This window comes from Schistocerca gregaria, chromosome 2 (assembly GCF_023897955.1).
Source record: "Schistocerca gregaria isolate iqSchGreg1 chromosome 2, iqSchGreg1.2, whole genome shotgun sequence".
In the NCBI taxonomy this organism is placed as follows: Eukaryota; Metazoa; Arthropoda; class Insecta; order Orthoptera; family Acrididae; genus Schistocerca; species Schistocerca gregaria.
In genome coordinates this window covers 257,425,191-258,001,906 of record NC_064921.1, presented here as the reverse complement: position 1 = coordinate 258,001,906, position 576,716 = coordinate 257,425,191, and the positions used below count along the sequence as shown (strand labels likewise).

The 576,716-nt window shown below is 42.5% G+C and overlaps 3 protein-coding genes and 1 long non-coding RNA gene across 12 annotated transcripts; 2 read left to right on the top strand and 2 right to left on the bottom strand.

The window, feature by feature from the left end:
• The first annotated feature begins 132,903 nt into the window (after nt 1-132,903).
• On the top strand, nt 132,904-169,949 carry LOC126336820 (uncharacterized). Of its 3 annotated transcripts, none has more exons than XR_007565003.1 (3): nt 132,904-133,541; nt 156,325-161,929; nt 168,333-169,949. It is a non-coding gene; the product is annotated as an uncharacterized LOC126336820 (long non-coding RNA). The 3 variants fall into 3 exon arrangements; XR_007565001.1 differs by lacking the exons at nt 156,325-161,929; nt 168,333-169,949 and adding exons at nt 152,462-152,586; nt 155,589-156,149; XR_007565002.1 differs by lacking the exons at nt 156,325-161,929; nt 168,333-169,949 and adding an exon at nt 155,589-156,149.
• A 17,484-nt stretch (nt 169,950-187,433) lies between these two features.
• LOC126336813 (long-chain-fatty-acid--CoA ligase 4) lies at nt 187,434-437,226 on the bottom strand. Of its 7 annotated transcripts, none has more exons than XM_050000864.1 (14): nt 437,141-437,226; nt 338,562-338,651; nt 218,945-218,978; nt 218,187-218,325; nt 217,866-218,081; nt 215,675-215,852; nt 213,243-213,494; nt 197,683-197,880; nt 197,413-197,549; nt 197,194-197,333; nt 193,731-193,903; nt 190,634-190,897; nt 189,608-189,880; nt 187,434-188,588 (listed from the first exon to the last, which is right to left on the bottom strand). In XM_050000864.1, coding segments are annotated over exons 2-14 (2,160 nt in total). In that variant the 5' UTR covers nt 338,563-338,651; nt 437,141-437,226; the 3' UTR covers nt 187,434-188,433. The 7 variants fall into 7 exon arrangements, with proteins under 7 accessions (XP_049856821.1, XP_049856822.1, XP_049856826.1 ...); XM_050000865.1 differs by lacking the exon at nt 437,141-437,226 and adding an exon at nt 379,082-379,374; XM_050000869.1 differs by lacking the exon at nt 218,945-218,978 and having other exon boundaries at nt 437,141-437,223.
• A 545-nt stretch (nt 437,227-437,771) lies between these two features.
• Nucleotides 437,772-493,487, top strand: LOC126336817 (methylosome subunit pICln). The gene is made up of 5 exons (XM_050000876.1): nt 437,772-437,892; nt 462,714-462,859; nt 475,316-475,471; nt 479,128-479,223; nt 493,114-493,487. The coding sequence occupies exons 1-5, from the start codon at nt 437,774-437,776 to the stop codon at nt 493,218-493,220; spliced, it is 624 nt and encodes a 207-aa protein (XP_049856833.1). The 5' UTR covers nt 437,772-437,773; the 3' UTR covers nt 493,221-493,487.
• Nucleotides 493,488-516,703: 23,216 nt separating this feature from the next.
• Nucleotides 516,704-573,121, bottom strand: LOC126336816 (protein MIS12 homolog). The gene is made up of 4 exons (XM_050000874.1): nt 572,638-573,121; nt 554,014-554,174; nt 534,631-534,768; nt 516,704-519,035 (listed from the first exon to the last, which is right to left on the bottom strand). The coding sequence occupies exons 1-4, from the start codon at nt 572,732-572,734 to the stop codon at nt 518,775-518,777; spliced, it is 657 nt and encodes a 218-aa protein (XP_049856831.1). The 5' UTR covers nt 572,735-573,121; the 3' UTR covers nt 516,704-518,774.
• Nucleotides 573,122-576,716: the final 3,595 nt, after the last annotated feature.

Below are 576,716 nucleotides of genomic sequence, written 5' to 3'. Positions count from 1 at the left end.
TTAGAAGCACGACGCAACAACTCGGTTTCAGGATCTTCTGTTGCTCTTTGGCTGTCGACCCGCGACGTATAGTGGCCAGCAATTTTCTCTCTGGCCCCGGCAGTGAAGATGCTGTCTCCGTTCGTTGCGCCGCAGTCTCCGTACATGAAACATAAAAATAAATACAAAACTTTAGATAATTCACAAATATTACAAAATACATAAACAAAACACTAAATTAAACTTATATTCACCTGACACTGATGGATGGGTGACGCTTCAATTTCACGTCCCACTACAAGCTGTCAGACCTTTCTAAAGAAAGTTTTTAACAGTGTAAGCACCAGTGGGACATTAATGGTAATGGAGAGTATTTTGAAGAGGATAAGGTTGTTTTGTAAACATTTTGAAAATATATTGCTTTTTAAAATAAGTCCTTTTTTTGGGTTCCTAGCCGGCCGCTGTGGCCGAGCGGTTCTAGGCGCTTCAGTCCAGAACCCTGCTGCTGCTACAGGCGCAGGTTCGAATCCTGCCTCCGGCATGGATGTGTGTGATGTCTTTAGGTTAGTTAGGTATAAGTAGTTCTAAGTCTAGGGGACTGATGACCGCAGATGTTAAATCCCATAGTGCTTAGAGCCATTTGAACCATTTTTTTGGGGTTCCCCCTCTTAATGTAACAGTAGTAATCCTGTAATCCTGTCACTTTAATTTATGGCACGACACTTCTGATGAAGACCCACTGTCGGGGATTATTACAATTTACCCCTGTCTTCTGACGTTTAGAAATGTGGTTTCAGAAGGTTCTGATGAATGCACCAGTGAAAAATCGGGCGTTACAACGCTCACATGGCACTGACATAAGTTTTGGCCTGGTGCAGCAGAGGTAGTCGCTGGTTTCCAACATGAGCGCAGTGCAATGCACGGGAAGAGACGGCGGATTTCCGGCCATTGGGCAACGCTCTGCCTCGTTAGCTATTCAGCCAAGACCAGCAGTCTGCAGCGCCACGGCACACTCTCACATCGCGATCCTGCTGGCTGCAGTCTGTTCCGAAGCCTGTGTGGTATCCTTGATGAGGCACAGCGATGCAGCTAGATTCGTTCCTACCTGTGAAGCGTACAGCGCGACTGGCATTTGCTCAGAACGTCGCTGCTGTCTCCCGACTTCTTTCTATAAAGTTTGGAACTCCATGGAGCGATGAGAATGGACGAAAACGTCTGTTCTCGATGTACATAAATGACCTGCCGGACAGGGTGTGCAGTAATATGAGACTGTTTGCTGATTACACTAGTCAGATACATAACGTAGTGTTCATAGTTGTAATACACAGTACGGAGAGCGCAAGCGTATTATTAACAATGTAGTCCGTGCACGGCTTACGACCAGACCCAAACTTCCACATGTCATCGTTCCTGCAATGCAACCTGTGCTCGTGTACACATTATGTAAATCCCGTGCAGGGTAGGTAACTTTAACTGAAACTCGCTGCTCCTTACCGGCGAATAAGTACGATACTGCGTTGCCTTTGTTGTTAAGAAGAACGCTGCAATATTCCATAAGACATGCAGTCATCTCCGACATTCATGCATGCCTGAAAGAACAGTGCATCGTTCTTGTTAACAAACATACACTACAATACCGTAGATATCCTAAGTGTCAATTATTTTCTTGTTCTCTTGGTGTGAACTTTCGCTGATGCTTGTCTTGGTCTGGGACGCTCTTGTTTTTAACGTTAGAATCACTCTCTCTAGCGAGTTCCCTGCGGATGTTCGGCTGCGCGGAGTAGCCGAGCGGTCTATTTGCTCCTTGCCCACGGTTCGCGCGGCTTCCCCCGTCGGAGGATCGAGTCCTCCCTAGGGCTTGGATGTGTGCGTGTTGTCCTTAGCGTAAGTTAGATTAAGTAGTGTGTAAGCTTAGGGACAGATGACCTCAGCAGTTTGGTCCCATAAGACCTTACCACAAATTTCCGAATTTGCGGATTTTCGCGCAAAATTTACTTTGTCATTAAGCAGTTGTTTCGTCGCACATGATACGGAATTATATGACGAGAAACTACTAAATCAAACAAGAAGTCAAGTTCTATCACAGCGCTTCTGTTCTCAAATAAACGACGTGTCCTCAGGGTTCAAGTGATAGATACTACAAATCATCTTGCTGAGGCACCGTGTCAACGTGGTCTACGTATTTTGGAGGGAAAAAGGACGTTACACACTGTTACGTACGGGAAAACGTCGTCATTCAGTGATTGCATGGGGCTTCAGGACGAATTCGACAGAATTTCTATATAGTACGATGAATGTCATCTGGATTTAAATGCTTCACAATGTGAATTAATTCGGATGGGTAACAGGGGCATTCCTGTAACGTACGATAAATGGTACGCTGAATGTCTCAGTCTTGTCGGTGAAATATTCAGGCATTGCGTCGCGAATTACTTACAGATGAAAGCAAAACTGATAGAAGCCAATCTCGCGAAAGATTAGCTTCAGTTCCGGAGACATGTAGGAACACGCGAGGTCATACTGGCTTATCTTAGAAGATAGACTGAATGAAGGCAATCAATATTTATAGCATTTGTAGACTTCGAGAACATTTTTAACATTGTCGACTGGAATGCATTCCAAGAAATTCTGGAGGTGGCAGAGGTAAAATACAGGAAATGAAAAGTTATCTGGAAACTGTACAGAGAGCGGATTGGAGTTGTAAGACTGGAAGGTCATGAAAGGAAAGCAGTGGTTGAGAAGGCAGTGAGTTAGAGTTGTAGCTTCTCCTGTCCATTGAGCAAGCAGTAAACGAAACCAAGAAGAAATTTGGAAAGTGAACTTAAATTCAGGGAGAAAAAATAAAAACTATAGGGTTTGTCGATGACACAGCAATTCTGTCGGCGACGGCAAAGAACTTATAAGAGCAGTTTAACGGAATGGATAATGTCTAGCTTATAAGATGGACATCAACAAAAGTAAAACAAGTGTTACGGGGTGTAGTGGGATTAAATCAGGTGATGCTGAGAGAATTTTACTAGGAAATGAGACACTAAAAATAGTAGATGGGCTTGTTATTTCTACAGGAGCTTAGCTGACGATAGCCACAATAAAGAGAACACAAAAGGTAATCAAAGTGTTTAGGAAAAAGAGAAATTTGTTAAGACAGAACGTAGGTTTAAATGTTGGAGAATCTTTTCTGGAAGTATTTGTGTAGAGAGCAGTCTTATATGGAAGTAAAGCTGGTCGCTGTGGCCGAGCGGTTCTACGCCCTTCAGTCCGGAACCACACTGCTGCTACGGTCGAAGGTTCGAGTCCTGCCTCCGGAATGGTTGTGTGTGATGTCCTTAGGTTAGTTAGGTTTAAGTACTTCTGAGCTCTAAGGGACTGATGACCTCATATGTTAAGTCCCGTCGTGCTCAGAGCCATTATATGGAAGTGAACAGTTCAAATAAGAATAAAATATGAAGCTTTCGAAATGCTATTCTACGCAAGAATGCTGAAGATTCAATTTTTAGAGCGAGTAACTAATGAGGAAATAATGAATAAAATTAAGGAGGAAAGACCTGTATGCTACTACTTGACAAAGATGGTAGTGATGGATAAGACATATCCCTACGCATCAGAAATTATGCAGAGGTTAGGAGCTTTGTTCAGGATAGACTACTGTGGAGAGCTGCGTCAACACAGGAACAGATGTAAAATATGTAACGAGATGAAAGACTGAAAGAAACAGAGAAGAAATCAATCGCTAAGTAAAGACATTATCATCATACCTTCCGTCATAACTGTGGTATTTTATCGCCAGAAATGTAGCTGAAAATTTCGCATAACACATAGACCTTAAACTGTTCGTAGGATATTACTATAACCACTAGTGTGGTATAGTAGTAGAAGATTGTAAAAATTTGTGAAAAGTCTTCTAGCATTTCAAGTAGTCAATAAGCATTAACCCTAGTTTCCTGTGCTGCTTCTTTCACCTCTAGTTTTCATTTAACACCTCACTGACATCTGCATTTGTGATCTTCAAAGCATATTTCGGTTTGCGGTCTGGCATATGTCGAGTAGTATATAGAATCATTTTGCTTCATTTCTTTTGAATTTAAATCAAATGTGTGTGAAATCTTATGGGACTTAACTGCTAAGGTCATCAGTCCCTAAGCTTATACACTACTTAACCTAAATTATCCTAAGGACAAACACACACACCCATGCCCGAGGGAGGACTCGAACCTGCGCCGGGATCAGCCGAACAGTCCATGACTGCAGCGCTTGAGACCGCCTTGCTAATCCCGCGCGGCTTTTGAATTCGAGGATGGTGTGCGGTAGAATTACTGCTGGTTCACACCAGAGCATGTCTGAAATGTTGTATTTAATGTCTTGTTCATTCCCGTGGTAAGTGCGCCACAACTGGGTACGGATCTAGCAAAACGGTGTTTTCTTTTGAGTCGCATATCAGGCTTGGTGCAGATGATTATTGGAACAGAGTATAGCAAAAAGGAACGGGCCACAAGAATTAATTACCGATTCGGTGACAGTATTTGTCCCAGACAAGAGAGATAAGGTTTTTCAGTGTACGGTAGGGTGCAGAGCGCAACATTTTAGCGGCATCCTATGAAAGGCAGTTAAAGGGTTTTGAAACCCTTACGAAACTCTGAATCTCGCTAAACAGATCATTGTCAACAAAATCAGTTAGAAAAGGGAAGTTCATCTACATCTACATTTATACTCCGCAAGCCACCCAACGGTGTGTGGCGGAGGGCACTTTACGTGCCACTGTCATTACCTCTCTTTCCTGTTCCAGTCTCGTATGGTTCGCAGGAAGAACGGCTGTCTGAAAGCCTCCGTGCACGCTCTAATCTCTCTAATTTTACATTCGTGATTTCCTCGGGAGGTATAAGTAGGGGGAAGCAATATATTCGATACCTCATCCAGAAACGCACCCTCTCGAAACCTGGCGAGCAAGCTACACCGCGATGCAGAGCGCCTATCTTGCAGAGTTTGCCACTTGAGTTTATTAAACATCTCCGTAACGCTATCACGGTTACCAAATAACCGTGTGACGAAACGCGCCGCTATTCTTTGGATCTTCTCTATCTCCTCCGTCAACCCGATCTGGTACGGATCCCACACTGATGAGCAATACTCAAGTATAGGTCGAACGAGTGTTTTGTAAGCCACCTCCTTTGTTGATGGACTACATTTTCTAAGGACTCTCCCAATGAATCTCAACCTGATACCCGCCTTACCAACAATTAATTTTATATGATCATTCCACTTCAAATCGTTCCGCACGCATACTCCCAGATATTTTACAGAAGTAACTGCTACCAGTGTTTGTTCCGCTATCATATAATCATAGAATAAAGGATCCTTCTTTCTATGTATTCGCAATACATTACATTTGTCTATGTTAAGGGTCAGTTGCCACTCCCTGCACCAAGTGCCTATCCACTGCAGATCTTCCTGCATTTCGCTACAATTTTCTAATGCTGAAACTTCTCTGTATACTACAGAATCATCCGCGAAAAGCCGCATGGAACTTCCGACACTATCTACTAGGTCATTTATATATATTGTGAAAAGCAATGGTCCCATAACACTCCCCTGTGGCACACCAGAGGTTACTTTAACGTCTGTAGACGTCTCTCCAAGTAGAGTGTATGGCGAACGGATGGTACGCGTTTGGATTGATAACAGGTCAAAAACAACTTCGAACGGCTCATTTTGAGATTGATTTCCTATATTAGTGGAGCCGCTTGCGTAACAGAACTGTTACACACATTACGACGTTTGAATGGCACCAAACCAGTAGGCATGATGCGGGTATGGCCACAATAAACGTTAAAACAGGTTATGAACTTCCTGACCGATTAAAACTGTGTGCCGAACCTGGACTCAAATCCAGGTCTTAGCCCACTGTGGCGTTGCTTTACCAACTTAATTATTCGAACACGTTTCACGCCCCTACTCAAAGCTTCAGTGAGGCACTATCTTCCTGCAACTTTTCAAATACGGCAGGAAGTTTTATTAAAGCCTGCACTGAACCGCAGGCTGAACTTTTCTTCCCAGATTACACCGCATAGCGAGCTCATTAATTCTGGAAACGGCTGAACTTAAACTTTTACAGGTAACGCCCTGGCGTTATTCGGAAGCATGGATGGGTAGTACAGAGGCAAAACTGACAGTCTACTAGCCTGGTGGTTCTTGGGGCAGTGTGCGAGAGTAATTGACAGGTTACCTCTGTGAGCGCACTAAAGTAAGGAAACATCGTCACTTAGCAGAATCCTTTCTGCAACCACGTTTGCATCTATAAAAAAGTAACAGTCTCACGATAAATTTTTTCAAGATACTTTAACTCCAGTCTGTAATTAGCGTGCGGTCACATAGCAGAGGATAACCCCACCAATCGACAACTTCCTATGATATATAATATATCGTTACGGAAATGCAAATGTGTCTGATATAGATGAACTTGCGTCATCCGAATTTTACAAGAATGTCATCTGCGTCCCAAGAACCACTGCCATGATCTGCAAAATTACGGCTGAGCAGGAATTCTTTTGATCACTCTACAACTTTCTTTTCGGCTTACAGCAAATCTTGGTTGACAGCTGGATCATGATAGTGGACGTGCCTTACAACTTCCTCAATAAATTGCACTGTTAAGAAACTTAATTACAGATACCTCTCTATTAGCATGTACCAACACTTTTCCTCCAGATGATGACGACTACGCGTTGTGGCAGGACTCTATGTGACACCTAAAACATATTACCCCATTATGTACAATGCTTTGGTGCTATTCCAATGTCGAACAGCCTCAACAGTGCAGACGATTTAAGAAGGGGAAAATCAAGATGGACTGAGCCCTGATATTTGTTAGGGAGGGCACTGTATTACAGTAGTTTGCGCAGCTGTGTGAGCCACAATGCCAGGGTGTTGTAATGGATAACACACGTTAATTCGTTTCTTCGTCAGATACTACTACACTCATGTTCATAAGTTAAGGATAATTGCAGAATGTGGTGCCACACAACGTGGCATTACACAAAACTGGCGCTACTAGCATAGGCACATAGCGAATACACACGACACTGATCTATAAGTCCACGTATTGGTGATAAGTTGAAAAAACCGTCCCGAAACACATGTACTACAAAAAACCACTGTTTCCTGCACAAGTACCTCGACAACAATATGGGATATGATCACCATGCACACGTACACAGACCGCACAACGTGTTGGCATACTCTGGATCAAGTGGTCGAGCAGCTGCTGGGGTACAGCCTCTCATTCTTGCACCAATGCCTGTCGGAGCTCCTGATGCGTCGTAGGGGTTTGAAGACGTGCAGCGATACGTCGACCGAGAGCATCCCAGACGTGCTCGATGGGGTTTAAGTCTAGAGAACAGGCAGGCCACTCCATTCGCCTGATATCTTCTGTTTCAAGGTACTCCTCCGCGATGGCAGCTCGGTGGGGCCGTGCGTTATCGTCCATCAGGAGGAAGGTGGGACCCACTGCACCCCTGAAAAGGAGGACATACTGGTGCAAAATGACGTCCCGATACACCACATCTGTTACAGTTCCTCTGTCAAAGCCATGCAGGGGTGCATCAGTCATAGTCTCACCCCACACCATCAAACCACGACCTCCATACAGGTCCCTTTCAATGACATTAAGGGGTTGTTATCTGGTTCCTGGTTCACGCCAGATGGAAACCCGGCGAGAATCTCTGTTCAGACTATACGTCGACTCGTCCGTGAACACAACCTGGGACCACTGTTCCAATGACCATGTACTGTGATCTTGACACCAGGCTCTACTGACTCTCCTGTGACCAGGAATCAGTGGAATGCACCTTGCAGGTCTCTAGGAGAATAAACCATATCTCTTCAGTCGCCTGTAGACTGTGTGTCTGGAGACAACAGTTCCAGTGGCTGCGGTAAGGTCCCGAGCAAGGTTACCTGGAGTACCGCCGGTCGGAGTGGCCGAGCGGTTCTAGGCGCTACAGTCTGGAACCGCGCGACTGCTACGGTCGCAGGTTCGATTCCTGCCTCGGGCATGGATGTGTGTGATGTCCTTAGGCTAGTTCGGTTTAAGTAGTTCTAAGTTCTAGGGGACTGATGACCTCAGAAGTTAAGTCCCATAGTGCTCATAGCCATTTGAACCATTTTGAACCTACAATACTCCATGGCCGTCTGCGGGCACTGTTGGTGAGATATCGGTCTTTTTTGGTGTTGGACATCTTGGATGCCCCGTACTGTATCGCCTTGACACGTTTCCTGTCTGCTGGAATCTTGCCATAATCTTGAGATCACACTTCGTTGTACATGGAGGGCCCGTGCTACGACCTGCTGTGTTTGACAAGCCCCCAGTCGCCCTACCATTCTACCCCTCATAACGCCATCAATATGTGTGCTTTGAGCCATTTCCAAGACACAGCCATCATTAGCGCGTCTGAAAACGTCTGTACACTTACTCGCTGCACCGTACTCTGACTTGCACTAATACACCTCTGCGTATGTGGACTGCTGCCACCGTGCGACAACCGCACGTCAAATGCACTGCATGGTCATACCCCGAGGTGATTTAAACACGCAAACCGCCCAACAGAACGTTGTTTCGCCATGTATCAGCATTATCCTTAATTTATGAGCACGAGTGTAAATGATCACCCAGCCCCTGTTGCAGGTTGTATATCCAGTGGCTTTCAAGAGCAACAAAAATTTGATTTTCAATATTTCACATACACTCCTGGAAATTGAAATAAGAACACCGTGAATTCATTGTCCCAGGAAGGGGAAACTTTACTGACACATTCCTGGGGTCAGATACATCACATGATCACACTGACAGAACCACAGGCACATAGACACAGGCAACAGAGCATGCACAATGTCGGCACTAGTACAGTGTATATCCACCTTTCGCATCAATGCAGGCTCCTATTCTCCCATGGAGACGATCGTAGAGATGCTGGATGTAGTCCTGTGGAACGGCTTGCCATGCCATTTCCACCTGGCGCCTCAGTTGGACCAGCGTTCGTGCTGGACGTGCAGACCGCGTGAGACGACGCTTCATCCAGTCCCAAACATGCTCAATGGGGGACAGATCAGGATATCTTGCTCTGCAAGGGTAGTTGACTTACACCTTCTAGAACACGTTGGGTGGCACGAGATACATGCGGAAGTGCATTGTCCTGTTGGAACTGCAAGTTCCCTTGCCGGTCTAGGAATGGTAGAACGATGGGTTCGATGACGGTTTGGATGTACCGTGCACTATTCAGTGTCCCCTCGACGATCACCAGAGGTGTACGGCCAGTGTAGGAGATCGCTCCCCACACCATGATGCCGGGTGTTGGCCCTGTGTGCCTCGGTCGTATGCAGTCCTGATTGTGGTGCTCACCTGCACGGCGCCAAACACGCATACGACCATCATTGGCACCAAGACAGAAGCGAGTCTCATCGCTGAAGACGACACGTCTCCATTCGTCCCTCCATTCACGCCTGTCGCGACACCACTGGAGGCGGGCTGCACGATGTTGGGGCGTGAGCGGAAGACGGCCTAACGGTGTGCGGGACCGTAGCCCAGCTTCATGGAGACGGTTGCGAATGGTCCTCGCCGATACCCCAGGAGCAACAGTGTCCCTAATTTGCTGGGAAGTGGCGGTGCGGTCCCCTACGGCACTGCGTAGGATCCTACGGTCTTGGCGTGCATCCGTGCGTCGCTGCGGTCCGGTCCCAGGTCGACGGGCACGTGCACCTTCCGCCGACCACTGGCGACAACATCGATGTACTGTGGAGACCTCACACCCCACGTGTTGAGCAATTCGGCGGTACGTCCACCCAGCCTCCCGCATGCCCACTATACGCCCTCGCTCAAAGTCCGTCAACTGCACATACGGTTCACGTCCTTTTGTCGCGGCATGCTACCAGTGTTAAAGACTGCGATGGAGCTCCGTATGCCACGGCAAACTGGCTGACACTGACAGCGGCGGTGCACAAATGCTGCGCAGCTAGCGCCATTCGACGGCCAACACCGCGGTTCCTGGTGTGTCCGCTGTGCCGTGCGTGTGATAATTGCTTGTACAGCCCTCTCGCAGTGTCCGGAGCAAGTATGGTGGGTCTGACACACCGGTGTCAATGTGTTCTTTTTTCCATTTCCAGGAGTGTAAATATTGATCGAATTTAAATATTTAAAATGCTGTCAGAATCTACTCGTTAGAAGGTATAATCTTACGTTAAAAAGCCGAACGCAATAAGTCAAGTATTAAAGTTAGAAACTTTTAGGCACTGTAACTCACTGCTCGCAGATTACCCAGACCATATTCAACCGGTATTTGTGAATAAAACCGCTTGCGACTTCCAACAACCATTAAACACAATTTCACACCTTTTTCAAAATGTTTTCTCGTTTACTCCCACCCAAAAAATTATGAAAGGAAAGAAGTTTAATACTAGCTACATTTTCTCTGATAATGCAGTAAAACTTCAGTGTCAAGCTCGGCGTTTTAATTTATTACTACTTTTCTACTATCCTCTATTCCTCTATTCTACAGACAGTATCCACATACACCACTGAATGTACCTGCAAAATTATATCACTGTACGACATACAGTTTAGGAGGTACGACGTCATAAACATTGAGATGCGTGAAAGGCTACCTTCTTACTGAGCCTTTGTCCAGATGCGCTTCATCGATGCTTCTGCGTATCTTCAGTGTGAATATACCTGGATGGAAGCCTAGTCTCTGCAGGTACTTAAGTGATCCTACCTACATTTCCACTTGAACACTAGACAGGCATGACATGCAGCTGTCTTCGCAACCATTGAGGACACTGTAATCATATAGTCTAAAGGCCCTTTGACCATAGTTACCACATGGAATTGAAACATTTATCATATAGGCAAGTATTTCTTAACTAATTAACCTAAATGCACTGTAAAACTCGCCTTTGGCACTGTACACACCATCTTCAAGTTCTTCACTAATTTTCTTCTTCGATGAACTCAGTGACTTTATCGAAAATTGTTCTTCACACTTAGGAGCAGCATCTGTAACACAGTCATTTAAATTTCCTGTGCCTATTACACCTGAAATGAGATATTTTCTCACTTTTTGAATATGCCTCCAGTGTTACGACCAGTTTCAAGCAAAACAGGTTGATATATGCAAAACTAAACACTGACCTAAGTGTGTAGAACGTACGATTCAGAAAGCCACCTTCTAATCAAAGGAACAAGCAAACAATCTTTCTCACAGCCTTCTAGACTCATCTGCAGTTAGTTTCGATTGTGTGAACGAAGTCCGACATGTGTCAGGTCACCTGAGAAAAAGAAGCAAGGCAGATTAGAACTTAACGTTCCGTGACATCTAGATCATTAGAGACGGGGCACTAGTTCTGACTATTTTATGAGTGATGTGGAAGGAAATCTGACGTGCCCTTTCAAAGGAGCAATCCTGGCATTTGCCTGGAGCGATTTAGGGTAGTCACGGAAAATATAAAAGTGGGTGGCCGGAAGCGGATTTGAACAGTCGTCCTCCCCAGAGCGATTCGAAGTTGCTGATCACTGCGCTAGCTCACCCGACAGCGTGGCCTTAGAGGCTGCAAAAGAAATTTCATGCATGTGGACAGTTCCCCAAACCAGTAATTATTGGGTGTAGCATTGTTCTGCTGAAGGTCAGATTGCCTCAGGGCTGTCGGTAAACAGAGGCATGTAACTGGACAGTTGTCAAACATTTCTCTATTATTCTTGATGCCACAGCTACTGTTTATTGACTGGCTTGTCATAAGTAGTTATTTGCTTGTACGTTATGTTGCTTGTACAGGGTGAACGCCAGCTCCGAAAAAATTTCTTAAGTTGTTCAGAAATATTTTCTGAGTATTCTTGTGTAAGGGGCCCATAGTCTCCAGTGGATCATTACAGAGTAATAGCACTTGGTCTGATTTCTTACCCCAACTTATCTCTATACCTGATTTGCGCTGCAAATGTCTGCACAGTAGTTCAAATGTTGCAGGTAAGCGCTGTTTGTCTTATCTGGTGACAAATATTTTCGATTCATTCCAGCAGTGCACACTTCCATCTTCGCCGACGAGCTTGTATTCAGTACTGCCCGGTTCTGGCTCGTGTTTGGTTTTACGACAGTTTAGTCGTGCGTTAATAATGATACAGAGTAGTATCAACGAGTTTTAAGGATGAAGAGTTGGTGGATATGCACCTCGTGTATGGATTCTCTAAACGCAATGGAGGATGAATGGTGTGAGGGTATTTCCACAGAAAAAAGATAATTGTGGTAATAAACCGGACAAATTATAAATACTTTATTAATCTCCAGCCAGCCAGGGGACACTGAGGGTCCCTTATACCAAAATAACGTCAAAATACCCCTGAAGAACTTCCGAAATTTTGTCGATGGTGTTCAGGTTCACTCGGTATTTTATAGAGGAACGCACTCCGAAGTGTGTCTATAAGGATTCTAATTGTAGAGCTTGAGCATCTGATGCGGTTTCCTTTAGCAATCCGTCCAGCTTCAGTCGAACAGTAGGTTGGTACATGGTTCGCCGGTGAGAAACAGTGGTGGACATTTTACGGGCTCGTCCCTTGTTTACGTCCCCCACCATCTGCCTGAACAGTGCATTGAGGGCAAGTAGTCTGTGTTGCTCTAAGTGGTTTTCGACGTATTCATACCCTGACATCGGTGCGTACCAACGCGTACAGCGACCCATCAGTAAACGATACTGATTTCCTATGCCTTGAGCAGTGACTGGTGGGCGTGGTCAAGCCCATATTACACTGTCAAAGATTTTTGACAAATGTTTTATGAAAGCTAAGAACAACGTCTAACTTTAATAACAGATATGATAAAAGTATCCCAGTAAACCGTCAAACATTTGAGGAAACATCTTTTATAAAAGCTATTTGAGGGTCACATAAACATCACCAACATGAACCCGTATTTTACGGAGAACATATCATACTAGCAAAATATTAGTCCCAAAAAAAGACTACGCGTGAAAATTTCGGCCATAATTCTGACTGTACACTGTTACGACCTTCTGAAAACACAGCTTTCGCACGTCTGACGAACGTATTTTGAAACGTTCTTCAAAAATACGTTGTTTTGCGCGAAAACGAAACGTATTATGTCAACCTCACGCACACGTATGTTCAATATTATGGCTCAAAATCACAATAAACAAACCTAAGCAACTAAAGAATTATTGTGAAACTAGCTGAGAAATCGACGTCGCCCAATTACTTATTCTAATCTTCTATTAGACTGTCTCCCCCTCCGTGCTTTCTCTGTCCATCTCCTCCTCCTCCTCTCTCTGTCCGTCTCCTTCTGCCTCCCCTTCCTCTCCCTGCCCACCTGCTCCCTTCCTCCTCTCTCTGCCCAACCCCTCATTTTATCCGTTTCTCCTCCCTCCTCTCTCTGTCCATCTCCATCACCATCTCTTTCTCTGTCCATATCCTCTTGCTCTTTTTCAGTCCATCTCCTCCTCTCCCTCTCTTTGTCCATGCTATGCCTTTCCTTTCTGTGTCCATCTCCTCTTCTCCCCCTCCCCCCTCCCCATCTCCACTTCTTCCCTTTCTCTGTCCTCCCCCCTCCCCATCTCCACTTCTTTCCTTTCTCTGTCCATTTCCTGCTCCCCTCTGTCTGCTCATCTCCTTTTCCCACATATCTCTCTCTGTCTGTTCCTCCCTCTGATTATCCCCTACTCTCCCCTCTCTCTGCACCCCTTCCCTATCTCTGTCCATCCCCTTCTCCTTTATCTGTGCATATCTCCTCCTCTCTCCTCATCCTCCCTTCTCTCTCCAAGTTATCACCCCCCTCCCAAATAGGAAGTTGGTGGCTCTTACAACTACAGTATTTCTGACTAATTGTAACTAATATGTGTATCAAATTTGACTGAAATCATTCCATGGGTTTAGTATGAGCTTTATAGCCGTGGTTTTACTCGCATACACACATGTCAAATGCATTTCACAAATATTTAATATTTCACGTGTATGTCTAGCGAATTTCGCCTACGGTTTCATTTTCTCGCAGTTTAATATTTATGACATTGTATCTCCTGAATTATCTGCTATACAGTTTTGCAGGTACATCCAGTGTTATATGTGCCTACTGTCTGTGAAATGTGTTGTGAATAGAGGTAGTAGTAAAGACGCAATAAATTAAAACACGATGCATGACGTGGCAGTTTATCATGCATCTCAGTGTTTGTGACTTCGTATCTCCTGAACTGTGTGTCGTACAATGATATATTTTTGTAGTTACATCCAACGGCATACGTGTCTGCGAAATATATTGCGAATACAAATAAGAAATAAATGTTGATGCCTGCTACAGCTGACTAACGCCGAAGCTTTTCCCGAGACGGGGTACAAACAATGTACACTTTAGGGCACGTGAAAATCCCAGTACCTGCCAAACTTGCATATGGGCTGTGCTATGTGTCCGGCACAAACGATCTGGTTGCGGTCAAATACATGTCTGATACGCAAGAGCTAGTCCGTTAATTGCGACTATTGATTTTCGTAAATGGGCCATTACTTAACATTTAAAAAACAATTATACAAGACAGCATGTATCAACAACAATACAAACGTACTAGAAACAGATAAAAACTGTATGTAGCTGGGTTATATTTATTAAATTTTATTGTAGATTATGATTAAACTTAAAATTCAGTGATATAAGTGGCCAACGCAACCCATGTTCTCATTGAGAAAATCTGGTTATCTCTTTGTATGTCTACTAACACGGTCCACACCACGGCGATTTGCAGCAAATATGACGTGCGGAACAAACAAATTGCTAACAGCAGTGCTCTCTCTCCAATAAAGCAGTTTTCTCTAGTGCTCTTGTCTTCTTTGATATTAAGTGGATATTCCCATATACAGAAAAATAAATATTTCTGTTACTTTCGATGCAGCTTCTGAATCGAATTTGGAGAGAATCTGGGCGCTGACTTGTTCCTCAGACGACTATTAGTTCATGCAGTTCCGCTGCATCTGATCCCTCACACACAGAAAACGAGATGGATATTTCAATAAACTTTTAACTGAAAGGAATCTTACCTCGCCTTTCTTCTACCTCGTACCATACATGTTGTGGTAGTTTATGTTTGTTTATTTAGATTTAACTAATAATATGATAAATTTTTACGTGATGGAAATGCAGTTAAATGAAGATATCATCAACTTGAGGATCGGTTTGAACACCACTGGAGCCGAAAGAGCCCTGTGTACCTCCGACTTTCGTATTGACTTACCCGACTAGTTATACAGGGGCCTGTATTTTATAACGTAGACTCCAAACAGTGGTCCATCTTGGCTTTTTTAACGGTAACACACGCGATTGACGGAGGTGACAGAGTTGAGAAATAACAGACACATATCTTAAAACCGTCTACTGAGTTGAAAAATTGAACCTTCTAGAATCGCAGTGGTTGTATTCATGTGTACTCCATAGGTTTGTGAATTGGGAATCTAATATACTGACATAGTACGTAGCTCCTCTAGAGACGATTTGGTGCACACCGATCCTCCTGCTGATATTACGATGCAGGCATATGTAGAAGAGTGTCTTGCTACGTTTTGACGCACATAACGATACAACTTTTTTTTCTCTCTCTCTCTCTGTCTAACACAGGCTCAGAGGGACAGTGACTCAAGGACATAATAGACACCGACAGACACAGACAACAAATAAGTAGCGTACGTTGCATTGCAGTAGCAATATTTGAAAAGATCACAAAATTTTTGCATGCAATTAAAGAAAGAAGTCCGACAATACTGTTCGTTGGAAATTTGATTGGTCCGAAGAAGAAACGTTTAGTTTTCTGAACAGTGAACCGAGGTAATTATGGGTATTGGTGTGGTCTAAATGCAGAAGGTTTTGTGTAAAAACAAATTCGTTTTCTACGCTTAATATCTGAAGTTAATTGTTATCTAACGAGACAGTCACGTTTCTGAAGCTACCGTTGTAACTTAGTTTATCTTGCAATGCTACACTTACCTGTCTGTCTGGGATTGAGGCGTTTTATTTCCAACTAAGTTAGTGCACTAGCACATCACTATCGTGACGTACGGGCTTACCTCGTTGACGATCTCCCATGATAATAAGTGCGAAGATGAGAGTACGATCGCTTGTAGCGATTACTTTCAGCAACGACACGATCTGTGGTAGTCAAAAGTTAATCTACTTCCATTTTTATTCATTTAATACAATCCTGTATACAGCCTTCTTGCTTATTTTCCTGAAATTTGTACAGATTTTTCTGCTCTCCGTATAGAACAGAAGCAACTAAAACCTTTTCGGAGTATAAAGTGACATGTCCGTTATTGATTTCTTTTAACTATAAATTCGTTGAGCCAGCCAGTATCAGTTATATTCAAGTTATTTGTGGCTGAAGTAATCATTTGTAGCGAGTGTAAATCGATATTTTTATCGCTATCAAGAAAAATTGCCGTCATCATCAGTGTGCACTGTTTTATATCTACGGCAGCAAGCAAGCTTGGCGTACAAATCTCACGCAGGAAATGCGTGGACGGCTCTTCCGCTTCTGTTAGTGTTGATGGCGCCGACACAAGAAACGGACTAGTATGGCAGTTCTGTTTGTGAGAGCGGAATTACGCCACCCTTCGCTTGCAAGCTAAAAACGTGTCAAATTAACAGATAACGGCATTCCTCGTAAAAATTCCGTGGAACATGTTGAAGTATTGTTTCTTGTGTGTCAGCCACAAACCTGCCACACAAGCTGCTGAAAGACAAAATTAACACTGCGTTTTGTACTATATCTTAACGGAAGATGTTTAGAGCGACAGTCACGCATAAAGAAAATTTGTGAGATCTTAATAAAATCAGTGCTTTGTTACAAATTCGTCAAAGACTACAAGCATCTCTTATATGAAGCTCACCTAACGTTCAATGCAATAAAACAGGTTGTAACGTCCCGAAACCCAACAAGGATTGCAGTTCCAGTGGGGCAAGGTAGTTGCTAACCGCCATTTCCACAGCACACTCGAAATACAATATCCCACTTTGAACTATCAGGGGACTGGCCATTGACACGGCCGTAGCCACATTAACAGAACAATTCAGCCAAGTTTTTGCCAGGTGATAAATACAAGGAAGAGCGATGTTCTACAACAGTACAGCTAGCAACAGTTCAATACACAGCCCTTCCGAGCACGACAAAAAATACGCACATTTCTGTAATGCAAATTACCACACTCTCACCGTAAATAACATTCAAACTGAAACTAACAAAGCAGGGTGTAAAAAATCATTGACGCTAACAGTCACATGCAAAATTATGATGTGGTAATAAATCAAGAAGGAAAGCTCAACAGAAGAAAAGAGCTAGTAAAGAGAAAGAGCCCAATATGGATACGAAGAGATATCGACGTGTCCATCACATTAGGTTATTCAACTATTAAAGCTTTCCCTTACGTAAGACACTTACGTAATGAGCCACAAAAATCTTACAGGTCTTATTAACGTCATGGCCAATAATGAATCACATCCCGCAGGCGAAAGGAATTAAAGTTCTTGCTGTTAAGATTAAGTGGTCGCAGCGCACGACCATGCCAGAGGAATAAAACATCAACGGATGAACACGGGCTGACTTCACTGCTGTTTTAGCAGATATCCCGTTCGCTACATTTTGAGCCTGAAGATGTTCCCTGATATAGTGAGGGTGATCACTGAAGAGTTGGACTGCAGCTAGTGAAAATAATTAGTTGGAGAAAGAGGCTGAGTGACAATCGGGAGAGAGAGGTTTTTACTGATATGGGAATGAGAGTTTTTGCTGTAGTCCAGACAAGATCGTTTAAATAAAGTAGTGACGTCTATAAAATATGACAAATTCTGTGTTGTAATCTGTGAAATACAGCCATTGGTGTTGTATCTCGAAGAATAAATGGAAATCCTCCTGATACTAAGCCAATAAATGCCAATGATATGACGAATTCCAAAGTTCCAGAGCAACGTTTGGTAATATTTTATCGAAGTATGCACTACAATTGGACAGCAGTTTGTAATTACTTGTACATACAATTTACTGCAAACGCAAACAGATGGAGTACACTGATTCCGGCCTGGAGGCGTGGATAGGAGATTGATGACCATAGATGTTTAGTCTCCTTAAACCGAGCAGCAGCAGATAGCGTGCGACCAGCTCATGAAATTGACAATCACAACACGAACGGATGTTATGATATTAACGAACAAGATAAATAGGAGCAAGCCTATTCTGGCCTGTCCCTCAGCTGCAATCTGTCGCGGAATAAATATAAACAATATGCAAACTCCACTTTGACGCCGAGTTCACGCTGTTATGGAACTTTCTGCCATAATGAAGCGCTGTGTTGGACCAAGATCCGAGCCCAAATATGTGTTTTCCGCGAGCAGCACTCACCGACTGAGCTATACCTGGCATAACTCTACTCCTGTATCAAAGCTCCGGTCTGCCTACAGCAACCACCTACATTCCAAACTACTGGAGTGAAAGATCCATCATCATCCTCATCATCATTTAAGGCTGTTTATGCCTTTCAGCGTTCAGTCTGGAGCATAGCCCCCTTATAAAATTCTTCCATGATCCCCTATTCAGTGCTAACATTGGTGCCTCTTCTGATGTTAAACCTATTACTTCAAAATCACTCTTAACCGAATCCAGGTACCTTCTCCTTGGTCTGCCCCGGCTCCTCCTACCCTCTACTGCTGAACCCATGAGTCTCTTGGGTAACCTTGCTTCTCCCATGCGTGTAACATGACCCCACCATCTATGCCTGTTCATCCTGACTGCTACATCTATAGAGTTCATTCCTAGTTTTTCTTTGATTTCCTTATCGTGGACACCCTCCTGCCATTGTTCCCATCTACTAGTACCTGTAATCATCCTAGCTACTTTCATATCCGTAACCTCAACCTTGTTGATAAGGTAACCTGAATCCACCCAGCTTTCGCTCCCATACAACAAAGTTGGTCGAAAGACTTTCATGGTGTGGGTTCCTGTAGTCATGTCCTATTTCATGAACCACGGGCAACGTATGAGTGGCCAAGTAAGTGGTCCCAACAGTCGGGATACCAGTTACTTTGGAATAAGGCTGGGCATCTCGGACATATTCTGAGTCGTGGTCACCTTTGTGCTCATACAGCAAAGACTACCAAATCCACCGGTTAGTCCCTCTAGCGTTAGGGGTAAAAACTCAATGGGACTCGGGGCAAGTAAGGCTAGCAACCTGCGTCCCCGATTCTTTAAATATGATGCTGGCAACAATCAGAGAATAATACCTCAGACCTTTGGAGGTGATGGAGTCCCACCTCTAACTGACAAACCAGGAACTCCTAAGATACGACTTGGCAAACAAATGGTTATGAGATGCAGAGCTATTAATATCAATGGGGGCTACTCTCGGAAGAAGGTAGAGCTGGCAGAGGCTGCAAGTAAGATGGGGCTGGACGAGTGAAAGATCCATTCTGAAAAAAAATGACTCAACCATTCTCCGCGAGAGCCTGTCTCACAGAGGTACTACTACAGCGAGGTATTCTGGGAAACCTCCGTGGAGCTTCAAAAGTATGACAGATATACGCATTGATCGTTATGTCAGTAAGTGCACTGGTTGAAGATGGCGAAGGTGCAGGTAAGGTTTTATCTGCGATTAAGTTCTCGATTCGATTATTTCTAGAGTAATTTTTCGTCCTTCATCACGCAGTTTCGTATTGGCAGCTACGGCACTGCAAGCAATGTGCCTCAAGTTCCCTATGCTATAATTTTTTACACCTGCTTGATGGCCTCAGCTGCTTGGCAGCTCCTGGAAAAGTTGCAAAGTTAAACCTCTGCTCATCAAAGCGTGCCTGTAACTGAATGTTTGCTAAGGAACGAACCACAGGATGCAATTTATCACTTTACATACTGACTTACTCGCTTTGATTCGTCAGCTCGAAGAAACAGCCTTTTCGACAACCTGCCCACTTTGATTGTCCAGAGATCTTCCATTTTGCCTACCATAATTTGACTAAGTGCTAGTCAAACGATAGCGTAAGGCGTCGCCTACTCACTAAAAATGAAGAAGTCGCTTTTTTTGTAGTCATTTGACATATCGGTAGGGTTTACCGAGACATTATTATAATGTAACTTATATCCATCTTTTACAACCAGTTATGGTGCCAAAATATTTTTTTTTTCAAATTAAGTCAGCCACTGATACTCACCTTAGGGTACCAGAGACATCCACGAGATTTAAGTACAGTTCATACTAACAAAAATTTTATCGACAAAATGAACACGGAGATTATTTCTGTAAGTTTGTTGGAATCTCGGGGAATCATACAGAGATAAAACTCATATATGTGTCATTTTCTGCCAATAAGGTGTGCTTATGAATAACTGTGTTGGGGTGGCATTTCTGTGCTAATTTACTGTAAATTTGTTCTAAAGTGTTGCGGTTGTCGATTTTCCGACCTTCGCTTCCACAAAAGTTTACTGGCAGAAAACGACTTATAAAAGATTTTCATTTCTATATAAGGAGGCGTAATGTCCAAGATTCCAAGAACCACAGGGATTCAACCTCTGCACTCATGTGGTCAGCTTTCTTAGTGTAGATGAAAGTGATTTTTATATCTTTCTGATACCAGTAGCTAATCACCACTTGATCGAAAAACGTCGCCAGTAACCAAATGGAGATAACAATACACTGATATTGGTACCAGTTGAGGTACATTTACTAGGAGTAATCATAAAGTTTTAACCATCACCTCGAAAAAAACAATACAGTGATGTAGTTTTTTTTAATTTTTTTTTTTTTTTTTTTTTTTTTTTTTTTTTTTTTGTTTCCGTAGTAACAGTCTACAATTGTGGTACAAACTGAAACCCTGCACTACAGTACCACTTCATCGGCAGGCTGCACCATATTGTTTAGGTTTCTCAAGCAGCATGCTACAGCACTGTGATGTGGGGACTTCAATGTGTACCAGACTGCTGATATGTAACTTCTAATCAAAATAAATTTATCCACGTAACCTTAGTTTTTTTTCCTTATTGTAATTTCATGCCCCTGTCCCAAATGGGAAGGAGAGTGCTAGCAGCGGCACAATCAGCTGCTCTTCAGCCAAGTGGTTTTACAAAAGGGAAACTCTTACATGAACAAAGAGGGGATAAAAGGGGGATATAAAAAATACAGTAAATGGAGATGATGGGAGTTAAAATAAACACTAATATGGGGAAATTCACAGTTAGAAAGTTGACATAAAGTTAAAAGAACACAGCTAGCAATTCGTTGCACGCTTAAAATACATTGGTGTCAAACACAAGTTAAAAGTCGGCCACAGTATAAAAGTCACACTGAGTGAGACACTTAAAAAACCACTGGAAATGACGGTTCCCTCATGAAGAATAAGAACCACTGATAGGGTCCTGCCAAGGGAGTGGAAGGTGCGATGGGGGGGGGGGGGGGCAGGGGGGCGGGAGGAAGAGGAAAAAGGGAAGCAGGGGGCGCACCAAGAGACAGGAGATGGGCAGGGTGGGAGAGGGAAGACAAGGCAAATGGGAGTGCAGAGACACACAGAAGGGGCCACAGGAGAGGGAGGGGGAAGGAGGTGGGAAAGCCACTCAGGGGAAGAGAGGGGAAGCCCTGAGGAGTAGGGAGAGGAAGATGGGGTTTGAGTTGGTAGGAAGGGTAGATGTCAGGGTGAAGCTCATCATCTGGAAGGGTAGGCGCTAAAAATTGCACTGGGAAAGGACGTCGCGGGTGTAAGGATGGAGAGAGGGCAGGACACAACACTAAGGGTACGGCAGTGGGCTGAGGATGGAGAGGAAGGGGGACATCAGGGGGTGGGGGAGGTCGAATCAGCAGACGGCATACAGCGTGCAGATGTGTTCAAGGTAAAGAAGGAGGTGGGGAAAGGGGATGAGGTCGTAGAGGATGTTCGTCAGGGACTGAAGGCGGATACGGAAGGAGAGGCAGAGCGCATGGTGTTCCAGGATGTGGAGGACTTTATAGAATCTGGAAGAGGTGGAAATCCAAGTGACACTGGCATAACAAAGGATGGGACATATCAAGGATTTGTAGGTGTGGAGGATGGTGGAAGGATGCAGTCCCCATGTCCAGCCGAACAGGAGTTTCAGGAGGCGGTATCTATTGTGGGCTTTGTGTGGGATCATAAGGAGATGGGGAGTCCAGATGAGGTGGCGGTCAAGGGTGGAGCCGAGGTATTTTAGGGTAGGAGTGAGGTGGATAGGACAACCATACATGGGTTGGTAGAGATCATGGGGATGGAAGGAGCGGGTGGTGTAGCTTATGATGATTGCCTGGGTCTTGGAGGGGTTGATATGTAGTGGTGAACTGGTCAAGGTAGGTTTAGAGGGTATGTTGTGACCATTGAAGGATAGGATAAAGGGCCAGGAAGGCGATGTTATCAGCAAGTAACTTTAGTTTTTCGAGGTGATAATTAAAACTACATGACTAACCCAAGAGCAAGCTTTTTGGTAGAACTTGACACTAATTTCATTTTGTTCTTTTACACCACCTGTATGTCCAATTATGAAGGCCACATAGTACGTAATGAAACACTTCTTTTCTCGCCCAATTTCGGTTGAAAAACAGGGGACTTTTGTTGCAGGACACCGTGAAATATTCCCAATTCAGCCACTATAGTTTCACGAAGTTCCGATAGGTGCCAGCACTACACGTAGCCTTCAAAATGGCATCTATAAAGGAGGTGCGTTCCAAGCAGAGAGCAGTCATTGAGTTTCTTTTGCGGGAAAAGAAGAGCATCACAGATATTCATAGGCGCTTGTAGAATGTCTACAGAGGCCTCGCAGTGAATAAAAACACGCTGAGTCGCTGGGAGAGGAGTATGTCATCATTGCAACAAGGTCGCGCAAACCTGTATGATCTCCAGACACACGGCCCGCCGTACATTGTTGTGACTCCTGCTATACTGGAATGTGCGGAGATTCATTCGAGGTGATCGACAGATCACAAACACCTCGCTGTTCAATTGGACCTCCCTGTTGGGAGCGCTGGCATACTAATCCATCAGTTGGTATACTCAAAGGTGTGTGCCCGCTGGATTCCCCACTGCCTAAGAGATGACAGTAAAGAGCAACGAAGGGCCACCTGCACAGAATTACTTGGCGTTACGAGTCTGATCGTGACAATGTTTTCTCGCACATCGTCACAGGTGATGAAACGTGGGTTCATCACTTCGAACCGGAAATAAAACGGCAATCCATTGAGTGTCGCTACAACACTTCTTCTCCAAAGTGAAACAACTATTTGGATTGTGGGCCCACCTTGATGCAAAAAACTTTTGTTATTTATTTCTTTATTCCCAAACTAGTTTCAGGGACAATATCACCATTGTTGTTGTTGTGTGGTCTTCAGTCCTGAGACTGGTTTGATGCAGCTCTCCATACATCTCTATCATGTGCAAGTTTCTTCATCTCCCAGTACCTACTGCAACCTACATCCTTCTGAATCTGCTTAGTGTATTCATCTCTTGGTCTCCCTCTACGATTTTTACCCTCCACGCTGCCCTCCAATGCTAAATTTGTGATCTCTTGATGCCTCAAAACATGTCCTACCAACCGATCCCTTCTTCTTGTCAAGTTGTGCCACAAAGTTCTCCCCAATCCTATTCAATAAATCCTCATTAGTTACGTGATCTATCCACCTTATCTTCCGCATTCTTCTGTAGCACCACATTTCGAAAGCTTCTATTCTCTTCTTGTCCAAACTATTTATCGTCCATGTTTCACTTCCATACATGGCTACACTCCATACAAATACTTCCAGAAACGACTTCCTGATACATAAATCTATATTCGATATTAACAAATTTCTCTTCTTCAGAAACGCTTTCCTTGCCATTGCCAGTCTACATTTTATATCCTCTCTACTTCGACCATCATCAGTTGTTTTGCTCCCCAAATAGCAAAACTCCTTTACTACGTTAAGTGTCTCATTACCTAATATGATTCCCTCAGCATCACTCGACTTAATTCGACTACATTCCATTATCCTCGTTTTGCTTTTGTTGATGTTCACCTTATATCCTCCTTTCAAGACACTGTCCATTCCATTCAACTGCTCTTCGAAGTCCGTTGCTGTCTCTTACAGAATTACAATGTCATCGGCGTACCTCAAAGTTTTTACTTCTTCTCCGTGGATTTTAACACCTACTCCGAATTTTTCTTTTGTTTCCTTCACTGATTGCTCAGTATACAGATTGAATAACATCGGGGATAGGCTAAAAACCTGTCTCACTCCCTTCCCAACCACTGCTTCCCTTTCATGCCCCCTCGACTCTTATAACTGCCATCTGGTTTCTGTACAAATTGTAAATACCCTTTCGCTCCCTGTATTTTACCTCTGCCACCTTCAGAATTTGAAAAAGAGTATTCCAATCAGCATTGTCAGAAGCTTTCTCTGAGTCTACAAATGCTAGAAACGTAGGTTTGCCTTTTAAGCGGGTAAATATTTTATAATGTTTATAAGTATGCTAAGTTTGCATGTTTTGGCATCAAAGAACCCACTGATGATGGCGATATTTGTCGCCGAGACTAGTTTGGGAATAAATAAATGACAAAAGTGTCTTGCATCAAGGCCGACCCACAGTCCCATATTATTGTTTTTGTACGCAAACACGGACCAACGGAAGAGTTTTAACATAAAATTATTGTTCCGAAGAAAAAGTCCAAAGGCGCACCCAGAGCCGGTAAAATCATGGCGACGGTCTTCAGGAACTCTGAAGGGTGATCCTGTTTAATCTCCTTCCTAATCCTGTAACAATCTGCTCCGAACTGAATTGTGCTACTCTTAGGGAACTGAAGAAACGACTTCATCGGGATCGCTGCCACAGAAATGCAAACGAACTGCTCCTTCTACGCCTTACCAAGTCTGTGCACCCAAGAAGAGCTCACAAAACTTCATTGGACTGTTGTTCCTCATCCATCCTTCTGCCTTTATCTCGCACCTGCCGGCTTCCATCTGCTTGGACCAATGGAGGATACACTTCGCAGATGATGAGGAGGTCGCTGATGCAGCAAGATGTTGGCTAGGACGTGGACCGTGCAGGCGGAGATTATGTTGAAGTATGGGGTTTAAGAGCCAAAATAGTGCCGAATAATGTGATGTATTGAAATCCTGAATAAAATAAACCTGCTTCCAGAGAAAGAAAGTGCTGAATTACTTACTGAACGCCACTCTTTACAGAATGTAACAATCTGATAACAGTTGCCCACAGGTTTTAGTTTTGAGGATAATACAGAATAGGTGCAACTCACGTATACCCGGTCTTCCTATTTAACAAATATGGCGTGTTCCAGAGACGTGTTATCCCACTTCGATAGTTATTTGGATGCATAGCAGTGATACGTACAAGCCGTAGGGTGACCAGACGTCCGGATTAATCCGCACATGCCCTCCTTTTTAGTTCTTTGTCCGGGGTCCGGGCGGATTTTTACAGTGTCCAGGTTTTTCGCAAAGTTGAGCGTAATACAGTTAAATTTACAATTCGTCCCGTTGTATTGCTCTTTTCTTAAAAATTTTAGCTATTGGCACAGACTTCGTGATAAACACGCACGGAGGTTATGTTAGTAGGTGGCAACAGGATCGTCGATGTTATCGTTGATCGACCTATAAGCGAATGCATCGATTATTTAAAATTTTCGTTTCGTATCTACGCTTGGCTTCCTGTAGTGCACGTGTGATTTGTGAGTGTAATTTTTAACCGAGTGAGTTACGTAAAATATTTGGCTATGCCTAAACGAAAGTGTACATTTCCTGCAAATATCCAGCTTTCAAGAAAGGGAAAAATGAATTTGAAGCGGGATTTTAAGATATGTGGAGCTGGAACGTACGTCTCAGTGGTCAATAAGGGTAAGAAATAACTCGACAGATTAACTGTTATGGTTTTATTTCATAGTTTCATAGTCATTCAATTTATTTGTATTCGGAAGGTTAAAATGCAGTTTACATGTCATCAGCTGCTGCTTGAATTGTACATGATGGTAGCGGTGCGTCGAATGAAGGGAGGTGAATGGTCTTACGTTTTTCGGTTTGTAAGCAATTCCGTTTTGTTGACATAACAAAACAATTGACGCGACACTGTCACCACAATCAATGTTTTTAATTTTTTTATGTTGCTCAGTTAACCACCAACTGACCATCAGTAACAATTAACTACTAGTTTTACCGGTAATTCCCGGCAGTCACGTGACTTGTCCAAAGCTGACGGGTGGTATCCTCATCTGCAGTTGACCCGTTTGATGTGTCCTCTTTTTTCTTCCTTTGTCCTCCTTTTGAAGCTGTTTATCCTCCTTTTTAAACAATTGCATCTGGTCACCCTAACAAGCCGCATATCACGTTCAGATATAACATCAAGTACTGTTCACAGCAATCGCGTTACTAACTCAAACAGCTCGCGATTATCAGCTTACATATGGCAATACTCAGTAGTGCCAGCAGACTGCTGCGTATGCACTGAAACTGCAATGAGAGCTAAATGTCGATGTTTAGGCAGCAGGTCTGACGTCTTCCACGTTGATAACTGATAAGGGAAGCGTGCGAACTTCCCTCAACGGTTTGATTTATACTGACAGGATGTGTGGGGGACGGCTAGGAATTCTACATACGTGAACAGGAAGATGTAACTCTCAGCAGTTTTCGAGAAAATCTAGTTTGGAAATTTTAGGTGTACTTGTGTACGTTGTATGGGCAGCAGTGTTCAACAAGTACGCAGCCGAGCGAGTAATCTCTTAGCTTTATAAGCGTCAGGATTCTGGATCGAATCTCGCTGCTAGTACTTCCGGTTTGTTCGTTCTCACTAACAGCAGATATATTATTTTCATAATCTTTATCCCGAAACAAGAAGAAAAATAGGAGACTGGAACTAAAAAGACTATAGACAAAAACTTTCAACAAATCAGTACAGTCTGTATAACGTGTAACCTACTAATCGTAGAAACGTGGAAGACCATAATTATTGTCACATGCAGCACACGTAATGAATGCCTCATTTATGATTGGGCATGGTTCTTTCCACGTGTCTATTGCAAAACAAACTTGATTTACCTTCATAAACGGTTTTTGTTCATCACAGTTTCCTCATGTACCACATATATCTGTTGTTAAAATTACATGGGAATGAAAATAGAGCAAGTACAGACAGTGGCAATCTATCCAGAGACCTAACGCTTACGAAACTAAGAGCTTGCTTGCTCGGCTGCGGACTCTCGATTACGAGCAACTATTCAAAGTACACTAGTATGCCAAAATTTTCAAACTCGATTTTATCGAAAACGGTTAAGAGTTGCGTGTTCATGCTTACATATGCTGAAATCCTAGTCGTGTCCTACACATTCTGTCACTATGAACCAAATCGGCGAGAGGACGTTCGGACGGTCCCATTGTGAGTAAAATGACGAGGCGGTTTAGACAATGGACCTGATTTCAGTAAGATAAGAGACAAATTTCTGTCCGGCTATTAGGACGTACGTTTTCTGTGGTTTCTCTGAACAATCCCAAACGAACGCCTCGATTGTTCCTCTAAATCGGCCATGGCCCATGTACTTTCTCTCGCTCTTTATCTCTGGCTTCTTGTCTATAGGACGTTAAACTTTAGTCGTACCCTGGTAATTACCGAGTGCTGTTACACAGTGGTTAAAAGATATTGTATTCGCAATACTAAACTTAGTTCGGTCTCTCCGAAATACATTTGAGGTGGTGTCCGTAACTCGTTGCAGACGAAAGTTGTAGAGGTTCTTTTGAACAGGCAAGGCAGGTTTTTCTTCCTCATCCTTTTACATATGGCCTAGTTTTCTGTCTCTGATGAGCAGCATGTCGACTGGAAGTTCAACTGGCACTTCCTTCCGAGCTACTCTAGCTCTGAATTATTTAACCCTTTATTTACTGGTGGGACTTAACGGTGCCGGCACATTCTATGTTAGCTGAGTCCGTTAAACCTGTAGGGACTTTTCGGCCCCTTCTCATTTAATAGGGTCCTATTCCATACAGTTTGTGCTCCCTGCATTGGTTGTCAGTACAGCCTGCATAGCATTACGAAGCCTAACGTCAGCCTACAATGTGAACAGTTGCGCTGTAAATGGTTGCTTGGTATATGGAACAATGCTGCTAGGTTATGCAAATAAGAGAACCAAGCAGAGTGATATTTCGCTGTGGTTACCTCTGTGTATAATAATGTTAATTTAGATAAAATGTCAATGCGGTACCCTTGTTACATTCAGTTATAACATAAAATATGAGTGGGACTTTGCAGTCGCGTGAGGTCCAGGGCAGTGACTCAGCTTGTTGAGTTACATTAAATTTTGGTTGCTCTGCTTTGATGTTAATAGCTTTTTCTGCTTTCAAGGCCATTTTGTAAATATAGCATTTCATTTTATAAAAAACAATACTAATAATGCGTAGACTGTAAAACATTAGAGAACTTATTAAGATTTTGCTTTGTTTTAGGCTATGGCTATCTATTACAGAAGAGGTCTTACAGACAAATAAATTCGTACTCAAACAGAAAGTTTTCGGTATGATATCGATCCTCTACGTGAATGTAGTGATCAGAGTGAAGATGAAATGATGCTTACTATTCCGCGGAATAATATCGCAAAAAATTTTCAGGTGTGTGTGCGAGTACTTCACCTGAAGTAAGTGCTAATGAGAAAGAGTCAGACAATGAAGAAAATCTTCAAACTGGATCTCTTCAGACATATGACGTGAACTTTGCAAATATGGAATCTAGACTCCATTCCAAGTGCGCATAACGTAATATTTTATTGTGAGTTAACGAAAAAAAAGTAGTGTTTTATAAATGTCACCACAAGCGGTAACCCTAGGACTTCTCATTCCCTTGAAGTTCTTCGCCTGTGTAGTCCTAACGGGGCTTACACATCCTCTGAACATTTTATGAGTTGTAACGACTTTGTAACATTTTTGGAATAAAATTATTTGCTATTAATTCAATAACAGTTCAAGTATTAAAGTAAAAAAAATCGATCGCTGATTTTTTTTGCAGTTACTGTAAATAAAGGATTAAAATTCTTTTACATAAACTTAGCAGTGTCTCAGAGGTTGACGGAACACGGACGAAGAGAAGAGTTTTCTCTCGTTTGAATTATGCTGGTATTTATCGTGAATGACTGTAGTAAAACTATGTGGTATGGCTGCGGATACGCAGTAATGAAGCCCTGTAGGCAGCAACTCTGAATAGTCTATCGATTTATTATACCTCACGAATTCTGAAAGCGTGAAGATAAACCACAATTCTTTTTTTTTCTTTTTTCTTCTTATATGGTGTCGCTTGTTATCACTGTGAGAGAAGATTGCAAGACCTTTAGGCGCCACAACGTTTCAGCTTTTTGTGTTTTGTTTTGTTTTTAACAACTGTCTCTTATTGATCATCTGAGATTTGGAGTAAATCTGAAGAGACATTTGTGTCTGTTGAGGAACGTAATACAAAAGGTTCCCACTTTTTTTTTTTTTTTTTACCAGTTACTGTACTTCCGTCCTGTCTCTGTGTGTTTCAGATGGTTCTGATCTCTGGTGACCGTGTCTACGCCATCGCGGCCTACAGAAATTTGTGTCGAACAGTGCAGTCAACACCACCTACGCTTGCCCGAAAATAAGTCACACACAAGGCTACGGCGTATCGTCACTGTCGATTCGTCTATCTTTTCCGTTCTATTTCGCACTCAGAGAAATACCAGTACGTAGCGCTTCGAAACCTGGCACACCGAAATATGGCAACAGTACTAAACAACTCAGTACAGTAAGCGAGTATGGTGTTGGGAAATGTTTTTACAGCGCGATACGTTCGGACGGCCGACACGCGAGTGCTGCGTTCAAAATAGCAGCGTGCGAGCGCCGCACTGAACGTTGTACCCCTGTCTCACCTGACGCCCTGCGTTCCCAGTCGCTGCTTGCACCGTGTTCTATTGTGTTCACACCCTGGACCTGTTCTCTGACCGACTCGCGTGCACGGCAGGCTCTCCGCGTAGACGGACAGAGCTCATGGCCACGGAGCGAACTTTTACGTAGTTATTGATCGGAGACGAGTCAGCTTTCCCGGGTAGCGCAGAACTGATCCGAGGCGTGTGTGTGTGTGTAAATGCGGTATCACCGACGTCTCACGACTGGCAAATGACGAAAGAAAAGAAAGACATAGCAACATCAAGTGATCCATTCACTGAATTCGACTCAGTCGAACGTATGGCCACGCCTTTACGATTATTTTGCCTCCTAACTCTCTAAAAACTATCCTGTAATATACTGAGACAAAGGCGCATAGGTGTCCGGAATGGAGGGCAGGTGCAACAGGGGCCATTGACGCCTCGCTCCCACCATCCTCCCCCCCCCCCTCCCCTCTCTGGCCTCTCCCGTCGACCGGGAATCAGAGGGTTTCTATTCAAAATATTGAGTGGGTAACGGACAACCAACAACTTTTCGGGAGATAAGTTTTTAAGTTCTAGTTCTAACGCGATGACATGTCTCGAAATTGGTTAACTCGGCCTTCTGCAGTGGATATTTTAGTTTTATTTCCTGCAAAATATGCTTTACCTATTTTTTCAAGGTGTCTTTAGCTGCATAAAAAGGAAAGTAAATCATTAGAATATATATGCTTAACCTGTAGCCAAAGTCAGACATAAACCTGCAACGTGTCACTTCTGTTAGAAGAATTTACAAAGGCATACTTAAAAGTAATGGATACGATTTTTTTTCCCAAAACTCTTTAAGCTTTTTAAACAACACGAATTTGATTAACATTTTACATCTTTACTTTCACGTCTACATATTTGCAGCCCTATGCCACCAAACGGCTCCGAATTGTAGGGCGTAACTATTCGGTGCGTGAGAAACGGCGTGCTGTAAGCGAGTTTCTGAAAGGACGAATTCAAAGAGTTCGTCCACACGTGGAACAGCCTCTCCTTCAGCATGTTAAACCAAACACGAGCGCTGTCACATCTGCAACAATCCGACCCCATGGCTTCACTGTCACCGACCGTACGCCATTTACTACCGACTTAGCCCGATACGATTTTCATCTGTTTCCAAAACTTGAGAACACCTCCGAGGATTCCACTTTGACAGTGATGAAGCGGTGCCTGCAGAGCTGAGGATGGGGCTCCGTCAAACATGCTAGCTTGACAGTATCAAAAAACAGTATCGTTGGGAGGAATGTATTCGTTACCGGGATGATTGTGTTGAGAAATAAATATTTAGACATAAGGAATAAAGATGCAGAACGTTAATTCTTTGATTCTGAGGGTAGAAGGCATGAAGTACGCAGAGTGAAGAGTTATCTACGATTTGTATAAAAACTAGACTGCAGTTATAAGAGTCGCAGGACATGAAAGGGAAGCACTAATTGAGAAGGTAGGGAGACACGAGTTGTAGCTTAGCAGTTAAGTTATTCAGCCCGTGCACTGAGCAAGCCGAAAAGGAAGCTACGGAGAATTTGAAAAGGAATTAAATTTCAAGGGGAGGAAATAAAAACTTATTAGGTTTGCCAGTGACACTGTGACTGTATCAGAGGCGACAAAGGGCTTGGAGAGAGGTTGAAAGGAATGTATAGTGTCTTGAAAAGAGATTATAAAACAAACACCAAGAAAACTAAAACAAGGGTAATGGGATGTAGTGGAATTAAATCAAGAAATGCTGAGGGAATTAAATCTGGAAATGCAACACCAATAAAAGCAGATGAGTTTCGTTACTTGTGTAGCAAAATAACTGAGGATGTCAAAATAAAGGACATATAAAATTCAGACTGGCAATGGCAAGAAAAGCGTTTCTGAAAAAGAATTGGTTAACATCGAATATAAATTTGTCTGGAGCGTAGCCTTGTACGGTAGTGAAACGTGGACGATTAACAGTTCAGAAGAGAAGAGAATTCAAGCTTTTGAAATGCGGTGTTTCTGAAGAATGATGTAGATTAAACGGAAGATTGAATAACTAAATAAGGAGGTATTGTATCAAACAGAGGTAAAAGAAATTAAGCACAACTTTACTAGAAGAAGGGCTCGGCTGATAGAGCGCAACCTGATGCATAAGGCAATCATCACTTCTTTGTATATAGAAGTGAGGAGTGTACAAATTGTACAGAGAGACTAAAACTTGACTAAGGTAAGAAGGTTCAAATAGATGAAGGTTGCAGTAGTTATGCAGAGGTGAACAGACTTGTACAGGATACACTAACGTGAAGAGTTGATTCAAACCAGTCTTCGGACTGAAAACGAGAACCACAACTTCAAGTCATGCCACACGAAGTGCACAATCTATTACGACTGTATTTAAAATAACGGCTGAAGTGGTGTGGCTTCAGTCCATTACATTTCTCCTTCTCTTTTATTTTGGCTATAGCCGCCACAGTGTATGGGCGAGAGTTAAAGTGTCGCTATCTCAGCAATGGCAGTAAATTACCGTTTTGTCTTTTCTTTTGCCGCTTTCGTTTGACAGTACTATGGCAAGTGTATTGTTAACAGGTAGAATATAAAGAGTACTTGAAACTGTCGACTGATATTCATCTGACGCTTACGAAAATACCTGGGTACTCGTGTACCTTCATAACGCCAAATTGGTGCTGCGAAACTGCGCCACCCAAGAATTTCGTACGTTCGTGCCGTTGCAGAAAATTTGTATGATGCGAGGTCAACACATACCCGGTTTGGACATTCTGATTTCTTTGGTCTTGCACATTTGGAAACGTGTCTTTTAATTATGGTTGAAGGACTGGTGTCTCATTATGGATGTACTTTGATCCTATCCACAATTAAAAAAGGTAGGGAAATCTACGAGGGCTATCCACAAAGTACATTGCGTTTTGGAATTAAAAATAAATAAAGTATTGGATTTTTTTTATTATATACAGATGAAAGCCACACTTAAATACTACTTTTCTACATAGTTGCGATTTAAATTAAGGCACTTATCGTAGCGATGGACGAGCTTGGAAATTCCTTCGTCGTAAAATTCGGCCGCCTGCGCCTTCAACCACGTGGTTACCTCTTTTGGGACAGAAAAGGTGTGATTTTAGTGGATTTCCTGGAAAGAGGCACTACAATAAACTCTCAAAGATATTGCCAAACTCTGCACTACCTCAGAAGAGCAATACAAAACAAGCGCAGGGAAAAGTTGGGCTCAAAGATCTTGCTGATTCACGGCAACGCCCGGGCCCACACGGCAAATGCCACTCGTGAAGTTCTCGAATCTCTTAAGTGGGAGTTGTTTCCTCATCCGCCGTACAGTCCCGACCTGGCACCGAGCGACTTCCACTTATTCCCAGCAATGAAGAAGTGGTTGGCTATGCAGCGTTTTGATGACGACGCACAGCTTCAAGAAGAGGTAACAACGTGGTTGAAGGTGCAGGCGGCCGAATTTTACGCCGAAGGAATTTCCAAGCTCGTCCATCGCTACGATAAGTGCCTTAATTTAAATGGCAATTGGGTAGAAAAGTAGTATTTAAGTGTGGCTTTCATATGTATATAATAAAAAAATTCCGATACTTTATTTATTTTTAATTCCAAAACGAAATGTACGTTGTGGGTTGCCCTCGTATTAAAGAACGCCAAAAATCACATTCTTCAAAATATTCTTGAGTTATCTGGGGAGAACATAATTATTTAGTATGATACATGTTTTCCTTCATAGGTTACCTGTTCATCATACATAGCGCATATCTTTCACCGCTGAATACAATGGAGGTGCAATGATTATTTTTAATATAAATCGTACTCTTGAAAAGCAAAATGTATTCAAGTAAGTATTGTAGCAAGTAAGCCGTAAAAAGGGTGCGACAGTCATGTCCTCAAAACTGCTACCCCTTATCTTTCGCTATGGAATTTGGAGGTGCTTTTGCTCCCAGTCCAAACAAGATTGCCAAATGCAATTCCGCAATGTTGGAACGAAAGATGTAAAACTTTCTACGGACGAAGGAACATTGGTCATATGAAAATGAATCCTCTTATCTGTCTTGGTTGCATCAAGTTACAGCGGAAAGTTTGTCATTCGTTATGGATGTGACCAGTATGTTCTTTATTTTCATCATTACTCATATCAGTTTACACTTCTGTTAATTTGACATATTTTCCCAACAAGCAGGCTTAGGTAGAAATCTCTGAGGACGTTGCTTGGGAATAGTACGATAGTTAACATACTGCACATTACTTGTGACATTTCTAAACTAACATCCACACATTACTTGAGACAATGCTAGGTGTCGATATACTCGTACCAATCTTTATAACAACATGGCAAATTCAGTATCATTGCATGAACGTTGATTCACCAGTTTGACCACGTACTGCTATGAAAAACAGCTTCAGGGAAACAGTGATGCCGCTGCAGGTACAGTATAACTTGTAGTATCGTGTAACATGGTTTGAGGAGACCGGGCAGCGCCTTTGAGCACTGAAAACATTCTCCACAACTCGTTGCACAGTTCCCATTTATGAAAGTTATCGGAAAACCGAGATAACAAACCGTTACGCATTACGTATCTCCAAGATATCATCCATTTTGCTCCGAATACTGGTCGCTTTTTCTTAGCTCGATTCAGATTAGTACCCTTAAGTATCATATAAATTACATAATGTTCACCGAGTGATTCTGTAAACAGCGAATGACAAATATACTTTCCGTTAGAATATATCAACAACTGCCTTTGGATGTCAACACGACCAACTGAGGCATACGAAATGCGATCCGTTATTCTGGTGATATGCTCCCTTAGCACTCGTCAGTAGCATTTATTGGTGTAGCAGAAACACACTATTAAAATGTTTGCCCTTTCTGTTGTTTTCCTTTATTTTTTAGTTGTCTTGCTTTCTTTTAAAAAAGTATTACTTTCATGCGCCTCTTACTGTTCTACCAACGTATAGGCTAAGCTCCTGACAGACAAATAGTTTATGTTTTTACCGTCGTATCACATTACAGATATTTTATATTACTTCATCTGAAACGCCACGAAAACTTTCTCGGCTAGAAGCGTCCGTGTGCATCAAAACGGCCAAAAATTTGACGCTCTTGAAACATTTCTGGATTTTTCCCCTCACTTGAGCTTCGTTTTTTTTTCCAGTTCGTGTAATTTTTTTAAAAGCATAAAATACTTTCACTGTGTGCAAGACGCAAATCCTCGCCTGTAAGATTCGCCTCATGTTAACGGAGCATAATTCAGTATTTGCATTGTGTTCTTGTTACACGTCCTCCGTTAATGTTCGAATTAACACTAACAAATTTCATTTGCATTGTGTTCTTGTTACTCGTCATAAGTTAATGTTCGAATCAACACTAACAAATTTTATGTTGAATGGTATAACTCGAAGGTTACGACAGGGAATACATTTTTTTTCTTATGCGGAAAGAACAATGAACTGGCTCCGCAGCGTTTCATCGATTTTCTACACCTCCAGAATGGGGACGATGCCGCCTAAACCTCGGTCGCAGGCAGACATGTAAGAGAAAGGGCGACACACTTTCTCATATTGAGTAGTCCACAGCGTCACGGAGATGAACAGCGCATTACTGGTGCGTATTTATAACGCGGAAGAAAGTGTCTGACGTCAGCAACCGGCAAAATAACAGCGCCAGAAATAAACGAAAGTACGTAAACATCGCTACTAGTGACTGGACGAAGAATTCCAAGGTCGACTTCGATAAGACGAGTTTCATGACGCCTGGGATCAACAGCTTCATAATACATCACGTCACTGCTCCGGCAGAGTTATGTCTGCTACGTTATTACCCACACCGCACGGCAATGTACAACATGCAAGTGTCGGTAACGCATTCTTACCACGGTGCACTGTGTGCTATTTGCATCACAGACAGTGACGTGCGACGTCAGGTTGTCCAGCTAGGACGTAGGCAGTATTGCAGGAAGGGCCACAGCTCCCCGGGCGCAGTAGGGAAACTTCCAAAGAGGAAAGAATGATTTCGCCGGGTGGGCTGACCGGCCCGCGGCAGCCTGGGCGGAGCTCGGGTGGCGGGTAGTGGCCACAGCTGACGCGCGCGTCGCTCCGCACCGCGTTGCCTTGCCGGCCACAGGGCGCCCCGCAAGTCGCGCGCCGCACTCGCACGGGCCGACGCTGCAGCGGCGAGCACACACTCCTCCCCGCGCGGGGTCGGCCGCCGACTGCTGCTGCCGCCGCCGGCCGCGGCCGCCGGTACGCGGCGAGCGCGCACCCAGCCTGTGGCGCGAGGTCTCCTGCAGAGCGCGCAGCTAGCAGGCGCCCCCCACCACCGGCCCGCCGGCGTAAACAGCAGCTTGACAGGCCCGTGCTCAGCGCCCAGATTTCGAATTCGTTACCAGTTAACTTCTCACCTTCAACGGTCCGCAATGCTCGATACCGTTGAAATATATATTTTCTATGCACCTACGTTTCTACCATTTGTAGAATTAGATAAAGGGTTTGACAATGTTGAGTGGAATACTCGCTTTCAAATTCTGAAGGTGGCAGGGGTAAAATACAGAGAGCGAAAGGCTATTTACAATTTGTACAGAAACCAGATGGCAGTTATAAGAGCCGAGGGACATGAAAGGGAAGCAGTGGTTGGGAAGGGAGTAAGACAGGGTTGTAGCCTATCCCTGATGTTATTCAATCTTCATATTGAACAAGCAGTCAAGAAAACAAAAGAAAAATTCGGAGTAGGTATAAAAATCCATGGAGAAGTAATAAAAACTTTGAGGTTTGCCGATGACTTGTAATTCCGTCAGAGACGGCAAAGGACTTGGAAGAGCAGTTGAACAGAATGGACAGTGTCTTGAAAGGAGGGTATAAGATGAACATCAACAAAAGCAAAACGAGGATAATGGAATGTAGTTGAATTAAGTCGGGTGATGCTGAGGGAATTAGATTAGGAAATGAGACACTTAAAGTAGAAAAGGAGTTTTGCTATTTTGGGAGCAAAATAACTGATGATGGTCAGAGTAGAGAAGATATAAAATGTAGACTGGCAATGGCAAGCAAAGCGTTTCAGAAGAAGAGAAATTTGTTAACATCGAGTATGGATTTAAGTGTCAGGAAGTCGTTTCTGAAAGTACTTGTATGGAGTGTAGCCATGTATGGAAGTGAAAGATGGACGGTAAATAGTTTAGACAAGAAGAGAATAGAAGCTTTCAAAATGTGGTGCTACAGAAGAATCCTGGGAATAAGATGGGTAGATCACATAACTAATGAGAAGGTATTGAATAGGATTGGGGAGAAGAGAAGTTTGTAGCACAACTTGACTAGAAGAAGGGATCGGTTGGTAGGACATGTTCTAACGCATCAAGGGATGACCAATTTAATATTGGAGGGCAGCGTGGAGCGTAAAAATCGTAGAGGGAGACCAAGAGATGAATACACAAAGTAGATTCAAAAGGATGTAGGTTGCAGTAGGTACTGGGAGATGAAGAAGCTTACACAGGGTAGAGTAGCATGGAGAGTTGCATCAGACCAGTCTCAGGACTGAAGACCACAACAACAACAACAATTCAGGTAAGTCCTTTACCCCCGCTGTATCTGGAAATCCCGTCTGTTTTTTTCGTTTGCAGCAGGATTTTCGAACGTATATTGTGTTCGAACATTATCAGTTACCTCGAAGAGAACAGTCTATTAGCACATAGTCAACACGGATTTAGGAAACATCGTTCTTGTGAAAAACAAACTTTACTCACACGAAGTGTTGGGTGCTGTCGACAAGGGATTTCAAATTAATTTCCAGATTTCCATAAATCTTCTGGCAGTATACCTCACCAGCAGTTCGTAATGAAATTACGTGCTTATGAAATATCGTCTCAGTTATGCGACTACATTCGTGATTTCCAGTAGGAGAGGTCACACTTCGTAGGGTAACCAGATTCAGTTGTTTAAAAAGTAGGACAAACAGCTTCAAAAAGGAGGATAAAGGAAGAGAAACGAGGACACATCAAACGGGTCCACTGCAGATGAGGATACCACCCGTCAGCTTTGGACAAGTCACGTGACTATCGGGAATTAACTAGTAGTTAATTGTTACTGGTGGTCAGGTGGTGATTCCCAGAGCAATATTTTATTTTTATTTTCAATTAAAAACATTGATTGTGGTGACAGTGTGGCGTCAATTGTTTTGTTATGTCAACAACACGGAATTGTTTACAAAGCGAAAAACGTAAGACTATTCACCTCCCTTCATTCGACGCACCGCTACCAACGTCTACAGTTCGAGCAGCAGCTGACGACATGTAAACTGCACTTTAACCTTCCGAATACAAATAAATTGAATGACTGTGAAACAATGAAATAAAACCATGACAATCTGTCGAGTTATTTCTTACCTTTATTGGCCACTGAAACGTACGTTACAGCACCACATATCTTACATTCTGCTTCAAATTCATTTCTCCCTTTCTTGAAAGCTGGATATTTGCAGGAAAGGACATCAGAAAATATACACTATCGTTTAGACATAGCCGAATATTTTACGTAGCTCACTCGGTTAAAAATTACACTCACAACTCACACGTGCGCTGCAGGAAGCCAAGCCAATACAAAGCGGAGATACGACACCAAAATTTTAAATAATCGATATTTGGATTCGCTTATATTTCGATCAACGATAACATCGATGATCCTGGTGCCACCGACTAACACCGCCTTCGTGCGTGTTTATCACGAAGTCTGTGCCAATAGTTAAAGTATTTAAGAAAAGAGCAATAGAACGGGACAAATTGTAAATTTAACTGTATTACGCTCAACTTTGCGAAAAAGCCGGACACTGTAAAAATCCGCCCGGACCCCGGACAAAGAACTAAAAAGGAGGGCATGTCCGGATTAATCCGGACGACTGGTCACCCTAACACTTCGTAGTAACTGACGGAAAGTCATCAAGTAAAACATAAGTGATTTCTGGCGTTCCCCAAGCTAGTGTTACAAGCGCTCTGCTTTTCCTTTTCTATATAAACGATTTAGGAGACAATCTGAGCAGCCGTCTTCGGTTGTTTGCAGATGATGCTGTCGTTTATCGCCTAGTAAAGTCATCAGAAGATCAAAACCAATTGCAAAACGATTTAGATATCTGTGTGGTGCGAAAATCGGCAATTGACTCTTAAAAATGAAAAGTGTAAGGTCATCCACAAGAGCGCTAATAGGAATCCGTTAAACTTCGGTTACACGATAAATCAATCACATCTAAAGACCGTAAATTCAACTAAATATCTAGGAATTGCAAATACGAACATATTAAACTGTAAAGAACACATACCAAATGCTGTGGGAAAGGCGAACCAATGGCTTTGTGTTATTGGTATAACATTTTAGAAGATGCAGCAGGACGGACAAGAGTTGTGTAGGCAGTTTCTTTGAAAAAAGAAACTGCCTACTCAACGCTTGTCCGACATATTTTGGAGTACTGCTACGCGGTGTGGGATCCATACCAGTTAGGATTAACGGAGTACACCGAGAAAGTTCATAGAAGGGCAGCACGCTTTTTATTACCGAGAAATAGTGGAGAGAGTGTTACTGAATTGATACAGGATTTGGGGTTGACATAATTAGAAACAAAGGTGTTTCTCGTTGCGGCGGGATATTCTCACGAAATTTCAGTCACCAGCTTTCTCCTCTGAATGCGAAAATATTTTGTTGACGCCGACCTAAATAGGGAGAAACGATCATCTAAATAAAATAAGGGAAATCAGAGCTCTCGCGGAAAGATAGGTGCTCATTTTTTCCGCGTGCTGTCAGAGTGGAGTAATAAAGAATTATTGTGAAGGTCGGTCGATAAACCGTCTGTCAAACAAGTATGATTTGCAGAGTGTCCATGTAGACGCAGATGTAATCCGAGAAATCAAGGATTTTGACAGCGCTGACAATAACACGATGTAAGTAAAAGTCATTTTAGAACACATTCGTGATTGTGAAAGTGTAAGGCAATTAAGAAAAAAGGAAATATCATTGCTTCAGATTTAACTACAGTGAACAGTCGTAACGCTCATCACATTCAAGGCCAAACTAGTAATCAAACTCGTAATTGGCATTTTATACTTTTAAGTTCTGAAGTAAGAGTCGCGTAGACGCCTGAAACTCTAAATACTTTTTCAAACCCGCACAGACTCGCAGCACAGTGGCATAAGGCCGTCGCAATGAACAGAGATAATGTTGAAAAATAGGGTTTTGCAGCCAAAAGAGGGGGGAATAATATGGTGCACTGGAATCCTGAATAAACCAACCTGCTTTCAGAAAAAAATTGGTTGCATTACTTATTGAACGCCCCTCATACGTGTCCTTGCTTTTAGTTTAAAAAATGTCACGCAAATCGATGTTCAGTAGCTTTCCACTGTGTATTACTTTTTTTTCTTAGAATCTCTGCGTGCTGTACACAGGAAAGCTCATCATCCTTATGTACAACTGGAGTTCAATTACTTTCTGCATTATGAACATCAGGTGGGTGTCGTTGCTCCACGTTACTGGCTTTTCAGTTGCGTAGTGTAATTAACGAGTCAACTGCACTGCTGGCCATTAATACTCCAACCCCAGAGAGGGTGGTAAATAACCTAATTTTACTTACTGTACGTGTAACAAACAGGGCGAGTGAGGAGAAAGGATACATGCTTTGACGGATGATGGTATGAGTGATTCTGAACAAAAACCGAATGTTTTTCGAGACAGAACGCATTTAATGCACGATGTTATTTTCTGTATTATTCAAACACTGTAATTGTTTACAACGCGCGACATTGCTGTTGATGAAGTTGAGACCAAAATTTGATACAGGACACTTATGGTTCAAACGGCTCTGAGCACTATGGGACTTAACTTCTGAGGTCATCAGTCCCCTAGAACTTAGAACTGCTTAAACCTAACTAACCTAAGGACATCGCACACATCCATGCCCGAGGCAGGATTCGAACCTGCGACCGTAGCGGTACAGGACACTTATGGTCTATCAAGTCGGGAAACTAGCTCAAATTGGCCTACACAAATTACCTTAGCTAAAAGCGCATGCTCCTCGCGCGAGATTTTCAATATTCTTGCGCTTTCTTCGCTCAAACTATTAGCGTTAGATAAAAAATGAAAAAGACCTTTCTGTAGGAATTTGAATGTAGTTTAATTTTGTACTACGACATGTTTTCGCTGGAGGGTGCAGTTTCCAAGTTATTTAAGAAAAACATGTAAAAGTGATATAGATTTATTAGGAAACCATTCGGAATAGGACATATGTCAACACGTAGTTCATCGTTAAAAATCATCAGTACTGCCACCCCTCAAATCAAGTACTTTTCCTCCTGACTCATCCTGTATAGTAGGAAAAATACATGATTATACGTGTAGATGATTTGGGAGTATACAGGGTACGAAATTTAGTACACAGAGCTGATAACAATGGCTTTGACTCGTCTGAGCATCGAGTCGAACTGACTTCGATGACACGTATGGGTACGTCATTCCATGCCGCTTCAACCCAGTTTCAGAGTCGGCGAGTGGTGGCGTGCCAGTCTCTCGGCAACCCATGACCAGACGTTCTCAATAGGCAACAAATTTGGAGAATATGCTGGGCTGGGCAATATTTGAACACCTTCTGTATCGAGATAGGTCACCATGCGGTTTTGCATTATCCTGTTGAAAAGTAACGTAATGGACCCTTCGAAAATACTGTGAGCCGCTCCACGCCACGCCAGATGCCAGGCACGCATGACGATAACGACGGCTATCTGGTAACTTTCGCTCTCCCCGGAACCTCCAACGCACGGGTATGTCCATAGTGACAGTGTATCTCGAATCGAGACTGTTGAAGAGAAAAAGAAAAGAACGATGTTGTACCCTCTTGAGCCCAGTGCTGTCGCTGACCGTACCTCAAGGGAAGTCGCAACAATGGCTGTGCTAACAGCCCGTGGTTCTTCAGACGTCGTCGCACTGTGCTTATGGATAGTGGTTTTGATGCACACAACACATTTCGTGGGAAAGGTAAGATCCTGCACGGACCAGCGAACAATAGGTCCTCTCATTTAGTCGTCGCATGGCCCTTCGGAACACTGCATGGAACTGAGTACGACGGTACTGTCTCCACTGATTCCATATAGGCGTAATAGTCGTGGAATCCCAACAAATGCAAGCAGTAATATCGCGGAACGGTAAACCGAAGTTTCAATTGCCCGCAATACTGTCGCTGCCAAACTGCGACGCGTGCTGGTTGATATTTCTCCTTCTCTAAAGACGAATAACACGATTTTCTCACGAACAACTAACATTAACTCTTTGCCGTCCGCACGTCTCGTACAAATTTATTCGCTTGGCGCCTGCAGAGCTAATTCGGATTACTTGACTTGTCGCCGGCCGCTTTTCACCTTTCCGTTGATGGCAAGCTTCAAATACATTGACTTTTGCGCACTTTAATTTTCCCGGAATCCTCTATTTTGCCGTATCGTTCCACAAACTCGAATTTTCTTTTCAAGTAACTTCTCTGCAAGTTCTACACTGTTATAATAATTATCCACGTAGAGCTGCTGTTACTTTCCATAAGAAGGTATCAATAGTTCCATCACTGTTTTTGCTAAAGGTTGTCCAGCGCCGGAATATATCTTGAATGAGGAAATCTATCCCGTACTCGCATCACACAGCATCCGGGTGAGTATGCTACATTTCGTAAATTTCGACTGATTGTATACTTTAAAATTTAACTGTCCACGACCCGGTATCATTCCTTCATCAATTGAGATGTTTTCATAATCAATTACGAATTGCACATTGAAAAGTACTGTCGGCATTATCCGGTTTCTTGTTGTTGTACAAAAATGTAAAAAATGCGAATATTTGTCTGAATTGGTTGCGGGACATCGTTTTGCGAAATATCGGTGTATCTATCAACGAATTCGTTGACCAATAATCATCGATCCTTGCTTTTTTTTTTTACTGTCCCGGGACGTCGACAAATTTCGCATTTTTTTGTCCAGTTTACTTCTATTGCAATTTTGACTGTAATACTTATTGGTTTCGTTGCTAATATACTGGGTGATCAAAAAGTCAGTATAAATTTGAAAACTTAATATATCACGGAAGAGGTACTAACTGACACACATACTTGGAATGACATAGGGTTTTATTAGAACCAAAAAAATGTTTAAGTTCAAAAAATCTCTGACAGATGGCGCTTCATCTGATCAGAATATCAATAATTAGCATAACAGAGTAAGACAAAGCAAAGATGATGTTTTTTACAAGAAATGCTCAATATGTCCACCATCATTCCTCAACAACAGCTGTCGTCGAGGAATAATGTTGTGAACAGCACTGTAAAGCATGTCCGGGGTTATGGTGAGACATTGGCGACGGATGTTGTCTTTCAGCATCCCTAGAGATGTCGGTCGATCACGATATACTTGCGACTTCAGGTAACCCCAAAGCCAATAATCGCATGGAATGAGGTCTGGGGACCAGTGAGGCCAAGCATGACGAAAGTGGCGGCTGAGCACACGATCATCACCAAATCACGGGCGCAAAAGATCTTTTACGCGCCTAGCAACATGGGGTGTTTCTAATAAAACCCCATGTCATTCCAAGCATGTTTGTCAATTTTTACCTCTCTATCTACATTATTCCGTGGTTTATTCAGTTTTCAAATTTATACTGACTTTTTGATCACCCGGTATTTAAATAGATTGTTTTCAATATATAATTCTACGATATCCAAGACGCTCTGTGTATCTTTGTGAAAAATGTGTGGATCCGGAGATCCTTCAAATTTATTATTGGTCCTCAATAAATCATAGTCTGTCTTCTTCGTCTGACTCATCCGAATCAGTTGGCAACCGCAGCGTTCGCTGAATTCTTCTTGGACGTATTTCACTATCTTTCTACGATTCTGCTTCACTTTCTTTTTTTTTTATATCCAATATCTTTTCTTCCCAAACGGCCAATTCGTCAAGAACGTGAGACAAGACGTCCGCGCATTCATCGTAAATAATCGCACCGTCTCTTTCGTCTGCCATGACGATAGTGTACAAATGCTTATGAAAACAAGAAACTTGTTGACGTGTGTAACTTATTGTTACCTAAACAAAACACCAAAAGAATGAAAAAGATACTAAAGTGCTGTCGCCGGCCACTGTGCGATACTACGCTCACGACACCACTGTTGCGTGGCCGGCCGTTGACCGCTATTTCGCGCACGACAGCACTGTGGTGTTGCCGGACGGCAAAGTGTTAAAATAAGACTTCTGCAAAGATCAAAACAAACCGCAAAACGATTTAAAAGAAATATCGAAATGGTGCGAAAAGTGGCAGTTGACTTTAAATAACGAAAAGTGTGAGGTCATCCACATAAGTGCTAAAAAGGAACGCGTTAAACTTCGGTTACACGATGAATCAGTCTAATCTAAAAGCCGTAAATTCAACTAAATACTTAGGAATTACAATTACGAACAATTTAAATTGGAAGGAACACATAGAAAATGTCGTGGGGAAGGCTTACCAAAGACTGAGTTTCATAGGCAGGACACTTAGAAAATGTAACAGACCTATTAAGGAGACTGCCTACACTATGCTTGTTCGTCCTATTTTAGGATCCTTACCAGATAGGACTGACTGAGTGCATAGAAAAAGTTCAAAGAAAGGCAGTACGTTTTGTCTTACCGCGAAATATGGGAGAGAGTGTCACAGAAATGATACAGCATTTGGGATGGACATCATTAAAAGAAAGGCGTTTTTCGTTGCGACGAAATCTTCTAACCAAATTCAAATCACCAATTTTCTCCTCCGAATGCGAAATATTTTGTTCACACCGACTTACATAGGAAGGAACGATCACAAAGATAAAATGAGGGAAATCAGAGCTCGTACGTTAATATATAGGTGTTCATTCTTCCCGCGCGCTATACGAGATTGGAATAATAGAGAACTGTGAAGGTGGTTCGATGAACCCTCTGCTAGGCACTTAAATGTGATTTGCAGAGTATCCATGTAGATGTAGATGTAGAAACCCACAGTGCACTCTTTTCTTGTATACAATAAGCAAATGGTGCTACTCCTAACTACCGCTTGGTTATACACTCTCAGCCATTAATAACGAAGCACTATGAAGGAATTATCCGAATGGGACCGGAATCACTAGATGTGATGTACATGTGCTCACAAAAATTGGGTAATTTACTCAAGAGAAAGAGCTTCGCAAATTGAACATGCAAATAATGCGTTGGTCCACCTGCGACCCTTATGTAAGCAGTTATTCGGCTCGGCATTGATTGACAGTTGTTGAATGTCCTCCTGAGGGATATCGTGTCGAATTCTGTCCAATTGGCTTGTTAGATCGCCAAAATTCCGAGCTGACTGGAGGACCATGCACTAATACCGGCAGTAGAGGCCCTCACCGTGTGTAGGTGGACATTAACTTGCTGCACGATCCGTTACAGCCACGCGGATGAGATACCTATCATCTCGAATGCTAGTGATACGAGGCCGTTGGGATCCAGCACGGCGTTCCGTATTACCCTCCTGAACCCACCGATTCCATATTCTGCTAACAGTCATTGGATCTCGACCAACGCAAGCAGCAATGTTGCGATACGATAAACCGCAATCTCGATAGGCTACAATCCGACCTTTATCAAAGTAGGAAACGTGATTGTACCCATTTCTCCTCCTTACACGAGGCATCACAACAACGTTTCACCAGGCAACCCCGGTCAACTGCAGTTTGTATATGAGAAATCGATTGGAAACTTTCCTCTTGTCAAGACGTTGCAGGTGTTGCCACCTGCGCCAACTTTGTGTGAATACTCTGAAAAGCTAATCATTTGCATATCACAGCATCTTCTTCCTGTCGTTTAAATTTCGCGTCTGTAGCGCGTCATCTTCGTGGTGTAGCAATTTTAACGGCCAGTAGTGCATATGTAACTGGTGTACTGATCATTTAGAAATATGCAGTGGAAAAAAATAGTTCCAATTTTGGTCACTAGTTGCAAATCTACTGGTGTACACTGTTTATATGACGATGTGACATCCACCCTGTTCTATGACAAGTCACAATGGTTAATAATAAAATCTACATTATGCCTTTCTCACTTGTTTTCCCCTTCCTGCCCACATCCCGTTCAATATCCACTACTTATGGATACGTTTCTAAACATCTTTCTTGCATCAACAGCGCCATATTTGCGCCTGTTGGCGAACATTGGAACTAATTTTTTTCCAAAGTAAAACGATTCCGCATTAACGCCTTATATATCTACCAAGTTTCGCTGCCGTACAATAATCACAGTCCACACTGGACCTCTGTGAGCAGCTGTCCTTTAATTATAACCAACAAGTACTTTGTGCTAAAATGCTGATCGTTTGTGTATCACATGACTTAAAGATGCGGTCGCTGACGATCTGAACAACTACAGAAGTTTGAAAGGTTCCATGTCGTTGAATCATGAAGGACGTGAGATTTATCTCGAGAAAACGGCCTCCTTTGAGCCATTCAGACAATTCAGTGAGACTCGAAAATCAGGAAAAATTTGCGAAACGGTGGCGGGCTGCTAAACCAAAGAATCGTCTTACTGGTCATAACGCACATACCGTCAAAATCACCGCTATCCAACTCCAAAGCTCCCGTCCACAATAAGTAATCCTGTACCGCTCAGTACAAAAACACGGTGTCTTATAAAGGCAGGCTATGGGGCCATGGGCCCCTTCCGTCGTCTCAGTCCCCCTCAGTAGCAACGGCTCCGTTTCTACTTCTGTTGTGAGCGGTTGACATGGCAGCCAACGCAGTGCAACTGAGTATTGATCAACGACGAAACAGTGTGCAGACGCCGTTTGCTGTGCGCAAACCCAAGATTTGCATTCCTCCGCTGGGAAGCGCGATCTCTTCGTCTGCACAACCGCAAATGACTTACGATGGGCGCTAGTGTGACCTTCGGTAGACTGTTAAAAAAAATTTCCAGTAGTACAGATGTCAATACCTTTCACGCATTAATATACCGCCGTGACAACAAACGTACCTAGACTTGTTAAACGACGTATTTGTTTGGTATCAGCTGGGAAGAAACATTCAACTGCTTGTTTCTACCTTTTATCATTCCATAGAACTTTTTTCTATAACAGTGACGTGCGGCAGATCCCGGCGGAGGTCCGAGTCCTCCCTCGGGCATGGGTGTGTGTGTTTGTCCTTAGGATAATTTAGGTTAAGTAGTGTGTAAGCTTAGGGACTGATGACCTTAGCAGTTAAGTCCCATAAGATTTCACACAAATTTGAACATTTTTTTTATAACAGTCACACACAATCAAATAGCTTTTCTGTGCATTAAATGAATAATAATCAAGTAGCGATGATAATGAATAAGTACCGGTACCTATGTAAACCCCCCATGAACCATGGACCTTGCCGTTGGCGGGGAGGCTTGCGTGCCTCAGCGATACAGATGGCCGTACCGTAGGTGCAACCACAACGGAAGGGTATCTGTTGAGAGGCCAGACAAACATGTGGTTCCTGAAGAGGGGCAGCAGCCTTTTCAGTAGTTGCAGGGGCAACAGTCTAGATGATTGACTGATCTGGCCTTGCAACATTAACCAAAAGGCCTTGCTGTGCTGGTACTGCGAACGGCTGAAAGCAAGGGGAAACTACAGCCGTAATTTTTCCCGAGGGCATGCAGCTTTACTGTATGGTTATATGATGATGGCGTCCTCTTGGGTAAAATATTCCGGAGGTAAAATAGTCCCCCATTCGGATCTCCGGGCGGGGACTACTCAGGAGGACGTCGTTATCAGGAGAAAGAAAACTGGCGTTCTACGGATCGGAGCGTGGAATGTCAGATCCCTTAATCAGGCAGGTAGGTTAGAAAATTTAAAAAGGGAAATGGATAAGTTAAAGTTAGATATAGTGGGAATTAGTGAAGTTCGGTGGCAGGAGGAACAAGACTTTTGATCAGGTGAATACACGGTCATAAATACAAAATCAAATAGCGGTAATGCAGGAGTAGGTTTAATAATGAATAAAAAATAGGAATGCGGGTAAGCTACTACAAACAGCATAGTGAACGCATTATTTTGGCCAAGATAGACCCAAAGCCCATGCCTACTACAGTAGTACAAGTTTATATGCCAACTAGCTCTGCAGATGATGAAGAAATTGATGAAATGTATGATGAGATAAAAGAAATTATTCAAGTAGTGAAGGGAGACGAAAATTTAATAGTAATGGGTGACTGGAATTCGAGTGTAGGAAAAGGTAGAGAAGGAAACATAATAGGTGATTATGGATTGGGGCTAAGAAATGAAAGAGGAAGCCGTCTGGTAGAATTTTGCACAGAGCATAACTTAATCATAGCTAACACTTGGCTCAAGAATCATAAAAGAAGGCTGTATACATGGAAGAAGCCTGGAGATACTAAAAGGTATCAGATAGATTATATAATGGTAAGACAGAGATTTAGGAACCAGGTTTTAAATTGTAGGACATTTCCAGGGGCAGATGGGGACTCTGACCACAATCTATTGGTTATGACCTGTAGATTAAAACTGAAGAAACTGCAAAAAGGTGGGAATTTAAGGACATGGGATCTGGATAAGCTGAAAGAACCAGAGGTTGTAAAGAGTTTCAAGGAGAGTATAAGGGAACAACTGACAGGAATGGGGGAAAGATACACAGTAGAAGAAGAATGGGTTGCTCTGAGGGATGAAGTAGTGAAGGCAGCAGAGGATCAAGTAGGTAAAAAGACAAGGGCTGCTAGAAATCCTTGGGTAACAGAAGAAATATTGAATTTAATTGATGTAAGTAGAAAATATAAAAATGCAGTAAATGAAGCAGGCAAAAAGGAATACAAACGTCTCAACAATGAGATCGACAGGAAGTGCAAAATGGCTAAGCAGGGATGGCTAGAGGACAAATGTAAGGATGTAGAAGCTTATCTCACTAGGGGTAAGATAGATACTGCCTACAGGAAAATTAAAGAGACCTTGGGAGAGAAGAGAACCACGTGTATGAATATCAAGAGCTCAGATGGCAACCCAGTTCTAAGCAAAGATGGGAAGGCAGAAAGGTGGAAGAAGTATATAGAAGGTTTATACAAGGGCGATGTACATGAGGACAATATTATGGAAATGGAAGAGGATGTAGATGAAGATGAAATGGGAGATACAACACTGCGTGAAGAGTTTGACACAGCACTGAAAGACCTAAATCGAAACAAGGCCCCCGGAGTAGACAACATTCCATTAGAACTACTGACGGCCTTGGAAGAGCCAGTCATGACAAAACTCTACCAGCTGGTGAGCAAGATGTATGAGACAGGCGAAATACCCTCAGACTTCAAGAAGAATATAATAATTCCAATCCCAAAGAAAGCAGAAGTGTTGACAGATGTGAAAATTACCGAACTATCAGTTTAATAAGTCACAGCTGCAAAATACTAACGCGAATTCCTTACAGACGAATGGAGAAACTGGTAGATGCGGACCTAGGGGAGGATCAGTTTGGCTTCCGTAGAAATGTTGGAACACGTGAGGCAATACTGACCTTACGACTTATCTTAGAAGAAAGATTAAGGAAAGGCAAACCTACGTTTCTAGCATTTGTAGACTTAGAGAAAGCTTTTGACAATGTTGACTGGAATACTCTCTTTCAAATTCTAAAGGTGGCAGGGGTAAAATACAGAGAGCGAAAGGCTATTTACAATTTGTACAGAAACCAGATGGCAGTCATAAGAGTCGAGGGGCATGAAAGGGAAGCAGTGGTTGGGAAAGGAGTGAGGCAGGGTTGTAGCCTCTCCCCGATGTTATTCAATCTGTATATTGAGCAAGCAGTAAAGGAAACAAAAGAAAAATTTGGAGTAGGTATTAAAATTCATGGAGTAGAAGTAAAAACTTTGAGGTTCGCCGATGACATTGTAATTCTGTCAGAGACGGCAAATGACTTGGAAGAGCAGTTGAACGGAATGGACAGTGTCTTGAAAGGAGGATATAAGATGAACATCAACAAAAGCAAAACGAGGATAATGGAATGTAGTCAAATTAAATCGGGTGATGCTGAGGGAATTAGATAAGGAAATGAGACACTTAAAGTAGTAAAAGAGTTTTGCTATTTACGAAGTAAAATAACTGATGATGGTCGAAGTAGAGAGGATATAAAATGTAGACTGGCAATGGCAAGGAAAGCGTTTCTGAAGAAGAGAAATTTGTTAATATCGAATATAGATTTATGTATCAGGAAGTCGTTTCTGGAAGTATTTGTATGGAGTGTAGCCATGTATGGAAGTGAAACATGGACGATAAATAGTTTGGACAAGAAGAGAATAGAAGCTTTCGAAATCTGGTGCTACAGAAGAATGCGGAAGATAAGGTGGATAGATCACGTAACTAATGAGGAGGTATTGAATAGGATTGGGGAGAACTTTGTGGCACAACTTGACAAGAAGAAGGGATCGGTTGGTAGGACATGTTTTGAGGCATCAAGAGATCACAAATTTAGCATTGGAGGGCAGCGTGGAGGGTAAAAATCGTAGAGGGAGACCAAGAGATGAATACACTAAGCAGATTCAGAAGGATGTAGGTTGCAGTAGGTACTGGGAGATGAAGAAGCTTGCACAGGATAGAGTAGCATGGAGAGCTGCATCAACCCAGTCTCAGGACTGGAGACAACAACAACAACAACAACCTATGTAAAAGTTTAATTTGAAATACTAATAATGGGCAGGGAATGAGAAACACGGCAGCCATCGACCATCATAAGGAAGCGGCAAGTAACAAGCAATTTATAATAACAATCATATTTATCGGACCTCACATTTTCCAGCAGGGAAAAGAAGAAGCCTTTGAGAAAAGACATCAATTTGACCTTAAAAAATCAAAAATCTCATGCTCCCTCTGTAGCTTCGACACTTGCGACCTCGTGACCGTTCATATCGTAACTGCATCCTGAAATCGCAAGTTTTCCTTTTTTTTAAAAAAAAACTGTTGCTTAAGTCAAACACAATGGATTCCTCGTGTCATTTCGCACTGTCCATGTGTTGAGTTTTATGTGACTGCAAAGTACCATGTACAGACATTCAACTTTTTTTGTGCGGCGGGTTGGATGGAGAAATTCTTTTTTATATATTTTTTGCGGGTGGGGCATGGGGAGTGTCGGTTTAACTGTGGGAGGATATACATTGTAATCAGGTCACGGTTGTTGCATAGGGAATATGCAGAATCAAACTGGAGTTCTTGCATATTACGCTCTCGCAAAAATAGACCAGAGAGTATTCATGTCAGACTATCTACTGCGCGTGAACGAGTGTCTGGAATAGATCGTTTCTTGCATTAGGATAAAATATTTATCATACAGAGCGTATCGTTACAATATTTTCTGTCTCAGCTGAATATAGTAATTGATCTGAAAGGCACAAGTAAGTATCTGAAGCATTTATTTTTCCCTGAGTAAACAGACTCCAGTTTCTCGAGCCCGAAAATGTTTTCTTCCACACTGTCCAAATTTAAGGAACATCGAGTGCAGCTGATGAACTTCAGAACCCTCAACGACCGTTTTGTATTTCACAGGCGAATAAGAAAGAAAAGAAAAAATTGTATTTTACATTTCGACTCTATGTCTTTGTTAAAATACCCGAATTACTTTTACAGCGACTGTATGCTGTGGTGATTCCTCAAATCACTTCTGGGAGTGCCGGAATTTCTCGATTCCTGCGCCTGTCAGTTATCCATTTGCATGACAGCTGATTCCACACCATCGTCGATCTTCCTAAAATTCTCATTTCTAGGTCTGGCCAGCCATTCTTTCCCTCTTCAGGCACGGTTTCCAGCCATGCCTCACGGTGTCAAATAAAAGTCGAACATTTTGAGAGGTGATAGAACTCATCGAAACAAGAAATAGCCCAGTAAAAATGGTTTTGGAATGGGGTTGCCAACTTCGTCAACACGCCAGCAAGAGGCGCTAATGATAACTCCAAACTTTTACCCGAATCAACTGTTATTTTATTAAGAGGGCATGCATAATGTAGTAACTACAAAACTTACGGTAGTTTCTTTAGCGTAAAATACTGTACTGATAATTTTGAACTGAAATACTACAAAGTCTGTTTAACCATTTACAAAACAATCAAAATATTAAATACTGAACATTTTTATAAATCATTGCCTCTGACAAAATAATATATACTTACTTCTTTTGCTTTATTGAAATAGGTACTTACCATTCTTGACAATTTCAAAAAATTGCTGATATCTGTAACTATAACTTACGCATTTCATCTTGAACGAACAACTGTTATTGACACGTGTGAGCTATGGATATTTCTTTTCCAGTCTTTCTAAATAAATATATATCCGCTTAACTTCGTTTACTAGCTGAATTAAGCATTATTACAATCTTAATCATGTTCACCAACAACAACTAATATCAATGCGTAATTCCTGTTGGTTCGGAACAGCAGTTACTATTAGCTCAAAAGTAATGAAGTGCTCATTGTTGATGCAACTTTTCATATCTCAAAGCGTTGTGAGTAATGCATATATTATACTGTTTAAGTCACTTTGACAATTGACTTACAAATAGGCTACAGTTTAAATAAGGCAAATTCAAAGTTAAATGCCTTGTCCTATAATAAATAAGTAAAGTGATGTATCGTAATGTGATTCCGGCAAATGTATCGTAAGGCAGATTCATACTTCAGAATGCTGATAGCGACACACGTTAATTCACGTAATTTCAACAAATGAGTTACATGTACGGTATAATATATATTTGCAGAAAAACATCACACTGTATAAATTTGTGAACTCTCAGATATGGAAATTCCCTTGTATTATGGGCCGGTTGCAACCATAGTTTGGAAATGCATAATTTCTTAAATATGAACGCTTGCCCGTACGAGTGGCTGAAAAACATTTGATTGCTGACATGACGTCAGTCATTGCGTTGGTTCTCCTCAACAGAGTGTTTTAATGTCTTTCAGTTCACAATAGTCTAGGATCACATTATTATTAGAATTAGGTTGAGTTGTTCGAGTTGTTTGTTCGGAAGTTTTCCGTCCACTCTGTGCAGCGCATGTTCCTTAATCTCAGGCGTGTGAACCGTGCGAGGATTTCCAGTGCTTACTTTTTGGGGCGGTAGATCATCCATGTCCACAAGATGCTGCAAAAATCGGCCAAACAGCCGGCAGCTGGTGCTGTGTGACGCATATATTTTTCAACGTGCTGAGTACAGATCAGTAGGCTACTCTCATTTGCCAAATCATGGCAGAAATTATTGCTGAAGTGTCTCTTGTTCCACTGCTTAACAAATGTTGGAAAAGAGAAAAGAGAAAAGAAAATATATTGATTCATTCGCAAGTATAAATAGCAGTAAATACAAAGGTAAAGTCATTTCTGTAAGTGGTATGGCACCAATTTGGCTATGAAGGGAAGTGGGTGTGTATGTGTGCGGGGGAGGGGGGCGAGGTTAAAAATGGCAATGGCAGACCAAGACTTGACTACAGTAAGTGATTTCAAATGTTTGGAGGTTACTTTAGCCACGGAGATAATATGAAGAGTCCTGTGCAGAACAGACAAGTATGGAGAGCTGCATCAAAATAGTCTTCAGAGAGTGGATCACAGCAACATTGTTGCGAACATCGTGCCAGTTAGAAACTAAAGAGCACAAAAGACAGGCTGGCGCCTCGGTAAGGATTTGCGTGTGCAGTTGGTGCTGTTATGTATTATAGTGTTACCGCAATGCTGCCTTTTAATTTCGGCACGTTATTAGATTGATGTTTATGTCTTTTAATGGGCTAGATGACTACGCTTTCGACTTTGATGCGAAGCTATTCGACCAGTCCCTTCAGATCAACTCGGTGCGCACACCCTGTACTTTCCCCACGCCTCCCCACCACTTCTCTGCTGATGGCGTCACCTCAAGGACACCCGCGCTTCGAGCGAACAACAGCCGTCAGGTTCTCTCCCACTTGTTCGCGTTTCAAATACCACGCGAGCGCTACCCATTTCATGTGCGATTTGTCTCCAATATTTGAACGAAATATTAAATACTTTAACACTGGCGCTACAGAATACTTTCTTTTGGAAACATTTGGTTGCAATGCACAAATTTCGGCAGCGATGTCTGGATTTTACGTTTAGGGAGGGATTGCCAGTGGCCAATGCCTATGAATGTATGACGTGATGTTTTGCTAGGCAAATGGTATCAAATGAGAGAAAGTGGTTCATGCATTTGTGTAGGTTACTTAGTGGTACTCCATAAAACAACACAACTATAAAGAAATAGAGTTTAACGTTATAAACAAATATGAACGGCGAATTCATTAAGATATAGTTTATTATTAATGCCATAGCACTCATTAAGTGCTCATTACTCATAACTTTTGTAGCCCTTTCATAGCCCTAAGGTATCAATATTTCATATACGAACAGGTGTTCCCCTCGTATGATTGCATGTTGCTTTTTTCCTTGTAATCGGAGTAATGTATACAGGATTTTTTTTGTTTTCTTTTTTGTTCCATACTGCATTCGTAATCATATCGGGACTTGATATATCTTCGGATACCCATAACATTGCTAAACACTAAAATCACTTCAAATAACAGCAAAATAAGGTAAAATAAAAATCGTAAGAGCAAGTTATGTTGTTTAGAAAACTGTTACAATAAACTGAAGCACAAAGCTAAAAACAATTTGTATTTACGATTATACCTTTTTTGATCAGACGTTCTTATTTAAAGCATTTCAGTAATTATCATTCAAATATCACAATATCATGAGCACATATTCTTCCCTTGCACTCTGTCGTTTTCTATTTAAAGCATTTCAGTAATTATCATTCAAATATCACAATATCATGAGCACATATTCTTCCCTTGCACTCTGTATGTAATACAATTTTTTGGGTAAATAAACCTAGAACTAAAGGCAAAGAACAGATCCAGAGAAACAAAACTTAGAAAAGTGCTAAGTGTAATACGGTCGGCTGACTTTTAGATGATGATATAAATAACCTTCATAGTTCCATCTACTGTTACCTGCAAACGAAGCTTAGTTCTTAACGTAAATGAAAACACTGATCAATATCCTCTACTCACTACTGCTAACTGTACCTGCAGCATCTCTGCGCTAAACTATATAATCAAAAAACTTTCCATTAAATTCACTGGAGAAATCGTAAAAATTGTCCAAGGAAAAATAATGAACGGAGATCACTGGTTTTAGATTAATCTCTGTACAACCAGCTACTACCCCAGTAATTTCCATCTAAATTACTGCCGATCTTATGCAGTCTGAATGTGCCTGCCAGAGATACTTATAGTATATGTTTCTTGCCACAGTATAACACGGCGGCCACGAGATGTCGCTAGTGGCAAAAGAAAATACTTTTACCTTTTGATCTCACATAAGCTTATTACATCGGATGTTTCAGCTTTCTGGAGAAGAACAAAATGATGCATTTCAAAGCTAGTGTAACAAATAAAGAAAGAATACTGCTGTATCATTTCGAATCTGTAGTGTGACCTATGCTGAAGATAAGGTGGATAGATCACGTAACTAATGAGGAGGTATTGAATAGGATTGGGGAGAAGAGAAGTTTGTGGCACAACTTGACTAGAAGAAGGGATCGGTTAGTAGGACATGTTTTGAGGCATCACGGGATCACAAATTTAGCATTGGAGGGCAGCGTGGAGGGTAAAAATCGTAGAGGGAGACCAAGAGATGAATACACTAAGCAGATACAGAAGGATGTAGGTTGCAGTAGGTACTGGGAGATGAAGAAGCTTGCACACGATAGAGTAGCATGGAGAGCTGCATCAAACCAGTCTCAGGACTGAAGACAACAACAACAACAACAACATTGTGACTTGGACATTGACAACCTGATCAGAAAATGTATTGTGCTTTATTTCTCTTCTGTTGGCATTATTGGCTCAAAAATGCCACTACTGACGATAAAAATTAGGTACGTGCAAAGCACGTATTCATTAGATATAGACTGTTGTTAATACTAAAGAATCGGTTTTTCAGTCTAAAGCGAAATACACTTTTATGTGCCAGTACTTGGTATAGGAATTTTTGTCCAGCTACAATACAGTGAACGATAAGAACATGAAGGCACACAAGTTTGTATTGAGGAACCAGAGTCCATCAAGGTGTAGTGGTCACTTGTCTATGAACGTAGATATTTAGATTTTAGTTCACCAGTTTAAGCAGCTATTTTTTAAGAATACCGATGTGAAGAAGTAACACACTAATTGTGTTGAAAATTGTTTTTTTGTAATGCAACTACTATGTTATTTCTTCACATCGGAAATCTAGTTATTCGATTCACACCGCCACCCTTCAGTGCAATCACACTTCTTCTTTGTGCTATATATACTTGCACACAGTCAAAAAGCACTAAGACTACTTCAAACAGTGAAAGTGGAATATCTTTCAGCACATGAAATCTTTGAAGCTTCTAGTGTGACACGAATGAACGCAGAATGCTGGTAATAATGTGCATACTAATTTTTTTTTAATACATAACATAGAAAAGATGCGGTACATGTTAGAATTCCCTACTTCAGTGACATTATTGTCTAATTTAATCGAAAAGTAATTTAACATGTTATACGTACCTTATTAGGTTCCTACCAAATAAGACGGTATTAAGGTAGACATTTAAAAGAAGTGATTTTTATAACACCGTAATCGCTCGCCATGAGCGGCCTCAAGATATTACGTTTTAAAAGTTATTTGAAGTCGATTTGTCGAAAAGGTCGCATCCTTGCTGAAAAAGTAGCAAGATTACTATAGCAGCGCATACAACTCGCTTATTTACCTCATTTTGCAGCTCCGTGAACAGTTTTTTCGGGCGAGAAAGAGAAAACAGCTGGATATTCAAAATGTATGCATCATAACTAGACAGAAATTACTATACCTTAACACTCTTATAACAAACAAGCGACACAATAAAATATTCGATAGCAAGTATACTTGGAATCTTTGGAGAAGATATCAATTGTACTGCATTCAAATACTGATTAATGAACAATTTTTGTCACGTATCAGAACCTTAACAACAACCTTTAAAACTCTCAAATGGTACGCAACAAAAAATTTAAATATATGACTATCAACAGATTTTATGCAGATAACTGAACTAGCACATTCTGTGTTTCTTTTTAGTGAAATTTGTGATGCAAGGTTGTCATCACTGTTACACATGTTGGAATATTTGCAAGACTTGTAATGGTTCTTGTTGGAGATGGTCTGCATTTGTAGATGCGTAGCAGCTCTGTAGGGAACTTGGGGTCTGCATCAGGTAAGAATATTGGCTATTTTCCGAAACGCTAAAATAGTACGGAGATGATATGCTACATTTGTATGAACTTCTGACAAATGTAGCTGTAAATTAGAAGTGTTGATATTTTTAAAAATATCGTGAATCCAATATATCGATATGACAAAGTATAGTTGCAGTGCTTAGATAAGGCGAAAAAATTATTGATCTATCGACTGAGAAAATATCGATGTACTGGCCTACAAACAACGGGCTGCACATGGTCAATATACTGTCAGTTTTTGAGCTGTAAATTGAATCATTGATGTATTATTAAATATTCTGTACGATCAACAAGCTAGCGGCCTGCTTATACCCTCAGAGCAAGAACTTATCAATGGTAACTGCATGTAAGAGGCACAATAAAAGCAATCCAATGGATCCGTCGTTCGGTTTCTTCAGATATCGGTTTTGGAACACTTCATATCGGCTTCCCTTTTTTTGCATTTCTGTAAACGCCAGCGAACTAGCAGTTGTAGTGTCAAAACTGAGTGCTGAAGCTAAAAGTTGCAGTTTGTGTTGGTAGCGTTGAGCGCCGATTACGTCAGCATTTCCCCTCAAACATCTCTGCCCACCGCAGCCACCAATTTCGTCATTAAGATTTTAGTTCACCAGTTTCAGCAGCTGTTTCTGAAGAATGTCAATGTGAAGAAGTAGCACACTAGTTAGTTGTAAACAGTTTTTTTAATGAAACTACTGTACTATTTATCACATCGCAAAACTTGTTATTCCATTCACACCGCCACTCTTCAGTGCAATCACACTTCTTCTTAGGGCTATATATACTTACACGCAGTCAAAAAGTATTAAGACTTCTTCAAACAGTGAAAGTGAAATTATGTTCTACCACAATTTCAAATATTTGCCGAAAATTGCGAAAAATATAATATATAATAAAAATATCTGCACTCGATATTTCCCTGTTGGTCTCGATATATCGGTGAAGAAATACCGCCGGTATTTGGCAATATCTTTTGGGTAAAATATCAATATATCGATATTGTATGGATAGGTCTACTGTAAATGCTGAACGAGAAAGAACTCTCGCTGTGTAAGCTGTCAAAGTTAGTTGCTCAACTGCACTGTTTTGAAGGCCTAGGAACAACAACTGAGGACTTTTATCGAGCAACTGTTAAATACAGGTAGAGAAGTTCTCTTGAAGTAGCAGAAGAGTTTAGTTTCATATGTCCTCTTTAGACGACGAGAAAAAGCAGTCAACACTATGACTGTATATGTACACAAGAGCAGCGGATTGGATTCTGACCGACGGCGGAGGGGGGGGGGGGGGGGGGAGGAGGGGGGAGGGATGTCACGCATGTTAGTTTCGCACTGAATAACGAAATTGTTTTGAGATATCGAAATAAATTGTTCTGGATACACTTGCTGAAACCTTCTACATGTATTGTCTTTATAAACTAATACTGAAAATAGACGTCTGTGACGCACGGGCTAGCCGGGTAGCCGTGCGGTCTAAGAGAGCCTTGTCACAGCTCGCGCGCAGCTTCCCCCGTCGGAGGTTCGAGTTCTCCCTCGGGCATGCGTGTGTGTGTTGTCCTGAGCGTAAGTTAGTTTAACTTAGATTAGGTAGTGAGTAAGCTTAGGTACCGATGACCTCAGCAGTTTGGTCCCTTAAGACCTTACCACAAATTTCCAAACGTCTGTCTGTCTGGTTATCTGGACAGGATGTGAACTAGATTTTCTGGGTATGACCCTGCACGTGTTCCAAAAACTCTGCGAAGAGCACTTTCTTCGCTTTTTTCTTTACATAGGAAATCTTTCCCTTTTGCTGATTCTCTGAGAGACTCGGTAAGTCAAGAGCTAAAGTGGACTTCTGAAAATAGGTTGCTTTTTTCTGAACGATGACTTCCACTATCTGGAGCACTCTATGCGGTATTTGTTTCTGCTGTGCATCCCAGAAATTCTCTAGGTTTATCAACAATGCCGTTTTTGTATTTTCTTTCTTCAGAAGATGGCAGCGTAGAAGTTTCACTTTCCTTCGTCTCGAACATAATCCTGTGCTACCCCTTCATTTTTCCATGGTGTAATTTAAAAATACGTACAAAACCAGTTATTCGGAGAAAGAATCTGAATCTTTAGCCCCAAATGGGGTGTTCTGTTTTATTTATAGTGCCGAATCATGCCACCAATTAATTTAGCAATTTTATAGACGTGTTTGTAGTGGCTTTCATTTCAGACACAGCAGTGCAATCATTTTGGAAGTAAAAAGCAGTTTGATAAACGTGCACTGCTTCTGTTTTTTAATAATTAACATTCTGAACAGATTCTGTTACGTATAATCTGTTTTAAAATACGCTTCACTGATAGCTTATTCAGCAGCTGTACTTAGAGACGCGGAACTAAGGAAGAGTATCGATGAAGGATTTGGTTGGTGAATGATAACCAGGGGCGTTGTACGATGACCTAGCTGCCCTAAAATGATTCACGAAGCTACATTTGGGATCGTTCTGTAGAAGATTTGAGAACAAAATTCTATAAAAACTCATGCTGTTGTTATCGTATTAATATCGACTACGAGATGCATGTGAAAATAAGCAAGATGGGAAGTTCAACATAATTTTAAAAAGTTTGAAGTTTGTTGGTGAATCAGGAATTTTGTTCGCCGGGCGAAATCCAGGTCCTGCAATTTCACCACTACTGCTACTTGCCACTCCTGACCTTCCTTTATTTACTTTAGAAGCTTGTTCAGCAGTTTGAATACAATTTCCGCTTGAGTGTTACTTATTTGTAGCTTCATGACTGCATATTAATATAACTCACCGCTTGTAAACAGACTGATAAATGGTTAGACGCATAAACTGTGCACGCTCGTTATCCCTAATGAGGTTATCCTACTTATCAGCTGCGTTAAGTTGACGCTGATTGTAAACAATGATCTATCGGTAAGTCTTAAGAGAATCGCCTGATAGTACTCGCGATATATATCTGCGCGCGCAATTACGTGACAGTTCTCGCTGTTTTACTAATAAAGTTTGTCTCAAACAGAAAGAGCCGCCAGTAAACGAGTGGCTAACACTAAAATGTTCTATTGGTGTGGCTATTGTTATTTACGACCTCTGGTATATATATATATATATATATATATATATATATATATATATATATATATATATATATATATATCACGACCCATTCATTAGTACCACGAACTTTTGAAGAGAACTGGTGACCACGCTCTTTAGCATCCAACAATTTTAAACCCACTCACCCATAGAACGCTAAAAGCAAGAGAAATGACTTCCGCCTTGAAGGAGCAAGAAATTGGCGTACGTTTTACAAATGCAAGGTTCGCTTCGTTCCAACACTTCCTCTTTAATTGTTTGCTATTGGTGTGTATATTTTGCAACGTAAGCAATGCACCAGGCGATTAAAAAAATTATGTAATGACTAATGGCATACAGAACATATAATACCAGCTGATATCATAGCACCTCATGGTACATGATAACAAATGCAGTCCTTTTTAATCATTGAGAGAAAAAATAATAAGGGCTAGAACAGATACACTAATTTGTATCTAAAGGAAATTTTTACATAATCTAGTGGTTTTAAGATAGCTAAATAGCTTCCACAAGGTAAAGATGATAGTCATCTACAGTACGATTGGTCGGTTATTCGGGATTTATTTGTATTTCGTTTCGTAATAGTTACTTAAATATGAGTAAAACTGAGAAACATTCAATTATAGGTGTTAAAAGAATGTAGAAAATATCAGATACGTTTAATAACAGTATATGTTTCATACATTTTGGGATAAACAGCATGATGTTTGTAGAAAATTTTTACCAGACTTGGGGTGTCTTTTTTTGTCTGCATTGTGAATTCTACTGTTATAGCTCAATGTTATTTTCTGGAATAAAGTTACCCAAGCCCCAGCTATAGTTGGATGTACCCTCAAAGCAAAAATCATGTGCCAGTATCTTAAAATTCTATTTTATTGGATAAAACTCAGAAATAAAAAAATAAAGAATATTTACATTTAGAAAACAATTTTTTGCAGATTATTTACAGCAATAAAAAGATCACGTTGAAAACAGAATATTATCAAAGCCAAGGTAATTCCTTTCAGCTAGGCATTAACTTACCACTGAAAGAAAAGAATTACATCTTGGTACACTGAAGAACTCACTTTTACTCAACAGTGTAGATGATCTACTTTTCTGACTGTATCCTCCAATTTATAATCTAAAGAAACTTAAGTATCAGGCCTTTACTAATTCTCCAAACTCTTCCACGCGGCGCAGGTCCTCCCTTGTCTGCAGCAGGAAGTATCAGACAATCCTTGGATTCTCTTCTCCTGTGTAACTAACAGACCCTAAGTCACCCTCTTTCGTATCTTTCTTCTGTTGCTATTAGCAAACACACTTATTAATGAATGGATATTTCAGTTTCTGCATAACCGAGAATCTCTCCCAAGGACTGACTTGAATCACCAACATAAGCTTTCTTTTGACGTCCAAGCATGTTTTTTGCCATTTTTCAGAATACATGTCAAGCTCTTCATAGCTCAGAAATTTCCTCATACGATGTTACTTATTCACTGGATGTACACTTCACTTCCTGGAACGTGAAATGACATTTTGCTTCACATTTGTGTAATGGTTTCAGTTAACTTTTGTTTTTTAGAAGAGAAGAAAAAGTATTTATTTGACTTGTAGTTATTCCTTGATGAAACTGATCCCTTTCTAATCTGAAAACTCTCTCTTTCACTCCTTTGTCAACTATTGGAGAAATATTAAGTTTCATTCACTGGCACTTGATTAGAATTACAGTAAGCCACAAATGCTTGCTTCCCAGATGGCAACAGATATGGAAGTTCCTCCCATGCTTGTATTGACAAGGACATATTGAGCCAAAACATACTCGAACTGTGTATAGGGGAATCTTCCTTACACTCAAACATTGTTGCAACGTGGTTAATATTCATTCTAAAACAACTGGAAAAACCAAAAATTCCTCAAGGTGTATGCCAGGAAAAAACCTAACCTGCAGTGGATCAGTCTTAACTGAGCAGGACGAATTTCACCCCAGTTCTACATCTACATCCATACTCCGCAAGCCACCTGACGGTGTGTGGCGAAGGGTACCATGAGCACCACTATCGGTTCTTCCTTCTATTCCAGTCTCGTATCGTTTGTGGAAAGAAGGATTGTCGGTATGCTTCTGTGTGGGCTCTAATCTTTCTGATTTTATCTTCATGGTCTCTTCGCGAGATATACGTAGGAGGGAGCAATATACTGCTTGACTCTTCGGTGAAGGTATGTTCTCGAAACTTTAACAAAAGCCCGTACCGAGCTACTGAGCGTCTCTCCTGCAGAGTCTTCCACTGGAGTTTATCTATCATCTCCATAACGCTTTCGCGATTACTAAATGATCCTGTAACGAAGCGCGCTGCTCTCCGTTGGATCTTCTCTATCTCTTCTATCAATCCTATCTGGTACTGATCCCACACTGTTGAGCAGTATTCCAGCAGTGGGCGAACAAGTGTACTGTAACCTACTTCCTTTGTTTTCGGATTGCATTTCCTTAGGATTCTTCCAATGAATCTCAGCCTGGAATCTGCTTTACTGACGATCAACTTAATATGATCATTCCATTTTAAATCACTCCTAATGCGTACACCCAGATAATTTATGGAATTAACTTCTTCCAGTTGCTGACCTGCTATTTTGTAGCTAAATGATAAGGGAACTATCTTTCTATGTATTCGCAGCATATTACACTTGTCTACATTGAGATTCAATTGCCATTCCCTGCACCATGCGTCTATTCGCTGCAGATCCTCCTGCATTTCAGTACAATTTTCCATTGTTACAACCTCTCGATACACCACAGCATCACCTGCAAAAAGCCTCAGTGAACTTCCGATGTCATCCACAAGGTCATTATGTATATTGTGAATAGCAACGGTCCTATGACACTCCCCTGAGGCACATCTGAAATCACTCTTACTTCGGAAGACTTCTCTCCATTGAGAATGACATGCTGCGTTCTGTAGTTCTGTTAGCAGTTACGGCACAGACCGTCCATAGGAAGCTATGTTAAGCTCTCCATGGGAATAGACAATCAGTTATATGTGCAGGGTGCAGTCCATCATGATTCTGTTAAGTTGTATTCTTCGATGCGAGGGTAATGGCGATGTGGGTAACTGATGTTTCATCTTTCTTAAACTCTATTACAAATCTATAATACATAATCTATGGCTGATCGCGATAATGCTCACACGAAAGTAATAGGTGATTTAAATCACCATCCGAAGTGTGGCATGCTCAGTGATGGACGATAGAACAACCGGACGTCCAGTTATGTCCAATTATGATGTTCTGGGGGAATGCATTTGGTCTTACAACAAAGTTTCTTCCCATCTGTTCACGGGTGGGACGTAAGAAGTAGACTGCGTAGCCGTTCCCTGTTAATCCGAACCTGTTCGGCTCCTATGCAATCGAGTAAATACTCTACTACAGATCGTATACACCATGGGTAGTCAACTTTTTTCACCAACCACCCACTTTTACATGTGTGTTAGTAGCAATATTCCTAGTCACCCACCGGTTCAACAGTAATGGTGATTTATAAAGAAGGGAAGTAACTTTACTATATAAAATTTATGAAGTAGACTCACAGTAAGGTTAAGCATACAATAATAATTATCTACGAGACACTTTTATGTCCAAATTTTATGAAACCTACTGAAAATCTTTTTATAGTCCCATTGCCTAGCGCCCAAGGAGAAAGCAGAGCATCAAATAGTGGGCTGTAGGGAACAGGTTGACAACCGTTGGTATACATAGAGGACTGAATGATGAAGTCAGCGTAAGTATTTAGTAACATCAGTTACTTGTTACATCGTCAAGAGACTGTTCTGTGAGGGTGTAAGTAGAACTGCGGCACTGTTCCCTTGGTAACATGCATGAATTATTGTCGAAAACCAATGCGACCAAACATTAGAACATTAACACATATGTTAAATTGCGATAACGCCAGGTTTATTGACGCTAGTTCCTTAGCTTTCATCGTTATTTTCCGCATGTTGATACGCCAAACGTTCAACGAAATGACCTAGCAAAGAAGTTTTCTGCGCTACCAATCAAAGTCGTGTAGTTTGAAATGTACGTCGCACAAATTAAAGGTAATTAGATGACTGTTGACAGAGTTCACGCAACATCGTTTTCTTTCTGTTCTCGTTTTGTTCGAACATCGCTTTATTTAGCAGAGTTCCGCCAATTTTCCCTGTAACTTGTCAGAAATAATATGCTTAAGCAGAAGTTTATCTGTCGATTCACTAGGAATATGTGCGTTATAGTATTCGAAATATTATTTAGCTTTATTTGGCAAAGAAATACAATTTATGCAGGAAATCCTCAATGAATCGTGATCTGGCTTACTCGTTCTGCGTACTTCGCAATATGTGGTACGACGGTCGACACAATGGCATTAACAGCTGTATCGAGTATTTAAAGTACGTGGAGGCCCTTTACTATGCTACCAGTTTGAAATAAACAAAAATTGTTTCTCTGCGTCACTAGGCAACCTCCGACAAATAGTAAGTTTGTGTTGCAAATTTGAAAAACATTGCTATCATAAGAAGAAGACGCAAAACTGGATATAAAGGGAGATTATTTACTACCTTTATTCGAACATTTTTCTAAGGAAGTTCTCAATCCTCGGTAATTAGCGGAGAAAAATGTTCCCTTTATCATCATAAACATTTAGTAATGGGAGTTAATTGGTTACGTCAAAGAGAATTTAATGCTTTCATCAACCTGAAGGCTCCTTTGAACACCAAAGTGCTTTACTAGACATTGCCCTGCTGGAGACAGTATTTCCTCACCTTCCTCCGCTCTTTGAACTGAATTTACCCATGTAGTTCCAAGGAAACCTACACTTAAATGGGGGCTCCCAACCACAGTGCGACGTAACAATTTCCCCATGTACAAATCATTCTCAGAAGTGAAAGAAGCGACAAGTGATAGAAGAAAGCCGGTATTCAACGAAAATGCTAAAGGTGAACAGGTAAGAGGCAATATAATTATGTTTCAGCATGGCACTAAACGGTTTTTCATTGAGTAAAATATAATTTTTATGTCAACACTTTGCTGTGGTACATGCTAATATAACTAGTATCCCGAAGCGATGGACGAATGATCCAAACGTGTTACTAAGGAATTGCCCTCATAGAAAATAGCTTAAAAAAATGAGCACATTTATGCGACTTAGGGTGTGGCTCTAGCACCTTTGAGAAGTACCTAAAGTACACATTTAAAGCGTGAAAGACCAGAAAGCTGAAAAACTAGTAATATGAAAGGTAATTGCACTTCACACACTTATACGAATTATTCAGTCAACGTGAAGGAGATACGTGACTAAAATCAAATCAGGAAGCAAAACTGCAAAACATTTTGCTTTGTTACCTGTATTATTTTATCCCTAAACTTAAATGTACAAACACTTGAGCAACATTTTTTATTTATTTCTTGTTCTTTATGTTATACCACGAGGTGTAATAGGTGCAAACGCTGTGCGTTTTTCCAAGTGTTTTAAGAGATACCAAGTTGAATAGACTATTCCTTTCAAGTTTTAGTCATACTTGAAATTATAATTTTGCACCATGTCCCCACAGTCGTACGACTGATTATCAGTTGCACAGCAGTATATTGTGACAAAGGATGTTTGTGTTCAGAACCTTGAAATTATACTGTGTTGTATATCGAGTCACCAGTTTTGAGGGTCACACATGGTGCCTCAAACCGTGGCATCCGACACCTGCCTTGGGAAAACAAGTCGTCCTATTACATCCTGCTTTCTTAAGAAAGATGACCACAAGCCGTCAACAACTACAGAGGAACATATCACCATTAATGTATTTCTGAAAATTGTACTAAACTGAAAAGAACCTTTCGTCAGTTTTAAGCAAATAGGAATAGGGCCTTAGAAAATGCAGTTCTCTCTCAGAACAGATAGTTTCAAATCTATAATCAGTGACAGACTACTGAACTGTAAAATAAAGTTGTACATTTGTGGATTTCAGGAAGGTATTTGATTCTATTGACAGGGAAATTCCAGACAAATTAATCGAAAATTTTGTGTTTAAACTAAATTGGCAGAACTAATCTGTGAAACGCTTACAGGAACAGCCTCAAAAGTAAAGTTTTAACACTAAGTTAGGATACAAGGTCTTTTTCCTGTGAATTAGATAAAATCAGTAAGAATTTGAAATGCAAAATTAATGTAATATCAACTTTTACCAAGAAAATTGGGAAGAAAGAAACGTTGTACTGGAGTAAACTACCTGACATTTGCATATCATTTTGCTGTACTGTCTGAAATTCTAGCAGATGCAGAAATACAAGTCCATCTCTTGGAACAGGTGGCCACTAGAGCAAGTCAAGAATCTATCTAGAGAAAACCAACTTTTTCACTAACATAAAAAATGTCCCATCTTTTTTATTTTACAAACTTTGGTCAAATACAAAAGGTCAACAAATTCAGTTATCTAGGAGAGATTAAATAGGAAGATGTGTTACAAAATATTTGCCATAAATGAAAGAATTCACAAAATGCAAAGAGCATATAAAATAACAAAAAAGTTTAAAATAAAAACTGTATATCGAACATTGCAAAAATATGACCAGAATGCATCTATGCAAGTGAGTATCTCAGCAGTGAATTTTGAATTGGACACACTAGAATTATTAGAGAGAACAGTCATGAGGAAAACTGTAGGTCGTAAATTAGCACAGAAGCTGGGAAATTTAGAAGAAATGATGAAATGTATCAAAATATAGAAACGTTTACAGAAACGATAAGGATAAGAATGCTCTAAGTTTTTGGGCATTTATATAGGTTGACAGACAATAGCCTAATAAAGGAAATATTGAAGCATCTTTGGGAAAATATATTAACAACAAACTGGATCTGAAAAGTTAAAAAAGATTTAAAATGGTTCAAATGGCTCTGAGCACTATAGGACTTAACTGCTGTGGTCATCAATCCCCTAGAACTTAGAACTACTTAAACCTATCTAACCTAAGGAATCACACACATCCTTGCCCGAGGCAAGATTCGAACCTGCGACCGCAGCGGTTACGCGTTACCAGACTGTAGCGCCTAGAACCGCTCGGCCACACAGGCCGGCAAAGATTTATAAAAACACAATTTAAAAACAGAAGTAGCATAAATAGATACTATCGGAAGGAATGTTTTAACTTTAAAAGGATTGCAAGACATATGCGGTAAGACAACAGGTGTGTAGTGGTCTTAGGAGTTGAAAAAGGGACGTGATGAAAATATGAAAGCATATTGGAGGAAAAGAAAAGAGCAAATGAGAAGAATTTTAAATTGTCACGTGGTCTCAAGTTGTCTAGAAACGGAAGGGGGAAAAAGTAATAACCGTTGACAGTATTTAATGCAACCTGTATAAGAGAATAACTAAGACTGCTACTTGTTAGAAGGTGACAGAAAATCCCAGTCTTTCCCTCTGTCGAGTCCGCACAAAAATGCGTGTACGTTCACTCTGGCTACACGCGCCACGAATACATATCGGCGCTGCGCCCACGGGCGCTGACTGCCATGGCGCCGAGGGAGGGGATGACCTTGCGCGCGCACTCCGTCCTGCTCCTGCGCAGAAGAGCGCGTCCCGGCCAGTGGAGCCGTCTAGCGCCGCGTCAGGGACGTCACGGCCGAGCTCCATCGTTTCCACCCGATGCTGCCGTAGCTTGCACTGCCCGGAAGGGGGAACGAGAAAAAGGCGTGACGCTAGCCTGTAAGCGTCACGCGACAAGAGGCGTCGTGAATACTGTCAAGTATTGCAATCTCTCTTTTTCGGCACCACACACAATAAACTTGTCACAGGTTGGCCCTGTTGCGAGAATAGGTGCACTCACTTAATTGCAACATAAAAACACACCGTAACTCATAGAACTGCTTTACTACCAAAATAACACCAAAGAACATCCACCAAAGATAAAACATAGGTCAGCGACTGCGCCAAAGATAATAATTATAAATGGCAATCACTCGCACATAGCATTACACTGTACGCAACACTGCACTTCAACCCTTTTCGAAAAGACAACAACCAGCTACTTTTTATAATGCTATTTATTTATTTAAATAGCGCCGTTACCCATTTCGAGCCGAAAGGATGATCTTCCGACGGCTACTTCACGTTACAATACATTTTACATTAGCTTTCGCTTTTTATTTTCCCAAATGATGAAATTTCCGTGGGGTGGTGGTGTCCTACAACCAAAACTTGTATTCTTTTATTACGTTTATCATGTACATAAGAAAGATATTATCTGTCTTTCGCTACTGGTATTTTACTGTTGTTTTTTAACCGGACATGCATCATTTCCTAGAAGCACATTTGCGTTGGCATTCTATTTACACTGTTTTCATTTACAGGGTTGTGATTTAGCACTTACTTTCATGTCTCCTGTTCTTATTTCGTGTCGATTGGCTGTTGTGTAAGCAATGGATGAACACAAGTTTTCAGTTAACACAATGAAGGCAAGTAAGATTATTTTTAGTGAAACGTCTAATTGATCATACAGTCAATATTATATTGTGTTCGATACGTACGACATTGCAGTGTCTCTGTTATTCTGAATTACATGCAAAGTTCCTTTAGATAGGCATTCGTGTAAGCATGCAATATCCCATTTATCCGCCGACAATGGGCAAGCGTCTATCAAGTAAAATGTCTCACCTGTGTGGGAATAAGCACAACGTTTTAATTTTATCCATTGTTTGCAGTGTTTCTTGCATGACTGTATTACTTTCGTAATAATAAAAAACAATCACCCTCAGCTACAAATCGTGATTTTATTAAAATGCGAGATGCATTTCGAGCCCTATGGCTCATCTCCAGCCGCTTTGACAGTCTACATCAACTTTTCATTTTATATGATCCTGCGCTCTTTCTAATAATATTAAAAAGCACATTTGCTGAAACGTTTTGACACAGCACATTTTCGAACACAATTCGAAAGAAGCCGAACAGAACATTTGCAGAAAGATTTTGACGCAGCATATTTTCGAACACAATTCAGTACAAGTCAAAATGTTCAAACATTCGAACATTACTAAAAAAGAGTAACTGAGTGTGTTCAGCACCAGTCTCCCCAAATGCCACATTACAAAGTCTAGAATTTATAGAGTTTTCTTTAGTGATTAACTGTTTCTGTATTTGCAGCACTTTATGAAGGGGTGGGCCAAGTCCTTTAGCGGCGAGAGCCTCCCGATGTATCATGCAGTGAGTTCGTACTGTATAAGGAGCTACCGCTTTAACTTTCGCCTGTAATCTATCATGAATTCCATACACTGAGCGCACTCCATTAGTGCATACCTCAATGCATCTATTCCATGACATCCCGTTTTGAAAGCAGGAAAATATCGACCATATCAAAATGGCTTTGAGTAGCTGTTTTCAGTATCGACTCACAGAAATGCACTTCCTCTCGAATATTATACTCATTAGCGAAACGAGCATAAGCAATCAAATGAGCATCTTTATGAATGTCAGTCCCTTGGTCCACTTGAAGTGCAATTCATTGATTAACTGCCCAAGTAAATCGTCAGAAATGTCCAAAATTATTCTGCGCACTATGTCATTAGAGATAGGAATACTTTTCAAGTGTTGAGTCAATGAGTTGTTACCCTATCAATCGCTTCTGGTAAAACCGAAGTTTCTGCAACAGTTTGTGGTTCCTTGCATGAACACTCCTACGCGAAATCTGGTAAGAGGCTGAAAGGACCGTATAAGTCGTATTCGATCTTTCAACAAATTTCTTCCAGGAAGGCAATAAAACATTTAGTTCTCTGACAAAAAATTCTTCTGGTTTTTCCGTTAACTCAGGATGTTTGCTTCCACCATGTCCGTCTAATTTGATAGGCTTCATGCAGTCAGCAACTAACATTACTAAACAAATTAGTCACTGCAAATGTTTTTCACCACTGATTGTAGTTTTCGTGAAGCCTAGCGATAAGTAAAACCTCATTCTACCTTCTCCTTTTCACCTTTGTAATCTCTCCCTCCCCTCCGCCAGTTAATTGTCCACTGGTGTCTCCAGGTCTGTCACTAACCAGGAAACGCTTCACACTGCAAATAAGTCAACGTCGCGGAGTTTGAAAGACTGCACGGAAGCGTCGAGATACTCGAGCTTGCACTGCGCGAAACCGCCCCCCCTCCCCCCCCCCCCCCCCCCCCCCGCGCCACATAGAGGAGAACAAGTAAAAAATGTAAGGGGTGGTTGTATTCCCTTTGCACAACAGTCGGAATAACTCGAGCTGTTGTGCACCCCAGAAATTTTTCGACGAAAGGAATGCCTCAACATACAAACTGGCAATTAAAATTGCTACACCACGAAGATGACGTGCTACAGACGCGCAATTTAACCTACAGGAACAAGATGCTGCGATATGCAAATGATTAGCTTTGCAGAGCATTCACATAAAGTTCGCGCCGGTGGCGACACCTACAACGTGCTGACGTGAGGAAAGTTTCCAACCGATTTCTCATACACAAACACCAGTTGACCGGCGTGGCCTGGTGAAACGTTGTTGTGATGCCTCGTGTAAGGATGAGAAATGCGTACCATAACGTTTCCGACTTTGATAAAAGACGGATTGTAGCCTATCGCGATTGCGGTTTATCGTATCGAGACATTTCTGCTCGCGTTGGTCGAGATCCAATGACTGTTAGCAGAACATGGAATAGGTGGGTTCAGGAGGGTAATATGGAACGCTGTGCTGGATCCCAACGACCTCGTATCACTATCAGTCGAGATGACAGGCATCTTATCCGCATGACTGTAACGGATCGTGTAGCCACGTCTCGATCACTGAGTCAACAAATGGGGACGTTTGCAAAACAACAACCATCTGCACGAACAGTTCGACGATATTTGCAGCAGCATCGACTATCATCTCGGAGACCGTGGCTGCAGTTACTCTTGACACTGCATCACAGACAGGAGCACCTGCGATGGTGTACTCAAGGACGAACCTGGGTGCACGAATGGCAAAACGTCATTTTTTTGGATGAAGCCAGGTTCTGTTTCCAGCATCATGATGGTCGCATCCGTGTTTGGCGACATCGCGATGAACGAACATTGGAAGCGTGTATTCGTCATTGCCATACTGGCGTATCACCCTGCGTGATAGTATGGGGTGCCATTGGTTACACGTCTCGGTCACCTCTTGGTGGCATTGACGGCACTTTGAACAGTGGACGCTACATTTCAGATGTGTTACGACCCGTGGCTCTACCCTTCATTCGATCCCTGCGAAACACTACATTTCATCAGGATAATACACGACCGCATGTTGCAGGTCCTGTACGGGCCTTTCTGGATACAGAAAATGTTCGACTGCTACCCTGACCAGCACATTCTCCAGGTCTCTCACCAACTGAAAACGTCTAGTCAATTGTGGCCGAGCAACTGGCTCGTCACAATACACCAGTCACTACTCTGGATGAACTGTGGTATCGTGCTGAAGCTGCATGGGCAGCTGTACCTGTACACGCCATCCAAGCTCTGTTTGACTCAATGCCCAGGCGTATCAACGCCGTTATTACGGCCAGAGGTGGATGTTCTGGGTACTGATTTCGCAGGATCTGTGCACCCAAATTGCGTGAAAATGTAATCACATGTCAGTTCTAGTATAATATATTTGTCCAATGAATACCCGTTTATCATCTACATTTCTTCTTGGTGTAGAAATTTTAATGGCCAGTAGTGTATCTGATAGAAAATAATGGATGACTTCATTGAATATATAAATATATAACTTGGTTTCCTTTTGTAAGATGTTACCGTACAGCTGCTCGAGATCAGTAGAGATTGAGATTTCGTTAAAATTTAACAATCACCAACAAAGTACTTCTTACTGTAATGAAAGCAGTAACTCTCAGGTAACGACGTTAAGGCTAATATATCAGTATTTAGGAACAAGGTCCGAACACAGAATTTCCTTGTTATCAAAATTCGCACTTTTGACCAATACCAAGAGAAACTAAATATATTAAATTCCTACACTTTCAGAATAACTTTCTCAGAAAAAATTACTGTTACTTGAAAAAGATATTCATTGTTGTTGTTGTTGTCTTCAGTCCTGAGACTGGTTTGATGCAGCTCTCCATGCTAATCTATCCTGTGCAAGCTGCTTCATCTCCCAGTACCTACTGCAACCTACATCCTTCTGAATCTGCTTAGTGTACTCATCTCTCGGTCTCCCTCTACGATTTTTTACCCTGCACGCTGCCCTCCAATGCTAAATTTGTGATCCCTTGATGCCTCAAAACATGTCCTACCAACCGATCCCTTCTTCTAGTCCAGTTGTGCCACAAAGTTCTCCCCAATCCTATTCAATACCTCCTCATTAGTTACGTGATCTATCCACCTTATCTTCAGCATTCTTCAAGATATTCATATAAATGAAAAACTTTGTAAAGCACATGCACTACAAATTTTCTATATTCAGTTTTGCCTCAACGAAGACCATAGCTGTTATCGTGGCAGAGGCCAAATCCAGCATCAAAGTTCAGTAGAAATTGCTCTCGGGAGGTTACGACTTTTCCCAATTGCTTCAAATCCAGCCAGGGTTCCTCGCCAATTACTTTGTAGCGGTTCTGTTCACTGGTTTGAATATACACTTATGTGGAATAGCATGCGGGGCACATCCCTGGCGGCGAGCAGCCTTTCCGTTTACTCTGCTGACGGTAGTCGAACGTCGAGGCATGGACTTCGCGAGACACCGAAAGCGGTGGGGAGTCAGCCCGCCCAACCGTCTCACAGCACTTAGGAAATGGCTCAGAATGTGATCCAAGGCGCGCACATCTCGCTCGATGGCGTCAAAGATGTCTGAAACATGACTGAGGTCAGGGTGTTTGAAGACCATCATGATACAATGTGGTACGTTGTCTTACTGTAGATACAGGTCATTTGGAAGATGTTACAGGCATAAAAACAGATGCTTACTGTCTGACTATAGAATTATTTACAGTTCACCATTGAGAAATATTGGCACACATACAAGTGATCCCATTGTATCAAAAGTGAATGTTGATGGTTGGAGTGCTGACACAGTTTCAGATAGTCAGTGTAACCAGTTACCTATGTTGGCCACTGATGTAGTATTACATACGGATCGTGTCAACCCCATCAGCATCAAGTAAAGCCTGAAGATAGCTTACTGAAGCGCCGAAACTGTTACTACAAAATAAATAATATCATAAGGACGGCTATACATGCTCACAACACAGAATATTAGTCACCCCCGTAAAGTATCACACTGATTGCTTTGCAGTGCCGAAGATGGTAGGACTGGTAGCTGTTGCCCTTTTTGTATGAGAACTGAGCCGCTTCATGCACACATTAGCATGGTGACCAACATACTGTCAGCTCTGCAATATGGTAAGTTTTCGAATCTGGGAGTCACGGTAGGTGAGTCTGTGATGTTGACCGTACATTTGGGTGTGACCACCCAGTAATACAGCGCCATCACGCAGATAGTTGAGAGAAGCGAATGAAGGGTAGTGGTTTTAATGGCGGAGGGGAAAAAGCGCTTTGGCAAGAGGTGTGAGGAAAAAATCCTCTGCAATAGTCTTGGAAGGTAGTTGGGATATTGGTGAACAGCGACAGTTCGTGCTTGGGTGTTGGGCTATGTTAGTGCAGAGTCGTTACATTGTAGCTGGTCTCCGACGAAATCTCCTGGGTCAGCTGCAGTGTCAGCGTACCTCTAGCAGACCAAGCTTTCATATGAGTGGTCAATTTAATTGTAAAGCTGGCCTTGTGTGTTTGGATTCCCTGCTTGTGCCGACTAGTTGGCTGTATGAGTACAGCTGGAGGTACCAGTCAGGTTTGATGTAATACAGGGATTCACCGAAATAGCATTGTTTGTGTGCTTAATTTAAACCTTCCATAGATGTTTAATTTTCCCCTAGGAAAAGTGTTTTTGGACAGATATGTTTCCGCTTGTGGCTACGATCATAGTTCCTCAGATTCAGGATGAAGGGTTTGTTCGAGTGTTTCTTACTCTTGTACAGGCGTGTGGCGAGATTTTTGAATACCTCCACGAGAGTATCGATACGGAATTCCTTATGTAAGCTGCGATGCGTGTTTATCTTGGAGCATTGTGTATGATCCGCAACACCTTGTTCTGTATGACCTGAAGGCGGCGCAGATGTGTTGGAACTGCGCAACCCCATACTTGTGGTTCGTATGTCATCAGAGGTCTGGTAAGTGTCATGTACATGGACCTCGACCCCCTGCCCAATTTTCAGTGTGCTTTTCCCATTAAGTATAGAGTACAGTTGTTCGAGCTTCGCATGTGCTTTGTTAGCGACACGTTGTATCTCGTCCCCCGTTGTATCTGATCCATCCAGACATCTAGGTGTCTGTCTTTTTCATGAAAAAGTATAGGGTTTGTTTGTAGAGGTATCTGTCTACAGTACTGATGTTTGTGCAGTTGTCTCGGTCTGCATATAAACAAAACTGCCTCACACTTGTCGACGTTTTGCTTGAAACGCCATTACTCCAACCAAGGCTCGACAGTTCTGAGTGCCTTCAGTACGTGTGAGTTCTTCGAGGGTTTTCGGTCTAGAACTAGGATGGCAGTGCCATCTGTGTCGATGGCAACCATCATGTTACGTGTTGAAAGGTCTCTGTTGGATTCCTTTCATGTTAATTTCTTAAATCTGTTGTCATTTACGGCATAAATTCCTCTTCTAAATTTACTGTGGTGTTTATGACTATCTGGGAGGATACTGAGCAGTGGAACGTGTTACTTTTACACATAAACAAGAACGATCTGTCACACTACTACACTTTAAAACACAGTTTATATGTAATTCATGTCACACAGTCTCATACGGAACCTACATCCGCTTTCTTTTATATACTGTACATGATAAGATACTGTCACCCCCCCTTCCCTTCTGTGTGAGAGGATGAATGAGCAACTGTATTTCTAGTTGCATGCTGGACGGTAGCAGTCAAGCCTGTCTGCTAGAGAACAGTAGGACCAACGTCGGAACAGGTAGCTACGCTTTCTAAAAGCAGAGAGGTTTCTATTCTTAGTATGTCCTGTCCGCTCCTTGTCATGTTGGAATAGGAAGCTGCCTCTCTGGTCACTTCCGTTTGTATCTGTTAACTACGCTCGGTGGGACCCCAGGTTTGTCTGTCCGCGGCGAGCGTTTGAAGTGGTAAGATCTCCAGCTATGTGCGTGTCTGCTAACTGAAAATGTAATCACCTTTATTTCTGGTTTAGCTCTAAAATATCTAATGTTATCTCAAATTGCAACGAAGTGTAATTCGAGTGTGAAGTTCAGAATATCTTCCGGTAGTTGCTTTGTCACTACTTTGCGAGTAAAGTGGAACCACGTGTTGATCAGTAACTCTAACTAAGATCATCAATCTTAAATGCGAATGTGCGTGAGATTATGACGTCTCGTCTTGACAACATTTTTCAATATAGCAACTTTTCTTTATGTTCAACCCACGTGGGGTGTAATCTGTGAGACCAGTACCACCTGCTTATATTATTGTTTGGCCCATCAGGTTAATAGTAAGACGATAGGGTAACCAATTCGAGGTTTTTCTTTTGTAAATTGTGTTTCGATGTAATTTATTTTAATTATCAAAATTATTGTGGAGTTACACTTTTTGTGTAAACCAAGTTGACCACGTGAAGCATGTGGTGTAAGCATCAAAGTAGCCCTCAGCTATTCTTATCTGGAAGATTTCACAGAGAGTTAGTATGAATTTAGTATACCAGTGTGTGGTAATTTCATGACGGATAGGATTGCGCTACGAACGTAACTTCTTTGGGTGAAAATTGAATCAGTTGGTTGTGATTAATTTCCTCTTGCATATGTTTGAACGTTCTTCGTGTGTTATTTTATGAATGCAGTGTTGTATGTAACCTCTCAATCTTGACTCCCTATTTGATGTGTTCCGTAAGATTACAAACTCACATTTACACAATCCTAAATAAGGCACCAGTTTAGTTATGAATCAAGTTTGATATGCTAAAATTTTAACGGAACAATGATCAACGTTAAAATAAATGTCCAAATATAAACTGATTTATTTCTTTTTATTTAAATTGTCTTTATATATATATATATATATATATATATATATATATATATATATATATATATATATATATATATATATCACCGGTTATCGTAAGATGAGTACTAAAAGATTATAACTAATGTTAGTCTGGTTGGGAATTTGGTAAGCTAGACTGGATACCTGGTGAAACAGTTGCGCAGTACTACAAGGTTAACTTCCTCAGATAGCTCACAGCTTTCAACCCACTTTTATGGTCTTGAATATCAGCACCGCTTTCAGAACAAATTAATGCAACAACCTTACAGTGTTATTGAAATATCATTTATGTAGAGTAGAGGTTAAACAATTGGGGGGGGGGGGGGGGAGGGGCGCAGAATGCAGGTTTGGGGTACTCCAGCATAAATACCATGCTGTGTTGGTTGTTTGATGTGAATGTCAAGTGCAGAAGCTTCTGTTAATGAGCTACAGCGAAGTGACAGAAGTCATGAGCTGGCGACTGCACATATACATATGGCCTAGCTTTGCGTACCCAAGGTATAAAGGGCAGCGCATTGGCCGAGCTGTCATTTGTACTCATGTGATTATGTGATGCATGTGAAAAAGTTTCCGACGTGATTATAGTCACGCGACAGGAGCTAAGAGACTTTGAATCCGGAATGGTAGTTGGACCTAGATACATATGCACTACAAGCCATTAAAATTGCTACACCAAGAAGAAATGTAGATGATAAACGGGTATTCATTCGAAAAATATATTATACTAGAACTGAAATGTTATTACATTTTCACGCAATTTGGGTGCATAGATCCTGAGAAATCGGTACCCAGAAAAACCACTTCTGGCCGTAATAACGGCCTTGATACCCCTGGGCATTGAGTCAAACAGAGCTTGGATGGCGTGTACAGATACAGCTGCCCATGCAGATAGAACACGATACCACAGTTCATCAAGAGTAGTGACTAGCGTATTGTGACGAGCCAGTTGCTCGGCCACAATTGACTAGACGTTTTCAGTTGGTGACAGACCTGGAGAAAGTGCTGGTCAGGGCAGCAGTCGAACATTTTCTGTATCCAGAAAGGCACGTATAGGACCTGCAACGTGCGGTCGTGTATTATCCTGATGAAATGTAGGGTTTCGCAGGGATCGAATGAAGGGTAGAGCCACGGGTCGTAACACATCTGAAATGTAGCGTCCACTGTTCAAAGTGCCGTCAATGCGACCAAGAGGTGACCGAGACGTTTAACCAATGGCATCCCATACTATCACGCTGGGTGATACGCCAGTTTGGCGATGACGAATACACGCTTCCAATGTGCGTTCATCGCGATGTCGCCAAACACGGATGCGACCATCATGATGCTGGAAACAGAACCTGGCTTCATCCAAAAAAATGACGTTTTGCCATTCGTGCACCCAGGTTCGTCCTTGAGTACACCATCGCAGGTGCTCCTGTCTGTGATGCAGTGTCAAGAGTAACTGCAGCCACGGTCTCCGAGATGATAGTCGATGCTGCTGCAAATATCGTCGAACTGTTCGTGCAGATGGTTGTTGTTTTGCAAACGTCCCCATTTGTTGACTCAGTGATCGAGACGTGGCTGCACGATCCGTTACAGTCATGCGGATAAGATGCCTGTCACCTCGACTGATAGTGATACGAGGCCGTTGGGATCCAGCACGGCGTTCCGTATTACCATCCTGAACCCACCGATACCATATTCTGCTAACAGTCATTGGATCTCGACCAACGCGAGCAGAAATGTCTCGATACGATAAACCGCAATCGCGATAGGCTACAATCCGTCTTTTATCAAAGTCGGAAACGTGATGGTACGCATTTCTCCTCCTTACACGAGGCATCACAACAACGTTTCACCAGGCCACGCCGGTCAACTGCTGTTTGTGTATGAGAAATTGGTTGGAAACTTTCCTCACGTCAGCACGTTGTAGGTGTCGCCACCGGCGCGAACCTTGTGTGAATGCTCTGCAAAGCTAATCATTTGCATATCACAGCATCTTGTTCCTGTAGGTTGAATTGCGCGTCTGTAGCACGTCATCTTCGTGGTGTAGCAATTTCAATGGCCAGTAGTGTAACATTCCATTTCGGAAATCGTAGGGAACTCAATATTCCGAGGTCCACAGTGTCAAGAGCGTGCCGAGAATACCAAATTTCAGGAATTACCTCTCACAAGGGACTACACATGTGGCCGTTGGTCGTCACTTAACGACCGAAAGGAGCTGTGTTTGCGAAGAGTTGTCAGTGTTAACAGGTAAGCAAAGCTGCGGGAAAAAACCGTAGAAATCAATGTGGGATGTACGACGTACGTATCCGTTATTACAGTGCGACGAAATTTGGCGTTAATGGACTACAGCAGCAGACGAACGGTCCGAGTGCATTCCTAGCAGCATGACATCACCTGTAGTACCTCTCCTGGCGTCTTGGCCAAATCAATTGGACCCTAGACAACGGGTAAATCGTAACCTGTTCAGACGAATCGCGATTTCAGTTAGTAAGAGCTGATAGTAAGGTTCGAGTGTAGCACAGAACTCACGAAGCCATGGATCTAGGTTGTCAACGAGGCACTGTGCAAGCTGGCGGTGGCTCCTGGTAGTGTAAGCTGTGTTTACATGGAATGGCCTGGGTCCGCTGGTCCAACTGAACGGATCATTGACTGGCAATTGTTATGTTCGACAATTTGGAGTTACACAATTTTCAGCCATTCAACAACAGAATTTTTGTGGATGACAATGTGCCGTCTTACTGGGCCATAATTGTTCGTGATTGATTTGAAGAACGTTCTGGACAGTTCGAGTGAATGATTTGGCCACCCAGGTCGCCAAACGTGAGTCACATCCAACATTTATGGAACACAATCGGGAGGTCAGTTTGTGCGCAAAAAATCCTGCCTTAGCAACACTTCCTCCATTACGGATGGCTACAGAGGCGGCATGGCTCAATGTATTTGCAGGGCCTTCCAACGACTTGTTGAATTCATGCTACGTCGAGTTGCTGCACTGCCCTAGGCAAAAAGAGATCCGACACAATAGTAGGAGATATCCCAAGAATTTTGTCACCTCAGTGTATGAGTGTATCAGACATGTGAGTCTGTCAATGAAGCCAGTGTCGCTGAGTCTGCAGACGAGGTCGTTGTGCCAGAGATGATTGAAAGCTTTTTCGATGTCTAGGAATACAGCCAGCGTTGTTTTTGTGGAGTTGTACCCATCTGTTATGTGTTCTACAGGGTCTGTCCCAAACGTTCCCAGAATGATTTTTGGCAGTTGGCAACATTGGCTGGTCGCGCGGAGCTTCAGGCAGAGATGTTGGTGGGGGATCTAAGCTTAGAAACGAATCCAGTGACAGTCGCCTGCGGGCAGTTGTTGGGTCAGGGTTACGCTTTGTTGAGAGGCATCTACTGCATCCTTGTAGAGCACAGAGTGGACCAGTTTTTGGAGAAGCATTGTGGTGTGCATACTGTAAGACCTTCGGTACACACACCATCAGATTATTTGACTTGTCCCTCTACCGAAGTAGGCGAGTGTCAGCAATATGTCTCGTGGTCTCATCGTGGCGTGTTTATCTTCTGCTGTTAGGTCAGACGATAGAAATGCCACTTGCACACTTAGAGTAGCAGATTGACGGTGACCAACTTTAAACAGAACTTGATTAATTTTCACACACGTTTATTAAAATAATAAAAAGGCATAGATATTACATAACTTGATTCTGGATTCTGTTTACAATTGACAATCTGAAGTTCCTTAGGTCTTGGTACGTTAATCTTTTTCTCACATATCTCTGATACTTGACAAAGTGTCTATACATTTCTCTTCATGGCTATGTACAGGAATATGATAATCTTATTAGGTGCAGACTGAAACTTGGCTATAGACTAACGCAGACTAATGCAGACTGAGTAATCGGAGGTCTGTACACTCGTTATAATACCTCGAGCGTTCAGGTATCACTGCGCGAGTGTGATCCGCGAGGAGAAACGGTTCTACTTTAGCAGCAATCTTATTGGCTGCGTTACATATTAATACACGGGTCGGCAGAAGCAGAATTTGGTCCGTCTCTAAGACAGCGCCATCTCGTAGTGCGGAGACGGACGAGCGCTGCGCCTGTGCTGTTGTGCTTAGTGGGGCGTGGTCTATTGGGAAAGTTGTGTACGCGCTGACTACGATGAACTATGTACACAACAAGCATTGTGCAATTAAGTTCTGTGTGAAACTGGGGAAAAACTGGGCGGAAAAGCACGAAATGCTTCAGAAAGCATACAATGACAGGGCGATGAAACGAGGCCCAACTTGCATGTGGGACAAGAGTTAGCAGGAAGGTCGGGAGTCCGTCAACGACGACAACCGCACAGGACGCCATCGACATCACAAATGGGCTACATGGTGCAAAAAGCGTGTCAAATTGTGAAGAAGGACCGACAATTAAGTGTTTGAATGATTGCAGAGGAATGTGTAATACTCGAAACAATCGTTCACTGTATTTTAACAGAGGATCTTCAAATGAGAAATGTCTGTGCGAAAATGATGCCAGAAGTCTGAGAAATGAGATGAAGGAGCAGCGTTTGCTGAAGTGCCAGGAATTGCATGAGCGCTACGAAATGGAACCAGAATTTTTGGACAAAGTGATCACAGGGGGTGAGACATGAATTTTTGAGTATGATCCTGAAACAGAGTTTTCAAGTGAACAATTCAAGGGGAAGGAATGCAGTGGACACTTGCAGTCAGTTCCCCGCACGAGGGCATTATCACAGTGGTTCATAAAGATACATGCCTTCAATGGGCCAAACAACACAGAAGGTGGACAGTAGCTCACTGGGATCGCCATTTTGCTTCTTCTCAAATGACGCAAGGTGTCAAGTGCACCGACAAACCAATAAGGCATTGCACTGTGTGAAGCGTCGCTCAGTCCAGACGTGGTTCTGAGGTGTTTTGTGGGCGTTGCTGTATTGGGCTGACGCATAAGTTCGTACCACTTTTCAAAAATTGTTCAAATGGCTCTGAGCACTATGGGACTTAACTGCTGAACTCATCAGTCCTCTAGAACTTAGAACTACTTAAACCAAACTAACCTAAGGACATTGCACACATCAGTATCCAAGGCAGGATTCGAACCTGCGACCGTAGCGGTTGTGCTGTTCCAGACTGTAGCGCCTAGAACCGGTCGGCCACCCCGGCCGGCTAGCACTTTACCATAAGTTTAATAAACATGACAGACACACATAAAAGAGAGTTTAATCATCAGTAATATATTCATCGTCACTATTTACAACAGTCTGCAAACGATGGGGTAACTTTTCGATTACGCGACTGTAGAAATCACGTGATTTTAGGCGAAGAACTCGTCGAGCCATATTCGGATCGTGTTTTCATCGGGAAACTACATTTCTTCAAGGTTGTTCGTTAGAGAGCGGAAAAGATGAAAATCTGAGAACGTAGGAACAGGTGAATAAGATGGGTTCGGAATGGTTTCAAAACACAACTCCGGCCGCTTTGTTTGGGCTCTATCATTCTTATCTTTTCCTTATGTTGGCATAAAGACACCATTTTTTTATAACGGTACTGGATAGGACTGGTCGGTGTTGTCCAAGAGCCAATTGTTGACGAGCAAGAAGTGATGTACCCGTTGATTTTTGTGATTTTGGCTTAGAAAATGCGGTACCCATACACCTGATTTTTGAACGTTCTCCATTACATGCAAATGTGGCACGTTGGTGGAATGATCACAGCTCATAACATTTGCTGGTTCTAGAGTACACTGACGTAGATCATTGTGGAGTAATACGTTTAAATGATCTTCATCAAACCCCAAAAGGTCTCCCGAACGTGGAGTGGCAGTAATGTCAATAAAACGAGAGAACTTGCCGTACTCTGTCCAGTGGCATTATCTCTGTTAAGTAGGTCTCGATAGCTGAGTGGCGCCGGCAGGGTAGCTCAGCGTGTTCGGTCAGAGAGTTCGCTGGTTTCTGTAATAAAAAAACTGAGTGAAGGGATCAATAACGAACTTCAAAGGATGTCGTCTGACGTTCGCTACGATCAAATGCAACGAACAATAATGAACAAAATGCAATGGGGCCCGGGTTCGATTCCCGGCTGGGTTTGGAGATTTTTTTCCGCTCAGGGATTGGGTTTTGTGTTGTCTTCTCAGAAGACTTGCACCAGGCGACAGGTCTACCCGACTGGAGGCCCTAGCCACACGACATTTCATTTTTCATCCCTGTTAAAACGTAAAAAATAAACTTGATTATGTCTAGGATAGTCGTATATAAATGTAACAAAATAATAGTTTCCTCCTAAAGATTCACACTCCATCGGTCCACAAACATCTGTATGCATTAACTGAAAGACGTCTGTACTTCCGCTTTTGATAGGCTTAATGGGTAGTTTAGTCTGTTTACCTTGTGTACATATATCACAGATTTCTTTACATTTGCTACGACCTTCCATTCCTACCATCATATCCTTTAATAATGACATGTGTTTTCTGTTTAGGTGCCCAAGTCGCCTATGCCATAAGAAACCTTTTGCAGAGTACACAGAAGCGTCTACAACTTCACGTACGTCTTTAGCGGTATCTAACTTGAAAATTCCACTTTCATTTATCACCGTAGCTATAATTTCCCCATATTGGCTAATCACTTTTTTCTCTATTTATGTCGTAGGCTACTCTGTTTGCCCCCTTGACAGTTTCAATTGCGAATAATTAGTTGGTTGCGACATCTTTTACATAGTAAACATCATTCTGGTTCTCTACTACTAGTTACTCAAAACGAGTAATACATGGAGAGTGCATCACCTTGATCAGCAGTTCTCCTCTCTGGACTGTTCGCATCGTACCTTTTCCCCTTTGTACTTGAACTTTGTCGACCTTATGATGCGATGTGACCCATCTTGTGGCAGTTGTAGCACTTGACAGGTTTTTTCTTTTTCTCTTTAAAATAAAAAGCTGTAACTGTTTCCTTCTCTGAATTAAGGTACACTGGCGAACGTATCACGTCCTACAGGATCTCCACTTTTTATGCTGTCACCCATATTTGGTATTCCTGAGCTTTCTGACTCCATGATCATGGGTGCGTATTTTTCAGGCAGTCCTGTGCCTACCCATTCATCGGCAATCTCGTTCCTTAGTCAATTCGATCTGCACATTATCTTGTTGGCATACTCTTTCACGTTCTTGCAGTTGTCCAGTCGAATGATTATAAGTTCACGGAGTAATCCACATTTTCGTATAAAGCCACCATCTTCGAAAGCGCTCCGTAACTCGCTCCAAACTTCTTTTACCGTCACACCTTTCTCTATATGTACAAAGTTCACTGAATCAATAAATAATATCAGCTTTGATCTTGCCTTCCGGTCCTTATTTGCGTAATTTTTATCTGTGAGCTTGAGTGTGCCATTCTCTACGTCCCATAAATCGTCCAGGTATAAGTATGCAATCCATAAAAAGGGTAGAAAATCGGATGCACATAATTACCGGCCAATTTCACTGACATCGATTTGTTGTAGAATCATGGAACATATTTTGTGTTCAGACATAATAACCTTTCTAGACTCTGAGCAGCTCATCTACAGTTGGCCCTCTTTGTGCATGATTTACAACAAGCTCTAGATACCGGCTCCCAGGTTGATGCCATATTTCTCGACTTTCGAAAGGCGTTCGACTCAGTTCCGCACTGTCGCTTGCTACAAAAAGTGCGCGCTTACTGTCTATCCGATGACATATGCGGTTCGATAGAAAGTTTTCTTACAGACAGAGAGCAATATGTCGTCCTGAACGAGGTAACTTCAACAGAAACAAGACTAACTTCAGGTGTGCCCGAGGGCAGCGTAATAGGTCCTCTGCTTTTTATGATTTACATAAACGATCTGGTTGATGGTATTGACAGCGGCCTTAGACTGTTTGCCGACGATGCTGTAGTCTACAGGAAAGTAGTATCGCACGAAAGTTGTGACCAAATCAATGAGGATTTGCAGAAAATAAATGCGTGGTGTAATGACTGGCAGTTATCTCTCAATATTAGTAAGTGTAGCCTATTGCTTATAACCAGGCGAAAATCCCCATTAATGTGTGAGTACAAAATAAATGATCAGTCTTTGGAAGCGATAACATCAGTCAAGTATCTGGGTGTGACTATTCGAAATGATCAGATTACACAAGTAACGGGTAAGGCGAACTCTAGATTGCGGTTTATTGGTAGAATCCTGATGCGATGCAGTCCTTCAGCAAAGGAAATAGTTTACAATACGCTAGTTCGTTCAGTCTTAGAGCAATGTTCGTCTGTATGGGACCCTTCCCAGTTGGGTCTGATTCAAGAGCCGGCCGCGGTGGTCTCGCCGTTCTAGACGCGCTGTCCGGAACCGTGCGACTGCTACGGTCGCGGATTCGAATCCTGACTCGGACATGGATGTGTGTGATGTTCTTAGGTTAGTTAGGTTTAAGTAGTTCTGAGTTCTAGGGGACTGATGACCACAGCAGTTGAGTCCCATAGTCCTCAGAGCCATTTAAACCATTTTTAAACCATCTGATTCAAGAGATTGAGAAGGTCCAAAGGAGAGCGGCAAGATTCGTGACTGGTACATTTAGCTATCGTGAGAGCGTTACAAATCTCATAGAAAGTTTGAAGTGGGACACACTTGCAGATAGACGACGCGCTAAACAGAAGGGGCTGCTCACTAAATTCCGAAATCCAATCTTCACCGAGGATGTAGATCATATATTATTACCACCAACTTTCAAATCGCGTAATGATCATCATACAAATATAAGGGAAATAAGAGCTCGTACTGAGGCATTCAGACAGTCGTTTTTTCCCTCGCGCGATCCGCGAGTGGAACAGAGGGGGAGAAATATGACTTTGGCGCGAATTGTGCCCTCCGCCACACACCGCTTGGTGGCTAGCGGAGTATATATGTAGATGTAGTACCACCAACTTTCAAATCGCGTAATGATCATCATACTAGTGCCTGGGCCCATAACATGTCGAACTAGCGCAGCTGAATCGGAAAAATGCAGAAATAAGGAAAGCCATATTTTAACATCCATGATTACGCTGCTTTACAGTACGTCGTTGAGGTAATGCCACAGTGTATATAAAGCACAGTCACTAGAGGTCTGTTACACTCCGCACACACATTCACATGCGAAATATATTGTTCACATATCCCTAACAATCTACATTCGCGACGCAGCTGTTCCGATATCCCCATTTGACATTCCATTTTCTAGCGTCCACAGCTCCACTCACTATCTCCAAATGGCAAAATGAGACTATGTAAACCCAAATAGCAACAGTGAACTAACAATCAATAAATAAACCCATAGCAACTGCGTGCGAAACAAAAACGCTACGAACTTTTTTGAATCATCAGTTGTTTTACTGGTTTGATGCGGTCCGCCACGGATTCTTCTACTGTGCCTGCCTCTTCAACTTAGAGACACATCACAAGCATGGCTTTCATAACTCTATTTAGTTTAATAAAAACATTCCATGTGATTTTTATTCTTCTGTTTACTCCTATCTGCTAGCCATTCAGTCAGGCTCTAAACCAAAGCTTGTCAACCGGTTCTACGATTTAATTGTTGACGAAGTTTAGTATTCATATCTGTCTTCGCTCTATAACAGCAGATTTATAAGCGTATGTGAGCGCCATAGAATGTTTAAAACTAAAGGTAATTAATAACATGTTTCTGACTTCAAATAGACGCAAGGGACAGCGAAAAATACATTCACTTGCAACTTAAGGGCATTAATAAACTTAAATTATAAAATATAGGGTTATTCTAAATGATGGACCCATTTTCCAAACTTCATATTTATTCTAGCACAAAACCAAAATGAACGAGAGGAAGTTTCAAAGTTTTTTTTGTAATGTTGGATATCAATTTACAATAATTTGTTATGAACTAGTTTTAATAATTATTTAACAATTAGAAATGTGATAAATGCTATAAATGTGGCCGCCGTTGGCTGCACGGGAAACATCAACGCAGTAGCCAAACTCGTCCCACACAAGCGAAAGCGTGTCTGCTGTTGCTGAGTGCACGGCAGCAGTGATCTGGTTCCGTAGATCGTTCAGGGTGGTTGGTAGAGGCGGAACGTAAACAGATTCCTTCAGATAGTCTCACAAGAAATAGCCGCAGGGTGTGAGATCAGGAGATCTCGGTGGTCGTAAGCGCAGAGCCAGGTCCTCAACTCCCCTGCGATCGATTCAGCGCTGTTGAAGGGAGTTATTCAAAAAGCCTCGTACGTCACGGTGCCAATGGGGCGGAGCTCCATCCTGTTGGAAAATGAAGTCCTGGGAATCTTCCATAACTTGAGAGAACAGCCATTGTTCCAACGTGTCCAGGTAAGTAATTCCTGTTACAGTTCTTTCCGCAAATAAAAATGGTCCATAAACTTTTGTACGGGATGTGACACAGAACGAATTGATCTTCGGTGAGTCTCTTTCATGTTGCAATGGTGAACGTGGATTTTCCAAACGCCATGTGCGAACCTTGTTTCTGTTGACTTTTCCACTAAGGTGGAACCTCGCTTCATCGCTAAAAATTACACGCTGCAGAAATGAGTCATCCTCCATATTCGCTAGCACATAACCACAAAATGCGAGACGCTTCTCATTTTCATTGCGGTTGAGAGCCTGGACAAGCTGTAATCGGTAGGGCTTCTACAGAAAACGCCATCTCAGAACTTTCCATACAGCTGGTCGGGGTATTCCAAGTTCTCGACTGGCTCTATAGGTAGACTTACTGGGACTGCGCACAAGACTTTCTTGAATCTATCGAACATCATCCTCTGACACATGCAGTCAGCCTGTGCTTTTTCCTTTGCACACACTCCCAGTCTCTTTAAATTGCTTAAACCAGTGGCTAATGCTCTTGCGAGTTGGTGGTTGGATACCGAATTTGGTACGAAATGCCAACTGCTCTGCAATTTGCGGCTCACTTTTCGCGAACTCAAGAACGCAGAAAAGCTTGTGCTCCAAAGTCGCCGTCTCACACACGAACTGACAGTGAAACGGAATGACGGCCCTATCGCCACGCGAACTCTACCGGCCACTTTTGAAACCATCACTGCCCGCCCGCCCTGAAATTTGAAACTTCCTATTTTCATTGGTATAAAGCTTGTTCATTTGGGATTTGTAGTTGAATACACACGAATTTCCGCCGCGCGGGATTAGCCGAGCGGTCTAGGGGCTCCAATCATGGACTGTGCGGCTCGTCCCGGCGGAGGTTCGAGTCCTCCCTCGGACATGGGTGTGTGTGTTTGTCCTTAGGATAATTTAGGATAAGTAGTGTGTAAGTTTAGGGACTGCTTCGACAAGCCGTACAACATAATAATTAGAAGAAGGGAGCAGTGGGAGAAAACAGTTCGACACCGTACGGGGGACATCGTTTGGTTCACCGATAGGTAGAAAACAGATCAAGGCGTTGGGGCAGGGTTGTACGGGGTTCAGCCAAGACTGGAGAGCAGCATCTCTCTAGGGAAACTGGCCTCTGTATTCCAAGCCGAAATTACTGCAATCAGGGCATGTGTGGAGGAGAATATGAGTAGGTGCTACAATGATCGTAGCATCTACATCTATTCAGACAGCCAGGCAGCCCCGAAATCATTGGCAGCTCCTGCAACAAGATCTAAGATTGTTGCATATTGCCACAGGGCACTGGTGGAGCTAGGGGGAAGCAATAGGGTGTACCTAGTGTGGGTCCCTGGCCACTCAGGGATCTGTGGCAATGAACAAACCGATAGATTGGGTAGGACTGGGGTAACAACTCCATTTATTGGACTAGAACCTGTCTTGACAATCACCAAGGCTATGATCAAATTAGAACTACGTAACTGGCTTAGGAAACAGCACGTAGGATATTGGACCAAGGTCCATAGACAAAAACATGGTAAGGTAATGATGCCCAAGCCATGTTTTAAAAGAAGCTCTGTCCGCAGCTCGTGGTCGTGCGGTAGCGTTCTCGCTTCCCACGCCCGGGTTCCCGGGTTCGATTCCCGGCGGGGTCAGGGATTTTCTCTGTCTCGTGATGACTGGGTGTTGTGTGATGTCCTTAGGTTATCTAGGTTTAAGTAGTTCTAAGTTCTAGGGGGTTGATGACCATAAATGTTAAGACCCATAGTGCTCAGAGCCAAAAGAAGCTCTGTAATCCTGGGATTGAACAGGAAAGAGATCAAACTCATGGCTGGACTGATGACCGGCCATGGGAACTTCAAAAAACACCTACACACAATGCGTATAATGGAAGAGGACCCTATATGTAGGATCTGTGATGAGGGTGAAGAAACTGCATCACATCTAATCTTTGAATGCATGGCATTGGAGAGTAAAAGATACAGAATCTTCGGGACAAGACCTGAAGACATTGTGTCTAACAAAAAACTGGTAGAGGGACTCTTTGCACTATTCAAGAGCACTGGTTGGCTTTACTAGATGTACAGGGAGCGATACCGCACAATAAACCTCGTTTCGGTGCGGGCAGTGGCGGGTTAGACCTAAGCTGTTTTAGCTCTCATGTTAAAATCAAATCAAATCAAAGTTTAGGGACTGATGACCTCAGCAATTAAGTCCCATAAGATTTCACACACATTTGAACGCTTTTTTGTGAATTTCCTAACTTACAGGGTTTGACAAAAAGTGATGCACCCAGAAGACAGGATCAGATGCCAGTTTAACTTCATTGCACATAGGTATCATCGCCTGGTACATATTTGCCACCAGTAGAACAGGGGACCAGAGTTCATTAGTGTTGTGCATGTTTACTGTTGCTACGAGACATGGTAGAGCATATAAGAAGCTTGAACACCGTCAGCTGTTGAATGACCACTGGGAAGGTCGTGGGGATGCCGCGCATACTCCGGCTTAATCAGAACCTGATCAACAGACAGTTTGAAACGGGTCTCATTGTGAGCTTCTATTTGCCCGACTGGTCCAGTCGAGCAATATCTTGATCTGTGAGGCTTTCAGACGCGACTGTGATACGACGATGGACTACTTGGGAACGTGAGGTTAGGCGTACTCGCCGTCAACGTTTCAGTCGACCACATATGATCATCGGAAGTTCAAATGGCTCTGAGCACTATGAGACTTAACATCTGTGGTGATTAGTCCCCTAGAACTTAGAACTACTTGAACCTAACTAACCTAAGGACATCACACACATCCATGCTCCAGGCAGGATTTGAACCTGCGACCGTAGCGGTCGCGCGGTTCCAGACTGAAGCGCCTAGAACCGCTCGGCTACACCAACCGGCTCACCGGAAGTGAGGATCACTGCATTGTGCACTGAGCGCGTTGTCCTTCAAGTCTGCTACTGTCATCCAAGAACAAGTAAATATTTACTATTAAAAACAGTCTTGATCACGATTTATTTATTAATGTGACCGGTTTCGACCACTACTGTTGTCATCTTCAGACCATTGAGTAGGAACCTATTTCTTTTCCGTCCTTTGCTTTTTAAAATTATTTAGACTTTTAGGAAATATTTTACCTTTACATTGTAATTTTATTTCACCAAACATTATTTTATGACTGACTATCTGTTTTAGATTTTTTTTTTTTTTTTTTTTTTTTTTTTTTAGTGATTCGCCAACAGAAAGAGGTTCCTACTCAGTGGTCTTAAGATGACCACAGTTATGGTCAAAACCGGTCACCTTGATAAATAAATCGTAATCAAGACTGTTCTTAACAGTAAATATTTGTAAGACATTGATCACTGCCTCTCCCATAATGTATTCAAAAGTAATCAAGAACAAGTAATTGTGCAACATTCTGTGTTATCCTGCACCATTGGTCAGAGTGTAACAGCAGCCGTTTGTGGAATTACCATCCGATGAGTAGACTGCTGTCACCATAACAACGGAAAGGGCATCTGTTTGGAGTGGTGCTATGACTGGGAAACACGAACAACTGATGAACGGCCCCACATTGCGTTCAGCGATGAATCCTGGGGGTGCACTACTCCAGATGACCTTCAACGGCGAATATGATGGCGACTTGTAGAAAGGTATCATTCTTCCAATGATTGTAAAGGCACAGCAGTAGTATTTCGGGCATGATAGCATTTATCATTATTTAAAAAATTACGTCCTTTAGATGGCGTTCTCTTGTAGGAATACATTCGTGAAATCCACTCATTGGCTGCAGCAATATCTCAGCTGGGATACTGAGAATTGCATCCGAATTCTCTATTTTAACTCATCCAGGGTTCTTGGTCGAATCGTCTAGACTTTGTTCTTGAGGTAGCCCCACAAGAAAAAAGTCACAAACGGATAAATCTGGCGATCTAGGGAGACAGGGAATGTTACCGAATCGTGAGATCACAAGGTTGCCAAACAATTCTCGCACACATGCCATTGATTGGCGTGCAATGTGTGATGTCGCTCCGTCCTGTTGAAACCAGGCTTCTTGAACGTTTGAAACGTTGTTCAATGTAGGTGTAACGAATGTTCGTATCATCTCGACTTAACGATCGGCATTGACAATTATTGTTTTCCCCTGTTCATTTGCGAAAAAATGCGGTCCGATAATCCCATGTGATGTAACACCACACCATACTGTCACTTTACTGGGGTGTTAAAAGCCGCTCATGAACGTTATTAAGATTTGTGTTTGCCCTGTAACGGTAGGTCTGTTTATTCACATAAGCTGTGAGATAAAAAATGTGCCTCATCTGACATCCACAACTTGTTTATAAATTCATTGTCATTGTTTATCTTTTTATCATTTGTTGACAGAATCCTAATCGTGACCGGTAAACGTTGTCCTTTAATTGTTGTAAGAATGAAATTTTAAGTGAAGATGAAGAGTTATACAAACACTCTCCTGGGACATTTCAACCACTGCTGCTTGCTTACGAATTGAACGCCATGGGCTCCGCAAGACAGACTCCCCTACAGCATCAATGTTCGCTGGAGAACGCACACTGCTTGGGCGTCCTGTTGGTCTCTTCTTAAGGGCAGATCCAGTCTCTTCAAAGTTATTGATACAACATTTTACCGCGTGTTTCGACGGAACGGCATCATGACGTCTTAACTCATAAAAACGTCGGAACGCCCTCTGCACCGCTACCAAACTATCATCTTATAAAACATTTTTATGGCTAACGCACTGTGTTGACCGTTCCACGGATCCACGGTTACTGAAATGGCGGACTGTTTACTCGACAACTATCATGAACCCACAGTGGTGCTATCTGCCCATGGCTACCACTCATTTCAAACATTGCCGTTATTTTGTATCACCCTGTGCTTGCACCAGGCTACCGGTATACTCGACGAGAGGCGCTAGTTACACGCACATTTCGTTTCATTTACCTCTTATGCGACAGTATTGTGATGCTAATTGCCAACGGGACAATGTTCATCCACACAGGGCACGTGTGTCTGTGAACTGTTTGGGTGATGTTGTGATCCTCCTGTGATCAGGAAGATTCCAGGTCTGTCCTCGATAAACCATGTGTGGGACCAACGTGGGCGTCAATTTTGTCCCAGTGTCAGTATCCGAGATATCAAGGACACCCTTTGCAGCCTGGCCAGAGTGAGTGCAACTTCATATTGATGAGTGGGCTCCTCGTGCCAAATTCTTTGTAAACTTGATTCCGTGCTCAGATCGTGAAATATCATTCCGTTTGCTCTTCCCCGTCTGGTACTTCACTTTTTTTTTTTGTCAGTCAGTCAGTCAGTAAGTGTTTCAAATCAGTGAATTGGTAGTGGTGAAAGTGAGATTTGTTTCCATATTCTCAAATAACCCAAGAGGTCTGACCAATTAGATGGCTCATTTTGGTGATTTATGGCATATGTTTTGTAGGCAAAGTTGTATCGCTGCAGAAACATTTGCATGGAGATAAAGACACGGAGCTACTCGTATACGTTGAGCAACGGAAAAATGGAGCACTACTCGTAAATGTGGAGCCATGTTACTGCGCGTTAAGTAGTTTCAAAATACGCTGTTGTCCTTTCACGTACTCAGCTTGTTCATGCAGTAACTGCGACCTTGGATACAGTCACTGGCTTGGCGAACTTATCTCTGTGTGCACTGCACTGCGTTTTTCACTAAACTGTCTCTTTTATTTATGTACACACACGGAGGTCGTCTTTTACGATCTCGAAATAGTGGTTGTGATTTGCGCATCGATGAGCAATTGCAGGATATATTCAGTACGTATGTTGCTTAATCTTGAATACAGCTGCCCGATAAGAAAATCGCTTTGGCCTCGTTAGTCGTCCTTTTTTTTTTAAAAAAAAAACACGTCTTTTGGGTTTGCAGCTGCAGATGCGATACAGACGGTGACAGCCACTTGTAGCCCGCGCTAACGACACACGGTAGATTGCCGGCGAAACCATGCAGTCGCCGGCATCGGGTGAGGTCGTCCGTTACGTAACAGCGCGATCCTTGACGTCAGCAAGTGACTTAGCTTGCTCCAAGCGCTGTATTTTTTCCTTCGCTTCATGTCCTCAGTGTCCGACAGTACTCCTAATGACACAACTGTGTCCTTGCCTTAAAGGAATTAAATGGTAACTAAACAAGCTTTTTAAAGGTTCCCTTCTCTACATATGGGATATTTCCGCTACCTCTCTCACAAACTGTTTACGCATTCTATTTCCATTTCCCTAGCACTGTCGCTTAAACTATCCGACAGGAGGAAACAGCACACTTGTGTACGCGAGGTGCGTTTTCAATAGGCACATAGGGATTCGGTGCTAAATGGTTTCATGTAAGGAGCCCTTGAAGTGCTGTTTTTTTTTCAGTTTATGGGTAGAGGCTAGTTTACCGGTTGATCTGTTATCGCTGTGAAATGTTTCATCCCTAAAATATTAGATAGAAGGTTTTGATGCAGTATCATGATGACCAATTCATTCTGAATTATTTTCAGGTTACCATTTTAGGTGTTATTCAATATTGGCAAAATTATATAACTTAAAATTCTGCACGACTGAGTATTTGAATGTAAGTGGGAATGCAAGGGAGCGGTAGTGTTTGAGTGAGTTGTATTTTATGCACTTTTGGTTCTACCTGTTTTTACCACAGTTGTCTCACACTGCTCTCAACGAAGTCACTAATTACTTCCTGTTGATATCCTAAATCCTCTCTCTTTCTCTTTCTCTCTCTCTCTCTCTCTCTCTCTCTCTCTCTGTCTCTCACGCACTTACACACAAACACACACACACACACACACACACACACACACAGTACTCGATGTTGACTAACAGTCACATGCTGCCAGACTTCAGTTTATATTGCTATCTCGAGGTTTTTTTTCTTTTTTTTTTTGCAGTGGTAGTTGTAGTTGTAGGTAAGCAACGATACCCTTGAGGGAGTGAGGGGGGGGGGGTTGTGTATGTGTGCGTAATTAGCCGATGCGTACCTTGTGTATAAGTGCGCGAATGGAATAGATCATTCAGAACGACATTTTGAACAGCTCCTGTGAAGACGTAGTTCTGTATGATATCAATGTTGTCGCATTGCTCTCTGTTTTGTTTTCGTTAGATGTCCCTGTACACATGATAGTGTCCTGCCGCTGTTTGGGTTCAAGGTGAACGCTTAGCGGTATTTAAATGTGTTGTCAGCAGCCAGTACCATCGAGTCAATGGGAACATTTTCCTTACAAAACTTCGCAATATTCGCATTCGCTGTGAACTGTTCAAATGGCTCTGAGCACTATGGGACTTAACATCTGAGGCCGCGTGGGATAAGCCGAGCGGTCTTGGGCGCTGCAGTCATAGACTGTGCGGTTGGTCCCGGCGGAGGTTCGAGTCCTTCCTCGGGCATGGGTGTGTGTGTTTGTCCTTAGGCTAATTTAGGTGAAGTAGTGTGTAAGCTTAGGGACTGATGACCTTAGCAGTTAAGTTCCATAAGATTTCACACACATTTGAACAACTTAACATCTGAGGTCATCAGTCCCCTAGACTTAGAACTACTTAAACCTAACTAACCTAAGGACATTACACACATCCATGCCCGAGATATGATTCGAACCTGCGACCATAGCAGCAGCGCGGTTCCGGACTGAAGCGCCTAGAACCGCTCGGCCACAGTGACTACAAAGGTAACTGCGGTACGGAATCGAAGTACTCTGTAAAGAGCCAGTACGGTTCAAGGACTGTTTAAACAAAGACAAACAATCTTAATCATAACCGACGATTCTCATTCACCCGAACTGCTATCAACGTTATGATATGTGTTTCATATTTACTGTTTATCTCTTTAAATCTTCCAGACAGATGAAAGTAAATTTTTGAACTTCCGCATTCGATAAAAACTAAAGCATCACTCGCATTATTCATACAACAGGAATTCGTCTCCGCAACCGAGGTCGCTAAAGCACGTTTGTGCAGTGGCACTCGACTCAAAGGTGCACCGGTTCTTATCCGGTGGTGGAAAATTTTCGCTGCCAGTATTTGGCGTAAAGTTCCTGGTCACCAGTCTTTGCGCCATTGTCTTGGATTAAATTCCAAAACACTGCGCATTGTATTATGAAATGAGGGCATGTCACACTGTTGACGGTGATCCGTCCGTCTGATGGGGTCGTTAAGTTGGGCGGCCTCCTTGGAGCTGTTCGAGAAGGGTAGGCTCTAGCTTCCCTTCATCTATAAATCCTAAAGCCCAACGATACATTGTACAAACATTCGTCACAGTCATCCACACGACACCGATAGACGCCGGCCGCTGTGGCCGAGCGGTTCTAGGCGCTTCGGACCGGAACCGCGCTACTGCTACGGTCGCAGGTTTGAATCCTGTTTCCGGCATGGATGTGTGTGATGTCCTTAGGTTAGTTCGTTTTAAGTAGTTGTAAGTCTAGGGGACTGATGGCCTCAGGTGTCAAGTCCCATAGTACTCAGAGCCATTTGAACATCGATAGACACGAGACACTTCAGAACAGGACGGAGGAAGGCAATAAATAGAAAAGCACTTCCAGTGTAAGACCTTGCCTAGAACGGCGATCAGGATTCCTGCATCTGCTCCCCTACAATCATTGCCTGAGTTTGGGACTCGTTTACTGTTGACTTAAAACAAGAACTAAATGCGCTGTTGCTTATATGCTGTCAGAAGACTCTTAGTTACGAATATGTACGAACAAACTGCCTGTTGACTTCTGTGTCGGGTCATTCAGCCGACGTTCGTCTCATGATTTTTCTGACGTTTCGCCAGAACGAGTGTCTGGTATTGTCAAAGTTTCACCCTCCATTGCTGGTGCTGGACGTCAGGAAAATCATCAGACGAACGTCGGCCGAAGAACCCGAGACAGCAGCCAACAGGCAGTTTGTCTATAAGTGGCCACGAAAGCCTTAACAATTTTGCAAATATAAACAAAGTTAATGTATCTGACGTTTCGTTTATGAATAATATATTTTAGCTCGCTTTGTACTGACTTGGCTAACTTGGGTGTATTTTCAGTCCGAGTTTCATGCGATTACTGCCGGATAGGCATTGTATGCAAGTTGTCTCATATATTTTCAATTGGACTTATGAGCGAAAATTGTGGCACCGTTTTTAGGATGAGGTTTGTAGTACAAACATCGACTACTACACGTTTAAGAAATACGTTTAGAGTGACTGTCTTGTTGCAAGTAGAAGTCGTGTGCTAGACGCAGAGCTCTGGAGCCGTTTCCTTAGTTTTGCTGTAAAATATCCAGGTAAACAAATCGATCCATCGTGTTATCAGCGTTCGAAAGTTATCTCAGCGTGAAACTACCATGTAACCAAGATCCTTAGATCACGTCCTCCGTATCATGCCGTGAAATGAGTGCCTTTTGGATCCATCTCACTATCTCCCACTCTCGTATCAACCTCCCACCACCATGAAAGATATTTAACTTGGCTGAGTAAAAAATTAAATAAATAAGTTAAAAGTCTCGGTTCATCAAGTTAGCAGATTATTCTGTATTGTCTGTGCTACTGTGTGATGTTTTTCTTAGAAATCTGTTTCGTGATGGTCTTGCTAGTTTTGACATGTGCGTTTTCTTTGAAAAGTTAATTAGTTCAACATAGGATAAGACACCGAACTGCGGCACTACGTTGATCTGTGACGTCGGTGAGTCCGCACAAAACGATGACAATCCAAGCAAAAAGAAAAAAAATGGTGTGCAATGGTAGTTCCAGACGGCTGAAGTGCCCAAGTGCCCGAGCGGTGTGCCTATTGAGAAGTTCAGCAGACGTCTGATGCCCGTCAATTGGCGGTAATTTACCGGTCGATAGTCGCTTTTGGACGATGTTTCGGGCCAAAAGAGGAACGTATAATTTCTTCACTTTCAATACACTTAATTTTCTTTTCAAATTCAGTCATTCCTCGCGTGCGTGTGTGCGTGCGCCCAAAATTAACAAAAAAAAAAAAAAAATGGTTCAAATGGCTCTGAGCACTATGGGACTTAACATCTGAGGTCACCAGTGCCCTAGAACTTAGAACTACTTAAACCTAACTAACCTAAGGACACCACACACATCCATGCCCGAGGCAGGATTCGAACCTTCGACTGAATCGCCTAGAACCGCTCGGCCACAACGGCCGGCCCAAAATTAACAGTTTGCCATGTGGTCACTGTCGCCGACATGTTGATTACTTTATAATTTCCCTCTGACTGCCGAGGCGTAAACCTGTTTCGCCTATGAAGAACAAACAAACGGAACTGTTGGCCACCAACTCATTCGAATGTCATTATCCTTGATTGGCGGGGCAAACCCCAGCAACGTAGCCCTGAGGGGCTTACATCATGCAGCGCGGCATGGCCTGTTGAGTGTCATTATACAGTTGCACCCACACTTTAGCTTAGGCTACACTACTCACAAAAATAACAGCAAAATACTTATTTGGTAGGATTCCTCTTACGGCATCCTTAGGTTTCAGTTCAAAAACATTGGGTTCCTGCAGAACGCAGATCAATCTTCGATAAATGCTCTCGATAACTCTTTCGTCAATTAGTATTTGGTAGAGCACTTGCCCGCAAAAGGCAAACGTCCCGAGTACGAGTCTCGGTCGGGCACACAGTTTTAATCTGCCAGGAAGTTTCAGTATTTGAGATATTTATTTTCTACAGCAATTTTAAGAAACTTGGGAACTTCCAGTAAATTTTGAAACTTGAAATTTGATATATGTAAAAGTCATGGGTCAAAAGTTAAAAGATCGACAAGCAAAGATTGTTTCAATTGCCGGTCCGAGTGTTTGCTATTTCAGTGCTGTAGCTGATACAGGATGCTTCGGTCTAAGGCGCTGCTGTCATGGACTGTGCGGCTGGTCCCGGCGGAGGTTCGAGTCCTCCTTCGGGCATGTGTGAGTGTGTTTGTACTTAGGATAATTTAGGTTAAGTAGTGTGTAAGCTTAGGGACTGATGACCTTAGCAGTTAGGTCCCATAAGATTTGACACACATTTGAACATTTTGAACAGGATGCTTATAAACGTTTATTACTAATCACAAGAGTGAACCGGTGAACGGAGCCGCATTGATATAATATTATCTGGGAGTCTCACAGACGATGTAGGCTTTCTAGTTCAATTCAGGATATTCTATACGGTCACTACTATCACTAACATGAAACTGTTGCATTGCCTTTAATACCTTATTTGTTGCACTTTAGATTTTATTTTTCTACCTGTAACATTTTTTGCGTGGCCTATGTCTGTGCAACCTTCATTTTCTAAAATATTAAATTTATTGTTTAGTTTGATTTGTTGTATCTTAAATACGCTAGTAAGTCCTCGTAATTTACAAATATGGCTAACTGCGTACTGGGTTTGTTCTTTTCTAGTTTTCTACATATTTCTACTCTGCATCTTAAAATTAATGATCGCTTCTAATTTGTTCGAAAGTGGCTCAGCAAATACACATTCTGTTCAGGTTCTTTATTATCTGATAAAAATATAGTCCGTTTCATTTGTAGTTCTATTTAGTCCTCCCCAAGTCTGTTTCCTCTTATTTCTTTTACTCTAGAAGAATATGGCAAGGACAAACATATTCCTTTCGGCAAATTCCAGTAACACGTGGCCTCTTTCTTTCCTGTAATCATATCCAATGTGTCTGATGTCAAAGCCGCTTAGGGCAACAGCTTTTCCAGTTCTTTGCGCAGGAAATAATCTGAATTATTTCTTTGTTAGATCTAACCAAGAAAAGGAGGAAATGGACAGAGCAAAGATGAGTTATTCCCCTTCATGAACGTCAAGAAGTTCCCAAGCACCCGAATTGTGCTATCTCTTTAGGAGAGCAACATCCGCTGGTTGAAATAGGTTTATGATCCTGAAGATATTAAAACATTGCCTTAGATCCATACTGTCTCTGTCGTGGACGTTCTGAATAGAGTGTCGACTCTTTAGTGAGGTTTACAATATAATGTCACAAAACCACAGTTTGGATTCTGTTTTACAATCCTTGAACGGTTTGAAGTAGGTCAGAACAGACCGCAGTGAAAGTAATGTGAAATGTGCAGCAGAGTGCCGTTTCAAGACTTCGTAGACGGTTCCGAGATGCAGAAAACGTTCATATTAAGCCACTACAAGGTACCCAGCTATAGAACCAATATCTAGCCTTATCTGTGAGACAGAACTCATTGGTGTTTCCAAGAGATTACATATTGTCTACAGAGATTACAACTACCTCATGCCCTGGAGCTTGAGTATATTGTACACTCAAAGCAGTTGTAGTAGAAGCCAAACTTCCGGTAGTGGGGGACTGCCTCTGTCAATTCGGAGACAGCTCATTTACTGTGGAACCGAGACCGAACCACTACTGAATGGAGGAATGCACTCTATACAGACGAATATTTCTTTAAAAGAAACATGCTAGTTCGTACTAACAAGCGAACGAAAGGGCGAATTTTCGGGTCCTTTCTGAAGAGGTATCAAGTTGGATGGGAAAATGGAGTTTCAAATCGTCAATGGATGTCAGAAAAATATTATTAAGGCCTAGAGGTGCAGACAAGATGTATTGCAACATGTCTGACTTGTCGAGGGTCAGTTTGTCATGGCACACCCTCAAGGAAGCTATAACATTACTTAGATTACAGAACAAGAAGCACTTGAGGCTAAAAATTCATTCAGAAACTTCTGTCAACTAATGGGTGTGGACATTTGAGTGTCATTTTTGTGTATTACGAAGACAGCGGACAGCTGGTGTATAGATATCGATCAGACATAAATTTAGAGATATGTCGTTCTGTGATTTCTTTACGAATTGATACCTAGTCATATTTAAAAATTACTTATTATCATCAAGATGCTGATTTTCATTGACACTAAGTATTTGTATGAACATGAATGTTTTCACGTACAGGGATGCACTTGCAAGATAAAGTTGGCCAATAGAATATGCCGTGCCTCGCGACGGAACGTTCCAGAACTGCTGCAAAAGATACAGTTAGGCTGGCCATCAAAGTTAGTACTAGTTTAGTCTGTCGACTGGTTTCTTGGGAGCCGAGGTTTTAAATAGCACCAAAGGCGAGTAGTGTCTCCCACTCTTTGGATTGCTGTGGAGAAGCTAACACAAACTTCAGCAGTAAGTACAGTCATCTTCCGGGCCGTATGGTCCCAGCAGTTCAGGTGCAATGTTGGGAACTGAATGCTCGCTATTTTAGGAAAGATTTTGCAGTCTTTCGACGAGCAGACTGTTTACGTAGCTTTTTGCTTACTTTCTGTCACAATTCGATTGATAAATATTATTATGCAGTTGAAATGATAGAGCCGCCCCAAGTTGCATGTAACTTTTTCTTTATTTTACATGATTCGCTCGACCAACGGGAGTAACTTCATCCATTACGTAGCCGAGGGGCGCACGTTAGAAATATCGGCCTGTGTATAGCGCCGTCGTCAGATGCATGTGTCCCCAGACTACATAATTTATGAAGATGCTCGCGTCGTTCGAGTGAAACATGTAAAATAAAGAAGTTAGATGCGACTTGTGGCGGCGCTGCAATTGTAATTGGTAACGGTCGGTGTTCCCTTGCAGGGAAGTTACTGCGATAGCTCGACAGTACGAGTGCTACGGGTCCACAGAGTCATCCATGCTGCCGTCCGGATAATGCTAAATGTTCCTCTGCCATCGTAGCTTTCATTTCACCTCTTGCTCTTTCACTCGCCCTCATTTTCCGGTATATTACTACACTGATTACATATGACTTTCTTCTGTTGACTAACCAGTGACTGCCGGTCCAATAACATGTAAAAGTTTGACTTTGCGATTCATTCCAGAGCTATCACAGTAATCGATTAAGTTAACTTCTTGTACATGATGGCTTAACTCAATGTATCTGTTTACCTGAGACTGTTCAAAATGATTCAAATGGCTCTGAGCACTATGGGAATTAACTTCTGAGGTCATCAGTCCGCTGGAACTTAGAACTACTTAAACCTAACTAACCTAAGGACATCACACACATCCATGCCCGAGGCAGGATTCGAACCTGCGACCTTAGCGGTCGCGCCGTTTCGGACTGTAGGGCCTAGAACCGCTCGGCTACACTGGCCGGTCCTGAGACTGTCTATCGCTGTTACTTACGTAGCTTCGTAATCTCCATCCTGCAGCTTGGTCATAACCACAAAAACTGACGACAGGTTAAGGTTATTTACGCCAGAAAGTACGAAAGGGAGTTAATGCCTGGGCCTTGGTCAGCACGTGAATCTGTAAGACTCATTTTCAAAAAAAAATGGCTCTGAGCACTATGGGACTCAACTGCTGTGGTCATTAGTCCCCTAGAACTTAGAACTACTTAAACCTAACTAACCTAAGGACATCACACACATCCACGCCCGAGGCAGGATTCGAACCTGCGACCGTAGCAGTCGCACGGTTCCGGTCTGCGCGCCTAGAACCGCGAGACCACCGCGGCCGGCGACTCATTTTCGTTTGGGCAAGAGCAGACAGCTCTAGGAAGAGATCTATTGCAAGTTAGTTAAGACATCGCCTTATTAATGGAATACATGAGGGATGCCTGTCCATATCGAGCTACTCTGGTAGGTGCATTTCTCTCAAGGGAATATGTCCGGCGCACGGGCTCACTGGCTGGTCTTCTGGAACGGAATCCCGTAAGTCTGTTGGCCCTTATAAAGTTTTTAAGGCATCTCTAGAGCCTATAAACAAGTGCTTCAGACCGCCTGTCGACATGACGGTGGGTAAAGGCGCGTCCCAAATTGCATTGACAAGCCTCGGAAGAACACGCAGCTACCAGTGGCAGCCTTAGTCGTTATGTCCTCTCACCAGTTAATCAGCCTCTTAGTAATTATGGAGAAGCTTCGCATGGCAATGCTGAGATAATGTAAATGTCGTGTGACTAGGGCCTCGCGTGGGGTATACCGTTCATACAGGTGCAAGTCTTCCGATTTGACGCCACTTTGGCGACTTGCGCGTCGGTGGGGATGAAATGATGCTTAGTACAATAAAACACCCAGTCACTGAGCGGAGAAAATCTCCGATCCAGCCAGGAATCGAACCCGGGCCCTAAGGATTGACATTCTGTCGCGCTGACCACTCAGCTGCCGGGGGCGGACACGGCTGAGATGAAGGGTGGTCTCCAGGTGTTAACTGTGACCTCTGAAAAATCAAGCATCATGAAGGACAATGATGGTTTTATTCCTTCTCTACATATTCTACAATCAATGTGACAATTTAGGCAACGATGGATGAATTGGCTGATAACTTAATTGTAGAAGTATGCATTTTGGCTGTTCAAGAAACGTCTTACCTCAAAAATCACGTTGTTGTCATTCTGGAAACGTCTGCTCCACAATTGTTTCTTTATCCGAGAAAAGAGTGAGGAGTCGGAGGGCATGTCAGGAAAATACAGGGGGTAAGGCAAACTTTAATAGCTCAAACAAGCAGCAACTTGCGTGTGTCCTGTGCGGGAAGAACTGGGGAGCTGTGTAGGAAAAATGCTCCCCTGGACAGCTTCCCACAATGCCTCGTCTTGACAGTCCCCTGCCGAACCTGCGACGGTTTGTCCCTTACAAGCATAATCTGTTATCTCCACGACATGGCAATCCCAAAAGCACTCAGCATCACCTTTCTCAATAATGAATGCTCCTTCGCATTCTTCTGCCGTGCTCCTTCTTGTGGGGGTCATAGTGATTTGCTCAGTATGGTAAGTGAGCGGTCAAAGAAGTAATCAACTTGACCTGATATAGTGGCGACCTTCCCGCTGCTGCCTCAGTTCGGTGGTCTTTTTGGATGAGTGTAAGCAGTCGCAGAACCCACCGGGCATTGATCTTTGTAATGTTCAAAATGCCGTGTACGAGGGCGTTCAATTAGTAATACAACTTTTTTCTCTGCCAGTTTCGGTTGAAAAATGCAGAATTTGTTGTGTGACATCTTGGAGTATTGCTGCTTCAGCCCCTATAGTTTCATGAATTTCCGATTGGTGGAGGCGCCATACGTAGCCCTCAAAATGGCGTCTGTAGCGGAGGTGCGTTCCGTGCAGAGAGCTGTCACTGAGTTTCTTTTGGCCCAAAACCAGTGCATCGCAGGTATTCTTAGGCGCTTCCAGAATGTCTGCAGAAACTAGACTGTGAACAAAAACACAGTGAGCCATTGGGCGAAACGTCTGTCATCATCGCAAGTTGCTGAGGTTCCCTTACTGGTCGAATACTTACGTCGACTGCTGGTTACATTTAGTACGAATGATATAAAATGAAATGGAACAGTTGTGGCTTATAAACTCATTACAGCAACGATAAACAGAAAATAATAGAATCGAAGCGTTTGAATTACAGAAAGATGCGAGAAATTAAGTGGACTGATAAAATTAGAAATTTGGTCGTTCTCGGCAGAAAGGACAGGAAACACCGTTTGAAGAAGGGCTTGACGATAGGTTACACGTTAATACTTGAGGGAATGACGTCCATGGTTGTACAGAGAGCCACATAGGGCAAACAGTTGGGAACGACAGCGATCGTAACATATGCAAATAAGTGGGATTCCAATGGACTCTCTGTCGACGGAACGTTAAACTCTAATCTCTCTCTAAGAAGAAGGAAGGAACGAAGATTAGGGTTTAACGTTTTGTCGACATCGACTTCATTAGAGATGGGGCACAAACTCGAGGTGGAGGAAAAAGGAGGAAAAAAGCACGCTTGCAAGATATCAGCCCCAGAAGTCTTTCCCGCGTCAAAATTTGAGCCATAATTCTGGGAGTACGCGGTTGTGACCTTCTGAACATACAGCCTTCTGAACATACAGCTGTTAAACATGCGCGCGCACCTGTTGTTTATCACTCGCACAGCCCCACTGCAGCCGCCTAATGCCGAGCGCGAAGTACTGTACGAACTGTATGAGAAAAGTAATGAGACTAATTTTTTTTATCTACCAAAGTTTAATTTTTTTCGGCCAACAGTACTGTCCCCTTAAAAGTATTTCCCTACGGCAGCTATACACCGGCGAAGTCGTTGTTCCTTCTTGGTAGCAGCTCTGAAAGGCCTCTACTGGTAACGCCTTTAAGGGGAAACGTTGATGAAAAACACTGTTTCAGAAATGCACCAAATCCACAGTTTTGGAGATATGGCAATGAAATTTTGTACCACGCTTTACATGAAAGTAAAACTTTAAATATAAACAGAAAATAATAGAATCGAAGCGTTTGGATTAAAGAAAGATGCGAGAAATTCAACTTTTTTTGAATGAAATTTGAAGTTTTATTTTCAAAAAATACTGTATGTTTTTTTTTCTCAGGAAGTATTCAAGAGATTTCTACAAAACGTTCTCTGTTTCATCTCTTTATATGTTGTAAGCTTCTCTCATGATGTTTTTGGAAGAGGCCAAATAGGAGAATTTTCATATTTTTTTAATTATAATTAGACAAGTACAATTTTAAATTCATGCAAAATTCCAAGCACTTTGCCCCATATCTCAGTTTGCAATCAGAATTTCAAAATTTGCTCTTGAGACAACGTTTATTAGGTTTACAGAAATATGTGGACAAAATTTCATAATTCTAGCATTTATAGTATCTGAGGAAAAGGTACATAAACTTTAAAAAACAAACGTTTCAGGAAACGCAATTTAAAGTTCAACTTAACTTTTTGCCTTATGTCACTTCTTCGTAAGAGACCACATTTGTGCTCTGGGTCGTCTTTCCCTTCAAGGCTTCTCTTCTGGCTTCTTGCTGTCTGTCTTCTTCTTTTTTTTTTTACCAGGTCTTCAACTGACTTTTCAGCTGCAGAGACGCGCTGTAAACCTATTTTTCTCAGGATGTCTTGAGTGAAATATCCCATCTTTCTAATACCTTCACCCTCCCTACGTTCCCATCATTAAATACAATAACTGCATCATAAGTTGCAATTCTGACAACTGTAGCAGATGCAAATGTGTTTTTACGCCATCGTTCCGTATGAGTGAATTTAGAGACTCATTTCGATTTTGGGTTTTGCCATGAACACACATTTTGAGAAGTGCAGGATCGGCCAGAAACCTGTAAGTGGGCTTGGCAAGATCCAGGATACAATTTGGAAGCCTCTCCTTGTGAATGTAGGGGTTGTTATCCCTCTGAGCTTGGCGTGGTAGGGAGGCAGCGTCACACCTTTAATTAATTTTGAGGCACTTCGGATCCGATTTCAACATTGAAACTCTGGGAACTTATTGTCCATGAGTTGTACTAACAAATAAAAAATAAATCGAAAATTGACATTTTTGGTCAATTAACATGTCGGTCACATTCTTTTGAATTTCCTCCGGAGCCCCAAAATGACGTGTTTTTACGATATTTTTCAATTTCTGGAGGAGAGAGAGGTCAGGAGGACTCAGAACAGATGACTAAGGGCCGGGGCCTGTGGAACAACAGCATTGCCTTTTGAGATAAGAAATTCCGTGTGAGACTGGAAGTTGTCATGATGCAGCATCCATTTCTCTGCAATGTCCGCTCCCACTCGATTCCCTCTCTTGCTGAGCCTTTCATGGACATCTTTGCAAAACAAATCCTTTATGCACGATACCCCTACTGTCAAAAAAGCAAATCGGCATTGCATTGATCTTTCATGTGCTCATTCGAGCTTTTTACGGTCGAGGAGATGTCTCAGTGTGTCACTCATCACTTTGCCGCGTTGTCTCAGGATCGTACGAAAAAATCCAGGCTTCATCAGCTGCGATCACGCAACTGAATCATTCGTGGTCATTGGCAGTCCTCTCAAGAAGATCAACGCACACGTTTCTTCGATTGCCATTCTGCTCAGTTGTGACGTTTTTCGGCACCATTTTGGCACAAACCTTTCGCATGCGCAAACCTTCGGCCAGAATGTGATGAACGGTTATATTGTTTTAACAGGTCACCCATCATACTCATTGTAAAATGGCGGTCTGATCTCACAAGAGCACGCATACATTCGATGTTTTAGTCGGTTTTTGAAGTTGAAGGTCTCTCTGAGTGAAGTTTATCTTCAATGTGTTCTCGGCCTTCCAAAAAAACGTTGTGGCAGCGAAAAACTTGTGCGCTTGATCAGGAATGTTCCCAATAGGTCTGTTCAACTTTGCAAGGTTCACACTCATGGATCCCCAACGTTAACACAAAATTTGATAGCATAACGTTGCTTTAAATTCCACTCTTACATTTTCGTAACACACAACAAAAACACAATTTCGCTGATGGCCCTCTCAAAATTCATGTGATGGCCGTACAGAGCTAACTCGGGCTGAACATCTGGAAGGGATGAACACACCGGTGTACACAAGTAGAACAACACAGCATTGCCAGATCGCTGTCAGTGTTGTCAGTCTCGTTATCTTTCTCACACATCTCGTAAAGTGGAGTGAGTAAGAGCTTTGTGTTCGTAATTTCATTGAATCAACATGTGATAGTGAGGCATCTACAGGAACGGAAGAGAGCGACGGCCAAATTACGGTGTCTACACGGCAGAGAGTTTCTGAAAGGCCGGCCGCGGTGGCCGAGCTGTTGAAGGCGCTTCAGTCCGAAACCGCGCGACTGCTACGGTCGCAGGTTCGAATCCTGCCTCGGGCATGGATGTGTGTGATGACGAGAATAGGTGGCACGACAAATTAACTTCATTTCTCGCCCTCACAGCTCATCGTTTCAAGTTCAAGTCATGAATAGGTAGTGGTTTATCGCATGCCTTCTGGAACTGTTCCAATACATATTTGGAAATTTGTAATAATTTGTCGCTTCATGTCCCGCCTTCAGTGACTTGTGTTTCCCATCTATACAGTGATTTTGTATCCTTCACCTTTCTGATGGTATGTTAGACTGTTTTTAAAGTCTTATTCCTCTTCTTTCCACGCCAAAACAGAACTGCCTTTTTCATATTCCAAATCTGTTACCATTTTACTTTCTTACTGTTTTCCACAAGTCCTCATAATCCTCTTCAAACACCTATTCCACTGCGACAGCCTCAAGAAATATCCTTTCGTCATCATAAGTCAAAGTACTATACATGTCTACAAATAAGTCGGTGTTGATAGACTCCTTAATCAAATTTGCTTAATGTAATCGAATGATGTTTCTTTGTCGGTAATGATAGAGTCGATATCTTATTGCGGGTGATCGAAGCTTTTGTGTAATAGGCTGGGGCGGTGGGAAGGGGGGAGGGGCTATGGGGTTTAAGCGCTCCCCCCGCCCTTCCCCATGGAGTATCATATATTATTCCAACAGATTCAATCTTTTTTTTGTATAATTATGTAACAATGTAGGTTGTAATGTATTCCAAACACATTTTAACAAAATCATCAGAGCGGCAAATAGCTTACTACCTAAACCAATAAATTTCATTTAACTTATTATTTATAATTCACATTTTTTACCTTGAACTCCAAAACAGTTACCATAAACTACTTTAAGCAACACCAAATTTTACCAGTTTGTCGGTAGAGTATCCCAGCTCTTCTTTTGTTGAGCCATATTCCATTCCCTCAAAACCCCTCCCCCCCATTAGTCGCCCCCCCCCCCCTTAACCGACTTCTCGCATCGCCCGTGCTAGTAGGTGTGATGTATTCTTGGCATGACAAGTATCGGTGTAAACACGAGGCGGCCACGCGCGTGTCTCGCGGGCGTCGTGCTCTCGTCCCTGCCCTCCCCCTCAGAGTACGCAATCGCAGTTTAGGTCGCAATACTCCTTGCTCATACACTATTGGCCATTAAAATTGATACACCACGAAGATGACGTGCTACAGGCGCGAAGTTTAACCGACAGGAAGAAGATGCTGTGATATGCAAATGATTAGCTTTTCAGAGTGTTCACACAAGGTTGGCGCCGGTGGCGACACCTGCAACGTGCTGACATTAGTAAGGTTTCCAACCGATTTCTCATACACAAACAGCAGTTGACCAGCGTTGCCTGGTGAAACGTTGTTGTGATGCCTCGTGTAAGGAGGAGAAATGCGTACCATCACGTTTCCGACTTTGATAAAGGTCGGATTGTAGCCTCTCACGATTGCGGTTTATCGTATCGCGACATTGCTGCTCACGTTGGTCGAGATCCAATGACTGTTAGCAGTATATGGAATCGGTGGGTTCAGGAGGGTAAACGGAACGCCGTGCTCGATCCCTGAATCAACAAATGGGGACGTTTGCAAGACAACAACCATCTGCACGAACAGTTCGACGACATTTGCAGCAGCATGGACTATCAGCTAGGAGACCGTGGCTGCGGTTACCCTTGACGCTGCATCAGAGACAGGAGCGCCTGCGATGGTGTACTCAACGACGAACCTGGGTGCACGAATGGCAAAACGTCATTTATTCGGACGAATCCAGGTTACAGTATCATGATGGTCACATCCGTGTTTGGCGACATCGTGGTGAACGCACATTGGAAGCGTGTATTCATCATCACCATACTGGCGTATCACCTGGCGTGATGGTATGGGGTGCCATTGGTTACACGTCTCGGTCACCTCTTGTTTGCATTGACGACACTTTGAACAGTCCACGTTACATTTCAGATGTGTTACGACCCGTGGCTCTACCTTTTATTCGATCCCTGCGAAACCCTACATTTCAGCAGTATAATGCACGACCGCATGTTGCAGGTCCTGTACGGGCCTTTCTGGATACAGAAAATGTTCGACTGCTGCCCTGGCCAGCACATTCTCCAGATCTTTCACCAATTGAAAACGTCTGGTCAATGGTGTCCGAGCAACTGGCTCGTCGCAATACACCAGTCACTACTCCTGATGAACTGTGGTATCGTGTTGAAGCTGCATGGGCAACTGTACCCGTACACGCCATCCAAGCTCTGTTTGACTCAATGCCCAGGCGTCTCAAGGCCGCTATTACGGCCAGAGGTGGTTGTTCTGGGTACTGATTTCTCAGGATCTATGCACCCAAACTGCGTGAAAATGTAATCACATGTCAGTTCTAGTATAATATATTTGTCCAATGAATACCCTTTTATCGTCTGTATTTCTTCTTGGTGTAGCAAACTTCAATGGCCAGTAGTGTAGTTACCGCAGGCTTTGTAACAATTAGTGTATATTGGTGTTTTCCGTAATACCCTCTTCTGGCGACCTATCGCAAATGTATGTACAGTAATAAGGAAATAAGGATGTACAATGTACGACAATTCCTGCCGGAACAACCGCCTTAATCCAGCCACTTGATGTTTACACATTCAGAACGTGGAAGAATTTTCTAAAACAGTTCTCTGATGCAGTCCTGCTACACGGCTATGATATAAATTTGCACCTGAGGAATAATATCCTGAAAATTCAATCTCTGATTCATAATCAATTTTCATCCCCTCGATTTGTGGACATGTCTAGGTATGCATGGCTCAGGGGCTGATACATCACAGAAAAACCTGATGAATGTGAATCTCCTGTTAATTACTGCTTTAAAAATTGTGATAGTTGGAGTAAATTGTGAATAATATTGCAATAACCAGATGTGCGTGGTGCACAATGTGTATGTTGTGATATTCGCTATTTTTGACTTCATTAAAACAGAAAATACGAGTAGTTAATACTTTCAGCCAGAAGGCAAATACTTGTTTATAAATAATGATTAATGTACAATAAGGCGTCGCATAGCGACGGTGAAATTTTCTAAATAATGTAATTCGTCGCCTTTGGGCGGCAATACAAACAGAAAAATACGGATAGATATGCGATCCTTCACTATTTTGTTCGCTGGAGTAACAAATGAAGCCTTGAGCGCTAAAAGACTTGTACTGTTTTTTCTTAAGTAAGACGGACGCAGAGTTGTGGCGGCCTGATCTAATTTTTTACTAAATAAATAAAAACGTGTTCCGTCTAAGTTTAAGTGAAGTGTAAGAAGAACTGTTGTAACTTATCGTGACGACGCACGGGTGACTCAAAAGGACAATGGATATATAAAAGAGCGCTCAATGGACATGATGTTGTTGTTGTTGTTGTTGTCTTCAGTCCTGAGACTGGTTTGATGCAGCTCTCCATGCTACTCTATCCTGTGCAAGCTGCTTCATCTCCCAGTACCTACTGCAACCTACATCCTTCTGAATCTGCTTAGTGTACTCATCTCTCGGTCTCCCTCTACGATTTTTACCCTCCACGCTGCCCTCCAATGCTAAATTTGTGATCCCTTGATGCCTCAAAACATGTCCTACCAACCGATCCCTTCTTCTAGTCAAGTTGTGCCACAAACTTCTCTTCTCCCCAATCCTATTCAATACCTCCTCATTAGTTACGTGATCTATCCACCTTATCTTCAGTATTCTTCTATAGCACCACATTTCGAAAGCTTCTATTCTCTTCTTGTCCAAACTAGTTATCGTCCATGTTTCACTTCCATACATGGCTACACTCCAAACAAATACTTTCAGAAACGACTTCCTGATACATAAATCTATATTCGATGTTAACAAATTTCTCTTCTTCAGAAACGCTTTCCTTGCCATTGCCAGTCTACATTTTATATCCTCTCTACTTCGACCATCATCAGTTATTTTACTTCCTAAATAGCAAAACTCCTTTACTACTTTAAGTGTCTCATTTCCTAATCTAATTCCCTCAGCATCACCCGATTTAATTTGACTACATTCCATTATCCTCGTTTTGCTTTTGTTAATGTTCATCTTATATCCTCCTTTCAAGACACTGTCCATTCCGTTCAACTGCTCTTCCAAGTCCTTTGCCGTCTCTGACAGAATTACAATGTCATCGGCGAACCTCAAAGTTTTTACTTCGTCTCCATGAATTTTAATACCTACTCCAAATTTTTCTTTTGTTTCCTTTACTGCTTGCTCAATATACAGATTGAATAACATCGGGGAGAGGCTACAACCCTGCCTCACTCCTTTCCCAACCACTGCTTCCCTTTCATGCCCCTCGACTATTATGACTGCCATCTGGTTTCTGTACAAATTATAAATAGCCTTTCGCTCCCTGTATTTTACCCCTGCCACCTTCAGAATTTGAAAAAGAGTATTCCAGTCAACATTGTGGACATGATACGGACATAAAAATCTACCGACATTGTAGTACTACGCTTAAGGTACGATATATGTTTTAGCTATAATAAAATATTTGTTCTGGGAATACTGAATCATTTAGCAGTGCTCATTCCTATCACCTCCTCAGTACTATTTTCATTTTAATTATGCATTTTGCTAAGATTACAGACACCAAGATCAGCAGTCCAATGTGCCTGTTACATTGATAAAAAGAAAACTGTTTTATCGATATCTTGCATCAGCTTTAATATTGAATTTTCCTTTTGTGTGATGTTACAGTTGTTTTTGCGCCCTTAAGAACTTTCTGGTCCCTTAGGAAATTGTTTTGACATAACAATAACTTCACAACCGGGTATGATCGTACCTACGATCATGAAGTAATTAGAAAGACGATAACGCTATTTCTTAGTCAATAGCACGCTAGCTGTGACTGCTTCAAGCCACGCGAAACTGCAAGTAAAAACTATTCACATCTCATAATGCAATATTTTATGACAATGGTCAAGCCATGATTCTTATGCCAATTGTGACTGATAAAAGAATAAGCGAAATCTCAATTTCCAGCTTTCCCACTGAATAACAACATCACTTTTATTTTGTAACATCACTATGTGTATGTAGCATTTCTTTGCGATGGATGATACAACGTTCCCTCATTATAGCATTGACTATCAAAGATAATGCAACACAACATAAATTCCATAAAATAACAAACTAGATGTCAAACGTAATATTGAAAACCAAACGACCAAAGAAACGAAACAAAACAAACAACAAACAAATAAAACAAAGAGCACGAAAAACAAAACGGGGATAGCCTCTTGCGACCTCCACGTTGGTTATTTCCTTAATCGACAGAGAACGAGACCTTGCTGTTTCAATTAAATCCTTCAGAAGCCCGTCTTTTATGGTTTCACTGTGAAATTGCAAACAATACTATATCCATGTCTGGCAAACGTCATACGACGGAAAGAGCGCGTATATAGGGTTACTTCCAACGTATATCTGACTACTGCGTCTTCGGGATGTAACTTTATCATATGTGGTTGAATTTGTTGTTAATATACGGTACTACTAAATTTACAACAGATACAGTTTTTAACGTTTCAAAAATTGCAAGATGAGGGGAGGATTTCGAAATACGTCAAAATGTTTGAAGATGTGACTGCATATATGTAAAGTGTAATAGCAACCAGGAAATTATGTTTCAACATTCTTGTTGTATTTCTTACCGTTTCGACGATATGTGTTCAGGAAGATGACAACCATGTTTTCTTCGGGAGGGTTTTCACCACTTCAAGAGTCGTATGGGTACGTACATATTTTGACCTAGACTACAACATATTCGAAGTGTATCGGAGTCAGCGAGTGTCGCTTGGGTGGTGTTACTTGTTAGTAGTAGATGTGACTTAATTGACTGTCATATTCAATATTTTCAGGTTCTTGCCCCTACTTACACATCATTCTCTAAATTTTCTCAGTAGTATTCCTCGAAAAGAACATCCATCGCCTTCTCTCCAGTTATTCCTATTTTTCCCGAAGCATCGCTCTAACTCTTACGCGTTGTTCGAACATATCGGTAACAAATCTAGCAGCCCGCTTCTGAGGTGCTTCGATGTCTTCCTTTAATCCGACATAATACAGATCTCAAACACTCGAGCAGTACTCAAGAACAGGCCGCACTAGCGTGCTATATGCGGTCTCCTTTACAGATTAACCACACTATTCCCAAATTATACTAATAATTCAGGGTGGAAGATTCGCCTTCCCAACATTAATCCTCAAATGCTCGTTCCATTTCATATGGCTTTGCAACGTTATACCTAGATATTTGAATGATGTGATTGTGTCAATCAAGACAGCACTAATGCTGTATTCGAATATTGCAGATATGTTTTTCCTACGCATATGCATTAACTTACATTTCTCGACATTTAGGGCTAGCTGCCCTTAATCACACGAACTAGAAATTTTTGTAAGCTATCTTGTATCAGCCGGCCGCGGTGGTGTCGCGGTTCTAGGCGCGCAGTCCGGAACCGTGAGACTGCTACGGTCGCAGGTTCGAATCCTGCCTCGGGCATGGATGTGTGTGATGTCCTTAGGTTAGTTAGGTTTAAGTAGTTCTAAGTTCTAGGGGACTAATGACCACAGCAGTTGAGTCCCATAGTGCTCAGAGCCATTTGAACCATTTTTATCTTGTATCGTCCTGCAGTCACTCAACGCTGACACCTTCCCGTACACCGCAGCTGCTCATCCTCTTCACCAGATGGTATTTATGTGCAGAGAAAATGACAACAGTCATGTCACACTTCCCTGGGGGGCTGCTGACGGTACCCTTGTCTCTGATGGACACTGGCTGCCAAGGGTTCTAATACTTATGAAATCTTGGAGCCACTCACATATCTGGGAACCTATTCCGTATGCTCGTACCTTTGTTAACGGTCTGCAGTGGGGTGCCGTGTCAGATGCTCTCCCGAAATCTAGAAATATGGCCTCAGCCTGTTGCTATTCATCCATAATCTGCACGATATCACGTGAGAAAAGAGCCACGTGAGTTTTGCATGAGCGATGCTTTCTAAAACCGTGCTAATTCGTGGACAGGAGCTTTTCCATCTCAAAAAAATTTACTATATTCGAACTGAGAATCTTTCTTTTGCGACTGCCTGTATCCCGCATTGTGTGCAGGGTCGGCAGGGTTTAGTATGGAATTGGCATCGTGAATTTTAAGGGGTGGCTGTATGCCCTTCCTGCCGCCACCCCATACCTCCTGGGACAGAAGTAGTGTACCCCAGCTGTCTGCATCTAGAGTAAATCGTGAAATAGTGTGAATGTGTTTCAATTGTCTGCGAGTCGTGTAACTGAGGCGGGACGTGGGGACCAGCCCGGTATTCACCTACGAGGATGTGGAAAACCCCTTAAAAACCACATCCAGGCTGGCCGGCACACCGGCCGTCGTCGTTAATCCGCCGGGCGGATTCGAGCCGGGACCGGCGCCCCTACCCGAGTCCAGGAAGCAGCGCGTTAGCGCTCTCGGCTACCCTGGCGGGTGGTATTCGAACTGAGAATATGTTTAATAATTCTGTAGCTAAGCAATGTTAAGGATGTTGGTCTGTAATTCTGCTGGTCCGTTCTTTTACTCTTCTTTCATACTCATATTCTTGTTGGCTCCTTTTAGGAATCTACAGCTTTACTCAGAAAACCACTGTGAAGACGCGTGGCAGAGGGTACTTACAGCTGTACCACGTTTTAGGGTTTATTCGCGTTCCATTCGCTTGTGGAGTGTGGGGTCATGTCTGCTTAAATGCCTGTGCGCGCGCTGTAATTAGTCTAATCGTGATTCGCGGCCAGTGTTCCTAGATTCCTCACTTAATACGTTTCTTGAAACAATGTGAGTAGGCTACCTTCAGGCGTCCGTCAGTTCAAGTTCTTCAGCATTTCCGTGGCGCTGTCCCGTGAGCCTAACAAACCTGTGGCCATTCCTGCTGCCCTCTTTTGTGCATGTTCTGTATACCCAATCAGTCCTCTCTGGTACGGGCCCTCTCTACACTCATGCGATATTCAAGGACTGCTGGCACGACTGGTTTGTAAGAAACCTTTTTTGTAGACTGATTCCATTTTCCCCACATCCTTCAATAAACCAAAGTCTGCCATGCCACCTGATTTACTTCCGACCGAGCCTATGTGATCATTCGATTTTATATATTGTTTTCATAGGATTCTAGGTTTTTGCCTTTTTTGAAGTGTACAGTTTTACATTTCTCAACATTTCAATCAAGTTTCCAATCTTTGAAATCTTGTCAATGTCAGTACTTCTGTGGAGCATTTTTCAGACAGCACTTCGTTGTAGGTAACTACATCACCTGTGAAAACTCTGAGACTACTATTAAAATTGTCTGTCAAATACTTTACATGCAACATAAACAGCAAGAGACCCAACCTAAGACATATCCCTGGGACACTGTTGAAGTTGCTTCTGCGTATGTCGATGACTCTCCTTAGATAACGTGGTGCGTCCCCCCTATCAATAAATCATCAATCCAGTCCGACTTTCGCTTTATGCCCAAAACGACAGTAGTTGGCGTAGTAGGCGTTGGCGTGTTACTGCATCAAATACTTCTCGGGATCAGTAAACAGTGCATTTACCTGACCGCCTTTATCTGTGGGTCTCAGGATGTCATGTAACAAAAGCGAGAGGTGGGTTTCACATGAGTGATGTTTTCTGGCTGGCATGAGGAGATCATTCTCTTCGAGATAACCCTTTATATTTGAGATCAAGAATGGGTTGTAAGGTTCTACAACAGACCGATGTCAAGAATATTGGACGTCAGGTTTGTGGGCCACTCCTGATACCCTTCTTGTAGACAGGTGTGCCTTGTGCTTTCTTCCAACTATTGGCCATATTTTTTTTCCCTCAAGTGATCTACGGTATATTAAAAGTTAAAAGCTTAGTCAAGTATTCTACAGTATATACAGGGTGTTCCCCATAAAACCGGTACGCCTCAAGCGCCAAATTAGAGTAACAATAAACTAACTAAAAAGGAATAGACAACAGTAACGTTAGAAACGTATCGTTACCTGTTTATAAGAGATCCTGAAATTAGTGACAGTTTGCACCCAGGTATCACCGACTTCGCATGATGACGTTACAGCAACACGCTGTAATTCTACTTGTCTGATGATGTTAATTTCTCTAATACTCTTCCGTTTAAGATCGCCCATTGTGCGACGATGTCAGCATAAGCTTCGCTTTTTAGTGTGCCCCCTAAATAAAAACTACACGATATTAAGTTCGGGGCCGGCTGGAGTGGCCGTGCGGTTAAAGGCGCTACAGTCTGGAACCGCGTGACCGCTACGGTCGCAGGTTCGAATCCTGCCTCGGGCATGGATATGTGTGATGTCCTTAGGTTACTTATGTTTAAGTAGTTCTAAGTTCTATTGGATTGATGACCACAGCAGTTAAGTACCGTAGTGCTCAGAGCCATTTGAACCATTTTTTAAGTTCGGGTATCTTGGGGGCCAAGAACACTTTACTAACAAGTCTGTCTGCAGGGAACACGTTGATGATGTGGACCATACTTTGGTTGAATGTCTGAGCGGTCGCTCTAGTCTTGTTGGGATGCTGCATACGGCTTCTCTGCATCTGTTAATTGTGCGTAGAAAGAGTCAAAGATATCTAGATATACGGCACTGTTTAAGGCGTAATTGAAAAATATGGGGCCAGTAAGGCACATGCTTGGCAATGTACACCAAAACATATATCTTCTCTGAGTGGTAAGGTTCTTCATGCAGAATATGTGGGTTGTCCTGCTATCAGTATCTACAATTCTGGGAGTTTACATAACCTGACAAATAAAGCCAAGCCTCACCTGACATGAAGTAAAGCAAAGGGTCCGAGCAATCGTTAGCAACTGATGTTGACAGCCAGTCACAATAATGGACTCTATTTTTCTGATCCTAAAATTTTGACTCCACTCAGAAGACAGGCTTTTGATTTCAGATATTTTAGCATACGATGACACGACGCACGAAATACACCAGTCTGCTGCGATGAAAAACCTATTTCTCTGTACATTCTGAACGGACCCTAGAGCCCTCCATTTCTTGTACCGATCTGTAATAGTGCTGGTAGCGGAGAGTTTCCTACCAGGATACTTCACGTGTAACATTTCTTTATATTCTTTGACGGAATCCGTCTTTACGTAACGTTCCACATTATCAATTCGTTGTTCCAAGTGCAAACTCTCCCATTTCTGTGGGAACTCAACAATAAGAGCTTCTCACAACTGACGCATGAACCCACAGCTGCACTCAACTAAAATGCAGTGTAGCCAACTTTCGAGAGAGTGTTGCCAGTTCACAAGCAGTTCAAGTAGAGATGACTTCCGGTACATTAGACGTACCAGTTTTATGTGGGACACCCTGTAGAATCTTATGCAGATTCCATTGGGCCTTGGGGATTTTACAATTTCAGCGATTTCACCTGTTTCTCAATGCCACTGACATTAATGTATTAGCCAACTTCGTAGTGGTGCGAAACTGAGGTAGGGGCATGAGGATATTTTCGTTCCGTCGTTGCTACTACAAGAAATACGTGTTTATCAGTGGTCTTTAATTAAAGATATTTAGAATTTGATTTGTTTTAAGATACACTCCTGGAAATTGAAATAAGAACACCGTGAATTCATTGTCCCAGGAAGGGGAAACTTTATTGACACATTCCTGGGGTCAGATACATCACATGATCACACTGACAGAACCACAGGCACATAGACACAGGCAACAGAGCATGCACAATGTCGGCACTAGTACAGTGTATATCCACCTTTCGCAGCAATGCAGGCTGCTATTCTCCCATGGAGTCGATCGTAGAGATGCTGGATGTAGTCCTGTGGAACGGCTTGCCATGCCATTTCCACCTGGCGCCTCAGTTGGACCAGCGTTCGTGCTGGACGTGCAGACCGCGTGAGACGACGCTTCATCCAGTCCCAAACATGCTCAATGGGGGACAGATCCGGAGATCTTGCTGGCCAGGGTAGTTGACTTACACCTTCTAGAGCACGTTGGGTGGCACGGGATACATGCGGACGTGCATTGTCTTGTTGGAACTGCAAGTTCACTTGCCGGTCTAGGAATGGTAGAACGATGGGTTCGATGACGGTTTGGATGTACCATGCACTATTCAGTGTCCCCTCGACGATCACCAGAGGTGTACGGCCAGTGTAGGAGATCGCTCCCCACACCATGATGCCGGGTGTTGGCCCTGTGTGCCTCGGTCGTATGCAGTCCTGATTGTGGCGCTCACATGCACGGCGCCAAACACGCATACGACCATCATTGGCACCAAGGCAGAAGCGACTCTCATCGCTGAAGACGACACGTCTCCATTCGTCCCTCCATTCACGCCTGTCGCGACACCACTGGAGGCGGGCTGCACAATGTTGGGGCGTGAGCGGAAGACGGCCTAACGGTGTGCGGGACCGTAGCCCAGCTTCATGGAGACGGTTGCGAATGATCCTGCCCGATACCCCAGGAGCAACAGTGGCCCTAATTTGCTGGGAAGTGGCGGTGCGGTCCCCTACGGCACTGCGTAGGATCCTACGGTCTTGGCGTGCATCCGTGCGTCGCTGCGGTCCCGTCCCAGGTCGACGGGCACGTGCACCTTCCGCCGACCACTGGCGACAACATCGATGTACTGTGGAGACCTCACGCCCCATGTGTTGAGCAATTCGGCGGTACGTCCACCCGGCCTCCCGCATGCCCACTATACGCCCTCGCTCAAAGTCCGTCAACTGCACATACGGTTCACGTCCACGCTGTCGCGGCATGCTACCAGTGTTAAAGACTGCGATGGAGCTCCGTATGCCACGGCAAACTGGCTGACACTGACGGCGGCGGTGCACAAATGCTGCGCAGCTAGCGCCATTCGACGGCCAACACCGCGGTTCCTGGTGTGTCCGCTGTGCCGTGCGTGTGATCATTGCTTGTACAGCCCTCTCGCAGTGTCCGGAGCAAGTATGGTGGGCCTGACACACCGGTGTCAATGTGTTCTTTTTTCCATTTCCAGGAGTGTAGAAAACCAGTTCGCTAACAATATGTTGCTTGATTTCTGCTTGGTTTATCGCCTACGTCGGGAAATGCCGTTGCAAGCACTTTTTTTTTTTTCACCGCCCCTCCGCCACACACTGTAAGGTGACTTGCGGAGTATGGATGTACACATATTTTCGCACACCGCTGTTTTCTGTTTATTTTGATACTTTTAAGTGTGTATTGTGTTTTGTAGTGTTGCCACCGTAACGTACCGATAGTTTGTCTTTGGCCCACACTTTTTTGTATTTTAGTTACTTGTATGTCAGCAGTTGTATTTAATTTTTTTGCTGTCTAATTATATACGGCGTGAGAGTACCCAAGGAATAGTGATGGAGTGTTTTTATTTAGGAGGGAGTGGAGGGAAGCCATTATGAATAGTCATAAGTGTATAATGCTGTGATGGAGTGTGTGTTGGGGAGAAGGCAAGGAGCCAGGAGTGAGATGAAACTGGGAGGATGGCTGGGGGAGAGGGTTCAAATGGTTCAACTGGCTCTAAACACTACGGGACTTACCATCTGAGGTCATCGGTCCCCTAGTCTCAGAACTACCTAAACCTAACTAACCTAAGGACATCACACACACCCATGCCCAGGCAGGATTCGAACCTGCGACTGTAGCAGCTGCGTGGTTCCGGACTGAAGCGCGCAGAATCGCTCGGCCATAGCGCCTGCCAGACTCGCGTGCAACATCAGTGTTTGCTGGGGAATGCACACTTCTTGGTCGCCCTGTTGGTTTCTTCTTGAGGGCCAATCCAGTCTCTTCAAAGTTATTAGACCAACATTTTATCTCGTGTTTCGACAGAACGGCATCCTCACGTCCTGAATTATAAAAACGTCTATACTCCCTCTGCGCCGCTACGAAACTGTCCTGTTATTATAAAACATTGTTATGGCTAAAGCATGCTGTTGTCCGTTCCACTGATCCATGATTGCTGACATGGCGGAATGTTTAATCGCTAACTGTCACGAACCCACAGTGCTGCCACCTGCCCATGGCTGCCACTCACTTCAAACATTCCCGTTATTCTGCATCACCCTGTATGAGCAGCATAAGATTTGGTAATGACAGACACCTCCCTTTTCAAGAAAATTTTCACAGGCACAAATCATTAGCACATAATATGAAGTTGCTCAATGACCAAATAGATATTGAAAACCAGGCACTACATAAAATAACTGCAGAAATTACATGAAAAAGAAAAGAGCCTTTTCCATCTTTCACCCTCAATCGCCCCCCCCCCCCTCCGCCTACCATTTTCATTTCATTTGTTGTTCCTCACCTTCTCCCCCAACATTCCATCACTGCTATATAGACTTATGACCACTCATCATGGCTTCTCCCCCCCCCCCCTCTCCCCAACTAATAAAAAACACTCCATCACTATCCCTTTGCTACTGTTACACAGTATATAAATCCACAGAAACAAAATTAAACAGAATTAAACACATACAATTAACTAAAATACAAAAAAAATGAAGAAATATATAGACCACAGGCAAACTAGCGTTATAGTGGCAACACTACAAAACACAATACACACTTAGAAGTATAAAAATAAACAGAAAACAGTGGTGTGTGAAAAAGTGTGCTGTGTGAAACATAAGACATGCTTAGTTCTGCAGAGCAACTAAAAATTAGTCTACAAGTATCAGTGTCTAATGAAGAAAAACACCAAAAATGTGCTAGCAGACGGCATTTCCCTATGTAGGCGATAAAACATGAGGAAATCACCGTAAGGAAAAAACAACATATTGTTAACGAACTGTTTTTCTATTTTAAAAACAAATCAAATTGTATCTTTAATTACAGACCACTGATGGTGCCTTACCTCAATAAAGCGAAACGCATCTTGTGAAAAAAAACACGCATGTCTTGTAGCTGCAACGGCAGAACGATAAATTCTTTCAGGGATCGTAAAGCAACTACGAACAATATGGCCACAGAAATGAAGAGTGTAATGAAATGCGGGCATTACTGCTGAATTTTCCTGTGTAAAGGTCTGTTCGAAAATGTAGTTCAGCATTTCGGCTATTGCTTTGTTGCAAATGGTGGGCTGGTGAACTTCGCTGCGCTGGCGCTGGCGTCGCGGAACCAGGAGCGTTCGCCTTGACCGAGAAGCGGCCGGCGCCTCCGAGGGGCACGTGTTGGGTAGCCTGGCGGCCGCGGCCGCAACCAATGCACCTCTGCCCATCGTGCAGCTGTGCTGGACAACTTCAAGGCCGCTCGCTGAGCATTTTCGTATGAGGAATCCCTGCCATCCAGTAATTCGTAACTCACTGATTCTCGCCGCCTGTTACTATAGGGTGTCCGAAAAGTCTTTCCCTGATTACATAAATTGATAACTCAGGCTAGAAGTAAGATACAAATATGAAACTGGTCTCTAGTTGTTTACAAACTTTAAAATTTTTATTTTCACACAGCAGTAAACTTTCACATGAACACCCTTGGTAGCACGTAGCACATCTAGGCGATATTCAATTTCCGTCCACACATTAGCCAACATCACTGGAGGGATCGATTCAACGACTGTGGTTATCCGTTGCCGCAGAGTTTGAAGATCTGGTACACGTGTTCAGTAGACCTCGTCCTTGACGTAACCCCATAAAAATAAGTCTAATGGGGTAGAGCCAGGAGAGCGTGGAGGCCAAACCGTTGGCCCATCACGACCAATCCATCGCCCAGGAAAGGTCATATCGAGATAGGCACGGACGTCCAAACCCCAATGAGGCGGTGCACCGTCTTGCTGAAACAAGACATCGGGGTGATACTGAAGCAGTTGAGGAACAGCATACAGTTGCATTGCAACATGTCCAGCTACACTGCAGATGTGGTGGTAGCCTCAGCGAAGAAGAATGGCCCGATAATTCAATCGTGCAATAGCGCGCACCAAACATTCACCTTTGGACTGCCTCTGGTGCACTCTATGACCTCAAAAAAATGGTTCAAATGGCTCTGAGCACTATGGGACTTAACTTCTGAGGTCATCACTCACCTAGAACTTAGAACTACTTAAACCTAACTAACCTAAGGACATCACACACATCCATGCCCGAGGCAGGATTCGAACCTGCGACCGTAGCGGTCACGCGGTTCCAGACTGTAGCGCCTAGAACCGCTCGGTCACCCCGGCCGGCTTCCATGACCTCGCCAGGGGGTTGTGAACCCCAAATGCGCACATTATGGCGATTCACTACTCCACTGACAAAAAAGGTCGCTTCGTCGGAAAAGGCAATTCGTCTGAGATAACCATCATCGTCCTCAATACGTGATAGCGTTCCGACCGCAAAGTCATATCGACTTGTACTGTTATTGGGCAACAAGACCTGAACGATTTGCACTTTGTATGCACGAAACAATAAACGTTTGTGTAAAATATTATGGAGAGAATTTTTTGGCATCTGTAATTCACGTGAGGCCCTGCACACCGATTTCTTTGGACTTCGCAGAAAAGATTGCCTCACAGCTTCCACCCTGTCTGCTGAGGTACTTGGTCGACCAGACCTCGGAAGGTCAGCAACCGATCCTGTGTTCTTGAACTTCTCATATCAGGCTTTAATGCTCTTGACATCAAATGGATTCCTTCCAAATGTTGTCTGGAAGTGTCTCTGCACTGTGGTTTGTGATCGTGTCTGATGGTACCACAGGACACACTGTGCCTTCTCCTGACTGGTTGACATGGCTTCTTGGGCACTGCACCTCATCCACTACTTACGTACAGCGAACCCAAAACAGAAAAAAACTGTGATAGTTGTAAACAATTCGACACAAGTTTCATATTTGTATCTTACTTCTAGCCTGAGTTATCAATTTATGTAATCAGAGAAAGTCTTTTCAGACACCCTGTATATTTACTAAAACTACACTGAAGCGCCAAAGAAACTGGTACGGTTATTCGTATTCAAATACAGAGATATGTAAACAGGCAGAAAACGGCGTTGCGGTCGGTAACGCCTATATAAGACAACAAGTGTTTGGCGCAGATGTTTGATCGGTTACTGCTGCTACAATGGCAGCTTATGAAGATTTAAGTGAGTTCGAATGTGGTCTTGTAGTCGGCGCATGAGCGTTGGGACACAGCATCTCCGAGGTGGCGATGAAGTGGTGAGTTTCCCGTACGACCGTTTCACGAGTACCGTGAATCCGGTGAAACATCAAATCTCCGACACCGCTGTGGATGGAAAAGATACTGCAACAGCGGGACCAATGACGCCTGAAGAGAATCGCTCAACGTGACAGAGGTGCAACCCTTCCGCAAATTGCTGCAGATTTCAATGCTGGGCCATCAACAAGCGTCAGAGTGCGAACCGTTCAACGAAACATCATCGATGTGGGCTTTCGGAACCGAAGGACCACTCGTGTACCTTTGACGACTGCATGGCACAAAGTTTTGCGCCTCATCTGGGCCCGTCAACACGATAATTGGACTATTGATGACTGGAAACATGTTGCCTGGTAGACGAGTCTCGTTTCAAGTTGTATCGAGCAGTTGGACGAGTACGGGTACGGATACAACCTCGTGAATCCATGGATCCTGTGTGTCAGCAGGGGACTGTTCAAGCTGGTGGAGGCTCTGTGATAGTGTGGGGCGTGTGCAGCTGGAGTGATATGCGACCTCTGATACGTCTAGATTAGGGTGTCCATTCGTCCCGTTTTTTCCGGGACAGTCCCGTTTTTTACCAAATGTCCCGCTGTCCCGAAAGCTTTTTTGGGGACGCTCAAATGTCCCGTTTTTTTATGATTCCGCTTCGCTAGAGTATTTTAAGCTACTGGTTGTTTGACTTGCTATTAACTGCGCAATTATTTACGCTAGGAAGCGTGTGATGACTTTCAGCATACTCCAAACATGTACCCAACTGTCAATAATCGCAAGTAATTTTAAACGCACTGTAGGTTACGAATAACAGCGAAGATTCTTCTCTTCTAAATCGATCCAATGAATCTGTCCTTTCGGTCCAGAGATACTCTACACCACTGATACTTGCTCTCTGGCTTTCGTCACCACACTGTTAATGTTTTGCACAGAACACAGTGAATAATATAGTAGGTGTTGGCTGTCCAGCACATGTGGTGCACAATTCCTTACAAACTGTCTCAGATTGGCTACCCATCGACTGCCAATTAATTGTGAACAAAATCTACCAGCATTTCCACATATATACAGTAAGGGTTGAATCTCTGAAGTCATTCTGTAAGTTTACTGAAACTGAATACAAAACTGTACTTTGGCATAGCAAGACAAGGTGGCTATCTCTGCTACCAGCATTGGATAGAATTGTAGAGATATTTCCTGCTTTGAAATCATATTTCATTACCCTTGATAAGTGTCTCTGTTATCCTTAAAAAATTCTTTGATAACCCTGTGTCTATTGTTCTTCTACATTTTCTTGTCAGCCAGCTAAAACCTTTCTCCACAACAATTAAATGTATTGCGAAACAAGAAATCACAATAGTGGAAGTTTATCAAGAAATAAACAAATTATTGGGCAAATTACAATGTAGAAAATCTGAAAGACTTCTCACACCCTTTGTGCATGAGACTCTAAGAAAGCTGGAAGAAGAGGGTGAAATTACTGTAGAACAATTTCATATTTATGCTGACATCTTCTATGACTCATGCATTGAGTATGTTAAAGAATGTTGTTTACCATTTCTCACACCTTTTAAGGCATTTGACTGGGTTAATACTGAACAGGAACAGCTACAAAAAAGGATATTCAGGACTGTGGTGTTTTAGTTAAAAGTATTGTACCAAATTTTCCTATTGATGAAGACGAACTGTTCGATGAATTTTCATGTCCACAGAACTTCATAAAAAGTGAAGAAGGAGACAAAGAAAGTGTTTGTGCAACGTTGTGTAAATATTTGCTTACTTCAAAAGTAAAAACATTAACTTGAAAAACATGATTCATCTGGTGGAGTTTTGTCTGGCAATTCCTGGGTCAAATGCTGCTGTGATACGTGTGTTTTCGTTAGTGAACTCTTTGTGGTCAGATGAAAAAATAACAGAATGAAAGTTGAAACAGTGAGGGCCTTGCTAATTGTCAAAACACACTTTAACGGTGTATCGTGAACTTTCAAACGAAAGTGCACTTCTTGATAAAGTACATAAAAGCGAAAAGTATGGTGATAGTGTGGCAGAATAATTGTAAATATATTAAAAACAAAGATTCCAAGACTTACCAAGCGGGAAAGCGCCGGCAGACAGGCACAATGAACAAAACACACAAACACACACACAGAATTACTAGCTTTCGCAACCGATGGTTGCTTCTTCAGGAAAGAGGGAAGGAGAGGGAAAGACGAAAGGATGTGGGTTTTAAGGGAGAGGGTAAGGAGTCATTCCAATCCCGGGAGCGGAAAGACTTCCCTTAGGGGGAAAAAAGGACAGGTGTACACTAGCACACACACATATCCATCGGCACATACACAGACACTTGATTTGGGATCATCTGAGTGCACGTTGTAAAGGTAAACTTGTACGTGTATTAAATTTAGTCAATACAGTATTTATGTCCCGTTTTTTCTTGATTGTCCCAGGTTTTTCTCTAATTTATTTTAAATGTCCCCTTTTTAAATGAAAATGAAATGGACACCCTAGTCTAGATACAACTCTGGCAGGTGACACGTATGTCAGCATCCTGTCTGATCACCATTGTGCATTCCGACGGACTTGAGCAATTCTGGCAGGACAATGCGACACCCCACACGTCCAGAATTTCTACAGAGTGGCTCCAGGAGCAATCTGCTGATTTTAAATACTTCCGCTGGCCACCAAACTCCTCAGACGTGAACATTATTGAGCATATCTGGGATGGCTTGCTACGTGCTGTTCAGAAGAGATCTCCACCCCCTCGTACTCTTACAGATTTATGGACAGCCCTGCAGGATTCATGGTGTCAGTACCCTTCAGCACTGCTGCAGATATTCATCGAGTCCATGCCACGTCGTGTTGCGGTACTTTTGCCTGCTCGCGGTTCCCTTCACGATATTAAGGAGGTGTACCAGTTTCTTTGGCTGTTCAGTATAAAACTATGTACACATAGGAACACGTCAGTATAACCTGAGTACGAACACACTAGCTGCACGAACAATCTCTTTGCAAATTTGAAATGCCTTGCGTCAGCAGTACTGTTTAACATACACATAGGCACTAATAATTAGAAAGTAGGCAATGCCATTTTGAACATCTTTTCGTTTGTAAAGACCAGGTTATTCTGCAAATGAACAGGTTATTTTTAGCTATACTAACTATACGGAACACAACCTGCAATTAGCAGCGAATGGGCTTGGAAAGCTTCAATACAGGGTGTCCTAGAAGGAATTTCAGTTTTCAGGGATATGACAGGAACGATCATTCGAAGCAAATAAATCTAAAGTCTGATTAAAATTACTTGATGCTGACACTTTACGCGCTGGATCTGGTTTCCACCAATCAGAGTGCTTAACGTCACGACCGAAGTGTTCACCGTTGCCAAACTGCCGCGCAACTGGTCAGTTCAGTTACAATTGGTTGCCCAGCATTCTTCCTTGATGTATTTGGAGAAATGTATGGTACACACTGTGATGTGTTACAACATATTTACCCACATCCGGTTTCGATCATTGCTCATCTTCGCCGACCTAGGTGGCCGAGTGGTTCTAGGCGCTTCAGTCTGTAACCGCGCGACCGCTACGGTCGCAGGTTCGAATCCTGCCTCGGGCATGAATGTGTGTGATGTCCTTAGGTTAGTTAGGTTTAAGTAGTTCTAAGTTCTAGGGGCTGATGACCTCAGATGTTAAGTTACATAGTGCTCAGAGCCATTTCAACCATTTTTGATCATCTTCACAGTGGAAAAATATTGTGACAGCTTCACATGTCACACATGCTATTTAACTAGAGAAGACGCCATAGCTGAGTCACAAACGTCAAAAAAAGATTCTTCACTCCATAACAGCGGCATTAGCCAGCGGAAAACATTGAATACGTGAAATCATGTAACAGCAGTATGTACACAGTACCGTTGGTCAGTCTCAACAAGCAAATGGTACTGTGCCCTTACTGCTGTTACGTGGTTTCATGTTTTCAGAGTTTTCTGCTTGCTTAAGTCGGTATTATGGCGTGAAGTATCGTTTTCTGACGTTCGCAAGTCAGCTATGGCGTCTTTTCTGGTAAAATAGAGAGTATGACATGTGGCATGTAAAGTTGTCACAACATTTTTCCGCTGTGTAGGAGATCAATGATCGAAACCTGTTGTGAATAAATATATTGTAAAACAGCGCAGTGTGTGGCATACATTACTGCATGATGTTGACAGTCGCTGAAATAAATTTTTTGTTCTTTCTTGTTTTGTTTGAAACCCGAATCATGAGTATGGCACTTTTATTTCGTATTTCGCCGAGTATTTCAAACACACCATAAACAGCACGCACACGCAAGGATGCTAATGAAGTACACACGTTTTACACACAAAAAATGGTTCAAATGGACGTGAGCACTATGGGATTTAACTTCTGAGGTCATCAGTCCCCTAGAACTTAGAAGTACTTAAACCTAACTAACCTAAGGACATCACACACAACCATGCCCGAGGCAGGATTCGAACCTGCGACCGTAGCGGTCGCGTGGTTCCATACTGTAGCGCCTAGAAACGCTCGGCCATGACGTCCAGCCTTGCGTGGTTCCATACTGTAGCGCTTAGAACCGCTCGGCCACGCCGACCAGCCTTTTACACACATCAGCAACTAAACATTACTGGATACTTCCGCACAAGACGCGATACAGCGTCACATATTCGGTTATCATAATCACAGAGATCGCCTCACATTAGATAAGCTTCGCAAGACATTGCCTGAAACAGAATTTCTGAAGGCTTCAGTTCATATTTGTAACTGGGCGACCACAGTCAAAGGTATAATGACTTCGTTGTTATATTTTAGCACACTGGCTAGTGCATTAGCCTATCACGCTGAAGATCGTAAGTTCGAATCTCGCCAAGAGCTGGGAGTATTTTTAATTTCTAAATCTAATCGAAAGAGTCTGACTATCAGTTTTATTCAATTAATAGGTTTAAAAATAATTTTTTTATTTCAAATTCTTTGCGACGTCATTTTCACCATCGTGCTGACTTTTTGATTTGCTCTTTTTTTCTGTCAATCAATCTCTTTTCGTCTGGGCTCTGCCTTTGTCGTCTATAATCTGCAACTAAGTGCCAACGAGTACTGCTCATCGGTTGGTAACGCTACAGCTCGTTTAATCAGTGAGAGGATAGTTTCAGGTAACCAATGATAGCAAGAAATTGCAATTTGCTTTCCGCGCTGGAAATGAACTTTTTCTGTCTTGAATTAGCACGTGGAGAATGACTTTAATAGCCAGGAACAATGCGATCATGATTTTACTTCTGCCGCATATTTTTGACCTGCGCTTCCTCGGATACATTACACACCACGATGTTGTGGTTAGCTGAAGACATGAGGTTAAATACAAGACTACAAAACGCTGCCGCAGTTCAGTCGTTGCTCATTTAAAATCAGCTGTCGACAGAGGATCTCGCATTTCGACATACTTTGCATCGACCACGTTCGACATTGCTCAATGTTACACATTAACAGCATTTGTGAAGTTACTTGCTGTGTTGGTGCGTTACCTATAACAGTGCAGTAGCCAGAGGCCGATGTGGCAAAACAAAAGCGTCAAGTGATAGACCTCAACTATCAAGTAATTTTAAACGGAGTATAGCAAACATGGGCTCTAAAACGCATACCTTGAGAGGTATGAGCACTTCTTCATTTTCGATACATTGAAACAAATTCTTCTGCTGTAAGCTCTTTGGTTGTTGTATTCTAGGAGAAGGCACTATGGACCAAAATAAGAAAAAATTATCTTTTAGACATGGGCTCTAAAATGCATATCTTAAGATCAATGAGCCCTTGTTCAGTAGAAGAGATGTCTCCCATAGTAGCAAAGGTGATTAAGTGCGCATAGCTCGTAAGACACGCACTTTAGAGACTGTATTTACTGGAAAAATTTTTTCCTGTTTTGGTCCATACTACCATTTCACAGAATATGGATAGCAAAGAGCTTGCAGGAGAAGAGATTTGTTTCACAGTATCGGAATATGGTTATATTTCAGCAGCAATGTGAGCTTTCTGGAAGAATTTTAGTTTAAGAATTTGCATATTGTCACGTATTACACAGGGTGGTCCACTGATCGTGACCGGGCCAAATATCTCACGAAATAAGCGTCAAACGAAAAAACTACAAAGAACGAAACTTGTCTAGCTTGAAAGGTGAAACCAGATGGCGCTATGGTTGGCCCGCTAGATAGGTCAAACGGATATCAACTGCGTTTTCTTAAAATAGGAACTCCCATTTTTTAGTACATATTCGTGTAGTACGTGAAGAAATATGACTGTTTTAGCTGGACCACATTTTCGCTTTGTGATAGATGGCGCTGTAATAGTCACAAACATATGGCTCACAATTATAGGCGAACAGTTGGTAACAGGTACGTTTTTTAAATTAAAATACAGAACGTAGGTACGTTTGAACATTGTATTTCGGATGTTCCAATGTGATACATGTATCTTTGTAAACTTATCATTTATGAGAACGCATGCTGTTACAGCGTGATTACCTGTAAATGCTACATTAATGCAATAAATGCTCAAAATGATGTCCGTCAACCTCAATGCATTTGGCAATACGTGTAACGACATTCTTCTCAACAGCGAGTAGTTCGCCTTCCGTAATGTTCGCACATGCATTGACAACGCGCTCACGCATGTTGTCAGGCGTTGTCGGTGGATTACGATACCAAATATCCTTCAACTTTCCCGACAGAAAGAAATCCGGGGACGTCAGATCCGGTGAACGTGCGGGCCATGGTGTGGTGCTTCGACGACCAATCCACCTGTCATGAAATATGCTATTCAATACCGCTTCAACCGCACGCGAGCTATGTGCCGGTCATCCGTCATGTTGGAAGTACATCGCCATTCTGTCATGCAGTGAAACATCTTGTAGTAACATCGGTAGAACGTTACGTAGGAAATCAGCATACATTGCACCATTTAGATTGCCATCGATAAAATGGGGGCCAATTATCCTTCCTCCCATAATGCCGCACCATACATTAACCCGCAAGTTCGCTGATGTTCCACGTGGATTTTCCGTTGCCCAATAGTGCATATAATGCCGGTTTACGTTACCGCTGTTGGTTAATGACGCTTCGTCGCTAAATAGAACGCCTGCAAAAAATCTGTCGTCGTCGCGTAATTTCTCTTGTGCCCAGTAGCAGAACTGTACACGACGTTCAAAGTCGTCGCCATGCAAGAGATTCCCGATTCTCGCGCAGTTTGTCTGCTACTGCTGTACGGATTAGCCGCGACAGCAGCTAAGACACCCACTCCGGCATCATCATTTGTTGCAGGTCGTGGTTGACGTTTCACATGTGGCTGAACACTTCCTGTTTCCTTAAATAACGTAACTATCCGGCGAACGGTCCGGACACTTGGATGATGTCTTCCAGGATACCGAGCAGCATACATAGCACACGCCCGTTGGGCGTTTTGACCACAATAGCCATACACCAGCACGATATCGACCTATTCCGCAAATGGTAAACGGTCCATTTTAACACGGGTAATGTATCACGAAGCAAATACCGTCCTCACTGGAGGAATGTTACGTGATACCACATACTTACATGTCTGTGACTATTACAGTGCCATCTGTCACAAAGCGAAAAAAGTGGTCCAAGTAAAACATTCATAATTTTTTACGTACTACACGAATATGTAATAAAAAAAGGGGTCCTATTTTTTTTAAAAAAACGCAGCTGATATCCGTTTGACCTATGGCAGCGCCATCAGGCGGGCCAACCATAGCTCCATCTGGTTTCCCCCTTCAAGCTAGACGAGTTTCGTTCTTTGTAGTGTTTTCAGAAATGGCTCGGAGCACTATGGGACTTAACTTTTGAGGTCATCAGACCCCTAGAACTTAGGACTACTTAAACCTAACTAACATAAGGACATCACACACATCCATGCCCGAGGTAGGATTCAAACCTGCGACCGTAGCGGTCCAGACTGAAGCGCCTAGAACCGCCCGGCCACACCGGCAGGCTGCAGTTTTTTCGTTTGATGCTTATTTCGTGAGATATTTGGCCCGGTCACTGTCAATGGACCAACCTATACATAAAATAAGCGTACGCATACAATAATATGCAAATTTGTATAGTAAAATTCTTCTCACTTTAATACAGAAAATAACCACACTAGTCTACATACCAGATTGTTCTTGATTACAGTGCATTTGCAAATAAGAAATGTGGTGAATCAGGTTAAAGTATTAACGTGTGTCATGCGAATATTTCTAGTAAAGTGAAAATAATTCGCGTAATACACATTAGTACCATAACCTGCTCTCTGTTCTAGTCTGGTGGAAATATTAGCGTACCAGTACACTTTAATACTTTAACCTGCTTCGTCACTTTTGTTGTTTGAAAATGCACTATAGTCAAGAACAATATGCTATTTTGGTATGTAGATCACTGTATAACTAAGTGAACTTTTGGAACAATTTTATTGTGAGTACTTTATACACTTGTTGTATATTTAAAAAAATTAAGTCTTATTTTCTTTAATTTGCGGAGCATTAATAATGGACCTATAAAGTTTTGAAACCGGTCTCCTACGAATTTCACAAAACTGCAGATGGTTAGTGAATTTCCTTCCTTTGCCAAATTAATTACGTAGCCTGAGACTCACTGTAATTAGCTACTACGTGAACATTTATCGAGATAATTTTATTTTTTGAATCTATTCAAAGACACCCGTGTTTACTAAGACTCATGCTCCTCGAACACAGTTGTTAGATATTAACCATGCTCCTTAGAAATCAGCTGTTTTGTTAGAACTGCTTCTCATTTTCCGTTGAGATTACCGTTGTAATAGTCGTTATTATTGCTCACTTTTTAAAATGAATTTTTGGGGCATACGAGTGAGTATGTTTATAATATAATGTGTTCCAATGCCACTAGAAAATCACCAATCATTGAATTTGTTTCCCCTCACTTTAGGGGAAAAAATCAGTTACAATTCCACTAGGAAAGACAGAAAGGGTGTCAGACCATGGGTAGATATTAGTTCAAAGCCGAACGCTGTGATCCATTTTCAAATGGAATTTCTTGCGGTGTACCGTACCGAAAGAATGAGTTATTGCCCTTCACCTTTCCTCAGCCCACCTGTATGTAGTGTGTCTGGTGCCCGTCTTGTGAATGTCTCTGTGCCCCCGGTAAGATCTTCTGCATTGTAGTGTCTTATTTGCGTTCCTATGGTGAGAATGTCAATGAGAGTAAGGATATGTGTGAATCACGGCGCCTGCATTTATCCTGCTCCATAAGATTTGCAATTAATGTGTCGCCGAGAGTAACACCCTCATTTTACAGTTTTTTCTACCTCTCAGCCCATAACACTCTGTACACAGACACAAACGACGAAAACCGCCGCTTGGGGTGCTAAGCCGGAAGGTTCGCCGGTGTGCTACCTGTTATGGTAAGTACACGCATCTTATACACTTGAATACAAAATCGAGCGATTGACTATTGGCGTTGTAGAGGGACTTGTTACAGACACATAGCCAGACTGTGTACATAGACAGTCTAGACATTTTGCCTCGTGTACACACTTGAGTATGTTATTCTTCGATATCTCCTAAATATAGCTGACTTTGTTGCGATCGCGGCTTGTGCAGTGACAGTAATGCGTATTGAAAGAACTAGAGGAGACGCTGGTAGAAACGTGAACTGTTTGCGGAAGGGCCTCGTCTCGGCCATAATTTACTGACTACTTTGAAAATAGAAGCAGTATGTTTTTTCCAACATCACTCACTGGTGCTTAACACGTGACAGCTCTTCTATAAGCAATTTCTTCTTGTTGTGATATTTATATTCGGAAATAACTAACTTCCCACAAACATGATGCCATGTGAAAATCTTCAGTCAGGTGTAACTCTTTCTGCGTTGGTCACATCTTGAAAAGTGATGTTTAACATTAAGAAAAACAAAAATAATAAGTAGTCCGACGAAGAGATTCTCACGGGGCAAGGAGAATAACTGGAGGCCATGACTATCAATTCGTTCACACTACGAAATGTCGCGCAACATTGTCTAATTATAACAGTTTCATGTCTCACATTTCAAACGGGTATACAGTGCATATTACAACTATTAGTGAAAACTGTCACGGGTGAAAGTGTAGAGGAAAGAGGAAAGGAGGCACCAAATTATAAAGTCGCTAGTGTGGTAAAATGTGCAAAAGCAGGTGATTTGACTCAGACCATTGTCGTGCAATGTGTGGCACCGACTAGCAATCACGGCTACGGGGACACGTGCATGACTTTGAACTCAGCCGACGGTTTCGCAACATTCGAATGTGTTATTTGCGATTCTTGAAGTTGTCGACACAGGCTAGGGGCAAAATCGCATCCTGTTATGTTAAAGAGTAGACCTACCGTTTGTGTTATTCGGTTGCTAAAGACGCGCAGAGCGTTCTGTCAACACGGTCCTGGAAATATTTGAGACCGGGCGTCGGCGTTTTCTTCTAAAAATAGTCGATTGAGTCACTCGGGGAAGTATGCCAAAGAAGTGGCGTTGCGACTATGCTACTTGCAAACATAGTTGCATTGTTTTCGTCCGCCGTTTTCACAGAGGGCGTGTCCGGACCTGCGAAGCGCAAGTTGTTTGCCAGGAGCGTAGCTGCTCTATAATAATTTTCAAAGCTTGTTTACGTAATTTGTTGAAATTTTGCCATCAGATCCAGTTCATGAGCGTTCTGACTACTAAAAAAACAGTGTATATCCCTGTTCGGGATACGTCCCCAGTAACAAGAGTACACTGGAAAGCCTCTGCCGTATAAACGGGAAAAAACTTAAGTAAGAGAGTAATGTACACGCTCAACGGTTGTGACTAGATAGAGATATACATTTTGACTAGATAGAGATATACATTTTGTGCAGAAAGGTTCGTACAGAATCAGTCGCAACAGTACAAAAGCTAAGGAATTAGATCGCAAAGGCCACTTTTCGAATATGTTTCTTCTTTTGTGAAGCAATTATATTTGCATTTTCTGTCTAAATAATGCGATAATTCAGGTACTGTTCCTTTAACTACACAAAATATGTTGCAGCATTCTCATATTTGTAGAAAAGTATACACAAGATTGTGACTAGAGTGGTATAGAATATTTATTCACCTTTAAACGCGTTTACGTGCTTGATGTCATATAAGCATTATAGGAATCTTTAGGTATACAGTTATAGTATTCATATGCCTGATTAAGTTATAATTATGTTACAAGAAGGCATTGACGTAGGTTATTACTTTAGAATTCTTATTATCTTTGTTTACAAATCTAATACAGTGTGCCAATGAATCAACATACCACATTAATGTCTTTATTATAATTTTCTATAAGTGCTCAAGAATAAAAATTACAAGTCATCTATTATATGTTCTGTAAAATCTGTCATTGTATAAAATGCTTTACCCTTTACCATGATCTTATTAAGTTTTTGGATTTATTCAGATTCACTGAGTGAACATTTTAAGATAATTTGTTGAAATATGAGACCAAGATATCTATTATTGTTGTGGACCTCTGCTAGTCTGGCATATGGCATGTCAATTGAACACCCATTTGTTGTGTTAAGGTGGTGTATTGATATCCCAAAAATTTATCCAGGTTTTGTTTAGCATACACTAGGCAACTATAAACACTATAAACACACATGCTATGGACTACATAATATTAATTCCCTTGAAGTAGTGCCTACACAATTTCTGAAAGGACCAGACAGCAGTTAATGGGAGAAGTATTCATGTAAATATATATCTTAATGTTAACAGCATGGCTCCATTCAGAATTTGATAAAAGTTATGTATTGGACACCCCCTTCCATTTTTCAGTATAGCATAGATGTAAACATTAGGCTTCACTACTGGTCACTTTATTACCACAAACAGATTTTCTGGTTTAACAAGCACGTTGTAACCTACCAACATAAATTAGACCTCAGGCTGTGCAACTGATCAGTCAGTCACCACAACCAAGATTTCGGGAGGGGGAGGACGGGGGTGGGGGGGATAAGGCTAATATGTAACTTTAGCCCAGAAGTTTTCTAGCATATCAATAGCATATCTCAGTATAACTATGGAGTCATTCCATACTAAGTCATCCAGGTCTCAACACCAACCTGTCACAGATGTTTACGAAAATTTTTGTTGAATTGTATGCATAAAGACAAGAAAATATTCCAAGTTTCATCCAGTTCTAACAAGTAGTTTCTGAGTGATCACTGTTTAAAGTTTTAGGTTAATTGTATTTCCGAGGGCAATTAAGCATGCATGCTTTTACAGAAACTGAAACAAATCATTACTTTTGAAGCCAGAGCCCTGAAATTTATACAATTATGTTCTAAATTAAATGCTGAAACTGATAGAACTAAAAATTTCTATTTATAATGTTCATTCCATTGTAAAATTGTACTGAAACTCAAAATATTGTTCATTTCAAAATTGTGACATGACATAGGTGTAGAAAATTATGAATAGCTAAAATCTCTCTCCAAATAACCCAATAAAACCATATATTTGTTGAAAACAACATAAAATTACCTTTCAAATGGTGCAAAAAATTGGTGGGGTTCTGAGTTGTAACAATTTTATAACAAACTGAAGTCAAATTTTGTAATTTACTTTGTAAAATACATGTTTGATACAATAATTAAATATTTGAAATCAATACAACTTTGAAAATACCAGATGAACTCAAGTTTCATGTATCAATTATTTTAAAATAAGAGATACATACATTGAGAATTTTACAAAATAGGTTTACTTACTTTTGAATACATGAGCTGGCAATTATTCGTTTTCAAACAAATACTTTGTACAAAGAGTTTTTGATGACTTTAAATTTTAATAATTATTCAGTTGAAGTGCTATACTAAGTTTATATGAAGCAGTATGTACAATAATTGCCTTTAAATGCCCATTAAGGTTTTTTTTTTTTTTACAATAAAGCATTGAAATTGTTCCATGTTTTGATGATTAGCATCAATCTTATGTGATTTGCCAAACTGAGATGCTACCTCTGGAGGAGCCATTACACACAGTAGATGGGCTGGTAGAACAGGACATGTCTTCTTTTTTAGGCCAAAATAAAGGTTCTGTTGGTTCAGTCTCCTTCTTCTTCATTGAAACCCAGAACCATTCCTATCCACCAGTTTTGCTCATAAATGCATGCAACAAATGACTGTAGGTAGTTTTAATGGTTGACATAGTCATAAAAATAGTTTCTTTCAACAAACTTTCCGAGTCTGAACTCACTCGCTTGCTCGTAATTTCTTTGCAAGAAGTTGGCTTAAAATAATGGAAACTTCTTGTACTTGTTATTGTTTGACCCATTTGAAATCTAGTCTCAAGCATTCTTCTTTTAGTTTCAATTTCTTCTTCCATTAAAAAGAAAAATGTATATTTTTGAGAATAAACTTTTGCAAAAATTGTTCATTTGTTCAGCATTTATTATCTGCTCACTTTGCCTACTGCTCTGCAAGATTTATTTTTTCTTTTGTAACAGTTCTCTTGACTGTGCCCCCTATCCCATCACATGTTTTACCATGACTCTTAGCGTGAAATGGACAGCCTGCATTTAATTTAAGATCTTTATAATGCAAACATCCATTTATCATGCTTTTGAAGTTTTTGTACTGAGCAGTGCAACTATCTATAAAATACTCAGTTTGGTCAATGTCAGGAAAGTTTTGTTTTATGAAATCTGTGGTTTTTTCTTGTACTGAATAAACAAATGGTACTTCATGCTTTAGATTATCTGAAATGAAACACAATGATGTTTCTTTTATGGTGGAATCTTCATTTTTAGAAAAAATCACTACTGGATGAACTGAGCAGTTCAAGTGGCCCCAGTGGCAGGACTGCACTTCATTTTGCAGAATGAAGTTCTTGTTTTCTGCAAAATTCATAAGAACTAAAACATCATTAAATGCCAATTTTTTCTCTGTTTCATGTAAGAGTTTTGAGCTGTTGTGATGTAACAATGAGGTATCAGAGACTAGATCTTTTTATAGTAAAATCAGTAAACTCCTTACAAGGTGACAGCATTGTTTGTAATGTCATTGTGCCATTACTTGAAACCCACTGTGAAAATTTGAAGTCTTCATCTTATTCGTAGTCTTCTAGTATTTCTCTTAGATGTAGCTGCTGTGTTTCACTTGTTTATTCTCTCTCTCTCTCTCTCTCTCTCTCTCTCTCTCTCTCTGAGAGATCCCAGCAAGCACACACAATTTCAGTCTAGTACCTGTAAGTGGCATAAAAGAATTCTTTTCTGCTTGTAAGTATATTTGTCTTTAGCACCTGGCAACATGTAAGAAAATTCATCATCTTCATAAAACAGTTGGACAGTGTCTATTGTTTCTTGGGGGAAGGGTTCTGTCAAAGCCAAAATACCTTTCTTGTTTGCAAGCGTTCTGGCTTTTCACACTAAATATTCTGATACATTACATTTTTCTGCTGCTTTTCTCCATGACCAAGACTTTGGAGTGACTGTTAATATCTGTATTTTTTCCCCTTTAGGTTAAGTTTGTCTCGAGTTTTTCCTTTATAGCATCCACTATATGATCAAGATCCACAGATTTTGTATTCAATTCATTACTTTGAGTTGTATTGTCAGATTCACTTAATAACTGGATTCTTGTACTTTCAAAACAAATGGCAACTTTTTTAAATCTGGTTTTTTGCCTTTTTAAACTTCTTTTTAGCGTATTTTTTCTTCGATTGGGTAGATAATGACTGAAGCTTAAGTCATGTCACATCCACCCCTAAAACAGTTTCATTCAACTTTTCTCTTTCTACTACTCTTTTGCATTGGTTAATTCACTCCCATTTGCTTCATTACTTTCAAGCAGAGCAATATCTTCTTGGTCTAATGTTGGTGGTGCCTCATTCAACAGTTTTCTACATGTACTGCACAACAGGTTTCCTGGCAGTGAAATAATCTTCTTATTTTCCTTAACACATATTGCTTTTTCCAGAGCAATTTCTTCTTTTTTAAAGGTACAGAATGTTTCGTAAATGGATTACAACAGGTTTTCTGTTTATTTTCAAAATACTGTAAAAAATAACACAAATGATGGGAACAAACATCTGTTTCACTGTACTGCTTATTAGCAAGCCAAATTAAGATTTCTACTACTTCTTTTGACAACTTTTCTGAAATTAAATAAACGTCTTTGATTTTTGTCAGTGAAGTATTTTCATATGAAAAAATTAGTAATGAACCTACTTAACACTTAAAATTATTACATGAACTTGCTCTTATCTCCATGCTAAGAAAAACACACACACACACACACACACACACACACACACACACACAAATAGCATTAAAAATAAAATTATAGATGTGTTTATATAACAATTATTTAAAATGTCACTAAGCACAAAACACTAGGCAGTTAACTTGAACAGAGCCACATACTTGCAGTAGAGGCAGGCTGTGGGGGGGATTTCATGTACTGACTTGAATTTCATGTCTTGACAGAAGACAGTTGGCAGACTGCTGACTGGTGAATTTTTTGTGTGCATACTTGCATAGTAGTACTGCCTTACCTGAACTTCAACACACTTCTCATGACTCTTAAAATGTTGTGTGTTTCTTGACTTTAACTTCAGCTAAATAAATCAAAAAAAGATAAATAAAATTAGAACTACAGTATAATCTTTGTCCTAATTTTAAAAAAATACATAACAGAAAATGTATATATAAATTACTGTTTTAAGTAGCTGATCTTCCAAATTACAGTTTTAAAACCTTTTCCTTCTATATAAACTCTACTATAACCATTTCGAATCTTAAAATAGCTGTTCTATACATTTTGAAAGTTAAAACTTTTTATGAGTTCAGTATAAGATAAAATTGTTACAGCTCAGAACCCCCACCAATTTTTTTGCTCTATTTGAAAGGCAATTTTATGCTGTTTTCAAAAAGATATGGTTCTATTGGACTATTTGGAGACAGATTATAGCTATTCATAATTTTCTATGCCTAGATCATAATTTTGAAATTAACAATATTTTGAGTTTCAGTACAGTTTTTCAATATGATTTAACATTATAAATCGGAGTTTTGTAGATCTATTAGTTTCAGTGTTTAATTTAGAACATAACTGTGAAAATTGCAAGGCTCTAGCTTCAAAACTAACGATTTTGCTTCAAATTCTGTAAAAGCATGACGCTTTAGTTACATCTTAATCACCCTTGGAAATACAATTAGTGTAAAACTTTAAACGCTGATACTTCAGCAACTACTTGTTAGAATTGGATGAAACTTTGAATGTTTCCTTATATTTATGCATACTTTTCACATGTAAATTTTGGAACAAATCCAAAAACATTGGATCTTATATCTTCTTTTGACTGGATGATTTGGTGTGGAGTGACCCTATTGTTAATTCTGCACAATATCTCAAATAAATAATTTTAAGTTGAACCCTCTGTGGGCATATCAATAGGGCACAGTATGCTGTGTAAGTAGATGTGCTACGAGGTATTAAAGTGTACATGATGGTGTACCAAAAATGCCACTGACATGAATCCAATAATCACATAGGAGCACATACACAAAAAGAAGATACCATGAGCCAGTCTGTCTTTCTATTATATGTCCCTTTCACTTAACATGATAAGGAGTGATGTTGTTGTTGTTATTGTCATCATCGCCGTCTTCAGTCCAGAGACTGGTTTGATGCAGCTCTCCATGCCACCCTATCCTGTGCAAGCTTCTTCATCTCCCAGTACCTACTGAAACCTATATCCCTCTAAATCTGCTTAGTGTATTCATCTCTTGGTCCCCCTCTACAATTTTTACCCTCCACACTGCCCTCCAGTACAAAATTGGCGATCCCTTGATGCCTCAGAACATGTCCTACCAACTGAGCCCTTCTTCTAGTTAAGTTGTGCCACAAATACAAATATTTTCAGAAACAACTTCCTGACACTTAAATCTATATGCGATGTTAACAAATTTCTCTTCTTCAGCAACGCTTTCCTTGCTATTGCCAATCTTTCCTTGTTATTGCCAGTCTACATTTTATATCCTTTCTACTTTGACCATCATTAGTTATTTTGCTCCCCAAATAGCAAAACTCATCTACTACTTTAAGTGTGTCATTTCCTAATCTAATTCTCTCAATATCACCTGATTTTATTCAACTACATTCCATTATCCTCATTTTGTGTTTGTTGATGTTCATCTTATACCCTACTTTCATGACACTGTCCATTCCATTCAACTGCTCTTCCAAGTCCTTTGCTGCCTCTGACAGACTCACAATGTCATCGGCAAACCTCAAAGTTTTTATTTCTTCTCCATGGTTTTTAATACCTACTACGAATTTTTTCTTTTGTTTTCTTTATTGCTTGCTCAATATACTGTTTGAATAACATCAGGGCTGGCCAATGTGGCCGAGCGGTTATAGGCGCTACAGTCTGGAACCGCGTGACCTCAATGGTCGCAGGTTCGAGTCCTGTCTCGGGCATGGATGTGTATGATGTCCTTAGGTTTAAGTAGTTCTAAGTTCTAGGGGACTGATGACCTCAGAAGTTAAGTCCCATAGTGCTCACAGCCAGTTTTTGAATAACATTGGGGATAGGCTACAACCTTGTCTCACTCCGTTCCCAACCACTGCTTCTCTTTCATACCCCTCGACTCTTACAACTGCCATCTGGTATCTGTACAAATTGTAAATAGCCCTCCGCTTCCTGTATTGGACCGCTGCCACCTTCAGAATTTGAGAGAGAGTATTCCAGTCGACACTGTCAAATGCCTTCTCTAAGTCTGCAAATGCTAGAAATGTATATTTGCCTTTCCTTAACCTGTCTTCTATGAGAAGTCGTAGAGTCAGTATTGCCTCACTTGTTCCTACATGTGATATAATATAGATTAAAAGTGTTGATTTCATGTCAGAAACATGAGCATTCTACTAGAAAGTGGAATTAATATGGCAAACTAAACAATATGCATAATTCATCATAACTTTTCTCTGTTATCTGTTTACAGTTATTTATTCATCAGAGGACAGAGTAATGAAAAAACTTGAAATAATAATTTTGAATTGTTTACTACATACTACAAACCATTGTAAAATGCCAGGCTTGTGTTAACACACAAGCTGTAATTAGTCTAGTCTTTGTGATCCCTACAGGAGTGATGTGTAGGGGTTGTTCATCCATCTACATCCATACTCTACAAACCACTGTGAAATGCACAGCTGCAGATAGTATATTTCTAACTTGATCACTTCAAGTTGATTCTTGAAACTGTTTAAGTAATGGTAGTTTGTGTCTATCTCCAAGTATTTGTCAGTTTAGGTCTTTCAGTATTTCCCTAATACTCTCCCAATGGGTCAAGCAAACCTGTGACTGTTTGTGCCATCTTTCTTTACATATTTTCAGTGGTCCATATTCGTCCCGTTTGGTATGACTCCCACACACTTGAGCAGTATTTTAGGATGGGTTGCACAAGTATTTTGTAAGCAATATCTTTTGTAAATTGATTTTCGTAGTAATCAAAGTCTGCCGCCAACTTTACCTACAGCTGATCTTATTTGATCATTCATATCCCTACAAATTGTACTTGCAGAATGCTGTTTATTTTGTGTTGTAAAGTGCACAATTTTACATTTCTGAACATTTAAAGCAAGTTGCCAGTCTTTGTGCCACTTTTAAATTCTACACTAAATGCAGTTCATAATTTTTATGAGGTTTCTCACCAGTATATGCCTAAAATATGACGACAGGCAGATAGAAGAAATGGACAGTATTAAATTCTTGGGATTACAGCTAGCTCCATCTCTCTCTCTCTCTCTCTCTCTCTCTCTCTCTCTCTCTCTCTCTCTCTCTCTCTCTCTCTCAAAAATTCTGTACAAATTCAGTGCAGAAATGTAATTATTATAAATAAGTTTTTTTTTAAAAAAAATGAGTCTTCTATTTAGTGTTTATTGCCTCTTAAACGAAAATGTGTTTAAAAGTCTTTGATTCAGTCTGCATCCATGGTGATCATTCCACTCGGTATCTGTGGATCCTACATTAGCATTCTTATATTCATTTTTCGCAGTAAATATTTATTGGCATGTTCTACATCCTGGAGGACCTCCTGACTATGGATCAACTGGAACAAAAAGTACATCTAATCTAATCTGTCGAAAGCTGACTGAATATTTGTGCAGCTTTTTTCAGACACTACTTCATTATAGATAACTGCATAATCTGCAGAAAGTCTGATGTTACCATTAATATTGTCTGCAATGACTCTCTATCCAATATAACATGCTGCATCCTCCTACTTAGAAATCCTCAATCCAGTCACAAATTTTCCTTAATACCCCATACAATCACAGTTTTGATAATAAGTGCATGTGTGGTATTAAATCAAAGGCTTTTCAGAAATCAAGAAATACTCCATCTACCTGACCGACTAGATCCATGTATTTCAGGATGATATGTAACTAAAATGTGTTCGATGTTTTTGGAATCCATGCTGGTTAACATGGAGGTGATCATTCTGTTTCTGATACCTCGTTACATTAGAGCTCAGAATATGTTCTAAGTTTCTACAACAATTGGATGTTAAGGATATTGGACAGTAATTTTGTAAATCATTTGTGCTGCCCAGCTTGTAGACAGGTGTGACCTGTAGTTTCTTCCAACCATTGAGCCAGTTTATTGTTTAAGGGCTCTGCAGTATATTATGGTGAAAAGAGGTGGCCTAACCCAGCTGCAAATATGTTATAGAATCTGATATGGATTCCACTAGCTGCCGGAGCTTTGTTCAGTTTCAGCAATAACAGCTGTTTCTAAACCCCACTAACACGAACACCTGTTTCACTCATCTTTGCAATAGTGTTAGAATTAATGTGCAATGATACTGATGGATTCTCCTTTGTAATGGAATATTTGAAAACACTCATCATTTGTACTTTCACTTTAATTCCCTCAGTTTCAATACCTGTCTCGTCGTTGGGTATCTGGACACTAACTTTGACAGTCTAACACGTTTCATTCAGAATCTCTCCATCTATAGCTTTATGAATGAGATTTTCACACTGCAGTGGAGTGTGTGCAGATGTGAAACTTCCTGGCAGATTAAAACTGTGTGCCCGACCGAGACTCGAACTCGGGACCTTTGCCTTTCGCGGGCAAGTGCTTTACCATCTGAGCTACCGAAGCGCACGACTCACACCCGTTACTCACAGCTTTACTTCTGCCAGTATCTCGTCTCCTACCCTCCAAACTTTACAGAAGCTCTCCTGCGAACCTTGCAGAACTAGCACTCCTGAAAGAAAGGATACTGCGGAGACATGGCTTAGCCACAACCTGGTGGATGTTTCCAGAATGAGATTTTCACTCTGCAGCGGAGTGTGCGCTGATATGAAACTTCCTGGCAGATTCTGTAAAGTTTGGAAGTTAGGAGACAAGATACTGGCAGAAGTAGAGCTGTGAGTACCAGGCGTGAGTCATGCTTTGGTAGCTCAGATGGTAGAGGACTTGCCCGCGAAAGGCAAAGGTCCCGAGTTCGAGTCTTGGTCGGGCACACAGTTTTAATCTGCCAGGAAGTTTTACAGCTTAATGTTTTCTTGTGCACCTACTATGCAGCAGTTTTTCTTTCTTTATAAATATCTTTACACCAACTGTATACCATGAAGAACCCCTCCCATCAGGAACAGTTCTACTAAGCAGACAAGTACAGTGCATTTTCAAGTAATCTTTTAAACTTGAACAATACTTCTTCAGGGTGCTCCTGTCCAGGATTAAAAATTTCAAGCTCTTTATTAAGATATGACACTACTGCCTCTTTATCTTGTTTGCTGAATATAGAAATCTTTCTACTTGTTTTATTGCCCTTTGTCCTTTGGTAATTATTTTTCCTACAAGTGCCTCATGGTCACTGGTACTGGTTTTGGTGTGGGCATCCTCGAAGACATCTTTGTTACCATTAAATCCAATATATGTCCACCATGAGTAGGATACCAAACTGTGTGTTCTAGGTAGGTTTTGGAGAAGTCATTTAATAATGTTTCCCAGGAAGTCTTTCTTTCCCACCACTAAAGAATTATTTAGGCACACCCTTAATAACTGGTACAATGAGACGAATCTTCTGCCATGCACCTCACTGTGATTTGCAGAGTATATATGTAGATGAAGATGCATATGCAGATGCAGACACTGAGTCTTGCCTTAACAATATCACATACAGATTCAATTTCGTTGTTGGTGGATTCGAGTTTCTTGTCTTCTGTGACAAATACACCACCTCCATTTCCCATTAGCCTATCCTTTCGATATTCTTCTAGATGTTCCCTAAAAATCTCATTATTGTCAATTTTGGGTTTTAACAAGCTTTCTGCACCTAATTTTTGTGAGCTCCACTACTTTTTAGAGCACTGGTACTCTGTTGCAAATGCTTTGGCAGTCAAACAATCAGATTTTAATGTACTTGCTTGTAGAGGTGAATTTTAGGATCTTACACTGGTACTTCCAGGCCAGATTCAGATACTATAGGTGTTTTGCCCATAGAATAGACTTTCTCAGTTATAGAATGTTGCAGTTACAATCAAGAATTAAAAGTAATGTTCACATTGCATGTGCAAATTAAGTGTCTTATATTAACCAGTTATATAGTTTAGAACCAGAGACTTAAATATCAATTTCAGCATTACATGTATCAAAGAATTATTGCATCCTGTAAAATGGATTGCCATCTAACCAGTTGAAACTGTGTAAAGGTGTGTTTAGATCAGAATATGATAATTCATTAAAGAACTTCAGACAGTTCATTTTGTGAGATTTTCTTGTGTCTGTCAGTTACATTATATTAATACTTGTTCCATTGGTCATGAATACAAAATTTCATACTGGTGTTGAATGTATCAGTTTAACACAAGTTTCCTTTAGACAACACACACACACACACACACACACACACACACACACACACACAAATACGTCATATCAAAAAATTCATCTGTTGTGTAAAGGGAGTTGTCATTCAGAAATTCTTTTAATTTGTTTTTAAATTTCTGTTGGCTATCCGTCAGACTTTTGATGCTAATTGGTAAATGACTAAAGACTTCTGTGGCAGGATAATTCACCCCTTTCTGTACCAAAGTCAGATTTAACAGAGTGTAGTGAAGATCGTCCTTTCTTCTAGTGATGTAGATAAGCACTTTGCTGTCATTTTTATAACTGTGATGGGTCAAAAATAACAAATTTCTTAAGTGAATATATGTGTTGTGCAGGTACTGTGAATATCTCTACTTGAATAAATGTCTGCAAGGTGATATTGGGTGGGCTCCAGGCATTTTTTTGTTACACACTTTTGTGCAATGAATACTTTTTATCTTAATAGTGAATTATCCCCAAATATGACACCATATGAAAGTAGTGAATAAAAATAGGCATAGTAGGGTAATTTACCAATATGTTTATCACCAAAATTTGCAATAATCCTAATAGCATAAGTAGCTGAACTCAAAATGTTTCAGCAGAACATCAATGTGTTTCTTCCAGTTCAGTTTCTCATCAGTGCACATACTCAGAAATTCTGAATATTCTGCCTCAGCAACAGGCTTCTGTTAAAAGTATATACTTATCAACAGTGTTATACTACCTACTGTACAGAACTGTATATACTGTGTTTTCTCAAAATTTAGTGAGAGTCCATTTGCAGAGAGCCACTTAATAATTTTCTAAGAGACATTACTACAATATCCACAGCTAATTCATGTTTATTTTGTGTGGTTACAATACTTCTACCATCTGCAAACAGAACTAGCTTTGCATCTTCATGATTATAGAGTGGAAAGTCGTTAACACATATTAAGAACAATAAAGGACCCAAGACTGAACTGTGTGGGACACTGTTCTAAATACTCCCTCAATTAGAGGACTCTGCTGAGTTTTACAGACTATCTGTGTTGTGAATTTCAACATTCTGCATTCTTCCAATTAAATATGTGTTAAACCATTTGTCCGCTGACCTACTCGTACCACAATACTTAAGCCTATCGTGAAGACATTCGTGATGCATACAGCCAAAAGCCTTTGACAGATCACAAGAAATCCCAATGGGCGATGCTCGGTTATTCAGAGCATTTAATACTTGATCAGTGATAACGTATATAACATTTTCTGTTGAAAAGCCTTTCTGAAAACCAAACTTAACATTTTGTTAGTACATCATGTATTCATATATATGGAGGTACTGTTGAACACATGACTTTCATAAAGCTGTCAGAAGCGAGATTGGGTGGTAGTTGTTAGCAATGGACCCATTCCCCTTTTTATGCAGTGGTTTAACAATAGCATATTGAGTAAATTTTTTTTCTTAATTTCAATTGGAGAGGTGGGCTGAATTTCAGTTTTATCAAATTGCATAGGTATTGCCTCTTCCATACACAGCCTTGCATTGTATAATGAACAGCTGAATCCTATTTTCTCTGCAGCACTTAAAAATGATTATAAAATAAATCAAAAATATTTTCTATTTATGACTTTTCATTAATGAACTTTTCATTGAGTTTGAATATAATAGAGGGAAACATTCCACATGTGAAAAATATATCTAAAAACAAAGATGATGTGACTTACCAAACGAAAGTGCTGGCAGGTCGATAGACACACAAACATACACACAGAATTCAAGTTTTCGCAACCAGCGGTTGCTTCATCAGGAAAGAGGGAAGGAGAGGGGAAGATGAAAGGATGTGGTTTTTAAGGGAGAGGGTAAGGGGTCATTCCAATCCCGGGAGCAGAAAGACTTGCCTTAGGGGGAAAAAAGTACAGGTATACACTCACGCACACACACACACATATATCCATCCGGACATACACAGACACAAGCAGACATTTGTAAAGGCAAAGAGTTTGGGCACAGATGTCAAATTGTTTTAATTTTATTGTCAGAGGTGTTAATCTCAGACATAATGCACATACTTCTCGACTTTTTAATAATTTTTCTTTATACATTGTAGTAGTTTTTATAATGTTTGACTGTTTTTAGATCATTACTCCTTGCAGCTATAAAATATTTTCTTGGGGCTATGTCATATAATGTAACTGGCAGTACATCATGATCAGAAAGACCATTCTTAACAGGAAAAGCTTTTATTTGATTAAATTTATCTTGTTGTATCTATCAGTACTCTGCTTTCATGTGCCACCAGAGTAGGAAAATCAATGACTGATATCAACTTGAAAAAAACCAAATAATACTTCAAGGTCATTCCTTCTATTAGACACATTCAGAAAATGTACATTGAAATCCCCAAAAACAATAATTTGTTTCCCTCTGTCTGACAGACAGCACAACAAAGAATCCAAGTGTTTCAGAAAAAGCTGAAAATTTCGCAATGGGAACTTATACACAGCTACAATTATAAAAGTACCACTATTTAGTTTAAGCTCAGAGATACATGCTTCTGTACAGTGCTCTACACATTTTTATAGTTTCTAACTTTTTCACACTATGTTAAATTTTAACAGATATGGCAACTCCTCCTCTATCCATAGTTTCTGTACCTACATGTGCTGAAAGCTTATTCACCTACATTTACCTTTTCCATATCTGTGATTATGTGATGTGCAGACAGGTATAGTACCTCTATTCCACCATGAGTCTCTAAATCTTCTAAACAAACAAGAAGCTTGTCTACTTTGTGTTTTAATCCCATGATATTCTGATGCAATATATTAACATTACATTTCACTGTACTTTATGAGAATCTTCTGATATGTAAACATTATTTTTCACTGTACTCATATGAGAATCTTGTAATATTTTAACATGTCAAGTACCTGCCTATCTGAGCTTCTTATTAAGCTCAATTACATTCAGTGTTGAATCATTGGACTTTGCTCTTAGTATTAATTCTTCTTATGGTGCCATGATAACATATATTCTTTTTAGTGTCAAAATATTGTATATATGTTGTTCTTAACTTAGATCAGTGAGACAAAGGCATGAAGATTTACAACTGTCAACATGTTCTTCATAAATGGGTGAGGTTGTGTTCCCTGAGACCAGTCTTACACATTATTCATAGTACATAATTAATATGTAGATATAACAGTAATGTAATCAAGCTAAACACTAAATTGAACATTGTACATATCAACTGAAGTAGTACACATCTAATCTTAAATATCAAAATCAACAGTGTCATAGCATAGAACACTTTTGTATTGTACTATGGTTTATTTGTTACCCAGTCATATAATGTTATTTTGAACTTTATAAGTGACACTAATTGGGTAGTGAGAGGAAACTTGTCAAAATTTTTAGGGCATTCCTTGTCATTGCTAGCCTGTGCCTTGGAATGTCACTGTTTTTGTTATTTCTAGTGTTGTGTTTGTGAATTGTTTCCCTAATAATACATTCTTTAATCATGCCCCAGACAAAGAGTGCAGACACACAGATATACAAATTTACAGTTGTTGGTATCCTAAGCCTGGTAAAAAAGACTGTGAAAGTGCTCTGTTGGCCCAGCATTGCATATTATACAGCCAATTTCACTGATATTGAGATATGTAATTGAGAAATCTTGCATTATGTTGTGCAGGATAATTATTACTGACCATATCTCTCAGTTTTCACGTGATGTAGGACACTCTTGAGATCTCTCTACAGACTTACTATGCACTTCCTAAATGAGTTTGCCATCAGCAGGTGCTCCTAAGAGTTTGACACATTCATTTTCTACATTCTCAGACAATCCTAATATTAGCTTTCATGTTTCGTGTGGTTTACAAACAAGTTTATTGGCCACAAGCCAATTTAATACTGAATGAAGAGTTTCTTACATAATCTTAACATAATCTTATCAAGAGTTGGGATGTTGTAATCCCAAGGAAGTAACATTGTATCATCAGCATAGCAGATTACAGGCTGTGATACACAATGGGGCAGGTCACTGATAACCATAATGATAAGGATGGCCCCTTTTGAACAATTGTACCAGTGTTTACTAAGGAAGAATGTCTATTTTTATTGAGACAAACTGTCTCCTGTTGTGCAGCTAGGAAGAAATTGCTGCTAATGTAAATTTGTGTATGCAATGATAATCCAATTTTGTTAGCAATATGTTAAAAGGAAAGCAGTAGAATGCTTTACTTGGCTCACATGATACAAGCAAAACCACGTTGTTTTCAAAAGTTGTTAATGACTGATCAATAATTTTCAGAACAGCTCATCAATAATTTCCAAACCAGTGGCAGTGGCATTTTTATCTGGCTGAAATTGATACTGAGTGTCACAAAGGAGATCATACTTTTCAAAATAATTGTTTAACTGTATTTACTTGAGTGATTCATGCATTTTTTAGGGTATTTGCACAACAGAAACTGATCGTTAGTTCTGGGGGCATTATTTAGCACTCTTTTTGAATCTGGGGATATCTTTTGAGATCTTGAGTGACTGGAAAATTCTGTAGTTTAAACATACTCTCTTAAAAATAAAACTTAAAAGGTTACTTATCAAGTGAACTGCTTTGTTAACATAATAATTAGACATCTGATAGCAGTCCATACTTTCAGAATTAGATAATTTAAAAACGGTTTTTCAGACCTCATAAGGCATGCCTTTACCCTAATGAAACAAAGATCCTTCAGCCAGGTGGGAACCAAGCAGACTCCTTGCAGATGTATCTGTGGCCTTAATTTTGTCTCAAAGTTTGCTGACTGATGTGACAAAGTAGTCATTCAATTCTCCTGGATCAAGCAGAGTTTTCGTATCTGTCTGGGAGAGTTATATTGTGTAATAACTTCCCAAGCTGCCTTCTATGTATCTTTCACATGCTACTTATCACATTTATAATACTTTTTACTGCTAAGGTAAGTATTCTAAACCATGTCCCTCTGCTCAGCCCCTCAATTATCTTCACTTTTATGTATCTAGTACAGTATGAGCTTGTTTTCTCTAATTTCTGCCAATTCTCTTTTTCATCAGTTAATTTTTGTATTTTTACATTTATCTGAAGAGCTAACTTTTATAAATGATGAGGAAGAATATAAGAAGTCTCTATCTTTTGTAAAAAAGTGATCAAAATCATTTTCAACTCCAGTTTTTCATGTTTGACACTCATAAACAGAGTTCCAATTTGTGTTTTTTAACTTGTCAATAAATGACATAATTTGCTTCTCTCCCTGATCTCTTACTCATTCCACATTAAATTCACTGAAATACGTTGGTTGCTTATGATGAAGTCTTAAAAGCAAAATTCCATTGGCCAGGGTAGCCACTTTTTCATCTGCATGTAAATTAACAATAATATTGTCTAGAAATGAAATGTGCAAATAGCATTTGTGGCTGGGAGCCCCTTCTGAGGAATTTGGCCACCTGGTGCAAGTCTTTTTTAGTTTACATTATCAGACTGCCTGATTTTCAGCATTCCCCTGTAGCAGCACATCTCAGATGCCTGAAATGGTTTTATTCTTTTCTGTTACAGTTTTTTGACAGTCCATTTCTCACATACATTCTTAGAATTTTTCCCCACAAATTAAGGCCTATGTTTGATACTAGTAGACTTCTCTTGGCCAGAAATACCCTTTTCGCCAGTGCTAGTCTGCTCTTTATGTCCTTCTTCTTCCATTCATCATGGGTTATTTTCCTGCTTAGGTAGCAGAATTCCTTAATTTTGTCTATTTTGTGATCATCAATCTTGATGTTAAGTTTCTCCCCATTGTCATTTCTGCTACTTCTCATTATTTGTGTCTTTCTACAATTCAACAGGCTCTGGAATTCATCCTCACTTTCACTGAGGATAGCAATGTCATCAGCAAATCTTATCATTGATATCTTTTTACCTTGAATTTTAATCCCACTCTTGAACCTTCCTTTTGTTTCCATAATTGCTTTTTTGATGTGTAGAGTGAACAGCAGGGGTTAAAGAGCACATCTCTTCACATCGTCAGAATTATGTGAATGACTTTTTCCAAAAGTCTAATGGTATATTGCGTCTCAAAATTGTACGCACTAGTGTGAATGGTCATTTTCTTGCCACTCCCCCAGTGATTTTAGGAATCCTGATGGACTGTTAGCAATTAATTTTAAGTTGCCCAAAGCTCTTTTAAATTCTGACTTTAGTACTATATACTATCATTTCCCTTTGGCCTCTTGTTTCCTCTTCATCAGGTAAGGCCTCCCCCTCATAGGTGCCTTCAATGTACTCTGTCCACCTAACGACTCTCTCCTCTACATTTTATTCTCATTTACATAGAGAATAAACAAATCCAGACCTGAGCATGGAACCTTGTGGCTCACCATATCTAAAAGTATGTAATTCAGATCCGTAATTAATTATATTTATCCCACTAGTATGTCTGATTTCTATGCACTGTTTTCTGTTCATAATGTACATTTTCACTATGTTATACCATTTTCCTTGAATTCCATACTGATTAAGCTCCTCAACTAATCTGGAGTGCACCAGCAATTGGTCAAGTCCAGTTAAATACAGGGCAGGTCCATACATAAAGGAAATTGTGAGATGATACAGACAGAGTGTAACAGGTGTAATTGCAGGTATTTCTATTGGTGACTGATGACGATGTACTGAACAACATTATATGAGTATTTACATCATTTAAGATTAATAATTTTAGCTATTACAAGTTGTGGGTTTTTAGGTTGGGTGCCATATTTCATGGACTATAAGAAGCATTTTTTTCTTTGTAAAATTGCCTCCACAATTCAAGTGTGTTTTATACTCAAAATAAATGTAAAAATGTCCAATGTTTGATTTAAACTTCCCACCAGTCTTAAAAATTGCCATACATTTGATGCCTTGGGAAACCTATCTCTATCTGGCAACAATGGATTTAACTGGCAGCAGCAGTGTACTGATGTGATGAACATGAGTTTGTGAGGATTCACGAGCTTTCTAGCTCTGTCTCCCTGCTGCCCTGCCAGAATACTATCTAGCCTATGATGTGTCATTGCAGTCCATGGTGCCATTGTACTGGAACTGAAAGTGATTTGTGTTGTTGGTAACAACAGTACAATATTTTTGTTAGTAGTTAGTTTCGTAATGGAAAAAAATAAAATGTATTCATTGATGTGGACTATGAATTGAAAATAATAGCATATATAGAACAACATGTAAACAGCAGCTGAGCGGCACTTTGGCCCTCCACCAACAGAAAAAGAACCATTTGTGACTGGTGGGCTAATAAAGAAGAACTGAAAAAAATGAGGGAAACTAAATGTGCAAGTAGAGGACTGAATGCAGGGTGGCCAAAACTAGAAGATTACTTATTGAAATAGATTCAAGGACACTGTCGAAATGGCATTGGAATAAATTAAAAAATGATTTAAATACATGCTCGTAAGCCGGCTGGAGTGGCCAAGCGGTTCTAGGTGCTACAGTCGGGAACTGCCCAACCACTATGCTCACAGGTTCGAATCCTGCCTCGGGCATGGATGTGTGTGATGTCCTTAGGTTAGTTGTTGTAAGTTCTAGGCGACTGATGACCACAGCAGTCCCATAGTGCTCAGAACCATTTGAACCATTACCTGCTCGTAAGCTAATGATACAATGGAACTTATTCTTGAAGGGTGAAGTTGGTTGGTGGTACAGGTTTATGAAGCATCATATAAACCAAAACCAAAATATCTCAGAAAATGCTTTAAGAGTATGAAGAGAAAATATTATGTTTCCATCACTGTATTATTCAAGAAAACTAGTGTTGAACTTTGCTAAATAGTGAATATGGACAAGTCTCCTCTGAAGTTTGTTGTGCTGGTAATAATATTATGAGAAGGAAAGTTGCTACTCACCCTATAGCAGAGATGGTGAGTTTCACACTTAAAGCTTTCGGCCAATGGCCTTTGTCAACAGTAGACATACATAAATGAACGCGCACACACACACACACAAGCAAATGCATCTCACACACATGACTGCAATCTCAGACAACTAAAACCACACTGCCTGGATTTCTCATTGATTGATTTGATGTTGTGCATAACAGAACTGTTGCAGTGAAAATGCTAAAACTGTAAGTATAAAAACAAGGGCACATAAAAAAATGCACTACACTGTTTCCCTTTCATGTTGTGCTGACAATTCTAAACTTGATCCAATGATCATTTTCAGGTGCAAAACAACACCAAAGCCTTCTGAAATACTGTCAAATGTTGTTGCTCGTGTACATGACAAGGGTTGGATGGATGAGGCTGGTGTGAAATTATGTATTAACAAAGTGCGGGAGAGAAGAAAAGGTGCTTTATTGAAGAGGAGTTCTCTTCTTGTGCTAGATCTGTTTAGTAGTCATTTGAAAAGACAAGGAAATACAGAGCTTTGTGTAATGCTGCAGTAAATCCCTATCTTGAAAGGCCCTCATGACTTCTGCCCATTGTCTTTATTCTATAGAAATTTAACAACTGCTTGTTTTAACCTTTTTGGAAAAATGTTCTAACATGGGCTGGATGTCTGAGGATATTCATTTCTAGTTCTAGTTTACAGTGTATTCCATGACAGAAACCACTCAACACCAGGAATATTCATTGATATCATAAAGGCTGTTGATCTTGTTAACCATGAATTAACTATGGATGTTCATCCATAATGAAATAAGAGGAAACTGCAATCATTGGCTTAGATCATACATCACAGATAGAGTACAAAAAGCTTAATCACTTTGATGAAATTTGGAAGCATATAATTAAAGGAGCAAGTTGTAAGACAAGGTATTCCTCAAGGTTCCACACTTGGTTCATGTGTTTTTATTATATTTATCAATGATCTGCCCCAAAGCATTTGAAAAGGTTTACTAGTAAAGTTTGCTGATGACACCAATATAATGTATTCTAATCTCTATGCTAATGAACAATATCACACTCTCCAATACAAAATCCAAGCCAGTAAATTGGTTAAATACAACAAAAGGTTACTAAAATGGACAAAACTGTGCACATAAATTTTTGACCATAACATATAATTTCATCTAGGGTAGATGACATCAAATATGAAATAGAGCTTCTGACTAGAGATAACCATGAAATTCCTGTGTGTGAATAGATGACACTACAATGGAACATACATAAAAAACGTTAGTAAATTGACTGATCAGTTTGTGCCATGCATTTAATGTCCTGAGTAAAGTCTTTGGCATGAAAACACTAAAAATGCACATACTTTTCGCTTGTACACTCTCTACCTACTAGGACTTCATTTTGGGGCACCTCACACAAAGAGATATTTATTATACAGACTGGAATAACTAAGATAGAAAGACAAGTGCCTCTCTCCTCAACCACTAAAAATCTACTTCTGGCACTCAATATCCTACCAGTGTCTTGTGTTAATATTCATTGGCAATTGTTTTATTAGTTAAAATGTACATATTAAAAAGAATAAAGACACCCACCATCTAAACCTACATACACACTCGGCAAGCATCCCTAAGGTGTACAGTAGTACTGTGTACCACTACTAGTCATTTCCCTTCTTATTCCATTCAGAAATGAAGTTAGGGGTAGAACAGTGGCCTTTGTGCCTCTATACAAGACCTAATTTCTCTTATCTTGACTGCATAGTTCTTACGCAAAATGTATGTTGGTGGTGGTAGAATCATTCTACAGTCAACTGCAAATGCCTTTTCTCCAAATTTTCCCAACAATGTTTCACAAAAAGAAACCCATCTTTCCTCCAGGAATTTCCTTTGAGTTCACAAGGTATCACTGTAAAACTGATATGTTGATTGAACCTATCAGTAACAAATTTTTTAGCATGCGTGGCACATGGGAGTTGTTTTATATGTCAAGCTATGCAAAAGCTTAAAGGTGCATAGAGAAGGATTCATAGCAAAAATGAAAATGTTACTTCAGAAGAATTGCTTCTGCACTATAGAAGAATTTATGAATGTCAATCTAAAATAAAATATAATGTTTGTACAAATTGTAATTGTGACTTGTCCCATAGCCATGTGTAACAACACACAACAGGATTTCTGGGACCAATAAAAATCATATCATATATCACAGTTAAAAAATACCACACTATGCAAGAAAAATGCCTGAGTGATGTACTGATAATGCTATTAAAACTGAGTGGCACTTTCTTTAAGAGAGAACTTATAATTTTCTTTAAGTTAGAAAAGATAGTAGGCGATATTTGGTTAGATTTTATTGTACTTAACTTTTTTTTCTGGGTGATGTGATCACTTTTTATGTATATCAGAAAAGATTGTTAAACATATTTGCATTCTGTGAGTGACAATTTATGACATGCTCTTCCAATTTGATAATGACAGTAATGACTGTGATTGATTTTCCTCTTTTTATCATGTCAGTACATTCCACATGAATTTAACACTTTTGCCTGAAATTCTGATTAAGTGTGAAAATTGCTGTTCTTTTAATACATTTTAAAAGATAATTAGGTAATATTTGCAGTGTGCAATTATAACAGCATTTTTTTTTTCTTTGGTGAAAGGGAAAACTGACATCAAGCCATGTGGCATTGAAATAATTCAGTGGTTACAAGTGAAAATGTGTACTCGACCATCCCAATTTCCTACTTTGCATGAGCGATCACCTTAACTGCCTTGGCCATTTGAACACACTTCCCACCCAACCCAAAGTCCCAACTTGGGTGTATCTACAATATGTGGTTGCACCCTCTTGCTGGAATCATGCTAAATGCTGTGAGCGATGAGTATGTTGGACAGGGGGCACTACGGAAGTAGTGTGCGAAAAGTTGGTAATGTGTGTTGGGTGGAAAGCGAGTTCAGATCACTGAGGTGGTTAAGGTGATTGTTGGTGCAAAGCAGGAATTACGGGTTTGAGTTCCAGTCCGGCAAAACTTTTTTGCTTGGCACCATTGAATTATTTAAATGCCCTCTTGTGGTTGATGCCAGTATTTCTTGTTATATATATATGGCCACAGAATCACAAATGCATAGTGTCTCTTTTTCAGATATGTTCGAAAGAACGGACACCACACATATAGTATAGCATTTTTTCTAATAAATGAAATTTCTTTGTTAATTTGCATAATTTTCAATGTATTTTTTATCTGTTTATTGCATTGTGGCTTCCTAAATGGCTTTTTAATGTAATTAATCATTAATTTTGTTTGCAAAGATAATTACAAACAGTGACACAGATTTATCATAAAACATATTGAATGTATAAATTTTGTTCACATTTCTTTAAGAAAAGCTTCCAGTATAATTTTCAGGATATGGGACTTAGACTTATGGATGTGCAAAAATTTGCAGATGCATGTGACATAAGGAGACAGAAAATTAGAGAAAAATGCAGAAAAGAAGAAAATACTTTATGAGGAGGTGATGCAAGGACGAGACATATTCTGTATCACAGTAATATACCCAAGTCACTTACAAATATATTTTTTAAAAAAGGATGTAAGAATTTTAGAAATAATGTAATATGTGACTGAGTATGGTGGCTGTAGTACTTATGCACAAAAAATGTAATCACTTATGAAAAAGTTGTTGTGCATCATGATAATTGAAAGAGTGGTATGAAAATTTCAAGATTGCTAATAGCATTTTAGTCATTCTATAGCAATTGTGACTCTTTCAGAAACAATATTCCATCAGTCCCTCTTTCCATTCTTGTTTATGTTGTTCCTTACAGCTTTGTACTTCTTTGGTATCTCAGTGCTTGACACATGTTATGCTAGTTGCCAGTGATGGAAATTTGTATTGTAATGGAAAGTTAGCAAAATGTGGGATCAATACTATGACATGCACATTTTACATAAGACTGTCACATTGAACTCACTGTGCACAAATAAATTTAGCAACTTCCCTTCAGATGTTTGTAGATGTATGTATTAATAGTCACCACTGGCTGATATTTCTTATAAGAAATCTGTAGGACACTATGCATGTTTAAATTTGAACTATGACTAACAAAAGCCACTAAGGTTTAAATATACTATACCTTACTTGTATAATAATTGCTAAAAAAACTGTTAACTTTTTGCAGTTAATATGGAATGTCAGAGCAAAGGACAAATGAGAATTGCGCAGTTGCAGACGTAATGAGTTCAGGTCACCAAAGAAATGATAGGTACCCAGGAATCTGAAAATCTCGTCATGTTGGTAGAACACAAAAGTATGAATGACAGTTGAAGAAGAAAATCAAGCTACTAAGAATGATAGCAAAATGTGGGAAGCTCATTCAGAAAGGGATGAACTATTTAAGATTCAAAGAGATTTATTAGTGTTACCGGTACAAAAAAAGTAAACACACACTATTTGACGGATACTTTTATTTACTTTTCCACTTAGTCATTCTGAACATATTCTTCATTGTCTCTATTTTATAGTTGTACGAGGTCATATCACATGACTGTCTGAAGAGAAATATAGAATGTGCAACAACTAACGATTAAAGAACATTTATAATGCATCAGTAGTATCAGTGCAGCATATACAGAAATTATTACAGACCTGTAACAATATACAACCATTTATTGTAGCTATCAAGCCCAAGATCGTTTTATTAATATTAACACTAATATAACAATATAAATAGTAATTCATATACAACAAAAATTCTACAGACAGGATTTGCTGGTCATTTTGGGCAGCTGTGTGAAGTATAGGGAAGCTTGAACTCCCAATCAGAAGACAAGAATGAAGAGAAGGATGTTAAACTTTTCAGCCAACAAAACACCAACATATAAGGAGTAATCAAAGGGTTTCTGTTCTAAGAGCATACAGTTTAGAATTGCAATACCAATCAGACAAAATTGCCATTCGCACTGAGGCAATCATCCCACTGATGCACCAGGGTTGGAGGTACCAATTTGGTAAAACACCATGACCTGCCGGATGAAAAAGTCTTTAAATGTCTGTTGCACATCCATGTCCGACAAGAATGGTTGACTGTTCAAGGTCTTTTTTAAGGGACCAAAAGTGCGATAATTGCATGGGGAGGGATCAGGACTATAGGGTGTGTGCTTGAGTGACTCTCGCTTGTTGCTGTTGGTAATGGGCGAGCCTAGCCTTTCAGATCAACTGGTATCTTGTGTCAGCATAGAACTTGGCACAGCATTCCCCAACAGTGGTTGTCAACAGACATGCTGCCCGACACCTTTTCTTCATTCTCTGATTTGGTGTGTACCGGTGTTTGCCCTTTGACAACCAAGGAAAGAATAACAGCACATTGGTCTGTCTGAATGAATTTGGTAATAATATTACCATAGTTTGCCACATTTATCACTTGTCAACATGTCACTTATTGTATACCCACATCAGAGTCACACTATGTTGCATACATGCTGCAACACCTTCAAATTGAAACTTTTTGATAGCTCCTCATATTTGCACTAATATGGAGGAAAGAAAAATGGGCAGACACTTTTCAGGCCCAAAGAAAAAAATCAAAAATACAGTGCTTTTCAAGAAGCTGTAACACTTACTTCAATACAGCCTTACCAGAAACTAAATGGAAAAGAAAAATTCCTTAAAACAAGCAGTGGATCATGAAGGAAGTAACAATAGATCTAAGGGCTACATTAAGAGTAATAAATCAAAAATACTGAAAATATCAAAGAGCACCAGAATAAGTATAGACAGATGATAAAACAAACAAAAGCTATTTCAGAACCCACAAATAAAATGGAGAAAGCCTGGGATATAATGAGCACTGAGTGTGACAACAAAAAATACACACAGAACCTGTGTGGCTACAGAGTGGTGTGGCAACTGTTGTTGTAGAAAAGCTGGATGGGAACAGAAATTGATTAGCAAACAAAATAACACAGTAAACAGAAGATTTACTTAACTTGTATTTCTCCAAATGTAGAAAGACTCACTACAAATAATGCAGCAAAAATTAGAGTCCAGCTCATACAACAGTAACCAAGATGAGACTCAATGTACTAAGCACGAACGACGGTGTCATAGCATTGAGGTTCCATGTTCAAGCGGATTGTCTACCGCTAGCCATCTTGCATTGTGGTGGCAGAGGGCGGTTGTAGTCCAGAACTGCTGGAGATGTGGCTCAGCGGGCGCACACCATTGGGTCCACCGTATCTGCATGACCACAATTGGCATCAGGCAGAAACTTGCAGTTCCATTGCATGATGTGCATTGGGTGATAGTGATACGTGACACCACAGAACTAATGGCCAGAGAAATCACAAGACTATATTCACAGATAATACCATTCCGTGCTCTTGAAACCAGAAGCTAGCAAAGGTTTATGTAAAATCTAAAGGCAACGAAGTCTGCTAAACATGATGAAATGTCGAACTATCTAATCAGGCATGTAGCAGCCAAAATAATTGTGCCATTATGGGGCATTGTCAATTACTCATTACATGGAGTGTTTTCTGATCAACTTTAATTAATTGAAATAGTACCTATACACAAAAAATACAAAAGAATGTGTGACAGCCTGAGAGGAATTTGTGGTGTTATATGATGGTTGATCACATTGCAAAATCATTTTCTCTCTCTCTCTCTCTCTCTCTCTCTCTCTCTCTCTCTCTCTCTCTCTCTCTCTAACAATTACCTTGATACATTGGATCTGTTTGCATTACCACAACTGGCTGACCACCAAGACACTGTCCTTTTCCAATACCTGTCAACCTCGTCAATGATTTAAAGAAATAAATCATTGCTATCATTGCCACAGTTGATATGCCTAGAGCTTTGATACTAACTGGATGTTGTGCATGTCACTTAAGGCAAACATGTTGAAATTGATTGAATGGCATAAAAACTTTGTGAGATAGTGTGTCATGTAAGCCAAACACGTTGTGAATATCTTAATTAGTTTGGGTGCTATAACACATTAAAGTTGCAGTGTACCTTCTGAGACACCCTGTATATTCAAGATCATTGTGACTGTGTTACAAGAGCCCACAAAACTGGAAGTGAATGAAATTGTTCATCCCCATAAGACAAGGAACAGAAAAAAAAATTGCTGCGCCTTTCAAATAAACACAGATTCTCGAAAAAAGACCTCAATAATCCATTATCAAATGAATATGAGCATTGCCAAGAGAATTACAAAGTCTCAAAGCTAAGAAGATTTTCCCTGCAACCATAAAAAATTATACAGAAGGCTAGTTCTGTAGTGTGCTGAATATATGAACAGGTAGTGAGATAAAGTTCATCCTGTGAATAATAAGTTGTTTGCACAGTCTTTAAGAGAAAGTGAACTAGCATTTGATTCAGCTGTTGTACAGGGCGGTGCAGTTAGATGTACTCCCCTCTCCTTTGAATGTGAATGCAGTATTTTGACTTATGTAATAAAGGAAACAGCTACAACGATGGAAAGTTTTATGCCATAATAGATTGTTAGCATTCTTCTGTCAGCATTTCATCAGTGAAGTTAGACATTTCTCTTTGTGGTCTGCAATATGACTACTTCAATAAAAGTAGAATTAATATTGTGGAAGCGTGTGAGAAAACAGGTTCAATTAAGGAAACTCAAAAAAAATTTTCATGGTCAGGTATGCCGATAGAGGACTACCAGCAAAGAGAGCAATAAAGAGCCTGTATTAAGTCTGCACACCTACTGTAAAAGTAAGGAGAAAATACAAGAAAATAAGACTCTGTTACCCAAGTGATTTCTAATGAGAGACTTGGGTGAAGTAAAGAATCACCTTGGGATAAATATTTACTACAATTATATGGAGAATGTAATGCCTTTTAACAAGGGGTCCAAGGTAAGTGCCATAACCCAGTTTCTCAGAAACTTGGCTCAGTGGAAGAATACACATCTCAGCTTATTTGAAAATACTCGACCATTTCTGAGGAAACGAGGCTCCGAGTTTTCGAAGTGCCTTTAAATGTGTGACGAGTTCAACAAAAGTGTTGGCACAGTGGATGGCTTGGCTACTTCGTGCTTTTGTGCCCCACATTGAAAACCTGATTTTTAAGGTATATACACATGTCTGTAAATGATTGCTACGCCAATTTTTCTTATCAAGTTAAGGAATGCAAGGGAGTTATATTAATTATGAAATTACAGCTGGGTTTAAAAAGTGTTATATATTTGTTATATACATATATGTGCGTGTGTGTGGGGTGGGGTGGAGGGGGGGGGGGGGTGGGGGTAATTTCTGGGATTACAATCATTTTAAATTCTCGTACTCTTAAAAAATTTTATTCTTACATTTTATTCATATGTTTATTCTTTAGGAAGATTTGGTGCATTCCCTTGGATGATACAAATTGTAGAAATATTCAGAACAGAGAAATTCTAAACACAGTGAGCATCGCATGAAAGCAATGTGTCACAATCACATTTCTTAACATAAATGTCACACCAGAAAGGTATTGCCAATGATTTTGTGGTGAGCCATGCATAATGAACTACTTTTCTAAAAAATGGCATTCGCAGTTGATTACAAATCAAAAAATGCATGGACTTTTATCATGTTGCGTCTATTGCAGTATCCCTGTGCACGCAATGGTTGTATAGCAATTCTGCAGGTTTTGGTTGAAATGTTTTATTTGCCAATGAAACTGTTTATCACGGGACTGACAGATTGGAGGAATCACTCTCTATGGACAGTTTGGTATACCATCTTCATCCATGAATTTTTTGCCGTATAGCGAAGGATTACTCTGTCTGACCCATGGCTCAATTATGAACAAAGATAGCTCTGTCCTTGAGGGGACAACACCAGATGGGCAAGTCAGAATCAATTGAATACAAGACCCTATTTGTAGGCTGCAGGTATAAATGGATATACTTGCTGGCCAACTATACCCCAATTCCCAGGAACACTGTAGTCTTTCGAGAATTTTGGCGTAAATTCTAGAACCACTTGGCCTTGTAATGTCTCAAACACACAATATTTTAGATGTGAGAGAGGGATGATAGAATCCTACCTACTGCACGTCGCATGTTTGTGTGTGCAAGTTTGAAGTTTGTCGTGAGAAGACTGTAGACACGGCGGTTGAAAGGCACCGATAAGTACTTGTCGTTCGATACATGGCAGTTGTAGTGAAAGAGCAAGGAAGAACTATGGAACTTCTAGGTTATTCTGTGTTAATCATATCAGTGACCATTGTTATAAATAACACGAACATTTGAGATTCTGAATTGTGAAATAACTCTTATATTGGACTTGCTGGAGGCAAGACATATTTTACAATATGTTTACCATTTTGTGAGAAGAGGAATGGTTATTAAACCAACTCTTTCATTAGAATGTGGTGACCGGTGTGAAAGGACTGAAGGAAAAAAGGAATTTCGAGATGAAAATAAGAAAAAAATGTATCAATTGTTGCCATAGCAACCAAGCATAACAAGACAAAAGAACTATTTCATGGAATTGGATTGTGCTTCAATATCTGATAGAGAAAATTTGTAAATGTAAATAAGGGAGAAGAAGTGAAAAAGCCACAATGAGAAAAACCGGAGAGAAGATCTCAACGTATTAGACTAAGAAGAGATACACTTAGAATGAGATGACTAAGATGATCTGGTGTGGGGAGCATACAGTTCTCACACATGTGGGTACGCAGATGCAGAAACCAGCATCTGACACCTACGGCACCAGTTGCTGTTCACTGGTGCTGATCACACCGATCTCACCGACGCAGCCCAGATTCTACACCGGGTGAGCATAAAACAGAACTTTAATGTTTTAATACAACGTGGTGTACATTGTTAAGAGAACTTTATTAGGTTAGTTATTATACTTAAAGTTAATTTTTAAACACTCACAAGGTCTAAAACTGGTAAAACCATGGATAGCATTCGGCAAGTTGGGGAAACTTCAGAACCAGGCTTTGCTATGAAAATTTCCGAAGAAGGGCCAGACTGGTCTGAGTTAGTAAACCTAATCAAAACTTTAAATGCTAAGTTAGATGGCCAGAGTCATCAGTCAAATGCTCAGAATAAAATTCTAAGAAAAGAAATAGGTTTGATACATTCTAGTTTAAATGCTCAGAGTGAAGTTCTAAACAACCAGAGTGAAACCTTGAATAATCAAGCAACAAATCTAGGTTTGTTAAATGCCAAAGTGGACTCGCAGAGCAAAGAATTTGGTAATATATGCAAAGGCATGAATGCTTTAAAGACTTTATTTGACACCTTAAATAGTAAAGTAAAGGATTTGAAATTAGACTTAAAGAAAGAATTAACCAATTCATCGGATATTCATTTAAATCAACTGTTCACTGACTTCAGTCAGAAACAGAATGATCAGTTACAAGATTTAGCAAAAAAAGTTAGAATTTGATATTGAGGAAAAATGTAATACTTTAGAATTAGAGATTAATGAAAAGTGAGGATCATTGGAGGATGTATGTAATGCTACGTTTAATGCAGTAAAGCAGGGATGGCATTGATAAGCAAAGCAAATTAATGCCTGCCATTCAATCCCAAATTACAGTTGTAAGTACACGAGTGGATAATGTAGAAAGAAACTTTAAAGAGAAAATAGCAAACTCATAAATGTAAGTAGTCTGGAGGAACAGGTAGAAGAAATTATAGATCGGAAAGTCACTGAGAGAATAACATCTGGGAATGCATCGCCTTTGGCTTCTTCCAAATTTACTGATTCCAGGAAGAGCATAGACGAACTCTGGAGAAAAGTCAAACTTATCCAGGAAGAAGTAGAAAAAAAGAGTATCTTCACCTAATGTGTTAACTAGGGAATTTGTGACTGATTTGCAGTGGGGATACTTTCAAAAGAAGTCTGCCAGCACCCAAGAAAAGTTAATATCAGACCCACTGGACACGGGCGAAGTCGTATATCACCTAGGGACGTTAATGTTCCGAGTTAACAGGCAGTGTGATGACCATTGGATCCCGAGTTGTTTTAAGTGTTTCTTCTGAAATAGTTTTCCCACATCAAATTCCCTTCAAATATTAAACTATTCTGTCACCTATTCCTAAAATTTTTAACTATCCTATAATCTTATTGCCTAGAAAACTGAATATGACTACAACCTAGGAGAATCACAGAATAAGGAAGAAAGTGATCTCTAGACATGAAATAAAATGAATAGAATATTATATTAGTGGAAAGTGTAATATGATGGTACTGTTTAAACAGAGTGATATCTAGACAACATAAACTGAATGAGATATTATATTTCTGGAAAATATAATATCAGTTGAATATTTGAACAACTGTTATACTGTAATGTATAGATTTTCTATTTTGTATAGAATATTTTATACCTTTTATGAGATGTGATGTACGTGGGATGGATTGTATCAGTTTTGGAAAAGGATGGGTATTGTGGAGAAAAACATGGTTTACGAGAACACATAAATCATGACTAAAATAAAACACACATCACACCTTTCAGATACCCCTCGCAAACAAGTGTGCCTGATTCTTCACCATTTACCGTTTCCGTAGAGTTGCTAAGATTTCCTTCGGGAACCTCAAGGGTGTAGGTGGTAATGTCCGTTCTGTAAGAGACTATTTAACACCAAACCACCTCTGGCGTCTCACTCAAGTACCTGCGATGTAAGGATCCTGGGGAATAGGGGTGGGAAAGGTTTCCTGTCTTTGGGGCTATCTTCTTTCTCTTCTTCAATCTTAGCAACCATTTCTATTTATTTCCTTTCTTACTTCTCATTTTAGGACCTATCTTCACATACTTCTGTTTGAGAAGTCCTTCCTGGTTTCCAATTACCTACATCTTATCTTCAGATAAGAAGACTGAAGAATAAGACTACATGAACACACATCTGTATACACACAAAATTACATTTATACACAAACATTAAAATTACAGACTAGAAACCTGTCGTGATGTGAGAACTGCCAGGTATTGTAGGGGAAAGAATATGCGTACATAAGGAAACGTATACATGTAGGAATATAAACAATATGATGATTCTACATTGTCCATTTATAAAAAGAGTTAATCATGATGCTTGTTTAAGAAAAGACAGTATAATAAATACTCTGAAAATTGATGAATAGTAGGATAATATGACTTGAATTATAGGCAGACATAGCACCTACCAAAAGTTGAGAAGTAGAGGAGGACTCCAGGGATTAAATGATATATTAAGATGTGAATACGAAGTGTAAAGTAGATTTGTAGCTTTACCAGAAAATACTTAATTATAGTATACGTAGAAACATGAACTAGGGTAGTGAACCGTGAGGCCTACTCAGACAGGGTAATGGGGGACATATCCAGCATTTATAAAGGGCAAGTGTACCGAAGTGGAGACAGGATGACTTGTGGCCTAAAAATGAGAATGTTTTATAAAGGGGCGTACCTACCAGCCCACCAGAATGGAAAGAGGAAGTGCTCTCATAAGGACAACCCACAAGCAAGGTATAGGTGCTGACCCTAGGGGAAAGGGACAGTATCATGACAGAAGTCACACATTTTATAGGAATTATTCTGGAAAGTATGAATTCTACACGAAACTAGCATTATTATGTTTCATATAAATAAATGAGTGTCAAAAGAACACTTTCATTTCGTCCAGAGTTCCTACAAGCTACAAACTAGTACAAAGAATGAGAACAGAAAACACAATACTCAAGTGTCATTAACAACTGCAATTTACTATTGGTAATAAAGAAAAAGTCTCACGATTCCTAAGTACTAGTCAAGGTTACTAAATCATTAACAAAATCCTCATGTCTAAACAAAGTAGAGTAAGAAAATAGTAGGAAGACTGTAAGCAGAAGCCTGTTTAAGAGATTAAAGAATTGTCGTTAAAAAATGTATACAAACATATAGAAGTAAAGTATATGGTTGTTGTTGTTGTTGTTGTTGTTGTTGTGGTCTTCAGTCCTGAGACTGGTTTTGTGCACCTCTCCATGCTACTCTATCCTGTGCAAGCTTCTTCATCTCCCAGTAACTACTGCAACCCACATCCTTCTGAATCTGCTTAGTGTATTAATCTCTTGGTCTCCCTCTACGTTTTTACCCTCCACGCTGCCCTCCAATGCTAAATTGGTCATCTCTTGATGCCTCGGAACATGTCCTACCAACTGAGCCCTTCTTCTAGTCAAGTTGTGCCACAAATACAAATCTGAAACGCTTAGCATGCCATTGCTAGTCTACATTTTATATCGTCTCTACTTCGACCACCATCAGTTATTTTGCTCCCCAAATAGCAAAACTCCTTTACTAATTTAAGTGTCTCATTTCCTAATCTAATTCCCTCAGCATCACCCGACTTAATTCGACTACAATCCATTATCCTCGTTTTGCTTCTATTGATGTTCATCTTATATCCTCCTTTCAAGACACTATCCATTCCATTCAACAGCTCTTCCAAGTCCTTTGCTGTTTCTGACAGAATTACAATGTCATTGGCGAACCTCAAAGTTTTTATTTCTTCTCCATGGATTTTAATACCTACTCTGAATTTTTCTTTTGTTTCCTTTACTGCTTGCTCAATATACAGATTGAATAACATCGGGGAGAGGCTGCAACACTGTCTTACCCCCTTCCCAACCACTGCTTCCCTTTCATGTCCCTCGACTCTTATAACTGCCATCTGGTTTCTGTACAAATTGTAAATAGCCTTTCCCTCCCTATATTTTATGCCTGCCACCTTTAGAATTTGAAAGAGAGTATTCCAGTCAACATTGTCAAAAGCTTTCTCTAAGTCTACAAATGCTAGAAACATAGGTTTGCCTTTCCTTAATCTTTCTTCTAAGATAAGTCGTAAGGTCAGTATTGGCTCATGTGTTTCAGTATTTCTACGGAATCCAAACTGATCTTCCCCGAGGTCGGCTTCTACTAGTTTTTCCATTCATCTGTAAATAATTCGTGTTAGTATTCTGCAGCTGTGGCTTATTAAACTGATTGTTCAGTAATTTTCACATCTGTCAACACCTGCTTTCTTTGGGATTGGGGTTATTATATTCTTCTTGAAGTCTGAGGGTATTTTGCCTGTTTCATACATTTTGCTCACCAGATGGTAGAGTTTTGTCAGGACTGGCTTTCCCAAGGCCGACAGTAGTTCCAATGGAATGTTGTCTACTCTGGGGGCCTTGTTTCGACTCAGGTCTTTCAGTGCTCTGTCAAACTCTTCACGCAGTATTGTATCTCCCATTTAATCTTCATCTACATTCTCTTCCATTTCCATAATATTGTCCTCAAGTACATCGCCCTTGTATAGACCCACTATATACTCCTTCCACCTTTCTGCCTTCCCTTTGCTTGGAACTGGGTTGCCATCTGAGCTCTTGATATTCATACATGTGGTTCTCTTATCTCCAAAGGTCTCTTTAATTTTCCTGTAGGCAGTATCTATCTTACCCCTAGTGAGATAAGCCTCTACATCCTTACATTTGTCCTCTAGCCATCCCTGCTTAGCCATTTTGCACTTCCTGTCAATCTCATTTTTGAGACGTTTGTATTCCTTTTTGCCTGCTTCATTTACTGCATTTTTATATTTTCTCCTTTCATCAATTAAATTCAATATTTCTTCTGTTACCCAAGGATTTCTACTAGCCCTCGTCTTTTTACCTACTTGATCCTCTGCTGCCTTCACTATTTCTTCCCTCAGAGCTACCCATTCTTCTATTGTATTTTTTCCCCCATTCCTGTCAATTGTTCCCTTATGCTCTCCCTGAAACTCTGTACAACCTCTGGTTCTTTCAGTTTATCCAGGTCCCATCTCCTTAATTTCCCACATTTTTGCAGTTTCTTCAGTTTTAATCTACAGTTCATAACCAATAGATTGTGGTCAGAGCCCACATCTGCCCCTGGAAATGTCTTACAATTTAAAACCTGGTTCCTAAATCTCTGTCTTACCATTATATAATCTATCTGATACCTTTTAGTATCTCCAGGGTTCTTCCATGTATACAACCTTCTTTCATGATTCTTAAACCAAGTGTTAGCTATGATTAAGTTGTGCTCTGTGCAAAATTCTACCAGGCGGCTTCCTCTTTCATTTCTTAGCTCCAATCCATATTCACCTACTACGTTTCCTTCTCACCCTTTTCCTACACTCGAATTCCAGTCACCCGTGGCTATTAAATTTTCGTCTGCCTTCACTATCTGAATAATTTCTTTTATTTCATCATACATTTCTTCAATTTCTTCTTCATCTGCAGAAGTAGTTGGCATATAAACTTGTACTACTGTAGTAGGTGTGGGCTTCATATCTATCTTGGCCACAATAATGCGTTCACTATGATGTTTGTAGTAGCTTACCTGCATTCCTATTCATTATTAAACCTACTCCTGCATTACCCCTATTTCATTTTGTGTTATAACCCTGTAGTCACCTGACCAGAAGTCTTGTTCCTCCTGCCACCGAACTTCACTAATTCCCACTATATCTAACTTTAACCTATCCATTTCCCTTTTTAAATTTTCCAACCTACCTGCCCAATTAAGGGATCTGACATTCCACGCTCCGATCCGTAGAACGCCAGTTTTCTTTCTCCTGATAACGACATCCTCTTGAGTAGTCCCCGCCCGGAGATCCGAATGGGGGACTATTTTACCTCCAGAATATTTTACCCAAGAGGACACCATCATCATTTAATCATACAGTAAAGCTGCATGCCCTCGGGAAAAATTACTGCCGTAGTTTCCCCTTGCTTTCAGCCGTTCGCAGTACCAGCACAGCAAGGCCGTTTTGGTTATTGTTACAAGGCCAGATCAGTCAGTCATCCAGGCTGTTGCCTTTGCAACTACTGAAAAGGCTGCTGCCCCTCTTCACGAACCACACATTTGTCTGGCCTCTCAACAGATACCCCTCCGTTGTGGTTGCACCTACGGTACGGCTATCTGTATCGCTGAGGTATGCAAGCCTCCCTACCAATGGCGAGGTCCACGGTTCATGGGGGGTATATGGTTATGAAATGTAAAATGTTACCTTGTGTGATATTATGTACATAATGATTATGAGTATAATATCGCTTCTTCAATTGGGGGGGGGGGTCACATTATGTAGCGTTTTGAAAATTTCACCATATATTCTAAAACCACTCGAACACACGATATTTTAGATGTGAGAGTGGGAGGATAGAATCCTACTTACTGTGCATCGCATGTTTGTGTGTGCAGGTTTGAATTTTGTCGTGAGAAGACTGTAGACACAGCGGTCAAACAGCACCAACAAGTACTTGTCAGTCGATCCATGGAAGTCGTAGTGAAAGAGCAAGGAAGAACTATGGAACTTCTAGTTTATTCTGTGTTAATCATATCAGTGACCATTGTTCATTGTTATAAATAACATGAACATTTGAGATTTGGAATTGTGAAAAAACTCTTATCTTGGACTTGCTGGAGGCAAGACATATTTTACGATATGTTTGTAGTAGAAACGTGGTTGTTAAGCCAACTCTTTTCTAAATGGACTTAAATCTGTTTCTAATGTGATACTATATGAGTTACTTATGAGAAGTAAAATGTTTATGTGTGAAGTGTGAATTTTGTTCTTTTGAAGCTCATATATACCAATAGTCATTGAAAAGTATTCTTCGAGTACCAAATTATTTCACAAGTGGTGAGAGAGTCTTTAAGGTTCCTGTAACTAGCATCATTCTTCAGAGAAGTTTATAGAGATTCCAGAAGTTGCCTGTCTAGTGAAGAAGACTGGCTGTATACACCAAGTATGTCGACTCGCATAAGAGAAGTGGGAAGGTTGCAATACAACTCCACACATTCTTTTAGCCAAAAAAACATTAGAACACGTAGGCAACACCACCAATATCATTGACAAGGCAGTTTCAAATAATTCTCTCTCTTTAAATTCATTCAGCACGCAGACAATTAGTTGATGAATAAGGAGAACATTATTTCAACAAGCATTGGGTGAGGGGGGAGGGAAATAATAACCAAGTTTCAAACCCAGGGCAGAAGTGTGAAGTTGCTATGCTCTCCGCTATGCCACCACTTTGGTTGAACTAGTTGTGCACTAAGAGACATCTGAAGTCTGTCACAAACTTTTATCCTCATTTCCTCAGAAATGTTATAGTAACTGCTGATAAGACGAGAAATATCATATTGAACATTGAAAGTTGTACAACACACTAATTTAAGTTAATTTGAAATCAGAACCAGCACAAGATGTGAGTCATGACATTTAATACAGGAAAGTGTTTGGTCCTTTACTGCACGTTAGCTCAGGAATATGACCAGATACAAGTTACAGTGTGAACTATGTGATTAGATTTCAAAATTGTTACAGTGATACCCACTGTAAGTATGATGTGAGCATACCAAAATATTTGCATCAAAGAAAAGAAATAAAGTTTACATATGGAAAGACTGAAAATACTGATCCCTTTGACTGTTTTGTAGATGCAGATTGGGCAGGTGATTGTGTAGAAGTGTTACAAAATCTACTTTTGCTGAGAAAGTAGCATTGTCAGAAGTTGTCACCAAGATTAAGTTAATTGTGGATATTTTGAATACTGCTGATGCAAAATATATTCAAGTACACTATCATTCTGTGAATCAGACTTTTTTCCAAACCTTTGAGCAGAGATAAATGTATGAAATTTCAAGAAATGTTGAATGTAATTTGATTGCAATATAAATACAAGGAGGAACGTTGGACTGTGGTATATTTATAGCTGTAGTACTGACAATGTTGAGAGGAAAGTATAGTGTGTGTACGTGTTTACAGTCAGTTCCATGCTGTGTGAGTCCACTGCGTAAAGTGAGATATACATTGTATTTGCTTTGTTGTTAATAAATATCAACTTCATTCAGTACCTCTCTTGTTACAGTTCTAAGGCTTTTACACTTATGCAGTTTTTATGTATAGTTATTGTTCCATAGATCCAGAAATGAGATGACACTCTTGAGTTGGAACAAGTCAGGAAAGTATAACATAAAACATTTGAATATATTGCTCACTTCCCTTATCATTTGTCAGGAGATCGTTAAAATATGTGAATACATAACAGTAAACTGGAACTGCTAATATTTACAGACTTAATACACTGTCAGAATGAAACACTAATGCTCTTTTAATAAATTTATCATATACAAAGTATCTATTCTTGACTGATGGGTCCAAGTGCTATTGTAACTGAAATCTAAGAGACATTTTTTCTTAAGCTGGCCAAACAATTCCTGTTAAGACATTTAAGATATTCATCATTAGAGTAGAAGTAGTTGCCTATCAAAAAGTCTTCAGACCCTGTTGAAACTAATCTCTTTTTGAAACCAAGTTTTTAATGGTTGCTGGAAATTTATTAAAAATGTGTGTTCCTGAATTTTAGACCCCTTTTGGATTAAGGTAAGTGATTTTTAGGTCTTTATGTAGATTGTTCTTATTCCTAGTATTGATACTGTGTATTCAGCTATTGGTTGGAAATAGTGAGATATTACTTGCAATACATTTCAGTAAGGATTAAATATACTGAGAAGTTGTGGTTAGAATACACCGTTCCTTGAATTTATGAGTTCCATTATATGCTTTTGCACTCTAAAAACCTGATGAATTATCCCAGAATATGATCCCATATGACATAACAGAATGTAAGTATGCAAGTTCTTTTTATACTTATATCTATTACATCTGACATCATTCACACTGCAATTGCAGACTTGTTTAAGCACTTCAGCAATTCTGTCATATACCCTTCCAAGCTGAACTTATTATTGAGCTGTAATCCCAGAAATTTAACACTGTCATCCTCTTCAATGTGCATGTCTTCATATGTTATACACATGTGGGAAGGAACACTCTTACAGGTTCTGGACTGCAATATGGTGGGTCTTTTCAAAGTTTAACAATGGAGAATTTGCTTTAAACCATTTACTAAAGTTGGTGAAATTTTGATTAGCAAACATTTCAAAATTTGTACTTGACTTGCTGTTTATTGCAATGTTTATATTGTCTGCAAACAAACAAAAAAACTTAACATCTGGCACTGTAATAGACGAGAGGCCAGTAATGTATTGTGAGAAAAAGCAATACAGAACCTTGAGGAACAGTCAAGAGGAGGACTGATTGTTTACTCCAGGGGTATTCCACAATGACACCCTCTGTTTGCTGTTAGTTAAGTCTTGAACCATTTTGCAGCCCTGCAGCATTGCCAATGATGTACTTAAGAGAATGTTAGGATTCATACTGTCAAGGGCTTTTGATAGTTCACAGATAATGCCAGTAACCTTTGATTTGTTATCTAATGAATTGACCACATTCTCCCTGGAAACAGCCTTCTCTATACCTGAACCCAAACTGTGGCTTGCTTGGTCAATACATTATTTGCAGTCAGATGCTTAACACTTTCGCTGCAACTGACGCTTATAAGCGTCACTACAAGCAATGAGCCACTGCGGCTGAAGCTTATAAGCGTCCGCGCTGACTGTCGGATTACTAGTCTAGTTGCAGCGTCTAAGCTAGCATCAAAGCGTGTAAACTTTTGTTTTGTGTGCTCAGTTATCAGACGTATATTGGTTTCCTGTCTGGTGGTGGTGGAGGGGGGGGGGGGGGTGCGAGGCATACCGCAGAGAGTGGAGCGGGGGGTGCGAGGTCTATCGCAGAGATTGTCATTTAGAGGTAATAGAAGAATTGCAGAGTGATGATAGCGTGGAAGCACAGCTTTCGAATCTGTTTCGCGCCAGTTCCGAATCTGACGATACGGATCACGAGGACTGTGCGGAAATGGACAACGAAAAAGAGCCCGACCTGTCACACGGAGATTATCCAGATGTGTCCTTGGCGTAAAGAACCACATAATATGCAGCATCATCCCTTTACCAAGGAAGAAGTTTTGGCCGGGCGCCGTGGCCGAGCGGTTCTAGGCGCTCAGTCCGGAACCGCGCGACTGCTACGGTAGTAGGTTCGAATCCTGCTTCGGGCGTGGATGTGTGTGATGTCCTTAGGTTAGTTAGGTTTAAGTAGTTCTAAGTTCTAGGGGACCGATGACCATAGGTATCACTTCCCATAGTGCTCAGAGCCATTTGAATCATTTTTGAACTAGTTTTCCTGGTTGTTTTGTTACGTATGGGTAAAGTTAAATATCTGCGATTAGAAGACTATTGGAAGAAAGAACCGCTGTTTGAGAATGGAGGAATAGCGATGAGTATAAGCAGAGGCCGGTATTTGATCATATTACGCGCTCTGCATTTTGCAAAAATCCACTTCCAGGGAAACCAAAACCAGACGATCGTTTATATAAGATACAACCTATATTGGATTATTTTAACACAAGAATGTCTGAAGTGTATTACCCGGGAAGAGATTTATCAATGATTCTTTGGAGGGGAAGATTGTCATTTAGACAATACATAAAAAGCAAACATAATAAAGATGGCATTAAGATGTACATGCTTAAGAATCCAGACGGTTTCATAAATAAGTGCGCTTGTACACGGGAAGCAGTGGAATATGGGGGAAAAGGACATGCTGAAAAAGTCGTTTTGCATTTGATGGCAGAAAAGCTGCATGTTGGTCATCACATTTACTTGGACAACTATTATAACAGTTTTCATTTAGCTACAACTCTGTTGAACCTAAGCCGGCTGCGGTGGTCGAGCGGTTCTAGGCGGAACCGCGCAACTGCTACGGTCGCAGCTTCGAATCCTCCCTCGGGCATGGATGTGTGTGATGTCCTTAGGTTAGTTAGGTTTAGGTAGTTCTAAGTTCTAGGGGACTGATGACCTCAGATGTTAAGTCCCATAGTGCTCAGAGCCATTTGAACCATTTTTTGTTGAACCTAAAAACACTTTCCACAGTACTCTGAAATTAAATAGGAAATATACTCTGAAGATGTTGAATCAGCAAAACTAGGAGAGGAGAGACAATTGCGCGGTATTCTAATGGAGTTATGATTGGAAAATGGAAGGATCAACGAGAGGTTTCATACATATCCACAGAACATCTAAATGCTATGGAGCAAGTGACGAATGCGCGCCGTCAAATAGTCACGAAACCATTGGCTATTATTAGGTACAATGCGTTTATGTCTTGGACTCATAAACAGGATCAGATGTTATCGTATTATTTATGCGAACGAAAGACTATCCGCTGGCCGCCAAAACTATTCTTTCATGTCAGTGTCATGCTAGTTTTCAATTCTGTATATCGTACAACAAATACTCAGGAAATAAAATGACGTACGATTACAGAATGAACATTATAAAGGGCTTCCTTCAACCAATGGACGTTCCACGAAATGTGAGCAAGAAACATCACAAACAAACACACGTTGTGCAAAAGCGGGAAGCTATTGCAGGGAAGAAGCAAGTTATGAGGAAGCGGTGTAAGAAGTGTGCAGAACAAGGCAAGCGCCTTGATACACCATACGAGTGTACACACTGACCAGACAAACCTGGATACTGCTTGAACAGCTATATAATTTCCCAGTTTTTTGCAAAAGAATACCGTGTGCTAAATTTGTTTCAATAGCACCGCAATTGAAGTGATGGGGAACACGAGAGAAGCTTCCACGTAGGGTGTGTTTCGCTTACTAATTTTTACACATCAGGGCGTCCCCTGGGCGTCTATGATAAATGTAAACAGCTAATTCTCTCATACCAGGAGCAAACATGCTTCTAAACTGACGACCTCTGTCAGAGTCGATCTTAAAAATGCACATTTTAAGTAAATATAATTTCAAATGAATCCAGTTTCCTTTTTCCTTTTTTTCCTTCTTAAGAATTTGCGTTTTGGAATCCAAATTTTTCCTGAATGCAGTGGATTTGTTGCTTGTTAGAATTGTATTTTTTGTTACATTATCAACAAATCACAAACATTTTAATGACGCTTGTGACCCCTATAGGTGTCAGACAGCAAAGAGACTTAACATCACACAATACAGTCAAAGCTTATTTGAAGTAATGCATCTAAGTTGTCATCATTAAGTCAGTATAGAACATGATCCTATAGATCTTACAAGGTCTTGATGTCAGCCTGTAGCTCAGGTGTGCTTAGGAGCGTCGGCTCTTGAGAGGTACCTGCTGTTTCAGTGTGTTACCAGCCCACACGCGCACGTTGCCGGGCTGCACTGGAGAGTAGCGCGCCTGCACCGATGCCGCAGTGAAAGTGTTAAGAAGATGCTTTGAATACAACCATTTCAAATACTTTTGAAACAGCCAACAGAAGCAAAACTAGTCAACAGTTTGATGCTATCTCTATATCCCTCTTTTTGTAAAGAGGCTTAACTTCAGCTTATTTTAGCAAATGTGGACATGTTCTACTGATAAGTTATATATGTAATCAATCTCTTAAGACAGAACTCAATCCACATGAGCACACTCTTTAACTTCATTGATATGTTACCATAACCAACACTTTGCTACTTCTTTGGGAGATGTGCCTTTTTTATTTTACTAAAATTGTTTGTGAAGACTGGTCTCAGGTATTTCATTGTGCTGTTTACTGAACCTCGAGCTGTCAGTAACAGAAAGAAAGTACTTTTTTAGGGTTTGCAACTCAGCAGAGCTTGTTGCACAATGCCGTTAAATTATATAATAAATTACCCAAAAAGATAAAAGATATTGACACAATTGGACAGTTCGAAACAAAACTGAAAATTTTTTCATTAAATAAAAGTTATTACGCTGTAACGGACTATCTGAATTAAAATATGTAGTGTAATTAAAGTAGCCTGCATTGTAATACATGAGGAAATCATTATAATATGAAATCCAGAATAGTACCGTACTATAAGAAAATTATGTAAGGGTATAAGACTAATATAAGATGCTTTAAAAATGTGTGTAAATATTAATTTTATGTGTATAAATTGTAGGTATATTGCATTGTATATGAGTTCGCTGACAAAATCCACACAAAGTAAATTGTTACATGGATTAATAAAGAAATCAATCAATCAATCTAAATAGACTTGTTGCCAATGTCATTTATTTTTAGAGCTGTTCCTTTTCGGACCCACCTGTCTCTGTCTTCACTATTTTGCTTATAGTTTTTGTTTCCTGAAATAATTATCTGTTCTCAAAATAAAGCTGCTTAGATTTCCGGATTACTTGCTTCAATATTTTGCAGTATTCTTGGTAATGGATTACAATACTGACATCAGAACTGTCCGTAGGATAGTACATAGTCTCCTTTTTGTCTCATGTGATATCTTTATTCCCTGTGTAAGCTATGGTCTGTTGTTAGATATCTGCTTGATTTGAGTTACTTTTAGGGTGAAAACAATTTTCAAAAGAGGAAGTAACTTTATTAACACTTTTGCTCTGCGGCTGACGCTTATAAGCGTCACAAGAAGCCACGAGACAGTGCGGCTGACGCTCATAAGCATCCGCGCTCACTGTCGGATTACGCAGTCTAGTTGCAGCATCTAAGCTAGTATAAAAGCATGTACACCTTTGTTTGGTCAGTTATCGAACATATATTGTTCGTAATTGAGGCTAATCAACAGACACCTGGACCTTTCAAAGTGAAAAGGAACAGGAAAAGTGTTAAATTGACAGAGGAACAGTTACTTAGTGTACTACACGACAGTGATATTCTTTGTAGTGAGGATGAGGCATACCGCGGAGATTATCATTAAGAGGCTGCAGAAGAATTGCAGAGTGATGATAGCATGGAAGCACAGCTTTCAAATTTGTTTCATGACAGTACCTGCCGTTTCAGAGTGTTACTGGCCCCCCACTTGCACATTGCTGGGCCGCACTGGAGAGTTGCGCGCCTGCACCGATGCCACAGCAAAAGTGTTAATGAATACTTTGCACCGTCCATTTGAGTCAGAAATATTGTAAACATCTATCCAGTTAATGTCTTTGAGCAGTCTCACAAAATTCTCATTTCTTTTACTGATTTATTAGCCTCCTGTACTCACATTTAATAGATTTTTATATCCTGAGAAGTTTCAACATTTAACACAATATGCTGCATGTCATGATCAGGTAGCTTTGCTTACTATTGGTTTTGTAATATGATTTCTTCCCCTAGATTTGTGTTTAGAGAGATTAGTAACAATCGCAGAGCATTTACATATCCTAGTTGCAAAGTTCACAGTAGGAATCAAATTGAACAACAGTGTTGCTGGTTCCAATAATTGTTCACTGTCAGAGCTTTCCATTAAAATCACCAGCAACCATTATTTCCTTGTTTCTTACTGTAAATGGGACATCAGAGCTTCCAGATCTTTTATAAAGAGGTTAAAATTTCCTGAAAGTGATCTGTATATACACGTACATACATTATAAATGACTTATGAAATACTACTTTGTTGTACAAGCTTCCAAGTGTTGTCCTGAGCAAAATTTATTAATACCAATACTCTTGACATTAAAACAGTTTCTGACAAATGTGGAAACTCCTCCCTTCATATTTTCTTTGCAGAAGTAAGAAGCTAATATGAGTCCTGTAATTTCTATGCTAAAAATAGTTTGTACTTGTATGATTTTTCAATAACATCTCTAATTCATTTTGTAATGACTGGAATCCCTTTATGTTTATGCATTTGTACGTTACTGAAGCAAGTTCTATGTTGCCAAAAATCACTTTCAGCTTAATACTTCCATTTAAAGCTCACTTTACCCATGGACCCTCTAGTTTCCTTCTTCTTCTTCTTCTTCTTCTTCTTCTGCTTCTTATTATTATTATTATTTTACTGTAGTTAGAGAGATGGAGACACTTTCAGGGATATGCTAGTGTGTACAGCTCCATCAGACACTTTCAGTTGTGATAACCTAAAGATGCTGAACTGTATTGCTGAGGATCCAGACATCGCACAATAAACCTGTCAGTTTGGACCCATAGTAGCACTGTACTCAGGAAATAGCATCACTGACTAGATGCTGCTTCTTACTTTTTGTAACAACCTGTATCTTTACACACACACGGTTACACTACATCAGTTTCGCCGAAAGGGCACATGCTCCTGAAAATACTCCCTTACTTTAATCTCTAGATAGATAGATAGATAGATAGATAGCTAGATAGATAGAGATCCAGCGATCACAGGCCCTGCAGACCATGCGCTGCTTCCACAAACTGCCTCCATTCTTTCTGTTTTGTGCCCAGTTCCTCTAGTTGTCTTCAATTCCCAGGGCTGCTAGTTGCTTCGCCAGGTCATCCATCCAGTGGAGCATTTGGTGTTTGGTTTCCCCTCTAGTGCTATCTTTGTCTTCCATCTGGCATACAGTCTACATGGCCCACCCATTGTATTCATTTGCTCATTATCTTCTGTAGGATACTTTGTTGCCACATCAGAAGGTAAATTTCCTCATTTTTCGTCTTCCTCCATTCACTGTTATCTAAAAATGGTCCCCACATCTTCCTGATTACTGTTCTTTCAAATATTAATAGTTTTTCCTTTTCTTGCTTAGTCATGCTCCATGTTTCTGAACCGTACATTACTGCTGGGCTTATCACTGTGTTGTAGATTTTCATCTTAGTGTTCACCGAGATTAATTTAGAGCCGAGTGTCTATCTGAGGGAATGCAAGCATTTCATTCCCACTGCTATTCTTTCCTTGATATCCATTTTTATGTTGTTGTCCGTGGTAAACCAAGATTCCAAGTATCTGAACTGGTGTACTCTCTTGAACATCTTGCCATCCATCTCAAGAAATTCTTCCTGCTCTTTTCTTCTTCCTAACTGCACGAACTCTGTTTTGTCTCAATTCACCTTCTGTGCATAATTGTCCATTTTCTGGTACATTCCTTTCAACTCATGCTTTCATTCACTTAGTAGTACTATGTCATCTGCATATGCAAGACAATTTAAGTTACTGTCCATCTCTACTCCAGCCCACTCCTGTTGCATACACTCTTATTACTTTCTCTAAGATTACATTGAACCTAACACATGAGAGAGCATCGCCTTGTCTGAGGCCTGTCTCAATCTGTAATGTTTCTGATGTGGCTCCTCTGACACATACTGCTGCCTTTGACCCTTCCATATACGCTTGCACCATGCTCACTAGCTTCTCAGGGATTCTGAAGTCATGCAGTGCATTCTATAGGCTATTCCTGTGGATGCTGTCATATGCACATTCTAAATCGATGAACAGGCTGTAGAATATCTTTATCATATTCCCAGTGTTTTTCAAACAATTGTCTTAGTGAGAAAATATGATCTATTGTCGATCAGTTTGGTCGAAAGCCAGCTTGGTACTCCTGTATGTTGTTCTCTATGAATGGTTGCAATTTTCTGAGGATAATTGACAGCACCATATACGTTACATTCAACAAGCTGATTCTTCTTTAGTTACTGCATTCCATTTTTCTTCCCTTCTTGTATATTGGGCATATTATAGCCAATTTCCATTCTTCTGGCAGTGTCGTCTCCTCGTGTATCAACTAGATCAGTTTATATATCTCAGTGTAAGCTCTCACCTCCCTGCTTGATTAATTCTGATGCTATTCTGTCCTCCCCTGGGGCTTTGTTGTTTCTGCGTCCTTTGATTGCAATCTTCATGTTTTCTTCACTAACTTCCCATTCTTCTTCATCTTTCCTTTCCTCCAAAGTGTTTGCAGGTAATATCTCATCTGGGTCTGGGTGATTCAACAGTTCTGAGAAGTATTCTTTCCATATTTCTACAAGAATAGTGTGCATCCATCCTTTTTGCGAGTTCCTTCTCCTAGCCATCTTGGCTCTTGTACCGCCACCAGGTCCAGTTTATATCAGTTAATTTCCGAGATGAATCCTGGTCTGTAAAGGCTCTGAACATTCCAAGATCAAAAATTAAAATTTCTAAATCATATACCGTTTTTCCTTTGCAGTTTTCATATTCCATTGTATCCATCCACATCCAAGGCAAGTTTGTGTTTCGTAACAAAGAGGTGTTTTTTTCCTCCCAGGATTGGGTTTTTAACCCAATGCCCAACCCTCCTTTATCCAAGCTTGGGGTAATTTCTAGGCTTACACTAATGAATGTTTTCCATATACAATAATGCTTTGATGCTTTAGGGGACAAAAAACAAAGTCAATCCACCCACTATCACAGTATTATTTAGCTGAGTTTGCAGTCTCAACCTGGCTGTTGGTAAATAACTAAGTTACTTATAAAAAAACATTTCTCGTAAAGGTAAGAAATTAATGTGCAGTACTGATGCTCTGCCATGGTAAGTACATAAAGTACTGTTTAGCTGTGAAGTTGGGGAGCAGCTAACACAAAACATTCCCAGTCTAAATAGACAGCACTGGTGCACAGATGCTTGACAAACTGAATTGAAATGACTTTTGAAATAAGAACTTAGCTCTCTGTATGTTCCACAAAAGATTCAGCAATAGTTTATTAAATTATAAGGCACTCCTTTGACTTCCCAACTGAGGTGTTAAAACAAGTTACACTGAATGGTCTAAGAAAACATTCCAAAAGGTCCATTGGAAAGAAACTATATGCTGTGCCATTACTTTAGCCACTTGAAAGTTTGCTGTTCAGTGTGAAAAAACATTTGAGCATTATATTTCTTTCTGCTTTCTTTTGCAGTGATACCGCACTGTGCAAGGTATACGAATAGATCCTAGAGAGCAGAATCTGAACAAAAGTGGAACAAACATAGAGGTACAGCATAGCTTCAGACCTGGTGGGTCAACTGTTGACATATTTGCAGTGAGGCAGCACCAGAAGCACCATTATGAATTTTGAAGACCTTGTGATGGCCCTTCTCAATATAGAAAGGCTTTTGATGGCATCTGTAGAAGACAGGTCTGGGAAGCAACAGGGAAGAAGAGTGTGGAAAAGAGACAACAAAAAAAGTGGTGGAGATGTACTGTAGGAGTCTAAGTTGTGTGAAAGTGGGAAATGAAAGAACAGATTGGTTCAAGTTAACAAGTGGTGTGAAACAAGACAGTGCATTGTCACTTCTCTTCACTGTGGCCTTGTATAAGATAACTAGGTCGCAGAAAAAAACTGGAAATAAGACTGAAGCAGTGGTGTCCACAGGTGACTTCATGATCTGGGGAAATGGAGGAAAAGATTCAGAAACAGCCGTGTGCTTGGGAAAAAATGTGTGACAGTATGGAATGAACGTCCATAACAACAAATGTGAGATCTAAATTACAACTAGAAAGATAGTAACTAGCAAAACAAGGCGAACAACTGAAGGTTGAGTGTGTCAAGTACTTTGGAACTACGACGGGGGAAAATAAAAAGCTCAGTGAATGTGGCAGATAGGAGCCTGGTTTGGAAGAACAGTGTATCACAAAAAAGCAAAGTAGTATTATACAGAAGTTACTATATCCTTATACTGACATATGCAGCCAAAACATAATTAAAAGGGATACAGACATTACAGGCATGTGAAATTAATTTCCTCAGAAGCAGGACAAGCAGAACAAGGGGAGAGAGGACAAGGTAAAGGAAATAGTGAATGAGGAACCCTTGCAAAGCAGGATAGGTACATCAAAGCTTAGATGAAATGGACACAAAAGAAGAATGGAAAACATTGATTCCAAGAACTTACATGAAATGGAGATGTGAAGGAAACAACCAAGGCGTAGATGGCTGAAAAGTGGAGGAGAGCATTGAGAAAAAATGAGGGGATGATTGGACCAGAGTGAACACGGAAAGATGGTGCAAAAACACGACTAAATGGCGAGGATTGTGTTCCATGCAGACAGTCTGGGGCTAGAAACTGTTTGAGACAGTAATTTTTTTTCTAAGTTGGTCATTGAGTTTTCTGTGGCTTGTACGTGAAATGAGTAGCTTCAGTTTTAGTATACATTTTCAACCTGTTATTACACCAGATATCTTTATTTAGAATCTGAATGATGCAATTTAGGGGCATTTTTTCAAAAGTTCATAAATGCAAATAAGTATATTTTCAAGTCATTTTTAAATATGATACTAATTATATAAATGAGAACAAAATTTACACTGCTTTCATAAGAATGATTTCAAGTGTGTGACTTCTAAAAATTTTCCACTTTCTTATACTTGAGTAAAGTGAAAGTTTCAAAGCTTTTTCAAAAGTTGATAACTGCAATGATGGGAGTTCGAAGTTTTATTAACATAGGTTCATTTTCCATAAAAATTATGTAAAACAATACTTTTCCCATAAATGTTTGGTAACCAGAAGTGTAAATTAGTAACAAACATTGAAATACAACACAAAGTACAGACTACAACATTACTAAATCGGAAATATATTGGCCACTTTCAACAGTGTCATATTATTCTGCTCTTGGTACATCAAAGTTTGATACTTTTTTTCCTTGCTTATCCTGTTCTTTTGCCCTGTGGCTGCTTTCCCCAGTTCTTGGCTGCAATTCTCACTTTCCATGCCTCAAGCTCTTCAGGACTTCTGTAAGTGTGATTCTAGCAATACTCTGACTTCTCATTAGTCATCAATCACTTTTTATGCATCTTAGATCACAGGACTTTTAGTGCACTAGGCTATAGTTCTGTTGCTTCCCAATCTTTAATATCTTGGCAAGGCCATGTTGTTCCAGCACTATAGTACTCCGTCTGTGAAAGACAGCCGTTCTTGGTACTCTGATAATATTATGAAAAGGATAGCTGTTACCATAAGTGGAGACAGTCCCTGGCTGCTGATGCCAGCCTCAGTCTGGCCTCTGCAGTCAGAGACTGGTCACTCATGTGTAATGAAGGCCTTGGCTGAAAGCTTACTTTCTGGCAGTCTATTGTTGTGCCTATCTGTGACTCAACATCTCCACTATACGGTGAGTAGCAACTACCCTTTTCATAAGTCAAACTTTCCTGAGAGAAATAGAGCTGCAACCATGAAAAATGGAAATAATGCTCCGGTTTACTAAAATGTTTCTTCCATGAAGGTCATTAGTGTGCACATAAATGTATTTTACTGGTGGAGGCATCAGAAAAATGAATTTGGGATATTTTCCAACTGACAAACTTTCCAGGAAAATGCAATAGAGCAGAGGCTACTTAGTTGCATCCTTTTGGTCCTGTTTCAAGGTGAGTATAAAGAGCAATTCTTTCCTTTGTCTATGTTCAAGAATGAATCAAAGCATAAACTGTGTAGCCAAATCTGTCTTACTTCCTAGGGCTGTTTCCAGAATGAGATTTTCACTCTGCAGCAGAGTGTGCACTGATATGAAACTTATGGCAGATTAAAACGGTGTGCCTGACCGAGACGAACTTGGGACCTCTGCATTTCACGGGCACACAGTTTTAATTTCATTCTGGAAACATCCCCCAGGCTGTACCTCAGCCATGTCTCTGCAATATCCTTTCTTCCAGAAGTGTTAGTTCTGGAAGGTTCATAGAAGAGCTTCTGTGAAGTTTGGAAGGTAGGAGATGAGATACTGGCAGAATTAGAGCTGTGAGGGTGGGTCTTGAGTTTTCCTTGGGTCACTCAGTTGGTAGAGCACTTTCCCGCAAAAGGCAAAGGTCCCGAGTAAGTCTTGGTCTGGTGCATAGTTTTAATCTGCCAGGAAATTTCCTAGGGGCTCTTTCAACACCTATATGTTTTGACATTCATTATAGTGTGAGTAACTGTCTTAAGCAATGATGCAGTCTCTTCAGTTTTCGGCTGCAAACTTCCCCATTACACGAAATATCTAAATTTGGGAGTATCTGTACATCCCTAACGTTCAAATGTTTAAGCACATGCACTCTGGCCATCTTGTTTTCCTTGGGTTGAACTTCATTGAAGCACCATTCTCCTATGTTTCTTTCTTGATGTTCTTAGCTTTTGGTCATGTGATTACCATCTTTTAATTTAGTCACATCAGTTTTGTTTGAAGTATTTACATGAGAATATCTGAACCAAAGTGTAGTTTTGCATTTACTGAATTGCTGTAACTGATGAAGAGAAAATGCTGAGTTTGGCAAAAACATTCTTCTCAACACCATAAAACAGCAAATATCTGATTTGGACTAAACTGTTTCCAACTGGTTGTGTGTGGCAACAACCTATTTGTAAACTACAAAAATCTGAATTTTGAAAAATTAGCATTTGTTGTTGTTGTTGTTGTTGTTTTCAGTCCTGAGACTGGTTTGATGCAGCTCTCCATGCTACTCTATCCTGTGCAAGCTGCTTCATCTCCCTGTACCTACTGCAACCTACATCCTTCTGAATCTGCTTAGTGTACTCATCTCTCAGTCTCCCTCTACGATTTTTACCCTCAACGCTGCCCTCCAATGCTAAATTTGTGATCCCTTGATGCCTCAAAACATGCCCTACCAACCAATCCCTTCTTCTAGTCAAGTTGTGCCACAAACTTCTCTTCTCCCCAATCCTATTCAATACCTCCTCATTAGTTACATGATCTACCCACCTTATCTTCAGTATTCTTCTGTAGCACCACATTTCGAAAGCTTCTATTCTCTTCTTGTCCAAACTAGTTATCGTCCATGTTTCACTTCCATACATGGCTACACTTCAAACAAATACTTTCAGAAACGACTTCCTGATACATAAATCTATATTCGATATTAACAAATTTCTCTTCTTCAGAAACGCTTTCCTTGCCATTGCCAGTCTACATTTTATATCTTCTCTACTTCGACCATCATCAGTTATTTTACTTCCCAAATAGGAAAACTCCTTTACTAGTTTAAGTGTCTCATTTCCTAATCTAATTCCCTTAGCATCACCCAATTTAATTTGACTACATTCCATTATCCTCGTTTTGCTTTTGTTGATGTTCATCTTATATCCTCCTTTCAAGACACTGTCCATTCCGTTCAACTGCTCTTCCAAGTCCTTTGCCGTCTCTGACAGAATTACAATGTCATCAGCGAACCTCAAAGTTTTTACTTCTCCATGAATTTTAATACCTACTCCAAATTTTTCTTTTGTTTCCTTTACTGCTTGCTCAATATACAGTTTGAATAACATCAGGGAGAGGCTACAACCCTGTCTCCTTTCCCAACCACTGCTTTCCTTTCATGCCCCACAGCTCTTATGACTGCCATCTGGTTTCTGTACCAATTGTAAATAGCCTTTTGCTCCCTGTATTTTACCCCTGCCACCTTTAGAATTTGAAAAAGAGTATTCCAGTTAACATTGCCAAAAGCTTTCTCTAAGTCTACAAATGCTAGAAACGTAGGTTTGCCTTTCCTTAATCTTTCTTCTAAGATAAGTCATAAGGTCAGTATTGCCTCACGTGTTCCAACATTTCTACAGAATCCAAACTGATCTTTCCCGAGGTCGGCTTCTACCAGTTTTTCCATTCGTTTGTAAAGAATTTGCGTTAGTATTTTGCAGCTGTGACTTATTAAACTGATTGTTCAGTAATTTTCACATCTGTCAGCACCTGCTTTCTTTGGGATTGGAATTATATTCTTCTTGAAGTCTGAGGGTATTTCACCTGTCTCTTACATCTTGCTCACCAGCTGGTAGAGTTTTGTCATGACTGGCTCTCCCAAGGCCGTCAATAGTTCTAATGGAATGTTGTCTACTCTGGGGGCCTTGTTTCGACTCAGGTCTTTCAGTGCACTGTCAAAATCTTCACACAGTATCGTATCTCCCATTTAATCTTCATCTACATCTTCTTCCATTTCCATAATATTGTCCTCAAGTACATCGCCCTTGTATAAACCTATATACTCCTTCCACCTTTCTGCCTTCCCTTCTTTGCTTGGAACTGGGTTGCCATCTGAGCTCTTGATATTCATACATGTGGTTCTCTTATCTCCAAAGGTCTCTAATTTTCCTGTAGGCAGTATCTATCTTACCCCTAGTGAGATAAGCCTCTACTTCCTTACATTTGTCCTCTAGCCATCCCTGCTTAGCCATTTTGCACTTCCTGTCAATCTCATTTTTGAGACGTTTGTATTCCTTTTTGCCTGCTTCATTTACTGCATTTTTATATTTTCTCCTTTCATCAATTAAATTCAATATTTCTTCTGTTACCCAAGGATTTCTACTAGCCCTCGTCTTTTTACCTACTTGATCCTCTGCTGCCTTCACTATTTCTTCCCTCAGAGCTACCCATTCTTCTATTGTATTTTTTCCCCCATTCCTGTCAATTGTTCCCTTATGCTCTCCCTGAAACTCTGTACAACCTCTGGTTCTTTCAGTTTATCCAGGTCCCATCTCCTTAATTTCCCACATTTTTGCAGTTTCTTCAGTTTTAATCTACAGTTCATAACCAATAGATTGTGGTCAGAGCCCACATCTGCCCCTGGAAATGTCTTACAATTTAAAACCTGGTTCCTAAATCTCTGTCTTACCATTATATAATCTATCTGATACCTTTTAGTATCTCCAGGGTTCTTCCATGTATACAACCTTCTGTTATGATTCTTGAACCAAGTGTTGGCTATGATTAAGTTGTGCTCTGTGCAAAATTCTACTAGGCAGCTTCCTCTTTCATTTCTTAGCCCCAATCCATATTCACCTATGTTTCCTTCTCTCCCTTTTCCTACTGACAAATTCCAGTCACCCATTACTATTAAATTTTCGTCTCCCTTCACTATCTGAATAATTTCTTATTTCATCATACATTTCTTCAATTTCTTCATCTGCAGAAGTAGTTGGCATATAAACTTGTACTACTGTAGTAGGTGTGGGCTTCATATCTATCTTTGCCACAATAATGCATTTACTATGATGTTCGTAGTAGCTTACCTGCATTCCTATTTTCCTATTAATTATTAAACCTACTCCTGCATTACCCCTATTTCATTTTGTGTTATAACCCTGTAGTCATCTGACCAGAAGTCTTGTTCCTCCTGCCACCAAACTTCACTAATTCCTACTATATAACTAACCTATCCATTTCCCTTTTTAAATTTTCCAACCTACCTGCCCGATTAAGGGATCTGACATTCCACGCTCCGATGTGTGAAATGCCAGTTTTCTTTCTCCTAATGACATCCTCGAGTAGTCCCCGCCCGGAGATCCGAATGGGGGACTATTTTACCTCCGGAATGTTTTACGCAAGAGGACGCCATCATTTAATCATACAGTAAAGCTGCATGCCCTCAGGAAAAATTATGGCTGTTTCCCCTTGCTTTCAGCCGTTCGCAGTACCAGCACAGCAAGGTCGTTTTGGTTAATGTTGCAAGGCCAGATCAGTCAGTCATCCAGACTGTTGCCCCTGTGACTATTTAAAAGGCTGCTGCCACACGTTTGTCTGGCCTCTAAACAGATACCCCTCCGTTGTGGTTGCACCTACGGTACGGCCATCTGTATCGCTGAGGCATGCAAGCCTCCCCACCAACGGCAAGGTCCATGGTTCATCGGGGGCTTTTACCGACTAAAAATGCTGAATTATTACTATGCACATAGTGCAATCTCCTTCAAATTGGAAGCGCTGAAAACAATTTCTTGCTGTATTTCTGTATGTCTACTATCCAGTTTTGGCCTTTAAAGTTATTGCTTTGTTTCATACTTTATATCAATCCAACGCAATATAAGGTAGATTACCTTTTGTGATTGAAGAAACCATGGTAGGTATCTATTACTTACCACTTTGTTGCATTTTTTTCACCGAGTTTCAAATTTTTGACTCCTAGTGAAATCTAGTGCTAGAATTTCAAGTTACCCTTTCTCACTTCAAAATCTTTGTGTGCTTGTTTTCCTGTAAAATTAATGCATATTTTAAATGGTAATGCCTCGTTTCAGATCAATCTGCACAATATTTTTGTCAGTATAAAATCAACCTTGAGACTGGAATAAAATGCTGTAGGACTTGTTTCAGTTTTGGACACTTATCCCATCTCTTGTTTCTGTCTTCAACTTTGCCAACCAATCAATATCTTTTATATTTATAATTTACTTATGTAGTGTGAACTTCACTTTTCTATCATCTGAATGTAATCCCTGATAAGGTAACATGCAACATCAAATTTAATGTTTGAAATTTCTAGTTAATTTCATTGTTGGAAGGCAATGGTGGCTCAAGAGCTGCAGTCTCATCACATCTGTCTTCATACAATTACTTTTCTTAGTTTATTAATTATTTATCTTAATTGTGAAGGCTAATTAAGTGTGTCAGCTCCCACCTTTTAGTGAGGATTTCAAATAACTAAGGTTGAATGTTTTGCTTTGAAGTCTATAAAACTGCTGGATTCTCACTGTCCTAAAACATCTGAAAGAGTAACTGTGGTTCCCCGTATTAACTAGGAATGCAGCTCTTCTGCTCCAAGTTACTGTGGAGACCACAATTTACTTACAGTTTGTAGTCAGAATCTTCTACAGTTAAAGCCTCATTTTACAGTCACACGATTCCTTACATCCTATTACATAACATCATTGGACGGAGTTCTGAGAACTTCATATATTGGGAAGCAATTAAATTACACACTACGGGTTTCTCACCTTACCTATGATTTGAGGAAATAAATAGTGTAACAGCAAAATTAGATTTATTGCACATACAAATATCTGTACACATGATTTATACATACTGAAAATCTTTACAGCTCTATTTGACCACTTTTAGCCCCACATGATTTATGTACACAGTGCAACTCTTCCACATACAGTACTATGTAGGAATGTGTGTACAAGGTACACCGATGATTGATGAATTCTTACAATGTGGAAATATGAATGTTTACAAATGTTTAGCACCTTATCCAATTTATCAATTTTACATATGAACAATGTATATATGACCTGTGATTGTACTGCTGCTGTACATTGTATTTTAATGCAGCAGAAATGTTTACAATAATAATTAAAGCTGAATTAAATTATTTGAATACAAACTGATCTCAGATCAAGATGTGAAGCAGAAATGCTTCTTTTCACTTCATCCGTAACAACTCACATCAGTACACTAACGAAATTAAACTTATCTGGGCATTATTTCACAACAGTGCAAAAAAGGCTTTGCGTGATGTATAATGTGATACTAAATAATTTCATGTCATGTTCATAGTTTATAAGTCAACTGGTGCCTATTCACAGCACATGAAAAAACAACATCCATGCACTGCATGGAATTCTTAAAATTACTGTGCATAGCATTTATGAAATAAGATGATCTCTTGAGCCTATATAATATATTTATGTAAACCAGTACTTTGACATCACTTCAAAAGTTCTGCTTAGCTGCTCAGTTTCGAAAGTTTGCAAAAAATATAAATTACAAATGACTGCCCTAAACAGGAATTGCAATAAATACACTCACTAATCACTAAACACAGCAGTAACAAAAATATACATAATGTGTCATTCTCACACAGTCAAATGTTCCTACAAATTCAAATAACTTATACTTTCTTGTACTTTAACTTCCACCCCAATTAGATGATTAGAACCACAGCCAATCTGAAGAGCCTTCCAGCTCATTTCCAGTCCATTGCATTTTAATTTCCAAATCCTTTCTGGATTACTCCCACAATCATGAAGCATACATTCTGTTTATTTCGTGCTGGTATCGTTCTTGAATATCCTTGCGTTTCAGTTTGAAAGCTGCTGTCACCAGTCCCATATCAGGCGACCAAACTTCCGTACAGAGCTTTATAACAGCTGGCATTTCAAACTTTTCTAATTTACCTGTAACAAATATTCATCATTATTTTTGCACTAAGTATTAACTCATTGTACATTGAAATATTTAATTTTTAAGTAACTGGTAACCTTAGAATTCACAGATTAATACTTTCACTTTTTAAGAAACTTAAGATATGAGTAACCTTCTGCAAATTTTTGGGTTAACAGAATTCCCAATCTGAGAAAGAACTGAAAAATGTTAGGTGTTCAGATATGCACGAAGATTACCGACTTGGCAAAACTTAACTGACTGAACACCCATTAGCCCCACTACAGGTACGCCACCTCGTTCCCATCCCAAAACAAAATCTTGCAAATCAATTTTAAAGTATCTTGTTACAAAATGGTATTCTGTTCTGAAATTTGTTTTTGAATTTTATTCTCAACATAAAATGTTAACATTAGGTTTTCAGTAACAAAATTGGTGTAACAATATAGTCAAGTCTGAACATTCAGAGAGTGAACTATGAACTGGATGAGGAACAAGCACAGCAAAACTTTTTTAGATCAACAGGCTTGATGTGTTGCCCAAAATTACAAACACTTCAAACTTTTTTGCATGCTGAGTTTTGTTACAATGCAGCAAATGTGATATGGATATAATTCAACTATGATAGAATTAAAGGAAAGATGCTTTTTTCCACTTACCCCATTTCAAAGTTTAGTTAAGCCATAATGCTGTGCTGGTTTGAGCAGCACTGGATCAAAGAATGAACTGATTTATCAACCCATGAGAACCAACTCTTGTGATTACATAATGTACCTAGTAATTGGAACTTTTGTTGTTAGCCCTTACACACACCCCCTTTAAAAAGTATACAGTGAGTAAAGATGACTCACTAAATCTGTATTTTTAAAAATCTAGTGATTGTGTTGGTATTGTTGGTGTTTAATTGAAGTTAAAATGTTAACTCACTGGATGGACGTATTGAAAAATTTTAAGCTACCAAAGTATAGGTTTTATCTTAAACTCATTTTACCACCACACAAAAGACGAGAATCTTATCGTTTTGGAAACTTACATTTCTTTCCATGTTCAGCAATTTCTTGAAGAACAGCCTTCTCAACTGCTGGATTTACACAAAGATTTTCAAATGTGTCATTAATTCCAATCTTCTTGGCAAGTTCTTCTAGATGAGGCTGGCTAGGTACAACTAATGCGACAGCATACGTCTTTGTAGGATCCCCATACAGACAAATGTTTTCTATAACTGGGCAGGTTTTCAATTCAGATTCTACTTTCCCCAATGATATATATTCTCCCATCTGCAGCTTCACCAAGTCCTTTTTGCGATCTGTGGATAGATTAATGTGTTACTTTTAAGTATGTAAAAATTAATTGTACAAGTGTGATGTGTGTACTTTCACCACTGATTCTCAACTGCAATGGACATATGATTTTACAAGCACACATGTCAGCTCAAATTCTATCAAGATACTTTACGGCAAGCTAGAGGTGTGCCAAGTTTGACACTTTTACATTAAAATTATAGGTAACTGAATGCAATATATCAACTATGTATATAAACCACAAATGCACTGTAATATAATGAAAGCTGAACCAAATATGAATTGTATTACAGGACTGTTAGTAGTAGGGCAGTGAGGACAAGGAATTTTTTCAACAGATGCAAAGAACTGTTCATATTTTTAGCCACTATTCAGTTCTTTTGCCAACATCTAAAGAAGATTTCTTCTACTCTTGGGAGTAAAAATTTGTGAACTACCATATACCATCTCATATGCCTTCCACATTATTAAAAGGATAGAACATAGACCACTATTATATAATACTGCTGGGTTGGCATGCCAAAAATAAGTACCAGCAGTTATGTTTAACTGATATCTAAAATTTTAACATAATAATTTTAAGTAATTTGGAACTACGCTTGCAGAATAAAAGTCAGTGGTTCAGCATTTTAAATACGATTTAGGAATTGTGGAATACAGTAACTCAATTAGTACCGTCACAATGCAGTATTGTCTGTAAATACAGATTTCTTTGAAATTTAAGAAGTCTCAAACAGGAAAATAGTTTCACAACTCACCAATGATTTTTATAACACCATCTTCATGGATTTCACCAATATCACCAGTCTTAAACCACCGTCTTCCATCTTCTTCAAAGAAGTCTTCTTTTGTCTTTTCTGGATTTTTGTAATAACCTGGTGATATGTTGTCACCACCTATAAGAATTTCTCCTCGGGGATAAGGTTTATCTCTCACCCTGTAATGTCCTTCTTCCCAGTCTGTAAGTCTCACATCACAAACAGTTGTTGGTCCACCTACACGGCCAGTAGTTTCATCATGAACTGTAAAGAGAATAAATAACTTCATGCTAATATATTTATACTGAAGATAGCAGCTGTGATTACAGAAACATTATACTGTTAACTAATCCACATACCAATTTGCATACCAAACATTTACTTGATTGAAGGCTGGAATGGTAAAAATCTTAAGTAGCAACCATTATACATCAAGACTGGGTGATAGGACCAACAATTTAGATGATTTATATGTATCAGGCTTATAAATTTTGCAGTTCAGATTCTGTGGACGCCTATAGAGAACTGGCATCACAAGAGATTATATAAAATGTAAAGTGATTAAACTACTAACATCTGGTATACAACTTGGCAAGTGAGGCTTACATAAAATGCTATCTACATCTATATTCATATTCTCCAAATCATTTAAGTTCATGGTAGAGTACAGTACATGCAAATGGAAAATGGCGGAGATCTTGATAGGTGGTTAACATTATGATCACAAATTAGTCTCTCACATCAAGTATCTGTGTGTGTCCATCCAAAGTGACTATTAAACTGTGTGCATATGGAGTATCGTCCCAGTTGTGTGACTGGATTCATGATTTCCTCTCCGAGGTCACAGTACATAGTGATAGCCGGTAAAGCATAGAGAAGAACAGAAGTGACACCTGGCATTCCGCAAGGTAGTGTCATAGGCCCTCTGCTATTCCTGATTTATATAAATGATCAAAGTGATAATCTGAGCAGTTCCCTCAGATTTTTGCAGATAACACTAATTTACCATATAGTAAAACCAAGACAATCGACTCCAATCGCAAAATAATCTAGAGAGAATTTTTGTATGGTGCGAAAAATGGCAATTGGCACTAAAAGAAAAGTGCGAGGTCATCCACATGGGTACTAAAAGAAATCTAATAAATCACACCAATCTAAAAGCTGTCAATTTAACTAAATACCTAGGAATAAGAATTACGGGCAACTTAAATTGCAAAGACCACATAGATAATATTGTGGGGAAGGTGAATGCTTTGTTGGTAGAACACTTAGAAGAAGCGACAAACACACTAAAGAGACAGCCTACATTACACTTTTCCATTACACTTGTCCTCGGCTGGAATATTGCTGCGGGGTGTGGGATCCTTACCAGGTAGGACTGACGGAGGACATGGAAAAGTATGAAGGGCAGGCCGTTTCGTGTTTTCACACAATTGGGGTGAGACGATATGTGAGCTGAGGTGGCAGTCACTGAAACAAAGGCAGTTTTCTTTGCGCTGAGTTCAATCACCAACTTTATCTTCTGAATGCATAAATATTTTATTGGCACCCGCCTGAACAGGGAGAAATGATCATCATAATGAGAAAGAACTCAGAGCTCGAACAGAAAGATTGAGGTGTTTCTTTTTCCCCACACACCATTCAAGACTAATGGTAGAGAAGCAGTATGAAAATGGTTCGATGAGGCCTCTGACAGCCACTTGAGTGTGAATTGCAGAGTAACCATGTAGCTGTAGAAAGTGCAAGGAGGTAGAATGACCATAAATTTAGCTGTGGAGAACAAGAGTCAGATTTATTACATTATTACCCGTGAAAGAGATCACTAGAAATTTTTTTCTATTTTTGTTACTTAAGCCACTGCCCAATTGGAGTGACAAAAGTTTGCATCTTTCAAAGAAACCACAGGGTTAATTGTGAACTCTCATACTCTCATACATGGTCAAATCAGTGGAAATCTTTACAATGTAAGAGTTTTGCACCGTGAAAAATCTCCCACAAATGTTCACCTCATATTCTAAAGTCAGTCCAAGAATCACTTCCCAATGCTTGTCTCTCATCAAGTCAATGATAAAAATAGTGACACTTGAGCTAGTACAGGAGGAGGATTCTCTCATTTCTTCCTCTGCAAAAACAGGTGGTTAGTGATATACAAATTTAGAGGTAGAAATGGTGAAAGGGAAGAGAAAAAATGGCACTTTTAAACCAAGATATTCCATTTTGGAACATTTTGATAATGTAAAGGGTTGGCACAAAGTTTTAAACACAAAATTTCTAAGCTGACCTGTTTAGTGTGGAAATAGAATTAACCAAGCTTAGAGCACCTAAGCATAGAGCAGAAACTAACTTTAACAACATGGCAATAAGAGAAATTGGGGGAGCAGTTAGAATGATTAAAACCATTAACCATTTGTTTTGTAAATTTATGGTTAGTATCTCATGTAAATCTAGTTGCTGAATTGATGAGGGTTAGCAGAGTCAACATATGTTTTCATGAACTGCAGTCTGATCAAGATTTGTATATGTCAAGAGCACAAGCCATAAGATAGAAATATATTGTATTTCTGAATACTATTTGAGATATTAAACATTAAAAGTAGCTTATATGACTCCATGTCATTACAGTAAAACATTTATGTTATAGACGCAGCTCAACAGTTTTTCCATTTGTATTCCAGCCAGGGTGTTCCATACCTCATTGGAGTTTGAATAGTAACATTATGTTTTCCTCTTTTAATGTGGCAACATTTAAGAAAATAATTTTTTAGAAGATGTAAAATTAGACAATCCAAGCATCAATTGGCTATCTGTCACATGGAATTCATCTGCCAATTTATTTTTCCCTTCCACTTTAAGAGTATTATCACCACTCCAGTTCACACATGCATCTTAATATGGCCCACTCATTTTTTTGTGGGTAATACTTACAACCACCTTTGGGTTGATGACTTTATATGGGAGCTTCTAGCACATGAAATGTTAAGAGCACGCAGACATTTCCAGTACAGCAACTAAGTACATTAACTTAAAATTCACACTTTTGAATGCCACAGCAAACATTAACAGGCTAAAGGTAACTTCAGATAGTTTTACAACTTACCATCCATAACTGTGGCAGCTGAGCAGGTTTCTGTAAGTCCATAACCTTGAATGACTTTCACACACAGGCAAACTTTTACGAGTTCATGAGTGTCAGGAGAGAGGGGGGCACCACCACTCATTATCATACGAACTCTACCTCCAAGTAGTTCCCTTGGTTTCCTGAACACCAACCTGAGAAATAAAGTTTTATGAAACTCTCCTGACATAGCCTACAAACAAAAGTTTATTTGTAAGATCAACAGCCAACTTTTTTGTAGCATGGCAACTCATGAATTTAAGGTTCTGCCAAGCTGACTCTTTACTAAATGTTCTATAAAATTATTTCTCATTTTAGTGGACCATTTTAGAATTACAGATACATTCAAATATATTAAAGTGAGCTCCAACATATTTGGCAGCAAAATTTTTTGCAAGATATTTATCAACATCCATTCATAACCTTTTCCTGATTATCAGAACTAATTCTGTAAAGTTTGGAAGATTGGAGACGAGGTACTAGCAGAAGTAAAGCTGCGAGGACCGGGCGCGAGTTATGCTTCGGTACCTCAGATGGTAGGGCACTTGTGAGAGGCAAAGGTCCCAAGTTCGAATTTGTCGGTAACACAGTTTTAATTTGCCAGGAAGTTTCATATCAGTGCACACTCCACTGCGGAGTCAAAATCTAATTGTAGTGCAAGACTTGACAACCAACTGAATGTTTGGCGAACAAGTCTATGGAAATTTACTAATAATGTAACAATTTCACACTGAGTCATCAAACAGTGGTCAATGTGGTAAGGTATATACTCCTTTGACTCAAATTTCTGCAGAATCGCTGATTAGTCAAGGCCCAAAATTTCATAAAAATAATTCTTTTCTGTAAATTTGCCATACAAGGTTTACAACCTGTGAATTTTGAGCCTTTTGTAATTTTGTCTTCCTCAAAAGGATTATTGAAAAATCTGAGCATTTCTACAACTTAATGCGGCGTACAAATTTCACCAGATCTATTATAGTTACCTTTACAATCCTGTAAATACTTTTCCTGTGGTGAAAACTACATGAGTAAATGGTCACTTTTTAACACAGCAATGAGCAATAGTGGGCAGCTATGTATCCTTTTAAATGCGTTTCTCACCAGATACCAGTAATCTTTTTCAGAGTGATATAGTACTATCAAAACTTTTCAAAACAAAACTGAAGCTTTACAATTCAACAACAGTTATTTATATTGTTAATTTTTGTTTTGCATTGATGGATATATTTATTACTTCATTTAACCAATTCATGTTTATTATAATGCTAGTTAGCATTAACTGGATGGTGAAATTCATACAAGGAAGGCCAATTACAAATGTTACAGGTGGATTATTTAGTGGTAATTTCCTCCAGATATGTTTTTGCTACAAACAGATTTTGTTTTGTCATTTCACCTATTTACATAATTTTGGTGCAAGGTTTTCCAGCATAAGGAGGGAGAGCTATTTGCCCAACAAATTGTACAAAAATCTTAAGGGTGGTAAAGAACACATTTCAGATAATTAACAGCTTTTAGAGCAATGTAACTTGGCAGAAAGAGCGACTGGACAAATTACAAATTAAGTACCAACATTACCAAAGACTCAGAAGTGAAAGGAAAAGACAATGTCCTGATAACACATTTTTCAAAAAAAAGGAAATGCTTAAAGCGAAGACAACTTTCACACCAACAGTCGGTGCTGGTACTACCAACATTGTGTTTCAGACATATGACAGGCTCCGAGGTCAACAACTTTGTTTCATGTACCCATAATACTTCAAGGCAACTATGTGGTATCAGGTGGTGACAGCATTATTGCTGGAAAGTAGCAACTGTCAGTGTCCGCACAGTCTGTTATGGAGACCCCATTTGAAAGTTGAGAGTGTGCAACGGAGTTGCTTGCAGACAGCTGAGTCTCTGAATATATTACTAAGAGCAAAACTGGCCTTTTGTACAGGCACCAGATTACCTGTGCCACTACTGCCACTGAGTATCACTAGCTAAGAGCCACACAAAAATTCTTAGACGGCTCTCAACATGTTGCTGTGTATTTTTCATCCTATTCTTGTTTTCCTCTATATCCAATGGTGGGCATGGTTCCAGGCTGGACATAACCAACCAACCCACCCTGAGTGCCTTTTTAAAGTTATTCACTGAGCAAACATTTCCTTCTTATCACGCCCCCAAAAAGACAAGACTGAATTTAATCATTGTTTAGTCACCACACTGTGTTCTGTACTAAGGCAATGCTACTGCAGATTTATCTGGTTGAATCTGATTTAGATGATAGTGTTCATCAAAATGGTCTTCGACAGACAATAGGCCAATATACAGCATTCCACACAAGGAATCCCTTGTAACATGTTTGAGGCCAAGATGATCTGACAAGTTATAACAAATTCATTAGCAAAATGGAGGAATTTTGGATCTTGTAAAACGTGTGTATATGGTTGAGGACTGCACCTTTGGACTGGAACCTATCATGAAATTAAGTGAAATTATTGTTTTAACATATTGCTGAGGTCACTACAGATCCAACACGCTCTGTTTGGGAAAGTAGTAGTCTTTCAAAGTAATCTTCCCAGCATTTGTTTTTAGGAATTTATGAAAATCATGAACAACCTAAATCAACTACAAGACAGAGCTTTGGCTGCCATCATCTTGATTGAGTTTCAGTGTTACCATTGCATCATATCACTGCTTTTACTTCCAAACTATGTTATCTCTGACAATCCCACAGTGTTTCCCAGTTTTTGTTTTATGTCCAAAACGTGCAAGATCGATTTGTTTCCAGTTGAGGCATTTCTGTCTTAATGTAAAATTTACTTCACATTGGAGACCAAGATCTCTACAAGCTCTGAATTGGCAGGCATTATTAGTATGCACTATTACTTTTAACTGTTTCCAGCATGATCACAGCATAGCCCCAACTGCACATTCTGAAAGACCAGCACTAACTGCTATTATCTCTTTCGATGTAACTGATTCTTTACTATATTTAGTAAATGTATGATAACTAAATCATGTTAAGCAGTATGCCCTTTTCAACATTTTAATGAATTTACCTAGCCAGTTGTAATGGCACACACAGGCTAACAAAAAATTCAACTGAAGCATTAGCTTTCTCCACTTGCACAAATAATTGCCAGAGGTGCCAGGAACAATAAGTGACAAAATATTATAGGAGTGACTGAAGATTAAACTCTAAACCTTTTAAGTTTTGGTCCAGTACTTAGCTGTACTTAACACTCATCAAAAATACAAACAAAACTGGAAACTTTACCAGTTTTCAGATGAACCATGTATATGCCTTTTCCCAAAAACACATACATTGTCACTCTTAAATATCTAATATGTACTAGCACTTTGTTACCAAATTTTTTAGAGCATTATTATTTAAGTGGTTTACAGGCTCTTACAAAACTGTTAAGACTACCTATTTTCTCCAAACAAAATGTAGTACCTGTTAATCAAAGGTGTGTCAAAACCTCTTCTCATCCAGGTTTTCCTGTAGTTGAAAGCAAATGTAAATAGAGCTCTTTGGAATGCACCACTTTTTGTAACTTTGTCACCTATTCCTTTGGAAATACGATCCAGAATGAGCTGAAATCAGAAGTTTTATATAACATTGTGTTCCTAGTATATTTAGTGTGTACTGCAAGTAGAAGACTAGTATACTTACAGGTACACTAGATAAACATGTTGGCCGTAGGACAGAAGCATCTCCTTTCGTTCCTCTTTTGATTTTACTTGATGTGTCAATCATTGTTAATGGTGTTGAGTATCCAATAGGTACCCCACACAGCAAGCACACTGACTCTGAATAATAAATAATAAATAATTAATAATAATAATAATAATAATAATAATAATAATAATAATAATAATAATAATAATAATAATAATAATAATGAGTTAATAATTAAAATAGTTTTGGCGTAAATTTGCTTACCAACAAGAAGTTCAAAGACGTGAGCAAGGGGAAGGTAACCTAAAAACACATCAGCATCTGTAATTTTAACAGCATCCGAATATGCCTTCAGTGTGCTCATCATATTTCTGTGTGTCAGTAAAACTCCCTTGGGTACACCAGTTGAGCCACTTGTGTACATGATTATTGCAATGTCGTCAGGCGTTGGTGATACTCCACCTGTTGGAAATTAAGTGTTCACAATATTGCTGGATGTACTGATTATTTGAAATCTAAACACAGTAAGTCTTAAGTTTATAACTATGATCGCAATCTTAGATGAACTCAAACTGATAATTTCAAGCATAAATTCTTCCAAATAAAAAATGTACGAAGCTTTATTTAAGTGCACTTTTACCACTACATTTGTCTGATAGTGATGAACCCTTGTGATACTACATAATATGGGAAGAACCCTGCAGATTTAAGGGTTATGTTTACAACAGTATGTACATTAAACGATCAGAATTTTTACAAAAACCAATGTATTTCTTCATCTTTATATCTACTCTGTGAGCCACTTAATAATGAATGACTGACTTCCAAGATTGTCTTATTTCATTCACATATTGAGCAATAAAAATGTGACTCCTACATATGCCCTAATCTTATTTCATCCTCATGATCCCCGAGTGATATCTAGGGCAGTAGCAGCAAAATTATTGTACCTATTTCAAGATTGTGAAACCACTTGTTAGAATTACCCCTAAAATTTGAATGACGTGACATGCTTCAGAAAAAATCTCTCTCTCTCTCTCTCTCTCTCTCTCTCTCTCTCTCTCTCTCTCTCCCCATAATTACATAAAATGGAAATGTCCAAGTCTTGTGCCTTTGTCATTGTGTAACAATGCTTTTATGAAATAGCATCAGCTAACAATTTGACACTTGCATTGCTGAAGTCAAGTTGTATGGCACAATTCCAATTTTTTTTGTATACAGAGAAGCATTCAAAGTCTAGACAAAGCAGTATTTTAGTGTTTCAGAGGAACACACTGAATCTTTTTTTGCACTAAAATCTATTTCAAATCGTAGACTCAGTTTACGTATCTAAATTTTCCAAATGTCATTACAAAGGACAAACTTTGATATGTTTAATTTTTTGCCAAGTAGTTCAGTGTATGGAACCACAGTCCAAAGAGGAATTTGTGTGAAATTTACATTCATTTCACACCGACAAAGAGGTGCATTTGGAGAATACAAACTAAACCAAAAAATATGCACCACTTAAGGGTACAATTACATTGCAGTTTTAAGTCAATCCAAGTCTTCAAGACTTGAATGATGTGTTACACTGAGGTCACAGAAGTCATGGGATAGTACTGTGCACATACACAGATGACAGTAGTGTCGCATATGCAAAGTATGGAAGGACACTGTACTGGCAGAGCTGTCATTTGTGCTCAGGTGATTCACAGCTAAAAATAGAGACTTTGAGAACGACCCATAGAATATGCCATTGAGAAACAGAGGTCCTGAACTAAAGACTACATGTCCTTTGCCATATTGGTATGACAAACAGTAAAATGTCATCGACAGCTCGTGTCATTCACTAAATCGGCCGGTAACTAAGACTGCAAACAAATGAACTTAAGAGGTTAAAAAAGGGCATTCCTCAGGAAATTGTGAACTTTCAGGTTGAGGGGAGTGAGCACACACTGGTGGGGGACCACCACTTAAATGGCAATAGAGGCGGTTCCCAATACACAACATAGCCCACTCGCTGCAATGAGTGCATTTCAGCCGAGGCAAGACGAGGTCATCCAAGCTTTATTTCCCGAAACATGTTTCCAGTAAGGGACGACGAGTGGTGATGCCAAAGTGACCCTATCTGCTGACACACACACACACACACACACACACACACACACACACACACACGAGGGAATGGAGGAACAGGCAGGCCGAGATACAAGGATTGTAGCAGCAGCAGCAGCAGCAGCAGCAGCAGCAAACACCAAACTAAGGTCATTGGTCCCTTGTTCCCAGTAAAATAATTATACAAGGGAGAGAAAAACAGGGCATACCACACATTAACAGGAGAATGGAAGAACCAGAAGAACAACAGGACGACAACGAACAATACTATGGACAAAACACAAAAAGAAAACCAGAAAGAAGCAAGAAACAGGTAGAAGGGATAAAAACCAAGAGCATACAACATTGGCTGGCCGACCATAATAAAAAGGAAAAACCAGCCTTTGAGTCACATTAAAACATCCAGCCTAAATGCATTAGAGTGAACATTACATAGAATGATAAAACCCACAGTCATGTATAAAAGATAAAACTGAATTAGCCAATGAGGCATTGTCAGTTAAAATTAACGGCAACAAGTCTGGCACTGAAGAGTCCATCACAGGGCAACCAAGGAAGGACAGCTCGCCAAGATATGGGCCACTGTCAGCTGGGCACCGCACCAACACTGAGGTGGATCAGCGTGGTTCGGGAGGTAGCAGTGTCACCCAAGCGTGGCCAATGTGGAGCCAACAGAACCACAGGGTCCCTGTGAGAGGCCCACATGGAGATCTTCCACACATTCATAGTCTCCTTAATGGCACGCAGTTTGTGTGTATTGAGGTTATGCAATTCCATCTCCCAAAGCCACAAAACCTTGTGTAGTAGTACTGAATGCAAACCTGTTGCAGAGAAGCAGATATCCATAAGCCTGTTTGGCCAGTCTGTCAAAGTTTGTTTCCTGGAATTCCACTGTGACCTGGGATCCATACAACCACTGCCCAACTGGACCATTCCAGAGCATAGATGGACTCCTGGATGGTTGCTAACAAAGGATGACGAGGGTAGCACTGGTCAATAGCTTGAAAGCTGCTCAAGGTGTCAGTACACAGAAGAAATGATTCCCCAGGGTATGAACGGATGTGCTCAAAAGCACGAGATATAGCCACCAGCTCAGCAGTGAAAACACTGCAGCCATTGGGCAAGGAATTCTGCTCAATATGTCAACCATGGACATATGCGAAGCCAACAGGATCATCATCAGCCATCGAGCAGACTAAACCACTTCATGGCCGCAGTACACGTCAAGAATTGAGAGGAAGTGGCAGCGGAGAGCTGTGGGGTTAACAGAGTCCTTAGGGCCATATGAAATGTCCAGGCGAAGCCATGGCCTAGATATACACCATGGAGGTGTACGTGAATGGACCTCAACTACAGATGGTAAAGGCAAGGACTCCTGTTCAAAAAGAAGCGATCAGATACGAACAATTGGAAGCCCTGACCTGGGCCACTGATGCGGGAGATGAACCTCATGGGTGGGAAAAGGAGACGATTCGGATGCGCAGTAGAACTACGAACATGTGCAATGTAACTGGTCAGCAGTTGTGCTGCACGCCTCATCTACAATGGAGGGACTCTGGCCTCCACCAGAACATTGGTAACCAGACTCATCCTAAAAGCTTCTGTCACTAGGCGAACGCCATAGTGGTGCACTGGGTAAAGTACACGCAATGCTTAGGGCACCACCAAACGCTAAATCAGACACTCATAGTCAAGGCGGGATTGAACAAGAGCTGAAGCAGAATAGAGCAATCTGCACCTCAGTCGGTGTTCCTCTGTCAGCACAGGGCATTGAGGTGCTGCCAGCACTTCCACTTAAGCTGACGAATGTGAGGAAGCCAAGTCAATTGAGTGTCAAAAACAGTCCTATGATTTGATGTCTCCACTACAATGAATGGATTGTCATTAAGGTAAAGTTCTGGTTCCGGATGAACGGTACAACGCCAACATAAGTGCGTAACATGACTTTGCAGCCGAAAACAGGAAACTGGGATAGATACCATGACTGCCTTGTGGATGGCTCCCTGTAGGTGCCGCTCAGCAACACCAGTACTGGGGCAGCAGTACGAGCTGCAGTAATCTGCACACAGATAAGGTGAGACAGCCCTACAGCTGCTGCTGGTGGTCCATTAATGGCCACTAAAAATAGACACACTCAGTACAGAGCCCCTTGGGACCCAATTCTCCTGGATATGGAGAGGGGGGGGGGAGGGGAGGGAAGAGAGAACTATGAGAGGCACCAACTTTGACACTGAAAGTACAAAGCAACAGGAAATTCTGGATAGAGCTTTGGAAACCCCACTTTTATAATGCAGCAAGGATATGACAACTCCAAGTCGTGACACTTTCCGTAAATTAAGAAGATAGCAATCAGGTGTTGGCATCTGGAAAAGGCTGTTTGGATGGCAGACTTAAGTGTCAAGATTATCAGTGGTAGGGCGACCCTGACAGAAGCCGCCCTGACATGGAAGCAATAGGCCATGTGACACTAGGACCCAACCCAACCACCAACAAACCATACATTCTAGTCTCCGGGAAATGTGCAAGGGCACTGAGGAGCTCCCACTCTGTAAATGGGGTGTTAGTGTTACAGGATTGACTGTGGTGTGTCGTGAATTAGAGGACTTTCCCTTCCAGCTGCCGTTTAAGAGTGCGAAAGGCGGAGGGAAGGGGGGGGGGGTGTAATTCTTTGATGCAGAGGCTTGAGCATGATGCTCAGCAAAGTGCTCTGCAATCGCAATTGCATTGTTAGTTAACACGCTAACTATGTTAACACCAGAAACACCTGTTGGGGGGTCTGGTACTCTAAAACACGTTTGATCCTTTCCCAGAGTTGGGAAGGTGACATGGCATACAGTGGTCGAGACGTATATCTCAACAAACACTATTGCTTCTGTCGTTTGGTAAGCTTACGAACGCAAGCACGGAGCCATTTAAAGGCTATGAGATGCTCCAGGGCAGGGTGTCTCTTATGCCACTGTGTAGCTCACTGACACTCCTTAATTGCTTCATGTAAGTTCCAGCGACCACCAAGGGACTACCTATTGCCGGGAGGGGGGGGGGGGGGGGGCGGCGGCATCATAAGAGTGAGAAATCATGTTTTGTGCCGCAAAAACAATTGTTGTAGTCACCTGCTCAACCATCACATCTATGTTACCGTATGGGGGAGATTCAACAGTGAAAGGTGAAAGTTTCCCAGTCCACCTTGTTTAAAGCCCATCTGGGCAGGTGTCCATGGGCCTGATGCTGGGGCAGTGACAGCAAGATGGAGAAGTAGCCACTACCACACAGGTCGTCACGTGCTCTTCAGTGGGGAGATGGGAGAAGTCCTGGACTGCAGATTTATAAATCAATGGCCAAGTAACTACCATGAACCACACTGAAATGTGTGGCGGCCCCAGTATTCAAGAGGCAGGGGTCTAAGTGCGGCAGTGAAGTTCAGACATATCTGCCTCAGCCGGTAAGCATGGTGTAACTCCACAAAAGGTTGTGGGTGTTAAAATCTCAAAGTACGAAAGATTTAGGGAGCTGATCAATCAGTGCAGCTAATACATTCAGGGGTACTGCACCATCTGGAGGAGGTGGAGGAGGAAGATATACACTGTAGACTACTTTCCTGTGTCATCATTCTGACAGCTTCAAGAGGGAGTTTGAAGGGACAGTTTCACTACAGAGTGAGTTTAGGACAAACGAAAACTCCATCTGACGCTTTGTTCAAGTCGCTACAGCTCCTGTGATAGCCACGGAGGGCAGCTGTCCGCATTGCTGGTAACCAGGATTCCTGAAAGGCAATGCAGAAAGCAGGTGTAAAGCTTAACAGGTTCTGTAGCTCAGCCAGGCAGTGGAAAAAAACTGCCTCAATTCCACTGGAGGATGATGTGATCATGAGACTGACGTCATGCAACAACGAGGCAGTCTACACCCCAGGGTCACCTACTGCCACCAACTTATTTCCTGAGTAGTCTATATCTATGGTGTGAGGGTCTGGTGACATCTAGGTCCTAAGCAGATGCCATAATCTCCACCTCATCCTCAGCAGTGGTGTGGGTGCCACTGCTTTTCCCCTGGTCTTTGAGATTTTCTGTTTGGATTTCTCTCACTGCTCCTTGGGTTTCCCTGGCGAGGAGGACTTCTGTGATTCAGTTTCTGGGACAAACAGCTTTAAGCCTTACGACCAGCTGCTTTTGGGCTCTTCAGACATTGGCAGGTGTCATCTTTCCCACTAGCAGATACCTGGAATGGAAGTGACCCCTTCCTAGCAAGAGGAGCTGAAATAGTCTCCAACGCAGAAGTGGGGACTGATATCTTTGATTATTGGGGGGGGGGGGGGGGTGTGTCTCCCGAAGCAGGCGATGTAGGAGCAACAGGTAGGTTTTTTTGTTTGGGGTTTAAGGACGCTCAACTACTGAGGTCATTAACACCCAGTGACAATTGTAAGAGCACAGACTAGTAAAACTCGGGGGGGGGAGGGGGGGGGGGGGAGGGGGGGGGGGAACACCAGAAAGTTCTTACAAAGACGCTCATAAAATAAGTGAAAGATGTCTGGACAAGCCAGTCAAAGTAATAAAACGAAGAACACTAGCAGCTGCTCGAGCGTCATCAGCTAAAATATCCTCTAAAGTAGAGGGCAGAGACAGGACAACACGAGATTGACTAAAACTGGGACATGACAAAACATGGCAGACAGTCAATGTATGACCACAAGGGCACTGCAGGGCTGGGTCACAGGAGAGCAGGTAGCAGTGGCTAAACCGGCAATGCCCAATCCGCAACCTGGTCAGAAGGACCTCTTCTCGCCGAGATGGTCGGGAGGTGGTTTTCCAAGCAATTGGGAACTGTTTTACGGCCCAGATCTTGTTTCCTTGAAGTGATGACCAAGTATCCCACCACAGCGACAAGCCTCTTCCAAACAACCCCACTAATGTCAGATGGGGACACGATGGGAGGCAGGCCGAGACAGGACTGCAGCATCAGCAGCCTCATTCCCAGGTACTCCTACATGGCCGGGAACCAACAAAGCTGACAGGAGAGCCATCATCAGCAAAAGAATGGAGGGACTGCTGGATCTGTTGCACCAAGGGATGGACCAGATATGGAGCTCCAAGGCTCTGAAGAGCACTGAGTGAATCAGAGCAGAGTACATACTATGAATGGCAGTGGCGGCAGGCATACTGAATGGCCTGATGGAGAGCAAAAAGCTCGGCTGTAAAGGTGGAACACTGGTCGAGGAGCTGGTACTTAAAGGTGACGGCCACGACGACAAAGGCACAGCTGACACCATCGTCAGTTTTGGAGCCATCAGTGTAAATAAAGGTGTGACTGGCAAGACGCACACGAAGTTTGACAAACCGTAAGCAATACACTGCAGCCGGAGTACCTCCTTTGGGAGCGAGCCGAGGTCGAGATGAATATGAACTGGAGCCTGGAGCCAAGATGGTGTCGGCCTCTCACCCCCTCTGAAGGTGGTAGGGAGGGCAAAATCCAATTGTCGAAGCAGGCGTCGAAAGCAGACTAGGGGGCAGCAGGGCAGACACGTACAACCCATACTGACGGTCGAGAGAATCGGCGAAGAAGGACTGATAAGAGGGGTGACCGGGCATTGACAACAGCCAGCAGGTATACCGACAAAGTAGTTTGTTGTGCCGGTAGGCCAATGGTAATTCGGCAGCTTCAGCACAAAGACTCGACGGGACTAGTGTAGAATGCTCCAGTCGCAATATGTAACCCCCGATCGTGGATGGAGTCGAGATGGCGTAAGAGGAATGGCCGAGTAGACGAGGCTTCCATAATCCACCTTTGATCGGACTATGGACTGATACAAGCGAAGCAGGACAGTGCAATCCTCTCCCCAAGATGAACCACTAAGAACTCTGAGGACATTAAGGGATCGTGTACAACGGGCAGCCAAATAAGAGACGTGCGGAGACCAACAAAGTTTCCTGTCCAGTGTGAGCCCTAGAAACTTAGTTGTTTCCACGAATGGGAGAACAACGGGACCGAGGTGTAAGGATGGCAGAAGAAACGCTTTATATCGCCAAAAGTTCATGCAAACCATCTCTCTAGAGAACCGGAAGCCATTAGCCACACTCCACGAGTATAGGCTGTCAAGACAACGCTGAAGGCAGCACTCCAGGAGGCACGTTCTCTGGCCACTGCAGTAGATCACAAATTCATTGACGAAAAGAGAGCCTGAGACATTAGGTCGAATGCAATCCATAATTGGTTTGATCGCTATGGCAAAAAGGGCTACGCTCAAGATGGAGCCCCAAGGCACTCCGTTCTCGTGGAAGAAGACGTCTGACAATACGGAACCCACACATACCCTAAACTTTTGATCTGTTAAAAAGGAATCATTAAAAAGGAGCAGGTGACCATGTAGACCCCACCTGTGCATAGTGCGGAGGATACCACCTCTTTAACAGTTCTCATCAGCCTTCAAATCTAAGAACACAGCTACCATTTGCTGCTTTCGCAAAAAGTTGGTCATTATGAATGTCGACAAGGTCACAAGGTGGTCAACAGCGGAGCGGCGATGACTAAAGCTGCATTGAACATTTGATTCTTTAATCTCAACGGCTACTTACCAAACTAACCGAGCGTTAACCATGCGCTCCATCACTTTACAGACACAGCTTTTAAGAGAAATGGGGCAGTAACTAGAAGGAAGGTGTCTATCCTTCCCGGGTTTGGGTATAGGAACAATGACTGCGTCACACCAACGTATGGGGACTTTACCTTCGGTCCAGACGCGATCGTAGGTACGAAGAAGAAAGCTGCCGGAGAAAGGTGCGTCAGCATCTGAACGTGAATGGCACCTGGCCCCGGAGCAGAGGACCGGGACAGTGCAAGTGCACATTCGAGCTCCCACATAGTAAAGGGGGCCTTATAATTTTCCAGATTCAGCGAGTGTAAGGAAGGTCGTCGAGCCTCTTCTGCCTCTTTCCTGGGAAGGAAAGCAGGGTGGTAATGGGAGGAGCTTGAAACCTCCACAAAAAAGCGGCCTAAGGCGTTTGAGACATCCACAGGATCAACAAGTACCTCATTACCTGAAGTCAGGCCAGGTACCGAGGAGTGGGCCTTAATGCCTGATAGCCGGCGCAGGCCACCCCAGACGACAGAAGAGGGAGTATAACTGTTAAAGGAGCTGCTGAAAGAGGCCCAACAAGCTTTTTGCTGTCTTTGATGACTATGGCATTGCACTCTGAGTCGTTTGTATCAAATACAATTTGCCAACGTAGGATGGCGCCAAAAGGTGCGTAAAGCACGTCGTTGAGCACGGATAGTGTCTCTACAAGCCTCATTCCACCAGGGGACGGAAATGCGACGTGAAGACGAGGTAGTACGAGGAATGAAACGTTCGGCAGCATTGATGATAACCGGCGTGAGGTATTCGACCTTACTGTCAGAACTGAGAAAATCGTGGTCCAAAAAGGTCGCCAGGAAGGAGTAAAGTCCCCAGTCAGCTTTCGGTATGTTCCAGCTCTAAGGACGTGGGGATGGGGGTGTGGTGCAGGAGACTAACGACAGAGGAAATGGTCGCTCGAATAGGTGTCAGAAAGGACATACCACTCGAACCGACGGGCAAGAGTGGTAGAACAGATCGAGAGGTCCAAGTGGGAGTAGGTATGAGTAGAGTCCGAGAGGATAGTCGGGGTGCCAGTATTGAGGCAGACAAGATTGAGATGGATGAAGACATCCGCTAAGAGGGAGCCTCTGACAGGATGCAGGAGAGCCCCAAAGGGAATGATGGGCATTGAAGTCGCCAAACAATAAAAACGGCGGAGGAAGCTAAACGATCAGGTGCATCACGTCAGCCCGACTAATTGCTAATGACGATGGAGTGTAGACAGTACAAACAGAAAAAGTAAAGGCAGAAAGAATAAGACGGACAGCTATTGCTTGGAGTGGGGTGGTCAATGGGATGGGGTGGGGTGGTAATAGACATTGTCCCGAACGAGCAACATGACCCCACCATGAGCTGGAATACCGTCCACAGGGGTGAGGTCAGACCGCTCCGAGGTATAATGGGTAAAAGCAATACGGTCAGTCGGGCGCAACTTGGTTTCCGGGAGACAAAGGACGAGCGGACAGTGCAGGCGGAGGAGCAGTAGTTTTAATTCCTCCCAATTAGATCGAATACCTCTTATGTTTCAATGTAAGAAAGCCATCGCTAGTCAGAAAAAAGGGGAATGAAACGGGTGAAGAGCTGGTCACCTAGACAGCCGCGGAGGGCCAGGTTTCGAGGGAACAATGCTACAACCGGTGGGAGGCGGATCCTGTTCCATCGAGTCGTCGCCAGCTGTAGCTGCGCAACAGGCAGGGAAGTGCCCCCACCATCAAGGGGGCACGTGTAGTCTTCTAGCTCTCAAAGGTGACGGATTGGCGGAGCTAATGGGGCTAGAACTGCTGTAGCGGTGGCATAACACCGTCACACAGACAAGATGCAGCAGTTCAAATTTCCTCTTAGCCTCAGTGTAGGTCAGTCTGTCTATGGTCTTTTAGTTTTTTTCTTTCTGGAGAATCCTGCAATCAGGTGAGCAAGGCGAATGGTGCTCTCCGCAGTTGACACAGATGGGAGGCAGAGCACATTGAGTATTGGGATGTGCTGGGCATTCACAATCTCGCCACGTTACGCTGGAAGTACAGTGGGAATGCATAATGCCGAACTTCCAGCATGTAAAGCACACTTTGGGGGAGGGCTTTACATTTCAGCGGTAGATTATCACCTCCACTTTCTCAGGTAATGTATCAACCTTTAAGGCCAAGATGAAGGCAACGGTGGCAACCTGATTATCCCTCCAACGCTGGTGCACACAAAATGTACACCTCACCACTCTTAACAGGTGCACGACTTGTCATCAAGGTCCCTGTGAAATATACCCTGGACCATATTTAAGCTGTTATTGGGTGTGATTATTTCTAGAAACAATGTTCCTGACTGGGCAGAGGATGTTTTGATCCAGACTGACCCAGATCTCATTTGGGACAAGTCCTCCATCTCCCAAAACTTGCCCTCGAAATGCTCCGCAAAAAGCTGATTCTTAATCAGAAGCTCTTTAACATGCAAGGTACCAGGGCAAATAAGAGCTGCTGCCATCCTTATCCTGACATTCTTCCCATGGTGTGGCCAGGGAGGGGAACAATGTGGCATACTTTTGTTCATTGAATTGAGCTGGTGAATGCTCATAGACTGCTGGTGTTTGACCACCATCAAGAGGGATGTACTATGCTCCATCACGGGTCATCTGTCCTGATGTTACTCACTCCGACCAGTGTCCCTCCCCACAGGTGCCACCCAGCTGCAGCAATGGCCACCTGGCATTATGGCCAATGCCAAGAGTCCCGATGCCACACAGTGACGGCCTACTCCTTTCACAGGGTCGGCAACTGCATCAACACATTTTGGAATAATAGATTTACCGTAGCAAAGGACTGACTGTCTTTAATACATAAAACCACAAGTAACCTTGATGCAGCTGGGATCATCTTTGAATCGTTAGTCTCATATTTATGTTTGTGGACATTGAACATGACTGGCTCTTTACGAGAAAATTCCCACGATTGCCAGTGTCTCCAATGGCACACTCCTTCCAACTGGGGACCACTCTCAGGAGGAGGCACCAGCCTTAGGTGATTATTCACACCTCAGGTCATACCTCCCAAACACCTGACAGAGGGACCAATTGGCAGTTTGGGAAGGCAGCAGCTCAGGTAGTCAACCCCACATGGCCCTGGCATGGACCAGGGGTACATACGAACCCTACCCGTCAACCTGGGGCTGGGAATTATGCATTACCCATTCACATGTTACATGTCAAATGCTTGGGCTGGCCTTGAGGAGTGCACAGGGAGGAAGAAGAAGAAAACTAGGAACCTCAAATGCTGAAGTGGAGGAAGGAAAGGAGAAGGGGAAGGGGAACAAAGAAAGAAACAGTGGAGTGTATGTTCTGATATCTGCTACTGAATATGTGAACAGGCATGTCCCCTGAGAGAGGGGGAAAAAGAACAGCAAGAGGATAAACATGCAGCACAGAAGGGGAAAGATACTGTAAAGACTGGGACCCAGTGGTAGACAAGCATGAGCAGAGCCTAACGGTGAGCCTTCTAAGTGTCCAATGTGATTATGGCTGCAAGATAGGAATTAGTAGGCTTTGAACATGGAGTAGTAGTTTGAGCTAAACACATGGGACATTCTATTTTGGAAATCATGAAAGACTCCAAATTCCAAGCTCCGCAATGTCGTGTCGAGAATACCAAATTTCAGGCATATATTGCTCAACAGACAATTCAGTGGCTGACCAAGAGCAGTGACACTTGCTTAGAATTATCAGCACTAACAGTAAAGCAACATTGCATGTAGTAACAACAGAAATCATTGTGGAATGCATGATGAACATATGTGTTAGGACAGTGCAGTGAAATTTGACATTAATGGGCTATGGCAGATGACTGAGCATGTGCCTCTGCTAACAGCACAATATTACCGGCAGTGCCCCTCTTGGCCATGGCAGTTGGACTGGACAACTGAAAATTGGACTGGACAACTGAAAATTGGACTGGACAACTGAAAATTGGACTGGACAACTGAAAATTGGACTGGACAACTGAAAAACTGGCCTGATGAGTCCCAGTTTGCACTGGGAGAGCTGATGGTAGGGTTTGAATGTGGTGCAGAACCTGACGAAGCCATGGACCCAAGTTGTCAGCATTGCATGTGCAAGCTGAGGGCTCCTTAATAGTGTGGGCTGTGTCCTCTGGTCCAACTGAACCAATCATTGACAGGAAATGGTTATATTCACCTCCTTGAGAACCATTGTGGACTATCTTCCTGAGCAATGACTCAATTTTTATGAATGGCAATACACCCTGTCACATGGCCACAACTGTCTGCAATTGGTCTGAAGAACATTCAGGATGATTGGAGCAAATCATTTGTCCACCTAGAGTCCCAGACATGAATTCCATGTAACATTTATGGGACAATCAAGATGTCAGTGAGTACACAAAATCCTGCACCCGCAACACTTTCTGAATTACGGATTGCTGGAGGGTCATCGTGGCTCAATACTTCTGCAGGCAACTTGCATCAACTTGTTGAATCCATGCTGCATTTAGTTACTGCAATACACTGGGCAAAATGTGGTCTGATGTGATATTAGGTGGTTTCCAACTTGTCACCTCAGAACTTTGAACACAAAAATTTTATATGCTTACCTTCTACTTATTGTGCATGATCTTATGAAATACTTTCTTCCAAAATTTATACACCACTCCCAACATCTTTTCCACTTCCAGAAGCAGTCCTGGTACAATTCTCTCTTATTGTCAATCTTCATCCTTTCAAAGGGGGTTTAAGCTTATTCCCGAAGTCTGATCATCTGTTATTCCCTTAAGGAACATCTCATTCTTATCTCGAGAGATTGCAAGGTGAAGGTTTTTCTGGTCTATAACTGCAGGACGAAACTGGCGGCAACACAATGCATTCCAGGATGCTGTGTTAGGATTCCATGACATGCAAGACCCAACTGAAATGTTACATTCCTCTGCAATCTCTTCAGAGTTTTGATTAGCATGCACACTTTCGGTGACGTTCCCGACATAATAAACAGTTAGTAGGTGGCTAAGGTCATCCTAAACATGCCTATTTTTAAACCGTTGAAACCATTCATACCACTGAGTACAGCTTATGCACTCATCACTGTAGGCTTCCTGCAGCAGTCACACACACACACACACACACACACACACACACACACACACACACACACACCCCAAGACTTACCAAGCAGGAAAGTGCCGGTAGACAGACAAAATAACACACAAAATTTCTAGCTTTCGCAACCAACAGTTGCTTCTTCAGGAAAGAGGGAAGGAGGGAAGGAGCGGGAAAGACGAAAGTGTGTGGGTCTTAAGGGAGAGGGTAAGGGTAAGGAGTCATTCCAATCCCAGGAGCGGAAATACTTACCTTAGGGGGAAAAAAGGATAGATCTATGCACGCACACACGCAGACATTTACAGGCAAAGAGTTTGGGCAGATATGTCAGTCGATGCGGAAGTGCAGAGGCAAAGATGTTGAATGACAGGTGAGGTACGAGTGGCAGCAACTTGAAATTAGCGGATATTGAGGCCTCGTGGATAACAAGAAGAGAGGATATATTGAAGGGCAAGTTCCCATCTCCGAAGTGCAGATAGGTTGGTGTTGGTGGGAAGTACCCAGATAACCCGGACGGTTTAACACTGTGCCAAGATGTGCTGGCCGTGCACCAAGGCATGCTTAGCCACAGGGTGATCCTCATTACCAACAAACACTGTCTGCCTGTGTCCATTCATGCGAATGGACAGTTTGTTGCTGGTCATTCCCACATAGACAGCGTCACAGTGTAGACAGGTCAGTTGGTAAATCACGTGGGTGCTTTTACACATGGCTCTTCCTTTGATCGTGTACACCTTCCGGGTTACAGGACTGGAGTAGGTGGTGGTGGTGGTGGTGGTGGTGGTGGGAGGGTTCATAGGACAGGTTTAACACCGGGGGCAGTTACAAGGGTAGGAGCCAGAGGGTAGGGAAGGCGGTTTGGGGATTTCATAGGGATGAACCAAGAGGTTACGAAGGTTAGGTGGACGGCGGAAAGACACTTAGTGGAGTGGCAGGATTTCATGGACGATGGATCTCATTTCAGGGCAGGATTTTAGGAAGTCATATCCCTGCTGGAGAGCCACATTCAGAGTCTGATCCAGTCCTGGGAAGTATCCTGTCACAAGTGGGGCACTTTTGGGGTTCTTCTGTGAGAGGTTCTGGGTTTGAGGGGATGTGGAAGTGGCTCTGGTTATCTGCTTCTGTACCAGGTTGGGAGGGTAGTTGCGGGATGCGAAAGGTGTTTTCAGGTTGTTGGTGTAATGGTCGAGGGATTCAGGACTGGAGCAGATTCGTTTGCCACAAAGGCCTAGGCTGTAGGGAATGGACCATTTGATATGGAATGGGTGGCAGCTGTCATAATGGAGGTACTGTTGGTTGTTGGTGGCTTTGATGTGAATGGATGTGTGAAGCTGGCCATTGGACAGATGGAGGTAACCGTCAAGGAAAGTGGCATGGGATTTGGAGTAGGACCAGGTGAATCTGATGGAACCAAAGGAGTTGAGGTTGGAGAGGAAATTCAATAGTTGTTCTTCACTGTGAGTCCAGACCATGAAGATGTCATCAATAAATCTGTACCACATCCTTTCGTCTTTCCCTCTCCTTGTTGGTTGCGAAAGCTAGAAATCGTGTGTGTGTGTGTGTGTGTGTGTGTGTGTGTGTGTGTGTGTGTGTGTGTGTGTGTGTGTGTACACCGGCACTTTCCCGCTTGGTAAGTCTTGGTATTATTGAATTCATTTACATAGGTTTTCTGGAGTTTCACGCAAAATTTTATGCGGACTCGTTGCCCCTCTAACTGTGCCACCTCTGAATTCACAAACTGTTCCACAATGTTGTACTCAACACAGCACTGAACAGTAACTAACAGACATACAACAATGGAACTTCCAGCAATTACACTTTAAACACAGGCATGTTTAAAGATGCCAACCACATTTCACTCTAATGCACCATTGGGACAAAATTAGGACTGTTCCAGAATTTTTTTGGACAGACCTAATAAAAGGTCCATTTGACAACCACAAAATTTGTGTTTTAGGAACTCCCATTACCACATGTTTACTTTATACTATTCTGCAATATTATTAAGTATCTAGCACTAAAGGAAAGAACGTACCTGCATTTGACTCTTTTCCTTGTCTCAAAACTTCTGAGAAAGGAACTATTTGAACTCCATCTTTGTAACCTGTGATGTCCGTTTTCTTCAAACTATCTTCCATGTAAATCAGTAGTTTCACTCTTGGGCACATGGGCAGAACTTTTTTGAATTTTGGCAACAGCTCATGTGATGTTATGACAGTTTGTACTTCCGTTTCATTAATGCCATGTGCAATTGCATCTTCTCCTAGTGTTGCATATATGGTGACAACTGGAAAATTGCAATAACAAAGCTGAAAATAATTATTAACAGAACAAAAATAAGAAATCCAATATGTACTTTCATTTAAGTTAAACTGACTTAAAGCAGATTTTTCCCTTTAACATTTTAAAAATTTATGATTACTTTATGAACATAATTTAAACTGAATTAACTATGAATAATTTGTTTTTTCCACTGAGCATTGCATACAAGCTTTAATACTGGTTCTCAAATTTCTAGAAGAAAAAGCCAAAAACACGCTTACAATTTGAGTTTCAATTACTTAGCCGCAGTTTCATTGGCTCCAGAAGTAGTATCACTACCTCCACCTTCCTTTGCAAGATGTATGCAATGTGAATTTTTAAGCATTGCCCAGAAGTAAGAATTTACTTTCTGTATTTGTCAGGCCTTGTGGTCTGGTAGTAAAGCACATGCTGAAAACTAAGGTCACAAGGTGAAACAGTGCCTTTTCTCTTACTTCACCTCAATGACCTGAAGGTTCACCATGCATGACCTGATTCATATTTTGTTAGGTCTAAAGTCTCCAGTAAGATTACCTGAGTATGTCACAGACACTGAACTGTCCAAGTGGCAGCCAATTTAAAAACATCCAAAGTTGTTGCACCACACAGCATTACAATAGTTTGCATTTTAGGCTGCACTGAGTAGTAGTACAGCTGATTAATGTCTTCCAAGGGCAGGAACACTAAGAATTTATAAAAATGTGTACTTTCATTACATTTTCTGGAAGCAGAAAACCGTATATTTGGCAATTTGAGAATGTCAGCTAGAGGTTTTAACTAACCTCCAGGTCTTCTGGAAAGCCTATGCACGATATCAACCCTTTTGTTATTTTTAATATTTCAGATATTTTTTGGTGAACCTTAAAGATAATAGCAACAAACGTTTATTGCTGAAGGTATGCCACACACTGAACATCTTTGACAAACATGCAAGCCTGTCAATATCACAACTCTAAGGCAATGTGAAAGGAAACGAATATACACTAACAGTTAAAAGCACATGAAACTGAAAATTTAATTACGATGTAACAAACGTTTTGTCTGCTTGTGTCTGTGTATGTGCGGATGGATATGTGTGTCTGTGTGTGCGAGTGTACACCTGTCCTTTTTTTCCCCTAAGGGAAGTCTTTCCGCTCCCGGGATTGGAATGACTCCTTACCCTCTCCCTTAAAACCCACATCCTTTCATTTTTCCCTCTCCTTCCCTCTTTCCTGACGAAGCAACTGCCAGTTGCGAAAGCTCGTAATTCTGTGTGTGTGTTTGTGTGTTTTGTTCATGTGCCTGTCTGCCGGCGCTTTCCCGCTTGGTAAGTCTTGGAATCTTTGGTTTTGAAAATTTAATTAAGTACATAATAAACTGTGACTTTATATCATGGCATATTCCCCATGTATTCAGATTACTGACATCCTTGTCATGCTTTCATGTTTCTGAGGTATTTACTAAGTAATTTTTAAACAAATTGGTGTTTCTCAAAACACTGCAGATTTGCATAGACTATTTTGAAGACAGGCAAGTTCATGTGCAACAACTTTTGTAAATATCACAGTGCATATGTACTGAAATGGAAACTTTTCCCCTCAGAAGTTCTGTCTAACTTTAAAGTTTGGTATTAGTAGAAGAGGTGAATACACAAATTTGATCTGAAATTCCATTTTCAATTATAAGATTCTCAAGATGAGATACACTTCATACAATTTACATCCAAAACTGAGCAATTGGTGCTGACCAACTGCCTTGTCACACTCAGCTGATAGTTGTCATTGGATGCAGATATGGAGGGCTATGTGGTAAGGTCACCAGTCTCCCAACCATTATCAGTTTGTGATCGGAGTCATTAGTTGACAATTAAGAAGCTGCAATTATCCTCACAAGGGCTGAGTGCACCTGCCAACACTCAGCAGAGCAGTGTCACCCAAGTGCTAGCCCAGGTGACAGCTCTTCAGTGATCTGACAGGAACCAGCACAGCCATTGGCATAATTATATATATGCATCCAGGTATCTGACTAAGGCAACACTGTCAGGAGTGTGCATATGCAGTTCTCTTTCAGATTGATGTAAATTTATGAAGGTCCCATTACTTTTAAATGTGTTTGCTATAAAATTGTAAGTTGCTGGTCAGCTTTTATTTGAGTTTGTAAAATTGAAAACTTAAATTTTCATCATACCCGTCATATTCTGTTTGAAGCATCCATGAGCAGCAAATAGCCACTCTGCCCTTGTTTCAGCAAATATGACAACATTTTGTTTTGGTTGCAATCCAAGAGCTCTCAAACCACAGCCAAAATGAGAAGAGATGGTTTCCACTTCTTCAAATGATTTCCATTTATAATCTCCCATTATAAACTGAAAAAAAATCACATTTGAATCAAAAAGCGACATGATTAATATTAATCTTAGGACTACAGCATATGCATGAAAAAGTAAATCAGGTCTTAAAATAATTTTGGAAAGTTTTTGGTAAGAAAAACCAACCCAGCATTATTCTCTTTGAAAGAGGAATTATTCTTAGAATTACACTCCTGGAAATTGAAATAAGAACACCGTGAATTCATTGTCCCAGGAAGGGGAAACTTTATTGACACATTCCTGGGGTCAGATACATCACATGATCACACTGACAGAACCACAGGCACATAGACACAGGCAACAGAGCATGCAAAATGTCGGCACTAGTACAGTGTATATCCACCTTTCACAGCAATGCAGGCTGCTATTCGCCCATGGAGATGATGGTAGAGATGCTGGATGTAGTCCTGTGGAACGGCTTGCCATGCCATTTCCACCTGGCGCCTCAGTTGGACCAGCGTTCGTGCTGGACGTGCAGACCGCGTGAGACGACGCTTCATCCAGTCCCAAACATGCTCAATGGGGGACAGATCCGGAGATCTTGCTGGCCAGGGTAGTTGACTTACACCTTCTAGAGAACGTTGGGTGGCACGGGATACATGCGGACGTGCATTGTCCTGTTGGAACAGCAAGTTCTCTTGCCGGTCTAGGAATGGTAGAACGATGGGTTCGATGACGGTTTGGATGTACCGTGCACTATTCAGTGTCCCCTCGACGATCACCAGAGGTGGACGGCTAGTGTGGGAGATCGCTCCCCACACCATGATGTCGGGTGTTGGCCCTGTGTGCCACAGTCGTATGCAGTCCTGATTGTGGCGCTCACCTGCACGGCGCCAAACACGCATACGACCATCATTGGCACCAAGGCAGAAGAGACTCATCGCTGAAGACGACACGTCTCCATTCGTCCCTCCATTCACGCCTGTCGCGACACCACTGGAGGCGGGCTGCACGATGTTGGGGCGTGAGCGGAAGACGGCCTAACGGTGTGCGGGACCGTAGCCCAGCTTCATGGAGACGGTTGCGAATCGTCCTCGCTGATAACCCAGGAGCAACAGTGTCCCTAATTTTCTGGGAAGTGGCGGTGCGGTCCCCTACGGCACTGCGTAGGATCCTACGGTCTTGGCGTGCATCCGTGCGTCGCTGCGGTCCGGTCCCAGGTCGCCGGGCACGTGCACCTTCCGCCGACCACTGGCGACAACATCGATGTACTGTGGAGACCTCACGCCCCACGTGTTGAGCAATTCGGCGGTACGTCCACCTGGCCTCCCACATGCCCACTATACGCCCTCGCTCAAAGTCCGTCAACTACACATACGGTCCACGTCCATGCGGTCGCGGCATGCTACCACTGTTAAAGACTGCGATGGAGCTCCGTATGCCATGGCAAACTGGCTGACACTGACGGCGGCGGTGCACAAATGGTGCGCAGCTAGCGCCATTCGACGGCCAACACCGTGGTTCCTGGTGTGTCCGCTATGCCGTGCGTGTGATCATTGCTTGTACAGCCCTCTCGCAGTGTCCGGAGCAAGCATGGTGGGTCTGACACCGGTGTCAATGTGTTCTTTTTTCCATTTCCAGGAGTGTATTTTCAGAGCATGAAGACAATTTTTAACCATACTGATTTTAAATGAAGCTTTAAGTTAAATATTTAAGATTCAACTAATGTTTTTTAATGAATATTAATATTGCATAAATTCCATTAATGGAGCAAAATAATTATCTGCACAATTGTATAGATTATACAGGAAAAGTGACGAGCATCTACCATGTATGACAATATGTGCAAGCAATTTTTTGATTACTAACTATTGAGACTAAAGGTTACGGAGTTCAGTATCAGTTGTGTTAATGTTAAATTGATTAATGAATAAAATGAGGAATGTACAAAGATCTTAAAGAGCGAAGTAACTTTCAGAGTGAAGAAGTGATAACTGACAGGCCACCTTTAAGAACAAGAAGCAGCAGCAGAAACAGACAAAGCATGAAGTTCACTTTTAACAAAGTTACCTTTTTGAAAATGCGTCCATTGGGTTGTGGCTCATCTTCTTCTGCCAGAATTTCTCTGGTACCTAGACAGCGCCTTGTAGGATACAGGCGTGAAACGTAGACTAACATTTTTTCCATTGTGTCCACTTTATCACGCACCATTCTCAAGTGATGCTTCTGTGGAGTCTGAAGACTACGGTAAGTAATTGACGTCTCATCTAAGGCAACAGTTTGTGCCTGTTGAAAAGGAGAAATTAAGCAGCCATTTATGATGGTACATATATTCATTCAGCTTCTTACTAAAAATTTAGGCCTTGAGAAACTTATTACAGAAGAACTTACTTTTACTCTACTTGAAAGTCTTTTCTTCTCCCATGGCCTTTGGAGAATGAAATGAACTGGATATGTTATTATATCACAGACAAATGCAATTGCTTTAATGGCACCTATTGTGCCACTTATCAAAATGCTGTCCATATTCCTGGAAAAGAAAGTGCAGTCAGTATGACAGGTACTTACATACCACTTGTTATTTAATAGTGCATATTAACAATGTTATTTTTACTGCTCATGCATTACATTTCATATCTTACATCATGCTAGTGATTGCAGGAATTAATTTCTTCACACAAACTGTATTATTTAACAATAATTGTACCAAATTTACATTTTTAGTGATATTTGTTTACCCTTTTTAGTAAACATATCACAACTAATCTGGATGATTAGTACTGCAACAGTAATTGTTGCATTGTGGTTCAACAGCATGGAAATTCCACCTTTTCGAAATATGTTCCACACTGATGCCTTGTTTTTGGTACTTTACTGAATATGCTTTCAATAGAAGCACAGAAGAACATGTACATCTTTAACACAGGCAGACAGATGAAAAATCTTTCCACCAGAATACAGTGTAATGGATCATCCACTTAACATTTATACTATTTCCAATATTTAACATGCTTTTAAATTGTATGTATATTCGAAGGTATTACACATGCATTGTAACCACACAAATGTGCAAAGCAAGTATCTTTTCCATGCTTTTTTCATGCATTGATAGATGCAGGCAAGTTGTTCTGTTTAAGCACAGTACTCACTCATTTTCTTCGAAGTACATGTCTGCAGGCTTCACTGAAATAGAAGAAAACTTCTATGATTCACTGCAGAATTTTCTTGGCATTTTAAAACAGAGGAAAGCTGTAAGTTACACTGCTCATGAAGCAGAATCCATACAATTGCATAGGAAGAAAGGATGGGCACAGAATTTTTATTCTTTAATCAAGTATTTGGTTTACAAGGGCTAAAGCTTTGCATCTACCTCGAAAAAAATAGCTTCACTACAGCAACAAGTATAACAAGGATATTTAGGAACCACTAAAATTATTAGAGTGGTCCGAGTAACTGTGCATGAATAGGGCAGTAAATTTGAAGCAGTCTTTTTGGAATTACATCATATTTGGATTTACTTTAACTTTAGGAAACCACACACAACAAAAACCAGGATTGCTGGATAATGATTTTAATACGGGTTGAGTTTCTCAAATGTTTTAAACTCCTTTCAGTAAGATAAATAGGAACTGTGGCAAGAGTACACCATGATACCAGCAAGATCTTTCAATATAATATTTATCATCACTGCAGTTTGACAGATTTGTTTACTCTCAGCATTATGTAGCCTACACTAAGAAGCACATCTGATATTTTAGTATCAATTTCAGCTTCGAGGAAATTTTACAATATCTGAAAAACCCTGAAACAAAATGGATGAATAAATTTCTAGTTCTTATAATTTTTCAAGGTGAGACTACCCTGAAATGATCACCAAATTCATTATATGTACTGTGGTATGACAGTCACCACATTACTTTATGCAGTATGTTCTTGTCAAATTTAAGAGCAAAATGAAGGTTAACAATCTGAGTTACCAGACTACTACTACCAAACTATGTATTTGTTTTAAAGAAAACAATTTTACTTAATCTTAAGTCTACAATTGCACATGAAAATAGATTTAAAGCATGACTGCAAATGAGATAGGCATTGAAAAGTTTCCGATTTGAAGTATAACTAACAAGTTTTTAAATTCTTTTGTGATTCATCTGTACATCATGTACAATTCGTGTATTTCCACAATTATTTTCACTATGGCAGAGTAATAAACAGAAGCACAATAGGTTTGATGGTGCTCACAAATAGTTCATATTAACAATTGATTGATTGCATTTTCATGCAAGCTGGAATGAGCATATTTAAAATATTGCTCACTGGGTGTATGAACTGCAATGAGAACTAAACAGAACATGATCTGGATAGCAAGCACTTTCTAGAAGAAAAAAAGACAAGCTTCAAAGATATATCTTCACAGGCATACACCTAGCTCAAAATATGACAGAACCAGCTGAGGTTTAACTGCAACAAATACTCAATGCTAATAAATGTGTATTTCACATTTTAATGTTAAGAGGGAATGGTTGTGTTCATGAAACTTCCAGTGGCTTAAGTTCAAGTTACCTTGAAATATGAACACAAGGTCGGGACAACAAAACATTTTACGATCAGCCATCAATCTCTGCACAAATAAATATAACGCATAAGAGACAAAGACTCGTTATCTGTCAATTCTGAAGTTGGTCTGCAGTGATTTAAGATCTACCACTGTCAGGAAAAAAGCTGTGGTGGTAAAGTGGAGGCCAGGTAGATTTATCAAAAATTAACTTAAAAATCCTTGTTATATGGCACCAAATTTTTCTTTTCGTTTGCCTCACCCTTTTCAAGATGAGGTAACCACAAAAGGTTGAAATAGCTATGCTATTAACCTGAAGTAACTTAGGCACTGTTAAAGTCACTGAAATGCTGCACTGAAACAAGATGTTTAAGGAAATATTTTACACTGGAGGACCTTACTCCAAAAATTGACATTTAAATAGGAGTCAAATATTTTACTGTTCTATTTTTGAAATGGTTGTCAATTGCACAATATTTTGACTGGACACCTGACAAACTTTTGTGGCATGTAGTTGACACCAAGTTGCAAGCCAGACTTAGCAACAGACAGTGAAAATTTTAAAGTTTAAACATTTTACTTTTATGTCCTCATGACCACAATAATCAGTTTATGTAGCTCATCTTATAGGGGTACTGAATGATTGTAGCTAACTACAATCAGGAAAGCAAGAATTTATCATTGTTCAGTTTGCACCTTACTGAAGAGCTCTTGTACCAGACTATTAAATCAGTAATAGTAATGTCTACTAGTGAGGCTCAGAATGACAATGTCTATGAAACTACTAAAATTTTATTGTAACATCAAATTTCTTTAAATCTGACCAAGAAAGTGATTTACCTATATCTAGGTAACAATCCCTAGATTTGATACTTTACTACTGTCAGTGATGTGTGAAAATATGACACTAGCTATTTTGCATAGCATGCAATTTAAACTTATCAATCCTGAACAAATCAATTTGAGTGCCACTCCATTTGTACACAATATTTTGTTCTTAAAGGTATTTTATGTTTCTTACATGTTCATGATATTAATCCAGGGGCTTTCATTGTTTTAGTGCTATGTATGGGTCATAACTACACCTAATTAGTATGCAACACAGAGGTGACAAAACTAGGGGGGGACTTATTTCAACTTTCATAAATGCCAAAGGTACGTAAACAACCCTCTTGCGTGCTTCAGTGTCTGGTATCTCATTCTTCCTTGAGTATGATGCTACGAATACTGTACTCCACATTAAAATTATAAAGACCACACAGTCTCACTTTATTTAGGGCTCTCTCTTCCTCGGTGTTGTGTGTTTTCAAAATAGGGCAAGTTTGCTTTAAAATTACAGCACCTGTGTCCAGCAACAGCCTGACACCTTTTCGGAAAATTATGTTCATTCAACTCACTAAAACTAATCCATGTGATTGACTGTGACATCTAAGTCAAACTATTCTTGTCAGTAAGGTTTGCAGTAGGCAACACTCGCTATCCCACGAGAAACATTCAGTCTTACGAAGACAATGCCAAAAGTGATTGAGCAACTGAACTGGTGACACCCAACAGATCACAAATACAGACTAGCTGTCATGTAAGTAGTTACCACTGAGTATATACCGAGAACGTGTGTGTTATTTCCTTCGGGTATTCAGAGTGTAGTCTTTTACTGAAGTGAAATACAGGCTATGAACAGCACCGACACGAAAATATAAGCTTCTGAAATGCACTGCTACAGAAGAATACCAAATATCAGACAGGTGACTTACTGAATTAAGAAGTACTGGATCAAATTAGCGAAAGAGCTCTAAGGCACAACTTTACAAAGTAGGGATAGGTTGATAGGGCACAGTACAGGAGAATTCTAGCATGTAAAGGTCAATCTACAACTGGAGATTTCCTTTCGAAGTTCAGGCTGTAACCACCAGTTGTTAATTCGGTAAAACATTACAGAAGCCATACAAGCAAGTTTGCGTGGGTACATATTTTGGCTGTGCGAGCCGAAGTCTTCATGTTCATTAGGAATGTTCCATTTTTCCTACTTATTTGCGTTTCAACCCAGGTCTGACAAGTATGGTTTTTCTCCCCGACTGTAAATAAGTCAGTAGACAGTTCTGGTTGCTGAAGAATGAACAATTTCTGAATGAAATGAGATTCATTAAATTTGGTTGGATGTGCCAGCATCTAGTGTCAACTTCGTTTTTACGCGTTTTGGGACTGGAGTAATATAGGTACTTGGCAAAACTTGCCATTTGTAAGCAAATTGTTTTCGTATTTCTTATACGACTCTAACGGGAAGAAATCCCAAACTAAGTATCCTCTGCCATGCACTTCAAAGTAGTTTGCAGAGATTTTAGATCTACTGATGGCAGCAGTTTACTCTTACATTATCCCACAAGGAGATTTAAAGAATTTCAACGCGTTCCCCATTGGGAGGAAAAGGAAAAGAAAAAACAGGCTAAGGATGCAACTAATAACTAACAACGACGTAACATGCGCCAGAAAATAACACTGACCTGATAACCTGCCAAGTTCCACCGGCTATCAATCGATATTCGTGAAATTATAATTGTAATCGACAAGACTGAAGCGCACCTGTTCCAACAGGAGAGGAAATGTCTTTACGTGCCTCGTCGACCTCTACCAGGCATTCTAGAAGTCTTAAGCGAGGTCGAGAGTTCAAATATTACTTATTCATTTGAGTTTCGTAATACGAAGACTCGTAAACAGCTTCTTCAGAAACTTTCAGTGAAAATTGAATGTATGACAGTTTTTTTCTTTCCCCAACATTAACTAAATTCTGATCGAGTTCTATCATGTTTCTTATGTAGATACTTCCCGTACCATAGTCATATAGGGAATTTGAACAATTCATGTTTCGTGAGCTATATCTAACCAGCATCTTGCAGGAAACTGGGCAAGCGAAGATTACTCTTTACAGGTTTCTGGCTCCGCGCTTATATGATAATTGTTCCGTTGAAAAATGTCTGGTTGTAAATCTTCACTCTGATCCACATTCATTTCCTCAGAGTCGCTGTCATATGCCGAAACGAGTCTGATGCCAGTTAAGAGTCTTCATTTACCACAGTTCGAATTTACGTAACCTACTTTCAAGCAATTTGAAAACTACGAAGTTACGCTCTTCAAGTTCTTTTTTTTTTTAATCCATCTGCCGCTTATGTCCAATAAGGAGTCCGCAATGGCCCCATCGACCCTTTCAATTTAAAAGACCGTACTACAATGCTTCGCGGGCAGAAAAAAACTGATACTCGCGAGTAGACTTGGTCGAAAAAGTCGTAAACTAAGGTCACTAGAGTACATTGTGGGACAGACGTCCACGGCAAGCGGATTTCCGCTTCAATGGCTGTGTCGTGGCGCCACCGCGGAGGCGGTACGCAGGTGGCCGAGGTAACTTGTCCCGCCTCCGCCAGCACAATCACCCCAGACAAGCGCATCCGCCCAGTGTGGTTCTCACTGGCGGGTTAGCCCAACAGTTTGGCGTTAGGTCATTTCAGATAAAAGCAACTTTAGGTCAAGTGTTCTTAAGTCAACACCTTGTCAAATTCGTTTTTCCTGCTTCTTGTTTGGAAAATATGTTACCCTTACTTAATACTCCACCGTTTATATTATTTTGCCCCCAACATTTCTCACATAGCAAGAGTGGCATTATTTTATTATTTGTCTGTGGGTGTCAGTCGGCAAAACGAACTTGCGTTATCAGAAATTTTAATTGATCAGGTTAAATTCACAGCCTGTTGTGACAAATTCTGTCACGTTCTTACAGTAAAGCAAGCGGATTAGGTACCCGAAAACACTGCGAAGTCAAATTATAAAAATAGTTCAAATGGCTCTGAGCACTATGGGAGTTTACTGCATTGGTCATCAGTGACCTAAAACATAACTACTTAAACCTTACTAATCTAAGGACATCTCACACATCCATGTCCGTGGCAGGATTCGAACCTGCGACCGTATCAGTCAAATTATAGCCATTTATCTTATATGAAATGCGCTCTGGATAGCAGAATGATTAGTTTCTCTGAGCCAGAATTAAGTTTAGAAATAAACAGATTAAAGTAGATGTAGGTTGCTGTAGTTATGCAGAGACACTTGGGTTAAGGACTTTTTCCAATGAAGTCTTCGGACTGACAACAGTAGCAATCAGTTATTTTAAAACGAAATTTCACTTGTTAAACGGAGGTCTGGTTTCAAGCCGAACCTGCCCAAGCATAGGTGAAAAACATTTGGCTGAGAAAGACAATTTACCTTTGACATTCTACTAACTGGCAAACTTAACGATTCAATCTTTCACGCCTTTTGTTACCATGTAAGGGCGTACCCAGCGAGATGCGGGAGAAACAACTGCTGCTGTCTTCTTCCCTCCCAGGAAAAAATCTTCGTAAACAATCCGCCAGACGTATCAACTCAGCACCTTTTCTAAGAAAGCGACATGTCTGTTGACTACTTACAAGTTTATCCTGAGTTGTGGAACTATTTTGTCATTCACTGCGAAACTAGCACGAGTAGCTCTAGAGAACTGTCCTCTCAGATTTATCATATTTTCATTACAGTTTATGTTGGCTACTTAAATAACAGTAGCCAAGCCGCCCTCCCCCAGACAGATTTCGCCTAGACTACATTTCAGTAAAACCACACCACTGTTCACGACGTACCTTTCGCCACTTGTTGCAATGAAGCAGTCTGAACTCGCGGCATCTTTAACAAATTCGTATTCACCGTGCCCTCGAGGACTGGTCACGTGCGGGAAGTTCGCAATTCTTAATTTGTGGACTGAGTCCGCGCCCCCCGTACCAACCGCAACCGGTGCCGGCTATGGCGCCTGCCAACAGGGTAGCACGTGGCGCGGGGCAACACGGCCCCGTCTCGCGGAGTCCCACGGAAAGTCCGCAGCTCCGGGCGGCGCTGCAGTCGCGGGCAGGCGACCTTGACCCTGCCCAGCACAAGGTCACGTCCTAACGTTCGTAGCTCTTCGCATTTCCGTTGTACACCGACGGAGGTCGATTGTGGTCAACGCCAGCTGTGCCCTGCCATGGCCTTCCGCAACAGCTAGCCCCGTGAGTACTACCACAACGGGGAGGGTTTTGCCAAATTGCAGTACGAAGCATAAAATTCTTTACGAACGTGTTTTACGTAGTACTTATTCTGTTGCGGGAACAGACTGCTACTGCAATAAATACAGGTAGGAGTGCATCTGATGGAACCACTACACTGTAGTACCCTTATGGATCATGTAAAAAGCTCCAGACGAACTTACGAGGGAGAAATTTTAAGGTACAGTGAGATACCTTTTGATTTAATCCTACATATTCTATTGTATACTCATTGATGCACAACACCAACGCCCGAGCCAATTTCTGGTTTATAAAGAAAACTGCCGTTCTGTGCCTCCAACAATTTGAGGGAAACGTAAGTGTGGTTGTGGTGCCTAGCGCTGCCTAGAAGAGCCATTCAGAGTGAAACATGAGGCCTTTCAGATTGCCTAAATCAGTTTGACGTGTCGATTTCTTTTAGACGATAAATGGGAACTAAATTTCTCCAATCTCAAAAATGTTTATGGCTCTGATAAGCTTGGTAAGTAATTCGCGGAAATTTAACAGGGGAATCACAGCGTGTCAGTTTGATGTTTCTAGTCAGTTCCGTATAGATCGCGATGTACACTTCATTCGACAACCAGTGCGTCAGTTGAACACCGTGCTCTAGTGCTTCTAAGAAGTAGAATCAACAGCATTATGTTTCGCTAACGACGCTGTTTTCTCCAGAGACGTGTCATTCGATATCTTAAAAAGCAGGAATGACAAAATTCCTACTTTGTTTAACGAGTAACAATCGTCTTTAGATACGGATAAAATCATGATATGCCTTTAATTTTTCTTTCGGTGTTGAATAATAAAGCGATGGGAAGATATTTTTCTCTTCATACTCTTGCGGCATTTTGGTATGCTTCCGTGCTAAGTCCATGACTCTTTATAAAGCTGTAGCAAAGTTCCATTGTAGCGCTAGCTAGACTGCAATGACATAGGCTAGAGAGGGGGCGGTAGGAAGGAGACCGCAAACTTTAATTTCAACTCATGTCGCATCTGTGCATTGCTGCTGCTAGTTGAATCCAATGTTTCCAGATAGTGACGTTTCTCGCGGCGTCGAATATATGGCCATTTTTAAGATTGGCAGGGGTTTCAAATTAAACGCTGGACATTTTTATATTTAAGTATAGGACGCACCTGAATTTTGGAGGCAATATTTAGAAGCACAAATGCGTAGCTAATGTTGCTTTAAGTCAGGTGAAATCTATTTCACGACGTTCATGACTTATGTTTTCAGAACCAGAATGCAACCAATTCTGAAAGATCTGCACCTTTGGGCCTACAAAATTCACCTGACAACTAAGTCAAACTACTACGAAGTGCGCCGAGCATTTGTCCGTTGTATGCTTGCGAAACAAGGATGAATCACCAAGAAACTGACGTCAGCTGATTAGGCGGGTTGGGTTGTTTGGGGGAAGAGGCCAAACTGCGAGGTCGTCGGTCTCACTGGATTGGACAAGGACGGAGGGGGAAGTCGGCCGTGCCCTTTCAAAGGAACCATCCCGGAAGTTGCCTGGAGCGATTTAGGGAAGTCACGGAAAAATAAACCACCGTCGTCCTCCCGAATGCTAGTCCAGTGTGCTAACCACTGGCTGATTTGGCGCACTTAGTTAACGTCTTTATGAACAAGCAAAATTGCAGGATAAGGAAAACGCTTGAGCAACTATGAAGACTCCATTACATTCACAATGAAGAAAAATTACGTGAATGCGGATGAGTAAGGAAAACAAACCCTTAATGTTCGGGTACAGCATTAGTAGTGTCCTGCTTGACACAGCCGGTTGGTTGAATTAAATAGGGGGAAAGGGACCAAACTACGAGGTCATCAGTCCCTTATTCCGAATAAAGCAATGCCACAAGTGTGAAAATAAAACAAACGAGACAACTCAAAACGGAATGAAAGGAAAATCGCAAGAACGATGAAGGGCAAACGTATGTAGATGGACAAAAGGGGACAAGAAATCCAGAGACGCAAGAAACGGAACGAAGAGATTAAAACAACAAAGCAGATTACCATGGGTGGCTGACCATGAGAATAAAAAAGGAGAAGCCACCCACTCTGCAACACATTATAACCTCCACTCTATAAGCACGAGGGTAGAGGACACAGAGGGACACAAGACATGCGCTACAAATGATAAAACCCACCCTCACGAATAAAACCTAAGACTAAATCAGCCGATGAGGCGTTGTCAGATAAAATTAGCGGCAACGCGTCCGTTAACCCAAAATTTCGCCGCTGGGCAGTCGAAGTGGGGCAGTGCACCAGAATATGGGCCACTGTCAACCGGGCGCCGCACCGACACTCAGGCGGGTCTTCACGGCGCAAATGGTCACCGTAGGTCGCCCAGGGTTTGCCAATGTGGAGCAGGCAGAGGACAACTGATTCCTTGTGAGAGGCCCGCATGGAAGTCTTCCACACATTCGTAGGCTCAATGACACGCAGTTTGTTGTCTGCTGTTGTGCCATTCCTTCTCCCAAAGCAGAAAAACCCTATGGCGTAAGTCAGGTTCAGAGATGCCCATCTCCAGAAGCGGTTTCCGCGTAGCCTGTTTGGCCAGTCTGTCGGCAAGTTCGTTGCCTGGGGTGCCGACGTGTCCTAGGGTCCACACAAACACCACTGAACGACGGGACCGATCCAGGAAGAAATAGATGGACGCCACCGAAGGATGGCGAGGGTAGCACTGGTCGATAGCTTGTAGGCTGCTCAAAGAGTCAGTACACAGAAGAAACGATTCCTCAGGGCATGAACGGATATCCCGAAGAGCACGAGAGATGTCCACCAGCTCTGCAGTGAATACACTGCAGCCATCGGGCAAGGAATGTTGTCCAAAATGGCCTCTGTGGACATAGGCGAAGCCAACATGTCCATCCGCCATTCAGCCGTCGGTGTAAATCACTTCAGAGCACCGGAACACGGCAAGAATCTAGAGGAAGTGACTGCAGATAGCAGCGGCAGCAACTGAGTCCTTACGCTCATGCAAAAGGTCCAGACGAATCTGTGGCCTAGGTGTACACCATTTAGGTGTATACGGACGGAACTGGATGGGAGGTGGTAAAGGGAAGGACTCCACGGATCACGCGAACCGCAATCGTTAGCCCTGACCAGGACCGCCGATGCGACAGATTAACTGCCGTGGGTGGAAAGAAACTAATCTGGATGCTCAGGAGAAGTACTAGTATGTGCAAGGTAACTAACGAGCAGTTGTGCACGTCGAATCTGCAATGGAGGGTCTCAAGCCTCCAGCAGGACACGTCACTGAACTCGTTCTAAAAGCTCCCGTCGCTAGGCGAACGCCACAGTGGTGCACGGGTCGAGTACACGCACTGCTGAGGGCGCCGCCAAATCCTAAATCAGACTCCCATAGCCAAGGCGGGATTGAACAAGTGCTTTCTAGAACTGCAGCAGAATAGAGCTATCTGCATCCCAGTTGGTGTTGGCTCAGGCAGCAGACGGCATTGAGGTGCTGCCAGCACTTCCCATTTAAGCTGAAGTACGTGAGGTAGCCAAATACACTCCTGGAAATGGAAAAAAGAACACATTGACACCGGTGTGTCAGACCCACCATACTTGCTCCGGACACTGCGAGAGGGCTGTACAAGCAATGATCACACGCACGGCACAGTGGACACACCAGGAACCGCGGTGTTGGCCGTCGAATGACGCTAGCTGCGCACCATTTGTGCACCGCCGCCGTCAGTGTCAGCCAGTTTGCCGTGGCATACGGAGCTCCATCGCAGTCTTTAACACTGGTAGCATGCCGCGATAGCGTGGACGTGAACCGTATGTGCAGTTGACGGACTTTGAGCGAGGGCGTATAGTGGGCATGCGGGAGGCCGGGTGGACGTACCGCCGAATTGCTCACCACATGGGGCGTGAGGTCTCCACAGTACATCGATGTTATCGCCAGTGGTCGGCGGAAGGTGCACGTGCCCGTCGACCTGGGACCGGACCGCAGCGACGCACGGATGCACGCCAAGACCGTAGGATCCTACGCAGTGCCGTAGGGGACCGCACCGCCACTTCCCAGCAAATTAGGGACACTGTTGCTCCTGGGGTATCGGCGAGGACCATTCGCAACCGTCTCCATGAAGCTGGGCTACGGTCCCGCACACCGTTAGGCCGTCTTCCGCTCATGGCCCAACATCGTGCAGTCCGCCTCCAGTGGTGTCGCGACAGGCGTGAATGGAGGGACGAATGGAGACGTGTCGTCTTCAGCGATGAGAGTCGCTTCTGCCTTGGTGCCAATGATGGTCTTATGCGTGTTTGGCGCCGTGCAGGTGAGCGCCACAATCAGGACTGCATACGACCGAGGCACACAGGGCCAACACTTGGCATCATGGTGTGGGGAGCGATCTCTTACACTGGCCGTACACCTCTGGTGATCGTCGAGGGGACACTGAATAGTGCACGGTACATCCAAACCGTCATCGAACCCATCGTTCTACCATTCCTAGACCGGCAAGGGAACTTGCTGTTCCATCAGGACAATGCACGTCCGCATGTATCTCGTGCCACCCAACGTGCTCTAGAAGGTGTAAGTCAACTACCCTGGCCAGCAAGATCTCCGGATCTGTCCCCCATTGAGCATGTTTGGGACTGGATGAAGCGTCGTCTCACGCGGTCTGCACGTCCAGCACGAACGCTGGTCCAACTGAGGCGCCAGGTGGAAATGGCATGGCAAGCCGTTCCACAGGACTACATCCAGCATCTCTACGATCGTCTCCATGGGAGAATAGCAGCCTGCATTGCTGCGAAAGGTGGATATACACTGTACTAGTGCCGACATTGTGCATGCTCTGTTGCCTGTGTCTATGTGCCTGTGGTTCTGTCAGTGTGATGTGATGTATCTGACCCCAGGAATGTGTCAAAATAACGTTTCCCCTTCCTGGGACAATGAATTCACGGTGTTCTTATTTCAATTTCCAGGAGTGTACATCGGGCGTCGATAACTATTCCTAAGAATCGATGTGTGTCTACTACAGAGCAGAAGGTGAGACGTACAGCCCTATAGCTGATGCTAAACCGTAAATGCGCGCGCGCGCGCACACACACACACACACACACACACACACACACACACACACAGACACACAGAGAGAGAGAGAGAGAGAGAGAGAGAGAGAGAGAGAGAGAGAGAGAGAGAGAGAGAGAGAGAGAGAGAGAGAATCTGGAGCGGGCCTTACGCACCAACCGTATAACGTGTCAAGGATATGATGTCGCCAGGTGCTGTCACACACTGCGTAGATCAAGAAAGACGGCAACAAGATGTTGGCGTCTGGAAAAGGCTGTTCAGATGGCAGACTCGAGAGACAAGATCAATGGTAGAGCGCCCCAGGCGGAAGCCGCCCTGACATGGAGCCAGTAGGCCATGTCACTCCAGGACCCAAGCCAACCGCCGACACCAAATGTTCCAGCAGCTTACAGAGGACGTTGGTGAGGCTGATGGGTCGATAGCTATCCACATCAAGCTAATTTTTACCGGGTTTGAGCACCGGAATGATGCTCTCCCGTCACTGCAATGGAAACACGCCATCGCACCAGATCTGGTTGAAGATGACTAGTTGTCGCTTCTAGTCTGACTAGAGATATTTGATCATCTGACTATGGATTCAATGCAGCCCAGGTGCTATGTCAGGGCAATGATCAAGTGTGCTGAGGAGCTCCCACTCTGTAAATGGAGCGTTGTAGGGTACACTATCGCTTGTAGTGAAAGAGCGGTCTTGCTATCTGTAAGGCTGGGGGAAAGGGGGGGGGGGGGTCCTCCAATGCAGAGGCTCGAGCATAGTGGTCAGCAAAGTGCTCGGAAATCGCGTTTGCGTCGGTACATAGCACACCATTGATGGTAACCCCTGTTGGAGTCTGGTACCCAAAAATATTTGTGTTGTTTTAGGGCGCAAAAATGCTACGGTCATTAGCGCCCGGTCTGTGACTTAGAAAAAGCGAAAAATACGAAACTGGAAACCAGCAGCAATGGGAGCAAAACTCAGAAGTGGGAAAACAAAAAGAAAGCTTGAAAAACCACTATAGAAGGGGGGTTGTTTGTCCCCAAAAAGAGCTTCAAATGACTGACATCTCACTGGCACTAATGAACTCGAGAACACGATCGGCTGATCGCGTGTCATCTGCTAAAATGGAAGACATCAGGAGACATCTGTAGACGGGCGCGTAATGGAGTAAAATAGAGGCACTCAAGTAAAAGGTGTCTCACCGTCCACAGTTCAGAGCAGTGGGGACAAAGTGGGGGAGGATCGCCGTTTAAAAGATGTCGATGGCTAAAAAGACAGTGCCCTATCCGGAGTCTAGTTGAAATTACCTTCTCCTGACGACGAGATCGGAAGGAAGAGGTCCAAGCACAGGGAAGAGCAACGCAAAAATAGTCTGATCTTCGTCCAGACTTGGGAAGGTGACGTATGGCACCGAATGGTCGACACGTACCATTCCCAAAACTCCTCTTTCCATCATTTTACAAGCTCGCGTACACGGGCACGGAACTGCTTAAAGGCTCTCAAATGCTATAGGGAAGGGTGTCTTATGTCGCTGTACAGCTCGCCGAGACTAATTGCCTCAACGACTTCCGGCGACCAAAGGATTGTCTTTCGCTGGGGGCACCCTAAAGAACGAGGGATCGCGTTTTCTGCCGCAGAAACGATTGTGGTAGTCACCTGCTCAACCATCACACATATGTTGTGATTTGGGGCAGAGTCAATGGTGACATCAGACTAAGTTTCCCAGTCCGCCTTTTTTTAAAGCCCATCTGGGCAGGCGTCCGTGGGTCTGACAGTTTAGGACAAACACGAACTCCACCTGACACTATTACAGTCTCTACAGTTCCTGTACTATTCCTTACAGCCACTGAGGGCAGGGTTCCGCATTGCCGGGAACCAGGTTTCCTGGTTTAAAGCTGAACAGTTGCCATAGCTCAGGCAGTCGGTGGAAAACACTGCTGCAATTCCACTGGAGGATGAAATCATCATGAGTCTGAGAAGGCATGGAACATTCAACGAGGCAGTTTTACGCTTCAGGGCCACCTGCTGCCAACGACCTTTTGCCTCAGCAGTCTACATTCATTGTGTGAGGGTCCGGCGAGTTCCAAGTCCTCAGCAGACGGCAGAATCGCCACCCCTTACTCAGATGCAGAGCTTGTAGGTGCCACCCGATGTTGCTTGTTCTTAGGTGTATTTTCTGATTTCTCTCACTGATCCTTGCATTTCACCTGGCTGGGAGGACTTCAGCGATTCAGTCTCGAGAACGAAGGATGAGCGTGAAGCCCTACGACCAGCTGCTTTTGGGCTCTTCAGCCACTGGCGGGTGTCATCTTTCCCATTAGCAGAAACCTGAGAAGAGAGTGACCCAAGCGACCCCATCCTATCGAGAAGAGCTGAAGAAGCCTTACCCTTCACTGGCTCAGAAGTGGGGGACTGAAATCCCCTATGGTCGAAGTGTTGCTCCGAAGTAGGTGATGCAGGAGCAACAGAGGGAAGTGCCCCCACCATCAAGGGGGCAGGTTTATTCTTCCAGTTCTGAGAGGCGAGAACTGTTCTCGTAGTGGCTGCACATTATGTCATATGCCACAGGATGTAGGCACTCAAATTTCTTATTAGATCAGTGTAGGTCATTCAGTCCAGGGTCTTATATTCCACGATTTTCCTCCATGTAAAATCCTGCAATCTGGCGAGCAAGGTGGATGATGACATCTCGTGGAAATCTGGTTTTCTGCCGGATATCAGCGTCTTCCAAACACGATATTTCGACGTCATTACTTGACGTCTTCATCAGGTGTTCCCTGAGACTGGCTGCTTGCTGGACCGGGTCGCATATTTATGCCTGCCCGGTGCCTGGTGCTCTGTTTGCAAACTCCTCCCATGGTGTGGCCAGGGAGGGGAACAACTTTGGGTCATTTCTTAACATTAAAGTTAGACCTTGCCCGCTTAGAGCGTGCTGGCGGCGGACCACCAGCAAGAGATGGCGTACTACGTTTCATGGCATGTCATCCGCCCTGATGGCACCCACTCCGACCAGGGGTCCTCCCCGCGGGCGTCACCCGGCCTCAGTAAGGGCCACCTGGCATGATGGCCATTGCCGGGAGTCCGGACGCCCCAGGAAGATGGGCATCTACCCCATGGCATATGCGGGGAGTTGATGGCGCAGGCATCAGCAGAGCGATCCCTGTGTTGTCAGGGGGCTACAACTAACAGGGTACATGGCGGCCCCCATCACAACAGACTGGCTACCGAGCTGGATATGAGGTACAAAGAAGTTCATGGTCATCGTCTGCGCAGAAAGTGACGCTGCATAGCGCATGGTGAAAAACGCACCCAGGAAGGTATCCTCGCTCAAGGGATAGGAAATTGGCGGAACTGAAATGCGACGACGAGAAAGTTGGCTAAAGATCTCAATGCACGATGGACACGATGCACCATCTAAGAAGGCGTCCTTCCCCAATTGGCTCGCTCTGCGGGAAAATTTTGAAAAATGGAGGTCAAACCCTACAGGGGGCCATCACAAAGGCCGAAACATGTGGGACTCTTCAGCCGCCTCTTACGACAGGCAGGAATACCTCGGGCCTATTCTTAGCCCTGGACCTGCAGGGGGGCTTGACAGTCATCTTTTAAATATCTGGGTGTAACATTGCAGAACGATATGAAATTGAAGGAACACGTGAGGACTGGATGGAAACGCGAATGGACGACTTTCACTGGGAAAATTTTCGGGAAGTATGATTTATCTCTGAAGGAGACGCTAGTGTGACCTAGTCGTTAGTATTGCTCAAACGTTCGGATGCGTACCAGTACCAGGTCGGATTAAAGGAAGGCATCGAATAAACTTAAAGGTGGGCTGCTATATTTGTTACTGGTAGGTTCGAACAACATGCAAATGTAAGGGAGATGCTTCGGAAAATCAACTGGTAACTCCTGGAGAGAAGGGAACGCTCTTTTCGAGGAGATACTATCGAGAGATTATCGACAATCGTTATTTGAAGCTGACCGCAGGAAGATTCCGTTGCCTCCAACGTCCCTTTGGAGTAGGGACCATTCATATGATACGAGAAATTGGGGCTGATATGGTGGAATATACACAATCGTTTTTGTCTATTTTCGAATGGAACAGGAAAGGAAATTACTAGAAGTGTTACAGGATACCGTCCCCCAAGCGCCGCAAGGTGGACTGCGGAGTATGTACATACAGAATGTGTGGCTGTGTGGTATGGCATTTGAACTGAGGATTGTAACAGTTTTTGTTATCTGAAATTTGTTGTTCGAATGCGGAAGACGCTTGATTTCAACCAGATGGCGGAACCTTTCACGTCGACTGCAACAACTGGCTTGTTATAATTTCCCAGGAAGAATGGTTTTTCGCATCAGTGACAAACTTGACTATCCGTATCTTTGACACCACGAAATTCTTGGGGTTATTTGAAATCTCGTGTACGGCAACAAAACACGATCACTTTTCAGCTGAGCCGAAATAGTTTGTAACTGGAGGTGCTAGTGGGCCGTTATTAGAAATTTCATGGAAAGAACAGGAGTGTACGTGGAGAGTCGTGTAGGGCATTTGAGTAGTGTTGTATTATAACAGGTACGATACTGGAATAATGTGTAAATTATTTGATTTAATGGAATTTGCATGTTATTACACACTGAAGCTGTGTTCTTTATGCGACACCCTTTACGATATGAACTACACTTCTCTGGGGGGTACACTTAGTTTTACGTCCGTGTGAGACTCCGTCTTAGGTAATACCCTGCTCCCCTACCAAGACATTTCAATCTACTCACATTTCGCTTGACACCTCCCAGACACGGTATCGTACCGACAACTTCGGACCTGAATTCGTTAATGCGTAGGTTTCATGGTGTTACGTGAGGAAAGCTTAAGATGGGTTTCGCAGGATTGGGTGTATGCAGACGAGCAGCTAGTGGAGCGGCAACCTGCGGGCCGGAGCCGTTCCCAGATGGAAAGAGCCGCTGGCGCCGACCTCGACCCTTCAGCCGACGCGCCGGTCAGGGTACAAGGCGGCCCGGCCGCGTGGTGGCGTGACTGGCGCGTGCCTGTTGCCGCTGCCGCCACCGCCTCGCAAGCCTTTTATTTCGCGCCGACTTTCCGACAGCCGTAACGACGTATCTGGCTGCTCTAGCACTTACAAGGTCGCTGCACAACTGGTAGTCTCAACCTATACTGCAGTTCCTCTGGCAGGTAACATATGTAAGCTACTCGAACTGTACCGAATGTGGGATACTTTACATGTATACTGGCCCAACAAATAAACAGTTAAATTATACAGAATGTACTTTGTAATTTATAGCGTCTTCGTCATAAAATTCTATGCCTTTAAGAAAAACTTAGAACGGGAAATTTTTAGGACTTGACCGGCGAGTATTAAGACGCTACATCCCTGTAGCCCAAGGGTCTCTTAGGCAATATCTGAAACTATATGGATGGATGAGTTTCCGGCTAAGTTTACAAGTACTATATATCGAAGTCATCGATCCCTTCTGTCCTTGAATAATTGAGTTTGAAGTTTCACGAAAGAAAGGCTGGACTGCAGATTTGATCTTTTGGGGGCATCATGTGACGAAGAGCCAGATAAAAAGCAGAGGAAAGTTAAGAAATGCAATGAGGTAGGAGGAATGTGTGAAGCAGTCTGAAGACCCTCCCGGGTTTCTTCCGCGACGGGATGTCACCAGCAGGCCCCCTGTTCACGCCACAGAATGGCGAAAAGCAGGTGAGACCATAGGGACAAGCTTTGAATTAGCATATATAAACCCCTACTAAACAAAATCAGATCCGCCGCTTCGTTGTATAACAAAATAATGGGTAAGCTTCCGTATCCCCTGCAGAGCAACGAAATCTGGGTACTAATAGGATATGGGGCACTAGGAGATGTGTAACAATGGGGTGGATCATCTAATCCATAACTTGTTTATAGTTGTCACAGTGGGCCGTTCCTACAGCCACGCCTTCAAAAACTGAAGACTGAGGACCACTAATCGGATCACAGTATCTCCAGGGTTTCCATCTTAGCTTCCTTTGCTAACCGGTCTGCAAGATCGTTTACTGGAATCTACATACTTCGTATTTTAACACTACCTGCTTAGCAAAATTCCTGAAACTATTTTTCTGCTGTGGTCTGGCAACTGACTTGTGTTTACGGCAGTTTGAGAAATAGTGAAATTTTAGTTATACGAAGCAAATTATGTACACCACAACTGTCGCAGCATTAACAGAAAGCCTATCTACTTCGAAGTCGTTTACCCAGAATAAAAGCCATTCAGGTCGAGAAGCTACGATAAATTAGTTACCAAAAATATTCCTTTCAATGAATTGAGATTTTAATCTCATGTGGAATAGTCGGGTCTACTGCCGGATGTTTTTGTCGCTCTGGCACAATATTTCGGCCATGTAACTGTCTTCTTCAGGTGCTACCTGAGACTGCCATATTGGAGGATCTGGTCCAGTATTTATGCCCAGAGGGCGCTGGGTGCTCTCTGCCGTCCGCGCCCGCCTGGCGCTGCTAGTAAAACTGGACCAGATCCTCCAATATGGCAGTCTCATGTAGCACCTGAAGAAGGCAACGAGTTACGTGGTCGAAATATTGTGCCAGAGCGACACAAACATCCGGCAGTAGACCCGATTATTCTGCACGTCAAGATCTCGTCGGAAAGCCTGAAGAGTTAATTGAGATTTTGTTTCTGTTAACACTAACAAGCATATATCAATCGAGTAATTTCACCATATTACCATCGCTTTTCCTGGCATGCAATGTGGGATTGCAGGCTGAGTTTTGATTTGTCTCTTTGTACGTAACTCATTAAGCCACTCAAATGATCCAATTTGTTCGGAAAACACGAGTCTGCGTTAATTTATACAGGGTGTTTAGAAGTGATTTATCAGACTTCGTTTTATAATTTTCAGTGTATAATGCCCACCAGTGTGTATTTATAACCCATCACAGCCTATTTTAAAGTTTTATTTATATCCTTGCAGGTTTCAATGAAATTTTCCAGGAAGCAAAGGAAGATTCATTTATTTATACTCTTACTTCTTAGTGATGAGGTGCCTTTCCACAAACTGTCTAGTGAATCGACGTCCGTGTCTAATCCCATTTAAATATTTAAAGATACTGATCAAAGATGAAGGTGGTCTGTGCCGTTTAGCGTACGAGTTCTTTTCTCCTGGGACAACTAACAGGTACTATACACCTACGAATATTGCAAGACTGTTTTCCTAAACCGCTAGCTGATACCCCGAAAGTCTTATTCACACACCAGACGGAGCTCCACCTCATTGGCACAACTTAGTGCGTCGCCATCTGAACAGGGAACTTTCAAGCCGGTGGATTGGGCGCTGCACTCAGGATCTAACAATCAGGTGACCTAAAAGGTCTTCTGGCCTTTCAAATTATTTTTCTTTCGGGGTACGTTAAGGACAATCTTTACGTGCCACAGTCGCCGTAACATTGAACTCTTGGAGCACTTAACTGCTGCGCTGGCAAACACTGACAGGGCAAGTTCGAACGTGTATGGGTCTGACTTCACTACTGCACGGATGTTTGTCGTAACACGACGAGGGCACATACAACATTTGCAATGGTTAAGAATATTAATCTTTTCCATACACTTTATCGTTCTTATACACTATAATAGTTTGTGAAAAACATTTATCGAAAAACTGTTGAATCGTTCATAAACACACCGTATAATCGTGTTAAGCTACAGTCATGTTTTCCTAGGTTTCATTTTACTTGTTTAAATTGAAGCAATGCGAATTCGATTAAGTGTAATCCTTATTGAAAACTGGCCCAGTTGGTTATCACCGAAAGTTACGTTACATGTAACCACGCTGAAGATTCGAAGCGATTTTTAAGTGAACAAGGGTAAGATTAGCTGCTGCTGATTTGTGTAATTATACTAGCAGAGCAACTGGTCACGCTAACTGACGGGTGCACTAAAATTTCAGTAAGTAGGAGCTTCAGATACTTATCTCATAGCACATTCCAAGGGTGTCCGTCCCTACCTCTGCCAGCGTTATACTGAACTCAAGAAGAGCCGTTATTGGCAATCCCATTTACGTGTACACCTGCATGTTGCAGTTTCCAAATCTTGACCTTTTAGAAATAGAACATGGGGTATGCCAGTACAGCTAGAAAAATAAAGGCAAGGACGGCTATTCAATTTTTTTTCGATTATGTTCCGAAAGTTTTCTGCATACTTCCTGCAGGAGCAAATTTTACCATATTTATTCCGAAACTGGCGGCTGCAGACCTTCCCTCCCTTGCTACTTTCACGACGTCTTGTATGTAATATTTCAGCTATCGCATGCTACATATGTCCTTCCGTATTTTTATGGTCATCTGATGTACCACCTGTGCAGTGAAGTGCTGACTGCATGGTGAGGATACCAAAACGACGACAACAAAATTACCCAAGTCACGTCCCCTACAACTTGGGAAACTTCTTAATCCTTCGGACAAGGCCTTGTTTTGTTGAGGACGTAGACATGCAGGATGAAGTGTTAATTCATTCTAATCATACGTGTAGAGTATACAAGGCAACACTTTGCAACAGTTTTTTGCGACTGGATCGAAGTAGCTGTCCTTAGGGCATTGCGTGACTTGTTCCTCCAAACAAATCGTTTACACAATGTTACCAAGTTTTAACTTTAACCGCTGTCGATTATTCGTATGAGCAATGACTGGAGTTTGTGACATTTGAGTATCTTAAGCAGTCGCGTGAATTCTGCATATTTTATTCCAATTCTTGCTTAAAATATCGTCGTTTTAACTTGAGAGTTAAAATTTTAGCTCACTGACAGATACAGCAGCTATAATGAATCTATTTGTGCTGTTCATGGGAATAACTTTTTGCGTGTTAATTTTTTTAGAGCGTAATATCCATATGGCCCCAACACTTCACATTAATGCTTGTAGTACGTAACTGTTGCTTTCTCGGTCACTGTAAGTACAGGCTCTGTTTATCTTTGTCAGTCAAGCCTGGGCATGAACTAAAGTATCATTAATGGGATCCCTAGGAGTACGACCTCTGGGATTACGCGCATTTGCAGTGATTTGCATTGTCCAAGCTAAAAAGGCCATGTGGATAACAAAAGAATTGCTTTAACGTGCCACAGATGACCGACGCTGCCTTGTAAACACACACACACACACACACACACACACACACACACACACACACACACACACACACACACACACACACACACACAGCAGCAGCAGACGAAGTTTCATTCTGAAACGAAATAACCAGTTACGGAAATTGTGACACGATGTCTCGCGTCATTTTACTAATGGCATACATTGAGTATCTGGGAAGTTTCCAGTCTACCTCTGGCTCGGCCATTACCATTCAGCTGACTGGCTTGTCCAGGTTCGAGGGCTGTTTCTTAATAGTTTTGATCTGTTATCACTTAAATTGGATTTTCCAAATAAGCCTTGATGGCTTATTTGGAAATTCTGGAAATGAAACTTTTTAAATATTTTGGCAGCATTCCAACAATGAAATATTTAGTTTGGTCATGAGGTATGTGATTGTACCTAAAATTTATCAACCACAGAGCCTAATAACTGCACCATGTTTATTTCCACTATCAATTGAATCTCAATGTAGACAAGTGTAATGTGATGCGAATACATAGAAAGAAAGATCCTTTATCATTTAGCTACAATATATCAGGTCAGCAACTAGAAACAGTTAATTCCATAAATTATCTGCGTGTACGCATTAGGAGTGATTTAAAATGGAATGATCATATAAAGTTGATCGTCGGTAAAGCAGATACCAGACAGATTCATTGGAAGAATCCTAAGGAAATGCAATCCGAAAACAAGAAGTAGGTTACAGTACGCTTGTTCGCCAACTGCTCGAATACTGCTCAGCAGTGTGGGATCCGTACCAGATAGGTTGATAGAAGAGATAGAGAAGATCCAACGGAGAGCAGCGCGCTTCGTTACAGGATCATTTAGTAATTGCGAAAGCGTTACGGAGATTATAGATAAACTCCAATGGAAGACTCTGCAGGAGAGACGCTCAGTAGCTCGGTACGGGCTTTTGTTAAAGTTTCGAGAACATACCTTCACCGAAGAGACAAGCAGTATATTGCTCCCTCCTACGTATATCTCGCGAAGAGACCATGAGGATAAAATCAGAGATTAGAGCCCACACAGAAGCATACCGACAATCCTTCTTTCCACGTACAATACGAGACTGGAATAGAAGGGAGAACCGATAGAGGTACTCAGGGTACCCTCCGCCACACACCGTCAGGTGGCTTGCGGAGTATGGATGTAAATGTAAAAAAAACTGACACTAGGTCTGCGACTGTCAAGATTTTCAGAAGTATGCACGTACTCTGCTTCAGTTGCGAGAATGTTTATCGGTCTCGTTTCGAAAACACGCTGCCATTTACGTGGAAATTTTTATCGCGAAGGGACTATTTCGATAACTGCCACGTCCAGAAATAGCGTCCCCTTTATTAACACGGGCAATGATGTAGCACGCTGCCGAAATGCTGACGGCAATTGCTGCAGTACAAACGAACAAGTTTTGTAAACGAGTTACAACTTAACTGCAACAATTTCTTTTGCTTTTTCTGTTCCACTCTAGCGCTTTTCACATTAAGAGATTTTTTCCTAGCTTACACGAAATAGGCATTACACATGAAGGAAACTATCACAAATTTACGAAAAACCTTTAGAGCTTTAGTGCAGCAATAACAGATTTAGAATGCAATATTAAGCCATCTTTGAACTAATTTGTGGCAAAAATCCTTACATAACCTGGCCTAGTGCTTTCTGAGAGATACCACTGCTCAACCTCTGAACTAAACAGCCTTTGTGAGTGGCAAAATGTGTGGTGTGTTTATGTTGGAAGACTCAAAAACCTTTAGTTTAATTACACAGTATACGTGTAATTTTAGCGTCGTCCCAACTGCTGGTTATTTGGCTAAGGTTTAGCACGCGCGTATTACGATACGAAGTCAGCTGGACCTCTTGTCAGGCTGAACGATTCTTGCGTCACTGTGGGAACCTTGCCAAGGGCATCTCACTGAAAGTTCTCGCTAACCAGTTTTTTTTTTATTTTTTGCGCCTAACAGCTCCAGGGCAGTATTTGCTTATTTCTAGAACCGGGAAAAGCGCGACTTCAACGGGCAGGTGTCTACTCAATCCCGACAAGCTGCCGTGTCGCTACGCAGCAGCTCCTGGCAAAAGATGCGCCCGCAACATATCGGGACGGCCAATGTGTCCAAAGAGCGCTCTAAATATACACACACTTCTGCAGAGATGAAGCGAAACTGCGTTCTGCCGGCGCGGCACCGATTGACTGGTCCCTTAGCACATGGCGGCAGCAGCACCAGCGTGTATCCAGGGAAACATGCTTCTGGTGCATTTAATGCCCACGGCGAAGGAAGGTTATGGTTATGTATACATGCGATCTTTGTTAGTCGCTACTCAAATCTTAATGGAACCATACACGGTACTGGCACTCTCACGACTTCTCAAAGGCGTTCTAGTGAATTCACGGATCAACCGATTTGTGGCTGCACACTGACCATGTAGAGACGCAAGTTCCTACATGCAAGTCTAACAGTACGAGTTACAAGGAACGTTCAAATTTTGCTGTGCTGCCAAGAGTGATTGGGTTGTGAACAAATGATTTGCCGCATCATTATTCATCCCCTTCTGATTAACATACGAAATTTTAAATGCAAAATACACCAGTGTGTATTTCAAGTGCCCAAGCGCAAACGTATTCAAGGTTACGTTTTTAATTCAAAGAAATTAATGGAGCCAATCAATTTCTCTGCAAGACATACCGTAAGAGATAAGTGGATGAAATAGCTAAAATGTTCTGATTTGTCTGAATATGTACTACAAAAACTTTGAAATATTTACGTTAACTTTTGCCTATGTTTAGACATACCAGCGCTGTTGCCTTTGGTGAATAACTCCGTAGGAGTGAGATTTGTGGCAAACCAGTCTTTATATATATATATATAATCTTAAGCGCAAATCATCGCGCAGTGTCATTTTCAGAGCTCATTTGACACTAGAACAGTTAATCTTCATCTTACTTGCAAAAGGAACAACATTCTTTGCCTTACCATTAAACTACCATCTGAAAAGAATCTCTTGAAGTCTGGCTTTCTTTCGTACCTTAAATGAACTGCCGTGGCTGGAAGTAACAAGGCTGGAGTTTTACAGACTACAATGCTTAGATCATATTTACCTGAACACCCAGTTGTTTTAACCCAGTCAGCGGACGAAGTCCTCAGGACATGAGAGGGAAAGATGTTTCTTCTTCTGCCAACTGAAGTTTATACACAAGACTTCACGCGCGCCAGCCGTGGTGGCCGAGCGGTTCTAGGCACTTCGGAACCCCTCGACTACTGTCGCAGGTTCGAATCCTGCCTCGGGCAAGGACGTGTGTGGTGTCCGTAGGTTCGTTAGGTTTAAGTAGTTTTAATTTGTAGGGGACTGATGACATATGTAAAGTCCTATAGTGCTCAGAACCATTTGAACTCTTCAGGCAGCGGCGGTCTGCACTGCAATGAACCTACCTTAACAGGCGTCAGAACTAAGATATTACGAGATCCTTCAGTGCTGGTAAAGTTGCCCGAGTACAACTTTCAGTTACACCATCGGAACATGGTTTAATGGGTTAGTTGATGACGAAAGATTTGGATCAAACACGTACTCCATCATACCGCTCCAAGCTTAAGGACGTAGCACACACTGATGCAGAAAGGGCGATACTAAGAAAACGTGATTACATGCCTTATTACGACAATACGAAATAATTTACTAGAAATTTTAGAGACCTTTAAAAACTCCAAGCCTCACCGTCTCATCCTACATTTTAGTTTCCGTTGTAGTCCACAGCTTTTTCTGAGTGTACGAAGCAAAATTCGTAACAGGGCCGGAGATCAAATCTCCCGTTGATTCTGAATACACCAAAGCGACAAGTCTGCCACAGGACGACGGGTAAGTTTAATAGTGTGTTCTAGCAATGTAAAGACGAGAGAATTCCTAAGCTCTTGTCACGCACATGGTTTGTGTCCTCTCATTGAAGAGAGCCTATCATACTTACCACGCAAAGTATATAATTAAAATTATTTAAATGAATAGGATTCGTTGGATATTTCTAGAATTTTTACTTTTCTGCGGACATTGATAGCAGAGAAATTTACAGGTTTCTCCGGGTAGAAGAATTAGCATTCACACAGGACAGAAGGTGGGTTTTATTCCCATGAATCTTCGCGACGGCAGACAGTTTCTAGGAACAGACTAAAGGAAAACTATTCCAAATTAAGACAGTTCGGCGAACAGACTTCTGACGTGTTTAGTAAAATTAAAGGTTAGTTCTGGAAGAGTACCGTTCCAACACGATTAAACACTAAACTTTACACAAGCTGCTTCAAGCTAATAAGATGAAAACAGACACTATCTTAAAGAGACCACGGCGACATCTCCGGCGATTTAAGGAAATCGTGCAAATGAGGATTTTAACTGTGCTCCTCCCAATTAGGCATGAAGTTTTATTAGGATATTCTTCCACCACATTACAGCCGAAATTTAAGTCTTATTAACACATCAGACCGCTCAAGTACACGACTATGTTAAAGTTCTCCCCTCCCTGAAGGAGGGAGTCAATTATGCTACTGGCGTGCCCTGATTTTCGTGACAACTACGAGGCTCCATGTATATCAAGTATGTGTGCATGCTCTGGCGAGGCCTCGCCTGGCCCAGCTGAAGACGGCCGTACCAACGTTCAGGCGATAACCCTGGCGTGACTACAGTGCCAATGTCGGCGCGAGGTCAAGGCTCGCCAGTGGAGTTTGGATTACTGACCTTTTCCCCCCTGATGCACACGCTCTTACAGCGCGCCACGACCCCGGGGCAGGACGCGCCGACGCCGCGAAGCCAGGCTTTGAAACTTTTGCGCTCCGTAACAGCTTTCAATAGTTGCAATGTGTGCTTTGGAAATGAACCAAGTTAGCAGTTGTCCTTTCCCATGCAGCCTACGTGTCCGGAATTAAAAAAAGCTTGACTAAATGACGTTTCCATTACGGCCATAGAAAAAATTTTCTTATTAAATTATCAAGAAGTCAATCTTAACCTTCCAGTACAGCTATGTACAATTTCTCCATTTTTGGGTACTATTTTTAACAATATCCGAAAATTACAATGTAATAAATCTTTCAATGCCTACATTGCTGACTAATGTAAGTACCTCTTTTCCCCCACCCCAAAAATAGTTGAAGTGGTATTTAAGTAAGAGAAAGTAAATACATTAACTGGCAGGGGCATTGATTTAGATCAGTTGGATTAGTTGAAAATTTGTGCCGAACAGGGATTCGATCCCGAATCTTCTGCTTACTAGGCAAATGCGCTGACCACTACGCCATCCGGACAGTTGTCACCACAACAGCTCTGAGTACTCTTGCCCGCCATCCGTTAGATGCCAAATTCTCAACTTCCGCTCATGTCCGAAAGAACAGACACCACATACGCTACTCAGCCAGAACATTATGACCACCGACTTAATACTGATATAAACCCTTCCAGGAGACAGCAGCGTCACCTGGCGAAGAATGACTGCTAGTCAAAGACGCATGGCGCTGTGCACGTGTAGAATGGGGAAGGCGCGCGAAGTATACGAGTTTGACCGTGGGCATATTGTGATGGTAAGCTCGGCATGAGCATTTCGGAAAGCGCACAGCTTATCGTGTGTTCAAACGGTTTTGTGTTGTTTTCAAGACGTGGAGAAACCGAAGTGAAACTACGTCCAAACGTTGCGGGGTTGGGCACCCATCCCTCATTACAGAAGACAGGAATACAGGCGGCCAACTGTGACGGAACTGTCACACTTTAATGCTGGGCAGAGTACAAGTGTGAACACACAAAGCACCCAACACATAACGACGGGCCTCCATAACCGACGACCCAAGCATGTGCCACAATATTAACACCACGACGTCGGCAACTACAACTGAAATGGGCACGTGACTATCGGCACTTGACTGGCACAATGTTGCATGGTCTGATGAATACAGATACCACCTCCATGCTGATGGGAGGGTGCGAATCTGTCTCTTCCAGAGGAACGATATCTATACTGCGCAAGGACTCATTCTATGGGGACATTCAATTTTGTCTCCCCGAGTCCAATGGAGCTCGTGCGAGGCACCATGACGGCCGAGAAGTATCCTACACTGGTTGCAAGACCATATTCGTATGTTTCCCCAATGACAGGGGCATTTTTCAACAAGACAATGCGCAATGTCAAAAGGACGAGAGTGGGAAAGTGGTTCGAGTAACACAGTGGCTAGTTCCAAGTGATGTGACCCCCTCAACTCGCAAGATCTGAAGCCAATTTAGTACGCCTGGGATGTGACAGAACATCGTGTCAGAGCTCATCACCCCCTCCCGGAATTTACGGGAATTAGGCGACTTGTGTGAACAATGTGGCGCCAGCTCCTTCAACGCCCTACCAAGGCCTCATTGCTCCCATGACACTACGCGTAGCCGCTGTTATCCGTGCCAAATGTGGACATACCGGCTATTAGATAGGTACTTAATGTTCTTGCTGGGCGGTGAATATAAGACTGGCGACCAATGATCATTGCAAATGCACACTACACACTAAGGAAAACTGTAAGATGCCGCGAGTAATGGACCTAATGAGTAGTAGCACTACCTCAGTAGCCGTGCAGCTGTGTCTACCACAATCTCCCGTCGGCGTAGTGTCAGCGCATCTGGCTACGAAGAACGACACAGGTTCAAATCCCGGCCCACCACAAATTTTCAACTTCCTATTGATTTAAATCAATGACCACTTGCAGCTAATGTTTAATTCCTTTGCGTATTTAAAGTGGCTGCAGGTTCGAAATGGTCTTCTTTCGGACTTATCGGGGAGAAGATACCACATATATTTAACCGCTAAACGGTTCAGTATTTTTTATTGAAAATTAAAATATGGAGTAAAGCAAGGCTATTTGTACGAATAGTACTTCGAACGAAAGCAGTCAGACGACTGCAGTTGGAGCAGACAACATTAAGTTCAACAACGGTATTAGAACCGTAGGAAAAATCGGAAGCTCTTTGCTTTCGCAGAACCATTTTACGACCAAGTGCATCCATAGTTTCTAGCGAACTGCTGTTTCGCTTACACATTCTATGCAATGTTTGCATTTGGAGTGTTCAGCATTATGGCCCCTGCATAAATGAGCTCATCCGCGAAAAGTACCAAATCCGAAAAATTGAGAAATGAGGGAACGGTTGGCAGCACTACTTAGAATCATTACCTATGTAATAACATAGGTATGCCAAGCCGTACCGTATCAATTACATATTTCACGTAAAAACTTTATCCATGGTGAAGAGTACAAAATCCAGTAATTTCGTTTTCAGGAAGTACCAAATCTCGGCAGCCAGTCGTCGTTAGTCTTGGTAAATGACAGTTGTTTACGTGACAGTGAATGTTTTAAGGACGTGTCTGGCGCTTTATGACCGAGAGTTTTTAAATAATGAGCGGTTGATGAACAATCAGCAACAGAAACTCCAGAATAGTTATACATTTTCTGCCAAAACGTAGCAAATCCATTTTTATTTATGCAGTAACAGACATTTAGCAGATAAACTGCGTATTATTTCAGCATTCTGATGCTGTGGTTGTGAATCGTTTCTAACCAGATTTTATGGATTTGGTACCTTTTGCAAATGAGCTCGCAAGTGGTTTTATGTTTAACTGACCTACTTTACACTAGGCTGTTATCGAACTACCTGGGGAAAGCCGTTTTATCAACAACAAAGACGACGAAATTCTGAAAACACCACTGAAAATTTGCACGACTTTGTTATATCATTAAAAGAGCTGGATCTAACGCTTCGGTTGTTCGCCAGTTCTACTCCGGTGAAATTGCACCTGCATTCCAAAACCGGTTTCGCAGATACAAACAAGAACGCCATTTTACTGGTCCAGCATGCAGCATAATACCAGGTTGCAGTACGCGTTTCACTGCTGAAGACTTCTGAACTCAATCTCTCACAGCTCACTTATCTGGTTAGCCGGAGCTCTCAGGACGACGCGGCACACAGGCGCACCACAGGTGCCAAAGTCCAACTGCTAGTTAAACAAGACGGAACTTACATAACGCCATCTATGAATTGCTTCGCCGAACGCACGGTAAGCGTTAAACTATGTGAAACGCGTGTTTCAGTTAATAGGCGCTTAATCTATTCCACTGTCACAGGTCTTTTTGGGTGGAAAGACTGCGTCCAAGTTCTACCGAGCATAGTTGCCGAGAAAAGTGTGAGGTAAACTTAGCAATCCTCAAGCGGGGAGAGTTTAAACTAACGAAGTTGTCTTATTTCAAGTGCGGCCAGGATCGTCCTTTCGACATCTACGCCACTAGATGGAACTAGCTAAGTTACTCAAGATGATAGCAGGAAACGGCTGGTCTTACTCGCGGAATCTGTGCACGATTATCGGGAATTTTTCGATACTAACTGGATAATCTAGCACTTTTGGTGCGAGGGACCCCTCAGTCCGCAGTGGCGCGACAATCTGATTCATTGTTACTGTGACTTCATTCACTTCCGTCTCTGTAAATAACAAAAGTGAAGAAGCCTCTACCATTTAACCAAAACGTACAATACAAAAGAAACGGAACAAATTTTTCAGACTGCCTTCCATGCCACCACGGAAGGTTTAAAAAAAAAAAAGTTCAAATGGCTCTGAGCACTATGGGACTTAACATCTGTTGTTATCAGTCCCCTAGAAGTTTGAACTAATTAAACCTAACTAACCTAAGGACATCACACATCCATGCTCGAGGGAGGATTCGAACCTGCGACCGTAGAGGTCACCCGGATCCAGACAAGCGCCTAGAACCGCACGGCCACACCGGCCGTCACAACGGAAGGATTTGCTTTCTGTATAAGATTAGACTGAGGTGACAAAGGTGTCAGACATGATTACGGCCGCACGACGGGAATTTATAGACTGAACGCGGAATGGTAGTCCAAGTTTGACGCCATGGAACGTACCACTTTGGAAATCGTTGAGGAATTCAGTACAGAATTCAGAGATCCAGTGTCAAGAGCGTCGAGAATATCAATTTTTAGGCATTATCTCACCACCGACAACGCAGTTGACGATGGCCTTCCGGCGAAGCGGTGTTTGTGTAGAGTTGTCAGTGCTAACAAACAAGCAATACTACTCTAATCTTAGAAATCAATTACGGACGTACGACGAACATATCCTTTAGGAGATTGCGGCGAAATTTGGCTTTAATGGGCTATGGCAGCAGACTACATCGCCTGCAGTGCCTCTCCTGGGCTCTTAGCCATTTCGGTTGAATCCTCGATGACTAGAAAACCGTAGCCTTGACAGGTAAGTCCTGATTTCAGTTGCTAGAGCTAATCGTAGGGTTCGATTGTGGCGCAGTCCCACGAAGCCGTTGACCCTAAGTAGTTGTCATCAAGGTGCTGTGCAAGCAGGTGGTGGCTCCATAATTGTGCAGGCTGTGTTTACATGCAATGGACTGGGTCTTCCGGTCCAAGTGAACCGACCATTGACTGGAAATTGTTACGTTCGGCTACATGGATACCATTTGCAGCGATTCATGGAGTTCATGTTCCCAAATAGTGCAATTTTTGTGGATGGCACTGCGCCACGTTGCCGGGCCACATTTATTCGCGGTTGTTTTTAAGAAAATTCTGAACAAACCGAGTTAATGGTCTGGTCTTTCAGATCGCCCAATACCATAGAACATTTAGAGGACATAGTGAGGGCAGTCAGTGTACAAAATGCTGCACCGGCAACGCTTTCCGTTATGGACGGCTACAGCGGCAGTATTTCTGCAGGGGTGCACCAACGGCGTTTTGAGTCCATGCCACGTCGAGTTGCTGAACTACGACGGGCAAAAGCGGTCTGACACGATATTAGGAGGTATGCCGCGACGTGTGACGTCAGTGCATATACACAAAATACGTCGCTGCGGAAACAGCTGAGCACAGAGGGGCTCTACAGCTCTTCCGCAGCCCTGAGAGCCCAAACACGACCTGAATATCGGCCAACACGTCAGTAAACCTGTCCTTACTGCTGCGTGTAACTTGAATCGTTAACTACGCTGTAAAAACAAAAATGAGGGGACCCAAGAGTACTAAATGCAATGTGAGAATGTATCTTACGTGTACGACAGCGATCTGTAAGGGTGTAATACACGCGGTGACTGTCACTGGTAGTTGGTGCGGAGATGGTGCTGCACTGTTCTTGCACGTTGTACGTCTTCATGCTCTAATATTAGAAGCTTTCTCACGGTTGTGAAGTTTATATTTCCAAAGATCCAAAGGTAACTGGGTAAAAAGAGGGGAAAAAATCATACAATAACGAGCCACGAGTCTAGATGCTAACCCGGAGAACTTCCGAAGTTTAAGAGTTAAGTTTCACCCCGCAGAGGAAAGTTTTCAATTACAGGGGTATCGGCCACTGGCGCGCGGTATGAGGAACAGCAATACCGTGGCGGTACTGCGGAGGGAAGCCCCGTGTGCGCACGCCAAGCGCCGCCCATAACTGACTACGACCCATAGTATCGATCGAGGCAGGTGAATTACGTAATTACTGGACTGTGGCGCCACACTAAGCGGCTGCTTTCTCCACGTACCTTTGAGTCTAAAGCCGAGAAACTAAACCATACAGTCCCACTTCGCGTCGGTTTCAGTCCTCGCGGGAGCTGTTCTTGTTTTGCCTGTGTACGACTACTACGACGAATGGCGTAACCCCAGCCGCCGAGATACGAACAAAATAAACAGGGCTGTGCACGAGATCCGCAGTCCGCCCCAAAGTGGACATCTTTAATAAGTTTAACACGTTCGGCGTCTTTAGCAGAAGGCATTTCATGTTAGACGTTTAAAGTGTATGCAATCTACTGCAATTTGTGGACCAAGTAAATTAATCGTTTACCGTATTTAATTGATGTCTAACAGCTGTTGAATTCCACATTCTGCTATTTAAGACTGCTTTACAGCACTTAAACATCACAATAAATTCGCGAGTTTTGGGTACTACCGCAGTACAAATTTCTGGTCACAGTCGCTATAATCGCAGTATAGTGAATTTTTCTGTACTATTAACACGTTTGAGTTACGCGTCTGACTAAATGAAAAAACAGCCGGAATGCGGTATTTTGGTTCCGAAACTAGAATCTCCTCACCCTTCTAGGCAACTACTCTGAACGCTGTTTCGTCCGGAGAGCGTGTTGTCTAAGCAAGGTTGATACCTCCCAACACGAACACAAAAGATAGCCGCTGCACGCCGTATCGACGAATGAGCGACACCGGCTTAGCGAAGCCCATAAAATTTTCGCTGGGCCGCCGCAACTGCCCTTTTTACGACCGAGCGCAGAACGCTCAGCAGTCCGCGATATCGAGGGAGACGACAGCATCGTCTTCTAGCAGGCCAGCTGTGTGGTCACCGTATTAGGCAGAACTATGTGCAAACTGTTCCATGTACTCAGATTTTTGTCCATATCCAGTGACGCCGATGTTTAGAGGGTTCTAAATGATCGTGACTCCCGTGGAAATGGATTAGAGTTAAGTAATCCTTATCTGTGTTATAACAAAGAACTAATATTTTTGTGTTCTAATATCCACTCGCTTGGCTAGCACTTACCGTCGGTGACTGCTGAACGGTGACTGCTGAATGCTGAATGCTGAATGCTGTTGGCAAGTGGGGTGCACTCAGCCGTTTTGAGGTTAATTGAGGAGCTACTTGACAGAAGTAGTGGCACCGGTCACGAAAACTAACAATTGACGGGAAAGCGGTGTGCTGACCACATACTTCTCCATATCCACATCTGGTAACGCATAAGCGCGGATGATGACACGATGGCCGGTCGGTGCCGTTGGGCCTTTAAGGCGTGTTCGGACGATGTATAGTATTCACTCTGTCTTCTTCCGGAGCAAAGTAAAGCATCACCAGTCTACTGACGGGTGTATTTTCGTTGTGTACAACAGACTAATATTCAGTGTTCCTTCGGAACTACGGGACTTTAGGTATCCCAAACAGCATACGCCTATAATCGCCATATGGTCGTCTGGAAACTAATGCTACTAGTGATGTAGTAAAAATATGCTTGAAATAGTACGCCGAGCTCGTCTGTATAGCGGCCTTCAATTTTCATTTTAATAAAATCTAATTTTAGTCTTTTACTAAGTTTTCGCCAATCTTATCTGTCTGCATTCATCATCACGATGAAACAGCCAGAGGTTTCACATATAGATTAACGATGGCACTAACTTGACAGAAACCGGACGTAGTGGCATGACTTACGTCCCGTCAAGAACTGAGTTATTACAAAACTAGCTCATTTTTTTATACTTTATCAATAATTAAATGCGTTACACTAGAAGCAGCACTGAATTCCATCTTTCTCAGTAATATGGTAGTACACCTAGTATTCTGAGTGGAACTAGGGTATGAAAAATAGTATATCCATTTCATCGTTGCCTTAGTGACGTGAGTGGTTCACGGAAGTCTTAATATTGTTAACCACCTTCATTTACTTGTCCACCTAAATTATTTTCTTCGATGTGTAATTACATTTGTTGAAGACAATTTCGAAACCTTATACCACAAGGGAGAAGTTTTCAAAAGTTTGTAATGAAGTGAATAGCTGACTCGTGAAATTAAGTTTCTCCTTAAGTACTAACTGAAGACCACGAATGTGCGACATTTAGGACGCCTGCTCTGCTGCGCTCTGCGGCTCTCGTGCACAGTCCAGTTTATTTTGTTCGCATCTAGCCGGCTGGGATTACGTCACTCGGTTCGGTGCCAAGCGCTCCCAACATCCGACCAAAGGTTTCGACTTTTGAATGCGCCCAACATGCATTGTCGAAGATTGATTGCCTTTAAGGGAGCGCCGCCATAACATTAAAGTGATAACATGACACCAATGAAGCGTTATTTCACGTCGTTTTCGTATTGGGAACTGCTATGAAATTTCTGTTTTTGTGAGGCCTGTTAACCTCTAGCTTATCAGTCTTATATTTGCTCATGGTATCAGGTTCATGCACGCGAACGATAAGGAGCACTTCTAAGTCTTTCCTCAGAAATACAGCAAAGAGCTTGCGTATTAGTACTTCGTGCGAATGATCGTCAATTATGATTTTAAAGTAAATTTTCGTAAGGTAAGATTCCACTTGTCACCAACGCTGCACCTGTGCCTTTTTTTTTGAGCGATGTCGATTATCACATACTGTTAATAGGATGTGTTATGCCACCGGACGTTTTGTAGCCATCTATTGGTTTATTATGTAACAAAGCAGAAGCGCCACCAGTGTAACGTCAAGATGACCAACTGCCTATATTACTCTTGAGAGGTAAGAAGTGCTGCAATTAAAATCAGCATGGATAGAGGGATGAGGCGGCGCGGGTTGTGGCTGTGTAAGACTCATTACAAATGTGAGTTAAGAACAGTTGATACAAGAAATATTTCATTCAAGTCATTTGGCGCGGCTGTGAACTGGTTGTACTAAGTAATTCCATAGAAATCTAACAGTCATGGATTGACTCCCACGAATATGGATACACAATGCGACACTCACGCAACCAGGCCAAACTTTTGAGAATACATTCCTACGTTTTGAATAACTGGCCAATGTGCACCGTTTTCAGTGTGACAGCAGCGTCACCAGGGCTAACCTGTCTCATTAACAATGCAGCAAGGTGACTAGTGCGGCAAGCGCCTCCAAGGCGCCGTCTATTTCTGGGAGGAAGCAGTCAAGATACGTCTAAATATACGGGGACTGCTAGAACGTAGGTCCAGCGTGCGAACCAGTCACCACCGGGGATTCCTGGCCGATGCATGCCTATAGCGCTGTCTGGCTGCCTATGTGATGCCAATGAAACTGAAGACAACTTGACAAGGATTTTCGTTGTAATCTAAGTAGCATACGTTTAGTTGTTGCCGAACAGAATTAAGTAAGTTGCATAACTAGGTAATAAATTTTTGGGAGAGTTACATTCTGCTGCTGGCTGAACCACCCACGCACGCTCACTTACCATCTCTGTATTTCTACCTTCTAAACAAGCTACCGTCCTACAGCCACGAACGTTTAAATCCGTGGTTTTGAGGTACACAAACTGCCCTGGAAACATTACATTCCACTCATTTAGGTTTAGTTTTACTGTCTTCCACACTATTAAGCAGAACGCGACAGATTCACAGGTGTATTTGCCAAATGAGTAGAAACTGTCGCAATCTTAGCAAAGCCTCATTGTAGCGCTCATGGCCTGGTGCGAGTCTTTCCGTTTACACCAAAACTGCCGGCTTTAGTTTACTTCAGCAACTAAAGCTGGTCTAGTACCGTGTCGTTCTTGTTAATTAACAGAGAAGACAAAACTTTTGGAGCTACAACAAACTTCTGTAAACACCAAAAGGGGCAGTACAGCTTAATCTACCGATAGATGGGCGGGTGGGAAAACGGTTTCATAATGTCTCCCTCCGGGAAAGGATGCTCAGCAATTTAAAAATCCTACGAGACTAATACAGCGACCGCGAAAGGCGATTCTCTTACCGACTGCTATCTAGCCTTGTCCTCAGCTTCACTTCTGCCAGCATCTCTCCTAGCTTCCAAATTTAATAGTTCTCCCGCATACTATGCGAAACTATGCCCGGAATAAGGAGTACTGCGTGCTTATCAACAACCTCGGGAATTGTTTCCAGATAGTATTTCACCCGACCAGGCACGAAGTTTTAATCAACGAGCATGTTTCTATATAGCTCAGTGGAAGATTCAGTTCGGAATGAGAGTGGCAGAAAACCTAGTATCAATAACCAAGTTCTCTAGTCCTAGATTTTTTATTAAATTTCTTACGCTACGACGATTGGAACCAGTTACCGTAACTAGGATCATAGGCTAAACGAATCCCATTCATGTTTGCGAGGAATTTACATTAACACAGCCTTCTGAAAATTTTTTGCACCGATTCACGTCCTGTACTAAGACTAGCTTCGCTTATTCTTGTGTGCGTGTAGTGAGATTCAGAACCTACTTAATGTGTACGAACAGATCTGAAGTCTTCTAATACCATGCCCCAGCCAACAGCCCCTGGCAAATGCTTTCCGCCATGCTCTGCCCGCGATGTCTACGGACGGCAGCGGGAATACCGGGCGCTCACTGGTGTGACACGGAAGGCTGAATCTAGATCGCGCCAGTTTAGTGCTGGCTTCCCGTGAAATGTAATACCATTCGTTGCACGATAAGCGTCACGCCACCACCACCTCTGGTTCCTGTAACAGATACTCCGTCCTTATCGCATTCGTATTTTAATATGGAAGCTCAATCTCCAAATACGTAACTGGCGACCATGGAACTAGCACAGACCTGCCTCAACTTCATGCAAGCGCGGGAAACGTACGACGTTCGTGCGCCACATCTAGTTTTCAATCGAGCCGGCCGAGTTACTCTGAAGATCACCGCCTGTCGTATGGTTGTTAATGTCATGAACAGCACCGAGTCTCCGGAATCTGTTGCTCACGGCTTTACCTTCCAACGGCGAGAAAGGGGGAATAATTTCTGACGAGGCCCACTGAATGTGTAAGATGAAGGAAGGTGGGAAGAAAGATTAGGGTTTAACGTCCTGTCGACAACGATGTCGTAAGGTACGGAGCACAAGCTCCTATTAAAATGGGGGAGGAAATCGGGTGTTAACTTTTCAAAGGGTCCATCACAGCATTTGTCTAATTAGGAAAATGAAAATCTACATCTGGATGACAAGAGATGGTTTTGAACCATCGTCCTTCCTAATGGGAATCCAGCGAGATAAGCACTGCGCCACATTGCTCGGTGGGCTATGGTAAGTTGTTACTATTCCACCATGAAGGTCCCAGAATGACTCAACACTGGCACCCTGGATATTGTCAAGTGACCGTTATTTTCTTTAATGTTCGCGGAGCGAATTAAGTTTCATGCTCGTCTGTGCCCTCTCAGTCACAGAATGTAACGTGCAGCAATCACTGCTTACTATGCGAGGATAAGCTAGAAACGTTTCAAAGGATCAGGGCGCACGTTATGTCTGTACGTGTTACAAGAGATTTCGCGATGCACGAAGGTAGTCTGGTAAGCCAGGTGGCTCATGACGAACAGTCTAGTTCGTGCTGAATGTTCTCAAGAAGTTACGTAGTTTCACAGAACCATTTCCGTTATTCTTGGTGAAGCCAGAATAATGTTAGACTGAGGTTACTGCAACAATAAAAATTAACGCATAGGAAATTTCACAGAAACAAATTTAAATCAGATTTCCTTATATCTGATACTCCCAAGGGAATATGTTGCCTTTGACTAACATACGATCACAAGACGTCAAATCAAAAGTGATCGCAAAGAAACGAGACAGCTGGGACGAGAAGAGTAGCTGCGAAAATGAACACGGAAACTTGTACGCGCAATTCACTGTACAGTGCACGACGAACGTCCCTCGTGCCAACGTTAGTGATTTGCCGTCGTATTCAGTTCGCGTGCGGAGCGAGGGAGAAGTTACTCCAAGCCTCTGTACGCGCATTATTCTCGCTTATAGCATTGTCATGATCCCTGACACGATGGTCGCACGGAAACAGGAACAACCTCCTTCCAGTATGGGTTCTCTAAATTTACTGAACAGGGTTTCACAAGATCTTTCTTCTAACAATTCCCATTTTAAGTTCCCACAGCATCTGAGTTGCAATTCTGCAAGGGCTATACCGGCTTTCGATCCTAGCATCGCCTATAAGAATTCGTTCTATATCAGATCATGACTCCATAAGAGGTACAAAAACGGGAGAAAGTCATCCAGAATTCTTTGCATTATCGTCTAGTTAGCGCTTACTAGATCTGCGTGACTACTCTGCAATTGACACGTGCCTGGCATATTTTTCACCTGACCACTATCTATTTCTCTACCGTTTCACTCAGACAGCGCGCGGGAAGAAGTAAAATCTCCCGCGTGGGCTCATTTATTTTATTAAGCTGATCATTTCTCCCTTCGTCGGTAGGCATCGCTATTTTCACGAACGAAGGAGACATCTCGATTGAAATTTCGTGGGATTGAAGTTTTCGATAAACGCCTTCGTGTTAATGACTGACAGCCCAACTGACGTATTATGAGCGACACTTTCCCCTATTTTTCTATAACAATTTCATTTACAGATGTACTCCATTTTCGTAGAACCCTTTCAAGAAATTAGTCTCCCATTCTCCTCCCGATACTTCGTAATCGGCACATTTCATGTCGCTTTTTAGGACTGTTCCTAAATAATATTCAGATATTTATCTCCACAGGGCACTGATCTATAACCTGAAAGGCTCTGAAGTAAGTGCTCAAGCGCGACAGTCAGCTCCCGCCCACCTCTTTAAATCTATATTGGTAACATCTGTAATGTAGCTCTATGGACGGATTACGGGTATTTGAGAGAGCAAACCTCTGTGACTCAAGAATAATTCGAGAAACTCTTGATAGAATATGGTATGGTGGGGATAGAAGTCAGGTGGGAGCAATTCTAGGCCCGCCTCAGCTTATGCTCCTGAAGGGGCAATCCGCACCCAACAACGCCCCCCACCTGCTGTACGAGGTCAACGAAATCGGTAAGTGATGCCTAATAGGATCAGTGAAACAAATACAGTTACAACACAGGGCAATTTTGGAACTGAGTAAGGAGGAAAGGCCGATCAAGCCGTCCTTCGGGGGACAGCAGGGCTAAAAATGCAGCCTCACGTGATTACGTTTGCGCTATATTTAATGCACTATTTGCCATGAACTGTAAGGTGAATTCATGAAACATTTCTTGTATGTTCATCCTTGTAATGGATGGTCTGCGGGACTTTATGAAATACATATTTATGCTGTCATTTTGACAGCTTTACTTATATTGACATTTAGATATCCCGCCCTTCTGCAAGGACTGTTTGCACATAGATGCATATTTCTTTCGTTTATTTTTGATGTTTCTTTTATACTTCTATCTTTTCTACTGTTATTTCCGTAGATTGGTAGGTACTTTAGGATTTTGCCGTTTAGTTTATCTGATATTTTGAATCCTGGAATACTTAATGATTTTATTAATAAATAGCAGAATTTTACAATTTATCGAGTGGAAATTTGTTATGGTACACTATATTTTAGGTGACTGGTTGCGACTGTTTATATCAAATGATTACTGTAAATTCACTTACATAGTATTGTCCTTGATTCTTATTTTGTCTAATCTGCCTCTATTTGAATGGTTGGTAAGTTTATGTCTTTACTGTCTATACATTTAGACCTGAAAATTTACCGAGTCACCGAAACTGGTTGAAATGTAAAATTTCATCAAAACGGCGGCTGCAGATGGGAAATGTCCAACTAGTCTTCCTGTGCATATATAAATACATAACACAAAGTAAATGCAGGTGTCACTTTGAAACTTGACGAAATTACATGTGTACTAGCGGCTTAAACGAAGCAAAAGCTGTGTTGACAGGGCGGTGATGGTTTAGACTTATGAATATAGGATTTTTCACATCCGCATAGATGTGTTTTCCTCACCAGAGACATGCCGAAACTCAGAGTCTCCTGAACAGTTATATTTTTTTGAGTTACCTGCTAAGCTGGGGGCCCTACACCGACAACCGAGGCAACGGTGAGACGCTAGGCGGCGGCGTGCAACCGCAGAATGTGGCGCGTGGGATGTGAGCAGAGCGCAGCTGTCGCTCGCCTCGTGGCTGCAGAAAGCGGGACAGCAGCGGCGGCACCGCTAACGGGGCCTCTCACCTCTGCCGGTTCTTATGCAGCCGGCGCCGAGGAACTGCTCCTGCCCGCACGGAACATCTGCACTCCGTGAACTGCGCACGGCGCAACAGCCCAGCGCAATAAGGCTGCCGGTGCTACAACGTGGCTGGAGCTCCGGCAATTTCAGGCGCTCCCACGAAAACATATAGAACCTCGATATCGATATTTTTGTCGTAGAGGAACTAAGTCCACTGTCAAGCCTCTCATTTCGCCTAAAGACCGCACCGTGCGTGTTTCCATTCCGATAACTGTGCTAACGCTTTTCAATGTTAATACTGCCATAGTGGCAAAACCGCAGTTTCACAAATGTGAAACCATCATGAAAAATTGACAGGTATGCTCGTACCTTCTAAGATTGTTCGAAAACTATTCGGAGACGCCACGAAGGTCCAGATCCAGCATTACAATCCGAAGGGGAGTATAAGCTTTACGGTTCTACCTGTGGACTCACGAATCTGATTTGTTGTTGGTAGCAGATCCAGTCAGCGTGTGAATTGGCGCCTTTACCGAGTTGCACTTCGTTGATTGGGAGGGGGGACTACATCTCACTATAGAATATGGCATAAATCAATGGAGGAAGAATACAAGCAGGACAGTCTAGTCAAGATGGCGGGATAACGTGCAAACATAGGGAAAAGGGACGTCTCGGCAGCAGGAAAAGGAAAGAACAGGACGGGGGTGGTGGTGGAAATGGGGAGAGCAGTAGGGCCCCAGAAACGTTACTCGCGGAGTGGCATCAGCGCCGTCACCCGCACCATACCATCATTACGATACAACGGGGACAACACCACAGGAAGACAAGAGAAGGCGAAACAAAACATTGCAATAGACCAGACGAAATATAGGTAAAAGGCGGGGAGAATCTGCCCGGTGTTGAGTCAATGTCAAGGCATCCATAACTAACGCCTATGCTAATTGAAGAGAACATTTCAAGAACGTATACCCCAGAGGACAAATCACTTTCGAGGAAAAAACCATGCGAGTATTGCACGCTAGCACCTGAGACAAGGAAGACGTGCGGTCATATTTACTGCGAAGGGCCGAGGCAGTGCAGCAACAATATTGATTTCATTGATCACCATGAGGGGAGCCCCGCAACAACAAAGGGGCGGCTCGTTAAATAAAAAGCCATGGGTCAAACTAATACGGCCAACACGAAGACGGCGAAGAATTAAGATTCCCGCTTGGAGAGGCATAAGGAAGAACGCCACATGGTGGCAATCTCTGATTGCGTGAAGTTCAGACGCGGGGGGAGAGGTGGTGTGTAGCCTCCCTAGAGTCGACCCACGATTGAGCAAATAGTTATTTTATGTAAAGTCACGAATCAAGGTACAGAATGTGGAGATCCGATTGTCGGTATGGCGAATGGCCGGCGAATGTCATGCTACCGTGTAGTACCAACAGAAAAATTAAGAGGCGGTGGTGTTATGGTGTGGTTATGTTTCTCATGGAGAGGGCTTGTACCCCTTGTTTTGCATGGCACTATCACAGCACAGGCCTACATTGATTTTTTAAGCACCTTCTCGCTTCCCACTGTTCAAGAGCAATTCGCGGATGGCGATTACATCTTTCAACACGATCGAGCACCCGTTCATAATGCACGGCCTGTGACTGAGTGGTTACACGACAATAACAAGCCTGTAATTAACTGGCCTGCACAGAATCCTGTCATTCCCCAAGAAACCTTCCAGCACCTTACGGAAGGTGTGCCTGCGAGAGTGGAAGCTGTCATCACGGCTACGGGTGTGCCAACACCATAATGAATTCCACCATTACCGATAGAGTGAGCCACGAACTTAAGTCATTTCCCGCCAAGTGTCCGTGTACTTTGATCACAGTTATTTCTACTGAACTGTTACTCCTTCACCTAGCTGCTCCTCGCCGAGGAGCCACCATACTCAAATGAACATACCTGATGGAAAATACTTAATATCAGTGTGTATATACCGTGTACCTATACAAAGAAGATAGTGTTGTTCAGACCTGCAAATTAGTGTTTCGTGTACATTTGATGTCAAATAATGTGTTGGGTTCTTTCGTACGTGTTTGAAAAAGATACCATTTTGATCCTGCAGTCACTATGAGTCAAGACAATGAAATTACAGAAATTCGTTGTCAGTGGGTATTCATTTACATTAATCTGCCACGTCTCCTGCTTCCTAGACAGAGGCGTGCTAGATTAGTCCCTGTTGTTGCGACCACGATGTCCAAATGGCAACCATTGTGTCCAGATGGCATAGTGGTCAGCGCACCTGTATGAACAGGACACCCGGGTTCGAATCCTTGTCTGGCACACATTTTCAACTTGCCGTATTGATATAAATCAAAGCGTACTGTCAGCTAATGTCTCATTCCTTTGTGGCTTTACTGATCGTTGCGTTTGAGCGCGAAAATTTCCCACTCTTCTCCCAGTTAACACTGCATATACAGTATGCCCCACATTTTATCTGCTTCAGATCTATTTGTGGCATCTCTGCGAAATGCTTCTCCCTGCTACTGAAGGGCTCCGACACTTAGCAGCTAGACCGAAACTGATGTTCCACAAACGTAATGCAAACGAGTTATGCACCAGTTTTACTTTAAGGTTTATACAGGAAAATCTGAATAAGTAGGAATCCGACATCATTGTGAATAGACGGTGCTATTTGACGTCCTTGGTGCTATTTGACGTCCTTTGTGCTTTTACTGTCTTCCACACTAACTGAAATAGCATCGACTGTTCACGAGAATGGTTCTAGCAGTTTAGACGTGCACTTTAAATAATTCGTACGAAATTGCTGCAATAACACCAACTGTGGGAGTACTTGTTGCGATCATGTGGGAATATTTCCACGGTATCTGGCGTTCTACCGCAACAGGAGGGGGAGCACACTACATCACGCAACCGCGTGGTCTTCTGACGCGCGCGCAGAAAACGTTGCCCGCTATGGTAGACTGGGTTTCTTGCACTTCCTGCAACGTAAAATAAGGCGCCTGCTTTCCGTCCAGAATGAATGTTTATTTTCAGTAAACGTCGCCGACATCGTTACTCGTCAAATTAACTTTTTAAATTTATCTTTCTATAAAAGTATTAGTGCAATTCGTAATTGGACACTAATCCGCGAGTACAGAAAATCGCGTTTGGAATGTGCGAGTTGCGGTTACATTCACTGTTTTTCTTCTAAATTCACCTACACTAAAGCCTAAAACCACTGACCACATGACTGACGTTTACAGTCGAGGATGAGTAGCTCAGAATCTATGGTAGAGGTGTGAACAACCTCCGAGCACCAGGCATTGATTGCGTTCTCAACTGTTGGCTCTATGGAGAATTCAACATTTTCTTCCCTAGACATTTTCACGCAAACATAACAGCAACAGTAAAATAATTCCACGAAATTTAACGCTTTAAGGCGCAACTTTTACGCACATAATTGCAATTACACAGTTTCACGATACTATGTCGCATGGCAAACTTGACATGTGCGCTGACGTGCGAGATAGCCACACAATAGATTAACGCATTGCAAGATTAGCTCGAAAACTATGCGAGTCCAAACTGGCTGATGGATTGCAGGAATCTTACGTGACGCTTACAGTATGGATAAAAAACAGCTAAGAATATGACAATCTGCGTAGACCAAACTACAATTTCGTAGTAGTACAATAAGCATAAAGACTCGCACTATGTCATCACAGAGTGACATCTCACGCTGAAGTGCCAGGAAAGATTTATTTACATGACGATCGTATAATATATTGCCGCAAGCTGTACTACGGGTCGCCAGTTCAAACCCGATGAGCAGTAAATATTTAGTATTTCTGGAAGGTTTATTTAAATTTATAATGGTTGCATATTCTGGAATATTCAATGATTGTGTAAATAATAGCACTTTCGGTCCGGGAATTCATTCTGTCTACACGTGTTTTACTTCACTGAAGACCCTAGTTTCGTATATGGTTTACGATATGTCAATATTTAAACATTCTAGCTTTGAACTCTGCCTAGGAAAACAGACTTAACTATTGCACTGACCAGGTTCTATGGAATGCCTGATAAACGATCCTCGTCAGAGATCGCGATGGCATACAGAAATTTATTTTGCTGTTGGTAGAGTTCTCTCCCACACCCTACGAACTATAGACTCATCTAATTTTCCCAACCCGTACGCATTTTATAATCCACAGGATACTGGCGATGCCGTAATAGTGCTAAAATATGTTGTGACTAGGGCCTCCCGTCGGGTAGACCGTTCGCCGGATTTGACGCCACTTCGGCGACTTGCGCGTCGATGGGGATTAAATGATTAGGGCAACAGCCAGTCCCTGAGCGGAGAAAATCGCCGACCCAGCCGGGAATCGAACCCGGGCCCTTAGGATTGACATTCCGTCGTGCTGACCACTCAGTTAACCAGTACCAGACGTAATAGTGGCGATGAATTTCTCACGCCCGACGTCGAGACAGGCAATGCCGCGATTTACGGATTACAGAGTTTTCAACTGTGAAATTCAAAGCACACCAACAATTGCACCATGAATGTTTATAGAAATGCAGTGTGAAATCCGTTAAATAGCAATGTGAATCCCACAGAAAGCCAAATCAAAATTTCTTACACGCTAGCCGCTAATGATTTAGTATTAAAGACATTCCCGCAGATGCAGTTCAGCTAGAAATGCTCTCTGGAGCAATTCAGTGCGGCTTATCTCAGCTTCTCTTCCAGTTCCCTCAAAAGGCACTGTTACAAAACATACCTGTACGGTTATCTCCAAAACGAGAGCTACCTGTGAAGAGCCTCTTAGGAGATAGGCGTATCTCGTTTACCCAGGAGCATGCTTCTGATACGAACTGCCCGACAGTCGACGCAACGATGCACAGAGCTCCGAAAGGAACGAAACGCGCTTTTGTACACGTCGGACCGACAAACGCGACACGCAACGACGTACAAAGCGGCTTTCCGTGACATCTAAAACAATACCCTCCATGCTCACCGCGCCGCCTTGGGGCCGTCCCCACAGGACGCGCACTTCGCTATTACATCGTATTTTCGCACGTCTTTTGTTTTATGGGGAACACGCCAAGGATAAAACCTAACAGAAGGACCTTCCGGCAACACGTATTTTGCGGCACGATGCAAGTCACTAACGCGAGCTTACGCCGCTATTTAGCTGTCAATAATTACAGGACTTTTTCGCAGCCTAGTCATTCACACGCAGATAATTCCACCACTTTGCTGACCAAGCCCATATAACTATCTGCCGTCGGCTACAATGACTTCAGACTACAACGCAATGCTCCAGTGTTAATTTTTACTTACGTCACCGCGCACCTTTCGAGTAATTAAATGCAGTCCTATTATTACCCGCTACCTACTATTTGCTATCTCGTTGCGCTGATGGAACCTATCTGAGTGGAATATAACGCATTAATCTAACTGTTCTAGTAGTATGAAAGATTTTTGCTCCAATCAGCAACATTTCTTTCACGCCTATTTTCTCTATAACCGGCTGGGTAAACCGATTCGAACTGGCGCTGTCTGATGGCAAATCATCCACGCTGAGTTCATCGATTGCTCCAAAACAATGTTTTTAACATCTAAGTTAAATAGAAATGTCGTGTGACTAGGACCTCCCGTCGAGTAGACCGTTCGCCCGGTGCAAGTCTCAATTTGACGGCACTTCGGCGACTTGCGCGTCGATGGAGATGACCCAGTCCCTGAGCGGTGAAAATCTTCGACCCAGCCGGGATCGAACCGGGTCCTTAGGACTGAATTTTGTCCTGCTGACCACTCATACGGGGGGGTGGGCGGACATCTAGGTTAAATGATTAATTTATATAATGGCTTAAAGGGCAACTTTTAAATACGTCTAGTAATATGAATATCAGTGAATGAATACAGAAATGACAACGAATTTCTAGTTAGTACCGATGTGTGATTACGTTCTAAGCCAACTTCTTGAAGCTCTGTAACATTTCTCGTAACAACTGTCCATCTACGTCCTTTTCTGCTCTAGTTGGCAATTCTTTTGTGCTGCTTTAAAACGTTCGCTTATAAATCTAATTTGGTTTACCTCTTTTCCCGTAACGCATCCAGGTGTTGCCCATTCTGACTGTTTCAACAGCTGCAAGCGAACCCTTAACGGTTTCAATTGCCTTCGAGCACGCTACAATATTTTGGAACTGTTTTTGAAATTAATACAGAGTAACGTTGACGTGGCTAACATTAACATGCTCAAATGAAAGCAATACTTTTCATTTATTATATTACTCTTCGTAGTCTATTGCATGCATGCCAGGTGTTTGAAAATCATAGCAATTGCTAGCACTACTGCTTGCAATGTACTTTTCTACGCAAATTTATGAGTAGCTACTTTTACTGGCCGCTGAATCCGTCTGATTACAATTTTCGCTTATTGTTAGCATGACAATGAGCCACTGGATACGGCTGCAAATCACAATCATAGATAACGTTGAATTCCATCTGTTGGATACTTCATTAGTGTGAAGTTGATTCTTAGCTCGTCAATTTCTTTAAACCAAATCACCAGTAATGAATTCTCGCAGTCTGTCAGTTTTCAGTAAGTATTTTTGCTATCAAATTTAACATATGGACAATTTATGACTACTTCCAAATGCTGTTTCTGGTCTTTCAACAACTGCACTTGAGTTACGTTCAGAAATATTCGTGTAAATGAAAAACTGACTGGCAGTCAGTAGCCATTTTGTCAAAATCTAATGACGATATTGAAACATCGCTGTCTTAACTGACAATATTTTGTAAATATCGGTAACTTAACATCCCTTGTCATCGCATCAAATTTGTTCCAACTTCGGGTTGGCAGCTTCACCTTACATGTGAAGAGGAAAATATGTACGAAGCTCAATGGAATTAGACTGGAAATTTAAATCCATGGGTCTGAATCTGATTAACACACATGGAACGTTCACATGAAATCGCTAACGGTCAGTGTTGCTGCAGAATTTATACTTTCAGCACTCGTGAAGACGTTCAAAGCACGTTAGGCAATCTCACCACTAGCTGTAGCTCTGAAAATTCCTCGACTATACACCTTACTGTGAACTGCAGTTACTGAGTTATGACCTTCACGCACCACCAGTAGCAGAGAGGAGAAAATTAGGATTTTAACATGCTGTCTATTAGGTGGACACGCAACATCAGCCCGGATTGAACTAAATGGAAGTGTCCTCTTGATGTTTAGACTGGAGAGCGAGGGCTGTAGTAGCATCGGGGAAGCTACGGCCACCTAACATGCATTTAGACAGGGATCTGAGCACGGCTTCAGAATAAACGCCCAGAATGACAACCACTGCAGCAACTTGCTATGTCGCAATACCATCTGATGCTAAGTAAGTATTTTATGACAAGATGTGACAGGCCGTGAGCGCTGGACGTATCAATATTTTTTTGTATGCTACTTTCACAAGTTCGATGATTCACGAACTTTGACAGTGGATTTTAACCTTACCAGCATCCATCTGGAATGTAGAGGCAGCAGCAGAGCCAGGGTTTGAGTCAAGGAGTCATTGTTTGTTGCGATCCCCTCCTTTTCTTCCCTCCATCACAAAACTTGCCATCACGCTGAATTTTAGCATAACAGATACCTCAAATCTCAATAAAATATACCAAACCTTAATGTTTAAAGCAGTTCTTTTCACATCGCTCCAAGAAATTTTAATTCACAGAACTAAAAAATTTGAAATCTTCTTCCGAAGATTCGAGAATACCATGTAATTTAAGAATAGCAAAATTTTGAAAGCATTTTACACAACATAAAACCGAAGTGTGCACTAACTATTATCAGTATTTCACAAAGCGAACAAGTCTTCACGTGTATGAGGAATCTTTTTTCAAATTTGTTCACGATCATTTGGTAAATTGGTAAGCAATATTTTTGTAGGGATCGTTTCTGTCTTCCCTTACTCAGCTTCCTGTGGTGTGCCGGTTTTCACTTTACACTCTTAATCGTTTGGCAACAGGGGAATGTGTGCCTTTTCCTGGCTGGTACGATACTGGTCTGGCTAAGAACTCATCCAAGTGATCAGACACAAGCAACAAATTATCCAGAGGTCATTGTTAGAATTAATGGCATTTGAGGCAATTTAGTTTTCACACTACTTTATTCTCTAATAGCTGTGCGATTTGGAAGTATCCCGCACCTGTGTACAAATTTGCCACTATATTAATGCCAGTCTTTAAGGAAACCATAAAGAACTATTTGAAAGACGCACCAAATCCAGCATTCAAAAGATACAAAATATTGTAACAAGCATTACATCATAAACTCTTCCTGTTAAGTTTCCTGCATTGCATACCTTTAACTTAATGGGATTTAAACATATTCAAAAATAACTTTCTTCTCAAACTATTCAAGAGATTTCCACAAAATTTCCTCTGCTTAATCTCTTTGCTTTTTGAATATCGGAGATTTTAACAATTTTAATTATAATTGTTTAAGTATTATATGAACATTCAAGTGAACTTCAAAGGACTTTTCCCCATATCTTAGCGTACACTCAGAATTTGAAAATTTGCTCTTGAGGCCAGACTTATTGGGTTTATAGAAGTAAGTGTACAAAGTTTCATAATTATAGAATTATAGATTCTGAAGAAAAGGTACACAAACTTTGAAGAACAATTTTCAGAAAAAACAATTTGAAGTCTACGCTTTTTCGTTATGTCACCTCTTCAGAAGACCCTAGATTTATATCATAGGTCCTCTTTGCCTTCACGGTTTCTCTTCTGGTTTTAGCAGTTTTCCAGTTGACCTCACAGCTGCAGACAATTGCTGCTAATCTCTCAAGGGGGCTTGAATGAAACTACTTATCTTTAAGTCCATTCTCGCTAATACCTTCACCCTCCCTGGGTTACCAGGGAACTATAGCAGATGAAAACGTGGTTTAAGAGCATCGTTTCCGTATGAGTAAGTTTAGACACTCAGATTCTGGATCCTGTCATGAATACACTTTAGAAGTTCAGGGTCGACCAAAAGCATGTAAGTGGGCTCGGCAGAATCCAGGATACCTTTTGAAAGCATCTCCTTGTAAATGTAATCCACGGAATCTTAGTTCACGGAACTAGTATTGGAGTGTTGCTTCAAAAAGTGGGCGTGGCAGAAAGGTTGCACCATGCATTTATTTTTCAGGCACTTTGGTAACTTCTTGTACATGAACTCAAAAAAATTAAAAATGGACATTTTCGGTCAATTTCATTAACGTCCACACCTGTGAGCAACATGCTCCATAATGGTGGTTAAGAGCGTCGCCTGAATATCTGTACGCCCCGCTGCGCAAGCAACAGTACCGCCCCCTCTGAATCCAGGGGGCCCTTTGTGCTCGCTGGAAAATCTGACAGGTGGCTCGTGCCGAGAGGCTCACTAGCCCTCCACTTGATACGCTCGTAGAGCAGGTGGGTGGCCAGACCTACAGCAACCGCACTCGGCGCGTTCCCAAAGGCGGGAAGCGCAAGCGGGCTCACGTTGCCGGATGGCTCGTGAGTCTGACAACGCCGCCGCGGGCTGTGTTTGGCTGCTCGGCGCAGTCTCGCGAGGACGAACAGCCTCACCTGAGATCAGCCGAGCGAACCCGGAAGGGTCACATCACTGTCACATGCGACGTGCCTGTCTTCTGCTTGCAGGTCATCATCCAGAGCGAACTATGTCACCAGCAAGAGGCAGTCTCAATGAAGCACTATCTTCACCCCCAATTATCTACGAGACAAAGCCTTTACACACAACACATGAAGCTGTAAGCAATTTTGGCATCAACCCCACAGGTTGGTTGGTTTCAGGTAGTATGTTCTTGCCTTCCTCCGATCTGTACTTGTTGACCCATCTAGTTACAGGAAGTTGACACCACGACGCTGCTTTACATTCCCCATACAAATCGCCAGATGCTGATCAAGCGGTGACTGAACATCGTGTTTTCCATTTGTAGTCCGACACTTCCCCACTAGCCATAGTACTTAATATTCAGCAAGTAACTACAGTATATGGCAGAGGGTACTTCGTATCAAAAAGTTTGAATGTGTGTGAAATCTTATGGGACTTAACTGCTAAGGTCATCAGTCCCTAAGCTTACACACTACTTAACCTAAATTATCCTAAGGACAAACACATACACCCATGCCCGAGGGAGGACTCCAACCTGCGCCGGGACCAGCCGCACAGTCCATGACTGCAGCGCCCCACATCGCTCGGCTAATCCCGCGTGGCGTACTTCGTATCAGTGCTAACTTTTACTGGCCCATTTCACGTAATTAGCGTGGAAGAAACGCATCGCTACATGCCTCGAGATACTGTAGGTGCAAACTATAGCAAGCAACTGCTGTAGCCATTCTCGAATTCCTTGGCTACTCCGCTTTGTGTCGTTCGGCGCCCATTTTTTTCGTATTTTGAAGCGAGTCAAGATGCTTCTCTAGGTCCATCACGGGGTCCGATTAAGATTCATTAGCCCAAGAAAGGTAGGCGAGAACTGCCACCGTGGAACAGCTCTGCTTTTGCAGGAGCAGAAATCCCTATGGTGTGTCAGGCAGCCGTGCTAGAGCGATGTGGAGCTGTGTTTCACCTCCCTCCCTCCCTCGTCCACGGTCTCGTTTGTTTAAGTTTTCGGCTCACTGTCACTGTAGTACGCGCATTATATCACAGATCAGAACTTTAGCAAGGAAGAGAGATGAAGGTTTACCGTCCAGTCAGAACTGTAGGGGTGTTCGTAGAATGCCGATCTGCAGCTATTCAATTATTTAACTTTTGGACACGCACTCACGTGCTTGCTTAGACGTACAGCCAGATTTATGGCAGAAGCATTCATTGTACTTAGTCTTCACTTCGGTGATTCCTCTGTGGGACAGAATGAAATTTTCAGTCTGCAGCGGAGTGTGTGCTGACAAACTACTTCGCAGATTGAAACTGTGTACCGGACCGAGACTCGAACTCGGTACCTTTGCCTTTCGTGGCCAAGTGCTCTACCGACTGAGCTACCCAAGCACGACTCACGACCCGTCCTCATAGCTTTAATTCCGCCAGTACCTCGGCTCCTTTTCATTGTCGTGGGGCTTTTCGGGTATATTTCAAAACTCACCATCCTCTAGAGTGACGGGGTTTAACGAAAGACGGGAATGCAACCTAAGTTTACTATGTAAGGTCGTACCTTTTTACCACGACATACGAATCGAAAATTTGATGTATCAACATTAAGCTTGACATTTTCCTCTTACTGTGACGATTTGAATGTGGATCTTTAGTTTTGCGGCAAATGATTAAAGCGTCGACATTTCATGACAAATGGTTAACAGTCAATACTCATTACATGTTCTCGGTTTCTTTAAACAATGAATTGACATCTGATTGCCGGGGCAAGATGAGGGTTATATTTTTGAAGGTTTGTCTACTAGTTGGGCGATGGTACGCTCGTCTGCGCAACACTCACCAATGTATTTAGCTATATCACTTTGCTACGTTATTGTGCACTTCGTGTGATTAATAATAAACGGCCGGGAATAGTCCCGGCTTAAGATTTCTTCGGAAAGATAGAAGGACCTGAAGTTTGTTATCTAGCAACTTTTGTTAACTGCCATTACCAGGCTCAAATCATACTACAGCCTGATCAGAATAGGTTATTCCGAGCTACTTCCTTATAGGACAACTACCATAAAAACTTATCAGAATTAACTTCGTCTTGTCTGCTAATTTGTCATCACTTTCGGTAGTTAACGACCAATTCGTTTTCGTTGATTCCGCGGGGTGTGATTTTACACGACACTATCTTAAACTACTTGCCAAAATGCAGAGAAAAGTGATTTAACTATTACCACCGAGCTAAGGAAACAATACTGCACGCTGATGGGAAGGGTATGAAGGCATTCAAGAGAACCTGCCAGCTGCTCCTGCCGCCGCTGCCGGCACATTCTGCGCGCAAACAAAAGCGAACCGACATCATGGACTACTCCCACGCCAGACTCAACCGCTTTGTTATTTTGATGAAGGTATAGCTAACATTGTCCTGTCACCAGCAGCCACATCTAACAGCGAGAACGCCTCGGCTGCGAGTCTGCGAACTTGCCGGAGAGCGCAGTCGTGTGTTGTGGATCGTGACCCCAGCCAGACTGCTACACAACACACCCACCGTGGCCTACATACATGCTGCGAGCAACACTGACGTGGACGTACAGCCATACCCAAGCCAAACTACCCACTTTGGCATCTGAATAATTTGAACCCATTAACTGGCAACGGTAGCCGTATCAAGTTCCGTTTCCGTAACTAACTTTCTTACCTATTCGCCTCTGGCTGCCTGCTGCCGTTTGAACAATGGGAAGCAATATGCTCTTAGTTCTTCGCAAATTTAATACCTTCACTGACTTTCGACTTGGTACAATGCAACTCGCTGCTGATTAATTCAGATGATTTTCTCCTGGGAACAACTAGACGATGTTTCCGAAGCCCAAAGACAATAACCAAGGGGAAGAGTTACAGAAGCCGGCCCTAATTCCGAAGAGCCACGAACTGTGCATGGAACATACTGCTCTACACACTGTCGCAGAGCTAAACATCGTGCTGATGTTCAGGAGCTGACAATGTAACAAACTTTCGGAAAACTCTTCAATTATATCACTTACAGCCTATATTTTAGCGAAACGTCAAACTTCTTACGAAAAGACTGTACACGCCTAAGAATATTGTTTTGCAGCTCTAAACAAAACTAGGCAGTTCTTAGAGTTAAAAGTTACAATGATTTTGGTTTCATACCCCGTCGATGAGAGCTCCATCTCATATTAGGAGATGCTGTGATTGAAATCTGTCGTTTCTTTTCACGCAGTAATTGCCCGAAACAATTTAAGGAAAGTAGAAAACGTCTTAATCTGAATGCCTTCCTTACGAAGGATTCCAGTGTCAAATCACTGCTTGCCCTCGTCCAGTAGAGTCCAGTGACCATTATATACGAGGACGTGTTTAAAGCCTCCGGATTTATGTAAACACCTTTTAAATAAAAACGTTAACATTCTATATTTATTTTCACATCTACATATTTGCAAGCTCTCTGACGCAAGAGGACTCAATTTTGGCGTGTAAAGTGGCGGTGTGTAACTGTGTCCGTGAGAAACAGGGTGCTATAATGAATTTAGAATTTGAAGATTTTATCAACACGGAGCACCCGTACTTTCAGCACGACACCGCCAGACCACACACGGACGTCTGCAACAATGCCACGTCTTATGTTGACTGCTATCTGTTATCTTCCATACAGTCCCGACTTGGTCCGGTCTGATTTTCATCTCTTTCTAAGACAAAACCTTCGAGGACTTCACTTTGATAGTGACGCAGCGGTGAAAGCAGAGCTGAGGTTGCGGCTCCATAAAACTTTCTACAGTGACGGTATCAATCACCTGGTCTCGTTGGGAACAATGCGTTTGTCGCCAGGGTGACTTGACAAATGTCTACAAAAATGAAGAGATGGAATATTAATTTATATTTAAAAAGCTGAGTATTCGGACGCATTACTTTTGAACGCACCCGCTTAATATCAGATAGCACGTAGAAAACTAATATATTGTACGGCAACCAACAGCCGGAAAAAAGGGACAGTGTCAAAGCTGCTGCCCAGAAATAGAAATAATTGCAAGAACAGTAGTTTGCTGTTGACGCTTTTGATAATACGTCGTTACAGCTATGTAATTATTTCTCTGGTACTCGTCTTTAGTGCTAACTGCGCCACGCCACACTGGGATCATGTGATTAGAACATTAATCCATTATTTCGAGGAAACGCCTCAGCCTTGCCCAAGAGCTCCCTGGACTGGATTCTGACGATGCCTATCCCAGACTATTCCACTCGTGTTGCCTAATCCGTTTGGCAACATGCACCAGTGCTTCAAATGGAGCAAAGCAACAGACCTGCATGAATTAAACTTAAGCCTTTATAAATTGCAGTTTCTACAAAAATTCCCAGACCTAGCGTTACGTAAGGAGTTTGGAGAGCAGGTTTTAGCCAAGGTTAACTCTGACGCCAATTCCCTGAAACACGTACATGTTGATCGCATCTCATTTCCATCTTAGCGACCATGGCAACAGTATTTCCATTAAACTGGAAAATATCTTTACTACGTTTTTATGTTTTTAACTTTATGAGGAGACAGCCATCGGCTCGATACATTGCTATTCATTTATTCTTGGTGCCGAAGTTTTGAAATGCGCACATGCGGAAAAACCGTTTGATTCAACGGAGGCGCAATATACATTGCTCACTTTCAGTGGAAACCACCCATTCCACAATGGAAAAAAATCTTACGTCGCCGCTAAAGCTTTTCTCTCAAACTGTTCCAGGAGTGGTAAGCAGGATGGGTAAGTACCGATCGCGCAGGAAAAGGTTTGTTTGCCCAATTACACGAGATCAGATCAGATAGAGGAAGCAAGTCTACTACGCACTATGAGCTGTGTTATAAACAGTTCGACTGCGCGCGAATGCTATTTGCATTGGTAATGTTTGCACCGAACTATTGGTAGCACTTAGTCACTTTCTTCGAATGTGCAGTCTCCTACTCTTACGTGACAGATTTAGAAAGGGACTTTAAAGTAGAGCGTATGACAAGTTAAAGAGGCCGTAAGCTGATGGTTACTGGAAGAAAAATTTCGGGACAATAGAGGGGAGTAGCATGTAAATCGCGTATTTGCTTAAGCGATTCTTCAAGCCATATTTTGTTTAACTAGTCATATCAATGAATCCACTGATAGCTTTCCGTTTTACACTCTGAAGTTAGTCTATTTTATTAAATTACGCGAGTGATCTTTAATATGTAAAGCAGTTGCCTCTAATGGACTATTTGTTGTTTACATGTTTGTAGTAAACAAAGATCAGCCCAGAAGGTCTATTTTGCCGCCATTATCAAAAAGTGGTTTGTAGTAAATTATTTAAAATATAAAATATCACAAACGACTAATATCCTGTGCTTTTCAACTAAAATCAATTATGCTTCCACGTTTATGAGCTATTTACAATTCATGTTTCAAATAATACTAGATCCCGTTTTATTTTGTTGCCTAATTGAAGTTACGTACTAGAAAGTTAACTGGAATAGTAAAGGCTTGCGACAATGTGAATTTTACGTCTCAACCGTCACTTATTTTGAAATTTACGCCCACAGTACAGTTAGATGTTGCCAGAATTTTTTTAAAAGCGTCCCTTATAAAGAATGAAAATTGTTTCCATGTCTAAACATGTCTAGAGCCTCATTATGGGTATGAGTATTCTGTCAAGTAGAACCTACGTCTGGTCTAGTTTAACAGGCTGTCTGAAAATTCCTCTGCGCGCATTTTAATCAAAAACTGAACACGCGCAGTTGACACTTCGAAAAGCGACCGCGCACGCTGTTTACTGCTTCAAGAGCAGGGGAAAGTTTCGATCTGCGCGCAGTTCGGATCACCGCAGCAGGAAGAGATACTGACAGAACTCGAGCTTCGATAAGGATAGAAGATGAAGCAATGAATTTAAAATCTGTGCCACGCCCGGGACGAATCCCAGTTTCTCGCTTACTAGGCAGAGGTGGCTATCTCCACAACACTGTTGCATTGTTGCTACCACACCAGTGCAAACTACCCCAGTTCAACGCCCTCCCTAAAACAAATTCACGCCTTCGGCCCACTTTCCCCTTTTTAAATCGTCAGTATGCGTCTGACACTGGAATATTCCGCAGCTTTGTAAGTTATGGAGAAATCCTGCCTGTACCTCAGGCGTAAGCGAGCTACTTATCTGATGGAATTACGTTTTCCTGAATACGTGAGTCAATTATCTTGGTTAAGGATAGAAGCTGGAGCACAAATTTTAATTTGCTGTTTCTGCTTCTATCCTTATCGGGGATATAGTTGCCCCTTATCTCCTGGCAAATTAAATTCTAGCAGATCAATAGAACTGAAGCTGTACAACGGTGTGTTGAGCTGGGTTGCCAGGTGTTTGGTTCATCGAACTGTTCAGTATTTTCAGAACTCCATTCATACCATTAACTTATTGATTTGCGAAACCAAGTCAAGAAACATTGGTGCGCTGCCTCTTTCTGCGTTCGGCTGCCGCCGCCCGCGCTACTGAGCACCGGTTAATCAGTTCAACGTCAGTGTCGCCTAACGCTTTTGCTTTTTGACTTCACGATATGCCTGTCTAATCTATTTGAATTAAAATTATCAAAAGGAGTGTGGCACACCCATGGAGCAAAGAGTCTTCAGTTACATGAATTATTTCTGGACTGACGTAAGAAAAATTTAGCGTGGCTATGATAGAAATATTTTACATTAGTTTTAATCTGAATTTCGCATCATCCAAAGACTTACAAAAAACTAAAGGTGAAAAACCTCAAAGCCGTAACTAGCAATCATATGTAATTTTTAATGTTGATTAAGTGTATAACTGTTCATCCTCAGCTCGGCAAATCTTTTCGCCAGGCAATGTTGGGTAATTTAATCTGGCAATCCTAGTCTTCAGGTACTAGCTCACTCAATATTACCGCCCACGGAAATCAATGTTCCACGTATGAGTCCCAGTCCGACACAGTGATTTAATCTGTCAAGTTTCATTCGTTTCTGGCACGAGGAACATTCGCATATCGCCGAGATTCCAGGACCTCCGGGAATCTGGAATACGAATTTTTCTTCAGCGAGCTTAAAACCTTACCATATACTTCAGTCACTAAGATGGAAAATTCGTTGGCATTCCTCTATAAATAAATTTAGCTAGTTTTGCGCAGCAGGTTACAACGACAAACGATAACAGTACTTACGATGTCGGCTTCAAGTTTACGACTAGTGCGGTAATAATTTATGCAACAGCTTACGTTTACTGCCATCAGTTTTGTTGGATCTTATCACGGGATTGTTCTGTCCTCAGATGTGCGCTAAAGTTCAAAGAAGTCTGCGCTGCGCATGGCTTTGAAAGATTATCTCTTCGCGCATTTGTCACTTGTTACTCTACGAACTTCACCATATTGTTGATTGAAGACTAAGGTCGAAGTGTCATTCATCAAACGGGGATATCAAGAGGCTCGAGAAAAGTTTATGCCAAATTTACTTAGTTTTATGGCAGTTCTCCTGAAACTCCTTTAGAATCAAATATATGAAACTCATACCCGCATTTGTGCAATACCTTCACAGGTTTACATAAAGAACGGCTGGTGCAAGGAAGCCGAGTGGGTTAATGCATGTTCCAAAACAAATTTGTGAAGAGCTCATAAGCTGCTAGCGGCAATTTTGTCAGAGGGCTGAAAGCTGAATGAACTAAATTCCATCCGTTTACCTTTTAATGAAACACCGATGACTTTTCCCGTCTGTCTTCGAACACTGCGGGTTTACAAGACTGGTGCAAACCGCAGCACGGCAGCTTTGCTCCCACAAAAACCACAGCTTTCAGCTGCCCCTTTTCCTCCGACAAGTCTCATGTTTACAGTTTAATTTGTAGTCTAGAGTTGCTTCAAAGACCAGTATTCTAGACAAACCGAATCAAATTCGGAGTCACTGTCTTTACTCGTTCGTTCAAATAGAAGTTTCAAATAAGCGCTAGATCGACATCCATTCGGCGATAGTGCTCTTCAAATTCAGACACCAGCACCAGTATATGGTGGTGTTCGAGCTTAGCTCTGAAAGTAAACAATGGAATTAACTTTCATGACATGTAATATCTGTTTTCCAGCATCGTCGCGTGAAGGTGTTTGCTAAAAAGCAACTGCGTTTATAGCGTCACCTTTATTAGCTATTCTTCAAATATACGACCGAAACCACGACAGCTGAATTTCCGAAATGACAGTCACATTTTCACGGTTTTATGTTAAGAGTACAGCCCTGGTCCAGTGTCGACTTTCAACGTTTAATAGTTTGCCAGCAAAACAACCTTAGCCTAGGACATAAGTTTTATCGCTAGTTACCTAGAGTAATTCTCAGCTTTCAGACGGTCAAACGTCTTACTTTTATGTAGCTGACCTGCAAAATCTAAGTAGAAATTGACAACGGCGTCTAGCAGTTATGTAGTGTTGAAAATGACTAAGTCAAGGAAATTAGAAGTTCAGAATACACGAAAACAAAATATGCAAAGTTTAAAGGTTTAGAGCACACGAATCACTAGCGGAAACTAGTTTTGGTTAAATAGCTCCTACTTGAGGTAAGAAACCAATTCTGATTCACAGAAATTGTGCACGTTTTAGATTACTAACACTGGCCATGACAATTGTTTGCTTATTGATGTTCCAAGATTTCAGATGCAGGAAAAATGCTTCAACTTTAACTGAAAATGTATTACTGGAAGCTGTTAATTACATGAATGAGTTTGCAACTAAGAATAATGTGCGTTCTTACAGGACAAATTGCAAGTAATGTAAGAAGGCGAACAGGACTGAAAGAAGTGCCTGTTCACTTCTGTTAAAGATTGAGACAAGCGGATTGACATATGTAAGAAGGCATTAATCAGTGATTTGACATGTTACTGAACCCAGGGCGAAATGATTATGCAATCTGGAATGTATTCTGAAGACCTCCGTGGGAAACAAAGCAACGCAGAAGAGGCTGATACACTTGCTCTATACTCATATTGCCCAGGTTCCAACCAAACAAAACCGCTGTGAAAATGTTTACCACTACAAATCAACTAATTGTAACGTTGACTAACTCCAAGATACTAAAGCATTCTCGTTTAATATTTGATAGGGCCAGTGTAGACATGCATTACGTGTGAAGAAATGAGCGTTTGAGTGAAAACCAGTGAATTTGACTGTGCTAAACGTGTAGCTACATCAGAATAACCGTACACAACGCAGCGAAAACTCTGCAAAACACGAAGATGCAATTAAGTTATGCACTGAATGGAGTTTTTCCCTGTAATTTTACTGTATGTACAATACACGCTCCTAAATTATTTCTGGACATGAGTTGTCAACTGATCGTTCCACTTTCCTCTTCACAATACTAAAACTAGTATGTTACGCTTACCATTAGACTAAAATGTGCAGATAACGTATGCACTTCTCCCCTCTATTTCAATGACTGATTTTACCTCAGCACGGGACGACCCGTGCTCACGGTTTTACATTCGGTAGTAAGTCATCTACCTTCCAAATTTTAAAGTTCTGCGTAACATGTGACTAGCGCTCATGGAAGAAATTTTGAGGGGAACGCTGTTTTTCAGACACTTCCCGCTTGCGAAGTTTGTCTTTTTTGTTTATAGTGGGTCTCTTCCTGTCTTCCCTCACTCAGCTTCCTGTATTTGTCATTTCTACCTGTGGACTCACCGAACTTGTCGGATTTGTTGACAGGCTGTGAACATGTTGAGGGCCCCTCAAGCAATAGATTGTGTTAATCGTAGCCTGATGTTCTATAATTTCATTTTCGAGGCACTTCATCCTCCTAAAGTTAGAAACTGGAAACTATAAAAACAGACGCTTCTGCTGAAGTGTTTGGGGTCATGACAGCCGCCCCGCCCCCATTCCGTTTCGCAGTCCGCTCCTGGACTTTTATTATTCCGTTTATCAACTAACGAGGCAATAGAGTGACCAAAGGCGGTGGCGCCTTCACAGGAAATAAATTGAAGATATTGACAAGAGCATTGATAAAAGAATATGCAGGGCATGTTCCGATGACTAGAGCATAGCGAGGAAAAGGGTTGGTATGTGCCCAGCACAGTAAAGACGCTACTCCTGCTCAGACACCGTAAGACATCAAAAAGGTCAATATATGACGTGTGACACGGAAAGTAACGCATACATCTGATGTAGTTGGAGCACACGAAATCGAGTTCGGAGCCTTAACCAGTGACCAACGTCGTTAAGTGTCAACGAAAATATCTATCGGCTCAAGCAGCTACTGCCTACACCAGAGGTAGTCAACCTTTTTTACTTACCAGCCACTTTTAGATCAGTTAGTAAAATTTTCTAACCTCCCACTGGTTCCACAGTGCTGGTGATTTATAAATTATGGACGTAACTTTATAAAATGTATAAAGAGATGCTGCAAATTAAAGCAGTGAAAATTTCATGAAAAATGAAAATTTAATAACCGACGTTTGCCACCCACTATGAAAGCTGTAACGGTACGGACCAGGTTGCCTACCACTGGAGTGGATTCTTAGAGCTGAATCGTATTAGCGCGTTAGCCGGAAAAGACAAGATTGGCCAACTACTCAATTCTGTCTACATAGCCTTAGATAATAGTCGATATGTAATTTATACATAACGAGATATTTGTTTTTCCCACCTTCACCTGGGAGAAGATGGGTATTGAAAGCAGTAACCTGAGGCGTAAGTATACATATCAATCTGAATTACAAAAACCAAATATTCTTTGATAGTTCCTTCGCAGAGGCAGATTCACCCCGAGAATTATTTTAACGTCTAATCTGCGTTAAACACCAGTCTTCCTTCTCATACTCATAAAACACTTCAGTGAGTATTCATTGACTGTTGACATATGCCACTAACGCTTGCTGCTGCCTAAAGCAATTTGCGTACTACGTCCCACATTTGTGCAAGCTTTCCCGCTGAGAATAACTTTGAAACCTGTTTCAGTAAACTTTCTAGAGTCCATCAAGCTGTGCGCCACGGAGCTTAAACTCTTTACGAGGACGATGGAACCTGCAGCAAACGCCGAAACGACTTGTTTACAATCAGGTCGTAACGAATATAGTTACTGTTCACATGAAGTAACTCGCAGTTCCTGCATTTGTGTAAAGTATGCTACAATAAATTTTTCTTACAGGCAAATTTTCCACACGAAATATATATCAACGAATGGACCTTTGGGCTCTTGCGTTAATACTGTCAGTTGAACCATTTCACCTCATGGTTTTCGGGCTTTCCGAAGTAACAACGCTGGCATTTGTGTCCATTTCCTATAACCTAAAATCGGCAGATTTGTAAAGTGCCCGATTTCTACTCTCAGCGGCCTCAGTTTTAATGTTGAGGATGGTCGCCTAATAACAGACTAGATTGGCTTATTTCTAAACAGGAAAATCTATAATGGGAGGCCACTGCCTTAGTCAGCTCGTGAGGGCTAACCTTGTCCGTGGATTTCTGCCGAAAGAGTGACGTTTGAGCCAAGATAACTTCCACGTCGTTTAAGTTTCTGCTCTGCAACTCAGCTGCCTACATATTGATACATTGCATCTGTAGACAATATTTCTCCAGAGACGAGTCTAGGAGCTACCCAAGAGACTATGCTACTTCTCATTTTAACGGCAAACAGATGCATTAAGCAGCATACAGCTACCGACGCAAGAGGGATATTTTCACGCTGAAGATGAGACTTCACTGTTATCGCGTATTGCGGGAGAAACGCTTTCTGCGATGCCCTCTGAATACGCTGTAATACTGGCAACTGGAAAAATTTTGCGATTGTTTAGTAGGAAGCACAGAAAGATGATTTCACGATGCTAAAAAACTGTTCTTAATCCTTCCACTGATTACCTGCTTAGATTCCAGGCTACATACAGGATTAATCCCACACTGTCTGGAAAAAAAAGACAACGTATAATAAAATATTTTTTCCAGTTAACGACGAATATAGTGTGCGTGTAAAAGGGACATATACAGGAACGCTAGACGGGACGAGTGTTCAAAAGTCCACTGCCCTTTCAATTACTAACTTGTAGATTTGATGAACGGGTAGGGTCAAAAGGAATATTCGATACGATCGTCCGCCTTGGCGAGTGATATTTACCGCTCTCGACGTTTTGGTACATATATCCAAAGTTTTATTGCTAGTTGCCGAAGTCAACGAATTCACAAAAAAAACTGGTTGCGGTGACACTAACCTGTACCTCAGCCAATTTGAAGTTGTCACTGATGTCACGCTACAGTCTGCAAGTTTTTCACGTCACTGGCCAACACGGAGAGGCGACTCTTATCAAATATTGCTCTTATCCGAAAAAAAAATTTGTCATGATGCCTGGTGTCATTCACTAGATTCACAATTGGGATTGGCAGCACACTCAAGTCTCAAAAATATTAAACAATTATAAGAGGAAAAAACCGTCCAATTACAAACCTTACGCAGAGGTAATAGTGGGTCATAGAGAAAATAACGTCAAACAAGCCTTATATACGCTTGCATTAAGGCAAAAGACACCATTCAAATGTACTTTCGTAAGCAAGCATTCAGCAAGTCTTGTTTACAGTTATACGCTTGCAAGTCTATAAATCGTCGCGATTTGTTGACAGATACTTCTCGAAAAGCAACCAGCCCCCTTCCCAGGACTCAAAGCGTTCAGGGAAGTGGGTCCACCAAACAGAAACCAGCAGGAAAGCTACACTGCGACAACCGCCAAACAGCCCCTCTCACTATTAGGTGATGAAATTACCTTAGCAACTACGCGGAGGCAAGGCACGGCGTGAGTAGCGCTTATCGGGTGAGCGGCGACGGCGACACAAACGACTTTGCGCGCAAGCGTGTGCGCGTTCGACTGAGCGACCACGCGGCCTGCCCGGCGCTCTCTATCCCGGCCGCGGGGTCACGTGTACCGGCACCGTCTCAGCCAATGGTGGGCCTCCACGCGCCCCCACCACCTCGCGCAACCTGTGTGATTGCTTGCGTCCTGCCGACTCCTCAGTCTATCGTAATTGGTGCCAAAGGGCGCTTTCTCAGATAGGTCTGCGGCACTGCCCAGTCTCGCTGTTTATCACAGGGCATCTAATAGTGGGCGACCTCCACGAGCAGGCTCTGAGATACGCTGTACACTCCTCAGCTCTCGTGGGGTACATCGCTGATACTTTATGACCTTAACTGCGCATGTACACGTGAGTTAGCCAATTGCCGCCAAAGAACACCCTGCAGTATTGCTGCTTCAGACCTGTATTGCGCAAATGAATAGAAATAAAAGCCCCTGCACAGGCCCCAATTTATCGGCCAACCGACCGACCAATATTGCGGCAGCCTACACACGTCCTACGATTACACCGCCTCCCTCTTGTGATTTATTGCAAGTTGATTGCGTTTGTTCTACGAGATCCCGCTCTATTTAACAGAACGGAAAACGGGGGTTTGCTTTGAATAATTTAGAGGTAACAAGGGCCAAAAAGCAGAGAAAAAGCAATAGGGAAAGAAATGACTAATGCAAGGAAATAAATTCATCCACGTTCTGTAACCGGGAGCCGATGATTTTTCATTGCTGTCTAAGAATGAATCAATCGTGCATTTCGGAGCTGCTGATCGTGATCAAACCATACTTAAGGAGAAAGGGTAGTCGTCGCAGAGTCCGTAAGCTACGAGAAGAGGTAGTTAGCTACAGTAAGATTTGTAGCCAATGGTAGAAGTTAAAAGTCAATAATGTTGTATCCCCATAATTACTAAAAAGATACCTGAATTCTGCAACGCGATTTAAAAGTTGACTGAATAAATACAGCTTGCTTTTGCAAACTAAATAAGACAAAAAACATTCATGTAAAAGTTATTAATTTAGCAAAATAGATGACGGTACGTTTAAAAAACTCAAATTCGAAGAACAAAGATTACACATGATGATGGCGCACATCACCTAATAAATACAACACACACATACGAACTGAAGCATTTAGCAACTGTTAGAACTGGAAAAGAAATCCCACACTGTTCTTCATAACTGAGGACTTAAATATAGGTTGGACTTTTCTTTCTTTAATAACAATGTAGCGAGTATTTTATGAATTAACGTCCGCTGAAGGTCAATATTTTAATTTCTAATTTAATTTCCGATACTTACCGGGAATAAAATCTAAAAGCAGAATAGAGGTCGACGGACTTTTGTTCTGTATGCCACACGAAACAGTTATTGATTCGTTACAAATGAGTATTTTTTGTATCTATATTTGCTACCCTCATACTATGTATCCCACAAACATCTGCAGTGTTTAAATTTGTTCAGCAACTCTGTCCTTGAAGTTTCGTCCGCTTCACACCTTGTCACGTATATTAGAACGGCATTCAATCCCGTACGCACTGACAAAAGACGAACTTTTGTCGAACGGTTTTTACTACAGCGCTACACACGGCACGAGTTGTTGGGAGGGGTGGTGATGGGTTGGGTGCGTGTGGTCCTACCCGCCAGACACCCCGACAAGGAAAGTTCGTCCGGCGGTCGGCCAAAACGCCTACACACGTCTAATTATTGGTCGGTCGGTTGGTGCTTGTGTCGTGCACTTCAATATTCAGGAATGCCACAACTTTGGCGGCCTTCGACGTGACTCTTTCTCTTGCATTCACCGATAAGTGCAATATAAACATGCAAGTATGTTCTATTGCGGCGCAGTAGTATTAAAACTTACATAAAAAAGTACTAAGTTATGTGCCTATGCCTGCCAATGAGTAAGCAGTGTAGCAGTATCATGCTTCGGAAGGAAACTGTTTTTCGCGCATTCGTGTTAAATGTGAAACTGAGCACAAACTATAGCTTCTTAGTCTTTCCTCCGAATAGTGGGTATTAAACAGAATTGTAAACGAAGATAGCGTAGACGTGGAACACACTGAAAAGTCGCACAATCTGACTGGGCTACATAATTTCGATTCCCTGCAAACATTTGCAAAAATCGTAAATAACAGAAACCATGTGTGCCAAAAAGTAAATCTGCATGAAATATAATCTGACAAAAAAAAATTAGTAGTGAATTTCTATCTCCACGAAACTGTAAAATTTTTACATCACCACGATTCCGACAATTCCGGAGCCTGTACAGACAATTGGAATAGATATAAACATCATTTCCCCCCTTTTTATTGCTAATGGAAACCACACTTTGCATGTTGTCCCACCATACAGCGAGGCCGTCACAGGTGGTGGTCCAGATTGCTGTACACACCGGTAACTCTAATACCCAGTAGCACGTCCTCTTGCATTGATGCATGCCTATGTTCGTCGTGGCACACTATCGACACGTTCATCAGGCCACTGTTGGTCCATATTGTCCCACTCCTCAACGGCGATGCGGCGTAGATACCTCAGAGTGGTTGGTGGGTCACGTCGTCCACGAAGAGCCCTTTTCAATCTATCCCAGGCATGATCGATAGGGTGCACGTCTGGAGAACATGTTGGCCACTCTAGTCGAGCGATGTCATCTTGAAGGAAGTCATTCACAAGATGTGCACTATGGGGGCGCGAATTGTCGTCCAGGAAGACTAATGCTTCGCCAATATGTTGCCGACATGGTTGCACTATTGGTTGGAGGATGGCATTCACGTATCGTACAACCGTTATGGCACCTACCATGACCCCCAGCGGCGTACGTCGGCCCCACATAATGCCACCCCAAAACAGCAGGGAACCTCCACCATGCTACACTCGCTGGACAGTGTGTACAAGGCGTTGCTCAGCTTGACGGGGTTGGCTCCAAACACGTATCGGACGATTGTCTTGTTGAAGGCACATGCGACGCTCATCGGTGAAGTCCTGAGCGGTCCATTCGGCATGTTGTTGGGCCCATCTGTACCGCGCTGCATAGTGTCGTGGTTGCAAAGATGGATCTCGCCATGGACGTCGGGAGTAAAGTTACGCATCTGAGTCTTAACACGACGTCCTGTGACTGCACGAAAAGCACTATTCAACATGGTGGCGTTGCTGTCAGGGTTCCTCCGAGCCATAATCCGTAAGCAGCGGTCATCCACTGCAGTAGTAGCCCTTGAGCGGCCTGAGCGAGGCATGTTATCGACAGTTCCTGTCTCTCTGTATCTCCACCACGTCCGATCAACATCGCTTTGGTTCACTCGGAGACGCCTGGGCACTTCCCTAGTTGAGAGCCCTTCCTGGCACAAAGTAACAATGCGGACGCGAACGAACCGCGGTATTGACCGTCTAGGCATAGTTGAACTACAGACAACACGAGCCGTGTACCTCCTTCCTGGTGGAATGACTGGAACTGATCGGTTGTCGGACCCCCCTTCGTCTAGCAGGCGTTGCTCATGCATGCTTGTTTATATCTTTGGGCGAGTTTAGTGACATCTCTGAACAGTCAAAGGGACTGTGTCTGTGATAAAACATCCAAAGTCAACGTCTATCTTCAGGAGTTTCGGGAACCGGGGTGATGCAAAACTTTTTTTGATGTGTGTATTAATAACAATTTGAAACTAAGATTTTCTTTGTATATATTCAGTTGTGTGATAGTGCCAACCCCTTTCAAATTTTGGGTTCTGGTGACTGATCTGTGTACATTTATACTATGTGAAATGCATGAGAGAGGGTGTTAACAACCCTTACACTCAAACGAAAGTATGCTGTTCTCCGGTTTTCAGAATGGTACACTGTTGAAGTACCAACACTTGCACATGAACACCTGTCAACCGTTGATGGGAGGAATAAAGTTATTGGTAAGTTAAGTCGTAAGCTGATGGCACTTCATTTCCTATAATAGCCCTTTAACGCAGCACTTATCACGATTTTGTGGAAGAACGCTACAGATCATTTTTCAAAAAGAAATTTGCCATGTACTTAGGTCGATATGAAGCTCAGAATGTAAGTAAGATTGATGTGGTGCATGATAACGTGCGTGAGCATTCTCCTTCAATGAGCGGCCAGGGGACGAGAAAGAGCCTCTAAGGAGCTAGCAGAGCGCTGCAGCCTCTGTAGCGACGGCACGGTGCAGCCCGCAGCAGTGTTTGTAAACACGGGCGCCTGCTGCTACACTGCGGCGGGCCACCCATTAGCGGAGACCCACCAACAAAAGCCATAGGCCCGAGTGTGGTAGGCTCCGCATGTGCTACCACGTGATCGCGTCCGCTGCTCTCAAAGGCATAGAATGTTGGAATTGGCGGATCACCAGTATACCCTCACATGTATTCCATCTTCCCTATGAAATGCGTGTAGCGGGAATGCGTTTCAACCGATTTTCACACTTCCTCCTGTAATTATACACACGACTTTCTGCCTAAGAGGCCGGCCTTTGAAAGACTAATCCTACCTTCCACTTCTTAGGTTGTGAAATGTTCGGATTCACGGAAGTTTACATTAGGTTTCACAAGGAGCGGTGCTAAAAATACTGTTCTTACAAACATAAACGAGATATGCTTTGAAAGTTTCCAGAAGGTAATAAAAATTCTCCTTTTGAAAATTCTGTCAAATCACTATGGATTCGAACTTGTATCCACAATTAATGCTCCATCTCCGGTAGGCATAAAATTTTCTGCCTCGACTTATTAAACGTATATATTTCGATTGCAGATTCCGCTGTTCTGCCGGAATGATGGAATAGCTGCAACAAAAAATTGCTACAAAACCAGTTTTAAGGATACATTCTATTTCAAAAACTGTTATAATGCCAACTTTTTCTTCTTTAAATTTCTTCCTAACTGCGAAATACGTCGATGTACACCATTCGTTTTACGATGATATCAAGGTAGTGTCAAAACATGTTTGCTTGAGCGTAATAAAACGGGGTTCAGTGTCAATGATATTAAAGGACATAGTACTTGACTAAAATGAGATTATTGTCAGGCCATGTGTTTCAAGCATGCACTCAACTGAACGTTAACTCCTAACACCCTACAAACATTTCTAACCAATACATGTCCTACACTCTGTAATACACTCAATGCATGCACGTTTAAACCGTGGTTTGCCACGATGCTCGTTTTTAGTGACGAGGAATTCTTTTTATTGTGGATATGACTGAAGTATATAAATATTGTTGAAATGATTACGAGGTCCTCTAACGATAAATATCCATTGATGCATTTCATAGTGAGGTAGAAAGTGGTATAACGTTAAAAAAGGGCTTTTATTACAATTTTTGAGAACAGAATGTGTTTCTAAAATTGAATTCATTTTGTAGCAATTTACGTTGCAGCTAGTACTTGAGAATGGCACGATATCGAAATCTCGATCATGATAGATACATATCCAGCCATCACAGGCCCTGCAGACCACGCGCTTCTTCCACAAACTGCCTCCATTCCTTCCTGTTTTGTGCCGGGTCCTCCAGGTGTCTTCAACCCCCAGGGCTGCTAGGTCCTTCGCCAGGTCGTCCATCCAGCGCTGCCTTGGTCGTCCAATGGAGCGTTTGGTGTTTGGTTTCCCCCTCTAGTGCCATCTTCGCCTGTCTTCCGTCTGGCATACGGGCTACATGGCCCACCCATTGTATTCTTTTGCTCTTTATCTTCTGTTGGATAGTTAGTTGCCGCATCAGAAGGTAGATTTCCTCGTTTTTCCTCCTCCTCCATTCTCCGTTATCCAAAACTGATCCCCATATCTTCATTACTCTTCTTTCAAATACTGATAGTTTTTCCTTTTCTCGCATAGTCATGCTCCATGTTTCTGAACCGTACATTACTGCTAGGCATATCACTGTGTTGTAGATTTTCATCTTAGTGTTTACTCAGTCGATTTAGAGCCGAGCGTCTCTCTGAGGGAATGCATGCATTTCATTCCCACTGCTATTCTTTCCTTGATGTCCATTTGTATGTTGTTGTCCATGGTAAACCAAGATTCCAAGTATCTGAACTGGTGTACTCTCTTGAACATCTTGCCATCTGTCTCAAGATATCCTTCCTGCTCTTATCTTCTTCCGAATTGCACGAACTCTGTTTTGTCTCAATTCACCTTCTGTGCATGATTGTCCATTTTCTGGTACATTCCTTTCAACTCAGGCTTTGATTCACTTAGCAGTACTATGTCATCTGCATACGCGAGACAATTGAATTTACGGTCCATCTGTACTCCAGCCCACTCCTGTTGCATACACTCTTTTATTACTTTCTCTAAGATGACATTGACCAGAACAACTTGAGAGAGCATCGCCTTGTCTGAGGCCTGTCTCAATCTCGAATGTTTCTGATGTGTCTCCTCGGAAACGTACTGCTGCCTTTGACCCTTTCATATAAGCTTGCACCATTCATTCTCACTAGCTTCTCGGGGATTCTTAGGTCACGCACTACATTGTACAGGCTATTCCTGTGGATGCTGTCATATGCACGATGTAGATATCTGTATCATATCCCCAGTGTTTTTCAAACAATTTTCTTAGTGTGACAATCTGATCTGTTGTCGATCGGTTGCAATTTTCTGAGGATAATGATGGACATTACCTTATACGTTGCATTCAACAAGCTGATTCCTCCGTAGTTAACACTGGACTCGCATTCGGGAGGACGACGGTTCAATCCCGCGTCCAGCTATCCTGATTCAGGTTTTCCGTGATTTCCCTAAATCGCTCTAGGCAAATGCCGGGATGGTTCCTTTCAAAGGGCACGGCCGACTTCCTTCCCCGTCCCACCCTAATCCGATGAGACCGATGACCTCGCTGTCTGGTCTCCTTCCCCAAACCAACCAACCAACCAACCACACCAACCTCCTTAGTTACCACATTCCATTTTGCTTCCCTTCTTGTATATTGGGCATATTATAGCCAATTTCCACTCTTCTGTCAGTGTATCCTTCTCCCATACCAGCTGGATCAATTTATATACCTCTTAAGTGTATGCTCTCACCTCCCTCCTTGATTAATTCTGAGGTTATTTATATTCAATCTCGATCATAAATAAGTATATTTAGGAAGAGCCCGACGGATAATGTAATTTCTGTAACGTTACAGAGCTGGACGCCAGTAAAGCGAAAGAATTATCTTCTGAAGGTTTCACTGTAAGTTTCTATGATCGTAATGTACAGAAATAATTACCCATTTCAATGTTAGCTTCAGACAACGAGGAACTCGCAGGAATGGGGCTGAATGAATTCGTAAAAAAAATGAGGATAACAACTTCCCCCCTTGTCAGTTTTAAGTCACGAATCTAAAAATAACGGGAGCGCCGAAGGATAACAGGGGGCTGGAGGTAGAAAAGCAGCGGAGGAACGCTTAGCCAAACTTACACAGTTACCACCTTGCCTCGGAGGGAAGGTCAGCTAAGGAACATACACGATTGTATTTGTTACGCTGAGTTTGTTACTTGTCCATCGCAAGAAAAATTTTAAATCTGCTAGTGGACACTTCCTAGGAACCATAGAATACTGTGTTTTTATTTTCCATATAGATTGTTCTGGCCAATCTCCATAAGTTCAAACCTCTGATTTCTCGAAATCGCTCCCGACAAATGTCGGCATGGTTAGTTCTGAAAGCTCACGGTCGTTTTCCCTCCACAATCCGAGCTTGAGCTCCGTCTCTAATGACCTCGATGTCGACAGGACGTTAAACCCAGTCTTCCTACCTTCCTATTACATAACTTGCCAGAGTGTATTAAATGTCATGTAGATAATGTGGTGGAGTTTAAGAGAGAATCAAAGAATCTTCTGTTTGATAACACGTACTCCACTGAGTACCTTCAGAGAAACTCTTTAATTCGATATTTAGGTTATATTATAATTACATTCAGCAGTGTGACACAATAGACTTTCGTAATGTTAAGCCTTTCATCGTAGTGACATTAAATTAAAAATACATCTTTGACTTGTATCCACGTCCCAAAGAGCATTCATGGCGTCCATGGAATACAGCTAATATAATGCAGAAATGATATTCACTCTTAAAAGACTTCCTATGATGGAGGGAATGAGCCAAACTCAGACAATGTTCGGAAAAGCCGTGTTGGCAATGGATGCGGTTGCGTAAAGGTTGACTCCCCTTGTCGAACGAGCTCGGGTAGGTAATCATTTTCGCCACCTTATTCATCGACATTACTACATAGCTAAAAAAACTGCCAAAGTACGTCTTTGAGAAATGTTTATTTGCTCAGTTCACTGAAAGCATATTCACCGCTAATAACCGTGCTTCAGAGCAAACAACCATGCTACTGAGCTCCCTGAGAACTCAATCACTGACTGGTTGTTTGTCGAGATGTGAAACTGAATCTGCTTTGCTGAACAAATAATCAAGCAAAATCAGGATGACATATCAAGTGTTTGTGAGAGGTATGTACGAGTTATAGCTAACGAATGTTAATGCGAAATAAAGTCTTTGATAACAGAGTGATTTACGTTGCAGCCACAGGTCTACGCTTGTGCCTTATTTAACGAATTCTCGATATGAAAGCGAGAACTGCATTATAAATTTAGAAAATCTGCACTACAGTCTAGGTTCATCTTAAGAGCTAATGTATGTCTTTTTTCCTGTATCTGGAGGTGCGGCCGGCACAATTTATTGCTCATGTCACTGCCATGGTCGACACATCCGTTGTACTCAATGTTTGCTGTAGTTTCGGTACGTAATATTCAGGTATTTTGTTGACAAAAATCTTATTACGAACCCAAGTTAGAAACTGAGCTCCCCCCCCCCTCCATTACTCCCGCCCACGTCTCTCCCCGATTTACATGCAAGTATGCTTCACATTTGGTTTCCGATGCTTTTCAGTGTTACACTGTTCCGATCTTGCCAAGACATCTATTCTGACAAATATTTCCCTCTTTCCTATCGTCATTTTTTTTCACTCCGCCATTTTCTTCCACCTGCAGTCACTTTAATCTACAAAGCTCAGAACTCTCGGCTGTGACAGATTTTGCGAAAACAGATGAATGTCCTTGTGGTGGACGAATACACTGGATCAGAAAATCTATAATGTGGCAAGAACACCCGCGTGTTCCAGCTATTCCAGGTACCGCCAATCTTCAATTGTGTCTCCACCATAAAATATGTAGTTTAAGAAGTTCTTCAGCTCATTAAGCCCACGCTAGTTTTATTCCCTAGGAATAGACCGCGTGCGATGCAGCCGCAACGAACTACACTATGTCATCAAAAGTATTCGGACACCCCCACAATCGTACGTTTTTTATATTAGGTGCATTTTGCTGCCACCTACAGCAAGGTACTCCATATCAGCGACGTAAGTAGTCATTAGACATCGTGAGAGAGCAAAATGGGGGAGCTCCGCGGAACTCACGGACTACGAACGCGGTCAGGTGAAACAAGAATGGCTCTGAGCACTATGGGACTTAACATCTGAGGTCATCAGTCCCCTAGAACTTAGAACTACTTAAACCTAACTAACCTAAGGACATCACACACATCCATGCCAGAGGCACGATTCGAACCTGTGTCCGTAGCGGTCGCGCGGTTCCAGACTGAAACGCCTAGAACCGCTTGCCCACTAAAGCCGGCCGCGGTCAGGTGACTGGGTGTCACTGGGGTCATACGTCTGCACACGAGATTTCCACACTCCTAAACATCCCTAGGTTCGCTCTTTCTGATGTGATAATGAAGTGGAAAAGTGACGGGACACGTACAGCACAAAAGCGTACAGGCCGACCTCGTCTGTTCACTGAGAAAAATGGTTCAAATGGCTCTAAGCACTATGGAGCTTAACATCGAGGTCATCAGTCCCCTAGACTTAGAACTACTTAAACCCAACTAACCTAAGGACATCACATACATCCATGCCCGAGGCAGGATTCGCGACCGTAGCAGCAGCGCGGTTCCGGACTGAAGCGCCTAGCACCGCTCGGCCACAGAGGCCGGCTTGCTCATAAGCCACACATCACGCCGGTAAATGCCAAACGACGCCTCGCTTGGTATAAAGAGCGCAAACATTGGACGACTGAGCAGTGGAAAAGCGTTGTGTGGAGTAACGAATCACTATACACAATGTGGCGATCCGATGGGACGGTGTGGGTATGGAGAATGCCCGATGAACATCATCTGCCAGCGTGTGTAGTGCCAACAGTAAAATCTGGAGGCGGTGGTGTTATGGAGTGGTCGTGTTTTTCATGGAGGGGCTTGCACCCCATGTTGTTTTGCTTGACGCTATCACAGCACATGCCTACACTGATGTTTTAAGCACCTTCTTGCTTCCCACTGTTGAAGAGCAATTCGGGGATTGAGACTGCATCTTTCAACATGATAAAGCGCCTGTTCATAATGCACGGCCTGTGGCGAAGAGGTTAGACGACAATAACATCCCTGCAATGGACTAGCCTGCATAGAGCCCTGAACTAAATCCTATATAACGTCTTTGGGGTGTTTTGGAACGCCGACTTCGTGCCAGGCCTCACCGACCGACAACGATACCTCTCCTCAGTGCAGCACTCCGTGAAGAATTGGCTGCCACCCCCAAGAAACCATCCAGCACCAGACTGGACGTACGCCTGCGAGAGTGGAAGCTGTCATCAAGGCTAAAGGTGGGCCAACAACACGTTGAATTCCAGCATTACCGATAGAGGGCGCCACAAACTTGTAAGTCATTTTCTGCCAGGTCTCCGGATACTTTTGATCACATAGTGATATTTGCTCCGACTTGCAGAGAAGCGTCTTGTCGACAGGCAGAGCACAATCACAATGCTTTGCCTCCGCCTTAAGGGGCCCACGGTCTGCATGAAATCACACTCGCTTGATTATCGTTTTTTTTTGTTTTTTTTTTCCTCCCTTCTTCTTGTTGCAATAGCGCTCTATTACCTATTAGCAGCGTAAACAATCAAGTGAACTGTGACCTATATTTAATGTCGCCAGTGTCAGACTCATGAATTGTGGTGGGTACATGTGTGACTAGCTGTCAAGACTTAACTAATTCGTTAGTCGTGACTCTGATTTGTGTTTTTAAGAGGTCATGAACCACATAACAGAAGTGCTTATTCGCTAGCGACGAAGGTTGTAGTAGTTGGTTTACGCAATAGCACGCATAGGTTCATACTTTTAATGGTCAAAGCGTTTGATGCTGTCATTATTTCTCTTTGAACAGTTAAAACGCCTACGACAGTACCTCAGTTGCCGGCTAATTATCGCAATCGAAAGGACAGAGGCGATTTTTCTGGTCCCTAATTTTTAGTGAAAAAAATTTGCTTTTAGATTACAAAAAGCACATTTCTTGCTACTACAAGGAAAAACTGATAATACACACAGATCAGAAACGTTCCTTTTCAGGCGGAAGTTTAGTTTTGAAAACCCTGTTTACTTAAAAGAACTCGTCGCCATTTTTAGTCTACTGTTTATTTGCTGGCCGGCCGCTGTGGCCGAGCGGTTCTAGGCGCTGCAGTCTGGAACCGCGTGACCGCTACGGTCGCAGGTTCGAATCCTGCCTCGGGCATGGACGTGTGTGATGTCCTTAGGTTAGTTAGGTTTAGGTAGTTCTAAGTCCTGATGACCACAGCAGTTAAGTCCCATAGTGCTCAGAGCCATTTCAACCAATTTTTTTTGTTTATTTGCTGTCCGTTATACATTGCACTTCACTGTGATACAGAGCATAGAATGAAGTGCCTGCTTTTGATTATGTAAAGTGTGAGCTACTGAAACACCACAGCAGATGACTGTGGTTCACAGTTGAGTAAAAAGTTAGTATATATATTTGGGGAGTTTTCTGCTCATGGGTGGTTAAAATCACAGAAGAGACCAAAAACGGCTAATATCTATTGGAAGTAATTCATCTTGCTAGCCTGCGGTGTTTGTCACTACGCTGAGCCAACGCGGAACTCAGACTTAACGGTCGCGCCATTAACGTCTTTGAATAACATACATTCCATTGTGAGAGACGACAGGTATGAATGTCAGAAACTACTCGGAAAGTCTTCTTGTAATATCAGCTATGTTTACTCGCAGTAATTTTAGTCTAAGGCGTAGCGAAAGGAAAGGAAATCTGCACGCTGTAAGTTTATCAATGCAAGATTTTTAAATGCAGTACACAATGTATGACAAACAGCGTCATCTCCGAATGGTAATTACGAATTTTGAGGAGATAAGTAGTTTATGCAACGCTGAAACGGCACACTAAAACGTGTAAAAAATTATTTAACCAAATATATTCTTGAAAACCAAATGGGGAAACTTTACAGAACTAAAAAATTACGCGAAATGAGAAACGCCGTTATCTTTTCCCGCATACTAGGACTGCCCGTATTGCGCTGAAGTCACATTATTTTCTTTTCTTCTTTCGTTATTTTCCACCATACACTTATTTCCTTCGGAAAGCAACAGTAATACCGTTAAGCAAAGTAGCATATTCGAGCAGAGATATAATCGAGGTGGTGTAAGGAACCGTGATGAAACAAACTTTCATTTCATTTACTAATACATTCATGCGCGTATCGCAGTAAATTCATAGAGTAATAACAGGGCTTTGAGTATCGCCCATTGTATTTGCGACGCGAACATAAATGTAACGATAAATACTAATAACCTTCTCTTATTCTACTTTGATTATATCTCGCCATGAGTGTATACGATGCTAACCATTAATATTACAATTATTTCGCTTCCAAGAATAATTCCTTGGAGCAATTCAAATTTTAATGTCGAATACTCGAAAACGACTGTGACCCGCTGGGTGCATGTTTCCCTTGTAAGAACGTTTAAATTCTGTTAGTATCCCGACTGATTACATACAGTACCTATGGGCTGCAAAGTGAATCTCAGATATGCACTATCGGTGTAGATAAACGCAGCCAGTGGATACGCTTCCGAGAGCAAAATAAATCTTCTCAGGAATCCATCGAACAGAAATCTTATCACCTACTTAGATGTACAGTCGCTGCCGCTCCAGATGCGCCACTGACAATTAAATGGGTCTACCTAGGGTATTAATTCCTTGATACCTCCATAAAACTGTTAGAAATCATTCTGTTCGGTTTCTTGTTGCAGGCAACGTAGCAACGCATGCTTCTAGAAGCTAAATAGCTACAATTTGTACTTCTCACGATGTAATAACATTTCTCCACGTCAAAAGCGAGAGAGATGGCTGTTTCACTGCTTACGCTGCAGCTAAGCTTGAGCTTATCCATGGCGTTAATTTTCGCTACCAGAGGTAAAAAAGGTAACGAATTATGGCAAAAATCATTACTCAATGAAACAGATTAAAAGTGGCGTTCCCATAGGCAACTGCTGAGATTTGCCAATTCCCTGAGTGCCTACAGCACAGAACTGAAGCATCAGCAGGAAGGAAGCGGTTTTGCTCAAACTTCCGGCACACATACGCCGAGGATATAAAGGACAGAAAAGCACGAATAGGAGGCTAATTGGTGAAGTCAGTCTGTATAGAACAAATTCCTTTGCCATACAAACGGAGGCGGAATTTGAAATCACTTGCCGAAGTACAAAGATGCTATCTTACAATATTGATACTAGTTCTCCTCAAAACAAATTTTTCTTGTTACAGACTAACAGCCGCCGAGGGTCGTCCTTTCTGCAGTGCCACAAGAGTTTGCGAAATTCGAAACAGTAACAATCCATCAAAACAAATGGCACGATAATTGTGTGTTGCCTGTCTTTCAAATGAATGAAATACCGTCCCTTATATAAAAAAAAAGGAAACAAAAGAAATATTCGGAGTAGGTATTAAAATCCATGGAGAAGAAATAAAAACTTTGAGGTTCGCCGATGACATTGTAATTCTGTCAGAGACAGCAAAGGACTTGGAAGAGCAGTTGAATGGAATGGAAAGTGTCTTGAGAGGAGTATATAAGATGAAAATCAACAAAAGCAAAACGAAGATAATGGAATGTAGTAGAATTAAGTCGAGTGATACTGAGGGAATTAGATTAGGAAATGAGACACTTGAAATAGTAAAGGAGCTTTTCTATTTGGGGAGCAAAATAACTGATGATGGTCGACGTAGAGAGGATATAAAATGTAGACTGGCAATGGCAAGCAAAGCGTTTCTGATGAAGAGAAATTTGTTAACATCTAGTATAGATTTAAGTGTCAGGAAGTCTTTTCTGAAAGTATTTGTATGGAGTGTAGCCATGTATGGAAGTGGAACATGGACGATAAATAGTTTAGACAAGAAGGGAAAAGAAGCTTTCGAAATGTGGTGCTACAGAAGAATGCTGAAGATTAGATGGGTAGATCACATAACTAATGAGGATGTATTGAACAGGATTGGGGAGAAGTTTGTGGCACAACTTGACCAAAAGAAGGGATCGGTTGGTAGGACATGTTCTGAGGCATCAAGGGATCACCAATTTAGTATTGGAGGGCAGCGTGCAGGGTAAAAATCGTATAGGGAGACCAAGAGATGAATACACTAAGCAGATTCAGAAGGATGTGGGTTGCAGTAGGTACTGGGAGATGAAGAAGCTTGCACAGGATAGAGTAGCATGGAGAGCTGTATCAAACGAGTCTCAGGACTGAAGACGACAACAACAACATAAAAAAAATATTTCGGGCAGTTTACTGCCCACGGACTTAATATTCGAAGGTTTACGAGTCTATTGTGTACCTGCGCGGCCGAGATAATACAATGAGGGACGTTCCAAAAACTGCTATCATCGACTACATCCAAAAAGTGCGCAATATGCTACTGGACGATCGATAGTCATCGGTTCCACTACTAATGTAATATGGCGTTGCCACCAAGGTAACGCATATCAACCGAAAAATTATGTAAGGAATTATGAAAAAATTTCACTTACGGTGGTTGCCATGTTTACTGAATGCTGGTCTAAGGCTAATGCAGACTAGTTTGTGCCCAACGTTTCACCAGTTTAGAGAGAAGCCATATGCTTTTATTGTCTAGACTTGTCACCATTTACAGTAAACTGGTTCACCATTCTGTACCAGATACTAAGCAACAACGAAAGCAGTCAGTGTTATTCGCCGTCCCAGCATCAAAAAGATGGAGTGTATTTCATCTGCATAAAGTTGAGGCTAGTGGTTACTAGCACGCGAAGTGGTTCTTCTTATTTGATTAACATGCAAAACGATGATAAATAACTTGCAGTCATTTGCAAATCTTTCGGGGAAAACAATAATTAGTTTGAAACGGCCTCGTTTGGAAAGGAAAAATGTCATCGAATGCCGCTTTGGGAGTAGAAAATTGAAGGATAGGGGTTATGAATTAGAACATGCATCCTGCTCGCCGGCTCTGGTACCGGATGGTTTCCAGCTAATCCTACAACTAAATGCATTTTTGACTCAAAATCGTTTTGAGGCCGATGAAGGTAGCTAAGGTGAGTATTCTGCAGACGTTCTAGAATAATAGTTAAGGTATGAATGTTCTTACTGTATAAAGATCAGTGGTTGGGGTTTAATCATCATAAGCGTTTATTGTTCTCAGGTACGCCACTACCCCGAGACCAACCGGAACCCCTTCAAACCGCGAGTAACTTTCTGAATGGATGAAATGTGATTCTTCCAGGGGAACAGAGCAGCAGTGTAGCGGCAGATAACCGCAACCGAAAGTTATTCGATACAGCAGCATGCGAGTTCAGTCGCAAGGTCAGCACCGCGCCACTACAGAAGTTGGGAGTCTAGGGCGGAGGTGAGACGGGAGGGGGAACTTCTGCGTAGACTTGGAACCAGCCGTCGGGTTGATGCCTGTTATACTTAGTGCCATCTGTTTGTTTCAACACCGTAACGATTTACTGGGCAATTTCTTGAGGTATTCATTGTCCCCTCCCCGCCACTCTTGGTGTCATGGCGCGACTGAGTGCAATGTGAACGGAGTTAATAAGATTCTTGAGTTGCACAAATCACTGGAAAATGGTAATATAAAAAAACGGGGCGAAAGGGAGGGGGGGGGGTGGTTGAAGGTAGCAGGACCACTCGAGTTTGCAGCGCGGGGTAGTCGCGCGGTCTCAAGGAGACTGTCACGGTCCGCCCGGTTACCCCCGTCGGAAGTTTGAGTCCTCCCTCGGGCGTGTGTGTGTGTTTGTGTGTGTTGTCCATAGCGTAAGTTAGATTAAGTAGTGTGTAAGCTTAGGGGACCGATGACCTAAGCAGTTTGGTCCCATAGATCTTTCCACAAATTTAGCACTCGAGCTTCTAACAAGGGAACCTCCCCATCGCACCCCCCTCAGATTTAGTTATAAGTTGGCACAGTGGATAGGCCTTGAAAAACTGAACACAGATCAATCGGGAAAACAGTAAGAGGTTGTGTGCAACTATGAAAAAAATAAGCAAAATATACAAACTGACTAGTCCACGCGCAAGATAGGCAACATAAAGGGTAGTGTGAGTTCAGCAACGCCGTGGTCCCTTGATTAGCGTGAGCAGCTCAGGAACCAGAGGTCCTTGGTTCAATACTACCTTCGAGTGAAAAGTTTAATTTTTTATTTTCAGACAATTATTATCTGTCCGTCCGTCCGTCCGATGTGAGGTAACTGCACCGTAGTATGGGGACGCTACACCTAAACCGAAAAATTTAAAAACGTTAAAAACATATGTTTTGATCGAGCACAGGGAAAACTGTGCGACTGTGAAACTGTTGTATTGATTTGTTGCAGTTTACGTGACAAACTCTTATGTTTTCATCACTTTTTTGAGAGTGATTATCACATCCACAAGAAAACCTAAATCGGGCAAGGTAGAAGAATCTTTTTACCCATTCGCCAAGTTAGGTGGGTCGACAACATATTCCTGTCATGTGACGCACATGCCGTCACCAGTGTCGTATAGAATATATCAGACGTGCTTTCCTGTGGAGGAATCGGTTGACCTATGACCTTGCGATCAAAAGTTTTCGGTTCTCATTGGAGAGGCAGGTCCTTTCGTCTACTAATCGCACAGATTTGCGGTGCGGTCGCAAAACACAGACACTGAACTTATTACAGTGAACAGAGACGTCAATGAACGAACGGACAGATCATAACTATGCACAAATAAAGAAAGTAAACTTTTCACTCGAGGAAAGGCTTGAGCCAAGGACGTCCCGTTCCACAGTTGCACACGCTAACCACGGCGCTCCTGATTTCGCATTCTCCTTGATGTTGCTTATCTTGCACATGGGCTACTCAGTTTGTATATTTTGCTTATTTTTTCCACAGTTCCACACAACTTCTTCCTGTTTTCTTGATCGATCTGTGTTCAGTTTTTCAAGGCCTATCCACTGTGCCAACTTATAACTAATTCTGAGGGGGGTGCGATGGGGAGGTTCCCTTGTAAGCACTTAACACTATGGGAACGAAATCACAGAGCAGCGAATGTTACCACCGGGAAGGAGCACGTACATGTTGAAAAATTAGAAAGAGTGAGCCGTTACACGAGCTTCTTTATGCCCTCCTCCAAGAACTCTCCCGCCAGCTCCTTCGCCCACTTCAGAACTTCTCTGTACCTGCTCGTCGGTTGAAAATTTAATTGAGCTCATGTGTGGCTTCAGGGAGTTGAAAAGATTATCTGGAGGCGCCAAGTCAGGAGAAAGAGGGGAGCGGTAGTGTGGTTCTTGTCCAAGAGCACGTTGGTGGCTAAGGCTGTGTGAAGATGGGCGCTGTCGTGCAACCATCAAACTCTTTTCGTCAGCATTTCCCTCTTTTTGTTCTGAGTGCTCCTTTCGAGTTTTTTTTTAAGTTCTCACAATATTGTTGTGCATTGGTCTATTGCTGAGGCAGAAATTAGACCAAAATTGTCGCTTATCGGTCCCACAATATCGAGGCCATGATTTTTTTGCCCAAAATTGTCGTTTTGAATTTTTTGGCAGATGGGTATTGGTGTGACGCCACTCACGTTTCTCTTCCAGTCGCAACAGAGCACAGAAAATCCTTATCTTCCAATTCAAAACGCTCAAAAAATTCGCGGGTGCTAATGACCCGATTTCTCTTGTGCTGCTCTGTCAGCTGTTTTGGAACCCACCTTGCGCACAGTTTCCAGTATCCCAGAGTTTCTGTATGTGTCTCTTACAAGATAGTTCTGGCGAGTCGTGGAATCATCGCAGCAATTTCATCCACTGTCAATCAGAGGTCTTCACGAAGAGCTGTCTTGATTTTTTTCACCAAATCATCAGTTAAAATGGAAGGTCTTCCACTCCTCTGTTGGTCGTGAACATCTGTTCAGACTCCACTAAACTCCCTACACCACTTAAACACACTCGTTCTATCCTACACCTTCTCCGTAAACCGTTTCGATTTCCAATAAAATATCGGTAGGTGTTATTCCTTTCGAGAGTAGGAAGTGGATCACAGGAAGTTGCTCGCACTTCGCGGTTTTTTTTACCAACATCTTTCACGCAACTGAGGCCAACGTCAGTTTACGAACTGCTGTGTCCCTTCAATGGACGCTCTGGTCACGGGTTCCACCTCTACCACTGTTTTGTCCACCCCCAAGAAACAAAAAAACGCCACAGTCCGTTATGATCACAATACACTTATTTATTGAACATACCTCGTATAAGATGAGACTGTTTTGACAATCATTTACCTGGCAAGCCTAAAATAATGGCAAAAAACCAACCGTATTTTTTTATGAATAATGCGAACACTACAAAATATGGCTCACAGGTGGCGGAACGGACTGGGCTTAAAAAAAAAGGAAAAAGTTCGGTATTTTGCACGAAAAGGCGGTTTTAAAAATTAGATCAGGGTCTTTCCGACCAACACAGGAACACAACCAGTATAAGTATCAGTACCAGTTAACATACAAATCACGTTTTTGACAGAATATGCCTGAGGTATATAATTACGAAGTTCAGCAGCGCATGTGTGCACTCCTGTTATACATTGAAACGGTCCGCCACAGTACGGTGGAACGCCTTTGGAAGAGTCAAAGCAAAATAAAGCAGCTCATTGATAAAGCGTAGGACTGCGCCTTCTTTGTCGTTCTAGCGGTGTGCTACGGTACTATTGCTTTAATGTAAATTGGGACTGCAGACGTACCTGCCAACGAACAAAATATAATTAAGTAACTTTCATTCATATCATTTTTGTCCTTATGGGCAGTGTTTGATTCCAAATATCTCATCATGAAACAATTTTCATTTCTTTCCTTTCTTCCTCTTCTCTTCCCAAAATCTCTTCATCCTTTACCTATGCTCTTGTTTCCTCTGTTCCGTCAATAATGCACTCGTCTTCCTCTTCTCATTTACCATAAATTTTGCGCTCCTAACTTTATTCCTGAATCCTTTCTGTCTTTTATCATTTGTTTGTTGATCCCCAGCAGCCTTATATCTTCCTCTATTTCATGATACCAATTTGATTTAAGGCTTGAATGTTTTACTGTATCAAAGGTTCTCTTTGAAAGTCTGGTGTTGTCCATAGAAATTTAGTCTGCGTTTTCTGATCATGTCTGTGAGTCTGACAGTGAGTTGGTATAACTCATTCGTAGGTATTTTCATCCATATGCCATCTTTGTGTATTGGTCCGAATATTTTCCTGAGAATTATGCATACTATTTTTTCTGTATCTATAATGCCTGATGCTCCAATTGTGGTAGTTTCTGATGCATATAGTGCTTCCGGTAATACAACTATTTCGTAGTGTCTAATTTTGGCCTGTCTTGACATGCTTTTCTTATTATAATGTGACCATGTGAGTTTGTACGCTTTCTGTAGTCTCTCTGTTCTATGTTGGATGCCTTGTTTGGTCCTCCTATTTGTATGTATTCCCCTACATATTTAAATTTATCGACTCTTTTTACGGATCGATAGATAGTTTGCATGATGTATACATTGTTGGTTTGTCGTTCCATGTATTGAGTCTTATTATACGATATCTGTAGACCTGTTTTGGCAGCTGTTTCATGTACGTGTTCCAGTGCTTCCTTTGCCTCCTGTGTGATCTGCAAATGCTAGACATTTTATGATTGTTCTTGTTTTACGTGTTCTTCCTGGCTGTATTCCTTTAATTGCTCTTCTCATTGTATAAGTAACTTTATTTTTTCGATGTGATAAATGAAAGTTTGCCCCTCGTAAATGACGAAAGTAATCTTTTGGCGGGTATAAGCTACCAGATAATGATTTGATCAGTTAATTAATTAATTAATTAATAACGCATGTAACGTCCATAACTTAAACTGATTAACAACGAAGATATGATGAAATAAACCTAAGAGAAAGTCTAATGAAGAACTCCAGGAGACTTAGAATAATAAAAAGCATGGGTGAATTTACCGAATCAGTATTAACGACAAATTATAAACAGGCTCTTAATACTTCAGCCATATATTTCACGCAGCAGTGATAAAACAGATTAGGCAAACATATTCCCATAGCTTTAAAGCAAACGCAACGGAGAAGTGGAAGCCTTACTACTGTAGCAGGAACAGTTCGTCATGCACAGCACAATCGCATACAGCGCATGGTGCACAACCAATGAACGGTGCAGTGGCACGTGAACCTAAATTCATGTAAATGTAAAGTAATGCGCATAAAAATGGTAGTACCGTACAATGTTAAGAGTCGCAGTGCAAAACTGAATCTCTCACCTACGTTTGAGGAAGTCAGAGAACATACTATGTGATCACCTGGCACGTAAACTCTACTTATACAGAAAAAATTTATACTAACGCAGCTTCGGTAGCGTCTTACCCCCCGGGTAAATGTCAGACCCCCAGAAAAACAAATCACAATCGTCTGAAAGTTTTCAGGAAATTTAGACACACGTCACATTATAAACTTAATACCATTTTTTATTTATTCTTTAGTGAGAAACATACAGATACACTGATTGACAATCAAACCAGAAAATATAATAATTAGGCTACGAAAATGCATCATTCATATGTTGTCTTTTTTTCAGTGCGAAGAGCTGCTATGTTGCAGCTCTCCATGCTAGTATATCCATTGCAGGTATCTTCTTCATCTCTGCATGTCTACTGCAACCATTTGAACCAGCTTACGGTAGTAATTACTTCCCTCCATTACTAAACTGACGTGACCTTGACGCCTTAAGATGTACCGTATCAACCGAACCCTTCTAATACTGTAATAAACTTTTGCTATAAATACATTTTTTTTACCGAAGTCTGTTCAGTACTTCTTCAATAATTCGATCTACCCATCTGATCTTCAGCATTCTTCTTTCTACTGCACCACATTTCAAAAGTTTCTCTTCTTGTATGAACTACTTATCGTCCACGTGTCACTTCCGTACAACGCCAAACTTCAAATACCAACAGAAAAAGTTCCTAAAATTTTACTTCAGATGTTACCAGTCTGTGTTTTATATCCTCTGTATTTCGGCCATCATTAGTTATTTTGCTGACAGGTACCAGAACTCGTCAACTACTTTCATTGTCTCATTTCCTAACCTTGTTCCCTCAGTATGACCTCTCTAATTCGAATATTACCCTTGTTTTAGATTTGTTGTTCATCTTTTCACGAACCATCCACTCCGTTCAACAGCTCATGCGCGGCCTTTTGTCCCTCACACAATTAAAACGTCACCGCCAGATCTCTGTTTCGGTTACTTCTGCCTGAAAAACTTCATTTCCAAATTTCTCCTTGGTTTCCTCCACTGCTTAATCAGTGAAGATTGAACAACAATGTGGTAGGCTACAATTCTCTCTCACTCCCTTCTCAACCAGTGCCTGCCCTTTTATAACTGCAGACTGGTTTATGTACAAGTTGGAAATAATCTTTTGCTCCCTCATTTTATCCCTGCACCTTTAGATATCCCCAGAACTTCGCAACCTCCAATGCACTTGGGGTGGCATGAATATCCTTCACGCACGATGTTGGACACAGTAGGCACTGTAACATGTGGCTTGTGATTTAATCTGGTGCGCTTTCACAGTAGATGTCATCTACATTAACGCCTCATTTCTTCATGTTGTCCTTGGATTTTTCCTATTCTGGATCGTAACCTTTTTATGGACTTCAATAAGAAACAGTTTTCAATGTTCCAGGGGGTAGCTGCTCGGCTGCTGACATCCATCTGTAAAGTGCAGGGGTTCTTCCCTCTACTCGAGGCATGGTTGCTTCACTTCTCTGCGTACATAGGGTGGTGCTATTCCAGCTAGGTAATAAACTTTAACTTTGGAGTAGAACTGCGGCAACCTGTAATCAGCCTACACGTTTTACTGAGTGCTGTAGCTATCTACCTGGTAAACGATGCTCCGTACCAAACAGGAGAGCTGTTTTCCACACTGGAAAATCAGCGCCATCGCAGATACATGGGTTGCAAGAGCTGAGAGTCTCGTTTGCGGCCTTGCCAAATTACAACCAAATTGTTTCGTCTGGAGAGTTTCGATTTGTTGATCTCACAGAGGCTCATGAATGTAAGAGTCTTAGTAGTACAATAGTCACTTTTCTTTGAACTGCGGCATTGGTATTATGTCCGACATATAATGTTCCGACGAGCTTTGTGACGTACTGTGCGCACAGCTCATATTGGCCAAAGACCGTGAGTGCTGCACGTCAGTGTTTGTACACAAAATTCTGTGAAGCGTAGCGCGTCGCCTGCCCACCGAACCCCACCGCACCGCTTGCGTCTCTCGTGTTCCGGTCAAACACCCTGCGACGGGAACCGGTTTCGGTTACGACAGCATACCGGAGTACTGTCATTTTTCAGTAGCGTGGCCTCCCAACCTGCTACAACAGTGGAACAATCGTGCATGGGATGTTGAAGAATTGTCTCGTACACTGGAGAATAGGGTTTGTGCAGCTTAGAAAACGTTGCCGCGAAATCAGTAACTATTTAAATAAACAGAATGGTACTGTACAGGAATACATGGGGCAATACTGATTCTGCGACTTCTCAGAAGATAGAACGGAAAAAGGAAGTCTGTCCTCGATGTACTGAATCCGTAAGACACAGTAGTCAGGAAAAAAAGACAATCAAAGTTGTGGCAGAAGAATAAAAAAGAAATGGATAACTGAATGTAGTCGAATTAAATAAAGTAATGCTGAAGGAATTAAATTATGAAATGAGACAGTAGCTGTAATGATCAGTTTTGCTATCTGGGCAGCAAAACTACTGGCTATGCCAGAAGTAGAAACGTTATAAAATGCAGAGTAGCAAGAAACGCGTTACGACAAAGAGAAATATGCTAACGTCGGCCGGCCGCGGTGGTCTCGCGGTTCTAGGCGCGCAGTCCGGAACAGTGCGACTGCTGCGGTCGCAGGTTCGAATCCTGCCTCGGGCATGGATGTGTGTGATGTCCTTAGGTTAGTTAGGTTTAAGTAGTTCTAAGTTCTAGGGGACTAATGACCACAGCAGTTGAGTCCCATAGTGCTTAGAGCCATTTTTTTTTTTTTTTGCTAACGTCGAAAATAAATTTGTATAAGAAATAATTTTCTGGAGATAATTGCCCGGAGTTTAGCTTTCTACGGAAGTGAAATGTGGACGATAAACAGTACATACAAGAAGAGAATACAAGCTTTTGAAATGTGGCACTAACCAAAAACGTACAATTCGACGGGTAGTTGGTATAACTAATGAACAGTAGCTTGCAGCAGTTATGCAGAGCTGGCCGAAGTGGCCGTGCGGGTCTAGGCGCTAAAGTCTGGAGCCGAGCGACCTCTACTGTCGCAGGTTCGAATCCTGCCTCGGGCACGGATGTGTGTGATGTCCTTAGGTTAGTTAGGTTTAATTAGTTCCAAGTTCTAGGCGACTGAAGACCTCAGAAGTTAAGTCGCATAGTGCACAGAGCCAGCCAGTTATGCAGAGATGAAGATGCTTTCGCAACATACACTAGTGTGGAGTACTACATAAACCAGTCTTTGGAATGACGAATAAGAGGACACATTTCTGAACAAGTGTGTATACTGTATTCCGAGGATGAGTCAAACGGGGGACGGGCGGTCGATATTCAGTTTAATCCTTGTCTTATAGTACAAGTGCTCCGTCCTTAGTGGCATAGGATTCGACGTGGCGTTTCCATTTCGTATTCGTAATAAGAACAAACACGTACAGTTACAACGCTGCTTTCGGTAACATCCCTTTAAGCCTGCATCTCCCGTGACAATGGAAGCAGTGCAGCTGTGGCGTCTAGCAGACAGCTTTATCGCAGGTTGCGTTTCCGACAGGTGCGCCAGTGCGCTCGCGCCTTCGTCCGCTCCCCCCCCCCCCCCCCCCTCCTACCCCGGCCAACCCCCACCACCGAACAGCTGGTGCACTTTGCCCCGCGCTATCAGGTGCGCAGGCACATCCGCGCACCGTTGTGTTGCAATTGGCCAGGCGGAGCCCAGGCCTCGATCCATGGAAGCCACGTCATGGCTTCTCCAATTATATTCTAGCCTGCTGTTAGACGTAGCTACGTAAAACAAACATAGAAGGGACAAACGGCCACATGCAGCACAATTAAAAAATGACTATTTTATTATATTGCAACCAGTTTCGGTGACTCAATACACTTTCTTGAGGCCTTCACCGACAATGAAGATGGTGTATTGAGTCACTGAAACTGGTTACAATAAAATAACATCAAACCTACAGCTGCAGGTCTTTCATTTTTTTTAACTTAACGTGAACGGCCGACGTCCGCTGAACATCAATCACTAGTATGGACACCCAGGAACTAAAAATTGAAGCTGCTTCTCTGCTGATTGGGCCAGTTGCCCCCCCCCCCCCCCTCCGAGGTTAAACAGTTACTGGGTATCAGCTTCTGGCACGAAGTATTGGACACGCAAGTGTAATCGATGTAATCGAAATTTCGCTATCAAAAAGTGCACCACTTGATACCACACTCTTCATTCAGTGGCATACCAGTAACTTACACATTGCCGCAAGTTGGCCTTTCCCCCGCATGAAGGTCATATTTTTCCAATGCAACTGAGCTCTACCCCTCCTCACCGAACTCAGACCCAACAAAATAGACACCATGTGCACAGTACTGTTACGCCGCTGCCACGGATGCCAATAACACAAGGTAATGTTCGTAAGAAAGCACTGAAAAAAAGTTTGTCTTTAGTCTGACAAGTTTCCTTCATTTCTACCTTTGCTTCTAAACTGTATTGTCCTGGCGCACATATACTACAAGTCACTCAAGTGTGTGTGTGTGTGTGTGTGTGTGTGTGTGTGTGTGTGTGTGCGCGCGATCACGTCAGAGAAAAGCGTGATGGCAATAGCACCGAGGTAGCTATCGAACGGAACAATGAAAGGATCACCGTCTCCTATTTCCATTAGAAAAAACGAAAAAGTTGGAATTTAACCCTGGTCACGGTTGGTGATCAATAATTGTACATCACTCGTCTTGTTGACCAAACCGTGGTGTGCTAATTTCGTCCGCCACTTGGCCATTACAAGTCTGGCACCTGCATTTGTTATACTTTCGGATCTAGAACGGTGACCCAGTGAGGTATGTGGATGTTGACACCTAATCCGAACAAGTAGAGTAATTTTTCCACTTGTTCTTCGTATAAATGTTTGTATTGTTGTGATTTATTATCCAATCGAGGCATCTTAAGTCCGCCGCGCGAGGTAGCGGCGTGGTTTCAGGCGTATTGTCACGGTCCGTGCGGCTCCCCTCGTCGGAGGCTCGAGCTTACTATTCAAACGGGCGGTCCACTTCTGCGTGTGATTCGCTGCATCGTCAGCACCGAATCACTGCGTAGACCGCCGATAATCATAATAATACCTTTACTTACCAAATGTCCTCTTCCTCTATGGCAGTATTTGGACATTAAGATATTTCGGACCAGTCTACTTTATAGGAGACGAATCACAGTGTTAACGACAACGAATGCTCTAAATTGTATGTGCTTTAACACTTATTGTTCACGTGAAGAATCGAGCATTAAATAATACACACATTGCACTTAATGAAATGAACTTTCAAACACTCGTCCTTTACTGATAAGCAACAGGTATTAGAGCCCTTGGCTTCTTATGCCTTTTAATAGTATGGGTCAAACAACAGTACTAACCTGATTCAAACATATTTAAGAATCTACATGAAGCGTTCTGACACATATTCTAGCGATAAGGTAAACCTCACCCCTTTGATCTCGATGGTGCTACAGTAGAAATAAACATTAGTCATCAGGTGGCAACGTCACTAAACCGTTACCAACTCAGTTGCGATATTGTTCTCGTTTACTGATAATTTCAGTAGAAGTGGAACTTCTTTATATGTATGTAGCTGGTTGAGCAACACAGTAAACTCCATCTGGTTAACCAGTTTACCTCGTACACATGAAGTTCCACTGAAGAAAGTGGGAATAGCCAAGATCGCATTCAGAATGATTTATTCCTGATAAACAGTTACAACAATTAAGACTGTCACCTTCTGATCTTTTCTTATTTAAAAAAAACATGTTTTACGTTCTACTCCAGTATGATCGTATAACTTTTATTTATTTATTTATTTTTTAAGATTAAATGATGACAGTCTTAACTGTGGAAACCAGTCATCAGGAATGCGATCTTGGCTATTAATCGAAGTAAATACCTTCCCGTCTGTAATTATGATAAGTTTCGATGTAGATGTTCCTGTCTGAAATTAGCAGTACCAACAGACACGACGAAAATGACGTAGTTTTAATGCCACACAGCAAATGTACATTAGTTTCGAAACATTTTGCGACGCCTGCCATTGATTCTTCTTTCAATACAGGACAGCTAAGTACCATGTTTAAATCACTAAGGTAGCCTTACACTTTCTCCAGTACTCTAACTGCCATCCACTTTCTTTCCTATAGTTATAGAATTATTTTGTGTTGGAAATAGTCCCCTACGCCCTCTTAATTTTGTTCCTGTATTCTGTTCTGTCTTCAATTTCTTGCTTATTTACGACAATTTCTTCTAGGTTTCAAGACTTTCCTAAACCAACTGGGTTTCCCTTTTAATTTTTCAGTGTGCTGTACAGTTATTTAAGTCTGTCTGCTAGGACTCATTCTTTGGCTGAGCCCAAATAACGTTAGCCTTTTCCTAATTTCGTTTATTACTTCTTTTCTACAAGACTGTACAGTTGTCACTTCTTGATTTCAATGTTTGTACTGTTGTTTTATTTCGTAATATCTTTCTCGGACTCTTACCATTTTCCCGATTTTTTTCATTTTCTTTTACTTATTCTAATGCATAAGGCCGAATTACTGTCCAGTAATGACGTATTTTTTGCGTTTCCAGAGAATGATTTTTTACAATAAACATGTTAAGTTAAATGCTACATTTATATTTAATCTACGCAGAGTTCATCCCCTCGTAATAGGTTTCCAGTAGAACAACGCCTTGCACAACGTGGACTCATCGTTTGCAATAATTAAAAACTAACTTTTCAAATGATACAAACCCCATTTGTGAAGTATTGAGAACAATTATTTCATTTCTACGGTTCCGTACCTCAATCGCTGAAAATGATGCATACCCAATTTGTGAAATATCGAGAACAATTAGAACTCCTATCCTCAAGAATAGGTAGACATAGGTATATCAAGTTGAAATTTGTCCGCTAGGGTCCTTTAGCGGAAGAAAAAAGTTAAGCTTCTTCGAAGTGAATGCAATCAAAAGAAACTACCAATTATCACGTATTCTGACGCAAGAAAACTCACTCTTCAAAACCTATAGAGTACTTTCCATTGACATAGAATAATAAAATTTGGCAAGAAGCGAGGTTTCAAAGTACAAACGAAGAAAAAACATCAGAAAATTGATTTCTAATTATATAACAAGAAAAAATATTGTTTTCTCATTTGTTATTTGACTGTTCGTCTGTTACGTATCGATATCAGGCAAAAATCGTAGATTCTCGTTTACCAGGATTGATGAACTACATATACACGAGGGTCGTTCATTAAATAATGCCCCACATTTTTTTAAAAAGCCATTAATACACATAGGCAAACGTCCTTGTTGGTGCTTCGCATTTGATATTTGATTTGTGCGCCGGTGAAGTTTCGAACCGTTCTGGCAGATGGCAGAGCCGTAGTACAGCGTCAAAATGGCGTCTACATACGACTTACGTTACAAGCAACGTGCCGTTATTGAATTCTTGTGTGTAGAAAAAGAAACCGCGGTGAGCATCCGTAGGCGTTTGTGTGCAGTATACGGCGATGCTGCAGTTCGTTGGAGTACAGTTGGGCGATGGGTAAGGAAAGATACAGCCGCAGGAAATGAAGGAACACAGCTTCATAATCAGCCACTGCTCCAAACATGCTGAATCGTGTAGATGGCATTATTCGTGCCGTCCGGAGCGTAACAAATCGACATTTGGCTCTACAGTTGTCGGTCAGCATTGGAAGGCGTCTGCAATGATCGAGACTCTTCGATATTCAACGAGTTGCTCACGGTGGGTTCCACGAATGCTCACAGCGGACCACAAGATTCAATCTCTTTGGGCCGATTACAGATTCTCTACGAGGAAGACACATTGGAGATGACGAGAGTGTCAGTCATGCAATGAAACAATGATTACGCCTACAGGACAAAGAGATTTTACCATCAGGGAATACATGCTCTTCCACAACGATGGCGTACGGTAGATTAGATTAGATTAATACTTGTTCCATAGATCATGAATACGACACTTCGTAATGATGTGGAACGTGTCAGGTTAATAAAAGATGTATGTACAAGATATTACATTAACAAAATATTGCATGACACTAATGTTTAAGTTGTTTTTTTTTCTTTGTTTTTTCACCTTAATTTATATCTAAAAATTCAGCCAATGAGTAGAAGGAGTTGTCATCTAGAAATTCTTTTAATTTATTTTTAAATGTTAGTTGGCAATCTGTCAGGCTTTTGATGCTGTTTGGTAGGTGACCAAAGACCTTTGTGGCAGCAAAATTTACACCTTTCTGTGTCATAGTCAGTTTTAACCCTGCATAGTGAAGGTCACCCTTTCTCCTGGTGTTATAGCTATGCACACTGCTATTACTTTCGAACTGGGTTGGATTATTAACAACAAATTTCATAAGTGAATATATGTACTGTGAGGTTACTGTGACGATCCCTAGATCCTTAAATAGATGTCTGCAGGATGACCGTGGGTGGGCACCAGCAATTATTCTGATTACACGTTTTTGAGCAATGAATACTTTTCTACTCAACGATGAATTACCCCAGAATATGATGCCATACGAGAGCAGTGAATGAAAGTAGGTGTAGTAAGCTAATTTACTGAGATTCTTATCACCAAAATTTGCAATAAACCTAATAGCATCCGTAGCTGAGGTCAGACGTTTCAGCAGACCATCAATGTGTTGCTTCCAGTTGAACCTCTCATCAATGGACACACCTAAAATTTTTGAAAATTCTTCCTTAGCTACAAACTTGTGTTCAAAGTCTATATTTATTACTGGAGTTGTGCCATTTACTGTACGGAACTCTCTATACTGTGTTTTATCAAAATTTAAAGAGTCCTTTTGCTGAGAACCACTTGATAATTTTGTGAAAAACATCATTTACAATTACATGACTTAGTTCTTGGTTTTTGGATGTTATTACTATACTTGTATCATCAGCAAAATGAACTAACTTTGCATCTTGATCAATGTGGAACAGTAAGTCATTAATGTATATCAAGAACAGTAAAGGACCTAAGACCGAACCCTGTGGGACCCCGCACTTGATAGCACCCCAGTTTGAGGAATCAACTGTTGTTTTAACATTACATGAGTCACTTATTTCAACGTTCTGCATTCTTCCAGTTAAGTATGATTTAAACCATTTGTGCACTGCCCCACTCAAACCATAATGATTTAGCTTATCTAAAAGAATTAGAATCTAATCTAAAAGATTAGATGGGTAGATCACATAACTAATGAGGAAGTATTGAATAGGACTGGGGAGAAGCGACGTTTGTAGCACAACTTGACTAGAAGACGGGATCGGTTGGTAGGATACGTTCTGAGGCATCAAGGGATCACCAGTTTAGTATTGGAGGGCACAAAAATCGTAGAGGGAGACCAAGAGATGAATACACTAAGCAGATTCAGAAGGATGTAGGTTGCAGTACGTACTGGGAGATGAAGAAGCTTGCACAGGATAGAGTAGCATGGAGAGCTGCATCAAACCAGTCTCAGGACTGAAGACCACAACAACAACAAAAGAATTCCATGATTTACACAATCAAAGGCCTTTGAGAAGCTGATGGAGACTACGTAGAAAAATTGGAGATGGACAAGGTATATTGATATATATTTTCACCAATTTCTGACTCTTAACAATAAATAAGGTCGGAGAAACGAAATGTGGGGCATTAATTATTGAACGACCCACGTACATAATCATGCTTGTACGGAACCCTCAAAGCGCGAATCTTCCTAGTTCTTCGCCAATTTTTAATCTAGATGTGTATAAACCACCGCCAAAGCTAAGAAAGCAACCTGTTTGTCGGAGAATGGAGGGAAACAGCGGAGGCGGCGGAACGTACCGTAACCTTGGCTTGCGCTCCGTGAAACCCAAGCGCCTGCCCTGGCGGCAGTTCCGTGTGGGCCATGTCACGCCACTTCCACGTAGGTGGCTGACGGCTGTGGTTGTCACGAGCGCGCAGCTGCGGTGACGAGGCGCACGTGCACGTTTCCTCTGGCGTTGTGGCCCTGCGGGGAACTCCCAGCACAGTGGCCAGCTCTTGCACTGCGATCTGCATCCCTACATGGGTGCACGCCTACGGCTCACTTTCAGAAGCGTCTCTCGTGTTTCTCGGGTTACCTTTCGGACGCTGAATACTGCGAGTGTGGCTGAACGAGCGGACGGCTAGTATGGAAACCTCGACCAGTTGCTTTACAATGTTTTAAAATCCAGAATGAGATTTTCACTCTGCAGCGGAGTGTGCGCTGATATGAAACTTCCTGGCAGATTAAAACTGTGTGCCGGACCGAGACTCGAACTCGGGATCTTTGCCTTTCGCGGGCAAGTGCTCTACCAACTGAGCTACCCAAGCACGACTAACGCCCCGTCCTCACAGCTCTACTTCTGCCAGTACCCCGTCTCCTACGTTCCAAACTTAACAGAAGCTCTCCTGCGAACCTTGGTAGAGCACTTGCCCTTTTATTTGGGCATTAGCCATCTTCACAGCCTCTGCAGGCTCACATGTTCGGTCTTTATTGGCACTTCGGACAGGATGTTTCAAAATGATTCATATTATTTCACAAGACTGTATCTTCTACACGAATGCAGATGGAAACTTGGGGTAATTTTTGACGACCGCATCGAAACCAAGTTTGGCTTGGCGTCAGTTGTGACTTGCTGGTTCGTATGTGGCCTCCCTGTGCGGTCCAGCCGGCCGGAGTGGCCGTGCGGTTCTAGGCGCTACAGTCTGGAACCGCGTGACCGCTACGGTCGCAGGTTCGAATCCTGCCTCGGGTATGAATGTGTGTGATGTCCTTAGATTAGTTAGGTTTAATTAGTTCTAAGTTCTAGGGGACTGATGAACTCAGAAGTTAAGTCCCATAGTGCTCAGAGCCATTTGAACCATTTGTGCAGTCCTCTCGCTCTTCGATTACTCAATGTGCTGTACTGTGATAATGGACGGTCATAAGTATTCACAAAGTCAGTTTTGTTGCACTGTTTGATTTAGCTGCATACATCTAATACCGTGTATTCATTCAGGTGTTTCTAATAACAGCCTCCAGCCTGCCTGCATTGATTGTACTAGCTTTCCTGTTACTGCTGCGTCAGTCTTCCCCCATTCTTCAACAATCACTTCCTTCAGTTGTGTTTTACTGGAAATATGATGTTTTCTGATTCTTCTTTCTAACTCATCCCACAAATGTTCAATAGGATTCCTGTCTGGGGACTGAGGTGGTGTTTGTATGGTGTAAAGGGTATTATACAGAATTCACCAAACGTTGTCCTGTTGGAAGTGGCAGTCAGTATTCAAACCTAGTTTTTCAGCACTGACTTTCAAATTTCCCTTTAAAATGGTTCAAATAGCTCTGAGCACTATGGGACTTAACAGCTATGGTCAACAGTCCCCTACAACTTAGAACTGCTTAAATCTAACTAACCTAAGGACATCACACAACACCCAGTCATCACGAGGCAGAGAAAATCCCTGACCCCGCCGGGAATCGAAAACGGGAACCCGGGCGTGGGCAGCGAGAACGCTACCGCCCCTTTAAAATATCCAGATACACATACTGGTCCATAGTTCCATCAATAAATATCAGTTTCTCCACAACTGACGCAGCCATGCACCCCCAGACCGTGATACCGCCACCAACACATTTTACAGTACAGGTCATATTAGCAGGTTCCAACTTCTTCTCCAAACTAAAATACATCCATCGTGATGGAAAAGGTTGAACTTGCTCTTGTCAGGTAAAATAACTTTGTTCCAGAACTCTAAGTCCTTGGTCACATATTGATTTGTAAATTGCAACCTTTTCTTCCTATTTGCCTTGCTTATATAGTGCTTCTTTCTTGGAACTCGAGCTTTGTAGCTGGCTCGATGAAACATACTCCAAACTGTCTTTGGGTGACCTTGTTTCCCAAAAAGCTCGTGTATTTGTGCAGCAATGTCTGATGAACTTATTTAAGTGTTTTCTCAATAATCCTTACAATGTGCCTCTGTTTTCTTTCTGAAACATGACGCGGTCTTCCAACACGATGCGCATTTACCACTGTTTTTGTTTTTTTGTATGTTGTTAACAACACTGCACACTGTATAACAGCTCCTCTTAACGATCGTTGCTATACCGGTATATGATTTACCCTTTTCATACAACGTTACTATTATCTTCCTCTCTTCTAGAGTTGTTTGCTTATCTTTCCTACCCATGTTGTTGTCACTGGCGTATCTGTGTGTTCCGCACACTGACCTTGCTGCTGTCTTCACTCGCCGGCCCGTGGTGGCCGAGCGGTTCTAGGCGCTACAGCTGGAACCGCGGAACCGCTACGGTAGCAGGTTCGAATCCTGCCTCGGGCACGGATGTGTGTGATGTCCTTAGGTTATTAGATTCAAGTAGTTCTAAGTTTTAGGGGACTGATGACCTCAGATGTTAAGTCCCATAGTGCTCAGAGCCATCTGAACTATTTTTTTGTCACTGGCGTATCTGCGTGTTCGGCACAGTGACGTTGCTCCTGTATTCAGTCAGCGACATCCAGCCTGGAACTGTGGCCATGTGTTTGCATTGTACCGCCAGTATGTGATTACTTACGTCTGCGTCAACAACACCTATCAGCGTTTCGGTCTCTGGCTTTTAACGAGTGCTTTGGATTTAAATAAATTTGTATGTATGCAAACATTTGGGGCACATGGTGTGAATGATGGGCATAACAACATCGACAGTTCATCACTTTGATTATAAAGGCAGGATCTACAACAAACAAGACTGTGTGTGAATACTTCCGTCCACTTGTGTACATCTCTAGCCTTCTGACCACTTCGTGTGAACTGAACTACGACGCCGGATAGCCACAGCAGTAATACACGGTAGTTAAGTCCATACATGATCCCAAAACTATGAGACAAGTATCACGGTCATCTAGATCCCATTGGTGGATACTATATTGCTGTGCCTGTGTTATTCCGAATTTCGATAATTTGCTTCGAAATTCGGAATACGATATTGCAGTGCTTTTATTATTCCGAATTACGATACGTTGCATCGTACTTCTGAACAACACAGGCGCTGCAATATCGTATTTATCCGGCGACGCCGGGCAAGTGACTTTCAAGTACAATGTATCGCCTGTACGGGAATATGCATAAATGACGTACGAGACAGGCTGGAAACACATAGTTGACCACATGTAGCAGCTTAGGTCTGGCCTTGGGTCGCGCTCTTTAGCCTAATGGCAAGGCGATCGCTCGCGGTATGCGAGAAATCCAAGTTCTAGTCCCGGACCGGCACAAATTTTCACTGTCGTCATTCCATTATACAGCTGACTGTTGTCTACATTCGCAACTGCGAATACATTTAAGCCTTTGGTGAAGCTCATGTTGGACTTTTGATGAAGATTAATGAAAACTTTCCCCCTAACCGTAAAAACTACACGTAAGTTGTATGTGCGTCCGTGTAAAATTGGATGTTGTTCTGAAAATAACACTTTGTAAACCTATGTGTAAGTTAAAAAATTTAATCAATTTATTTCTTGTCATGCAGAAAACGTCTTCTCAAATGGGATAATTTTTTTTTACACTGTATTTTGTACCACGCGCGCCCCGTCGCTGCATCGTAGCCACACCATATGATCCCCTGAGTTGAGCATGAAACTTTACAATATCAATTTATATACCAGAGTGGATAACAAAGCGTGTTTTATGGTTCATGCATTTAAGACCTGTGTTTTCCACGATTGTATGAAGTGGGTATTTGCAAAATTCGTACATCCCCCAAGTAAAAATTGTGGAGAAAATTTGAAGGAAGCACAAACTTTAATAGTTCGTAGAAGAAAAATTTTAAAAAATCGAAAAATTTTTAATTTATAGACAATTTGATATGACTGAAGTACGCATTCTGCCTTTCTTTAAAGGAAAACGAGCAATGTATTTCCATGTCTTCAATTTTTTCTTTGCCATTTCTTACAGAAGAAAAGTCTGTTAAAAGAGGAAGTGAGATCATGATAAGCTTTTCTATTTTTTTGACCTGGCGAAGCTAACTCTGCTTTACCGACTGCGGACCTTTGGTGCAGAGCCGGGTGGAGGGTCTGAATCAGAGGCTCAGACGGTTTTGCGACCGTATTGGCTGCAGATTCCTTGACTTGCGCCATAGGGTGGTGGGGTTTCGGGTTCCGCTGAATAGGTCAGGAGTTCACTACACTCAGCTGGCGGCTACACGGGTAGCGGAGGCTGTGTGGCGTGGACTGGGCGGTTTTTTAGGTTAGAAGGCCTCGGGAAAGTGCGGGATGGGCTGCAATGTCAAAGGGTGCTTGGCAATTACAGGACGTGCTTGGATCAAGGAACAGTCGGAATTATAGTTGTAAATTGTTGTAGTTGCGCTGGAAAAGTCCCTGAGCTTCAAGCGCTAATAGAAAGCACAGAAGCTGATATCGTTATAGGTACAGAAAGTTGGCTAAAGCCTGAAATAAGTTCTGCAGAAATTTTTACGAAGTCTCAGACGGTGTTCAGGAAAGATAGATTAGGCAGAATTGGTGGTGGAGTGTTGGTGTCTGTCAGTAGTGGTTTATCTTGTAGTGAAGTCGAAGTAGATACTCTGTGCGAATTGGTGTGGGTGGAGGTTATACTTAACAGCCGAATTAAGTTAATAATTGGCTCCTTCTACCGACCCCCAGACTCCGATGATACAGTTGCGGAACAGTTCAGAGAAAGTTTGAGTCTCGTAACAAATAAATACCCCACTCATACGGTTATAGTTGGTGGGGACTTCAACCTACCCTCGGTATGTTGGCAAAAATACTTGTTCAAAACCGGTGGTAGGCACAAAACGTCTTCCGAGATTGTCCTAAATGCATTCTCCGAAAATTATTTAGAGCAGTTAGTCCACGAACCCACGCGAATTGTAAATGGTTGCGAAAACACACTTGACCTCTTGGCCACAAACAATCCAGAGCTGATAGAGAGCATCATGACTGATACAGGGATTAGTGATCACAAGGTCATTGTAGCTAGGCTCAATACCATTTCTTCCAAATCCATCAGAAACAAACGCAAAATAATTTTATTTAAAAAAGCGGATAAAGTACCACTAGAAGCCTTCCTAAAAGACAATTTCCATTCCTTCCGAACTGACTATGCGAATGTAGACGAGATGTGGCTCAAATTCAAAGATATAGTAGCAACAGCAATTGAGATATTCATACCTCATAAATTGGTAAGAGATGGAACGGATCCCCCGTGGTACACAAAAAAGGTCCGAACGCTGTTGCAGAGGCAACGGAAAAAGCATGCGAAGTTCAGAAGAACGCGAAATCCTGAAGATGGGCAAAAATTTACAGACGCGCGAAATTTGGCACGTACTTCGATGCGAGATGCCTTTAATAGGTTCCACAACGAAACATTGTCTCGAAATTTGGTAGAAAATCCGAAGAAATTCTGGTCGTATGTAAAGTACACAAGCGGCAAGACGCAGTCAATACCTTCGCTGCGCAGTGCCGATGGTACTGTTATCGACGACTGCGCCGCTAAAGCGGAGTTATTGAACGCAGTTTTCCGAAATTCCTTCACCAGGGAAGACGAATGGAATATTCCAGAATTTGAAACACGAACATCTGCTAGCATGAGTTTCTTAGAAGTAGATACCTTAGGGGTTGCGAAGCAACTCAAATCGCTTGATACGGGCAAGTCTTCAGGTCCAGATTGTATACCGATTAGGTTCCTTTCAGATTACGCTGATACTATAGCTCCCTACTTAGCACTCATATACAACCGCTCGCTCACCGATAGATCTGTACCTACAGATTGGAAAATTGCGCAGGTCGCACCAGTGTTCAAGAAGGGTAGTAGGAGTAATCCATTTAACTACAGACCTATATCATTGACGTCGGTTTGCAGTAGGGTTTTGGAGCATATACTGTATTCAAACATTATGAATCACCTCGAAGGGAACGATCTATTGACACGTAATCAGCATGGCTTCAGAAAACATCGCTCTTGTGCAACGCAGCTAGCTCTTTATTCGCACGAAGTAATGGCCGCTATCGACAGGGGATCTCAAGTTGATTCCGTATTTCTAGATTTCCGGAAAGCTTTTGACACCGTTCCTCACAAGCGACTTCTAATCAAGCTGCGGAGCTATGGGGTATCGTCTCAGTTGTGCGACTGGATTCGTGATTTCCTGTCAGGAAGGTCGCAGTTCGTAGTAATAGACGGCAAATCATCGAGTAAAACTGAAGTGATATCAGGTGTTCCCCAGGGAAGCGTCCTGGGACCTCTACTGTTCCTGATCTATATAAATGACCTGGGTGACAATCTGAGCAGTTCTCTTAGGTTGTTCGCAGATGATGCTGTAATTTACCGTCTAGTAAGGTCATCCGAAGACCAGTATCAGCTGCAAAGCGATTTAGAAAAGATTGCTGTATGGTGTGTCAGGTGGCAGTTGACGCTAAATAACGAAAAGTGTGAGATGATCCACATGAGTTCCAAAAGAAATCCGTTGGAATTCGATTACTCGATAAATAGTACAATTCTCAAGGCTGTCAATTCAACTAAGTACCTGGGTGTTAAAATTACAAACAACTTCAGTTGGAAGGACCACATAGATAATACTGTCGGGAAGGCGAGCCAAAGGTTGCGTTTCATTGGCAGGACACTTAGAAGATGCAACAAGTCCACTAAAGAGACAGCTTACACTACACTCGTTCGTCCTCTGTTAGAATATTGCTGCGCGGTGTGGGATCCTTACCAGGTGGGATTGACGGAGGACATCGAGAGGGTGCAAAGAAGGGCAGCTCGTTTTGTATTATCGCGTTATAGGGGAGAGAGTGTGGCAGATATGATACACGAGTTGGGATGGAAGTCATTACAGCATAGACGTTTTTCGTCGCGGCGAGACCTTTTTACGAAATTTCAGTCACCAACTTTCTCTTCCGAATGCGAAAATATTTTGTTGAGCCCAACCTACATAGGTAGGAATGATCATCAAAATAAAATAAGAGAAATCAGAGCTCGAACAGAAAGGTTTAGGTGTTCGTTTTTCCCGCTCGCTGTTCGGGAGTGGAATAGTAGAGAGATAGTATGATTGTGGTTCGATGAACCCTCTGCCAAGCACTTAAATGTGAATTGCAGAGTAGTCATGTAGATGTAGATGTACATTTAATCACAAAATTTTCCTAAAATCCGGACTAGCTATATTAAATAGATACAGTAAGGCAGGTATTTTCAGTCAATTATTAGTAACGAATTACAGTAAGTTACATTGCAACCGTGACAGCAACTGAGTACTCTGTGTTCCTAATTGCTCAGTCCTCTTCCTACGATAATCTTAAGTCAAAATAAACTAAAAGTTCTACATAAAACAAGATACCACCTCTGTCCCCTCACCGACAAAACGAACAGTCGCGCGCGGCACGCTCATAGCGACCGCATGGTGCAACTCGTTCGCACTTCAGTGTCTCAACACGGGCAAGAGCGAGCACGGCGGCGTGGGTCGGTTTGGCAAACGCTGATCCGCACCTTCTACTCCACTCTTTCGCTCTGGGCCTTCCCCGTAACGGTCCAAATGTCCTCAATTGGAGACATATTCGGCGACTCTGTGGCCAAATTAGCGTTTGACAAGAAGGAAGACAACCAGTAGAAACTCTCATCGTGTACGGCAAGGCATCACTTTGCTGAAAAGTAAGCCCAGGGCGTAGAATATCGTCGGCGTACCGCTGTGCTATATGGGCGCCGCAGATGACAATCAAAGGAGTTCTGCTATGGAAATAAATGGAACCTCAGACCTTCGCTCCTGGTTGTCGGGTCGTACGGCGGACGTCTAGTGAGGCTGGTATCCATCAGAATTCGGGACGACACTACACGCGTCTTCGCTGCTCATCGGGATTCAGTTCGAAGCGGGACTAAATACTGACAACAACTCAACCCCACCGAAATAATGGTTCAAATGGCTCTGAGCACTATGGGACCTAACACCGGAGGTCATCAGTCCCCCAGAACTTAGAACTATTTAAACCTAACGACATCCAACAGATCCATGCCCGAGGCAGAATTCGAGCCTGCGACCGTAGCAGTCGCGCGGTTCCAGACTGAAGCGCCTAGAAACGGTTGGCCACAGAGGCTGGCCCAACTCCAGTCAATGACATTTCGGGCTGAAGACATGTCTGGGGACGTCCCAGACAATGGTGGGTCACCAACCTGAGTATCGCCCGCCATACTGTCAGACAACCAGGAATGACTGACTGGAGTGCCATTTCGTTTCATAGCAGGAACCGTTTGGAAGTCGACCCCGGCATCCTTAAAGCTCAGCGATACGTCGACGGTATCCTGCGTCCCGTTTTGTTGCCCTTCATGGCAAGCCATCCTGGGCTTTCATTTCAGCACGATAATGCCCGCTCCCACAGGGAGAGAGTTTCTGTCGTTTGTTTTCGTGCTTACCAAACACTACCTGCCCGGATCCGTTCCCATGCGAACACGTTTGTAGCATCATGGGCACGGCCTTCCAACCAGCTCTGGATATTGACAATCTAACGCGCCAACTGGACAGAATTTTGCACGATCACCCTCAAGACGACATGCAACAACTCTATCAATCAACGCAAAGCCGAATATGGGCGCATAAGGGTCAGAGCTGGACCTACGCGTTACTGACTTGCTCAGTTTCCGAAGCTCTCTCTCTCCAGGGCGTATATGCATACCAGTGCTTTCGGTTAACTACCCGCACAGAAAGTGATCAACATGCACTGATCTTCACCACCCCCGTATGTGTCCACACCGTTACTGGCTATTGGTAATGATTTTCGCTGGGGAGCTTCTGGGTGACGGTTCGATATCTTACATTGCAACTATTGGGTTTCTCCATCAACTCTAACACCATCTGCTATTATTAAGGAATTACTTGTACATCATCTGCTTATACTTCTATAGATCAAGGTCTTGTGCGGTCTCTTGGGATTACTCGTCGTCAGAAGATTTTGCAGAAAAGCTGTCTACTGCGAACTTGAGAAGAAAGCTTCTAACTGTTAAGGACGCATAGCAACCGCGATCAGTGCTTCCACGTTCGTGGGATGAAACAGTACTTGTGGAGCTGTCAGATTACGATTATAATGCGGCAGTGATTATCTGTTGCTAAAGTTGCCTGGTGATTCGCTGGCTGTTGAAAACACCTCTCGCTCTCACAGAGATAGTGAGCTTTATTAGGTATTAGTAGGACGTTATCAGCCCCGGCCGTTATCGGCGGTTCTTTTGTTCCACGGCAGTAGTACACGGAGCCATACTGGACGCCAGGCACACCTCTTGCTACCGAACTGCTCACGAATGTACTGAGTAGACGTCAACCGGTAAACACAATGGATAAACCAGAGCCTTCCGTACCGCTGACCAATGACGTCATAACGACTCCTAAAATGCAACACAAACCCGATTTCAAAATGGTGGGGGATGAGATCAGTAGATCCCATGCTGTGAAAATATAAACATCGAATACACAATGGGGACAAATTCTTAATAATAATTACTGAGGCTAACGGGATAACACAGAATAAAATCTAAAATAAGAACTCCAAAATCAGGAAAACAGTAAAATAACAAAAACGAAATATTCAGAATAACAAGGTAATAAAAGTTGGCTTCAAATACGTAAAAAAAGGCGCGGACCAGCTATAACTGGAGTCGAAAACATTGTTTAACCTTTACAGCTCAGCATACAACGGATCCGTTTCACAAAAATCAGTATAAGGAAATACAACAAAGGTGCGTTGTAAAACAGGGAACAAAATGAAGGATAAATACGTTAACATCCCTACAACATAATGAGTCTCAATCTCTCAAAGCAAGTAGCACGCCGGACAAGAATCTTGAATTCGAAAGTAAAGTGTATTCGTAAAGAATGCAAATTTCACGTAAATCGTAATCAATGGTTTCCGTCGTTACTGCAACAATAAATCTCTGACCGATTCGAAGCCCAAGCTCTTTAACGAATGATGTCACTCATGACAATAATTCTACTTCACGTCTGTTTTACCAATAAAGTAAGTCAAAAGGCTATACCAATATAGATAGCGAAAAGTCGCGGTAACTAACGATGGGCGGGGTCGAAAAATTCACTTGACCTCTATAGCTGAACTGGGAAGGCCAATATATATAAAGAGTACCATAATCTCGTAAATCATTTCCGTTTGAAATTACTTAGAAAGCAGTTGATCTTACAACATAAAAACATAAAACGTAGCATTGCTAATTACCAACACTAACAACTCCATTTACTAGCTATAAAAATCACATTCACACAATCAAAGCTTTAACAACGCATAATGCATGAAATTTACAATGTTTTCCGATTACAGCAAAATTTCGGAAAAAAATAATGGTCGACTCCTTACCCACCAACTCCCACCACAACAAACGACTATTACATATAACTAACGGATCCATTTCGCAAAAAATCAGCGCAAGGAAATACAACAAAGGTATCTTGTAAAACAAGGAACAAAATGAAGGATTAATACGATAACACCAATACGACATAATGAGTCTCAATCTCTCAAACCAAGTAGCACGCCGGAAAAGAGTTCTGTATTCGAAAGTAAAATGTATTCGTAAACAATTCAAATTTCACGTAAATTGTAACCAATGGCTTCGATCGTTATTACAACAACTAATCTATGACCGATTAGAAACCCAAGCTCTTTAACGAATGATGACACCCATCACAATAATACTGCTTCATGTTTGTTTTCATGAGGAACAGCGTGCTCCACAACTGTAGTCATGAGGTTCAGGATAGCATAGGTTGTAAATTTTTGATATGTTTGTTGCAGATCGGCTTCAGCTACTATGTAGCTATATTCAGTGCAGTTATAACCAAGTCATGATGACTCATAGCAAATAAATCGCACAGGGTACCACGTTAACATTACAGATAACCCAGTCATCATGACTTGGATATAACTGCACTGTAGATTACTACACAGTCGAATCTGCAACAAACGGATAAAAAAGAGTTGACGGGCGGTATCGAATGCCCCAGTTGGACCTACGGAAGAGATCATCTGGTCCGTATAAAGTCACCAGTTCGGTTGTTATCAAATACGGTGTACAGAAGGTCCGAGCAGTTACCAAATTCTCTGGTACTGTTCATGCAGAACAACAAGCAAATCGTTTTTCGTTACGGGAAATAGTAATGGCTAAGTACAGTCCATACTGTAGCAGGGTTGTAAATCTTGATTTGGCATCGGGCAGACTCGTAATGACCGCACGAATTATCGGCATCCGTCACTTTGGCACGCTGCAGGCTTGCCAGAGAAGATCCTTCAATTCACGCTCACAGACGCTCAACGCTATGAATGGTGTTTTCAAATCTATTAATTTTTGTGCACCGTCAATACCATAATGGCCGAAGTCGTGATTAGTGATTGCACACGCCATTCTTAACTTTTGACTTACTCTCTATTTTCGGCGGTTTTTAGGTTAATCTGTCGTGCTCAATACGTATTTTCATCCCTTTTTTAGTACTTGTTAGGCTACATTTCTTTCTATTTTGAGTTGTATTTATGTGTCCAATTAGTGTATCACGAATATTCATTCTGCGGGCCGCTACAGAATCGTAAAAGATTTTTAAAAGTATGTACGATCTTTCGAATGTAGATAACGTAGTGAAAAGTACACGCAACTCAATCACTAATGTAAGAAGGTAGACAATTTCTTCGTGGCGAATAATACACTGAAGCGCCAAAGAAACTGGTGTAGGCATGCGTATTCAGATATAGAGATACGTAAACGGGCAGAATACGGCGCTGCGGTGGGCAACCGTCTATAAGACAGCAAGTGTCTGGTGCAGTTCCTAGATCAGTTACTGCTTCTACAATGGCAGGTTATCAAGATTTAATTAAGTTTGAATTTGGTGTTACAGTCGGCGCACGAACGATAGGACACAACATCTCCGAGGAAGCGATGAAGTGAGGATTTTCTCGTGCGACCATTTCACGAGTGTACCGTGAATGTCAGGAATCCGGTAAAACGTTAAATCTCCGACATCGCTGTGGCCGGAAAAAGATCCTACAAGAACGAGACGAACGGCGACTAAGGAGAATCGTTCAACGTGACAGAAGTGCAACCCTTCCGCAAACTGCTGTGGATTTCAGTGCTGGGCCATCAACAAGAGTCAGCGTGCGAACCATTCACCGAAACATCATCGATACGGGCTTTCGGAGCCCTTGATGACTGCACGACACAAAGCTTTACGCCTCGCTTGGGTCCGTCAACACCTACATTGGACTATTGTTGATTGGAGAGATGTTTCCTGGTCGGACGAGTCTCGTTTCAAATTGCATCGAGCGGATGGACGTGTACGGGTATGGAGACAACTGCATGAATCCATGGACACTGCATGACAGCAATGGACTGTTCAAGCTGGTGGAGGCTCTGTAATGGTGAGGGGCGTGTACGCTTGGAGTGATACGGGGCGCCTGATACTTCTAGATACTACTGTGACAGGTGACACGTACGTAGGCATCATGTCTGATCACCGGCATCCATTTATGTCCATTGTACATTCCGACGGATTTGGGCAATTTCACCAGGACAATGCGACACTCTACATGCCCAGAATTGCTACGGAGTGGCTCTGGGAACATTCTTCTGAGTTTAAACATTATTGAGAATATCTGGGATACCTTGCAACGTGCTGCTCAGGAGAGATCTCCACACGCTCGTACTGTTACGGATTTATGGACACCCCTGCAGGATTCATGGTGTCAGTTCTCCCCAGCACTACTTCGAGCCCATGCCACGTCGTGTTGCGGCACTTCCAAATCAAGATTTACAACCCTGCTACAGCATGGACTGCACTCAGCCATTACTATTTCACGTAACGAAAAACGATTCGCTTGTTGTTCTGCATGAACAGTACCAGAGGCCCTCGCGGGGGCCCTACACGATATTAGGATGGTGTGCCAGTTTCTTTGGTTCTTCAGTGTATATTGGTAGTGGCATCTTTTGCTACTGCAGTTCGCCTTTAATGTAGGGAAAAGTGTTTATTTAAATAGGATGCCGTACAACTGTTGCGACAGCCTGCGAGGGATTGTAGAGGGCGTCTTGAGAAACAAGTCGAAGTCAGGAACCCATGGCCGGAAAAGGCACCCAACGACGCTACAGAGCAATGGTAGTAAACCTGGGCCCTACCGCCCATTAGTGAGCGTTCCGGTTTTTGTGGTGAGCAGTAGAAGATATATTTTAATAAAATCTTCGTTAGCTTTTCGCATAATTTCGACTTAAAGTATTTGGTATGTTATTATTATACAGTTTAATTTGCTGTAAAATTGTATTATAAATTTTATAAAGTAATTCCCCTACTTTGTAAATTACCTTTACTACGAAAATGGCGGGCGGTTAGAAAATTTTAGTACTGTCAGTAGCACAAAAGTGGGCGTTAGCTGAAAAAGATTGACTATCCCTGCTGCAGAGCGTCGAAGTCAAAGGCACCTGCGGCGGCCGGGGTGGCCGAGCAGTTCTATTCGCTACAGTCTGGAACTGCGAGACCGCTACGATCGCAGGTTCGAATCCTGCCTCGGGCATGGATGTGTGTGATGTCCTTAGGTTAGTTAGGTTTAAGTAGCTTTAAGTTCTAGGGCACTGATGACCACTGCAGTTGAGTCCCATAGGCATCGGCGCCTGCCACTACGCTACCCTCCGGTAACAAACGTGACTTTCTACTCTGACGGACCGTAGGCGGAACGTCTCGCAACGTTGTTCGTCACTCAGTGATCGCGACTGATCGCCACGATCGCCGGTGGAGGAATAGAGCTATCTGCTGCACAGACAGGCCTTATCTCCTATGAATGCGATGCTCTGTTGTCTTGATGGATGACGCTTTCGGACTTGGGAGTTTTCATTCGCAGTTGTATTTTTCTCTTGGACCCCTCTAAAATCCTAAAATATCCGGTTTTTTTTTTTTGGTACACAGGAGCAAAATAAACTGCAGATGGAAACCCGTGTCCGAAACAGTCATCCACCAGGGCAACGACGTTCCGCCTACTGTCCGTGGGCGTACCAAGTCTCGTTTGCTGCCGAAGGGTGGTCTGGCGCCGGCGCATATAACTTCGACGCTCTACAGCGACGTTGGATAACGTATCCGGGCGCGGGTTCCCGACATCGATTTGTTGAAGACACCCTCTACAACCCACCGAAGTTTGTCGCAACATTTCTGGGACAACCTCTATCTCAAACGTCACTGGCAGTATACTTTCCTTCCTACTTCACTCTGGCGATTCTAACGAAATTGTGACCCTACAAATAACACTGCGTTCCCAAAAACACTTGACGCACATCCTAGAAGAACACAGCAAAGGATGTAAAAAGATAATACTGACACCAATATTTTCTTGAATTATTTTTGAAATAAGGCAAAACACAGTTTGTCGTATTATATAATGGCAGTTGCAGAAGGCGCCATAATTAGGATATTTTTCTTAGAACTGAGACTGCAGACGTTAAGACGAACGAACACTGCAGAGCCAAGGAAGCTGGTACACCTGCCTAATACTGTATAGGGCGCCCGCGAGTACGCAGAAGTGCCGCAACACGACGTGTCAGAGACTCGACTAATGTCTAAAGTAGTGCTGGAGGGAACTTGACACCATGAATCCTGCAGGGCTGTCCGTAAATCCGTAAGAGTACGAGGAGGTGTATATCTCTTCTGAACAGCACGTTGCAAGGCATCCCAGTTATGCTCAATAATGTTCATGACTTGGTAATTTGTGGCCAGCGGAAGTGTTTAAACTCAGAAAAGTGTTCCTGGAGCCACCCTGTACCAATTCTGGACGTGCAGGGTGTCGCATTGTTCTGCTGGAGTTGTCAAAGTCCATCGGAATGCACAATGGACATGAATGGATGCAGTTGATCAGATAGGATGCTTACGCACGTTTCAACTGTCAGTGTTGTATCTGCACGCGCCAGGGGTCCCATATCACACCAACTGCACACGCTCCACAACATTACAGAGCCTCCACGATCTTTAACAGTCCCCTACTGACATGCAGTGTTCATGGATTCATGAGGTTGTTTCCATACCCGTACAAGTATATGCGCTCGATACAATTTGAAACGAGACTCGTCCGACCAAGCATTATCATTCCAGATATCAACAGTCCAAGGTCGGCGTTGACGGGCCCAGGCGAAGCTAAAGCTTTGTGTAGTGCAATCGTCAAGGGTACATGAGTGTGCCTTCTACTCCGAAAGCCCATATCGATGGTGTTTAGTTGAATGGTTCGCACACTGACACTTGCTCATGGCCCAACATTATAATCTGCAGCAGTTTGCGGAATGGTTACACTTCCGTCACGTTCAACGATTCTCTTCATTCGTCGTTGGTCCTGTTCATGCACGATCATTCTCCGGCCGCAGCTATCTCGGAGATTTGATGTTTTACCGGATTCCTAATATTCAAGGTACACTCGTGAAATGGTCGTTCGGGAAAATCCCTACTTCATCCCTACCTCGTAGATGCTGTGTCCCATCGCACGTGCGCAGTTTATAACACCACGTACAAACTCGCTTAAATCTTGATAACCTGCCATGTAGCAGCAGTAACCGATCTAACAACTGTGCCAGACACTTTTTGTCTTGTATAGGTGCTGCCAAAATTTTGAATACGCTTGCCTATGCCAGCTTCTTTGACGCTTCAGTGTTGTTCCGGATGTACTTTAAGACATCTGTTTGTACGCCACTGGTTCCATGGCAAACATCATACTGTGCTCAGTTTGCACCCGTATTGCCGCAGCACCTCATGGTGCATACCAACGGCTGCAGACGCGATTTTTACTTACAGCTGTGATAACAGTGCCAGAGAAAATGAACACTTTCATACTACTTCATGAGAAAGTTAAGTGTACGTAAGAGCCTGCGAGAAAGAGGAATTCCATATCGAAAACGCATCTAGTTCTGGGAAAGAGAAGTTCAGTGTCGAGATAAGACCCTCGTGGAAGTTTGTCGGGCCTTGAGTCAGCGCTGGCTGCGACGCTTGCAACAGGAGACCCGCCTGACGTGTCCACATCCCGCCTTACACGACGAACGAACGACTAGAAGGTGGTACAGGCGCGGTGGCACTGAAGCACGTGTGCGGACCGTTCTAAACGTACCGGTACGTCCCACATGGGCCTTAAAAATTGCATATACCCGACGATATAATATGCCGGCAACGTTGTCCGGCGAGACTGCTTCCACACGAATTGCAGCCACGTGATATACTACAACATTACCGGCACATATTGCCCGATTATGTTAGCGGCAATACACTTCCCGATCAGAAGTAATTACAAGGGCTCTCACTATTGCCATAAAATGGACGAACACCAGTTGGTGGAAATAAGTGCGTCTCAAATGTTTACATCACGCAGGGAATCAAGTCAGGACGAACACGAGAAATAGGGCTGTGTGGACGCCGCCTTTTTTAAATAAGCGGAATGCTTCAAAAAATGTAACTACTACTGAACTGATGCCGTTTCAAAATTATTCCAAAAAGTCGAAAAACGATTTCGAATATCTCGTACAAGCATCTGGTCCGATAAATTCTAAAACCGACACAAATATGAAAGAAGGTGTACCAGTTACAGCCAAAGTGGTGATCACCCTTTAGCCACTGGCGATTCGCGGAGAAATTTAAATTCACCTCATTAAAGTTCAATATTCATGAATATGCCTCACGGTACCAACAGTATGCATTGCTTTGGTACAACTGAAAGATTTCAGTAAGAGAAGGCTGAAGTAAGAATACAGGGTGATTAAAAAAGAATACCACAACTTTAGGAATTTAAAACTCTGCAACGACAAAAGGCAGAGCTAAGCACTATCTGTCGGCGAATTAAGGGAGCTGTAAAGTATCATTTAGTTGTACATTTGTTCGCTAGGTGTCAGCGTCAGTTGATGCTAAGATGGCGACCGCTCAACAGAAAGCTTTTTGTGTTATTGAGTACGGCAGAAGTGAATCGACGACAGTTGTTCAGCGTGCATTTCGAACGAAGTATGGTGTTAAACCTCCTGATAGGTGGTGTATTAAACGTTGGTATAAACAGCTTACAGAGAATGGGTGTTTGTGCAAAGGGAAAAGTTCTGGACGGCCGAGAACGAGTGATGAAAATGTAGCACGCATCCAGCAAGCATTTGTTTTAGTTATGAAACCTTATCGTCTGAAATTGGTTCAAGCACTGTCTGCAGCTGATAAGATTAAAAGAATCGATTTCTGTGATTTTATCCTTGCTCAAATGGAAACAGATGAATCTTTCGTTTCAAAGATTGTGTTTAGTGATGAAGCAACTTTCCACACTAACGGGAAAGTCAACCGTCACAATGTCTGTATATGGGGCACTGAGAATCTGCGGGAAACAACTCAGTATGAACGTGACTCGCCTAAGGTGAACGTTTTCTGTGCCATTTCAGCCAATAAAGTTTTTGGTCCCTTTTTCTTCGAATGTGCTACTGTAACTGGACTACAGTATCAGGAGATGTTAGAGAATTGGCTGTTCCCTCAGCTCGAACAAGAAGCACAACAATTCATATTTCAGCAGGATGGAGCGCCACCACATTGGCACTTATCTGTCCGTAACTACCTGAAGTCAACTACCCGAGGCGATGGATCGGCCGCCAGGCAGCCCGTGACAGAGCACTTCATCACTGGCCTCCAAGAAGCCCTGATCTTACCCCCTGCGATTTTTTCTTATGGGGGTATGTTAAGGATATGGTGTTTCGGCCACCTCTCCCAGCCACCACTGATGATTTGAAACGAGAAATAACAGCAGCTATCCAAACTGTTACGCCTGATATGCTACAGAGAGTGTGGAACGAGTTGGAGTATCGGGTTGATATTGCTCGAGTGTCTGGAGGGGGCCATATTGAACATCTCTGAACTTGATTTTGAGTGAAAAAAACCTTTTTAAATACTCTTTGTAATGATGTATAACAGAAGGTTATATTATGTTTCTTTCATTAAATACACATTTTTAAAGTTGTGGTATTCTTTTTGAATCACCCTGTGTATTTTTTTTCACCAAAACACACACACACACACACTCACACACACACACACACACACACACACACACACACACACACACACACACACACACCACTACTACTTCTGCTGATTACACTATTAATTCCTGCTTCAGGTACGTATCAAGATATTAAGAAGCTCACAACGACATCAAATTCAAACCACGTAGATGAAGAGCCACATATGCTTTCTTGACTTGCATTTGGCATATGTTTGAGGACGTCGAAATTTTTTATATGCTTCAACGAAGTGTGATTTCGAGCTCATCGGAAGCAGCTTGCCATCTGAATTATTTTTTTGTTTGTTTTCAGACTGCGATCTTAGTATGATATTTTTGACATCCTATAGCTATGGTCGCAGATGAATCGCATTTACAAAATTCGTAGTTCTCTCGTTTGTCTACTTTTGGTAGTTTGCTGTCAATCGGCAAACTGTAAGCTATCATGGTGAACACGTTGTCCCTCGACCTTTTCAAATGTTGACTTAGTTTCTACCGGTTACTCTGGTGGAGTGAAAAGAGCTACTAAAGCAATGAGCTAATCGACTACATAGTAACTGCAGCGTCAATTGGTTGGGCGGTGCTGTACTTCCGGCTGTGTCAAACATCATTCCAGGACACGCCAAACATTACGAGCACCGCGAAGCAATGACGCAACGTCAGAGGATGAAGACACAGCGATAAAACAACTGACCCAAAGACCCAAGTCCAAGTGCTGCAAGTGCAACGTCACTCGACTGCCATGGGTGGTTCTCGTGTCACATATTGGTCACCAGCTGATAACCAGGTGTCCAACACGTGGAGTCTTAAAATAAGGCAACGCAATGATAAAGTGGACTGCTCGTCGCCCTGATCTACCAAGTTCTTTTTAAAACGATAAATCATTATAATCTAAGATCAACAAATCAGTACTCAGATCGCTACACCAAGATATTTAACTAGGCGACTGACTGATTTCGACATTTTTTATCACTTAGCTAGGTGGAATTTCCCAACTGCAATATACGAGATGTATACTATCTCCGCTTTATTGCGCAGCCAGCTGGCTGATCCTATGCTTCATACGCACACGCCAGTCGGTGGATTAATTCCTATCTATAACAGTCTTTCAGGCTAAGATATATATAGAGAGGCGGTATCTAAAATAAATGTGCAAAAATAAACTGCGATAACGGCGGGCGAATACGAAACCGCGAAACGAAGTTACTACTGATAAAGAGGCAGAATTCTTAGGGAGGATTTTAAACCAAAAATCGAAAAAAGTCCGCGAAGAAATCTAATACACCGATTTTTTTTTTCAAGGGAACAATGGCAACTCCTCATAATTTTTTTTATCCTCTCGTATAGAAGATGCATTATAAACTATACACTATGCAAAATATAATAATTCATAAGCAGTACATGATATCTAAATATAGTTTGTAAAAAGTGATTGCTCTCAAATAAGCGGTGACGATTTTTCTGTATGATTGTTGTATTACATCGGCATGCAAAACAAGCTTTTAGTTTCAACGGAATGGTGCACTTACGACGTGGTTAAACGTTTCGTGCGACACGTACCGGAAAGATTGCCGGGAACTGGGTAAAAATGAAGAAAAGGTGTCATGATTTAACTTGGTTGTACCCCATTGTCTGACGTGTACGTGACAATGGAGGTGAACCTTCCTTGTTGGAAATTTAGACTTTCAGTACTAATGTATTTGTAAGCCATGTTTACGGAAGGTTTGACTGCCGCTATTAAGAAATGACAATAGCTATTAAATTCCAACAAAACGTTAGATCGTTCTCATTAGACGCGTGGCTCATTTTCAAGACACCACAAACTACACACACCCCTTTTTTTTTGGTGAATCTGTACGTCGAAGGTTTCTAGAAAATTTGTTGTTGTTGAGGTGGTCTTCAGTCCGAAGGCTGGTTTTAGGCAGCCCTCCATGCTAGTCTATCCTGTGCATCTCCGAATAACTACAGTAATTTATATCCTTAATCTGTCAAATGCATTCATTTCTTGGTCTCCCTCTACGATTTTTACCTCCCCCCACCCCCACCTCCACGCTTCCCTCCAGCAGTACTAAACTGGTGATCCCTTGATGCCTCAGACTGTATCCTACCAACCAATCCCTTCTTCTAGTCAGGTTGTGCCACGAATTTTTTTTCTCCCCAGTTCAACTCACAAGGGAAGGCCACGACGTTGGGATCTCAGATTAACGTCAAACTTTGTACACTTTTATTACGCCATTAAAACAACATAATGTGCAAGTAGCAAGGTGCACTACCGTGGCAATTCCGAGAAAATCGCAAGAGTACTTTTACTCGCCTATTATGTGGCTATGTATCTGTGCGTAGTTGCCAGACGTTAAGAGTTCTTGGTGAGCACGTAATTAGCGTTCGAGCTATGTAAGACGAACGTGTACGAGGCGACGGTTGGACTGCTGCTCAGGCTTAATTATAAACCTATTCTCTTTTCATCACTGGCGATATTATTAAATACAGATGACATCTGAGAGTCAATATAATAAAAAAACCACGGGTATTTAAATGAAGTTTCAACTTATGTTTTCGATGTCTATATGACAAATACCATCCTGCAAAGAGTGATGTCGAGAACATATTCGACGAATAATTGTACATTATCTTGTAGTCTGGCACACTGGGACTTCCTGTACTACTAATGGTGAATAACATTAGTGTCATTACGTATCGAGGTTTGATTTGGGCTTTCCAAGCCTGTTCGTCGTCCTTGAAAATTTCATAACAAATAGTAAATAGTCAAATAACGTATTAAATTTACTAAAACTTCATGAAAATGCACGTGTTCGTTTTGTTATTTTACCTCTCAAATCTCATATAAATTAAATAATGTGATTGACACAGATTACGAAAATCAGAGTATGCGGAATTGGAACCGTCGCCTAGTTCCATTCTATCTTGCTATGCTCGAACGCTAACCGCTTGCCCACGACGACTTCTTACTGCTGGTACCTTGACACAGACACATCAGTTACGTAATAGAAACGTAAATGTTTTCTAGCGATTTTCTCGGTATTGCCAGAATATTTGCACATTATGTTGTTTTAGTGGCCTACTAAAGGTGTATAACGTTTGCAGCAAATCTGTGGAGCCAACGTCGTGGTCACCCCTTGCCATTACCACCTCATTAGTCACGTGACCTGCCCATCTAATCTTGAGCATTCTTCTGTAGCACCACATTTCAAAAGATTCTATTGTCTGCTTCTTTCAACAGCTTATCATCCATGATTCACTTCCATACCTGACTACACTCTATACAAATCCTTTCAGAAAAGACTTCCCAACACTTAAATCCAAATCGAATGTTAGCAAATTTCTCTTGTTCAGAAAAGCTTTTCTTGCTATTGCTGGTCTAGATTTTATATTCCCTCCACTTCGTCCATCACTAGTTATTTTGCTGCCAAAATAGCGAAACTCATCTACTACTGTGTCTCAGTTCTCTCAGAATCACCTGGTTTAATTGACTACATTCTATTAACCTTGTTCTGCTTTTGTTGAAGTTTATTTCATACCCAGCTTTCAACGCACTGTCCATTCCGTTCAGCTGCTCTTCCAAGTCCTTTACAATGTCATCGTCAAATCTCAAGTTTTTATTTCTTCTCCAAGAACTCTAATTCCTACTCCAAATTTTTCTTTGGTTTCCTTTACCGCTTGTTCAGTGTAAAGATAGAATAACATTTCCTTTTCATGTCCCTCGATTTTTGTCACTGCCGTCTGGCTTCTGCACAAGTTTTAAACAGTCTTTCGCTCCCTGTTTTTCACTCTGCTACTTTCTGAATTTCAAAGAGAGTATTCCAGTCAACATTGTCAAAAGTTTTCTCTACGTTCTGGAAAATGTGCTTTCAGAATTTCCGTATCTACAGCAACCTTTAAAAGTGTGGCTGTGAAGATATTTGTTATCGACAAGAATAGGCGGACGAATCATATCGTAAAGGCTTTCGATTAGGCTATATCTTAAAAATAATTCGTTGAATTTTTTAAGAATCCTCTTCAAACGAACCCCAAACGACCTAGACCGGATAATTTTGCGAATTGGTGTCCTGAAATCGTACTGTCATTGGTAAGGTACACACATTCCACAAAGATTCGAAACGAAAACTCAGTTCTAGCTGAAAAAAGTAATTTTAGAACGTTTAATGGTATCAGGAGGCCATCATCATTGCCTGAAGACTCGTTCTGTTATATTTCAGACACACTATACTGCTGCTTGAAATATTACTGACACAAATGATTATGGTTACAGATTCTAACAAAACATGTATCCAATCAATTCATCCCAAAATGAAATCTCCAGTCATCAAGCTGAATTACATTTTCCGAGTAATTTCCTGCTCAAAAGAAGTGCAGACTACAGCAATTGGAGCTGTAATGATTCTCTGATACGTATCTACAACGTCCCCTTCCTTTTCCTTCAGCAGAGTTGCGCTCTACAAAATCTACGGTTCGGTAGCTTTGGTATACAACATAAACGGTATAGTAAATGGTACAATTAGCTGTAAACTTCTACACTTTCATGAAACCAACGCAATTATTTTTGATGTACAAATATTATATATATAATTACTGTCGTTATTTTGTACTCAATAGGACGTTCTTCATCATGATCAAAGGCAAGAGTTTCCTGTTACTGATAAATGCAAAAGTTATTTATGAGAAACAAAAAAGTAGTACTGAAGCGATTTTTGATGTATTTTTGTTCTGCAGGTTTTCTTTTATTTTACCTTTTTGTTGAGGAAATTTCTTTTTCTAGCGATAAAACCGTGCGGTTTCATTATTTTTACTACAGCATCCTTCTGTTTCACGCTGTAAATCAACAATTTTCCATAAAAATCTGAATTAAACATTGAAAATTTCAATTGTGCTACAAATACTGTTTACTTTTTAACAACACACTGGAGGATAACGATGTAGGAGAAAAATGTTCCATAGGACCGACTCTCCTTATATCCGCACTCAGCTTCTAGATGGTCCACTGCTTTCGGTTTTCAGGGGAATCTAGTAAGACACTGATAACGTACGCAAAGGAAGCGAACATAACGAGGTAACGCCCGACAGGTACGCAACACACCTAACGTACAGGTAACGTGGGTACGACCTTAACTGACCAAAGCTACTAGGAAAACTACTCTAGTGTTCGCTTGATTACGATACTCTACTGTAGCCTATGGTAATTTTACTACTCTGGCCTTCACTAACGTAATATCTGATGCACCGTCGCTGTCTATTATGGCGAACGATTCGCTACAGCTCTCGGTGGCCACAATGAATAAACAGTCGTGGGCGATCACTACTCTGTCATGGTCTGTCATAGTGGCAGCAACTTTAGAAATATAATGTTCACATGGTCGAGCGAAAAATATTTTCAGTTGCCTATGAAACCAAATGACACACCATCTGCATTCCAAATATTACTCTGTGCTGAGTTTCCAATTATTTCCAATTACCAGCCATGCTGTTATTAGACACTACAGGAGGAGCAAATTGTTTGCTTACTGCCTGAATTATGCTGCTTAAGGTTAGTATTTTTAATTTCTTAATGCATGGTAATGAGTTCTCATTCTATCTGACGCTATTGCGCCACAGGTGCAAAATTATTGGGCTGCATTATTTTATACGGACGAAGGCAGAAGAGCAATGAATGTATGAGCAGTAGTAGATAAGTTTTGCATTGTCAGGTTGCTGATCGACAAGAGATGACCTGCTACATTTGTACGGTGACATCTGTCCATGCATATCCAATGGTCAAGAGCCCCAACTGTTGTCACCAGTTAAGCCACAACTATCGGAGAGAGATATCTACATCTACATCGATACTCCGCAGCCACAGTATGGTATGTGGCGCAGGGTACCCCATACCAGTACTTGTTAATTTCCTTTTCTGTTCCACTCGCAAACGAAGCGAGGGAAAAATAAATGCCTGTATGCCTCCGTATAAGCTCTAATTTCTCGTCTCTTATCTTCGTGGTATTTATGCGCAATGTATGGGACGATATTGCACTGGAATAAAAGCAAGTAGCGTTAAGTTAAGCTGTGCAGGTCTCCTCAAGAGCTGGTTGTTTTATCACTGAGTCGAGGAACTGTCTGCAGCATTTGAAAAATACTTTTCATACCACAGTACTACTGATGCAAAGGATCAATGGCGACTAGCCGAAGTGTTTGTTTATTTTTCTCAAAGGCTGACAGTGGATCAGTTTTTAGAGGTGGCACAGAGTATTTGAGAAAGATAATTTAAACCTGAAGGGCGCTCACCTACACCTTCTTCATCGATCATTGAAAAATAACATATCTTGCTGCAGTACCTTTACTAGTGAATGAAAGACAGATGGGTGTTCACCATTCCATAGACCACTTTAAAGTGTGGGAGTTCTTTTCTTGCACGTATTACACTTATATCTCTTGTCTTGTCTCTCTAAAAAGCGAAGGAATCGCTCAAAAGCTTCTAACGGCAAACTACTGAGTTATTAACACTGTTACAATTGATGAAAGCCAGCTTTATTGCTGTTACATTACAATAGAAACGCCAAGCAAGAAACTGGAACCTGGAAAAGGAGTTCAGCTGATGCGTCGCAGTAAGACAATCTTGTCTGACGAAGAGAAGAAAGAAACGTTGCTAGTCTTTAACCAACAGAGGGAAGTAATACACGGAAGAATGCCTGCGTCAGGACGGGTGATAATTCCGTAAAGGTGTGCATCGAAATGTTAACTGAATTAAGCTTCGAATATCTCGTGATTTCCTCAGAGTACTCCTGATTCTTCTGAGGTGCATCCAGAAAGAAAGTTCCCGCATTTATTTTTTTTTAATACAAATACAACGGAAGACTTGTCATATCGCGGAATCAACTTCTGTATTCCTGTGTCGCAGAAGTCCACCTGTGAATGGGACTGTATGCTGGATGATTAAAAAGATCCCAGCCGGACTTCTGCAAAACAGTTGCTGTGTGCCGAGCCATATGGGGACGATTATTGTCGTGGAGCAGCACAACACCAGCAGTAAGCATTCCACATCTCTTGTTCTGAATGGCACCTTGAAGTTCCCGCACTGTTTCACAGAAACGGCCAGCGTTCATTGTTCCAGCTCTGGGCAGGAAGTCACTGAGCAGAATGCCCTTGCTGTCCCAGAATACCGTGCACATCACTTTCGTCATCGACACAGTCTGTCCGAACCTAGAATGAGAGTTTCACTCTGCAGCGGAGTGTGCGCTGATATGAAACTTCCTGGCATAATAAATCTGTGTGCCGGACCGAGACTCGAACTCGGGACCTTTGGCTTTCGCAGGCAAGCGCTCTACCAACTGAGCTACCCAAGCACGACTCACGCCCCGTCCTCATAGCTTCATTTCTGCCAGTACCTCGTCTCCTACCTTCCATACTTTACAGAAGCTCTCCTGCGAACCTTGCAGAACTAGCACTCTTGAAAGAAAGGATACTGCGGAGACATGGCTTAGCCACAGCCGGGGGATGTTTCCAGAATGAGATTTTCACTCTGCAGCGGAGTGTGAGCTGATATGAAACTTCCTGGCAGATTAAAACTGTGCCGGACCGAGACTCGAACTCGGGACCTTTGCCTTTCGCGGATACTTTACAGAAGCTCCCCTGCTAACCTTGCAGAACTCCTGAAAGAAAGGATACTGCGGAGACATGGCTTAGCCACAGGCGGGGGATGTTTCCAGAATGAGATTTTCACTCTGCAGCGGAGTGTGTGCTGATATGAAACTTCCTGATAGATTAAAACTGTGTGCCGGACCGAGATTCGAACTCGGAACCTTTACCTTTGAGGGCAAGTGCTCTACCATCTGAGTTTGGAAGGTATGAGACGAGGTACTGGCAGAAGTGAAGCTGTGAGGACGGGGCTTGGGTAGCTCAGTTGGTAGAGCACTTGCCCGCTAAAGGCAAATGTCCCGATATCGTGTCTGAACCTAGTTCAAATGGTTCAAATGGCTCTGAGCACTATGGGACTAAACATCTATGGTCATCAGTCCCCTAGAACTTAGAAGTATTTAAACCTAACTAACCTAAGGACATCACACAACACCCAGCCATCACGAGGCAGAGAAAATCCCTGACCCCGCCGGGAATCGAACCCGAGAACCCGGGCGTGGGAAGCGAGAACGCTACCGCACGACCACGAGATGCGGGCCTCTGATCCTAGTCTTGACCGGAGATCCACTGTGACGCCAATGCATTGACGGCTGCTCGGTTTCCGGGGTCAAACGAGAAATCCACGTCTCACAGCCCTTGATGATCCTGTCGGGGAACTCAACGACGTCATCGCGATATCGCTGCAGAAATGTTAGTGGATGATCCGAAGCGTTTCATTTTGTGCTCGAGTGTCACGATGTTCTGTACCTACCTGGCACACAATTTCTTGAACAGCTTAGTGACAATTTCGTGCAAAAAGGTCGCGATATCTGAGGGAAATGGCTGCTGTGCTCCGCAAGCGTGAAGCGACGGTTCTCCAGGATGCGCTGCCGCAATAGCTAAATCAAGTGATCATTGAAGAGGGACGATCGCCTGCTGCGCCCTTCATCATGGACACCTTGATGAGCTTCGGAATAAAAGCCTACGCCAACGACGCACCGTCTGTTTGCTCATGATGTTCTGCTCGTAGACATGACAGAGCTGATGATGAATTTCGACGGGTGCATTAAGGAACATTATCACTTGCCGAACCCCGCAAGTGGTGGGAGAACGAATAACAGACGCCAAATCGGGGCACTGCTGACGCGGGTACTGGCATCAGGCGCGATCTGTCCGGCCGGCATTTGACTGTCACGTCATAGATCCTTTGCGCATGCGCAGTTTTCCTGGCTAAATACGGCTAGTTTAAAGGGAACACAACCAGGAAACTTACTTTCTGGGTGCGCGCTCTTATATGTAATTTTGTCACGGAAGAACAATTGAAGAATCGGGTAAAATAATGCGAACTCCACCCGACATCTTAAGATCAGGGTGGTAACCTAACAGAATCTAGGAGGAAAATGTTTTCATAAGCGGCTTCGAGGAAAAGAGATGTACTGTGTATGGTGAGCATTACTTCTAAAAAGGAAAATGGAGTTGTATTGGGAAATATTGCTACTACCCTTTGTGTCTTCTTCCAGTCTGCAGTTGTTTTTGAAGTGCTAAACTATACATTCTGGGCGATATTTTTCGGGCAACGTACTAACTTTTACATCTGAACTTTCCAGTACACGTAACTACACTATTTGCACCTAGTCACAGTGAGGGTTGACAGCAAATTTTTCCTTAAGAGAATTACTATCAAGACACAAAATCAAATCTATGAGTATATAATAAAATTTAAGTTCAACAAATGACAATACTCACTTTTTGAAGTATTTTCCAGTGCCTTCAGTTTCTTAATAAATATAAACCCGTCTCACTTCTGGAGGGATACACTTCAATGGTGCAGGAAACCTGTAACATACCAGCCCACATTAGAACGAGCTATATTTCACTCGTATTGAATGATAATGCGCTAAAGATAAACTAGAACGATTCACATAAAAAAAATGGTTCAAATGGCTCAGAGCACTATGGGACTTAACTTCTCAGGTCATCAGTCCCTTAGAACTCAGAACTACTTAAACCTAACTAACCTAAGGACATCACACACATCCATGCCCCAGGCAGGATTCGAACCTGGGACCGCAGCGTTCGCGCGTTTCCAGAATGTAGCGCCTAGAACCACTCGGTCACTCCCGCCGGCGATTCACATCCAAAGACAGTCAATGAAATACGCGCTAACTATGACAAGCTAACATATATGCATATTAAGAGGTGCTGGAAGCGGACATCACGTGGGATTCTTACACTGGATGATCAGTATTAAAATTCCCGTCCAGTCACCCGGCGTTTGATTTTCTGCAGTATCCATACACGACTTGGGCAAAAGGTTTTCTTCCCTATCCTTATTCACTACCAATCAGCACTCCTTTTCTATTACTTCTGACCCGAAGGGGTGTTAATCTCTATACAGTATACCAACATGAAAAGTTATATAGCGTGACTGTATTTTCCTCGAAATTAATCATCTCAACTAAACTAACAGTGAATGCTTCTCACAACAGTTGTGAACTTTCCTGCACTGCTTCAGCGGAAAAAAAAATTCGAAGTTTGATAAGGTATCGTGTTCTTGGATAAAGTATTTATGGTCAAGAAGTACAATAACATAATCTGCAATCTAGAAAAATTTTTTCAAATTATTTTGGCCTGCTTGGACATGTTAACATTTTGAATAACTACAGTTATTTTCTGTATTGCTTGATTTTCAATTACCGTTTCTGAGTTTGATTCCTGAATCCTAATAATCATTACTGCAAATCATATCCCCTCTCCCCCCCCCCCCTTTCATCAGGGAGATGGGGGTGGGGGATGGGAGGGGGTAGTGTAGCTCGCGACGCGCAGATAACCAGATTATATTCATCCAGTATGCGAGAATGAGAGCACTTAGTAACCTGCGACAAATTTTACTCACGGTTTCAAGCCTGTGAGAGACTTTTTCTCGCTGACACCCCCATAAAATTATGAAAAGGAAACAGTTTATCGCTTACTCAATTTTCGCTGTTCATGCAGTAAAACTATCGTATCAGGCTAGACATTTTAATTTATTACTTCTTTACTACTAATTCTATTCGCAACACGTTTTGCAAACAATATTCACATATACCGCTGCCAGCAAAAATATCACGTTGTACGACACGTAGTTCAGCAGGTAAACACTGAGCTGCATGAAAGCGAAGCGCAGGGTGAAATTCGCTAGAGATACAGGTAAAATATGTGAACAAATATACGTAAAATATGATACATATAGATGAAACATATGTGACTTGTGCTAAGCCGGGCAAAGCTGCGGGAAGCAAGCGACTCCCTAAACTTCTGGATCGATTTCAACCAAACTTGCTACACATGTTAGTTGCTGTCAGGAAAGAAATACTGTGGGGATGTGATCCACCAGCGTCCTGCAGGGGTGGGAATGATCACGTGGTGATGGACAGAGAGGGACGAGGAAGTGGCGAACAAAGAGAGGACGGCAGGGGGGGGGGGGGGCTATTGAACAAACAGGAGGGAGGGGCAGATACACAGAGAGAATGGGGAAAAGCATAGTATGTGTGAAGAGAGGAGAGGGTCAGAAGGGGGGAGGGGGGTGAGGGGATGGGCTTCTAGAAGATTGGAATAAATACATACCCGGGCGATTCCGGCTACTCAGGTAGTATATTATAAGGTGGCTAAGACGGCACATCGTAAGGTATTCTTAACATTAATCTCTAGTTGACAGGTAGATAGAAAGAGGGCAACATTAAATAATATTCACTCCAACCTTGCTATCGGAACGGAGAAGGCATGTTCTACTTGAAAAATTACGTCATCAGAGTACTTGCGAAATCATTAATGTAGGCGCAAAGGCTCAGTTCATAAATTCCTTCCGCACACGCCACGTTCGTCATTCCGTGTGGTGGTGTGGTGTATGGCTCCCGTGTGGCATTTTCAAAACATTCATTTAACCAACGAAATAAATGACCAGCGGTGACTGTCTCGTTATCGATCGGATCGGGTATCCCCAAAGATTTTCTCTTTCAAGTTAGATATTCCGTTAGCTGTCACCTAGCGAAGTTATGCGCTGGTTAACACAATGAACTCGTACTCGTGAAGATTGCAGTTCAGATTTCCTTCCAGCCACAGAGATTTAGATTTTCCGTTATTTCCACAAGTCAATTAAGGCAAATGCCAGGAGAGTGCGTTTGAAAACGTCTTCGTCAAGTTCCTCCTCTATCCTTTCTGCAGTCCGAAGAAATGAAGGCCAGTGCTTAACGTTCCATGGACAATGAGATCATTAGAGACGGACCACAAGCTCGGATTGGTGGAAAGATGTGGAAGGAAATCGGCCTTGCCCTTTAAAGGAACCATCCCGGCATTTACCTCAAACGATTTCGTGAAATAACGGAAAATCTAAATTTGAATGGACGAACCGGGATATGAACCACCGTCTTCCCGAATGGGAGTCCAGTGTGCCCCTGACCGAGCCTCTACTGATAACCTCCACGTCCAAGGGACATTTGAAACAAAATCTTCCCTTTCCAGTTAGCCATCTGGCGATACTGTGATTGCCGAAAGCACGCAGACGATGTTCCGTGCCGGATCACGTTACCCTTCAGAGAAAGACTGCAAATAATCGTTTTCTGCTATCACATTCTCTTCTCTGTCCAACACTCAACGATATTAGCGTCAAAGCAACGTACTGCCTCACAAACAAGATGAAATCCGTTACTTTTTTCACAGAGATGAATAAAGGTCTGAACATTATCTGTGACTTTTTCTCTCTGTTTGTAGCTCACAACCGAGAGATTAGTCTTTCGGACTCTGTACTGTTGTCCGCGGCAGATCAAAGTACAAAGACTGACTCCGGCTGCTTGTACAATCTCTGTAAGCTTCGCTAGAATATATGCACCTACATATATCAGTGTATTACGCTCAAGTTGTTCTCACACATAAAGGCATACGTAATAAGACTTACGTCAAACCATTCGTCAACTGTTTAAAAAGAGAATACAGTCTATATATGCGTGCCTCCTTTTTCCGGCGTTTACTTATGTAACAGTCCTCTCATTAGGGCAGAAGAAAAGTATTTCTGAACTAAATCGACCACCAAGTATGATTACCAATCTTGCAGAAATTCTTCCTACTGTTTTCGGAAACTGCTGTCCAGGCACTGACCTTCAAATCCTGTAAGTTTGAAGAAAATAGAAGAGGGCCAGTGTGTACAGTTCAGTTTTGAGATTTGTTCACTATATGCTGGCAACATGTGCAGAACTTTGACTATTTGGGCTCTAATATTAACAGCACAAATTCCATGTCAACTGAAAAAACTGCGCATTCTAAGTGGTAATAGATGCTCCCACACGTTTAAGAAATTGTTGGTCTCTAGGTTATTAAATAGGCGGCGGAAACTGCAACTATGTAAGGTCATGATCAGAACAGTTGTAACATAAGGATGCGAAGCATGGACGCTAGCGAGTGTTGATGAGCAGCAGCTCAAGATATCTGAACGTAGAGGGCTGCGCAAGGTCTATGGGGCAGTTCAGGGTAATAATGGTTTCTGCAGATGTAGGACGAATACTGAGCTGGACCGCCTCGTACAAGGAGCTGATATCGTAAGAATTATAAAACGTAGAATAGCCTGGCTTGAGCATGTCCTCAGGATGGATACTGGAAGAACAACTAAAAAATACTTTTGAACGGAGGCCAAGCGGAAGAAGACAAGAGAGGAAGTGTCTCCCACTTTAGTTGGCGTAACTTCTGCGTTACGACATTTGCGATATGGGGAAGTGCGTTATCACTAAGGTGCAACACCTCTTGTCGGTGTTATTTTCGGACATTTTGCCTTAACTGCATGCCGTAATTTTTCCACTGTTGCGCAGTACCGTTCCCCAGTGATAGAGACACCAGTTCCATGAAATAAATGAGCAATGGGCCCTCGCAATTAAAGAAGAGGGTGCGCATCACTTTTTCCAGCAGGTGGCTGGTTCTTGACATTCTTGGGACAGGAGCTTTCGGCAGACATGCTGCCCCATACACATTATTCATTCTCCGATGGGTGTCTACCGGCGTTTGTCCTTCGGCAGCCACGAAAGGAATAACAGCATGTTGGTCCTGTTTGAACGCATTTGGTAATAATGTCGCAATAGTTCAAGTTTCCGTACTGACCGCACACACATCGGAATGACACGATTGCTACACTAGTCTCTTGCCTACATTTCAGTGCTTATATACCACCATCGGAGACGCACTACGTTGCATATACGCAGCAGCAGCGCCCTCAAACGAAAACTTTTTATCACCACTTACAACATTTTGCTAAATAAGTCTTACGTGTAATTCTGTAGTTCCATTTTCCATTGCCGTACAATTCCGTCAATGTATATATAAAGAGCAGTGGCATAATTGCTGTATGGGAATGAATCTTGAGTAATGGAAAGAAGGAAAGAGTGTGAGAGAAATAAAGATAACAGACCGACGAAATGAAATCCGCCAGGAGCGTTGCAGGATACACAAAGTTAGGATATAAAAGAAATACAGATATTAGGGTGCAATGAAAATATTTGATGTAAATGAAAAGGTTACAGGAAATAGGCAAAAAGTGTGTATTCCATGTTATGCGAATGGCGTCAAGACTATCACTACATTTTTGGCGAGATTTTATTAAAAAAGCGCTTGTATAAAATTTTGACTACCAATTTTCTGTAAACTATAAAAAATAAAAATAAAATTCACAGCGATAAATATACTGACGGGAAAAAATCACAGCACCACAAAATAGAGTAATGAAATTTCGGGAATACGTTCGTCTAGATAACATATTTAAGTGATTAACATTGCAATATCACAGGTTAACGTACGCGAGAGGTAAGTCATTGCAAATGTGAAATGCTAGTACATTAATAAACAGTATAACCGGCAGAGTGTTGAATGAAATCATGCAAACGTGCATGCACTGTGTTGTACAGATGCCGGATGTCAGTGTGTGGGGTAGTGTTTCATCCCTGTGACGTCGGTCAATAGTGGGCAATTAGTGCTGCTTGTGGATGATGCTGGAGTTTTCGTCCGATGCTGGCCCGTATGTGCTCGATTCGAGACAGATCTGGTGATTGAGCAGGCTGGGGCAACAAAATGGCTCTGAGCACTATGGGACTAAACTTCTGAGGTCATCAGTCCCCTGCCGGGGCAACATGTCGACATGTTGTAGAGCATTTCGGGTTACAACAGTGCTATGTGGGCGCGCGTTATCCTGTTGGAAAACTCTCAAATCACCACACTGAGGTGCAGTTTTGCAGTCAGGGTGCGTGGGATAACCACAAGTGTGCTCCTGCTGTCTCACGAAATCCCACCCCAGACCATAACTCCATTGGTAGATCCAGTGAGTCTAGCGCCAGCGCCATATGCCGAACACGATGATATTCCCTCTCGGCAGTGCCATGTGGCCGTCCGTAGCCCGGTCTTCTTGTGACCGTACATTCTCGTGATCGCCACTGACTGTAATTTCGTACAGTGGCTACATTCCTGCCAAGTCTTTCTGCAATATTGTAGAAGGAACATCCAGCTTCTCGTAACCATATTACATGACCTCGTTCAAACTCAGTGAGGTGTTGCGTCTTTTGTCACCTTAAATGCATTCTTGACTAACATCAACTCACCACATCGAATATCACGGGTAACTAAAGCTCGCAACCGTTACCTCGTGTCTTTAAAGCAGCCCTGATTTTCACTAGTAGCGTCAGTCTTATGCAACTGGGGCGAAATATCAATAGAGCTCATCTTTCAGAAGTAGAAACGTGCCTATTGTTGTGTACATAGTTCCGCGTAGTCAGCGCGTACACAACTTCCCACTAGAGCGCGTCCCGCTAAGCACAACAGCGCAGGCGCACCGCTCATCCGTCTCCGCACTACGAGATGGCGCTGTCTTAGAGACGGACCAAATTCTGCTTCCGCGGATCTGCGTGTTAATACACTCCTGGAAATGGAAAAAAGAACACATTGACATCGGTGTGTCAGACCCACCATACTTGCTCCGAACACTGCGAGAGGGCTGTACAAGCAATGATCACACGCACGGCACAGCGGACACACCAGGAACCGCGGTGTTGGCCGTCGAATGGCGCTAGCTGCGCAGCATTTGTGCACCGCCGCTGTCAGTGTCAGCCAGTTTGCTGTGGCATACGGAGCTCCATCGCAGTCTTTAACACTGGTGCCATGCCGCGACAGCGTGGACGTGAACCGTATGTGCCGTTGACAGACTTTGAGCGAGGGCGTATAGTGAGCATGCGGGAGGCCGGGTGGACGTACCGCCGAATTGCTCAACACGTGGGGCGTGAGGTCTCCACAGTACATCGATGTTGTCGCCAGTGGTCGGCGGAAGGTGCACGTGCCCGTCGACCTGGGATCGGACCGCAGCGACGCACGGATGCACGCCAAGACCGTAGGATCCTACGCAGTGCCGTAGGGGACCGCACCGCCACTTCCCAGCAAATTAGGGACACTGTTGCTCCTGGGGTATCGGCGAGGACCATTCGCAACCGTCTCCATGAAGCTGGGCTACGGTCCCGCACACCGTTAGGCCGTCTTCCGCTCACGCCCCAACATCGTGCAGCCCGCCTCCAGTGGTGTCGCGACAGGCGTGAATGGAGGGACGAATGGAGACGTGTCGTCTTCAGCGTTGAGAGTCGCTTCTGCCTTGGTGCCAATGATGGTCGTATGCGTGTTTGGCGCCGTGCAGGTGAGCGCCACAATCAGGACTGCATACGACCGAGGCAAACAGGGCCAACACCCGGCATCATGGTGTGGGGAGCGATCTCCTACACTGGCCGTACACCTCTGGTGATCGTCGAGGGGACACTGAATAGTGCACGGTACCTCCAAACCGTCATCGAACGCATCATTCTACCATTCCTAGACCGGCAAGGGAACTTGCTGTTCCAACAGGACAATGCACGTCCGCATGTATCCCGTGCCACCCAACGTGCTCTATAAGGTGTAAGTCAACTACCCTGGCCAGCAAGATCTCCGGATCTGTCCCCCATTGAGCATGTTTGGGACTGGATGAAGCGTTGTCTCACGCGGTCTGCACGTCCAGCACGAACGCTGGTCCAACTGAGGCGCCAGGTGGAAATGGCATGGCAAGCCGCTCCACAGGACTACATCCAGCATCTCTACGATCGACTCCATGGGAGAATAGCAGCCTGCATTGCTGCGAAAGGTGGATATACACTGTACTAGTGCCGACATTGTGCATGCTCTGTTGCCTGTGTTTATGTGCCTGTGGTTCTGTCAGTGTGATCATGTGATGTATCTGACCCCAGGAATGTGTCAATAAAGTTTCCCCTTCCTGGGACAATGAATTCACGGTGTTCTTATTTCAATTTCCAGGAGTGTATGTAACGCAGCCAATGAGATTGCTGCTAACGTAGAACCTTTTCTCCTCGCGGATCACACTCGCGCAGTGATACCTGAACGCGCGAAGTACTACAACGAGTGTACAGATGTCCGAATAGACAGTCTGCACCAGTCTGCATTAGTCTGCACCAGTTTATAGTCAAGTTTCAGTCTGCGCCTAATAAGATTATCATATTCCTGTACATAGCCATGAAGAGAAATGTATAGACACTTTGTCAAGTATCAGAGATATGTGAGAATAAGATTAACTTACCAAGACCAAAAGAACTTCAGATTGTCAATTGTAAATAGCATCCACAACCAAATTAAGTTATTTATATGCTTGTTATTATTTTAATAAATGTGTGTGAAAATTAACTAAGTTCTGTTTAAAGTTGGTCACCGTCAATTTGCTACTCTAAGTGTGCAAGTCGCATTTCTATCGTCTGACCTAACGGCAGAAGATAAACACGCCACGATAAGACCACGAGACATATTGCTCACACTCGCCTACTTCGTTAGAGCGACAAGTCAAATATTCCGATGGTGTGTGTACCGAAGGTCTTACAGTACGCACACCACACCTATTAAGTTTCGTTTGTGTCGCACAATTTCTTCTTGGTGCTGCAATTTTTTTCCCGTCAGTGTGTGTTGGGTCTCTACCTGGTGGACGCCTTTTGATGTGACGCCACTTCATAGGCTTGAGTATAAATTTCACTGTCTATCTGTTCAGGTAGTTTCTCAATTGCTCTCGCGAGACAGTGTGTACGACTGAACAGACCTTTCCGTTAAAGAAAAATCTGAGGCGGTCAGCAATAGCTACTCTCATTAGAACATGGAGGCGATCTGAAACCTCTTGTATCGTGCATCCTACAACTGCGTTTTCTCACCTCCAGGACTTGAGATTGTTGTCAGCGTTCGAAACAGACAATTAAATTTGGAAGAAAAAAATCGGCTACGTTCAGCCGTCCTTGTCTAACCAGATACTCGTAAAATCTTGGCTCCGACCAGCTTAACTGTCGATGTGGTGGCAGGAACAGCTTCCAGCCACAAGAATACATGAAATTCTAAATCTGGGACAATAAGCAGACGCTACATACGAGTGGGACACGCGGCAGGACAGTGGGCAGTTCCTGAGAGGGAGCGAGGTAGGGGGGGAGGGGGGGGGGGAGGAACAACTGTGACCTTGATTGTTAGCATTTCTTGAAGATATGTTAACAAAATTTGTCTGCAGATAATGTGCATTAAAGATACAGAGAACCGGCTGTACTTTGAATGCTACGTGACGATATCTCTGAAGGTCACTGTTGCTCGATAAACATCACAGTCTCAAGTTCTGGTGGATAGTCTTCAACCAAGACAGGAGATAGTGGACAGATAATATATATTTCACCTGTGACATAACAGACGACTACAGCTGTCTCGTCCCTTCTTTATGACGATTTATTTCAAAGATTGGACAGGCACCGTAATCATAATTCAGCCGGCATTTTTTTTAAATTTATTATTCTATATTTTTTACTACATATGGCCAACATGTGCAGATCGACTGTTCCGAAAAATCTTTATTTCCGGTCCGATGTGACCTTTAAAGGCATTCAACACTGGCACAGCTTTCTTCCCGAGCAGCGCACAAGGTCAGCGACTCCAAACAGTATCTAGCCAGTTCATCATTGATGTTTTTGTCATTTAGCATTTTCTTGGCAACGAATCACTAACTGTGAAGAGATAGTCTCCGGGTCAAGTGGACCTACCGATAACGGATGTCAGCTTCGCCGTTTGACGCAATGAAGATGAAGAGTGTGACGTCATACACGATTAAGCAGGAAGAAAACACTTCAATATTTTCTGCGTCTATATTATTTTTAGGAATGTAGGTTGTCGTGACACATTGATCCGTAGTGTAGTCTTAGGTCTAGGTTACGCTGAAAGGTCACAGTTTGGATTGATATGGCGAAGCCGTATCGAAAGCTTCAGTTAATCCAATTTTCCTTGGACGAAGTTACAGTTCGGAATAACATTGGAGCACAGCTTTCTTCCTCCTACGACAATTGCAAACATGACGGTAATTCGAAGTTTTTCTCTTCCAGTTTTTCTTAGTGAGATTTTTTCACCCTTTACACATACATCAAGAAAAGTTTTGCATCACCTTTTTACTGCGAAATACACAATACAGAAAACAAAAATTGGCTCAGAAGCATGAATACTTATTCATTTTCAATGTATCCAGATGACCACATAAAAAAATTGTATAACGATAAAACTGTCTGTTTCACAAGGGGTGATTTTCACAGCACTACTGAACAACGTCAATATGTGGTGGAACGTCCCCTTGCTCGGATGCAAGCTGGAATCCGTGGTGGAATATCATAGATGAGATCAGCAAATTGTCCCACTCTTCAGTGGCGATTCTGTGTAACATGCGCTGAGCACATGGCCGTTGTCGACATCCAAACACAGCTCGTTTCAATCAATCCTACACATTTTCACGAGAACAGCACGACGAGCCCGTGAGTCATGGTCCATCAAGATCAAATTGTGACCAAAATGTTGGCGATACAGTCACACTATTGGCTCCTGAATCTCGTCCCTGTACCGTAGCGCAATGAGACTGTCCTCAACAACCGCGAGAGGTGTACGGTGGTCCCATGTAATGTGCTGCTCCAGTACATCACTCCACGACCACCTTGTTGTGCATGTGGGACACAGTGTTGGAGGCGTTCGATATTACCTGGTTTTCTCCAAACACACTGTCCGCGATTAGCAGGGTAAAAATAGATCCGACTTTCGTCCGTAAACAACACCTGGGAACAATCCTGCGGCGTCCATTCTGCATTGTTTCTTGGGCATATATGAGTCCATGGTGTTGTGGTGAACGAAGCATTGCTCGCCATGGTCGTCGAGAATGGAGATCTCGATCATGTAATCGTCTCTTAACTGTTTGACGTGACGAGTGACGTCCTGTAGCCTTTTCGAACGCTGAATTCAGTTCTGGAACACTTAGCCCATCATTCTTTTGCCTCAGAGGTCTAAGATAGCGATCATTATGTGCACATGCCGAATGTGGACGGCCTGTGCGGTGTAGCCTCCAACACCATCTTTCAAATGGAACCGATTCCGTGTCCGCACCACATTACTTTAACTCCGGTGCAAACATCTAGCAACTTCCAAGGTTGAGAAGCCTGGGCCTACCGTGATGGCGCGGAGCTAATGATTGGTGGAGACTGTCCTTCGTGGCATGATGGAGGTTCACTCTACAGTTCCACAGACATAGTGTTTTACTTTCAACTGAAATGCTGTGTAATCCATTCGAGTGCTGAGTTCTACCCATACGTAGCGCTCACGGTAGCTGTGTGTATGTTTACAAACAACTGAGTGATGACCTTCACAGCGGTACAGGAACCGTCAAAACAACAACACACCTGCACGACATATAGGGGCGATGGAAAAGGTTTGTTGATGTGTGTAGTTCACTGTCGTATTGCTTGGCAAGTCTGAAAAGACGGGCAGCTCGTCGGCGTTGTCGATCCAGTGTAAAGCGTGAGTGCCACTGCCGCTTTTAGTTTACATGCCTCTGATAGTTGACGAGTTTCACGGTAACACCTTCCGGCAGTCTGTGTTAGTGAAGTACTTCATCGTATAGAGCGGCCTTTTCTGCCCATAAACCTGCGATATCTTTTCTTTTATCTAGTACAAAGGAAAGAGACCTACCTCAAGTTCCGGGTGTTTTCCAGTTTTTGGCCTTATGTAGGATTTTATTAATGGAACAGTAGTTTGCAGCTTATTCTTTATTCGATACAACGCCATATTGGGTTCGTCCAACCACACGTTTTACTAGCTTCTCCATTAGACGTCGTCTTTGCATAACGAATAACTGCGAGTTTGAAATTTGCATCATGACTGCGCTGAATTTCGAAGGTTGTTAATGACTTTCTTCCGGTCTGCTCCGATAGCTGTGCACAATGAAGCACCGCTTCCGGAACGGGGACGTGCGCCGGCCCCTGATCGAATCCTCCCGGCGGATTACCAACGAGTGTCAGTGTGCCGGCCGGTCTGGTTGTGGATTTTTAGGCGGTTTCCCACATCTAACTAGGTGAATGCCCGGGTGGTACACAAGTCCCGCCTCAGTTACACGAATCGCAAACATTTAGAAAATGTTCGCTCACTATCACATCAATAACACTACAGGTAGACAGCTCCTCCATATAATTTTGCCAGTTGCGTCGTGGGCGGCCCATTTTCTTCTGTTGGGATGGTATCCACCACAGTGTCCTATTTGGTATAAGACCGCACTGAGTGCCGGAATAAAATCACAAGTGTGAAGTTTGAGGAAAGAACATCGCGCCAGCCTGGTAAAAAATGGACAGAAGAACGGAAGAAGGAGCGCTCTGAGAGGATGAAGAGTTTTTGGAAAGCAAAGTAGAAATTAATAATAATAATTATTATTATTAACAATAATTATTATTATTATTGCTGCCGGCGGGGGTGGCCAAGCGGGTCTAGGCGCTACAGTCTGGAACCGCGCGACCGCTACGGTTCGTTGCCCTTGTTACAGGTCGTCCTTTATTAATACCAGTTGTGATTTCATCATTACATGCGCAGTGTTTATTACATAATACCCCAACATATTTTGACTTTCCACATCTACAATTAATTCTCCATCTACCTCCAAATTATTTACATTTCGAGTTCCAGCGGCCAAGTGCTCACACTTACTCATGTTCACCTTAAGGCCAGTCTTGTTCGGTCTTATCATACAGCTCAGATCATTTTTATCTTCTAGTAGCAAAAATCTGGTCATTTGCAAAATACAGGCTAATTATCTTGCTGTCATCTACTGTCACTCCCATAACATGGGCCGGCCGCGGTGGTCTCGCGGTTCTAGGCGCGCAGTCCGGAACCGTGGGACTGCTACGGTCGCAGGTTCGAATCCTGCGTCGGGCATGGATGTGTGTGATGTCCTTAGGTTAGTTAGGTTTAACTAGTTCTACGTTCTAGGGGACTAATGACCACAGCAGGTGAATCCCATAGTGCTCAGAGCCATTTGAACCATTTGAACCCATAACCTGGCATTTTATATGCCAAGTCTAAAGGACTGCTCCTAGATATTGCTTAAAGAGGATCGGTGACAGCTCATAACCCTTACATTATCCGTGCAGAATCTGCGCCGATGCGGGACGCAGGCACAAGAAAGAGCAGAAAAAGTTCATCACCTTCTTTCGATTTTAACACCCCTTGATGAAGACTAAATCATACAATTTAATTAAAAAGTTAAACTGCTGCTGTCCTATCGAGTAAAACGACGTACCTGTTACCACGACACCAGACACTATATAAATTAAATGTAAACAATCGACGATGGTTTAAACATTTACCTCAAACTCAACGATTAATTTCCATACGTAAGCCATAATGTTGCTCCATTTCAGATTAAAGAATGAGCATTGCAGCTGAAGATCCGCCGGCACCACGGCACTGGCGTATACTGGGGGCCTCGTTTCAGGTCGAGTTTGCCTCGCTGCATTGCAGTGCAGCAGGCTTCCATCAGTTCAAACAGGAAAACAGATACATGATGTGACATACAGGAGCTGTACATTACTTCATGGACTGGCGCACTTCGAGTCAACAGCTTCACTGACACACTGTTCCTTTGTTTATCAGCTACTGGGTCAGCAAACACTACAATTTCCAATTGCTCTGCAAAAGTAAATGTAAAAGGCGTTTCAGTCGGATTATTTGTATTGATGTCATCGTCGTCGTCGTCGTCGTTTAACCCTCCGGGTACGTAAAGTAGATTGCAAGATTCTACTTAAAAGAATGTATAACAAATATGTTTTAAATGTATTTGTAATTAAAATGCGAATTAGATTGCTTACGAAAGTAACAAAATAAAAAGCAAACGAGCGGAACGTTCAAGCAGAAATGTGTACTAACTTAGCAGATTAACACCATCAATATTACGACAATTTGGCGCTGTATGGTCATGGAAGGTGGGCAGCTCCGATCGGCCTCCTGCATCTAAACAGACACGACAAATAGCTGAATGATAGCCGTCTACCTAGGAGTACGTAGTACCTCGTTTCGCCCAAATAGAGGCGAAGCAGCGTGTCATGGACTGCACGAAACACCAACAGCGTTGAGAAGCTACCGTTAATTGTCGCTTCGAACTACAGCCACATTTATTCTCCATAAGACAAAATGCTTCAAATGGCTCTGAGCCCTATGGGACTTAACTTCTCAGGTCATCAGTCCCCTAGAACTTAGAACTACTTAAACCTGACTAACATAAGGACATCACACACATTCATGCCCGAGGCAGCATTCGAACCTGCGACCGTAGCGGTCGCGCGGTTCCAGACTGTAGCGCCTAGAACCGCTCTGCCACTCCGGCCGGCCGTATTTAAAAACATCTGCCATTCAGTACACTAATAGCGTGCAACCCCGAATGCTAAGACCCGCACGCAAATGTGCTTAGAGTACAAGTCGCTTATCCCGAAAACAGTGGTCTGAGTCGTTCGTATGCAAAACTGCGCGTCTTATCATATGAGACATTTGAACGACCACCTATTCGCGGTCTAAGATAGGTACTTTCGTAACGCGAAGGAAATAAAAATATCAATAAGACCAAAAACACAATATTTCAATACGATATTGCAGTGCCTGCGTTATTCTGAATTACGATGCAAAGTTCCTTTGGACATATATGCATGTCCAAAGGAATGCATGTCCGAAGGAGGAACTTTGAATCGTAATTCGGAATAACAGAGGCACAGCAATATCATATTTACCCGCCGACACCGGGCAAGCGAATTTCAAGCAAAACGTCTCCACCGTACCGGAATACACATAATGGATGTACGAGTACAGATCGAAGACGCACGGTTGACGACATATGGAAGTTTGGGTAAGGTCATGCGTCGTGCACGGATAGGCAAATGATAAGGCGACCGCTCGTGATAAGCGGAAAATCCGGGTTCGAGTCCCGGTTCCGGCACAAATTTTCATTGTCGTCATTCCAATCTACTGCTGATGGTTATGCGCACTCGCAAATGCGAATACTTAATCTATACAGCATTTCACCGTCGTGACTTTTTATTATATTTTCCTCTACTTAAATAATTATGCTGTGTGAAAAACAGGCCTTTTCTACTGATCTGATGGTCTTGACAGCTTTTCAATCTTCGAAGGGCGGGTGGGGCATTTCAACAAACAGAAATAGAACAATATCCACATCTAACTAAAGCCAAATTTTCACATTCAACATTTCTGCTTTCAAGCAGTCCAATGTCATACACCTTTGAAAATATAATTACTGCTGGCGTTTTGATACTGCACTGCTTGAACACAGAAATGATGTCGAATGTGAAAAATTGGCTTTAGTCAGGAGTGCATGCTGTCCCGCTCCACTATGTTTTGATCACTTCATTAATATCCCACTACTACACTTTGAGTAGCTGTGCAACACTATCATCTCAGGAAAAAATGATTATTGCTCATACAGGGTAACTAGTTTACGTACAGGGATATTAAGCAATAAGTCACAACATTGCAATGTGTGTGTATTAGGTCCTCTTGTATCGGTATTTGGTTTCTTCGCGCTACCGACGTCCCCCCCCCCCCCCCCCCCCCCCCAATGAAACATGGACCATGCCGCTGATGGAAAGGCTTGCGTGCCTCAGCGATACAGATGGCCGTACCGTAGGTGCAACCACAACGGAGGGGTGTCTGTTGAGAGGGCAGACAAACGTGTGGTTCCTGAAGAGGGGCAGCAGCCTTTTCAGTAGTTACAGGTGCAACAGTCTGTATGGTTGACCGATCTGGCCTTGTAACATTAACCAAAATGGCCTTTCTGTGCTGGTACTGCGAACGGCTGAAAGCAAGGGGACACTACAGCCGTAATTTTTCTCGAGGGCATGCAGCTTTACTGTATAGTTAAATGATGATGGCGTCCTCTTGGGATCTCCGGGCGGCGACTACTCAAGATGACGTCGTTATCAGGAGAAAGAAAACTGGCGTTCTACTAATCGGAGCGTGGAATTTCAGATCCCTTAATCGGGCAGGTAGGTTAGAAAATTTGAAAAGGGAAATGGAAATGGATAGGTTAAAGCTAGATATAGTGGGAATTAGTGAAGTTCGGTGGCAGGAGGAACAAGACTTCTGGTCAGGTGAATACAGGGTTATAAATACAAAATCAAATAGGGGTAATGCAGGAGTAGGTTTAATAATGAATAAAAAATAGGAGTGAGGGTAAGCTACTACAAACAGAATAGTGAACGCATTATTGTGGCCAAGATAGACACAAAGCCCACGCCTACTACAGTAGTACAAGTTTATACGCCAACTAGCTTTGCAGATGATGAAGAAATTGAGAAAATGTATGATGAGATAAAAAAAAAAAATATTCAGGTAGTGAAGGGAGAAGAAAATTTAATAGTCATGGGTGACTGGAATTCAAGTGTAGGAAAAGGGAGAGAAACAAACGTAGTAGGTGAATATGGATTGGGGCTAAGAAATGAAAGAGGAAGCCGCCTGGTAGAATTTTGCACAGAGGATAACTTAATCATAGCTAATACTTGGTTTAAGAATCATGAAAGAAGGTTGTATACATGGAAGAAGCCTGGAGATACTAAAAGGTATCAGATGGATTATATAATGGTAAGACAGAGATTTAGGAAACAGGTGTTAAATTGTAAGACATTTCCAGGGGCAGATGTGGACTCTGACCACAATCTATTAGTTATGAACTTTAGACTAAAACTGAAGAAACTACAAAAAGGTGCTAATTTAAGGAGATGGGACCTGGATAAACTGAAAGAACCAGAGATTGTAGAGATTTTCAGGGAGAGCATAAGGGAACAATTGACAGGAATGGAGGAAAGAAATACAGTAGACGAAGAATGGGTAGCTCTGAGGGATGAAGTAGTGAAGGCAGCAGAAGATCAAGTAGGTAAAAAGACGAGGGCTAATAGAAATCCTTGGGTAACAGAAGAAATATTGAATTTAATTGATGAAAGGAGAAAATATAAAAATGCAGTAAATGAAGCAGGCAAAAAGGAATACAAACGACTCAAAAATGAGATCGACAGGAAGTGCAAAATGGCTAAGCAGGGATGGCTAGAGGACAATCGTAAGGCTGTAGAGGCTTATCTCACTAGGGGTAAGATAGATACTACCTCCAGGAAAATTAAAGAGATCTTTGGAAAAAGAGAGCCACTTGTATGAATATCAAGAGCTCAGATGGAAACCCAGTTCTGAGCAAATAAGGGAAGGCGGAAAGGTGGAAGGAGTATATAGAGGATTTATACAAGGGCGATGTACTTGAGGACAATATTATGGAAATGGAAGAGGATGTAGATGAAGATCAAATGGGAAGTACGATACTGCGTGAAGAGTTTCACACAGCACTGAAAGACCTGAGTCGAAGTAGACAACATTCCATTGGAACTACTGACGGCCTTGGGAGAGCCAGTCCTGACAAAACTCTACCATCTGATGAGCAAGATGTATGAGACAAATGAAATACCCACAGACTTCAAGAAGAATATAATAATTCCAATCCCAAAAAAGCAGGTGTTGACAGATGGGAAAATTATCGAACTATCAGTTAAATAAGTCACAGCTGCAAAATACTAATACTAATTCTTTACAGATGAATGGAAAAACTGGTAGAATTCGACTTCGGGGAAGATCAGTTTGGATTCCGCAGAAATACTGAAACACATGAGGCAACACTGACCTTACGACTTATCGTAGAAGAAAGATTAAGGAAAGGCATACCTACGTTTCTAGCGTTTGTAGACTTAGAGAAAGCTTTTGACAATGTTGACTGGAATACTCTCTTTCAAATTCTAAAGGTGGCAGGCGTAAAATACAGGGGGGAAAGGCTATTTACAATTTGTACAGAAACCAGATGGCAGTTATAAGAGTCGAGGAACATGAAAGGGAAGCAGTGGTTGGGAAGGGAGTAAGACAGGGTTGTAGCCTCTCCCCGATGTTATTCAATCTGTGTATTGAGCAAGCAGTAAAGGAAACAAAAGAAAAATTCAGAGTAGGTATTAAAATCCATGGAGAAGAAATAAAAACTTTGAGGTTCGCCGATGACATAGTAATTCTGTCAGAGACAGCAAAGGACTTGGAAGAGCAGTTGAATGGAATGGATAGTGTCTTGAAAAGAGGATATAAGATGAACATCAATAGAAGCAAAACGAGGATAATGGAATGTAGTCAAATTAAGTCGGGTGATGCTGAGGGAATTAGATTAGAAAATGAGACACTTAAAGTAGTAAAGGAGTTTTGCTATTTGGGAGGCAAAATAACTGATGATGGTCGAAGTAGAGACGATATAAAATGTAGACTGGCAATGGCAAGCAAAGCGTTTCAGAAGAAGAGAAATTAGTTAACATCGAGTATAGATTTAAGTGTCAGGAAGTCGTTTCTGAAAGTATTTGTATGGAGTGTAGCCATGTATGGAAGTGAAACATGGACGATAAATAGTTTGGACAAGAAGAGAATAGAAGCTTTCGAAATGTGGTGCTACAGACGAATGCTGAAGATTAGATGGGTAACTAATGAGGAGGTATTGAATAGAATTGGGGAGAAGAGGAGTTTATCGCACAACTTGACAAAAAGAAGGGACCGGTTGGTAGGACATGTTTTGAGGCATCAAGGGATCACAAATTTAGCACTGGAGTGTAGCGTGGAGAGTAAAAATCGTAGAGGGAGACCAAGAGATGACTACACTAAGCAGATTCAGAAGGATGTAGGTTGCAGTAAGTACTGGGAGATTAAGAAGCTTGCACAGGATAGAGTAGAATGGAGAGCTGCATCAAACCAGTCTCAGGACTGAAGACCATAACAACAAACAACCGACGCTCCAGTCTTAGACTTTGAACAGTTAATCATTCAAACGTCTCTAGTGGTGAGCACGTACTTTTGCATGCGAGTGGCTCATACCGCTGTTTTTGAGTTGAGTGACTTATATTCTAAAAGCACATTTTCGTGCGGGTCTGAGCGTTAGAGGTCACGCAATGTGGAAACGCTGAGTAGGTCAGATTTTCAAACTGTGCGTCACAGCACCACTGGCATCGTGGCGGCGGTTTCATAAAAATAGTAGTTTGGTTTATTTGTATTCTAACAAGAGAAACCCCCCATCGCAACCCCCCCCCCCCCCCCCCAGATTTAGTGGTAAAATGGCCCAGTGAATAGCACACCAGAATCTAAACACAGATCATGCATGAAAACAGGAAGAATATATACTGAACTGTAAAAAAAGAAGTAAAATAGAAACGGCGAATGGTCCAAGTTTAAGATATGCAACATCGAGCAAATTGCAAGGATCACGGCGTCGTGGTTACGTGCTCACGGTGTTGGACTGCAAAAGGAGAAAATCGTGTTCGAATCTCCTTCGTGCCCCATATATCTTGAACTTTCGATTGCCTCTCTCAGTTTTGGGAGCTCTTATACCATACATTACTTACAGAATATGAGTCATTTGCTAAGGATATATTACCATCGCAAGTAAATATGATGAATAGTAAGAGCAAGCGAGATGCCGCATGAACTTGAAATAGAAATGAAAGCAACACGATTCTAGGCGCTACAGTCTGGAACCGCGCGACCGCTACGGTCGCAGGTTCGAATCCTGCCTCGGGAATGGATATGTGTGATGTCCTTAGGTTGGTTAGGTTTAAGTAGTTCTAAGTTCTGGGGGACTGATGACCTCAGATGTTGAGTCCCATAGTGCTCAGAGTCATTTGAACATATACCTCGTTGTTGCAAAAAACGTTAAACCACGATACAGAGACAAATCTGAATACAGCGAACAGACACGCCAATGACCGGACGGGAAGTTCATAATAAATTGGGGGACGAGAGAATTTCGGATCTCCTCCTTCGCAGTACAACACCGTGGCTACAGAACCACGACGGCGAGGCGACAGATATAAGCTCGATGCTGCACATCCTGAGCTTGGACCGTTCAATGTTTCTATTTTGCTTCTGTTTTTGCGGTCCAGTACACCTCCTTCCTGTTTTCATGCTTCATCGGTGCTCAATTTTTGACGGGCTATCCACTGAGCCATCATACGACTAAATATGACAGGTGTGCGATGGGGAGTTCCCCTTGAAAGTAAAGAAACAAAAGTGTGTGCTAGTGTAGTGTATGTTCCAGTGGGCCGATCGGCTCCCTAGTGATGAATCGTCAGACGTCGGAATCGTTCGGCCGGTAGTCATTTGTTTTTGGTTGCAGCCAACGTTGTACTTCACTCTGTTTCGTACTGCTTGCTTTCCTTGTAATAACAGTACGTAATTGTTGCAGTCTGCATATTTTTAACATGTCAATGGATAAAACGATTTTAGTTTTGATAAGATCATTCAAGCGTTCTTTGCATCCGTGCGTGATTTAACGCGTTCGCGAAGCACAAAGCGGAGACATGTGGGTCTCCTTCCCTCGCACGGCTCCTCACCCCTTGGCTTGGCTATACATGTGGGGGCCGGGGTTGCTTGCTCAGCTCCCCGCAACCCCGCCGCGCGTCAACCATCTTACAATTAGAGGTTAACACATTGTAGTGATACCTGCGGGCCGGCGAGTAAGTGTTGTTACTAAGCCAGCGAGGTAGATGGCAGCCGAATCGCAGCCTACTACGTGACTCATTTATTTTTATTTTGCAACAATCAGTCTGAAGGTTAGGTCTGTCGAGCGCAGTTCGTTGTTGTTTTTTTTTACCTGTAATTTGTTTTCTGTGATTTGTGTTTCGACTTGTGTTTCCCGGTCAGCATGGTCAAATTTTTAAATGTAAGTACGAAATGTGATATTTCAAATGTATCATGACATGCCATGAACAGACGCAGGAGAAAGTATGACAACAGTTTCTTTAATTTCGATTTTATGTCCGTGACACAGTGTGGGTCATTCGTTTTGAAGTAGCGTGATTCCTAATAAAATGAAACATTTGGGAGCCATATCACGGTGGTTTGGTAAGCAAATGTTACGTGACAAATAGTAACTCATAATTTTTAGTAAAAATAAATTCTTATTTTTAATTACCATTCCCTTGAAAATGCGAGTATCCACAACACAATAAAATCTGCTGCAGAAATGTACAACATCAAACAGAAAATATAATATTTTTTAATTTCTAGAGAACGAACAAAATTATAGATGAATATAATTTTTTTGATTTAACAAAAAGGCATTTCGAAAGTCTGTATCAACATTTAATTTATAGCAATTAGAAATACAATGAAGTAAGTTGTATTAAAAATTTTGTTTCTATATCTGTGAATTAACATCATTAACCAATAAGCCATAAATACAAGATTCGGAATACTCAGGTTTTCTGTTAAAACGGATAACGAAAAAGGAAACTAAATAGTACAATGTTGTATATACAGTTCTTGTTTAAAAAACAGTTTACAGCCTATGCCCATCCGAACGTTTATTAGATTACGTTGTATACATTTCAATATTAATAGGTCAAGAAATTTACTGATTTTTGCAAACAACGTTTCCCCTTTATATGTCAGCATGCATCACGCTATGTACTCGACTACTGACAAATAATTTTGTAAGCTAAATAAGTTTTTTACTTAACAGCGATCAGAAATCTTATCTTCAACGTTAATTTAATTTTAATTGCATTGTACTGCTGAAACTCGTGTCCTGGAAATGACTTCAATCGATTAAGGGTGTTGGGAGAGGTTCTGATCATTGTTTCGTTGTACTCACAACCATCGTGTTCAGTAATCTAAAGTTGGCATTTTGTTCGAAAGCATTTCAGATCAAAATTGTTCATGTCTTAAGGAGTGAGAGAATGGGAAGCCAGCTTTGCCACAGAGTGAGATACGAGGTATAACAATAGCAGGCTAGGATTTGGTAGGGACTCCGTCGTAGTTGCATAGAGAGGGAGGGAGGGAGAGAGAGAGAGAGAGAGTGGGTGGATGGGGGGAGGGGCAGGGTGTGTGTGCAGTGAAGACTAGCAGCCTTGCAGTGACGCGATGGTGATGAGAAGTGTCGGGCGGCGTTGTGAGGATTCTCTGGAAACGAGGGCAACCGCTGCTGCAATGAGAGGGGCTTGAGGACGGCGGGGGGGGGGGGGGGAGGGGGGGGGGGAGGCGACACCTCGTTTGCCGCGCCGCGCGCTAAGCTGTCGGGCCGCAGCGCCGCATTATGCCATGCAGCGCGCTCTGTACTCGCCGTCTCCTCACGCATGCACACTACTACACGCGCACTGGCCATTTACGAAACTTCTAGCAAAAGCTCTCAATTACGATTTCGCCCATAGGCCCACCGCACTACACCATTCCCCCCCCCCCCCCCCGTCAATAAAAACAAAAAAATAAAAACTTACAACAGGCTCTCTGTGCAAAATGTAAGTTAATCCGTCCTGCAGTTGGCTATATAGGGCTCCTCACATCTACGGGAAATTTTTATTTCATGACGGCACTTACTAAAAAAGGTAGGCCTTTCTTAGCAATTTTATTTTTAAAGGAAAGCCTGTACTTTACTACGAGGTGACAAAAACCAAGGAATAGGATTTACACACACATAAAGGGCAGTCTATTGGCGGAACAGTTATTTGCACTCAGGTGGTTCCTTTGAAAAGGTTTCCGGCGTGATTAAGGACGCACGGCGGGAATTAACAGAGTTCGAACGTGGAACAGTAGTCCTGGGGTCGTGAACATATCGGTCAGACCCTAGACGACTGGAAAACCGTGGCCTTCTCAGAAGAGTCCCAATTTCAGTTGCAAACTGCGGATGGTAGGGTCCGAGTGTGGCGCAGACCTCACGAAGTCATGGACCCTAGATGTCACCAAAAACTCACTGTGCAAGCTGGTGGTGTTTCCATAATGGTGTGGGCCGCGTTTACATGGAATGCACTGGGTTCTCTGGAAGTTCGGCTATTTTGAGACCATTTGCAATCATTCGTGGACTTAATACTCCCAAACAACGATGCAACTTTTAAGGGTGACAATGCGCCATGTCACTAGGCCATAATTATTCGTGACTGGTTTGGCGAACATTCTGGACAACTCATACAAATGATATGGCCACCCAGATCGGCCGACATGAATCCCATCGAACATTTATGTGACACAATCGAAAGATCAGTTCGTGCACAAAATCCTCGGCAACACTTTTGCAAATGTCGACGGTTATGAAGGCAGCATGGCTCTACTTCTGCAGGAGACTTCTAATAGATTGTTGAATCCAGGCCACGTCGAGCTGCTGCATTACGCCGGGCAAAAGGAGGTCAAACATGATATTAGGCGGTAGAATATCCCGTGACTATTTTCACCTCAGCGTGATCTGATTTTCTACATAATTCCCACAGATATTAAGGCATTTATCGCATCGTTTTGAATAATACCCTCATAGACTGCCGCCTGATCACAACTTTCAACGATTTAAAGGTTCTGTACACACATGTTGACACTTGAGGAGACTCATTACATAACGTCGAAACGTAAAGCCTCTGTTCACTCTACATCTATCTCTCTCTACCTCTCTCAGCTTTTCATCGACTTTCTGCACCAAATCGTCAGTAATTACTAAAGACCCCATCCCTCAATCATTTCCGTACCATCCCATCGCTCATAAGTGTCAAAAAGTGTGTTGTATGGAATTGCTACAGAACGTTTAAATTTAAATGCGAAAATTTGAGTTAGGCTTTACCGTGACTGTTACTGACATTAAATGAAACAGCAAGTTTACTGTTACCAGTCATTGTTAATTTATCTCCACGACGCGTTTCAAAGGTTTAAACCTCCATCATGAGGTGGATTTACATTTGTTAATATGACATTTGCGTGTGTGTGTTGTGTTACGATGTTTTGGAGGACCTTGTGGCACTGTCTAGTGGAGAAACAAAACACTATTTCAGAACATGGTTTTGGGTTTCTTTTGACAAAAAATTAAACGTGTATCTAACGGTAAACATAAAAATAAGTAAAATGAAGTACCTCCAGTGGCCACAGGTATATATTTGATGTGTTACGACAGTGAAAGGAATCTGTGACCGATACGCGAGCGGTGGGTAACAACTACGAGTAGTGTTCAATAATAATGTCAAACCGTTAAGAAATTGCCCGTCTGAGGGCGTTTATTGGCATATTGTCAGTAGTAGAAATACTGACGAGCAGTACTGTTCGTCTCCAAAGCACACTATCTGATCAAAAGTATCTGGACGTACACTGTTAAGCTAAAACATTATGACCACCTGCTCAATAGCTTGTTTGTCCATCTTTGGAACGAAATACATCACTGATTCGACGCATCGGGGATCAGACAGTTTGTTGGTAGGTTTGTGGAGGTATGTGGCATTAGACGCCTACGCATATGTCACGTAATTCGCGTAAATTACGGGCCGCTGATTTGCGTACGCGGTGATGGTGCCCGATAGGGACCCAGACGAGTTCCATAGGATTTACAGCAGGCGAATTTGGTCGCCTAGACATCAACGTGAGTTCACTGTAATGCTCCTCGAACCACTGTAGCATGGTTCTGGCTCCGAGACAAGGACTGTCATACTGCTGAAGATAACATCGCCGTCGGGGAAGATATCAAGCATGAAGGGATGTAGGTAGTTCGCAACTGTCAGCGTGTCTTCGAGTACTACCCCAAGTCCCGCGCGGCCGCTAGCGTAATACTGCTCCCGCCAGCCTGCGTCCGTGTCGCGCTGCTCGGTTGGAGGCGCCGTTCACCACGATAACAGCGTTTGTAGAGACGACCATCGGCCTAGTGTAGCAAAAATGTGAGTCACCAGAAGAGTCGACCCGTTTCCATTGATCGACGGTCGACTCCCGATGGTCCCGTGCCCCCTGCAATAGTACCTGGCGATGTCATCGGGTCATCATGTGAACACGTAGGGATGGTCTGCTGCAGAGTTCCCTGTTCAACAATGTGCGATGAACGGTGCGCTCCGAAACACTTGTGCGTGAACCAGCATTCTGCTCTTGGCAGAGATGCCACACATCACGATCTATCCTACTTTACAGATCAGACAAATCCCCGTACCCCACGTTTTGTGAAGAGTCGTGGACGTCCAACCATTTAGCGCCTAGTGGTCAGCCGGCACGGTAGCTCAGCGTGTTCGGTCAGAGGGTTACGTGCCCTCTGTAATAAAAAAAAACTGAGTCAATCGATCAACAACGAACATAAATGGATGTCTTACGACGTCCGCCCCGAGCAGATGCAACGAACACATGCGAACAAAATGAGATTAAAAAAAAAAAAAAAAGTGGTAGTTTCACTGCCCTACCTCTTTCCGCAGATGCTCACGACAGTAGCACGTTAACAGTCGACCACCTTCGCCGTTTTCGAGATACACGATCACAGACTCTGCTTAATAATAATCTGCCCTTTGTCAAAGTCGATTATCTCAGTGGACTTAATTTGCAGCCCATATCTTCGCTAGGGTGATCCCCCGTCCGTGTCTGCTCCGCTTACATACTTTTCTTTCCACGTCATGTACCCGCAACGTCACCAGGCCGCATCCAACGTCACAGTGGCCAGTGGTCATAATGCTCTGGCTTCTCAGTGTATATATCTACCGCGGAATTCATAACCAGATGTTAGGCGATAACCAGATGTTAGACGACGCGGACCCGCCAGTTTAAAAGGAAGCGGAAAGTATTCCGTTGTCAGTAGAGAAAAAGTAACAATAGAATGGGACAGTCAGCCGAGCTCAGTGATTCCCCATGTCACCTGAGCAACAAATCCAATACCGACAGTTCAACCTTTCTAAAGCTGTCGAAGTAGACTATTGGTGATGTGATTGTGAAGTAGAAATGTGGAGACACAATCACAAGTAAACCAAAGCAAAACCAGCCACGCCTCACGTAAATGACAGGGATCGTCGAGCATCGCAGAAGGTAGGCCTGGTTGTAGCAAATCGCATGACTCAGCGGAAGGAATCACTCGTAAGTTCCGAAGTGCTACCCATATTCCAGGTAGCACAATGACTGTGCATAGGGAGATAAAAGGAATGGGGCAGAATGGTCGAGGCAGCTTCTCATGAGCTACACATTTCTGTAGTCCAAGTGGCGCTTGAGGCGGTGTAAAGAGCGACGCTACCGCGCAATGGATCACTGGTAACGAATGATTTGGAGTGATGAATCATGCTATACCCTGTGACAATCGGATGGAAGGGTTTAGGTTTAGTGAAAGCCCGGAGAATGCGACCTGCCATTACGTGCAGCGTCAACAGTGAAATACGGAGGAGATGGTGTTACGCTCTGAGGGCTTTCTTCGTGGTTAGGGGTGAGGTCTCCTTATTGGGCTTAAGAAAACGTTACATTCAGAAGGTTACTAACACATTTTACAGCACTGTTTACTGCACAGCAGAGGACCATTTCGGAGACGGTGATGAGAATGTATTCTGTCGTAAAGGAGCATCTAAGAGGGAATGGTTTGTGGACAATAACGTTGTTAAATTGGACTGGCCTCTAGAGACACGACTTGAAGCCCATGGAACGCCTTCCGAGTGAGAACGTCGACTTCGCTACAGAACCAGCGTCTAACATCACTGCCTTCCCTGGTTTAGTCTCCTGAGGAAGAACAGACTGCCATCCGATTTCAGTCACTAAATTAACATGCGACAAGTTACTCTTTTTTTCAGCCTTTCTCGGAGCTGTTTCCTCTTTATCGCTGTTTCTTGCCACATACAGAAAATATAAATACGGCACTCGCTTCCTTTCAGACGATCGGCATGTTACCCTTGTGAAATCCTATTACCAGCAGACATTACTGCATGTGTGAGGATCTCTTTAATATATTGAAAGTTTGACAAACTAGTGCTGTCAAAAAATACTGGAGATGAGCTTTCTTAAGCATTTGTCTGAGAAAGGTCCTGTGGAACGGCTTGCCATGCCATTTCCACCTGGAGCCTCAGTTGGACCAGCGTTCGTGCTGGACGTACAGACCGCGTGAGACGACGCTTCATCCAGTCCCAAACATGCTCAATGGGGGACAGATCCGGAGATCTTGCTGGCCAGGGTAGTTGACTTACACCTTCTAGAGCACGTTGGGTGGCACGGGATACATGCGGACGTGCATTGTCCTGTTGGAACAGCAAGTTCCCTTGCCGGTCTAGGAATGGTAGAACGATGGGTTCAATGACGGTTTGGATGTACCGTGCACTATTCAGTGTCGCCTCGACGATCACCAGAGGTGTACGGCCAGTGTAGGAGATCGCTCCCCACACCATGATGCCGGGTGTTGGCCCTGTGTGTCTCGGTCGTATGCAGTCCTGATTGTGGCGCTCACCTCCACGGCGCCAAACACGCATACGACCATCATTGGCACCAAGGCAGAAGCGACTCTCATCGCTGAAGACAACACGTCTCCATTCGTCCCTCCATTCACGCCTGTCGCGACACCACTGGAGGCGGGCTGCACGATGTTGGGGCGTGAGCGGAAGACGGCCTAACGGTGTGCGGGACCGTAGCCTAGCTTCATGGAGACGGTTGCGAATGGTCCTCGCTGATACCCCAGGAGCAACAGTGTCCCTAATTTGCTGGGAAGTGGCGGTGCGGTCCCCTACGGCACTGCGTAGGATCCTACGGTCTTGGCGTGCATCCGTGCGTCGCTGCGGTCCAGTCCCAGGTCGACGGGCACGTGCACCTTCCGCCGACCACTGGCGACAACATCGATGTACTGTGGAGACCTCACGCCCCACGTGTTGAGCAATTCGGCGGTACGTCCACCCGGTCTCCCGCATGCCCACTATACGCCCTCGCTCAAAGTCCGTCAACTGCACATACGGTTCACGTCCACGCTGTCGCGGCATGCTACCAGTGTTAAAGACTGCGATGGAGCTCCGTATGCCACGACAAACTGGCTGACACTGACGGCGGCGATGCCCAAATGCTGCGCAGCTAGCGCCATTCGACGGCCAACACCGCGGTTCCTGGTGTGTCCGCTGTGCCGTGCGTGTGATCATTGCTTGTACAGCCCTCTCGCAGTGTCCGGAGCAAGTATGGCGGGTCTGACACACCGGTGTCAATGTGTTCTTTTTTCCATTTCCAGGAGTGTATCTTAAGTAACTTTATTCAGAGAGGGAACAAAATAACTACGGAATATTATTCTAACCTCCGAGGACAATGAAAAGTACCAGATTACGTTAGTCATAAGGGCCCCAGTGGTGTTATGGTACAGTATGTCACTGAGTACATTACGCTACGTCCCCTGGTTCACGTAGCAGTAACTTGCACAGCAGCCGTTACATTTCTGACTTATTAAGGCCATTGGCTGTGCCCTATTTTCGAGGTCTTTCAGCAAGACAAACTAAGACTGCAAGTCGCCCGTGCTGTCCTCGCTTGCTTCAAAGCAGAGTATGTCCAACTGTTGCCCCGGCCATCATGATCTCCAGGTCTCTCACCCCCTAAAAACATCTAGTAACTTTGCGGCAGAGACACTCCCAAGGGGGAATTACCACCTAACTACTACGATTAATGAAACAGCATAGAATGACGCACCCGTATCCGTTATCTCAGTTCGAGTCGATGCCCAGTCGGGTTAGACTAGACGCTTTTCCCAGAGGTGGCGGCTCTGTGTACTAGATCTCGAATCCTGTATAAAGCCGTGCCCACACCGGCGCGACGCCCAAGACCAACGAAAGCGGTTCGGCGCAGCGTGGTACCTCCGCGGCGTGGAAGCCAAACAGTGCTACTCCGCGCAACAACTAAGAAGTTCCACGCTGTGTCGATACATCGAAGGAAATGGTTCGTTCTTGCGCGGCGCTGTTTGGACGGCGTTTCTCGTATTCCATTGTTATAGGCGTGCGCACGGAACATTTCTGTGCACCTACGAACACCCTCTGCCGTTGTACGGTGTTCAGCGCCGTGCGTTTGAGCGCGGCGAGGCGCGTCCGGTGTGGACGGCGACTCAACCCGAACTCACAAATTTCACCAGGTATTCTTCGCACTGAATTGCATACGGACAAAAAAATTTCGTTGTTTGCTATCCTTCGAAGACGGATGTTACGACCGCTATAAAACGTGCTTTGCCAGTTTCATCCAATGTGCGAGTGTTATTCTGATAGCGAGTAGAATGTAGTGACAGAAGTGTAACTTTCTGAGCTTACGTACTCCACTGCCGAAAGGCATCGTATCCAACAAGGCAACTATCTCTAACTGAACTGCTTATGTTTGTATATGCAGGCGCGAACGACGATTATACATCGGAAAAAAATCATCCCCGTTTCCTAAAAGGGTGTTTATCAGTAACCCCACCACCACCACACCCCGACTCTTTACAAAATCGTATTCCCACATATAAAACTGCTTCTAATGTATGATTTCCTTGATGATGAGGTCCCATACTCCGAGGAGCGTAGGGGTCGATGCAGAAGACTCGCACCGCTGTACTGGGCAAGGTCCTAGTGGAGGTGGTTTGCCATTGCCTTCCTCCGACCGTTATGGGGACGAATGATGATGAAGACGACACAACAACACCCAGTCATCACGAGCAGGAAAAATCCCTGACCCCGCCGGGAATCGAACCGCGGACCCCGTGAACGGGAAGCGAGAACGCTACCGCAAGACCACGACCAAAACTGCTTCTGATGTCTGATTTCCTTAAAAATGACTTAATGAGTTAAATATTTGATTTTCAGGGGCGAGAGAGTCTCAAAAGGGTTTGAAATTATGTTTAAAATCTGTTGGTAATCACTAGGTGCTCTCATTCTCAAATGCTGGATGAATAGCCTGCGTAATTTGCGCGCCATGAGTTACGCTGCCACAAGAGAAACACACTGTTTGTAACTGTAATATTTGCCTTACTGTGTTAAACCTTTAACATAAGGTTAATCTTCTTAATGAGTAAACTAACGGCATTTTAATTTTTTTAAAAAATTCGGTCAGTAATTACATAAAACAGTGAAAATCAAAGTTTTGTTGCCCCTGGAAGTCGGTAGATAGGCAACCTGCAACTTGTACAATGAACCGGGTTAGGTGTTCAGTAATACACACGCCTACGCAGAATGTTGAAATTCGGCTCACTGATGGGTAAAACCTTTCTCTGTAATGATGCAAAAGCGTGGCGCTCTGATACGTCACTCTCGGTCTTGGCGACGCTGCGAACAGCAAGGTGTCCATACGTGCATAAGAAGGCCAGAGCTCAGAAGTTAATGTGATGTGTAAGGTGGGTTAATGATGTCACCAAATTTCACCAAAACCCTGGCCAATGTCACCGTTGACGTGTCACGGTAGGAAGGTCTCCACACTCCTTCTTTCCTTCTTTTTACGCCTCTGCGATGGAGGCCAGATCCTCGACACGCATTGTTAAAATCACGCGGTTTTTGTATAACTGGCCGAGCAAAATATTTCAGACACACCGCCGGCTCGGAATGAACACGAAAAGGCCTCAGGAGGTAGCATAAAAGACGTCAAGCCGGCCGGAGTGCCCGAGCGGTTCTAGGCGCTATCGTCTGGAGCCGCGCGACCGCTACGGTCGCAGGTTCGAATCCTGCCTCGGGCATGGATGTGTGCGATGTCCTTAGGTTAGTTAGGTTTAAGTAGTTCTAAGTTCTAGGGGACTGATTACCTTAGAAGTTAAGTCCCATAGCACTCAGAGCCATTTGAACCATTTGAAAGGACGTCAACGTAACCACACCGCTGGGGCAGTAACACAAATTCCGACTCCGCAAACAAGTGTGCCGTGCGATATGCAACATAACAACGTTCTTGACAACCTTTCACCTTGCTTACACCCCCATCCCCCGCACTCGGACGATTCATCCCTTATCTAAGGACATGGTGGGGCTACAACTCCTTTGAAAGTGATCTGACCTCTTTGGAGTGACCGCAGTTTTACTCTGGTATACAGGGTGCAACAACTAGGGACCTTTCAAAACCATTCAACGAAATGTGACGTAATCCGAAGCAGCAAAGAACGTTTCAGGTTTTTCAGTACTCTTGTTTTCCGCACCCCCGTGGCATGATCATGGGAGAGGGCAGGAAAGCAAAACTGACACGTACATGAATAAAACAGCAAAGGGTCCCACTAAGACCCACTAGCACTTCGTGCCACGCGCGCACCTCCGTTGAGCACTTTACAAACTGCGATCGCACTAAACCCCAAGGAGGACAAATCACGTTCAAACCGGTTGGAACCCCGCGACGTCATCAGAGAAGGGTTGAATCGTCTGGGTGTGGGAGAGTGTCAGTAGTGTCAAAAGTTGTCAAGAACGCCGCTCTATTCCTCACCACACTGCAAAATGTCGTTTTCGATCGCGAAATTTATGTAAATGAACGGCCAAAGGGATGAGGTGGCTCCATTGACCCCATTTGCGCCACCTCCTGAAACATTTCCATGTCGATTCTGAGGGCAGTGTGTTTGAAATGTTTTCCTTGGACCACCCATACGGAAACAGAGCGTTTTCAATGCTTGGAATTGCGGTTGTGACGTTCATCGCAAAGGTGTCAACAGAAGGGTGTGAGGCGTCCCATCGTATGACTCGTTCATGATGGCGTTGGGCAGAACTGTGGTGAAATTTACCCACCTAAGATCTCACATGAACTTCTGAGCTCACATGTGTTGCCACCTTGCTGTCTGAAGCGTCGCTGAGCCCGAGGTTGACGTCGTACGGTGTTATGCATTTGCATCATTATAGAGGAACGCTGAGGGCACCCGTGAGCCAAATTTCACATTTCTGCGTCGCAATGGCAGTAAATTGGTTTCAAAAAATTGATAATTTAATTCTTTTGCCCTGTGTAGATACCTCGCCTATCAAAAAGTGGCTCAAATGGCTCTGAGTACTATGGGACTCAACAGCTGAGGTCATAAGTCCCCTAGAACTTAAAACTACTTAAACCTAACTAACCTAACGACATCACACACATCCATGACCGAGGCAGCATTCGAACCTGCGACCATAGCAGTCGCGCGGTTCCGAACTGAAGCGCCTAGAACCGCTCGGCCATCGTGACCGGCCCTCGACGATCGTCAGTAACAGCTGTCAATCGCTGTTGCAATGGGCAGAGTAACGTTACGGGCGTAAGAAACATCGATGTGCAACCATTCGCCACAGCAAACGTTGCAAGTCATTCACCTTTCGTGAACATCGCTGCCAGTTGGCGATTTGTGCAGCACAGTCGACATCGAAACTCCGTGAGCCATCTTAGGGTGTTGGTAGTGGAGACTCCAGTGCCGCTATCCTTTTCCCCTTCCATGTCACATTTGCGAGTAGTGTGCAGGGAGAAGGCAACCAGGAAGCTTCTGAATGAGCTGCAACTCTCCGATTTTCCCGTCGTCACCATTTCGCAAGAAGACTATGAGACTAAGTAATATAATGCCTTGTCGGGAAGTACGCTCTGGGAATTCTAACAATAAATCTCTTGTAGCGTCTGAATATTTCCGTCATGCTCTTGTGGTTTTGTAAGCGAACCAGTGAAGAAAAGGGCGCCGCTCTTCATTGGATGTCCTATGTGTCTGCTATTAATCGAACCTGATCAGAGTCACAGACTGACGAGTAAAACTTTTTATCGATATGTATTAACACGTGCAGTGAGACACGAAGAATAACCAGTGCTCCAGCAGCGACTGGCAGCATGGCGGTAGCAGAAAAAAATGTTCAAATGTCTGTGAAATCTTATGGGACTTAACTGCTAAGGTAATCAGTCCCTAAGCTTACACACTACTTAGCCTAAATTATCCTAAGGACAAACACACACACCCATGCCCGAGGGAGGACTCGAACCTCCGCCGGGACCAGCCGCACAGGCGGTAGCAGACAGAAAAAACCGACACTTCCTGTCGACTGTGAGCTTCACATGATAGATTTGGCGAGCTGTTCTGACTCCGACTACACAGTGCTGAAACTAAACTGAAAATATCCGCCATCACACCGAGAAAATGCACCTGACGACTCTTACGAGGGACACCCTATACATCCATTTTTGGACGATCGACAGGAAAACTCTACAGCTACAGAAATGGTTCAAATGGCTCTGAGCACTATGGGACTTAACATCTGAGGTCATCAGTCCCCTAGAACTTAGAACTACTTAAACCTAACTAACCTAACGACATCACACACATCCATGCCCGAGGCAACTTTCGAACCTGCGACCGTAGCAGTCGCGCGGTTCCGAACTGAAGCGCCTAAAACCGCACGCCCACACCGGCCGGCCAAGGTTTTAACAGCTTCTGTATTCCGGATAGAGCATCTTCGTTGTTGACCTGTCTCATTAATCGGGTCACCTCACTGGTAGATTCATCAATTGTGTCAAAACGTTTTCCACAGAGTTGTTCCTTCAATTTGGGAAACAAATTAAAGTCTGATGGGTCCAGACTAGTACTGTATGGCGAGTGGGGAAATATTTCCCATCCGCATTTGTCGAGCGTTTCTCGGACTGGTAGGGTAATATGCCTCCTGCATTCTCGTGCATAAGGAGGACAACAGCTGCATGCATGTCAGGCTTTCTCTGACGAATCTTCGGGCGCAAAACATTAAGCAGAAACAGCTTGTAGTAAGCGCCTGTTACAGACGTCTCCTGGTGCACTCTATTTGTAGTTTATACCCCATCTTCAGTTTCATAGTTTTGAAATGACTGTTGACGGAATCTTTTCGGAAGTGGTGAGATCGAGCTTTTCCACTGCGACGGATGAGACTTCATCCAGGCCCAAAATCTCGTATCCAAGTTTAATCAAGTGCGATAATCAATTTCAGAAACTGTTCCCCTTCTGTTCGACAACGTTGAAACAATTCTGCGATTCTTTGACAACTTGCTTTCTGCTTTTCACTCAGAATCATGCGGAACCCATCTGTCAGCAACTTCTCCCATCTTTAAATTTTCAGTTATGATTCTGTAACCTGACGTGACAGACATTCTGGCCTCAAATGCAATTTCCTCACAAGTTTTTCGTCGATCCTCTTAGTCTGTTGCAGTAGATGGCCTTACACTTCTTGGGTTGTTCTTGGTGCTTATCCGACCTTCGCGGAAACAAACAGACCATCGTGATACTGTGCTACGATCCACAACACTATTCCCACACACCTCTCCCAAAGCGTCTTAAATTTACGTTGGGTTATTTCCATGCAGGGCTTTGATTTTGGTGTAGGAAAGCTAGACACTGCGTGTAACCCGACTTGACTCGGTTTCAGCTTCCATTTTAAAACTGAATTACTCACGACACTGCCACGCGAACACATACAAGATAATCATGCTTAAAGTCTCTCACACTACTGACATGAATTTCAACTTGATCACGTCACCCCAACGGTCGCGCATGCGCAGAGTACAGGACTTTTGAAATGATTCTGGTATCTTGTAGTTCTGTTTCTAGAATTAAGCTTTCTGATTGAAGATACGTGTCATCTCAATCACAGGTCCCATTTCCGCACTATTAAAACATTCGGTTACACCTCAAGTCTCCTCCAGATTGCACCCCTAAGTGCGGTTCGATGGTAAAGCACGAGAATATGGACCAAAGGTCATGGGCTCGAGCTCCAGTCAGTACAGGATTTTTATTACCTTTAACACCTGAACACCCTCCACTGTCTCACAACAGCAGACTGCCTGATCATAAAATACGTTTCCACTCTCACGTGGCACACAAAGTCTCTTCGTTCTCAGTAACAGCCCAACTTGTGGACAGGAATGAGCAAGCAAAGGTCTATGACGGTGATTCTGGTTCGTCACGATCGGTTTCCCGCCGCAGCTCTGACCTGAATTTCTCATATCCGGATGTTTGTCACTGTCTGTAGACGGAAGCACAGTAAGTGGCAACGACATGGCAGCTATCTCTATTTCGGTTACTTATCCGTGTATTTGCACACATAGATTATAAGTCTGGGGGACAAAAACGTAAGTCACCACTGTTACGTTTAACAATGTCAAAATGTACAGCCAATACACTAGCGAAATTCACTATTTCGCTGAATGACGTCTGGTATATTTTGTAACTTCATAAAATTGGTTACGAGATCGCTGAATTTTCATGTGGTAGCTACCAGTAATTTAAGTTATCTTACTGTTTTTTAAGCTTATCATCGCTGCTGGAGGTTCTGTTTTTCGGAGCTCAGCCAGTTCTCTGATTTCGCACACGTTAGCCGTCTGGGGGTCGTCGTCGCCACAAAAAATATCCGATATGTGTAAGCGGTTTGGATTCCGCGCAGAACAGTAAGCACCTCTTACGAACTGTGCAAACCCATTGTGAGACTGTAGACGCACAACAATATACAGGTTTTGTCTGAAGTCTTCGGAACAGCCTTTTTTCTTCTATATAAATTGACCGAAAATGTTTGAATTATGGGAACGTTAACTACGTAATTAACAGAGCTTCCGGCATCAGATAGTGGAATTTCATGCTCCATAAAAATAGTATGCGCCTGGGAAAAAATGGACGTTCTAGAATACGACAGCGACAATAAACGGAGGTGGCGCTTTTCGAAAAGATATCAACCTGATGGATTTCCAATAACCCATGACTTTCCAAAAACATAGGACATAGTCTTTATGTTTAATGGACTGTAACTATATGCTCATTACCGAAGTAAGAATTCCAGAAACCAGTCACTATTTAGGTATTCAATTTATTTTATTGCCCTTTAACGGTGTTGAGTGTTTTCTTTGTCATCTACGGAAGGTGCACATTCAGATTTACTACATACATGTAATAAAAGCACATATGTTTGCTTTCTGTATTCGCATCTTATTCATTTTTTCTTATATGTGTAATTCGAAAACCTTAGTTGTTTGTCGCAGACTGTTGAAGCTAAATCTTTAGTTGAAATGACTGTTCTAGAGTGAGGTAGATAAGTTGCTTTATTGGACGAGATCTAGATAATTTACACAAAAATGGAAGACGATCTATCAATGAATTTTGCGCAGGTAGATAAGATTGCAATTGACTGCAACTTCTAGTTCCTCTTCAGGATGAAATGTTGTTAGGTCATAAACACTCACAGTTACAAGGAGAACAAATTATTTGCAGCGAGTTCTGCTATGATTTCTGTAGCTACACTTAACAAAGAATAAGACGTGAGTACTCAGAGAAATCCCCAGGATCCTTTTTGTTTTATATTGCTTAAATCGAAACGGGCACCTCCCGGTTATAGTTGTGGACACACTTAACACCGGTAACTGAAAATAAAATAAAAACCTTAACAGTGTCTGGTAACAACAAATCTTTCCTCAGACATAAAATTGATCAGCATGTTTCGTTATTTGTTTCTCGAAAGAACTGACTTTAGTTTTAGTCTCTTCCATGAGATCATTAACGGCAGTTCAAATGGCTCTCAGCACTATGGGACTTCACATCTGAGGTCATCAGTACCCCTAGACTTAGAACTACTTAAACCTAACTAACCTAAGGACATCACACACATCCATTCCCGGGGCAGGATTCGAACCTGCGACCGTAGCAGCAGCACGGTTCCGGACTGAAGCGCCTAGAACCGCTCGGCCACAAAGTCTGGCTTTAACGGCAGTTAATAACGACAGTAGGGGAAGAATAATACGTTCTTCTTCGACCAAATAAATAAAAAAAATGAGGCAAAATTACCGGTTCTGTCTTCCGGGTAATATTAACAACTTTATGTGAGCAATAGGACAGAAGCCTATTTTGAATATTTTAACCATGGACGTTTTTTGAGTAAACGTGGACACACATAAACAATCTCCAGGCAGAATGGATGTAAGTGTGTCCTGTGAAGTTGTCTGTCTGCCCAGCATTCTCGTTAGGATGGTTCAAATGGCTCTGAGCACTATGAGACTCAACTGCTGTGGTCATCAGTCCCCTAGAACTTAGAACTACTTAAACCTAACTAACCTAAGGACATCACACACATCCATGCCCGAGGCAGGATTCGAACCTGCGACCGCAGCAGTCTCACGGTTCCGGACTGCGCGCCTAGAACCGCGAGACCACCGCGGCCGGCTTCTCGTTAGGACAACGCCACTATTCCTTCATATTCAGTGAAACGACAGAACGCCAAATGAGGATGGCAGGATTGAGACTTGAGTTGAGCTAGTACAGACTACCTTTAACTTATTTCCTGTGCATCGTTAGAATATGGTAATATAGCGTCATTGACAACAAGGTCATTGCGGACGGACGGAGAGTACGCTGAGACCAGTTCCTGTCCGTTCGTATGTAAATGCAGTATAAAAAGCTCGAGAAACATTTTCACTGCTCCTGCTATCTAACGACGATTCTTCTGGATACGAGTTATCGTTTTAGAAGTGAGCTACTTCACAGGGTTGACTGGGTGTTTTCCCACACAGTCGCTGTGGCATTTAGGCCAGACGCAGGGCCTGGATTGTTAAGTTTTTAAATACCTTCGTGAATATACGTATGTTAACATTTGCGATTCTACAAAGAGAATCGGTGATCACGAGAATCGGTAATATTATCATGATTGCAGCGTTACACGTTGTGAAAAAAATTCAACAAAATCTTAATTTAACATGGTGAAATTAATGCTATGGGCGCCCAGTTGTCAAAACTTGCAAACAGTTATCGACTTCAATACTAATCAAGCAGAGGTATCTTATAAGAAATGCTGTTTTCTCAAACAATATTTTCAAACTATCAGCGAAAAAAAGTAGTATGGTAATTTTAAAGCTCTAAGAGAGGGGATGTCACATTATTTTCTAAAAGCACGCCTGTGCAAATAACGGATGAAGCAGTAACATAGAACAGAGTAGCGCTATGGAGGGACTTACGAAAGAAGAATTAATCAAGGTAAGCTGATAGTAAAGTACACACAACACAAAATAAATCAGCAAGGAAGAAATAGTCTAACGTATTGTGACGCCTAGGCCGTGAGAGATGTGAGCACTGGCTCAGTAGGGCAAGGATAGCAAAGGGAATCGGCCGTGACCTTGTTGAGTTAACCATCGCCGCATCTACCTAAAATGACCTTGGAGCAAATACGCGAGTCACAGATTTTTTTGTGATTTGTTTATTGACATAACATTTTTATAACAATACATTAACAGAAATGTAGCAGGTCAATATGAATCGCGCCCCCCACAGTACGAGTACAATGTCTTAGCCACTGCGCTAACTCACAAGACGAGGAAAATCCCTCTATCGCGAGGCACAATGAGTGGTCGAAGTTGTCTTATAAAGGACGAAATAAAATATTACAAAATTACAAAAACTAACCATTTTTAACTCCTATTTGATATGGAAGGGAGAATTCAAATCTTGTTACGGCAAATAAGGGTGAGAAATCATGGGAGAAAATTTCAAATTTCTGCGATGGTGCCAGAAATCAAATAGACCTAGTAATGCTTCAGCTCTACAAGCATTGCTTGAGGTTACTTCACGACGGAATGGGAACTTTTTCCTCGGGTACACTGAATAATGTGTACGACTTATAAGTACGCATACCTAGCAGCTATCTCCTCATTCACCTGAAAACTAACACTGGCATACACAGCCACTCATTAATGGCAAAACGCAAAAAAAGTCTTTTACAACATAATAAATACTTTGTTGGATGCATTACTACCGATCATTCCATGGATTACAAAGCTGCTAAAAGCCTCACCTCCGACTCCTATTTGTAAGGCTCTGTTATCAATGGAGCACTGTTACTTATTTGTGATGACTATCTGCCTAAACAACTCCTGAAATTCGACCGGCTTTTTAATTTTGGCTCTAAAGAAGCTAACGTCATATAGCTCCGTGCATCGATAACATGACTATTATATCAGTCACATCGAGTATTTGATTGCCAGGTGCAAGGCCTTCGTAACAAAATGTCGCACTTCCAATATCTTTAACTCTTTCTGGGGCGCCACTGCACTATCTTCTGCAAAAGATTTCAATGAATGGGAGTGTAATTATCTATCGCTCTCTCGGCCGGGTTTAAAAACTGGAGCCGTTACCTCACTTTAAAGAAACTCCTCAGATTTCGTTGAGGTTAAGTGGACTCTGCTGACACGCTCTCACCAAGGAAGAATACATGGCACTGGTAGGGATCGAACCCAAGTCTTAAATGTGGCGATCAAACAATACAGGCTGCTTAGCTATGCTGGGGACACTCATTACGGACACGTAAGAATGAGTTTCTGTGATCCTATACGCCTTCTAGCTGACTAAATCAGAGGATGGATGGGAGGTACGCAGTATTCGACGTCATACCTGAAATATTATAGAGGTACCAGGATTTTAAAACTGAATACTGACACGGGTGGAAATATAAGACACTAAGCAGTTTCGGAGATAATTGAAAATGTGTGTACGGAACATTGCACTAGTTTGTACAAATTTGTTTGAAATATAAAGTTTTAGATTAATTTCTCATCACTCATGGCCTACCTTAACAAGAAGTACAATACTACCGTACTTCAGCACGTTAGGTGTTTGTTACACTCGTACCTGTTAGAGGTATTGCACGCATCGTTCTCGCCTTTGGATGTAATACTGCACCCGTCTCTGCAGTGAGCTACGAATTCTTTCAAACACCCAACTGGTAAAATCTTAAAAGACAGTACAGTTCGCTGCTCTAGTTTTTCAAGCGTATCAGAGACAGTACTGAACACTTTCACTTCTGAGACGACCCCTAGCCAGTAAAGTCCAGAGCATTTATGACACGTGATCTCGTACGTCAAGGTACAGGCCCTGTTCCCTCCTATAGATCTTGGACTAATATTGTCGCGTTAGTTGTCTTAAATCAGCAGCAATATGTGCCGGTGATCCATTACCCACGTACAACATTCCCATACATGGTATTTGAGTCCAATTTGATGGAGTTTCATTGAAACATTGATATTTCAAATACATGTGTCGTCCTAGGATGACACTGATACTGCAGTCAGATGCACCTCGTAACGACACACTCGCAAATATTTCTACAGCGACTCGTTTGTGCACTGTGCTTGCTGAAAGTTTTTACTTCTCTAGTAAACTCTCACTGATCCGGCCGTCAGTAGTCCGGCCTCTCAGTTATCTGGCCCACATCCAGCCTCCAGTCACTGAAGCAGAAATTACGCATACAATAATGAATTCTCGTATGCAACAATGTTGTCAGTTAATTACTATGTTAAACAACGCTATATATGTTTGAAATTGTGGCTTTCTTTACGCGTACAATAATGAATTCTCGTATGCAACAGTGCTGTCAGTTATCGATGTTAAACAATATGTTTGAAATTGTGGCTTTGTTTACGGTTCAGTGTCATGGCTTTTGAAAGTAAACATGTTATGCTACACATCAAGCAGAAACTCGAAACAATATGATCGGACATTCCTCGCGGAAAGCCATTGATGCTCAGTACAGTCTTTAACGAGCAACTATTTCTGAGGAAACTTTAACAGACGGAGACATGATCAATAGTGAACAGGAAAAGTTGTGATGAAAGTGATGAAGAAGAGGTCACAGGAGGAGAGATCATGAAGATATTCCTTACTGCTTGTGCTGAAGCTGCCGGCGTCTTCCCGCAGTGCATTATACAACAATCAGAAACACACACTAGCGATGCAATGCTCGTACAGCGATTGTGTGATAAAGCATACAGCCGTCGCGTCATTGCGGCAACTTAAAATGTGGGGCATGTACAGTAGTGAGTGATACCTCTGTACATGTACACACTAAATGGTTAAATTTTGTATGAAAATGAATGTACCTGTGGATTTAATACAATATAATTCACACGTGTTTGCACTAAATTTACGACAGTCTCAATAACCAGGCACTTCCGCTGATCCGGCACCCATATGTGCAGGAATGGCCGGATTAGCTAGACCCTAGTGTATTACCGTATTCTTTCTCCCGTGCGTGTTTTCACTATTGTTACGATAGAACATAAAAAATACATTGGAAGAAATCGTTTTCTAACTGAGCTTCGATTTTAGTTAATGTCTTCCCGAAGGTATGGTACTCTTGTGGAACATTAGGGGGCTACAGACACCTCCGTGACCGCTAGATCGCTGTTAAGTGCGCTTAGTCAGAGGAAGTACTTACGGAATGTAAGGTCCGAAGTGCGAAGCGCGCAGTTTCCGCGGCGCTACTGTCAGAGAGCATAGGAAGGCCGCGAGCCGGCCGCGTTTTAACGCTGCAAGCCTCGGATATCGTCACTTAAAGGAGGAGGGGGGAGGGGGGGGGGGGAGAGCAGGGCGGACGGGCGAGGGCAAAGTCCAGCGCCGGTCGCCAGTTCAACTGCCCGCCACAAAGCGGTGCCCACCGCTCCCCCGGCCAGCACGCCGCGGCGCTCCGATTGCAGTCGCCCACCGCCTCCCTGGTCTGCACTGAGCACAAAGTGCACCGGCTGGTTCCCCCCTTCACGCTTTGTCTGCCTTTCCGCCCCACCAGTTGCTCGCGTCCACAGTTCTCCGAACAAGCACTCCAGGCTCGTGCGCTCAGGACTAGAGGCTCTGCTCAGCGCTGTTTGCGAGCCGAAACGAACGATCTACCCTGTCGAGTCACATTCTATAATGGCCACCTGCTTATAGGGCAACAACCGTGTGCACCAGCTGAGACGAGCTGGAAATGACTCATTCACTAATGTGTCGTTCCGCCTCCACGGCTATTATGAGCCACTACAGCTGCAGCGTCTGCCTAATCTTTAACTGTTGTTGTGAACAGTAATAAACATTCTGTATAGCCGTAGGTCCGCTGGACAAAGCTATTTCAAATAGCTAATTAAAATAAAAATGTTTAATTTTTAAAATTTTTATTGAACCTTGAATTTAAATATAAAAGAAGTATTTATCAAAATCAAAGCAAGGAACTTTCATTTTTAATTCTAATTTACACTTCCACAAATTAGTCTACACTAGAAATATGTCATCGAAAAATTATATGTAGAAAGTACTACCTAAATAATGATAAAAAACGAACTGCAATACCTATATCGCACTCCGACAGGAAAAGTGACACAAGTAGAAAAACGGAAGTTCTTAGTTTGTTTGAAGAATACGTCTAAAGTCCTCCAACATGCACGAAAAGATATAATGATATTTACTGCCGACAGTATTTACAAAAATGGCTCTGAGCAGTATGGGACTCAACTGCTGTGGTCATCAGTCCCCTAGAACTTAGAACCACCTAAACCCAACTAACCTAAGGACATCACACACATCCATGCCCGAGGCAGGATTCGAACCTGAGAGCGTAGCAGTCGCACGGTTCCGGACTGCGCGCCTAGAACCGCGAGACCACCGCGGCCGGCCGGCCAATACTTACATACTTCAAAACTAACGGAAGCGCATACTGTTTCAGTGTATTATAGAATTAGTTCTTTAAGTCGAGTTTTTTCAGGTATTGCATTTTTGAGTTGTCACCTATTCCTTCCGGGGTGCAATGTATGTTTGTCGCAAATATTTAGTCATTATTTAAATATAAAGCCATGAAACTAAACTTTTTTCTTAAACATCTTAAAATGTTGTTCTTAAAAGCGTAAGAAAGTCGAAATCCCCATCTATAAAAAACTTGACGATGCTCAATGTAAGCCAACTTACATGCACGAATTGTACAGAGGTTTAGAACAACAGACAGCTTGAACTTAGCGCACGAGTTTTATTTCGTGGGCAGGATGAGTATCTGTTTCTCTTATTTCTCTCTACTTTACGCATGTTTCGATCATTTTATGGTGCTCTTTTATATATAATTCACACAAAAGCTTTGCAAGCCCTGTCAACTTTCCATCCTTTCATGACTGTTTGATGACACCAGAATTCAGTGCGCTTATACTATGTGATCAAAAGTATCCGAACACCTGGCTGAAAACGACTTACAAGTGCGGTGGCGCCCTCCATCGGTAATGCTGGAATTCAATATGGTGTAGGCCCACCCTTAGCCTTGATGACAGCTTCCCCTCTCGCAGCCATACGTTCAATCAGGTGCTGGAAGGTTTATTGGGAAATGGCAGCCCATTCTTCACGGAGTGCTGCACTGACGAGAGGTATGGATGTCGGCCGGTGAGGTCTGGCACGAAGCCGGCGTTCCAAAATATCTCAGAGTTGTTCTATAGGATTCAGGTCAGGACTGTGCAGGCAAGTCCATTACAGGGATGTTATTGTCGTGTAACAACTCCGCCACAGGCTGTGCATTATGAACGGATGCTCGATGGTGTAGAAAGATGCAATCGCCATCCCCGAATAGGTCTTAAACAGTTTGAAGCAAGAAGGTGCTTAAAACATCAATGCTGTGATAGTGCCACGCAAAACAACAAGGGGTGCAAGCCCCTCCATGAGAAACACGACCATACCATAACACCACTGTTGGCACTACACATTCTGGCAGATGAAGTTCACCGGTCATTCGCCTTACCCATACCCTGACGTCGGATCGCCATATTGTGTACCGTGATTCATCACTCCACACGACGTTTTCCCACGTTTCTATCGTCTAATGTTTACGCTCGTTACACCAAGCGAGGCGTCATTTGGCATTTATCGGCGTGATGTGTGGCTTATGAGCAGCCGCTCGGCCATGAAATCCAAGTTTTCTCACCTCCCGCCTAGCTGTCATAGTACTTGCCGTGGATCCTAATGCAGATTGGAATTCCTGTGTGATAGTCTGGATAGATGTCTGCCTCTTCAACTGTCGGCGGTCTCTGTTAGTCAACAGCCGATGTCGTCCTGTACGCTTTTGCGCTGTACGTGTGTCCCTTCACGTTTCCACTTCACTATCACACCAGAAACAGTGGACTTAGGGATGTTTAGGAGTGTCGAAATCTTGCTTAAAGACGTGTGACACAAGTGACACCCAGTCACCTGACCGCGTTCGAAGTCCGTGAGTACCGCGGAGCGCCCCATTCTGTTCTCTCACGATGTCTAATGACTAATGAGAGCGCTAATATGGAGTACCTGGCAGTAGGTGGAACCTAATATGAAAAGCGTATGTTTGTGGGGGTGTCTGGATAGTTTTGATCACATAGTGTATGTCTAATACAACCCATATAAAACAGTCATCGGCCAAAGGTCTTCCGCAACTGCTTGGATATACTGAAGACATCTGGTCGACAGAATCAACGTCGCGTTTTGTGCTGTTATAATGACGAATGATTTCAGTTCCTTAGTCAACTCAGCTACAGCGTTGTCGTGATCCATGGAAGACAGAACAATAGCTGACTTGTTCTTCGATGCATAACTCACAATTTTGTAAAAACAACAGTGATGATCCAATTGGTGTCTCCCTGTGTATCAAGAACTCTGGAATTTCCTTTTTGTTTTTGTTCGTGGTCCCGACAACGTTTAGACCTTTAGATTTCATAAAACAGACAAGTTCCGTCGTCAACGTGCAACTATTGGAGTTGAAATAGGCATATATAATCGCAGACATGTAAGCACTGGCATTATATATTTTTTCTTCTTCTGGCCGTCGATTTTTCGACTATACAAATACTACTGAGTACTAATGCGGTTTTTAATCTGCAAGACACTGCATTTTCAAACCTTGCTGGCGTCCCCCAAATGGAAGAAAAATCTTATCAATAGGTATACTAGCACCGACTGAGGAATTTGGGTGAGAATGATCGAGGGTGTCTGTAACTTCTGTCGAATCGCAACTTGGATCTTTTTTTCCCATCTTCACTACCTTACGGATTCTCGATGCGATGGCATAATAGAAGTATATGAAATCGCACTGAAGACATACATAAGAGCAACAGACCTAGGAAAGTCGCCTTCTGAGTGCATTCTTTCACTTCTGTGCGATCCGTAGATTTGTTCCTATAACTGCACTCTGCTAGTTTTTTGTTCGTCCGGAATAGTATTTTGCTGTTGATAATCACATCCATGATCGCGAATGCTTCATTAAAATCACACTGTTCGATACGTCTTGATTGAAAATGTGGCGGAAGGAACTCTGATATCATGATTTCCGACACAGATGTTTCTTGCAGGTGGTCTTTTACCCCCTGAGAATCTGTTTCTTCCGTTAAAATATTTCACTGACTTCAACTTGACGAATCTCTTTTTTTGTAAGACAGTTCGGAGTTTAAATCATAATTACTCGGTATCACAAGCTCTTCGTCATTGTCTGAAAACTCATTTTCTAAATTTGTAGTCGGAAGATGATTGTACACACGCGTTGAGTTTTTGCGAATTTCTTCTTCACAACTGCATAATTCATCGTTCAATCATTGTTCTAATATGCCACTTCGGCTTCCAGAAAAACTATTTAGGTTTGCCGTTACAAATATCTGAAATAATACAATAAAAAATGAAGAAATTACAAAAATAAATAAATCGCATGTCAATAGCCGTGTGTTCCGTGGACACTTGCATACACCGATAATCTAATCTAGGTATCGTCCGACAGTAACCCGAAGACTGTGCTGTGTCATGGTTCGCACGCTGCCACTAAAGATGACGTCACACTAACTGGATGTTTGACAAGCACAATTCCTCGCGCCTTCACACAGCTCTAGCATGCTTGTGTAAGCATCAGGCTTCGTAAACTACCTCACTGTAGTATGTTTTTTCTTCTATCTTCATACAATACTGTGTTCTTGACTTGTTCCACATATCTTTGCACAGAATGTGATGTTACAGGGCCAAATAAAAATCAAATCAAATCACCGATAACAGCTTACACAGTTCTTCCTGTTCTTGGCAAACACGCTCAAGCATGTACACGCTTGCACAAAAATGCGTAATCGAAATCCGATTGAGCATCAAGCTGCTCGTCCAGTCATGATCTTTGTACAAATTTATCTCCCAGCACTCAATTACGCTTGGGCTAGCACGCTTACTCATCTGTGCTTACGAAGCATGCAGTTAAGAAGATGACGAGCTTTAAGGGTAGCGAGCGAAGCACGTCCGTTACAAGTTTCTTTTTTTTTCCGCACTCAGAGACTGAACGTGGGTTCACTGGACCCGCGACAACGCTTAAGAGCTAAGAGGGGTTTGTCAGCCGCATCCATGAAAGCCGATGATGCTGTTAGTCCTCCCCTACATCTTCACCTGCGACACACTTATTCCTAACTATGGACCATCTGAGGAGACCAGGGTCATGAAGCTTGCGACTTTGGCTGCTTAGGAAACCTTCCACCTCGAAAATAACCTCATAGTAGTCTACAAAATACCTCTTATGCAATTGTTTCTCCATTCGAGGAAAGAGGAAGGAGGAAGGAGTCATTGGATCTTTATTGCAATAGCAGAGGTAAGGAGGCGGGGGTGTAAAATGTGATTACTTAAAGAAGCACCATGTTTGACTGTCCTGCGCAGAATGGGTTGGGGCGTTATCTTGTAGCTAAAGCACACCCTTGGGCAGATCCCATGACGCAACTTTCCCGCTTCTGCCTCGACTCGGTAGGTTTCTTGAATGTGTGTGAGAAGTTCCGGTATCCAATGAGCAGCGACCTTTTTTATGTTCAAAATATCGTACAGGATGTTAAAAGTTTATCTGCGACTGGTTTTCACTTTGTTGACTATCGCCTTGAATGTGAGTTCCGGTTCTTCATGGAGAGATGGTCGGCCATTTCGTTCTTCGTCATTCAGACTTGCCCAGTCATAGTTGCAAGCATTTGCGCCACTTAATCACTGTGTCATATGATGGTACAATGTTACCGTGAACTTCTAACTCGTCATCATAGACAGTTGGAGTGTTGTTCCTCTGCAAATACAGAACGGGGATTGCCGTAATGAATGGGCAAGGCAATGGGATAAATGTACTAACATTTACGGCGACGACTTTTGAAATAACAAACACTTTACTATCTTTTTCTTTGACTGCTCCTTGTATAATTCATGTCGAAATATCGATCTAAATCCTTTCATTTTCAAATCTTTTTTAACGCTCCATTTTCAAACCTTTTTTAAATGTTATCATGCATTGTTAAGTGTAGTGTTGATCATTTGTAAATGGATATCACTGGAGATTGAGCGACGGCGGCACACGTACCCTCCTGCGTTTTCTTAACACCAACACGCGACCTGCCTTTTGACACTGTCTCGAACAAAAACACAGGTTTTCTATCATGTGGCGTCATGCCAAGGCAATTTCCAAACCCAATCATTATCTCTGTTACTGTCTGCTCTGTCTTCAGATGATCGTGCACCTATGCACATGCCACTACTATATCAGTCATAGCTCCAGAACTAAAACATGCTATACTGAAACAAAACAATACTGACAGCAATGCTTTTCGTCAGCATCAAAACAAGGATTCCTAGCTACGAGGGACATTCAATAAGTAATGCAACACATGTTTTTTTGGCTAGCCCCTACAGTTTCATGACGTTCCGATATGTGTTGGAGATATACGTAGCATTCAAAGTGGCATCTGTGGCGGAGGTGCGTTCCAGGCAGAGCTGTTATCGAGTTTCTTTCGGCAGAAAACCAGGTCATCGCAGATATTTATAGGCGCTTGGTGAACTTCTACGGAGACACTGAACAAAAGCACGGCGAGTCGTTGTCCAAGACGTCTCTCACTATTGCTACAAGGTCGCGCAAAACTGTCCGATCTCCAGCGTGCCGTCCAGCCGCACATAGTTGTGACTTCTGCAATGCTGCTGGAACGTGCATACACCGATGATGATGAGGACGTTATTGATGCAGCACGACGTTGGCTCCGCCGTCGACCACTAAAGATGTAACATTCGGGCATACAGGCGGTCCCAGTAAGGTGGCGTAAGGCCGTCGCTACGCATTGAACGGAGATTATATCGAAAAACAGGACTTTGTAGCCAGGACAGGGGGAAATAATATGGTGTAATGGAATCCTGAACAAAAGCAACCCGCTTTCAGCAAATAAAAAAAATAAATAAAAAAGTGTTGCATTACTTATTCAACACCCTCGTCTATTACTAAACGACTAAGACGGTCGACTGATCGCATCTGAAGATTTTTTATCTAACGGCTTCCATGGCCAACAAAAATTTGATTTTTAGTATCTCTTTTAGTTTCAGAATGAAATTTTCACTCTGCATCGGAATGTGCGCTGATATGAAACTTCCTGGCAGATTAAAACTGTGAGCCGGACCGAGACTCGATCTCGCCACCATTGCCTTTCACGGTCAAGTGCTCTACCACCTGAGCTACCCAAACAAGATTCAAGACCCGTCCTCACCCCTCCACTTCGCCAGTACCTCGTCTCCTACCTTCCAAACTCCACAGAACCTCTCCTGCGAAACTTGCAGAACTCCTTTCTTCCAGGAGTACTGGTTCTGCAAGTTTCGCAGGAGGCCAGTACCTCGTCTCCTACCTTCCAAACTCCACAGAACCTCTCCTGCGAAACTTGGAGAACTCCTTTCATCCAGGAGTACTGGTTCTGCAAGTTTCCCAGGAGGCCTTCTGTGAAGTTAGGAAGGTAGGAGACGAGGTACTGGCGGAAGTGGAGGAGTGAGGACTGGTCTTGAATCGTGCTTGGGTAGCTCAGATGGTAGAGCACTTGACCGCGAAAGGCAAAGGTGTCGAGATCGAGTCTCGGTCCGACACATAGTTTTAATCTGCCAGGAAGTTTCATCTCTTATAGTTCCTGGCCGAATGTAACATATCATAATCTAAACATTAAGAGGTATAATCTTATGTTAAAGGTTAACATAATAAGTCAAGTATTAAAGTTAGAAAGTATATACAGTACATATCTTGAGCCAGTGGAACTCATGGCGCGCAAATTAGGCAGACTATTTCAGCCATTATTTGAGAATGAGAGCGCTTAGGGACTTCCAATAAACCTTACACGTCATTTCAAACCTTTTCGAAATTTTTTCTCTATGAAACCCCCGCAAAAAAAATTAAAGAAAAAATTCATCGCTTACTAAAGTTTCGTAGTAAAGCTTCAGCATCGGGCATGAGTAAATTTCTCACTTCTTTATTACGAACTATATTCGCAACACACCTTGTAGACCATATTCACATATACCACTGAATTTACTTGATACACAGTTCACGAAATAGGACATCATACACATAGAGATTCATAAAAAATTAGCTTTTCTTAAAACGGCAACAATTTCAAAGTTATAAAACCGACATAATTGGGGTTTCGCGTCTCCAATCATAACGGGTTTTATATGCTTAAATTCGAAAATTTAGCAGATTAATTCGTTTGCAAAGTAATCAGATGTGTTAACCAGTTTTATACATGGACTTCGATTCCTTAAAAAAATCGAGGTGGAGGAGGGGGGGGGCGTGTTACTGGTAAAATAACTGGTTCCGTAATTTTAGAAACTTGAGAGAGATAAGAAGACATCTCCGACATCATAAATGTCAGGGCAACAACGGCCCAATAGCGCCACGTCCCTTACAACAATTGGCAGACTATCGTCGTGGACTGTAGCTGTGTGTGACATATCTGGGAGAAAGAATGTACAAGGACGACATAGAAAAAAACTGCGTGCAGCCCATGATCTGCATCACTGCGCAGCTCTTTTTCTCTGGCACCGTAGCTCAGACGAATCGTAGTCAGCGACTGTACACGCTGTTTATTGGTGTGGGTCGCGATCAGAGGGCACTTGCAGATGAAGGGAAGTCCACGCCTCGGTTGACTTTCCACCATTGTGCGCAAGGATCGCGTTAATGGTCTCCAGACCTTGACCACGCTGGCCGCCCCACGCAACTCTCGTTTAGCATCACTAAAGAACCCGTACGGGAGAACGTCTGTGTTCAGAGCAGTCAGCCCTTGCTACGTCTGGGGCATGAGTCCAATTCTCTATCTCGGGTGAAATACAGACCATCAATCACGAATTAATACACGAATGAATCTCTCGTTATTCGTGGAGAGCAGTATGAATAAGAGTAGTTGTGACCGGCGATAGAAACCACAAACAATTTTCAGCTTTTGACAATGTTGACTGAATTACACTCTTTCAAATTTTGAAGGTGCTTAACATCATCGTACATAATACACGGGGGTAACCGAGTGTAGTCGAATTAAATCAGGCGATGGTGAGGAAATTAGATTAGGAAACAGAACTAAAGTAGTCGACGAGATTTGCTATCTGGACAGAAAAATATAAATGCCGAAGTTGAGAGGATATAATAATAATAATAATAATAATAACTACGCGGGCCAATGTTAAGGTGCTAGTCTTTGAATTAGTTGCCTTTTGGCGATTTGAGTATCCCTAGTCTACCGAGGAAAGTGGACCTACTGTTTAACGTGGAATGAGAAGCACGTGTCGTTCAAAGTGACCCCTCACAATGATGAGAGGTGAACGCTAGACAAGGCAGACTGAAAATTTCCATAGTGCGGCACTGCTCTGACAAAGTTACACTGTGGTGACAAAAGTCGTGGGATAGGGATATGCACGTTTACAGATGGCGGAATATCGCGTAACAACGTATAAAAGGGCAATGCATCGGTGGAGCTGTCATTTGTACTCAGATGATTCATGCGAAAAGGTGTCCGACGTGATTACGGCAGCACGATGGGAACTAACAGACTTTGAACGCGGAATGGTAGTTGGAGCTAGACACACGGGACATTCAGCTCCGGAAATCATCTCAGAAATCAATGTTCCGAGATCGACAATGTCAAGAATGTGCTGAGAATAACAAATTTCAGGCATTACCTCTCGCCACGGACATTGTCGACAGCCTTCACGTAACAACCGAGAGCAGCCAGTGCTCACAGACAAGCAAAATTGCGCGAAATAACTGCGTAAATCAAAGTGGGGTGCACGACGAACATAACCCATACGGAAATGCAGCGAAATTTGGCGTTAATGGACTATGGCAGCAGACTGCCTATGCGGATGCCTCTGCTAACAGCACATCGCCTTCAGCGCCTCTTCTGGGATCGCGACCATATCGGTTGAATCCTAGACGACTGGAAAACCGCGGCCTTGACAGGTGACTCCCAATGTCAGTTGGCAAGAGCTAATGGTAGGATTTGAGTGTGGCGCAGACCCCACGAAGTCATGAACCCAAATTGTTAACAATGCACTGTACAAGCTGGTGGTGGCTCCATAATGGACGAGTTTACAAAGGATAGACCAGACTCTCTGGCCCAAATGAACCGATCACTGATAGGAAATGATTGTGATCGGCTACATGGAGACTGTTTGCAGCCATTTATGGAGTTCATGTTCCCAAGCAGTGAAACGCTATGTCACTGGGTCACAATTGTTTGCGATTACTTTGAAGAACTTTCTGGACAATTTGAGCAAATAATTTGGCGACCAAGATCACCCGACATGGGACATAATCGAGAGGTCAGTTCGTGCGCAACATTTTGTACCGGCAACACTTTCGCAATTATGGACGGGTACAGAAACGCATGACTCATTATCTCTGTAGGGGGGCTTCCAACGACTCGTTGAGCCCATGCCACATCATGTTGCTGAACTACGGCGGGCGAAGGGAGGTCCGACACGATATTGCGAGGTATCCCATGACTTTTGTCACCTTAGTGTATAACACGCACATCGTCAATTGTAACGAAAAAGATACATTTTTTAACATCTGGTATAAATTTAAGTGTTAGGAGGCCTTTTCTGGAGTTTATAGAAGTGATACGTGAACGATACAACTCATTCAAGAGGATACGCTTTTGAACTCACTGCAACAGCAGGGTACTGAAGCTTAGATGTATGGTTCGGAAGATTGATGAAACAGTACTGAATCGATTCGGCGCAGTGGTTAGCACACTGGACTCGCATTCGGGAGGACGACGGGTCAATCCCGTCTCCGGCCATCCTGATTTAGGTTTTCCGTGATTTCCCTAAATCGCTTCAGGCAAATGCCGGGATGGTTTCTTTGAAAGGGCACGGCCGATTTCCTTCCCCATCCTTCCCTCACCCGAGCTTGCGACGGGACGTTAAACACTAATCTCCTCCTCCTCCTGAATTGATTCTAGAAGAAAAGAAATTTGCGCCACAAGTTGTCTAAAGGAGGGGATAGCATACATCCTGAGTAATCAAGGGATAGTTAGTTTGGAAATTAAGGGAAGTGTATGCTGGTGCCGTGTGAGTAGGAGGGGGGGGGGGGGGGTAGTTGGGTAAAACTGCGTAGGGGGACCATGGTTTTATGACTACAGTAAGCAGATTTAATTGCAGGAAGATTGTCGGAGATGAGTAGGATGAAAAAGCTAGGACAACATAGGCTAGCATGTATCGAACAAGTCTTCAGACTGATGGCCACAATAACATTATTTCAATTACATGTTCCATCAACGGCGCATTGATTAGGTACAATATGAAATTCCCTCTGTTTATTTGGTTAAAGCTGGCCGAGTCGTGTATTGTGCGCTTTCACAACAGAACGACATTAAAGAAGTCTAATAAGCAAGAATCGAGATATTTTTACACACTACATCTATAATCTGCTTGCAGTGCGTGCCAGAGAGTACTTCTGGTACCACTTTCATCTCCTACCTCCCTGTTCCATTCGCGAATGGTGCGTGGGTATGTCGGCAAACCTCCCCATTTTCTCGTTGTGGTAATTTCACGAGAGGAATGTAGGAGGACGTATTTTGTTTCCCGGGTCTTCCTGGAAAATACTCCCTCGGAATTTCAGTAACAAATCTCTCCGTAATTGTCAGCGGTTCACATGTAGCGTCTAGTACCACAGATCTCGATCGCAACGCCGACTAAAACATTCCGTGTTCGAAACGCGCTGCCCTTCATTGGATCTTCTCTGTTTGCCTTCGATTAATCCTATTTAATAGCGATAATCAAGAAACAATTGAACAATTGTTTTGTAAGCTGCTTCTTTTGAGAATGAATTATATTTCTTTAATAGTCTTCTAATGACTCTCAGGTAATCAGGCACAACCCTCTATGTTTGAGGTAATACGTGAATGAAAGTAGGATGACAATCCTGGATATGGGTGACATTTTCTTGCCAGCGAGTCGGGAGAAGACGGTGGCGCTTGGTTTGTGATTACTACATTGTACCATTATTGAACATTAAACACACATCACTCACAAGAGGCAACCAGGGCAGGTAAAAAAAAAAAAAGAATTTCTTCCAGTCATCAACATCACAAGATAATTTTTTCCATTGGTAAATAACTAGAGAAAACTGACACTAAGTTATCTTTGAAACTGATGAACAATATTACATTAGAAAGAAGCTGACCTAATACTTTCTTCTCTGTGGGATTCTACGACATCCTTCACCGTGACGAACGCCAGACGGCATTGAAAAACTGTTGATGTAATGAAATAATTTGAACGCTTTTTCTAGATCGAACATTGTGCCTATCTCTACTCATTGATTAATACACTACTGACCGCTAAAATTGGTGCACCACGAAGATGACGTGCTACAGACGCGAATTTTCACCGACAGAACAAGATGCTGTGATATGCAAATGACTAGCTTTTCAGAGCATTCACACAAGGTTGGCGCCGGTGGCGACACCTACAATGTGCTGACATGAGGAAAGTTTCCAACCGATTTCTCATACATAAACAGCAGTTGACCGGCGTTGCCTGGTGAAATGTTGTTGTGATGCCTTGTGTAAGGAGGAGAAATGCGTACCATCACGTTTCCGACTTTTGATAAAGGTCGGATTGTAGCCTATAGCGATTGCGAGATCCAATGACTGCTAGCAGAATCTAGAATCGGTGGGTTCATGAGGGTAATACGGAACGCCGTGCTGGATCCCAACGGCCTCGTATCACTAGCAGTCGAGATGACAGGCATCTTATCCGCATGGCTGTAACGGATCGTGCAGCCACGTCTCGATCCCTGAGTCAACAGATGGGGATGTTTGCAAGACAACAACCATCTGCACGAACAGTTCGACGACGTTTGCAGCAGCGTGGACTATCAGTTCCGAGACCATGGCTGCGATTACCCTTGACGCTGCATCACAGACAGGAGCGCATGGAATGGTGTACTCAACGACGAACGCATTTTTTTCGGATGAATCAAGGTTCTGTTTACAGCATCATGATGGTCGCATCCGTGTTTGGCGACATCTCTGTGAACGCACATTGGAAGCGTGTATTCGTCATCGTCATACTGGCGTATCACCCGGCGTGATGGTATGGGGTGCCATTGCTTCCACGTCTCGGTTACCTCTTGTTCGCATTGACTGCACTTTGAACAGGTGAACTTTTCACACGAGGGAAGACTTGAACCAAGGACCTCTCGCTCCGCAGCTGCTCACGCTAACCACGGGACCACGGAGCTCCTGAGCTCGCACTCTCCTTGATGTTGGCTATCTTGCGCATGGACTACTCAGTTTGTATATTTTGCTTATTTTTTTCATAGTTCCACACAACTTCTTCCTGTTTTCTCGATTGATCTGTGTTCAGTTTTTCAAGGCCTATCCACTGTGCCGACTTATAACTAAACCTGAGGGGGGTGCGATGGGGAGGTTCCCTTGTTTGACCGAGGGTAGACGGTGATGGCATACTCGGCACGAGCAAATCGGAAACTGCACGATTTGTTGGGTGTTCGAGGTGAGTGTCTTCAACACATTGTGAAACCTCGTCCAGACGTCGTGGGGTTGGGCGGCCACGCTTCATTACAGTTGTCGGACGTCGCAGGCTGGACAGATGGGTAAAAGAAGACAGTTGGCGAACTGTGGCGGAACTAACATCAGTCTTTAATGCTGGGCAGAGTACAAATACGTTTGAGCACACAGTGCACCGAATACTCCTAACTAAGGGCCTCCACAGCCGACGACCCACGCATGTGCCAATGTTCGCACCACGACATCGGCAACTACGACTGAAATGGGCACGTGACCATCGGCACTGGACGTTGTCGCAGTGGGCAGAGTGTTTCTTGGTCTGATGAATCCCAACACTTTCTTCACCATGCCGATGGAAGGGTGCGAATCTGTCGCCTTCCGGTGGAACAGCTCCCTGACACCTGTGCTGCAGGAAAGAGACAAGCTGACGGCGGCTCCATTATGCACTGGCGAACATTCATGTCGGCATCCATGGGTCCAGTGGAGCTCGTACAAAGCACCATGACGGCCAAGGAGTATCCTACACTGGTTGCCATCCACGTAAACGGCTGCACGCCCCTTCATGACGGTCATGTTTCCCGACAGCAGTGGCTTTTTTCAACAAGATAATGCGCCAAGTCACAAGGCCATGAGTGAGATGTAGTTGTTGAAAGAACACAGTGGCGAGTTCCAATTGATGTACTGGTTCCCCAACTCACCAGGTCTGAGCTCGATCAAACACACATGGGATGTGATTGAACGTGGCGTCAGAGTTCATCGACCCCCCTCCCCTCCCCGGAATCGGGAATTAGGCGACTTATGTGTGCAGTTATGGTGCTAACTCCCTCCAGCGACCCACAAAGTTCCCATTGCTTTCACGCCACGACACGTTGCCGCTGTTCTCTAAGTCAAAGGTGAACATGCCGGCTAATAGGTAGGTGGTCATTATGTTCTGGCCGATCATTGTATGTATGAGGGGCAGTCAAATGGAAACAAGACAGAGAGAAGAAAGCAATTCAGCTGTTTATTTTTTCAAGAGTAATCGCCGTAATTGTTAATAAATTTATCCCACTCAGGAGCAGGGCAGTCAGCTTCTTCATGGTAAAATGTTTCCGGTTGCCTATGGAGCTTTAATTGTACCCAGGCGTCCACTTCTTCGTCTGAAGCGAACGGCGCTCACGAATGTCTTTCTCCAGGGCAGCAAAAAATATCGCATGGGGAGAGATCGGGACTGTATGGAGGATGTGTAAGGGCTTCCCAGCTGAACTTCTGCAGCGTAGTCTAAACAAACTTGGCAACACGTGGGCCCGCCCGCTCGGAAGGCCTTACGCAGTCTCCACACAGTCCCGGTCTCTCGCCATGCGATTTCCGTATTTTTGGTGCCCTGCCGAAGATAATCGTGGCCATCGATTTGCCTCGGACAAACAGTTGCACGCTGGGTACAATCGTGGTTCCAAAGGCAACTACAGTTTTCCTTGAAGGCACTGACCGTCTTGAATCACAGTAGGTTAAACGTATTAACAGTTACGGCGATTACTTTTGGAACAGTGAACAGTTACTTTTTCCCATTTGTCTCGTTTCCATTCGACTGCCCCTTAAACTGTTCTGTGAAGAGTTTGGCACAGGAGAGGAATTAGTGGCGGATCGCATCAAGCCAGTCAAAAGATTGATAAGTTGTACCGTTTCAGAGTTAATTAGCACTGAAGTTAGCCAATCAGGCCCGCGCGCGCAAAATCAAGCGGCCCGCTAGATGCAGTTAGTGTCAGCTGTTCTCATATTGTAGATAAGAGCACGAGACCACTTAGCCTTTGGCTAAGGTTCGATCCTTACTACAGTCGCATGTCCACTTTTTACATAACTCTCTTGTTCGGTTTTAGGGACCCAAGCGAGTAACACGTTTGACGGCACCGTCCCTACGGCGCGCAACGGCCTAATTGACTAATTTCACAGCTAATTTAATCGAAAATTGAATTCTTTCTTGACTATTACTCAGCGTAACGTACCCTGCCAACACTATTACAAGCTTTTCAGACAGTTTCTGACCCCCCTGTATATGAAAGCTATTCGGAAAGTAAGTTCCGATTGGTCCCGAAATGGAAACAACTCTAAAAATCAAAAATGTTTTATTTGCAACAGTTAGCTACACCTTCCAGCTATTTCTCAACATAGTCGCCGCTCCGTCTTAAAAGTCGTAGAGTTGTGCCAAGTTTCCAGTACTCTCGTCATAGCAGGCAGCCGCCTGTGCTTTCCGTCAATACTCTACGCTCGTCTACAGCTCACTGACTGCCAAAATGTTTTCAAAGCCAGCGGTTCATGTGAACATAAATGAAACTCTGGGGAATCCAGTTACGGACTGTACTGTGGGTGATTAAAACGCTTCCCATCGAAAACGCTGCAGGAGCATCTTCATTGCCCCTGCAGTGTGCGGCCGAGAAGGAACTGCATGACACTTGTGTTTATGAGTTGCATGACATCAGGCGAAAACTCTCACCAGCTCCTCATATCTGGCGGGAGGTGTTATTTTCTAGGCATCTTTACGTGCTCACTGTGCGCTCTGGTCTGGAAAGAGCCACGTGACGTGATCGACGGGCGCGGTAGAGACACTGTCCAACACGCCTGTGCAAAGCTTCAACGGATTTTCACAGTGACTTCCATTTCGCGACCGATCGGACTTACTTTCTAAATAGCCCTCGTATACCTTCTTACCACCCTTAAGCTCTGTTACCTTATCTTCCTTGTCTGCGGAGGATACATAGTGAAGGCGGCAAAGATGTCACATTCTTACATGGAATACCGGTTCTCTAAATTTACTCAGCACTATTTCCTTAGAATAAACATCGTTTATCCAAAGTTTAGCAGTTAAGATAGATAGCCGAGTACATCTGTTACACTTTCTTCTGCTCCATACCGACATGGTATGCTCGTACCAGTGCGCAGTGGATGTGGGAAAACGGACTAAATGAATATAATCCTTGTCTCCTCATTTTGACACATATTGTGCAGGCGTGCGAACTAGACCACACAATGAATTCTATAAGTGTATGTTCTGCCGAGCCGCAACCCTTCGATAGAGGGGCTCACGAGCTGTACGATGCAGCGACAGCGACAGAGACCACATTCTGGCAATGTTCTGTATAGGTTAGCATGGGCCGTGACTGCAACACATTGCATTTCACTTAAGATGTGTACTAGTGGCTAACGCACCTGTCCAGTAAGTAGGAGACCCGGTCCGATTCCCGGCCTTGGTACGAATCTTCACTCGCTGATTCAATCTATATACATAAAATCATGTCTGTATGAGACCAATAAAATCTCGGATATTGTGTCATTTCATTTGTATAAGTACCTGCACCTGGGTTTCACGCTGAATGCGCCATTTACGTTCGATGCTGAGGTGCTATTCCAGAATATGGAGAGCCTCTGCAATTCTGTTCGTGTATAAAAGGGACTTTAGAGTAGACGGGTGGCGGCAATAACAATTTGGATCGAGCAGGCAGGCGTGCCAGGGTAATCCGAGCAATTGTATGAAATGCTGTGCCAAGGTGGCTTAGTGACTAACGCACAAGCCTAGTAAGTAGGAGACCCGAGTTCGATTCCCGGCTTCGGTAGAAATTTTCACTTGCCGCTTCAGTCTATATACATAAAAAATTTCTTAATATCTAGAAGTACTTCTTGCCAGGTCCTCCACCTATGAAAATCGCTGCATTCAAACTGCTAAGAAAGGACCAACGACGCACACGATTCTGACGAAACTTACTTGCAGAAGTGGAGAGCAAACCCTACTGCCCTCACAACAAATGGAAAAGCGCTGTGCTTTTCCACTACATAGTATGGCAGCCAAGTCTGGAATAGATCTGCCAATATGGGTACAGTGGATGTTATCCTGAATGAAACATGCCATTTAACAATTGGCAGCAGAAAGGCTACAGCGCTGGGTAACTGTATACAATGTATTCGACGATCAGCAATAGAACACGCGGAAAGGTTCAAATACTCCTTCGACGAAAAAACGGTATGTAATGTACCACGCGGAGAGCAAGTTTCCAATAGGAATCAAATCCAGAAGCAGCTTCATGAACCGTGCGGACATACGAGGGTTGTCGACAAAGTAATGCACCGCATTTTTTCTCCAACAATTCTATATTGAACATAATGATCATTATAGACATTAAAGAAAGGTGTTTTATCTACGCACGCTATTTTTCCACGTGATCTCCATCCCGTTCTATGGCATTCCTCCAGTACAAAACAAGGGCTTGTATGCCCTGTCAGTACCAACCCTTGTCCTGGTGGCTCAACCAGTGCTTCACTGTGTGAATCACCTCCTCATCGTCCTCAAAATGGCATCCTTTAACGGCCCAAACAAGTGGAAGTCCGAAGGGACTAGGTCAGGGCTTTAGGGTGGATGGGGTAACACTCTCCAACCCTTTTTTGCGATGTGTTCAGCAGTCCTCAGACTTGTGTAGGGCCAAGCGTTATTGTGTTGTGTGGGGCCGAGCGTTATTGTGTTGCAGCAAAGCATCTCCTGGGTTACTGTGGCGCCGAAGACACCGGAAGCGCGTCTTGAGTTCTGTTAATGTGTTGATATATGCTTCTCTTGGCATCACATCAATGAGAATCACACCTTCACAGCCCCAGTCCACTGTGATCAAGACCTTATCGGCGGAAGCTGTTGTTTTGAATTTTCTCTCCTGTGGGGAGTGGGAATGGCGCCATTCCACATTCCATCGACTGTCATTTTGTTTCGGCCTCAAAATGGTGAACCCAGGTTTCATCACCTGTCACAATACGGGACAGGAAGGCTTCTCCCTCAGCTTCAAAACGTTGCAACAAATCCAGAAAAATGTTTTTTTCTGTGTGTTTTGTGATCCACCGTTAGACACAGCGGGACACATCTTGCAAATACTTTTGAACATCCAAGACTGAGGATAATTGTATCCACAATTTTTTGCTGATTGACAGATGCAGCCCCAAGTGCCGAGTCGTAATGCTTCCGTACTCGCGAATGACATCAGCTCACTGCAACATGTGTGGTGTGACAGCCGTGGATGGTTTCCCTGATCGCTGCAAATCGTGGAGCTCCGCCGAACCGCCTGCTGATTACCTCACCCTGCGTGCCCAGCGACTAACTGTGCTTCTGTCGACAGCAGATGCTCCATAGTCTTTGCACAAGCGTTTGTGAATATTCCTCACAGTTTCTTTCTCTGCAGTGAGAAATTCAATGACGGCACGTTGCTTGTAACGTACATCACCTATAGACGCCTTTTGAAACTGCCCTGCAGCTGCGCCATTTGTCGAAAATGATGGAAACTTGGTGCGCTAACTAAGGAGACTTCAAGTAATACATTCGTAACGTTTCGCATTCGTAGCATTTTTTTCGGCCACGAAAAAAAAAAAAAATGCGGTGCATTACTTTTTGGGCAACCCTCGTAGAACCTTCCGAACAGTACCCACCACAAGAAACTGAGTCACTGGTACCACAATGTAGTGGGAGGACACACTTACAGACTATCAACAGGTGTTGCGCCAGTAAAGACAAACTTGTAGGGCTACAAGACGGCAGTGACATGTTCCGTGACTGAGGTGAGCTGCAATCAAATTAGATTGTCCTACAAGTCCTGCACAATCTAGTCTTAATCATTTTGCAGTTCGTTTTGATCATCTGATGACTTTTCAAGACGATAAATGACAGCATCATCTGCAATCTAGGAGGCCTGCTCACATTCTGTTCCTATGTCGTTTATGTAGATCAGGAACAGCAATGGGCCTACAACACTTCCTTGGGGAACACCAAATATTACTTCTGTTTTACTCGATTACTTTCCATCAGTTACTACGAAATGTGACCTTCCTGTCAGGAACTCACGAATCCAGTCACACAACTGAGACGATACTCCGCAGGCACGCGATTTGGTTAGAAGACGCTTGTTAGGAACGGTGACGAAAGCCTTCTGGAAATCACTTTGACAACTCCTCTCGATAGCACTCATTACTTCCTGGGAATAGAGAGCTAGTTGTTTCTCACAAGAACGATTTTTCCTGAATCCGTGGAGACTATTAGTCAATAAATTGTTTTCTTCGAGATAATCAATTATGTTCGAACGCAAAATATGTTCCAAAACTCTGCTGCAAATCGGCGTTAGTGATGTTGTTGTTGTCGTCTTTAGTGAGACTGGTTTGATGCAGCTCCCGATGCTACTCTATCCTGTGAAAACTTCTTCATCTCCAAGTATCTACTGCAACCTACATCCCTCTGAATCTGCTTACTGTATTCATCTCTTGTCCTCCCTCTACGATTTTTATCCTCCACACTTCCCTCCAGTACTAAATTGGTGATCCCTTGATGCCTCAGAATGTCTCCTACCAACCGAGCCCTTCTTCTAGTCAATTTGTTAACAAATTTTACTTCTTCAGAAACGCTTTTCTTGCCTCGCAAGACTACATTTTATATCCTCTCTACTTCGACCATCATCAGTTATTTTGCAGCCCAAATAGCAAAATCCATCTACTATTTTAAGTGTCTAATTTCCTAATCTAATTCCCTTAGAATCAACTGATTTAATTTGACTACGTACCTTTATCATGGTATTGCTTTTGTTGATGTTCATCGTATATCCTCCTTCCAAGACAATGTCCATTCCGTTCGACTGCTCATCCAAGTCCTTTGCGGCCTCTGACGGAATTACAATGTCATCGGCATAGTTTGTATTTCTTCTCCCTGGACTTTAATTCCTTTACTACTTGCTCAATATACAGATTGAATTACATCGGGGATAGGTCACAACACTGTCTCACTCCGTTTTCAACTACTGCTTCCCTTTCGTACCCCTCGATGCTTATAACTGCCAACCGGTTTCTGAACAATTGTAAGTAGCCTTTCGCTCCATGTATTTCACCCCTGCCACTTTTTGCATTTGAGAGCGTTCCAGTCAACATTGTCAATAGCTTTCTCTAAGCATATAGTCTGCGGCCGCGAGCCCGGCTCCAGTTCACCTCCGGCAATGGAGGGTGAAGCTTTGACAATGCCAGCCACTCGTGCTGGCGAAACGTCAGCAAAATCATCACACGAACGTCGGCCGAAGAACCCGAGACAGAAGCAAATAAGCTTTCTCTAAGTCTACAAATGCTATAAACGTAGGTTTGCTTTTCCTTAACCTATCTTCTATGAGAAGTCTTAAGGTTAATATCGCCTCACGTGTACCTATATTTCTCACGTGTTCCTATATTTCTCCGAAATCTAAAGTGATCTTCCCCGAGGTTGGCTTCTATCAGTTTTTCCATTCTTCTGTAAAGAATTCGTGTTAGTATTTTGCAACCGTGACTTATTAAGCTGATAGTTCAGTAATTTTCACACCTGTCACACCTGCTTTCTTTGGTATTGGTATTATTGTATTCTTCTTGAACTCTGAGGGTATTTCACCTGTCTCATACGTATTGCTCACCAAATGGAAGAGTTCTGTCATCGCTGGCTCTCCCAAGGCAATCAGTAGTTCTAATGAATGTTGTCTATTCCCACGCCCTTGTTTCGACTTAGGTTTTTCAGTGCTCTGGCGAATTCTTCAGGCAGTATCATATCTCCCATCTCATCTTCACCTACGTCCTCTTCCATTTCCATAATATTGCCCTCAAGTACATCTGCCTTGTATAGAACCCCTACATACTCATTTCACCTTTCTTCTTTCCCCTCTTTGCTTAGGGCTCGTTTTCCATCAGAGCTCTTGATATTCATATAGGTGGTTCTCTTTTCTCCAAAGTCTCTTTAATATTCCTGTAGGCGGTATCTATCTTACCCCTAGTGATATATGCTTCTACATCCTTATATTTGCCCTCTAGCTACTCCTGCTTAGCAATTTACCATTTCCTGTCGATCTCATTTTTGAGACGTTTGTATTCCCTTTCGCCTGCTTCATTTACTGGATTTCTATATTTTCTTCTTTCATCAATTTCACGTAAGTGAAATGGGTCTGTAATTCAGCGGATTACCCCTGTTTCCTTTCTTGGGTATTGCTGTGACTTTTGCAACTTTCCAGTCTTTAGGACAGATCTTTCGATGGGCGATTGGTTGTATATCATTGTTAGATATCGAGCTATTTGTATCAACATACTCTGAAAGGAACCTGACTGGTATGCAATCTGGACCGGAAGCCTTGCCTTTATTAAGTGATTTAAGATGCTTCATTACACCGAGGATATCTGCTTCTAATTTACCCATGCTGGCAGTAGTCCTAGTTTTTAGTCTCGGAATATTTACTTCGTTCTTTTTGGTGAACGAGTTTCGGAAAACCAAGATTGTTAACTCTGCTTTAGTGGCACTGTCATCAGTGACATAACCATTGTTATCACGCAGCAAAGGTACTGATTGCGTTTTTCCGTTGGTGTACTTTACATATGACAAGAATCTCTTTGGGTTTGCTGCCAGATTTCGAGACAGGTTTTCGTTGTGGAAACTATTAGAAGCATCTCGTATTGAAGTTAGCACTAAATTTCGAATATCTGTAAAATTTCGCCAATCTTGTGGAATTTGCGTTCTTTTAAATTTGGCAGGTTTTTTTCGTTGCGTCTGCAAGAGTGTTCTGACCCGTTTAGTGTACCAGGGGGAGATCAGTACCATCGCTTATTAATTTATGTGGTATATATCTCTCACATGCCAACGATATAATTTCTTTGAATTCAAAACCACACATAGTCAGATCGGAAGGAGTGAAGACTGTCTCTTAGAGAGGTTCAAAATGGTTCAAATGGCTTTGAGCACTATGGGACTTAACTGCTGTGGTCATCAGTCCCCTAGAACGTAGAACTACTTGAACCTAACTAACCTAAGGACATCACACACATCCATGCCCGAGGCAGGATTCGAACCTGCGAGCGTAGCGGTCGCGCGGTTCCAGACTGTAGCGCCTAGAACCGCTCGGCAACCTCGGTCGGCTCTTAGAGAGGCACCTAGCGAATTTTTACTTGCTTTTGCTAATAGGTCAAGCATGTTTTCGCAACCATTTACACTTCGAGTGGACTCCGGAACTAATTGTCCAAAATAATTTTCTGAGAAAGCATTCAGTATAAATTAGGACGACGTTCTATACCTCCCGCCAGCTTTAAACATATATTTTTCCGAGCATATCGGAGGCATATTGACGTCACCACCAACTAAAATTGTATGAGTGAGGTACCTATTTGAAATGAGACTCAAGTTTTCTTTGAACTGTTCAACAAATTTGAGATTTTAAAATGTTTTATAGACAGTTTTTTAAATTTTTATAATTTTATATTTGATTATCTCAAAAAGTTAGTCACACAGTGTTTTCGGCATTGTGCTTGTGAAAATATAGGGTGTATCAAAAAGAATCATCCGATTTGGCGCGTCTACATTTCTGAAACTAATGAAAATGTACAGTGAATTTTGTTTTTTGATGAACGGGAACACTTAAAAGTTTTTTTTATGCCTTTTCATAGATGTTCGATACGCCTCTCCTTGAGATGCACAGCATATGTCAATGCAGTATTCAGATTGTTCCCAGATGCAGCGAGCATGTCCTGAGTTACAGCTTCTACAGCTGATGTGACGCGATGTCTCAGTTCATTCATTGTTGTTGGTAACGGAGGCACATAAACAGAGTCTTTTATAAACTCCCACAAGAAATAATCACAGTCAGATCTGGTAACCTTGGAGGCCAGCAATGTAAAATTTGGAAATTTGTGGTAGGGTCTTACAGAACCAAACTGTTGAGGTCATCGATCCCTAAGCTTATACATTACTTCGTCTAACTTAAAATAATTTACACTAAGGACAACACACACACACATGCCCGAGGGAGGGCTCGAAACTCCGACGTGGGAGGGGGGGGGGGGGGGGAGGGGGGAGCCGCACGAACCGAGTCAAGGCGCCCAAGACCGCTACCCCGCGCGGCCCAGCATTGTAAGGCTGAATCATTTGGTCCAGTGCGACCGATCCGTCTTTCAGTAATCCTTTGATTTAATAATTCCCGCACTTCCAGATGACAGTGTGTCCGTGCCCCATCCTGTTAGTAAATGAAGTCGTTCTAATCAGTCTCCAACTGAGGGAAAACAAAGTATTCAAGTGCATCGAGATACGTGCTTCCTGTAACAGTGTTCTCGGCAAAGAAAAATTGACCATACACCTCTTCCCGTGAAACTGTACAAAAGACATTAAATTTTGGAAAGTGTCACCTTTCCATTTAAATGGAATGTTGCCTCGCCACTAAACACTACGCGTGGAAGAAAACTGTCATACTCCATCTTGCCAAAAACGAAATTACAGAACTCCACACGTTGTTGTTTGTCACCTTCACGAAGAACTTGCAGTAACTGAATTTTGTACGGTTTCATGTATAAATGTCGACGTAACACACGCCAAACGGATATCGAGGGCATGTTGAGCTGTCGAGCTGCACGACGAACGGACTTCTGCAGACTCTCTGTCAAACTATGGCGGATACTTTCGATGTCTGTCAGGCCCTCGTACACGTCCCGGCGATTTGCCTTTGCACAAACAACCTATTCTCGGAATTGTTCATGCCATCGTCTAATAGTCTGCACTGGAGGAGGATCCACACCATACCTAGTACGAAAGTCACGCTGAATAGCTATTACTGACCCTCACTGCGCAAAACGTAGAACACAAAACGCTTTCTGTTGTCCCGACACAATTTTCACTAGAACTGAAGTGGGCGCACACTGATGCTACCTAGCGGGAGCCATGTAAAACTCTTTCCAAAAGTGTGATGTTCACGCACATATCTCAAATACCATAGTAGCGTGATTTTTTTTAAAAAAAATGGATTATTCTTTTTGGTACAGCATGTACTATTTGAAGGACGCGTGATATTCCAATTCACAGCACGCCACGGTGCGCACTAGAATAGCTGGCACATGCTTGTCTTCTCAGCAACGAACTGTACATGACAAATACAGTACTGGCCATCAAAATTGCTACAGCAAGAAGAAATGCAGATGATAAACGAGTATTCATTGGACAAATATATTATACTAGAACTGACATGCGATTACATTTCACGCAATTTGGGTGCATAGATCCTGAGAAATCAGTACCCAGAACAACCACCTCTGGGCGTAATAACGACCTTGATGCCTGGGAATTGATGCAAACAGAGCTTGGATTGCGTGCACAGGTACAGCTGCCCATGCATCTTCAACACGATACCAGAGTTCATCAAGAGTAGTGACTGGCGTATTGTGACGAGCCAGTTGCTCGGTCACCATTGACCATACGTTTTCAATTGCTGAGAGATGTGGACACTGTACTGGCCAGGGCAGCAGTCGAACATTTTCTGTATCCAGAAAGGATCGTACAGAACCTGCAACATGCGGTCGTGCATTATCCTGCTGGCCTGCCGAGGTGGCCGAGCAGTTCTATGCGCTACAGTCTGGGACCGCGCGACCGCTACGGTTGCAGGTTCGAATGCTGAATCGGGGATGGATGTGTGTGATGGCCTTAGGTTAGTTAGGTTTAAGTAGTTCTAAGTTCTAGCGGACAGATGACCTCCTAAGTTCTAGGGGACTGATGACCTCAGAAGTTAAGTCCCTTCGTGCTCAGAGCCATTTGAACCATTATCCTGCTGAAATACAGGGTTTCGCAGGGATCGAATGAAGGGTAGAGCCACGGGTCGTGACACATCTGAAATGTAGCGTCCACTGTTCAAAGTGCCGTCAATGCGAACAAGAGGTGACCGAGACGTGTAACCAATGGCACCCCATACCTTCACGCCCGGTGATACGCCAGTATGACGATGACGAATACACGCTTCCAATGTGCGTCCACCGCGATGTCGCCAAACACGGGTGCAACCATCATGATGCTGTAAACAGAACCTGGATTCATCCGAAAAAATGACGTTTTGCCATTCGTGCACCGAGGTTCGTCGTTGAGTGCACCATCGCAGGCGCTGCTGTCTGTGATGCAGCGTCAAGGGTAACCGCAGCCACGGTCTCCGAGCTGATAGTCCAAGCTGCTGCAAACGTCGTCAAACTGTTCGTGCAGATGGTTGTTGTCTTGCAAACGTCCCCATCTCTTGACTAAGGGATCGAGACGTGGCTGCACGATCCGTTACAGCCATGCGGATAAGATGCCTGTCATCTCGACTGCTAGAGGTACGAGGCCGTTGGGAACCAGCACGGCGTTCCGTATTACCCTCCTGAACCGACAGATTCCATATTCTGCTAACAGTCATTGGATCTCGACCGACGCGAGCAGCAATGTCGCGATACGATAAACCGCAATTCTGATAGGTTACAATGCGATCTTTATCAAAGTTGGGAATGTGATTATAAGCATTTCTCCTCGTTACACAAGGCATCACAACAACGTTTCCCCAGGCAACGCAGGTCAACTGCTGTTTGTGTATGAGAAATCGGTTGGAAACTTTCCTCATGTCAGCACATTGTAGGTGTCACCACCGGTGCCAACCTTGTGTGAATGCTAAGAAAAGCTGATCATTTGCATACCACAGCATCTTCTTCCTGTCGGTTAAATTTCGCGTCTGTAGCAAATCATCTTCGTGGTGTAGCAATTTTAATGGCCAGTAGTGTACACCCTGCAGGCCATACACCCGGGAGGCGGCTGTAATACAGTGAGAAGCTTTATACACGAGCTGTGACACGTCGCTGTGACTCACCTAAATCCACAGGATTGAGGTCGCTGCACGAGGCGTTTACTGTGCCAGAGTTCCGCACGAGAGCGACCCTGCGGCGACAGCAGCGTCCTCGCAGCAGGTGCTGCAAACCCGACAGATAAGGCTGCCCCTGGCGAGGTGCGTGCTGCGGCCTGCCGGGCTACTGGACGGCAGCGCCTGCCTGCGTGGGCCGCCGCCCCCACACGCGCGCCGCGCCTGACGCACGGCGCCGACGCCGCCCGGAAACCCCGCTACGCCCACACGTCGCCGGCTCCGCACTGCCCCCGGCCAAACTATTCGCGCGGCGCGTCTTCCGACGTATTCACCACTTCCACCATTCTTCTCATGCAGTATAAGAGTGCCGGGCAAAATCTGTTTGTTCCACAACGCTGCGCATAAAAAGGGGATTTTCCGGTGCTGATACCTCGGTTTCTATTGGTAACAAAAAGGTATGGCCAAGTCTTTTGAATGGCTCTTGCGCTAGGGACCAATTTTATACCCAACAGAAGGATCGGCTTAGTGTCACGATTCTAGGAGGAGGAGGAGGAGGAGATTAGTGTTTAACGTCCGTCGACAGCGAGGTCATTAGAGATGGAGCACAAACTCGGGTTACGAAAGGATGGAGAAGGAAATCGGCTGTGCCTTTTCGAGGGACCCATCCCGATATTAGCCTTAAGTGATTTAGGAAAGTAACGGAAAACCTAAATCAAGATGACCATACACTGGTTTGAACCCTCGTCCTCCCCAAATGCGAGTCCAGTGTGCTAGCTACTGCGCTCGATCTCACTATCATACAGTACATACACCCTTCCTCCTGCTTAGGCAAATGGAGCAAATTGGTTAGATCTTCATGTATTTGATGTGGTCTACGGGGAACTTGCTGGAACTTATGGAAGCACCATTAGTTCATGGGTAGCTTCCCCTCGAAAAAAGGTGTTTTTTACTTTTATTCCATTTCCATTTCACCATATTTTCACCGTCCGCCCCGTAGCTGAGTGGTCAGTGCGGCGGTCGAGGGGCCCGGGTTCGATTCCCTGCTGGATCGGAGGCAACGGGAAACCACCACTGGAATCACTTCCCTAGACGCTCATGCGGTGGACCTCTGTCGAGGCTTCCTCCGTGAAAAAAAAAAATCTATACATTTGATTCCTGTATTCTTCCTACTATGGTTCAAAATGGCTCTGAGCACTATGGGACTTAAGTGCTGAGGTCATCAGTCCCCTAGAACTTAGAGCTCCTTAAACCTAACTAACCTAACTACAACACACACATCCATGCCCGTGGCAGGATTCGAACCTGCGACCGTAGCGGTCGCGCGGATCCAGACTGTAGCGCCTAGAACCGCTCGGCCACTCCGGCCGGCCTCCTATATGACAAGAACTGCCGTAAGGCAGAACACAAAGTTTTTATATTTTCGCCGTCACTTAAGGGCCAAATCCTAGCCGAGGATTCAAAGACGGGTATGTACAGCAAATGGCGGAAATTTTTAGGATGTACTCCTAAGATCCCAATCTCGAACAACCTTGAAAATTTGTCGTATCTTCAGACGCTCGTAAAATCCGATGTGAGGCGAAAACGTAGGTTATAGAGTGCGATAGAACGGAGAAATATGGTGTAAAAGTGTCTCCGTTATCCATGTGGGAATCCCATGTTGTATTACTGAATACATGAGAAAATAAATAAATAAATAATCTAAATTTTGCTGACCAATATATTTCTTTTCATGTAGTTGCATGCCCAGCTGCAGCACAGACAAGAAAGGAACCAGCGGAAAGACGTTCCTATCGGACCACAAAACAGGTGAATATGCTCCTCTCTATTAAAAGACACTGATTAAAATGTGGGGTACCAGCTGCCTCATTCTACCTTCATCAACACATTTAATTTTTTTTCCAAATGTTTTGGCATGTGAACATATTCGTCCTTTTTATGCTGAGAAAGGAGACAGTGGCAGAGGTAATGAGATGGAGAAGTGATAAATGCTTGTAGATAGTAGACAGTGGGTATGGTATAGAAAAGAGCAAAGGAGACAATGGCAGTGCGAGAGGAACAGAGGGACACAATAGCAGCGGAACATGGTAGACTGTGCGACAATGGCGCTTGGAAAAGAGTGAACGAAGACAGTGTCAGGGGGAAGGAATAAAGAGGAAGTGGAAGTGGGTGACAGCCACTGATAATGAGACACAGAGTATATGACAATGAGACGAGAGATAGTGATAGTGAGAAGAGAGAGCAGCAGCAGGAAGGAGTGAGTGAGATAGTGGCAATAAGAGAGAGAAAGAGGGAGACAGTGACAGTGAGAGAAGACTGTAGTAATAGTAGGAGAGAATGAAGGGACTGTGGCTGTGACACAGGAGACAATGACATAGAGACACAAAGTGATAATGACAATGAGTTGGGCTGAATGAGTGAGTGGGAGAAGACGAATGGGAGCGACTTACAGTGATGGACTAGTGGGTGTGAGCGAGTTGCAATTAGGGGGGCTTTTGGGAGTTTGAGGTGAGCTGCATGTTAAAAAAAAAGCGCGAGTATGTTCAAAGGCCAAAATTTTTCGGAAATTTTTTAAGGTACTGAGGGAGGTAGAATGAAGCAGATGGTACCTCAATTTCAGTCAGAGTTCGCATTTTTGTGCTCTGGTGGGAGCATTTTTCGTTGATACTACTTATGGCCTTGAACGAGAAGACTGGTGTGAATGGTGTGGACTTGGTATCTAACGATCATGTGACCCTCCGCCACTGACATGAATCATGGTTCTGAAGTAATGTGTATGAAAGTAGCGCAGTAAGATGGTAAAAAGAATTATCGTATTTGGACTGGCTCATGCCCACTCTGAGAATGAAGATGACCGACTTGTATTAAGATGCAGGTTATCGACAGGGATCACAGTCGACGCCTTGCAAATGACAATCCGTTTCAAAACTGACAGGTCCATCTCAACCAGTTTCCGAGCGAAACTGGGAAGGTAACTGCATCCGACAGGCACATCGATCAGGGTACCTTGCAAAAGGCCACTGCTCACAGCCGCACGTAACCTGCACGTCTTCAACGACCAAATAACACAGAAACATAGTAGTGGCTGACTACAGGCGAGTAGTTTGGGACGACGAGCCACGGCTTTGCCTGTTTTCAAATTATGACCGACTTGTATTAAGATGCAGGTCTTAGTTTGTAGACAGGGTGGCCTCTGCACTACCGTAAAAAAAGGGGTCTCGTTGTTCTTATCATCACTGGAATGTTTCCAACCTGTAGAAAGTCTAAGTCAATGTCACACTCACGGAAAGAGCGTTGGAGTCAGATGAGGGAATCCCGCATTGCCGTTCTGGGCCAAGGCCTGTTGAAAGTGCTTTGCCATTGCCTTCCTTGCGGCCTGGTATGAAATCTCGAGTATATATATCTATGTCGTTTAGATAACATTGCGGTTAGAGCTCGTTTTGTTTCTTTTGTTCTGGATGAAAGAAAGGGATAGTGTTAAGTCCGGTGCTGCTACAGTCTGGAACCGCGCGTCCTCTACGGTCGCAGGTTCGAATCCTGTCTCAGGCATGGATGTGTATGGTGTCCTAAGGTTAGTTAGGTTTAAGTAGTTCTAAGTTCTATGGGTCTGATGACCTCAGCAGTTAAGTTCCATAGTGCTCAGAGCTATTTGAACCATTTTGCTACTGTCGAATAGCACCAGTCGGACCACCGAACTTAATGTCCCCATGCGACAGATGGATTACAATGAACAGTGCCTCATGTATCCATCCGATGCGGCAGGGTAACACTGGTGCAAAGCCTGGAGATCAGGAACAGTACGGCATCACCTCTTTTCCCCCGGAAGTCAAATGCTATAAATGAAAACTTCTTCCACCACCAGGATTAGTACCGGCAACCTCCGCGCGTCGAGCGACACTGCACAGGGTTGCGTCACGTTTTCGGCTACGGAGATGAGTTCCATTGTGGATGGACGCACGGGGAATATTATTTTAGTTCAAAAAAGAAAGCAGAAACCGTGGTGCGGTTGTGGAGAAGCAGGTACATTTGTATATGTACTACAATAATGTCCAATTTGTGAGTCCTTAATGATAGAATAGAGAAATCAACTTCAGAACACTCCTATCGAGAAGTCGTCGGGTAATGAGGCGAACTTTAATCAGTGAACGAAATAGCTGTAATTCACTAGCAAAAAAGAGAGCATTGTAACCAACTAATGCGGCCCCAGGGCAGAAGGATGTGATTTGCCATGTAGGAAATGACCGGCTCGATATCAGGATAACGAATAGAATGAAGGGAAGTGTGTCCAGTACACCGTCAGCACGTCTTCTCGCATCATAGACTGATTCTGAAAGGAAAGATAGATCTCCATTATGTAACCTAATACTCTGGTAGTGAAATGGGACATATTCTAGTACACCGTCGATTTGCTTTCGGATCCATAAGATTCCTGAAGCTAGTGTGAATACGAAACTCTTACGTAGAGTATTCTAGTCGCTGAGATTACTTAAAAACTCTAATAGTAATTGTAGCCCCCATCACATATTTAAGCAACACGTGGAAGTCTTTCTTCTTTTTCTGTTCTTTCTTTTTTTTAATTTTTTCTCTGTCTTGTCTTTTATCATTGTTATTATTCGACTTTTATTTCGTAATTTTAGGTGAATGGCAGTTTTGAGGGATTAAATATTAATAGGCAAGTGCCATAGATTTCAACGAAAGAGCGAGGTGGCGCAGTGGTGAAACCCGCGTTGGTTTAAAAGAGAGGGGGGGGGGGGGGGGGCAAACTGCAAGGTCATCGGTCCCTTGTTCCTGGTAAAATAATTACACAAGGAAAAGAAGAAAAGAAAGGAGACATACATCACAACAACAGGAGAAAGGAAGAACCAGAAGAATGACAGGACAACCAACACTACCATGGACAAAACAGGAAACGAAAACCACAGAGAGAAGCAAAAAAGAGATAGAAGGGGTAAAAAAAAAAGGAGCAGACGACCGTGGCTGGCCGACCACGAGAATAAAAAGGAAAAGCCAGCCCCACTTCGACACATTAAAACATCCACCCTACAAACAATATAGTGGAGAACACAAAGGGACAAAGGACATGCGCGAAAATGACATAGAATGATAAAACCCACCGTCACGTATAAAACTTAAAACTAAATTAGCAGATGAGGCGTTGTCACCTAAAATTAATGGTAACTGAAGAGTCCGTCGCTGGGCAGCCAAAGAAGGACAGCTCACCAAGATATGGGCCACTGTCAGCCGGGCGCCGCACCGCCACTGAGGTGGGTCATTACGGAGCAAGAGGTAGCCGTGTGTCACCCAAGCGTGGCCAATGGAGAACCGGCAGAGAACCACAAAGAGTCCCTTTGAGAGGCCCACATGAAGGACTGCCACACATTCATAGTGTCCTCAATTTGTTGTAAGGGTAGCACTGGTCGATAGCTTGTAGGCTGCTCAAATAGTCAGTACACAAAGGAAACTATTCCCTAGGGCATGAACGGATGTGCTCAAGAGCAAGAGATACAGCCACCAGCTCGGCAGTGAAAACACTGCAGCCACTGGGCAAAGACAGCTGTTCAATATGTCATCCATGGACATACGCGAAGCCGGCGACAGCATCAGCCCTCCTGCCGTCGGTGTAAACCACTTCATGGCCTCGGTACATCTAAAAATCGACAGGAAGTGGCAGAGGAGAGCCGCGGGGTTAAGTGAGTCCTTAGGGCCATGTGAAAGGTCCAGGCAAGGCCAGGGCCTAGGTGGACACCATGGAGGTGTACGTGAATGGACCTCAAGTATAGCTGGAAAAGGCAAGGATTCTAGCTCAGAAAGAAGGGATCAGAACACGAACTGCAATTGGAAGCCCTAACCTGGGCTGCTGATGCGGGAGATGAACCACCGTGGGTGGGAAAAGGAGACGGTGATTCGGAAGCGCAGGAGAACTACTAACATGTGCAGTGTAACTGGCCAGCAGTTGTGTGTGCCTAACCAGTAATAGAGGGACTCTGTCCACCGGACTCATCCTAAAAGCTCCTGTCGCTAGGCGAACACCACACTTGTACACTGAGTCGAGTAAACACAGCGTTGAGGGCGCCGCCGAACCATAAACCAGACTCCCGTAGTCAAGGCGGGATTAAACAAGTGCTCTGTAGAGCTGCATCAGCGTAGAGCGATCTGCACCCCAGTTGGTGTTGCTCAGGCAGCAGAAGGCACTGAGGTGCTGCCAGCACTTCCGCTTAAGTTGACGAAGCCAAGTCAATTGAGCGTCGAAAACCAGTTCTAAGGATCGATAAGTCTCCATCACCGTGAGTGGACTGTCATTAAGGTAATTTTCTGGTTCTGGATGAACGGTACGATGCCGACAGAAGTGCATAACACACGACTTTGCCGCCGAAACCTGGAAACCGTGGGCTAGAGCCCATGACTGCGCCTTGTGGATGACTCCCTGTAGGCGCCGCTCACAACACCAGTACCGGTGGAGCAGTACGAAATGTAGAAGTCGTATGCGTACAGTGAAGGTGAGACGAATGGCCCAACAGCTACTGTTAGACTATTAATGGCCACTAAAAATTGAGCGACACTCAATACAGAGCCCTGCGGGACCCGATTCTCCTGGATGTGGGGAGGGGGGACGAGGGGACTATGGGAGGCACCAACTTTGACACGGAAAATAAGAAGCGACAGGAAATTTTGTATCAAAATCGGGAGCGGACTGCGGAGACCCCACTCGTATAATGTGGCAAGGATATGATGTCGCTAAGTGGTGTCATACATTTTTCGTAAATTAAAAAAGGCCGCAACCAGGTGTTGGTGTCTGGATTAGATTAGATTAGATTAGATTAATACTTGTTCCATAGATCATGAATACGACACTTCGTAATGATGTGGAACGTGTCAGGTTAATAAAAGATGTGTGTACAAGATATTGCATTACACAAAATATTGCATGACACTAATGTTTAAGCTAGTTTTTTTTCCTTCTCCTATCTTAATTTATATCTAAAAATTCAGCCAGTGAGTTGAAGGAGTTGTCATCTAGACATTTTTTAAAATTATTTTTAAATGTCAGTTGGCTATCTGTCAGGCTTTTGATGCTGTTTGGTAGGTGACCAAAGACTTCTGTGGCAGCATAATTTACCCCTTTCTGTGCCAAAGTCAGATTTAACCCTGCATAGTAAAGATCATACTTTCTCCTGGTGTTATAGCTATGTACACTGCTATTACTTTTGAACTGCGCTGGATTATTAACAACAAATTTCATAAGTGAATATACACTCCTGGAAATGGAAAAAAGAACACATTGACACCGGTGTGTCAGACCCACCATACTTGCTCCGGACACTGCGAGAGGGCTGTACAAGCAATGATCACACGCACGGCACAGCGGACACACCAGGAACCGCGGTGTTGGCCGTCGAATGGCGCTAGCTGCGCAGCATTTGTGCACCGCTGCCGTCAGTGTCAGTCAGTTTGCCGTGGCATACGGAGCTAGATCGCAGTCTTTAACACTGGTAGCATGCCGCGACAGCGTGGACGTGAACCGTATGTGCAGTTGACGGACTTTGAGCGAGGGCGTATAGTGGGCATGCGGGAGGCCGGGTGGACGTACCGCCGAACTGCTCAACACGTGGGGCGTGAGGTCTCCACAGTACATCGATGTTGTCGCCAGTGGTCGGCGGAAGGTGCACGTGCCCGTCGACCTGGGACCGGACCGCAGCGACGCACGGATGCACGCCAAGACCGTAGGATCCTACGCGGTGCCGTAGGGGACCGCACCGCCACTTCCCAGCAAATTAGAGACACTGTTGCTCCTGGGGTATCGGCGAGGACCATTCGCAACCGTCTCCATGAAGCTGGGCTACGGTCCCGCACAGCGTTAGGCCGTCTTCCGCTCACGCCCCAACATCGTGCAGCCCGCCTCCAGTGGTGTCGCGACAGGCGTGAATGGAGGGACGAATGGAGACGTGTCGTCTTCAGCGATGAGAGTCGCTTCTGCCTTGTGGCCAATGATGGTCGTATGCGTGTTTGGCGCCGTGCAGGTGAGCGCCACAATCAGGACTGCATACGACCGAGGCACACAGGGCCAACACCCGGCATCATGGTGTGGGGAGCGATCTCCTACACTGGCCGTACACCTCTGGTGATCGTTGAGGAGACACTGAATAGTGCACGGTACATCCAAACCGTCATCGAACTCATCGTTCTACCATTCCTAGACCGGCAAGGGAACTTGCTGTTCCAACAGGACAATGCACGTCCGCATGTATCTCGTGCCACCAAACGTGCTCTAGAAGGTGTAGGTCAACTACCCTGGCCAGCAAGATCTCCGGATCTGTCCCCCATTGAGCATGTTTGGGACTGGATGAAGCGTCGTCTCACGCGGTCTGCACGTCCAGCACGAAGGCTGGTCCAACTGAGGCGCCAGGTGGAAATGGCATGGCAAGCCGTTCCACAGGACTACATCCAGCATCTCTACGATCGTCTCCATGGGAGAACAGCAGCCTGCATTGCTGCGAAAGGTGGATATACACTGTACTAGTGCCGACATTGTGCATGCTCTGTTGCCTGTGTCTATGTGCCTGTGGTTCGGTCAGTGTGATCATGTGATGTATCTGACCCCAGGAATGTGTCAATAAAGTTTCCCCTTCCAGGGACAATGAATTCACGGTGTTCTTATTTCAATTTCCAGGAGTGTATATACTGTGAGGATCCCTAGATCCTTAAATAGATGTCTGCAGGATGACCGTGGGGAGGCTCCAGCAATTATTCTGATTACACGTTTTTGAGCAATGAACACTTTTCTACTCAACGATGAATTACCCCAGAATATGATGCCATACGAAAGCAGTGAATGAAAGTAGGCATAGTAAGCAAATTTACTGAGATTCTTGTCAACAAAACTTGCAATAACCATAATAGCATAAGTAGCTGAACTCAGACGTTTCAGCAGACCATCAATGTGTTGCTTCCAGTTTAACTTCTCACCAATGGCCACACCTAAAAATTTTGAAAATTCTACCTTAGCTACAGACATCTGTTGAAAGTCCATATTTATTACTGGAGTTGTGCCATTTACTGTACGGAACTGTATATACTGTGTTTTATCAAAATTTAAAGAGAGTCCGTTTGCTGAGAGCCACTCGATAATTTTGTGAAAAACATCAGTTACAATTACATGACTTAGTTCTTGGTTTTTGGATGTTATTACTATATTTGTATCATCAGCAAAAAGAACTAACTTTGCATCTTGATCAGTGTGAAAAGGTAAGTCATTAATGTATATCAGGAACAGTAAAGGACCTAAGACCGAACCCTGTGGGACCCCGCTCTTGATAGCCCCTCCCCCTTCCCCAGTTTGAGGAATCAGCTGTTGTTTTAACATTACATGAATAACTTATTTCAACTTTCTGCATTCTTCCAGTTAAGTATGAATTAAACCATTTGTGCACTGCCCCCCTCAAACCATAATGATTTAGCTTATCTAAAAGAATTCCATGATTTACACAATCAAAGGCCTTTGAGAGATCACAAGAAATACCAATGGATGATGTTCGGTTATTCAGAGCATTTAATATTTGATCAGTGAAAGCGTATATAGCTTTTTCTGTTGAAAAGCTTTTCTGAAAACCAAACTGACATTTTGTTCGTACTTTGTTTTTACAAATATGGGAGGCTACTCTTGAATACATTACTTTCTCAAAAATTTTTGATAGAGCTGTCAGAAGAGAGATTGGGCGATAGTTGTTGACATCCGTCGTCTCCCCCTATTCATGCAATGGTTTTACAATGGCATATTTCAGTCTATCGGGGAAAACACCCTGCTCCAAAGAGCTATTACATACGTGGCTGAGAATCCTACTTATCTGTGGGGAACAAGCTTTAAGTATCTTGCTGGAAATGCCATCAATTCCGTAAGGCTGTTCAGATGGCAGACACGTGGGACACAAGATCATCAGTGGTAGAGCGACCTTGGCCGAAGCCGACCTGACATGGAGCCAGTAGGCCACGTGACTCCAGGCCATGCCGGCCGCTGTGGCCGAAAGGTTCTAGGCGCTTCAGTATGGAACCGCGCTGCTGCTATGGTGGCAAGTTCGAATCCTGTCTCAGGCATGGATGTGTATGATGTCCTTAGGTTAGTTAGGTTTTAGTAGTTCTAAGTCTAGGGGACTGATGACCTGAGATGTTATATCCCATAGTGCTTAGAGCTATTTGAACTTTTTTTTCGTGGACCCAACCCAACTACCGACACACCATACGTTCAAGTAGCTTTCAAAGAACGTTAGTGAGGCTAATGGGCCAATAGCTATCCACATCAAGTGAGTTTTTACCGGGTTTGAGCACGGGAATGATGGGTGTTCTCCCGCCACTGCGATGGAAAGACGCCATCGCATCAGATCCGGTTGACGATGACGAGTAGATGTCACTTGTAGTCAGAAGAGAGACGTTTAATCATCTGACTGTGGATCCGATCCTGCCCAGGAGATGTGTGGGGGCAATGTGCAAGGGCACTGAGGAGCTCCCACTCTTAAATGGAACGTTATATGATTCACTGTTGCGTGTAGTGAGCGGAGGACTTTCCCTTCCAGCCAGTGTTTGAGAGGGAGGGGGGGGGGGGGGGGGGGTAATTCTCCGACGCAGAGACTTGAGCATAGTGCTCAGCAAAGTGCACGGCAATCGCGTTTGCGTCGGCAAATAACACGCCACTTACGTTAAAGCCGGGAACACCTGTCGGGTCTGGTACCCGAAAACAAGTTTGATCTTGGCCCAGACTTGGGAAGGTGACGTACTGCACCCAATGCTCGAGACATATCTCTCCCAACACTCATACTTCTGTTGTTTGGTAAGTTGGCGAACGCAGGCACGGAGCCGTTGCTTTAAAAGCTATGAGGTGCTCCAGGGAAGGGTGCCGCTTATGCCGCTGTAGAGCTCGCCAACTCTCCTTAATTGTTTCAGCGACTTTCGGCGACCACCAAGGGACTGCTTTTCTCCGGGGCCATTGGGGGAGGGATATATGGCTCGACGTCACAGCGGTAGGCCATCTCCTTGACCTTCTTGGGCAATGTGTCACCCTCGAAGGCCAAGATGAAGGCACTTGTGGCAACCTGGCTATCCCTCGGACGCTGATGGACGCGCCGGACGAAATGAAGATCTCACCACTCTAAATTGGCGCGCAGCTCATCGTCAGACTGCAAAAGAAGGTCCCTGTGGAATATAATAACCTGGGCCATAGTTAAGCTCTTGTGAGGCGTGATGGTAACAGGAACATCCCCCAACTTGTCACAAGCGAGTAATGCCCATGACTGGGCAGAGGATGCTGTTTTTACCAAGCTTTACCCAGAGCGCAATTTGGACAAGCCCTCCACCTCCCCAAACTTTTCCTCCAAATGCTCCACAAAAAAACTGATGCTTCATGGACATGAGTCCCCATCAACTCTCGTACATACGAGGTACTGGGGCGAATAAGCTTCACTGCCATTCTTAGTCTGGCATTCCTCCCATGGTGTGGCCAGGGCGGGGAACGATTTGGGGTCATATTTCTTAGCATTGAAGTTAGACCTTTCCCGCTTAGAGACTACTGGCAAGAGATGACGTACTACGCTTCATGGCGTGTTATCCGCCCTGGTGCCACCCACTCCGATCAGGGGCCCTCCCCACAGACGCCACCCTGACTCAGTAACGGTCACCTGGCAGTATGCCCATCGCCCGGAGTCCGGATGTCTCAGGGAGATGGGCATCTACTCCATGGCATACGCCGGGAGTTAACGGCGCAGGCATCAGCAGAGCGATCCCTGTGTTGTCAGGGGGCTACAACCAACAGGGTACATGGCGGCCCCACCACAACGGACTGGCTACCTTGCAGGATATGAAGCACTAAGAAGTTCATGGTCATCGTCGGCGCAGAAAGTGACACTGCATAGTGCATGGTGGAAAACGCACCCAGGAAGGTCTCCTCACCCAAGAGACGGAGAATGAGCGGGACTGCAATGCGATGACGAGAAAGTGGGCTAAAGATCTCCATGCACGATGAACACGATGCACCATGTAAGGTGCTCTTCCCCAATTGGCTCCCTCTTCTGGAAAATTAAGAAAGATGAAGGTCAAACCCGACAGGGGACCATCACACGAAGGCCGAAACGTGTAAGACTCTTTTCAGTCGCCTCTTACGAAAGGCGAGAATACCTCGGGTCTATTCTAACCCCAGACCTGCAGGGGGATCAAACCTGTGTCTGGCCATCCTGATTTAGGTTTTCCGTGATTTCCCTAAACCTCTTCAGGCAAACGCCAGGATGGTTCCTTACAAAGGACACGGCCGACTTCCTTCCCCGTCCTTCCCTAATCCAATGGGACCGATGACCTCGTCGTTTGGTCCCCTCCCCCGAATCAACAAACCAACCAGGGTATGAATCACGACAATTCAACGGGTAATTAAAAAAATGAGAACAAAACAATAATTCTGTACAACAAGTATCAAAACACATTATGCAAACATACGATCTCTATTAGTCACTGTATAACGGATCATTTGTGAAAATCAATAAATTAAAAAAAACTACCGCCATAACACACAATACTACGCCTCTGTTTCCGAAGGAAGAAAAGAAAGACTGAAAATTAGGCTTTAACAACTCGTTATCAACGTGGCAGTTTCACAAGGAGCAAAAGGTCTGATTGGAAAAAGCTGGGGACGGAAATAGCGCATCTCTGTTTCGAAAGTACCATTCCAGGATTTGTCTAGGTCTGGATGGGCGGACAGGGATTCCAACTTACGGCCTCTCGAATGCCAGTCCTGTGTGTTAACCACTGCACTCGGTACCTTCCTCGTGTGCTGTCCCAGACACGCGGGAACAAAGTAGCAAAAATAAAACACTTGTTTGATTATTGCAGAAACGCATAATACGCGAGTTAAGTTCTTCAACATCAGTCTCGTGTCCTACATTAAGGACAAGCTTTTCAGATGCACAAAAATATTTGTTATTAATAAGTAATGCAACTCAAGGAGAAATTTAGAAAAGCAATTAGTCCATGGAGAACAAATAAAAATTTTAAGGTATGCAGATGACATTGTAATTGTGTCAGAGACGGCAAAGGATTTGGAAGGACAGATGAACGGAATGTATATCATCTTATAAAGAGTTAATGAGATGAATGTCAAGAAAAGTACAAGGATAATGGAGTAAAGTAAATCAGGTGATGCTGAGGAACGTAGAGTATTAAGTGGCAAAGTAAAATTTGCAGATGATTTTTGCTATTTGGGCATTAAAAGAACTGAAGACGGCCGAAGTAGAGAGGATATAAAATACAGCCTGTCAATAGCAAGAAAAGCATTTCTGAAAAAGAGCAATTTGTTGAGACCTAATATCAATTTGTTACGAGTATTTTCTGAAGTTATTTGTATGGAGTGTCGTCTATGGACGATAAGCAGTTCGGACAATAAGAGAACAGAAACTTTCGTAATTTGGTGCAATAGAACAATGTTGAAGATTAGACGCGTAGAGCGCGTAACTAATGAGGCGGTAAGGAAACGTCGCCATCAGGCCCTGAGTACCAAGAGATAATCGACAGACCGCAGTGTCATTCTCAGTTATTCATCATCGGATGTGATACGGTGGGGCATGGGGGCGGTATGGTGGGGTATGAGGTCAACGGACCGCACAGTCGCCTGTTGTCAGCATTTCGTAATTTATCTCTCAATATGGTAACTCCTCAATTCCCAACACGGGGCTGGGGATATTCCTCTCCAGTCCTCCCACCAAGAAAAAAATCCCTGGCAGAACCCAGGTCCCCCGCATGTGAGTTTGACGCGTTGAGCACTCAGCTAAGGACGCGAACAATGAGGTACTGAAACAAATTGACGAGAAAAGAAATTTACAGCACAGCTTGACTAAAATATGGGGTCAATTAATGGGACACATTCAAAGACATCAAGGAATTGTCTAGATGGAAATGGAAGGAAGCGTGGAGGCTTGTACAGGACAGGATAGCATGGAGAACTGCATCAAACCAGGCTTCGAACTGAAGACCACAACCACAACAACAACGATAATACTGTTGATTAGTATGTCATAGGGAACTGTTCTGAAATTATAACATTTCTGGAGTTTCGTAGAAAATTGGTTCTCTACAAATGGACAACGAATTCGTTATCACGGTCACGCATTTGCACGTCAAAGATTCCTTTTATTTTTCAACTTACAAATGCTTTATAAATTGATTAAATTTCAATTTTTTCTGCTCTCAAACTCTTATTATGATAAACTTCTTCCAGTTTAAGCTTGCAGTCATTTCTGATCTCCCATCGTGCTTTCTTTATTGGTGATGGACGTCGCAGACGGAAACACACAACAGAATATTACGAAACGCGCGCGGACTTCGTAAACAGGCTGATCACACTTTGGCTGTTGTTGTCCGTCAAATACCTTACGAGATTCTCGCCGAGGACGGGAACCTAACAGCTTCGACTGGTGTCATCAATTGTCGACTAAACACGCACGCGCGAGATGCATTCCCATGCTATGCCGTCGAAATCGCCACCCGCCTGCGCATAGCTAAACAGAAGGAGGCACCGTGTGAACGCGCTTTACTTCTGCGACCTGAAATCGGTGAGAACGATGACACTCCAGGTCGGCGCCTTGAGTACAGAAGTAACGGACGAGTTGGCACAGTGGCCCACACTGGACTCGTGTTCATGAGGGCTGAAATTATCATTCGGCGATCAGGATTTATTTTCCTTGGTTCCAGTATAGGCGTGCGCCTGGGCTCTGTGAAAACGGCCGTTGCTATCTTGGAAGGCGTGAGTGTTCGCAGCGTAGTCACCATGAAGATGGTATACAAAAATACAATGCTTGGTCACCGAGAATCTGAAAAACACATCGTGGTTCATGCTCAGGGCAGCCTGAATGAGTTGGCCCAAGTCGTGGTAAGACAAACACTCCAAAACATAATCTCCTGCGTGAACTACACCCTCCACACAATATGGGTTAAACATATCACTGGGTCGTCGCGTACTCGGCCTTGCTTCATTGTAAAAGAGACAAAGTCTCTGCCGGCCGGAGTGGCCGAGTGGTTCCAAGCGCTACAGTCTGGAACCGCGCGGCCGCTACGGTGGCAGGTTCCGACCCTGCCTTGCCCATGGATGTGTGTGATGTTCTTAGGTTAGCTAGGTTTAAGTAGTTCTAAGTTCTAGGGGACTGATGACCTCAGAAGTTAAGTCCCATAGTGCTCAGAGCCATTTGAACTTAACAGCTGAGGTCATCAGTCCCCTAGAATTTAGAATTACTTAAACCTAACTAACCTAAGGACATCACACACATCCATGCCCGAGGCAGGATTAAAACCTGCGACCGTAGCAGTCGCACGGTTCCGGACTGAAGCGCCTAGAACCGCTCGGCCACTACGGCCGGCGCTACTGTCCAGTTTTGTGTCTACTGAAGACGTGGAATTAAACGTGCCGCTGTGAGTAATGGCCTCAGACTCCAATTGTCATTCTATGGAGTTCCCTTCGCTACATTCTTTCGATGAACCGTTTAGATAGAAATGCATTCAGTGACACGAGAAATCCCTGTCAGTTTTGAACCTATCATTAGCTAAAGCAGAGTTATTAAACACGAATTTCCGAAAGGTGACAAGTCATGAGATAACGATATGAAAAAAAAAAAAAAATGGTTCGACCACGATGAGTTGACGATTGGCGTGGTGGCTGTCGGGAACGGCGTGTCCCCGCATTAGGGCTGTCGAGACGACAGGAGCGGTGAGGGGGAAGGCCACGTCAAGTGTGCTCGTAACAGTTCTGGCATGACTAACTGCGTTTTGTGCTTAACGCGAAATCGAAGGCGGCACTCGCAAAAATATTTGCCTGCTTAAGTGACACTTCCTTCAGATAGGAAATTACCTAATTTGTTGACATAGTCATGCACCAAAGCTTCACCTACGACTTATGCATTACTGATTTATCTAAAGTAATGGAGAACGCAAGTAGACGAATGTACAACTTACGGCACTGAGAACCGAAACTCAAAAACTGATTTTTTGAATCAATCTGCACATTGCGTTGATTAAACACAGCACAGCACTAATGTTTACTAAGTGTAATTAATTGTGCCCGACGACATTGTCAAAATGATGTTCACTCCAAGTGGGGAGGGGGGGGGGGGGGAGAAGGAAATAGATGAGGCACTTCCCTGTAACGGGAGTTGGAGATTTCAACAGAGGGAAGTGAAATGCATTCCAACTGGCAATCCCACCCAAGGGTAGGTTTCAGGAGGAAGACGGCCCTCGGTTGCAAAGGGGACGGGGTACACAGGATGGTCAGGGAATCGTCGAATGGCGATTGCTTAAGAAACCAGAAGTCAGCTCCGTCATCTGTAGAGGGGGAATACTTGCTTCCGCAAGCAGACTGTCGACAGGACTAGTGCGAAAGGCGTTGACAGCCTGACACGCCCTATAATGATGAACAGGGTCGCGTAGCTTCAGAATGGAAGGAAACGCTGAGCTGTAAGCCTGACAACCATAATCTAATCTAGTGAAAACCAGAGTGCAATAAAGCTAGGGAAGTGTAGCATGGTCTGCACCCTAAGATGTGTGTGCAAGAAGGCCAAGTGCATTAAGATTCTTCATGTAGGTAGTCTTCAGGTGGCAAATATGGGCCAGCCACATCAGCTTTTCATCAAAAATTAGGCCCAACAAGCGGGACTGTGCTACAACATCCAGGCACTGGTCACCTAAATAAAGTTCTAGATAGGGTGTTCTGTGATCGACAGCAAAAATGCTTAACCCGCGTTTTGGAGGGAGAATACTGGAAGCCTGGGGAGGGCCCATGCAGAGGCCAATCAGATGACACCTTGGAGCTGGCGTTCAGCAGATGCTACTGAGTGAGAGCTACACCAGATGCAAAAATCGTCGACATACAACGCTGGGGTAACCAGATGCCCAACAAAAGTTGCAAGCCCATTGATAGCAATGAGGAAGAGTGTGACACTTAACACAGAACCCTGTAGGATACCGTTCTTCTGGAGCCGAGAGGCGCTGACTGAAGTGCTAACGAGAAACCAGAAGAGCCGGTGGGATAAAAACTCTCGAATAAAAGTCGAAAGGGGGGGGGGGGGACGCAAAAGCCCCAGTCATGGAGGATAGCTAAAATGTGACGGTGCCAAGCCATGTCGTTTGCCTTACGTAGGTCAAGGAAGAGTGCGATAAGTTGCCAGCAGTTAGTAAAAGCCCTGTCAGACTGCTATTTCCAATCGGAGTAAATGTCAGTTGTAGAGCGTCCCTCCCAGAAGCCAAACTGATACGGGAACAAAAGGCTCCAAGACTCCAGCACCCGATATAATAGGAAACTAACCATCATCTCGAGTAGTTTACAAAGTTAATTTTTCATGCTAGTCGAGAGGTAGCTGTCGAGAGACGCTGGATTCTTATCGGGCTTAACGATGGGGATAACTATGATATCTCGCCATTGAGATGGGAAGGCACCAGTGAGCCTAATGCGGTTGAAGAGTCTGAGGAAATGTAGCCTCTGGGTAACGTCTATGTGTTGGTTCATTTTGTTGTGGATGGAATCTGGGCCTAGGAGCCTCTGGGTAACGTCTATGTGTTGGTTCATTTTGTTGTGGATGGAATCCGGGCCTAGGGCTGTGTCATGTGAATAGGTAAGAGCCTGTAAAAATTCCCAATCAATGATGCGTTCACTTTAGGATTCGGCTTGGTAGGGGTTGAAACTTAGAGGGTTTGTTCAACTCTGCGTTTCTGCCCGGGAAAGGTAGCAGTATAGGAAGAGGTTGCTGACGCTGTCCCAAAGTGTCTCGTGAAGTGTTCTGCTGGAACCAATGGAACAGTACGTAGAACACACTGTAGAATGAGAACCAATTCATCCAACTTGTTAAGGGTTCCAGATTGATCAGCTGTACTCAACAATGAGCCAGACATTGTATTGTGAATAATATCACTCATGCGTGAATTAATTGCCTTGTGGCTCTTCCAATAAATCGAAGCTTGGTGTCTGTTTGTACTGCTACTAGTTTTATGCGATAATTCTACTTTAGCGTTAGGTTGGTGCATACGTTAGTAGAATTTTTTCCATAATATAAGAACGTAGGCTTCCGCGGCCGGTGTCATAGTGATTAAAATTCTTCTGGGTAATATGCCGCGTCATTTTTTTTTTTTTTTTTTTTTTAGAAATGACGCGGCATATTACCCAGAAGAATTTTTTCCATAAGTTTAATAAATACAAAAAATACATTAATCTATTCTCCTTAACCATTTATAGCAATCTGGTGCAAGTTTTCATTCCGCCAATGTACGAATCACTTGGTTTTGAGGCAAAGAACTCGTCGAGCCATGTTCAGAGCGCATTTTCATCTGGAAGTTCCTTTAAGTTTGTTCGATAGAGAGCAAAAAACGTGCAAATCTGGGGGCGAAAGATAAGATGCATAAGGTGGGTGCGAAATAACTTCCCAACCCAATTCCTGTATCGTATTTTATGTCAGTCTAGCAGAATGAGGACAGGCATTATCGTGGAGTAGCATCACTTCACGCATTCTTCCTGGTCGTTGTTCTTGGATTGCGTCTGCAAGACGTCTTAGTAGTTGACAAATGTCTGTAATGATGGCTACATCTCGGGGAGCAATTCCTAGTACACCACGCCGTCGTTGTTCAACCAGATGCATAACATTGTCCTTTGTGGATGCACACATATTTGTATAGGAAGATGCTGCTTTGTTTGGGATCGACCATTTCTTTCTTCTCCTTATGTTAGCATGAAGACCCCACTTCTCGTCACCAGCAATGATACAGGGAAGCAATGGTCGGCGATGTTCACGAGTCATCTGATGACGAGCAAGGCACAGCTGCACATATGGCCACTTGCTAATTTTCGTGATTTTGGTTTAGAGCATGCGGTGCCCATACATCCTATTTTTCAGCCTTCCTTGCTGCATGCAAAAGTCCCACAGTGGTGGAATGATCACAGTTAATCACATTTGCCAATTCTAGAGTGCACTGCTGAACTCAAAAAGAAGAATATGTTGGAAATGTTCCGATTTCTCCACTTTCCACTCCATTTTCTAGCGTCCACAGCTGCATTCATGATCTCCAACAGACAAAATTAGATGTAACATCAAACAGCGACAGTGAACTACAGGAAAAAAATGAAATGTGAATAAAGAGAATATACTCTCAATTCGTGTTCTGTCAACAGACAGTTTTCTTTGAGGTAATTGGTTCAAATAGCTCTGAGCACTATGGGACTTAACATCTGAGGTCATCAGTCCCCTAGAACTTAGAACTACTTAAGCCTAACTAACCTAAGGACATCACACACATCCATGCCCGAGGCAGGATTCGAACCTGCGACCGTAGCAGCAGCGCGGTTCCGAACTGAAGCGCCTAGAACCGTTCGGCCACCACCTTTGAGGTAATGTTTGAACACTGTAAATTACAACACTGGTTAACCGACCTAAAGGGGGGGACGGGGGCGGCAGCGTTTCGGATAACGGTTACTTCGTTTAAGCAGTGAACATCTAATAAGTACCACATTATTTCGTTTTGTAATATTACAGTACGTATTTTTGAAAGGTTCTGAAGGGAAGGCATTGTTTCTACTATTTCTTGGTTCGTAATTTCTTGCGAATCGTCCGCAACGACCCATTCATCCACCTTGCACGTATCCAAGTCTTCACATTCGGGAATTCTTTTTACCATTTCTGTCACGTTGTTGAATTTTCCAACATGTCTCCTTCGAGAGCGTCATACAGTTAGCTTCACCTCTGAAGAAATTCTGCTTTCACATTATGCCAGGCTTGGGCAAACCAGTCACTTCCGTGTTTCGTGTTTACTGCCTTCAGCGCCTCATTCACGTTTTTGTTTTGCATGTCACTATCTTGCAGGATGGTACTGCCGCTTAAATGTCGCTATTACGCTCTGATCCATTGCCTGAATTAGACTGGTAAAATTTGGGGGAAAGAAAAATTAAACAAATCGACACTTTTTAAATCGCACAGATGCGTAAGTGCACAGTCAATTAATAAGTTCGCTTTTTTTGGGAGGCCTTTTTTTAGTTTAAAACTTTTCAACTTTCGGTAGGACTGATTCTAAAACATTCGGCCAAGAGTTAGCAAGACATCCAAGAAGTTTTTTGGCCGCTATAAAAACCTGGCAGTGTATTTCGAAAGCATTCTTCAACGCTCCAGGGTTTTCAACTCCCTGATGTGTATTCAGGGCCGTCTGTGTGTGCTACAAGCGTTTGATACCAAGAACTGTTTTCTGTTCTGTTTTCCATTTTTTCTGAGGCAGACGTTTTTTTTAAGGAAACTAAGGATCTCGTAGGCCGTTTCAACGCTACTGTAAATATAGTCCGAAGTGTAGCTTTTGGGAACTGGTCGGGACTCACTGAGATGGGGGTGTAGAAAAGAAGTAAAAATTTATTTAATATGATTACATTTTATTGAGAACACAATTACATGGAACTCGTTGCAGCAGAAGTAGTTGGCACACCATATTTTTCGGAAGATTTTACCTTTTTCTGCAGGTGTTTTTCCCTTTTACGTATTTATAAAACCTCCATGCAACTCAGCTCGTAATTAAACTGGCGCTGTAAGATTGATTTCACGGTCCCTGGCAGCAGTCAGTTTCTTTCACCAGTCCACTGGGGCGACATTAGCGAAAATACTCTTTCCACAGAAGCGTTGTGTGCGGGAAGAGAAAACAAATACATAATTTTAGCAGTTGGCATTTGCTTTCGGGATTTTCGGTTTCCTTAACAAAGTAAATCCACATTTCTTCCAAGGATTGTTAGGCTTTCATTCTTCCAAATCAGGCTTAAGTTTCTTAAAAGCTGTTCAGATACATATATTTTCCTGAAAATAATTTTCGCACCATTTTTAGTCACATATATAATAGTGTTTCCGATCATCAGCCAATCTGGGGTTTGAGATAGCGTCATCCAATCAAATACTCGATTATTTATTAAAAGAAACAGCCCATTTCTCCCAGTAATCGAATGCTATGGTATAGAAAGCCACTGCCTCTTCCTCTAATTTCGAAATCAAATAATTTCTTGTTTAGGTTTCTCCTCCTTTAATTTGATCAAATTCATCTTGGTTTGCATGTCAATAAAATTGGCAGTCTTCCTTTCACTCAGACATTTTTGAGTCTCGATTAATATATTTCTCATTTCAGTTATCGAGACTTTATTCTTCTCCGTGATTTCTATAATTATTCAGACTGAACCAAATATTATTGTAGAAACAAAGCACATTTCACTGATCGGACAACTGAAAAACTGAAATTATTTTAGGTGGCCTATCTTTGGTGTCAAAAAATTGTTTTAATGGAAACCAAAGCTTAAGAATTCTCTATTGTATGATTCTTTGTAGAAATGTGATATCTCACATCTGCCTTATCTCCGTGAGTTACTGAGACGAAACAGCTACAAATCTCTCACAACGCTTCCATCCTGTACGTCCTTTCTTGACAAAAGACCCCTCTTTTGTACAATCCTCCAAAAAGTGACACTTTACCTTTCCATCCTTAGACATTTTCGTAAGCTATGATAAGTTTATTGCACACTAAACAGTCAACAATAACACTTTTTTTTTAATCTTGGAAGTACATGTCACGACAAACTTCACGCCCTATGTACCCGCACTGAACACTTCAACAACTGAACACTTCGAACAATACTAACGTGTTCGTATTACGTTTTTAAATAGTTGCAGCCCTGGTACTAATGGAGAAGTCTGGTGTTTTCTCGAATGATGGCGCTAGATCAGAAGGTGCTTGCACCGTCGATACAAGATACACAACATACAATGCCGTGTTACGCTAACAATGCCATGTTGCGCTAACAGTTGGCGTTACTTCGGTACTTGAAGCAAGCTCGTAACAGATTTTGCAAAAACGGGACAAAATTGGGTCTTGTCGGGATGTCGGTACAAGAATGTCCACAACAGTAACGGTCCCGGTACAATGGGCTGATAGCAACCCTTATGTTCGTATTTTAGCTGTTTCTTGCATTGTCGGGCCACTGAAAGGCAAGCCATTATCTTGTTGTTGGGTAAACAAAAAATTCCTGTATTCATCCCACCTTTTCAAATTCGGATGTTTTCAGTGTTTTTCTGCGAAGATTTTCCACAGCTTACTCTAGAGATTTAGGCTTCGCCCATTCAAAACGGTGGAAACACCATCACTGTAATTAGTTGCAACAGTTTTCAGTAAACTTTCTTGTTCATCTTCTTTGATGAATGCACTGTTGTAGTCAGTGTAACCAGCCATATTTACACTGGTGAGTCGGTGGCTGGGGAAGCAACTCAAGCTCGGACACCCACCTCTCCTCACTAGCCATGCTCACAACACTCTCGTCCTCGAATTATTACCATGCAGTACAATAATAATTCCTGGTTTATCGATTTTCGGATAACGCGAGTTTCGGCTGACCCGAGTTCGGTTAAGCACGGCTCTACTGCGTATGTTAAAAAAATCCTAATGCATATCGACGTCACTGACATGGGTCTGTAATTCGTCGGATTACTTCCTTGAGTATGGGTGTGATGTGTGCAATTTTCCAGCATTCTAGCATGCAGCTGAAGACGCAAAGAATGAATCTTCGCAACTCAGTTTGACTTGATACAAAGCCAGGTTACAGCCATTGTCGCTGTCAGACTTTGGCAGATCTGTGCGCTACATTTCGCACCCTGCATACTTCCAGATCATCTATAAATTTAATCTTGTATTCTTGCTACTACGCCCCATACCAATAATAAGTAGTTTCGTTATTTGCTACCCTTTCTGGTGTTACAATTTAATGGCTAGAAGTGCGCACTTAGTAAACAGTAACGGCAATATGACAATCCGTTGGATTACCCCCGATATTACCTTCCGATGTATCTTTCCAGACTACACTGGCAGGAGCAAGTCTCTTCGCCTTTCTATTTCTCTCCATTTCCTTACTCAATTAACACGATTAAGGGATCAGACATTTTACTCTCCGGTACAACTCCTGCGCTTTTTTAGGAGGATGTACTGTGGGACTGTGGGAGCCCGGATGGTGTGGCGTACGTCTGCACTGCGCTGTGGATGTAGACGGTCAGCTGTCCAACTCGGGTGCCGGTGAAACAATGCTCGTACGCGTCACTGTAATTCCGATGACAACGGGCGCACGGATTCGTGCCTGCGCCACTGCATCAGCCGTTACTGAACACACGATGAAACGCAGAACACACTGCGGTTGATGGTGCATCGATGTCAGCAAGCCCACCTGGAACCCTTGGCATGAGACTGGTCTATGGGCAAAGACGCAACTTACGGAGCTTCATATCATACCATCATGTAGCACACTACTAATGATGAATGAGCACCTGGAACAATATACACTCCTGGAAATTGAAATAAGAACACCGTGAATTCATTGTCCCAGGAAGGAGAAACTTTATTGACACATTCCTGGGGTCAGATACATCACATGATCACACTGACAGAACCACAGGCACATAGACACAGGCAACAGAGCATGCACAATGTCGGCACTAGTACAGTGTATATCCACCTTTCGCAGCAATGCAGGCTGCTATTCTCCCATGGAGACGATCGTAGAGATGCTGGATGTAGTCCTGTGGAACGGCGTGCCATGCCATTTCCATCTGGCGTCTCACTTGGACCAGCGTTCGTGCTGGACGTGCAGACCGCGTGAGACGACGCTTCATCCAATCCCAAACATGCTCAATGGGGGACAGATCCGGAGATCTTGCTGGCCAGGGTAGTTGACTTACACCTTCTAGAGCACGTTGGGTGGCACAGGATACATCCGGACGTGCATTGTCCTGTTGGAACAGCAAGTAGAACGATGGGTTCGATGACGGTTTGGATGTACCGTGCACTATTCAGGGTCCCCTCGACGATCACCAGAGGTGTACGGCCAGTGTAGGAGATCGCTCCCAACACCATGATGCTGGGTGTTGGTCCTGTGTGCCTCGGTCGTATGCAGTCCTGATTGTGGCGCTCACCTGCACGGCGCCAAACACGCATACGACCATCATTGGCACCAAGGCAGAAGCGACTCTCATCGCTGAAGACGACACGTCTCCATTCGTCCCTCCATTCACGCCTGTCGCGACACCACTGGAGGCGGGCTGCACGATGTTGGGGCGTGAGCGGAAGACGGCCTAACGGTGTGCGGGACCGTAGCCCAGCTTCATGGAGACGGTTGCGAATGGTCCTCGCCGATACCCCAGGAGCAACAGTGTCCCTAATTTGCTGGGAAGTGGCGGTGCGGTCCTCTACGGCACTGCGTAGGATCCTACGGTCTTGTCGTGCATCCGTGCGTCGCTGCGGTCCGGTCCCAGGTCGACGGGGACGTGCACCTTCCGCCGACCACTGGCGACAACATCGATGTACTGTGGAGACCTCACGCCACACGTGTTGAGCAATTCGGCGGTACGTCCACCCGGCCTCCCGCATGCCCACTATACGCCCTCGCTCAAAGTCCGTCACCTGCACATACAGTTCACGTCCACGCTGTCGCGGCATGCTACCAGTGTTAAAGACTGCGATGGAGCTCCGTATGCCACGGCAAACTGGCTGACACTGACGGCGGCGGTGCACAAATGCTGCGCAGCTAGCGCCATTCGACGGCCAACACCGCGGTTCCTGGTGTGTCCGCTGTGCTGTGCGTGTGATCATTGCTTATACAGCCCTCTCGCAGTGTCCGGAGCAAGTATGGTGGGTCTGACACACCGGTGTCAATGTGTTCTTTTTTCCATTTCCAGGAGTGTAGTACATGAAATGTATAACTGAATGACGGCAATGAATATCTGTGCAAGACCGTGACTCGAACCCGGATTTCCCGCTTATCCCGAGCGGTCCTCTTACCTTTAGACTATCCGAGCACGCTTCATGGCCAGACCCAATCTTTCATATGTCGCCAACCCTGTGTCCCCAACCTGCACTCGTACATCCACTATGTCTATTCCCGTACAGGGGTATATTTTAATTGAGACTCACTTGCCCGGTGGCGGCGGGTGAAAACGATATTGCAATGCCTGTGTTCTTCAGAAGTGCGATGCAATGTTCCTTCAGACACGTATTCACAACATTTCATGCATCTCACAATGGCTGCACTCTTGGAGGTTTCGGCTGTAATAGCCGCAGCGCCTGTACTTTCAGAGATGCAGGTATGTTCGGAGGAACTCTGCATCATGCTGCTGAACAACAAATGCACTGCAATATCGTACTGGATTATACTGAAAAACTGTATTAAGTAGATTCTGCCTTAGCGTCAACGATGGTTGGTTGCGCGAGTGCAGTGTTGCTGAAGACAGTTATTACTACCGAAAAGTATCAAGCAGGTTCAATAATTATTGTGCAGTAATGAGTTACCCAGTAATATTAAGCGCCTGAGATTGGTATTGACGGTTTGTCCAATATACTGAAGGAGACGGCAAAGTTCTACAAATATTGACGCCGTTTAATATACGAGGGTGAGTCAAATTAAAACCTTAAATTTGTAATAACAAATCGAAATTTCGCGCCGTTATTATGTAAGGTGGTAGGCGTGCTACAAACAGCGTGCAGAATGACCTGTAGGTGGCAGCATAGTGCAGATACACACATACCGTCGCAGTATCAGTACAAAGATGACCATCCCACTTGCGACTTGCACCAGGGAAGAACAGCGTTCTGTTATTCGGTTTTTGCGTAGTGAAGGTGTGAAATCTATTGAAATTCATCGGCGAATGAAGGTTCAGTACGGTGACTATGCATGTTAGTCACAGCAGCAAATCTACGAATGGAGTACCATGTTCGCAAATGGTGTGACTTTAGTGGAAGATGCTCCTCGTCCAGGTCAGGCACAACGAGTTGTTACTCCACAGAACATTGCAGCAGTTGAAGCCATAGTGAAGGGAAACCGCCGAGTGACACTGAATGAGAGTGCAGCATGTTTACAGATTAGTCACGGGTCTGCAAACCACACTGTGCATGATGTGCTCCAGTTTGACAGTGTCTGCAAGATGGGTGCCACGGCAGCTGACTCCTGCAATGAGAGAACGACGTGTTGATGCTTGTGAAGAACTTCTTCGGCGCTTTGAACGAAAAGATGATGGCTTCCTTGCAAGAATCGTTACTGAGGATGAAACCTGGGTTCACTCCCACCAACCGGAAACGAAGAGAGCGAGCAAGGAATGGCGTCGTTCCTCATAATCAAGTGATTTCCATATCTTTGGACCACTCAAAGACGCAATGGGAGGAAAGAAGTTCCGTTCTGTCGAAGAGCCACGCGGTGCATGAGTGGTTGTGCGGACTACCAAAAGAATTTTTTTCTACAGGAATTTATGCACTTTGTAAACGCTGGAGGACTTGCATTGAGCGCGGGGGGGATTATGTTGAAAAGTGATACAGCTTTGTACCACTTCTACGCAATAAATAATATTTTAAAAAATATTTAAGGTTTTCTTTTGATTCACCCTCGTACTTATTTTACCGAGTAAGGATGATTTCGGCAATACACGTATATTCCTGTCGAGGCCGAAACAAATTTAATTTGCTCCGAACGACTTACCGGAAAGAACTGAAGATCTCTAGGTTCCATGCGTCTTTTACTGCCGACACTATACTGTGGACAAAACTGTATTGTAAACTCCAAGGAAAAAAGGACACATCGCCAGGGAATAATCCAAATAAGTCGGAAATCAGTGTATCTGATGTGCACGTACAGACAAACTAATGGTTACAATTTCAGAAAAATCGGATGATTTATTTAAGAAATATAGCTTCACAAATTCAATAACGCTTTGGTCTACGACTGGCCCTTGAGGTGCGCTTCGACTAGCAAGTGAACTTTCGCAAGTCGCCTGCAGAAGCAATTTCTGCAAATTCTTTGACCTGGGAACACCCTCAGCAAGTCTACTTCCCCAATTTAGTGGAAACAGTTTTTTGCATCTTGCTGCAAGTATTTGATCTACTTGCCAGTTCGCTGGAAGTTTTTCTCAAACTTGCAGTTTTGTGTGGCCAATGTCGGTGTCAAAAAGGAGAATAGCACACAGACCGATGAACGTACGCAAACGTGCCATGTGAACCCATAAACATACACTGACGGAAAAAAACATCAAGAAGGAGTTGCGCGACATAATTGAAAGTTGGTAGGCGTGTTTCTACATATGAAAAATTAAGTCTGTTCAAATTTCGCGAAAGTCGCGTAAGAGTCGGGCTAGTAGCGCCACTATGAGGATGCACAAGTCAAGTTTGTTTTGAATAAACGCGGTAACGGTCGGGAGCGTTAGTTATCTTTGAAATTGGACGTGGTGAGAGTGGCTTTAAGGCAACGCTTCGCTAAGCTTGAACGAGGTTGTGTAGAAGAGCTACAAGAAGCTGCATGTTCCTTCTGCGATATTGCAGAAAGACTTGGCAGGAACGTAACCATTGCACATGACTGCTGGCAGTGGTGGTCACGGGAACGTAAAGATCGCATGATGACGGGCTCCGGACGGCGACATGGCACTTCCGAGACGGCAGACCACTTGTGTTCGCGGGCCGGAGTGGCCGAGCGGTTCTAGGCGCTACAGTCTGGAACCGCGCTGCTGCAACGGCCGCAGGTTCGAATCCTGTCTCGGGCATGGATGTGTGTGATGTCCTTAGGTTAGTTAGGTTAAAGTACTTCTCAGTTCTAGGGGACTGATGACCTCAGAAGTTAAGTCTCATAGTGCCAAAGCCATTAGAACCATTAGAACTTGTGTTCGGTGTATGGCTCTGGCGCATCGTACTGCATCTGCAGCAGCAACCTGAGCAGCAATTGGCACCACAATGACACAGTCAGCTGTTACAAATGCGTTACTTCAGTGACAGCTCCGAGCCAGAGGCCCTGTATCGTGCACTTCACTGATCCCAAACCACCATTTCAGACTTCAGCGGCGTCTAGCGAGAGCTCATTAGAGGGCAGGACCGTCCCTGTATTGACCAAGTGCAACAGGCATGTAACTCCCTCCCACACACTTACATCCAGCAAACTGTACAACACAACGTTTGCATTCAACCCTGTGGCAGTTACATTGGTTATTACATGTACAACTTTGCTTCCCCCTTTTTTCCCGAGCATCTGAGGCGTTAATGAAACAAATTGGTTACACATGTATCATTAAAAGTATTTTCCATCGCTGGCCACTACTTTCTCCCATCTTTCGGGCAGTGTACGAATACCGCGTCGAAAAAATTGTTCATCTTTTGAAGCGATCCACGAATCGATCCAATTTGTGACTTCTTCATGAGATCGGAAGCGTTGGTCAGCCAGGCCATGCGCCATTGATCCAAACAGGTGACAGTCAGAGGCAGTAACGTCTGGAGAATACGACGGGCGGAGTAGGACTTCCCATTTTAACGTTTCCAAGTGCGTTTTGACCTCTTTTGCAACGTGGGTTCGAGCGTTATCGTGCTGCAAAATCACTGTATAGTGCCTCTCGATGTATTGCAGCGGTTTCGTCTTTCAATGCTCTACTCAAACGCATTAATTGCGTTCCATAACGAGCGGCCCTGATTGTTTCACTTGGTTTTAACACCTCATAGTACAAGACGCCGAGCTCGTCCCACCAAATGCAGAGCATGATCTTGGGGCCGTGAATATTCGGTTTGGCCGTCGACGTGGAAGCATGGCCCGGATATCCCAATGATTTTTTTGGGTTTGGGGTTATCCTAATCAACCCAATTTTCGTCCCTGGTCACAATGCGATGCAGAAATCGCTTCCGTTTTTGCTTCTGAAGCAACCAATGTTTCTTCTTTCTGAATCGTGCCCATAGCCTTGAGACGTTTTGAAATGGGTTGCTGATCACGCCCACTAATCTTGCCAATTTTTCTTGGGTTTGACGCGAGTCTTCACTCAGCAATGTCTCCAATAACATTCTCTCTTCCACCACACAGGTCAACGACGTTAAAATCACCGTTCTTGAATCGTTGAATTCACTCACGACACGTTCTTTCACTAATAGCGTCCTTACCATACGTACTTGAGAGCATTCGATGAGACTCAGCCGCTGTTTTCTTCATATTGAAACAAAACAGTAGCACCTTCCGTAAATGACGAGAATTAGGCTTGTAAACTGACACTTTCAGTCAAGAACAGCTTTATAATGCAGACACAAATCGACTAATGTTTGAATGAGGTTCTGTTGCCAGAGGTCCAAGCAAACTTCGTGACGTCTGCAATCAGTTTCTTTCGACTGCTAGTTACCGTTGTCGCCACCTATCGGCAAACGGCGGAAGCAAAGTTGTACACCTTGTAAATGTACCAGCATTTCACATTTGCAATGGCTTATCTCACGCTTATGTTAACCTGTGATCTTGCAATGTCAGTCACTTAAATATGTAACCAAGGCAAGCATTTCCAAAATTTCACTACTCTACATTAACTATTGTGTTGGTGCTTTGATTTTTTTTCCGTCAGCGTATATACTTGCTCACCGTCAGCCAAGAAACTGCCTAAAAATTAACCGATTGGTTTGTTTCAGGCAGTAGAGCCGTCTTTACACTTGAGCTGATTATTAATCTTGGCGTAAACAAAAATGCATTATGTATATGATAAATAATGTTTGCAAAAATCGAAGAGTAATTAAAAGGCGATTTTCTTTGTGATCTAGCTTGCCGATTTCTTTGTGATCTACCCTGTGGCTTTTTTGTATCCTGTTCTTGAATGCATTACGGCTGTCGTAAAAGTAATAAATACTGTTTGCAAAAGTCGAAGAATAATTGAATGATGGTCTCTTGGTAATTTTTGTATGCTGGTTATTTTATTGTACAATAGACAGAAGATTATCGAAAATTGCATATGACATTCTCAATGCTTCTGATCTGAGCGAAGACCTCTAATTTTAATCCATTCAGTAGTGTTTCCTGATAAATATCTGTGTCCATTTCTTCATCCATACATTTCTTTTTTAACATTTTTGCCGCCGTTTTTCTTCAATAATAATACTAATAATAATAATGCAACAAGGATGGAGACTGCTGTGTTTTTTATTAGCACGACACTGTAAACAACCACTTGCCGATCTCACGACGAGTCTCTAGTGGAAACACTTTTTCAAGTACTTGAAGTTGCTGAAATTAACTTGTGCTAGCGTCTTGCAGAAGTAAACTTGCGCAAGTTTTTGTTCTGTCATCACCTCGTCAAGTGCTTGCTTGAGTTACTTGCTATTGGACAAGCGCTGTTAACGCAAGCAAGTTACTCGGCTTCGCATTGAATGACAGAAATGTTGGATGTCCTGAGGGGCATTATACCAAATTCTGTCCAATTTGCGCGGTTGGAACGAAAAAATCCCAAGATTTGGAGGGAACTTCCCATAATGTTCTAAACGTTCTCAACTGGCAGAGAACCGGCGCGGCGACTTTGGCAAGGTAGGGGATTTGGCAAGCACGAAGACAAGTAGTGGAAACTCTCGTTGTATATGGGCGGGCATTATCTTGCTGAAAGGTAAGCCCCGGAGGGCTTGCCAAGAAGGGCAAAAAGGGGGCGTAGAATAATGTCGGCGTACCGCTGTGCTGTAAGGGTGCCGCGGATGACAACCAAAGAGGCCCTGCTATGAATAGAAATGCCGGCAGGTAACTGTAAAAAACATCAGCTTTAGAGTACTGTTGTCTGAGTACAATGGGGTGTAAATTATTTGTTTATCTTACTATAAATCGTGTGATTTAAGCTTCCTGGTCTTTTTTTATGTCAGTGCAAACTTTCGTTTAACAGCGAAAAGTAAACTGCATCTAGTAATCGGGGTTCGACGTTCCGTCGACAAGATCATTAGAAATGGATCACAAGGTCGGGTGAAGTAAGGATAAGGACGGAAATAAAAAGTGTGCTTTTCAAACAAACCATGACTTTGTCTTCAGCGATTTTAGGAAACCCAAATCCAACACAATCAAAGACCTGTATGGGTATGGGTATGAAAGGTGTGTTTCAACGATTACCTCGTTAGTGGTAAAAGCGTTTCCAAGGCCACCACTATAAGTAAACTCATTTAATATCACTGAAAATGGAAATATATATAAGCGAGAAAACTAATCGGGGTTATAATAATTTTATTTGAAAACGTTCAGTGAGCATTTGCCTTTCCGTGAGACAGGCTGCATTTGTAGATAGCGTGAAAGATACGCGCCCAGTTCTTTATAATGTGTTGTGCACTAATTATCTCAACGAGCATGAATCGTAACAGATTTATAGATAACTTTATTTCCCCTTCCCTTGACCCTTAAAAACCGGCTCTGGTTGGTTATTTAACACATACAAAAGTTAAAAAATGTTATTGTAAGTGTTAAACCAGTTTCCCGTTGTCGCTTTCATAGCGACTAGAACACGTGACTTCTTGGCGAGTATTTATAAACAAGTTACATGTCAACTATCTGTGGTCCTCTATTTCAGTCATTTAAGAAAATAAATACTATGTACAAATACTATTTTTGTATTTATACTCTGTATACTGCGAAATGTCCAAAACTAAGCAGAATTTTGTACACTATCAAGAATCTACTTAGCATATTTTTCGCATTTAGGTTTCCATTACTAAAATTAATGTATCTCAATACATGCTGCTTGTACATCTAACACTAACTTCTAAAATTCTGGTCGTAGATTGTTAAAGGAATTACATTTAAGCAGCAAATTGTACAATAATTCCCGTGGCGTGTATTGAAAATTTACTGTAGTTTCTGCGTTGACTGATTCATGGACCATGCTTTGGCGGTACGTCACACAACAACGCATCTGTCACGCACTGCATGCAATATACCAAACGGCCGGCAGTACCTACAGTTGCTTCCCTCTAGTACTAGATATTAGTTATTGCTCCGATATACAATGGTTGGATTCCTTTAGATACACAGTAAAATTTCTCCCGCTTTATATACGTGAATTTACAGCAACTAAATCTGGTGATGCTCCCGCATATGTATACAATCACAAGCTACTCCAAAGATATAAGACGCTGTCAAGTATGAACTGCAATGACATCTCATCCCAGCTACGGCTTGGTGTCATACCGGTTTTTACCTCATACTCTAACCTAAGTAATCCATGTGTTAATACAATATGTAACAAAACCAGACTAATGAGCAATAATAAGCAATTAAAATACGACTTTACTTACCACGATAAGCGACTAAGTAAACGTTTTGTTGCAACGTCTTCCCCACGCTGATGTCACACACGCAAAGCACAAAGTGTGCTCACAACACAGCTACGGATCTGTCGTATTTTGGAACTTTCAAGCCAACCAATCGCGCGCCCGCTTTCCAGCCCCTGGCAGTGGCGTGATTACTGACGTAGTGTGTGTAGACACACGCTAGTCGATCAATGAATGCAAGTATCCACTGCGCAGATGCGGGTTTCCTCGAGGATATTCTCACTATCATCGAGCAGTTAGAAACATCAACTTATGGTGCACGGACACAAAATCATAATGACCGCTAAGTGCCTTCAAAACTGCCGTTTAATAACATGTTTCACAGTATACAAAATACGTGTATGCTACTGCTCACTCGTAACATTTTGTTATTTGTTTGATACCAATTCTAGCAACATAACAAAGCCAAATTGTAGCCTTCCTGCGTGTGTTGAAGACACATTCCATGATGCGTATGTTGGTACAATTGACAGCTGCTCTTAAATTCAGCACGCGGGAGGCGTTGTAAGCTGAAAGTGTTTTGTGTACATGTATTAGTGTTTTGTTTATGAATGTTCGGACTGATCTGCAATTGTGTGTAATTTTGAAACTCTGGAAATGGTTGTGTTAAGTAATTTTCCACCTCCTACGGAAGGTATAAGACACCAACAGCCCGCCACTGTCGCACACGTTAACAACAGAGATATTGGGAAAGGCACTTTGTTTATAACGGAAAGGTGCGTTTCAACATGCTGAACTGACTTAAATTCTACAAGTGACATCAGTTACTAGAGAGTATGACTTTTATTTCACATAGTATTTCTTGCTTCCATCCGTTGGTGTTAATGTAGGTTAAGGGCATATACAAGTTCTCAACCGGCATTTAGGCTTGCAATATGTGTTTAATTTATTATTTTATTTCTTACGCAGTGCATGTGGACGACATTGAAATAGAAATGCGATAAGACTTATATAGCATGAAAGAAAATTCTGTTAAAATATAATTTCCTCTTTGGTTCCTTTAATGATTTTTGTTTAAAAATGTGCTCATTGTGATGTGCGAAATAGGTGCATGATATGCGATAAGTTACAATGTGATTTGATGGTAGATGTTGTAGTTTTCAACCTGTTTATTAGTTAATGAATAAGATCTGTCAGCTTTTGAGAAAAGTAGCCTACTTCGTATATACACTATACTTAGTTTGTTTAGCGGGAGAAAAAAATAACCAAAAGGCATTTAATGAAAGTGATGAAATACAATGAACCATATCATGAGTGATATCTTGATACTGCTTCGGGTAATTGGTAAAATTAGGGTGAAATACGTAGTGGTCACCGCTACTGTCCCTCCTGCTTTTGCTTTTTTTCGTAGCTTATTTGCGAGGTATTTACAGAATGAACATCAAAATACTCTGAGACATACCCATTATCACAGGTATGTTTTCTGAATGTAACGTGCAGTTTGTGTTTATGGCGAAAAGGATGTTATATATATGGCAAAATGCGTTTAAATACTGTGTGAATGTAAACATTAGGCCAATCAATTACCGCAATGTTTATTTAGCTTTGCTGACTCACAAGCAAATTATCGCCTTTCAGTCTAACCTTGACTTCAGGGTGCGCTACAAATCGGTCACTACAACCAACATTTTCCAATATTTTGATCTTTCCTCGATTACATCATAGGAACCATTGAAATTAATGAGAAACGGTGATACAGTATCTAGTCACTCAATATTGTTAATTACAGGCCATGGTTGGGTGCCTTCCAAGTTAATGATAGCACAAAGAGGCAAACCAACTTTGAGAATAATATTCTCCACATATGCAATAATTTGTGGAACTAAAAAAATTACTGTGGCGCAGACATACGATTTTAGTGTACGGTACAATTACCTGTAACTTGATGAAATAGAGGGGCACAGCTAAATGAACATAAAATCAAAGTGATTGTGTCCAGAGTCCTGATCATTTATGCAGTTCATAGTTTCCACGATGTCATTGTCAGTACGATGTTAAGCTTTAATCTTCCTTCCTTCGAAAGCTATAAATCGTAAGGATAATTTGTTGATTGCTGTACAGAGTTTTTTTAGTGTTAACCCCTGGAATTTTTCTCAGGACACTCCCATCTCTTTTACTGATACTTCATCCACAGCTTTATTTAAACAGGTCTTGCTCCCAAGCACCTGATATAAGTGGAGTGGGAAGAAATCCTAATATGTAATAAAAACACAATGTAGTGTCTAGTGCACTTCAGTCATTGGTAGAGTATAGATGCAGATGTAGATTGATGAACATGGAGTCCTCAGCTTATGAACTATATCTTCACTTTATGACTGTTTGATTGTTACTTGTCATTTCAGCAGTTTCTCAATGCCGCTGGTATTAATATCACTCAGCGTTAGCTGTGGTGCCAGGATAAAACTGGACAATACTCATTGATCATCCTCTGTGATGGAACTTTAGGAAGTTCTGCTTTTGTTTTGCTACAGTTTCAGTTCTTATATTATTCCAAAGAACCTGGATATTTAAAAAAAAAAAAAAATATTGCCAGTAGAGTAGGTATACTGCCAGGGAGTAAAAGCATCCAAACAAACAAGGGCTTGAATATGTAGTCCTCCCTGTGAAGCTTTTGAGTTGATAACAGAAAATGTCCCTTTTACTGAACTTATTTATAATAATGAAATGTGAAAAGGGATTGTTTGATAAACTATCTGTGTTCTATATAAGCCATGGTTTAGTTGGTGGAGTTAAATCATTGAAGTGAATGAGGAATAACATTCTGTTTGTTGAGATGTAACAGCTCAGCAGGTGACAAACTTATTGAAAGTTAAGGAACTTAAAGAGCACCCAGTCAACATTCTGCTACTTGAACTTCATTCAAATGAAGATGGTGTTATAAGTTAAGATATTAATGATAGACAGTGAGAACATCATAACTCCATCTGTCTGTGAAAACCTCATAATTCCAGTAACTCCATTATCAAAGACAAGATTTGTAAGTGCACTGATGTTTCTAATATATCAGTACTTAAGCTTCTAGTAGAGTGTTGCACATGTAGCACCTTTCTGCATCACACACACGCTATTATTATTATTATTATTGTTGTTGTTGTTGTTGTTGTTGTTGTTGTTGTTTTGAGAAATCATCTTTACTTCTCCCGTAAAATTTAGGAAAATGGAGTTATGAAGTTTATATTGCCTATCATAGATATACTTGTTGTTATTGAAGTGCAGGCTGAAGGCATCACAGAGGCTTGTGATACAATCATAAAGGTTGATTGTATGAAAGAGAGAACTTCTTTCAATACACCAGTATTACCTGGGTATCTCAAGGCATGCTTCATTCAGCTAAGGTACATGAATGCAAGAGATTTGCCATCCCGCTGTGGGTAGTAAAGGTGGTGCAACATGTTGAAGACTTGGTTGTGCTGCTCTTGAATTGGAGACAACATGCTTATCCCTGCCATGGTGCATTAACTCCACAGGTTAGCATCCAGTCTGGAGGTGGGATGCCCTAACTTGACTGGAAAGAAGAGAGTCCAGGTAATTAAAGTTACAAAATGTGCACCATATGCTGAAACAAAATAAATTTTCCAAGCATAACTCAAGAAAGAATTGTCTAGTTGAAATTAATTTAGCCAACTCAAGAACCCTTTCAATCATTAGATGTAGATAGTGCGTCTCAGGCTACAGCTCAGTTCCTATCACCAAAATAGAGGAAGGCTGCAGCCAGAGGTAAACTTAAGACTGTGAAATCAGAGTAAGTGCCATCTGACCAGGAAGCCTTCAATATAGGTTATGGAGATATGGACACACATGAGTTAGTAAAACACCACCTCCTCTTTTCCACCACCATGATGAAGATAGAAGGGTAGCAGAAACACCACTGAAAGATGGTACCCACGAATCAGTGAATGATTGCAGCACACACAGGCACAAACTAAAAATTGCATTACAGGCAAAACTTGTCTGTATTTGTCTACAAGATACATTCATCAAGCCCTCAAATTTCTCTTTGGTAAGAGGATACAAGCTTCGTAGGAAAGATGACAGACCCAAAACTATTCCATGAAAGCATAGGCATCCACAGGCATTTATGGCCCCTGCCCCCTCCCTTTGCGGAATACAAAGCTTTAACTAATTAAAATTTCTTGTACACAATTAAAAGTGATTTCCTGTGATCCACTGCACCACTTATTTAGCTGGTTGTAGCATTATGTGGCTGGCTAATCTCAGTGATGCAGTGCTATAGCTTTAGCAGTTGCTTTGTAACATAAAGCTTGTTTGCCAATTTTAGAGTCTTGCACTTTGCTCCTCCCCAGCTAAATTTCTGCGGATGCTCACGTGTGAACGCCTGCTTGCAAAGTTTCAAGAACAAAATTTAAGTGATGTTTCTAGGAATATACAATAATCCACAAAATCACTTCCATAGGGATTGTAAAGACAATATTACAGCACAGAGAAAGTGCCCTCTGCCGTGCTCTTAAGTGTTTTTGCAGAGTTGAGTTGTATGTGTAGATACCCTCAGTTATGAATGGGTGAAGAGTCATAAACTCAATGCCGTGCAGGGTAGCCGTGTTGTCGAAGGAGTCTCGCCATGGTTCGTGCGGCTACTCCCGTCTGAAGTTAGTCCTCCCTCGGGCATGGGTGTCTATGTTGCCCTTAGCCTAAGTTAGTTTCAGGTAGATTAAGTAGTGCGTAAGTTTAGGGACCGATGACCTTATCAGTTTGGTCCCATAGGGACTTACCACCATATAAACTCTTATGACTCCTCGCCTAACACCATCATTTCACATGTAGCAAATGTGCTGTGTTTGTGTGTCTCAATATGAATGTGTTGACAGTAAAGGTGTTACAGGCCTCATTCAAGAACTCCCACCACTGTTTTCGTTATTGGATATGTCTGTGCAAGTCCTCCAGCAGCTGCCTCCGGTGTCAAGTTTTAAAAGATGTGCTTCTAATAAAATACTCATACCTTCTAAATATTAGTAAAGTGACAAATTTCACCACTGCATTGGCATTGTTTAGCAGCATAGGCCTCATGATATTATCACCTGCCTTGGAGTGGCTGCTTTGTTCAAAATGGTAAATAAATTACATTGCAATTTCCTTTCCCTGTTATAATCCAGGTAGCTGAGAAAGCAGTAACCAAACATCATCAGCAAGAATGGGTGCTTCGTAAGGCTGATTGGATGCTGCAGAGTCAGCTGTCTGTGTTAGGACACAGTGACAGCATTGAGAAGTGGCGGACCACAAAAAAGTGAACAATGCACCCATTTTATAATTTGTCTCTCATTTTAGGAGACATGGGTGAAAACAGATTTTCAGTCTGAATTGAGGAAAAGGACAGTGCTGCCAAAATAAGCAGCAGTCTTATCTGCATTAAATGTAGCGTCAGCATTTTAAAAGCCACGTAGACTTTCAGTGGACGCAAAAAGATGTCATGGCCCAGGCTTCTGTTCTGTATCTTTACTTTTTCAGCAGAAATTTGGGAATTGGTGAGGATTTCTGGGAGAGATGAATATCTCCATTCTCTGCTGCAGTAAATAATAACATCCTAATTTCAACTCCAACTCTTAGCAAACAACCTAGGGGGGAGGGGTTGGAAGTTTGTATTTCTGCAGTTGGGGAGTATGTTCAGTGCTGACTTGCATACAGTTACATTACACAGATTGTTTCACAATTCTTATTGCAGGCTTCTACATGTTATAGAGGGGGAAGTAGCAGGTAAAGTTTGGATAAGGAAGCCATGTCTGGAAAGGTACCGTTTGGATATAAAATAAGTTTGAAGGCCAGATCACATTCAAATCTCTTGCATTGTGGTATGCTCACAAACTGAGAAGAGAGTGCTTCCAACAGTTCTTGGGCAAGTGCAGTATAGTGTACCATTTTCATCAGAGTGCAACCATGACTTCGAGGGACTGATACAGTCACAACTAGCAGGGCTCACTGGTGCTACATAACATGGCACACTGTCAACTTGAAGAATGCATCATTTGTCATGTAGAAGAGAACCAGACGAAACATGGCCATGCCTAGGGCTCCTGTAGAGCACAGACGTCAGAGCTCTTTATCTTAGCTGTATGCGTACTGTGGAGTGGGATATTTAAAAGGGATCTGCTCTTAAACTTATTTTACGCCCAAACAGTATATTTCTGGACATGGATTCCTTATCAAAACTTTGTCGACTAAGTCCCCTCTGCAACCCTATGAGCCTATAATAGAAACTGTTAAAATCAGTTGGCAAGAAAACTTAGCCAAAGGTATTAGATGTGCACTATAAGGACATTGGGCTGGCGACTAGTGCCTACTGAACCAGCACAATATCCAGGGCGTGAGCTGAGGCTCATGAGCCACCGCACTGTGAGGTGGTTTCTCCTCTTCCTCAGCACGCTAGTCCATTGTGCAATGTTGTCTATCTAGCATGATTTTGGCCAAGTATGACACCATCTTATGAAGAGAATTTCTCTCTGTTCACCAGAGTAGCCCAATTTTAATCCCTCATTACTATTTCGAAAATACATGTTTACTCAACACAAATTTGTTAAGTTCTTTTCTCAGGAGACCGTCAGTTTCACAGCTCAGCTCCACCAATATCTCTCCTTTCACGGCTTTGTATTTATGATCCTTTTTTCCATATTGAAAATTACCGGTAGGAGAAACATGAACTTTCAAGAAACTTCCTGGCAGGTTACAACTGTGTGCCAGAATGAGATTTGAACGTGAGACCTTTGACTTTCAAGCTTCATGATAAGGCTGGATGTCTAATTACATTCAGTAAGAAGGAATGCTGGGAGCATTGTGCCTCCTCCATGGCAACATTTGCCTCTTCATCCCATGTGTGGCAGAGCTCTGTAGTCTTTTGGGTCACCAAGATAAGCAACTATCCTTGGTCACCTCATTCACGGCTGTGTATCTGCTAATGCTTCTGTTCTTGCTGAGCATCTCACAACCCTCTTTATAACTGCAGTGGCATCCTCTTCTTACCCAGCCATCTTTCGAATGCATAAAACATGAGATGAAGACATCCCTCCTATCCTGTACCCCATCAACGATTCTTTCATTGACTGGTAACAGCTTGTCTCTTGACTCATCTCTTGATTTGTCTCTTGATTTGTCTCTTGATTTGTCTCTTGATTTGTCTCTTGATTTGTCTCTTGATTTGTCTCTTGATTTGTCTCTTGATTTGTCTCTTGATTCATCTCTTGATTCATCTCTTGATTCATCTCTTGATAAATCCCAGTTCCTGATTAGATTCATAATCAGGTGATCCAACATTTGGATGTTACTCAGAGATTCCACCTACTCAGCATCTTCAGCTGTATTTGGCTAGGTGTTTTCACTTCAGTAAGATAATTTCATCCCAATCCTAAAGCCACACAGAAACTAGAGATCCATTTACAGCTAACAACTGACTAGCCTCACCGGCATGCCCTGCAAACTGCTTCACAGGATGCTAGCCCAACTTTTATGCTGAGTTGTGGAATGATGAGGTCTTATGGGCGTATAGTAAGGCTTCTGGGAGGGACGATCCATAACTAACCTTCTGGTTAGGTTCGAAATGGCAATACAACAGTGGTTTTTCTAAATACCAATACCTCCTTGCAGTTTCTCCCCACCAATTTTTATTCATCACTTTTTATTTCACTGGTTGTTTTGGGTTAGAGATGGTACATCATTCAGCTCCTCATGGATCTAAGAGAATGGCTTCCTTCAAGGATTTGTGCTGAGTGCTACAGCCATGATCATCATGATCACTGGGCTAGTGATGTGTTGGACACCTGGTCATCCCCACACTGTACATTGACAACTTTGACATTTGGTACACTCTCTATCTACAGCTTCGGTTGAAGACAAATTCCAGGGTGCCATCTGAAGGGCTTTGGACCCTTTCCTGTGGCATCCAGTTCTCTCCTGCAAAAACAGTAGTCGTGCATTTTTGTCGTTCTCCCACAGCCCATCCTGATCCTGACTCCTGCCCCCCCCCCCCCCCCCCCTCCCTTATGGGCTAGACCCATATACAGTCACTGTGCTGAAGCAGGGATCTTCCCACATCGTTTCCGATAGTATCAACTGTTGCTCCACTTACGGTATCACCATTTAACAGTTTGCTTACTATGCAACTTATTAAATTCTTTTTGTATACAAGAACATCAACCACCTCACCTGACATCAGCCCCCCACCCCCCTCCGCCAAGCGGTCCACATCTCTTTTCTGGATATGTGCGTAGCGAGTACGGGACCCCGAGCTAGTGTGGCCCTCCTTCCTTTCCGGGCTGCATACCTTTCTTTTCCACATCCTTCCCCGTCCCCCATCTTCGCCCCCCCCCCCCCCCCCCCCCCCACCTCCGCCTCTTTCCTTCCCTTCCCTTTCTTTCTCGCGCTCTGGGAGTATATTTTGTGCCTTCGTCCGAAGATGGATGCTCGACAATGGTTGCCTCATCTTCTATGTCTGCTCACAAGTGTAAGTTCAATGAGTCTCGGTCACAGACAGTTCTTCCATCATTGCCACAGTTCCTTGTAGTTTCTAGGTCTGACGAAGGTCACGACTTCTCCACTGTCAACCCTTTCATTATTCAGAAAGGTGTCTACACAATTGCAGGTCCTGTAAAGTCTTGTTCCAGATTACGAAATGGCACTTTGTTGTTAGAAACAGTCAGTGCCCTCCAGGCACAAAAATTGCTGCATACTTCACTGCTGCACACCTTCCCTGTCCGGGTGGAAGTGCACCACACTTTAAATTCCTCACGCGGGGTCGTTTATACATGCTCCTTCTACCGATTGTCCGACCAAGAAATTCAACACCACCTGTCTGACCATGGCATAACGGCTGTTCATAGTCATGAAAAGGGTTGACACGAACATCATTCCAACCTAAACTGTCTTCTTGAAATTTGACAGAGTTCAACTCCCACTGAACATAAAAGCGGGCTATGAGATAATTTCCGTTCGCCCTTACATCCCAAACCCTACACGTTGCTATCGGTGTCAGCGGTTCAATCATACCAGCCAGTCCTGTTCCAATCGCCCCCCTGCGGGCGTAAGAGGCGACTAAAAGGAGTCTCAACCTTTTCGGCCTTATATGATGGTCCCCTCTCGGATTTGACCTCCATCTTTCTGAATTGTTCCGAAGAGCGAGCCAATTGGGGAAGGGTGTCTCACATGGTGCACTGTATCAGCCATGCATTGAGACCTTTAGCCGGCTTTCTCGTCGTTGCAATGGTGTCCTGCTCGTTTTCCATCTCTTGGGCGAGGATACGTCCCTGGGTGCGATTACCATGCTGCAATGTGCAGTGTTGCTTTTCGCTCCGACGACGACCTCATACATTTTTGCACCTAAGATCCAGCACGGTAGCCAGTCCGTTGTGGTGGGGCCACCGTGTACCCTGTTGGTTGTAGCCCCCTGACAACACAGGGATCGCTGTGCTGATGCCTGCGCCATACTCCCGGTGTATGCCAAGGAGTAGATGCCCATCTCCCTGGGGCATAAGGACTCCCGGCAATGGCCATCCTGCCAGGTGGCTCTTGCTGTGGCTGGGTGGCGCCCATGGGGAGGGCCCTTGGTCAGAGTAGGTGGCATCAGGGCAGATGTCCCGCAATGAAGCGTGGTACATCATCTCTTGCTGGTGGTCAGCCACCAGCAGTCTCTAAGCGTTCAAGGGCTCATTTTAAAGCTAATGTTTATGACCCCAAATCGTTCCCATCCCTGGCCACACCGTGGGAGGAATGAAAGGCAATTAATGATAGTGAAATGTATTCGCCCAGGTATCTCGGCTGTACCAGAGCTGATGGGGAATCCTTTGTATCCATGAAGCCTCAGTTCTTTGTAGAGCATTTGGAGGACAAGTTTGGGGAGGTGGAGGGCTTGTCTAAAATGCGCTCTGGGTCAGTTTTGATAAAAACAGCATCCTCCGCCCAGTCACGCAGTTGCTTGCTTGTGAAAAGTTGGGGGTTGTTAACGTTAACATCACACCACAAAAAGAGTTTAAATATGGTCCAGGGTGTTATTTTCCATAGGGACCTACTTCTGCAGTCTGATGACGAGCTGTGCGCCAACTTAGAGCGTAGAGGTGTTCATTTCATCCGGCGTGTTAATCGGGGTCCGAGGGACAATCGGGTTGCTACCGGTGCCTTCATCTTGGCCTTCGAGGGTGATAAATTACCAGAGAAGGTCAAGGTGATGGTCTATCGTTGTGATGTCAAGCCCTATATACCTCCCCCGATGCGGTGCTTTAAGTGCTGGAAGTTCGGCCATGTGTCTTCCCGCTGTACTTCCAACCTCACATGTCAAGATTGCGGACGCCCATCTCATCCCGATACTCCATGTGCTTCGCCTCCCATCTGTGTCAACTGTGGAAAGCCTCATTCATCTTGCTCGCCAGACTGCAGGATCTTACAGAAAGAACACAAAATCCAGGAATATAAGACCCTGGTCCGACTGACTTACACTGAGGCTAAGCGGAAATTTGAACGGCTACATCCCGTGCGCATGATGTCATCTTATCCCTCCACTGTCACTCCTGCTCCAGCTCCTTTAGCTGCACCATAAACAGTCAGCTCTCAGTGTCAGAGGACTTCACCTGCCCCCTTGACGATGGGGGCCCCTTATCTTGCTGTTGCTCCCACACCATCTACCTCAGGAACAGCACCCACTAAACCACCTTGGTGGTCGCCTGAGATCGCTGAAGCGATTAAAGCTCACCGGCGGGCACTCCAGCGTCACAAGCGACATCCGTCAATTAAACACCTTATCGCCTTCAAACGGCTGCGTGCGCGAGCCCTCCGCATTATCCGCCAACGCAAGCAGGAGTGCTGGGAGCGGTATGTGTCCACCATTGTCCTCCATGTCACTCCATCACAGGTCTGGGCCAAGATTCGACGCCTCTATGGCTATCGGACCCCTGTCAGCGTCCCTGCGCTCTCACTGAATGGAGCAGTTTGTACTGACTCCAACGTCATTGCAAACTGCTTGGCAGAGCACTTTGCCCTGAATTCCACTTCTGCCAACTCCCCCTTCAGTTTCCGCTCCATTAAAGAGCGGATAGAACGTCGGAGTCTTTCTTTTCGCACCCACCATCCTGAATTGTACAATGTTCCATTCAGTGAGTGGGAATTTCGCAGTGCCCTCGCCGCTTGTCCTGATACTGCTCCTGGGCCAGATAGCATCCACTCTCAGATGCTGAAACACCTTTCAGTGGACTGCCAGCGATGCCTCCTCGACCTTTACAACCGCATTTGGGTCGAGGGTGAGTTTCCATCGCAATGGTGGGAAAGTCTTGTTGTCCCCATTCTGAAACCAGGGAAGAACCCTTTAGAGGTGGACAGCTACCGTCCCGTTAGCCTCACCAACGTTCTTTGCAAGTTGCTTGAACGGATGGTGAGCCGGTGCTTGAATTGGGTACTGGAGTCTCGGGGCCTTCTGGCTCCGTTTCAGGGTGGGTTCCGTAAAGGGCGCTCCGCCGCCGACAGTCTGGTGAGCCTGGAGTCGTCCATCCGTACTGCCTTTGCCCGCCGTCAGCATCTGGTCACTGTCTTTTTCTACATGTGGAAGGCGTATGATACGACATGGTGTCATCACATCCTTTCTACGCTTCATGGATGGGGTCTTCGGGGCCCTCTGCTGATCTATATCCGCAGTTTTCTGTCGTATCGTACCTTCCGCGTGCACGTCGCGGCCTCGTATAGTTCCTCCCAAGTCCAGGAGAACAGTGTGCCACAGGGTTCTGTTCTAAGTGTCTGTCTGTTTTTAATAGCCATTAACGGGCTAGCTGTGGCTGTGGGGAAATTCTGTCTCTGCTTCCCTGTATGCTGACGCCTTCTGCCTTTACTACCGCTCTATTGGCATTGCAGCTGCTGAACGTCAGCTACAGGTCGCAATCCGCAAGGCGCAGTCTTGGGCTGTAGCGCATGGTTTTCAGTTTTCGGCAGCCAAGACCTGCGTTATGCATTTCTGCCGGCGACGCACTGTTCACCCGGAGCCGCGTCCTTATCTCGACGGCGAGCTTCTTACAGTGGTGGAATCACATAGGTTTTTGGGGGTGGTTTTTGATGCCCGGTTGACTTGGCTGCCTCATATTCGGCAGCTTAAACAGGCGTGTTGGCAGCATCTAAATGCTCTGCGATGCCTGAGCCACAGCAGGTGGGGCGCCGACCGATCTACTCTCCTACGGCTTTACCAGGCGTTAATCCAGTCCCGTCTGGACTACGGGAGTCTGGCTTATGGCTCAGCATCCCCATCCGCGTTGCGGGTGCTGGACCCAATCCTCCACAGTGGGATACGCCTTGCCACTGGTGCCTTCCGAACCAGCCCTGTGGACTGCATACTTGTGGAGGCAGGTGTCCCTCCACTGCGGTTATGACGCCAACAATTACTGGCTGCTTATGCTGCCCATGTTTTTAGCTTGCCTGGGCATACAAATTATCGTGTCCTGTTCCCGCAGTCAGTTGTCCATCTGCCAGAACGTCGGCCCCGGTCGGGTTGTCCGATCGCCGTCCGTGTCAAACAGCTTCTCTACAGGCTTGGGATTTTCCCTGTTCCACCTCCTTTCCGGGCCCCTCTGCATACACCCCTGTGGTGTGTGCCTCGCCCTTGCCTTCGGTTCGACTTGGCACAGGGCCCGAAGGGCTCAGTCCCTTCGGAGGCCTTCCGACGCCGCTTTTATTTCATCCTGGCCACGTATCATGGCTCTGGCGTTGTCTACACCGACAGTTCGATGGTTGCTGGTCGTGTCAGTTATACACTAACTCTAGGGGACCATTCTGAACAACGTTCGTTGCCGGTTGGCTGCAGTGTTTACACTGCTGAGCTGGTCGCCAACTTTTGTGCCCTAGCGTATATCAGCTCCTGCTCAGGTGAGTCCTTTGTTATCTGTAGCGATTCCCTGAGCGGTTTACGAGCTCTCTACCAGTGTTTCCCTCGTTCTCATCTGGTGATGGCTATCCGGGAGTCCCTGCATACTCTCGCCCGTAGCGGCAGGTCTGTGGTCTTTGTTTGGACCCCAGGCCATGTTGGGATACCCGGCAATGAAACTGTTGACCGCCTGGCGAAAGAGGCCACAAGTGCACCATCTCTGGAGATTGGCCTCCCGGCGACTGATTTGCGGGCACTATTACGCCGCAAAGTTTTCGGTTTATGGGACACTGATTGGCGCAACCTGCCCGTGCCAAACAAACTCCGCCATATCAAGGAGACGACGACTGTGTGGCGATCATTCATGCGAGCCAACCGCAGGGACTCAGTCGTCCTTTGTCGGCTCCGCATTGGCCACACCTGACTGACGCACAGTTATTTACTGTGTCGTGTGGTCCATATTCTGTCGGAGTGCGCCCTTCTAACCGTGCTCAGGCAGACTTTTGCGCTGCCTGACATGCTCTCTGCTCTTTTATCAGTTGACTCTTCCATGGTGGACTTGGTTTTGCATTTTATTCGGGCAGGGGGATTTTATCGCTTAATGTAAGTGTGTGTGTTTTTGTGTTGATTCTGGCCTATGGCCTACAATTTCTCTCTCTCTCTCTCTCTCTCTCTCTCTCTCTCTCTCTCTCTCTCTCTCTCTCTCTCTCTCTCTCTCCTTTTTTTTCTCTCTCCCCCCCCATGTGTTTCTCGGTGGTTAGCTTTTCCCCTTTTGTTTGTATGGTTGGCCAACCACCGTCACCCTCTGTCTGATTTTAGTTTGTCTTGTCTGGTCTTTGTCTACGTTTCTCTTGTTCTGTGTCATCTGTCTTATCGTCTGTTGATCGTTTTTGTTCTCTGTGGGTGTTTTTAGTATTTGGAAAAAGGGACCGATGACCGTAGCAGTCTGGTCCCTTTAACCCCCACAAACTAACCAACCAACCTGTTCCAATTCGGCCAAATGTGTTAAGTGTGGCAAGGGTGCCCTTGAGGGTGCTTGTCCACCTCCATCCCCTCGTTGCATCAACTGTATGGGTGACCACGCTGCTTCCTCTAGAGATTGCCCCATTTTTAAAGACGAAAAGCTCATTCAGGAAATCAGAGTGAAGGAAAAGGTGTTGACCTTTGCAACCATCGGTTCCTCCTTCATCTAAACATCCTGTTTCCAAGAAGTCTAATAAGAAACCCTGTTCCTCTCCTTCTCCGCTACGGCGTGTCTCATCTACAGCACCACCTGGTGGTAGCTGCCCTTGGCCATCTTCTGTGTCACCGAGGCGCACTGCTGGCGGCCGATCGCTGGTGGCAGGAGCTTCTGCCTTCGGCTGAATGCTGTTCCACGCTGTCGGTCACAAGCTCTGAGCAGTCGTTGAGTTGAGGGCAACCTTGGTCACATTCTTCCATTTTCTGTCCACCCTATGTCCATTATCCATTGGAATATCTGTGGCATTCAAGCCAGTCGGGATGAATTGTCTATTCTCTTATGTTCCTACTCGTCGGTCATCTTCTGTCTTCAGGAAACAAAGCTGCGCCCCCACGACCGCTTTGTTTTCCCCCATTTTCAGTCAGTCCGATATGATCTCCCCACTGTTGCAGGCACTCCAGCACATAGAGGACCCATGATTCTTCTCCATGATACTCTCCATTATCACCCAATCCCCTTAAACACTTCCTTCCAAGCTGTCACTGTCCATCTTTCCTTTTCTGGATACACCTTCTCTCTTTGTACTGTATGCATTCCACCGTCCACACCAATGGCACGAGCTGATCTCCTTCATCTTCTTGGTCAGCTTCCACCCCCCTATTTGCTGGTTGGGGACTTCAATGCCCGCCACCCGCTTTGGGGATCTCCGCATCCTTGTCCGCGTGGCTCACTATTAATAGACATCTTCCACCAAGCGGATCATGTATGCCTCAACACTGGGGATCCTACATTTTTGTCTGCCTCCATGACAAATTTCTCTCATTTGGACCTTTCGGTCGGTACTGTTCCTCTAGCTCGGGGCTTCGAATGGTTCGCCCTTGCTGATACACACTCGAGTGACCACTTTCTATGTGGCCTTTGATTGCAGCCACAACTGCCATATATGCGCCGGCGACACTGGAAGTTTGCCCAAACCGATTGGACACTTTTTTCGTCTCTAGCGACATTCGATGACAGTCACTTTCCTAGCGTCGATGATGAGGTCACTCACATTACAGACGTTATTCTCACAGCTGCGGAATGTGTGACGCAATACGTGAGCAGCGACGTGCTCTTCGTGTTTTCCGACACCATCCTACTGTGGCCAACTGTATCCGCTATGAGCAGTTCCATGCGCGATGCTGTCGTGTCTTCCACAATAGCAAGAAGGCAAGCTGGGACTTCTTTACTAGCTCATTTAGCACCTTCAATCCCTCCTCGGAAGTTTGGGGTGCAGCACCGCCTTGGCTCCGTCTCTGGACATGCCTGCTCTGTGACCTTTGTCAGTTTCCCAAGGATGGTACCCCTTCACTTGTTTATCATCGGGTGTTTGCTGCTCTATGTGCACAAATGAAGGAAGCCACATTTATTTCCACTGATGGATCAAAAACATCGTTTGGTGTAGGGAGTGCCTATATTGTTGGCGACACTCCAAATCGATTTCGGCTTCCCAACCAGTGTTCGGTTTATACTGCGGAGCTTTACGCTGTTCTCCAGGCTGTCCAATACATCTGTCGCCATCAGCTGTTACAGTATGTTACCTGTTCAGATTCTCTCAGCTCTCTCCTCAGTCTCCAAGCTCTCTACCCTGTCCACCCTCTGGTCCACCGGATTCAGGACTGCCTCCACTTGGGAGGCGTCTCTGTGGTGTTCCTCTGGATCCCAGGACACGTTGCTATCTGTGGAAATGAGGCGGTCGATATAGCGGCCAAGGCTGCAGTCTCTCTTCTTCGGCCAGCTATTCGCATGATTCCCTTCGCTGATCTACGGAGTGTTTTATGTTGTCCTGTTGCTCTTTTATGGCACGCACATTGGTTGGCACTTCCCAATAATAAATTGCGGGACGTGAAAGCTCTTCCCTGTGCTTGGGCCTCTTCCTCCCGAACACGTCGTCGGGAGAAGGTAATTTTAACTAGACTCCGGATAGGGCACTGTCTTTTTAGCCATCGACATCTTTTAAGTGGCAATCCTTCCCCACTCTGTCCCCACTGCTCTCAGCTGTGGACGGTAAGGCACCTTTTACTTGAGTGCCCCTACTTTACTCCGTTACGCGCCCGTCTACAGCTGTCGCCTGATATATCTTCCATTTTAGCAGATGACACGCACTCAGCCGATCGCGTTCTCGAGTTTATTAGTGCCAGTGAGATGACGTCAGTCATTTGAAGCTCTTTTTGGGGACAACCAACCCCCTTCTATAGTGGTTTTTTATGTTTTCCTTCTGTTTTTAGTTTCTCCAATTTTTTGAGTTTTGTTCCCATTGCTGATGGTTTCCAGTTTCGTTTTTTTACCTTTTCCTAAGTCACAGACCGGGAGCTAATGACTGTATCAGTTTTGCGCCCTAAAACCATAACAAAAACTGACATCAGCCCTCGAGTGGGGTTACCAGTTGTCATATACCTAGAGGCCTACTGACTGGACCTCCACATAACCTACTTCGAATGTGCTCCATGAGTTTCCTTGCACCTTTCCACCCCCCTCCCCCTCCCCCTCCCCCTCCCCCTCCCCCGCCCCCTCCCCCTCCCCCTCCCCCTCCCCCTGCTATTCATGTTGATTAATACCCTGACCACTATTTCAAGGATCCAAAGTTTCAGTTGCCATCATGATATTGCAGTGTATGTTCCTCTCAGTTCTTGAGGATTATCAGGGTGGTACCATCATTTATACTGGTGGCTGTAAAAACTATGGATGGGATGGGATATGCTTTCACATCTCCTGATGGTCAGACATATGTGTTTCGTTGGATGTGTAGAATTTTTATGGTGCAGTTGATAGCCATATACACAGCCCTACATTTTATTAAACAGACCTTCCTCGACCATATCTTAATTTGTAGTGCCTTGTGAGCAGCATCCAGGCTGTTTATCAGTGTTGTTCTTGTCAACCTCTGATATTTGTTATTCATGACTTTCATTCTGACCTGAGTCGCACTGCCTGCTCAGTTGTTTTTCTCAGGGTTGTAAGTCATGTGGCTACTCGAGGGCATAATTTGGCTGGCTTTTTGGCTAAAGAAATGACTACTCACTCAGTATTCACTTTGATGGTCACAATTATGGATTTGTGGGTGCAAATAATATCTCTCCTCACTTGGATGGTGTCTGACAGGCTACTGTTCCCTCTATGCAGACTGTGCATTGTCAAGGAGACTACTGCAGCATGGGTCTCCTGCTTCTGTTCTTCCCTGAAAGAATCCACTGTCCTGTGTCGACTTTGCATTGATCCTACCAGATTAACCCATACTTTCCTACATCAGCGCGTCTACTCTGCCGTTCACATGCAAGTTCCTGGCAGATCGTTCTTCGAACCAACTTCATGCTATGTCTGTACTGTTCCACTTTCTAATGGTGTGCAAGCACTTAAATCTTTCTGTGCAAGCTCTCATTTCACCTGTTTTATCATGATGATAATTTCTCCCTATGTAAGTGGATTCAACAAAATACATACATTAAGAAAAGTTTTGCATCACCAGTTCCGAGAGTTCCAGAAGCTGTACAAAAAATTGGAAGAGAGATCAACATAAATGTCATTTCCGCCCTTTTTATTGCTCATGAAAACCACATATTGCATGTTGTACCACCATACAGGTGGTAGTCCAGACTGCTGTACACACCAATACCTCTAATACCCAGTAGCACGTCCTCTTGCATTGATACATCATGTATTTGTCGTGACATACTATCCACAAGTTCATCAAGGCACTGTTTTGGTCCAGATTGTCCCACTCCTCAACGGCAATTTGGCATAGAGCGCTCAGTGGGTCACGCCCTATATAAACAGCTCTTTTTCAATCTATCCCTGTCATGTTCGATGAGGTTCATGTCTGTTGAACAGGCTGGCAACTCTAGTGAGTGATCTTGTTATCCTGAAGGAAGTCATTTACAAGATGGGCACAATGGGGGCATGAATTATCGTCCATGAAGACAAATGCCTCGCCAATATGTTGCCGATATGGTTGCACTATTGGTCAGAGGATGGCATTCGTGTATCGTACAGTCATTATGGTGCCTTCCATGACCACCAGCAGCGTACGTCAGCTCCACATAATGCCACCCCAAAACAGCAAGGAATCTCCAACATGCTGCACTCACTGGACAGTGTGTCAAGGCATTCGGCATGACCAAGTTGTCTCCATACACGTGTCAGACGATTGTCTGGTTGAAGGCATATGTGACACTCATCGGTGAACAGAATGTGACGCCAATCCTGAATGATCCATTCAGCATGTTGTAATTCTTCATGCTTTCCCGGCGATCTGTTGACATCTTGGGTATTCGGGAATCCAGCCGGATGTTCCTGTCGTTCTCGCACGATATTTCAACAGCGTGCCTCACTGTCTTCTTCAGGTGCTGCCTGAGACTGGTCCTTGGGTCGATCGAGTCCAGTATTTGTGCCTGGGAGGAGCTTTGCGTTCCCTAATCGGTCCGCGCCGAGTCGAGCGTTCCATCTGTGGTCCGCGCCCGCAAGACGTGGCTACATTGTCCGTCTCTGGTCACCGGTGTTCCCTCCGCCGTCCACGCCTGGCCTGGCTATCTTCTGAAGTCGAGTACATGATCTGGGGTGTGTCAGATCTGGTCTCTAATGTCCGACACCTTGTCTCGCGGCAGTTCTCTCAGTCTCCACTTCTATTTCTTGTAGAATTCCAGAGTGTCCTGCGTTGAGTTTTCACAAGCTCAAGTGCTGGATTCCAGGCAGTGCTGATTTGGTATCCTGAGTCACGGTTGATTAGATTGTCCGTGACCTTAATCTCAATGGCTTCTTTAATGACACTGTCCCAAAATCTTGAGGTCTGTGTCACTATCTTTGTGTCATTGTAATCCATTGAATGACCAAGTTCCAGACAATGCTCTGCTATGGCTGATATAGTTGCCTGCCTGAGTCTGGTATGTCTCTGGTGTTCTTTACACCTGATGTCCACAGTTCTGGTGGTCTGGCCAATGTATGACATCCCACACTGGCATGGTATATTGTAAATACCTGGCTTGCGTAGCCCCAGGTCATCTTTTACATTCCCCAGCATAGCCCCAATTTTGGTGGGTGGGCAAAATATGCTCTTGATGTCATATTTCTGGAGAATCCTGCTGATCTTGGCAGAGATAGATCCGGCATATGGCAGGTATGCCATCTTCTTTGCCTCTTCTGGTTCTTCTTCTTCTGGATCCTTTGGCCGGTTGGCAGGTTGAAGTGCCTTCTGGATATCTCTAGAGGAGTACCCATTCCTGCTGAACACTGATTCTAAGTGCTCTATTTCTGTGGCCAGACAATCAGGATTTGACAGAGTTTGTGCTCTGTGGACCAGTGTTTCGAGCACTCCATTCTTCTGTGCCGGATGGTGGCAACTGCTGGCTTGTAGGTATAAGTCAGAGTGTGTGGGTTTGCGGTACACACTATGACCAAATGTGCCATCTGCCTTTCTCTTCACCAGAACATCCAAGAATGTAAGTAGTCCATCCTTCTCCATTTCCATTGTGAACTGAATGTTCGGATGGCAAGAGGTCAGATGTAGCAGGAACTCGTCTAACTTCTCTCTACCATGGGGCCAGATGACAAAGGTATCATCCACATACCTAAAAAAGCACTTGGGTTGATATGTGGCTGAAGAGAGTGCCTCCTCTTCAAACCTTTCCATAATAGGTTGGCCACCACTGGTGATAGAGGGCTGCCCATCGCCATCCCTTCTGTTTGTTCGTAAAACTGACCCCCATATAGGAAGTACGTCGAGGTCAGTACATGCCTGAATAGGTCAAGAAGAGCCCCATCGAACTTCTTTCCAATAAGCTCAAGTGACTCCTTCAGTGAGCACGACGTGCGAGAACGACGCGAACATCTGGCTGGATTCCCGAATATTCAAGAAGTCATTCAGCATTTTGTTGGGCCCATCTGTACTGCACTGCATGATGTCATGGTTGCAAAGATGGACCTCACCATGGATGTCGGGAGTGAAGTTGCGCATCATGCAGCCTGTTGCACACAGTTTGAGTTGTAACACGACGTCCTGTGACTGCACGAAAAGCATGGTGGCATTGCTGTCAGGGTTCCTCAGAGCCATAATACATAGGTAGCGGTCATCCATTGCAGTAGTAGCCTTTGGGCGGCCTGCGACGGGGCATCTCATTGACAGTTTCTGTATCTCCTCCATATCTTTGGTTCACTCAGAGATGCCTAGACTCTTCCCTTGTTGAGAGCCCTTCCTGACACAAAGTAACAATGTAGATGCGATCGGACTGCCATATTGACTACAGACAACACAAGCCATGTATCTCCTTCCTGGTGGAATAACTGGAACTGACTGGCTGTTGGACCCCCTCCGTCTAATAGGCACTGCTCATGCATGGTTGTTTACATCTTTGGGCGGATATAGCGACATGTCTGGACAGTCAGAGGGGCTATGCCTGTGATACAATATCCACAGTCAACGTCTATCTTCAGGAGTTCTGGGAACCGGGGTGATGCAAAACTTTTTTTCATGTGTGTATTTTCACATTCAGAGGAGAAAGTTGGTGATTGAAATATAATGGAAAGATCTTGCCCTAATGGGAAAATGCTTTTCTTTCAATGAGGTGTATACAGTCTTGTTAGGAAACCTGTTGTATCTTCTAATTGTTCTGTCAATAAAACACAGTCTTTGGTTTGTCTTCCCCACAACATTATCAATGGGATCCTTCCAGTTTAAGTTTGTTTGTAATTGTTGTTCCAAGTTATTTAGCTGTGTTGAAATCCTTTGGATTTGAGTGATTTATTGTCTAACCAAAATTTAATGGATTCCTATTAGAAACTATGTGGATGACCTCACAATTTTCGTTATTTAAAGTTAATTACCCATTTTTGCATCATACAGATATCTTGTGTGAATCATTTCGTAATTTGTTTTGATCTTCTGATGATTTTATTTGACGATAAGTGACATCATCATCTGGAAACAGTCTAAGAGGGCTTCTCAGATTCTCTCTCAAATTGTTTGTGTAGATTAGAAACAGCAGAAGGGCTGTAACACTTTCTTGGGAAATGCCAGATACCATTTCTGTTTTACTCGATGACTTTTGATTAATTACTAAGAATTAACACTTTCCTGGCAGTATCATGAATCCAACACACAACTGAGACACTACTCCATAGGCACGCAGTTTAATTAGACGCTGTTTGTGAGGAAAGATATCAGAAGCCTTCTGGAAATCCAGAAATATGGAATCGATTCGAGATCGCCTGTCAGTAGCACTCTTTACTTCATGAGAATAAAGATCTCACAGTGCTGCTGGCAACTTTCAGCTGAAAAGTACTAACAGCTGTAGGCAAAACAGTAGTCATTGCAGAGTTGTGACAACTCTGTGGTGTTGCCGTAGAGACATTTGCGAAATTGTGTTACGTTGTTGGTTGCAGTGAGCATGCCAAGTTGCCATACCATTCCCACTGCAAATGTCTGGGATCAACTTACTGCAGCTTGGCTATAGTTGTATTGCACAAGAACAGTACTTTCTGACTCCCTGTTGACTATGTGCTAATAGTGTTTTATTCAAGGTAATTTGTAATTTGAATCCAGTATGTGTTCTAAAATCCTACTGCAAATCGAGGTCAGTGATATGGATCTGTAATATAGGGGAGTTCTCTTATTTCCTTTCTTGTATATTGGTGTGACCGGTGCCACTTTCCAGTCTTCAGATCACCTGCCTCGAGATGACTGGATGTTTGTGTTGTCCTCAACGTTTCATCATTCATGAAAGTGGCAAGATTGGACTGAGAAAAGGTTCGGAATTTGTATAGGCGCCGATAATCGTGCATCATCATCATCATCTGTCTGTAGATACAGATCTATGGTAAAGTGAGCTGTTATATATTATTGCTAGGTCATTAAGTCAGGCCTCGAAGACGTGCCTTTATTAAGTGATTTCATGTAACAAGCTATCCCCACATTATGCTTGTGGTGAATTACAAACATTAGCTCTCGCTCATGTAAAACAACCCCTATTTTGTTCTCTGCATGCTAAGCATGGTGTAGCAGCACGACTATTTGGGATAGGAAAAGTCAGTTTTGATGCAATATTTCTCAGTGCACAAGTTACAGCCAGGCGCGGTCCTGTTTACAGTGAATTAAGCTTTCCAGCAGTTGCGAAGTAAAATAGAGGCCACAGGGGCGTAAAACCGATGGAAAAAGTACACGCAGCAGTTTGAATGGTGCAAGTCACATGAAGAAGGAGCCCACTGGCCAACCTAAGTGTTAAGAGTACGTGACACGGAGTGGTGCATTTAGCAAAAACAGAGGTGCACAGCCGCAAATAAATAGTTGCCAGTTCACTAACAAAGCATTCAAGTGTGGCAGCTCTCCTGGACGGCAGGACATGTCACACCACCGGCTACACACAGCAGCAGAAGAAGTGCCAGCGTTCCAGTCCACGGGGAGTCGCTGGTTCGACCCTCTGAGGCCGACGCAGGGTTGGGGAGAGAGGAATCGCTGCTGCCTGGAGGAGCATGCAAGGACTAGAGTGGCAGGATAGTGCTGACAGGTGTGGTGGGGGTGGAGAACGTGTTGTAAGAATAATTCCCACCTGTGCAGTCCCGAAAAGTGGGTGGTGAAGGGGAGGATCCAGATGGCCTGAGTTGTGAAGCAGCTGTTGAAATCAAGTATGTTTTGTACAGCTACGTGTTATGCTACAGGGTGGTCCACTTTGTTCTTTTTCACAGTTTGACAGTGGCCATTCATCCTCGTGGACAACTGGCCGGTAGTTGCACCATATAAAAAGCTGAACAATGGTTACAGCAGAGTTGGTATATAAACATGACTGCTTTCACAGGTGTTACTTATACTAGCATAATCTATGATGCCAAAGAATTTGAGTCTCCATAGGAGAATACTGTGGACTAAAAAAAAAAAAAAAAAAAAAAAAAAAAAAAAAAAAAACTTTTTGCAAATTGCAGGAAATATTGCTAGGCAATATTTTGTTATTTAAATTGTATATAATCTTGTTTGTGAGTTGGAAAAAGTAGTTTTCTGCAGAGAAATTCTGGAATCCAAATTACGATTAACTAATGTGGTAGTGTTAACTTGTTAGTAGTTATTACCATCTGTCTTACTGCCTTGTTTTAAAGGGGTCTTACAATAGCATATCTTGGCTTGTTGGAGTATATCGTATTTTACACACTATAAGATACACTTTAAATTTTTAAGCAATTTTATTAATAACATAACATTTTTACCATTGTCATTATGAGATTGCAAACCCAGACTAAAATAATTTATAAAATAGTTTATAAAACTGAACTGACCTTTAAAATCTCTTGGCCAATCATTTGGCCTTTTGATTTCAGTCCTCTGTATGCACATTTACTCTCTCTCTCGATGCCCCCCCCCCCCCCCCCCCAAAGTTCTTCTTTACTAGCCCACCAATCACTAATATATATATATATATGTGTGTGTGTTTTTTCCCCCCTGCTGGTGGAGGACCGAAATGTCACTCAGATGCTGTGTGTCCATGTTCTTCTACGTACGTCATTACTATCTATTTATAGTCCGCACACCTTTTTTCTTTTTCCCCTCCCACCACCCACCCATTACGAAGCTAGCTACTAAGAAACATGTTGCACTGGTAGTGATAACACAAATCATTTGCAATTAAAGTGCACAGGCAACTTAGACTGCAATAACGCATCGTAGGCTAGACAGTGATCTGGGTTTGTGATGACAGGGCAGCAGGGAGACAGTGTTAGCAAGCTTGGGAATCCCTGAAGCTCTTGTCACATTGGTGCACTGCTGCTGTCATTTGAATTCTATGTTGCCAGATAGAATTCCCCGCACCATTGTACCAGAGCATGCTGTTAGAGGAGCCAAAATGAAATGGCTTTGCTCATTGGTATAGTGGAGGTGTGCTGCACCAATTTGTTCTGGCTCCTCTAGTGTCCCTTTCACTGTGGGTTGGAGGTTTTAACATGTACCAGCACTGCAAATGTATACCTGCAAATAAACAAAAACCTACTTAAATAATTTTATTTAAGGTGACTTTATTTGAGGTGACAATTAAAACTTTGACTTTCTTTCGTTTAATGTATTTACTACCTGATCAAAATCATCTGGACACCCATATGTAAGGCGGAATATACTCCTAGATGTCTGGAGAGGCAGCAGACCTCCTGGTATGAAAGGGAATATTATGTTGTCTGTAAAGAAGCGGTAACAATGGACTGGGTTGGTCAGTAGAGCTCAGTGACTTAAAGCATGGGCTAGTCGTCAGAAGTCGGCTGAGTAGCAGATCCATCAGGGACATTTCAACCCTTCTAAAGCTGCCCGAGTCAACTATTGGTGGAGACACGAAGGAACAACGACAGCAAAATAAAGACGATGGAAACCTTGTTTACTGACGGACAACAGTCTTCGAGCATTGCAGAGGGTGGTTTTAAAAAATCACTTGAAATCAGTGGAAAGAAAGATTTGGAAGTTCAAAAGTACTACACTTGTCCAGCTAGTATAATGACTGTGTGTAAGTTGTTGAAAATAATTGATACAGTGCTGGAGCAGCTACTCATAAGCCACACATTTCTGCAGTCAGTGTTAAGCAGTGTCTGTGTGTTGTAGAGTGATGCCAGTGGACAGGGGATGACTGGAAATGAGTAATTGGGAGTGATGAATCATGCTGTATGCTGTGGCAATCTGATGGACACGTATGGGTTTGGCGAATGCCTGGAGAATGTGACCTGTCGTCATGGGAAGTGCCAGCTGTGAAGTATGGAGGACCAGATGTTACAGTATGGGAATGTTTTTGTGGTTAGGATATGTCCACTTAAGAAAACACCAAACACAAAAGGCGGTGTACACATTTTAAGCATTATGTACGGAGTACAGCAGAGGAATAGTTCAGAGATGATGGTCGTATCAGCATGACAGTGCGTTCTGTCACACAGCAGCATCTGTAAGGCAATGGTTTGTGGACAGTAGCATTCCTGAATGGATCGGCATGTCTAGAGTCCTGACCTGAACCTAAGGGAACACTTTTGGGGAAAGTTTGAAGGTCTGCTCCCTCTAGTGTCCAACATCACTACATCCTCTGGTTTTGATTGTTGAGGATGCCATTTGTCTATAGGCATTGAGTCAACCCATTGAATGTCTCTCCAGCAGAGTTCAAACTGCCGTAAAGGCAAATGATGGACACATATTATAGTACTGTCCATTAAAATGTTTCTGGATAGTTTGGATCAGATAGTGTTGCATGAAGAGAGTATTTCAGTAATTTACATGTGATATTGTTAGCCCCATCAGAGTTGTTGCTTTTTATAGTGTTAATTACATTCTTAATTTAGTTGTCAGAGGATGGAGTTCCAGGTAGATTTTTTTTTTTAAACACACACTCCAAAGTTTGTGGTGGCCTCCCTCAAAGCTGATCTCGTACATATATTTTAAAGTCAGTAATAGTGAATATGTCAATTAGTTAAGATTATTTGTGTTTTGTAGTGTTTTTAGGGCTGTTACAATCATACAAAAATGAAGGCATGATTTTTATCTGTTTCAGTCGTCTGTCGTGGGTAAACAACTCCACTGGCCAGGGATTTTCTCTTGAGTACCCTCACATTGCTCTCCATGCAGTATCAAGGGATTTGCAGTCACATCCACAGGAGTGCCTTTATATAATGTTGGACACACATGTAGATGCAGAAGGTTTGTTGCTGTTAAACTTCATTCAATTAACAGTATTATACAAGGCTCACTCAGAAAGTAATGCATCACATATTTTTCTTCAACAGTTATTTATTGAACACAATTAAACATACACACAAGAAAGGATGATGTTTCTTCTGCACTTTCTATTTTTCCTCATAATATTCCTGTGATATGGCCTCCCTCAAGTGATACGCAAGGGTGTGCATGCCCTGTCGGTACCAGTTGTTCTTCTGGTCACAGTCATTTCTTCACTGTGCAAATCACCTCCTCGTCGTCCTCCAATTGTATTCCATGAATGGCATCCTTTAATGGCCCAACCAAGTGGAAGTATGGGAGCTATGTCAGGGTTGTTGGGTGGATGGGGGTCACACTTTCCAAACCTGTTTAGTGATGTGTTCCGGAGGCCTCAAACTTGTGCAAGTTCAAGCATTGTCATATTGAATCAATCAGCCATCTAAGCTGTTATGGCACCGAAGTAACTGGAAGCACTTTTTGAGTTAGCTCAATCAGTTTCCTTAAACTTGAGAGTTAATGGTGCTGTCTCTTGGGACTATAGATGAGCTCATCAGTAAGTTGCATCTTGTCATGAGAGAGAGCCAGGGATGGTTGCCACAAATGCTGCAAATCGTGGAAGACCTCTTCTCATAATGGCCTCACCCTGTTTACCCAGTGACTAACCGCGCTTCTGTTGACTGCAGATGCCTCGTAAATTGCACAAAAATGCTTTTGAATGTTGCCAACAGTTTCTTTCTCTACAGTGAGAAATCAAATGACACGCTGCTTGTAACACAAAGTTTCACATTTGTACTATTCTTGTTGGCCAAGAAAAAGGAAGTGATGCATTAGTTTCTGGATATCCCTTGTACTTTTTATTTAGAAAAGAAGCATCACATACTTTCTTAATGGGTATTGCAAATGTACATAACTTGTCTAACTCTACAAATGAACTTTGTAATACTTTCCTGTGGTCTTCTTTATGTTTCTAGATGACTGTAGCATATAGATGAATGTTGGTTAAGTACAATGTAATGTTATGGTATTTTTGAATAGTTCACACACACATTTGAACAAGCCGAGGGCATTGTGTAATGACTCCACACAGTGTAGTAATAGTTGCAGATGCTAATGGGAATCTAGTCTGTCCCACAGCTGTGAGGCAGTTTAATATGACTGTACTACAAAGAGTGGTGGCTCTACATCTAGTTGTAGTGAACCGAGGTTGACAAACCTGTATTATCAGTATATTCAGTGCAGTCAATTATTTTAGAGACTGCAAAATTAGGAGAATGATGTCCAGAGAATAAGAAGATAATTAGGTTATAAAAGCAGAAAATAATGTGAGAGGTAGAACTTTATAGCAGCCCAGTAGAAACTAGACCAATTGGAAATAAGGACTTCAGTCAAGAAGATAATAGGGGAGGCTTCAAGCAGCTTTGCACAAACTCTGGAGGAACAAATGCCCAAATATTGATGGAATCGGGCCAAATCGTGAATGATTGATTGATCGATCAACCGTATGGCACTGTTGACCAGGAGGCTCCATCTGGGATTGTTAAGCGGCCCGATGCAAGTCATTCCATTTGACGCCACTTTGGTGACTTGTGTGTTGATAAAGATAAGATGAAGTGATTGGGTCAATACAGTCAACGAGGGAAGAAAATCTGACCCAGCCAGGAATTTAATCTGGGACGTGTGATCTAGAGGCAGTAGTAGGTGGTAGACAGTGAACTGCCAGTAGTTAATCAAGTGGAGGCCATCATGTTGAGTGAATCTTTGGCTTGTTCATAGACTCTGCTAGAGCATCTAGGACGTAGATTCACTGTAGTATCATAGTTATGGAATCAACTGCTATCACTGGGAACGCCATTGATCCCAATTATCAACTAGTGACGAGCTGTAGTACGAGTATTTAAAGGGAGCTAACGTAAGACTCAGAGGCAAAGCTCGGTTCACAATGAATAAATGTATCTTCATTATTCTGCTGCATTCGCTTAATGGGCACTTAACTGCTGTGTCAGTCCCTTGCAATGTGCTTTTAGGAAATATATAAAGTTTATTTCAACATGCCCTATGAGCTAACGAATAGGCCTGTCTCGCTTCCTTTGGTTTTCTGCCCTCTTTTTTTTCTGCAGAATGTGCTTATTTCTTTCTTGGCAGACAGTGACATCAACACCCACTTGCGACATAATGGCTCGCTTCCTGCTTCGCCTCTGTCCCTGGCTTGACTTGAATTTGCCTCAGGCAATGTGGGTTTTAATAATTTTTTTTCTAATTTCTACCCCTTACTGTACTGTGCCATAACACAGTTCTCTATGGGTGCAAACAGTGGACTATGGGGAAGACAGAAACAAAATGTTTAGAAGCCTTTGAAATGTGATGTTACACGGGACTGCAGAAGATCACAAGGATCGATCAAGAAAGGAATGAAGATGTTCTGCAGTGAGCCAACAAGAAAAAAATCTCTAATAAAGAAAGTAATGAAACTGAGAAAAAAATGGTTAAGGTGCGTTGTCCAAGGTGCGGCTGTTACCTGCAACTGCAGCTGGTCATGCCCATCTTTTGCCACTCAGATAGACAGCAACGTGGCTGAAACTTAGCCCCAGCTGCCACTGTTCCCCAAGGTACAGGCCCAATGCCTCTTCAGGATAAAAAGAAGCATGGGTGGACTAGATTTGACTTTAAGCTACTTAGATGGTTTACAACGAGAAGAGGATGACATGGTAATGTTACTGTTGCTCCTCAACAGGAGGTAGGAGAATATTAATAGTCTTTTGTGGCACTTAAAATAGTAGATTGTGATAACATTTTTATTAATAGGCATCTTCTTAATTACAGCACACAATTCAGACTTAATCTAAAATAAAATATCAGTCAGTTTATGCATGCTTTGCAACTTACAGAAAGTGACACACAGAGAAAAAGAGCAACTAGTGCAGGAAACCCACAAGTGTAGCAGAAAAACTTGCAGTGATGCTAATTTTCTTCCAACTTCCAGAAATTTTTGGCTAAGTTTATTTAAAATAATATTTTTTTCTTAGTCATAGTTGCAGTCCTGGAACAACTCAATTTGTTTACTCAATATTGAACTTTACATAATTCCCCTTTCTTATTAAGAGCATATGTTTTTGTATGGTACTTGTGAATCCATTCCTGGTACACAATGTTATTTCTTCCTTCAGATGAAGACAGTGAAATGTTTGGAACATAGCTGTTTATTGGCACTTTTGCTTATTGTTTGAGTAACTTCCACTTAATACTGAATCACTGTGGTAAAGTTCTTATTTACTCTCCCACCATTGACAAGTTTACTGCAATGAAGAGAGAGAATGTTTAATGAAAACAGCTGCTTTTAATAAATGTAAAAATTTAGCAAAAATATTACATAATATTTTAATTTTGTATTAAAAGAAAATAAATTGTTCCCCTCGTATCACCAGTCTCGAATAATATTAGTGTCTTGAGATACTCTTAAACTTTTCATTTTTGAATTGTATTTTGAGGAATAAAGTCCATATGCTGCTGCTTTTTTGACGAGACTAAAATAATGAGGGGATAAGTCTTCATACCCGTACCCATGCTCAGCATAAATAAATTCACACACAAAAAATATATATAAAACAGAAAGAAACTTTCACATGGGAAAAATATATTAAAACAAAGATTCCAAGACTTACCAAGCGGGAAAGTGCCGGCAGACAGGCACATGAACAAAACACACAAACACACACACAGAATTACGAGCTTTCGCAACTGGCAGTTGCTTCGTCAGGAAAGAGGGAAGGAGAGGGAAAAATGAAAGGATGTGGGTTTTAAGGGAGAGGGTAAGGAGTCATTCCAATCCCGGGAGCGGAAAGACTTCCGTTAGGGGAAAAAAAGGACAGGTGTACACTCGCGCGCACACACACACACACACACACACACACACACACACACACACACACACACACACACACACATCCATCCGCAAATACACAGACACAAGCAGACATATTTAAAGGCCTTTAAATATGTCTGCTTGTGTCTGTGTATGTGCGGATGGATATGTGTGTGTGTGTGTGTGCGAGTGTACACCTGTCCTTTTTTTCCCCTAAGGGAAGTCTTTCCGCTCCCGGGATTGGAATGACTCCTTACCCTCTCCCTTAAAACCCACATCCTTTCATTTTTCCCTCTCCTTCCCTCTTTCCTGACGAAGCAAAGATTCCAAGACTTACCAAGCGGGAAAGCGCCGGCAGACAGGCACATGAACAAAACACACACACAGAATTACGAGCTTTCGCAACTGGCAGTTGCTTCGTCAGGAAGGAAGGAAGGAGAGGGAAAAATGAAAGGATGTGGGTTTTAAGGGAGAGGGTAAGGAGTCATTCCAATCCCGGGAGCGGAAAGACTTCCCTTAGGGGAAAAAAAGGACAGGTGTACACACACACACACACACACACACACACACACACACACACACACACACATATCCATCCGCGCGCACACACACACACACACACACACACACACACACACACACACACACACACACATCCATCCGCACATACACAGACACAAGCAGACATATTTAAAGGCAAATATGTCTGCTTGTGTCTGTGTATGTGCGGATGGATATGTGTGTGTGTGCGAGTGTACACCTGTCCTTTTTTTCCCCTAAGGGAAGTCTTTCCGCTCCCGGGATTGGAATGACTCCTTACCCTCTCCCTTAAAACCCACATCCTTTCATTTTTCCCTCTCCTTCCTTCCTTCCTGACGAAGCAACTGCCAGTTGCGAAAGCTCGTAATTCTGTGTGTGTGTTTGTGTGTTTTGTTCATGTGCCTGTCTGCCGGCGCTTTCCCGCTTGGTAAGTCTTGGAATCTTTGTTTTTAATATATTTTTCCCATGTGGAAGTTTCTTTCTGTTTCACCACTAAATGTTTTAGATTGATGCATAACTTCTGTGTAGATGAAAGAAGGTGCTGATCCCAGCAGCACGAACTTATGTAAGAGGAATAAGTGGAGTGCTGGCTGAGGACATGATGTACCTCCTGCTATATACATAAGTTCGTGCCGCTGGGATCAGCACCTTCTTTCTTCTACACAGAAGTTATGCATCAGTCTGAAACATTTAGTGGTCTACTTCTGCCTTTTCTCTGGAATCAGTCACAATGTTTGAAGCAATACTGTTGGTCTTTTCTTCCAACTGAGAGAGTCAAACGTTAGAGACAAATCTACAACAAAATATTTCTTTTTCTAGTTTGTTAATTGTATTATTAAGAGACCAAAATTATCATTCCCAAAGACAAAGAAGCGGTAACTATTTCCTGATGAAACTAGTATGCTTGAAATCAAATTTACCTTTTGGCATTTGTGTTGAACAGTATTCAAGAAAGGCTAAGTGATCGTAAATGTTGCATCTGCGAGGTGCGGAACAACAAAGACTAGACACTTGAGTGGGAAAACAAGTTTAGTCTTTGAACTTAAGTTCACACAAGATCTGAACAGAATCACTCTCTGACTAAATGGTATCATGAGTCTGTATGACAATCGTACAACACTGTAACTTCAAGTCTGTTTATGTCCATAGTTACAAATGGTAAGGCCAGACACTTCACAACACTGCAGCCTGACTCCGCACTGCCACCTGTGGCACGGCATGTGCTTTCAACTAATCCAGGCACGCAGGAGTAGACAGGCCGCCGGTGAGCCTGCGGTGGCATGCCATGGTGTGATTGGCCCATAGTTGGTAGGTTGCTATTTTTCATATGTATGCCAGCTGACATTGCTGGGATTACTGTGGAAGCAGCTTTGGGGTGGTTGGACCTGCGCTGTTAAGTGGCGGTGGTGTCATTGCATATTGGTCGTGAACTTGCGACGTTCGCCTGCTTTATTTCTTTGTTGATATTCCTCAGTGTTGACGTACTGCATTGTTATACTGGCCAAAAAATGGGGGGGGGGGGTGTGGAAGTTTAATACTGATTACCGTAAATGATGTAGCCGACAGCTGCACAATTGGTTCCATAGATCTTTACTTTCACTGTTATTACACTGTTATATGGCCAGTTCACTATTGGTAAAGGTTAAGCCTCATTAGTAGTGTGGAGGCAAATCAGCACACTGCTACAATAGTTTACTGTTGAACATCTATGAGCAGTAAATACCTAACCACACAGTTGACAGTTCTTGCGGAAAAATAAGGTACGTGTAAAACTATTTCTCAAATAAATTGAACAGACACTGCCATAAAAAATTGGCTGTGGACTGAGTGCCTTGGGACCAAAAATCGGGCTGTTATATGTCCTCACAATACTAGGAACTGAAACTATACATTGTTTGGTGTTTAATTTACAGAAATTATATTTAAAACATAATTCATTCAATTAACTGAATACATCGAAAAATTCCTCCTTTTTGTACAGTTCCTTCTATCACAAATATTAGGGTGCATTATTTGTTTAAATAATTAAATTAACAGATGTAGTTATACAGCAATACTGTTGACAAGCCTGGTAATTATTTTGGAATTAATTAAGGGCTGGCTTTGCTAACGTGTTTTTGAATGGAGCCAAATAAATACTTAGAGAACCCTAGCAGTTCTTCTTCCAAATGTTTATAGTTAGTACAGAACTTACATTTGTTTATAAATCAACGATAGAATCTAAGTCATGAAACAGTTACCGATTTCACCCTATAACAAAAGATATTAACTAGGAATAGTAAAAATAAATTAGGGAGTTGATTACATACGTGAAGCTAAGCACAAAATTAAACCTGGCGGTCTATTCCTTATGACTGAGGGCCAACTTTTCTCTTTTATGGGAATGCAGATTATACTAGTGCATGTTAATCAGGCAAAAATGGATTTAAGGAGGCTGACTGCAAAATGATAGGAAGCAAAAAGATCCCAGCTTGCTTCGTCACAAGCTGAACACCATCTGATTCCTGGCAGCAGGCAGCAAAACACTGTGCGCCACAGTGTGGTCAATAATGATATTGCAGTCCCCCCCCCCCCCCCTACCGAACCACCAAAATGCCGTTCCATGGTGGTTTAGTGTGCATGGCCATGGTAGCGATGGGGAGGTTTGTGTTGGAGGCAGGGTGCTGCATAAGTTCCCCAGGCTCCACTCCAACTGTGTGGGCCTCCAGGGAACTGGGAAAGAGACATGCAAGTGACCTGCGACAGATGCCCACCCAACTGAGGGTCTCCCACTGTGGCAGAGGGGAGTCTACGTCCATAGGCATATCTGTAGATGACGATGAGGATGAAGGTTGAAGTGAAGCAGGCAGGGGATATGAAGGTGGGGCCAGCGACTGAACTGGCAGCAGTACCACCGGCGATGATGTCGGAAGAGGCAACACCGAGGGCTGCAGTGGAAGGACTAGCGATGGCAATGGTGGAACGAGTGGAGCCTGCAACAGACATGGTGCAGGCCCCCAAGGCAGTGATGGCGGCGACTGCAATTGGGCTGTCGCTGAAGACATGCAGGGAGCGCCAGGCCGGTGGGGTGACATCCACTGCAGGGAACTGCCAGGAGAGGTAGCACCTGTCCGTGCCTGCTCTGTAACCAAGGAGTCAGCAGAAGGGTCAGGAATAATGCAAAGGTGCAGTTGATTTTGATGCCTGTGCTGATGACACCTCACTCCGTCCTGCGTAACATATGTAGCCCCACCCACAGAGCGGATGACGACCCCAGATGCCCGTGTGAAAAACAGAGATGTACACCTTGTCATTGGTCCTGAATTTAGGGAGAGAAGGAGAGTCGTAGGAGTGTGGAGGATGGAGGAGATCCAGAGTGGTCTGATGGAGTCTGCCATGGAGGAATTCAGCAGGAGACTTTTCTCTCTGAGGAGTCATAGGTTGGAGGAGAGGAACAGGAGCAGAGCATTTTCCTTGGCAGGGACAGCTGTAGCTTTGTCATTTGGCTCTTGAAAGTTTGCACGACCCTCTCAATTTCCCATAGGACTGTGCTGAAAAAGGCGGTGAGCAGATGTGAGTGACGGTGTTAGCCTTGCAAAAGGATGAAACTTTAGCGGAGGTGAATTGTGAGCTGCTATCTGATATGAGGGTGGCAGGCAACCCTCCTTGGTAGAAAATAGTTGCCAAGGTGCAAAGCGTACGCCAATGTTGTGGAAGTCAGTGGGACCACAAAAGGAAATTTAGAAAAGGCATCTACTATGATAAGCCACCGCGAACTTCAAAATGATACAGCGAAGTTAATGTGAACCCATTGCCAGCGGCCAGCTGGTCGGGGCCAGTCAGGAAACTGATTAAGAGGACCAGGCAAGTACTCAGCACAATCCTTGCAACTCATGATCATGCAAGTTCAACACGTGCTGCTGTAGAGATGCCGGATAAGCACACAGGTGTGCTCATTTGGTACGTGTAAAAGGACATCACCCTGTTGGGCAGAAAATGCATCACACTGGGAAAACCAACGCTGAAGCGACTCAGTAGGAAGGAGCGGATTAGTCTCTGACCCTTCAGATGGGACAAACTGGCGGAGGAGCTAGATGGTAGCATCTCGTTCCGTGGCTGCGGCAAGTTGACAGTGGCCGATCAGGAACATAGCCACACTTGTTTCCTCAATCTGGTCAATGTGGAAAGAACCTTCCTCAGAAGAATAAATCCCTTATCTGAACCTACAGGGCGACGAGTCAAGATATCTGCATTGGCATGGCAGACAGTTCGCGATAGTGAATCTTGTAATCATAGTTCGTCGGGATAAGTGCCCAATGTTGAAGTTTTTGCGCTGTCCAGACAGGTACAGGTTTGGCTGGGTGGAACAAATTGCTGAGGGACTTGTGATCTGTCAGCAAAAGAGAATTCCCATCCATACAGATGTCAAAAGTGTTCTGCTCAGGCAACCACATGAAAGGAACATTATTCCCCTGGAGGGTATGCAAGGCTGTTGCGATCTGAGAAACATTAGGTACGAAGTGGAGATTATACGTTATCTTGCTGAGAATGGCCTGAACCTCGGAGAGATTCATCAGGGAAGAGAGCTCAGGAGTAAGCCTCAAAGTATTTGACAGAAGGGCGAACACCCTGTAAGTTCTTGATGTGACAGATATTCTATTTGAGTACAGAAAAATTCACATTTCTTCTGGTTGCACCTGATACCAACATAAATAACAATCTGAAAGAGGCACTTCAGGTTCTGGGAATGCTTCTCTGGAGTCTTGCTGGAAACTACAATATCGTCCAGATAATTGGCGCCACGGGGTACTTTCAGAGTCATTTGTTTCAGAAATTGTTGCAAGATGACCAAGCAGAAGTGCCGCCAAAGGGAAGATACTGACATTGGAACAGTCTAATGTGAGTGTTGATGATGAGGAAGGACTTTGTCTCATCATGCAACGGGAGTTGCATTAAGCATCTTGGAGATCAATCTTGGAAAATAACACGATCCCTTGTAATTTTTCCATTAATTGCTCGTGGGGAGGGAGAGGGTAGGAATCTGAGAGACTGTGCGTAAACGGTGGATTTAAAATTGGCACATAGGCAAAGGCGGCCATTAGGTTTCTTGACAGTGATGGGGGGGGGGGGGGGGGATATCCATTGACTAGCGGAACTGGGCGTAAGGAGCCCCCCCCCCCACACACACACAGTTCCTGTGTACTACACAACTTTGCTGCAACAGTGTCCCAAAGAGCGTGAGGAACTTCCTGATCTTTTATGAACCTCGAGCTGGGCCGCATCCTTCAAGGTAATCTGAGTGAAAAAACCTTTACCCCTACCCCGAGAGTCCTCAAAAAGCTGGTGGAATTTGTCACAGAGCCTTGTGATACTGTCATAAGAGTTAATCATCGCCACATTATCTGAGATCTGAAGACCAAAAATATCAAAGGCATTAAGGCCAAAAATGTTAGGACTGCCATAGGAGTGGAGCAGCATGACTGTTGACTTCCTTGGACTCTGGATCAATCATGCTCAAATATTTGTGAATACAGCAGGTGCACATATGGACAGGGCTCTCTTCTTTCTTGTGTTTGTAACTGATCCTTTAGTATGCCACTAAGTCATATGCACTGCTCTTTGCTGGTATGTAAATGCCAGAAAACTGCTTAGCAAAAATGTCCCTATTTCCTTACATGAACTGATAGACACACAGGACTCCATTATTACAGTTCTTTCTTGAGTAGGATACACCTCATTGAGATATTTCCTTCCCATGTCTCAACCAAGTCGCAATGGCTTTTGTACTGATAATACAAAACATAGTTAAAACAGCTTCGAAACAATAGGTGAGGAAGCCAATACTCAGGACTGGTTTTTTGTGTGCTACCTGTATATTTTGGAATGATACATTGACATCTTCAGTATGGTATTGAGATGGGATGAGACATCAGCAGTCTGTAGAGATAGGCTTTTTTGGAATACAAAAAAAGCAGTAATAGTGGTAGCTAAGGTAAACAAGACTAAACCTTGTAGAGAAAATTTCAGTAAATATAAAATACTTGCCATCTACTCTGTATAAATCTGCAGGCAATCATGTTCGTGAAACGAAACCCGGAACATAATATAATAAGCAGTAATGTATGTAACTAAAATACATGGGGAAGGGAAAGCTTCCACAGAATTGAAAGGACAGTAAAGTAAAGTAAAGTAAAGTAAAGTAAAGTAAAGTAAAGTAAATAAATAAATAAATAAAAATGGCTGCAGACTGTGTTCTACATACAACAGGAGCAACTTGTTTACAATAGGCTACTATCTGATCTCAAGACAGCTAATTTCCAAACCTTAAAGAATAAACTGAAGCATTCACTAATAGAAAGAAGCTTCTATTCAGCATAAAATGTCATGTTATGTCTCTCTTTAAAACAGTGTACATAATAATAAGTTTTGTTTTGTCCATAAAAAAAAAACTGATAATTTCTTATCCTAATTATTTCTATCAATGAATATATATATATATATATTTACATGTGAACTAAAGCTTTGTAATGTAAACTAAAACTCTGACAGTGACTGGAAACTGATTGTTATATGGACAGCAAATAAATAATTTAAAGTAAGGTGGTTGTAACTTTTTATTCTTAGGGATTGGTCGGATAATGCTTCTTTTACATGGATTGGAATGTGTTCCATTCAAAAGAGAAAAATATGTATATTAACACAGCTATTGTGCTATCTGCAATGCTTGTCCATGATAATGCTGATAGTGTCATACCCTGCTGTTTCAAAAGACATTGTAATTATTGCTTTTCTTGTTGTGGTCATTGTAACCAGTTTCAGATGGAAAGTGTTATGGTTAGTTATGTAGTCAGGGAATTCTTGCGTGTGATGGGTCTTCTCAGCATGAGGCTAGGATGGTGCTGAGACTCAGTTTGTCAGTTGAGACATGGAAAAACAGTTTCTGATTTTGTTTATCAGACACCCAAGGTACAGAGAGTCTTCCACATAATCATGGTTGTTGTTTCACTGCACACAAAGGAATAAGAGAGCCTGATTTTGGCATTGCGATTACATTGCTTCACCCTCTTTTGCAACTCCTTGCATTCTTCATAGCATTCTGGTTTTGGATTTGCCTCAGAATATCTGTGAGCAGCACCCCTGTTGTTAATCAATGTTTGCATGTGGGAATGCTAAAATTATTTACTTCAGGAAATACAATCATAAAAATCTAGTTTGTTGTCTGCATTGTTGTGCTTTTAGTAATGCAGCTCTAAAGTCATCATTCACCAATGTTCCTTTCTCAATAGTTGCAGAATGCTGTGACCTTCCAAAACCAAGCACAGTCACAAAAAGTCTTCAGTTCCTTATAACTTTTGTTAACTTAAGTTAATAACAGGAAACTTGACACTGTGGGGTGCAGTTGAAGCACATCTCATTGTTTCATTGGCTATATACATCCCCTACAGCCAGAAATAGTAATGGATGGAGCCTGTATTCACCATGTGAGATGGCAGGACACCTGGGAACTGTTGGTATCTGTGTAGAGTCCCCCACCCCAGTAAGCCCAGATGAAATCTTTAATTGTATTCACGGGTCCATGTGGAATAAATTATGTAATTACATATAAAAAATTTTGTACCCAGGCCAAGTGCTCTAAGATGTAACAGGCATTTGTTTTAAGTTAAAAATTGCATTGTGTGTTACACAGCGATATTACTTTTATTTTTTTTAAAGTGATCAGTTTCAATCACTAATCCAGCATGCTTGCTCCTACCCGATTCTCTCACTTTGAATTTGCTTCACTGGCAGTGCAAAGTAATAATACATTGTGTATTTCTTTTACCTGTATACCGCTGCCAGTTCTGTGAAATTGGTCGTTCTTGATAAACTTTCAGCTTTCTGGCAGCTAACAGTCGTTACACATGTCTGATTGTATAGGAGGACCCCAACATGATTTGTTCCTGTAGGCCCAGCAGAGCATGCCACAATAGCATCAATATTGGAAAAAGTGCTATTAATACACGACTGTAGTTTGAATAATGTATTTAATTTCAGTTTACACTGTATATTTTCTGTTTCAGAAAACCAGCCTGAAGAAAACGCTGATGACGACAGTTCAAATCCTGAAATGACAGAGATGAGATTTATTCCTGATGACAAAGGAATGCTAGATGCAATGTACCATGCTATGTGTGAATGCCAAGCTCTGCATCCTGATCAGTCTGAAAACTATGATGGTACGTTGTTATTTTATTCTGTGTTTCTTTTTTGGTAGAACATTACATTTCACATGCCTTTTGCTTAACCCTTTCAGACCTCTGGGTTCAATTGTATACATTAACTTTTACTGTGTCTTAGCCACAACAGAAATCTTTTTCTCCAATGGAAACCTCAGGTATACATTTGTGAATGTTTGATCTTTCTGTTATGCACAAGTGTTGCCAACTGCTGGCCATCACTATATAAATATCAACTACTCAGTGTACTGTGCGCAGCAGCTTGTGATTGCCACAATACATAGAAGTGGTTGGTTAGTTATAGTCCACTGTATAATTAAATATTATTATTGTTATTTTGCATAATAACTAGTGTGGTAAGTTTGTTTATTGCAACATTGAATAGTTCAAAATTAGTTGTTTTAGTCCATGAAATGAAGTCAAGTGTAAAATGTAAATTTTGAAAATGCACACACATTTTTGAATAAATCATGCATCTAAAACCATTAAAAAATCACCGAAGACCATTGCAGCACAAAGGAAAAAAAAATTCCTCTATCCAGAAAAAAATTAGGTCTGAAAAGATTTAACTGGATGCAAGGAGCTGAAATGCTTTACTGCTGCTGCTGTTTTGGGCAAAATGTGTTGTATAATTCTATCTTTTTTCCTAAGTTAATGTATTGGCAGTATTTGTAAAAATATAAACTGTGTGGACACATTTTGCCACACCTAAATACACCATGTAACAGATGGGGAAATGGTGTCCTCTGACACTCGGTGGAACTTCAATTTAGAAAAAAAATGTGATGATGAGCCCCAAAATTTTTGAGCAATCTTACAGTTTTCTCATCCCCTGCTACCAAAACATGTCTTGCTGTTTGCACCAGGTGTGATGTTTCTTCATACGACATGCGAAGTTCATGTATTATTACCAGTCTACATTCTTTTTTGCCACAATAGTGAGAATGAATGGCATTAAAGAAACTGTGAAATATCCATAGCTGTAATTAGTTGCAGTTAGAGTATTTGAGGACCAACATTTTACTTTGAAAAGGATTATTTCTTGTAATGACCTGTGGCTTTGAAAAACAGTAGTTTTTGTAGGAGCAATTATAATCTTCATAATCATAGTGGAATGTGTGCAGTAATACTCTATAATCTGCACCACTGTGATGTAAATAAATCTCGCTTTATATTATTGGTTTTGAAATTCTCCTGTTGTTCTTTAGTCAGTATAGTTCCATTCTCTCTATGGAACAGAGTGGGTTACCAATTTCATTTGAGACTATGTTGTTGTTATGTAGCAAAGAAGGTAAATGTTTTTGTAGAAAAAGAAAGAAAGCAATGTAACTTATTTGCTACATAACAACATTGTGTGATTAATGTGCATTGAGAAACATAAGTGAATTTTCAGCAGCAGAATATGGTACACATACTGCTCTTCTTGCTCTGTAGAAGTACCTGTAATACCTTCAGATGATCTGCTACATCAGATACATACATTTTGTGACTGATGAACATAATAATTAATAATACAAGTCAAAACCTAACCTCTCAGCCACCTTAACACTGCTGCATGAAATCCCCAATGTAAAAGATGCTTTTCACTGATGATTGTTAACCAGTGGAACATATAGTGGATGGAAAGATTTTAGTGTCTGATGCAGATTTTATTTCTTTTGTGCATTATAATTAACAGTTAGTCACCGTAACATAGTCCACAATGAATGTAATGGCTGGGATACATGCTCTTGGACAGTTTGGTACTCTGACAGTACTCGCAGAATTGTTTATACTAGGGCAAATTTTCACTGGTACTTACGGTCTGATAGTTACTTGTGAGTACTTTCTGTAAGTGTCAGTCTTGTGAATCAGGTGTCGGAAGCATTTACGCACAGCAGGGTAAGTGTGTTTGTGAGAGCTGAAGGATTATTTTGTGCGAGGTTTTTCAGTCATTGTTCTCTGCTTGAAGGAATAGGTTGTGATGAAAGTGCATTGAGCTGCAGTTGAAGTTTTAATACTTTTAGTGGCAAACGAAGAACATAAATGACTATGTTTGTGTTGGATAAGAGAGTAGATTAGGCGGTGGGATGATTTTGGGGAATGTAAGATCTCATTGTAGAGCTTGTGATAAAATATCCATAACATGATTGAAATTTCATGAAAATGACAGCAATGGAGATGGGAGAAGTACTACTACTAATTGGAGCCAAAATAATTATGTGTAGATTCATTAAAGACAAGACTGCTGGTGACACTAAGATTTCTAGTGTCAGGTACCATACGTTTATTCTCTTGAATATTCGGTATCGTACCAATTGTGATGAAATAACATTACAGCAGATTTCATCTTAATACCTGTGTTTGTTTGAGAGCCAAATAGGGCGGATACGTGATAAATGAAGCATTTGTGGACATAAATTTATTTGATTGTTTCTACATGTATTGGCTTAACGAACCACTTGTAAATTTCTGAAGGTCTGTTCAACAACACCAAATATAATAGTATAATCAAACAATACTACATCAAAAAATTATAGATACAGCTGTATTACTTGGAGTGAAATGGCACTTTTCTAAGTTCTAGAACAATTACTTTCAGATAGAATTGCATTTGTTTCTCTGAATTTATTAAGCTATGCTATGAAACTACAGTGTCCAATTCCTTAAACTGTGGATATTCAGGTAAATTTCTTTTTTAGAGGTATTACAAACTTTGCTTGTTATTTCAGTTCTTGTAGTGCAATACTTTACTGTCCATACTGCTGGTCTTTCCTCATGCAAACCAATTAAATGCTCAGCTTTGTCCTGAGTCCAGCTCCTGGCAGCTTTCCTTACCACTTTTTCTGTGGACACATCACTGATATTTACTTCATGTAATATCCGTCATGACAGTAGTCTCAGCTGTCCCGACAGTGCCATATACAGTCATAAAGCAGGTATTTGTAGTGTCTTTTAGGTGCAGTGGATAATGCATAATCTCTCATTCGTATTAATGTAGGATCAACTCTTCTCATAACAATTCTTTTTCACCTTCTTCGTTGTGTATTTATTCTACATAATATGTCTTGGATGGTTCTGTAAGTTATGTTATGCATTACATTGTTTCATTCTAGAACTTTTGAAATGGGTTAACCCTTGCACTTGTCATGTACGATTTAGAGTGGGCGATTTCTTCACTCAGAAATAGGCCAAAGCCACAAATTAAGGGCTCAAAACATGCAGTTTAATGAGTAATTTTGTTTACTTTGTGCACGAGATTGGAAAAATACATTACCAAGATATGGTAGTGTGGCAAAATACATTACCAAGATGTGGTAGCGTAAAAACTGTCAGATATGGCCCAAATCTTGGATGCAGTATGACTGCTCAGCATTTGTGGAGCACTCTTCGCTCTCCAGAAATGCCAGTAGTTTTTCTTGCCTGAGAGGTATGGAGAGCAGCTCTCGAGGGATGGAGGTTTCTATCTATATGAGAGCTATAGGTGCTGTTTACATGGCATGAATTACTTGTAGAAGCTCTCTGAGAGTGAAAATCTCTCACTTGTATACCTAGTTTAAATGGTAATGTTAAACCAGTTTCTCACTGTTGTAACTATTATTCAAAATCGGACATTATGTAGACTTGCTGGTATTTCAGTATCAGTTACATGACGAAAAAATATTTACACTTTTCAGATTGTGAAGAAGATGAAATTTTTGGTGATGCTGAAGAAGATGAGAACGAAGATGGACTGTACAACATACCTGGGGATGTACCAATTATCATTAACAGTAAGTCAGATATGCAATATTCCATTACATAGTCCCCAAATAGAAACCCTGTCTGTAGCCTCACACAAACCTAATACTCCCGCCACCTCCAAGAATCGTCTGCAAAGGACCAATCCCCAGTCATCATCAAATACCATTCTGGATTGAAGCAACTGAATGATGTCCTTCGCCAAGGCTTTGATTATCTGTCACCATACGTGGAAATGGGGGCATCCTACCTATGGTCCTTCCCTGCCCTTCTGAAGTAGTATTCCATCACCCATCCAACCTATACAACATCCTGGTCTATCCCTACGCCACTCCCATTCCCAGCCCCTTGCCGCCGGGACCGTATCCCTGTTGTAGACCAAGGTGCAAGACATGCCCAATCCACTCTCCCAGCAATTACTACCCCAGTCCAGCCATGAGGCTAATTTGGGCCGAACTCTGCACATCTTTTGTGTCGCTATGACTACTAACCAGCTGTCTACGAGGATGAATGCCCACTGCCAAATTCTTGCCAAGAACAAAGTTGGCCATCCCTGAAACAACATGCAGCTGAGCATAACACTGCCTCACAACCAGGATCTAGATCGTTCCCTCTGCCACCAGCTTTTCTGAACTATGCAGATGGGAGTTATACTTACAACACATCCGCTGCTTCTGTAATCATCATGGCCTCAATCTCCTGTAACCCACTGTTCCCATGTCCTCCACCCAACAGTTTTCCCTTCCTCCATCCTGTTCCCCCCTCTCAGTTCACTTCCCTATGGCACCTTCAGCATGCTCCGTTTCCTACCGGCTCCAACAACTACGCTAGCACATGCATAGCCCAGCTGCTAACCACTCACCCCAATCCCTCTTTCTGCCTTTCCCTTTTCCACCCCACCTGACACAGTTCCCACAACAACCCAGTCTACCTGCTGGTTTTTTTCTCTCTTCTCTAGCTGGAAAAAGGATTACTCTGAAAGCTAGCAAGTTCTAACTTTCTGTTTGTGCTTATCACTGACTAAATGCTTCTGCTTTCCAGTGAGTGTCTCCTTTATACCGAAAGTATTTTTGACAAGGCAGGTTGTTGTGGCATGGTACCAGGGAATCAGCATCTCAGAAACGACAAAGCTAATTGCTTGTTCCTGTGCTGCTGTTGTGGGCATCTATAGAAAGTGGTAGGAGGACTGTAGACGGAAAGGTGTTGGACAGCCACACCTCATCGTAGAATGTGGAGGTCGGAGCATGCCTGCTCAGGATAGACAGCAACTTGTAGAAGGTTTGACAATGGAGTGCAGTGCTGGTGTAAGCACAAGTGTTTCGGAACACGCTGTTCAGTGCACAGTGTTGAATATGGGGCTAAGCAGCAAGACAGTCTCTCCGTGTTCCCATGTTGACTCAATGACATCGTCAATTGTGATTGCAGAGCACGCAGGATTTTAACGATTGGATTGTTTTTCAGTGAAGGCATGTTGGCTGGTCAGTCAAATAAAGTTTCTTGTTGCTCCAGGTCAAAGTTTGTGTCCAGATTCGTGGTCATTCAGGCTAATGGCTGCTACAAACATGCACAATTCCATGGACACCGGCAGATAGGGGCAGTATTATGCTATGAGTGACATTCATCTGGGCTCTATTTGACCTGACTGTAATCTAATTTACTATGATGGCTGTGGACTGTATGAGCATTATTGTAGACCTCCTATGTCTCTTTATGCTTAGTCTACTGTGACAGTGATGGTATCTTCCAGCAGGATAACTGTATGTGTCCCAGCGCCGAAATTGTGCTACATTCGTTTGAGGAGCATGGTATTGAACACCTGTTGGTGTCTTGGCATTCAGATTCGTGTGATCTAAATATGATGGGTCACATCTGGGGCACTGTTGGGCACAAGCTCCTCAACTACAAACACCTGGTCCATAATTTACAGGAATTGCATGAACTGTGTGTAGACATCTTGTACTCCTGGAAACCTACCAAGGACTTGTTGTATCCATGGTATGTAAATTTGCTGCTGTATTGCGTTCCAAAGGTAGACAAATATGCTGTTAAATAAGTGGTCATAATGTTGTGGCATGTCAGTGTATTACTTCAGTGTTGATGAAAATTGCATTTAATATGAAACACATCAGATGAATTCGCTGTTGTGAATAATGACTAATGTCAGCTGTAGAATGGAATGACGACAATCAAAATTTGCGTAATTCTATTCTACAGTTGATGGCAGTCATTCGCAATTGCAAAGTCATCTGATGTGTTTTATAACGGATGTGGTTGCCGCAGTGCATCATCATCAGAATAACACAGACACATCTATATCATATTTAATATATAATTTAATGGAATCAGATCAGGGTAAATAATGATTATCGAATAAATGGTTATGCTATAGAGGTGTACACTACCTTTGACGGTATTATCCAATATTATACCTAATGAGCAAGTTCTTTGGTGGACTGGAATCCCATTGGGTATTTTGGGTAATTAAAGTTGCAAATAATTACTGATATACCTGTCAACCAGTATTATAATATGAGCCTAAAAATACTCAGTGCATTATTGTTCTTGTATTCCAAGAGCCATTGCACATAAACATGTTATAAGGAATGCGCGAAGCTTCGTGTGTAAGATGACAGCTTAATTCAGGGCATTATCTAAGTTCTTGATTGGTTTAGTTTAGTAAAAGCTGCAGTCCCATTGTTCAGCTTTCTCTGTTATAGATTCAGTTGCCCAGTATACATTGTATTTCATAGTTCCTAATATGAGGGGTACAAATATATATATACACAAATTGTTTACAAAACAACCTTATCCTCTTCAAAATACACTGCGGTACAACTTATACATTTGTCCCTTCAATGCTTCCACTGTTCAAAAAAATTTTTGTGGCTATCTTTAGAAATTTTATTTTCGCTATCTTTAGAAAAATTTTTTCCTTGTCTTCTTCAACGTTGTCAAATCGATGTTGTTTCATGCTCTTTTTTGTGCATGGAAATAAGAAAAAGTCGCACAGAGCCAGGTCAGGTGAGTAAGGCAGTAAGGGGCAGCGAAAAACTGTCTAACAGAGATGGCTGTGTGTGCAGGTGCATTCATTGTCATGGTGAAAGAACCAGTCTCCTGCCTGCCACAAATTTAGGTCTTTTCTGATGAACATTGTTACAGTCTTCATAAAACTTCCGATAGAAAGGTTTGATTGATGCTCTGACCTGGGGAACAAACTCGGAATGAACTAAGCCTTTGGCTTCAAAAAAGTGAATCAGCATTGTTTTGATGTAGGACGTTTTTTTTGATGGGGTGATGATGGCGTCTTCCATTGGCTTTGACTGTTGCTTTGTTTCTGAGTTGTAACCATAGCACCATGACTCATCACCAGTAATGACCTTTGACAGAAAATCTTGATCAGTTTCAAGCTGTTGTTTCAAAGCATGACATATTTCAACTCGACATTCCTTTTGACTGTCAATTAGAACCTGAGGAACAAACTTAACAGTAACCCTTTTCATTTCCAAATTTTCCATTAAAACTCGCTGAACTCAGCCTCCAAGATAAACCACTGCTCTCTGACAGTTGATCAATTGTCTGTCGACAGTCTGCGAGCATGAGCTCTAGAATTTATTCAATATTTTCTTTGATTTGCGCAGATGACGGACGTCCAGAATAAGGTTTGTTATCAATCAACATGTCAGCACTTTTAAATTGAGCAAACCACTCATACACTTGAGTTTTTCCCATAGCATCATCTTGGTAAGCTGTTTTCAACATTGAAACAGTTCAGCACCATTTCTACCATGTAAAAAACAAAATTTCATGGCTGCACATTGTTCACTCAAACTTACCTTAAAAACTGAAACTAGAACAAAACAGTGCTAGCAAAAAAAAAAAAAAAAAAAAATCAATGCAGAAGAATAGAACAAGCCAGGCTGACAACACAGTGGCACTGAACTGACAGTGAGTTGTGCTACATGCACCTAGTGGCAGAAATGCATACTACACAAGCACCGTCCATGGCAAAGTTATCTCGGTTTTTCGGGGTATCCCCCTCATACGGGCTTCCAGGGGTTGTAGAGGGGACTTTATAGGCAAAGTTTTGACAACTTGACAACCATATCTGGAAGTGTACCGGTTGGATATAAAATAAGTTTCAAGATTGAATCACTTTCAGATCTCGTACTTCACAGCATGTGTGGTGTGGACAATGTTAAAAGTACCCATCATTGGATCCTCTTCTGTGTAATGGAGGACTTGCTTTTTGTAGTTGAGAGCACCACAGTTAATCCTCGTAGTTGCGAATGTGCCTGTTTCTTGCAGCCATTGTTGTAGTTGGGTGAAAATAGTATATGACATCTAAATTAAAACACGAGTTCATGATTGGCCATCTTTTTGTTTGTTTGTTTGTCAGTGTATAGTGGGCTGGGAGATTTGTAAGTGATGCAAACCATACATTTCCAGGTATGTTCCTTGTCCAAACTTTTTCAACATGAGACTCGTAATTGTCACGCCTTGTTAAGTTGTATTTCACCAATTTAGTGAACCTTCACTTGATATACAAAACAAAGATCATGTGACTTACCAAACAAAAGTGCTGGCAGGTCGATAGACACACAAACGTACACAGAAAATTCTAGCTTTCGCAACCAGCGGTTGCCTCCTCAGGAAAGAGGGAAGGAGAGGGAAAGACGAAAGGGTTTTAAGGGAGAGGGTAAGGAGTCATTCCAATCCCGGGTGCGGAAAGACTTACCTTGGGGGAAGAAAGGACAGGTATACACTCGAGCACGAGCACACACACACACACACACACACACACACACACACACACACACACACACATTTGTAAAGGCAAAGAGTTTGGGCAGAGATGTCAGTCGAGGCGGAAGTACAGAGGCAAAGATGTTGTTGAAAGACACGTGGGATATGAGCGGCGGCAACTTGAAATTAGCGGAGGTTGAGGCCTGGCAGATAACGTGAAGAGAGGATATACTAAAGGGCAAGTTCCCATCTCTGGAGTTCTGACAGTTTGGTGTTAGTGGGAAGTATCCAGATAACCCGGACAGTGCAACACTGTGCCAAGATGTGTTGGCCGTGCACCAAGGCATGTTTAGCCACAGGGTGATCCTCATTACCAACAAACACTGTCTGCCTGTGTCCATTCGTGCGAATGGACAGTTTGTTGCTGGTCATTTCCACATAGAAAGCTTCACAGTGTAGGCAGGTCTGTTGGTAAATCACTTGGGTGCTTTCACACGTGGCTCTGTCTTTGATCGTGTACACCTTCCGGGTTACAGGACTGGAGTAGGTGGTGGTGGGAGGGTGCATGGGACAGGTTTTACACTGGGGGCAGTTACAAGGGTAGGAGCCAGAGGGTAGGGAAGGTGGTTTGGGGATTTCATAGGGATGAACTAAGAGGTTACGAAGGTTAGGTGGACGGCGGAAAGACACTCTTGGTGGAGTGGGGAGGATTTCATGAAGGATGGATCTCATTTCAGGGCAGGATTTGAGGAAGTCGTATCCCTGCTGGAGAGCCACATTCAGTGTCTGATCCAGTCCCAGAAAGTATCCTGTCACAAGTGGGGCACCTTTGTGGTTCTTCTGTGGGAAGTTCTGGTTTTGAGGGGATGAGGAAGTGGCTCTGGTTATTTGCTTCTGTACCAGGCTGGGAGGGTAGTTGCGGGATGCGAAAGCTGTCTTTCCGCCGTCCACCTAACCTTCGTAACCTCTTAGTTCATCACTATGAAATCCCCAAACCACCTTCCCTACCCTCTGCCTCCTACCCTTGTAACCACACCCGGTGTAAAACCTGTCCCATGCACCTTCCCACCACCACCTGCTCCAGTCCTGTAACCCGGAAGGTGTACACGATCAAAGGCAGAGCCAAGTGTGAAAGCACCCAAGTGATTTACCAACTGACCTGCCTACACTGTGACGCTTTGTATGTGGGAATGACCAGCAACAAACTGTCCATTCGCATGAATGGACACAGGCAGACAGTGTTTGTTGGTAATGAGGATCACCCTGTGGCTAAGCATGCCATGGTGCATGGCCAGCACATCTTGGCACAGTGTTACACCGTCCGGGTTATCTGGATACTTCCCACTAACACCAACCTGTCAGAACTCCGGGGATGGGAACTTGCCCTTCAGTATATCCTCTCTTCTCGTTATCTGCCAGGCCTCAACCTCTGCTAATTTCAAGTTGCCGCTGCTCATATCCCACCTGTCTTTCAACAAGATCTTTGCCTCTGTACTTCTGCCTCGACTGACATCTCTGCCCAAACTCTTTGCCTTCACAAATGTCTGCTTGTGTCTGTGTATGTACGGATATATATCTCTGTGTGCGTGCGTGCGTGCGCCCCCCCCCCCCCCCCCCCCCCGGGTGGGAAACTACCCCTAAAAGGTGGAAGAGTCAGCGTGCGTATACCTGTCCTTTTTACCCGTAAGGTAAGTCTTCCCGTTCCCGGGATTGGAATGACTCCTTATCCTTTCATCTTTCCCTCTTTCCTGAGGAGGCGACCACTGGTTGTGAAAGCTTGAATTTTGTGTGTATGTTTGTGTGTCATGGATTGCTGTACAAATTTCTTTTGAAATGAGCTTATTAGATGTTCCTATTTCAAAGTTCTGATTTTTCCCAACCATAATTTTTGATAGGGCATTGTTTGAATGCTGGAAAATGGCTAAATGTGCAATATGAAACAGTTTTGCTGCTGTTTTAATAAATACAGACATTGAATGTTACCACTGAAGAAAGAGAGTAGCTAGTAACAAGAGTATTTTCTCTAAAACATGGTGGCATTAAGGGCTTACTTACACAGTTGAACTGGAATGACAATGCTAATGAATCATTAACCAATTAAACTACTAGGCTGACTCGCATAAAAGATAAATGAAACATGGACATTTCCTCATCTCTTGTAATATCTGGATGAGCAATAGGGGGCTACTAAATTGCAAATAAATTTGGATAATCAAACACACGGATAATTTGTACTCGTGTAAGAAGTTTCTTCTAGTGTGGAAAAGCAGACAGAGTTGGTGGGCACCTTCCTTGCCCCCGGGTGGGAAACTACCCCTAAAAGTTGGAAGAGTCAGCAATGATAAGACATGAGGATGCAGAAGGCAATGTAAACAACTGTATTAAAGACACAAAATGGATCTCTACATGACTTGTGGGCCTATAATTAAAAAAGTGTCATTATGATCTCTGCCTTGGCAAAAGAATTCGGGTTAGTCCACCATTTGACTCTGTTGGAGCAGACTGATAAGGGGAGGTGACAGTTAGAAGAGTCAGAGCATGGAAAGTCAGAAGTTCGAGCATGGTAGTGAATCGTGGAAAAAATGGGATACTGAAAATAATGAGTTTGAAAATATATAAAGCTGTGGGCATCACATGTGAAGTGGAAAGGACATCTCTGAAAAGGACAGTCACTGATGTTGGACAGATAAACCTAAGTACAATGAAGGTAATTGGAAAAAAAAACCTCCTTGGGCCACAGAAGGAATACTTCAATAATACAAAAAGGATAGTTGCTACTTACCATAAGCGGAGATGCTGAGTCACATATAGGCACAACAAAAAGCCTGTCAACCAAGTAAGTTTTCAGACAAAAAGGCCTTCATTGAAACACACACGCACACGCATGACACAGCCTCTGGTTGCCGAGGACAGCAGCAGTGCATGATGGGAGAAGCAAACTGGGTGGTAGGGGTGAGGAGGAGGCTGTAGCATGGATGAGGATGGTTAGCAGGATAGGGGTGGGGCAACGGTCCTCCTACTCTGCTAAACCTCCCCAGCCTCCTCCTTCCCCCACCACTCAATTTGCTTCACCCATTGCCTGCTGCTGCTCGCAGTCTGGCCTTGGCAGCCAGAGACTGTGTGTGTGTGTGTGTGTGTGTGTGTGTGTGTTTTCTAAATCCGATGAAGGCCATTTTGGCTGAAAGCTTGCTTGATTGACAGTCTTTTTGTTGTGTCTACCTACAACTCAACATCTCGGCTTTGTGGTGAGTAGTACTATCAGGGTGTATACTACCCGAGACAACCGGGAGATCTGGGAATTTTTTCATCTGGGAGAAAACCAGGAAAAACCCGGAAATTTTTTTGAATTAGAACCGATATTCTAACAAACTATATTACTGTAGCCCACTATTGCACAACACCATTTCAACAATAAAACACAAACGAGAGAAAAAGACGAAAATAATTTAAATTGCAAAGGAAATGTGCCATATACACACACTGCTCATGCAAGTATCTGCCAACAGCAAAATGTGTCAAAGGCTTTAGGAAGATTACACAATTCTTCATAACAACAGATTGCCTCCGTTGAGTGTGAATTCACAACTGTTTACATTAGATTCATTTTAGCAGTTACAAGTGTGCTCATACGCATGCGCAGTTGAGTCGCATTTGAGCAGTAGATTCTCCCGATTATGGCTACAGGAATGTGGCGGTTGGCTGGGCAAGCAGTCGAAGCAAGCAGCTAGATGCTACCAAGAAAAGGGGGCACCAAATACATAATCTTGAGGATAAAAGCTTTTTTCACAAAGTGCTTAGCATCCAGCGCACATTGGTCTATCGATTATTCATATGATTTTGAAATGCCTCCCTGTTGGTTTTTGAACATTCTTGAACGCATTTTAAGTTGATTTCTGGATGAATCATAAGTTGATTTTTGAATACGTGCCTAGTGTACGTGATGTTTCTGTCAGGAGAATCCTCGTCGCATCAAGAAACAAACTCTCCGCAGATGAAAGGAGACGGGGCTCTTCTAACGAAGCTGAGTAAAGCGAAACGGATGAATGCCAATCGCTGTCTGATTATGTGATTGATTGGGTTTGTGAATCATCAGCGTTGTTATAATTACTAGCAAAATCTATTGATTCAGGTTGCCAGAATGACGACTGACAGGAATAACAGGTGAGAAAGATTACGTATCATCTTCTCGGTGTACCGAAGTAAATGAAATTTAGTAATGACCATTTGTACACTGTCCAGCCAGCAGCCTCTTAAGTTCTGTTCTGGAAGTAGTGCGGAAAACGTGTTGTACGAACATGCAACCACACCTAATCGGAGAATAATCTCAAGATCACTAACCCTGCCAGAATCACAGGTTTAGTTAAGTTAATCGGCGAACAAATTTTGATAATGGCAGGAATATGTACAGAATTGGTGATGACAAGATTGTTTGTTAGAATGAGGAAGGAGAAGAAACGGGGACATCACACAAATTATTGAAGAATAAGACAATTCCAAATCTATATAAAAATTTCATACGACTGCTTTTCGATCTCGTGCTTGAGAAACTGGTGCATGTGAATGAAATGTCATAAACCTTTCTGCTTATAGTAGGCCAAATAGGCATCTGATATTGGTACTTCGTGAATTATATTCTGTCATGTTATAAAAAGGACCATTTGTGCCAAAACACTCTCGTTTATTTGGTGTGTGTTACAAAATTGCTGCAATATTAGAAAGGCCTATTTTATTTTGCCTAGCAGACAGTGACAAAATAGATGTAATCAGATCGATAAACCACACCAGTCTTGGGTATTATTTGCATCAACAGTTTTTTCAGTATTAGATAACGACATTTTGGTTTTTCATGTAGCAAAACGTTTGATGAGGTAATAGATCCTTTCGCATAAAGGAAAGCACGCCATGTAAAGCTTTAGAAAGAAGAGAGAAAAAAAAATGCTATTAGATAAGAGTTGAAGAAATGTGTACTTTCTTGCCTGTCTTTTGTCTTCATTGGTTTTGTGTATCCTATATTTTATTTTATGTCACACGAAACAGCAAGTTATTTAGCTAATAGGCAATAAAGAATACATATTTTCTGAAGAGTTCTTGTTCTCCTGATTACAAATAATCCTATCCGCTATTAATTGCATGTTTTCTTCTTCTTCTTTTTTAAAAAAAAGGGAGGGGGGGGGGGGGGGGGAGCAGGCTGTCAAACCAGCTAAATGGGAGCAGGAGAGGCACCACAGGACATTTTTCAATTTCCACTGTCCTGGATATAGTTTGATGACATCCATTACAAAACATACACGTTTAAATTCCACGGAGCGAAATAGTGATGTTCGACAGAAGAATGCTGTCTTAGGAGGCGTGGCACTGCACATTGGCACACTTAAGCCCAAACAACAGGTCTTATATTTCCTCAAACACACATGTTTTATGTTTCAGATTTTTCAGGAAGATGTGCACTATGAGATGAACATATTTTTGAAATCCCCCCCCTCCCCCCCAGTTAGCAAATATTGTAATTCCGGGGCTGGTGCGCGGAGCAGTCTGAGTTATAGTGCGTAGTCTCCATGTGACCCGTGTTTAGATTTAGTGATTTTGCTGTTCCTCTTTGTTTACTCTCACGTCAAATGAAAACTAAACGGCTGTCTGTGTCTGGGCGCTATCAAGTGAATTAAAATAAATTCACATAATTATGGAAGGCTAAAGTATGTTATTACTTTCATATTTTATTTTATTTCCACCTTTCCGACAGTCCAGCATTAATCGTCTTGCAGAACAATGAAGTTATTTTTGTCTGTTTGCTAAAGAAATTTGATTTTTATTAACCTTTTCGGCAGAGGCAGTCAATTTATTTGAAACGAAATGTTTAATTCCACAGTACTGGCTTTTTTCAACTGTTCGCTGCATTTCAAGTCCACGTTTTCATATTGTGTCACATATGGCATTATGCCTTAATAATGACCCAAACATTAGATAACACAGTACTGGTACTCCAAGAAAATTTACATCTGAATATGGACATACGAATGTGCACTTTAAGCCGAATAATGCATTTTAGTATGGTTCACAAAATTCCCATGGTCTTGGAGTATCCTCTAACGTCTTGTTTCTTTTACAACATAATGTAAGACCTTTTAATGGTTTACACATACATACATACATACATACATACATACATATGGGCTTCCTGCGTCATTGTAGCCGCTCAAGCATGGCGACATCTGTTACCTGGCGCTCTCTGGCAGCTGCTGAAACGAATCTATTTCTAACAGGTTGCGGGGAAAATATTCCAAATGGTTCTTTGAAAAGCGTTACATTCAAAGTAAATTTCCTTTTACACAAGAAGAATTCTGTGGGTGAATGTCCAATGAATTTCTTAAATCACAGGGTGTTTGACTCTCATTCATAAAGCAAATATTTGAGGACGACCATTTACAATATTTTCGAGCCCAGAAGATCAGACATTTATGTCGTTGTCAAAAAATTTTACCGTCGCTTTGTATGATATATCTTAGTGTAACAAGCACAAAAAAATCAACCTTATGTGTGAAAGCTTAGCTTCTCTTGCAGCTTATTAATCTTAGAGACCAATATTATAAGTAAAAGCTTTTATTTTCTTGTAGTAACACTATGTGTATTAATTTAAACCATTACCGTTTCCTGTTTGTGTGTTAGCGCTACTTAACAGTGATGTTGCTTTTGGCTGACTACATCATGTGTCCTATGCCCTGAATATCCGCTGTCATCGGCTGGCGAGATCACATGACATGAACTATGACTGGCTTACAAAAGCGCATCGCAGACTCAGTTGCAATTATTCGGAAAGTAACAGGCGGTGTTTGGTGGAATTCCAATGTATACTTCTGTAATACGAAAATATGGAGCGTACACGTTGCTGCACATCAAAGATATTTCCAAAACGTGTCTTTTTTCCCTGAGTTTCGTAAATTCAACGCCCGTGTATAAAACAAACCATTGCTAGACACCTTAGATCGCGCGGCAGTTGGCCTCTACCTGTTTTTTCCATTCTTCTGTAAATAATTAATGTTAATATTCATGCCTGTCAGCACCTGCCTTCTTTGAAATTGGAATTTTATTTTCTTCTTGAAGTCTGAGGGTGTTTTACCTGTCTCATATCTTGCATACCAAGTGGAATAATTTTGTCATGGCTCCTCTTCCAAGGGTCTTAATAATTTTGAGAGAAATTCATCTATTCGATGGGTCCTGTTTGTACTTTGGTTGTTCAGTGCTGTGTCAAATTCTTCTCGCAGTATCGTATTTCCCATCTCTTGTTCACCTACTCCTTCTCCTCTTTCTATTATCTTTCTATTATCTATTATCTTTTGTTTCACTCTCTATATATGCCTTCCACCTTTCAGTTTTCCTTTCTTTGCTTAGTACTGACTTGCCATCTGAGCTGTTGAAGTTCATACAGTTGCTTCTCTTTCTTCAAAAGTCTATTTAACCTTCCTACACGCAGCATCCACTTTTCCTCCAGTTCTGTTACTTTTACAGCCTTGCATTTGTTATATAGCCATTCCTGCTTAGTCAGTCTGCATTCTCTCTCTTTCATTTCTTAAACATCTATATTCCTTTCTCCTGATTAAAGTGCTGCAGTTTTTTATTTTTTCTCCTTTTGGTAGTTTGAATTCAATGTATCCTGAGTTATCCGAGGATTTCTACTAGGCCATGTCTTTCTACTTGGAATATTTCTACTAGGCCATGTCTTTTCTATTGTGACCCTCTGCTGCCTTCTCTATTTTATCCCTCAAAGCTACCCGTTTGTTTTCTATTGTATTCATTTCCTCTGTTTCAGTCTAATGTTGTCCAAAGCTCACTCTGAAGTCACAGCTGTAGTTTCTCCTTACTTGCAGATGTTTGCAGTACCAGCACAAGGCGCTTGTGCCCAGATTTGTTAACCAACCTGAATGTTTGCCCCTACAACTACTGAAAAGTTGCAGCCCCTCTTCTGAGACTTTGGGTTAGTCTTGCTATCCACAGGTATCCCTTCATTGTGTTGTGAATGGCCTATGATGCAACTACCTGTATTGTTGCAGTCTGTAAGCCCCCGCTCCCCCGCCCCCCCGTGTCAGCAAGATCCATAGTTTTGGGGGGCATTGAAATTAGAATATATTCAACCGACAACTGAGGCTGTAAAAATAAACTGTGATGGCAAACATGTGTTCACAAAATCGATTTTAGAAAAATATTGGCTGATAAGAAAATCTATTGAAAGGTTGGTAGAATACATTAGAAAACATACAGGAGCAGTGCAGATTTGTATAAGTGAAGACTGACATGGAATAAGCATTTGCCCAGCAGTGGATGTTAAACGGTAATGGAGGTTGGTGGTTTTTATTATGATTATTAACAGTGTCTTAATTGACTGGCAGCTTGTGACTGGCTGTTCCCTGAGAAGGTCCAGCAACATAAGAATTGTGTAGCTAGCTGTACGGAAACACTAAAAGTGAACTCTTAGAGGTGATTAAGAGTCCATCAAGAGGGATGTTCAGCTGCCTATTTGCAAGTTCTTGTAGTTGGATGCCACTTTGGCGAGTTGTACCCTTAACCTACCCCAGAAAACGTAATGGGGAAAGGGGATTTACCTGAATGTGGAATCTGAACTACATATCATTCCTGGCATATCTTCACATCATTGGGAGGTGAAGGCTAGTATAAAGGCAGACTGAAAAGTTTCCCTGGGCAGACTGTGATTTGATTCCGCAACCTCTCTGTTTCCAGTTATGTGCATTACCATGAGATCACCAGGCCCAACCTATAGAATTGTCTATCATAAGATTGCCCTCGCATTTCATCTGTTCTCTCCTAAGTAGCATGTTTCCCCCATCCAAAAAGAAGAATCATAATGTAAGAATACAAATGTAATATCTCTACCAGAAACGTCTGTGCCTCAACTCTCCTTAAATCTCGTAGCAAATCTTCATCTAAGATTTTCATCTGATGCATGTGCTCATTTAAGCAAGATACTATCACCGCCCCAGAACATATCCATGTGTGAATTGAACCCCCTTATGCTATTACAGAACATTACCAAGAAACCCTTTTTGCACAGAGTTCTCATAAAATATGCGATAAATGATTGAAATGGAATTACATGGACTAAAAGAAAATTTTAAATTTATTACCTGGTGCTAAACATTTAACTTTACTGTTCTCGGACTTAATTTCAGATTCTTCGTTCACTGCTGCAAATGGGCAGCAGCAACTGCAACAAGATGAGCCAATGGAAACAGAAGCTGGGCAGTTTGAAGATGCTGATTGTGAGCCAGATAATTAAGAACGTTTGTGGCAATTCTTTCCTGCTTTGATTTTGTTGTTCTGTTTGTTTGACTTGTTAACTACATTTTCTCATTTGTTTGTTTATAAACATCACTTCATGAACGTGTTATTCAGGCAAGCAGGAAACAAAATATTCTTGTATTTTAAAGCTAGTTCTTATTTTTTTTTTTTACAGTCTGAAAGACCGAATGTTGGAGTTGATCTCTGTAAAATGGCAGAAAATTCCTTTGTAATAAATTTGTCAATAAAACTATTTTTGTCACTATTTCTTTCTGTCTGGTGTCCTGACAAGCTATATTAAAAAAGTTAGGCTGTGTGTGTGTGTGTGTGTGTGTGTGTGTGTGTGTGTGTGTGTGTGTGCGTGTGTGTGCGTGTGTGCGCGCGCGCGCGCGCGAGTGTACACCTGTCCTTTTTTTCCACTAAGGGAAGTCTTTCCGCTCCCGGGATTGGAATGACTCCTTACCCTCTCCCTTAAAACCCACATCCTTTCGTCTTTCCCTCTCCTTCCTGAAGAAGCAACCATCGGTTGCGAAAGCTAGTAATTCTGTGTGTGTGTGTTTTGTTCATTGTGCCTGTCTGCCGGCGCTTTCCCGCTTGGTAAGTCTTGGAATCTTTGTTTTTAATATAAAAACCATATGTATCTGTACACAATTAGTATTTCGTTATCATTCATGTCTGCTAGTTCAATCATAACTTTCTGATTCTAATCTTCTTATCTAGAGGAGTGCATTCCCAATAATAAATTTACTGCGAAGTCAGGCTCCAAAACCATTAACACCCTACCTAACACATTTCTCATTATTAGTTGATTACTTCATTGCCACATAATTATACCTCATATGCTTGCTTCTTATCATCTCATTATTCCATTATCTAAGAAATAAGCACCTGCTTTGCCCCTCACATACAAAAAATGAATCTACAGAAGTAAACTCTGCAGTAACAAATCCTAGTACCATATCGATTGCAAACTTTACTCTCATTACGAAATATGAAATGCTAAAATCATTACTTCACTATATGTGATCATATTACTTTAACTGAAGTCTGAAAAACAATACATACTCAAACTTTGCTTCACTTTTTCAGATATTACCAGTGTCAACTGTTATTTTACTGATGCCAGATGGGCAAAAGCATGACACATCTTAACATGGATGGACAAACCTTTCCATATACAGGGTGTTACAAAAAGGTACGGCCAACTTTCAGGAAACATTCCTCACACACAAATAAAGAAAAGATGTTATGTGGACATGTGTACGGAAACACTTAATTTCCATGTTAGTGCTCATTTTAGTTTCGTCAGTATGTACTGTACTTCCTCGATTCACCGCCAGTTGGCCCAATTGAAGGAAGGTAATGCTGACTTCGATGCTTGTGTTGGCATGCGACTCATTGCTCTACAGTACTAGCATCAAGCACATCAGTACGTAGCATCAACAGGTTAGTGTTCATCACGAACGTGGTTTTGCAGTCAGTGCAATGTTTACAAATGCGGAGTTGGCAGATGCCCATTTGATGTATGGATTAGCATGAGGCAATAGCCATGGCGCGGTACATTTGTATCGAGACAGATTTCCAGAATGAAGGTGTCCCAACAGGAAGACGTTCGAAGCAGTTGATTGGCGTCTTAGGGAGCATGGAACATTCCAGCCTATGAGTCACGACTGGAGAAGACCTAGAATGATGAGGACACCTGCAATGGACGAGGCAATTCTTCGTACAGTTGATGATAACCCTAATGTTAGCATCAGAGAAGTTGCTGCTGTACAAGGTAACGTCGCCCACGTCACTGTATGGAGAGTGCTACGGGAGAACCAGTTGTTTCCGTACCATGTACAGCGTGTGCAGGCACTATCAGCAGCTGATTGGCCTCCACGGGTACACTTCTGCGAATGGTTCATCCAACAATGTGTCAATCCTCATTTCAGTGTAAATGTTCTCTTTACGGATGAGCCTTCATTCCAACGTTATCAAATTGTAAATTTTCACAATCAACATGTGTGGGCAGACGAGAATCCGCACGCAATTGTGCAATCACGTCATCAACACAGATTTTCTGTGAACTTTTGGGCAGGCATTGTTGGTGATGTCCACCTACGCTCGATGGAGCACATTATCATGCTTTCATATGGGATACTCTACCTGTGCTGCTAGGACATGTGCCTTTACAAGTACGACACAACATGTGGTTCATGCACGATGGAGCTCATGCGCATTTCAGTCGAAGTGTTCGTACGCTTCTCAACAACAGATTCGGTGACCAATGGATTGGTAGAGGTGGACCAATTCCATGGCCTCCATGCTCTCCTGACCTCAACTCTCTTGACTTTCGTTTATGCGGGCATTTGAAAGCTCTTGTCTACGCAACCCCGGTACCAAATGTAGAGACTCTTTGTGCTCGTATTGTGGACGGCTGTGATACAATACGCCATTCTCCAGGGCTGCATCAGCGCATCATGGATTCCATGCGATGGATTGTGGGTGCATGTATCCTCGCTAACGGAGGACATTTTGAACATTTCCTGTAACAAAGTGTTTGAAGTCACGCTGGTACGTTCTGTTGCTGTGTGTTTCCATTCCGTGAATAATGTGATTTGAAGAGAAGTAATAAAATGAGCTCTAACATGGAAAGTAAGTGTTTCCGGACACATGTCCAAATAACATATTTTCTTCCTTTGTGTGTGAGGAATAGTTCCTGAAAGTTTGGCCGTACCTTTTTGTAACACCCTGTATATGCTGGCAGGCCAAAGCTTTGGTGTTAAAAGACAACCAATCACTGACATGTAGAAGCCACACTACATTATGTCATCAGGAATTGGGAATCACAATCTGAGGAGCAGTATGTGAACAGTTTATAGACTTTGCCACTTTGGAAATGTTTCCAACCCTGCCTTGAAAGCTAATAATCATGCCTTTTTGGATGTCAGACAAATCACCCCTTTTCCACATTATTACAGTGACTGCACTGTTTACCAAGTGCGCCCCCCCCCCCCCCCCCCCCCACACACACACACACACACACACACACACACACACACACACACACACACACACACACACTCTCTATATACTCTCCATTGCTAGCGCTGCCACCTGCAGTCTGTGATTGGTTACTGCACGTTGATGTCCAACATAGGCTGCTGTCACATTAATGTAGCTGAACTGTGTATAATAAAGGTTATGGGCCAGACTGTTAATCTCATCTCTTAGAATTAGGCAGGGTTCTGTGGCAACCAAGGAAACTGTTATTAACTTCCTAGGTAAAAAAAATTAATACCAACCTTAGTTATCCATAATGAAGTATTGTCTTAGAAAGCTACACAAATATTCAATGAAATCTTGATTATATTTCAATGTGGAGCAAAGACTGGCAACTTTCTTTAAATATTCATAAATGTAAAGCAGTGCACTTTACAAACTGCAGAAATGTAATATCCTATGACTACGCTATTGCTATGTTTAGCATTGCTGGCTGGCATACTGAGGGTTGTCAATTCAAACCGGATCACTAGCAATTATTTGTCTGGAATTTATCAGTTCTGGAAGGTGTAGTGTAACATCAGAGTCTTTGGGATAGCATGTTCCACTATTATTCTCTCAGGCCAACAAAAGATGTTCGCGAGAGTTGAAGACGTATTTTTAAATAGTTAGTAAATCATGTTCTACTATGTTCACTTTTTTGTTGAAATATGTGCAGAGATAAGGAAAAAAGTGTGGGCAGGGGACACTAACAAAATTCAACGTCTCCACCTGCTGTGAAGGAGTCACTTATGCTTTGGCATTGTGGCTTAGCAGTGTGTTAGGAGGCACAGAGAAGAGGCACTGCCTACAGTGTTAACAGCTACAAAGAGGCATCTGATATGTTCTTTTCTTAAACACCTTTCTAATATGTTCTTTTATGTGAGGTTATGTGTGTCACTTGTTTTACATTGTTTTGACCTATGAGAGATCTGTTCACCTAGTAAAACACTGGAGCAACAAAATATATAGGAGTCACTGAAAAGAGGTTTACTTCGTTTAGTAGCCAGTTCGTGTAGAATGCTCACTTACAGGCTCCAATTTACTGCACAAAGAAACAAATTCAATGCGGCCAGCACTAGTGAAACTGCAGAGTAAGTCCACATTGTCAAGAAATCAAGAAGTAGTCAACCGTAAACATTAAATGTGATTGGTTGAAGCTACTGAGTGACAGACTGATCATTAAGTGGAAAGCTGCAAAAAAAATTATAGTTCACTTCTAAGATACCCAAAATTTCTTATATTTGTGGCCTAGTAGCTGGAGACATAAGCCAAATGTGTGTGTGAATTATAAGAGTTCTACTTCTGAGGAAGGACTTCTTCCGAACGCCTTCTGAGGAAGGACTTCTTCTGAAAGCTTGTTATTTCAGATATTTTCACTGTGCCTGCTTGCAACTCATTGTAGCCTCTATGTAGTAATTAACAATCTATCCTTTCCATATGGTTATTCCATCCTGGATTTTCCATTGTTTGATTTGTAACGTTTCTGTATACTATAATATTCAATGTTTGTATAAATAGTCACATTCTCCATCCACGAGTTCGATTCTGTCTTATGTTTGTGTTCATAATGAATGTGCTTTCAGTGCTGAATCTCATACTTCTGTGACAAACCTGTTTTCGGATTTGAACTTGAGTGTGGTTACAACATGACAACACCAGTGAGTCATAATCAGAATTAGTCAATTCATACAAATATCTGGATGTTAATTGGTGGAGAATGTGGGAAACTGACTGATCACGTAGGTTCAGTTGTAGGTAAAGCCACTGATTGCTTACCAGAGAACTGAAGTGTGTGGGACCCAAACCAAATAGGAAAAACAGATTACATCTACTACGAAGGGCGACACAAATGGACACAGATTTTATTCGATCCACAAAAGAATACCACACAAATACTGGAAAAATCTTAACAGACAATTCTCGAAGACAGACATTAATTGTCTTGTGAAAAGCTACTTTCAAAATTTGAAGATTCAGTATTGAGTGAGAAATTCAGGAACAAACCCCTACGTATCAATTCCATAGTGAGAGGAAAACGAAGATTAAACTAATTACAGCACACAAAGAGTCATTCAATTATCGATGCTTCTTGTGCTCAACAAATGCATAGAATGGGAAGATATATTTACATGGTAGAATGGGAACCACTTCATATTGGGTTGTAGAGTATCTAGAAAGAACCACATTATATATATACAAATTAATGGTGCAAAACACTCATTTAATGGTAGTTACTGTATTGCAGGCACTTCTCATTCAGAAGTAATACCAGAAAACAATTCATTTAAAGTAAAAAGTATTGTTGTTTATTCGATTAACTTCAGTGCAAACCATGTTTTATCATTCCTGTGGAAGTAGGTGCACTAAATTGATTCAGAATTAAAGAATTCATTTTTGTTGAATCCTCCGTTGCAGTGATTTCTCCATTAGTCTATCATTTAGCAAGATGGGAGCATTTTGATTTTTTTGTTTCCTTGAAAATTTTCAACAGTGTGTAAAACTACACATCACACAGTTGAGAAAGTGGACAAATATTGTGACCATTGGACACTATGCATCTGCAGTACACTTGGGACTGTTTGATCAACAAATACACCAGGAAAAACTGAAGAGTCACATAATATACAGTCAAATTTCACAGGGAGGAAAGCATGAAGAAATTTGACAAGCTGCACCACTGAAGATGCTGTTTGATGAGTGCTCTTACATTTCTAAAAGATGTCATGCCCAGAACATTGTACAAAACTATGCTAAAGTCAAACATCACATTGACTCTGCAGTAGCCAGGAGAATTAAGAATCAGGCCAGCATTACCTTGTTACTTGAGAGGGTGCATTTACCTGCCGATTCTTGAGCAAAACTCGCAGCAGCTATTTAGACTACATTTACAATTGGCCAATCATTTTTTGACAAACCGTCACTGGAGGCCCCGTGCAAGACAGTCATCAATCTCACCGACATGGAGTTAAGGGGCAGTACTGTTTCAGTTCTGAAGGGACTTAACTTTGCTTCCACTCACATCAGTTGCAGACACCGTCAGTGCAGTTGAACATATTGCGCTGTGACTACCACCTGTAGCAGCTGAATAAGTACTTCATGAAACCTGTCGTGCTCTGATGAGAACTAAACCCATGAAGTTGAACATCACCAGCATGGAGAGGGTGGCTATTTGGGACATGAGAGAGTGCTCCAAGATAGTTGTCTTACCTATGACAAAGCTAATGCTACTATTGTTCTTTCCCCACAAGGACTACACTGAGAAGATGCAGAGGCTGCTGGATGATGACCCCTACACGAAGATCAAGACTGTCCCCACAAAGAAGATGGAGAACAAGACTAGGGGTCTTCTCAAGGACACGGGTTTAGCAGACGGTGTTGCCAGTAAACTGTTAACTCAAGGGCCTGTAACGCCAAGCCTTTATGAATTCCCTAAAATCCACAAGATGGGGTGCCATTGTCAGCAACATTAGGACACCTACATATTTGCTGACAAAAACCTGATGGAAGTGCCAAGCCCTTATGTGGATAAATGCCCTCATCACAACCACAATTCTGTAAATTTTATAAATAGCCTTGACAACTTCAGAGTGAAAGACTCAGATATCCTGGTAAGTTTGATGTCATTTTGTTATTCACCAGGGTACTTCTACGAGAGTCTCTAAAACTTATTGGTCAGAAATTTGGTGAGAAAACCGCAAGTGTCTTCAAGTATGTCCTAACCTCCACGTATTTTCTGTTTAATGGAGAATACTTTGAACAAACGGAAGGAGTCACACTGTGCAGCACACTCTCACATGTAGTTGCGAATTTATGTATGGAGTGCTCTGAGGAGGAGGCCCTGGCATCATCCAAATGGAAACCCATACAATTTTCACATTATATGGACGGAAGATTCGTTAGTTGGTTGGTTGGGGATATAAAGGGACGAAACTACAGCGTCATCAGTCCCCTTTTCCTAATGGAAGCAAGGCTCAAGGTACAAAAACACCCAGAGTACATTTGAGAAAGTAAATGGGGGAAAAGGAATGGGGAACCACACCTAAAATGAAAACAAATGGAACGAACAAAAAAAACGGGGAAAACATACACCACAAGGAAAATCAGAAGGAGGTATTAAAACCATAGAGCAGATGGTCTGGGCTGGCAGATCACAATAATAAAAGAGGATAAACCAGCCACTCTGCAACACATTAAAATGTCCACCCTAAAAAGACAAGGCAGGATGAACACATGTAGGGAAAGGACAACCACCAAGACAACAAATGCAAAGAAAGTGCAACAGATTTAAAATGGAGGGAGCGTGGCGGTCTCAGAGAGAAAGCTAAATGCCCTCCCTTAGATGGTTGATAAAAAAAACCCTCATGAATAAAACGTAAAATTAAATCTGCTGTTGAGGCATTGTTGCCCAACACTGAAGGTAGGGTGCTGAGAAGACTAAAAGTCCGCCGCAGAGGGGCTAAAAGTGGACACTCCAGCAAAATGTGGACGACAGTCATATGTGAGCCACAGTGGCATCGAGATGGATCCTCATGACGGATGAGTTGGCCATATTATGGCCAATGTGGAGCTGGCAGAGAACCACAGAGTGCCTGCGAGAGGCCCACATGGAGGACTTCCCCTCATTCGTAGTCTCCTTAATAGCACACAGTTTGTTGTGCGTGCTGAGATTATGCCATTCCGTCTCCCAAAGCTCAAAACCCTGCAGCGTAATAATGATCGCAGGTCAGTTACGGGGATGCGGTTTCCGTGTAGTCTGTTTGGCCAGCAGTCGACAAGTTTATTTCCTGGGATCCTGATGTGGCCTGGGTCCACACAAACACCACGGAACGACTGGACTGCTCCAGGGCATAGATGGATTCCTGGATGGTCACTACCAAAGGATGGCGGGGGTAGCACTGGTCGATAACTTGTGGACTGCTCAAGGAGTCAGTACAGAGAAGAAACGACTCGCCGGGGCATGAACGGATGCTCTCAAGAGCATGAGAAATGGCCCCCAGCTCTGCAGTGGAAACACTGCAGCCATCTGGCAAGGAGTGCTGTTCAATAAGTCCTCCATGAACATACACAAAGCCAACATGACCTTCAGCCACTGAGCTGTCGGGAGTAAACCACTTCATGGTCCCACTACATGTCAAGAATCAAGAGGAAGTGACAGCATTGAGCCATGGGGTGAACTGAGTCCTTATTGCCATGTGAAAGGTCCAGGCAAAACCGCGGTCTGGGGGTACACCATAGAGGTGTACATGAATGGACCTCAAGGAGAGGTGGTAACAGAAAGGACTCCAGTTCTAACAGAAGGGACTGGACGCGAACTGCAATCTGAGCTGCTCTACTGATGCCGTAGATGAACGGTGTACATGAATGGACCTCAAGGAGAGGTGGTAACAGAAAGGACTCCAGTTCTAACAGAAGGGACTGGACGCGAACTGCAATCTGAGCTGCTCTACTGATGCCGTAGATGAACTACCGTGGTTGGGAAAAGGAAATGGTAATTCGGATGTGCAGGAGAACTATGAATGTGTGCAACGTAACTGGTGAGCAGTTGTGCACGTCTGACCTTCAATGGACGGCCTCCGGCCTCCACCAGGACGCTGGTCACCGGACTCGTCTTGAAAGCTACCATTGCCAGTCAAACACCACAGTGGTGCACTGGATCAGGTAAACACAAAGCTGAGGGTGCCGGCCAATCATAAACCAGACTCCCATAGTCAAGGCAGGATTGAACAAGGGCTCTGTAGAGCTGAAGCAGTGTAGAGCGATCTGCAACTCAATACAGAACCCTGTGGAACTCCATTCTACTGGATATCGGGGAAACTATTGAAGGTACCAACTTGAACACGGAAAGTACCGAGCGATGGGAAATTTTGGATAAAAACTGGGAACGGGCCCCGGAGATCCCACTCATATAATGTGGCAAGGATATGATGTTGCCCGGTCATGTCTTAAGCTTTTTGTAAATCAAAAAAAGGCAGCAATCAGGTGATGGTATTTGGAAAAGGATGTCAGATGGCAGACTTGAGGGAATTAAATTATCGGTGGTTGAATGACCCTGGTGGAAACTGCCCTGACATGGAGCCAGTAGGCCACGTGACCCCACGACCCAACACAACCTCAGACGCACCATACATTCTAACAGCTTACAATGAACATTGGTGAGGCTAATGGACCAGTAGCTATCCACATCAAGTGGGTATTTGCCGGGTTTGAGCACTGGAACGATGGTGTTCTCTGCCCATTATCATGGAAAGACGCCATCACACCAGATCCGGTTGAAGATGACAAGAGATGTCGCTTGTAATCGGGAGAGGTGTTTGATCATCTGACTGTGGATCCGATCTGGCCAAGGAGCTGTATTGGGATAATGTGCAAGGACGGTGAGGAGCTCCCACTCTGTAAATGGAGCATTATAGGGTTCACTATGACATTCAGTGAATGAGAGGGCTTTCCTTTCCATCCGCTGTCTGAGGATGCGAAATGCTGGGGAATAATTCACCAACGTGGAGGCTCAAGCACAGTGCTCAGCAAAGTGCTCGGCAATTTCGTTAATGCCAGTGACACCTGTAGGGGTCTGATAGTCAGAAACGCGTCTGATCTTCGTCCGAAATTGGGAAGGTGACATACGGCACCCAAAAATGGTCAAGACGTACCGCTCCCATCATTCCTGTTTCCGTCTTTTTATAAGGCGGCAAATGCGGACACAGAACCATTTAAAAGACATTAGGTGCTCTAGGGAAGGGTGCTGCTTATGTCGCTGTACAGCTCGCCGATGCTCTTTAATTGCCTCAGTGATATTTGACGACCACCAATGTACTGACTTTTGCCAGGGACACCCTAAAGAACAAGGGATCATATTTTTTGCCGCAGAAATGATCGTTCTCGTGACCCGCTCAACTACCACATCGATGGTACCATGTGGGGGAGAGTCAACAGTGACAGCTGAGGTGAAAGCTTCCCATTCTGCCTAGTTTAAAGCACAGCTTGGTAGACGTCCAGGGGAATGGCGCTGTGGGAGGACAGGAAGATGGGAAAGTGGTTACTACCACACAAGTCATCGTGGGCTCTCCAGTGGACAGATAGGAGAAGTCCTAGTCTGCTGAGGGATAAATCAATGGCCAAGTAAGCGCCATGAGCCACATTGAAATGTGTGTGTGTGGGGGGGGGGGGGGGGGGGGGGGGGCGTATTTAAGAGGTATTAGTTGAGTTGAAACAGAAAAGTTCTAAAATCTCTACCTCAGCCACTAAGCACAATGCCACCCCACAAGGGGTTATGGGCGTTAAAATTTCCTAAAAGTAGGAAAGGTTTAGCGAGTTGATGAATCAGTGCAACAATGCATTCAGGGGTGCTGCACCATCTGGAGGAAGATATATGTTGTAGACAGTAATTTCATTCATTGTCCTTACTCTGACAGTCACAGTTTCGAGAGGGGTTTGAAGCGGGCACAGGTTCACTGCATACTGCGTTCAGGATATAGACACAACTCCACCTGACACTCTAATATAGTCGCTATGGTTCTTGTAATATCCCATATAGCTGTGGAGAGAAGGGGTCTGCATTAACAGGAACCATGTTTCCTGGAAGGCAATGCAGAAAGCAGGTGTATAGTTGCCATAGCTCAGCCAAGTGGTGGAAAAAACTGCAGCAATTTCACTGGAGGATGATGTTATCATGAAGCTGGGAAGGCATGAAGCACACGAGGAAGCAGGTTACACCTCAGGGTCACCTGCTGCCACTGATTGAGGAATTGTATCCATTCCTATTGAGGATGAGTCATCAGTGAGATCCTGGTCTTCAGGAGACACTAAGATCTCCACCTCATCCTCAGGTGCAGAATTGGTAGGGAGTGGTGGTTTTGGGACCACTGGAGGGGCCTTTTACTTAGCAGACTTCTTTGTTTGCTTGCCCTCTCGCTTCTCTTTAGGCTCTTGCTGGGAGCACTTCTCCGAAGTAGCTTCAGGCACGGAGGAAAACCGTGAAGCTCTTCCTCCAGCAGCTTTTGGTTCCTTTAGCCACTGGCGAGTGTCTGCTGTGGCATTAGTGGAGGCCTTTGGAAAGAGGGACCCAATGGACCCCTTCTGCACAAGAGGAGCTGGAGGAGGCTGTTGTTTCTCCCACTGGGGAGAGGGGACCGATGTCTGCTGTGTTTGGGGAGGCCTTGCTCCCAGAGTAGGTACTTTGGGAGCAATGGAAGGAGATTTTCCCTTACTGCCAAGGGGGTGGATGTATTCTGGAAGCCCGGATAGCCCACTGTTTGCGGCACAGAGTGTGGTACGATTGGTACTTGTGACGGTGATGATAATGTAGCTGAAGCATATGTGGACGTCAACCGAACGGGATGTAATCGTTCAAATTTACATTTAGCTTTTTGGTAAGTGAACCAGACCAGGGTCTTTCACTCCATGATTTTCCACTCCTTTTGGAGTACTGTGCAGTCTGGCGAGCAAGGGGAGTGCTGCTCTCCACAGTTGATACAAGTGGGAGGAGGCGCACATGGAGTATCTGGATGCAGTGGACATCCAGTCTTGACATATGGTACCGGAAGTGCAGCAGGAAGACATGTGCCCAAATTTCCAGTACTTTAAGCACTGTATAGGGGGAAGGGACGTATGGTTTAATGTCACAGTGGTAAACCATCACCTTGATGTTTTCAGGCAACGATTCACCCTTAAAGACCAAGATGAAGAGCACCATGTTGTCTTTGGGTCCCCTATGAACGTGCCACATGAAATGAACACTCTATCGTTCTAGATTGGTACAGAGCTCCTCATCAGACTGCAAGAGGAGGTCAAGATGGAAAATAATCCCCTGGACCACGTTGAGGCTTTAATGGGGAGTGACAGAAACGGGAATATCACCCAGCCAGTCACAGGCGAATAACGCCTGGGATTTGTCTGGGGATGCTGCCTGAATCAAGACTGTGCCACTTCTCATCTTGTACAGTGCTGTCCTTTCCTCAAACTTATCCTCAAGGTGTTCAACAAAAATTTGAAGCTTCACAGGTACAAAGGACTCTCCGTCCATTCTGCTACAGACTAAATACCGAGGCAAATATAGCTCTCTCCTTTCTGTAGCCCTACGTTCCTCCCATGGTGTATTGAGGGAGGGAAACGATTTGGGGTCATATCTGTCAGCATTGTAGTTAATCTTGCCCTTCTTAGAGACTGTTGCTGCTGTACGGCCACCATCAAAACATGACTTAGTCTGCTGCATTGTGGATCATCCGTCCTGATGCCACCCACTCCAATCAGGGGCTCTCCCCACAGGCGCCACCCAACCACAGCAAAGGTCACCTGGCATGATGATCGGTACCAGGAATCTTGATGCCCCAGGAAGATAGGCATCTACTCCTTGACTTACATGGGGAGTTTACAGCTCAGCCATCAGCAGTGTGATCCCTGTGTTGTCAGAGGACTACCACCAAATGGGTATATAATGACCCCAACCACAATGGACTGGCTACCGTGCTGGATATTTGGCGCAGAGAAATCCAATATTGTCATGGGGGTGAAAGAGGACAGGAGACAATGGAAGAAGATGACATACCCCGGAAAGTGTCCTCGCCCTAATAGTTGATTTGCAGGTGGAGATGCAAAGCCATGACAAGGGGCTCAGGAGATCGAATCTAAGGACATAATGGATAATTCATGCTCCAAATAAGGCATCCTTCCCCATATGGCGCTCACTTCTGTAGAATTTGGAAAGTGGCAGGTCAAACCATAAAATGGGACCTGAACTTATAGGGACGAAAAATGTGAGACTCCTTTTAGTCACCTCTTATGACAGGCAGGGATACCTCTGGCCTATTCTAATGCCCGAACCTGCAGGTTCATAATATGGCCCCATGAAAGGGACAAACTCCTTGACTTCCTTACATATTTGAACTCCATACATCCCAACATCAAATTAACTATGGAAATTGAAGCAAAAGATGTCATGGTCAAGAGAAGCACTGATGACTCCTGGACCACTGTTTGTATCAGAAGACACACATTGACCTGCATTTGTATGCACACAGCTGCCACAACCCTTCAGAGATAAGTGGGGTACTAAAAACACCAGTACATAGGGCGCACAATATATCAGACACTGAAAGTCTGCCTCAATAGCTGAAATGCCTCAGAATTGCATTCTGGGGAAAAAAAAGTGTGCCCAGAATGCAGATTAGACGTGCTCTCTGCCCTACCACAACAGTACAACCTGTGGAAACAGAAGACGTCACAGAGGAAGAGGCAGCCATTGCCTCTGTACCATACACTGGTGCACTGTCGGGAAAAATTAGAGTAAAATTTGTCTTTCACCTACCCAATAAAACAAGTGCATTACTGGGAAGCATCAAAGATGATCTCTGTTTGTGGAAGGCCAGTGTATACCAGAATCCATGTCAATGCGGAAAGACATATATTGGGCATACAGTGCACACAGTCAAAGATCGTTACCAAGAACACCAGAGGCACACTCAACTGACATATCCCAACAAGTCAGCATTCGCAGAGCACTCTCTGCCCAAGAATCATGTGATGGGGTACGAATGTACTATGATCTTGGCGCAGACTTGTAAATACTGGGACACCATCATTACAGAGGCCATAGACATTCGTACCAGGACAATGTCATCAACCAAGATTGCAGCTACAATTTTGGACCGACGTATCTCCACTTTATGGTCGGAGACCGTGGAGGGAATGGCTCATAGGAGGGAACATAAGTTGGCTGCACACCCTCAGGAGCTTAGTTTGTCAGCACATTTTATGAGGGTGACTGCTGAAGTATTGTGCCTGTTGGCCACAATGAAGCGACAGTACATCCACGGACTGTTCGATCATGTCTGAGGAAAGTTGTGATGAGGAGCACATGCTTATGTGGGTTCAACTAATGACACAAAAAAATGAACAATACAAAATCGAATTAACTACACAATTAACCACTAAGTTCAACCAAGAAATGGATAATCTAAAAACTAAATTTAATCTGGAAGTTAACAATTTGAAAGTAGTCACAAAAACTGAATTTAGTCAAGAGATCACAAATATGTATTCCGAACTATATTCAGCTATATTCATGAATCGAGGGAGGAAAGATCTCAAATGAGATGTAAGTGAGCAGATAGGGAACATGAAAATACAAATGAAAGATGAAATCCAAGAATTATTACTCAAGATTTTGTTGGCCAAACTGAACTAGTTCGTAAGTATTGTCTATGTAGGGAAATCACAAGAGCAAAGTATAGAATTGCAAGCAATAGTTTATCATGTCACAAAGAACTAGAAAATTTGAATTCTCTAAGTGCAATACAAGCCAGTATCATTAAAGAGCATTAATACTATGGGAAAGATCATAGGGGTGGAGAAAGCAGCTGTTATTAGTAAGGTTGGAATATGTACAAGGCTGCTTGCAGGAGGTTGGCAAACAAGACTGAGTTTCATATGCAACCAAGACCATGTTTTACACAGATAGTAGTATCAACAATGAACAAACCAGAACTAAAATGGTGGTAGACACTTCAAATGTTAAGGGGGAGAGCACTGAATCCAGAAACCAGTAAAAACTGGACGCAGTGTTTCTGACACCTTAAGGAGACTCAGTAATATTCACTGAGTGAATGTGTATATAAGAGATAAAATCATTAAAATAATGATAATCTGTAAAGATATGCTCAAAATGAAACTTTTTTACACCATGTACATAAAATGAACAAAATTTCTTCATGTAATATACATGATGGAGAACAATATAAAACAAAATTCAATGGGATTTCAACATGGGTGATCCACAAAATATCCAGATTTTTATCTGGCGTATTTAAGTACACTGATAAGCCTTGGTTGTGGGAACTGATCATGTGCTATAATCCAATTAAAATTAATTGACATTTGTAACTTGCTGCCAGTGTTGCCACATCCTCTGCTGACTACCGCTTGGTTATACGTGACACACAAACACAGTGGGTCACTTCACAAATGCTATTAATGTGTAACACGGAGCAATGTTGGAAGTGGCCACTGTGAGGTACGACGGAAATGCGAGATGCTCTGTCAACAGTTCATTTTAAGTGACCAATGACGGAACTGTCTGAGATGACAGGTTTTGTAGCCCTGAATTAAAATTAATATCCTAATCCAAACACAGACTAGTGATGTGTTATGTATCTAAGGAAACAGCAATCAACAACTTGTGGCAGAACTAAAATCAAGATAGCTTTGTTCATGGTATTTAAGGCTAACCTCTGTGCGCAAACTCAATACAGAAATAATTCCAGATATGTTTGTTTGTGTAGCCATCTTCTGCAGCAAAAATTTATGTTTTGTAGTAAAAGCAAACTGTTATTTCTCAATGTCATTGGTTACCTGAAACTATCCTCACACTGGTTACACAGGTTTGGTGACCAATGAGCAGTACTGGCTGGCATTTGGTTGCAGATTATAGGTGGCACAAACAGAGTCCAAACAAAAGAAGGATGGTAGTAAGAATAATAGGAGTGAATAAAAGGTCAGAATGATGATGAAAATGATGTGGCAAAGTACTAGAAATAAAAAAAAAATACATTTAAACCAATTAACTGAATAAAAATGATAAAATCTTTTCATGACAGTGTAATGGCATAGCATAGTGATCAGCGCATAAACCTACCATGTAGACGATGGAAGGTTCAAATCTCATCCAATTATTATGCAAAATTTCAAATTATTACAAAAGTTTATTATACAGTTTTCAAGATGTTAATTATATATAAACTTTTATATGTAAAGTGTATTTTGTATATGATTGCTTCAAAGATATTCCTTCTAAACCTAATACACCAACTACCTTTTGGAGAGTATTTCACACCTTAAAAGCGAAATTGAGAACACACAAAAAAATATGTGTTGCATTATTTTGCCCCTCTACACACTTGTCAAGTGTCATCATGTTTCTTTATTTACACTTGGGAATGTTCCCCTTTGAGTTCTTTTCGGATAACCCTTTCAGGGTCAAAATAAAATTTTTTTTAAAATTTTTCCTTGTTTTTATTGTACTAATTTTCATACAGTGAGACAGAAAAATGTAAAAATTAAATGAAATATACATAAACTGAACACTGGTTTCAAATGGAGCCACTGCCCGCTAAATGTCATCACTTTTGATGATACAGTAAAAAACAATTCCTTTCTGCAGATAAGCATAAGGGTACCTGGAAGTGACTACATGTCCGTCTGCTTCTGTGGGGTTCTTTCTTTGTGGTGCAGTGCACACAGCGCATTGAGGTTCCATGTTTTTGCAGATGTTTTGTTTCTGATATATGTTTCTCATGGGGAACAAGAGTTTTGATTTTTTTTTGCAGATGGTTCTGACAGTGTACTGGGATGGCCAGGATTATCTTTGAAGACATTACTGCCTACCAGGCCTGTGGCAACATGTCTTCGAAAATCCTTTAGCACTTGCTTCGCTGTTGGATTATATGATCGAAATAGAATAAATTCATTTCCAATAGAAATATCAACTATATACGAAAACAATCTTAGTCACCACCTTTGTGATTTCCGGTCTATTGCATAAAAACTGTTCATCATATCTGCCTTATCGACACATCCCATATTTGCCTTATATGATTTCACTATTTTTGGGCAAGGTACCTTTGTGATTTTTCCATCCTTTTCTTCACGGCTGACTTCTTCAACATATATAGGCGAATCAAATGTAGACAGCAACATGACTACACATTTGTCTTTCCATTTGATGCAGGCAATGCCATCAGAACAAACTGACCAGTCAAACTCTCCTCTTTGCAACTCTTTGTCTGTTTTTAGCGTAGAAAGTCCTTTTCTGTGTGATATAATTGTTCCACAGGCAAAAAGTCCATCATCTTTTAGCTTCTGTAAAGGTGAGAGACTGGTAAAAAAATTATCAAAGTATATTTGGTATCCCTTTCCTTCCAAGCCTTTACACATATCTCTCACAATTCTCTCTCCTAAGGATTTTTCCACTATGCCGTCAACTTTTCCAGTACATATCTGAAAATCACAAATATATCCAAGCTTATCAGCTCTGACCCAGATTTTGAATCCCCTCTTGATTGGCTTTTGGGGCATATATTGTTTGAATGTGATTTTTCCTTTGAACTTCACCATGCATTCATCTATAGCTTGCTCCTTAGTAGGTGCATATAATTCTTTGAAGTTTATCAGTATCTGATTGATTAGTGGACAGATTTTATACAATTTGTCATAATTTCTGTTCTCCCTTGAAGGCATAACAGTGTTGTCATTGATGTGAATGTGTGTCAAAATCCAGCTGAACCTTTTTACCGACATTAGTGAGGAAATGTACTCATCTCAAAGTTCCTTATGGGATGACCAGCAATCACGATAATAACAAGGTTTCTTGATTCCCATTAGAAAGTTTATAGCCAAAAATACTTTAGGTCTGCTTTAGAAAGAGACCTGAAATTGCCTTCTTTCTGTGTTGCGTACAGGTTAGACTGGAAAACTGTGTGTTCTAACATAGTGTCAAAAAAACCACTACTGGTTGCATACCTTCACGGTCATTTTCAAATTTTCCTCGTACACCAGCTTCCTCTCAAAAATTGGAGGCAAAGTTCATTGCACTGATGTCCTTTCTCCAAGAAAAATTCGCAATGGAAGACAGTGGCAAATCGTCATTAGTGCTGAAACTATCATCACTGTCATTGTCAAAATGGTCCTTACTCTCACTTTCCGAAATAATTGAGATAAAACAGGTGTTTTCATTCGCAAATACAGATCACTATCTTCAGCTAGCACATCACTTTCACTGTCACTGCTAGTGTCAATCTGTGAGTCTGGATCTGAAGAAATATCTGTGAAAAGGCACTCCAGAATTTCCTCATCCTTTAGTCTGTGAGAATACATCACGTGATACTGGGAAAAATAAAAATAAAATATTGTCACACCTGCTAATGCTGTCATTACAGGAGCAGTGGTTTCAAATGGAACCACCACAACATTCACAGAAATAAATGCATTATTTTGGTCATTATTTCAGTACATATAGTATTAATGTAAACAGAACAGTATCCTGCATTTAATACATGCATAAAAGTTACCTAATAGAGGAGAATACAGTCACAATTTGAGAACAAAGACCTTTGCGCAAAGCGTACAAAAATGGCTATCCAACTTGCCTCACTACTTGCTAATATTTACAGATTTTGAAGCGGTTCCAGTGACAGTCGCTAGGGGATAGCACCAATCGTGTCCCCAATTGTAGTCACTGCCCTTTTGCCACAAAATGAAAAAATTGTAGGTGGTTTCAAACAGAGCAGTGATCAGAAGTTAGTGTTACAAGGCCGATATTTCTGAAGTTTCATCTGTTGTAAGGAAATTAGTAGCGTGCAGTCATTCTGATATGTGATTGGCAACTGTGCAGCCACCCATCACCTACAGCACTAGTTGTAGGTAAACAAAAATGGCGACTCCTTTGGATTACTGGTTTTGTGAAGAAATCCACTCAGTTATTTGATTTCTGTGGGCAAAACATCTAACAGCAGCTGAAATTCACCAGCAGCTGGTAGAGATTTATGGAGAGACTAGTGCCTCATCTGCATATTGCAAAAAGGTGTAGAAAATTTGGGGCCGGTAGAGAATACGTCACAAACGAAGATCGCAGTGGCCAACCCAGCACAGCATCAACAGATCTGAACACAGTTTGTGTGTAGGATCTGATTCAGGATAATAGGAGGATCACGTTGCAGAATACAATGGTAGAATTGGGAATGTCATTCGGAAACATCTGTTGCATTGTTTATAATGTTCTGCATCAACGTTAAATTTATGCCCCGAAGGGTTCCCCAAGATCTGTGCAACCTACATAAGAAGAAATGGATGGGGGCAAGTCTGCAACTTTCGCAACGGTTCTCCATAGAAGGGAATAATTTTCTTCGCCATACTGCCACGGGTTACGAAATATGGATCGACCACTACACCCTCAACAATAAGTGGTCATCAATGAATTGGAAACAACATTCCTCTCTCAAGACAGAAGATTACGGTGACACACACTGCTGGCAGGTGATAGCCATAATGTTTTGGGACAGCGCGAGTGTCACTTGTGGAGCTTTTGGAAATAGGGAATACAGTAACCACTGGCTGACACTGCATGACCTTCACATGACTGCGTGAAGCGTAATGACCAGGTCCTCTCACTGAGGGTGTCAGCTTTCTTCACAACAACTACAGCCAAGAAAACCACCAAACTGTTGAAACCAGTTTTGCTTCCTACAGCCCGGACCTCGCTCCAAGCGACTTTCACCTTTTCCTCACTTGAAGGAGCACCTGGAAAGGCGATAATTCACTTCAGACGAAGAGATGAAACACTTTGTGACAACATGACTGAACATGCATGGACAGGAGTTTTACCAGGAGGGTATATTCCAACTCCCACGAAGCACCACCCTGCAAAGTGACTAGTGCTTAACCAATGTGAAGGCTACATTGAAAAATGACCTAATGTATGTACTATCAGTTGACTGTATTGGTCGAATGAAAACGTTTACTTCTTTCACTGCATGCTTTGTAACCCTAGTTGCTGTTCACACCTTGTACTAAAAGAATGTACACAGTCAAATGAGAGCATGATAAGGCCAAGACTTATGTAAACATACATACAAGTTTATAATATGACAATTCGCTATAACGAGGTCCAGTCGAAATGTTAGCTGTATGCTGTTGTCTGCATCAGTTTAGATGATGAGTTATGGTGGTTTCTCTAACTGTATCAATGACACAGCAGAAAGTTAATCTTTGTTGTAAAGCATCACTAAATAACTGACACTACTTGACCTTGTTAGAAGATTTTGCTAAACGTAATATACCAAAATCTTGAACACACATAAAAAAAGATGGAGGAGAAGAATCCACCACTATCCTGACAATGAGTAATTTTAATAGATAGTAATTAACTTACAAAGCATGTGAATATGTTGTTTTAATAATGTATGATTAAGTACATATACAGGATGTCCATAATTAAAGTTCCAATTTCAAAACACTATAGAAACAGACCCACTTCTCGCAATGATGTCAAATCTGAACAGCACATTACTAACACAGTGAGAAACATCATGGAACACAAAAAAACTGCAATCAACAGCTGTGGCACTGTTAGTTAGGTAAGCCCATACATAACGGAAACAACTTTTTTTAATTTTCCTGATGTCAAAAATCATATAAAGTGCAAAATTACCTCAGTTTTTAATAGACCTATGGTCAAAGTCCACATAAAAAGCAAAATGACAATGGTTTCTAATTGTCATGAGACAGGCTCAAGACATGTTCACTATGCTGTCCACAGTTTTCGGACACAAACAGAAATCGGAAAACATATGTTTCACAACAGACTGGAGTGTCTTGGGAATCACGTTCAGAATGTGTTGCACAATGTATATCTACAATTCAGCTGTGCTCAATCAGATAACGCCACAGCCAGAAGTCACACAGGTTAAGATTAGATGTAAGGAAATGACAGCTGATAATTCTAGCATTTCTGAAATTCCTCTGCAGCAACCGCTTCACTGGCTGTACAGTGTGCTTTGGAATGCTATGTTGAATAAAAATGATCCTACTCACACATCCACGCTGTTGATGGGTTGGGTTGACATTTGTGCAAAAAAGACTCTCATAGTGTTTACCAGTGATGGTACAGGTAACAGGACTCATCTCCCCCCAAAAAATACAGCCCTATGATAAACAATGCCATGAAGTGGTACTGGTTGATGTGTGTGTGCAGATTTTGCTTTGTCCATATTTTGCGATTCTGCATATTGAAATGTCCTTGGCAATGGAATGACCTTCATCTGTCCACAGAATGTTCTGTGCCCATCCACTGCCCACTACCACATGAGCACGACATAGCAGAGCGAACATTTGTCTTGACGGCAGATCAGCACGAAGCAGCTCCTGAACATGTGTGATTTTGTATGGATAGCAACGCAGGATGTTGCATACAGTTTCATGCACTGTGCCTCCAAACAACGTTTGGACAAATCCCCATACATGTACACTTTTGCACACCTTCCTACAATGCTGTGGCCTCACATTTGGCAGATGCTGGATCAACTGCTTTCCTCCCTATGCCACATTGCACTCCAAAAGAATCTGCCTTTCAGATTTTGTAATTATTTTCTCCTGAAGCTTAGTAGACATCGGATGAATTCCCTTTTTTCATACCCTTGAGTGTCCGGAACTTCTGCTGGGCTATTGCCACACAGTCACCTTTTTTGTACAAAATCTTTACCAGCAGTGCGCGATCCTTCATGGAGACATTCATGTTGAGCACCTAGTATGCAAACTGAGAAACAGTTGCGTGCCGCACATCTATTGGGGTGCAGATTCTAATGCTTACAGTGCCTTCCATTGGTCAAATTTTTGTTGATTTTTATATTGTTCCATGATGGTTCTCCCTGCATCAATAATATGGTGTTCAGATTCGACATTGTTCTGAACAGTTGTTCTCTTTCTACAGTGTTTTGAAACTGAAACTTTAATTATGAATACCCTGTACATGTCGAGTGTAAATAACGTAATGTACAGTTCTACATGTAATTTGACACTGCATAACTACTTTTGCATATATTGCTGTAAGTGTGCTTGCGGGGAGGTTCATTAAGAGAAAGTACAATTAATTACTTTCAGGGCATGAGAGAGATGTATATAGCCAACATAAGGCTCGTGAATGTTTAATTTTTTTGGCACAGGAATAATATAAACTGATCTTATACTTGTAAATGAAATTATATGCTTTTAAAAACAAAGTTGATGTGACTTACCAAACAAAAGTGCTGGCAGGTCGATAGATACACAAACAAACACACAAAATTCAAGCTCTCGCAACCAACGGTTGCTTCTTCAGAAAAAAAGGAGGGAAGGAGAGGGAAAGACGAAAGGATGTGGGTTTTAAGGGAGAGGGTAAGGGTAAGGAGTCATTCCAATCCCGGGAGCGGAAAGATTTACCTTAGGGGGAAAAAAGGACAGGTGTACACTTGCGCACACACACACACACACACACATATCCATCCGCACATACACAGACACAAGCAGACATTTGTAACGGCAAAGAGTTTGGGCAGAGTTGTCAGTCGAGGCAGAAGTACAGAGGCAAAGATGTTGAAAGACAGGTGAGGTATGAGAGACGGCAACTTGAAATTAGCGGAGGTTGAGGCCTGGCGGATAACGATAAGAGAGGATATACTGAAGGGCAAGTTCCCATCTCCGGAGTTCTGACAGGTTGGTGTTAGAGGGAAGTATCCAGATAACCCGGACGGTGTAACACTGTGCCAAGATGTGCTGGCCATGCACCAAGGCATGTTTAGCCACAGGGTGATCCTCATTACCAACAAACACCCGTCAGTCATTATCTACCATATAACATTTGTATGTTATACGACAACAATAGAAGTGTTACAAAGTGAAATGTGTTTTTCTTCCTACTCATTCAAGAAGTATAATGAGATTCTTTAAAGTGTGAGAAATGATTTAAAGGCAGTTTACCTGCTGAATTACGCCGATTTTTCAACATCACAATGAAATTATTTTACAGCTTTTGACTTGATTGAAGACTGAAATCTAAGCCTGAGATTAAAATCAAAGCAATCTTAAAAAATAAACAGCATCTTTGACTTACTGCAAAATCAACAATTTCACAGGGAAAAAAAGAAAGCAATATTTCTTCAACTTAGTCTCTCTTGATGAAAAAACCTGCTAATTAACTACATTGATTTTAATTCAAGATTTAGATGTGGGTTATGACCTGTTGAGAACAAACCTAGCACAGCCAGGAAGATTAACTAAATAAGTCATTTCTCTAAACTTTGTATGCTTGAACCATGGATGCAATATTGCAGCATCTAAACTGACCACAACAGTGGAGCATAGGTTTGCTGGTGGTTTCAATGCGAATGAAACTTAGCAATGTTATATCAACCATGTCAGGTATCTGTCCCTGTGTGCACTGTGCCTCATGAAATGCATCTTACTGACATGAACTGTGCCTTCAAGATGCTTTCTGGATGACAGCTGCAATAGAACCTATTCACCAACAGTCTGAATTAAGAAGAAAGCCCTCAGCTATGCAAGATAGGAACAAGGGTTTGAGAGAACTGGTATTCCATTCTCAGACCACAGTTTCTCAACTGCCTTGTATGATGGAAGTGGGATCCACATAGAAAATTAATAAGAGCAGCTGAAGAATGATGACAATTTACATTGGTTCAGGAGGGGCCCTAGAAACACACAGTAAATAAATTTCCAATTACAATATGTGATGAACACCTCACACTGGCAAAATAAACAGTATCACAACAAAATAAAATCTGTAATCCACTCAGCTACAAAGAAGATTCTAGAAGTCAGAGCAGCCCTCTCTGCATTAATAAAGAAAGGGATAGGAAGTGAAAAAGAAAAGGTACGCTGCTCAATAGGTGTGGTAATTTTTATACAATAATGTACTTTATTTATATCATTATATTTAGACATCATTAGAGCACATATTCGTTGTTTTTGTTATCACTGTTGTAATAGGGAGTTTTCAGTCTGAAGACTCATTAGATTAAACTCTTCACACTAGTCTATCCTGTGCAAGTCTCTTCATCTCTTTGTAAATATTGCAACCTACATCCGTCTGAACTTAACTCTACTCCAGCTTTGGCCTCCGTCTACAATTTTTGTGCCTCACACTTCCATACATTTTGCCAAATTGACCATTCCTTGATGGCTCAGATTGTCAGTTTTCTTTTTATTCACTATTACATACCATGAGCATTTAATGCAGCTGTATTAAGTTGTTGAAAAACATCTCTGATTATTTCACACAAGAAGCATTTACATGATAAGATTGTTAACTGTGCAATGATGTCACATTTATTGGGTGTATTGTGTTCAAGTACAAAATATTAATAATACCATTATTGAATTTTATGTGATATATTAAGCAATATTATAACATCGGTTCTGTGACCGAAACTTCATATTTTTCCATAAAAATTTTATTTTTTAGTGTTACCACTCAACAAAGCTACAGTTCATGAAAATTATATACAATAACTGTGAGATTTATTTTCTCCATATATATAAATATCATTATTATACCTATATATACATATATATATATATTTCAACTGTCAAATAAAAATGAAATTATATATTATGTGATTGATTTGTACATTTTATAAATCACTATTATATTAAAATCTGTTTCTGTTCTATAAAGATAGATAAATTCTACCACCTTTGTCACACACCGATATGAGACAATGAAAGAATCTTGGGCCTTGTGGTGATATACAGGGTCCCAGCAACCCCCCCCCCCCCCCCCCCCTTTAAAAAAACATCCTGACAAGCTTTAGGGATAGGCTCTAGTATACCAAAACAAGGAAAAAAAGTCTAGTAAACACAGGCTCTAAAGCACAAACTATGAGAGATGTGAGCCCTTATTAATCTTCAATGCTATGAAACGCATCTCTTCTGCTGCAAGCTCTTTGCTTTTCTTATTTTGCGAGGAGCTGGTATTGATCAAAACAAGAAAAATAGATAGTAAACATGGGCTCTAAAATGCATACTTTAACAGTTATGAGCAATTGTTCAGTACAAGAAATGTGTTTCACACTAGTGAAGATGAACAAGTGCTCCTAGCAATTACAGTATGCATTTTGGACTCCATGTTTATAAGACTTTTTTCTTGTTTTGGTCAGTACCTACTCCCAAAATATAGAAAGTAAAGACCTTACAATACAAGAGATCTATTTCATAGTATTGAAGATGAACAAGTGCTAATACCTCTTAAGGTATGCATTTTACAGCCCATGTTTATTAGACTTCTTTACTTATTTATGTATAAGGAACCTGTCCCTAAACCTTGTCAGTGTTTTTTTTAGGTCATCCTGCATACCACTCCAAAGGAGTGATGAGTATCCCTACACCTCCTTAACCTCCTTATTAACAAATGATAGTTGCAACTGAAGAGTTACAAAATTAGGTGTCAAGTGTAAAGGTACAGGTGTTGTGTGGGGTTTTTACTATTATTTTCATGTGTTGAGCCATGCCGAGGGACGGCACACATCTTCAACACGAGATGGCAATTGCAGCAACTTTGTGAGAGGAAATATCTGCTCCTCGAGAACTAAACAGTAACTTAAACACTCGAGTTTGAAAATGTTCTTACTGATGTAAATGTCAAGCTGGATATAACTAATGCTAATGTATAACTTAATTACAGACCTGAATTTCAAATTGAATACAACTAATAAGAATACAGACCAATAAGCCAATAAGTCGGAAGAACATATTTCTGAGACTCAGACTCAGGATAAGGCTCAGATAAATCAAAAAATACTAAAATTAAAATCCACTTTACAAAAGTTAAAAGGTGGCTCACACTCTGAGATAATCAAGAAGTGTGATTTAGTGAGGAATGAGGTAAATGAACAGCTTAGCAAAGTAAATATGGATATAAAACAAATTACAGACTCCACTGATTAAGAATTTAGCACAGTATAGAAACACACCAGACACCAATACATGACTATTCAGGAGGGGAACAACGGAATTTGTCTTTGACTAATTTATGAGGAAAGTCTGTTTTATCCGTTGTTGTTTTGCTGGTAACTGAACAGATTGATTTTGACACTTTCGATAGTCTCTTCAATTGCTGTTCATGTTGCGTCACTTGTTTAACCAAATTCTTTAATACCTCCAGTCTTAGATTGTGCATCTTTTCTATTACGGGTTTCAATTTTTCAAATTCCTCTAATTCATTGGCCAAATGGCATTTCATGGCCTTTGCCTGTGAAAAAATTAGTAATTTTTATACTGCAAATGTAAAATAAATTCAATCTCTAATAACTAATTAAGACAAAGAGAAACTGGAGAAACAGAAAGTGAACAACTCAAACTGTAGTAAGTAGATGTACAGATTCCCAAAAAAAGTAATCTGGATTGATTTAAAATGACAATTTATTGCAATAATTTCAATTTTATATGACCAACTTTCCTGTTAGTAAAAAGGGAAAACAGCAAATAGAAATAGTTTCGTTGTACACAATACTGTGGCAAATTAAGAAAATTATTAAAAAGAATCCAGAGGCATGTACATCCTGTCTGAAATTGACAGATCGGACAACAAAATCAAATCTGTATGAAACATTGTTGAAAGAGAGACAGGGAAAGCAGCTGCAGAAGGTGACATTTCTGTTAAATGGAAAGGGAGCATTGTAAAACACAGTTAATTTTTAACACATTTCTAGTAATTACTACTTAAAAAAGGTGAGAAATTGATATGAAATAGTCCAGTAGCTTTGAAGAAGCAATACAGACATGACTTTACATGTGGCAAGGGCCTAATCAACCACATAACTGCTCTTGGGTGCATTCCTTGTTCATTTGTGTTAAATGTTTATCCTAACTGTGTCCTCCTGGATGCTATCTTGCCACCAAATTCTGGGTCTTTCGCTTCCTCTAGTCGCATCTTTTATTCTGTGGAATGCTTTCTAGGTAGTATGTTCTCCTTCGTTCTTGCTATACGGCCTGCCCATTACAACCTTTTTTGTTTAGTACTCCATAATATTATGGTGTCTGTACAGTTATCTTAATTCTGTATGTTTCCTCATCCTCCAATGCACAGCTCTCTTAATTCTTAATTTTTAGTTTGAATATGAACAGTTTTTCTTGATCTTTTTGTTCAAAATACTAACTCTTTACATCGATATAATGTTACCGGTATAACAGTCGATTTGTACAGATTTTGAAGTTAGCAGTAAGTGCTCTTTTCTTTTTTAAAATTTTGCTAAAGCTAAATTTTTTCTTCACTGTTGTTAGACAGGCAATTATTTCAATATCTATTCTATTATTGTTACTAAAAAGAGTCCCTAAGTACTTGAATTGGTCATGAAAGTGAACCTACCTACAGCTAGAGCTGCATCACATTGGATTTTCTTACTTAGGATACAGTATTCCATATGTTATTCATTGGCTTTTAACCTTGTTTTCTCAAAAATTTTGTAGCAATTTTACAGTATTCTGATTAATTTTTTTCTGGAACAACTTATTAATGCTACATCAGCTGTGTAGGCAAGTCTAGTTATGTGCACCTCCTGCAAGCCGGATCCCTTGTGGTTTAGTTTTAGTAAATTTTCTGAGAAAATTGACGTTGACTTTTGTGTGTACCGTATTTACTCGAATCTAAGCCGCAACTGAAAAATGAGACACGGGGGGGGGGGGGGGGGGGGGGAATCCCGAATCTAAGCCGCACCTGAAATTTGAGACTCGAAATTCAAGGGGAGAGAAAAGTTTTAGGCCGCACTCCCAAATCAAAACAAAGTTGTTCCACTGTAATATGAGACACAATTTAGGTCGAATGAATGACGATACAGCTACAGTAATTTGGTTTGAGTCGTAAGCTTAGCAGTTAAGCTTTACCAGATAGCCACTGCTATGCGTCAGGTGCTCAGTCCGTATTTATATAGGTACCATTCCATTTTCACATGCTTCCTCTGGTTTGAATTGATTGCTAATTTTGTTTTGATCTGATAAGTGCCGTTTTCTTTGTTATAGGTGTTTACGACACTCTAAGCTGAAAATGCATTACCGTACTGTCTCATGCATTGTTTGTCACATCCTGATAGTGCGTGGTTACGGCTTGTCGCCGCTCACGATATGGCTTGCTTTCGAGGAAACGTTAGCGACAGCCGCGGACATTTGCACAAGCCCCGCCCATTTACCCCCTCCACACCTAACCACCACCACACCAACCAAGAGCGCATCAATATGATCTTTGGTGGTCCTCGTCGCTGTCGTGTTTTTATTCGTCGTCTTTTGTTTCACCGCGGTTGTTCATACTAGCAGTGTTGTGGTGTTAGTACTTAGCAGTTTGTGTAATACTGTCAAAATCAAACATAGATATGCACTCTCAATAAAGTTATCATACACAAGGTACCTAATCTTGACTGTTGTGGCCAACTGCTGTCAAAACTGATATCTAACAGACATTAAAGTACGATAAGATGTGTTGGAATGACACTGACGAAGTTATAAACATGTTGTTGTTGTTGTTGTGGTCTTCAGTCCTGAGACTGGTTTGATGCAGCTCTCCATGCTACTCTATCCTGTGCAAGCTTCTTCATTTTCCAATACCTACTGCAACCTACATCCTTCTCAATCTTCTTAGTGTATTCATCTCTTGGTCTTCCTCTACGATTTTTACCCTCCACACTGCCCTCTAATACTAAATTGGTGATCCCTTGATGCCTCAGAACATGTCCTACCAATCGATCCCTTCTTCTGGTCAAGTTGTGCCACAAACTTCTCTTCTCCCCAATCCTATTCAATACTTCATTAGTTATGTGATCTACCCATCTAATCTTCAGCATTCTTCTGTAGCACCACAATTCGAAAGCTTCTATTCTCTTCTTGATCAAACTATTTATCGTTAATGTTTCACTTCCATACATGGCTACACTCCATTACATAATTACAATGTCATCGGCAAACCTCAACGTTTTTATTTCTGCTCCATGGATTTTAATACCTACTCCGAATTTTTCTTTTGTTTCCTTCACTGCTTGCTCAATATACAGACTGAATAACACCGGGGAGAGGCTACAACCCTGTCTCACTCCCTTCCCAACCACTGCTTCCCTTTCATGCCCCTCGACTCTTATAACCGCCATCTGGTTTCTGTATAAACTGTAAATAGCCCTATATTTTATCCCAGCCGCCTTCAGAATTTTAAAGGAAATATTCCAGTCTACACTGTCAAAAGCTTTCTCTGAGTATACAAATGCTAGAAACATAGGTTTGCCTTTCCTTAGTCTTTCTTCTAAGATAAGACGTAAGGTCAGTATTGCCTCACATGTTCCAACATTTCTACGAAATCCAAACTGATCTTCCCCGATGTCGGCATCTACCAGTTTTTCCATTTGTCTGTAAAGAATTCGCGTTAGTATTTTGCAGCTGTGACTTATTAAACTGATTGTTCGGTAATTTTCACATGTGTCAACACCTGCTTTCTTTGGGATTGGAATTATTATATTCTTCTTGAAGTCTGAGGGTATTTCGCCTGTCTCATACATCTTGCTCACCAGATGGTAGAGTTTTGTCAGGACTGGCTCTCCCAAGGCCATCAGTATTTCCAATGACATGTTATCTACTCCTGGGCCTTGTTTCGACTCAGGTCTTTCAGTGCTCTGTCAAACTCTTCACGCAGTATTGTATCTCCCATTTCATCTTATCTACATCCTCTTCCTTTTCCATAATATTGTCCTCAAGTACATTGCCTGCGTATAGACCATCTATATACTCCTTCCTCCTTTCTGCTTTCCCTTCTTTGCTTAGAAATGGGTTTCCATCTGAGCTCTTGGTATTCATACAAGTGGTTCTCTTCTCTCCAAAGGTCTCTTTAATTTTCCTGTAGGCAGTATCTATCGTACCCCTAGTGAGATAAGCCTCTACATCCTTACATTTGTCCTCCACCCATCCCTCCTTGGCCATTTTGCACTTCCTGCCAATCTCATTTTCAAGACGTTTGTATTCCTTTTCGCCTGCTTCATTTACTGCATTTTTATATTTTCTCCTTTCATCAATTAAATTCAATATTTCTTCTGTTACCCAAGGGTTTTACTAGCCTTCGTCTTTTTACCTACTTCATCCTCTGCTGCCTTCACTACTTCATCCCTCAAAGCTACCCATTCTTCTTCTACTGTATTTCTTTCCCCCATTCCTGTCAATTGTTCCCTTATGATCTCCCTGAAACTCTGTACAACCTCTGGTTCTTTCAGTTTATCCAGGTCCCATCTCCTTAAATTCCCACCTTTTTGCAGTTTCTTCAGTTGTGATCTACAGTTCATAACCAATAGATTGTGGTCAGAGTCCACATCTGCCTCTGGAAATGTCTTACAATTTAAAACCTGGATCCTAAATCTCCGTCTCACCATTATATAATCTATCTGAAACCTGTCAGTATCTCCAGGCTTCTTCCATGTATACAGCCTCCTTTTATGATTCATGAACCAAGTGTTACCTATGATTAAGTTGTGCTCTGTGCAAAATTCTACCAGGCGGCTTCCTCTTTCATTTCTTAGCCCCAATCCATATTCACCTACTACGTTTCCTTCTCTCCCTTTTCCTACTACAGAATTCCAGTCACCCAAAACTATTAAATTTTCGTCTCCCTTCACTATCTGAATAATTTCTTTTATTTCATCATACATTTCTTCAATTTCTTCGTCATCGGCAGAGCTCGTTGGCGTATAAACTTGTACTACTGTAGTAGGTGTGGGCTTCGTATCTATCTTGGCTACAATTATACGTTCACTATACTGTTTGTAGTAGCTTACCCACATTCCTATTTTCCTATTCATTATTAAACCTATTCTTGCACTACCCCTATTTGATTTTGTGTTTATAACCCTGTAGTCACCTGACCAGAGGTCTTGTTCCTCCTGCCACCGAACTTCACTAATTCCCACAATATCTAACTTTAACCTATCCATTTCCCTTTTGAAATTTTCTAACCCACCTGCCCGATTAAGGGATCTGACATTCCACGCTCCGACCCGTAGAACGCCAGTTTTCTTTCTCCTGATAACGACATCCTCTTGAGTAGTTCCCACCCGGAGATCCGAATGGGGGACTATTTTACCTCCGGAATATTTTACCCAAGAGGACGTCATCATCATTTAATCATACAATAAAGCTGCATGCCCTCAGGAAAAATTACGGCTGTAGTTTCCCCTTGCTTTCAGCCGTTCGCAGTACCAGCACAACAAGGCCATTTTGGTTAGTGTTACAAGGCCAGATCAGTCAATCATCCAGACTGTTGCCCTTGCAACTACTGAAAAGGCTGTGCCCTCTTCAGGAACCACACGTTTGTCTGGCCTCTCAACAGAGATCCCTCCGTTGTGGTTGCACCTATGGTACGGCTATCTGTATCGCTGAGGCACGCAAGCCTTCCCACCAACGGCAAGGTCCATGGTTCATGGGTGGAGGCATGTACATATGTTTAACAATAGGCAGCTCTAAAGCTATCCAACACTGAAGAAGAACTCAAAGTAATCTCATGTCTGCTATAAGCAAGCAGTCATAAGAGTTCACAAGTAAAAATTCACCCATTACACAGACAAATATTAATGAACAATGTCACTGTATAAATATCTGACTGCTTGCAATACGCATTTCTACATTATCCCTCTCTTATATTGTTTAGTCTTAACGAGGTAATCAGAAACAAACCAAGACATCGACCTTGCCTTGTTCATGAACAAAATTGACTTTAGACAATCGACATAATGGACAGCATCCTTGGCGATACTACCAATTCATATTTCCCAACAGAATTTCTTACACTATGCGAGGTTGGTTGGTTGGTTGATTGGGGTTGAAGGGACCAAACAGCAAGGTCATCAGTCCCTTGTTACAAAGGCGGTCAGTTCCGACAGAGGGACAGCTCAGAAGAGTCAAAAACGGTAAAAGGTAAAAGGCTAAAAAAGTGCAGTTGTGTCGTCAATGATAAAAACACAAGGAGGGAAGTCAGTAAATGGGCAACCTCAAGAGAGGAAATATCCCACCTGTGATGCAGTACAAGCAAGACCACATGCTATTTAAAAGCGTTCAACCGCCAGAGTGTAAAAGGGCGGATTGTAAAAGGGATTAAACAAACCTAAAAGGCGATAAAAACAGTAAAAGGGAAAAAAGTAGGAACATGGCCAGGGAGGGGAGTCAGGAATCTCCAAGCACAGCCTACAGTGGGAGACATCCCAACCCTCACCGCCCTGCCCCTACTCCAGAGGGAGATGAAAATCCTTAAAACTGAGAATAAAAACCACTTTCACGGAGGAAACTGAGAACCAGTTCAACCATCCGGGAATCGTCTGCTAATATTAAGGGTAAAGTGCAGGGAAGTCTGTACTTAGTACGCAGAGCTAAAAGAAGGGGGCATTCCACCAAAATGTGGGCCACTGACTGGAAAGCTCCACAACCACAAAGTGGGGGTGGCTCACCACGCAAAAGAAAACCATGGGTCAGCCTGGTATGGCCGATGCGAAGACGACAGAGGGTGGTTGAGTCCTTTCGCGAGAGGCGTAAGGAAGAACGCCATGGGACAGGTGTCACCTTAATCGCACGAAGTTTATTAGACAAGGAGGTAGCCTCCCAGGATGTGGCCCATGATTGCGCAAAGTGGGATTTGAGATGAAGCCGTAAATCCGCCACAGGAGGGGTGACAGGGAATGGGGGGTAAGTGACTGCTCCCCCAGCCAAACGATCAGCAAGCTCATTTCCTTGGATGCCCACATGGCCAGGGACCCAAAGGAAGCTAACAGAACAAGCAGCATGGTGGAGATCAGCGAGATGGTCATGGATGGAGGAGACCAAGGGATGACGGGAGAAACACTGGTCAAGTGCCTGAAGGCCACTCATTGAGTCTGTACATAACAAAACGCGATTGAGCTTGGACTGTTTAATAAAGGCCAGGGCCCGGGAGACCGCCATCAATTCCGCAGAGAACACCCCACATGCATTTGGCAGGAGATGATTTTCCATGCCTACAGAGGAGGTGAAGGCATAGCCCACACGATCAGCAGATTTAGAGCCATCAGTGTAAAAAACAACAGCATCCCGAAACTCAGATAAAATGCGGCGGAAAAAACAACGGAACACCATCGGGGGAACGGAATCTTTCGGACCTCGGCAGAGATCCATCCGAACTCGGGGCCGAGGAACTAACCAAGGAGGTGTGTTGGGGAGGGAACGTGGGATACAGGAAAAGGAAGGAAGCTGAAAATCACGGCGAAGAGACGCTAGGCGGAGCCCAACCGGTAAACCCGCCCGAGGGCGGGAGTCAGGTGGGCGACTTCCTTGGGCAGGGAACAGGATAGAATAGGAAGGATGAGTGGGAGAGCAACGGACAGCGATTGCATACGAAACCAGAAGCTGGGAGCGCCGAACGGAAAGGGGGGGGGGGGGGATCCCAGCCTCAACCAGGAGACTATCAACAGGGCTAGTCGGGAAGGCACCGATGGCCAAACGGATACCACGATGGTGGACCGGATCCAAGAGGCGCAATGTAGAAGGGGCAGCTGAACCGTAAACTTGACAACCATAGTCCAAGCGAGACAACACTAAGGCCTGATAAAGGTGGAGGAGAGTGGAACGGTCAGCACCCCAAGAGGTGTGGGCAAGGAAGCGAAGGACGTTTAGTTTACGGAAACATCCTATCTTCAGGCGTCTGATATGAGGCAGCCAAGAGAGCTTGTTCTCGAAAAGAAGGCCATGGAAACGAAACTGTGGGACCACAGGTAATCGTTGTGCATTGAGATAGAGCTCTGGATCAGGGTGGACTGTCACACGGCGACAAAAGTGGACCACTCGCGATTTTAAAGGAGAAAACTGAAATCCGTGTGAGATGGTCCATGCAGAGGCACGCCGTATAGCACCCTGGAGCTGCCGCTCTGCAGCGGCCATCGAAGAGGAACTAACCCAAATGCAGAAATCATCCACATACAGAGCAGGAGTGACCAAAGGACCGACGGAGGCCACAAGTCCATCTATAGCAATGAGGAACAGAAGTACACTCAATACGGAACCCTGAGGGATGCCATTCTCCTGGGTTCGCGGAGAACTTAAAACTGTACCAACCCTAACCCTAAACGAACGATGAAACAAGAACTGGCGGATAAAAATCGGGAGTGGGCCCCAAAGACCCCACTCATGAAATGTAAGTAAGATATGATGGCGCCAAGCCGTATCATAGGCCTTGCGAAGGTCGAAAAATACAGCAACCAAATGGCGGCGCTGGGAAAAGGCCTGCCGAACTGCGGATTCCAAGCGAAGTAAATGATCGATCGGAGACCGTCCCTCTCGGAAGCCACACTGGTAAGGGGACAACAGACGCCGAGATTCGAGGACCCAAGTGAGCCGACGGGCTACCATCCGTTCAAGTAACTTACAAACAACGTTCGTCAGACTAATTGGCCGATAGCTGTCGACGAACAGGGGGTTCTTACCGGGCTTAATGACGGGAACCACGATGCTATCCCTCCATTGAGAAGGGAAGTCACCCTGGAGCCAAATACGGTTAAATACCCGGAGAAGATGTCGCTGTTGTGGAGCACTGAGATGTTGAAGCAGTTGGTTATGAATGGAGTCTGGGCCAGGGGCCGTATCATGAGAAGAGGAGAGTGCGGAAAGAAGTTCCCATTTCGTAAAAGCGTCGTTGTATGATTCTGACTGGCTGGGGGTAAAACATAAGGCGGAAGCTTCGGCCCGCTGTTTCTGGGGAAGGAAAGCAGCCGGATAGGAGGCTGATGCCGACGCTGTTGCAAAATGGGTCGCAAGGTGTTCCGCGAGAATCAACGGGTCCGTGCAAAGGCCATCCGGGAGGTGAAGACCCGGGAGGGTAGACTGCCGATGGCAACCTTGGAGAGAGCGAAGTGTAGCCCATACCCGCGACAGAGGGACAGCAGAACCGAGGGAAGAAACAAAGCGTTCCCAACACATCCGTTTGCTCCGTTTGATTAAGTAACGGGCTTTTGCGCGAAGGCGTTTAAAGGTAATAAGATTGGCAACGGATGGATGCCTCTTAAGGTGTTGCAAAGCTCGACGGCGATCACGGATGGCAACGGCAATGTCCGAACTCCACCAAGGGACCTGCCGGCGGCGAAATGGTCCAGATGAGCGCGGGATAGCAAGGCTAGCAGCGTGAACAATCGCGTCAGACATGTCACGTATGACATCATCAATACCATCCGACAATGAGGGAGAAAAAACGACCTGTGCAGTATACAGAGGCCAATTGGCACGTTTGAAGGACCAATGAGATGATCTGTCCATAGGGGAGCGGGAAGGGAGCGAGAGAATCAACGGGAAGTGGTCACTATCGCAAAGGTCGTCGTGCGGTGACCATTGTAGGGAAGGGAGGAGGGAGGGAGAAGAGAGAGAAAGATCAATGGCAGAAAAGCTACCATGACCGGCACTGAAATGGGTAGGGGAGCCATCGTTAAGAAGGCACAAGTCGTGGTCGGTAGTAAACTGGTCAATGAGATGACCCCGACTAGATGGAAATGCACTGCCCCACAAGGGATGATGTGCATTAAAATCGCCAAGTATAAGGAAGGGAGGAGGAAGTTGCTGAAGGAGGGCACTTAAGGAGGCAGGTGTAGGAGTTCTGTCAGGAGGGAGATACAGATTGCAAATTGTGACCCCAGAGTCCAGGTGGATCCTAACAGCAACTGCTTCCAATGTAGTTTGGAGAGGAATCCACGCGCTGGCAATGTCCGTTCGGACCAACGTGCAAACTCCGCCAGACGCCCGTAGGGGGCCGACCCGATTTCGACAGAAAGCACGGAAGCCACGGAGGGTTGGTGAGTGACCACCAGTAAAATGAGTTGCTTGTAGAACCACACAAGCCGCAGAGTAAAACGAAAGAAGGGATTGCAACTCCGATAGGTGACGGTAATAGCCATTACAGTTCCATTGGATAGCCAAAGAACGATGAGTCAATTGGGGGGTGAACAGGCTAATGTCAGTCATGCCGGTGGGTCACCACCCGTCACCGACAAGGAGGGGGCGACATCCATGAATAACAGGTCAGAGTCAGGTTGTGAAGATGGGGACGAGACCTCTGGCGACACCAGAGACTCCTTGTCCCGGGACTTGTGCTTCTTCTTTCTTTCTGTTTGGGATCGTGGAGGGCTGTGCAACAAAATGGAGCCAGCCACAGCAAGATCGGGAACAGAAAGAGAGCGGGCGATCTGGGGGCCCGCAGACCGTGGTTCTCGTGGTGGCCGCGTGGCAGCAGACCTTTGGCCTGGAAGGTGCCGGGAAGGGGGATCCCGCGAGGGGCGCCCATGACCGGCAGACGCCGAAGAAGCAGGACACTTCTCCAGCCGGGGAGAGGAAGCGGTGCCCGGAGGGTATGGTGTGGGAACCGCAGGGGGAGGGGGGAGGAAAGGGGTTCGGGACTGGGGTAAGGAATGAGGAGGAGGGGGTGAAGATACTACTGAAGCATAACTAGTTGTCAGGGTCACTGGATGAAGGCGTGTATACTTTTTACAGGCCTCGGTACAGGTGAGACGATCAAGAGTCTTATACTCCTGTATCTTTTTCTCTTTCTGATACACTGGGCAATCCAGTGACCGTGAAGAATGATTCCCACGACAATTTACGCACACAGGAGGGGGAACACAGGAACTTCCCTCATGGAACGGATGTCCACAGTCACCACAGAGGGGGGCCTGCGAACAGCGCGAAGACATGTGGCCAAAACGCAAACACTTGAAACATCGCATAGGTGGTGGGATGTATGGCTTCACGTCACACCGATAGACCATAATCTTGACCTTCTCAGGGAGGGTGTCTCCTTCAAAGGCCAAGATAAAGGCACCAGTGTCAACGCGGTTGTCCTTTGGACCCCTCTGAACCCGCCGAACAAAGTGAACCCCTCGCCGGCTTAGATTGTCCCGAAGTTCCTCATCAGATTGAAGGAGGAGGTCTCTATGGAAAATTACACCTTGCACCATGTTCAAGGACTGGTGTGGGGTAATTGACACAGGAATCGTACCAAGATGGGTACAGGCACGGAGAGCTGCAGACTGGGTAGCTGAAGCGGTTTTAATCAACAGCGACCCAGACCGCATCTTGCTGATAGAGTCCACATCGCCAAACTTGTCTTCGATGTGTTCAACAAAAAACATAGGTTTCGTATGAGTAAAAGTATCCCCATCAGTTCTGGCGCAAACCAGATAGCGAGGGAAAGGTTTCGCCCCCAGCCGACGAGCCTGGCCCTCCTCCCAGGGGGTAGCCACGGAAGGGAAGGCGGAAGGGGCAGAGGAAGCAGCACGTGAAGAATCTTTTCCAGTCAAAGAGACGGCCGGAGAACGGCCAGAGTTGTGGACTCTTATGCGTTTCATGAGCATAGTGTCCGCCCTGATACCACCCACTCCGATCAGGGGCTCTCCTCATGGGTGCCACCCAGCCACAGCAAGGGCCGTCTGGCACGGCGGCCATTGCTGGGAGTTCCGATGCTCCAGGACGACAAGCAACCACTCCTAGGCTTACATGAGGAGGTCACAGCTCAGGTATCAGACGTGTGATCCCTGTGTTTTCAGGGGGCTCAACCAAAAGGGTACATAGCGACCCCACCACACGGGCTGGCTACCGTGCTGGCTATGGACCCTAGCGTCAAACAACGACGTAAAGGAAACGATGGAATCAATGATGATGGCACACGCCGGAGACACTAGGTAAGGTGCTCTTCCCCAAATGGCTCACACTTCGGAAGAAAATTTAGTGATGGAGGTCAAACCCCAGAGGGGACCAGAGAATACCAAAAGGATGACGGAATTACAGAACAAGGCCGAATTGCAAGGTCAGCAGAACCAGGAGAATAGCAGGGCCAACATAAGGAGGGACACCATAAGTAGGGACACCAAGAGAGGGAGAGGAGAGGTCGGAGGGAAGGATGAAGGACAGGAAAGGAGGGGAAGGGAAAGGAAATGCAGCCCGGAAAAAGAAGGAAGGCTGCAATAGCTCGGGGCCCCGTGCTCGCCACGCACGTACTCACGAAAGGACCGCGAGCCCCCTGGGGGGACTATGCGAGGTGACGGAAATTTGCGCTCACTGCAGTTAACAAATATCGGACTTTAGATAAAGTGCACATGAAAGCTCATGAAATAAAAAATACAGTGTGGATACCATTTTTTTCTTTCTTACTGATGATTCAACTCGCATATTCAATGAACATATTTCTAATTCTTTTCACAATGGTACCGGAAAAACTGTATTTCGTACTTACTACTGATTTTCTCCCTTGTTATGACTGGCATATCTGTGATACGAACAACTTTGATGTTGGAACAGGCGGTAGACCATGGGCGCAGCTTACGATATGGATTGCTATGGAGGGGTGTGATTGGGCGGGACTTGGGCACCGTCCGCGGCTATCGCCACCGTTACGTTGCTTTTGTGCGTGCTACTGCCGCTTACAATTTAAAAAAAGATGAATCCTCTCATTAGCAAAACAATGGCGAGACACTGCTATTTGTTGTTACTTACACTGCTGCTTTCTTTGATAATGATCAACAAGAACCAAATAATACACTGGTATGATAGAACATGTTCTGAACGCGAGTTAGGCGAAAATTTTTCTCCGTTTGAAAATCTTTGCGGCCGCTTCTTTAGTACATCAAATTCAGTTGCCGTGCTTCATTTCTCACTGTATCACTATTAGGCATAAGAATAATACGAATATAAACGTGACATGATACATATATTCTTCCGCGTTTGCTGTTGTCTCACCCTAGTTTCGTAGTTTATTTGGCAGACAGGATTTAAATGAGATAGCAGTAAACACGAACAAATACTGCATGTGATTATCATTTCATCAGGTTCCTATTACCAACCATCTCTTCTCACAGGTAGGAAAAAATTCAGAACGTTGGCCTAGAGTTGGCCATATTGTCAAACATCCCAAACAGTCTTGCCAGTCGGATTTTCGTAGTACATTGAAATTCTGCTACATTCGAAGATGAACAATACGGAATTTGTATTTACTTCGTTGGATAATGTATGATAATGCAGTGGTCGAAACTCGGGGCGGAGAAAAAAAAGCTCGTCTTCCACCTTTAAAAAAAAAATTACTGACGCACAGGTTTTGGAGCCAGTATTTATCTTTGTGCCTATAAAACATGCCTGTGTAGCACTACATATATTCGACCGCAGAAGTTAGTTGTGGCGGCACCTACCAACATTTTCCAGAACTTCCACTTGCTTTGCACTCGATTCTAACCCGCAGGCGGTTTTTTGGATTACAAAAACCGGAAAAAAAGTGCGGCTTAGATTCGAGTAAATACGGTACCTCACACACATGTAGTGTCAACCATTTTTCAACAAAGTGAGTGTAATATAAGAGCTGAGGTTCATAAGCTGGCAGTGCAGGTTCAAATCCTGCCTAAGTACACTTTTTTTTAAATCACAAATATCATTGCATAGTAAATGTCAAGCACAGTTATTCAAAAATAGTCATTTTTGCCATGGTAATTTCATTTATAAATCTATAATTACTGCACACTTTCATCAAGTATGTATTCCATTTGTGGTTCATAGTTAAAATTCCAAATATTTTGACAGCTCCAAAGAGTTCTCAACAATGGACAAACTATTAGCAACTGAGAAAGGATTCCAGATGCAGGTAAAAGCACTCATTCCTAATTTTGACATTGATTATGTAATTAATACTATTCAAACTGGCTGCCAGTACAAATCTATGAACAATAGATCCCTTGCGGAACGAGGAGCGAAAACCAATTTGAACAAGGGTAGTCACCTTCACAACACAATATATCACCGCACCAGGAAAAATATTCCCTTCAGTTTTCTTACGTATGCACAAATCACTCAGGAAATTTGGTGGGATTGTTCAAAAGAGTCGACTTGACTCATAAATTAAAAAATGTAATTGTGACTTGCTTGAAATCAGGGAAGTCAATGGAAGTGCTACACGAAGAGTTTTTAAAATTCATTGTTCTTCTGTACATGGGACACGAAAAATTCCTTTCCATTACTGATTTGTGTGGAGGGCCAGACTGATAAGACACCTGAAGATGAAATCTTTGTTGATGAAAGGTAACTATGCACCTACACTGTAAAGATTATCCCTTCCAAATGTTCTCCATTCTGCCAACCATGGAATGTTTAGTTTTACACACAGGTTAAAATTTTCACAAAAAAATTCAAAATGCTCCCAACTTGCTAAATAGTAGACTAATAGAGAAATCGTTTTGATGGAAGATTCCATAAAAATACATTCTCTAATTCTGCATCAGTTTAGTGCACCTACTTCCACAGGAATGATACAACGTGGTTTGCACTGAATTTAATTGAAGAAATGAAAATATTTTTTTAGTTTAGATGAACTGTGGTTTCTGGTATTACTCCTGAATAATCTGTGTCCCTACAAGACAGTAGCTGTCATTAAGTGTATGCGATGCTCTATGAATTTGTATTTCGGTTATTTCTGCAACAAATGTCATCTGGAATTTTGTTCTAGCACAACAAGCAACAGTTAGTAAGACGATTCTGTTATCTATTCTGTAACAAACTAAATACACATTTGAAGAAAATTTGCTGTAATGACTGATTTAGCAAAGAAGTTATTACAGCAAAATGATTATTTTTTAATAATTTTGCATGATCTACACTATTTAATGATATACTGGGCAGGGTTTGAAGCCATACTGCCAGCATAACTGTGGAACTTAGTCCCTACACCATGTTTACCCGCTCAGAACATATTTAATGTTACAGATATCGGCAGAATGCATAAAATTTCAACAACGATTTTCTAACAAGCTAGGGACTGTCACATGAAAACCTGCTACCCCCGAGAGAGGTCCACCTACAACATATGCAAGACTCATGAAAAACGTGATTAGCAGGTCTGATGATCCCTTAGTAAGACTACGTCAAATAAAATAGGTGAAATGATATCCTCTCATCTTAGTATACCTTAAAATTGTGTGTGTATGCTATCATAGGCCTTTTTCAAATTTAGAAATGATGATGATGATGACACCTGTGGCTAAACTAGGACCTACAGTGGCAGGAAGCCCAGTCACCTGGTGCAAATCTTTTTATTTGACACCACTTTTGCGACCTGTGTGTCGAATCTAGAAATAACATGAGGTCACCTACACTGAATTACAATGCCTTCTCAGGTATTTGTCTCAGAGTGAATAAATGGTCTAATGTGGATCTATTTCTGCATAAACCACATTTGTAATCCCCAATTAGTTCTCCAGTTACCTTGACATCAGCCTGTTTAACAGACATCCTTCATTCTCGTAATTCTCCTGGCCTCAATCGTTGTTAACTCCCTCCACCCACAGTCTACCTGACAGTCTTCCCTTCCTCTATTCTGTCATCTCCTCTAAGATCCATTTTGCCACATCATCATCGTATACCGTATGAACTCACTGGTTCCAAAATCTGTGTGTTACATTACTATCCCGGGCACCTGCTGCTTGTTCCTCCATAATTCCTATCCTGAACAATGGCTGCATCCTTCTGAGCCTTTCCCAACCCTTCCTCCTGCTTCTCACTGTGTTTTCTTCCTCTATGCAGCCCATCTGAGAACACCTCACACAAGGTTACCTGCTGAACTACAGTCCCAACTCTCTCTCTCTCTCTCTCTCTCTCTCTCTCTCTCTCTCTCTGTGTGTGTGTGTGTGTGTGTGTGTGTGTGTGTGTGTGTGTGTGTGTGTGTGTGTCACACTTGCGCCTGCACATTTTGTAGCACTTTTATTACTCTGAAATTATTTACATTCCACCAAAACTTTCCTTACCAATGTTTATTTTATTGGCAAGCAAATCAGTGACATTTGTATACGTACCCTGGTTAACCTAGTCATCAGACAATCTATCTCTCTCTCGAGATTTTCAGCTTCTTCACTTGAATATTGAACTTTCTGCGCATCATCTTCAGGTAGCAAAACACCATTTGGGATTCCAAAATTCGAATCACAGGCTATCTGAAATAAATATATTTTGCCAATTCACTTCAGAGTAAACATAATAAATTCTTATAATGATATGAAATAATTTTAGTAAAGAACTTTAACTGATACTTCTTCACCCTCATGCAAGTGCTATCCCTGCATAATCAAAGTTAAGACTGTAGATGACAAATTCTCATAGAAAGCAGAACATTATGTCGCCCAATAGACAGTCTGTTTAATCTATTCATTTAAGTCCTATAGTAATTTATTAAGATAAAATCAAATATAATTCTGACCATGAGTTATGACAATTTAAAGCACTGAAACATGATTTGGCAACTTTGTTAACAAACATACGCAACTTTGTGATACAATGGTTGTGAGGAATGTCAAACTTCTCCTTCTTGAGCCACCCCCCCCCCCCCCCTTTTAAAGCTTAAACCCCCTTTAGGTTTCTTCTTGCTATTACTTATAACAATTTAAGACAACCTGTAGTTTACTGAGAACTACATTTAAACATGTAATAAGTTAGCATGTGTCCACGGTTTAAGCGTCTGCCTTACAACGTAGATGATGAAAGGGATCTCGGTCTCTCTCTGACTGCAGTTATGGCTTCTTTTTTTCTCAATGACAGGCCCCTCTCCTGCACTGCCTTTTCAATTCTCTCCTCACAAATGGGTCCAAGCTGCCATATTCCTTCTTTATCTTCATTGAAGCCAGTGAATAATCATTTGAGATTTGCTGGACACGCTCGAATCACTACAGATCTAGCTTTTGAATAGTCTCCTCCTGTGGTTCTACAATTATTTTTTTCTGAATGGTTGCATTTCGAATCTCATCTTCCCTGGCCTGCTTATCTCCTATTTCTCTTCTCTGCTGTGTGAATCTCTCTCTCTCTCTCTCTCTCTCTCTCTCTCTCTCTCTCTCTCTCTCTCTATTCGATGGGGACTGGTAAAAGATTGTCAGCAACACCAAAGTCAGCATACATCATACTATTGTTAACACTCTGACATTAAGTTTTTTTTATTCTTTTCTCTTTTCCGATTCTAGTTTTGAAATATACAGCAATCTCATCGGATACATTCTGCAGCTTTTCACAGGAGCTTTTCAGCTCTCATTGTCACTAATGTCATAAAACAATATGAAACATGCCAGTTCTACATTTGGACGCACTCTAACAGTGTGAATTTTGTCCACTCTTCAATAATATTGAAACTGATTTATGCACCATCAGCACTACTACTATGTGTTTTCTGTCTGGTACTAACTCCACTTCTATGAGATGCATGTCATTTCTCATTGCTTTTCATTTTTGTCATTTGTTCTGTCTCTTTCAGACCTAAAACTACAAACAATGTGGCTCTCTCAAAGTCTCAATTTATTTCCTAATACTGTCCCTATATTCTATGTTCATCCCTCAAAATTCTTGTCAACTACCATGCTGGTATTGCATTTATCTGTCTATTTGACTCCATTTCTTTTAATATTTCTTGATTTAGGTATGAGAAACAACAACAACAATAATAATAATAATAATAATAATAATAATAATAATAATAATAATAACAATAATTTTATTGTCATTCAGTCATTACAGCAATAGACAACACCACTCATATTATAAAATACAAATGACACTTTAAAAGAAACAAAAGGATTGTTATTGGTGTTACATTATTATATTAAGTTAAAAATCTTCATTTATGTCACAGAATGGGTGGTTAACTAGCCAATCATACAGTATTTGTTTGAAAGCTAGAACGGGTAATTCTTGTACAGATGGTGAAATTTTATTAAATAATTTGTGCTCCATGAGTTCGTAACTGTTCAGTGATTTTGAAAGTCTGTAGTATGGGGGATAAATGCACCTGTTCCCTCTTGTACTGTAACAATGTACATTTCCTCTGTGTTTTGCATCTGGTAACTTCTATTTTGTGTAAATTAAAAGATAGTACATGTATGAGTTTATTACAGTCATGATCTTTTGTCCACAAAACAATGGTTTACAGTGAACCTTATAAGAAACCAGTAATTACCCTCATAGCTTTTTTCTGCAGTATTAAGATGCCATGTACACAACTAGAGTTCCCCCATAAAATAATACCACATGGTAATATGATTTGGAAGAAAGAGAAATAGGGTGTTCTAACATACTTTTCGGGTACACAGCACCTTACCAGATAAATTGCTCTTGACTGCTTACCACTAATATCTTGTACATGTTGACCCCAAGATAATTTATCATCTAAATATACCCCCCAAAACTTAGCATAACTAGGATCCTCTGATAGAAGCTTGTATTTTAACCATGTGTTGTGTTTTATTGTCAGGCACTGAAGAAGTCTAGCATGCACATGCAAAAGACATTTAATAAAAACAGACAAATTCAGTAGCAAAAGAAAGAATTGTTATTTTTTATAGGGAAAAACATAATTCATTTAAAAAAAGTTAAAGCCATGTTCACAAACGAAATTGAACAAAGAACCAGAATAAAAGAGGAGCAATACAGAAAGTGTTCAATGAATTTAAAAGTATACTCTTGCTATCGATGTGGCGAAAAGATTTTCTGTTCTTTTCTTTACATCTTTCCTCTCTACACAATTCCAGATTGGAAAGAAAGAAAAGAAACTTAACAACTGAGCTACCAAGTCACATATTAATAAAGGATTAGGAATATTATATGAGAACAGATTACTAGAGGCATTAGCAACAGATAGGCAAGAGGAAAATAATTATGACTGCTAAGCTTTTGGATACTTTACTTAGATGCTAAAACACACACAATTTTTATGTTATTCAGATTGTTTCTGGGATGGGGAAGGAAACCATCCATGCCATTTCAAAGGAAACATCCCTGCATTTGCCTGGAGTGATTTAGTTAAATAACAAAAATCTAAATCAGAATGGTTGTACTTCAGAATATGACAACAGTGTCCTAGCCATTGTGCCATTTCCCTCAGGAAAACAATTTGAGTCGTCATAATTATCATCATCCACTGCTGGAGATAGACCTTAGTATTTCTACGCAAATACACCATTGGCATAAACAAAAATTTATATTCTTAAGGATGAGATGCACACACGAGATCTACACAACAGCAAGTGTCAATTTAGAAGCAATGTCCTTGAAGTTTATATGTGCTGTACAGAATCTTCTTCCAAAACGCACCCACAACCAAGGCACGTTAAAACATGTGAAATTCTGTTACTTTATTAATTTAATACTGCATGCTTTATGAGACATTTCCACACAACACCACAACTCTGCACCATCTAATAATACACAAAGAATTGCACAGTGACTAACAGCTCAACAACGAGGGATGGAGTTCATGCAAACAATCACGCTACAAAAAATGTTCATTACAAAACAAAAATCTGGCAGCACTAGTTTATTTTGATTTTAAAATAATTTGTATGGGCTTCTGAAGTATTGTTCAGTTATAAGAATGCCTATTTGACTTAAATAGTATTAACATTGCCCAAGATGCTATTACATAAATAAAAATAAAAAAAAGTTCTTTGGTTAACTCTGGAGAAGAAACTGGAATTTCCACAGGAGTATACAAACACAGACAAAAACACATGGAAAATTTGAATTTCTTTTATTTTAATAACACAACAAAGAAGGCATGTGCCCAAATTAAAATGCTGTTTTGCTTTTTTGGAGAAAAGAGACAAAAATACATAAAAGTTGCCATCAGCACTGCGTGGAGTTGTGATGCTTTCAGTTTGAGAAGCAGTTAACCTTGAAACTTCACAAATATTATGCAATATCTAATTGCCAGACTAGATTGGTGGGTTACATCTCTATTAAGATAATTATGTTTATTTAAAAGTTTAATTTGGACAACGTGCTGTAAACCTAGCTCATTTTATTTAGAAGAATTGTTGTCTTTAAATTTCCAAAATGAAAAAGCTCACTTAAACAAAATTACAATCAAATAAAAATAATAAATATAAATGAAAATGAGGTCAACCTACCACTCATCTTTGTGTGTGGCTCAGAAATGCATGTAACAGCTCAGAGACATTACTACACTACTGGAAATGGAAAAAAGAACACATTGACACCGGTGTGTCAGACCCACCATACTTGCTCCGGACACTGCGAGAGGGCTGTACAAGCAATGATCACACGCATGGCACAGCGGACACACCAGGAACCGCGGTGTTGGCCGTCGAATGGCGCTAGCTGCGCAGCATTTGTGCACCGCCGCCTTCAGTGTCAGCCAGTTTGCCGTGGCATACGGAGCTCCATCGCAGTCTTTAACACAGGTAGCATGCCGCGACAGCGTGGACGTGAACCGTATGTGCAGTTGACGGACTTTGAGCGAGGGCGTATAGTGGGCATGCGGGAGGCCGGGTGGACGTACCGCCGAATTGCTCAACACGTGGGGCGTGAGGTCTCCACAGTACATCGATGTTGTCGCCAGTGGTCAGCGGAAGGAGCATGTGCCCGTCGACCTGGGACCGGACCGCAGCGACGCACGGATGCACGCCAAGACTGTAGGATCCTACACAGTGCCGTAGGGGACCGCACCGCCACTTCCCAGCAAATTAGGGACACTGTTGCTCCTGGGGTATCGGCGAGGACCATTCGCAACCGTCTCCATGAAGCGGGGCTACGGTCCCGCACACCGTTAGGCCGTCTTCCGCTCACGCCCCAACATCGTGCAGCCCACCTCCAGTGGTGTCGCGACAGGCGTGAATGGAGGGACGAATGGAGACGTGTCGTCTTCAGCGATAGAGTCGCTTCTGCCTTGGTGCCAATGATGGTCGTATGCGTGTTTGGCGCCGTGCAGGTGAGTGCCACAATCAGGACTGCATACGACCGAGGCACACAGGGCCAACACCCGGCATCATGGTGTGGGGAGCGATCTCCCACACTGGCCGTACACCTCTGGTGATCGTCGAGGGGACACTGCATAGTGCACGGTACATCCAAACCGTCATCGAACCCATCGTTCTACCATTCCTAGACCGGCAAGGGAACTTGCTGTTCCAACAGGACAATGCACGTCCGCATGTATCCCGTGCCACCCAACGTTCTCTAGAAGGTGTAAGTCAACTACCCTGGCCAGCAAGATCTCCGGATCTGTCCCCCATTGAGCATGTTTGGGACTGGATGAAGCGTCGTCTCACGCGGTCTGCACGTCCAGCACGAACGCTGGTCCAACTGAGGCGCCAGGTGGAAATGGCTGGCAAGCCGTTCCCACCCAGCATCTCTACTATCGTCTCCATTGGAGAATAGCAGCCTGCATTGCTGCGAAAGGTGGATATACACTGTATTAGTACCGACATTGTGCATGCTTTGTTGCCTGTGTCTATGTGCCTGTGGTTCTGTCAGTGTGATCATGTGCTGTATCTGACCCCAGGAATGTGTCAATAAAGTTTCCCCTTCCTGGGACAATGAATTCACGGTGTTCTTATTTCAATTTCCAGGAGTGTATATTGACAGCAAAAAAATTGCAACATCAAGGAGGAGTTAGTGGGGGTGTTTCTACATCTGAAAGATGATGTTTAATCAAATTTCACACCAGTCACATAAGAGTGGCAGTAGTGGCACCACTATAAGGATGTGAATCAGGTTTGCTTTAAATACATGCTGTAATGGTTGTGAGTGTTAATCACATATGAGATATGACACAATGAGTTGATATTAATCAACAACGCCTTTAAGGTGACAAAGGCACAATTATGAACAGCTCACCGAGTTTGATTGAGGCTCTGTAATACGGCTACAAAAAGCTGGATGTTCCTTCTGTGATATAGCAGAAAGATTTGGCAGGAATGTACACGACTGCTGACAGTGGTCATCACAAGATGACATGGCTCCAAACAGCCATGCGGCACTACTGAGAGGGAGTTCAGCGTATGGTTCCACCGAATCATACTGCATCTCCACCAACAGTTGGCACCACAGTGACACAACGAACTGTTGTAAATCGGTTACTTCAAGGACAGCCCTGAGCCAGATGCCCTGTAGTGTGCATTCTGCTGACCCCCAAACCACCACCATTTGCACTTCAGTGGTGTCAAGTGAGAAATTATTGCAGGGCAGGATGAAGGTTTCTGGCATTTTCTTCTGAAAGCTGGGTCCACCTTGGTGCCAGTGATGACTGTATGCTGTTTACGAGGCCAACTGAGGGCCTGCAATCAATCTGCCTGTGTGCTAGACACATGGACCTACACATGGAGTTACTGTCTGAGGTGCGATTTCGTATGACAGCAGGAGCTTTCGTCATTATCCTGTGCTACCTGACTTCAAATTTGTATGTCTTTATTGGTGATTCGACCTACTGCCTGCCATTTATGAAGAGCATATCAGCATCCCATGGATGTTTTGCAATTGGACAATCACCCACATTCACCTGTTGTAACCCGACGTGCTCTACAGAACGTCAACCTGTTGCCTTGGCCTGCTCAATCATCAGATCTGCTTCCAATTGAGTAAATATGGGACATCATCAGATGACAACTTATTGACCGACTAAGTGCAACAGGCATGGAATTCCATCCCACAAGCTTACATTTGGCACTGTACTACAGAATGCATGAATGTTTGCATGCTTGCATTCAACATTCTAGTAACTACACTAGTTATTAATGTAACAGCATTTCACATTTGTTGTGGCTTATCTCACACATTAACCTCTGATCTTGCAATGTTAATCACTTATATATGTTAACTAGACAAATGTATACCCAAAATTTCATTACTCTACATTAATTATTTTTTGGTGTATCGATTTTTTTCCATTAGTGTATTTTTCAAGCTATCTGTAGCTTTTTGTCTAGCTGCAGTAAATACATTCACATACACAAAGCAGATACCCCAAATGCACCCACCCACTGACTAACAATGAAGAGTGCTCAGGCTGACAGTGGTAGGGAAAGAGGTTTGCGGTGTGGGGCTAGGGAGGGGTAAAACTACAGGAGAGGAACAACTGACTATAAGGGAGTACAAAGGGCATTAGCAGAGTTTTAGGCCATTGAAATTACGCAAGTATGGAAAGTGCTGGATGTACAATCCCATCTGTACAGTTGAGAAGAACAGGTGTTGCAGGAAGAAGTGGATCCAAACGTCACAGGTACTTAAGCTGCTATTGAACTAATTAACATGGTGGTGTGCACCATTTTCAGCAACAAATGGGCAAGTTTGAGGTTAGCCACAATTTGAAAATAGCTATTCTTGTGGACGAGTGGTGGTTAGTTGTTACTCCTAGAGCTCAGACAAGACTACAGCACTAAATGGTGAGTGGCTGTAATGGAAGATATCATATTTGGGTCACCCAAGACTAGTATGGTGCATAAGTTAGATGGGTAATATAATACTATTTTAGACAGTGGGGTTGAGCCCATTTCCTAATGGCACTAAGAGGCAGCTGAAGTTTCAGTGAAGGAGGTGATCAAGTTTTTCAGGTCCTGGGTGATTTACGGTGGTAAGAGGACCACTGATTGGTGACTGGTTAAGAAGGACAATGGATCTGTTGGTATCTGTGGCAGGGGAAAGCTTTTTGGATATTCTGGACAGGACATTGCCTGCAAAAGCTATGGCATGGTTATCAGTATATTTTGGTAACACTTGCTTCCCATTTTCATAACAGTATCTACAGGAACAGCAATGATAAGATAGGAACTATTTAATGACAAAGTGACAGTATTCAAAATGAAGGGACTGATGGTGATTTGATATCAACAGAGCTGCTTTCTAGATGTTTATCTTCAAGTCATACATGCTTCCATAAAAATAATCCAGTTGCTTCAACAGCTATATCAACAATATCCATGCCATTTTGGTTGTGTCACCATTATCTGCTCCTCGGAACTACGCAGGTGACAACTATCTCCCCATGTATCTGCCATTCTTGCAAATCCCCCAACCCTAAAATTCTTCTATTCCCTGGCCACCCACTTACCCTCACCATTTCCTCTCCTATCATTTTCCACACCATTCATTTCCTATCCCAACCTTGTACCCCCTTCTTCTCTGTTCGGTCCCCGTTTTGTTACTATCACTGAGAGCCACTTGTCAGCCCCCCATCTCCCATTACCTCCATACCCAGCCCTTGCTCATACACCTAACTTCCTCTCTGTTGTTACACTCACTTTATTTCCTCCAAACCTGTCAACCAGAGCAACCACTCAGGAACAGCACATTTGCTCCAGATATGTGTGGGTACATCTAGCTGTCTATGTTGTGCACTTGAGAGTACACAGAAAGAGTGGTAACTTGTGCATATTGAACCACTTCTTTCAAGTCTGACTATTACTGTGAAAAATGCTGAATTACATCATTAAACTGTAGGTTCCCCTATAAGTTCAAAGGTCGGAGGAAGGCATGGGTATACCACATCCGATAATACAGCACTGTGGTGTTCAAATGCACCTTTGGGTTGAAGAAAACTTTACATGTGACATACACCAATGAACTACAGGAGAGTGATTGCCTTTTCTCACTTTGTTCATTATTTTTATCCCAGAATTTTTATTATTGTAATAAAAATGAAAACTGTTCTTCGTTAGCATCAGACAGGAGGCAACCTCTGAACTGGAGGTTTCTTCATTTAACAAGAGAGAGAAATGTCGAAAGGAAGACTGTTAAGGTATGAAACAAAACCATTACTCAGTGAGCGTTAATTTCTCTCATCTTATCCTCCTGTGTCTCCCTCAATCTGGGGTCCTGGGTGTCTTCCATACATCACCACCGAACAGTCGTAATTTAACCAACGCTTCGTCCTCTTTTCTGAAAGGAAGATGTACTAAAAGTTGGTCGATTAATATTCCTTGTCTTCTGCTGAATGGACAGCTGGATGAACACTCATCCCCCCCCCCCCCCCCACACACACACACACTCTTTTCTTCCCTCTTTTCTTCCCCCTGCTCTTTTCATTGTGTGTATCGTGTCATAAACACATAATCTGAATGTAAGGATGAAGGTATCCATAGTTAGATTACATGGATTAATTTTAATTAAACTTCTAGCTCAAGTAATAACTCCATCTATCCACTCTTCCTGCAAATTTATCATTGGATTGGCCTGACAGAGGTAAAGGGAGCAAGCTATGAGTCCCTTCATTCTATATGCATCAAGGCTGGAAGATTCCTTAGAAAGGAAGGACACAGCAAATAACAGAGAATCAATAAAACCAAGAGAGATGAGCAAGAAGTGAGAAAAGTGTAAGAGGGTGGGCAAACTACTCCAATCAGAAAACAGTTGGAGGCCCACAGGACATGTTATGCACTGGGAAACACACCCTCTGCATGCGACTGACACTTCCTCACCTTCCATTATCACAAGAAAACTTGCAACGAGGACAAGCTGTCAAAATCCCAAGAAACAGAACAATGACGAAGAAGCAGTAATGCAGTGACACATGGAAAGGAATACAAATAATTAAAAGCGTTGGAAGGGCAGGAGCCAGGCCAGATCACCAAGCATGGACAGCCTTGGGCCTGTTGGTCTGAGAAAGCTATGATGCACCCCTCCAATCCCTCAAGTGGCCTCTGAGGCCACTGTACCCTACCTTACAGAGAGAAGTAGAAACCACTTTCATAGGCAAAACATAAAACCAATTCAGCTATTTTGGCACCATAGGAAACATGTCAGAAAGTTTAAGGTTTCACCATCAGGAGGCCAAATTAGAGTAGTCCAATAGGATGTGGGCCACTATCAGGCAGGTGCTACATTGATGACTGGATGCATCCTCATGTCATAGAATGTGGCTGTGGGTCAAGCAAGTGTGGCCACTATAGGGGTGACAGAACGGTAGATTCCGTGCAAGAAGTATGCTCGAAAGACTTGAGACATGCTCATGATTCTCTTTCTTGCTCACAATTTTTTCTGAGAACCAGACCACAAGAATTGGTTGGGCTGTCAGTGTACACCACTTCTGAACCGCAAAAAGCATCAAGGATGACCAGGAACAAGTGGTGAAAAACCATGCGGTCAAAAGACTCTTTTTGTCCAAAGGACATGTCAAGAAAGATCCAAGGATGAGGTACGCACCATGGGAGAGTATGCAATTGCTCCTGTACAGGAAGCAACAATAGGGGAAGCTGGAGTTCAGAGCAGATACACTGTATGCAAACTGCAGTCTGCACTCCAGCTGTTGTTACTGAGGCAGTGAAGAGTATTGAGGTGTGACTAGCACACTCACTTAACCTGGTGAAGACGAGAAAGCCCTGTGAACTGGGCACTGAGACTATTCCCAGGAAGTGACAGATATTCCACCATTTTGAGCAACCGATCATTGAGGTCAAGTTCCAGTTGCGGATGGACATTACAACGGTGACAGACACGCATGATGTATGTCTTGGTGGCTGAAAACTGGAAGTCATGGGTGAGAGCCCAGGACTGCATTTTTTGTATGGCACCCTGCAGTTGCTGTTCAGGAACACCCATGGTGGAGGGACAATGTTATTGTTGTTGTTGTTGTGGTTGTTGTCTTCAGTCCTGAGACTGGTTTGATGCAGCTCTTCATGCTACTCTATCCTGTGCAAGCTTCTTCATCTCCCAGTACTTGCTGCAACCTACAACCTTCTGAATCTGCTTAGTGTATTCATCTCCTGGTCTCCCTTTACTATTTTTATTCTCCACGCTGCCCTCCAATACTAAATTGGTGATCCCTTGATGCCTCAGAACATGTCCTACCAATCGATCCCTTCTTCTGGCCAAGTTGTGCCACAAACTTCTCTTCTCCCCAATCCTATTCAATACTTCCTCATTAGTTATGTGATCTACCCATCTAATCTTCAGCATTCTTCTGTAGCACCACAATTCGAAAGCTTCTATTCTCTTCTTGACCAAACTATTTATCGTTAATGTTTCACTTCCATACATGGCTACACTCCATTACATAATTACAATGTCATCGGCAAACCTCAACGTTTTTATATCTGCTCCGTGGATTTTAATACCTACTCCGAATTTTTCTTTTGTTTCCTTCACTGCTTGCTCAATATGTTGTTGTTGTTGTCTTCAGTCCTGAGACTGGTTTGATGCAGCTCTCCATGCTACTCTATCCTGTGCAAGCTGCTTCATCTCCCAGTACCTACTGCAACCTACATCCTTCTGAATCTGCTTAGTGTACTCATCTCTCGGTCTCCCTCTACGATTTTTACCCTCCACGCTGCCCTCCAATGCTAAATTTGTGATCCCTTGATGCCTCAAAACATGTCCTACCAACCGATCCCTTCTTCTAGTCAAGTTGTGCCACAAACTTGTCTTCTCCCCAATCCTATTCAATACCTCCTCATTAGTTACGTGATCTATCCACCTTATCTTCAGTATTCTTCTGTAGCACCACATTTCGAAAGCTTCTATTCTATTCTTGTCCAAACTAGTTATCGTCCATGTTTCGCTTCCATACATGGCTACACTCCAAACAAATACTTTCAGAAACGACTTCCTGATACATAAATCTATATTCGATGTTAACAAATTTCTCTTCTTCAGAAACGCTTTCCTTGCCATTGCCAGTCTACATTTTATATCCTCTCTACTTCGACCATCATCAGTTATTTTACTTCCTAAATAGCAAAACTCCTTTACTACTTTAAGTGTCTCATTTCCTAATCTAATTCCCTCAGCATCACCCGATTTAATTTGACTACATTCCATTATCCTCGTTTTGCTTTTGTTAATGTTCATCTTATATCCTCCTTTCAAGACACTGTCCATTCCGTTCAACTGCTCTTCCAAGTCCTTTGCCGTCTCTGACAGAATTACAATGTCATCGGCGAACCTCAAAGTTTTTACTTCGTCTCCATGAATTTTAATACCTACTCCAAATTTTTCTTTTGTTTCCTTTACTGCTTGCTCAATATACAGATTGAATAACATCGGGGAGAGGCTACAACCCTGTCTCACTCCTTTCCCAACCACTGCTTCCCTTTCATGCCCCTCGACTCTTATTACTGCCATCTGGTTTCTGTACAAATTATAAATAGCCTTTCGCTCCCTGTATTTTACCCCTGCCACCTTTAGAATTTGAAAAAAGAGTACTCCAGTCAACATTGTCAAAAGCTTTCTCTAAGTCTACAAATGCTAGAAACGTAGGTTTGCCTTTTCTTAATCTTTCTTCTAAGATAAGTCGTAAGGTCAGTATTGCCTCACGTGTTCCAACATTTCGACGGAATCCAAACTGATCCTCCCCGAGGTCTGCATCTACCAGTTTTTCCATTCGTCTGTAAAGAATTCGCGTTAGTATTTTGCAGCCGTGGCTTATTAAACTGATAGTTCGGTAATTTTCACATCTGTCAGCACCTGCTTTCTTTGGGATTGGAATTATTATATTCTTCTTGAAGTCTGAGGGTATTTCGCCTGTCTCATACATCTTGCTCACCAGCTGGTAGAGTTTTGTCATGACTGGCTCTCCCAAGGCCGTCAGTAGTTCTAATGGAATGTTGTCTACTCCAGGGGCCTTGTTTCGACTCAGGTCTTTCAGTGCTCTGTCAAACTCTTCACGCAGTATCGTATCTCCCATTTCGTCTTCATCTACATCCTCTTCTATTTCCATAATATTGTCCTCAAGTACATCGCCCTTGTATAAGCCTTCTATATACTCCTTCCACCTTTCTGCCTTCCCTTCTTTGCTTAGAACTGGGCTGCCATCTCAGCTCTTGATATTCATACACGTGGTTCTCTTCTCTCCAAAGGTCTCTTTAATTTTCCTGTAGGCAGTATCTATCTTACCCCTAGTGAGATAAGCTTCTACATCCTTACATTTGTCCTCTAGCCATCCCTGTTTAGCCATTTTGCACTTCCTGTCGATCTCATTTTTGAGACGTTTGTATTCCTTTTTGCCTGCTTCATTTACTGCATTTTTATATTTTCTCCTTTCATCAATTAAATTCAATATTTCTTCTGTCACCCAAGGATTTCTAGCAGCCCTCGTCTTTGTACCTACTTTATCCTCTGCTGCCTTCACTACTACATCCCTCAGAGTTACCCATTCTTCTTCTACTGTATTTCTTTCCCCTATTCCTGTCAATTGTTCCCTTATGCTCTCTCTGAAACTCTGTACAACCTCTGGTTCTTTCAGTTTATCCAGGTCCCATCTCCTTAATTTCTCACATTTTTGCAGTTTCTTCAGTTTTAATCTACAGGTCATAACCAATAGATTGTGGTCAGAGTCCACATCTGCCCCTGGAAATGTCTTACAACTTAAAACCTGGTTCCTAAATCTCTGTCTTACCATTATATAATCTATATGATACCTTTTAGTATCTCCAGGGTTCTTCCACGTATACAACCTTCTTTCATGATTCTTAAACCAAGTGTTAGCTATGATTAAGTTGGGCAGACTGAATAACATCGGGGAGAGGCTACAACCCTGTCTCACTCCCTTCCCAACCACTGCTTCCCTTTCATGCCCCTCGACTCTTATAACCGCCATCTGGTTTCTGTATAAACTGTAAATAGCCTTTCGCTCCCTATGTTTTATCCCAGTCGCCTTTAGAATTTTAAAGGAAATATTCCAGTCTACATTGTCAAAAGCTTTCTCTTAGTCTACAAATGCTAGAAACATAGGTTTGCCTTTCCTTAATCTTTCTTCTAAGATAAGACGTAAGGTCAGTATTGCCTCACATGTTCCAACATTTCTACGAAATCCAAACTGATCTTCCCCGATGTTGGCATCTACCAGTTTTTCCATTTGTCTGTAAAGAATTCACGTTAGTATTTTGCAGTTGTGACTTATTAAACTGATTGTTCGGTAATTTTCACATGTGTCAACACCTGCTTTCTTTGGGATTGGAATTATTATATTCTTCTTGAAGTCTGAGGGTATTTCGCCTGTCTCATACATCTTGCTCACCAGATGGTAGAGTTTTGTCAGGACTGGCTCTCCCAAGGCCATCAGTATTTCCAATGACATGTTATCTACTCCTGGGCCTTGTTTCGACTCAGGTCTTTCAGTGCTCTGTCAAACTCTTCACGCAGTATTGTATCTCCCATTTCATCTTATCTACATCCTCTTCCTTTTCCATAATATTGTCCTCAAGTACATCGCCTGCATATAGACCGTCTATATACTCCTTCCTCCTTTCTGCTTTCCCTTCTTTGCTTAGAACTGGGTTTCTATCTGAGCTCTTGGTATTCATACAAGTGGTTCTCTTTTCTCCAAAGGTCTCTTTAATTTCCCTGTAGGCAGTATCTATCATATCCCTAGTGAGATAAGCCTCTACATCCTTACATTTGTCCTCCACCCATCCCTCCTTGGCCATTTTGCACTTCCTGCCAATCTCATTTTCAAGACGTTTGTATTCCTTTTCGCCTGCTTCATTTACTGCATTTTTATATTTTCTCCTTTCATCAATTAAATTCAATATTTCTTCTGTTACCCAAGGGTTTTATTAGCCTTCGTCTTTTTACCTACTTGATCCTCTACTGCCTTCACTATTTCATCCCTCAAAGCTACCCATTCTTCTTCTACTGAAGCAAATGTGAGTATCATCAGTTTACATGGAGGGCAACAGTGTTGACCCACAGTTGCAGCTAAACCACTGAAAGCTACTACACAAAGGGGCACACTCAATACAGAGCCCTCGGGTACCCCATGCTCCTGTGTATGGTGGGTACCATGGGAAGCATCAATGTAAACCTGGAAAGCACAGCATGACACATAGTTCCGGAGAAAAATCCAGAGTGGGGCCCCGGAGGCCCTACCCATGGAGGAAAACAAGGATGTGATGACACCATGCAGTACTCTAAGCCTTTTTCAAGTCGAAGAAGACAGCAATAAGATACTGATGTCGGGCAAAAGCTGACTGGATAGCAGACTCCAGGCAGACCAAACTATCAGCAGTAGAATGGTTTTGGTGAAAACTGAACTAGGACGGAGCAGAAGACCCAGAGACTTAAACGTACTAACAATGTCACTGGCTCAGCATAAGTTCAAGCAACTTGCAGATAACATTAGCGAGACTAATTGTGCAACAGCTGTCCATCTTAAGGGTGTATTTACACAGTTTCAGTACCACAATGCTTACGCTTTCTTGACACTGAGCCGAGAAATCACCCTTGCTTCTGATACAGTTGAAAATGGCAAGGATGTGTTGTTGGCAATCCATCAGTAAGTGTTTGAGCATTTGGCTATGGATGTGGTCTGGCCCTGCAGCCCTTTCAGGGCAAAGAGCTAGGCCACCGATTTCCCAATCACCAAACAGAGCATTATATGGCTGCACATGACATGTTGCAAAAGGTAAGTGAATTTACTCCAGCCACTGTTTGAGGACATGAAATGCAGGCTGATAATTCTCAGACACAGTGGCTCAAGCATAATGTAGAGTAAAATGTTTGGCAACAGCATCTGGGTCAGTGTAGTGAACACAATTCATGGAGATACCATATACACCTGTGGGGGACTGGTGTCCATGGAAATATCAAATCTTTGACTAAAAGTGAAAAGGAGGGGTATGTAGTCCAATGATAGTAACATTCCATTCCTCAAAACTTGTTTCTGTAATTTTATGAGGTCACAGAGCCAATGAGGTGCTCCATCGATGGGTATTACTTATGGCATTGGACAGCCCATCTGCGATCATATCTAACGGCCGCGGTGATTTTGGAAGACGACCGTACTGTCATCCGATGGAGGAATCTCAAGGAATGGCAGTTGCTAAGTCTGCTGCTGAAAGAATGGCTATGGTTGTGCTCTCACCAACCGCATCGATACCCCCACATGGTGGTGTGATTATGGTGACGGCAGAGGCAAAGGAATCTTGGTCAGCACTTTTGGAGCCCTTCTGTATTGACACCCAGGTGACTGATACTGAGAAGGGAGGAGACTATCCAAAATCACTGACACAAATGTTATCATGGATCCTCCAAAAGATGGAGCGGAAAAGATCAGGGCTGCAAATGGAAAGATCAATGGCCGAATAAGGTGTCTGTGCTGAAGTTCTGATGGCTGTACCACATCCAGTAGCTTTGTTGCAGCCAGTGGTTGTAGTTTCACCCCAAACAGTTTTGTGGGAATCGAAGTCACCCAAAATGAGAAAGGATGGGGGAGTTGAGAAATCAATGCAGATGACATGGTCTGAGACACATCGTCATAGAGAGAGAGATATATATATATGTCACAGATGACAAATTTCAAAAACCACAGCCTCCAAAGTCTTACCAAGTGGCATGGGTCTGCTGTAGACGGAATCCAGAATGTAGATGCAAACTCCATCCTGAGGCCTGATTTTAAAATAGCCCTGATAGACGCAGAGGGTAGGAGTTCGCAATGCTGGAAGCCTAGTTTCCAGAAGGGCAACGCAAATTGGTATTCAGTGGGGATGTGAAGGGCTCATGAAGGTAGGTCATGCCCAAGGATTACCTGCTGCCATTGGGGGGTGGGGTTATTAAGTGCCATAAACGTCACCAGAAACTCTGCCTTGGGTGCTGTGGTGTTGTCCAGAGCTTGATGACACAACAAAGTTGACAATGGGAATTGATACTACAGACATTAGCAAGGGCTTGCTGCAATCTCAAATGAAGACCTCACCTCCATTTCAGCACAGCAGTGCCCTTGCACCAGAGGTCAAGTACACAATCAGCCCAGTACGTGACCTCAGCTAGAGCAGTCTCAAATCATAGTGCAGATCCAAGTTGTTAAGTTTCTGATGAGCTGTGCCTTAGCAAAGTTTTAACATTGTGGCTCAAGAGAACAGTTTGCTAATTAGTGCATCAAATGACAGTTTTAAATTACCCAGTACTCCTGTGGCAAAGGAGTGTGTCAAAGTTAAGTAAATCTTTTATTGATCTATGTAATTATGTGAATTAATATTCATTTGTTCTAGTTTGATGAGCCTTCTCCCAGAACAATCAAAGGAACTAAATTTATGGCTGGTCAAAAGTAGTTTCATCTGGTCACAACAGGTACAGAGTCAGAACATGAAGAGTCTCGTGGCACATGAACCACCTCTGTCGAAGTGGGCTTCTTTTTGTCCCACTTCTCACTGGATGGTTTCAGGGTCTGTGACAGTTTGTCTGCCATAGTTTCAGGGACAAAATGAGGAATATGAAGCCCTATGACCAGCAACCCATGGCTCCTTCAGAGGCTGGCTGGTATCCAGCTGCAGATCAACAGGATCCTGGGAAGTAGCCAGGAGAGGTAACATTGCAGGTCACATCTCCCAGGGCTGTAGTAATTCTTTCCTTCAGAAGAAATTACTGAGACCATGCAAACACCAGTGAAAGAAAGTTTACATTGCTTTATTTGCGAATCATCTACCTGGGTGCCACCAAATGCAAATGGGGGCTCGCCCCATGGGTGCCATCCAGCCACAGCCACCTGGACAGGTAACCATTGCCTACTATCCGTGCTCACTGCATGTTCAAGGGGTTACCTAATTGTAGGTACTTGATGATCATCATCCCCCCCCCCGCCCCCGAAAAAAATAAAAATAATATAAATAAATAGAAACAACAACAACAACATAGGATGGCTACTGTTACTGTGTTAGGTTTATTACTCTATCCAGAAAGGAAGGGTGCCCAGACAGGAAAGAACAAAAGGTGGAAAGTACAAAGTACACTGAAATGTTTGGCCTTCCCCGCAAGATTCAACTAACAATAAAATTTGGAAAAGGAAAGGTAGGACAAATCCCGCAAAGGGGACCATGTAGTGAAGGATGGAAAGTTTATAGCAATTGAGGGGGGGGGGGGGGGGGGGGGGGGGGGGGGAGAGAGGAAATTTAGGTCACCTATTGTAGAATATTTCCAGTTTTAAGCTTTTAGGATTTAGCTTAATAGCCAGTTTATTTAAGAGTGTACTACTCATCAAGTTTTGAAGAGCTCCTGCCTCAGCTTGTATTTATTGCAGATCTCTTTGAAAATAAAAAGAAGTTCCTACAGTTTCCTCATTATGGCAATAAATATTTTCACTTGTCAATCAAACCCTCTTGCTAGTCTGAGTCAGCAGTGAAAGCTACTATCCCCCCCCCCCCCCCCCCCCCCCCTCTCTCTCTCTCTCTCTCTCTCTCTCTCTCTCTCTCTCTCTCTCTCTCTAAGGGCTGTAATGCACAAGGCAGTCTGGCTGCAGCTGCTAATAAAACAATGACAGTTCATTGCAGCCTGTGCACTAGGAAACCATGATCTGTGTGTGGCAGCCATCAGAGCATGTTTTGTTGCACAGCAGCTGGCTGGCTCCACACAGTCAGTTGTGAGCAGGTTGTCTTGTGGAGAACATATGTGGCTGCCTTCAGTCTACGTGCACTTGTCGAAGCAGACAGACCTGGTTTGCATCACGAAACAAAATTCATTATGATTCTACGCTGCTTGAAGAATCTGGGCAAATTTACACTTCTCGAGGGAAGTACAATGTGTCTTCAAATTCATAGTCACCGCTTTCTCACACATAATTACGTAAATCCTTCTCGAACATCCACTAGTCGATGAAATATTCTTAAATTATTTACCGGAACGATAACTGTGCATTCTACTGAGACAGTTGGTATTAAAAAATGTTTTGTTGTTTGTTGAACTCCTTATGAATGCATTAAATTTTCAATTATATCAACTGTCTCGTCAAAGATGATGGTGTATGGAATTGGTACTCCATTGTTTGATATCGAGCTTTTCTCCGATACTAGTCAATTTTAATTGACGAGTTTTTCATGAAAAACTGACTGCTTAAAAATAGATTAGTCACTACACATTCCATATGCTTGCTCATCTATGTATGTGAAGATCCATCTGCGTCAAATAAAGAAAGTAAAATGACAGAAAAATAGTTTTTATAATTACATTAAAGTGAGCCTGAATAATGTGGTTTTGGGTTTCTTATGAGACAAAAGGTAAACAATTACACCATCCTCCATATCCATTTCACTCGGCTTATTGGGGATGACTGATCGTTAGCTGTCTGTTCATTCTGGTTAACTCAGCTAGGCTACTGCAGCCTCATTGCTGGTACTCAGGAGATTCCACATTGGTCTCAAACTGCCACAAGGAAGTAATGAACTCCACTAACAGATCACGCATTCTTGAGTAATACTAATTCAATACCTCGAAAACTCTTTTGCAAACTCTTGTGATAAGTAGTATAATGGTTTAAGAATACGTAAATAAATTAGTTGAGTAGATAAGTTATTTTCTTAACTCTTCCTTACAACAATAATCTACAGTAAAAAATCCAATAATTATATTTCATTCATCTCTTTATGTTTCATCCTAAAGCACATATTCCCACTATTTTCTATTATTAGATAATGACTAGTTTTTCCTTTTTGTTTACCTAATTAAAAAGTCATTTTATAAAGAAAATTAAAAATAGAACACACCTGCAAATCATCACTATGTGCTTGAAGAGCACATTCACACTTACGGATCAACATGTCTGTTGCAGATTTAGCTTCATTTTCATCACATCCCCGTTTCTTTATCAAGGAATCTTGTAAACTTGTTGCATGGCTACTAAAAATATCATTTATGCAGTCCTTCACTGAAATTGCAAAACCATGAGACACATTACAAATTGTACCATATTCATGACACACAAGAATGTAAACAATCCTTGACAATTTTAACATCTTAGCAAAAACAGTGCTACTAAAGAAAAGCATATTCTCAGATTAATGAAGGAACCGATGGACTCGCTGTTTTGTCCTCTCCCACAAATCAACCAATCACATTAATTAAGAAATGGAAAGGTTTGGTTACATCTACATTTTACAAGCTACTTTACAGAATGTTGTGGAATGTATTTTTAGCACCTCTCTCCTGCTCCAGTCATGGAAAGGAAGACTGTAAGTAAGCCTAAATATGAGCCCAGTTTTTTTCTGATTTTCCCATTACAGACATTTCGCGAGATGTATGTAGGAGGAAGTAATATATTGCATTAATGTACTCAGAAATTTATCAGTACACCTCTTTATGATACACAACTCTCTTGTAATGTCTGCCATTGGAATTTGATGAGCATTTCCAAAAAACTCTGCAATTCAAATGGCTCTGAACACTACGAGACTTAACATCTGAGGTCATCAGTCCCCAAGAACTTAGAACTACTTAAATCTAACTAACCAAAGGACATCACACACACCCATGCCCGTGACAGGATTCAAACCTGCGACTGTAGCGGTCGCGCAGTTCCAGACTGAAGCGCCGAGAACCGCTCGGCCATACCAGCCGGCCTCTGTAATTCATCTCCGCTATTAATCCCAGGTAGTAGTGTCTGAGACTGACAAATAACAGTCGCAAATTGGTTAAGTGTTTTGTAAGCCATTTTTTTCTTGAATGAATTACATTTACATATCTTCCCAGGAATAACTGCTTTGCCTACAATTTGTTTTCCATGGTTGTTAGACTTTAGGCCATTGCAGACATACCTTGCTAGAAGTTTTCATTTGTGCTGTTTACGGTGATTTATACCAATCAGTAATGGGGTATGCATGTGCAATACCCTACATTCTTTACATTGTGGTCAGCTTCCAATATTTGTGTCAATCCTCAGCATATCTTCCTGCATTAAACTACATGAACTGCTGTCGCATCTTTTTTTATATCCAACAGCATCATCATGAAGCTTCATACACACCTTAGGGTGCTCCAGTAGTTACTTTTACATTTATTAAAAATGATGTGCGAAATTCTGTCTGCTGATGTGTGAACAGACTCTCCCAATGTATACAACTGATGAAAAGCTCTCACATTTCCAGCTGGATGGTAGTATTCAAATATCTTTTTTAACACTGCCACCTGACTAGAAGCTATAGAGCTTTCATCAAGGGAGAATTGAATTTTTCAAGAGCTTTGTTTGCAGGATCCATACAATTTCTGATTGAAATTTTTACTCTCAGGATAATTTTGTAACAAATTGAAATCAGGAGATCCCAAGTTAAGGGGAGCCGGAATGATGAAAATGACAAAATTAATGTTTTTTTGTTTTATTTTCGTTATAAAATTATTTGGAGGTTTCTGAATAAAACAAATCAAGTTTCACCCTTCTAAGTGTGTTTTTTATTGTTGCTAAGTGGACGTGCCGCATAAACGGTTGTAGCAACTTGGTGCGTCACCTCTGACAGCACCGCTCGCTGGCTGCAAGCAGGGTATATTTGGGGAATTAGACAGTGTTTCGTTTTCCCACATTGCATGGCTTTATCTCTGTGACAAGTCACTGTTCATATCAGTAGATATAAAAGCTATACCATGTGTGTTGACTTGTGGAGTTTGCTTTGTGTTGTTTAGTTGTGCAATTTTGCATATTTGACGAATTTTGCTCGTGCCTGTTTTTGGTATTTGGTTTGTGGATATCAATATACCCCGTTTCAGCAATCAAGTGTTTAAGAAAAGGCACAATGAGTGGAAGAAGAAATCTTTTGTTGTTTCGTAGGGAGATGCAGCTCAGACTGCTTCACCGACTACTCCAAATGAATGTGATAGAACTTCTTCCAGCAAGAAACTTTGTGACACCAAAGAAAAATTTGAAAACTATGAAAGTGACAATAATGATGTGAATGAAATAATTAACATTTCCTTGCTGTCTAATATTTTGAAACATAACATATTATGCCAAGTTTGCAAAGAAAGAGGACATGAATTGAAAATAACTTCACACATTGGTTTAGCATGTAAAATGTTATTCAAGTGTAACAAATGTGCTGCAGAAGTTTTGTTTTCTAATTCTAACAGTATTCCTCATAGTGGTAATAGCGGAAAGAAGGGGTATGATATAAATGTTAGGCTAGTGTATGGCTTGTGTTGCATTGGAAAGGGCAGTGCTGCATGGACAATGTTATTTGGAATTATGAATTTGCCAAAACCACCAAACAAGTTTGGATTTTATAATGAATTGGTGGGATCTTCTGCTGAAGACATTACTGAAGCAACAATGAAGAAATCAGTTGAGGAAGCTGTGACAGATTATGGGAATTGTAGAGATTTAACTGTTGTTTTAGATGGATCATGGCAACGTAGAGGTCATAAATGTCTAAATGGAGTTGTGACAGCTACCAGCGGAGAGTTGCAAAGTAACTGATGTTGCTATTCTCTCAAAACATTGTAGATGTAAGGGCAGTACCAAGGGCGAACATAATGTTGTGAATCAAATTTTCACATCACGAGTGGAGTGATGGAAGTAGAGGGAGTGAAAGCAATTTTTTCCAGATCACAGGAGTGGTATAATGTATGATACACTAACTATCTATGAGATGGTGATTCTAAGGGATATAAAGCTGTAGAGGAACTCAAACCTGATGGCAATGAAATCCACATTAAAAAACAGGAGTGCATTGGACATGAGCAGAAGCACATGGGGGCTTGCTTGCGCAAACTAAAGCAGACATTAGGATCCCAGAAGCTTAGTGATGGTAAGACCCTTGGAGGAAGAGGAAGATTAACAGATAAAGCAATTGATAGATTGAAGAGGTATTATAGGTGTGCAATTAGGCAAAATACAAGAAGCATTGAGCATATGAGGACAGCAGTATGGACATTATTTTTTCCTACTGCATCAACAAATGAGCACCCACAACACACACTGTGCCCCACAGGTGATGACTCGTGGTATAAGTACCAATCAGGAAAGAAATATGGCCATATAAACAGTTTGCCAAATTCTGTAATTGATGTAATTAAGCCCATATGCAGAGATTTATCACAGCCAAGTTTATTGGAAAAGTGTTTACACGGGAAAACACAAAATCCAAATGAAAGTGTAAATAATTTAATTTGGATTAGGATTCCCAAAAGAGTGTTAGTACAGATAAAAACATTGCATTTTGGAGTGTATGGTGTAGTGGCAACATACAATGCAGGAAACGTTATCAAATGTGATGTGCTGAAACATTTAGGTTCCCAACCAGGACACAACACCAGTTCCACAATGTGCCTAGTTGATGAAGAAAGTCTGAGAGGTGCAGGAAGAAGAGACAAAAGCTTACAACAAGCAGCAAAAGAGAAGAAAAGATCAGTGAAAAGGAAACTAACACTGGAGAAAGAAGAGGATTCTGATAATCCATCATATGGGGCAGGAATGAATTAAAAAACTTTGGAAGCCATTTCCTGCAACTTTACAATTTTCATCTTTGAGGAACATTTTCTCAAATATTGCTACTAGTATATCAATGAAATTTATACACAATATTGTTTACTTCTTTTCCTTCATTTTTATAACAAATGGTAAAAAAAATTGTATAATTCAACAGTTATAGAAGAAAAAGTGCAAAATTTTAGAGGAAAAAAATAAGCATGTTTAAAAAAATTGTAAAACAAAACCAATAAATATTTCTTAACCTGGCATTATAACTTTGTAGAGAAATATTCACTAACATGTAGTCCAAAGTTCAGAGCAATATGTTTAATGGTTTTAGAAAAAATGTTCCTTCTATCTGCTAAAATTAACATGGAGGAGATGGATCATTCTGGTTCCCCCAAAAGGGAAAAAAAGATACTTTCACGAATCAGTGAGTATAATTCTATGGTCACCTATATAGAAAAGGCAAGAAGATAGCAAACAAAATTTTTAACTTAGCCTTATTGATCCTTTCGCAATCCTGGGCACCCCAATGTGGCTGGTTACAGTGCCCCCACCAAAAGTACTTCCCCTAACACCCTGCAGATTCCAAGCCCGCAACTTAGTTCCTCATACAGCTAACCAACTACATCCTAACCCATAACTACTTCCCTTTGAAGGAAATGTATACAAACAGACTCGTGCCAAAGCCACGTACACCCACATGCCACCCTCCTGCCAACCTCCTCATGCGCCACTTACAGGAAACATTCCTAGCTTCCCAAAAGTCCAACCCCCTGGTCTGGTTCAGGTTTATTGATGATATCTTTATAATCTGGACCCAAGGCCAGGACACCTTAGCCTCGTTCCTCCACAATCTCAACACCTTCTCTCCCATCCACTTCACCTGGTCCTCCTCCACCCATCGTGCCACCTTCCTAGATGCCCATCTCCTCCTCCAGATGGCTCCATCCACACCTCAGTCCACATCAAACCCACCAATCACCAACAGTAGCTGCACTTTGACAGATGACACCCCTTCCATACCAAAAAATCCCTCCCATCATGGAGCCTGGTCAGCCATGGCAGACGCACCTGCAGCAATGAGAACTCCCTCATCCAGTATGCTGAAGGCCTTACAAAGACAACCGACCTCCCATGCCCTATCCACACACACTCCTGATCCTCACATCCATTCTAAGAACCAACCACAAAGAAGTGCCCTCCCTGGCACCCAATACCACCTGGGACTGGAACAACTGAACCACATCCTACGTCAGGACTTCGATTATCTATCATCATGCCCTGAAATGAGAGATATCGTACCCAAGATACTTCCATCCCTCCCAAAGTGGTATTTCGCGGCCCACCCATCCTCAACATCATAGTCCATCACTATGCCACTCCCACCCCATATTTCCTGCCACAGGGATCATTCCCCTGTGGAAGACCCAGCTGCAAGACCTGTCCTATCGACCATCTCCTACTTCAGTTCTGTCACAGGCTTACCCTACCCCATCAGGGGCCGATCCATCTGTAAAAGCACCCATATTGTATACCAGCTCTGCTGCAACCACTGCACAGCATTTTACATTGGTATGACAACCAACCAGCTGTCAACCAGAATGAATGGCCATTGTCAAACTGTTGCCAAAAACAAGGCGGACCACCCAGTGGCACAACATGAAGCAGAATACAACACGTGAGAATCCAAAGGCTGCTTCACAAACCACGCCATCTGGATCCTTCCCACCGCCACCAGCTTTTCTGAGCTGCACAAATGGGAGCTATCCTTGCAGCACATGCTTCGCTCCCATAACCTTCCTAGCCTATACCTAAGGGAACTTGCTGTCACCCTAGCCCCACCAAATAGAGTATTTATGTGTGTGCATACACACACCACCACTTTTCCATTACTGGTGCCCAATACGTGTCAGATAGTAGTATGCTGCCATCTCATGCACTAGCCTGCCACATGCCTCCTCTATCTGCATCCCTTGCTAGCCCATGGATGACTCCCCCCTCTCCCAAGAGTCGCTTCCCTCCAATCCCCTTCCTGACTCCTGCCTATCTCCATACCTTACCTGCCCCACATGGCACCCGCACCTCACCCCAGTACACTCACCGGGCGCCAGGAAAGAGCTGGCAGTTGAATGAGCACAATGTAGGGAGACGTGTGTGTGTGTGTGTGTGTGTGTGTGTGTGTGTGTGTGTGTGTGTGTGTGTGTGTGTGTGTGTGCGCGCGTGTTTCTCCTACAGATTGAAAAAGGAATTCCATTTGGAAAGCCAGTAAAGTAAAGCTCTATACCTTTCCTCTATGCATGACAGTGCACACAGTGCTTCTGTCTTTAGGTGAGCCGCCACCTCCATTCCTACATCTACATCTATGTGATTACTCTGCTATTCACAATAAAGTGCCTGCAATTCAGTATTTCAGCGCTTTCTTTCTCATCTGCTCAGATAATCTGCAATCTCTTTCCTGCCACACCTAATAAGCAAAAATGTTGTACAACCTCTCTTAGTAGTTATTTTAACATATGTAATCACTGATTCTACATGGACTTTAGTCTTACGGATTTCTCCCGTAAAGTGAACTGAATCAAAAATCTAGGACTGTTAGTTACTGGGTAATCTAAGATAGTGACCTCACTGATCTGTTCTCTGACATCAATGTGGCTAATCTACTTTCTATGATTATTGCATGTAATGCATTTGTGGGGGGAGGGAGTGGGGTTGAACACCAAATGTACTCATCTAACAGAGTAGGCTCTTGCTATAAGCAATGAAGGTAAAGAAATTCAATTCAAGATCTAAGTATTGTCTGAGCAGGACTATCTGTGTTAAATGCTCCATTCAGTTCCAAACCAGAAGACTGCAGTTGGTTTGAGATACAATGCCGTGGACAGGGAGTTAAGCCATCAAATCTGTGAGGCAAGCTGTTATCACTTCATTCAGTCATCTAAAGGAATAGAGACAATCATACTGAATGCACACTTGACTTCCTTTCCCCCCCAACTGCCAGTTGTTTCCCGAGGGGCCCCAGTATCCACCAAATCTTGGATCATCCAGTGACAAACATAACCATTCTCTGTATTTGTCCTGACACAGCAGGACAATCGGCCACAGGCCCAACAAAAAAAAGGCATCACGCGCTGGTTCACGTGATACAAACAATGGGCAGCACCTTACATCTGTCGTTAAAGAATAAGGGGACAGCCATGTGGCCAGTACTCACATTTGCCTTCTACCCAGTGACACGCAAACCCACCATTGTCCGTCATTTATCTTTGACATGAATAATGAAGATCCAGCCAGATCTTGCACATCAGTAAGTGCAGCAACATCAGGATTCCTAATGGATTCCAGAAGCACCAAATCTTGCACTAAATGTAACTGCAGTTCTAGGCACTATCCTTAATTCTACTGACCATGGCAGACATCGGTGCTAGCTGTTTCTCAGCACTAGACAATTGCCCTTTGGTTCACAAACAACAAGCACAGCCCCAATTTACTACCTGAAAAGGAGAATACTATAATAATAAAAATGATGGCACTAACTCAAACAGCTAAAAGCAGGCCATGACAAGAGATCAAACCGCACTACAAAAAGGCAGCCACTAAGCAAAGAAAATTATTATGACTGCCATTTTAGTTTTATCACTACCGTCAAAATGAAAAGATAGATTAGTTTAAAGTGGCCCCCAAGCAGTCAATAATATTGTGTAATATTACTGAAGTGCTCCTTAGACTGTTCAATAAAATATACAATTATAGTTGAGAATGTTTGTGGTAAAGATATTGTCGCCTTGCTAACTAGTCTACTTTACTGGGAAGGGGAAGGATTCATGGACGAAAAATTGATACAAGGAGCATCAAAGATTCACTAATGAAAACTTTAGAGAACTGAGGTTGAACAGAAAAACATCATAGCATTTTACATGTTGATGGCCCAATATTTGATACTTTATACAAAATAGCTGTAACCATGATCAAAAAGCCAAATATTCCAATGAGACACAATTCCAAACCAGCACCTATCTATTATGCTACAATTCTGGTTACTGGCAATTCTTTCTATGAGTGGCAATTCTTTCTATGACTGGCCATTCTTTCAGATCACAGTACTGGAGACAACGTTATGGAAATATGTCTTGCAATACTATGTGCATCAAAGGATTGTATATGGGTAAGTAACGTGGACGTGACACCCACACTACTCAACATTGATATTATTGCAATTGGCCATTATCAGAAACTTTCAGTCACAATGTCAATGCTTTCAGGGCAGTTGTGCATATACTATCAATTCGGCTCATGATAAGCCGCATGAAGCACACTTACTCCCAAGTGCAGTAATACTACACACACACACACACACACACACACACACACACACACACACACACACACACACACACACACAAACAACAACAACAACAACAAACACTAAGGACCTCAGAGACTGCAGCTTGTGACAGACTGTAAGAATATTGTCAATACTACCCACAGATGACACAATATATTTCAACAGATTTTGGTGTGGTCAATATTATTGAACAATGTTGCAATCTAAACCCCAAACATTCAACATTATTGCACACCTGGAAAACCTGTCCAGTAATGTTGGCTGTCTAAGGTCCTCTTATGGAGTGCACAGAATTTTACTGATCAAATCCCCACAGTGTTTAAATAACACTTTTTGGCTTATGGGAATGAAACATGGGTTACATGAATCAGGTAATATAGTTGTATGCAAACAACAGACTTTGGTTGTTAATATTCTGTAAATACACAAGGTTTTGTGTCAATTTCAACAACCAGAGAGAATGGGTCAAATGAATCAAAATTTGTAAGACATATAGAACAGTGCACCATCCATAATAACACTAGAGAGCTGACGGACATGTTGATGTAGCCTCAACAACACTTTCCTGTGCAACTGAAACAGTCACAATATGCAAAGTCAAGCCAAGGAAGAGCCATTAAACAAAATGACAATGTGAAAGCACATGTCAATGCACCTTGCTGGCATCGACGGGTGCAATATCAGAAAGTTCAAATAAATTGGAAATTTGATCTGAGATACATATATAGCATGCTTCAACGAAGGCGATGTGTAAAACCAATGGATTCAAATTACATAATGATTACATCGAGTGAGGTGGTTTGGAGTGCCACTGGATACTATGCACATTCTTCACACTTGCATATGAAGGGGGATCTTAACGCACTGCGGACAGGTCCTGAGTTTACTCGAGTTTTCCATACGCAATCTGTAGATGCCACCTGCTGTGATATTTTAAACACTTTATCTATTTAAGTGTTTACATCAGAAGTCAATGTATTAAACTTTATTGCCTTCATGTACTTTCTGCTTACTTAGCATTTTGCTATGTCAAACAGTACCCTTTAGTCTTGACATTCCTCCTGCTTTCAGAGAAAGTGCTATTCAGGAAATGGAAGGAAATGAACCAATGTGAAATACTTTAGGAGTTCTTTGACGACTATTACCAGTGACAGTCACCTCACTAGACCTGCAAAGAAATGTAACATGGCAGCAATTTCAAGCGATTCCAACAATAACGATGAAAGTGATTCTGTTATTGTAAGTGATTCATTCTGTAATAATGAAAACCTGTTTGAGACAGAACCTGCGTCTCACTCGGACACTGTCTGTGACAGCACACGAGTGAGACACTGGCACCGTCTCTAATATGTTAACACCAATTGCTGCATCCAGGAAGGTTTAGAGTCTGAGGTTACTGCCCTCCTTCAGCCAACTGTAAATCACATTTCAGCAGAATAATACTTACCTACATGTGCGATGCAACTGTAAGCCTTCTTGGAAGGATAGCAGCTGAATCTACTTCTGTCACATCCCATTTTGTCTAACATGTATGAAATGTCCAAGATAGGGGTTATCACCAACTTTTTCTTCACAGTTCTCCATTAACCACTGTTGACAGTCCTTTGGCTGTTGTACAGAATCCAGCTGGGAGGAGATTCAGTAGGAACATATCCAGTCCTATTTTGATTCCATGCTATGACTTTTAAGAGGTTTTAACTGTGGTACATGTTACCTCCATACCTTACTTAATTATCAGACAGGAATTGTGTAAAATTCTATAGACCTCAACATTTGTTTATTATTACCAGTGGTGGCTCATGCAAAATTTTAACCATATGCTACAATATTACAAAAATAAACAGATTGTGTTTCACTGAGCCATCGTGATAGGCAAACTTAATATTTTTGAGACCTTAACTTTACCTAATGCAGAAGATCAAGTATATTGTTTGTATGCTTATAATATCCACTATGCTTTGAATTTCCTCATATATCAGATTTTTTTATACCACCATCTGTAGTGTTTTGACTTGGAGGGTAGTATTCTTAACTGAATATATTAATTTTACATTTATAAACTGAAATGTTTAAATTTGAGAGGAATAAAAAGAAATGGAAAAGAAGTTGCAGTAGCAAGAGGAATCGAACCAGAACCGATGAATTGCCAGCTGGTGTGCTTTGGCATTGGGTCATGGAACCAATACATAAAATATTTCTCAAAAATCTCTCCTACTACACACTTGTACATTTCTTTACATGCAGTTTCGAAGAAAACTACCAACCTGGCGCTCTGAATGACAGCACTCAGTGCCAGAAGGGATGACGTCACATTAGAGCACACACATTGAAAGCAGTCAACGGTGTTCCTTCTTTGAGCTGATCCTAAGGTCACTGACCATTTCAGCATCAGATATTGGTTTATAGTTATCACGAGAGAGTGCTACAAAACATATTTTCATCCATTTCATTTGCATACCAACATGCATTAAAAGAGAAATGGCACAATTTAAGTGCAATATCTACTATGTGCTTTATTACAATCCCAAACAAATGAACAGAGCTGGAATAAGATATTATGGGAAAATCTCACAGAAAAATAGATTATATTAGTAGAAACATGAGAGTAAGAAATTACGTGAAAGGTACCTGCTCTCTTCTTGTTCAAGTCTACAGTACACAAGAACAACAATAAATAACATATTGGAAAAGATAAAAATCAATGGAAAACTTGTAAAGAAATCCAGCCAGTATCTTATTGATGCCATTTTTTACTTTGACAGTGTACAACCTGAAGTACAGTTTCACTATCAGCAGATTTGTTACAAGGGAATCTTCACAGCAATCAACATGCAAGAAATGTTTAACTGAATTTTGCCGATTTCCGTTGTGTACAGTCGTAATGAAGTAATACCCATATGTACATGTAAACATATGGAAATTACTTCATGTTACAATGTCATATACAACAGAAATCCACAAAATTCGGAAATATTTGTATCTGGTACACAGGTTCTTGCACAACTAAAGCCCTGATGCTGAAGCTATGCTTTGTAATGTCCAGTGGTGAAGTAAAAATGTCATCAATAAGACAGCAGATTGAGTTTATTAAATTATTCATTTTACAGTCCCGGTTTAGCCACGGAAAACCACTGCGGCTACCATGCAAGAGGTAGCTGAATCCATTGTATTCATTTGCTAGTAACATTTTATTACCCGATTCTGAAATTAATTATACATTAAGAACTTTGACAGATGGCCTAATCAGACTAGAGATAAACACAAATAAAACTATAATGGTCATAGATAAATCATAACCCAAACATCAGAAATAAAATCAAAGTGAAGTAGTACTTGAATAAGGGGATTAGTATACATTATACCGCACCAATCGAGTGATGTCATCAACATGGTGATGAAATGACTACTAACTGAAGTAAACTACATCGGGCAAATTTTAGCAAAATAAAATCTGAGGAACCAGCTGACCTCCAAGGATGAAGATGAAGTGTGCACCATAAGTTTTCTTGTTAGTAACATTTTCAAAACAATTAAAACTTTAAAACAAAAGATCACAGTGGATTTTTAATGAGCACGTTGCTACGAAATATGCTATGTATACTGGCATTAAGCCCCCCAAGAACCATGGACCTTCCCGTTGGTGGGGAGGCTTGCGTGCCTCAGCGATACAGATAGCCGTACCGTAGGTGCAACCACAACAGAGGGGTATCTGTTGAGAGGCATGACAAATGTGTGGTTCCTGAAGAGGGGCAGCAGCCTTTTCAGTAGTTGCAGGGGCAACAGTCTGGATGATTGACTGATCTGGCCTTGTAACACTAACCAAAATGGCCTTGCTGTGCTGGTACTGCGAACGGCTGAAAGCAAGGGGAAACTACAGCCATAATTTTTCCCGAGGGCATGCAGCTTTACTGTATGGTTAAATGATGATGGCATCCTCTTAGGTAAAATATTCCAGAGGTAAAATAGCCCCACATTCGGATCTTCGGGCGGGGACTACTCAGGAGGACGTCGTTATCAGGAGAAAGAAAAGTGGCATTCTACGGATCAGAGTGCGGAATGTCAGATCCCTCAATCGAGCAGGTAGGTTAGAAAGTTTAAAAAGGGAAATGGATAGGTTAAATAAAGTTAGATATAGTGGGAATTAGTGAAGTTCGGTCGCAGGAGGAACAAGACCTCTGGTCAGGTGACTACAGGGTTATAAACACAAAATCAAATAGGAGTAATGCAGGAGTCGGTTTGATAATGAATAATAAAAAAAATAGGAGTGCAGGTAAGCAACTACAAACAGCATAGTGAACGCCTTATTGTGGCCAAGATAGACACGAAGCCCACACCTACTACAGTAGTACAAGTTTATATGCCAACTAGCTCTGCCGATGACGAAGAAATTGAAGAAATGTATGATGAAATAAAAGAAATTATTCAGATAGTGAAGGGAGACGAAAATTTAATAGTCTTGGGTGACTGGAATTCGAGAGCAGGAAAAGGGAGAGAAGGAAACATAGTACATGAATATGGATTGGGGGTAAGAAATGAAAGAGGAGGCCGTCTGGTAGAATTTTGCACAGAGCATAACTTAATCATAGCTAACACTTGGTTCAAGAATCATAAAAGAAGGTTGTATACATGGAAGAATCCTGGAGATACTAAAAGGTATCAGATAGATTACATAATGGTAAGACAGAGATTTAGGAACGAGGTTTTAAATTTTAAGACATTTCCAGGGGCAGATGTGGGCTCTGACCACAATCTATTGGTTATGAACTGTAGATTAAAACTGAAGAAACTACAAAAAGGTGGAAATTTAAGGAGATGGGACCTGGATAAACAGACTAAATCAGAGAATGTACAGAGTTTCAGAGAGAGCATAAGGGAACAACTGACAGGAATGGGGGAAAGAAATACAGTAGAAGAAGAATGGGTAGCTTTGAGAGATGAAATAGTGAAGGCAGCAGAGGATCAAGTAGGTAAAAAGATGAGGGCTAGTAGAAATCCTTGGATAACAGAAGAAATATTGAATTTAATTGACGAAAGGAGAAAATATAAAAATGCAGTACATGAAGCAGGCAAAAAGGGGTACAAACGTCTCAAAAATGAGATCGATAGGAAGTGCAAAATGGCTAAGCAGGGATGGCTAGAGGACAAATGTAAAGATGTAGAGGCTTATCTCACTAGGGGTAAGATAGATACTGCCTACAGGAAAAGTAAAGAGACCTTTGGAGAAAAGAGAACCACTTGTATGAATATCAAGAGCTTAAATGGAAACCCAGTTATAAACAAAGAAGGGAAAGCAGAAAGTTGGAAGGAGTATATAGAGGGTCTATACAAGAGTGATGTACTTGAGGACAATATTATGGAAATGGAAGAGGATGAGATAAAGATGAAATGAGAGATACAATACTGCGTGAAGAGTTCGACAGAGCACTGAAAGACCTGAGTCGAAATAAGGTCCCGGGAGTAGACAACATTCCATTAGAACTACTGACGGCCTTGGGAGAGCCAGTCCTCACAAAACTCTACCATCTGGTGAGAAAGATGTATGAGACAGGTGAAATACCCTCAGACTTCAAGAAGAATATAATAATTCCAAGCAAAAGCATGTGCTGACAGATGTGAAAATTACCGAACAATCAGTTTAATAAGTCACGGATGCAAAATACTAACGTGAATTGTTTACAGATGAATGGAAAAACTGATAGAAGCCGACCTTGGGGAAGACCAGTTTGGATTCCATAGAAATATTTGAACACGTGTGGCAATACTGACTCTACGACTTATCTTAGAAGCTAGACTAAGTAAAGGCAAACCTATGTTTCTAGCATTTGTAGACTTAGAGAAAGCTTTTGACTATGTTGCCTGGAATACTCTCTTTCAATTTCTGCAGGTGGCAGGGGTCAAATACAGGGAGCAAAAGGCTATTTACAATTTGTAAAGAAACCAGATGGCAGTTATAAGAGTAGAGGGGCATGAAAGGGAAGCAGTGGTTGGGAAGGGAGTGAGACAGGTTTGTAGCCTCTGCCCGATGTTATTCAATCTGTATATTGAACAAACAATGAAAGAAACAAAAGAAAGTTCGGAGTAGGTATTAAAATCCATGGAGAAGAAATAAAAATGTTGAGGTTCACCGATGACATTATAATTCTGTCAGAGACAGCAAAGGCCTTGGAAGACACCAACAAAAGCAAAACGAGGATAATGGAATGTAGTAGAATTAAGTCTGGTGATGATGAGGGAATTAGATTAGGAAAGTAGTAAAGGAGTTTTGCTATTTGGGGAGCAAAATAACTGATGATGGTTGAAGTAGAAAGGAAATGAAATGTAAACTGGCAATGGCAAGGAAAGCATTTCTGAAGAAGAGAAATTTGTTAACATGGAGTATAGATTTAAGTGTCAGGAAGTCGTTTCTGAAAGTATTTGTATGGGGCGTAGCCATGTATGGAAGTAAAACATGGACAATAACTTGTATGGGCAAGAAGAGAATAGAAGCTTTCGAAATGTGGTGTTACATAACCATGCTGAAGATTAGATGGGTAGATCATATAACTAATGAGGAGGTATTGAATAGGATTGGGGAGGCTAGAAGAAAGGATCGGTTGGTAGGACATGTTCTGAGGCATCAAGGGACCACCAATTTAGTATTGGAGGGAAGCGTGGAGAATAAAAATCGTAGAGGGAGACCAAGAGATGAATACACTAAACAGATTCAGAAGGATGTAGGTTACAGTAGGTACTTGGAGATGATGAAGCTTGCACAAGATAGAGTAGCATGGAGAGCTGCATCAAACCAGTCTCAGGACTGAAGACGACCACAACAACAACAACAACTGGTATTAAAAAAAAAAGCATGTCTTGACACATACACTGGCTTCACCAACTCACAATCTATATGTCAAGCTTCAATCTAACCTAGAACTTGGGCTACATTACAGACCAATCTGTAACCACAACTTGCACCATAAGAATTAATATTGATGCAAAGTAAATAGACAATTATCTTTCTATTTATGGACATATATGATTTCCAACACCATATGACCTTAGTCACAGGGCAAAGCTGACGTAAGGGGGAAAAAAAAAAAAAAAAAAAAAACTGACATAAGCTTTGACCTGTAATTAAGATGATATGGTCTTTTTTTCTGTTCCATAGACCCAAAAAATGAGATGAGTCTTGTGAGTGTGGAACATATCAGGAAGTGTAACATAAAGACATGAAACATTTGAATATAATACTTACTACCCTGATTATTTGTCAGGAGACAATTTCATGAATTGCCCCAGAATATGATCCCATATGACATAATACAATGAAAGTAAGCAAAGTAGGCATTTTTTTTATATTTATATCTCCTACATCTGACAATTCTCATAGCAAATACAGGTGCTTGAACAATTCTGTGGTATGCCCTTCCCAAATGAATTTATTATCGAGTTGTAGTCCCGGAAAATTAACACTGTCAACCACTTCGATCTGCATGTCTTCATATGTTATGCTGGAAGGAAATCTCTCATAGGTTCTGAACTGCATTTAGTGGGTCTTCTTGAAGTTTAATGACAGTGAATTAGCTATAAACCACATGTTAATATCAGTGAAAATTTTATTAGCAGCTATTTCTAAAACTGTACTTGACTTGCTACTCATTGCAATGTTTGTATCATCTGCAAACAAAAACAAAACTTAGCATCTGGCAATGTAACAGATGAGAGGTCATTAATGTACACAAGAAAAAGCAGTTGACCCGATATGGAACCTTGAGGAACACCACATGTAATTAATTCCTAGTCAGATGAAGACTGACTGCTTACTGCACAGGTATTTCGCTATGGCACCCTTTGTTTCCTGTTAGATAGATACGACTCAAACCATTTCGCAGCATTGCTAGTGACACTATAATATTCTAATTTTCTTAAGAGGATGCTATGATTCACACAGTCAAAGGCTTTTGACAGGTCACAGAAAATGCCAGTTTAGGAAATCATACAGGTGCTCAGACAGAAAGAGAACAGTACATTGACAATTTCTGCTCTGTTTTGATATTAATTTCTGCAATGTAAATTTTGGCGGCTGCATAGTGATCTGTAAAGCACACAGGAGGTTGTCGTGACAAACTAGTTGGGATAACTGAATCTGTCGATACCAGATGTCAGCTTTGACATGCTACTATATAAAGCAGAACACTACTCCCCTAAACAGATTGCATTTCCACCAGATTTACACTGAGGTTGCGAAAGTGATAGGATAGTATGTATGGTATAAAATAGTTGTGCACTGGCAGAGCTGACACTTGCCCTCAGGTAATTCATGTGAGGGGGGTTTCCGATGTGATTATGGCAGCTTGACAAATTAACAGACTTCGAATGCAGAATGGTCATTGGGGCTACAAACATGGGTCATTCCGGTTTGGAAATTGTAAGGGGATTAAAAATTCTGAGAGACACAGTCTCAAGAGAGTGCCGACAGTACCAAGTTTCAAGGATTAGCTCTCACCACGGACAATGCAGTGGGCGACGACATTCATGTAATGACAGAGTAGTGGTGTTTGCATAGCGTTGTCAGTACTAATAGATGAAACAACAACAAAAGTCAAAGTGGGACTTGGGACAAACATATGCATTAGGACAGAGCCACAAGATTTGCTGTTAATGTGCTGTGGACAGGATATGCCGATGCGAGTGCTTTTATTAATAGCATGACATCACCTGCAGCGCCTCTCCCTTGCTTGTGTCCATATCAGTTGGACACTAGATGATTGGAAAATCATAGCCTGGTTAGATGAGTTCCAATTACAGTTGCTAAGAGCAGATGGTAGGTTTCGTGTGTGGCACAGACCCCACAAAGCTATAGACCCAAGTTGTCAACAAGCCACTGTGCAGTCTGTTGGTAGTCCCTTAATGGTGTATGCTGTGTTCATATGGAATAGACTGGGTCCTCTGGTCCAATTGAACTGATCATTGAGTGATAATGGTTATGTTCGCCTACTTAGAGATCATCTGCAGCCATGCATGGACTTCACGTCCCTAACAACAAAGGAATTTTTATGGACGATAATGCGCCATATCACCAGGCCACCACTACTCATGATTGATTTGAATAACATTCTGGGCAATTTGAGACAGTAATTTCGCCACACATTTCACCCACCATGTATTCCATTTAACATTTATGTGAACAATTAAGGGGTTAGTTTGTTCACAAAATCCTGCAGATGTAGCATGGCTCAATATTTCCACAGGGGTCTTGCAACAAGTTGCTGAACTATGTCAGCCAAAATGAAGTATCCTATGACCTGTCACCTCGATGTATATATGTATAATGAACATGAGCTAAGCTACCATCAACAAGAAAAACAATAATTACAAACAGAACATACTACTGAGATCTACAACTGAAGCCAACACATAAAAACATCCTAGACACCATTTACATAATGCATGATGACACAATTTACATATGATGACATAATTCGAAGAATACAGCTAGTGATTGTTTGCATTATTTACTAGACTGAAGTAAAGTTCATTATGTTACGCCATAGGACTGTATTATATAAAAAGAAAATAATAGCAATTACAAAAACTCTCGGAAACAGAATATTTCTATCAAAAAGTGATGAACTTGCTGACACTTAAGAAAAAATATTAAATCATTTGTTATTAGTAATTTAAAATATAACTGTGAGTCCTGGACCCTTGGAAAAACCTAGAAGTATACTGAAAGCAACAGAGAATAAAATATGACACACTACATGGGGAGAAAATCCAGTGACTTAGTATTAAAGAAAATGAATAAGAACAGGATTATGCTTCACACAACAGACATTCAAACCTAACAGAACCTGGGTAACTTTTAAGGAGAGACTAGCAAATTATTGGCGGCGGCGACGGCGGGGGGGTAATGCGAGAGGTGAGGGTGATATCCGTGGGGGAGGGGATTGGGTAATACAGGCTACAAAATATGGCAAACTTATGAACATTTTGGTCGTTTCTTTCAATCAGTTCAGTCACATTCTGCGTTATCGCAGGATGTCATTCTTTCCAACATCTTCAGCTGACTGTTCCCCATAAACCATAAAATACATACACCGCTTAAAGGAAGTAAGAACTTCGTTGTTCGAAATGTCAAACGTTGCAGAGTAGTGATTTGACTCGATTAGTTTCCAAAAAAGCGATTAAAAAAAGATAGACTTCTTTACAACTTAATAGTGGTACACCGTTCAACCGCAAACGTCACATTTCGCTATACTTCAGCACAACAAATCATTTAAAATATGTTTTGCACTGATCTTTAACGCGGTGTATCACTGAATGTTTCTGTAAATCACATGTAAAAATAGGAAATCCATCGAATACGATATTTTTAAGTGCTACGAAAGTATGCAGTTTACACGATACGCTGTATTAAAGATCTACCCAAAACATTTTCAGTATCAGTTGTTGCACTTAAGTGTCGCGAAATGTGACATCGTCGGCTAAACACGGTAGCATAGATAGAAAAAAATGGAAAAAAGTTGCCACTGTAGAACGACAGCCAAAGCACGGAATTTAATGCCACTTTTGCATACTAATTAAAAGTAAAACAAATTAACTTACGGTGCACGAATAAAACTCTCGAGGAAAATCCGAAAAATTGTGTCTCATATTCTCCTTTCAACAATGCTTGGTTGTCTAGATATTGTGGAGGATCCATTTAAATTGCTCTGTACGATTACAAAAAACAAACTTTACGTGTTGACAAGCATTTTAGATACTAAATCATCACACACAAAACTGGTGGTTTGTAAATCGTATACAATCTTGAAGTAACAGTCTCACTTGTTATCAATGGCACATAAACTCCGTACCACTGACTATTGCAGACTGCACACTAGGTTGGATAAACATACAACCAAATCAAAACACCACCCAAACAAAACTGGCGGTTTGTAAGCCACAGATAATATATGAGTTGAAAGTCGAAGAAACTATCGATAGTTCGTAGTCTCATAGCTATTATCAATTAATCCCAGACTGCAATAATGTCAGCAGTTCGCACGGAACATCAATATATAGGTGGATTCACACTTGACGGAACCTCACCGCCATGTCCGTCACGTAAAAAGATTCTCCGCCTTTGTTCAAAGGGTGGTATTCACATACGCCGTCAACGGAACGTCATGGACACACAGTCTAAAGCCCGGTCCACACGCAACGAACTGTCTGCGCAGACATCGGCGCAGATGTCTGTACATGCAAAAGATCGCTGCAAATGTGGTGTGTTCACACGACACAAATCCCAATCTACTACACGCCCGCGATCTGTCGGTGTAGAAAAGAAATATCAGTGGCAAGCGACTACGCTCCCCGTAAACGTCGAAAATTTAATTAAGTTATTTTGAAATATAGAAATGGAGGTAGTTCTGTTGTGTTATGTGTTCGTAACTTGTGTTACAAAAAACATTCAGACCAACCGCAGGAAACAGAGAAAGCGGTCAAAATGGTGTAGACAGTGGCTGCTAAAACGAAAGCAGTTTTCTCACGAAAATTTACTGCGAGAGTTGCAGGGTGAAACTAACGACTGGCGAAACTATTTGCGGATGGATGTTTAAACTTATAATTATCTCTAAAGAGCTTGTAACCTCTCATATTACGAGAAAAATACTTGTATGAGAAGGGCAATTTCTCCTCATAGGCAGCTGGCGGTAACGTTAAGATTCCTAGCAACAGGAAGGGGCTACAAGGATTTGGAATTCTCAACTGCAATATCGAAACAAGCGTTCAGTGAAATAATACCCATCACATGTGAAGCTATTTACGCTGTCCTGAAGGATGAGTTATTTTTATAACAGCAGTTAATTTTCTATTATGTTTGCGTACAAATATATTCTTTTGAATAAACATTTGATAAACGTATGTGAAATATGTTGTTTTACATTGTCCCGTGTTCCATTTCCTTGCACATTGACACTTCAATTTCATCTTCCAATTGTATTCCTGCTTGGTCATGGCGTTTCGTGACAACTAAGAAAGCCAAGCAGATCAAAATATCATAACGTTGGCTGGTATACTTGTTCTACTCCTACACCAGAACTTCTAGATTTCTGAACTTTGAATAACAATTCGCAACGAATTTTATTTTACTTTTTTTAAAAAAATTACTGGTTATCTCTTTGCCGAGGCGTCAACTGCCCGCAGTTTTTCAATTAGAGCATTGTATGCTGATGTCTTTTGTCTCGGTTACTATATTCATTACTTTTAATCCTCCACAAACATGGGTGGTTTCTATATATTTCAGTGAATTCACTTACAAATTCTCGAGAACACTGACTAGTATCAGCCATTTTAATGCCCTGTGCCCACAAATACAAACACTAGACTGAGCAAACAGCTGTTTCGCGCCAGATTTGCGGCGATCTCCTGTCCACACGTTCCAACTTGTCTGCGCATAATGTGGTTTGAAACCACAGATTTGAGAGGTTTCACTCAAACCTCCAACTCCAACTTCCAAGTTTGCACACACCTCAGGTTGGTTCAAATCTTCTGTCCACACCTTCGACCATAGATATCTATGGTCGAAGGTCCACACGCAACGATCTGTCTGCGGAGATGTGATGTGCGCAGACATTTGCGCAGACAGATCGTTGCTTGTGGACGGGCCTTAACATAACAGTCGCAACACTTCGCCTCGATTTTGTTACCTACCGCGTCAGCAGCGCCCCAAGAGGCCAGGAGGTTAAACTGTGAGTTCGGCGCGATGGTGAAAGCGAATAGTGGTTGTTTATTATGATTTCTACAATGGTTTTTACAAGCTGGAGCGTTTGTAGCGCAATAAATTGCAGCAGCAACAACAGGAAGAAGACACCACAGCTGTCGTTTTTACGTTTCCTAAGGATCCTGAGAGGTATATACCATCATGTTACTAAACTGTATCGTCAGGATTCAGTTGCAAACTACATGTGTATTAATGATTAATGTTTCGTTTTAGGAGCATAAAATGGTTAGTTAGTAGCAGACGAGAAGACCTTATGAAAAAAGACCCAGTTGACCTGTGTAATAATATTAGGTTTTGTTCGCTACATTTCGAACAAAACCAGTTCATGAACGCAGACAATAATAAACTCTTGTAGACTGCAGTACCCACACTGTTAGACATCCCAAATAAGCCACCTGAACTGACAATGAAGAGGAAACTGCCGCAAAGATTCGACAATCCATCTAAAGCTGTAAAACAGTCCTATGACACAGAAGCAGCCAGTTCAACTCTCCATGTATCAGTGGCAAATTCGTGTGAATCGTCAACACAGACATACTTTGACGATGAAGTGGTTAGATTAAGTGGAGTTATTCGTGTCTTACAAAAGCGTTTGGTATGTATTTCATTCACTTCTGTTGTTAGTCACTTAATTTTCCTTGCTTCCTTCGTGCGATGACATTATTTTGTTAGCACCTTGTTCACTACTGACAGATTGTTTGAAAATTCTCAGATATTTGGTTTTGCGTGAAATTTCTCGGGAATCAGACGGACCACACTGAAGCCTACTTGGCGAGCAACTGTAACAACTCATCTCGGGAATTTTTGTAAAAGTTATTAACAAGATTAGATTAGATGGGCCGATCACGTAACTAATGAGGCGGAATTGAATAGGATTGGGGAGAAGAGAAGTTTGTGGCACAACTTGACTAGAAGAAGGGATCGATTGGTAGGACATGTTCTGAGGCATCAAGGGATCACCAATTTAGCATTGGAGGGAAGCGTGGAGGGTAAAAATCGTAGAGGGAGACCAAGAGATGAATACACCCACCAGTTTCAGAAGGATGTAGGTTGCAGTAGGTACTGGGAGATGAAGAAGCTTGCACAGGATAGAGTAGTATGGAGAGCTGCATCAAACCAGTCTCAGGACTGAAGGCCACAACAACAACAACAACATTAACAAGTTCGATGACAAACACAATTAAGGCGCCACATATTATTTTATGACTGTATATATACATGTTCACAGATAATTTTTGTAGCCTCGATGCTTTTGTTCAATATGCAAGACGGTTGTGTGAACGAGGGATAATTAAAAATCTACTTTGCAGACATTCCTTCACTAACAGTGAAGAGCTGGTTAAAAATGACAACAGAAAGCTTATTTTTGTGTATTACTGAAACTGTCCGATTATGTTTTCTGTGCAATTCTTATAATCTCGTAATTCCCTCTCATTGCGGCGCTTAAGTTTGAAATTTGGCTCAAAGGAGCATACAACCTACCTCTGTAATGATGCAAAAGTGTGGCAGGCTCTGACGTTGCTCTTGAGCTCGACGAAGCTTCAAATAGCGTGTAAGGTGGGTTAATGATGTCACACTGGCACCAAATTTTAAGCACAATTCTGCCCCTTGCCGCCGAGAACGTATCAAACGATGGGAAGTTCGTCACAGCCCCTCTTACCCAAATTTCAACCTTTTTTTTTTGTTTTAGGCCTTTGTGATGGAGGTTAGAACCATGACGCCCAACTTTTAAATCACGCGGTTTTCTTATGGGTGACACAGGAAAACATTTCAGACATGTTGCCATTCAGAACCGACGAGGAAAGATCTCAGGGACAGCATAAAGGACCTCCATGAAACCACCTCTTTCCCTGGGGCGTTGATTTCCACTCATCTCGTGGTTTAAAACGATAGTTCGCAGTGCGGCGAGGAACAGGAAGAT

Bases quoted from the DNA above. Each gene is read 5' to 3' on its own strand.
- LOC126336813 (XM_050000863.1), bottom strand. From the start codon at position 225,051: ATGCCGCGAGTTCAGACTGCTTCATTGCAACAAGTGGCGAAAG. The intron at 218,979-225,008 runs GTACGTCGTGAA...CTTCTATTTCAG, and splicing joins ATTGCAACAAGTGGCGAAAG to TGAAGCCTGCAGACATGTAC. The intron at 218,082-218,186 runs GTAAGTTCTTCT...CCTTTTCAACAG, and splicing joins GACTTTCAAGTAGAGTAAAA to GCACAAACTGTTGCCTTAGA.
- LOC126336816 (XM_050000874.1), bottom strand. From the start codon at position 572,734: ATGGATCCTCCACAATATCTAGACAACCAAGCATTGTTGAAAGGAGAA. The intron at 554,175-572,637 runs GTAAGTTAATTT...TTGCAATTTCAG, and splicing joins GAGAGTTTTATTCGTGCACC to TGAAGGACTGCATAAATGAT. The intron at 519,036-534,630 runs GTACGTATACAA...ATTTTTTCACAG, and splicing joins TGATGACTAGGTTAACCAGG to GCAAAGGCCATGAAATGCCA.
- LOC126336817 (XM_050000876.1), top strand. From the start codon at position 437,774: ATGGTTGTGTTAAGTAATTTTCCACCTCCTACGGAAGGTATAAGACAC. The intron at 462,860-475,315 runs GTTTGTTGCTGT...TTTCTGTTTCAG, and splicing joins CACACATGTAGATGCAGAAG to AAAACCAGCCTGAAGAAAAC. The intron at 475,472-479,127 runs GTACGTTGTTAT...TACACTTTTCAG, and splicing joins TCAGTCTGAAAACTATGATG to ATTGTGAAGAAGATGAAATT.